At 46.3% G+C, this 576716-nt stretch overlaps 2 protein-coding genes and 1 long non-coding RNA gene across 7 annotated transcripts; 1 reads left to right on the top strand and 2 right to left on the bottom strand.

Annotated features, from left to right (window-relative positions):
- Positions 1 to 43551: 43551 nt before the first annotated feature.
- Positions 43552 to 193433, top strand: DYRK1A (dual specificity tyrosine phosphorylation regulated kinase 1A). Of its 4 annotated transcripts, none has more exons than XM_019420337.2 (12): positions 43552 to 43826; positions 98059 to 98144; positions 153183 to 153379; positions 159697 to 159816; positions 161810 to 161998; positions 166112 to 166259; positions 170408 to 170694; positions 173225 to 173371; positions 175424 to 175564; positions 184028 to 184334; positions 185052 to 185176; positions 190094 to 193433. In XM_019420337.2, exons 2-12 carry the CDS (start codon positions 98135 to 98137, stop codon positions 190712 to 190714), a joined length of 2292 nt encoding a protein of 763 aa, XP_019275882.1. In that variant the 5' UTR covers positions 43552 to 43826; positions 98059 to 98134; the 3' UTR covers positions 190715 to 193433. The 4 variants fall into 4 exon arrangements, with proteins under 4 accessions (XP_019275882.1, XP_019275883.1, XP_019275881.1 ...); XM_019420338.2 differs by lacking the exon at positions 43552 to 43826 and adding an exon at positions 44940 to 45271 and having other exon boundaries at positions 159724 to 159816; XM_019420336.2 differs by lacking the exon at positions 43552 to 43826 and adding an exon at positions 44940 to 45271.
- A 17561-nt stretch (positions 193434 to 210994) lies between these two features.
- Positions 210995 to 214852, bottom strand: LOC109249782 (uncharacterized). Its single transcript, XR_002072756.2, has 2 exons — positions 214255 to 214852; positions 210995 to 211134 (listed from the first exon to the last, which is right to left on the bottom strand). It is a non-coding gene; the product is annotated as an uncharacterized LOC109249782 (long non-coding RNA).
- Positions 214853 to 299450: 84598 nt separating this feature from the next.
- Positions 299451 to 566596, bottom strand: KCNJ6 (potassium inwardly rectifying channel subfamily J member 6). 2 transcript variants are annotated; one of them, XM_019420340.2, is made up of 4 exons: positions 566021 to 566595; positions 486705 to 486756; positions 370568 to 371488; positions 299451 to 301210 (listed from the first exon to the last, which is right to left on the bottom strand). In XM_019420340.2, the coding sequence occupies exons 2-4, from the start codon at positions 486727 to 486729 to the stop codon at positions 300885 to 300887; spliced, it is 1272 nt and encodes a 423-aa protein (XP_019275885.1). In that variant the 5' UTR covers positions 486730 to 486756; positions 566021 to 566595; the 3' UTR covers positions 299451 to 300884. The 2 variants fall into 2 exon arrangements, with proteins under 2 accessions (XP_019275885.1, XP_053759053.1); XM_053903078.1 differs by lacking the exon at positions 486705 to 486756 and having other exon boundaries at positions 566021 to 566596.
- Between the last annotated feature and the right edge of the window lie 10120 nt (positions 566597 to 576716).

Here is a 576716-nt window from a genome sequence, read left to right as displayed (position 1 = left end):
AACTGAATAAAAATGAAAATACAACTTATCATGGGGCTCCTGGGTCCTGGTCATGATCTCTCGGTTCATGGGTTTAAGCCCCGCGTCAGGCTCTGTGCTAACAGCTCAGAGCCGGGAGCCTGCTTCAGATTCTGTCTCTGTCTCTCTCTGCCCCTTCCCCACTCACGAACTGTCTGTCTTTCTCTTTCTAATACCAACATTGAAAAAAAAAAAAATGAATACAACTGATCAAACTCTAGCCAAGCCAACCAAGGAAAAAAGACACAAGTTACTAGTGTTAGAAATGAAAGAGGGAGACTTAACAGTTTCCGGTTCTACATGTAAGAAGTTTGGCAAGCCACCACTCCATCCTAATAAGTAAAAAGCCGAACAGACGAAAAAGTGAACAACTCTTCTCGGATCCATAAGAGAGGGGATGACACAAGGCAAATTGTGGCAACAAGATTGGAGAGACAGGGATGCCTGGATGGCTCAGTCGGTTAAGTGGCCCACTTTGGGTTTCGGCTCAGATCATGACCTCACAGTTCATGGGATCAAGCCCCTCATCCGGCTCCGTGCTGACAGTGTGGAGCCTGCTTGGGATCCTCTCTCCCTCTTTCTCTGGCCCTCCCCTGCACTCTCTCTCGAAATAAATAAACATTTAAAAAATAATAATAAGGTGCGCCTGGCTGGCTCAGTCGGTTAAGCGTCTGACTTCAGCTCAGGTCATGATCTCATGGTCTTGGGATCAAGTCCCCTGTCGGGCTCTGTACTGACAGCATGGAGCCTGCTTGGGATTCTCTCTCTCCTCTCTCTGCCCCTCCCCTGCTCGTACATGGGCTTGTGCTCTCTCTCTCTCTCTCAAAAATAAATAAACATTAAAAAAATTTTTTTTAAAGACCTCATAGTCCAGCACTGTGTATTGTGTGATATCTGACAGCATTTAGTTTATATATAGTTTAAAGTTTTCTAGCCATTTCTGAGTGGGAAGAGTGGGAAGGCGAGACTGGTACCGCTTACTACAACGTGGCAACATGCAGAAGTTTCACAAGTTTTGATACATGCTGTTTCTAAAATCATGATTTAGCCCCCATGACTTAGGGGCGCCTGGGTGGCTCGGTCGGTTAAGTGTATGGCTCTTGGTTTTGGCTCAGGTCGCGCGGGTCAGAACACATTCTCTATATAATTCTTACCCTTTGAAATTTGTTGAGATTTGCTTTCTGGCTCAGCATATATCGCTGTTGGTAAAGACACCATGAATACTTCAGAAGGTGGGTATTTTGTACCTAACAGCCATATATGCAGGGATCTACATAAGCTAATTGCATCAGTTTAATAGCATTGTTCAAATCTTCTGTATTGTTATTGATTTTTATTTATGTCACACATTGTGTTTTCCAAAGATAGCTGCAAAAATACCTTCCATCCAACAAGACATTCTAAAATGTGACCAGTCTAGTCTTCCCATCAGATTAGGTCTTATCCTTCCCTTTGAATCCGGTCGATCTGGGGTGGCTTTGACCAATTGAGTATTTTTACCATGTGACTTCCAGTGGTGGGTCCTAAATGGCAGCTCCATTTCTGTCTTATTTGCTGGCATACTTATTTTTTTTAAGTTTACTTATTTATTTTGAGAAAGAGAAAGAGAGAGGGACAGAGAGAGAGAGGGAGAGAGGGAATCTCAAGCAGGCTCCGTGCTGTCAGCCCAGAGCCCAGTGCGGAGCTCAATCCCACAGACCGTGAGATCATGACTTGAGCTGAAATCAAGAGTCAGACACTTAACCGATTGAGCCACCCAGGTGCCCCTCTGATTTTTTTTTTTTTTTTTTTTTTTTTTTTTTACTATCTCCATGGTTTTGCTTTTTCCAGAGTGTCATATATTTGGAAACATACCATAAATAGCCTTTTAAGATTGGCTTTTTTTTTTCACTTACTAATATGCACTTGGGGTTCCTTCACGTCTTTTCATGCCTAGTAGCTCATTGATGTTAGCGCTGAATAATATGCCATTGTCGGAATGACCACACTTTATCCGCTTGCCTGCTGAAGGACATCTTGGTTGCTTCCAAATTTTGGCAAATATGAATAAAGCTGCTGCAGACATCTGTGTATGGGTTTTTGTGCGTACGTGTTTTCAATTTGTTTGGGTAAATACCAAAGAACACAATTGCTGGATCTTAGGGTAAGAGTATGTTTAGTTCTCCAAGAAACTGCCAAACTGCCTTTCAAAGTGGCTCTACCACTTTGCATTCCCACCAGCAGTGAATGAGAGTTTCTGCTGCTCCACATCCTTACCAACATTTGGTGATGTCAGTGTTCTGGGTTTTCACCATTCTGATGAGTATGTAGCAATATCTCATTGTTGTTTAGTTTCCTTTTCTTTGGTGACACAGAATGGTCTTGATGCATTTTTATGTTTTCACCCAGTCTAAGAATCTTCTCTTCAAAAAAATTTTAAATTCTGGTAAAATACACATAACGTAAAATTTTCAATCTTCGGGGTGCCTGGGTGGCTCAGTCGGTTGAGCGTCCGACTCTTGATTTCACTCTCGGTTATGAGCTCACAGTTCATGAGACTGAACCCCACTTCTGGCTCTTCACTGACAGTGTGGAGCCTGCTTGGGATTCTTTCTCTCCCTCTCTCTGTTCCTCCCTGGCTCATAAGTGCATGTTCTCTCTCTCAAAATAAATACATAAATTATAAATAATTTTTTTTTTTGCCGTCTTAACCATTTTTAAGTATACAGTATACTTAAGTATACTTAACATTTAGAAATGTTAAGTACATTAGCACTGTTGTATATCCAATCTCCAGAACTTTTGCATCTTGCAAAGCTGAAACTCTTTATCCATGAAACCACTCCCCATTTCCCCTCCCAACAGCCCCTGGCAACCACCATTCTGTTTTTGTTTCTATAAACTTGACTACTCTAGAAACATCATATAAGTGGGATCATACAACATTACTTTAAGTTTACTTATTTATTTTTTGAGAGAGGGAAAGGGGCAGAGAGAGGGAAAGAGAGGATCCTAAGCAGACTCCACACAGCCGGTGCAGAGCCCCACATGGGGCTTGGACTCATGAACCATGAGATCATGACCTGAAACAAAACCAAAAGTCAGACTCTTCACCTTAACCGACTGAGCCACCCACGTGCCCCCAACATTTTTTACGATTAGGTCGTCTCACTTAGCATAATATCCTCGAGGTTCATCCATGTCATAGCATGTGTCAGAATGTATTTTCTTCTTCATTCTATATGTATATACTATTGTCTTCGTTGTATGTATATGCTGTATTTTGTTTGTCCATTCATCTATCAGTGAACACTTGGGTTGCTTCCATTTTTGGCTATTGTGAATATGCTCCTATGAACATGGGTGTGCAAATATCTCTTCGAGACTGCTTTCAACTCTTTGGGATATATACCCAGAAGTAGAATTGCTGGTTCATATGGTCATTCTATTTTTAGGTTTGTAAGGAACTGTTCTCCATAGTTGTAGCATCATTTTACATTCCCAATACCAATGCCCAAGTGTTTCAATTTTCCACATCTTCACCATAATATTGTGATTTATAACAACAAATATATATTTGAGGAAAGATACACACACACACACGTGTGTGTGTGTGTGTGTGTGTGTGTGTGTGTGTGTGTATCTTCACCCCCTTTTCTGGAATTAACTAAGGAACTTCTTTATTGCTCAGTAAAGGTGTCTTTTATATGTTCATGAGGTGACTTTTGGATTCCACCTAAGAATGAGGGCTGGTTGCCAAGTAGAGCCAACCTTGTGATTAGAGAGGGTTGGAACTTCCAGTCCCACTCACTCCCTTCATTTTCAGGAAGGGGAGAGGGCCTAGACATTGACTCAGTTGATCACCAATGGCCAATGATTTAATCGATCATGCCTGTGTAATGAAGTCTCCATAAATATCCAAATGGAGTGAGTTGGGAGAGCTTCTGAGTTGGTGAACACATGGAGATTTGGGGAAATTGGTTTTCACAGACAGAGCATGAAATCTCTGAGCCCTTTCCGGGCATGTTGCCTTATGCATCTTGTTCATCTGGTTACTCCCGCGTTACAATCTTTTGTAACATGCCAATGATCTAGCAAGTACAATGTTTTTCTGAGTTCTGTGAGCCAATCTAGGAATTAATGGAACCCAAGGCGGGGGTTGTTGGAACCTCCCATTTCTGGTCAAAAGAACTGAAGCACAGGTGACAGCCTGGTCTTGTGGCTGGCACCTGAAGGAGGGGATGCTAGTCTGTGAGACAGAACCTTAACTTGTGGGATCTGATGCTATCTCCAGGTAGATACTGTCAGAATTGAGTTCATTGCTTGGTGGTTGTACAGGAACCCCTCCCTGCCTGCCCCACATTGGAATTGAGTGCAGCACATTTTACTTGCCAATACTTGTTATTTTCTGGTTTGTTGATAGTAGCCAACCTAATGAGTGTGGACACTTGCTTTTTAATAATGAATTTAGCTCATTCACATTTACTGTAGTTACGGAGTCCTTGTGTCTTATTTTACGTTTTTTTATTTATGTTGCTTTCTTTGCTCTTTTTTTTTTTTTAATTTTTTTTTTAATGTTTTATTTATTTTTGAGAGAGAGAGAGCATGAACGGGGCAGGGGCAGAGAGAGAGGGAGACACAGAATCGGAAGCAGGCTCCAGGCTCTGAGCCATCAGCCCAGAGCCCGACGCGGGGCTCGAACTCACGGACCACGAGATCGTGACCTGAGCCGAAGTTGGACGCTCAACTGACTGAGCCACCCAGGCGCCCCAACTTTCTTTGCTCTTTAACGTTTCTATTTTTATTGGGTTCTTGAATTGTCTTTAAGTCTTCTACTTCTCCCATAGTTTGGAAAAATATGCATTCTATTCCTTTTCTTCTATTGACAGCCCTTCATTTTTTAATCATTATTAAAAACTCATATTTACTGAATACTTACTGATGTGGAGAACAAAGGCAAAAGAAAAACAAATAAATAAAATCTCCTTACAACTTACAGCCCATTGACGAGTCCTTGAGACAGGCAGAGTGACCTTCCTCTAGGAGCTCGACTCCCTCAATGTTAATACTTTAGCTTAACATTAGCCTGACGTCCAGGATCCTGTAAGTCTCCTTTAACACATAAAAATTCTTTTGGAAACTTCCTTTCTCTCTAGCCCCCAAGATTTATGTTAGGAATCATCTTCCAAGCATATGGCCCACTGATCTACATCTGAAGGGTCTCAGGACTAAGGTTTTGGTAGACAGTGGTAAAATGACCTTTTCCTAACAGCTGCCAGTCCCTCAAGGTCCTGGAAACCTTGCTTCCAAATTCCGCTACCCCCAACGCCCTCCCAACTTGAAATTAAATAATCAGTCACTCCTATCAACCCCAGTGCAGCTCTTTCCGCCCCCGGGTCCTGTCCCTGTCCTTTAATGAAACCACCCTTTTTACAGTGAAGATGCCTCAAGAATTCCTTCTTGACTGTTCGCTCTGAACCCCAACATTTTCACATAACTACTATATTCTAGTCCCTGCACAGATCTTTCTGTATTGATTATCTCATTTAATCCTTACAACACCTGTATGAGGTTGGTTTTATTTTTTTTTTAATAAAATGTTTATTTTAGAGTAATTTTGGATCTACAGAAAAATGGCAAAGACAGTACCGAGAGTTCCTGTATACTCAACATGGCACGTCTGTCAAAATTAACGATCCCATATTGAGACATTTTGTTAAATGGAGTTTATACTTTATTCATACTTCTTCAGCTTTTGTCAAATGTTCTTTATCCGCTCCTCAGTTGTCCTCTTGGCTGTGACTTGACTCCTTTTCAGTCTCTCCTTGTTTTTGATGACCTTGACAATTGTAGGAGATGGCCCTCAATTTTAATGAAAGCTTTTAATAATGCTTTTCTACCAGCGCTTAGAATGAGTCAGTGTAACTTTTGGGGGGAAACAAGACAAGATCTTAAGCAATTCATGTCTTGGAGCAATAATCTGAAATTTTAGTTCCAGTTTATCACTTAAGTTCTTTTCCCATTACTCTGTTTTGTCTCTTAAAACCCTTTCTTAAATCTCTTAACCTTAAGATTTAAGTCTACATTTTACTACTTTATTTTTCTCACCACTTTTACATGTTTTGAATTGTATTCTCTTTCTTGGATTCCTTGCTTTTTCCCCAAAGGAAATTTTTTCAGGAAGGATGAGTGGGTGATAAACTTTCTGAGTCCTGTACGTCCAAGCTTTTTAAATCTGTAATTTGGAGATAATATTACCTCCCCCAAAGAGTTGTTGAAAATGAAGTGAGGTGCGAGTTTTAAGCTTTTCCTAGAGTGCCTGGCACCTTAGAAGCCATCAATAAATGTTAGCCGTTGTTACTCTTGCCATGAGCCTGCATTACTTTGTAATTATTAACAGAAACACACAAAGGCGTAAACAAATGAGAAAGAATAAGGGAGAGGAAAGTTAAAGCCAAGAGATTTGATAGGACAGTAGAACCGGTTAATGCAGCCCCTGCTCTCGACTTAACACGTCTGGAAAAGGTCTGCCCATTTTTGCCGAGCGTTTTAACCTGGGTTATGTTGTCACCCACGGTCCAGAAAGCCACGTGGGTGTTGAAAGCCACACAGCCCATCTGTCTCCTCAGAGGTCACTAGAGTTTATCAGCTGTTGTGTACCCTTAGCATGAGTCAGGAGGGTTCTGGGGAAATGTCTTTCTAGTTACAAGGACTGACAATTTAGTTCAAAGATTAATGAAACAAAATAACACTTGAGAAGCATATGTCATGTCAAATACAGAATGTGTCTCCTCCAGGGAGGAAAAAAACATCAGGGTATTCTTTAGACAGGCCAAAATTTCTTCAATTGATTCTTTGTTATTCATGAGCAAGGAGAGAGAACAAATTGTTATGCCCGACACCAGATTTCAGGGCTGGAATTTTGTAGTGTGATTCATGTGGCTATATTTAATATTTGCAGAGTCACAGAGTGACTCCTGTCGGAGCCCAGGGAAGCCTTCACCCAAGGGATCCCTTCCCTACCAGAGCTCGGCTTAGAGACCCTTAAAGGATGATCTTCCGATGGCATAGAAGTTCGTTGCACCCTTCAGTGGTGGTCCCGTGATTGCATAAAGACCAATGCTGGCAAAATACATCCAGGCCTTCGTATTAACTTAAGAATGTGTTGCCCTTATAAAGATAAGGTGTTTACTGCTCTTGACCTCGCTGAAGGTCTGTGACCAGTTTGGAATTTTTAATGCCAGACCCTCTGGTAGTTTCACGCGCTAGGAGGGTAGAATCCTGGAACCCGAGATACACAAAAAAGGGGGAAAGGAAAGTGGTATTTCTTCAGATGTGTAGGTTTGTCAGCATTAGGGTAGGATATTGGGTTTAAGTCTTCCTGTAATACACTTGTAAATGTTGATGTGTATAATATTTAAATAACAAAAGACATGGCTTCATCAATTTGTGTTTCAAAAGCCGTCACAGGAAAGAGATAAAGGATAATGTGGCTAATAAAGGAAAAGCTGGTAAGGGATTTAAAAGAACAGAACACTTCTGATGGCTTCACAACTCCTGCTGGAAGCCTGGGAGATAAGGGGAAACACAAAATAAAAGAGCTGGGTGGGCTCAACGGAAATAAGAATGGCTTTTCCCCTGTACACCCCCCCCCCCCCCCCCCGCCCCAAGTAGAAGCTAAGAGGAAAAAGAAAACTGCTCCAAATCATGATAGGGGAGCATTTAAGAATTCTAATATCGTAAATAGACATGCAGACTGTCTTCCACGCAAAACTCGAACAGGAAATAAATCCGTAAGTATCAACTATGAGACTAATAAAGAAGCAAGAGTCTATTTCCAGAGGTTTAAAGTAAATCATCCAAAAACAAACACGAACACAACACAATGACGACATTTCATCAGGTGTCATAGATGACAACCAATATACACACCAGGTTTTTCCAAGATCCAGTGAGACAGAAAGGACTTGAGACTGTGAAACGTTATTCGAATGTGTGGCGATGTTAGCATTGTTGGGGAATATAAAAGCATCGAGACCTTTCTTCCTTCTCCCATTTCCATTCTTCACGGTTACCTCAAACTCTAAGAGTTTATTTCTACCCCAAAACCCCAAAGGGATGCCTAGTGTAAAACGGGACGGGCAAACCTTGGCTTCTCTCGCTTCCCTTATTGCTCTGTTGTGAGAAGATTTGCTTTCTTGGTGGTTATTTAAAAACTGTTATGGAAATTTTCGAACAGATAATGAAGACTCATAGCACAAACTCCCCAGACTCATCCATCAGCTTCAATGCTCATTAGCTTTTGGCTCATCTATTTCTACCTATAACCCCACCCGGTTCCCCAACTCAAATTATTTTGAAGTGATCACCAGACATCATTATGATTTCAGTTATCAGTTCAGTTAGAAGAATTATCCTAAAAGATACAAACTTTCCAAAATGAACATGAAGAACATGAGTAGAGCATCTTAAAATAGGAGTAATTTTTTTTTTAACGTTTATTGATTTTTGAGAGACAGAGAGAGACAGAGCAGGAGCAGGACAGGGAGACACAATCCGAAGCAGGCTCCGAGCTGTCAGCACAGAGCCTGATGCGGGGCTCCAGCTCACGAACCATGAGATCATGACCCGAGTCAAAGTCAGACGCTCAACCGACTAAGCCACCCAGGCGCCCCTTATAATTTTTTAAACAAGCTGTTTGAATCAGGTTCCAAAAAAAGTCCACTCGTTGTGATTGATTAATGTATCTCTTAAGACTTTTTTTATGTTTATTTATTTTTGAGAAAGAGAGAGAGAAAGAGAGAGCTAGCACATGAGCAGGGGACAGACAGGCAGAGAGAAACGGAGACAGAGGATCCAGGCTTTGGGCTGACAGTAGACAGACCAATGCGGGCTGAAACTCAAGAACCACAAGATCACGACTTGAGCCAAAGGCAGATGCCCCAATGTATCTCCTAAGACTTTTAAGTCTTGGGGCACTGCCTCCGTATGTCTCTCTCTCCTCAATCCTCACCCCCTGGTAAGTCTGACCTAGAATCAGAGACCGCCTGGTTGACTCAGCATTTTATCCCCTGTTTGAAAAAGCACTATACATCCGAGTTCCTTCCTCTTCTATTTTCTCCAGGCTTTCATGGCTCTCGGGATCTAGGAAAAATTTGAGAGTCTAGGAGTAAATGAGAAATCTGTTTTAAAGACCCCTTCCAACATTATCAAAGGCATTTACTTTTCCTCACTCCTCACTAAAGCCTGTGTTGATCACTGCTATCAGAGATGTGAAAGACACTCTAGTGGAAAGGTCTGTGTACATTTAAAGTAGTATTGTGGGTAAAGTTCTCATCCCGGAGTGTTTTAGACGGGGAGAACCTTGCACGGGGAAGCACAAGCAAAGCTGAATCATGAGCAATTTGTGGTATTACCTTCAGGGTATCCATACGTTAAACCAGATCATTATTCACAGACTTGGAAAACGCTGGGACAAGAAGCCATGGCTGTAAGCCAAGAAAGAAAAAAAATCAGATATTTCCTTAATACCCATTTCAAAAAGAGGAAAAGCAATTAGAAAGCAGCCCATTAAAGGGAAACACCAAACCAGTAGGTCTCCAACCAGCTATCGAATGTGCCCATGGTACAAATGATGTAACAAATATGTTCTCTTGCTTCTGCCCAAGTTTCAGGAACCGGCTCATTGAGTTCTTGAGCAGTAAAGAATCTGAGAGATGACTCAATATACTCTCCCCACCCCACCCCCATCCTTTGCACAGATGAGAAATGGCAGCCCAGAGGGGCTGTGAGGTTTGCCCAAAGTTGAAGCACCCATGAACTGCAGAGTGGTAGCACACGGGCCAGCTGACGCCTCTTCCGGGGGCCTCTGCACTCTTCTGCCTTCCTTCTGTCGGGTTTTGAGAGAGAATTTACAAAGCATTTGCAGCAATTTGAAGGAAAGACCACCAGCCACAAAGGTAACCTGGTGTCACCAACAGTCTTGGAACCTGGAGTTTCCCCTGTAGGGGAGGAAGGACTTTCCTCTACCCTCCTAGGCTGTGTAGCTGGGTGTATGAAATAGACAGACAACAGGCGCATTCACAGCAGAAAAGGTCGACAGATGTATTCACTTTTAATATAATGCACACAGGGGCGTCGTAGGGACAAAAGAGAATACTGAAAGGTGGGTGAGACTTGAAAGCTTATGTATGTCTTAATAGGGGAATGAGGGGGTGTAGCCAACTTAGGGGACGGCAGATGACTTTAGGGAAGCAGAAGGGGCCCTCAGAAGACTAGATGGGATGTATGATAGTTTCTTCTAGTCTCGTGTCTCCAGTGATGAGAGTCTATCTTCCCTGCTGAAGACGCTCCTGGGAGGGGATAGATGACCAAGTTCCTTTTGGAGATGTCTCCAGGCAGATAAGGGCGATCAGAGAGGGTCTGTCCTGTATCTGCTGTTTTCCAGAGTCTTCAGCTCAAAACAATCGGTGTTCCAAAGGGGCACATATTGGGGGAGTGTGTCCTGAGGTCCTTTGCCATTAAATCATTAAATTTATTAAGTGTTTGTTGAGGACTTCACAAGAATATTTTGAGGTTTCTTTTGCTTTTAACATTACACTGGTTTCTTAGACTATTTGTCTCGCGATTTATCATCACATAGATCACCCTGGAAGCGGGGGTTTTCTTCCGCCCCCTTAGCACTGGTATTTACACCACTGCCCCTGATCTGCTCTTCTCTGTGCCCTTCCCCCACCTATTTGTCTCCCGATCACAGCCGAGGATCGACTTGTTGGGTGGAGAGTGTGTCTGAGTTGAGTTCCAGGAAGGTAAAAAGGGCCACCCACCAGGTGTGGGGTGGCTATCCGCCCTTGACCTCTCTTTCTGCTCACTTCAGAATCATGCTTTGAAAGGTACCTTTCATTATCAGCTTGTTCTGCCCCCTTCTTTTTATAGATAAGAACACTGGAGCCTAGAGAGGCCAAGGGCTTCCTCAAGGTCACCCAAGGTGTCAATGGCAGATCCGGGCACAGAACGCATGTCCCTACAGGGCTGCCTTTGGATCTGGCTTTATCACACAGGAGGATCAAATCCATTCAGCTACCGAGGGATTTGTGCAGAAACAACTTCCGTTTGTGATTGAGATAACTCACACGAATTTTCAGTCACAGAATTTCTTGGGAAGATGAGGGGGAAAAAAATCCCCACTGGGAACAAATTTCAAATGAAAAGCTGTGAAAATGTATGCCTCTCTGAGAAAAGGTGTTTAACCTGCTTCCTGGAGTGACTTGTGTCAGAGATCACTTAGTGAGCACATGCTGACCCAATTAACACAGGGAAGGCAGCAAACTCTAGCCCAAGGTGACCGAGAGAAAGTGAGAGAGAGAGAGAGAAACAGAGTCGTCTTTTCAATAAATGTAAACAAATACCATCTCCGTTTTTTCCATTTGATTTTGTTTTCTACAGTAATATAATAGTGCCTGGGAACAGTTCCATAGGAAGCTGAATCCGGTCATGAGGAAACCTCCAGCATGTGACCCATCGTACCAAACAACTAGAGTCCCGTCCAAAAAGTCAGTGTCATGAAAAACAAGAAAGACCTGGGCACTGGGGACTATTCCATAATTTAAAAGTCCAAAGAGATGAAACAACCAAAGGCAAACTGTGAAATTTGATTAAATCCTGATGGAAAAAAAAAAAAAAATATATATATATATATATGTGTGTGTGTGTATATATATATATGTATATATACATATATACACACACACACATATATATATATATACACACACATATACATACATATATATATATATATATATATATATATATATATATAAACAGGATTTGGGAGACTATGGAGAATACTTAACTGTAGACTGTACATCAATCCACATAGGGGATCACAAGGGATTAGTGTTCATTTCCTTGGATGTGATGATGATACTCTGAGTGTGGAGGAGAATGTCCTCGTTCTCAGGAGACACCAGCTGGAGTATTTATGAAGGAAGTATTGTGACGTCAACTCACTTCAAGAGGTTCAGAAAAAAATAAAAGAAAATAAGGGAGAGATAAAGGCACGTGGAATCCAGGTTAAGAGTATCTGGGTGTTCCTTGTACCCTTGAACTTTTCCATACACTTGACATTTTTCAAAATAAAAGAGAAAGCGGTTTGGGGCAAAAAGCCTCATTACAAAAAATGCGGTCTTCCCTTTGCCTCCACTTCCTGTTTCCCACGATACCTGCTTTCAATGCATTTAGCTGCCAGTTCTGTGTTTACCTCCCAATTTAAAAATAAACCCAGATACTGCTATTTCTTGGGTCCTACAATTTTAGATCTAATAACTCTCTGGTGTAGTAGGAGACGATGTTAGCTCTCTTGCGTTCAGTTCCATATTCAATACTCTCACTATTATTACTACAGGATATAGGACCATATACTGACTAATGAGTATACAACAATTACAGTTCCTGTATTGTAAAAACTGCCTATTTTATTGGACTTAATTGCTTGATTTCTTCAGTTGCTTTGCTTTTTAGGAGCCATTAAGTGTTTTCTCACCTAAAAATAACAGCTCTGTAAAATCCCGCTCAATGCCATCTTTCCCCAGATAATCTGTATCAGTCGCACTGTCTTTGTGAGGACGCCTGGTGTGGAGTTCTCTGACCACCGGTGTGGGTCCGCACGGCATGCCCCCAGGCCTACTGCACAATTATTAACTGGGACTTTGCCTCATCACCGAGCTGGGAATTCCCAGTGTGTCTCTTCTGCGTTGGATCCCCAGATTCTTGGATCGCGTGTTTTCTTTCGCCTCCTTATCTCATAGCTGTCTGTGTTTTGTTGAGGACTTGAATTCCATTCCAATTCCTGACTTTTTGTAGGTGACCTTCTTTTTCTGTCTAAAAATTCTTGGGATATTTTCTTCTATCTGATGTCCTGACATGGCACCATGGTGTTCTCTGATGTTGGTCTCTTTCCATTCATCGTGCCGGACACTCGGTGGAAGTTTTCATTTGGAGACTCGTGTTCTTTGGTTCTGGGAAAATTCATTGAACTATGTATTCAATAATTTCCTTTTTTCCCCCACTTTCTCTGGTCTATCTTTCTGGGACTCCTGTTAGCCAGATATTCAACATCCACAATGAGCTTCTAATTTTGTTACCTTTTTCTCCTGTGGGACATAGTGTTTTTGTTCTACTTTCAGAGAGATACTTTAGACTTAATCTTTCAGCTCTTTTACTGTTCTTTTCTTTTTGCTATTATATATATTTATATCTATCATATTTGCAGTTTTCAAAGACTCATTTTGATTCTCCAATCTGTTCCATTTTAAGCATCCTATTCTTGTTTCATGGATACAATGTTTCTCTTATTTTGCTGACATATTTAAATTTTTTATTAAGATTTATTTTGCACATAATAAAGTACGCAAACCATGAGAGTACAGCTCAGTGAATTTATATGTAAATGTGTATATTATAAGGGTGCCAGGGTGGCTCAATCTGTTAAGCGTCCGACTTTTGGTTTCAGCTCAGGTCACGATCTCACAGTTCGTGAGTTTGAGCCCTGCTCAGGCTCCCCATTAACAGTACAGAGCCTGCTTGGGATTCTCTCTTCTTCTTTCGCTGACCCTCCTCTGTGCTTGCTCTCTCTCTGTCTCTCAAAATAAATAAACTTTTAAAAATCTTTAAAAAGTACATATTTTATATACATTATATGCTATTATATAAATATGTCATAATATTTATATATAATGTAAATGTATATAAATATTATAGCGTATATCATATGATATATTCATATGTTTATAATTAATTGTAACATTTATATAATTATGTGCATTAAATTGTAAATGCTAATAGTAGGATAAGGTATGTATATCATATATAACATACATTCATTTATAATTTAAATATATCCTCATAACTACCACCCAGATCAAAATAGAGAACATTTCCAGCATACCATCAGCCTTCCTTGTGCCCTTCTCCCCACAGAAATAACCACTCTTACCATCTCCATCATAACATCCCATTTCTCTCCTCTATTATCTTTTTTTTTTCCTTTAGATAGGCTTCATGCTAAGCATGGAGCCCAACTCTGGGCTTGAATTCATGACTCTGAGATCAAGACCCGAGCTGAGATCAAGAGTTGGGCGCTTAGTGAACTGAGCTACCCAGGAGCCCCTCCTCTATTATCTTTTAAACTAAATATTCTTATATAATTTTTAGCGAGAGATCTCATCATTCACCCTTGACTTTATACAACTGGGTCTGAATTCGTACTTTTACCATTTACTAAATGCAGGAGCCTCATGACACCATAACTCTTATACTCCTTTCCTGCTCCTTGTGCGAATGTGGTCATGTATTATCCTCCTATGGATGGCAGAGAGCACCTAAGACGGGATTGTTACCGGTTTATACAATCAACAGTCCTTTATATTTTCTCTTATTTAGCCTTTTCAGTGATCTTCAGTGCTTCTGGAGGTTCTAATTTCCTTTGAGTGATCATCTCTTCAATTTCAAGAAGTTCCTATGGCAGTTTATTGAATCCAGAACTTCTGGCAATAAAGTCTCCCCATTCTTGTTTGAAAATGATTCTATGTGCTTTCATTTCCGGAGGATAGTTTCACTAGGTATAGAAGTCTGCTGTCAGTGTTTCTTTCTCCTTTTAGCAGTCTGAAGATGTGGCTCCATTATTTTATGGATTCCATAGTTTCATGGACAAATCAGCTGTCAGTCTAATTGTAGGTTCTTAAAGATATGTTTTTTACTCTAAATGGTGTTTTCTCTTTGTTTTTGGTTTTAGTAATCTGGACATAATGTGACTGAATACTAATTTCTTTTTATTTATTCTGCTTGCAGTTTTCCAAGCTTCTCGAACCTATAGATTAATGTTTTCATGCTCCCGCGTTATCTCTTCAGCTATGGCTTCCGCCCTATTCTATGTCTCTTTTCCATCTGAGACTCCAGTTGTACATTTGTGAGACCTTTTGCTGTGTCCCACAAATGTTTTATGCCAAGTCTGTTTTTTTTTTTCTCCCTGAGCTTCAGTTTGGATTTTTTTTTTCTACTGATCTCACTTCTATTTTATTATTTCTATCTCCCGTTATGCCAGTCTTCTGTTAAATTCTTCCCATAAGTTCTTAATTTCAGTAATTTTGTTTTCAGTCCAAAAATGTCCATGTTTCTTTTTACAGATTTCCATCTACGAATGAATTCTACATTGAAAGTCTCCATGTTTCACCCATTTTATCCATCTTTTCCTCCATTTACTTTTACACGGTGTTCGTGGTTAAAGTCCTTGTCTGTTAATGACGATACTTGTAATATTTCTTGGTCTGCATCAGTTGTTTATTTATGTTTTTATTGGTTATTCATTATATGGTCTTGTCTCTTTGAAAATTTATTTTTTTACTGTATGTCAGACATTATATATAAAAGGATTGTAGAGTCTCCAGGACTTCATCTTTCCTATGTGAAATATATAGGGTGAAGAGCTAATCACCTCAATCCAGTTGGGAACTGAGATGGATTGGGGATGGGTTGCAGTTTCAGTAAGACTCAGTTCACTTCTGGTCATACCTTTATCTTGGTGGTCTGAAACCTGACTTAAAGTATTTTATTTGCCTCTCTCAAATGAAAGTATTAAATTAAACAATGTTGTTTTATATGTTGGGGCCTGTTAGTTGGCACCCAACGAATGCCACCCTCCCCTACTTGACTTGTAAATAGTTTGAAGAAAAACAATGGGGACCAAACTATTATCTTATTAATAATGGAGGCCACATTAGCAAACAAAGCTTTCGGCTTATTCCACAAGTTAGCTTGTCAATATTAACTCTCAGATTGGGCAGTCTTTCTTACCTAGTCCCAGGGAGTCCTTCATGGGATCAAGCCTCCCTCTATGGGGGTACTGTGTAGGCATGAGAACATAGCAGAGGACGTTTGGTCCTTGTAAGCAACTTCCTCTCAAGAAGAAATAGGGCAGAGCTGAGCCAAGCATGCTACCTCATCCTCTAAATAATGGTTCCACCTCTCTAGTGTTAGAGGAAAAGTTCTCACTATGGAAAACAGAAGTGGGGAAAAGGTATGCTCCCTTCTAGTAGTATTACCCAGACTGTGTTCTCTCTGGGGGACCACAGCACTGAGGCATAACTACCATCCTTGCTTAAGTCATAGTTCCTTTCCTGCATTTACTCCCTATTTAAGAGTTCTAGAATGCCTAGAACATTGTCATCCAAAGGTTATCTTATGGCAGGCCCCCATACATTATCTTAGAGCAGGGTGGGTAAACTACAACCTGCAGGCCAAATGCCAAATTGAATTCTAGAAGGTTGTGTTTTGTAAATAAAGTGTTTTGTATGTATGTTTGCTTAACACAACCTTATCCTCTTGCCTATGTATCTTCTGTTTTCACACTCCAATGGCAGAGTTGAGTTTCTGGGACTGAGGCTGGGTGGCCCCCAAAACCATAAATATTCACTATCGGGCCCTCTGCAGACAAATTTGTTGACCTCTATCTTGAACCACAACTGGTTCTATACCAATCTTTTTTCTCTCTCTTTTTTTTCCCTTTTTTTTCTCTTTCTTTCTTCTTCTTTTTCTTCTTCTTCTTTTTTTTTTTATCAACTTTATTTTCTTTGTTAAGCAATCAGCACACCCAGTGTGGAGCTCAAACTCATGACCCTAAAATCAAGAGTCACATGCTCTACTGACTAAGCCAGCCAGGGCACCCACCCCCCGTTTCTGTCTGAGTTTTATTTAAAAAAAGAAGTACAACTGGATAAAAGACCAGGTACATTCTCCTCTATTGATAACAACTGCCAACACCTTAAGATCTCTGAATATTTCTCAAGGGTGCTTCTTTCTGCTTTTAAACAACATGGCTTCCAATCAGAAAAGCCAATACACAGTATTGACCTGGGAATTATATAGAAACAGGGCATTCATTACTCATATCAGCCTTGCAGGTTTCCTGTAAGACAAAGTCAAGCAAGGTTACCTATCAATTTCACACAGCAGTTAGTGACAAACTGATCTCGAATGATAAGGTGACCTTGAGTTCATTCTCTCTAAAGCATGATCATCTCACCTTTGGACAGGTGGGATAGGTGCTTATGCATACCTTAACATCATAAATATCTCTCCATCAGAATATACTTGTGTCAATTTGACCAGGAACATCTTCCAGGCTATTTGGCAGTCACTTTGACTCATTCAGCTCATTTATTCTTGAAACCATAGCCAGGTAACACACAAGCAGCAGGTGCTCTGTTGGTTCGAATGTACTATTACTCCTTCTGGAAAGGTCAGTTGCTGGTGTCAGTTGTGGCTTTGGATATGAATTGGCTTCCTCAATGGCTGCTTACCCAAGATTTGTACACCTGCATGAAAAGGCAAATGCTAAAAAAGAGTTAATGTTTTTACATGTTGGGGTATCCACATATTGCTTTTAAATTATCCACCCTTGTGTAGACAGGTGGCCGATGTCATCCCGAACAAAGGAGTTCCATAGGCTCTCAGAGGAATATGGAGGCAAAATCTCATACGGCATAGACCATGCGTAATAGTGGTGACAGTGATGATGATACTATGACACTACCTGACGTAGACTGAATTCTCAGTCAATATGTTCACTTCCAATCTCCTGGGACTCATCCTACAGGATTTTCCTTCCCCTTGTAGGTCACACTCGGCCATAAGACTTGCTCCAGCCGAAGGTTTGTCGCAGAGAAGAAGCATTAGAAGCCATCACATCTCTTTTCCCTCTATGTAGAGTCAGGCATGTCTCAAGAGAGACTTGCTTTTAGCCCAGGTCTTGAAATAAAGAACGCAGTGCAGAGCCATGGATCGCGGACATGTATTATGAAGAACAGATCAGCAGCAGCAAGCCGCAGAGACTTGTTAGAACAAAGTTATGTTGTAGCATTGGGATTATTTGTTAGTTATAACCTAACTTAGTGAAAGCCAACTAATATGATGATAACTTGGATTTTGGGTGATTTTTCTGTGATGCTCAGAGCACTAAAAAGATTATATTCTCCTGGCCAAACACTAGCAGTGTGGGAAAGGTGAGTTAGACGTTTTAACTTGCTTAGTGTTACCTAATCAATCAATAATTAAGATTCAATAATTAAGATAACATCTGCAGACAATCTATCCTCAGAACTCACCAACATTTCCTAAAGTAAACACTAAAGACCATACTAGTAATATTCTTACATTTCTCCCCAGGTCATTAAGGTAAAAACCATTGATCATGTTGTTCAAAAATATTCCCAGATTTTGCTTTTCATAACTGCTATGGGTCATCTGTTTGCTCAGTTGCTATTACTTGGGGGTAAAACAAGAAATTTTAAACCCATAGGTATAGTACATCTAAATGTATAAAATGTAGATAAATGTTGTGAATGCAAAGGAAACATCAGCGTATTAATTAAATACATGTATGGTCAATTTATCGTCGGTTGCAGCAAAAAGCGCCCAGTGACAGGGATGCCTGGCTCAGTCGGTTGCAAGTTTGAGCCCCGCGTTGCGTGTAGAGATCACTAAAAATAAGGAGAATAAACTTAAAAAAACAAACAATTGTCAATTTAAAAAAGTGTACAGTAACAAAGGTAATGTGACTTCAGCAACGATAAAACAACAGACTACGGAGCACACAACACAGACGTAGAGTGAAAACAGCCAGAGAGAATCCTGATTGGATGATAGCACTTCTGTGAATCTCAAAAACTGGCAAAAATCTATCATGACAGGAAACGGAGCAGGGGGGTTACCCAGATACTGGTTGGGAGAGGGCAGGAGGGAGCATTCTGGGGGGCTGAAAATGCTCTATGTGCTGATCTGAGTGCTGATGGCACAGGACACACACATGTGAAAATCCCTCCAGCCGGTCACATAAGACTTGTGCACTGTGTGTCAGTTATTCTTTCCATTAAAAAAAATTTTTTAAGGTAACCTGCTTTAAGATTCATGAATGAAAACTTGCCAGTGGGAGCATGGGGTATTTTGCAAATGTTGATTGTAAAATTCATTACCCCCTTAAGAAAACATTTAAAACCAGCGTTTAAGTCCAATGGTCTTGGCAACAAGTTGACATCCGATAGTAGAGTCAAACAGTTAATAGCACTAACTCGGTAGGACACGAGAAAGCTCCAACTGACAAATAGGATGTAACTTTTATAGTTAAAACTTTTTTTTTTTGAAAAAAAATTTTTTTAATGTTTATTTATTTTTGAGACAGAGAGAGACAGAGCATGAACGGGGGAGGGTCAGAGAGAGAGAGGGAGACACAGAATCTGAAACAGGCTCCAGGCTCTGAGCTGTCAGCACAGAGCCCGTCGCGGGGCTCGAACTCACAGACTGTGAGATCGTGACCTGAGCCGAAGTCAGACGCTTAACCGACTGAGCCACCCAGGCGCCCCTATACTTAAAACTTTTTAAAGTTCTTTTCTTCTCCCAAAAAGGATGCCGTTGTAGAAATAGTAAAATTCAGATTCTTTGAAGATTTTATTTGATTCTTCATATTAGGAGCTATGATTAGACTATGGAGTGATTCACTGTGATTACGATGTATTAGAAAATGCTGTTTTAGGGGCGCCTGGGTGGCTCAGTCGATTAAGCATCTGAATTTGGCTCAGGTCACGATCTCACCACTTGTGAGTTTGAGCCCCGCGTTGGGCTCTGTGCTGACAGCTCAAAGCCTGGAGCCTGCTTCAGATTCTGTGTCTCACTCCCTCTCTGCCCCTCTGCCCACTCTCTCTCTCTCTCTCTCGAAAATAAAAAAAAAACCATTAAAAAAAGTTTTTTTAAAAAGAAAGAAAATGCTGTTTTATATGTTAAATCTTTTATGGGGATATTGTTTACCTAGTTAGTGTTTAAAGCTTACAATGAATAAGATGCAGTGGTGTCTCTTATGAAGACTACAGAGGAGGACAGGTGTCCTGTCCTGAATGAGTTTACAGTGTCATTAGGATTTACCAAAAAATATGCTCAAAGTAGGTGACAGATGATGTAGATGGGAAGCCAAGTGAGTATTAGTACTAACATATCGCAGAAGCAGCGGGGCAGAGACAATTGGAAAAGTTTTCACAGAAGATTTAGGATTTGAACTTAACCTTGACAGATGGGGAGAATTTCAAGTGGGCATGGAGTTTTCCAGGCAGGAAAGAGAGCAATGTGAAGAAGAAATAAAGGTGAGAAACCACCAAGAGAACTTCTCGCGCTTGTGGTCTATGGTTTGACAGGCTAGAAGTTTGCATGAGGCAAGAACAAGGGATGTGACTGGAGAGGTGGATGCTGGCTGTGAGTGTCATGCTCATGATTTTGAACTATGTTTGCTGTGTGGAGTCACCAAAGATTTCTGAACGGGTGCTTAAGATGGTAAAAAAATTGCATTTTCAGAAGGTTATTTGAAGGCTGCTGTTTGCAGGATTAATTGGACAGAGAACACCCTGGGATGCAGGGAGACCAAGCCGGAAGCATGAGGTGGTCAAGAGAGGAAAGCTCAGCCCCATGGTGGCCGTGGTACAAGTGGAGAGGCAGGGATAAGAACCGGTGGATCCTCTAGAAATGAATGGCACCGGCTGGTTGGCTGATGGGGATGAGGAGAACCAAGTGAGAGGTGAGAGGGACAGTTTGGTATTATCTATTCTCTTGTGGGCCAGTCTGATTAGCTGGTGGTGGCTGCTTGAGGTGGTGTATAGAGCAGGGCTGGGAGGCCACCTCCAAGTCCTCCAGAAAGACCAGAGTAGACAATTGTGCTATTGACCTTGAATAGCCAAGGGGAGGCCATGAGTGTAAAGAACTGAGCTTTATTTAGCAGCAACATGCTTTTACAATACCATTCAGCTTCTGACTCAGTTCTTCTTCAGTGAATCCAGCAATGCAATGCAATTCAATTCAATTCAATTCAATTCAATTCACCTCAATTTATGTGGCACATAATTGAGATCCTGAAGAGTTTTTGGTTTAAATAATCTGATCTTTTGGGCTTCCGTGTCACCACCGACTTCTGGTCTTCTTCCTCTGTCTAACACCACTTCTTGGTATCCTTTGTCAAGTCCCTTCCCTCGCCCTCCTTGGACCTTCAAATATTGGGATTCCGGAGGACTTATCTTGGGCTCTCTCCCTTCACACCTCTCTTATCTATCTCCATGGCTTCAAAAGCCATTTGAACACACAGAAATTCAGAAATTTATCTCTACTTTTCTCCTGAGATCATTTGGGCACACACAACTGTCTATTCAACATCTCCATTTGGATTAAACTCAGGAGATCCAAAACTGAACTCAAAATAATGCCTCACTAATCTACCTCTTTCAGTATTTCCTGGCTCAGGAAATGGCTCTACCATGTACCAGGAAGTCACCTTTGACAATTTCTCCTTCACCCCTTCCTCCAACACCCCACCCTGCTTCCCTTCCACAATACAATCAATCACCAAGTCTTATGAAAACATAGTACCTCTCATATTATTTCTTATTTGTTTCTTTTTTAAAAAAAATTTTTTAGGGGCGCCTGAGTGGCGCAGTCGGTTAAGCGTCCGACTTCAGCCAGGTCACGATCTCGCGGTCCGTGAGTTCGAGCCCCGCGTCAGGCTCTGGGCTGATGGCTCGGAGCCTGGAGCCTGTTTCTGATTCTGTGTCTCCCTCTCTCTCTGCCCCTCCCCCGTTCATGCTCTGTCTCTCTCTGTCCCAAAAATAAAATAAACGTTTTTTTTTTTACAGAGAGAGACAGAGCTCTGTCTCTCTCTGTCCCAAAAATAAAATAAACGTTTTTTTTTTTTACAGAGAGAGACAGAGCATGAACGGGGGAGGGGCAGAGAGAGAGGGAGACACAGAATCTGAAACAGGCTCCAGGCTCTGAGCTGTCAGCACAGAGCCCGACACGGGGCTCGAACTCAAGGACTGTGAGATCATGACCTGAGCCGAAGTCGGACGCCCAACTGACTGAGCCACCCAGGCACCCCATTTGTTTCTTGAATCCATCCAATTCCCTCCAGCGCCAACACTCCAAGCCAATTGCCATGGTTTTTATGTTTTTTCCCAGTTCAACTACTGTTATTAATGTGTTTTTTTCCCAGTTCAACCACTGTTATTAATAACCCACTGTTATTAATGAAATGCACGCTTTTCCTCTGTTTTTTAAAAAATTTTTAATGTTTATTGATTTTTGAAAGAAAGAGAAACAGAGTGTGAGGGGGGAGGGGCAGAGAGAGAGGGAGACACAGAATCTGAGCAGGCTCCAGGCTCTGAGCCGTCGTCACAGAGCCTGACGTGGGGCTTGAACCCACAAGCTGTGAGGTCATGACCTGACCTGAAGTCAGATGCTCAACTGACTGAGCCACCCAGGTGCCCCACCCTTTTCTTTTTAAAAGTTACTGTAGCTTTGTAATATGTTTTTCAAATTTTTTGTTTATTTATTTATTTATTATCAACAAAAAATTTTTTTAATGTTTTATTATTTTTGAGAGAGAGAGAGACAGAGAACAAGCAGGGGAGGGGGCAGAGAGAGAGGGAGACACAAAATCGGAAGCAGGCTCCAGGCTCTGAGCCATCAGCACAGAGCCCGACGAGGGGCTCGAACTCACAGACCGCGAGATCATGACCTGAGGTGAGGTGGCCGCTTAACCGACTGAGCCACTCAGGCACCCCAAAATTATTTATTTATTTAAGTAATCTCTACACCCAACATGGGGCTGGAACTTCAAGACCCAGAGATCAAGAGTCTCATGCTCTTTCCTACTGAGCCAGCCAGGCGCCCCTTATTGTAGTGAGAATATTTTTATAAAACCAGAAGTGGTTGCTATCAAATGCTTTTTTATTGTCAATAGAAACAATCAATTATTTTCTCTTTGAATATTTTAATATCGTAAATTGTTTTAATAGATTTTTTAATAGCAACACATCTTTTCATTTTCTTTAATGTATTCCACATGTTCATTGAAATAGTCATGTAATGTTTGTCTGATATTTTATTTAGAATTCCTGCCTCCTCAGGTTTGTTTGTTTATGTTGTTTGGTTGTTTGTTTAAGTAAGCTCTAGGCCTAATGTGGGGCTTGAACTCATGACCCTGAGATCAAGAGTTGAATGCTCTACTGACTGAGCCAGCCAGGTGCCCCACCTTGTCAGTTTTAAATGATACTACTCTGTCATTTTGTTTATGCTACTGTAGTTGGGTTTTTGTTTTAACATTAAGCTATCATTGCAGAAAAGGTTGGGGACATCTTGTTTGCAATCTAGGACAATTTAGATAGTATTGGCATTATCTATCTCTTAAAGATTGGGTTGAATTCTATGGTTAAATCCATCTGGCATTTTTTTGTGAGAGGCTTTGTCATTTTAGTTTCCTGTCTCTTCTGGGGTCGACTTTGTTAATTTACATTTTCCATGAAAAGTGTCCATTTCTTTTTTTTTTTAAGTTTATTTATTTTGAAAGAGACAGAGACAGCACAAGTGGGGGAGGGGGAGAGAGAGAGAGAGAGAGAGAGAGAGAGAGAGAGAGAGAGAGAGAAACCCAAGCAGGCTCTGCGCGGCCAGTGCCCAGAGCCCGATGAAGGGCTTGAACCCACAAAGCCTTGAGATTATGACCTGAGCCAAAACCAAGAGTCAGATGCTTAACTGACTGAGCCACCCAGGCATCCTGAAAAGTATTCATTCTGGTTTCCTATGCATTTGCATAGAGTTGAGCAACGCATTTCAAGTTATGCTTTAGCAGTATCTCAGGAGTTCTGACTTAGTTTTTTTAATTGTGATTATTTCTCTAGATATTACGCAGTTTCAATTGTTGTGTCTCTTATACCCGAATGTTGTTTATGAAAGAATTTTTCAACTTCCAGGAAGTAGCACCTTTTTGGTTTTTAGTGTATTATTTATATCTAGTTATACCACATTGTGATTAGGAACTGGTATTTTGTGCTATTGCTATTTTGAGGAATTATTGGTTATATGGGGAGAAGAATTGAGATTTTTTTGTGATCTAATATGTTATCAGTTTTTGTGAATGTTCTGTGAGCACTTAAAAAGCAGCTTGTTGTGAGAATACAGTATATGTGTCATTGTCATCTACCTCAATAACTACGTTATTCAGATCTTTTACATACTTATTCATTTCTGTTAATTTGACCTGTCATAGAGAGAGTCTTCTGTTTCATTCCTTATGTTTCTAGTAATTTTTGTTTTGTGGGTGTTAATGCCTTTAAAATATCCTTTTTTTGTCTCTTTTTTTTGCCTTGAATTAACCAATGTGTGAAATAAAAATCATGTTACCTGCTCTCTTTCTTTAGCGCTTACCTCATATTTCTTTACGGATTCTTTGATTTGCAACCATTGTGTAAAACCCTCCAGAGGGTTCCATCTCACACAGAGAGAGGGTAAAGTCTGTCTGATGGCCTGCAGAATCCTATGTGGCCTGGCTTCCCTGATTACTCATCCGTATAATTCTCCTCAATCCCCACTTCTTTATCAGCTTAATTTTTCTCTGTAGGACTCCTTGTCATTTGACACACCGTGTATTTTCTTGTTTATTATCTGTCTCCTTCTTCTAAAACAAAGCATTTTTAGGGTAAGAGCTTTGTCGTTTTGGTTCATGGGTAGTTTGCGGGCACCTATTATACACCTGACACACAGTAGGACAATAAATACTAATGAATGAACAGGTGAACCTTGCTGAGTCACTCTGTTTTAGGTATTTCTCTTGTAGACGGTTTGGCTTAGTGATCCAAATGGAGATGATTTTTTTCTTTAGATGTCATATTTTGACCCCTCACTATAAGCAATGTTAGAATTACTATTCTTCCTCTCTGTCCTTTTCCTCCTACCATGCAATTCTACTAAATCACTAGGTTTTCTTTTGAAGTTCACCTTTATGTTTTTAAATATGCTGATCCCTCATTTATTGGCCCTAAATGATATCTCTGTATTTCTGGTTATAAAAAGGATGGAGAAATACAGTTCCCACCCTCTTTCCACATTGCCCACAGGCTTTCTGAGTTATTTCATTTTTTACATTCTCCAGAGTTTCAGTGTTATTATTCTATTTGATGAGCACAGTCTCCCTGCTTGCCATATAGTTACATGGGCTTAATGTTCATCACTGCTTTATATGTGGTCATGCTATCTTAGCTGGTTAAATTGCATTCTGTAGTAATTTCTTTAAAAAGTGTTCATGGGAACGGTAGTCCCTGTGTGAAATTCTGAGGTTGCATACACTTCCCTGGAGGAGGCCAGGAATGCTCATTAATTGCTGTTGTGAAAAAGTCTGGGGTTCGTGTACTCCTTCCTTCTTATAAGGAGAATGGCTATCTATACATCTGGTTACCAAAGACAACCCCAGTTCATGCTGTTGCACCAATGTAACAACTAATAACTAATAACCCATTTTTGACTCCCTCGGTTGTTCCAGTTAAATAACAAATTATGTGGTCATCCTACATAACTTGATCTTTTTACAGGATGCCTAAAGAAGTATCTTTGAAGAACAGAAACTTTGAGATAATATAGTAATGTTTATCCTTTTATGTGTGTTTTTTCCCCCTGGAACAAGTTATTTCCTTATACTCTATAAAGTCCTCTTTTATCTTTGGAAAGTTTTCTTGAATTGTATCTGTAAATATTTTTTCATATACTCTCCGTTCTCCACCTTGTCTTCATTGTTGTTGTTTTGTTTTGTTTTCTTCTAATGGAATGAAGGTTATGTATGTTGGATCTTATTGGTATTGGTCTTCCATATATTCTTTCTAATCCATTAAAAATATTTATTCATTTTTATTTTATTTTTTTCTTGCTCTTCTTTTTCCTATGTTCCATTTCCATTCTTACGCTTTCCACAGTGTTCTTTCTTCTTTGCGTTGCTCTCAGTTTGACCTTCATTTCCAGGATTTTTTTTTCAATTTCCTTTCTAAGCTTTCATTTTGGGGGGTTGTCTGGGCATTTTTCCTGGCCACTTATATCTCTGTTTGAACTTTTGCATTGTAGGGGAAACACATTCACTGAGCTTTTGTAGTTCAGTGTTATCTGTTCGATTTTCATCTACTCTCACAGTGTTCATCTTCATTACGGCAATATTTTTCTATCTAACGTTCATCATTTGTCATTTTTTTCCTTTTTTCATGTACTTCTGACTATAATTATATTAGTTCTATTTTAATTCACTTTGAGATGAAGTAGACTGAGTAGACTAAGTTTTGTATGGACAAACACAGGTTCAGATGGAGGAGAGGCCAAGGTTATGTTTCTGAATATTAGATAGTGTGCCTGGATGCACTCTTTCCACTTTTATTTCTCCCAATGACAGGGGCGCCTGGGTGGCGCAGTCGGTTAAGCGTCCGACTTCAACCAGGTCACGATCTCGCGGTCCGTGAGTTCGAGCCCCGCGTCGGGCTCTGGGCTGATGGCTCGGAGCCTGGAGCCTGTTTCCGATTCTGTGTCTCCCTCTCTCTCTGACCCTCCCCCATTCATGCTCTGTCTCTCTCTGTCCCAAAATAAGTTGGAAAAAAAAAATGTATTTCTCCCAATGACCAAAAGTCAGTTCTGCAGTGCTGTTCCTAATGCTGAGTCTCTCTGCTCCAGCTTTTCTCACTAACAAGATGCCTCTCCTGCAAATATGGCTTTACCATGTGATTTTTATTCAGTACCAATTCCTTGCCTATTAAGAAGCTGTGTCCATTTCAACTATTAAAGTCAGAAAAAGGGGCACCTGGGTGGCTCAGTCGGTTGAGCTTCCAGATCATAATTTCGGCTCAAGTCATGATCTCAAGTTCTCTGGCTGACAGCATGGAGCCTGCCTGGGATTCTCTCTCTTCTTCTCTGCTACTCCCCTGGTTGCTGCATGCACTCTCTCTCAAAATAAATAAACATTTTTTTTTAAGTCAGAAAAAGGGGAGTCTGAGTGGCTCAGTCAGTTAAGTGTCCAACTCTTGATATCGGCTCAGGTCATGATCTCACGGTTCGTAACTTCGAGCCCCAAATCAGGCTCCACACTGGGTTGGTCTGGCAAATTAGTCTCACACACACACACACACACACACATACACACACACAAGTAGATGGAAAGGCAAGAAATACTACTAGTGATAAAGACGGACATTTCATAATATTGGAAGGGTGAATTCAACAGGAAGACAGAGGAATCATAAATGTATGTGTATCTAAATGTATGTATATCTTCAAAATATGAAAAGCAAAATTTGTCAGAAATTAAAGAGAAATAAACAAATCCACAATTTCTGATCTCAATAACTGATAAAACAAGCAAGAATAATCAGTATAATCACGGTAGATTTGAATAGCATTGATAGCCAAATCAACCCAATTGGTATTTATAAATCATTTCACCCCAAAACTGCCCAGTAACACTATTTTCAAGTGCCCCTGAAATAAATCATACATTGAGCCGTATATTGATTTACAAGTCTTTTCAAAAATAAATAAATGAATAAATAAATAACTCATTTATTTTGAGAGACAGAGAGCATGTGTGCATGTGCACACACACACACACGTGAACACAAGCAGGGGAGGGGCAGAGAGAGACAGAGAGAGAGAATCCCAAGCAGGCTCTACACTGTCAACACACAGCCTGATGTGGGGCTCAAACCTATGAACCTTGAGATCATGTCCTGAGCTGAAATCAAGAGTCAGATGCTTAACCAACTGAGCCATTCAGGCACACCAGTGACACACAAGTCTTAACAAATCTCAAAAGACTGAAGTCACACAAAGCATGTTTCCTAACTACAGTGAAATTAAAGTTGAAATCAAAAACAAAACTAACCAGTAATATCTGAATATTAAGTAACACATTCTTAACTAACCCATGAGTCAAATAAAAATCAGAATGAAAATTGAACATATTTTGAATTCAAACCATAATACTTTTTTAAAAGTTTTTATTTATTTATATTTGAGAGAGAGAGAGAAAGCGCACACGTGCTCACACATGCAAGGAGCAGAGAGAGAGGGAGACACAGAATCGGAAGCAGGCTCCAGGCTTTGAGCTGTCAGCACAGAGCCCGACGTGGGGCGCTCAAACTCACAAACCATGAGATCATGACCTGAGGGGAAGTTGGATGCTTAACCGACTGAGCCACCCAGGCGCCCCTAGCAAAATGTGGAGGATGTAGCGAGAGCAAGGCTTAAAAGAGAATGTATTGCTTTAATGCATAAATTAGAAGAAACGTTGAAAATCAATTATTTAAACTCCATCTGAAAAAGCTAGAAAAATATGATGAAATTTAACCCAAAGAAAGTAGAAAGAAATAAAATACTTAGGAGCAGAAATCAGTGAAATGGAAAAATAGGCTGACAATAGACACAATCAACAAGACCAGAAGTTGGTCTTTTAAAAAGATTAATAAAAATAATGTAACATTTATCAGACTGATGAATAAAAAAGAAAGAAAATACAAATTATTAATATCAGTCATGAAAACTGAGATATCACCACAGATCCTACAGACATGAGAGCATAATAGAAGGACATTCAAAACAAAGTTAAGTTGACAGGTTACGTGAAATGGAGACATTTTTTGAAAAAATTCATTTATCAAAATTGATACAAGAAGAAACATAATATATAGATATTCTCATATCTTTTAAAGAAATGGAATCTATTATTAAAAAATAGTCTTTCTATAGGGGCACCTGGGTGGCTTAGTTGGTTGAGCACCCAACTCTTGATCTCAGCTCAGGTCTTGATCTCAGAGTGGTGAGGTCAAGCCCCATGTTGGGCTCCGAGCTGGGTGCAAAGTCTACTAAAACAAAACAAAATAAAACAAAAGGCCCACTATAAAAACATCAGGCTCAGGTGACTTCACTGGTAAATTCTTCCAAAAATTTAAGGAAGAAATGATACTAATCTTATATTACTTTTTCACAGAAATGAGAAAAAGGGGATATTCGCTGACTCATTTTTTGAGGTGGTATAACTTTGATAATAGAACCTGACAAAAACATTGTAAAGTTATAGACCAATATCTCTGGTGAATGCAAAGATCTTAAACAAAATATTACCAAATTAAATCCAACAATTTAGGTTAACATATCATTACCGAGTACATTTAGCATTTGAAAAGCTATTATTAACTAAAAAGTCACTAACAAAATAAAGGAGAAAAACCAAAGTATCATCTCAATAGATGCAGAAGAGTCCTTCAGTGAAATTCAATACCCATCAGTCACAAAAACACTCAGTAAAGTAGGAAGAGAAGGATATTTCCCGACTTGGTGAGAGTATCTACAAAGGCCTATGGATAATATACAAAAATTCTGAATTGTGAGATAGCAAATGCTTTTCCCTCTGGGTTCAGGGAAGAAAAAACATTTGCTCTCACCATTTATCTTCAACATAATACTGGCGGTTCATATCAGTGCAAGAGCAGAAGAAGTAAGGGACAAAAAAAGCTTATAGTTTGAAAAGAAAGGAGTGACTGGGTGGCTCAGTCAATTAAGCGTCCAACTCTTGATTTTGGCTCAGGTCATGATCTCAAGATTTGTGAGATTGAACCCCATGCTGTTAGCGCAGAGGCTGCTTGGGATTCTGTCTCTCCCTCTCTCTCTGCCTCTCTCTTGCTTATGCTCTCTCTCTCTCTCTCTTAAAATAAATATATAAACTTAAAAAAAAAGAAAATGAAGAAGTCAAAGTGTTATTCACCGATGATTGTATACACAGAAAATCCAAAGAGAGTTATACAGTCTATTAGAACTAATCATTGAATTCAGCAAAGCTGTGGGATACATGGTCAAAATACCGAAATCAATTGTTTATATACATCAGCCACGAAGAAATTGGAGAATGAAAACTAAAGTGAGAAATCTGTTTTAAACAGCCCTTCTAACACTACTGAAGATGTTTACTTTTCCTCACTCCTCACTAAAGCCTGTGTTGATCACTGCTATCAGAGATGTGAAAGACACTCTAGTGGAAAGGTCTGTGTACATTTAAAGTAGTATTGTGGGTAAAGTTCTCATCCCGGAGTGTTTTAGACGGGGAGAACCTTGCACGGGGAAGCACAAGCAAAACTGAATCATGAGCAATTTGTGGTATTACCTTCAGGGTATCCATAAGTTAAACCAGATCATTATTCACAGACTTGGAAAACGCTGGGACAAGAAGCCATGGCTGTAAGCCAAGAAAGAAAAAAATCAGATATTTCCTTAATACCCATTTCAAAAAGAGGAAAAGCAATTAGAAAGCAGCCCATTAAAGGGAAACACCAAACCAGTAGGTCTCCAACCAGCTATCGAATGTGCCCATGGTACAAATGATGCAACAAATATGTTCTCTTGCTTCTGCCCAAGTTTCAGGAACCGGCTCATTGAGTTTTTGAGCAGTAAAGAATCTGAGAGATGACTCAATATACTCTCCCCACCCCACCCCCATCCTTTGCACAGATGAGAAATGGCAGCCCAGAGGGGCTGTGAGGTTTGCCCAAAGTTGAAGCACCCATGAACTGCAGAGTGGTAGCACACGGGCCAGCTGACGCCTCTTCCGGGGGCCTCTGCACTCTTCTGCCTTCCTTCTGTCGGGTTTTGAGAGAGAATTTACAAAGCGTTTGCAGCAATTTGAAGGAAAGACCACCAGCCACAAAGGTAACCTGGTGTCACCAACAGTCTTGGAACCTGGAGGTTCCCCTGTAGGGGAGGAAGGACTTTCCTCTACCCTCCTAGGCTGTGTAGCTGGGTGTATGAAATAGACAGACAACAGGCGCATTCACAGCAGAAAAGGTCGACAGATGTATTCACTTTTAATATAATGCACACAGGGGCGTCGTAGGGACAAAAGAGAATACTGAAAGGTGGGTGAGACTTGAAAGCTTATGTATGTCTTAATAGGGGAATGAGGGGGGTGTAGCCAACTTAGGGGACGGCAGATGACTTTAGGGAAGCAGAAGGGGCCCTCAGAAGACTAGATGGGATGTATGATAGTTTCTTCTAGTCTCGTGTCTCCAGTGATGAGAGTCTATCTTCCCTGCTGAAGACACTCCTGGGAGGGGATAGATGACCAAGTTCCTTTTGGAGATGTCTTCAGGCAGATGAGGGATTTCAGAGAGAGTCGGCCCTGCACCTGCTGTTCCTCAGTGCCTTCCGTTCAAAATAATCAATGTACCAAAAGTCATATGTTGGGGTGGCTTGTCCTGAAGTTCTTCATGGGAAACAGTCTTTATACAAACTCTTTCTTTTTCTGCAGTTCTCATCACCTCTCTAGCAGGCATTCCAGAGTGAATCATTAAAAGCTGGGTGTGGGCGGTGTGGGAGGGTGGGGTGGAAGCTCAAAAAGACTATATGGAGAGAAATGCTTCAGACTATGGACCTGGGATTCCCCAAGACAAGGGTCATCTGCCCCCCTCCTTTCTATCCCAGAACTTGCCATATTATAGTTTTTCTGGTGCATGGCTGGTCTTCCCCACTGGTCTCTGACTCTTTCAGATTTGGAGCCCCATCCAATGTATCTTTGTATCTCCCGCATGATCAGGGTGTCTGACACAGTGCAGGTATCCAAATACATGTGGAGTCAATTCATGTGGCAACTTATAACTCGGTTTGTAAAAAATGGCGGCTGTAGGCCCGAATGTGTCATCTAAGAGAACGATGTAGGATGAAGGCTAGTTCTGGTTTGACAAGTTGAGACCTCCGGTTTGTTGTTGCTGTTGTTGTTTCCTCATTTACTTATGTTTAACTACTCACTGTCTGGATTTCCTTCTTGACAAAAACTTGTAACATACAAAGTCGTGAACGGTGCATACTTGCACTCTCACTCCAGGGCAAAGGATTCCGGTCCCTTTGCAGGTCCAGGGATCAGAAAATAGGCCGTACTCTAATACGATGTCATGGGTATAGACGGAACAATTAACTCCCAGCTGGCTTTGATCTATCCTGTGGGGTGCCTGGGTGGCTCAGTCGGTTGAGCGTCCGACTTCAGCTCAGGTCATGATCTCACAGTCTGTGGGTTCGAGCCCCGCATCGGGCTCTGTGCTGACCGCTCGGAGCCTGGAGCCTGCTTCCAATTCTGTGTCTCCCTCTCTCTCTGCTCCTCCCCTGCTCATGCTCTGTCTCTCTCTGTCTCAAAAATAAATAAAAAACATTAAAAAAAAAAAGATATATCCTGGGGTTTTTCGGGCTTAAAAATGCTGCAAAGTGTTGGAACTGACATTCCTTTCATACTTTTCTCCCTTATGGAGAGATGTGTCTGCTTTTTGTTGTCGGAGCTACTATCAGGGACCTCCAATCAATAGCTTGGACAAAGCTGCAGGTACAGCAAACGTCACATGGAAAATTGAAACACGTCACAGAAAGCAGACGAGAGATGGGCGCCTGGGTGGCTCAGTCGGCTACGCGTCCGACTTCAGCTCAGGTCACGACCTCAGGGTTCGTGAGTTCGAGCCCGGCGTCAGGTTCTGTGCTGACAGCTCACAGCCTGGAGCCTGCTTCTGTGTCTCTGTGTCTCTGTCTCTTTCTGCCCCTCTCCCCGCTTGTGCTGTTTCTCTCTCTTTCTCTCTCTCTCTCTCTCTCAAATAAATGAAGAAAGCAGATGAGAGAAGGATTAGTAAGAAGGGAGGATATGAAAGTAGTTCCTAAGAACCTAGCAAATAAAGGGGCTTCTGGGTGGCTCAGTTGGTTAAGCATCCGACTTCGGCTCAGGTCATATCTCACAGTTTGCGAGTTGGAGCCCCACGTCCGGCTGTGTGCTGACCGCTTGGAGCCTGGAGCCTGCTTTGGATTCTGGGTCTCCCTCTCTCTGTGCCCCTCCCCCACTCATGCTCTGTGTCTCAAAAATAAATTAAAAAAAAAAAAAAGAACCTAGCAAATAAGGAAGGAAACCAATATTTCTTGGATGTCCACCAGGTTCGTGGTATTCTGGGCTCCTTGTTACTTTTTTTTTTTTTTTTCCAGAAATGAGAAGTGGGAAAAGCCTATTTTATGATAACCTGGGCCATTAGAACCTATAGAGACATAGAGCCTGTTTTTTCTCCTGATTACCAATAATTGATTGTAAAAAATTTGAAAAAAGGTACAGAGAAGATAAATGTCACCTGAAATTGTACTACCCAATGATAAATATTACAAAAATTTATTTTAATAATGTACTTTAAAAAAAAGTATGCACTTTTTATTACAAAATTAAATACTACTACTTTATAACGTCCTTTATCTTTTAACAGACTGTGATCATTTTTCTCATGTCATGAAATATTCTTTTATTATGTGTTCTATTGTGACATGGTATGCCACATTTCTCGTTTTTCAATTTTTTTTTTGTTGTTGTTTTTTTTGTTTAGAGAAAGAGAGAGTGGGGGAAGAGGGGAAGAGGAGAGAGAGAGAAAGAGAGAGAGAGAGAATCCTAAGCAGGCTCCATGCTCAGCATGGAGCATGACACAGGGCTCGATCCCACGATCCTGGTATCATGACTAGAGCCCAAATCAAGGGCTGGGCCCTCAAATGACTGAGCCTTCCAGGCGCCCCCATGATATGCCACATTTTTAAACCGAGGCTCCCCTGCTGGATGTTTAGGTTGTTTTCAATGTTTCAACTTGAGGAAATCCTTGAAGCTTGTGAAGGAGGTGTGGGGGCTTGGCCCCGGGAAATAGATGAGATAAGCAAATGTTGGAAGCCAAGGAGTTTAAACTCAGGTGGGGAAATCACAATTTTCTTGCAACATTTGAAGGCTGGCATTTTTTTAAAGATTTCATTTCATTTCATTTTATTTCATTTATTTATTTAAATGTTTATTTTTGAGAGAGAGAGAGACAGAGCACGAGTGGGGGAGGAGCAGACAGAGGGAGACACAGAATCCGAAGCAGGCTCCAGGCTCTGAGCTGTCAGCACAGAGCCCAACACGGGGCTCAAACTCATGAACTGTGAGATCGTGACCTGAGCCCGAGTCAGATGCTTAACCAACTGAGCCACCCAGGCGTCCCTTAAAGATTTCATTTTTAAGTACTCTCTACATCCAAGTGGGGCTTGAACTCACAACCCTGAGATCAAGAGTCACACACGCCACTGACTGAGCCAGCCAGGCACCCCGAAGTTTGGCATTTCTAAGAAGAGTTTGACTTGGTCTGTGCGGAGCCAACAGGGAAGACTTCGGGTGGGTGGAAACTCTGGGGAGATCAATTTCTGGTGCATAAAGACGGACTTTCCTCCCCCAAGGGCAGTCAAAAGTCTGGTTAGTTTCAGGAAGTCTTGAGTTTCCAGCTGGTGAAGATGCTTAAGCATAGGCTTAAGATCACGTCTGTGAATATAATGTTTTAACTACGTTTAGAGAGACTGGAGCATTTTAGAGTGTGGAATAAGTCACTTGTTCACCTATTTTTTTTGGAATGGGAAAGCCAGTTGGGAAAGCCTTCAAAAGTGAAAATTTGAATGCAATGTGCTTATTCTATATATCAGGGCCCAATATTTGCATAATGATTGACAGTTCACAAAGATGATAAAGAATCCCCGTTTACCTTTTTATTTTTCTTGTCACTACTTTTTTATTTATAAGAATCCCCCTTTTAAAACGAGGAAAAAGATCCAGAGAGGCTAAATCGCCCAGGACCTTACAGCTGGGATGTGGTTGACCCTAGACTAGATCCCCACATTCTTCATTCCTACAACCACTTTTTTCCCAATTGCTCTGATGATTACTAAGGTCACCAACTCTTCTAGAAAGTCCAGATTCACAGGACATTGCCTATGCTCTGCTTTCCTGCAAGAAAATGAGAATCTTTTCAATGACGAATGTGACCAGCATGTCGCCATACAGTTAACAGATAACGTCTCCTGTGTGTTTTTTCTGGCCCATAGCAGCGACTTCACGATTAGGGTTTGGACAGGTTAAGGGCCTGGCTCTTCCCACTCTGATAGCCTACGAGCTTATGATGGCTCAGGTGACTTCTGCCCAGGACAGAGCGCCCTTCCTTAGTGGTCTGAAATCATATACCTCGAATATATTGGACCCTTTCAACTCAGAACCCTGGACCCCTGGGCTTCGCCCTCCGCTCTACCTGCCTCGCTGCACAGCACGTTGCCCAGGAATTGGTTCCTGCTTTCTGCTTCCTCCTGAATTCTTGCCTTCATCCCAGTCCTTCTCGAACTAGACATTCTAGAAGGAAATGTCAAGGTCCCATTTTGGCAGCATCTTCAGGTGACCAGCTCCCTGCTGCACCCCTACGACCCCTGACCCCCCCACCCTCCCACCCCCCCCTCCCCTCCACCCCTCCATCCCTCCTCTCCCCCACCCTCCCCCCAACCTGCCTTTCTAGCCAGAGTAAATCAGAAGGTACCATGACAGTGACATCCCCACCCCCCAAGTCACACTCCTTCCGTGCTTCACTGAAGCCACTGCAGCCTTTCCTGTGGGTTGACAACCCTCCCAGTCAGGATCCCCACCAGTCTTCAGGAAGCCTGCATCCACTGTGGGAGGGAGAGGAAAGCCGGAAGCAGATGGCCACCCCCTTTCAAGCCCTGGGTGAAGAAGTGTATTCCTCTTGGTTTTAACCATTTCCTGGTTTCAGCTGCTTGCCTACTGAAGCCAGCTCCTGCTGTCTTGCAATTCTGTGGTTGTTTTATTCTCACCAGAACATTTATTTGGTAACTAGTATATGCCAAGCACGGGGGAGGGGAGGTAAAAAAAAGCCAAGTGAGTTAGGTCTCTGCTCTTGAAGAGCTTCTTTTTCTCCCGGCTGACGGAAAGGGAGCTTTCAATAAAAACACAGGAAGGTAAAGGCTTTGGCCAGGGAACAAGGCCTTCCAGGGGGGAGAAGAGTAGGCAGAAAAAGGCCAGTTATGTTCTGGGGTCTCAACTGGCCAAGAAGGACCTAGGGGTTAGATCGTGACACACTAACAAGTAGTAGAAATGTTATACCCTAGGGGCGCCTGGGTGGCTCAGTAGGTTGAGTGTCTGACTTCGGCTCAGGTCATGATCTCACAGTTCATGAGTTCGAGGCCCGTGTTAGGCTCTGTGCTGACAGCTCAGAGCCTAGAGCCTGCTTCGGATTCTGTGTCTCCCACTCTCTCTGCCCCTCCCATGCTCGCTCTCTCTCTCAAAAATAAATTAACGTTAAAAAAAAAAAAAAGAAAGGCAGAAACGTTATCCCGAAAGCTAAGAGAGCCCTTTGGGTTGTTCAAATGACACAGCATTTGAGAAAAAGTCCTTGTGGCCCTGGAAAGGAGGGTGACAGAGAAAGGAGACAGGGAAGCTAGGAGGGGGCTTTTCCTCTTTATTTTATTCTGTTTTGTTTTCCGCTTTTCAAACCATGTACTTGAATTGTTTTTATTAAAAAAATTAAACATTATCTGGGCAATGGGATTAGTGGCTCCTTTTGTCTGGTCCTCTATACTCTGTGTGTTACATATTTAAGAAGGAAATGTAATAAATAATTTTTGCTTTTAAGAGTCTGGAAGTAAATTCAGATGTGGGAATAGAGAGACATGTTTGCTTTCCTTCATAAATGGACTTTTGACTATTTGGCCCTGCCCCTGAGTTACTAACAGTGCAGGCAGGCAGCTATATAGATGTTAAAAGACTCAGCAATACAGGGGCGTCTGGGGGGCTCAGGCAGTTAAGTGTCCAAACTCAGCCCAGGTCATGGTCTCGCCTTTCCCCGAGTTCAAGCCCTGCATCAAGCTCTGTGCTGACAGCTCAGGGCCTGGAGCCTGTTTCAGATTCTGGGTCTCCCTCTCTCTCTCTGCCCCTCCCTGGTTTGTGCTCTCTCTCTCTCTCTCTCATGAATAAATAAACCTTAAAGAAAAAATTTTTAAATAAAAAAAAAAAAGAGTCAGTGACACAGAGGTCCTTCTGAAATCTCTGTCCACTGAGAATGCCCGAATTTATAGTTTCTCAAAGTGGAGATACCTGGGGTGAACTGCAGACTGTGCCCCAACACTGGTTTGAGAAACACTGCGGTGGTAGAACTAACTATTTCCATGGTAATCACGAACAGAACTGTATCTCTTATGTGGAATTTTCTTTTGCTGGCTTTGCTGACTGCAACAATCTTTCCTCTTGTGCTAGAGAAATTCCATCCATTTTAAGATCAGAAGAGAACATTTCCTGCTTCTGTACAAATCGCTGGACAGTTTCCCCTAAATTTTTACAATTGCCTAAAACGTCAGATGGGATGGAGGAAAATAGGAAGCAAATGGCTAGAGCTCACCATTCATTTAAAAAATACAAAACGAGATTGTATTTATGGTGGACCAGATACAGTGGTAGTGGATGAAAGGCTGAAAATGTAGGATCCTTGCCCTAAGAGCACGCTGGTGGTTAAGAGACAGGCATGCAAATGCAGTATAATAAAGGGACGCCACTGCCACAATCACAGACGTCTTTTGAATTGGATAGAAGCAAAATAGCAAAAATGTTGAAGACGGTAGCAGGAAATGCACATTATCAGTAGACACTGTAGGAATATTAAATGATGTCCATTACGTACCTACATTAAAAAGCCAAGAAAATAATCCCCAACTCACGAATTGTTGAGCTAGCGAAGTGTTGAAGTAAGTGACCTTTGTAGATTTCTGTGTCTTCTACCTAATTTTTAATTCCACATACTTAATTGTTTTTCAGTTTCATTAGGGCATTTTCTCCCAACCTGTTAATTTTGAGGAAGCTATTATATACCTATGAATCAATATATTAAAGTGCATTCCTTTTCAAGTCTTGCCAAAATGTTGCAAAATACTGTTTCAGGGGCGCCTGGGTGGCTCAGTCGGTTGACTAACTTCAGCTCAGGTCATGATCTCACAGCTTGCGGTTCGAGCCCCACATCGGGCTCTGTGCAGACAGCTCAGAGGCTGGAGCCTGCTTCGGATTCTGTGTCTCTCTCTCTCAGCCCCTCCCCAACTCATGCGCTGTCTCTCTCTCTCTCAAATATAAACAAACATTAAAAAATTTTTTTTAAATACTGTTTCAAGCTATTCTCAAACAGTGCAAAATATATACTATTACATATTCTATTTAACCATTCACATTTTCTATTTAGCCTTTATCTTGATGTCACAGGAAAAGAAAACGTTAACTATAATTCGTGCGATAATACTTGGTAAACATTCTTACATGATAGGAAAGTTATGAATATTGTTCTCCTTTTCATTTTTTTAAATTTTTTTTAATTTATTTTTTTAAATTTTTATTTATTTATTTTTTAATGTTTATTCATTTTTGAGACAGAGAGAGACAGAGCATGAATGGGGGAAGGTCAGAGAGAGAGGGAGACACAGAATCTGAAACAGGCTCCAGGCTCTGAGCTGTCAGCACAGAACCCGACGCGGGGCTCGAACTCACGGACCGCGAGATTCTGACCTGAGCCGAAGTCGGACGCCCAACCGACTGAGCCACCCAGGCACCCCTTGTCCTCCTTTTTAAAGATGGCACCGTTAGATCCAAATCTTGGCATCGAACAACCTTGGAAGCAACCTCCTGATGCTAGGAGAATGGAGCACTTGGTCAAAGGTCTCATCAAGAGGAGGTAGGAGGGGGAGGGCAGAGGCTGAGGCAGGGAAAAGGTCCAGGTTAGATCCCCCAGGGAGACAGGAATAGAGATGGCCACAGATAAATCAGAGTGATGGGCATCTAACACTAGCCTAACCATTACATATAGCTTTCCAGTTTTCTTTCCTTTGTTCCCTTTTATTTCTTTTTTTGCAGTAAAGTTAAAAAAAATAGAAATAGAAAAATTAAAATTAGAAAAATAAAATCAATAAAATCCCACCTCTCTCCCAGATGAGCATGGAATGAATATATATACAGGCAGGGAATAAATAGCCAATAGACATATAAAAGACAGAAGACCTTAAATAATCAAAGAAAGGTAAATTAAAACAAGAGAGTGGTAGAGAGTGGGAAAAGTCATTCTCACACATGACTTTTACGACTGCAAATTGGTGAAATCGCTTCTGAGGGATATTTTGGCAACAGGAATCAAAGCTTTTTAAGGATGTATGCCCTTACCTCACCCTGAGGAATAATAGCTGGACAGGCGTGTTAAATGTATTTATGCGATGTTTATGCAGCTTTACTTATTTATTTGTTTTAAATATTTATTTTGAGAGAGAAAGAGAAAAACATGTGAGAGCGGGGGAGGGGCAGAGAGAGGGAGAGAGAGAGAGAGAGAGAGAGAGAGAGAGAATCCCAAGTCCCTACGTGAGGCTTGAACTCACAAAACGTGAGATCGTGACCTGAGCTGAAACTAAGAGTCGGATGTTTAACTGACAGAGCCACCCAGGCACCTCTGTACAGCTCTAGTTGTAATAAAAAAGGGAAAACTTCCTTAAACGATAAAGGAACAGTTAAATGAATTATGGCCCACTCAACTGATAGAATACTTGCAGCTGTTGAAACAATCACCTCAATGTTACTTGATTAACAGAAAAATGTGTTCATAACAGAATTGTAAGTAAAAAAGGCATGAAATGCACCTCTATGTGTGTACGCATTCATTCCTAAGAATGTCTGGGAGGGTATATGTCAATATGAAGATACGAATAAGGTTTATCTCTGGGGACACCTACGAATAATCTGTACCTCTTTACTGTTTTCCATTTCGTAAAACTGTTTGCAGTGACCATATATCACTTTTATTTTTTTTGGATCTCAGATGTAGAGAACTGAGTACAGCTGATCCCGTAAATGTATTTTCTCTTGTGACTTAAAAACAAATTTTAATGTTTATTTATTTTTGAGAGAGAGAGAGAGAGAGACAGAGTACAAGCAGGGGAGGGGTAGAGAGAGAGAGAGAGAGAGAGAGAGACAGAATCTGAAGCAGGTTGCAGGCTTCAAGCTGTCAGCACAGAGCCTTATGTGGGGCTTGAATCCACAAACTTTGAGATCATGACCCGAGCTGAGGTCGGGTGCTTAACTGACTGAGCCAGGCTCCCCTCTTGTGATTTTTAAAAAACAATTGTCTTGTGGCACTTGGGTGGCTCAGTTGGTTAAGCGCCCGACTTCAGCTCAGGTCATGACCTCATGGCTTGTGCTCATGTCGGGCTCTGTGCCCACAGCTCAGAGCCTGGAGCCTGCTTTGGATTCCGTGTCTCCCTCTGTCTCTGCCCCTGCCCCTGCCCCCTCACACTCTGTTTCTCTCTCCTTCAAAAATCAGTAAACATTAACAAAAGTTAAAAAAATAATAATGGGAGAGCCCCTGATAATCTTTAAAAAAAAATTACAATTTTCTTGGGGCGCCTGGATGGCTAGGTCGGCTGAGTGTCCGACTTCAGCTCAGGTCATGGTCTCGCTGTCCGTGAATTCCAGCCCTGTGTCGGGCTCTGTGCTGACAGCTCAGAGCCTGGAGCCTGTTTCAGATTCTGTGTCTTCCTCTCTCTCTGCCCCGTGTGCTCTGTCTCAAAAATAAATAAACATTAAAAAAAATTTTTAAAAATTTTTTCTTTCTCTAGCTTATTGTAGGAATACAGTTTATAATACACATGACATACAAAATATGTATTAATTGTATGTTTATGTTATTGGTAAGGCTTTTGGTCAACAGTAGACTCTTAAGAGTTAAATTTTGGGAGAGTCAAAAGTTCTCTGTGTTGGCTGTAATGGGAAGGGGGTGTCTGCACCCCTAACCCTGTGTTGCTCGAGGGCCAACTGTATTAACTTCTTGGTTCATGACATACTACCATTGTCAGTTTAAATAATGCCCGTCTCTTGTCTTATTTTGTTTGTTTTTCATGTTTTATACACATGAATTACTATTAAATTCAGAGCAAACAGTAAAACTTGTATAAAGGGATCAATCGAGGACCTTCATTCAGAAGTCTATAAGAAGAGCATGGGTGTCAGATCGAAGCCACACCGCTGTGCAGGGGTAAGTTGTCAATAGTCCACCTTCTCACCTGGTATGAGGGGCAGAGATAGGAATATTTGTTAGTTTGTCCTTGGAAAGTTTGGGTTCTAATTCCTGGCAGGGCTCCATCTAGTGAACTCCTGGGCTTAGTAGGTGCACCACCAAGATTGGTCATTAACACAAGTGGAAACAAACAAAAAATCCGGGCATCTTGGCTTGGATCTGCGAATTAGTTTGCTAGGGTTGCCAAAACAAAGCACCACAAACCAGGTGGCTGGACAGAAATTTACTGCCTCACAGTTCTGGAGGCTACAACTCCAAAATTCTGGTGTCAGGAGGTTGGTTTATTCTAAAAAAATTTTTTTTAATGTTTGTTTCTGAGAGAGAGAGAGACAGAGCACGAGTGGGGGAGGAGCAGAGAGAGAGGGAGACACAGAATCCATAGCAGGCTCCAGACTCTGAGCTATGGGCACAGAGCCCGATGTGGGGCTTGAACCCATGAACTGTGAGATCATGACCTGAGCTGAAGTTGGACGCTTAACCGACTAAGCCACCCAGGCACCCCAGGAGGTTGGTTTCTTCTAAAGGCTGTGAGCAATAATCCCAACTTCTCTTTTAGTTTCTGGCAGTTATCCCTTGGCTTGTAGAAGGTGTTTTCCTTTGTCTTCCCTGTGTGTGTTTCTGTCTCTGTCCGAATTTCCCCTTTTTAAAAGGACATAAGTCATATTCGATTAGGGCTTACTCTTGATTACCTCTGGTAAAGAACCCAATCTCCAAATACTCTTGAGCCATCTTGGTGTGGAAAGAATATGGGCTTTGCAATTACACCTGGGTTTCAATGTTGGCTTTACCAGGTACTGGGGGTATGACCTTGGGAAAGTTTTTTGAATTACTCAGAACTTATTTTCTCATCTGTATAGTGGGGATGTAATGTTGCTATGAGATTGGAGCTACCCCAGAATGTACTGGGTAAATGGAGGCTATTATTATTTGTGAGTTGGGGGGGGTCTTTGCTTTTAGAGGTTCACTTCTATGATTGGATATATCCGCCACTGGGTCTGCTAGGGCTAAGTCTCAGATGACAGTGATGAACCTGGTCAACACTGAACTGGCATTTCTACCAGAGTCCTTCCTGCCTGCCTGTGTTCACTTGTTTGGAGTCAGTACAACTTACATGTTCCTTTTTAGGTGAAGCCCTATATAAAACTAATTTTACAGCACTCCAACCTGGACACGATAGTTCATTGATCAATATTGTGTAAGGCTGTCAGGCTGGGGGTAGGGGTGTTGGGGAGAAGGGATATAGCCTTCTAGATATGAAGACCATCAATGTTTTCTATTATGCATGACTATTAGCTCAAGATTCTGCCTCAACCTGATCTTCCAGATTGATTTGACTGAAGACAAGGACACATTTCCCGAGACATTGCCATAAAATTTTGCAGGTTACCTAGAAGTTTAATTATGCAAGTTTCCTTCATCACCAGCAATAAAAATTTGACTCAAATCTAGTGTTACCGGTTGTAAATGCTTAAGTGTTCTGATAGAAGTGAAACTGGTGAATCAGGGTGGGGTGGGGAGCAGGGAGAAGACGAGCCAGTGGAGGAAGAAGTTGATTGTGTAAGTTGTGTAAGGAGAAGTGTGAGCTTGGGAAGAATCAAGGTAGGATCTTTCACCTCAGTAGGGACGTGCTTGGCTACTTCCTTCAAAAACAATCAAGTCGAATGTGGATTTTAATTGCATTAGTGAGTCACTTTTGAGGAGCAGCAATCCAAAAGAACTTAAAAAAATTTATTTATTTTTGCGGGGGGGGGGGGGGCAGGGAGGGGGGAGGAGAGAGGGAGGGTAGGGGCAGAGAGAATTCCAAGCAGGCTGCACCCTGGGAGGAAGTGGGGCTCCAACCCAAGAACCCTGAGATCATGACCTGAGCAGAACCCAAGGGTCTGATGCTTAACTGACTGAACCACCCAGGTGCCCCCCAAGTGAACTTTTGATAACATGGAGAATCAGTCTGAAGTAAGCTATTTGCCTGACTACTTTTTAGCTAATTTATGTGAGGTTTAGTCTGATTTTTTTCAGGGCCTGGCTAATTTGAGTTGTTGCCTTATACCAATGTTCTGATAAGTGTAGGAGGGAAACGTTTGTTGTAAATCATTTAAAGCAAGTATCTTTCCTTGAGTCACATAGGATAGAGACCAGTACTTAATATGGGGACTTTCTGTACGCCAACAAGATCATATCTGTTGCTAATGTATTTGTGAACAGCTTAAAAAAACTGGAACACTATTATATGATGGGAAAATAAGCTTAGAAATCAATAAATTTGTGACTTGGTGTAAAATAACACCTATATCATCCTTTTTAGCGTAACATTTTTAAGTGCCATTTTATTAGCATTGGTACAGAATATAATTTTTAGCCAGTGGCTGTCTACTGCTTACAATGTAGCCAGCACAGCATGGCTACTAGCATATCTAGAATTTAATGCCTGGGAAGCACACCTAGCGATATTTAGCCAGGCGGAAGGGTATATACAATAAAAACGCACGGAAGCCAGAATATTAATGAAGAGCGGTGGGCGAAAAGAATCGGGAAGCGGAGATGGTGCATCAAAGAGGAAAACAGGGAGTCGGGCAACCAGGATACAGTAATAGCTCAAGAGGATGAATGTAGGGGGCATTCCGATCCAGAAGGAAAGGCTGCGCCCAGAAAGGTGGGGAGGGGTTTGGAATAGGTGGGAAAGCCTGGGAGAGCGTGCACAGCCTAAAAAAGTTTTTATGATGGCTCCGTGCATAATATCTGATCGTTGGCATTGGCTGCCGCAAAAATCGAGAGGCAGGATTTAATCAAGGTGTCAGCCGCAGGGGCATCCCTGATTCGGGCGAAGCGTCCGGAATTCCTGAGATGTCTGAAACGCGGAGGCGGCCTCTTCCCCACCCCCGCCGCGGCCTCCGTGGGCATTTTCCGGCGAGGGGGGCACGCGAACCCTTCGAAGAACAGTTGAAACGCGCGGCCGTGCGCACCCGGGCCGCCCTCCCGCGGCCGGCGCGGTCCCCGGGGATGAAGGTGAGAGCCCCGGGCCCGGGCGCCAGGGGGTGGGCTTCCCGGGTCCCCGCGCGGCCGCAGAGCCCGGCCCCCTCCCCCTCGGCGCGGGCGGGGCTGCGGGCGCACGACGCGGAAGCGCGGGGTTCCGGGGGCGGCGGCGCGGAGGCCGCGCGCGCTCCCCGAGCCGCAGTCGGCGCGGGCGCGGGCGCGGGCGCGGGGCGGGGCGCGGCCAGGAGGCCGGGGAGGCGGCGGGCGCTCGCGCACAGGCCGGGCCGCCGCCTCGCCCCCCTTCGCTTCCCTTCCCTCCCTCGGCCCGGCCGTCCCCCTCCTCTCCCCTCCCCCGAGCGAATCACGCGCCCTCCTCTGACACTCGTAGCGGGCCCGAGCTCCGAATTTATCCTTCACGTGACCTGAGGGGGTTGGGTGGTTGGTTGGGGACATAGGGGGAGAGGGAAAGGAGGGAACGGAATCTGCCGTTGCCCGAGCAACAGGCCCCGCCCGCCGGCTTGGGGCCGGGGGGCGGGAGGAGGACGTCAGCACGTCAGCCGGGGTTTTGCGTTTTGATTGACAGTTGCTATAGCGACCGGGTCGGTCCGTCGCCATTTTGTTGGTTGGTTTTTTTTTAAACCCTTTCGCTTCCCGCCCGAATAATAATAAAAAGCCCCATTGGAGTGAGGCGGGGGTGGCGGCGGCAAGAGCGGCGGGGGGATTCGGGGAGACTGCTGCCGTCGCTGCTGCTGATCGCGGCCCAGGTCGGGCTCTGGGAGCGGACACCTCGAGCGGGGGGTGCGGGCGCCGCCGCCGCCGCCGCCGCTTCTGCTGCTGCTGTTCCTGCTGCTGCTGTTGGTGCCGCTGCCGCCGCCGGCGAGCGGGCGGGACCGGTGTGAGTGTGAGAGTGTGTGTGAGTGAGCGTGTGCGAGGGCGAGTGTGCGTGCGTGTGTGTGTGTGTGAGTGTGTGTGTGTGTCTGTCTGTCTGTGCGGGGACTCGGGGGCGGGCGGTTCGGGCTCTCCTGGCGGAGGAGCCGCCGCCGCCGCCGCCGCCGCCGCTCGGGCCCCGGCGCTTCTCGCTGCGCAGGTTTGGAGCGCGCGCCATTTTGTGAGATTTACAAAATCCTCCTCGGGAAGAAGCCGCCGGGAGCGGCCGCGACTCGGCGCCCGGCCTCGCCGCCGCCGCCCTCCGCGCCGCGCCGGGCCGCGCGGCCCCGCCGCCGGGAGTCGGGGTCCGGGGACTGCGGTATTTGCCGGGGAGGGGGCTGTCGCCTCCCCGGCCCCGGGCGCCGCTGGAACCGCGGAGCCGGAGAGAGACTGAGAAGGCTGCGGCTCGGCCGCGGAGCCGGGAGCGCCGGGGGCGGAGAGAAGCGGCCGGGGCGGCGCTGGCTGCGGAGGCCGCGGCGGGAGCGCAGCGGCGGGAGCCCGAGGCTGAGACTCACCGGAGGGAGCGGCGCGAGCGCCCCGCCATCGTCCCGGTGAGTGTCCGGCCCGGCCGCGGCCCCGCCCGGCCCGGCGCCCGGCTCCCCCCGCGGCCTGCAGCCGGGCCCGCGCCGAGGCCGGCCGGGCGGAGGGAGGGACCTGCCATTTTAGGAGGAGGCGCCGCGGCCCGGGGCTGGCCGCCGGGGGAGGGAGCCCGACAGGCCCGGTCCCGGAGGAGAGGCGGGTGCGAGCGGAGGGAAAGTTGCGGAGGGTGGGAGCAGGGGCCACGGCCTCCCGGGAGCCGGGGCCTGGGGGCCGGAGAAAGCGCCAGACCTTCACTGGTCGCCCGAGCGGAGGGGAGGAGGTTGTCTTCCTCCTCCTCCTCCTCCTCCTCCTCCTCTTCCTCCTCATCCTCTTCCCCCAGCTCCTCCCTCGTCCCTCCTCTCGGTCCCCACCAGTGTGGGATCCGCCGGGGTTCTCCGCAAGGACAATGCACGGGTTAAGAAAATGGGGCTGGCTGCTGGGCGAGGCGCCGGGGAAGGTCGGGAGCCGGGTCCCTCAGCGGCCCTTGGGGTGTGTGCCGGAGCGAGGGCACTCGGCGTGCTCCGAAGTTGTGCAGTGAGTGCAAGTGATCCCGGCCACTCGAGGTGGAGTAATGACCTGTTTAGCAGCCGGAGGAGTTGGTGGCTGAGAATGCGTAAATTATAATTGATACCTGGCTATTGCAACAAAACTTCACAAGTCTATTTACAGGCACAAACCCGCTCTCGTTTGGATCCACCAAAGCTGCCGAATTTCTTAACACCTCTCGAAAGGCCCCTCCCTAGTCTGAAATAGTTAAAAATGGCAAAATTAGTGAGCGATTCCGACTAATGGGCTCTGCTTTTCGTCCAGCACTAGATTATATGGTCCTCGTAATCTAGGTGCAGGACTTGAATGCCAACACCGTTTGGTTTTTGAATTCCGCCCAAGTTGTTAGAAAATACACCGTATGGCATTGTTTTCACACGCATTTTTTAAAGATTAGGACGAAGGGTACCAGGCAGTATTGTCGGGGTTTTACATGCATGAACTTGCTTTTCCTACCGGTAGGAACTGTTAACCCCATTTCACAGATGAGGAAACTGAGCTGTGACTCATCCAAGGTCATACAGCTGGGACTCCAGGAGCCAGGAGTCTGTAGCCAGCCTGGGCTCATAATCACTAGGTTATAACCGATTATTATAAACACTGGCAAATTTTGGAGCGATCTGTGAATAATGACTCAGGGTTCTAACCCAGAGATTGTGCCCCTGACAGTGTTGAGCATGGAATTAACTTTGTCTTTGCGGAAGTGGAAAGATTGAAAGGAGACCCTCATAAAGAAACTTGTCAGATCTTCCCTCCCCCCCCCCCCCCCAAAAAAAAAACAACTATGTAGGCAGTTCTTGAATGGAAGGAATTAAATATTTTTTGGTGCGTTTTGTTCTTCACACTTAATTTTAACTGTAGGCATCACTTAAGTATTGATGAGTCATGAGAAAGTTTTGTGTAAAGTTATTTTTAGGAATTTTTAAATCTTTGAATAGATTTCCTGTATGAGCTCTTGTACCTTACATACACAAAATGTTTAAGAATGGATATATTTAGTTTGATTTGGGGGAGTTCTAATAATTCAGTGGAATTACCTTTAGGTTTTGTTTTCCTAAATTTGTCATGTCTTGATTGTTTAGTTACCTTGAGAGAAATAATTATCTTCAGACAGACTATAAATGTGAGACTAGAAGATAGTTTCAAAGAAACAGCAGTTAAGAGAAAAGTTTACTCGGTTACAGTTAAGATTTTTAATATACACATGACTTACACTTAAAGTACCCCAGTGCTTTTGGAAGATTTGTCTTGAAATAGCCCCGGTGCTTGTGTTGGCTGTCCAAATTCGTTTACACTTCCAACCTTATCAGAAAGTTAAGGACTCCTGTTAACATGTGTACCAAGTTCTGTTGTAAAACAGTGTAAAAAGTTCATAAGAGGCATAAGCTCAGAAAGTCATTATTCTAGGGTCACCTCTGTGTAAGGTAGCAGGCACACTTTAAAATCTAAAGATGATTATGACTTGAAGGAATAGACTTGAATGAATGGATGGTCATTATTGGTAGGGGATGGGAAGTGGACCAAATGAGCTGGTGGGATCTTTGTTATAAGGAATTTGGGTATAAGATTCTTAAACATGTTTTAAAGACATTTTGGTGGGACTTATTAGAACCTTAAGAGATACACAGAATTACTGTGTGTTGGGATTCAAAAATTAACCCGTTACTTCAGTCTTTTAGGGGAACTGATGTTCAAAATAAATGAAAATACTCCATTTTAATGCAGTGTCTTGTTTGGGAATGTGTATAGTTAAAAAAAAAAAAAAAGATCCTTGGTTAGTATATTTTTACCTCCTAGAATATTGTCAGATGACTGTCCGGTGGGTTTCAGTTTATGGAGAGTTATTGTGTTGATGACTTAAAGATGGGGGGGGGGGGGGTTAGGGAACTGGTATTTAAAGAATTTACATACATAGGTTTTTATAGTGCTGTGAATATTTATCTGCCAAAGCAAAGTCAAAGACAGCTTACAACAGAAGTTACAGAAGGACCGTTGGCTTGCATTTTGTTTTGAAACTAATATGCAAAAAACGAATATGCTAATTTGTATCGAATTTTGGGTACTACTTGAAAACATTTTTTTTTTTTTTAAATAACAGCTTCGCTACTTAGATTACTAGGGATGTTTTTACATGTGTGTTTATGGTTGGTAAGTATCTAGTTTGGGGAAGAAAATTTGGATAGAAGTAACTTTATTATGAGTGCAAAGGGAATTGCTTAGTAAAAGTAAGTTTAATAGGAGTCCTCATTTTTGACTTTCTTTGTATTTGTGATAAAGGTGTCAATCTTTTTGCTTCAGAATTAGCTTCTCTCTCACTTCAAAGAACTTTCACATTTCCTACGCCCACGCCCCCAAGCAATTTCTCTCATTGCCCCAAGAAAAAAAATGAAACATTTGAACCCAGCAAAATGCAGAAACTTCCAGGAAGAGTCTTTATAAAGAACTTCACACTTACACAGAATTTTATTGCTCTTACAATTTTGTTGTATTCCTTATCAGTAATTCCAGCTATGAGCTAAGAATCTCTACTTTCTGTTGAGTGTTTTGGTAGGTATACCTGTTTTCTATTTACAAGTAAAAATACTACTTGAAGTTATCAAACACGGTCACCTGAAACTTGGTGCTAACACAGTTGGCCTTGTCAAGGTATTGTGGGACTTGAGTATACACGGTGATTATGCCTTTAAAAAAATTTTTTTTGAACATTTATTTATTTTTGGGAGACAGAGACAAAACGTGAGTGGGTCGGGGGGCAACAGAGAGAGAGGGAGACACAGAATCTGAAGCAGGCTCCAGGCTCTGAGCTGTCAGCCCAGAGATGGACACAGGGCTCAAACTCATGAACTTTGAGATCGTGACCTGAGCTGAAGTCAGATGCCTAACTGAATGAGCCATCCAGGTACCCCTATGCCTTTTAAAAGACTTCTTACCGTGTATTATCTTCACCGCTGGTCAGTGTTTTGATGGCTAGAGAAATTGTGGTAATTCCTAACCACAGCTTATACAGTTTTTGAGTAAAAATTTGGGGAGGCTAAAGTTTTTGTTTAATTACTTGGAAAAGAATCATCAAATTATTTCAGGTTATCTAAAACTTCTCAGTTGCCCCTAAATGAATAAATTTTTTGAAATCTTGCCTGCAGCGTTAAGCTGCAGCTGTAAAGTTTATCGTTGGTTATGTGAAAATGAAATGTTGGCTTCACAGGATAAAATAATTAATCAAAGATTCGTATTAGGTGATTAAAGACAAGTTGTGTTCCTAACTTAGTGGCTATAGGCAGCCTGAGTTTCATTTTTTAGTGTATGGAAACAACATGGTTTGGAAGTATTGCATTATATAGGCCAGCTAAACATTTTTCAGAAGTTAAGCTTTTGCTTTGAAATCCTTTCAGAATTGTATAACGAGTTAAAATTTTCTTTTGGAGATAATAACTTACAGTACGTTGAATGTCTAAAGTGATGTGGGTCCTGGTGGACATACTTTGTGCTAATGTAGAACCACTTTTGGGATTTTTGACGGTTGATTTTTTCTACCAGAGCTACGCACCTCTGTTCTAGAAGGGGATTTTTGTTTTATTTTATTTTATTTTGTTTTATTTTACTTTATTTTATTTTTACTTTATTAAAAAAAATCTTTTTTAATTTTTTTTTTCTTTTTAACTTTTATTCAGGTTGTGAGAGACAGGGACAGAGCAGGAACAGGGGAGGGGCAGAGAGAGAGACACACACACACAGAATCCAAAGCAGGCCCCAGGCTCAGAGCTGTCAGCTCAGAGCCCGACGCAGGGCTCAAACTCACGAATGGTGAGATCATGACCTGAGCTTATGACCTGAGCTGAAGGCAGATGCTTAACTGACTGAGCCACCCAGGTGTCCCTTAAAAAATCTTTATAAATGTTTATTCACTTTTTGAGAAAGAGAGACATACAGAGCTTAAGTGGGGGGTGGGAGGTGGGGGGTGGGGGGGTGGGGAGCAGACAGAGAGGGAGACACAGAACCTGAAGCAGCCTCCAGGTGCCGAGCTGTCGGCACAGAGCCCAGTGCTGGGCTTGAACTCCCAAACTGAGATTAAGACCTGAGCTGAAGCGGATGCTTAACTGAGCCGCCCAGGTGCCCCTAGAAGGAGATTTTGAAAAATTTATAGTACCATTAAAGTTTTGACAAGGTACTTACCTTTTGCTTGAGGGACATATGCTCATATGTAATAGTGCATGATAGCTTAAAATGTATTTTTACTTTAGAATTGTTATGAATTTTCTGTTCCCATAATTAAAATGCTTGTGTAAATCAGTGGGGAGGAGCTTAGGGATCTGGTTTAACATGGAACAAATCTGGTTTTCAACATCCCTTTTATTTTACATAACATCCCTGTTCATTAAGTAACCCTGTAATTTTTCTAAGTATATCAAATTTCCAGTGACAAGAGTTGATTTTTCTTTTTTAAGTTTTATGGATATTTGTGGTTAGGGTTTGCATCTGACACCCGTCCAAAATGTGCATAATGTCTAGTTATAGATGGCCATTGGGACAGTGTGGTCCTGTGGACAGAGTACAGGCCTGTGAGATGGTGCTGGGCAGAGGCTCCAGAGTCAGGCAGATCCGGAATCTCAGCAGGTCCTGCCACTCACTGGCCGTGTGATTTTGCTAAGCATTGGTTTCTTCCTCTGTAACATGGGGTTTGTGATACTTCCCATAGGGCTCTTGTGAAGGTTGGGGCAACACATGCACATTTCTTAATAGCTTTCTCCTCTCTCTTCTCCCTCTTTTTCCTCCTCCATTCATACTCCTGGTTATGGTCCCAGGATAAACGCTACTTCTTCAGAGAGGCTTTCCCCCAAACCCCAGTCTAGGTAGGGTTCTTTGGCTGTGCGTTCTTATAGGACTCTGCTTTTTTTTTTTTTTTTTTTAATAGCTCTTATTGCAGATAGATGTACGATTATTCGTATATATTCACAGTTCTACTCATATAATGTCTGTCTCTTCTCTCCATTAGATGGTAACATCCACCTGGACAGGAATAGGTCTTCGATCACCCTTCCAGTACAGCAGAGGTAGATAGACGTATATGTGTATAGAGGATGGAATGAGGAACCTATCTGCCGAGTCCTGTCCTAGTACCACTCCATGATTGTGCAGTCTTGGGCAGAGTAGCTTCTCTGGGCTTGAGTGTTTTATGTGCCAGACGTGCACAGCACCAGCCGCCCTGCCCAGGAGTTTGAGACTGTGGAATGAGATACTGTAACGAGGTGCTTTGCAAAAGTGTAAAATGCCATGTAAACATAAGTTGGTACACTAGCAATAATTTCAGTGGTGGGGTTACCCAAGAATTTATAATTAGAGTTTCAGCTTTACTGAATTAGTTAAGAAGTTATTAATATTTGTTATACACTTCAACTTTCTATATGCATTAATTAGAATACAAGATTGGGCCTTTGTTCTGATTAAATACAGTAGCTTAAACAAGAAGTTTATTTGTCTCTCCCGGAAGTAATTTTAAGGCTACTGTGGTGGCTCCATGGTAGAGGGGACCTTGGTTCCTTCCCTGTGCTTAGGGAAACCCCACTTTCTGTATGGTAGAAGACCGTTCCCCACCATATCCACCATCTAGGAACAGATGTGGGGAAAGCACATCTCCTTTTAAAGACAAACCTGGAAGTTGCATACGTGACTTTTGTTCACATCTGTTGGTCCAAACTTGGTCAGGTGGCTAGCTGCAAAGGAGGCTGGGATATGTGGTCTCTGGCAGGGTAGCTGGTTGGTTGAAAATCTGTTTCTACTGAAGAAGAGAAGGGGGGGGGGATTATGAGGCATTTCCTATCACACCTTGAAATGTTTTGGAAGAAACATACAGAAATAAACCTTGAAAAGACAACTTACTGCACTAATTAATAAGACTTATTTTCCATATTTGGTCATCAATCTTTTGAACTGTGGTGTGCACATTTAAATAGATCACTATTTAGTATCTGCGATATAGGCATATATGGTCAGATTAGAAAACATGTAGCTAAACTTATAGTAGTGAAGGAATTTTGACACGTTATGTTACTGACACTGTTTTCTAATAGAAACGTGGTTCTTGATTGCTGTGACTATATTTTATGTAACCAGTATTTGGAGTCTCAGCTTTTGAGTTTTATTTTCATAGTTTCCTAGTATGTATTATGGTATGTTTTCATACTCATACTCTCAGCAGACAATTCTGGAATAACACCTGTGTCTTGTCAGGTTTTCAGTAAATGTTTGAGCCCCTGAAGTTGCCAGGATGATAGCAGTGATGTTTAGAAATAAGTTTACTACCCAAGTATGTTCCTCTTAAGTTTCTGTGGGTTTGAACAAAGAGAGTCTAGGATTCCTTTGAACTAGAGAGTGTTATTATTTGATCTAGTGGAGACCCGAGAAACTAATGGTTCTCAAACAGGCTTCTGGAGAACTTCTCAGAGTTGTGAGAGTTCCCAAGCTCAGATACTTCTCTTTCTATAGGTTTGGGATGATGCTCTGGAATCAACTTTCTCTTTCTTTCTTTCTTTCTTTCTTTCTTTCTTTCTTTCTTTCTTTCTTTCTTTCTTTCTTTCGAATTTATTCTTAGAGTGAGTGTGCACGGGAGGGGCAGAGAGAGAGAGAGGGAGAGAGAATCCTAAACAGGTTCCGCACTGTCAGCGTGGAGCCAGATGCGGGGCTCGATCCCACGAACCGAACCGTGAGATCATGACCTGAGCCAAAATCGAGCCAAAATCAAGATTCAGAAGCTTAATGGACGGAGGCACCCAGGCGCCCCAGGAGTCTACTTTCTTAATTAGGACTCCAGGTAATCCTGTTACAGTAGAAACATTTTGAGAAACACTCATAGAGTTCATCTTCTTCATTTTGGGGAAGGAAATGGATGTAAAGAAGCTAAATGACTAACCACTGCCCCAGAATAGGCTGGTCTCCAGGGCTGGTGTATGTTTTCCCGACTCCTGGTTCTTTGTTCTTCATACAAACGCAAGAGAGGACGAAATACCAACTGCATTGGGATTTTATAGGGATATGGGTCATTCTCAAATAGTTTTTTTTATGTGTGAGCTCATTGGTAGTGAATGGTTGGATCACTTAATTGTCCTTTTAACAAATAGAGGTAGTCAGATGAATATTTAAAGGTGGGAAGTTTAGGTTTTGAATAAGGTGTTGTTACTCTCAGTGCTGTAGTGGACAGGGTCGTGGACGGGCAGCGTGAGGGGAGATGGTAGGTAGGTGCCTGCCAGGCACGAGGAGAAGGAACCAAGTAGGTCTTGTCCCCGTTCTTACTTTCTTTTTCAAAATCTGCAGTTCTCACTGTCAAATTCATTCTTTTAGATGAAGCGAAGAGCTGGATTCCCTAATTTAAGATGGAAATATTGCCAGAGGAATGTGCTTTATCTGTATATCAAGTTAACACTTTATTCTTATGAATTAGCTGGCTGTCATTTTAAAAATTGGAGATGAGCACCTGTACTAACGAGAGAGCTTTGTGGGAAGGGTGGGGGGAAGAACAGGGCACGTGTGCCCTTGCCGGAGGAGAATGAAGGGCATGTTTTTGAAAAGTGTCAGCTTGTGGTAAGTCCTGGAAAGGTTGATGGAGGCTTTTCTGGTGGCCAGAGGTTGGTGGTATTAGACTGACTGCTGGCCTCCTGTCACTAAGAGTGTTGGTAATGAAACTGTGGATAATTTTGAGGAAGACCCACTTGATTGCTTGATTGGGAGTAGAAGGCTTTTTTTTAAATTCGTGTTCATCATTCCTTTTGAGCGGTCTTATACCATGTCAAACATATAGGAATCGTTCTGATGACCTAGGGAATTTTAGTTCCTAAAGATCACCAAGTAATAATGTCCTCATGATATAAAAAAAAAAGAAAAAAAAGAAAAAAGTTCAAGGCCTATAGAATGGCGCCTTATCACCCTCCCACCCCCACCTCATGCTCCGTAGGTCATAGTTGTTGTTTTCCTACCAGAAATGTCCTGTGCATGTAGGTGCAACTGTATATATATGCATTAAACATTTGTTGTATGTGTGTGTTACAAAGCTGTATGTTCAGTGTGATCCTGTTATTTTTTAAAATTTAGTATTTTTTAAGGAAATTCTACCTCCAGTGTGGGACTTGAACTCACGAATCCCAAGATCAAGAGTTGTGTACTCCACCGACTGAGCCAGCCAGGCACCCTTGATCCTATTTATTTTTTAAAGTGCACAGACATTGTGATTGTGTGTGTGTGTGTGTGTGTGTGTGTAGTGTCTGTGCAGTTAAGAGCGAATGGGATCGTGCCAGACACGCAGATTTGCATCTTAAGCGTCTTGATCTCTTTGGGCCGTATTTCCCTATCGGCCATATGATATTTGCTTGTTGTTTTTAAATGGTTAGGGAGTATTCCGTGTTATGGATGTACCCCAATTCACTCAATCTCTATTAAAGAACATTTGAATTGTTCTTGTATTTTTGTTTTAAAGTGTTCCAGTATACATCCTTGTGCATATAACTGTGTTCTCTAGAACACTAGCCCTAGATTACATATTTCAAAGGGAAATTACCGGTTCACCAAGTATATGCACATTTGAATATGTCTTGCGAAAGTGTCTTCTCAAAAGTAGCACCAATTTCTACTTCACGAGCTGGGTCTGAGAGTTCAGTTTTCCAGATCTCACCAATACTGGTGTCGTCAGAATTTTAAATCTTTGTCAGTTTAATAGGTGAGTAATGATGTTCAGTTGTTTGGATTTGCATTTCTTTAATTATGAGTGAGTTTGAACATCTTAAGTTGTACTCGGAGTTTTGTACTTTAAAAAACGAAATATTTATTCTGTCAGATACATAATTAAAAATATTTTCTGATTTTCCTGCATTTCTTTGTTCTGTTGAGTGAGAAATGGATGTTTCGATAACCTGTAGATGCTTGTAATTGTAAACGCTTTGATAAGTCGTGCAAGGGGATTCTTGTTCCTCATCATCTGAGTAAACTTTTGACCGGCCTCTGTATGAGGCATGCGCATCGTGCTGGTAGGAGCTCTGACTACAGAGGTGAGTGAGATTTGGTTACCTGTGCTGTTAGTGTTGACGTAGCTGTTGGGTGCAGGCACCGTCGTCATAGTAGAGACCACGGCTGCTGACAGGGAGAGGAGTTGACATGTGAAGGACTAGAAGAATGTAGAGAAGTAAGGATTCTGGGGGTTTGAGTGAGCCTTGAGGAGGAGGGACTGAGTCTTGGTTGAACCTGGGGCATTGGCAGTCTGCTGGGGGCTGTCCTGTGGGTGACCTGTGGTAGCAGGGGAAGTGAGGGGTGACTCTGGAGAATGACAGATTCGTGAGCCCCGAGTATCAGTGTGTGTGTGTGTGTGTGAGAGAGAGAGAGAGAGAGAGAGATCCTGGAGGAGGGATAGGGACGGTTGCACTGAGAAATGACAGTGATGGGTCTTACAGATTGTGAGGCATTTGATTTGGGGCAACTGAAGGAGGTTCCACAGGGCAGTGATGACGGGTCTGGGTTGGGGAGATGACAGTGAGAGAAGCAGGGCCTGCCTGGAAGGTAGCTCGTTCTAGGTGTGTAGGCTTGGAGGAATACGAAGAGGTGAAAGGTACAAGTCAGATGGGAGAGCCAAGTTTGGAGCGCCTTAAAAAGTCTCAGTTATTTACTTTTCAGCAGAACGAGTGAATATCGCTGTGTTCAAACAGCAGCGCGGCCAAAGTTGTGGAGATAGAAAGGAGAGAATTGAACCTAGGTAGCGGTACGGTGCCGGAATGATTGGTTTAGCGGGACGGTTGAGAACGTTTCCTCCCGAAGGCCTGAAGGAACTGTCAAGGAACAGAAGATGGAATTATTAGTGTAGTCAGGCTTCCATTAAGGACAGCTGGAAATCGTTTGTAGCACCATTAAAGATGGGCTTAGAAATAGGACAGTGGGAGAAGGCAATGCTGCAAGGTGTGACTCTGGAAAGGAAAAGGTTGTATCATAATACGTGGTTTGCGAAGTATAGAGTAGCTGAACACGTGACAGTATCTTTGCGTTTTCCTGAAGAGTCTCATCTTCTCTTTCTTTTCACGTGTATCCTTATCAGGATACCAATAATCTAAAATGTATTTATCTCGTGAGGTGTTTGGGATTATTTATGGAGCACCTCCTGGTGCCATCCGTGGAACTGGGGCCTGGGCGTCAGTGCTGCGGCAAAGCCTACCGTGGGTGTCCTGATGGGAGTCAGGATCTGGTGGGAGATCTTTTGGGGTCTCTAGAGGAGGCTCATGGACTTAGTCTAGGGTAGACATGAATCTTCATTAAAGGGAACACAGAGTCCATGAAATTGAGTGATTTTGGTGTTGCCTTTTGAAGGTCAATTTTTTGGTCTCATTTTAGACTTCTTTCGGCAGTTAACTTTGAGTTAAAGTTTATTTGAATATAAATAGGACTCTAGTCTTTAAGACAAATTCTGTGTGCTGAAAAATTTGTTCCGATTTGATCATTTCTCCTTGAAAAGAACAACTGTCATCTCTAGTGTTTTTTTTTTTTTTTTTTTTTAAACTTCATCTTTACATCAAACACATTCATTACTGAATGACATTACTTCCATGGTACAAAAGATTTTGTAAAAGTTTTTTCAAAGTAGCAGTGGTAGGAAAATTATTAGGATCTCATTTGAGCATACTAGTATCTAATCTCACCTTTTCAACTTCCCTATAATGGTTCTATGGTACAGTTCAAAACATCAGGAAAGCTAGGTGAATTTACCGAAGAATTGGCCCGAAGGCCCGCGGTTACTCAGCAGTATTCCAGTCAGCTCTGCAGAGGGAAGAAATTGAAGACAGGAGCCTGAGGATTCAGGAGAGACCGCTTGGAGGAAGGCTTCTTGCTGAGTAAGACGAAGATCCAGACACAGAAAGGATGCAGGCATAGAGGGAGAGTCGAGAAAAAAAGGAAAGTTCAATAGCATGGGCAGGAGTGAAAGAGTGATCTGAGCAAATGAGGAGCAAGAACAACTTTGTTTTTTAACGTCTATTTATTTTTCATAGAACACAAGGGCGGGGGGAGGAGAGGAGAAGAGAGAGAGAGAGAGAGAGAGAGAGCAAGCTCTCTCAGAGAGCAGCTCTCTGAGCTGTCAGCACAGAGCCCGACGCGGGGCTCGAACTCACGGACCGCGAGATCATGACCTGAGCTGAAGTCGGCCGCTCAACCGACTGAGCCACCCAGGCGCCCCAAGAACAGCTTTTAAAATTTTTTTTTTTTTTTCAACGTTTTTTATTTATTTTTTTGGGACAGAGAGAGACAGAGCATGAACGGGGGAGGGGCAGAGAGAGAGGGAGACACAGAATCGGAAACAGGCTCCAGGCTCCGAGCCATCAGCCCAGAGCCTGACGCGGGGCTCGAACTCACAGACCGCGAGATCGTGACCTGGCTGAAGTCGGACGCTTAACCGACTGCGCCACCCAGGCGCCCCAAGAACAGCTTTTAAACGGTACATTGGGACTCCTGCTAGTCACAGGACCCCGCAACTGGATGGTGTGGCCCAGCTCACTTCCACAGTCTTACCTTCCGGGTCTCCGGACCCCGTCTGGGCATGTGCTGCTGCTTCGGCCGGTAGTCCTCCCCTTTCTTGAAGTCAGCTCCATTTCCTCCTTCACTTTCAGCTCAGATGTCACCTTGTCAGGGAAAGCTGCCCCCCAGCCCCTGCCACCTCTTCGTTTTTAATATCTCCTGTCTTGCTGCATTTTTCTCTATAGTGCTTATTACACTTGATAATTTTTTTTAGTGCTTAGTTGACTAATGCCTTTCAGAGAGAAGGGGCAGTGGTTGGCCCCCTCCCCCCTTCTTTGGGATTGGCAAGTGTTTGGCACATACTGAGCACCAAGTAAACATTTATTTGTTGAGTGAATCAATGAACTACATGTTTTGATCTTTACTATTTGGTCTCAAGGACCCAAGAACTGTCTTCTTAAAGATAGGACTGGAAAACCATGTAGCCAGGAAAAAGAATTATTTGCTCCTGGATTCCTTTAACAATGCCTGTGAAATACCTGTTTGTGAGAAGCCAGATGTTAGGAATATGGAATAGAAACATCGTGCCTTTTTATTTTTTATTAAAGTTTATTTGACTATGCTGTATTGGATTGTGCCTTCTTTATTAAAGGAGCACATCATTTTCGTAGTTTATTGAAATAGTTACAGCCCTTAGTGTTCATTTGGAGAGGTTTTAAAAATTGTGGAAGGAATCAGCCTGGATACTCTTCACGGTTCCTAGCCAGCAGAGTGAGGTTCATTCTCCAGTGATCTCTGGAATGTCAATCTGGCATTTGCAGTAGCCAATGTCGGGTTCACATTTAAAATAAGTGCTAGCTTTGACTTCATCTAAAAAGTGACGGAAAAGCGAAGACGGTGATTTGTTTGGATGCTTTTTGGCTTTAACTTTTTCAAGTTTGGACAACAGAATGAAAATGATTCGGGAAAGTTCATTGTATGGATGGATTTTTTTTCTTTTTTTAAAGAATGAGTTTCATAGTTAGAAAATTATTGAAGCTGTTGATCTTGTCAGGTGAATGAGCCTTAAAAAAAAATTTTTTTTAACATCTATTTATTGTTGACAGACAGAGCATGAGTAGGGGAGGGGCAGAGAGAGAGAGAGGGAGACACAGAATCTGAAGCAGGCTCCAGGCTCTAAGCTGTCAGCACAGAGCCCAACGTGGGGCTTGAACCCACAAACCGCGATATCCCGACCTGAGCCGAAGTCGGACGCTTAACTGACTGAGCCACTTAGGTGCCCCCAGGTGAATGAGCTTTTAAAAGTTTATAAGGGATTTGTTTAAAATAGTTCTGAAACCTTTCTCAGTGACAGGTCTGTTGTAAATATTTAGGAAAACAAATATTCAGAATTATTCAGTAGCTATTGAAGCTCTCCTCTCTGTGCCTGGTGCCATGCTAGGCCCTTGGGAGTGAGTTACACGGACATAAACGTCCTTGCCCTCATGAGGCTTTTCAGTATAGTCAGGAGCTCCCTGGAGAGAAATGTAAAGGAACCACTTTGTTCAGCATGAGCACTTCCTCCTTCCCTCCCTCCCTTTGTTTATTTCTTGAACTTGTTTTTGGTGGCAACATGTTAAGAGTCCTTCAAGCTACGTGTTGCTTTATCTCTGATAACATAGGAAGGAGGTAAAGGGGGGAACATTTATAGTACCATGTAAAATAGAAATTTAGATCTTCAGGGTGTTGGTAGCTTTTTAAAAAAGTTAATGTCGATCAGTGAATTTATTCTCTTAAAAAATAAGCTATTTAACGATAATAGTAGCAACAATAGCTATTATTAATTGATTGCCTGCTATGGGCCAGACACTGTACATATTCATTATTAGTTATTTTAATATTCTCAGCCACTCTACAAGGTGGTTGGTCGTATCTCTGTTTTATAAGCTAGAAGGTTGAGATGTAGGGAAGTAAATTTGCTTAAGGATCATCATAACAGATTGCATATGCTGCCTCCAGATAATAGAAAACTTAGTTGAATGGGTAAGTGCCATAAAGTTAAACATTTAGAGAGAAAAGAGAGAGAAACATAGAGCTTCTATAATCCATTAATTGAAGAAATAGACACAAGTTCTGGTATACTGGGATTGATGCCTTGTGCTACTGGTTCATTCGTTTTTTCCAATAATAAACAAAAATGTGTAAACGCTTTTTTTTTTATTTTTTATTTTTATTTTTTAATTTTTTTTAACGTTTATTTATTTTTGAGACAGAGAGAGACACAGCATGAACAGGGGAGGGGCAGAGAGAGAGGGAGACACAGAATCAGAAGCAGGCTCCAGGCTCTGAGCCATCAGCCCAGAGCCCGACGCGGGGCTCGAACTCGCGGACCGCGAGATCGTGACCTGAGCTGAAGTCGGACGCTTAACCGACTGAGCCACCCAGGCGCCCCTGTAAACGCTTTTTAAAAAAAATTGTTTTTTAAAATGTTTTGTTTATTTTTGAGACAGAGACAGAGCACGAGCAGGGCAGGGGCAGAGAGAGAGGGAGACACAGAATCAGAAGCAGGCTCCAGGCTCTGAGCCGTCAGCCCAGAGCCCGACGCGGGGCTCAGACTCACAAATGGCGAGATCATGACCTGAGCCGAAGTCGGTTGCCTAACTGACTGAGCCACCCAGGCACCCCTAAACGCTTTCTATATTTGAGGAATTCTTTATCTTAAGGGTCTTGGGGGGAAGTAGAAATCTTCAATTTTGAAAGCCAAATTTGCTCACTTTCTCTGCATCTTTTGGAGTTGGGACATGGTCGTGTGACCTGGGGCCTCCAGGCCACTACCTCAGAAGCTAGTGATTTTCAGAAGCAGACACTTTGTCAGATCTGTGTCCCGCAGTGCAAGGGGATGGCAGCTGCACCTGTTTCCCGGAGGTGGGCAGCGACAAAGATTCAGCTGTAGCGTTTGGTTCCTGGTGTCACTGGCATCTGTACTGGTTGCAGTGACTGAACCCTGTGTTGTCTCCACTGGACCAGATCTGTGGTTTGAATCTTGGGTGTTCTTCATTATGTAGCCTTCCAGTCTGGCCCTCCTGGGGTTTTCTGTGAGTTGCCTAATATGCTTTAATAACTTCCTTTTCAAGTTTCAGCAAAGCCAGAGTTAGTTTCTTTTGTTTGCAACTAAGAACCTTTACTTAGATGATGCTAATTAAGGTAATTGACAATTCCAAGAAACTCCAGGGTCAGGGTTACTTGCATCTAGATTAGAATTTATTAGTGGGAAGAGTTCATGTATATTAAGTGAAATAGTTACATGCTGGCTGCTTATTGATTTAATGAATTTGCTGATTCGAATTTGCCTCTTCTAGGTATTGGGGATACAGGAGTGACAAGATAGACAAGATCCCTGCCCTCACAGAGGTTAATTCTGTTGTGAAAAGTAGAGAAAGCAAGAGAGCAAATAACAATGGCAAAGAGTGCTAAATGCCATGATAAAAATAAAGGTGGGGTACTGTAATAGATAACGGGGTGTGGGTAGGTTTAGGAGATGTGTCTTATAAAACATTTACTTTAAAATCATCGTCAGGAGTCGTGACTTGGGTTTTTGACTATGAGGCAGTACATTCTGAATTTACCCACCTTCCGTAACCACCTAGGAAACTGGACAAAATACATGAAACAACGATTTTCAGGTATTGAACAACAGGCAGTACAGAACTGTAATCCCTCACAGATGGGGAGCAAATGAAGTGAGCCCTTTGATGGCCCAGCTTTCTTCTTGAGAGGCAATTTTCAGATCTCAGTGCAGGGAGGGGGATCCCAAATAGAGCCTTTGGCCTCACTGAGTTGAGGAAGCAAAGATTGGAGTTGGGGTTCTGCTCCAGCAGAATGGTTCTGTTTTGAGGAGCAGGGTTCTGGAGAGAAGGGAGCTGGGCAGAGCATAAGTCTTCTTAGTGGTCCTCTTCAATGATTGATTGAAGATTAATCTGTGCACATGTAGGGTGCAGTTTCATAAAGGAACAGTTCCTGGGGAAGAAATCCACTGGAAAACTAAGCAGAACAATTCTCAGAGCTCACATAGGGCTGGGAAATAATTTGAGTACCTTGTAGCCCGAAGACAAAAGTTCTTGTTAAATGCTGTGTTCATTGAGACTCCAGAAGGGTCATGTCTTAGTAGTGGGGCCAAATTGGTCCTCAAATAAAGGCTTCTCTAGATCTCACTGGAAAATGTTTAAAAACAAGCCTCAAAAGGCACAAACTAATCTGAAAGGAATGTAATTGCCTGCAAAGTCCAATACTCTTTAAAGAAATATAACAAAACCTAATACTTAACAGTTTAAAATGTCCAGCATCCAATCAAAAATTCCTAAATATGTGTAAAAGCAGGTTCACCTGGCTTATAGTTAGGATATCAGTCATTTGAAACCAACCCAGAACTGAAAGGTGTTAGAATTGACAGGCAAGGACATTAAAGCAGTTATTGTAGCTGTATCCCATATGTTTAAAAAGGTAGAGACTGGAAAGGTGAAAAAGAGACCCAAATAAAACCATTTAGAGGTGAAAAGTAATGTGTGAGATGAAAAATACATTGGCTGGCATTAATGGCAGATTAGACATTACAAAAGAAAAGATTAATGAATTTGAAGACCTAGAAGAGAAAACTCAATAGAAACAGACAGAAATGACAGAGATAATGGAACTAGCAAACAGGGTAGTTCAGATGGCTTTTATGAAACGTAGGGTCAGATTATGGTTAACGTTGGCACCTTCATACGTGAGTTTTGCTTAAAAAGAACAGTTGTGAATGCTACCTGAATTTGGCTTGATATGTAGTTAAGAGTAGTTGAAAATCAGTATTTCAGTAAAGCACTGGGGTATATGATGGACGAACTTTATTATGCAATAGTGTTTAGTTGTTTTTTGGTATGTAACAGTGTTTCTCCACAGAGTTAGAAACTTATACAGGTATGATCTCATAGTTTTTGGGGGTCTGAGGCCTGGGTACAATTTAGCTGGGTCCTCTGCTTTAGGGCCTCAGGGCTACAGTCAGGATGTTGGCTGGGGCTCTGGTAACATGTGATGCATGACTGGGGAAAGATCTCTTTGAGACTCGGTCGTTGGTAGAATTCAGTTTCTTGTTTACTATTGCACTGAGGGTCTCAGTTTGTTGCTACCTGTTAGCAGGCATCTGCCCTTAGTTCTTTGCCTTATGGTCCTTTCCAACAGGGCCACTTCACTTTCTCAAAGACACTAAAGGAGAGTGTCATCTCTTCACAAGACAGATGTACACTCTTAGGTATCATACCTGCAGAAGTGACGTCCTATCACTTCTCCTGCGTTCTCTTGGTTCTTAGAAGCAAGGTCCCGGGCCCCGGGCCCCCGGGTCAAGGAGCGGGCCATGCCACGAGGCCACGAACAGCATGAGGCCATGTCATAGGAGCCATGCTAGGGCTGTCCAGTGTCTAGTGGGGAAGAGTGCATTCCGTGGAGTCTGATCTAGGTACCTGGCTTTGAATCTTAGCCCTGTCTCTTCCCAGCTGTGTAAACTGAGCCTCGGTTTTCCTTTGTATAGAATTGGGATAATAGGTGTCTACTAGTCATAGTATCATGAAGAGTAAGTGAATGCGTATAAAGTGCTCAGGACTTTATCCTACCAGCTCCTACTCATCTCTTCTGTCTCCGTTTAGATCTCACATATTTAGGGAGGCCTTCTCTGATTCCTCTTTGACTCCTTCTAACCTCCTGTCTACGTTAGGTTTAAAATACCGTGAACTTTTTCTTCTCATCACTTCACACGTTTTCCACCTGAATTTTATAGCTGTGAGGTTATTTATTTATGTAGCATCTGCTTTCTTTAGCCTAAGCTGCTTGAAAGCAAGGGTCGGGTCTGTTCTGTTCACCGCTGTGTCTTCAGGGCTTGGCACATAGAAGACTCCATAAATGTTTGTTGAGTGACTGAAAGAATGAGGTTAAAATGCACGTGTTGTTGCTTTGAGAAGGCGTTTTTAGTGTCACCGTACTCTGTTTTCGCAGGTACTGGAGTGGCCAGCCTAAAAGATAAGTGGTTAGAAACATTCGTGGTCCTGTGTGCCCGCCCACTAGCTAGCATGGGGAGACTGAAGCATAGTAGTCTTTAAACTGATGGTAAGGGTTTCCAGAGTGGACACTAACTAGTGGTTAAAAAAAACCCAAAAAACGCAAGAGAACTAAGAGGCCTAAGGGACGAAGACATGAATAAAAATCACTCCTGGTGGATCCGAAGCAGAGTACACGGTGGGAAGCTTCTCTTCTCTGTAAATGTGCTCTGCAGACCCGTCCTCAAGAGGCTGTGGTGTGGAGGAAATCCGCTCGGAGAAAATTGCCTTCCTGAAGCTTCCCCATGCCCATTAGCATGTTCTAGCAAACCCTCTTGTCACCCGGTAATGCGGAAGGACAGTCTTTCTCAAGCTTGCTCTGTACACTGTGTGAGTATACGCCTACCACAACCTAGTAAGGTAGTATTTTATTTAATGGATGATAAAATTTAGGCTTAGAGTTGAAGTAATTTTTCGTAGTGGTTGGTAAGGTAGGATTCAAACCAGGCTCAGCCCTCACTCAGCGTTACTATTCAGCGTTTGCTTCTGTGGACTGTGTTGTTAGCAGATACTTGGTGAATTTCATGAGTGCAGAAGCCATGTGTATTTTGTGTGCGTTTTGTGTCTGGGACTAGAATCTTGCTTGGCCCTTAATACATGGCTGAATGTTGGCGTTTTGGTATTATTTTATACTGTGTCTCAGCTTCCCAAGTTAAATTACAGTTGACCCTGAACAGTGTGGGGATTAGGGTTGCTGAAGCCCCCTGTGCAGTTGAAAATCCACAGAAACCTTTTTTTAAAGAGAGACCTGATTTATTTATTTTTAAATGTTTTATTTATTGAGATGTATTTATTATAATAATATAAATTTATTATTTATTATTATAATAATAATATACATTTATTTTATTTATTGAGCGCGAGGGGTGGGGTAAGGGCGGAGAGAGAGGGTCACAGAGGATCTGAAGCGGGCTCTGCACTGACAGCTGCGAGCCCCACGTGGGGCTTGGACTCACGAACCGCAGGATCATGACCTGAGCTGAAGTCACTCAACCGACTGAGCCATCCAGGCACCCTGAAAATCCACATAAACCTTTTGACTCTCCTCAAAGTTAACTGCTAATAGCCTGCTGTTGATTGGAAGCCTTCCCCATAACAAATAGTTGATGAACAGATATTTTGTATGTTATACGTACTATATACTGGGTACAATAATACGTGTTTCTTAATTTTTTTGGTAGTTCTCGGCTCTGCAGTTCATCTGTGAATTTTTTCAAATTGTCACAAATCTCCAAAAAATTTTTCCAGTGTATTTATTGGAAAAAAATCCTCATTTAGGTGGACCCTTGAGTTTAAAACCATGTAGTTCAAGAGTCAACTGTACTTGTAAAACTTGAGAGTTTGGTAGGTAACGGCTAGTGTAATCCAACCAGTGTAATGTATAACAAAAAATAACTTATGTTTTCACTTTGGGTGATCTAGTAGAGTTATGTCCCCAAAGAGGAAACATTTTTGTAGTCTTGGTTCCTCTCCTGTCACTTTTAAATTTACTTTTATTACCAAACCCTCTTGAGTTTTGTTTCTGAAATAGTCTTCAATTAAGTTCTTTCTTCACATTATTGTTAATGACCTCTCCAGAGATCAGATTAGTCTCTTTTTGGCTTACTGCGTTAGTTTTCTTCAGAATTTTCAGTTTTGGGGTGCCTGGGTGGCTCAGTAGGTTGGGTGTCCGACTTTGGCTCAGGTCATGATCTTGTGGTTCGTGGGTTCAGGCCCCATGGGTTCTGTGCGGACAGCTCAGAGCCTGGAGCCTGCTTCAGATTCTCTGTCTCCCTCTCTCTCTGCCCCCTCCTGCTCGTGCTCTGTCTCTCTCTCAAAAATAAACATTTACAAAAATTATAAAAAAAGGAATTTTTAGTTTAACATGCATGTAATCCAAATTGAATACTAATGAAAGGTTTCTAATGAAAAAAGTTGTCCCCAGACACACCCCTCAGTAGTCCTGCACCCTAGAGCAGGGCTTCCCAAACGTTGTCACCTCAGGGTCTACACGGGCACGGTAGAATACAAGAGGCTGTCTAGGTCCCGAGGTCTTTACGGGATCTGGGCTCATCTGAGATATTCGTGGCCCTGCGTGCCCTGCCTACTAGCTGGCGAGCTCTTTTACCTCAGCTCTTGGTTTCTTCCGTCTACCTCTCTGATACGCTTATTGTACCAGTCAGGATGCTTTTGGATGCTGGTACGGAGATCCGGACTCAGACGAGGTTCAGTTGGAAGTCCAGAGGTAGGATGGCCTCTAGGGCTAATTGATTTGGTGGCACAGTAATGTCTTCGGGGACCCAGTGTTTCCATCCCCCCCTCGAGTCACTCGCTGGCTCCATGCGCAGATTAATTAGGTGGCTGCAGCAGTTTGAGGGGTTGTATCCAGACACAACAGTGTCCGCAGGAAGAGGAGAGAACTCTTTCTTGTAGCTGTGTAAGAATGTGGAAACTGCCCAGAAACTCTTGGTAGACTTGTCTGGGTTGTATGACTGTTTGTGAAACACTCACTAGAAAGGGAAATGGGGTTACCTTTGACCAGTTGGGCATCATCGTGGAGCTGGCTACACCGTCCCCTGAGCACGTGCCTAACTGGGGTGATGTGCACATGGGTCTTGAACGAAAACAGCTTCTATTACAAAGGAAGAAAGGAGAGGTTGGAGGCTGAGTAGGTTAGGTAGGTAACCTTGACTCTGTTTTTGTATTTAGCTTAAAATTTTAGATATTATTTGTTGACTTTCTATTAAGGTAGGTGAACATTTAACTTTAACCCTGCCTTAATACTTTTCTCTTTCCATCTACCCATTATAGTTACATTTTTTTTTCATGAAACATTTGGTATTTATGATTATGTACGTTCACTATGGAGCTATATTGTATACTATGATTACATTTCCCTCCTTGTATAGTTTTGTTTTTCCTGGAATTAACAATTGTATTTCCGCTTGCTTTGTTTTCTAGGTCCGTGTGACTGAGTTTTCCCATACCTTCCATTAGGCTCTCAGTATAGTTTTTTGCACAAACATATCAGATAGCTAGTTCTCCTGTCCCCACAAGAATCTTCTTAGGGGACCCTTCATCAAGCCTTGCCTGTATGAAGTTCTTGCTCTTTGGGCCTAATAGTATTACTTTTGCAAATCTCCAGCAGGGTTGTGTCTTCTGTTTCCTGGTTCTCTGAACTTTACCTTTCCTGTTTTTATCTTTCATTTTGCTGGAGTACAGCTTTCGGTGCTTCGTTTGGAAGGGTGCATGAAAGGTCAATTTTTTGAGACCTTGTCTGAAAGTATCTTTAATCTGTTTTCCCTCCTGATTAGAAGTTTTGGTTGGGTATGGGATTGTAGGTTGAATATAGGTTTTACTGCAAGCTTCTGAGTATATTACTTCATGGTCTTCTAGCTTCATGTAGCAGATATAATTTGTATTCTGGATTCTATTAAAACAAAAACTATGGAAAAGTTAGAGAACATAATGAGCTTCCAGATACTTGTCACTCAGCATCATCATTTATCAATTCATGGCTGCTTTCAAAAAAAAACCAAAACAACAAAAAACCGGTATTCCTGCCTACCCCTCTTTCACTTGAGTTTTTACAAAAACCCAGATATCTGATTTCAGTTGTGAATATTTCAGTATATATCTCTAAAAGATAAGGGCTGATTTCTAAACTATAACCCCAGTACCATTATCATACCTTAAAAAGATTAATAGTAATTTTTCGCATATCCAGTAAGAGTTCAGATGGCCTGGATTGCCTCATAATGGTGTGTTTTTAAAACGCTTGATTCAAACAGGATCTAAGTAAGGTCCCTTAATCGATCGATTGCTCCTCTGCATCTTTTTTTTTTCCTCCTTGACTTTGTTGAAGAAACGGTGTCTTCTGTCTTGTTTTACCTCTAGTCTAGATGTTGAGTGAATCCCTGTGGTGTCATTGACATGTTCCCCTGTCCCTTGTATTTTCTGGTACTTGGGAATAAGATCTAAGGCTTGATAAAATTCCATATGTAATGCTTTCTCTTTGTTTTTTCTTGGGAGGAGGGTGGTAGGTAGGGAGACTGCTCCGTGGGTGGGTGATCGGTTTCCTTTGGGAGGGACACAATATTCGAGGCTGTTGGCAGCCGTTACATATTACATACATCCATTAATTTATTAGTAGATTCTGGTCCTTTTTGTATGACCCCCTCCCCCATGTTTTGTTGTTGCTGTTCATTCTCTGGAAGTTTTAAGGATCTGTTCTTTGTCTCTGGTGTGAAGTTTTGTAGTGATGTGCTTTGGTGGCTGGTTTCATTGTGTTGGACCCATCCTTTTACTTTGGAGGTACCTGTTCTTCAGATATGGGTAAGTTTTTTGTATGCTTTCCTTGATAACTGCTTTTCTTTGGTCTTCTCAAGTGACGTACACTTGGGTTATCTTGTCTATTTGCTATTTGTTAATTCTTACTCTTCTTGGGAGATATTTTTCAACTTTTATCTTCCATCAGGGTTATCGTTTGTTCTTTGCTTTTTATTTTTCCTTGAAGTTTATTTCCTTATTTTGAGACAGAGAGAGTGTGGGTGAGGGACAGAGAGAGAAGGAGAGATTGAGAATCCCAACCAGGCTCTGCACTCTCAGTGCAGAGCTCGTGGCGGGGCTCAAACCCACAAACCATGAGATGAAATCAGAGTCAGACGCTTAACCTACTGAGCCATCCAGGCGCCCTGCCTTTTTTGTTTGTTTGTTTTGTTTTCTGTTAAACTAGCGTTTTGTTCTACTTCACGATAACATGTATTCTTTTACCTCCTCAAGCACATGATAGTATAGTTTGACACCGTTGTTTTTTTGGTTGTTTGTTTTCCCTCTTTGTGGCATTGCCTCAGTTTCCTCTGGATTCCCATTTTTCTGCTTGTTTTGACTTCTGTCTTTAACGTTGGCACCTTTCCTCAAATATTTGGCCATTTTCGGGCTGGTGGCTTTCACTTCAGGGTAAGGTGTGGTAAAGTGGATGGAAGCTCTCTGTGAGGTGTGAGGCTGGCTTCTTTACTGAAGGCTTGGTGTGGAGACCGAGGAACCCACGAATAGGAGTGCCCCAGTGCTTTCACTCCAGGCCTCTGGCTGTCGCCTGATTGTCCCCATGCCTGGGGGAGAGGGAGGGGATATTGCTGTTGCTGGTGTTCTGGAGGCAGAATTCGGGAGGGGAACTGGAGTTCACAGTTCTGTGTCAAGACTCTTCATGGATTCGGTTTTGGTTTCCCGCCTCAAAACTGTTCTCTGTTGCCCTTGATGTCTCCAGGTCCAGAGCGTCTGTTCATGTCCCCCATAGATTATGCCTTTGGGCTCTTTGCAGACATGGCGGTTGCCAGCCTGGGCAGAGCTTGGGCTGCAATTTGAGATCTTGCTGCCTTATTTTATTTACTTGTTTACTGAAATGAACTGAGAAATGTTTGCAGGTATACTACAAGTAACTTCTATTTCCTGAACCACTTGAGAGAAAGTTGTTGACATGATGTCTCTTTCTTTTTGAATATCGTAGCGCATAATTCCTACAAACAGGGACACTCTCTTGCGTAACGTAACGGTAATATCACCACAAAAGGCAGGAAGTTAATATTGATACATCACAGCTGTCTGATCCCTAAGACTCCATTCAAGTTGCGGCAGTTGTCCCGGGAGTGTTCTTTATGGGAAGAGGATACAGTCTAGGATTACTTATGCATTTTATCGTCATGTCTTTTCAACTGTTTTGATCTAGAACAGTTCCTCATCTGTTCTTTCTTCTATGACGTTGATATTTTTGAAGAATACAGGCTGGTTATTTTAGAGTCACCTATGCGTGTTTGTCTGATGTTTCTTTGTATTAGATGGTATGTGAAGCATCTTTGTAGGACTATCGTAGAAGCGATGCTATATTTTTCTCATTGCATTGTTAGGTGGTGTACTCTTGGCGTTGTGTTTCTGCTGTAACAAATTACCACAGATTGAGAGGCTTAAAAACCACAAATTTATTATAGTACGGTTCTGGAGTTCAGAAGTCCAAAATGGATCTCACCTGGGCTCAAATCAAGGTGCAAGCCAGCTTCCATTACTTTCGAAGGCTCTGCTGGACAGTGTCTGTCCTTCTTTTGCAGCTTCTAGAGGCTGTCCGTACTCTTTGACTTCTGGCCTCTTCCTCCATTTTCAGAGTAGTCGCTTTGGACCTTGTCCATCGCCTGCTGCCCTCTCCCTCTCCTTCCTCTTTCACTTTTAAGGACTGTTGTGATGATACTGGTTAATCTCTTTATTTTAAAGTCATCTGATTAGCAAGTTCAGTTCCTCCTGCAACCTTTATTCAACCCTTCGCCCTGTAAAGTAACACGTTCACAGGTTCTTAGGATCAGGACGTGGACATCCTTGGGGGAGGGGGTGGGTAGCGTTATTGTGCCATGTGATTTCACTTTGCCCTGTTTTCTGATAATGTTCACTTTGATCACTTGATTATGGTGGTGCCTTCAGACTTCTTCATTTTGAAGTTAATCCCCGCCCTTGTAATTAGTGTGTGTTTTGTGTAGAGGTACTTTGAGACTATGTAAATAGCCCATTATTAGTAATCAGACTTCTAATTTAGTCACTTATTTTATATCACTATGGGTACCTGATTTTCTATTTTATGTAATGGGTAATAATCCATAATTGTAGTTAGTTACTTACTTTAATGCTCCAGTTGTCCAGGATTTTGTTAGAAGAAGCTTCTTCAAGTTGGTGTCTGTGCCCTTTTGGCATGTCTCCAATATGTTTTGAGCACTTTGCAGGCTTATCTTGAACTTCTGTGTCAGTCTGGAATTGGAATTGGACAATTTTTCCAAGGAGCCCTGTTTTTATTTTTTAAATAATCCTTTGTTTTGAAATAATCATAAACTCACAAGAAGCTGCAAACATAGTTTAAAGTCCCATGTACCTCCTTTATCCAGCTTCTCCCAATGGTGAGTTTTATGTTAGCTCTACCAGGATACCCAAATCAGGAAATTGACATATCTGGTACATTTCTGTTAACTAGACAACAGACAGACCTTATTCGGTTTTTAGTGTTCTTTAAACCTACGTGTGTGCGTGTGTAGTTCCTTGTAACTTTATACCATGTCTAGATTTGTGTACCTATCCCCACAATCAAGATAATAGAGCTGCTCCATCACTTTAAAAGAACTCTCTTCTGCTATCCAACCCCTTTGAATTCCCAGCAGCCCTACAACCATCCGTTTATTCTCCATGTCTGTGGTTTTGTCATTTCCATATGTTGTATGAATGGAAGCATACAGTGTGTAGCCTTTTGAGATCAACTCTTTTAACTAAGCATAATGCCCTCAAGGTCCATTTGTTGTTGAGTGAATCAGTAGTTAATTTCTTTTTATTGCCAAGTAGTATTCCGTAGTATGGATGGACCAAGTTTGTTCAGCCACTGACCTATGGCGGGACATTTAGGTTGTTTTCCAATATATTGTGTAATAATATGAATAAAACTGCTTTCAACGTTTGAGTACAGGTTTTTGTATAAACGTAAGTGTTCCGTTTCTTGGTGGTATATGCCCGAGATTGAGATGGCTGGGTCACAGGGTGAATGCATGTTTAGTTTTGTGAGCAGCTGCCAGACTGCTTTCCAGAGTGTCCGTACCACGTTTTGTTCCCAGCAGCAAAGTACGAGGGATCCCGTTTCTCAATACCCTTCTCGCCATTTGGTGTTATGACTGTTTTTCATTTAGCTGTTCTGATAGGTGTAGTGATATCCTGTTGCGGTTTTAATTTGCATTTCCCTAATGACAGATGATGGTGAACAGCTTTTCATGTGCTTATTTGCTCTCACTTCTTCGGTGAAGTAACTGTTCATGTCTTTTGCCCATTTTCTGATTGGATTGGTTTTTTTTTTCTCTGCTGTTGAGTTATGAAAGTTCTTTTGCGTATTCTAGGTGCAGGGTCTTTGTTCACTGTGTGGTCTGTGCGTGCTCTCTCCCAGTCCGTAGTGTATCGCGTAGCTTGTCACTTCATCCTCTTAGCGGTTTTTTTCAGAGTGAGCGTTTTAAATTTTAATGAAGTTCAGTTTAGTAAATTTTTCTTCAGTGGTTTGTGCCATTTGAGTCAAGTTGGAGAACTCTGCCTAGAGCTCTGGTTCTTTTCATGGAAATGGCATTTAATACGCAAGTGCCGGGCATTAGGTATGCTCACTGCTCTCAATCTCAGTGGACAGAGCCAGAGAATATGTGTGTGTCCTGAACCTTTCCGGGATCGGGGTGCCTCGTTTTCTTGGTACTTCCAAGTGTCAGCATTCATTCTGTGGCTTCCTTCATTCTCCTCTAAGTCCGCTACCACAGTCCGTCTTCTTTGCACTGTCTAAAAACCTGTTTCTCCATCACTGTCTTTCTTGTTTTATTTTCCTTTATTGATTTTAAGTAGATTTTATATTCATTGGAGTTTTGTGAGAGAGCAAAGGTAAATGCATGGATTACCGTCTATGTTGAATGTATATTTATTGAAGCTGTAATATTCCCCTCTCAGATCAGTTTTTGTCTTTGATTATCTTTTGCACTGCTACCCTTTTTCGCCTTCCACCCTGATTGTGCTATTCCACAGCCTATAATCTTTCATGATTCTCATTTCCATGGAATGAAGATCCAGTATTCAGGTTCTCTTTGTAGTTGTACCTCTGCCTACCTTTCTGATCTCTTTTTCTGCAGCCCTACTGTATTTGTTCCATGTAGAGTTATTTAAGTAGTTTACATTTCCCCACATGTGTTGCGTTCTCCTTTTCTCTGAACTTTCATTTGGAGCACATTATCTGTACTTCTTTTACAACATTTTCCATAGAGCACAGATCCTGGCATATAGTGGGTGCTTGGTACATTAAATAAATAATACTTCCTTTAAAATGACGCCATTCAAACTGCTTTTATCCACCTTCGTTTCCTAATGGTATCATATGGTATCTTACATAAGTTTCAAAGCAATTCTGTGCACCACTATTCATCTTACATAAATGCTGCTGAATGCTATGGTATTGCCCAAGGTCCATAGGAGTTCAACGACATTTAACAGGCATTTGTGTATCTTATTATGTGGCCAGCCCTGATTTAGATGCTACAGACCCTTGGGGAACAAAGCTGATAAGCGTGCCCCTAGTGAGACCAACGTTAGAATCCTTAAATTCCAGCTGTTGTGGGATGGGTTTGAGGGGAGGTCTTCCATAACCTTAGTTACTCATCTCAGATGTCCTCTCCTTTAGTCTTTCCTAACTCTCCTGGAAGGAGGCAGGAATGGGGTAGAAAGAACAGCTCCATCTTCTGTGTTCTCGTTAGTTCCTTTTGTGTTTACGTGTACACAGCTTTATTCTAGAAAGTGTTTGTAGTACCATTATTTGTATTTGGGGCCTTTGCTAAGTTGAACTGCTGTGGGCAAGACTGGTTTTTTTTTTCTTCCTGGTATCCAGGGTGCTTGGCACATCGTATATAATATTCTCAATGATTCTCCGAACTCGTTGATAGAGATTGACATTTACCCATGATTGTCATTTCTTAAGAGTAGGCAACAATACTCTTCCTTACCCCACTGACTCTATGTAAAGATACAAATCAGTTTCAAAACCTCCACTCCATACACTCTGAAAGAGGTCATCTACGGGTTAGTTTTTAGTGCAGTTTAATAAATCAGCTGTTCTGTTTCTGGATGTGTCTGGAGGTCTCTAGTCTTGAGGTGGAGCCTTGACCCCGTCTCTGTCCAGCATTAGCCATCTGGTAGCGCTTGTGTTATTTGTCAAAGAAGTGCGTTAATACAGTCTGTTAGAATTTACTAGCCTTTTTTTTCAAGTCCAAGAAGATAAATTATTTCAGAAGATCTAGAATATTTACTTTCAAACATTTTGCAGACAGGTACATTATAATTTTCCTTTGTATTTGCATACAAAATGTTAAACTTGATCTTAGCCGAAAGGCCGAGAAGCGATTGCATACAAAATGTTGAGCTTATCTATGGCTATTTCACAAAGCAGGCCAAACCTGGTGGCTTACCATTTCTTCGCTCACAATTTTCCAATCTGGGCAGGGCTTCTTCCTCCATTCTGCGTGGCAGCTGCGGGGACTGGAGAGTCTGAGATGACTTCGTCTTTCACACGGACGGTGTCTGGTGTGTCTTCCTCTGCACGGCTGTTTCTTGTAACACGCGCTTTCTCACGGTGTGATCTTGGGGTGCTTGGACTTTGTACGTGGTTGACTGGATTTCAGAGGTGGTGACCGGATTCTAGAGGTGCCGACGGCAGGAGCCGCTGCGCCCCCTGAGGCCTTAGGCCCGGACCCGGCACAGTGTCATCGTCGCCAGCTTCTTCAGTCCCGCAGTGAGTCTTGGGCCCGTCCGGATTCAGGCGGAGGAGACTGTAAGATGTGGTCACTGGCAAGAGTGGCTTATTGGGGCCACCAAAGAACATTCCACCGCACGAACAAGTATCTTTCTGAAGGGGAGAAGGGAAAAAAGATGACTTCTCCGTTCTTTTTGTTTTGTCTAATCTTACTGGCTTATTCGTTTGATAATGCAGTGTTTGTTAGAGCTCTGTTCAGATAGCTGTGTTGTGTTAGTGTAATTTGTCAAATTCAGTTAGACTGTGTATGGGTAGGGTTCATAAATCCACATTTGGGGATGGGGAAGAAAAGATCATGACTACTTTATGGGATGCTCGGCTCCAATTTCCACCTAAGCGAAAGTACCAAAGTACTAGATAGAAACCTTGAATATGTACTTTGTGAAATAAGTGACATAAATCTCCTTTTGGGTCACATGTTACAGTCCATAAAACACGTCTGGCTTTTCTCCAGTAATCCTGTGCTTGTCTTACGTACTGGAGAAAGAAGAGGTAGACCGTCCTCAGATCTTCTGTAAGAAACCCAAACAGATCTCTTTTTCCTTAATGTGCAGGATGTGACAGCTATTGCATTTAAACGGCTCGCATCTGGATTCTATTTTGAGGTCATTCTGCTACTAGGCATTGGGTATGACCACGGAAATTCATGAGAAACATTGTGGCCCACAGACCATATAATCAGTCCTTTGGAAAGCTTAAGGCGAGGTGCAGATTTTGGGGGTTGACCCCAGACTTAGCATATTCAGAAGTCTTAGAAGGGATCTGGGTGATGTCAAGTCTGAGGAGCAATGCATTCTCCATGGGGGGTAATATCACCCCCACCAGGGTAATAATTGTTGGAGATGAGGGAGTGAAAAAATTAGGTATTAACGATGGTTTGTGGCCCTCTAAAAGTCAACCCTACCTGACAAAATATTTCAGGTTTCATTTTTCTTATTAAGGAGAAATTTAATTTAAATTTGATTTAGTCCCCCCCCCCCCCCCGCCACCTCTGAGGATGGGAATACTTTTAAAAAGGTTGAGAAATATCGTCCTGTGAGAAATATTCTGACATAATACGTGCCCCACAGGACCTGTGACCCCCCCCCCCCCCCCCACAATCCTGGGAAACTGTAGTATGTGATTTGGTTAATGTTTCTTAAGACTAAGATTTTACTGACGTTAAGTGGAATTTCTTTTAAAATATCTAGAGAATGGAAACATTTTACTCTATGGCATTTTGCATCCAAGTAGATTGATTTTTATCTTTATGAACAAAGCACTGCTGGAATGGACTCTGTTCTGGGATTTAAAAACCTTTTAGCTCTCTATTAGCAAAAACTCTTCGTGTTATTTAGCTTGTTAACACACAGCTTGCCAGGATCCCTTGTATGCCACAGGAAAGAGGTGTTCCTGTCTCGAGGGAGTGAGGCCTGTCCCTTTGCTTCTGTCTCCTGTGTGGTGCAGGCCGTGGTGGGGGAGGAGGGCTGCGAGGGGTGGAAGGCAGGACCTCCAGTGGCCCTGTTCACGGTGGGGGGTGGGGGGTGGGGGGGCGGGTGGGGAGGAGGAGTGTAGGAGTAATACTGTTCCCTGGGTTTGCTGGCCTTTTCCTCTGTTTTGGGCTAGGTATAAATGGAAATGCTTTTTTGTGGGGACGCCTGACTGACTCCTTTGGTAGAGCATGCAACTCTTGATCTTGGGGTTGTGAGTTCGAGCCCCACGGTGGGTGTAGAGGTTACTTAGGGTAAAAAAGTCTTCCAAAAAGATGTGGAGTATGAGAGGATGGTGGTGGGAGAAGTAGAAGAGAAGTTTCCAATATACTACTTTCTGTAAAGAAAACTGCCACATTTTGATTTGGGTATTTCTAGGTCCTTCAAGGGAGTGTTGACATTATTTGTACTTATTTTGTTTTCTGTGTAATTTGTGCAGGCTCAGGAGAGTTAAAGATATAGTGCATCCAGAAAACTGAAGGCCTCTAAAATCTGCATTCACCTGAAAACACGTTGCTTGGCAGCTGACAAGATGCTGGGCTAGATTATTTGTTGAATCAGTGAATGAAAGTCATCCACAGGTTATTTTGAAAAATGTAGTTTTCTTTTCTGTGATTTTATTTTCAAAATTTTAATTTTTGTTAATGTTTATTTATTTTTGAGAGAGGGACAGAGAGAGAGGGAGACACAGAATCTGAAGCAGGCTGCAGGCTCTGAGCTGTCAGCATAGAGCCTGACGTGGGGCTTGAACCCACGAACTGTGAGATCGTGACCTGAGTTGGAGTCGGCCGCCCAACCGACTGAGCCACCCAGGCGCCCCTGTTTTCCACGATTTTAGAATCCAGTCTGTAGAATAGTGTTGAAGGAAGAATGAACTGGGAAGATAGAGGGATGTTGGGGGCCAGTGTTTTTCCTACTGTCATGCTTTTGACTCTCCGTAGCCATCAGGATCCTGGTCTTCAAACTTGAGTTATTTTGTAGATGATCTTTTAAGAGCCCTTCAGGGTCCACAATTTTATTACCCAATATCGTGACCACATTAGAAATACCGTCAGGTTGATGGAGTTGTGAGAGGGAATTCGTTCCAGTTGCCACACAAACAGCAGGGTACATAGTTAAGCTGCTGTAACTGAGAAGCGGCTAATGGATGGCCCCAAGAACAGAGTCGTCTGGAGGTGAATGGCCTGGTTGGTGGGGGTGACTGCCTCAGTTGGTCTTTCAGAGACGCAGATTTCTTTTATCTTGGTTTGCCACCAGACCCCGAGGTGTGGCTCTCAGTTGTGTTGTCCTTGCCCCAGTTTACAGAGAGACACAGAAGTGTTCACTCCGTGTCTTCCAGCCCACAGGTGGCACCCCACCCTTGTTTGCACTTTTCATTTGTCCGTGACAACTTTGTCCCATGGCCATACTTAGGCGAAAGGGAGGCTGGGAAATGTAACCTCTCTGGGCAGCCATGGGCTTGGCTACAATTACGGAAGAAGGAGGGGACTGTCTTTGCCACAGATAGTGTAGGTGAAGCTATTTAATTTTCTTAGTATACTTTTGGGGGAAGCTTTTTTACTTAAGGTCTTTATTAAAAAAATATGCAAAAAATTATGTAATTACTATAAAGAGGAAGTTTTGGCAAGTGATGGGTTAAAATGCTAAGTAGAATATATCAAAAGACAAGTTTTAAAATTAACCAGAAACCTAAAACTAACCAGCTCTAACTGATGACACCTTTGTCTCCTCAGAGTACGAGCTCGGTAAGAGTTGTTTAATCTGTGGGGCATTCTGTGTTCATAGGAACATTTAGGTACACGTTCAGTCACATGCCACGTCTCTGTTTTCTGGAGGAGTAGCCCATAGTTCATTTCAGTAAGCTAGCCCAGTAGAAGGAAGCTCCTTCTTAAATACATACCATTAGGCCTCTTGGGCTCTGAATTCTTATCAGAAGTCCCTAAATTTGGCCCTGTGTCAAAATCGCCTTAGGGCCCTTGTTCGAAATGGGTGTTCTGGCCCTACTCTCTGGAGGTGCTGGTGGTTAGGTTTCTGAATCTGAATTTTTAACCAGCCCCTCAGGGTGATTCTGTTGGAGCTGTGAGGCGTCTGGGGACCATGGCTGTACATAGTCCGTGCCTCACTTGCCTCACATGCGGAAGTGCAAAATTATACCTATGTGGCTTCATAGGGTTCAGAGAGCACGAAATGAGTTGTATTTGTAATTATTTCACAACTAAAAAGTACCATCCAGAATTTAGGGAATTTAGAGTGGTGTTATAAGTCACGTCCGTTCCAGGAATCGAGCTTATTTATTTGCCCAACAGACCCAAGGGGTAAGTGCTGTTCTCTCCAGAAATAACTATAAGGTAGAAATCTGGGTTTCCTGATATTGCATAATTGAACGGGGATTCAGAAAAAGTTATCTGCCCAGCGTAACTACCAACAGGGGAACAAGCCGGCCAGATAACTTACGTACTTTTGTTTCCACATGGTTAAGATACCATGTGTCAACTTGATGACTTCAGTTAAGTACCACGTTCGGTGTCATTAGCGTGGGCAACTTGGAGCTTTGCACTTCGGCGAGGCCGGCCTGAATGTGACACGGTCTCTGCCCATTGGGAAGTTACAACCTCATAGAGAAGACTTCCGAACAGAACGTGATCATGTTCTTAGGAACTTTTTTTTTTTTTTTTAAAGACTTAATCCTGCAGCCATAACAGGGCAGGATCTGAGTACGATGTTCGGATGTTCGCGTTCAGAGGAAGGGAGAGGTCCGGCGAGGTGGAGGGCGCAGCTGGAGACGGGAGTGACTTCCCTCTTCTCTCCTCCTTCCCTGAGAGAGAGCAGCCTCCGGCAGGTCCTCGGAGGACTCCTCTCCCCCCTCGTGTCGGGACCTGGGAGGCAGATGAGATGCTAGACCAGCCTGCGGGGGTTACGGATGCGCCCCCTTCCCTGAAGTAGAGGGAGGCAGAACGAATCCGACGGTGCGGACCCTGTGCTGGGCCCTACGCGTGTCACCGTAGCCGTTCCAGCGGGTCCCGCGAGTGGCACGGGCCGGGTTCGTTAGTGGGAGGAGCGTGGGTCTCACAGCCTAGAAGCACTTGGCGGTGCTGGCGCCGGCTGTGGCTTCTGCACGGATAATCGAAAACGTGGCTCTTCCTGGGGGGGCGGCTTCACAGCACATCTCAGACCCATCCTTCCTTTCGGCCTGGTGGATTTGCCTCGCTTTCGCCCCGGCAGCCTTTCGCCCGGGCGACCTGGCGGGATGCTGCGGCTGGAGATGCGGGCTCAGTAGGAAGCTGCGGGGCTTGTAGCCGGGGAGAGCGGGAGGAGCGGGAGGGGAAACAGGCGGCCTTTGGTGGCCGTGAGTCTCTGCGGGAAATGGGAAGGTTGGTTTCTTTGACAGCGTGCCAAACGTTAGGGTTCAAGTAGTGAGAAGGAGAAAGACACGGTTGGTGCCCTCACGTTACTGACAGCACCTTAGCGTTTGCTGTTCGCGTTAGATTATGTGGGAGACGTGCTTGATGAGCTCTTCCAGGTTGGGGGGCTCCCTATCGGGTTTTGATGAGCATGAGTGGGGGGGGGGATTTTACACGGTCTGTCTCCTAGCGGTTGTCTTTATTATTTATTGAGTTGTTTTTTTTAAGTTTATTTATTTTGAGAGGGAGAGAGAGGGAGCGAGCAAGTGGGGGAGGGGCAGAGAGAGAGGGAGAGTGAGAATCCCAAGCAGGCTCTGTGCTCTCAGCGCAGAGTCCGATGTGGGGCTGGATCCCCTGAACCTTAACTTGCTTAACTGACGGAGCCACCCAGGCGCCCCTGGTTATTGTCAAGAAGCTTGAACGAACTTACCAAAAACCGGTAAGATTGCAGATCGTTGCGAGCGAGAGGTGCCCGTAAATGAAACACACTTTTTTACATGATCCAGGAAGACAAGTACAGATTGGAACACTGTCCGGAGGTGACGTTTATAGAATGTCTTTCTTGTGTTAGTTTGCTGTGGCTGCTGTGACAAATCACCGCAAACTTAGTGGCTTAAAAGAATAGAAATTAATTTTCTCACAGTTCTAGATGCCGGAAGTCTGGGATCCGTATCGTTGGGCTGAACTCAGAGCGTCTGCGGGGCCGTGGCTGTGCTTCCTCAGGCGTCTGTAGGAGGCTGCTGGCATTCCTTGGCGGCTGGTCACGGCGTCACTCCAGTCTCTCCCTGTGTGGTCACGTCACCTTTTCCTCTCCTGTGTCAGATCTCCCCCTGCCCTTCTCTTTCACGGACACTTGTGATGGCAGGCAGGGCACCTGGATATCTCCTCAGCTCGAGATCTTTCACTTACTCATCATCACATTAGCAAAGGCCCTTTTCCAAATATGCTAACACCTGTAGGTTTCAGAGGTAAGGATGTGGATAGTTTTTGGGGGGTGACATCTTTCAACTTCCACTCCTGTAAATTATTTGGAAGAGTAGGAAGGTAGCTTTTGAAACAGTAACTTTTAGATCTGTCATGAGTATGTTTCCCGTTACAGTAAGAGTTCATAGTATGTCTTGTAACATTTCAGTGTTAGCTTGATGATCCAGATTTGGGATCCAAATTGGGAGTCTTCACCCCAAATTTCACCACGCTGCATGTCATTTATAATAATGGTTTTAAGCTACTTGTCTCTAAATAATGGGGGTTATTCTTTTAGGGCTGGCTCAAGCTGACAGTGGTAATTTTTATCAAGCATTTATTAAAAATGAATCTAAATTTAGGCAAATGATTAAATTGTTGGCACTTAATTTAGCAATCTAGGAATTTTAATGACTGAGAGGGTGCAGATTGCAGGATAGAGGGAAAAATATACTATGATTATACTTTTTCTAATGTGGCTTGGTTATATCAGACTTGAAAATGTGTTATAGTTGGACTGTTTTTTTTTATTCTGCTCCTTTGTTTTAGCTAATTTTGGACAAATACAGCTAGCTCATTGTGGATAAACTATGAACACACATATTAAACAGCGTTAAAAAAAAAGAAAAGATGTTCACACTTAGAGTGGATGGTGTCAGTGGAGGGTTTTTGAAGTTGTGAGCTAGTCATGGACATAAATGTGTGCATGTGTGTGTTAATTTATATAAAAACTTTGTGTGTGTGTGTTTATTTGAGAGAGAGAGAGCAAGAGGGGTAGGGGCAGAGAGAGAGGAAGACGGGATCCAAAGCAGGCCCTGCACTGACAGCTGAGAGCCCGATGCGGGGCTTGCACTCTCGAACCGCAAGATCATGACTGAGCTGAAGTCAGACGCTTAACTGACTGAGCCACCCAGACGCCCTTGGTTTTATTTACTTTTAAATATTTATTTATTTTGAGAGAGAGAAAGTGTGCATGTGAGTGGGAGCAGGGGAGGGGTGGGGGGGGGGAGCGAGACAATTCCAAGCAGGCCCCACATGCTGTGCAGATTCCAATGCGGGGCTCCATCTCAGGACCGCAAGATCGTGACCTGAGCCCAAATCCAGGGTCAGATGTTTGACTGTGCCACCCAGATCGCCCATGTGTATTAATTTTAAAACCTGGTTCTTTCTTGAACCTGCCTATTGTTTTGTCAGCCTTTAAAAAAGTAGTCTTTTATTTCTCTGAACATCTTAAGATACATATTTTGAAGATCTTTTTAGTTATTCCTGTTATTTCTAGTTCCTTGGGTTGTCTGTTGGATTTCTGTTGTGATGGAAGGTTTTTTTGTGTGTTGTAAATACTGTGCATGAGATCTTCACAGGGACTTCTGAAGGTGTTCTGTATTTTGAGGGCAGGGCATCTCTGTTTTCAAATGTGAAAGTCACCGACACTTTCCGCTTCTCATAACCCATTTCCCAAATGTGATAACCATAAACATCAGTCTGTTTAACCTGCCTCTCGCTGAGTACAGTTGTTGCCATGGTTTTTACTGCTACATATGTTACATTATACATTATAAACTCCAGCATACAATTTTTACCAGTTTTGAGTACATGTTTTAAACTCCAACTTAAAAGTTTTTGTTTTAAACAATCAAGTCTTTTAATAAATCATGAGAGGCAAAATATATTTATGAAAATTTACTTATTTGCATTTCAGACACTTTTTATTCCTTTGTGTCGATTTGTGTTTCCATCCATTCTCATTTCTCTTCAGTCTGAAGAAATTCTTTAGCATTTTTCATTGGGTAGGTTTGCTGGCAGAGAATTCTCTCCCGATTTTGAACAATCTTGCAAATGTCTTTATTTTACCTTTGTGTTGGAAGGTTCTTTTCGCTGCACATGGAATTTCGGGTTGATCATTTTTTGTCATTCAGCACATGAAGGGTGGTGGGCCACTGTCTCTGGCTCCCATTGTTGCTGATGAGATGCTATTGATTTTACTATATTGTTCTTCTGTGGATATATAGTGTCTTTTTGTGCTCTGGCTGCTTTCAAGATTTTATCTTTGGTGGTAAGCTGTTTGCCCATGATATGCCTGGGTATGCTTATAATTTGAGAGGTATTTAGCCATGATTTCTTCACATTTTTCTGCCTGCTCCTCACAGTTTTCTGTGATTTCACTCACATGTGTCAGAACATTTTATATTCTGTAGGTCTTTGAGGGTCTGGGTTTTTTTTTTTTTTTTTTTTTCCAGTTTTCTCTCTTTTTTTTTTATTAAAAAAAATTTTTTTTAATGTTTATTTATTTTTGAGACAGAGACAGAGCATGAACAGGGGAGGGTCAGAGAGAGAGTGAGACACAGAATCTGAAGCGGGGTCCAGGCTCTGAGCTGTCAGCACAGAGCCCGACGTGGGGCTCGAACTCACGGACCGTGAGATCGTGACCTGAGCCGAAGTTGGACGCTTAACCGACTGAGCCACCCAGGCGCCCCAGTTTTCTCTGTTTTAGAGTGGGTAATTTCTATTGACCTCTCATTTTACTGATTTTTTTCCCCTGCTGTCTTCAGTATGCTGTTAAAATCCATCCAGACATCTGCTTTAGAGTCTTTGTTTGCTAAATCTAACATCTGGTCCATCCTGGGGTTGGTGTTCTATTGACTCCTTTTTTCCCCCCTTGATTGTGGATCACATGGTTTTTTCCTTTGCTTGTTGACTAATATTTGACTAAATCTTATTTTCTTCTTGTTAAGTGTGTTAATGTTTATTCTCGAAGGCTGGTTGGTTACTTTGAATTTATATATATTTGGTTTTATACTGTATTTTGCAAGATCTATGGAAAGCTCAAGGTGAATCCCCTCTAATATGGGGGGATGACTTCCAAACTGAGTCTTCCTTCATATCTTGCCCTGGGTTTGGTTTTAGACACTATTACTATTGGTTCATAGGCTATATTCTAGGAGATCCGGCCCTTAGTCTTGAAATGAGGAAAGGAAGTTAAGAGTATGTGTTTGTCCTGGTTTTCTAGTGAAATAGACCCAAAGGGAGATACATGATTTATTATAGGGAATTGGCTCACCTGATTATCAAGACTGGGAAGTCCTCTAAGATCTGCTGAGGGCAAGTTAGAGACCCAGGAGAGCTGATGGTGTAGTTTGAGTTGGAGTCCAGAGGCCTGGGAATCATAAGAGCTGATGACTTAAGTTCCATTCTGAAAACCCACAGGCTCTAGCTAGACTTAAGAAGAGCCAGTGTTTCAGTTTGAGTCCAAAGGCAGGAAAAAGGTTGGTGTCCCAGCTCAATGTGGTCAGACAGGAGTTCTCTCTTATTGTGGGAGGGTCAGCCTTTTTATTTTTTAATTCAGGCCCTCAGCTAACTGGATGAAGCCACCCACATTAGGGAGAAGTTTATTCAGATGGTAACCTCATCCAGAAGCACCCTCACTACACACCCAGAAAAATGTTTGACCGAATGTCTGGACACCTCATGACCCAGTCAAGTTGACACATTTAAATGAACCTTTGTAAGATATTCATTAGATCTTTCCACGGTGCCTGGGCAGGGACTCCCCACATGCCTACGCCTGCTCATTCTACATCATTTCTGTTCTGTTCTCAACATCTTAGCAGTCACTCTTTGCTAAGCTTTGAGTAGACTCACTCTGTCCATGTGAATTCTGGTCCTCTTGGGTCCCCTTTTGCACAGCTTCCTTCTCTCTGTTGCCCTGTCCACCAAGATTCCAGCTGCTTCCGTTGTTGAGATCTTTACTTCACATCTCAGCAGGACCCCCGTGCTTTGCTTGGACTCCAGCTCCTTCCGCCTTGTTGAGAAGTTGTCCTCAGAGAACAAGGGCAAAACAGGCTCAGTGGAGGAAAGTGTTCTTACAAAATAGTAGCTATTCCCCTGGTTATATTTCATAGAGCGGGCACATTTTTAAATAATGCAATGATGTGGGCTTTTGGGCCAGAGGGTTGGACTCTAGAGTAATCGAATTCCACTTCCTGCTTAGTGTTAGAGTCATGGCTGAGGCAGGTGTTATGGGTCCCAGGCTCTGCAGGAACATGCAGCGATGGGGGGTGCCATTCATGAACTCCCCATTAGTGGATGGCTTCATTCTTTTATTCTTTCTCCACGTGTTCTCCTGTAACGTTCTACTTATTTCTGATGTTAGTCCTGTGTTCTTGAAACACAGGAAGCTAGTCAATTCATTCCATAATTGTGAGACTTGCTTAATTATTTGAAGGCATCTACTCACTGTTCCTCTAGTCTTTCACTGATCTTGGCTGATGAGCCTTGGTCCTTCCAGATTCCCATCCATCTATTATTTTCTCAGAAGTTTTAGGTTTTCTCATTGCCACTCATTGTGTGCATCTAGAAGTTAAAAGAATTGTGAGCTTGAGAAGCTGTACAGATACAAAGACTACACATTCAGATCTCTCCTGTCATATTCTTGGCAGGAGTATTTCTGACACTCCTTTCTCAAATCCAAATTGGTTCCCCTTTTTATATTCTGTTCGTAATTCATATTTCATATCTGTTAGCCCAGTTTGCAGTCCTGTATTACTGTGATTTTTGTCTGTTTCCCACGTTGGATCATGAGTTCTCTAAGGGCGGGCGTAGTGACAGTAAATTGTGCCCTTGTGTCTCTGGTACTCGGCACGTGATCATTGAAGAAATGGTGAATTTAAAAGTCTCCTTATGTCAAGACATCATCTGATTTTTAGGATAGTTGCGTATATGCCGTTATTTGGCATTATTTTTCATTTGTTTCTGTAAGTGTAAAGGATGATACTTCTGAAGTGTGTACAGATGTACAAATGTCTCTCTTTTGACTTCTCCCCACTCCCACCCCATCACCTTCCCAGGCCCATTGTCCTAACTAGAGGTACTGCTCTTACAGCTGTGCAGTTCATCTTTCTGGACTCTTTCCTGTGTATTTTCATTTATGTATAAGTATGCTTATGTTGTCATTACATACGTATGTTATCTTTGTACATACTTCTGTGTAGGAGTGGGGTTTAAATGCTCGGTTAAAGTGGCAATTAAGTATTATTTGACTTTTATCATTGATTTGATCATTAGATCTTTTTCAGTGTTTATTTTACTTTCAGATATCCTAAGTAAGGCACATAACTTCTAGACTTTGGTTTCCACATCTGCTAAAGGATTGATTGGAATGAGGTGAAATTGAAGTCCTTGTAACTGTCTGATAATTAAATTTGATGTTACTATATAATCCATCTATATTAGATATGAAAAATGTGCTATCTGCATAATATAAAAAATGTAGGAAGATGAAGAACATGACTGTGGGTAGCAAAAGGAAATGTTGGGGGGGGGGGTTGTTACAGTGTTCAGTTTTTGTCCTCCAGGAGTGGCTGGAAAAGAGTAGTGGGATCATCTGTTTTGGGGACTTTGGCACTAGGGAGTTTGTGGTGTATCGATCTTGCGAAGGTAGCTGATGATATCCTAAAGGGGATTTCTACCTAGCTCCCTGGATTTTCACACCACAGCTGTACATTTAGTAACACAATGAATGCTTCTGGAAAAATTGTGTAGAAACCAAAACTTACATAGGTAAATCTTTGTTAGTGATTTATTTAAAAATATTTTATAGAAAATAGTTTCCCAGGCTGCTTTAACCCCTTTCTCCTCTCCCCAAAGAGAAACAAACAAGAATAGAAAAGCAAATTTTGCTGAGTTAACGGTTTGTTTGTAAGCTCTCTTGTGATAAAATATAGCAGAATCTTTCAATTTCTTTTAGTTTCTTTTGTCAAGTAGCTCACATATTGTATGGATTAAAGCATTGTATTTCTAATACTTTTTTCATATATCATCACTTTTATTTATTTAGTTTTAATGATTATTTTTGAGAGAGAGCGAGACAGAGCATGAGCAGGGGAGGGGCAGAGAGGGAGACACAGAATCCGAAGCAGGCTCCAGGCTCCCGGCTGTCAGCGCGGAGCCCGACGCCAGACTCGACCACCCCTTTATTTTTTAAAGGAACTTTTAATTATGGAAAACTTAAGAGATACATAGGGAGAGTAACATAATGAACCATTGTGTCCCTGTCATCCTTGCTTCCGCAGTGATCAGGATTTTGCCCGCCTGGTTTTTGAGCATTTTCAGTGTAAGTAATACCGTACTTAAAGATAATTTTTTTTTTTGGGGGTGCCTGGGTGGCTCAGTCGGTTGAGCGTCCGGCTTCGGCTCAGGTCATGATCTCACGGTTTGTGAGTTCAAGCCCCACGTCAGGCTCTGTGCTGACAGCTCAGAGCCTGGAGCCTGCTTCGGATTCTGGTCTCCCTCTCTCTTTGCCTCTCCCCTGTTCACACTCTGTCTTTGTCTCTCTCTCTCAAAAATAAGCATTAAAAAAATGTAAAAAAAAAAAAAAAAAAAAAAAAATTCTTTTTTTTTTTTTTTTTTAATAAAAAATTTTTTTTGAGAGAGAGCACGATTAGGGGAGGGAGGGGGAGAGAGAAAAAGAAAGAATCCCAAGCAGGCTCCACGCTCAGCATGGAGCTGGACACAGGGCTCAATCCCACGACCATGAGATCACGACCTGAGCCAAAATCAAGAGTTGGACGCTCAACCGAATGAGCCACCCAGGCGCCCCCAAATTATTCTTTTTTAAAAAAGAGTTCTGGTGTTTAACAGGAATAAAACTGTGCCCAAGCTTTATGTGGAGTTGATAATCCCACATTTCTTAGCACAGACAACATTCTCTGTGGCAGAACCGCTAGACTTTGTGCTTTTTGCACTGAAGTGAGTTCCAGAACTAAGCCAGCCATGGCGAACTCCGTTGCTCCGCCACTAGATTTCGTGTACCACCTAACTGTACTTCTCGTCGTGTCTTAAATACTGAAGAGTTGTAACTCACTCGTTTCAACAAAGCAGCCCGAAGCAGGTGTTTTAGGAGACGACGCGGCTTGACGATCGTGGTTTTTCTCTTCTGTATTGAGAGTCTGCCGTAGTTGAGGAAGCCGGCCTTCCCCAAGGGCGAGATGAGCGAGGCTCGTCCCATTTTCCGGGGCTGGAAGCCGGCACGGGTGCAGTTAGGTAGCTACAGTCCGAGGCCAGTGGCGTGAGGCCCGAGAGTCTCGGTGTAAACGCTGCTCTGCAGGGCTGAGGAGAGAGGGGTCTGCGGGCAGCGTGGGCCGGAGACTTCCGTGGAAGGCAGCGCTGGTGTTGGGCCCGGAGCTTGGCGTGGACACCCAGAGCGGGATGAGGAAAGCTCGCGGAACAGCCCCAGCAACAACGTGGCCTGTACCCGTTGTGGCTGGAGTGTCAGCTTGGGGAAAATTGATGGCAGGAGAGAAGACTGGAAAGGTGAAGGGTAGCGGTAGCGTGAAACGCACCGGTGGAGAGAGTCGCTCGGCACAGCTGACCGCAGAGCTGTGAATGCTTCACACGTGCTGTGTCACTGATAACAACAACCTCACGGGATCATCCTCACCTTGTGGGTGAGGACGGACACGCAGTCATCTAGGAGTTGGAACCTGGCGCGAGCCCACCCGCTAAGTTGTGGAGCCTGGAGTTAAACTGGGGCAGGCCGGCTGCAGGGCCTTGAGTCAGCAACGCGAAGTTAAGCGACACTAGGTGCGTTTTTGGGTCTTAGTGCCGACAGTGACCTGCCAGTGTATTAACTGATTTTTAAAAAATAAAGACCTTTAATAGTTCATTAGCGTGAGCCTTTTACCTGTTTGGAGTTTTAAAAATTGGGTGTACTTGGAGGTGGTTCTCCTAGTTGTGGCTGTGAGCTATAGATAGCACGATGGCTTTCACGTTTAAGGTGTCGGTTGAATTTCTTGGGCCTTTTTGTTTGTTTGTTTGTGACTGATTATAAGAGATGTGCTTATTTATAAAAGTTGTGATGGACAGAAAAGTGTAAAGAAGAAAATTTAAAAATCACCCAGAATTTTATTAGCCAGAGACATTCATTATTAATCTTCTATATTTTTCCTCAGAGATTTTTCAGTGTATTTATTTTACTTTCCTGAGATTGTGCTTTGGAGGGAAGGTTTTGTGTTCTTTCTGATGCAGCGTGTGACTCTTTCCCTTAAGTCATACAGTTATCGTAAGAACTGACTTAGAGACATAATATTTTGTCATGTGAATACCGTAATCTCTGTCACCTTGTCTTTTTAGTGTTGAAGTCTTTTATTTTCTGATTTCTAAATTATTTTTAATGAGACTTGTATATAAAGATGTCGTATTTTCTATCATGAAAGGGATTTCTAGATACGAAATCTAGAAATGGATCCATCTAGAGATGGAACATGAGACATAATAGACCACAAGTGGACCACGTATCAGAGCCGCGTGAAGAAAGGAACACTGCGTAGGAGCCGTACTTAGTGTTGCAAGGCTCGCGTTTGAGTAGACTGTGTACACATTTGGAGATCGTACATTGAGAAAGCAGGAGATTTGAGCAGGAGAAATGGACTGAGGCTGGCTAATTCAGTTGAAGGCACGTCGAGTGTCTTCGTGTTCAGTTGGAGGAAAGCTGAGGAGCGTTTGTGCACGTGAAGAGGGTTTTGTAGGCTGTGTGCAGCTCTTTTCCGTTCCTTCAGTGTGCAGAAGAAACATCAGGAACTTAAGTTTGTATAGGGGAATTTAGCATAGAATTTCTAACTACGGATGGACCATTTTGCTATAGTTTGTCATGAGAATTCATCTTTGAGATGGCTAGATTTTCACTGTTAGGGTTTTTTTTTTCTGCTTAAGAAGAAAGGGGTACTTAAGGTGGTGTTCTAAGGGTTTTTCCAGACCTTTATTTCTAAAATTTATTTTAAAATTAATTTCAGCTTTCTCACCAATTCTGTGTCTCCTGGTCTCATGTGGAAATAAGAGAGCAGTAACACTATGTTAAGATTTGTAGTTTTGATTGAAAGGACAAACCAAGAGCGCAAACAAAACGCTGTACAGCTAGAGAAGTAGCATGTTCGTGTATAAAATCGATTTGCACAGCTGTGAACAGGGTCCCGGAAGTTGAACATCCACCTGGTGACGCCAGTGGAATTTGAAGTATAAAGGCTGGGAAATGTTAACATTAACAAATAAGTCATAAGTATTAAGATTGTGGCAGTGTGACTGCTGATATCCATGCCGGTCCTTTTCACAGGATTTCTATTGATTAAAAAAAAAAATTCTAGGTTAAGATTTTAAGGTCTAGGATTCTAGGAAGATTTGGTTTCATGACAAAATGCATATTCCTTTAAGGAAAATTTGAAAGTACAAAAAATAAGAATAACAGTTTTCTTCAGTTCCTCTCTCTGGAGATCACTACTATTTATGGTTTATGGATAACCTGTCAGGATTTGATTTTATTTTATTTTATTTTATTTTATTTTATTTTATTTCATTTTATTTTTTTATGCACACAACTATTTTTCTGTCCTTTAAAAATGTAATCATACGGTGTCTGCATCCTGCTTTATAACTCACTTTTTCTGTATAGAACAATAGTTTCCATGTTGTTTTTCATGATACCGATGTGTTTATTGAACATCTACCATGATAAAATAGAAATATGAAACTCACCAAGCAGTAGATAATATCACTGGAATAAGAGTATAACAGAAGTAACCAACAGAACATGGTGGTGGGTCATTAAATGCAAATTCAAGGAGAGGCTGGAGTGGCTTACAGCTGGATGAGGGGGAATCGAGGCGGTCTTGAAGGATGGGTAGGATTTAGGTAAAGGGTTAGGCGAAGAAGGGGCAAACTGTAGGTAGGGGAACGATTTGAGCGTCGGTGCAGAAGGAGGCAAAACGGCATTTTATCGAATGCCATGCCACACTCTGTGTTCAGGACAATGAGATTTGAGCGAATGTTTTTAAGTTACAGAGGGTAAGTTAAATCCAGGTTGAAAGTGCTGTGCTTCCGGAAGATCTGTGTGGCTGCTATATGCCAGATGAGTTGAGATAGGGGATAAGCTGCCTTTTACGTTCGGTGGTTTCCAAAGTGGGCTGTGCTCAGAAATCACCTGGATTTAAAAAAAAAAAAAAAAAAAAAAAAAAATTCTTGGGTTCTTCTGCATGCTTCCCGAATCAGTATCTTTGGGTGTGGAGTCTGCAGTCGAGTTTTGAGAACCTCCCTTAGTGTTTCTGAGAATACCACCAGGCCCAGCAGATGCTTTTCGAGGAGGATCTAGAATACCAAGTATGCAATAAGGACCTAGACCAAGGTGGTGGCAGTGGGCATGGAGAAGAATTAAGGCATGAAGCATTTTGAAAATTGGCCAGGACTTAGTGAGACCACTTCAAGTGGCTAAAGAAGTCAGTTTCTAGTGATGTCGCTGGGAGAGTGCTGGTGTTAGCGACAAAGATGGGAAGGTGAGCTCTGTGAGGAAGGAGGTGAGGGTGCGTCTTTCGTGGGGGGAGTTGAGGTAGTGACATGGCACTGTAGGCGACACCCAGCGGCTCGTTGTAATAGCTACTGAGCGGGAGGGGAGTGTGGAGAAAAGACTCCGGCATTGTCAGTTCAGAGTAAGGCTTTGAAGTATTTCTTTTGGTGGGACAGATGGATCGAGAACTGAGAGGAGGGGGCAGGGGATGAGGCTGCAGGTAACACCTGAGGTTGGGGCTACACGTGAAAGAGACATGGGGGCCTCGAGGCCACACACATTTTAGGAATTTTCTTAAAAGTGTGGCTGGGAAAAAGAAGTGAAACTAAACTCATTTACTACTCTTAGTAATCGTCACGGGCTGGTTGAAGGAAGATGTAAGCTACTAATAACAGTGTGTGTTTTTGATTATTTCTGGGCCTGGTTATTTTTCTGTATTTTGGAAATGTAAAGATAATTAAAAGCAGAGGTTTATAAAATTGTATATAATTATATTTGTATAAAGGTACATGCAGCCGACTAAGTATATGTGTGTGTGCACCTATGTAAATTAATTATACATAATGTGTGTTTTATAAGTAAAATTATATGTGTGTGTCATATAAATATATATGACCACTGTAGAAAAAAATCAGTGCTATCAGAAACGATAGAGCAGGGTGGTTTTCCAGAGTTGTTCTTAAAAACTAGTCATGAGAAGGACTTGCAGGCTGTCGATTGAACACACACTCTTCCTGAGAGTCCTGTGTCTGATAGGAATATATAAATGAATGAGATGAACCCAGCTGTTCAGGTTGGGGGGGGGGTCACTGGGGATAACTAAGCATTAGATCTCGCTCTGAGAAGTCCCTTAATTCCTTTTTAATTCCTTTTATGCCCTGGGATCGGTTTGAATAATAGAAGGTTTGAGTACATTATGTGTAGGTGATACGAAACATGTCTTTAAGCAAGCACATCCGCAGTAGCAGTTGAAAAAGTCTCGGTGTTCGTATTACTTTTTTTTTTAATTCCTTAATTAGCAAGTGGGTGAAAACAGGCTCCAAGGCTCAAAATTGATGCTTGTGGGAAGTTGGAAATAACCCAAATACCCCCCAATAGGTATTTGTTTAAAGTAAATTTAGGTCAGTGCAGGGGTGTATGCTCCAAGCATAGAGTAAGGTGCCGCAGATACAACTTGTTGATGTAAAGGTGTGGGAAAAAAAATGAGCAGAGATGCCATAGGATATCGGAATTTTGTGTGGCTTTTGGCTATTCCTATTCAGTTTCTTCTCATTCCCTTTTTAAAAAATAATGAACAATGTAGTGTTTTATAATTAGAAACGCAGTCTGCTTATTTCAGATAAATGATGGGAGAAACACTTGAGGTCCTTAATCTTTTTTTTTAATTTTTAATGTTTATTTATTTTGAGAGAGAGAGAGAAAGAGGGAGACAGAATCCCAAGCAGGCTCCGCACCACCAGTGTGGAGCCCGGTGCGGGGCCTGAACCCACAAACTGTGGGATCATGACCCAAGGTGAAATAAAGAGGCTGATGCTCAACTGACTGGGCCATCCAGGCGCCCCTTGAGGTCTTTAATTAAAAAAATTTTTTTTTTTTTTAAATTTTTTTTTTTTTCAACGTTTATTTATTTTTGAGATAGAGAGAGACAGAGCATGAATGGGGGAGGGTCAGAGAGAGAGGGAGACACAGAATCGGAAGCAGGCTCCAGGCTCTGAGCTGTCAGCACAGAGCCCGACGCGGGGCTCGAACTCACGGACCGTGAGATCATGACCTGAGCCGAAGTCGGACGCTTAACCGACCAAGCCACCCAGGTGCCCCTTTAATTAAAAATTTTTAATGTTTATTCTTGAGGGGGGGGGGGAGAGAGAGAGAGAGAGAGAGAGACACACACACACAGAATCTGAAACAGGCTCTGGGCTCTGAGCTGCCAGCACAGAGCCTGACATGGGGCTTGAGCTCACGAAGCGTGAGATCATGACCAAGCCGAAGTCGGATGCCCAACCGATTGGGCCGCCCAGGCGCCCCTGAGGTCTTTAATTTTAAATGGAGAGAAGACCATCGTTGTTCAGTTCCAGATTCAGGACAGCCTGCTGGCCAGCGGTCGTTTTTGTGATCGTGATTGGGCTGCAATGGTGACAGCGTGTTTTGAGGCCTGCAGTTCTGATGAGAGTGGGCTGTATGGGGAGACTGGAGCAGGGAGTGCAGATAGGACCGGGAGGGCCTTGACCGTGGCAGGAACACTAAGAGGTGGAGCGATGAGGCCAGCTGGACCTTTCTGAGGGGAACCCGACGTAAGAATTTGCAGAGTGGATGTGTGTCGCAAGCAATAGAAAAGAGGTCCTAGGTGATTAAGGTTCTAGTTGGGAGACGGGGGTGACGGTGACACGTGTAACCTGAGACTGGGGATACAGGAAGGAGAAATGGATTTTTTTCCCCCAGTCCTGCCTGGTCTTTCCCCCCTTTTTGTTTTGAGCAGGGGAGAAGGTTGAGGAGATTGTAAATTCAGTTTAACATGCTCCTGGGAGCACTGGCTTTGGAGTCCTTTTGGTTGGATTTGAATTTTCTCTTTACCGTTAGTCTCGTGTGACTTGTGGAGACTCCACTTCTCTGGGCTTTAGTTTCCTCACCTGTAAAACGGGGATAATAGTACTACTTACTTACATAATTATTTATGGGACTTAAGTGAATTAAAGGAAAATATGTGTACAGTAAAGATGAGACATCTATTCAGTGGTAACCAGGAAACAATAATACCTGGCACATTCAAGCCTGGTTTACTGGGTGGAAATGTGGGCCAGGAAGTCTGCAGAGAGAGGCAGCCAAACCGGTACGTTGTAAGAGCCCGTGTAGCTCCGCATATAACTGCAATACTGGTTGACTTTCATCCTGCATCTTCAAAATGAGCCTTCTGGAACTTAGGTTTGCCTGTGATATATTTCTTAGTTTCTATTTTATTTGGTAGTCACTCTCTTATAGTAGGAATTAGGTTTCTGGAAAGTTTTGTGGTCTGAGAATTTGAGGAACTTAGACTGGATGTAAATATGTTGGTAGTTGGCCTATTTTGAATTCGTGACAGGGCACCTGTACTTGACGCTTACTGATCATGGCTTCCTCCTAGAAACTTTCTAGTCTCTCCTCTCTGGTTTTAAAAACGACATTTGTCAGTGCATTCTGTTACAAGTAATATGCACATGAGGCATTTCCCTCTTGTTTTCCTGTATGTATTGTTGTATACAAATAGTGCCTAATTTTGTTGGCATTTGAGCCCAGATATAGATAGTTCCAGAGAGGCCAAGTAACTTGGTGCTTGAAGTAGCAAAAATTTGGGGCCACGGTTATGTAATCCACTCAGCTCTTAGCTCTTCAACCTTCTCTTTAATGTTTACTCAGGGTTGTGTTTTTTTTCACATAGTTTCATGAGAAATCACATCTTCTTTCCTTTAACATGTATGTATCTCAGGTACCTTCACTTCCAGTATGCCATTGGAGTCATGTAATTGTAACCCTTCTTTTTTTTTTTTTATCTTGCCCAAGGCGTTGGTGCTGTAGTGACTTACCTGCTTTTGGTTTATACCTTCTTTTTAGTTTGCCTCCTTTAATATTGTTTGGTAAAGGGAATCTATATATCAGTCCGTTATATGCTGTGATCAGATTTTCTCTGCTAGACTAGAGGAGAGTTTCTTTTCTGTTCTTCTAAACTGAAATGCTTTTTACAAATTAACTTACTGCCTATGAACTGTACTTTATGTTTGGGACGGTTGAGGTGGAAGACTGAGTATGGGGTCTAGAAATCAGACATAGACACCCTTTGATTCTTGGATCTTTGTAATTTCCTCATGACTGTTTCAGTGCTTATTAACGAGGGGCATTTTGGTGTGAGACCAGAGTCCACAAGCTGTGACCTTAGGCCAGGTAGGCTAATCTCTGAATTCGCTCTCCTCATTGATGAAATGGAAGTAACATTGCCCACTTGTCGGGCTGTCAGGAGATGAAGTGTGTCAGCCTGTGTACAGTGTCTCAGTTGAGTGGTTGGTGCGTAGTGTTGAGCAAACGTTTTTTTTTTCCCTGTCGTTTTGCACAAGATTTCTTTGGGATTCTCCTGTGCTTTTTGCCTTCTTAATTTTTTTAAGACGATGACTGTTTCTAGGGGTTTTGGTGGAGTCCTAAATCGTCTTGGTTTTAAGGATTTCACCTGAAATCCCGGTTAGCGAAAATGCTTTTTTGTCTGTGTTATTTGGTCCTCTTATTGGGAATTAGAATTAATAGATTTCTTTTCCTTGTGTTAGGTTATCAAAACCATATTTAAAACTTTTCTTTTTGCTTTGACTCCTTTGGTTATCATGACTCTAGAAAACGTGTTCCTAAAATTGTTACGTGGAAAAAGAAGACATTTCTTGTCTCTTCCTTAATGTTAGCGTAAATGAACAGAAATTTACAAGGAACGCCAGTCACAGGATAGTTTTTCGATAATCATGTTGTAATTTCAGTGCATGGAATCAAATTGTAGATCTGCCAGCTTAGTTGTCCCCGATTTCATTTTTGTAGCCTGTTCTGTCTTGCGAGTGGGTAGCTTATTTTCAGATTGGCATCTTCTGAACTATCTAAATTGCCCTTTTAAATCCTATTGTGTATTATATTTTATTTTTTCAGGTGGATGAATTTTTTTTTTAAAGTTTATTTATTTTGAGAGGGCAGGAGGGGCAGAGAGAGAGGGAGAGAGAACCCCAAGCAGGCTCTTCATGGTCCTTTCAGAGCCCAGTGCGGAGCTCAGTCTCACGAACTATGAATGAAATCATGACCTGAACCACAATCGAGAGTCGGACCCTCACCTGACTGAGTCACCCAGGTGCCCCTGGATTAAATTTTTTAATTGTGAAATACACATGTGCGAATATACATACCATGCAAAATTAAAAGATGTTTAAAAAACAGCTGTGTGCTTCCACACGGCTTAAGAAATAAAACAGTCCCTACCAGTACTTCCGAAGCCTGTGTCGGGCTGATTCTTTTCACCTGCTGCTTGTGATATACCTACTAATTTATTTTGAAACTGCATACACTTTTTAGTTGTATGTCATTATAAAACATTGTGACATCAGAGAGGAGACGTTGTATCTTCCACTTAGTTCATTAACTCCTGAGTTAATCTGGATTTGCCATATGAAGCTAATGCGCTCATTTCAAACACAGTTTTGCCGATCTTGATCTTTGAGGATTAGCATTAATTTTCTAAATCTCAATCCGTCACTGCTTTTAATTAGGTGTCTCAGGGTTCTCCCTCGCTCTCCTTCACCTTATCTCTCCCTCCTTCCCTCTGTAGAGAGAGACCTGTACTAACAGATGGAGTCTGACGCCTACCTGGGCATTCCGTGCATTTAAACTTCCATGCGTTGAAATTCTGTCTCTGCAGATGTGCTCTAGGTTACTTTCATGCAGTGATTTTCAGACAACTAAACAAATGGTGTGTAGGTTTAGCTTCAAAAATCAGTTAAGCTCAGTTTCTGGATTGTTCATAGACTGTTTTATTGCCTTTGGCAAAATGTTTGCTAAAACATACTCTAAAAGATCTTGAGGATTATAGGAGGTTCCCGTGGTAGGGAGAGTAGAGGCTTTTCATTAGCATCTAATTGAGCGCCATCATTTGTGAATGACTCCATTTGTAGGGGGAAAGGTGAAAAATTCACTGTGGGTTTTTCTCAGAAGAATGTAAAATATGACTGGATTTTCAGACTTTAGAAAGAAAATTGTGTTTGTAGTTTGCAAAGTCCATCTGGTGTTCGCTGTTACCTACTTATTGTCATAAAACCCTGACCTCGTAGGAGCAGATTTTTTTTGAAAAGTGACCGGCCTGAAGGATATATGGAATTATCGGTAGAATCTTAATTTCAAGTAGTCCAAGGTCAAGACTTACGGAGTTTATTATCGCTCAGTAGATGACGGTTTGGTTGCCGCGTGTGTCCTCAGCAAGTTTCGTAACTTGTAGAGATGCTTTCCCCGTTGCTAAAGGCTGCTTTTCAAATGAGTGGTGATTAATGGATGACTTTTCTCAATTGGACAGGCTTGAGGCATGCTTCTTCCGATCCTCAGATACGCAGTCCGTTGTGCCACTGGCCTGCCCGCATTTCTTACCTTTAGATATTTAATACAGTGATGGAATAATCTGCTAATTTCTAACTGCTTTTAGTAGAATAAAAAGACTGCTAATGCTTTACCTGCTTTTGCTTTTTTTCTTATGAAGTATGAATTATTTTTCTCTCGTATCAGTAGTGTCTATCCTTTTGAAACCATTGAAGTTGGCAAAGTGTCGGTAACATTGTAAGTTAACATTTTATAGGTGAAGAATGTGATGTTAAGAACCCAAGAGATTTGATAGTATATAATTCATAGCTAGAGATTTAATTCACATTTCTTGTCTCCATGGTCTATGCTGGAATTGTAAAGACTTGACCATTCATGAGTGAAAAATTTTTAGAAGAGTATGTCTTTGATATAAAAATCCTTAATCTTGAGGTTTCAAGTATTATTTTTTAAATAAAACTATTTTGAGATAGTACTTCAATGTTCATCCCTCTACCTGTCCATACCCACCCCCTCAAAGTGGGTACCAGTCGGTTCCATGTCTGAGGTTTTACTGTAGAATCTAAACTGGAAAAGTGGTTCTTTAGAAGTGGAGTCTGGAATATAGGTAGTGATTTTAGACATAAGCGGTTCCTAAGTTACAGATAATTCATACATTTAAACCTCTGTCGCCGAGCTGCTCTTTCCAGTTGCTGCTATTTGGAGTACAAATGTCAAGCTTTCAAAGAACTTGGGAGTTCAAAAATAGAAGGAGAAATGAGTGAAAAGCAGACATATTTGAGGGCAATAAATACACATTCAAATCTGTGACCATTTGCCTACAAACGTTCTTCTTCAAACAAGCTTGGTTGTTTTTACCTTTATTTTGTAACGTGATTAGAATTCTACCAATTAGGGGTTCATTTGGACTAACTCGCATCCTTGTTGAAAGTTGCAAATATTAAAGTGAATTATTTCCGTCTAGTTGATTTCTTTCTGTCACATACCTGACGTGAATCACACTGAGGCAGTAGAAGTTTTAGATAATAATTTAGGAACACAGAACTTACTTAGGAGAAAGGATTAGGAAGCAGGATGATTGGGATTCCCTAATGTAAAATTTAGGGAATTACAGACATCAGGATCGGAGAGAGTGCTAACAAAGAAAAACAACCTAGTTTAGACTTTGTTCAGACAGGGAGAGGATCTGCAATTGTATTCTAAGGGGTCCTCAGTGCCCATGACCAATAATATCTTTCAGTATCACTTAAGTTCCTTTTGGCTGGCCTGGGAACTTGGCCAACGTGAGCAGCATTACTTCATTAGTAATATTTACTGAATTCCACAGTATCCGTTGAAAAAGTAGGTTTGTAGACTGAACTCATTTATAAGTTAGGTCGTAGCCTGTCCTTGTCCTTGTCTCTCGTCTGTTATCACCTGCTCTCAGCTGATAACATTGCGGTTGCCATTGCTTTCCCATCAGTCACTATAAAATTTGCTGCTCATTTGTGAAATACCAATGGAAGCAGTAAATAGGAAGTCCGGTGCAAGACTTACAGTAAAGTAAGAGAAGCCACTTGGGGAGCAGAAGCGGCCTGTGGGCTTAGGTGGGGGCAGTTGAGCAGTGTCTCAGAACTTCATTGACAAATAACCTTGGTAGATTGACAAGTTAATCTTAACCGTCAAGCAAATCGAACTACCTCTGATAGTAAGCCATGATGAGAAGTGAATTCACATTCATACTGATTTGTGAATTGATGGTTATTACAAAATGTACATTTCCCCCCAGATAAATTACATAGAAGAGTGAAATATTGACTTTATTTCATACCTAGAAATGCCTGAAGTTTACATTGGTGGTAGACAGATTTTTGAAACCTTTTCTCCCTGGCAATGGAATACATTACATTATATATATGTATAATGGATTTTCATTAATGAAAATTATTTTCAAGTAAGCTTAATAAATGTTAGTGTACAAGTTTACAGTCACTGTATCTCTGTTTTGGGGATTGTAGTTACGTTAGATGTTCCTCAATTAGGGGTGATTGTCTTGCATCCTTATCTCTTATCATAATCTGTTTTTCTTCACACAGTGTTATAGTTTTGCTGCTGGACTCTTCCCTCCCTCCCCCCACCCCATCAGGATGATATGAGACTTGAAAGAAGACGATGCATACAGGTGACTCAAGTTTTGAAATACAGTAAAGCTATGGCTGTCTGAGCGAATGTGGGAACTGGTGCTGTATTTTGAATGTGGGTGCTTTCTGATAAACATCGTAGTGGGGGGAATTATATTTAGATCGATAAATACAAAGATAGTTGTGATATTTAATAAACTTGACTTTGGAATCTGTTTGATATTAGTGACTGAGTAGTGTGGTATTAACACAAGTACAGCATAGTAATTGCTAGTACTTGACTTTTTCAAAAGTGGTTGGTTGGCTAATACTTTGGTAAAAATTGAAGCGCTTCTGTCAAAAACAAAAAAATATTCACCTTTATGGTTGAATGCATGTTTCCTTCAGCTCCCCATTAGGATCGAGCAAATCTTTTAAGGGCATACAGAGTAGGTGTTCGTGTATCTAAATTCAGACTGACAGTTAAAGTAAGGATATTATACCCATATGTATGATTCCTTGGAAAAATAAAGTCTGGGATTTTGTTTTTTTCTTCCCTTGTTCCCTCCTTCATCCTTTCCTCCAGCCCTCTCTCTTTCTCTTCTTCCTTCCTTCTTTCCTTTCATCCTTTTGTTATTTGTATTTACATGGGAGAAGCAGTATAAAGGCATTTTTGAAAGAGTATTTTTGATTGAGTTACTAATTGAGGTGATCTTATTAATGGAAAATGGAAAAATGGAGGCTAGCCCATCTATGGCTGTGTTCACACTCTTGAAACTACAGGGTGGCTGATGGATAAAGTGGTAACTTTTAAACTTGTATATTCTTTAAATCACACTGATTGTGAGGCTTTTTGTTGAACCAAGTGCCTTATATTTATAGACTTTGTCAGGATAGTCTTATTGGGTTATATTTATAAACTGTTTGAAAATGTGGTCTTTAACTGGGAAAGAAGTAATGACATAAACCTTACGTAGAGATTTAATCGCATTATTGGTGTAGCTCTTAAAGTTTTTGTGACTGGTTTTTGTTTTTGGTGATCTTTGCTTTCTAAAGGAAAAAAATTACCTTTTTGACTTTAGAGTGGGATTCAAAAAAATGTCTCTACTATTTTGAATGAAGAACTGTGTTTTGAATATATTTTTAAATGAAATTGTAGATGAAATAATGTTTTACATTAATGCGGGATTCACAGAATCTTCTGGTAATTCTTTTTTAAGTAAAAGGTGATTGGGTAATCCTCTTTGATCCGTCTCTCCGACGTGCGCCCTAGAGCTGCCCCGTGTACACGTTCTGGCTGAGGGGCTCGTAAAGTCATCGTGGTGCCGAGGCTGAGTGTCACTGTCCTAGAGAAATGAGTAGGAATATTTACGGAGAAAAACTTTAGAATTTGATGAAAATTTTGTTGTCCGATTTTGTAAGTTTGACCTCTTGGTGCCGGAACAGTTTTCAGCACTGTCGGCCCGCGGATTGCTCGTCGGGCACCATAGGGCACATTGGCTTTCCCAAGTAGGTGTTCGCTTTCAACCGAGGTTAGTAGAGACACCAAGCATTTGTGGGGTATCTCCTGGATTTATCCATGAATAGTTAATGATTTTGGTTGGAGGTGTTCCTGCATGAAATTTTGAGGTCGTGGCAAAGTTGCTCTTTTCTTTCTCCTTTAATCTCTGTGAGATACAAAGGGTTCCCAAACAGCCCTTTTTCTTGAAAGGCTTATGGATGGCATGAGGTGTCTAAAGAGTAAAAACAGTTTATTATAAAGGTTACCTAGTCACTTTTATGAATGCCGGAACACAAAAATTCTACGAAGATTCGATTTATGATCTAATGCGGGCTCTCTCATTTGGCCTGGTGTTCTTTAAAAGTTATCAACACTTGGCGGCTCATGAGGGAAAAACTCAAGAAGGAAGATCTGGCTTTCTCTACATATGTATTAGCTGTTGCTGTATTTCCCTTTTAATGACTTAAAGGTTAGTAATTGTTTTTGAGCACGAAATTAGCAGCTGTCCTGATCATCATTAATTAAGGCAGCAGTCACTCTTGTGTTCCTGTGCACACATTTTATTGTACTTCACCTGATAGAACTTGACCACACAAACGCTCACGAGGAGTTCTCCCGTGAAAGCTATTTCTGGAATGCTGCTGCGTACTCGAAAGTGGGTGTTCTGTTCTCCCTAGGCTTTCATGGCACTGACTCTCTCTGTTGGTTAGATGCTACGACGCCCTGCTCTGTCATCCCACTTGGGTGGTTAGGTGTGGGTCCAGAGCTGCTAGAAAGTGTGTTGAACTAGGTGTTGACTGATGATTGGTCTTTCAGAAGCAAAGGCTTTAATAATAGATTTTTCTTGAGCACCAAGCTAAAGTCAAACTTCGATGCTCCGCTAGTACTTGTGTATATGGGTATTCTCATACCCTTTAGATTTGAGGGTCTTTTTGCATATTGAAAAATAAGACCATAAATGAAGCAAAATTGAATTGTTTTTAAATGCGGGGACAAAAAATTATCTGTGGCCAAACAACTATTGGGCTCACGTTTGCCTTGTACCGGCTACTGTAACGTACTGTGACAGGTGGCCTGCCCACGAGGATCCCTGTGCCTAGAAGCTAAGGGCACCGTTCAGTTGGGGAAGTGGGAAGATATGTAAACAAACGCTGCAGTGGATATTTGTCATCAGTTCTTAAAACTTCTGTATTGAATTCAAGGCCTTAGAGTAAAACCAGAAAGCTCTCTTTGGTTAACAGCATTCACAGTACTTGGCCCTCACCTGACCCCCACGTGCCGACGTTTCGCGAATCTACTTTGGTGTCCTACTCCTTTCTCCTGAGCTCCAGACTCCCGTGGCTGCCCCCTGGCTGTCTGTTCTGCGCACATCCCTGCCCTCCCATTCATTCCCGTTAGAGATGAGTGACAGTCTACCCAAGCACACCGTCCTCCTCGGAGCCTCGGAGCATTCTTTATCCTTGTGAATTAAGAGGTAACCACGTTTCACTTATTCAAGATGCAGAGGGGCACTTGGGTGGCTCCGTTGGTTGAGCTTCGGACTCTTGATCTCAGCTCGAGTCATGATCTCAGGGTCATGAATTCGGGCCCCATGTTGGGCTCCACACTGGGCATGAGCCTACTTAAAAAAAATAAAAGATGTAGAATCACTTCTGAGATTGCATTTGGAAAATGCACTGCCTCAGAGATTATGGTGTACATTAATATAAAAGCTCTTGCATGTTTTTTTCCAGTTTGTTGGATAAAAGGACCTCCCACCTTATTTGTTACTTATGCTCGTGAGTATCCAATGGAACATAATTTGTGGAAAGCTGTTGGATACAGCAGTCCATACCATGCTTGATGTTGGCATCGTCTTTAACAATTAGGATTGTCGAACGATAGTCATAGGTTAGTCATTTTGAAACTTGAAAGAGTTCTGGAACATATAGAACTACAACTCTTTTAGGTGGAATGCCTTGGAAATTACTTTAAATTGTGCTGATTTGCTCATAGGGTCTTTGTCATATTTCTTAAGCGTATGAATTTAAGTGCTTCAAACTAATATGGCAGAATTTGAAACTTTAGATTCTCTAATTCATCTTATTATTTGTTTATTTAAAAAAATTTAATGTTTATTTATTTTTGAGAGAGAGAGAGACAGAGTGCGAGCAGGGGAGAGGCAGAGAGGGGAATCACAGAATCTGAAACAGGTTCCAGGCTCCAAGCTGTTGTCACAGAGCCTGATGCGGGGCTCGAACCCACAAACTGCGAGATCATGACCTGAGCTGAAGTCGGACACTTAACCGACTGAACCACCCAGGCACCCCTCTAATTCATTGTAAAATGTGAGTTTTCTAGGGCAAGGTTTCCATATTTAATAGTCGTAGGAGTATGGCATATTATTAGGGTAGCAGTTAGAAGTCAGATCTGTAAATTAAAAGAAAAAATGAACTTTTAAATCTCATTCAGATGTAGGGTGCATTGGGTTTGCACATTTTAATATTTTGGCACATAACTGCCAGTTTGCCTCCTTTCGGGATTGTTCTTCACACAGCCCTGTGCATCTGGTCTTTATGTTTTTCCCTTCTGTAGCTTCTACTCATTTCTTAACCCTGGGCAATCAGATTCCACTTCTAATAATTGAACAAATTTATTGTTTTTGGTGAATGGTAAATCCATTGGATTTATGTTTTGCTCTCAGTCTGTTACTTTTTCTCCCTGTTTATTAAGTAATACGCAGACACTGAAGAAATTTGGAAATTTGTAAGAATAGAGAGAAGTAGGAGGAAGTTCCCAAAGTTCTGTCCAGTTCACACTGGCACGTTTCCTTTCAAGTTTTTGTTTTCTGTGCCACTTTTGACACTCAGGATGGTGTGCTTGGGTTAGAATGTATTTTATGTTATTTACATACTCTCTTTTTTTGGCTTAGCATTGGATCATAAATATTCCCCTGTGTCATCGAAAACTTAGCTAACTTAGTGATCTGCTGTCAGATCACTTGAAACTCGAAGCAGATCTGGAGCATTCGGAACTGTAGCTTTTTTGAGGGTGAAGTACTTTTGGAAATGCACTTTAAAGTGTGCTGATTTGAGGATATTTCATTAGGTGATCATTTCCTAGTTGGATATCTCCTATTTGACATTGTTTTTAAATTTTTCTTTTCCTTTTTTATTTTAAAGTACTAACATCTGTGCACAAATGTTTGGTTATGTGTTAAATTACTTTCTTATAATTGAGTCCTAGGAGTGTGAGTATTGGGTTATAGAGTTTTGAAAACTTTTAAGGCCCTTGATACAACTTTTCAGAAAACTCTTTGGTAATATGTACCAATTTATACCCACTCGCATTACATGAATGTGTGTCTTTGGATACATCTTTGTGAGCGTTGAGTTTTATAGTTAAAAATAACTCTAATTCAGCTGGCAAAAAGAAGAATCTCCTATTTTAGGAAATACAAAAGTAATAGTGTATACTCAATAGAGGAAAAAGTTTTAAGTGCTTCAGAAATGTCTAAAGTAATAATTGGTGCCTGGCTGGTCGGAAGAGCATGTGACTCTTGATTTCGGGGTCGTGAGTTCAAGTCCCACAGCAGGTGTGGAGATTACTTAAATAAATAAAACTTAAAAAAAAAAGAAACGCATAAATTAGGCAACAAAGCTAATAGTTTGGTAGATATTCTCCTCCCAGGTCCTGTCTTTCTAGCAAGTCATTTTTATTTAATGCTTTTATGGCATTTGCACTCGTTCGCTTAACTGTTGTTTTGTCCCACCTGGTCTGACAGTTCCCCAAGGTCAGATGGCTATGGCTTATTCTCTTTGTGTACCCTGTGTCTGTTGAGCAGGGTTCCTGGGACATAAAAATGGCTCGGTGAATTCTTTGCAAAAATAGTAACTTTTGCCATCCTTATCCCTAAATAATATTTTAATGTGAGTGTCTGCTCTGATAAATTTCTTAAAATGGCTTTAAGACTTCCACATTATCTTCCCTCTCCTCTCCCTTTAGTATTTCATGTTTGTATTATTTCAGCTTCTAATCGCTAAGTGGAAGCAGTTAATGATGATATGACTAAATATCACATCAAAGAACATACGATATTTACGGGAACGATGAGAAAGCTAAGGGTAGCCACATGGCAGAGTTGAATTTCTTAGTCCTTAGGGCCTTTGTTCTAAGACCCAGGTGAGAGCAGATAAACTTACATTTGTTAATTTTAGACTTTAGGGATACTTACTATACGTATCTCCAAAGAATGTTTGAGTTCTGGGAAGATGACAGCAGGACATAGTTTTTTTTTTTTTTTTTCAACGTTTTTAAATTTATTTTTGGGACAGAGAGAGACAGAGCATGAACGGGGGAGGGGCAGAGAGAGAAGGAGACACAGAATAGGAAAGAGGCTCCAGGCTCCGAGCTGTCAGCCCAGAGCCTGACACGGGGCTCGAACTCACGGACCGCGAGATCGTGACCTGGCTGAAGTCGGACGCTTAACCGACTGCGCCACCCAGGCGCCCCAGGACATAGTTTTTTGAATCTCCACAGTTTTCTCTAAAAACAAAGTAACTAGAACAGCGAAACGGATACCTCGTGGACACCACCTCTACAAGATGAAGTGAACGGTGTCCCCACAAACCCCAATGCAAGCGGGTGAGGGCCAATCTCCAGTAACTACAAGACGTGCACGGTGTCCGTGCTTGTACAGAAGGAGGCAGCAGGCCGTCTGAAGGGCCCGAGAACAGGAGAAACGCAGGATCGCCAGCAAAAACTCCCTGGAAAGGGTGGCCAGCAAATTTGAGAACAGTAGCGGAGACAAAGATGTTTTCAAGTTTCCAGGATATATGGGGCGCGTGGTGAGTTCTGAGGGTCCGAGCCGTCTGGTCCCTATGAACTTTCAAAGACAGTTGAAGCTCCTTTCCTGGCCAAAGCTCTGCACTTGAGGAGACACTGCTGGGAACGGAATCCAAAATAAGCAGGATGGCGACGGTGGAGGCAAAGGGAAAAAAGGTCGGATGAAGTGAGGGAAGGTGAACACACAGGAGATCTCACTTACGAGGCTGTATTTCAGTACCCTTCATGGAGACATAAAAGGACCAAAACCAGAAAAGTTCTTCAGTTTTCTAAGTTTTTTTAATTTTAGGGGTGCCTGGGTGACTCAGCTGGTTAAGTGTCTCACTCTTGATTTCGGCTCAGGTCAGGATCTCATGGTTCGTGGGTTTGAGCCCTGCATTGCGCTCTGCACTGACAGTGTGGAGCCTGCTTGGGATTTTCTCTCTCTCTCTCTCTCTCTCTCTCTCTCTGCCTCTGCCCCTTCCTGTGCTCATGGTTTCTCTTGCTTTCACAAAACAAATAAGTAAACTTAAAAAAAAAAAAGTAAAAATAAATGTTTTTTATTTTACATGAAAATGAGCAACAGGCAAGGATTGCAGTCATATTTCCCACAGAGCTTTTGTAAGAAGAAAAGAATAAGGAGCAGAGTAATATTTGTGCAGACAGTGAAAGCGTGACAGAGAGAAATGTCCATAAAGCTAATGAAAACGATAACCTAGTGTTTTAGAACAAACCCAAATTTAGAAAGCGATATGAATATGAATATAAATCCGGATAGACATCCTAGAAATGTGGTGGTAACTGAAGAAACAGGGAGAAAGTCATTAATAAAAATCTAGAAGCCTAATCTAGAAGGAACACAAGAATGAACAAACACAATAAAGAATTTCTTTTTTTTTTTTTTATAAATTTTTTTTTTTTTTTAACGTTTATTTATTTTTGAGACAGAGAGAGACAGAGCATGAACGGGGGAGGGACAGAGAGAGAGGGAGACACAGAATCGGAAACAGGCTCCAGGCTCTGAGCCGTCAGCCCAGAGCCCGACGCGGGGCTCGAACTCACGGACCACGAGATTGTGACCTGAGCCGAAGTCGGACGCTTAACCGACTGAGCCACCCAGGCGCCCCCACAATAAAGAATTTCTTTAGCGAACTGGAGATAAATAGAAAAAAAAAATTAAAAAAGAACTGAAGAAAAATAACCATCTAGAAAAAGGTGACAGTTATTAAAGACAGGCAGTAAGGTTTCAACATATAGTAATAAGAAATCCTGAAGAACAAAAGTAATGAAACTTAATATATACTAAAAGTTAAATTTCCTGAAATTAAAAAAAAAAAAAAAGGATTTGCCACCACATTTTGAAAAGGTATGTTGTATACTTGTGTTATATGGGTCCAGAAATGACCCAACATGTAGACATATTTTTAAAAAATTACTGGACTTAAAAGATTCTTGGTGGGCGCCTGGGTGGCTCATCAGTTGAGCGTCTGACTTTGCTTCAGGTCATGATGTTGCAGTCTGTGAGTTCGAGCCTCGCATTGGACTCTGTGCTGACAGCTCAGAACCTGGAGCCTGCTTTGGATTCTGTGTCTCCCTCTCTCTCTGTTCCTCCCCCACTCACATTGTCTGTCTGTCTCTCTCAAAAGTAAAGATTAAAAAAATTAAAAAAAAAAGATTCTTGGGGTATCTAGGCAAAGATATAAGTCATTATTAAAGGGAAAGAATAGGGGTGCCTGGGTAGCTCAGTTGGTTAGGCATCTGTCATCGGCTCAGGTCATGATCTCATGGTTCGGGAGTTCAAGCCCCACACTGGGCGCCAGGCTGACAGCTCAGAGTCTGGAGCCTGTTTCAGATTCTGTGTTCCTCTGTCTGTGCCTACCCCACTCATGCTCTGTTTGTCTTTCTCTCTCTCTCTTTCTCAAAAAAAAAAAAAAAAAAAAAAAAGTTAAATTTTTTTTAAGGATTTAAAAAAAAATAAAGGGAAAGAATAATTAGATTACTTGATTTTGATAGTAACACTTTATGCCAGAAGCAGTGGGGTAACGTTTAGTATTCTCAACAAAAACAAAAAAAGAAAGCCTGGAATTTTATATCCAGCTAAATGGACTAAACTATAAAAACAGACAAAGTGTTAGGAACACAGGTATGAATTTGGGGAACTTTGGTTTCTTTTTGAGCACTTCTTGAGGACTCTACTAGAGAATAAACTTGGGCAACCCAGAAAGACTGCAGGGACATGGATAGAAGGGGAGCGTTAAACAGATGCTTGTGGAACTGAAAAATGAATGATGGTTATCTGTGAGTGTGTTCTAGAATGCCCGTGCTCTCTGCAGTGAAGGTGCAGTTCAAATAACTGGAAAAATGAAAGAAGAAAGTTGCTGATTGCTTCATAGTTCTTCATGGGGAGTAAAAGGGTAGTACTTCAAATGAGATGCTCAGAGGAGAGGACAGTTTAGGGGAGACCGTTACTCGTTAAATTTCGGTGAGGATTTTAAGTAGGGAAATCAGCGGGGCCTACTTCTTCAACTCAAGACACGTAATGAGAGGGAAGGAAAAGAGAAGAGGTTTGGGGCTGGCTATGCCAGAAATATGTTAATATAGAACTGACTATCAGAACAAAGTACAGAGCTCTAAACCTGTTTCTTGTGGAGAACTAGAGAAGCATAACGATGGTAAGAATACCTTGTAATACACAGAGTACATGGTGTGTACATAGCACACACCCAGGAGATGTGCTCTTACTTTTATGATTAGTGTTCTCACCCCATCCAGTCGTTACCGTACTATTTATGTGTATTGGGGGCTTGCATTTTCTTAAATTTCCCCTGAATTTGAGAAATTGGGATGTCTTTTCAAACTACACGTTAATGTCCCAAACTTTATGTTAGGCTTGTATCACCAGAGTTAACAGTCCGTTCTAATTCATATCTCATTTACACAACTTAAAATTTGTTTTGAAGGAGTGTTTTGTCTATTATTGGGATTATGCTACTTTGTGGCCTATGATTTGGACTGTGGAATTAGGCAGAAAGCATTTCCAGGAGCAGGGTAGGCGGAAGGGGAAAAACTGTGATGGGTAAAGGGTGTTATTCTTGGAACCAAGATAGCTGAAAATTAACATTTTGCTTTTTCATACTTACGAAATGATGAATGTATAACATCCATTTTTACATGAATATCTTGTTGCATTTATTATATTTTTCAACAATATCCTTCAAAATTGAAAGATACCTGAAATACTTAAGCTCTTCTTTTTCCCCATTGAGTAAGACACAACATGTTTGTAATTTTTTTCTTCCTTTGACAGCAGGGACTTTTTCCTATCCCCTCACCTTTTTTATAAGGTGGGGGGGGGCGGGGGCGCACGCACGTGTGTGTGTAACTATTCCATGAAACATAATTTATGTGCCATAAAAATTTATTCATTTTATGAGTAAATTTGAGTTTTTGTTGAACTAGCACGATTGTGCAGCTCTCACTACCACAATCCAGCTTACATACTGTTACTTAAAAATAACTCAAGTTCGGGTAGAACTTCTTTAAAGAAGACAGTGAAAGTCACCAGTGATCCTAACATTCAGATTTACTTTGTGTGCTTTGTGGCTCCTTTAGACCATATTTAAGAAACAAAATCGGGGTCATATTTTACTTTTTATAGTCTTTTACAATTTCAACACTTCTCCATCATTAATATTCTTTTATAGCATCATTTTTAATGGCTAATTGGTATTCTACAAATTAGTTACTATTTAACCTATTCCCCATTGTTGCTAATTAGTTCATAAATAATGTTTAAGTGAACATTATTGTGTAGTCTTTTTGTTCCTCTTTGATTTATTGCCTTAGGTCTAATTCCTCGAAGTTGTAGTTGTTGAATTAAAGGATATGTACATTTTAAAAGACTTACGATACATATTTTCAAATATGTTTTAAAGTACAATTGTCACTTCTACCAGTTACACATCAGAACTTTCCCATGCTCTCGAATCCTGGCGATTTCAAAATGTTTGTTAATTTGATAGACACAGTAACTTAATTATTTTCCCTTGCACATGTTTGAATGTTAGTGAGACCGAATATGTTCTGTGTTATTCATGTGTTATGTTTTATGTTATTCATATGTGAGTTTCCTTTCAATATTCTTTGCTGGTATTTTTTTGAGGTTGTTGTTGTTGTTGTTGTTGTTGTTTTAATTTGTAAGAGATCCTCATTGAAGCTTTATTGTAATACCAAGAACTGTTACAAGCAATTTACATTTTTTTAATGCGTTTACTCTTCATGGTAACTCTGAGATAGGCATGATAAGCCCAGCAGGGATTAGGGGGCCTGCCCCAGGTTGATCCTGTGAAGCTAGGATTCAAACCTGGGAGCAAGCGTGACTCTAGACTCTAACCAGTTACTTAGTTACTGCCAATCAGACATTTTCCAGTTTGCATTTGTCTTTTTAATTTTTGTTCCCAGTGTCATTATACAGGATTTTAAAGTTTCTGTATGGAGAAACTAGGTCTTATTAGTGTAACACCTGGGACATAATAGATTCTCAAATATTTCTTGAACAAATGAGAACAAACCCATTAATAATCTGTTGATGGTGGTGACCTTTTATTTTCTGGATTGTATTTCCTCTTTTAAAGAGATTCCCAAGAGTTTCATAAATAATTTACTCTTTGGTTTCGATAAAATATAATAAGCTTATCTGTATTAGCTTTTCTGGAAAGTCTGTGGAAGTAACTGCTGCTTTAAAAAGGAACATTGTTCTTAGGCAAGTATGAGTTGTGAAGAATGTGTATTATCAACAGTGATTTGAATTGTAAATTCAAGTGAAATAAAATATGTGTTTTGGTTCTAGGAATAATTTGATGAAGTTTGGTTTTTGTAGTTTTAGAAAATGGGTAGATTTGGCCACTGTTTAAAAAGATTTTTGAATAAATTGTGGTTTACTTTAAGAAGTAACAGGCTGTAAAAGGAAAGCCCAAACTAAGAAAGCTGAAGTAAAAAGTTATTACGGTTTAAGATTTGGATATTGTAGATTACTTTCTCTAAAGGTGTGTAATTTAAGATTTTACCTCTTTCTAAAAGGTTTTGTCTTCCTTTTCCTTTGATGTTTGACATCAGGCTACTTTGTAGTCTTTCTTTAGTTTGGTCAAGACCTGTATATCCTTCATGCTAGTCTTTTTTTTTTTTTTTTTTTTTTTTTTTTTTTTTATTTTTGGGACAGAGAGAGACAGAGCATGAACGGGGGAGGGACAGAGAAAGAGGGAGACACAGAATCGGAAACAGGCTCCAGGCTCTGAGCCATCAGCCCAGAGCCCGACGCGGGGCTCGAACTCACGGACCGTGAGATCGTGACCTGGCTGAAGTCGGCCGCTCAACCGACTGCGCCACCCAGGCGCCCCAATGCTAGTCTTTTTAAAACGTGTAGCATCTTGGGGCGCCTGGGTGGCTCAGTCAGTTAAGCGTCCGACTTCGGCTCAAGTCATGATCTCACAGTTTGTGAGTTCGAGCCCCGCGTCGGGCTCTGTGCTGACAGTTTGCTCAGAGCCTGGCGCCTGCTTCGGATTCTGTCTCCCTTTCTCTCTGCCCCTCCCCCACTCACACTCTGTCTCTGTCTCTGTCTCTCTCAAAAATAAATAAGCATTACAAAAAAATTTAAAAAAACGTGTAGCATCTATATCGTTGAATGGATCTCTGTATTAGAGATTAGATTAGAGAGAAACACAGATTTATCTCCATTTTTATACACCATCCCCGAAATACACTCCATGGAATCAAGTACTCCAAAAAGCAGACACTTGAAAATGTAAATATTTATCTTCTTATTGTAAACCTAGATCTCCTTTCTGTAAAGTTATAAAAGTTAAAAAAAAATGTGTTGGATATTTGCTGTTTCTCTAACCTGCTCGTTACAACCAGCATTCTTTCCTCCTATTAGAAGTAGTATTTTTTAGGCTATGTTTAGCTGACATGTTAAAAATTCATATTTGTACTTTTCCTCTGTATTAAGCAGTAATTACTCAGTTTACATGCGTATGCTAGTACTTCATTATGAAAGGAAAAAATAATCAGTTTTCCTTATTCTCCTTAGTGGTAAAATCACTTTTAATCTTAAATTTTTATTTTCATTTATTTTTATTTTTTTATTAAAAAAAATTTTTTTTTAACGTTTATTTTTATTTTGAGAGAGAGACAGGAGAGCTTGAGTGGAAAAGGGACTGAGAGCGAGAGACACAGAATCTGAAGTAGGCTCCAGGCTCTGGAACCCATGAACCGTGAGATCATGACCTGAGCCGAAGTTGGACACTTAACTGACTGAGCTTGAATTTTTCAATTCTTGAATTTTTCAATTCTTCCTTTGGTTACTTCTGTAACTGTAAATGTAGTAATGTGTTTATAGCTCTGTTTTATTATTTAAAAAACTAATGACTGTCCTCCCAGAAAGACGAAATCGAATAGCTCTCTATGCTGCTTTTCTTCCTGCCAATTTGTCTTCTTCTAAGTTTTTCTTCTGGGGGCGCTTGGGTGGCTCAGTTGGTTAAGCATCCAACTTTAGCTCAGGTCATGATCTTGTGGTCCGTGAGTTCGAGCCCCAGGTCGGGCTCTATGCTGACAGCTTGGAGCCTGGAGCCTGCTTCCAATTCTGTATCTCCCTCTCTCTGCCCCTCCCCTGCTTGCACTCTGTCTGTCTGTCTCTCTCTCTCTCAAAAATAAACATTAAAAAAAAATTAAAGGTTTTTTTTGTTGATTATGACTAAAATTTTATAAAACTGTTTTAAACCTCTCTTTCTTGATCCATCACTTTTAGACAATTTCTCTTGATTTCCCAAGATACTCAGTGAGGGTTTTAGGACCTTTTTTATATTTCTTAACTACGTCACAGACTTTACCCACCAGATAGTCACTTTTACATTGTATGTACATAAGTGTATACACTTTTACGCACCTTTCCTTAACTAGAACTGAATCCCATGTTTTGTTTTTGAGATTCTTTTGAAAATTGAAAACAAAAAACTGTCCTGGAAAAGTGGAGAGAGGGAGATGTAAATATTGTGTCACTAAGTTTGTTCCACTCGTAGGTGAGATGCTAACCCTGGGACTCAGGTGTGGTGTTGGCAATATAATGGTTGGTTTTTTAAGAGGATTTAACTGTCTGATACTGTATGAGTTGATATGCATTGAACTTTCACCAGAAAGAACTTTTTTAAAAGCCTCAGATGCAGAGTAGTTGTTTATCACACTTGTCGTCACCTTTGGTCTTTACATGACCCTCCCCCCCCCCTTTTTTTAATAGTATTCTAATAGTAAATACCTGTGCACCCCTGTTGCCCAGCTCAAGAACTTCACTTCCTCTGCCATGTCAGCTTCTCCCCCTGTGAGAGGACTGCAGACAGGTTGGGTGTTTACGGTGAGCCATTGGACTGGCAGGCTTCAGTTCAAGTGTGAATTGGGGTCTTGGCAAGAAGGACTCATTTGTCCATTGCCAGGTTGAGGAGGCCCCAGCGAGAAGTATGGACTGCTGGATTGCCCATCTAGCCCTTCTAGGCACGTGACTTAGTGTCCTCACAGGGTCTTTCTTTGGCCTCAGCCTGGGTTTCAGTGGCTGAGACTCCGTGTGTTGACTAGTGGGTACTTCCTAGAGGCACCCGGAGAGGAGTGACCATGTGGCAGATAGTTGTCTTCTTTTTCTCCAGTTTTCTTTTCTCACCCAGGATGGCACTTGCCACTTCCACTGTGGTTTCTGGTGCCAGCTTTCAGCTGGAGGGCTGACATTCCTTTGATCGTTGGTATGATCCCATTGGCCTTTTGTCCTGAAGAAATCTGTCAGAATCTTTGGTTTACTGTTAAGTCCCTATTCTGTGCTTTAATTAATTGATTTTGTTTTTGTGACTCCCTACTACCATTTTGGCGGATATTATGGACAATATGAACAAGTATGCTCAGTCTAGCTAGTGCTCTAGATTTTCTTTTTTAAAAGGACCCTCTTCTCCCATCTCAGGAAACTGAACTTCTAGGTGTGGTGTTGATTTCTTTTCTTGCTGGTAGTCTAAGAGGATTTTTTTAAAGCACTATTCCAATTATGGCCTTGGTTCTCTGTTTGCTGGTGAATTCTGGTAGCACAGTTGACCCTCGAATGATGCAGTCAAAAATTCAAGTATAATTTTTGACTCTCCAAGGACTTTACTACTACTGTTAACTACTTAACTACTACTGTTGACCAGAATTGTTGCAGGTAATGTAAACAATCGATTATCATGTTTTGTTTTGTATGTTGTATGTATTGTATACTGTGTTCTTAAAGTAAGATAGAGAAAAGACCATGTTACTAAGAAAATCGTAAGAGAAAATACATTTACAGTACTCTTTATAAAAAAAAATCATGTATAAGTGGATTTGTGCAGTCAAACCCTTGTTCAAAGGTCAACTGTATAAAGAAGTAGGTGGCCTTTTGGTCTCAGGAAAACATTCCTGCTTTAAGTAGTATACTTTAAGTGTAGCACTTAAACTTGCCCATGTGAGAAGCAGCCGTGTTGAAAGTCAATACCTGTACTTCATTTTCTGCCTTTGTGACTTTTGGTTTGGGTCTGTTTGGAAGCACTTTTTTCTCTGTCCCTGATCTTTTCACATGTTTTACCTCCCCATGGACAGATACATGGCCTCTCTTTATTACCTTGAGTTTTGGAGGATGACTGCTTTTCTCTTTCAGGTGCTTCCCACGCAAAGCTCTTGAAAGTGAAATTTTCAGGGGTGCCTGGCTGTCTCAGAAGAGCATGCAACACCTTTTTTTTTTTTTTTAATGTTTATTTGCTTTTGAGAAAGAGAGTGGGGAACAGAGGAATTCAAATGGGCTTCACACTGACAGCAGAGAGCCCCGTGTGGGGCTCCAACCCACAAACCATGAGATCATGACCTGAGCTGAAATCGGCTGCTCAGTCGACTGAGCCACCCAGGTGCCCCAACTATGCAACTCTTGATCTTGGGGTCATGAGTTTGAGCCCCATGTTGGGTGTAGAGATTACTAAAAAAAAATAAAGTGAATTTTTCATATTCATTAAAAAATTTTTTTTTTAATGTTTTTATTTGTTTTTGAGGGAGAGACAGAGTGTGAGCTGGGTAGGGGCAGAGAGAGAGGGAGACACAGAATCCGAAGCAGGCTCCAGGCTCTGAGCTGTCAGCACAGAGCCCGACCCGAGGCTCGAACTCGGGAATCATAATAAGATCATGAGCGGAGCCGAAGTTAGATGCTTAACTGACTGAGCCACCCAGTTGCCCCTTTATTGTTCATTTTTAAAATAAGAATAAATATAAATCTGTCCTCTTGTTTTCACATGACATGGAAATTGACAAGTAAATATTTAATACAGTTTAAGGTGAAGGCACTTAACAAAGATGAAACTCTTTTATTGCCTTGATAAGCACAAGGCAAAATGGGTTTTTAACCCTCAACTTAATTTGTGAGAATCTTTTTTTGATTTAGCGATATGCGTTAATAATGGTAATAGTTAAATAAAGGCCTGATCAGTCAACTTTTATATTTCCACAATACTTGGATGAGGGAGCAAAAATACATTTAATATAAAATAACGAGTATTGATAATGTTCTAGGAGTCTTTTTTGTTTCATCAGGGGAAGGAGGAAGAAGATGAAACCATACCCCACATTGAAATAGTTGATCCACAAGGGTAAAGAATATTCCAGGCTTTAAAAATTTATGTCTTTGATACAGATTTAAATAAAAGTTTACCTTCTGTTTTTATAAGTGGACTTAATGAGAAGGAGGGGGTAAAAGAAAGCATGGAGATTCCTCTTAAGTTGGAGACGACAGATACTTGGCTTAATCTTTCGTAAAAGATGGTTAGCAAAACAGAATGGTGGCAGGCTCATTTTATGGAATGAGGTTTTACAGACTTGATTAAAGTAGTTGCCCAAAAATGTTTGAATATTTTTCCAGATTAGATGGCTTCAAATTAATCTACTTGCCATATTTTAGAATTATAAAGTTACATTGTATATCTCCCTAAAATACAAAATCGTTATGGTGTGATGTCATTTCAGAAAATCGTGGATGATTTATTATTTGGCCTAATAATGGCCTGTTCAGACATTGAGAGGTTGGAGGCTTCTTATATATATTGAGCATCATTAATTATCGATGAGAAGTTATTTAAATATATTTCTTTTTACCATATAGGGGAGAATGTAATTGGGATACTGTATTTAAAAAATTAATGATTAAATTATTCTTAGAAAACTTATTTAGTAGGAATTGAATTCTAAAATCTACTTTAGTAATGAAGGTTTATTTAGTGAGTTAACTATTTTTAAACATTTTAAGTGTTTAATTTTGGAATCTGATAGTACTAGTCATTGACACTTTCCTAAACTAAACTCCACAATTCAAGTAGCTTAAAAATTTTTTTGATAAACATTTTAAATTCAGGGTGTTTTATCCTGGAGTACCTGTAACCAGGCAGAGGATGTCTCCTTGGGTCTCTAGGCCACTAAAGAAAATAAAAGTGCCAAGGTTTTAATTTTTCCCCCTTCAAGGACGGGAAAGTTTCATGATATGAAGAATGTTTAAGAGGTGGACTAGGAAACATTCCTGTTTACATGGAAAATGCTTTGTTTACTGATGTTGATTGGAAGCTAGTCTTAGGATTGCTTTCCCAATGTGGAGGGAATAAGAGAAGCCTGAACCTGGGAGAACTAGCCAAAATGTTAAAGGCTCATGGACAAAAATGTGAACTAAATTGATTTAAAAATTTTCTCTTATTTCTCTTCTTGCCTTTGTCCTTACTATTAAAGGAGGTTTGTAAGCATTCCAAGTAGTTAAGCACACCAGATGATACCTAAAGTTTGAGGTGAAGTGACATTGAGTCTTTCAGGGAGTGGATTAAATGCTTTGGGTTTGAGAGTGATTTTCAAACTTTTCTTAAGCCTTGATTAGTAGATGCTGTAGGTGATGGCATGGGGAATGATTCCGAGCTACTCTTTTTTGAAAGCTTATATTTAAATATAATTTTCGTATGTGCGGGTAAACCAAGATACTTATTGATTCCTGACTGATCTATTGATTATTCATAGATACCGTTTGAAGATGGTTTGAGAGGGCTTTGATTTTCATCTATAGATAGGATCTTTTATGCACTATTTTTCTAAAAAGCATAGTTTCTTTTTTAATAGAATGAGAGGTTAGTATTAGATGATTTTTAAGCTTTCTTCCACCTTTAAAGTTCAGTAATTGATCTCTCTCCTCCAAGAAGCTGACTCTGGTTTGGTTTTATTGGACTTTAAGTGGTTTTCATCCAGAATCTCTAAGTGGAGAGAACATGAGAAGAAGTTAGGAGACAATTATGGGTGGTGGGTGCTTGAAGATGGTGAAGTGGCTTCAGTTTTCTTAAAGGGGAAGATAGTATGCAGTGATATAGGACCAACATGCTGTTTTCTTTCAGTCTCGTGCTCAAAATCTGCTCTGTGTCTTAATTCAGTGTAGTTTTCAAATGCTGAAAGTCTTTCTGGAGACATTTACAGACATTGTGCGGAAAAACAGATTTTAAAATCACTAACTTCCTTGGTATGGGATGAATCTGTACTCCATTTAGAAGGAGAGAATTGCTAGGATAGGTGGGACAAGTTGATCTATTTTAAAATAAAATTGTATCTTTTATGAAGATAGAATTATAAGGCACAAATGGGAACTGTGTCTCCTTGACATGTTTCAAAGCATTTCTCTGAATATGTGAGATTGAAGAAATTCTCTCAACAACTAAGAATTGTCTGAACACTGATGTTCTTTAAAATTATCTTTGTAGTTGTTAGTATGTACTGACAGAGGTTTTCTTTAATGTTTTATTCCTTATGAGAAAGTTTACATGTGAATATAACGTGTTTATATTATGCTTATATCTTAGTTGAACTTGGTTCCAAAGAGTCTTGTTTACTTGGTCCCAATTTGCATATCCTAAGCCCTATAGGTTAATACTTAATTTGGGTTTTATTATTTTTAAATTATTTTTGAAGTTATATCGTAACGTGTCGTAATCAGAAGCAAAATACTATTTTTCTTCAGTCTGATAAAATGTAAGACTTCTAGCAAGCCATGTGTTCTGTTATACCCACCTTTCATTTAGCCTTCCCATAATAGAATAAATATGCTTTGTAGGATTCCTCAAAAATGTAATGTTTGAGAATCTTTTTAAATGTATAGAAAGACATTTACATAATGCTTGCTTTTGACTAGGTGGGGGAAAAGTTGAAATGTTGATTGCAGCTTCTGTTAGAAAAACTCATCTGTAGAGTAAAAAGTTAAAATGATAACAAATACACTACTTTGTATTCTGTGTGTATTACCATTGGATTGCTTTTGGAGTGGAAGGTAAAATATGATTCTAATCCTTTACAGTTGCTGTTAATTTTGCTCTAAACCTGAAAGTGTTAACAGCAACTTGAAAATGTGACAAAGCTCAATTTCATTTCTTGTTTATTGCTTGTTTTCCTATTGGACAGTTGGAAGTAGCTCTGCCCTGGCAACTAAAATAGGCTATTTGCATAACCTAGTTTGATTGGCTAGCATTCCGACTAACAGTTCCAATCATATGGTGTCGGTTTAGTGGTAGGCTATGCTAATTAGCCGCTGTTGCTGGGGTTCTGGATGGTTTCTGTGTGCTGTTCTGCTGCATTGTGTTGCCTGGTGAGAGACGTTGATAAATGAGTGTTTAATGATCTGCAGCAGTTCCCACTCACTGCGGGCAGGCGGATTTTAGAACAGAAGTGGAAATAAGGATTTAATTGCTCTGCTAAATACCTGTAACCAAAATATGTATATTCTAGCACGGAAGCTAAGTTGTATAAAATCTTCATCTAATTAAATACTTTAGAGCATAAAAGGGAAATATTTAGCTTTGTCTCAAAATATAACTCCGGTAGCAGCACTATGCACAGGTTTTCTAAAACCCTGTTAAATAAAATCGACTGTTTTTTATTCCAGATGAGAAATAGTACCATTGCAGTAAGTAACATACTTGACTTTTCTCATGATGTTAACCTTTCATAAAGGTACATGTTTGTTTTTCATAAATTGCTGCAAGCTTTGGGGCAGAATTTGTCTGGTACTGCCCATGTAATCTAGCAAATAGCATAAACTCGAACTCCTGGTTCATGTTCTTCTGTTCAGTTGGAAGATCAGGTGTTATTCACCACCTCCTGCTATTACTGCCTTTCTAATTTAAGTCAGATGTTTTAACTGTTGCTTGTACTATATATATTTTTTGGTTGACATTGAGTCTTTATCGGGTGCTGTTAGGTGGCAGATTCCGTAGGAAATACAAAACTCAGTGCTTTGTTCAAGGAACATTAAGAGGTAAAGAATAACTACTTGGTAAATACTTGCAAAGTTAGATAAAATTGAAAACATTCATACAGAAAGTGCCATAAGGATTTATCCAGAAGAGTACAGGAAAAAAAAAATCAGGCATTTTAAGAATAGGGACATGGGGAATGGGTTGAGTGTTTGGGGAAGGCTTAAAGAGGAAACCCATAGAACTTGTTAAGGTTTTAATTTTTTTTAATGTTTTATTTATTTTTGAGAGAGAGAGAAAGAGAGCGCTAGCAGGGGAGGGGCAGAGAGAGAAGGAGACACAGAATCCGAAGCAGGCTCCAGGCTCTGAGCTGTCAGCACAGAGCTTGACTCGGGGCTCAAACTCACCAACTGAGATCATGACTCGAGCCAAAATCGACTGAACCACCTGTGTTAAGGTTTTAAACATGGCTTAGGATTCAAGTAGCTGGAGAGTAATAGGAAAGAAGAACACTTGAGTGTGAAGAATAGATAGCAGTTGAATGAAAGTAATTTTTCTGGTGTTTTTCATTTGTCCAATACAGATGGTCACACTGATAGATCAAGGGCCCCCAGTGTCTTAGATATTTCACTGCCTGGGCTTCCAGGCAGGCTGGTTGTCCTTCCCTTAAAATAAGAGCTGCTGTTGCAGTGTTCTAGCTCTCATTTTCTTTGGCTTTTCTTCACTTTGTTTGGTGGCAAGCAGTGCTTTTCCCTTTTGTGTCTGTTGGTTCAAGCATAGGACTTTTTAACTTCTTTTCCTCCTTCCCTTTTGGCCCTAAAGCAGTGAAATACAAGATGGCACCAAAAATAATTCGTGGGAATTTAGATGTCCGTCAAGTCTACGAACTTTTATGAAACCCTTTACTTGTTCTGTCTTTAAGAGTCTAGTTAAATTAGATGGATAAGCTAATTGGACAGTCTTACAGCCTTGGAAAGAATAAAAACAATTAAACAGTAACATTTGATTTGTAAAATGCTTTCCTAGGCATATATACTTCATTCACCTACATAGTCAAAGGAACATAGACTCTTGGACTCCGGGAATTTAGAATGGTGGTTGAGGTGTGTCTGTACACAACTGTATCCCACGGCAGAGCATGCACACTGTAAGAGAAGTGGAAATTCGGAAGTGGAAGTAATCCTTTTTGGATCAGGACTAGGAAAAGATGTGTGGTGGAAGTGGTATTTCCCATGGTGTTGGGTAATGGATAGGATTTTAGTAGGTGACAGCGTAAGTCAGTAGGGTGTGGCTGATGCTATCTAGTTGAAGGTGGAGGCCCTTTCAGAACATTTTGTTGACTAAGGTTGATGGTAAAGACACGCTTATTGAGGGCCACGAAGGATGGATGGCACTGACTTTCAAGTTTCTCTTGTAAAAAAAAAAAAAAAAGCAGATTTTTAAATTCTTTTTAAAGCAGTATTTCAGTTTTACGAAGACATGTCTTCTATGAATGTTTACAAATTTCAGAATAGACATTTCTTTGATTTTAAAATACTAAAACACAATATTGAATAATTTCCAGGTGTTTGATCTTTGTGACTGGAAAGTTTGAGTTGCCATCCCATGAGATGGGATGTGCTGTCGAAGAAGCAGATTTGAGAGGGTGTGCCTATAAAAAGTCCTGTTTTGGATGGGCTACAGCTTCTTTTAACAGCTTTATTGTATTATAATTGTCATATAATAAGCTTCCTCCTATTTAAATACACGATTTGATGGCTTTAAATCCACATGTACCACCTGTGAGACTTTTACCACCACCAGGATAATGAACATATCCATTCCTCCCTCAGAAGTTTCCTTGTAGTTTTTTGTAGTTCTGCTTCTTGTTCGTTCCCACCTCCCCCCAATCCCTAGGTGACTGCTGGTCTGTTTTCTGTCAGTACACATTACTTTTTCTAGAATTTTGTATAAATGGAATCATTTTGTCTGGTTGGCCTTTTTTGTCTGCTTTGCACCCAGCACATTTTGAGGTTCATCCATGATGGTAGTACATGTCGGTAGTTCATTTCTTTTATTACTGAGTAGTCGTTGTGTAGATACATCACAAAAATTTACCATTCGCTTGTTGAAAAGACATTGAGTTCATTTTACAGTTTTGGTTGTTAGAAATAAAGTTGCCGTGAATATTAATGTACAAGTCTTTGCATGGTCATGTTTTTATTTGTTTTGGATGAAAATGCCTAATAATGGTATGACTGGATCATATGGCAGGTGTATGCTTCCTTTTTTAAGAAACTGGTAAACTGTTTTCCAAAGTGGTTGTGTCAGTTTGCATTCCTACCAGCATTGTAGAGGGCCTTTCGGTTCCTCCACATCTTGCCATATTTGGTGTGGTCATTCTTTTTATATATATATATATGTATATATATGTGTGTGTGTGTATATATACACACACACACACACACACACACACATATATGTATTTTTAGTTTTAGTTTTAGTTTTTTTTAATTTTTTATTTTTTAAAATTTACATCCAAATTAGCATATAGTGAAACAATGATTTCAGGAGTCGGTGTGGTCATTCTTTTTAATTTTAGTCATTTTAATAGTTGTGTAGTGATATCTCACTCGTGTTTCCCAGTGATTAATGATGTTGAACATCTTTGCACATGCTTGTTTGCTCTGTATATGTTGTCTTTGGTGAAGTGTTTGTACAGATCTTTGTCTGACTTTTCTTCCTACTGTGGAGCTTTGAGAATTCTTGATCTATTTTGGATACAGGTCCTTTATCAGATAATGTGATTTACAAAGATTTTCTCATAGTCCATGGCTTACCTTTTCATTTTCTTAAAAAAATATCTTGGAAAACAGATACTTAAAATTTTTATGAAGTGAAATTTATGTCTTTAAAAATTTTTTAATGTTTATTTTTGAGAGAGAGAAAGAGAGCGTGAGCAGTGGAGGGGCAGAGAGAGAGAGAGAGAGAGAGAGAGAGAGAGAGAGAAAGAAAGAACTGGAAGTGGGCTCCAGGCTCCAGGCTGTCAGCACAGAGCCCGATGCGGGGCTCCAACTCATGAACTGTGAGAACATGACCTGAGCCGAAGTCGGAGGCTTAACCGACTGAGCCACCCAAGCGCCCCTGAAGTATAATTTATTGATTTGATCTTTTTATGGGTCATGCTTTGGAAAACACTTGCCTAATTGTCCCAAGATCTAAAAGGTTTTCTTTTTTTCCCCCTTACCTACAGATTTTATAGTTTTAGGTTTTACATTAAAGTCTGTGATCCATTTGGAGTTAACATTCGTTGTGGTTCTGCAAGGGGTAGCTAAAAGATCACTTGTTTTTTGTTTTTTGTTTTTTTTTTTTTTTGCAAATGGGTATCCAGTTATTCTAGAACCATGTGGCAAAAGGACTGTTCTCTCTCCACCTTTGTATCCTTGTTGAAAATCATTCGTGGGTCTGCATCTTTTCTGTTCTGTTAATCTGTTAGTGTATCTTGATGCCAATACTGTAGTTTTTATTACTATAGCCTAATAACATGTATTGACATCAGTGTTAGTCCTGCGGTTTTCTTCTTTTTTAAAATTGTGACTACTCTGTGTTGATTGGGATTGTGTTGAATTATAGATAATTTTGGGAAAAATTGACATCCTAACAGGATGGATTCTTCAGACTCATGCACGTGGTGTAACTCTCCCTCTGATTCGATTTTTCTTTAATTTCTCTAATTTTTCTAATTTTTAGTGTGCAGGTCTTTCAGTGACATTTTTGTCATATTTATACCTAAGTATTTCATATTTTTGATACTATAAGTGGTTTTTAATTTTTAGTTTCTGATTGTAGTTGCTGGTACATAGGAATACAACTGAGTTTTGTATATTGATCTTGTTTTCTGCAACCTTGCTAAATCACTTAAAAAATGTTTTTTAAATATTTATTTATTTTTGAGAGAGACCGAGCACGAGCAGGGAAGGGGCAGAGAGAAAGGGAGACACAGAATCTGAAGTAGACTCGAGGGTCTGAGCTGTCCACACAGAGCCCGACGCAGGGCTCGAACTCACGAACAGTGAAAACGTGACGTGAGCGAAGTCCAGTGCTTAACTGACACAGCCACCCAGGCGCCCCAGCTTGCTGAATCGCTTATCTTTAATAGCTGTTTGGTAGGTGCCATGAGATTTTCTACATGATTCTGTTGTCTGTGATTAGAGACAGTTTGCTTCTCCCTTTCCGGTTTGATTACCTTGTATTTCTTTTCTTGCCTCTCTGCACTGGCTGGAACTTCCATGGAATGTAGAATACATAAAGAACATAGAATACAATGTTGAATTGAAGTGATGAAAGAGGCTTGTCTTTTTCCTTATCTTAACAGAGAAACATTCAGTCACCACCACTGAGTGTGGTGCTAGTCTTTGCCCTTTATCAGGTTGAGGAAGATACCTTCAAGTCCCGGTTTGCTAAAGGTCTTTTTTTTTTTTTTTAATTGAGAATGGTTGTTGGGTTTTGTCACATTTTTTTCCTGCATCTGTTGAGATTCACCAGTGTGGTTTTTTTTTTTTTAAAGTTAATTTGGTGAATAACATTGATTTCTGAATGCTAAACTGTTTCTGAAATAATGGCCACTTGGTAATAATATATTGTCTCTTTTTAAATTTATTTTTATTTTTTGAGAGAGAGAGAGCACGGTGCTCATGCAGGTACAAGCAGGATAGGCAAAAGGAGAGGGAGAATCTTTTTTTTTTTTTTTTTTTTTTTAAATGTTGGTTTATTTTTGAGAGAGCACGGACAAGGTAGGGGCGGAGGGGGTTGGCGGGGGGGACAGAAGATCCCAAGTGGGCTCTGCACTCAGAGCAGTGTGCCCGATACAGGGCTCGAACTCATGAGCCAGGAGATTATGACCTGAGCTGAAGTCGGACACTTAACTGACTGAGCCACCCAAATGCCCAGGAAAAGAGAGAATCTTAAGCGGGGGCTCGATCTCATGAGAGATCATGACCTGAGCTGAAATCAAGAGTGGGACGCTCAACTGACTGAGCCACCCAGATGCCCCATATTGTCCCCTGTTTTTAGATTGTAGGATTCCGTTTACTATAATTTTGTTTAGTAGTTTTGTATCTTCTGTTCATGGAAGTTCTTGGGGTTTCATTGACTTTTCTGTGTTGTTTTTTGTTTTCTGTTTCATTGATTTCTACTCTGGATGTTCATTATTTTTTTTTATTCTTTCACTTTGAATTTCATTTGGATTTTTTCTATTAAGGTAGAAAACAAGTCACTGATGTGGTATGTTTTGGTTTAAATGACACTGCTGTATATTTTCTATTTGTCCCATCTGTTCTTTATTCCCCAATTCCTCTTCTGCGTTCTCTGGATTAACTGAGTTATTTTTTATGTTTTGATTTTTTTTTTTTTTTTATGATTTGATGTTGGCTTACTTAACTCTTTGTTTTTTAATTTAGTGATTGCCTTTTATCTTATCATAGTCTACTTCCAAATAATACCACATCCCTTCACATGTAGTGTATTGACTTTACCATCGTGTGCTTTCATTTATCTTTTACTGGTTTTCAGCTGTTTTTAACTAGATTTTATTTGTACATATGTTACAGATGCCACACTACATTATTTTTAATGTTGTTTAATAGTTCTCTTTTAACGAGACTTAACTTACTAGAAAAACTGTTACACATTTGCCCCTGTAGATACCTTTCCCTATGTTCTTCATTGTTTTGTTTAGCTCCTCTCTATATCTGAACGCTTTTTCCTTCATCATAAGTGCTTCCTTTAACATATTTTGTAGTGCGGGCCTAGTAGGGACACATTCTTTCATCTTTTGTATATCTGAAGATGTTTTTATTTCTCTTTTGTTTTTGACAGATGTTTTCAGTGGGTATAAAAATTCTAGGTGATAACTTTTTTTCTTTCAGGAATTTAAAGGTGTTGCTCTGTTTGCTTGCATCGTTTCTTATAAGAATTCTTTCCTCATTTTCTTTCCTTTCTATATATATATCTATCTATATATCTATATATAGATAGATATATAGATAGATATATATATATGTTTCTTTTTTCCCTGCTGCTTTTAAGAGTTTCTTTTTATCATCAGTTTTAAGCAGAGCAATTTGATTATGATGTACCTTGATGTAGCTTTCTTTGTTTCTGGATCTTGGGATTTGTTGACTTTCTGGCTCTGTATTTGTAGTTTTTTTCAAAATTGGAATATTTTGGCTGTGAATTCATTTAGCATTTTTTTCTGCTTAGCTTCTTTTATGAGGAAATTAAGTTACATACTCATTAGGGTATTTGAGGTTGTCCCAGAACTTGAGGAATGTCTTAAATTTATTTTAGTCCTTTTTTCTGTTTTGACAGCTATTTTGGGTGTGGAGCAGTCAGTTGAAATTCTGCAGTACTTTTTATTGCTGTGCCTTCAAGTTCACTAATCTTTTCTTCTGCAGTGTCTAATATATTAATCTCACCCAGTGTTTTTAATTTTACACATTGTGGTTTTCATTTGTACATGTTCAGTTTGTGTCTTTTAAAAAATATTTTCTGTGATTCCCCTTTATCTATTTGAGTATGTGGAATTTGGTTATAATACTTGTTTTAATGTCTTTAGCTGCGAATTGTGAGAGCTGTGTTGATTCCAGATGAATTTTTTTCTCTCGTTATGGGTTGCGTTTTCCTGGTGTTTTGCATGCCTGGTAATTTTGACTGTGTGCCAGACATCTGTGAATTCTAACTTTGTTGAGTGCTGAGTATTTTTCCATTCTTACAGATTTTCTTGACCCTTTTTTCTGGGATAGGTTATTTGAAAATAATTCAGTCTTTTGAGTCACACTTCTGAGATTTTGTAGGTGAGACCGGCAAGTATTTAATCTAATTATTCCTCCCTCCTGTGAAGATACTACCCTGTGTAATTTATCTTGATGCTTCCTAGCCTGGTGGTTGTGTTTATTGCCCAGCTTTTCAGGGTTTGCTGGCAATCTTTGGCATTCCTTGGCTTCTGCTGAGTTCTCTGGATCCCTGCCTTCATCTTCACGTGAGGTACTTGCTCTGTGCATGCCTCTGTCCCCGCGTCGTCTTCTTATAAGGGCACCCGTCCTACTAGATTAAGGCCCACCCTAATGACCTCATCTTAACCCGTTATGTCTGCAGTGACCCTATTTCCAAGTAAGGTCACATTCTGAAGTACTTGGGGTTAGCACTTCAACATGTATTTTGAGGGGACACAGGTAAACCTGTAATTAAACCCCCTCCCCTGAACTACCACTTTTATGTTCTTAGAGTCTTTTGTTTTTCACTCCTCCTAGGCTGCCTGCTTTCCTTTCCTCTGCTTATCTTACTTAAAACGACCCTACTAATTCTAATTCATCATATTTAGAGGCATTTTTATTGTGCCTTTTATTATAAGTATTTACATGGCTGTTTCTTGCACAGACTTGTAATTTGTTTGAACAACTGGAGAGGACTCATTTTTGGAATTGGATTCCAGCTCTTTGCTCCCATCCCAGTACCGCCTGTAATATTTTATAACTAGTGGGTACTTGAACCGACTATATTAAGAAGTGTGTCTAAGCAGACAAGTTGGAGGAGTGAAGCATTTTAAGAAACATTCAGGAAGAGTTGGAGGCTCAGGAATCTGGAGTTGGGGAACCAGTTAGGTGATCACAGCAGGTCCGACATGCATGAATTTAGTATACAAGTACTCACTGAGCTCACTCAGTACAGAATCCTTTAGTAGGTGTTAGGTAGACCTGTTGAAAATATCAGATCTGCTTCCTGTCCTTAAGGAATTTACTTTCTGTGGAGAGTTAGGACATAGGAGAACAGAGAAGATGCGTACAAAGGAATTTCCGAAGGAACCCTAGACGGAACTTGAAGAATGATTAGTCCTTCAGGGTAGGGAATGAAGAAGAGTTGAAGAAGCATGGTATGACTCCTGGCCGGGTGGCAGAGTATTGTTAGTAGAAACGGGAAGTGTCAGGTAAAGGCATTCTCTTCCTGGGGTGGGGTGGTGGTGAAGGTGGATGAAATAAGGGACAGCTCCTTGAGTTCACATTGCAGAAAATTGAGAAACGGATAGTGAATTGATGAATGTTGGCCTTGCTTTACCATGAAAGGGAGCGCGACGGATGATAGAATCAAGAGCGGGGCTTCCTGGGTAGGTGATGCACTGCCAGTGTTCACAGCAGGAGTGAGAGGGCTAGAGAACTGGCAGGTGATACTGGGAGGATCGTTTCTGTCTTGCTGATGAGGAAACTGGGGCACAGAAGACTAAGAAAGGTACCGAAGGATGTAGGTAGTAAGTGACGGAGCTAGAATTCAAACGTGGGCAGTAATCATGGTGCTTTCAGGTGGTCATCTAGGCTTGCCTCTGATACTTTTCTTCCAGGCCGCTCATTTAATGTGTTACGTCTTTCATAAAGAAACTGTAATACTATCAGACAACTAGAATACCAGCCTCACTTGTCACTTATAGAAGAGGAATAAAAGTAAGAAATCCAAAGCAATTCTGTTGATTTAGACAACGTACAGAATGTACACCTGAAGATAATGGAACTATTTTTGATCGGTTAGTAACTAAGGAATAGATGTCAGTTGGTTTAAAATAATGAAATGGTGTGTGATATAGGCAACAAATATTTATTGAGCATTTATTGTGCCAAGAATTCCTCTTGGTTCTAGGTATATACTAGGAGATAAGACCTAGCCCTTGCTTTCGTGGAACTTCACATTCTGACGGATAGAGCTACACAACAAACCGCTAAACAAGTAGCCAGTAGGGGGAGGTGCGGTGTTTTGCGAGGAAGGTCAGGGGTGTTCTCTCCAAGGGAGTGCTTGACTTCTGGTTCATTTGACTTGTGTCAGATGAATACATTTATCTGTGGGTTATTCCATTTTATAGTGACAATCACAGTCATGCATAAGATCTTGAAAATCTGTTCTTGTATCCTGAACCACTTACACTTTTTTCCCACTTGGAGTAGGGGAATGACAGTTGTGCGTATGAAAGCCCAGGCAGCTCCAGATGGGAAATAGTGATTTGTAATTGCTGTCCGTTTTGTCACAAAGCCAAGGAAGAGGTGGGAATTCAGTGTCAATATTGGCAGTCTTTTTTTTTAAAATTTTTTTTTGATGTTTATTTATTTTTGAGAGAGAGAGACAGACGGAGTGTAAGTGGGGGAGGGGCAGAGAGAGCGGGAGACACAGAAGCGGAAGCAGGCTCCAGGCTCCCAGCTGAGAGCACAGATGTCCCACACGGAGTCCGAACTCGGGAACAGCAAGATCATGACCTGCACCCAAGTCAGACGCTCAACCGATTGAGCCACCCAGGCAACTCTCAGTATTGGCAGTCTTAACATTATTGTTCATTTGGGGGTAAGGGCTTCTCTGCTTTTAAAACCTTGAGTAGATTTTGCTATCAGAAATGTCTTAGATATTAGGAAAAGAATGCAAAGATATGCAGGAAAATTTTGTTGCTGAAAATCCCTGCTAGTGACCCGTACGTAGTCTCCATATTTCTCAACAGTTAATGTGGAAGAATATTTTAGGACTGAAAGTTGGAAAAAGTTTTCCCGAGCACTTGTCCTCTCAATTCACTCATTTTGCATAAAATAGATCACACTGCACTGCCTCATTTTATTTATCTCAAGTATTGTAGGATCTCTAAAAACAAAGGCATATTAACTTTTTTCTAAAATATACTGAACTATGTGTGTTAAAAATTATTTTCTTTTTAATGTTTATTTTTGAGAGAGTGAGCGCGCGCGCGCGTGGGCAGGGGAGGGGCAGAGAGAGAGGGAGACACAGAATCTGAAGCAGGTTCCAGGCTCTGAGCTGTCAGCACAGAGCCCAGTGTGGGGCCCAAACTCATGAACAGTGAGATCATGACCTGAGCTGAAGTCGGTCGCTTAACCGACTAGTCACCCAGGTGCCCCTGTTTATGCTTCTTAATACCATATTTGCTCAGTGCCTGTTGTATGCTATAGGCACTGTGGCCACCCCTACTTCCTGCTCTTGAGGCATAGGGTCCAGGGTAGGTGGGAGGGGCTCCTGCCCTGCGGGTGTTCTGTCTGTAATTCTTGTGCATGGTTTTGATGAGATTCACTGCTCCAGCAGTAGATACTAGTCTAAGTGACCATTCCTCCTTGTAGCACTTGTCCTCCTTGTTCATGACAGCGATGGCTTAGGAGGGGAAGAGAGGGCACAGCTTTACGTGTGATAATCTCTCTAGTCTTCTAATAGCAGAAGTTAATTCTTTTGTATCCCTCTCCTCAATCTGTGTTTTGAGTCTCATGAGCTGAGTCAGGCAGCAGTGGTTTTTGAGTGTTACATGCTCGTTCACCAAAGATTTGTCCGTGAATGAAGCAGCAGTTCCATTCTTAAGGACCTTGTATTATAGATGGGGTGAAAGATACAATAACACAAACACATGTTTTATTTACCTATCTAACTACAATATTTCCTATTAATGTAACTATGTGTAATATATAAATACATACACGTGTGTGTGTATGAATGATAGTTTCAGGGGGCCTCATAGTAACCGTACTGCTTCTGATGCCTCAAGATCCTAAATCCAGCCTGCTGCTCTTTTTGATAAATACACAGCCACGCTCACTGGTTTAGGTATTGTCTGTGGCTGCCTTTGTGCTACAAGGGCAGAGTTGATTAATTTCAACAGAGACTTTATGCTTCACGAAGTCTAAAATATTCACACTTTGGCTTTAAGAAAAAATTGACTGACCCCTGCTCAAGACCTTGACAGCCATTGTTCTTGAAGGTATGGTTCAGCTTCAAAGCTAGAAAATAAAGATTGATCTGAGTAGCCAGCAGTGATGACAGATGGTTGGAACTTTGGGAGTGAAGGGGTAGTTTCTGTCCACTGGGTTTGGGATGGATCGCTGTGCTAAATCAAGAGGTGGGGGGTGACTAGTTTTGCTTTGAGGTGGGGAGTCTCTTTTGTTTTCTGAGAGCATTTATTGTTGGTGTTTTCTAGTAAGTGTGAGTTGTGTATGGTGATTTAAAAGCTGCGCGTTAAAATGATAAAGTAATAAAAGCATATATAAAGTAGATAATGAAAGCTGCTCTTGTTTCCCTAGGGTCCCACTTTTCAGAAGTATTAGTTATTAAGAGCTGTTAAGAGATGGATTTTTCTGTCTGTATTACCTTCTTCCAAATAATTCAAAAAAAATTTGTATTTCTGATCTTCACATTGTGATTTCTTCGTTGACTTTGTTCCTCAAAATGTAAAGAATAATGATTGCACAGTTGAGTATTTGTTACCTGTTAATGTAAAATATTGCAGAAAGGATTTTAATAGAAACTTCTCCGTTGATGAGTAGACACTGTAGATTTTTAAAATTATCCTTTATACCAAATATTAATCATTGCTATTGTATTATTATTATTATTTTTAGAGAGAGAGAGCATGCGAACAGGGGAGAGAGGGGCAGAAGGAGAGAGAGAGAATTTTAAGGAGGTGCCACACTCAGCGTGGAGCCCGATGCGGGGCCTGATCTCATGACCCTGGGATCGTAACCTTAGCCAAAATCAGGAGTCAGACACTCAACCAGCTGAGCCACCCAGGTGTCCCATAATCATCACTATTTTAAATCTTACAAATCTGACTCAAAATTCTTGTTCTAATGGAGAGGCCCTGTAACCAGATCACCTGGGAAGTATTTGAAAAATATTGATGTCTGGTCCCCTTTCAGACGTAAGAAAGTCCAAATCTTTAGAGGTTAGGGTGTCTTCTGTATTTTTAAAACTCCCCAAGTAAGCTGTTGAGTACGTAGCACTTTTTATACTATAACTGTTTTCATTATGAAAACTTATAGAAAATAAGAACATGCTTCTAGAATAGGTCATGATTTCTTCTGGAAAAACAAATTGTATACTGAGATTTTTTGAATTCAGATACTGAAAACATATATATCAGTAACAGGGGTTATTTAATTTGGTTTGAAGGCTCATGTCAGTCTTTCTGTCTCACCCTCTGCTTTTGTCCCTGTTCTCTAAGAAAAAGTCTACCCTCTCAAAATCAAAAACAAATTTCTTAACTTTGGGGAGGTAACTTTGTATTAGTGCAGACCTTTACTAATTGTAAGTGGCGTACGTGTGATCAGTGTTTTCAAACTTGGAAAGAATATTTAAGTATACACTAGCCTTTCTAGGTAGATATTAATGTCTGTATTCATTTTGGTAGGCTACCAGATGTAATAAAAATACCCAACACATCAGTGGTTTAAATCTGTACATTTATTTCTTACTCATGTAACAGCCCACTGACTTCTACCCCAGGGGAAAATTGTCCTGCTCTCTACAGTTATTCAGGGATGGTGGTGGTTTTTCATGTGTTCTATACATACAGTATCTACAGGTCATCACCCTGGGTTTTAGCTTCCAGTTACTGGGTTGGGAAAAAGCATGTGTACAGGGGAGATTTTTATGGGTGAGGCCTGGTTGCACCACACATCACTTATGTTGATCTTCCATTGGCTGGATCTTAGTCACGGGGCCATGTTAGCTGCAGGGGAGGCTAGCTGCAGGGAAGCTGAATGAGGCGAGTTGCATCAGTCAGGAAAAAGAAATGCCTTTAGTTATTGATGAGCAATCTAGTCCATATGGCAAGTGACTAAAGATAGTTAGACACTGATTTATGCTATGTAGTTACTGCTGTCATTGTTCCTTTGCTCATTCTCCCGTGTTTCTGCTAAATAACATCCCCTCTGCCCCGCCCACCATGATCTTTTCCTGGGGGTGGGGGTGATGGTCCCTCATTGTTCATTTATATGTGATAGTCAAGGTTCTTGGATGCAGACAGCAGAAATTGATGCTCGGTTAAACTTGGGTAGAAGAATGTGAATTTCACGGAGGGCTATACGTTTGCCCCAGAATTGATTAGAAAGCTGGAGCCTATGCTAGAAAAAGACGTAGGAACCAAAGAGCCAGGCAGCAGAGGACACAGCCAGGGTTGAGCCAGAGGCCCGTCTGGTGGGGGTGCCATTCCCGGCGCTTTGCAGTGAGTATCTGTGTGATTATGCTCTCGGTGTCCCTGCATCTTGCAGGAGTGACCCCTCAAGTTTCTAAACTCTGACTGAATGGGAACATTTGACTGTTCAAACTCTGGTTACCAGCAAGCCCTGGTTACCAAGGAGTAAGGAAGAGTGAATTTTTGTTGTCGGTGGTGTAGTTTTGTTTTGTTTCATTTTTTCTTTCATGATACCCGCAGACTGTGATGAGTGCCCAGATCACGCATGACCAAGGAATGACGAACACTTCAGGACCTTTCCGTCAGGAGATACGGTCCCATGTTATGGTGTATGATAGGAGACTGTGTTCCAGTCTGGATTTGGCCACTGACCTTTTTGGACAAGTCACTAAACCTCTCTGGGTAGCAGGTGCCTCTTCTGTATGTAAATTGCGACGGGGAAGTTGATAACTCTTAGGATCCATTCATCCACTCGTCAAGTAAACATGTAGTGGGTGCCTTTCTGTGCTGGCCTAGTAGGGATGAGTGAGACAGCCCAGCCTTCCCGTAGTTCAGTGGGTGAGCAGAGAAATCATTTGCGTAGAGCTTGGGTGAGGTGCTCTCGGTAGTCCAGCCCAGGGCGGTAGGGCACCTGTGAGGAGTGCCTCTTCCAGACGAGGGGGCGAGAGTGTCGTGGGCAGGGGATGCAGAGGCCGTCGGCGGCGGCGTCACGCACGCACTCGTTTATCGCGTGGCCGCGTGGAGCCTTTGCATTGCTGTCGTTAGGGGAGTGCGCCGTTGAGACCAGGCCTTCCCTCTGGGTTCTGATTGTGAGGTGGTGCCGTTTGTGGGCACAGAGCACGCTTGCTGTGCAAACGGCAGAAGACTCAGGGAAGAATGGAGCCCGGGAGCAGTTCGCTCTGAGCTTCTGGGAAGGTTCCTTAGGGACGCTGACATTCGATCTGGGTCTTGAAGTTTGAGTTCAGGATTTCTAGGAGCAGAAAAGGGGAGAACCTCTTGACAGGGAGCAGCGTCAGTGCAGCCGAGAGGACAGATGAGAGAAAGGCGGTCCGTGACACAAGAAGTGTAAACGCTTCCACCTGGAAGCTCTGGGGTTTGAAAGTGTTGGGGGTTTTGAAACTTTCTGAGGAAACGCAGGTGACAGCATTGGGGAGAATTCAGGCGCGGAGACCAGAGAAGGAGCAGTTACCGGAGAGACCCCCGTCTTCACTTTCTTCCGAGAAGTGGTTGACCGAACACGGAAGCGAGCAGATAGCTTTGTGAGACGGTTCCGAGTCTGGAGCCACAGAACGTAGTGTGACTGCGCGTGTGCGTGCGGGCGCGCGCGCAGGGAGGCGGAAGTGAGAGAGTGACCAAGGCAGACGTTTCTAGCCTGTGTGGATGGACGGGAGACGCCCCTGGCAGGTCGAAGCGGTCGTACTTGGCCCTCGTGCCTGTTCCCCAGCCATGGCGGGCGCGGCTGACGGAGCGAGCGAGCGAGCGAGCCTTCCACCTGAGGCTCAGCTTAGCCTCGGAGCCTCGGAATCTGTACTCGTGCGTGTTCCACACGGCCACCGGCGGTCTGCGGAGGTCGTACTCGACAGGAAGCCTGGCGGCCTTCTCTGTTGTAAGGGACGGAGGGGGAGAGGCCCGTACTGCTGTGTGGTCCCCCCCCCCCCCCCACTTTCTCTTTCTCGTCTTCCTGCCTGCGGAACACCGTTTTCTGAAATGCTCGCGTTCACTCGTTTGTTGTTCGAGGGTTCCGCCCATCACCGGCAATAAAATACCAGCTCTCGGAGGCTGGAGACTTGGCTCATCTTCATACTGTGTCCTTAATGCCACAGACTTTGTCTGGAACTGTACTGTGGGCGGCTCACTCAGTTGGGCAGCCGGCTCTTGATTTCAGCTCAGGTCATGATCTCGTGGTTTGTGGGGTTGGGCCCCGCGTTGGGCTCTGTGCTGACAGCACAGAGCCTGCCTGGGATTCATTCATATTCTCTCTGTCTCTCCCTCCCTCTCTCCCTCTCCCCCTCTCCCTCCCTCCCTCCCTCTCCCCCTCTCCCTCCCTCCCTCCCTCCCTCCCTGTGCCCTTCCTCCACATGCATGAACTCTGTCTCTTTGTGCGTGTCTTTTTCTCTCTCTTCTAAATAAGTATTAAGGGGCGCCTGGGTGGCGCAGTCGGTTAAGCGTCCGACTTCAGCCAGGTCACGATCTCGCGGTCCGTGAGTTCGAGCCCCGCATCAGGCTCTGGGCCGATGGCTCGGAGCCTGGAGCCTGTTTCCGATTCTGTGTCTCCCTCTCTCTCTGCCCCTCCCCCGTTCATGCTCTGTCTCTCTCTGTCCCAAAAATAAATTAAAAACGTTGAAAAAAAAAAATTAAAAAAAAAAAAAAGAAAAAAAAAAGTTTCTAGGAGTCACAGTTTCAAAAACAGCAAATACAAACAGTACCATTAACCTTAGTAATATATTTTATTTCACCCAATATATTTAAAATACAGTATTTCAAAATTAAAAGTTATTTATAAGATGTTTTACATTCTGTGTGTGTTTTACATTTGCAACGCATCTCAATTCCTACTAGTCTCATTTCAAGTGCTCCGTTAGCCATCTGTGACCAGTGGCTCCCGTACTGGACAGCTCAGGTCTAGAGCATAGCAGGGGCTCAGTAAATACTTGTTGAATGAATGAGTGAGTAAATGAATCAGAAGAAGATAGATTGGTTGTTAAAGGAGCATGTAGGTTCGAGGAAGGGTTTTAGTTTTACAGTGAGGACATAGGGCGTGTTTCCGTGTTTGATAGAACCGGGGGGAGAGAGGTGGAAGGTAACAGGAGACAGAGGGGTTAACTGATGGAGGACGCTTCTGAGGTGGCGGTCGGGAGTGGGTTCTGCAGCCCCGGTAGTGGAGGAGAGCTGTCTTGCTGTCTCCTCTCCTTTGAAGAGGTATGTTCTTTGATTCCATTTTAAGAGGCCCAAATCCAGTTCGTTTAGCATAGAGTTTATTCATTTTGAGGAGGAGAGAGCCAAGAGGGTGCACGAGCAGGGGAGGGAAAGACGGGAGAGAGAGACTCTCAGGCGGGTTGCGTGCTGTCAGTGTGGAGCCCGACGGGCTCGATCCCACAAACCGAATGGTGAGATCATGACCTGAATTGAAATCAAGAGTCAAGACACTTAACCAGCTGAGCTACCCAGGCGCCCCTAGCATAAACTGATTGGATTGTGTTATAACTATTCCTTTCCCTCATTTTAGGTATTAGAGAGTGGAGGGTTATTTTAAAAGCCTCAAAAGTGGTTTCTCCAGCGACTTAAAAACAGAAAAGACCGAATCATTATATTGTGTACCAAAAACTGATGTATGTCATTTATGCCTCAGTTAGAAAAACATTTGTAAAAGAAAGGAAAACCTCTTTTTAGGTGGAAGGTAGGAAGAAGTGTCACTGGCACGTATCACCATTTTTACCTTGGTGTCATTCAGCTATGAGAAGAAGTATTTTCTGTGTTAAAAATTAACCAGACCTGATTTTCAGCATTGTGATGATACTTGGCATTATAAAATTATGTACTGTACCTGTTGGAATATAGAGCAGTTATTATTTCCCCCACATTATCCCTCAGCCCTTACATACGTTGGGTTCTTAAACAGCATTTTACATAGTGTCTCGTGTTACGGGGCATACTGTGCACGTGAGGTAAAGTTCTGTTTGAGGAGGAGACGTAGGCATGGGAGCACCTCTGTGGTGGTTTTAGATGCTCGTGGAGGTCACCGGATGTAATGAACAAAGCGAGGCAGAGAAACGGAACACCAGTTTTTGAGGTTACGGCTTCACGGTGTCAGGCGTTGATGTTGTAAGCAAAGCTTTTAAGGATCATCTTTAAAAGTATTGTAATAAATAGAAATTATGAACATATCCGTAGGATTAATAGAAAACATCAACGGTTCTAATATTAAAATGTTTAAGTCATTGGCACAGTGTCCCTGTGTGGTATCGTGCAGGGAGTCAAAAAGCGTGGTGTCCAAAACAACTTAAGAGGTAAGATTAGATGACTTTATTTTTACTATTTTTTAAAAGTTTATTGTTATTTATTTCGAGAGAGAGCATGAGCAGAGAGGGGCAGAGAGACGGCGGAGGGGAGAGAGAGAACCCCAAGCAGGCTCTGCACTGGCAGCGTGGAGCCCGATGCGGGACTCGAACTCACGAACCGTGAGACCGTGACCTGAGCCGAAGTCAAGTTGGACGCTCAACCGACTGGGCCACCCAGGCGCCCCAAACCTAGAGGACCTGATGGAAATCCAGTGACCACAAAGTCACTGGTATTGACGGTGGAGGTAGGCTCCTGACTGCGCAGAGTCGGGCGCCTCCCCCCTGTGTGTAGATAGATACGTAGCGCTCATCTCACTGGGAAGCGCGACATCTTCGTACACTCCCGACGGTGGCCTGCCCGGGCGTGTCGCGTGCTGCCGGAGCTGGAAGCGACTGTGGACGTGGTCATTCAGGGGCGTTGAACCTCTTTTTCTGCCCAGGCATCTAGAGCAGGTTGGGTTGCTCTGTCAGAAACAGAGGCTCCCCAGGACAGTGCTCTGGAGACAGGAGAAGAGAGTGATGTGTGTACTTTGGAGCCGCCTCAGATGAAGAGTGATGATATTCCCGCGGAGAGGGGCGGAGAGGGGCCGTTTGGGCGTGGGGCATCCCACGCTCCTGTAGCTGCTACACGGGCTGCTCCCAGGGCCAGTTTTCTTTTTCTTGGCTCTACCTTTTTCGTTCTCCTTTCATGCTTTTGTCCTTTTTCCTCTTTCTCTTTCTTTTTTTTTTTTTAAGTTTATTTTGAGAGAGAGAGAGAGAGAGCGCGTGCGCAAGTGGGGGAGGGGCAGAGAGGGCGAGAGAATCTCAAGCAGGCCCCGTGCTGTCGGCACAGGGCCCGCTCAGACTCACGAGTCATGAGACCGTGACCCGAGCCAAAATCAGACGCGTAACCAATTGAGCCACCTGGGCGCCCCACTCTCCTTTCTCTTTTCAACAAAGTTTTTTAACTATCACGTGCCTGATAAAGTGCGAAATACTAGGAGTCAGTCTTTAAAGTTCAGATCATAATACATTTAAGGAACTATCGTCATTCAGCTTAGTACCCTTGCCTGCCTTTCTGAGCGTCATCGCTGGTTTCCAAGTCACCTGGGCTCAAAACCTCTGAGTCATCTTTGCATCTGGCTTGTCTCCTCTCTTCCATATTTAGACGAGCACTCAGGTCCTGTCACCTCTACCTCCGAGGGTCTGTTCATACGTCTCCTTCCTTTTCTATCATTACCCTCCCTCCTGAAGGCTCCCACAGTCCTGTGCTTGAACTGTTGAAATAAGTCCCTGATTGATCTCTGCTTGTGGGCTCTCCCCGTTCTAGCCCCTATTACACACCAATTCTGTTATGATCAGCTTAAATAATAGAACAGTTACTGAGTACTTAAATGTGCCAGATACCACTTTAAACATTAACTCTTTAATTTTCATAATAATCTTAAGGTACAAGTACTATTATTAACTCATTCTGCAGATAGAAAAGGGATGCACAGATTTTATTAACTTATCCAAAGTCACACAGTAGCTAGGCAGTAAGTGGCAAAATTGAATCTCGACACTCTAGAATGTGAATGGCTAGAACCAAAGCCACAACTGGAGTTGTGTCGCTCCTGGCACACCTTCCCTGGCACTCTCTTAACCTGTTTCACACAGTCTAAATTCCTTAGCTTGGCAAGAAGACTCTTGGGCCCGGCTTGCCCTTCTGTCCTTAACCTGCTCCTTTGTCTGTATTCTCCAAGCCAAAGTCGAGGCGACATTTGAACTCCTTGCAAGACAAGTGAGAGTGGATGGGGCAAAGTGATTGAGGCACTCAGTGATTGGAAGTAGAGGAGGAGGGGGTGTGCTTGAGAGAGTGTGGAGGTGCCTCCGAGGGAGGGAGGGAGTGTGTCATAAGATTAGTCTGCGAAGGGAGGTTGGCGCCCGAGTGTGGCCCGCTCTCTAGTCTTGCCTTCTCCCACAGGACATTTGCATGGGCTCTTTACAGAACTAGAGACACTAGAGAACTGGCCTTTCTGTTTTGTGAAACTCGATGTGAAGTTTACTCGTGTTCTCTAGACTCCTGTGTAATTTCCTCTCTCTTCTGCCACAGCCACCCACTGGTCCGTTTTCACTTGAATTCAAGCAGGGTGTGTTTGGGAAGGGGCACGCAGGCTGGGTGCCGCTTCCCGGCCCCTGTTTTCCTCGCCGGTTCAGTTTTTCTTCGCTCCTTTGCAGGGTTTCAGCAGTCTCACTTTTTAGGAGGGGTTTCCATGTCTCTTGAGCACTCTTGCGCTCACTCCCGGCTTTGGGGCCTGGCTCAGGGTGGCGACGAGAGTGTTCTCTGGAGACGCAGTCAGTCTGGCTTTCTTAACGTGTGAACCTGGGAACTTGGGGCCCCTCTCCAGCTGCTTGACTGGAGCTTCTCTCTGTAAAATGCAACGAGTACCATAATGATGCCATCTCGTTTATAGAGCTTCTGGGGGTACCAAGGCATACTGGAACGGTGTTTGGCACGGACTGAAAGTTCAGTGAATATTACTAATTCTACTTTCATTACATTTTAAAAATTCTGACTACTTAAGAGTATTCCAGTAAAGGGTCATGGAAACTTGTTTTATCCATACAGTTATTATTCAGGGTACTCTAAAAAAAATTTGCCTGTTTGAGAGGTAAAAATGAAGTCTCCTTGTTACTTATTATTGATTGACTTTTTGACTTCCGGTTAGTTTTCTCATATACTTATTATTCGTTTGTGAGAATTGCATCTTTTGTCCTTTCTGAAGGGAGGGGCATATCTCGGTGTTAATTGTATTATTAGAGAATGTATTAAGGATACCGTAGAATACTTTGGACAGTAACGGGTTCTGTACTGTTTCCATCTGGCATAGAACTCAGGTACAAGTTTTAAGCACTTTGGCACAGCAGACTTGGAAGAAGGAAAACTAATGATGAGCCCTAAAATGATGTATTTATTTGCTACATAAATACATTTTTAATGAAGGGTTACCTTTTTTTTATGTTATTAAATTTTATAACCTCTATCGAACGGTTATAACAGTTTGCTCAATGCCTAACTTTTAAAGTGTCTTTGGTCAGATGAATATCTTGCCTTTTGGCCATTTTGTAATGGAAAATCCCGTAAATATACAGTGTTTTAATTGGAATCACAAAGCCAAATGATTGCCTCATCGGGTAATTTTAAGTATTATGCTGCAATTCAATATAGGTACCCAAGTACTTAACTAGATTTAAAAATATCTTGTATGTTACAGCTGTTTAGCCAGAACTAAAAAAGAGTGAGGGGTGTGTGTATGGTTCTCTTTTCTGCTTGGGATAGGAGAGAGGGAAAGGTTTTTTTTAATGTGTTGGGTTGAGTTTTTGTGGTTTGGGTCCCCCCCCCCCCACCCCAGCTGCTCTTGCTGCGCCTGCTTGTGGTATAAAGATCAGGGAAAGTTTGAGGCAGCTTTCTTTCCAAAGGAACCTTCTGTGCCTGAAACTTAGTAGCATCTTCAGACATTTCTTAAAATGCCGTCCGTGGTTGTGGCACAGTCGAAGGTGATGGGCGGCCTGTGGTAGGTGACGTTCCTGCCTATTTCTAGCTGCCTCTTTCCGTGTTTGGGCACGGCAGCTCCTCCTCGAGGGCAAGGCAGCTAAGCAGGCTGTGTTCAGCTTTTTAATGACTTCATACGATTTCAGCTTTTAGATGCATTGTAATATATAGTTTCTCTTCTTTCTGTACTTCCAGGTTTTTGGAAGGCAACTTTAGTGTGCTTACGTAGGCCTTGACAAAGTTATGGCCAGGAGATCTGAAGAAAACTGGAACAGGGTGGGAGAGGGCCCATCTCTGGGTAATTCAAGTTTTATATGTATGTGTGTGCACGTGGGTGTATACATAACATTCTAACATTTTTCTAGATAAATAGCATTTTACTGTGTTTTTGTATAGATTTTTTTTGAAAAAAAAGAAACATTTTAACCACCGTTCTTTAAAGTGCCTCTGTTAAGCTCTAAGCAGACTGTTGGGCAGCCTTTTCTTTCTCTGGCAACAGTCTGTAACATTTCACATCCATGGCATCATACAAGAGAAGGCCTCTGTACTTTGGATTTACGTGATTGGACAAGATGACGAATCCTATTTCATGTATGAGGAAAGGGACCTGTTTGTTGCCGTGCTGCGCTTGATGCTTGTGCTAAGGCAGGCGAGCGGAGGGCTTAAATTCTAGTCCAGCGTATGTCAGGATCGCAAGATGAATGTTCCGGATGGATTCCTCATTTTTTTCTGTGTTCTAAATGAATGTGCTATTTGCATGCTATAGAGGAATCTGTAAGGATGTAGAAAGCAGGGCCCGGGTCCAGAAGGTTTGACAAAAGTGATTATGAACAGCTTGCAACCTGCACTTACCTGTCTGGATTGTTCCAGTGTTCCCCCTTAGCTGTCCCACAGATGACTGACCTGGGAGAAGTGAGGGAAAACCCTTTCTTCTGACTGCAAGTAGGGAGTGGCCTTCGTCGAACGCACTTGTCATGCCGTTGCCAGTCTGGCTGCCCTTTTGCTGTTTGGCGTGCCGGTGACCTCTGCGATAACCTGGCGTAGGTGACTGGAGTCGCCAAACCACAAATAAGGGTCCCTGAGCTGGTGGGGCCTGTATGAGAGACCACTCTGAGACTGAGACCGATCGTGCTGAGCTGGGGAGGGTCCCTGGTGTCATTCCTCTCACTGGAAGCCACGCCAGAATCTCAGGGTCAGCCGCACCATGTGGTCGGAGCCGTATAGTTTCTCAGCTTGCTTGGAAGAATTCGTTCTTTGAATATGACTAATAAATTTGTCGATTTGAATGACATCATCTTTGTAAAACACTAGGAGTGTTTATGGAGGTTGAACTTCCTGAAGGCCGAGTGGCTGCGGTGAGAGGGTGCCTCCTCCCGTTAAAGAAGAGGCTGGCTTTTGGACCGTCTAGTCGGGACCTCGGTCACTTGCCCATTTTCTCTGATGTTCGTCTGGATGCTTGGTGGAGCTAGCGTCACAGCTTGTGTAGATCTTCTAGATCTTTTACTTATTTGTTTATTTTTTTTAAACATTTATTTATTTTTGAGAGACAGAAACAGAGTGTGAGCAGGGGTGGGGCAGAGAAAGAGGGGGACACAGGATCTGAAACAGGCTCCAGGCTTGGAGCTGTCAGCACAGAGCCTGACATGGGGCTTGAACTCATGAACTGCAAGGTCATGACCTGAGCTGAAGTCAGACAATTAACCGACTGAGCCACCCAGGTACCCTGATCTTCTAGATCTTCTCAACTGTGGTTGTGGATGTTTTTCTTAGCGGCGTGGTCTCAGGTTAGCCTGATTGGTTACCCGTCGAATTAATGATATTTTATTTTATATTTTATTTTGTTTTGTTTTGTTTTATTTTAATTTTATTTATTTTATACATATATTTTTTAAATGTTTATTTTTGAGGGAGAGAGAGAGACAGAGCATGAGCAGGGGAGGGGCAGAGAGAGAGGGAGACACAGAATCGGAAACAGGCTGCAGGCTCCGAGCTGTCAGCACAGAGCCGGACGTGGGGCTGGAACCCATGAACCGTGAGATCGTGACCGCAGCCAAAGGCAGACACTCAACCGACTGAGCCACCCAGGCGCCCCTGATGATGTTATTTTAATCCTCGGCTGTAAAGAAACTCCCGTAATTCAGCTCTTGTATATGTGACCAACACACTGGTTTGGTGTGATGGCACTGATATTTCCTGAAAAGGCTGCCTCAGCGGGTCGTGGCTCATTAGCTCTTCCCTTGTGCTGTTACCTGGATTCTGCTAGTCCAGGAGGCATCTTTTTCTGCCCCTCTGCAAGGCTGTCCAGTGAAACATCTAAAATTAAACTTCGGTTAGAAACAAATTCACTTTTTATGTTCTCCCAAAGGATTGGGGGGTGTGTGTGTGTGTGGGGGGGTGGTTACAGTATTTGTAAATTTAAGACAATTATAAGGCAGCAAGGATCGTGTGACTGCAGTCATGAAGATAAACTTTTTTACGGCATTTGCCTCAACAGCATGTTTGTGAACACTTTGTACAAGCGACCGTTACTTCAGTTGTTGTGTTAAATACGTTGCTTTCTTTCACATATGTTTTTTCTGGTAAAGTATCTGTTTTCAGTTTTCCAAAAGTTTCGTCATAGTTATTTAAAATCATGTATCAGGTAGTCGTACCTAAAATTCTGCAGTATGTTTAATATATTGCAGCGTATTAATAACCTTCCATCTTGTTCTGGGATTTCTAAGTCTTCTAGTGGCAGATTCACTTTACAAACGGCGGGTGCACATTTATGTTTATGACTGTGCTCTTTATGTTCAACTGCTCATTTAGTCACTTGGGCAGCACTTCCTTCTGGAGCTTCTTCTGTGTGTTGAGCACTGTTGTAAGTCCCGGGGATTCAGCAGTGAACAAAGCTGGACGAAGGGGGACGTCCTGGTGGGGTTTACGTCTCAGTCCCATTGCACTAGGAGGTAGACCTTGGGCTTCCGATCACACCACCGGCCACCAACCAGCCACCAGGCTGAGTTACACAGTCACTGATCTTTATTTTCTCCAAGAGGTTGGACTTGACTTCTTAAGAGGTTAATCTCACCTGTTAAGTTTGTCTAGAGACACTGTATCTTTGTCTGCCTGTTTTTTGTTTTTGAAACAAAAAACTTCCCCCACCTTATTTCTAGAAATTAAAGGATCGAAGGTTACTTAACACCTTGTTTCTGACAGAGTGGGGAAAACTTTTATTTAAATGGGCTGATTACTGATGAAACATTTTTATATTCTGGGTACTGTAAGAAAAAAAATATTGCTTTCTCCTCTACCTGGAATTTTCATGATTACTGATAACCCATAAAATACCAGGAGGTATTATCTGCTTCTTTATTTTTACCACTTAACAATGTTTTATAATTTTAGAATATTGGGGGCCATATAAATATAAACATATTACATGTTATACCTTGTATGGTGTAATAATTTATGGAATCCAGCAGCTATATTTTGGGTGGCTATTTTCATCTTTTTTGTGTGTGTTCCAGATGCTATTCCTAAAAATAAGTTCTTGACTTCTTATTTCTGCTGCGAGAATGTAATTTGCCTTCTGTAATTGCAAGGGTTAAGACCCGTTTAGTGTAAAGTAAGATTTTGTGTGTTCCAGTTGTCTGTCTGTCCATCTGGTCCATCTTAGGGGTTGCTTGTGAGCTTAGCACGTGCACCCTTAACTTACACGGTGGTATATTTGCCTTTTATCTGTCCTGTACCTGGTGCTGTGGTTGTCATCTGCATGACGTTTGTAAATGATGTAAACTCTACAGTTTGTTGTTATTTTTGCTGTAAACAATGAGTTCTCTCTTAACACTACCGACAAGAAATATGTTTACTATTTGTCTACGTATCTGCCGTTTCTGTTGGTCTTTATTCCTTAGTGTGGATCTCCGTTTCTGTCTGGTGTCATTTTCCTTCTGTGAACTGTGGACATTTTTGGAGTGCCAAGTCTGCTATTGAAGACTTTTTTATTTTCGTTTGTCTGTGGAAGAGTTTTGCCCACCTTTTGAAGGCTTGTTTTGGTGGATACAGAATTGTAGGTTAAATGTTTTTTTCTTTTATCATTTTAATTAAAAATTTCTTTTTACTGTATATTTATTTCTGAGAGAGAGAGAGAGAGAAGGAGAGAGAGAGGGAGAGAGAGGGAGAGGGAGAGGGAGAAGGAGAGGGAGACACAGAATCGGAAACAGGCTCCAGGCTCTGAGCTGTCAGCACAGGGCCCTGTGCAGGGCTCGAACTCAATAACGGTGAGATCATGACCTGACCCGAAGTCCAGCGCTTAACTGACTGAGCCACCCAGGCGCCCCTTCTTTTATCATTTTAAGATGTTGCTTTGTTTTTTTTTTTTCCTGGTGTGCATGGTTTCTGATGAGAAGTCAGTGGTTCTGTATGTAAATGTGTATTTTCTCCCCATTCTGACTGCTTTTATGGTTTTTTCTTCATCAGTGCTTTTAACAATTGAGTGCCTTTGTGTGGGTGTGCGCACATGCATTTTTTTTTTTTTTTTTTTTTAAGAGAGAGGGTGCTCACACATGTGAGCAGGGTGAGGGGCAGAGAGAGAGAGAGAGAGAGACAGAGACAAAGACTCCCAAGCAGGCTCCGTGCTCAGTGCAGAACCTGACCCAGGGCTTGATCCCACGACTCTGGGATCACGACTTGAGCCGAAATCAAGAGTCAGGCACTCAACCGACTGAGCCATTCAGATGCTCCTGTGTATTTTTATACTGCTTGGGTTGATTGATTTTGGATCTGTGGGTTGATACTTTTCATTGAATTTGGGAAAATTTCCAACTGTTATTTCTTCATAAATTTTCATTCCCCGATTTTTCTCTCCTTTCCTTTTAATACTTCCTCTAGATAGGAATGTTTGCTTGATTTTGTTGTGAAGGTTTTAGATGCTTGTCTCATTTATTACTATTTTTTCCATTGTATTTTATACTTGTTTTCAGTTAGGTTAATTTCTGTTGCATCGTTTTTACATTCACTGATCTTCTGCAGTGTTTAATCTGCTGTTTGATCCATCCAGTGAATTTTTCATAGTTTTTCATTCTGTAAGTAATCTGTGCACCCAGCGTGGGGCTTGAACTCATGACATTGAGATCAAAAGTTGCACATTCTACCAACTGAGCCAACCAGGCATCCCCATTTCAATTATTATTTATTCCTAGAATTACCATTTGATTCCTTTTTATAGTTTTCTCTTTATTCAGTTTTGCTGTTTGGGGCCACTTGGCTGGCTCAGAGGAGCGTGCAGCTATTGATCTCTGGGTCGTGAGTTGGAGCCCCGTCTTGGGTGTAGAGATTATTTAAATAAATAAACTTAGAAGATTTGCTGTTTTTTCTTATTTTGTCTGCATTTTCCTTCTATTTTGAAGCCTTTGTATGCCTGTTTTTTCCTCTGCCAATTTCATTATTTCTGTCATTTCTGGATCTATAGGTGGATTTGTTTTCCTCCTGAAGCAGGCCTCCTTTTTCTGCTTCTTTGTGTGCCTAGTGATTTTAGTTTTTTTAAGTAGGTTCCATGCCCAACATGGGGTTTGAACTCACAACTCAGATTAAGAGTCGCATGCTCTACTGACTGAGCCAGCCAGACGCCCTCTTTCTAGTGATTTTTGATTGGATACAGGCATTAGAAATACTAGGTAGTTGAGCTTCTGGGTTTTGTTGTCCTTTGAAAGGTGTTGAATTTTGCCCTGGCAGGCTGCACACTGTCTTGATTCTTGAAGGTATGTTTCAGTGTCTGTTGGGACAGTCAGGAGGCAGCCAGGATGGCTCTACTGCTGAAGCTTGGATGTTTTTTGTGGGGGAAGTCTGCTTTGAATGTCCGTGGTGTTTTTGGGTTTCTCCACCCTAGCTGATTGGAGCACTTACGTTTCCTGGGTGCTGTGCGAGTTCTAATAGCTGTTCAGCTCCTAGCTCCTGGCGCATGCTTTTTGCCTCGCCTCCCACAGGGACCTGTACCCAGCACTTGGGCAGCTTAGTGTTTGGCCAAAGAATCAAGGGGATTTCTAGGTGTAGGTAATGGAGCTCCTTCTGTGCAGAGCTCCCTCCTTTCTGTGGCCTGCCTTACCAGTTCCAGCCTGGACCTCCCATCTCCATCCTCCCCACTCAGCAAGACCCCTCTGTTGTGTTTGGGCCCCCTCTCCCCACACTGGACTGTGGAAATTGTCTCCAGATAGAAAGCCAGAGTGATTGTGGGGCTCCCCAGGTTTGTTTCCTTTTTCTCAGGGATCACAGATCTGCATGGCCTGTTGTCTTGGGTCTGAAAACAGTGCTTTTGTGCAGCTGCCCAGTTTTGCTCACGGTGCGTGAGGTAGGTCAGTTACGAGGCACTGATGTGATAAGCTTTTAAAAGTATGTGTTTTTATCCCTATCCCACAGTTATTCTTCACAGTTGAATTAAAGTTTCAGACTGAAAAATTTCAACATTTATTTGGATCTTACACGAGCAAATTCGTCGTGTTTGTAGACAACTGAATATGCTATTTTGGCTTGTAGGTTAAAGCAAGTGTGTGTGTGTGTGTGTGTGTGTGTACACGTTATGTATGTACACTCATTTTGTCATGACATATACTGTCCACTAACTAGAAGGGAATAAAAAATCTATTTGTCCTTATCATTAGATAATTTACGGAGCCCTAATGTAGTTTGTATCTTATTTTCATAGTTTTACTTTAATATGTATTTCTTTAACACCCGTGGAGCCATGCAGTGTGCTGTGTGCTCGGGATATAAAAACGAGTAAGAGAAATTGTCGAGCAACAGCTCTAGCCTGTGCGGTGATTAGACTATTCTTTATTTCTGACTCATGAGCCCCTCATTTTAAAAATACTTCTTCCATCCTTACTCCCTTCAGCTCTCTCCCTTCTCAACCATTTCTTCATATTCTAAATATTCCTGATAGATTCAGTTCATTGTTTCACTGAACAAATATTTGTTGAATGCAGGCCACGTGGCAGGCACTGTTCTTGGTACTGATGATACCTTGATGAATAAAACTTTTGTCATGGACTCCTATCCAGTTACCCTCTTCATCACAGACCTGTGTTTGTAGTCATCATTTAAGTGCAGTCGGCTCTTACTTTAACATTCTTCTCCTTTGTTATGGGTGTGCCTTGTTGCAAGTGATCTTGGCACATTTTCCTACATAATCTTGGTTGCCCTCCCCTCCTTTCTCAGGGGAGTCTATCTCAGAAGCTTGGCCTCCTAAGAGTTTCCACATTTTGTGGATGTTATAGTTTTAATTAGCTTGGATTATTTTCATTTACTTTTGGTCTTTAATACCGTACTTTCTCTTTAAAATCAAATGTGGTTTAAGATGTCACAAGGATGGTCCCCTATCAGCGTATTAACAACAAAAGAAATTCAAGCTAGCTACAGGCAGAGCTACTTGTGGGTTTCACATCCAAGATAAATAAATGGCTTTTTTCTTTGCCGAGGGTCTTCTCCTAGGCTTTTCTCTTTGATGTGTGCTCTCTGTGTCCGGCTGCCTGTTTGAGTCTCACCATCTCCCAGTCTCCCAGATCTGTTCATGGAATGCTTCTCTGAAGAATCACCGCTAATTTCTATAGTGTTATGGTCCCTGGTTTAGGTTTTTGCTGAAACATCGTAACTGGAGTGGAATGAGAAAGCTACTGCTAGTTGTTCTTCCTTTTTCTCCTCCCTCCCTCCCTCCCTCCCTCCCTCCTTTCCTTCTTCCTTCCTTCCTTCCTTCAAAATTTTTATGAATATTCAAAAACATACTTATGGTAAAAAAGCTCCATATAGTTCAGAAGGATATAAAAATGCGCACAGGACCCCACTTGCATACTTTTTCCAGCTTACCTTTTACACTATTTGGCAGCAATTTAAAATACTATTTTGGTACTGAACTCCAAATAATGATTATGAAGATAATTTTGAATTAAATATTATAAGACTTGATACTACAGCATGTATTTTGACACATTCTTGAGCTAAAATATTAAAGCTCATTTTTAGTTTAGTTGGACAAGGATTACATATAGCATGGTATAGATAGATGTCAGGTTAAACCATTTGAAATGGCTGTTTTGTAGGCCAGAGGAGGTCTAAGATTAGCAGTTTCCTACAGGTCAGCCTAATACTTTATTAACATCATAGGATGAACTGAGTCCTTGTTCTTCTTAACATTTGACTTGAAAGGGAAGATGCAGGGGCGCCTGGGGGGCTCAGTCAGTTGAGCATCTGACTTCGGCTCAGGTCATGATCTCACAGCTCAGCTCGTGAATTCAAGCCCCGCGTCGAGCTCTGTGCTGACAGCTGAGACTGGAGCCTGCTTTGGATTCTGACTCCTTCTCTCTGTCCCTCCCCTGCTCATGCTAGTGCATACTGTCTCTCTCTTCTCTTTCTCCTTCAAAAATAAACATAAAAGAAAGGGAAGAGGGAAACTTTGGAAAGACTAAAAACCGTGGCGATGGGCCTGATTATAAAATCAGGTAAAGAAGGAATTCTCGTATTAGTTTGTCTTCCTGGATGGAGTCTTGTCATAGGAGAAGAATGAATGAATGAATGGATAACTTAAATACTTGTGGGAGGAAATGAAACTTGAGTATCTTTCTGCATTGCACGCATAACAGTTGAACTCAGAAAGGAGACAGTGAGCATGTGGCAAACACACCTATATACAGACCATAGTTACGAGGCCCCATCACTGGGACTGTTAGTAGTTGTGATAGATGGTATAGTAAGTAGCTAAAAAAAAGTACTACAAGTGAAAAACATAAAGTGATTTCTTGTTAGTCCATGTTTTGATTACCTACAGCAAAATTTAAAAAGAACATTGGATTCTTTGTCACCTAGCATACCACCCTTATGTACAGGAGTGTGTATTAGTGTTTTAATAATAATAAAAAGCCCCAAATAATTAACCAGGAAGGCAAATCTCTTGGGGGGAAACCAGCCCTATGGTGTATTGTATAGTCACAATTCTAGCTGAGGTTTGGGTTATGTGCCACTTGGATTAGTTGGAAGTAGCTTTCTTTCATTAAGTTAAGCAATTAAATTGTTTTTTAGATGATGTTCGAAGCCGCTTTGGCATCGTCTGGTGGCCTGTTAGAAATGCAGACCCTCAGGCCCTACCCTAGATGTACGGAATCAGAACCTGCATTTTTCACAAGATTCAGAGGCGATTTGTAAGCACATTAATGTTTGTGAAGTACTGTTCTAGATCATGGGTGGCATTGTCACCTCCAAACAGTGTCACGTTAACCTCTCGGTGCTTGGTGAATTTAATGCACGCAGTTAATCCGTTAATTGATGGGATCTAGATTGAGAAAATGAAACAGATATTTTGGGAGGATAGTTACAATAATCAAGCAGCAGCTGTCAGTTTCTTTGTATTTCTTTCATAGCTATCTGGATGTCACAGAATTGTCCATCCCTTCCTCAAAGTGTATCCTTGAGTCTGATTGTACTCACGCGGGATGATTTGTTGATATTTCGTGATTGTGAGTATGTGTGCGTAGGTGTGTGTGTACATGCCCGAGGCAACAACAAAGTATACAAATTAAAGGAGTAATGAGATTTTGATGAGTCAAGGATGGTAATCTATACTGTAGCATATAAAATAACTGAAAAGTGGGGGCTCTGGGTGGCTCAGTCTGTTAAGTATCCGACTTCAGCTCAGGTCATGATCTCAAGGTTCATAGGTTCTAGCCCCGCATCGGGCTGTCTGCTGTCAGCACAGAGCCTGCTTCGGATCTTCTGTCCCCACCCCCAGCCCCACACATGTGCTCATTCTCTCTCAAAAATAAACATTAAAAAAAAAAAAGATCTCTAAAAAGTAATAAAATAATTTGTGTGTCTGGGAGGTATAAAAATCTCAGTCCAGCAGAAGGTAAGAAAGGAACATGAAATAGTTGGAGTAAATAGAAGGGTTATAAGTGTACATACATAAATGAAACCCAGGTACATACTGTTTACAAGAGACAAACCTAAAATGTAAGGGAATGGAAAGTTGGCAGCGAAAAGTGGACAAAAGGCATACCACACAAAGAATGAGAAAGTGTGGTGTGACCATATTAAAAAAGGGAAGCATTATTGGAAATAAAGAAGGGCTGTTGATGATGATAAAAGGTTTTTATTTCAGTTTATCTATTTATTTTGAGAGAGAGAGTACAAGCAGGGGAAGGGCGGAGAGAGGGGGAGAGAGAATCCCAGGCAGGTTCTGCGCCCTGTCAGCATAGAACCCCACATGGGGCTCGAACCCATGAACCGTGAGATTATGACCTGAGCTGAAGTCTAGAGTCAGACGGTTCCTGACCGAGCCACCCAAATGCCCCAGGATATTTTTAATACACCTCTCTCGCTAACTGATAGAACAGGACGAGAGCAGAAATAGAAAACCCACATAAGAGAGGATACTTAATAAAATTAGCAAACTCAAAAGATAGGAGCCGGCCTCGTTAGCCAGTCCTGAGTTGAAGGAGATAGCACTAGATTTACACCTACATTGATAGAAAAGCTTAGAGGCTGTAATGAAGAACTTGATGCCAGCGCATATGAAATGTAGACGAAGGAGCCATACTCTTAGAAAAATAACAATTTACCAGACATACCAGGAAATACAAAATTTGAATAGTCCTCTTAAAGAAATACAACTTTTAAGTAATTATTAGCTTTTAACTACCCACAAAGGAAATTCCAAGTCAAGATGGTTTCATCAGTGAGTCCGTCACAAAAGGATGATTATGACCAAATTGTGTTCCAGGAAATGCATAGTCGGTTTAACATTCAAAAATCAATCTGTATATTTTACCACATTAACAGTGGATCAGAAAACTCATGTCATTTCAATGGATGCAGAAGAAGCATTTAATAAAATTTAGCATCCATTTGTGAGGGAAAGGTTTTAGCAAACTATGATTAGAAAGGAACTTGATTCATTTGTTAATGGTCATCAAGGAAGAACAAAACCTACATCAACCGCAGTACTAGAGATACGTTGAAAGCTTACTTTCTGAGATTGGGAATAAGACAGGAAAGTAAGTACCTGTGTCCCTCTCTGAGCACCGCCGGGTTTGAGGGACAGTGGCAAGAAGAATGAGGTGGGGGGAAGAATAAGGAATGGGAAGGCGAAACTACCGTTCAAACGTCCAGAAGTGCTAGTGGCTATGGCAGCCTGTTACACGATGCCGATACATTCATCATGGCCAGAAATTCTGTCGAGCAGCACTGTTGAAGAGAGACGGTGTGCACTTTCAACCACAGTGCCAACATAGGTTTATTTGTTTTGTGATTTTGGTGAGCTAATTCTAAACCATATACGGACATGCAGAGGACTACGAATAACCCAAACCATTGTTGAGGAAGTACAGAATTCTCTACTGGATATTAAAACTTGTAAAGCTGGTTCTTGCACAAGGTTGAAAGAAATCTAGGTAGGTCTGTATCCAGTAGAATAGCGTAGAGAATCCAAAACCAGATCCAAGCGTGCACGGGCATGGGATTTATGATACACATGCCTTGCAGAGCAGCAGGGAAAGTTTGTCTTTGTAATAATTGGTCCTGAGTCAGTTGAATGTCCGTTATGGGGGGGATGCAGCTGAATTCCTGTGGTACACATGCACAGAAATCAAATCCAAGAGCACTGCCCATCTAGATGCGAATGGTGAAAACTCACCTGCTAGAAGATAACAGCATTTCTTGATGACTTGGATATAAGGGAACATTTCTTAAACGGACACCAAAAATACGAATTCTAAAGCAGAAGGTGATGAAATTAGTAGATTGTACTCATCAAAAAAACACCCTTAAGAGAGTGACCGTGCAGACCACTTACAACCGACAAAGGGCTCGTACCCAATATGTGTTAAAAATAGGATGTTTTAAATTTTAGAAATGTACAGGAATAGTCTTTCTTGATAGAAAAATGGAAAAGCAACCTAAGTGGATCTTTAAGCGGCCTTCAATAGATGAAAAGCTGCTCATAGCCACCAGGAAACTTGTACACGCTCATGTGTTGGTGGAGAGCCACCACATACCTCCAGCAGTGGCTGAGATTAGGAAGACTGAGGGTCCCAGGTGTCAGTGAAGGAACAGAGCAGAAGGGACTTTCATAAACTTCCAGGGGAGAAACGGAGCAGTTAAAAACACTACAGAAGTTAGAAACTACAGCGATTAGAAGAGCAACAGAACAGCATCTGTGTATGTGCCAGAAGACCCTTAACAAGACTCGTCCTAATGACACGGTTCATAATAGCTCTGAACTGGAAATAATCCAAGTGTCGGTCGCAAGTAGGACACATGGGTTACCATGAAGTAACGATCATGACCAAACTGCAGTTTATAGGCACAACGTGAAGTGAACAAACCCACTTATATAAAGTTATAACTAATCTGGTTTTGGAGGTCAAGATAGCAACTTTGGGGTAGAGAGAATTGGGTATTGATTGAGAGGGGTCAGAGAGTGATGGGGGGGGGTTTCTGGGATGATGCCCATGTTTCTCCCCTCTCCCCTTTAACAAGTTCAATTGATAATTATTTAAGCTCTATACTAATGATTTTTATCCTTTTTTTGCTATATTACAATAAGTGAGTTTAAACCTAGTATATAATGACACTGGTAGTAGAAGCAGAAGCTAGTATTTTGTAAAGTACCAAGATCCATTATTTGTGTTTTCTTGTGTCTTACTTTTTGAAAACTTCATAATAAACCTAAGGGAATAGGGTTAGTGTAATAATATCTCTGTTTCATAGATAGGGAAGCTAAGACCTAGAGTGGTTAAGTAACTTGCCTTTCAGTGCCTTAGTGTTTTTACTGTTTATAAGAGCTATTTATATATCAAAGAACTTAATCCTATTTATATATATTTAAATTTATTTATATTCCTTCCCAGTTTGTTTGGTTTTTGTATTTTTGTCATGTAGATGTAAAGCCTCCTTTTCCCCCCATTATTTGACATTTAGGTTTCCGTGTTTTTTTGTTTTTTTTAAAATGGTTGCGGACAATACCAGGATAAACATTCTTCCGTGTCTTTGTGCACGTCATCGATTATATCCTTAGGCTAAATTCCCAGTTTTGTTTTGTTTTTTAGCTGAACAGAGTTGTTCCATGTATCTGAATGGACTGTATTTTTTTAGTATGAGTAATGAAATGTTTAGAAAATTGCCCCATCTATCATGATAGTGGCATTGTCCTTTCACTTATTCAGCAACTATTTATTGATCGTGCCCTGTGGGTCAGTTAAGGACCTCAGGCTGTAACGGAGGGGACAGAAGCTAAGGTCTAAGAGCCGTGCCAAGGCAGGTTATGTTCCAGTTTCAGTAATGGGGAGAGGACTCGAGGTTTGCTGCTTCGAAGAGTCACTCTAGCATTTTACTGAAGGGATCCAGAGCTGCAAATGGGCAGAATAAAGACAAAAAAAGAGCTCGTGGGGATCTGTTGTAGTCCTCTGAGTGAGACAGGGGTTCATGGAGATGAAGAGAGGGGCTGTCAGTTTGAATGTTCTACGGGAGGTGGAGGCAGCCAGATTGGGCAGCTGTTTGCCCGAGGCTGGTCTCTGGGGGCAGAGAACTCCGACTGCAGGAGCTCTGGTTCCGGGTGACTGGGTGGAAGGCGGCGCCGTGTGCTCTGGTGGAGCAGAGAAGTGGCACTTGTGTTTGGAGGGCGCCGAGCTTTGCTCTCTCCGGTTTGGGGAGTCTGGGCGACCGTCAAGGAAGAGGCTGTTCGCCCCGCGAGAACGGGTGCTGTCCCCACCAGCCGTTACCGCACGGCACAGGGCAGCATCGTGGCCGGTGTGGGCCGTTCATGAGCCGCCAGAGCTGTTCCGAGTATTTTACACACCGTCCCCACAGCCTATGCACGTTTGCCGAAATGAGGCGCGCAAGGCCACGCGGTCGAGGAGCGTGGAGCTCAGGTTCCGAAGTGCGGCAGCCTGGCCGAGCGTCCGGGCTCTTTACCGTGGGGCCTGCGCTGTTGTAGGTCTCAGAAACAGTGCTTGAGGAAAAGTACCCAGGTGCTGAACGACACGGCCTGTTGTCTGGTTGGAGTTAGCTGGTTTGTTCAGGAAGGCACGCACGGGAACTCTGGGCCCTCGGTTTGTTGGCCAGGGTTCGGCGCTTCACCTTTTGGCTTTCGTCTGAGATTACAAGTGTGGTTAAATTTAAGAAGAAAGGTCTTCTTTTCAAGGAAGAATGAACTTTTATTCGCCAGCTACCCAATGCTTGTATGGACCAAGTGTTCATTTTCCATTTCTACCGTGAAAATCGTGACCGTGGTCCCAGCCTTACCTGTGGGATGATTATTGGCCGTTCGTACTCGCGGGGAGCTTGCGGGGTCTGGATCCTCTCGGGACTGTGTCTGAAGAGTTGGAGGAACCCAGCATCCTGTGAATTTGTATCCGTGTATTTGTATGCTCAGCTGTTAATGACCCGTGTCGGTGGTGAGCACCTTGAGGACAGATCTTTCGCTTGGTTTGGGGGATGCTGGAATATTGATCGCGTACACCCGGTGGGTGCGAAGCGGCATCTCAGGGGCGTTCCTTTGAATTGGTTGCTGTGTCTACAGCCACAGCACCCTGAACACGCCCGATCTCGTCTGAGTTAGTTTCTCTGGAGCTGATCCACTGGAGAGGCCCTTCTCAGAAAATCAAAGATTACTTACTTAACTCAAAGTTCTCGATGGAAACCTCCTATGTGAAAATAAGTATTAAGGGTTGTTACTCCTAGCGGTTTATGAAAAGACAAGATTTTCTCTTACCACAGATTTATAGACACGTTAGTCACTGTATTTTATCCCATTGAATCTAGAACTGTTGTGTTGAGTATAGTTATTTGTTTGCAGTGTGTGGTTTTAAAAACTTTTACTATTACTGAAACTCCCAAATCCTAAGGTCCTTGTGGAAAGGACTGTCAGCTAGGTCAAAGGATGGGGACACTGGGATATAAATACATCCTTTCAACCTCACTTACTGTCTTCTCGTAGGAGGAGAGACTTCAGCATGCAAACCTTCATCTGTTCGGCTCGCACCGTCATTTTCATTCCATGCTGCTGGCCTTCAGATGGCTGGACAGATGCCCCATTCACATCAGTACAGTGACCGTCGCCAGCCAAACATAAGTGACCAACAGGTTTCTGCCTTATCTTATTCTGACCAGATTCAGCAACCTCTCACTAACCAGGTAAGTGCGTGATGTTTCAGAAGTGATTTGTTGGGAGTGTGGCAGAATGGTAAATAGGCAAAAACGGCTTGACGGTTTTCACTTTTTCGTGCCATACACGAGATTCTGGATTGACGAGATAGGATGTCAAGAAGTTTGCGTTCAAGTTTGTCAGCTTTTTCTTTTTTCTGTCTCTTCCACTTGATTAAAAAACACTTACAAACCAACCATAGCCACATTCTCTCCTTCTGTAATAGGGAGGGGAAAAGTTCATTTTAAAGAATGTCTGTTAAAATAAAGAAACTGAGAGCTTATTTTTATAGAAAGGTGGTTAAGGAGAAGAATATAAGAGGAAAACAGGTCAGATTCCAAACTTAAGCAGAGCGGATTTTATGCCATTATAAACAACTTCAGCGCGCAGGCATTGCAATAAATATGAAACTCCTTAAAATGGAGAAGAGAAAAATGTAATGCAAATTAACCGCACTGGTCATTTTAATATTCAGACTAGAGATTTCAGCAGTTGTTTATAAAATGGACAGTGTAACAGAATAAATGCAGAAATCTCTTGGTATGCACACATACACGTGTGTGTTATGTACGTGTGTGTTTTGCATATTTCCTGAATTAACTGCATTCACTACATTGAATTTTGGTTTGGGGAGAATTTTTGTACTGACTATAGTTGTGGTAAAGTTTCTTTCCCCACTTAGATGGAGGGTGTGATGACCACTGAAAAAGGCCCTTAGGAATTTGGGTTGCCCCTGTTTTTTAGGCCTTTTAATATATCAGGTGATGATCAGAACCTTGGGAAATTTCAATATATTTCTTACACTGGATTATTTATTTCTGATTCCCTAGTATGTGGTTTTAATGAGCACCTGGCTCCAGTTAAGTAACATCATGATGAGGGGACACCCTTGTATGTGTTATAAGAAGAATTTTGTCAACAGTTGAGCTGGCTTTACATTCATAAAATATATATAGCACGTGAATAACATTCATAGTTAAGATGAATTATGGCAAGACTTAGGAATTTGCTTTATGCAGTAAGTTGAGAAGTTGCGTGTTTGAGAATTGGAGCACGTGGTCCGAGTGTTCAAACTTGGCAGGTGTGTACCAGAAGACAGCTCTGTGGTACATCCAAAAAATAGGAAAAGCACAATGATTCGTTTGCATTGCGCAGCTGACCCTTGAACAACACGGGCTTGAATCGCGCAGACCCACTTAGATGGGGATCTTTTTGATACGTACAGCCCAGTACTGTGAATGTATTTTCTCTTCCTTAGGATTTTCTTAATAGCGGTTTCCATTCTCTAGCTGACTTTGTTCATAGTAAGAATAGAGTGCATAATATACAAAATATGTGTTAATTGTTTATTGGCAGACCTTCTGGCTGGCAGTAGGCTAATCAGTAACTAAATTTTTGGAGGGTCAAAAGTTATGTGTGGATTTTCAACTGCACAGGGAGCGTGGCTAGTGTTCCTGACTCCCACGTTGTTCAAGAATCACCTGTACTTTTAAGAAACAGAGTATGTTTGGATTCATTTTCTCCCATGTTCAAAAGCAGCCTGTCAGGCAGGGTGCCTGTTTTTATTGTTTTCCAGCTGAAGGGCCTGAGCTCCCACCTGTGACTTCTCCAGGTGTTGATGCCGTAGACTTGGGGGTGCAGCCCAGGTTCTTTCTTCTTAGACACAGTGCCCTTTCTGTTGTATGACACCTGGCATCTATGGAGGGCTAGAAAAAATCCTAGTCCTTTAGTTGTAGTAGGTAATTGTAGCAGGTAATTCGGTCAGCACAGCACCTGTTTTGAGATACAACTGACATCTTATTTGTGGGTTATTTTAAAGTCAGAAATAATTCACTTAATATTTCTGTTTTTTAGTTACAAGATGTTTTTAAAGGATTCATATGATGTAAAAAGACTGTCTTTTTAAATTTTTATTTATTCAGTTTTTTTAATTTATTCTGAGAGAGAGAATAGGAGAAGCAGTGAGAGAGAATCCCAAGCAGGCTCTGCTGTCAGTGTCACTGTCAGTGCAGAGCCCAGTGTGGGGCTCGAACTCCCGAACCGTGAGATCACGGCCTGAGCCGAAACCAACAGTCAGACGCTTAAGACTGAGCCCCGCCGGGCGACCCAAAAAGGCTGTCTTTTAAGTAACAGTATTCAGCCAGGTATTTCTACCATAGTCCAGAAATTTCTGAACCTAATCAGGCAGATGAGAAGAGATTTTTCTTATAACTGAAGCGTAAAACACTGAAACTGTGGGCTGGTGTAGCATATGGTCTGCAAGTCCTAAGACATGGACCCGGGGTCTTGACTCACGTAGTTGCAGGAGGCGGCCCTTCTGTCTGCTCCTTGAATGTATGATGGGGACCTTAGACTACACTGCTCTAAACTTACCTCTGGCTGTAAACTTGGATAATTTTATTATTTGATTTCTGTTGTTTCTTGTTAACATCCTAGTTTGTTTGTTTTTAAGGTTTATTATATAAGTAAGTTGAAATGAACTAATAACTTTAACGTTTTATTTCTGGTTATGCGAGTGGTGTGTTTTATACAGGTTTTTAAACAGTTTTGTCCAAAAGGTAAATTCAGGAAGCAAGAGAAACGTAGTAAAAGCAGTTGTAGAAAAGTATGCTTGGCGTTGGGATTGCTGAGTCCCTTTGTGCTGTTAGAATTTTCACATACCTTGCACAGTCCTCAGACTAGACTAAGGTATGCCCTACCTGTGCTTTTCAGCTGTTTCAGTAGCTCTCAGAACAGCAAGAAAGGCAGAATGTGGGTTTCTAGTTCTTCATTCTATATGAAACTATGAGGTAAATATAAATAAAATGGATGGAATAGGTATTATTAAGCTAGAAGACAATTTTTAAGTAATGTCCTGGAGCTTACGCTGTGTAATCTTTTCAAGAAAAAAACAGTTTGAGCTCCCAGAACTGATTTAAGCAGGAGATGCACACTATGCTTTCCTGAGCTTTGTGATCTGTGTCTTTGCCCAGAGGGGTCCAGGAGCTATGAGCCCTGGGGGTGTGGGTTTCTCCGGCTCCGGGGAAGAAGGGAGCTCGCTCCGGTCCTCTCTGTGCTCCTGGCTTTGTGACAAGAAGCAGGAAAGGGAGAAAAATGTCAAACGCTCAGGATTCAGCCTTGAGTCTAGCATAGATGCGTAACCGAGTGTTTGGAAAAGTCACTTCCTAATTTTGGGTTTGTGCTCTAGCAAGCAGCACGGTATCAAAACACAGAAGATTTGGCTGCCGAGCCTGAAATCGCCGTGAAAGTTAGTGGAGGGAGTGTTACTTGGTTTGTTCTTTCCACATAGTTTGAGCACCTGCTTGTACAAGGTGCCATTTGAAGCAATGAAATGCAGTCTGGTCTGAAGGCTGATTGTTTGTGGGCAGAATACCTCTGGTTTACATATACAGATGCTCCCAAAGTACTGACTTCTTTTGCAAGAAGTATATAAGAAAAGCACGGTGTGTAGAATTAGCTGAGCAGTTTGGCCTCATAGACAGATTTGGCCAACTGTGGAAGGGGTTGGTGATATTTTATAAAATGCCAAGCACCTAGCGCACACTCCTGTCGAGCGTGGGAAAATCATCGCTGCTGAGTCCAAATTACCTTCTTGTCGAATTTCTTGTATGTCCTGTACATTTGAAATTGTTGTCTTGATTGTGTGATTTTGGTGTTTTTGAGTGAGCATAATTGCTCCTGGAAAGATGGAGTCACTGGTTCTGTTTTTCCCATGTTTGAAATACCAGTGGAATTGTAAATGGACAAGGTAAAAATTTCAAGAAACACAGTCACAGTTTTGTGTATAGCTAATTTTAATAAACCCACATGCTTATTTTGTTGATATTTACTAAGCACAACTCCGTGATGTTGCCCTACAAATAGCCTAAAAGTGACTCGGCCAAGAGGGTAGAATTGAGGCCTTCCCCTGACCAGGAAGGAGCTCCTGGCCCAGTGTTGTGTGGTTCAGAGCCCGGGACTTCGCACGGTCTCAGTTGCCATCTCACAGGTGCCCTTTACGAGCCGCAGAACTCCGGCCGAGCATTTCACGTCATAGACTCCGGTCTCCCACTTGCAAGCTGGTGACAAGAACACTGCTCCCTCTCAGGAGATCGCTGCGAGGATTCCAGGAGAGATGCAGAAATCTGTGTGTGCTTCTGACAGGGCGTGGAGCAAGTACTTCTCTTATTTTATTGTCAACTACTTAAGTCATTCATTTGTTTCTAACCGCAGCAGCTACGCCTCCCGCCAAACTTTTCTTAGAGTAGTAACGAAATACCTCACTGGTTGAGCTTCTGTAAGATCTCATGGTGGGGTTTAGCCGCATTCCAGTGCTCTAAGGATGGTCTTGCCGAGTTAATTCCCTGCATGAGAAAACGTTGCCAGGGTCTTAAAAAATAAAGAAGGAAATATGTTAAGGCAAACCTTTTTCATTATCTTAACTGCTTATAGCATTCATTCACATAAAAATAATTGACATGCTTATTACCAGTATTGTTACTCGATTAAATTACATCTCCAAGGAACAGTATAAGAATAAAATATCCTGTGCATCTCACTGTACCTGCTCTTTATATTTAGCAAGATAAAACAACATATATTTGAAAAATTAAGTAATTTGGATTTTCTTATTAATTGCTGCTATCTTTGCAGACAAATAGTTCTAACCACCGAAGAGTTTTACCCCCTTAAACTTTATTTCGAACTTTAAGGAGGGAAACATCATGAGGACAGAGAATGAATTAATAGCCTACTACAGTAATTCAGTGAAATTACTCTCTGGATAATAGCTTTTTAGAGTTTGAGTATAGAGACAGAGGAAACCAATGTTAATGTTAGTCTTAGAGAAAAGGCACCTGGAAAACTGCCACGATCGCTCCCATCTCGTCTTACCAAGGGGATGGTGACTCTTAAGTCCACCATCACCTTACAGACCAACCCTCTGTTTTGTTGGTGTGGGTTGACGTGGTTAATTATCCCAAGACCCCAGACATTTCGGTGAGGCCTTGGTATGATGCATTTGCTGTCTCTCAGCCCCTCACCTTGACCCGAGTGTCCTCGGAGAGGGGCTGTGCCAGGGGATCTGGCTCAGTCATTAGATTTTGTGGCATCACTGTCTGCAAGAGCTAGACAGGAATCCGCGAATGGCTGGTGATGGTGACTGTAGGTACCTTGATGCACGTCATCGGTTTTGAGGATCTGTTGATGGCAAGAAGCCCTGTTGGGACCACAGTCCAGGATCATGGCACACTAGTGGAGGCATTCCTGGTGTATGTACGGAGGATGCCCCTGCTCTGGTCCCCCTCCCATCTAGCAGGAAGCTCACAGCTGAACTCCGACTAACCTGTTACAGGATAAAAGGGACACCGTTTAGGATTCGAGTGGGGAGGTTGTCAATAGAATGTGGTTGGAATTAGTTTTTAAAAGAGTTTCACGAGCTTTAAAGTGTTCTCTAGAACTTACTTGGGGTCCGCTCCTAGTGTAATTGTAAGTAGAGATTTCGGTATTGTGGATTCGTTGGTTTATTCAGCAGGTATTTATGAAACATATCGTATGTGCCCACCACTGTTTTAGGCAAAGGGAATAATACACCACTGAACAAAGGAATCCCTGACTTTATGGAGTTTTTCTTGTAATGGGAGGAGAAGGGGAAAAAACTAGAACCGGTAAATGCGTAAATATAGTATGTCAGGTGGCGCTAAGTGCTAAGGCGGGGAGGGAATGTGGACAGTAAGCTCGGGCGTGTTACCGGGGAGAGCGTGTTTTGTTAAAGAAACAAACGCAGGTTTCCGCCTTGCTTACGGGGCAGGTGTTTGTCAGAAGGCAGGGTCGAGGGTGTGGGGGCTGCACGTCTTAGTGCCGGGCTCCAGTCTTGCCCCGTGGCCGCCTTGCTTTGTGGTGCCAGCGGGTCCTGACACCATGTCCTAGGAAGCTGAAAGTTGGGTTTGTCTTTGCCTTTGCCTTTTGTCAACCAGATCGGGCTTTAGGAATAACTCGGAAGAACTTTTTCCTTGTATGATGGAGAAGCCCTCTTGGGCAGTGTCGTGTGTGTCTCCTGGAGTCGTGGGTGTGTCTGTGATCCCACTTTAATTTGGGGAACGGGATCGAAAGCCACAGCCGGCACATTATCTTCTAATTTCACTTCTTTGTTCCAGTGGTCTTCATTGGAATCCAGGCGAAAGAGATAACTGAGAGAGAATGTATGATCTTCTAATGTAGATGTCTTTTTTTTTTTTTTTTTTTAATACCTGTACACAGGTTACAGAAGAGAGGGGATTTATACCAGTACAGTATAGTTAAAGTGCTAGTCTTTTCTGTCTATTTAAAGGTGATGCCTGATATTGTCATGTTACAGAGGCGGATGCCCCAAACCTTCCGTGATCCAGCAACTGCTCCCCTGAGAAAACTTTCTGTTGACTTGATCAAAACATATAAGCATATTAATGAGGTAAGATGACTGATTTCTTTTAATAGCATATCTTGCAATAGAGCAGGGAAGAAAAGTTATTTTGTGGCCTTTTTAAATATACTAAACTTTATTCCCAGTGATTATAATATTGATGATTATTGTGTAAACCAGAGTGTTAATGATTTATAGGTAATATAATTGTGTAAAAGAAAAAAACTATATTAACAAGGACTGCAAAAAATTAAGATAATTGTAGGATGACTTCCCTTTTTTCCAAGTTGTATTTAATATATGCTGAGATCATGTTTCTGTAATAACTCTTCTGTAAAGCAAGAAAGGAGAAAAGGAGGGAATAATGACACTGTAAAATTATGCACATGTTAGAATTTTGTGTAAATTATTATATGTCTTTCTGTTTTTGCCATGGATGTCAGGAAACTCAGTGAGATCTAATACCCAGTTAACAGGCATTTGGCCTACTTTATTTGATAGGTCTCTATTTCTGTGGCTTTAAATTGTCTTTTAAATTTTTATGTGTGTGGCTTTATTGTAAATATTTGAAAGCGTTTTTGGTGGGTGTAAGTAGAGTAAAAAACATAGCACTTGGAATTACTCATATCACCTTGGCCCTCTGGCTCCAAAAATTATTTTTCTGGTGTCTTAGGCCTTTGGCTTGATTGCCATCTGCTTCTAGCCGCAGCTCTAGCTCCAATTAATTATGAAATGAGCTTTTCTGGAGAAGAGTGGATGTGTCTATGCTTCCTTTCCTCTTCATGTGAGCCCTGTCTCCTTTCATACTAAAGGCTTGCCCCGTTCCAGCTCTGGAGCCATTTAACTAAAAGCATGTTCTTATGCATGTGTACAGTTTATATCAGTTTGATGCTGTTTAATGCCAGTATAGTTGTATTACTGTGGCAGTGTGGCAAGATAAGATTAGTATGCACTCAATGATGAACATTTCTGCGTTGGATTTTGTACACAATGTGTTAGAAAAGATGTGCCAAACTAGTTTTGATTATCTGGAAAATTGTTAACGGTTTATTAATGTCAGTTTGCTAATATCTGGGAGATTATTAACAAAGCTGCTGTTAACCTGTGGTAAAACCAGAGTTTCCCAGTAGCTTTGCTGAAGCAGGTTTTTAACCATTTTGGCACCTTGTAAACTAGAATTTTTCTGGTGTTATTCTGTGCAGTGTAATTTATAATTTCCTCAGTTACCAATTACTTGAACTATTGCCTAGTCTACCTGTAATTTTTTAACTGGCTTTAGAAACAATTTTGTAAGAAAAATAGATAGAAGGAGAAGAACTCAACTGTGATCAGCCACAGGGTTTACGGCCCTTATGGGGAAGGGGAAGGGGAAGGAGCGGCTGGCTTTCATTAGTTGTTACGTTATTATAGGCTTAAAAACCGGAATGTCTCAGAGGGCCTTTTGTATTAGGAAAATTTTAGTTCACACCCATCTAAACTTTCATTTTTAAAACCTTTTGTCTTAAGACCAAATATAAAATTGGGATGCAGGAAGTTGATAGGATGAAAAAGCTCTTTATTTGGTTTGGCATGTGTTGATTACATCAGTATCTACACACACACCCCCCTCCCTGCCCCATCCCTCATATTATACTCGTACAAGCTATGCCATCTCATTGTATACAAGTTATATCCTAGTTTAAGAAATCAATATAAATCAGACTCTGTTAGTCTTCTTGAATGGGATACTTTGACTAGTCACTTAGCATCTGTTGATAAGATGTATAAACAATGTAATTTAAAGGTGAATTTCACCGTAGACGTTTTTCAATGGTTATATATCAGTGTCATTACGTAATTCAGATAGCAACTATAGAAAATTCTTTATTTCATTTTTTTGTATTTGTTCTAAGGAATAAAAATTCATCAGTTTCTTCCTGATGGCACATTTGTCTCACGTATACTCTTGATCTATATCTCACACACACGCACGCGCACATGGCACCTCCTCACCCCCAAAGATTTAAATTATACACTTAACACCGGTACATTCTCATTTCAGGTTTACTATGCAAAAAAGAAGCGAAGACACCAACAGGGCCAGGGAGACGATTCTAGTCATAAGAAGGAGCGGAAGGTTTACAATGATGGTTATGATGATGATAACTATGATTATATTGTAAAAAACGGAGAGAAGTGGATGGATCGTTACGAAATTGACTCCTTGATAGGCAAAGGTTCCTTTGGACAGGTAATTTAATGGAAAATGCTGTATTTCCTAAATTAGAGCTTCCTAGTGAATCATGTTGTTATGCCTTTTCCTCAGTAGTACACTTTCAATGTCTGTAAATAGATGTAAACAACAGATATGTAAGTATTTGGGGTTATCATGGTCCTTCAAAGGCAGTAAAACTGCATCAGCTCTAAAAACTCCATTAGACTTTCCATGTTTACTTTCCAGAGCTATCAAGTACTTACCTTACTGATACATGAGTTGATCGGAATCGCTAACAGGTAGTGTTGCCCCTTTCATGTGGATTGTGTATGGTCTCTGGATGATTCTTCACTACGGATGCAAGAGATAATTACCTTCCTATCTGATATTCCTCTTCAAAAAGAAAAGAGTTCGGTTGGCACAGCAGGTGCCCTGCCACTTTTTTAGAGGCTGGGAAAGCCAGGGGCTGTGTCCTGGTTTTTCTCTCAACTTACCTTCTGTTATCAGGCCTTGAAGTGGGCACATGGTCTTCAGGGTTTCCTCTTCCCGTTCTCACAGTACCAGCACGGCTGATACTGTGACTGTGATGGAAAGGATCAGTCAGCAGCTTCTAGCTTCTAGCAGCTTCTAGCAGCTTCTGGCAGGAAAAGAGAGGAAGGGGCTCCCCAACAGAACTCGGTGTTTCTCTTTATTCCTGGCCTCGTCTCCACCCACAGCCCTTCCGTCCTCACCTGCCCACCCAGCCTCAGCGCAGAGCGCAAAACCCTAAATATGGCGGTCTCTCGCATCAGTTGTGCTCAGACCGAGAGCCATCACACCTTCGTCTTTGCACTTTTAAGAAACTTTTTCTCTGGCTGTGGACCTGCCCAGCTAGCTGCTCCCACTTGTCAGTCCTGTCTCATTGAGTCCCCAAGCTCCGTTTGGTGTGAGGTGTGATTTACTGCTGATCCCAGTCTCCTTTGCCTCCCGCCCTTTGTGTGGTGAGGCCATTACTAACCTGCAGTTCAAACACTTCTTTGGACTTTTCAGTGATGAGGATAGAATGGGTTTCAGAATGACTCTCCTGAACCACCTTTAGAGAAAAATGGTTTTGTTTGGGGGCCTTTTAAAACTACGGAACCCGCGTGCTCCTATTTGCCCATTCCTGCTCTGAGAGAAGGAAAAATAATGCCTTTTTTTCAGCCTGTGCATGCGTCTGATCACACTTAGGACAAAAAATGTACTGTGGGCCGTTAGCAGCCACCCAGAAAAGACCCAGAAAAATCTTCAGCTATTAAACCTGTAAGGAAATACGTACAAGGTTGCTAGGAGGCCTCTGTAATTCCAGTGTGGCTCTTCAGGGCCCTGGTGCCACCTGTGTATAGTATCTGCCCCTTCCCGCTTTCAAATTCCAAGTAGTTGCAGTGCTTGTAAAGAACTCAGGGACCTTCTCCTTGATTTGTAACCTCTTTTTCTTTGAGTTAGGGGTTTCTCAGTGTTGGGGGAGTCCCTCTTTATGAAGTATTACTTCTTTTGTCAGAAGCAGCTCCTTCTCTCTCAGGGTCTCCTAAGGAAAGGCGTTTTAGTAAAGCCGCACGCGCCCTAGATCCAGGGGTTGCTGGGTCCACCTTGAAAATCACACCAGCTACTTGGGCAGCTGCCTTCAGTAGGACGGTTTTCTAACCCCTGTGTTGTTCACCGTGGAAATGGTGGCCATGCAGCCGACTCTCTAAACTTCGTTTTCCATTTTGGTTTTCCGGTTTTCCCTAAATATGTAGTCTTTGAGTTCAGAGTGACGTTTTTCTCCTCCCCTTCACTTTGATTTTCTCATACTTTAATTCCTAAGAGCAAGTGAGCATAGTTAAACATTTGAAAATTGAGACCCGTTGACCTCAAACTCCATCTCATCGGGTTAGACTGATGCCTGCCTTAGGCTCACGCGTGTTCAGGTTCAGGACCCATCACTCACCAGGTAATGTCTTCCATACTGACTTGATCAGATTTTCTCTGAACTCTGCCGGATCCTTGTCAAGTAAGGTGCTCCTTCATTTCTTTAGCCAATGGTTAGGAGTCTTGATTGCACATTGAAATTTCCCAGGGAGCTTTGGCAGGAGGTGGGGGGGGGGGATGTTGGGGGGAAAGGAGCTGCTACCTGGGCTGTAAACCAATTAAACCAGAATCTCTGTGGCTGGATTCTGCGCGTTTGTATTTTTTCAAGCTGCCTGTTGAATGTGTAATTCAGGGTCGGAAACCATTGCTTTAGCATTTAGCCGGTTAACTATTTGCTAAGTCAGTAAATAGTTGGGCCCGTTAGTGGCCTTTGTCCTGGAGACCATTAGGATCCGGGCGTAGAACTGCAGCTCTTGGTGCCGTCAATATAGTCAGTGAAACAGAAGAATACCAAAACCGCTTGGTCAGATGTTTATAGGGGTAGCCTCTGATTTTAAAGACAGTAGACACTCTTTTTTCTAGAATTGGATGAAACCAGAAATAATTGCATTTTTCATTCCAAGTTTGATTTAAAAAATTTTTTTTAACAAGTTATTTATTTTTTTGAGAGACAGAGATGGCGCAAGTGGGGGAGGGGCAGAGAGAAAGGGAGACACAATCCCAAGGTGGCAGCACAGAGCCTGATGTGAGGCTGGAACCCACGAAACCGCGAGATTGTGACTGGAGCTGAAACCAAGAGTCGGACGCTTAACCGACTGAGCCATCCAGGCACCCCTCCAAGGTTGATTTTAATTGGACCATTTATAATACACCATTGACAATATATTTAACCTTGACTGATGTAAATCTTCATGCATTCCATTCTCTTCCTCTCCTCTAGTGGTACTCAGCCTCCAAATTGGAATTACCTGGAGTTCTACCTACATCTATCTCCAGGCTTTCTGAATATGCTAGAAAATGTATAAAAACTCTTGCCTATTCAGATTGTATGTATTATAAATATAAATTAACATTTAATCAGATGGCTCTTTCTGATTTGTGGATAGTTCTCTTTTATCAATGTATTGATTTCCTGAGTTTTTTAAATGTTTATTTTGTGTGTGTGCGAAAGAGATAGTACGTGAATGGGGGAGGGGCAAGGAGAGAGGAAAAGAGAGAATCCCAAGCAGTCTCAACCCTGTTGGCCCAGAGCCCGACTTGGGGCTTGATCTCACACAAATCGTGAGATCATGACCTGAGCCAAAATCAAGAGTTGGATGTTTCTGACTAAGCCACTCAGGTGCCCTGATTTCCTAATTTTTATGTAACTCTCTTTGTTAATAATGTGAAACTCCTTTTAAGTGAGTAAAATTAAGATGAGAGGTGTACATGGTGATTTGCTTATGAACACTCCACTTTCCTTAGCATTGATTCCTACTTTAAAACTATCAAAATCCACTAATTGTGGCTTTTACCTTATATCATGGAACTTTCTGAGTAATTTGTATTAGATTTATTTTTTTAAAGTAAACCTATTCTTTTGTTATATACCCGTGTTTGTGAAAGTCTAACTTAAGGTTGGGAAGCTTTCTGCATTTTTCAAATGACTCAGAACCTTATTTTAAATATTTTACCTGAGGGGTGCCTGGGTGGCTCAGTCAGTTGAGTGTCCAACGTTGGCCCAGGTCATGATCTCAACAGTTTGTGAGTTTGAACCCCACTTTGGGCTTTGCTCTGACAGCGTGGAGCCTGCTTCGGATTCTCTGTCTTCCTCTCTGTCTGCCTCTCCACCACTCATGCGTACTCTCTCTCAAAAATAAATAAACATTAAAAAAACTTTAAAAAATAAATAATTTACACATATACTTGAGATTTAAACCAGGTTTTTCTCCCATTAAAAGGTTAGGAGAATTGTTTTATAGTGTCATTTAGTAAAAAAGGTAAAAAAGCAAAGCACTTGTCATGATGTAAATTTGTTTCTGGAGAAATCTAGCTTTTGTTAAGGCAGTATTGTGGATATTTAGAAATACTGTAAGGATACAAAAGAAATGTAACAGAAAAGATTGACTTAAAGTTGACTGTAAAGTAGTAAATGGATGAGACTGAATGGAAACAAACAGGACCTCATCTTAGGGAGATGAGAAGAATGAGAATTAGGTAAATATACAATTAAAGTTAAATGTAGAATGTTGTGCAGTTGTTGCCATTAGTAGAGAATTATTTATCTTTTTTCTCTTTTAGGTTGTAAAAGCATATGATCGTGTGGAGCAAGAATGGGTTGCCATTAAAATAATAAAGAACAAGAAGGCTTTTCTGAATCAAGCCCAGATAGAAGTGCGACTTCTTGAGCTCATGAACAAACATGACACTGAAATGAAATACTACATAGGTAAACAAACAGGCACACAAAGCCATGTGCCCTCACATGGGCCAGAAGTTTGAGTTCATGGTTGTTTTTGAATGAGAATATGTTAATTTTTAAAGTGATAGGTTAAAAATTCAACTGTTTATTTCTGTTGGAGGGCATAGATTTTTGTCGGTTACTCGATCTGGCAGTAATATTCTAAATCTTGGGGAATGTGCATTCCTCGTGGTGTATAATTTAGAAACACAAGAATAGTATCATGTTTTGCAACTTACTAGTGCCATTTGTTTGCTGTAATGATGCACTTTATCCAGGGGTCCTCTTTTTAGCAACTTTAACTGTTTCTCCTACCCTCAGAAATCAGAAGTAAGCCAAATATATTACAATAATAGAACTAGTTTTGGAATGTCTGAGACTCATTCTCAGACTCCTCCTCAGGCTGTTTGTCAGTTTGACAGCATTAGATGCTGTTAAGACTTATTACAACAGAAAAGAGGTAATAGCCACTATTTCTTGAACTCCTATCATATTCCTTGTGCTTTTCTTCCATCATCTGTAATAGAGTAGTCCTGTAAGGAAAGCGGTGGGGTCCTTAGATTATAGACTGTGTTTACAAAGTGTAACATACCCAGGATCCCAGGGGCTCTGCAGCTAGCATCTGAAGCTACCTCTGCTGGAATCTAGACCCTGTGTTTGTTTCCTTGTCTTACAGTGTTTTTCCTGAAAACAAAAAAGAGAAAAATTCTGAAAATAGTGAAGTCAGTTGATATATGGGCCCAACAACATTGAATATACCTTGTTTAATACTGTTCTCAGTCAAATCTAAGATGCCAAGGATTGTAAGATCCCATTATTCTATGTGCCAAGAAACAAATTGCTACCAAGAGTAAATATAAAATACCATCAAGTTTTAAGATTGAGACCTTAGGATCAACTAACTATAGAAGTTTCTCTAGGCATGTATACATAGCAACTCATTTCCAGAAATGCTGGCCTGACTTGATAAACATGAGGTTAAATTTTATTTAACAAATATCTTTTTATGAATAAGTGGGCATTATGATTCTTTAGTGTGCCCAAAATGGTGGAAACAAAAAATGAATGTTTAAAGATGTAAGGTTCAGATACCAAGATCAGATTTCCTTTATGAAACTGCCTTCATTCCCTAGTGTTACAGTAAAATGACCTTAATATTATTAATTTTTCTTAATTTCTTCTCTGTAGAGAAAACCTGATATAATCCATAGTAATAACATGTCTATTTAAAACCTTTTCCTTTTTTTTTTTTTTTTGTTTTGTTTATTTTTGAGAGAGAGAGAAAAACACAAGTGGGGGAGGGGGAGAGAGACAGAGACAGAGAGAGAGAGAGACAGAGAGACAGAGCGACAGAGACACAGAATCCGAAGCAGGCTCCAGGCTCTGAGCTGTCGGCACAGAGCCTGACGCGGGGCTGCAACCCACGATCTGTGAGATCATGACCTGAGCCACAAAGTCGGATGCTTAACTGACTGAACCACCCAGGTGCCCCTAAAACCTCTCGTACTCACTGAACATTTACTGTTCAGTGTCAGTTATAACTTGTGTAAATTTGAGCCTGTTTTCATTCAAAGGGCTTAGAAGCTCAAGAAGGACATTTGAAGGATACTTGACTTATAATCTGTGAACATCTTCCTCCTCACTCTTGTGTTTTGTGTTTTGAGTGTTTGCTTAAGTAGTAGAGAAAATGTTGATGGCATTACATTTGAATTCTGTCTTATGGAAAGAAAACATGGCAAATTTATAGTAAGCATTCAATAAATGTTAGTTATTCAGTTGTATATAATAATGGCTGTCAATTTGTTTTTAATAAACTGACTTTAATGATTATTAATGGCATTAATTATTATAGATGCTTTTGGGATGCATTTTTTTTTTTTAAAGTTTTTATTTAGGAAGGTGGTGAATGCACAGTGTCTCAAGAAACTGAGGCTTTATATTGGAAAACAAGCAAAAACTTTAAAATTAGACATAGCCCTGCCAGGAGAATTGATACTTAAAATTTAAGATGTCTCAAAGTCATATTGCTCTTTTGTGATGTCAGTAACTTCTTTTTGTTTTGAAGTAATTGATAAGAATAGTTTATTCTAATAGTTTGTAGTCCTAGGTCTTTGAGACTTAAAAAAAAAAAAAAGTCTTCTTTACCGTGCAGCATAATTGCTCACGTGGATTATTTGGTATCTGTCATGGGTCTAGTTAAAATTCACTTTAGGTTTAGAACAAAGTCTTGCTGACCCTCAACAAAGTTCAGTTAAAAAGATAACACAACTGTATCCCCAAAGTTCGGTGAAAAAGATACATAAATATACTTGTGTTTGAGCTTTCTTTGACAATGTCTTTAGTGCTCAGCCCATTGTAGTTACTCAGTAAATGAGTAATGAATTGGGAAGTCAGGTGGAGCCAAGTGGCTTGATCTTCCATTCGAAGAACTTTGTAATCACAGAGTTTCTTAAAGGAATTTTTGTAATTACACTGGAATTTTGACATCAGTTACTTTCTACATTCTTTTTGTGGCTACTGCTTCATCAAATTAAAACTCTTGACCAAGTTGCTGGGGTGTCTTCTTGCCCATGGAGCTCTGTTTATAGTATTAAACCTATGCACTTCACTGATTAAGAGCAGATATTATACATTCTTTTTTTTTTTTTAATTTTTCTTAATGTTTTTTTATTATTATTGAGAGAGAGAGAGAGAGAGAGAGAGCAAGCAGAGGAGGGTTAGAAAGAGGGAGACAGAGAATTCAAAAGAGGCTCCAGGCTCTGAGCTGTCAGCACAGAACCTGATGTGGGGCTCGAACCCACTAACAGGGAGATGGTGACCTGAGCCGAAGTCGGACGTTTAACCGACCGAGCCACCCAGGAGCCCCAGATGTTATACGTTCTTATGTAACCTTTAAGGATTCTTTTTATTTTCAGAGTGTTGAGTGTACTGTAGACTCCTATAGAGCCGTTTAGCATTTGTATTATTTATCCCAGCTTTGGATTGTTTGTATCAAGAATGATGTGAAACCAATGTTGACGGGCCCTGCTCCTGGGGAGGCCATTCAGGAGCACACAATGTATCCCCCATTTTTGGGGACCAGAGATTGAATACCATCATAGTTACTTCAGATAGATCTGTAGAGAAACCTGTTTTTTTTATGAAACCAAGAGACCAAAATGAAGGTAACCTTGACAGATGGTTGTTTTATGTCATTCCAGTTGAGTAACAAGTGTTCAGCTTGGTATATATAAGAATTTTATAGTGAAGGGCAGCACTTTATTGAATGACCTCATCTGATGTGCAGTCAGTGTTAATACTAAAAGCACAATCTTTGAAGCAATTTAGTGTGTATTAAGCCTTTTTAGAGGTCAACACTGATCGCATATAATGGCTTCTATACTCTTTTTTCTCATTCATGAGCCTGCTTACAATTTCTTCTTATGATTGAGCTTTATTTTCAAGTTTTCCCAAACCTTCAGTTGTGCACAAGATATCCCATGTACCGGTTTGATGAACATAAATCAAATGCCTTGATTATGAACTCTTGTAAAGCATGCTTTTCACATACTTGTTGTATTTGCCTAAAAGAAAAAAGATCTGTGCCTTCCTTTGACAATTGTTACAGGAAATTACTAGTGAGATCCAAGGCTGAGCAAAGCGGAATATGGATATATATCAGAGCCTGACAGCCGCCTACAGCAGCATGGTCACAACCTGGAGATCCCAGTGGGTGGGGCTTTATATGAAGTTGCGAGGTTGGGCTCTCAGGGAGTAAAAAATACTTTCTCACAGAAGGGAGCAGAAAGTCACTGAAGTATTCTCAGTATTGTTTGTCAGTTTGCTATGTGTGTTTTCAGACCTGATTTCTTTTTTTTTTTTTTTTTTAAACTAAGCATTTTGGTGATACTTCTCACGTTATATTGCTGATTGGCAGGCACGACACCTGTTTAATTAGCAGGTGAACAATCTAGATATTCCTGACTGGTTACAGAATGTGCTGTTAGTGCAGAACGCCGATCTCCCAAGTTCTAACTTGGTTTTCACTCTACATTTGACGTGGAAATGTTGTTAGACTGTTTGAGAGTTCGTGCATGCATTATTCTCATCTTATTGGTATGTATAATTTAAAATGAAACTTTTTCTTCCTCTTTCAGTGCATTTGAAGCGCCACTTTATGTTTCGAAACCATCTCTGTTTAGTTTTTGAAATGCTGTCCTACAACCTCTATGACTTGTTGAGGAACACCAATTTTCGAGGTGTCTCTTTGAACCTAACACGAAAGTTTGCACAACAGATGTGCACTGCACTGCTTTTCCTCGCGACTCCAGAGCTTAGTATCATTCACTGTGACCTAAAACCTGAGAATATCCTTCTTTGTAACCCCAAACGCAGTGCAATCAAGATCGTTGACTTTGGCAGTTCCTGTCAGTTGGGGCAGAGGGTAAGTATATTTCAGGACTTGTGTATTAAAGTAGAATTAGGTAAAAGTGTAGGTAGATATTTGAGATGTTATTAATGTGTATACAATTCAGAGGTAATCACAGGATGGTTATCTTTAAAATGTGCTGCTTGAATCACATTGTGTTGAAACCTATTTTGGGGAAGTATCTCTTAAAATGCAAATAGTTAGGTTTTGAATGAGAAGGTATTGGTTTTTTAAAATGGGGTTTAAAAAATGACCTGTGTGCCTAAAAGAGAGAATAGGAGATGAGCGAATTAAATATTACGTGGATCTGTGTTATTTTCCAAGTAGAGGTTTTAGTATAAATTTGGGGCTATTCCAATACTAGAGCATTGAATCCTTGCTATGAAATGTTTCTCTAAAGATCAAGATAAATGTGTTTCTCCAAAAACTGGTAAGTTAAGAAAAATACAGGTAATTTTACATTACACATGGTGATCTTGTATAGAAATTACACAGTTGGTTAGTATACTTGTGTTGATAAATAAGTTTAAATCTTTTTTGCCCTGTATACATTCTGACACATGTCCAAACTGGTTTTTCTCAGACTGCTGAAGACAGACCTGTCTATAGCAATAAATGGATTTAGATTTAGCTGATGGAAGAAAGATTTTTCCTGCTATTCTTTCTAGCGTTAATGAAAGCTACCCTTAACAGCGGGTTTTGCATATAGAATAGGAGTGATAGGTTGCTCTCTTCTTGAAAGGAAGTCAGATCCCCATTTGATGATGTTTTACTCACTTCAGACACTGTTCCTATTTACTTGAAAGTATTGAAACTGCACTTCTTAGCGGGGGGAAAAAAGGAAAGGCCACAACTGACTTTCAGATACTATTTCATGTTGGCTTTCCGCTTTTTGTTTTTCCCAATTGGATTTCTTATCCTGTGCAACTTTTCTGTTGCACAGTCTCTTTGTGTTTTAAGCATGGCTGGTTAATTTAATCGTGGAGGTTCATAGCCAGTTAACAGGACTATCAGGCTTTTTGTTACTTTCTACAACTTGTCTTCCGGTAGCAGTGTTCTGTAGATCACCGATTGAGATTTAGGGGAGTGGGAAGCAAAGTTTGGGGTTTCAGATGCCTCTGAAAATCAAGAGATGTGCGTAGTTGTTGATGGGGATTAAGTATACTGTGAATGGGAAATACATGCCCATCTTGAACGTCATTTGAATAGATTTAGATTTGGAAAATTTCTACGCCCTCACCTTTTAAACCTAAATCCTATGTTGTGATCTAATACCAAACACTACTGTGCCTCTCCGGCCAAATTGAGACAACTATCCCTTTAGCTCCGTGAGGTTTAAACTGTGTGAGCGTGTCAGGTGAGAGCGAGAGATCCTTTCTGAGACGCACACCCAGTGGCCCTGCCCTGCCCTTACTGGTTCCGTCTCAGAAGGTGGCCGGGTAGGCGTGTTGCAGGGGATTTGGGTGCACAACCTTGTAGATGACCCAGCCGCTGCTTCGACCAAACCAAATAGACGAGTGACAGACGGAAGCTGGGAAATGAGACCTTTGAGATGTAGGGAGTCGTTGGGGCTTACCGATGCTGTTGGCCCTCCACAAACTTGGAAACGTAATAGTTCTTACCTCTCCCTTTGAATTTCACTTTCTTCATTCTGACAAGGCCTTAGGTTTGGGGTTGATCTGCTTATGGGGCATCAAATTGTTTTTTGGAGACTCGGCTAGAGTTTTAGGTGGGAGCCACAAAAGCATCCGTGAGAAAGCACCACACCGCTGGCCACCTAATTGGACTGTTAAGCGTGAAAAGCTTTAGTTAGGAGGATTTTGTTTGTTTCTTTTCTCTTTTTGTTTGCTTTCCTGATGTTTCTAAATACAAATTTATGATGGCTGAAAATGAATTGGTCTCTAGAGACATTCTCAGATTACTTCATTGAAAATTATCCATTTCAAGATTTTTTCCCCTAAGAATTCTCAAATGGAGGTGGAGGAGGACAGGGCAGAAGAAGTGATTGATCAGGAATGACCTCGGTTGAATTTTATATGGGGGTGTTTCTCAGATACATCTGTGAAACCAGTACAGTAATAGATGTCTGAATTTTCATTTACATTGTACTGAGTTTATTTGACTTGATGCCGAAATACATTCTGTAGGTTAATTAAAATACAGTTTAGTCCTTAAATTAGTGGTAAACCAAGTGCTATCCATGGCAGGAAAGAATAATTAATAGGGAGACCCTATTCTCAATAATGTCTTTTTTCTAACAAAACATAATTGTTTTAAGGTGTATCTTGATTGCCGGTTAGGATTGGACTAAACGAAAGGGCTTGAATTGTATGTTTTGCATTTCACAGTGTGATTAACCACTCTCTTGAAATGTTTGTTTAAGTGATACTTGTAGCATAAAGGTGAAATCAGTAAATGGAACCCCAGCTTAGGAGTTAGGCAATTGTTTTTTCTGTTGATACCAGATAAATGTTCTTAATTCAGTGTTGAGCACAATGAAACAAAACTTATGTTGGAATTAATATGATATTGCAATATATTTCAGATATACCAGTATATTCAGAGTCGCTTTTATCGGTCTCCAGAGGTGCTACTGGGAATGCCTTATGACCTTGCTATCGACATGTGGTCCCTTGGGTGTATTTTGGTTGAAATGCACACTGGAGAACCTCTGTTCAGTGGAGCCAATGAGGTATATGATGATTGCTTTCTAAATTCTGTTTCTGTTTTCATAATTTCCTTTTGTTTTTAATCTTTGTGTAATCTTAAAATTTTTTTTAGGAAAAGACGTCTGCTTATAATCAAGTTAAATATTCAAATGTTGGGTCAGTTTTGAATTTATATTGTTCATTTAAAAAGTTTTTCAATTATTATAATGGTGAGTTTAGGATTTTGAGATGGGAAGTGAGATCTTTTCATCTGCTAATAAGGAAAACAATAAGTTAGATTAGAAAATGTTACGCATTTTGGTTTAAATGTTACAGATTTTAAGTATAATATAACAGAAAAAGGTAACAAAGGCACGAGGGCCACTATGAAAACGGTGTCAACATTGCTGTAAATTTTGAGGGTACGATTTAGAATTTAAGAAGTGATGGCTGGCAGCCTTGATGAGATTTGATCCGAGTAATTTAGGGTGAATTACGATTATAGGATTTTAGAGCTACAGGCTATATGTAATTCTTTTAATTCATGGGTTTCCGGTCTGTTCTCAGAAGGTGTTGGAAAGTCAGAGGCAGTGCCTAGGAGGGCACGGGAGAGGCCATGCTCTCTTGTAGTCAGAGGAATTGGACTTCCATTGGCTTTAAAACCTTGTGGGTTTTTTTTGTGTTTTGAAGAAAAGTTAACCATTACAGATCTTGATCAGTCCATGCATTTATAAATAAGAAAAGAAAGACCATGACTTACACAGGGTTATACAACTCTTAATATGGCGTCGGAAACGTGTCCCTTCCATCCTTTTAATTCACTTGAACTACAGGAGTAGTGAGCTAGTCCTGGGCAGTAACTGGCATAGTGTGTGTTTGGTATTGTTTTGTTATCCTTAATATTATCCTGTAAATCAGGATCTTTCTCATGAGCTTACACGGTATTAAATTCAATTGTATTAATTCTAACTAAAACATAATGAGATACAATTAACCGTATTTTATTAAATCATGTGAAACTTCAGTGGCTTCCACCTCACCCATCGTAAGAGCCAAGTTCTTTGAGTGGTTCAAAGAATCCCCCATTCCCTGTGACTCCTGCGCTCTCTCTGCGACCTTGCCTCCCCTCGCTCTCTCTGGGCCAGCACGCAGCCTTACTCTGTGGTCCCTTGGAAACAGGAGCCACAGGCCCATGGTACTAAGGCCTTTGCATCAGTGCTTCTCCATGCCTGAAATGCCCTTTCCCCAGGGAGCGCGTGGCTCCTTCCCTCCCTGCCTGGGTCTTTGCTGTCATACCGTCTTCTTGGTGACACCCTGCTTTCGGTTGCAGTGCCCCTTCTCACCCTCCATCTTTGAATTTCCTCATGGTTCTTCGTCGTCGTCTGACCTAATGTATTTCATTATGTGTTTGTTCATTAGCGATCTCTTCCCCTATCGTATGAACTTTTTGGCAGGGATTTTTTTTTATCTGTTTTGTTTACTGCTATGTTCTACTGAGCATGGCTTCTAGCATATAGGAGACACTTGGTATTTGAGTGAATGAACCTGCACTTAAAAATATACTTTATTTGGTCCACACTTTATTAAGCCTGTGGGATTTTTTTTTTTTGGATGGTTATTTGATTTTACGTGTTCATTTGTTTAATTGTCTGTCCTGCCCTGTGTGGAATGGTGGGCTCCAGGAGGGCAGGTACTGTGTCTCTTTTGTTCATTATCGTGTGCTCAATGCCTAAGAGGACACGCGCAAGATGCTCTGTTTAAAATTTATGGATGAGGGGCGCCTGGGTGGCTCAGTCGGTTGAGCATCCAACTTCGGCTCCGGTCATGATCTCACGGTCTGTGGGTTCGAGCCCCGTGTTGGGCTCTGTGCTGACAGCTCAGAGCCTGGAGCCTCCTTCGGATTCTGTGTCTCCCTCTCTCTCTGACCCTCCCCTGTTCATGCTCTGTCTTTCTCTGTCTCAAAAATGAATAAAACGTTACAAAAAAAATTAAAAAAAATAAAATAAAATTTATGGATGAACGAATGAACTGGTGAGGAGAAGCAGGATGTACTACAGTAGAAGTTACAGGCGTTTTTGTTTTTATTTTTAATACAGGTAGATCAGATGAATAAAATAGTGGAAGTTCTGAGTATTCCACCTGCTCACATTCTTGACCAAGCACCAAAAGCAAGAAAGTTCTTTGAGAAGTTGCCAGATGGCACTTGGAACTTAAAGAAGACCAAAGATGGAAAACGGGTAAAATAGGGAAACTTGATTTATTTATTTATATTTTTATATGTATATTTATTTAGCCTGTGTTACTTATTTCACAGCAGCTGTTGGTAGCTCACTTTGTATTTTGAAATCAGTGTCTCCGTTAACAATTTCATTAATAACCTAGGCGTCTGCTTTCTTCAAAAGTTGGGTATAGTTTGCCCTGAACTGTCTGTATGGACGAGTGTGTGTTTAATGGGCAGAGTTAAGGCTTCATGTTGGAAACTGTATGTCTGCCGTGTGACACAGCTGATCAAATCAGCGTGCCTCATTTCAGCAGTAGAATCCGAAAGTTCAACCTCTGTCTGTCACAGTGAGTGTATATAACGACGTCACAGTAAACAGTACTGCAGCTGTGGGCAGTAGAGGTCAGGATTGCAGTAAACGGCTTTTTCAAAACAATTCGTTCCGACGGGAGGAAAGAGTTTTTGACTTGGGCGATTTGTGGCAAGAACATCAACCGACTCAGTAATCCTTCGGCAGATTTCAGTTCTGGTTCCTAGCTCGGTGGCATGGACGGCAGGGATGTCAGTCCAAAACCCTTGCAATTAAGGTTTTCAAAATGTTAGGTTGTTGTAGTAATTTTCTTCTGGTTTCAGATCGCTAGACTGCGTCAGTTTAACAGAGTGAACGATGGCAGTTTCGCATCCTGATCTCCTTTTTGTTTGATATAAATGTGAAAATAATCATGTGTTTTGTAATCTAGTTTGTCTCTGGTGTAAGAAGAACGTGATGTATAAATACCTGATGGTGTGTGATCTTTGCACCGGACACCTTGGGGTTGTAGTTTAAACACGTTGTTACCACTTAGGACGTTTTATTTCCGCGCCACTTTGTATTTTGCCCCTTGCATTTTAGCGATGCTGCCACCAGGTGTCCTTTCCAGTGAACTGAAGATGATGGTTCTTGGCTTTAATTCACCTTCACGTAGGCTTTTAATACCAAACGATTTTCTTTAGAAGATTTAAAAATACATCTGTAATTGTATCTTTCATACCTGGTTGTAACTGACTGCACTCTGCCTTATTCTCTGAGCTCTAGGCAGGGCAATATCCGGCAGCCACAGTCAGCCTCCTCCCGCTAAGGAAGGGATGGCAAACACCACACAAGCATCCTGAATCCTTCTGCCTTTGTCCACGGAGCGAGCTCAGTCATGGCCCCTTTCCCCTTGAACCCAGAGCACAGCCTGGGAATCCTTAGCTTCACCAGCCTTCAAGGTAGCTCCAGCCAGTCGATCTGAAATAGAGTTGGAGGGTATGAAACCTCCTTCGTGTTTTCTCTCTCCGCAGTACAGGCGGCTACTGCTTTCTCCGTTTGGAATCTTTTTGTTTTTTGTTGTTTTTTTTCCGCCAGTTTTTTCTTTTTTTCTAAAGAAAACGTTCATCCCATCCCATGCACATCTCTGCCTTATAAAACCACAGTGAAGCTACTATGGGCCGAAACCTATCATTTCTCCCCAACTGAGCTATAATTACTTTTTAACAAAATTATGGGGGGGGGGGGCATTTCAGAAAAGAGTAGATAAATCTTTTCCCTTCTTAAAATTGGAAGTATCTTAACCTGTATTTAATACCTCTTACTTAACTATAGGTTTTATGAGATTTCCCTTAGTTGCAATTAGCAACTCATTTAAGAAACTTGAAGTATAAAATAAGTATTTGTCTTCGGACATAGGTAAATTTTGCACCAACCAAAAACTCAAATCCAGAACCAAATGATTACTTTATGAAGGCTGCACTAGGGAGTTTAACCAGAAGTATAAACTCATTGCGTGTGCAATCGTTGGGTATCTTTGTACTGTTTATTTTCTCAGTGATTTTATTTTTACTGGTAATTTCTCACCTATGTGTCCAGAGCCCCTTTTAGCTGCCTAGTAATGATATCTATACTATGTGTATGTTTTTTTGGTGGGGAAAGTGGATGAAGAATTATGATGCTGATTTGTTGAAGTATAGTTTAGATACAATAATATAACCACTAGCTAGAATAAGATAACAATATTGTTGTGACCCTTTGTCATCCGACCCCTACTTGCTGATTTCTCTCGTCCTAGGTTAGTTTTTGCCTGTTCATAGGTAAAATTCATATGAATGTAGTCCTATAGTATTTACTGTTTTGTTTCCTTCACTTTAACAAACATCATTTTTGGAAATTCATGCGTATTGTGTGTGTCAACAGTTATTTCATTTTACTGCTTCATAGTATTCTATCGAATTAAAATGTTGTAGTTTATCTGTATGTACCTGTCCGTGGACGTTTGGATTGTTGCCAGTTCGGAACTATTATGAATAAGGGTTCTGGGGACATCATTGCATAAATCTTTTGTACACATGTGTTGTCATTTCTCTAGGGTCATTGCCTGGAGGTAGAATTGCCAGGTCATAGGGTATATGTGTGTTGATCTTCACGAGAAAATACAGTTCTCCAAATTTTTTCATCATTTTACATCCCTGCTGAGTATGACGGTTCTAGTTGTATGACATCCTCCCCATTTGACGTGGTCTCTCTTTCTGAAATTAGCCATTCGGATGGGCAAATGTACGTAGTGGTTTCATTTGCATTTATTTCCCCATGACTAATGGTATGTGCTTTTTAAGCATTCGTAGAACTTTTTTTGTGACCATCTTTCCAGTCTTTTACTCATTTATTGTTGAGTTGTTTAATTGAGTTGGAGGTTTTTTTGTTTTTGTTTTACACATAATGAATATAAGTGCTTTGTCATACATGTGTCCATATTTTTTCCCCGGACTGTAGTTTACTATTTCTTTTCTTAGTGGTGTTTTTTTGATGAGTGGGAAATTTTACTATTTTCAAATGAAATCAAATCTGTCAACTTTTTTTAGTGAAGGCTTTGTATCTGAAGAAATCTTTGCTTTCCTCAAGTTTGTGAGGGTATTCTGTGCTTTCTTTTAAAAGATTTTTTGATCCTAGCTTTTATGGTTAGTCCTGGGGTTCATCTCGAATTAAGTTTTAAGGATGGAATGAGGTGTAGGAGTTGATGTTCACACCCCCCAGATGCCTGCCTTAGAGTTACAGCATCGTTTGTTGGATAGTTGCCTTTCCCCGTCAATCTGGGTGCTTTTATTCGGTTATTGTTCTTTTTTGTGCGGGCTTGTATTTGCACCCTGTTCTGTTACGTTGCTTTATCAGTCCTTGAACCAGTACGACAGTGCTGGTTGCATACCGTGTGGGAAGTCCCCAATGCAGGTAGTGTAAATTCACCAGCATCTTTTCTTCCGTTTTAATTTTTTTTTTCCCCTCCCTGTTCCCCAGGTCCTTTTTATTTATGTAGAGATTTTAGAATCAGCTTATAAGTCTGTAAAAAAAAAAAAAATCTTGCTAGAGTTTCTGTTTGGATTGCATTAAGGGTCCATCCAGGAGAATGGACATCTTAACAGTATTGTGTCTTCAGTCTGTGATCATGGTTTATCCATTTATTTAGTCTTTCATTCTTCTCAACAACATTTTGTGGGGTTTAGTGCAGAAGTTTCACACATATTTTTAGTTCGTTTTATTTAATTTCTGATTTTTTCATACAATTTTTAAAGTATCGTTAAATGTCATTAAAATGTCATTTTTAAAGTATCGTTTTCTACTTTTCTCATTGAAAATATGTGGAAATAGAATTGAGTTTGTATATTAACTCGTATCCTAAGATCGTGCTACATGTACCTATTTGTTGTAGTTTTTTGTTTTTAGATTCTGTAGGGCTTTCTACTTACTCACATCCTCCACAAATGAACAGTTTTATTCTTTCAATCTGTATGCCTTTATTTATTTTTCTTGTTTTATCGTACTGACTAGGACCTCCGTATATTGAGTAGTTTTGGTGAGAACGGACATCTCCCCGTGTTCTCAATCTTGTGGGAAAGCATACCTATTTAAGTATGGTGCTCGTTGTGTATGTGTCTTGTAGCTCTGTCGGGTTGAAGGAGTAGTTTCCTGTGTTTTTAGAGAAGTGTCTTGCTTGTTTGTTTTTCTAAATCATGAGTGGGTTTTGGATGTTGTCACATGCTTTCTGCACCTGTAGAGATGATCATATGGTTTTTTCCCTGTTATGTGGTAAAATACATCAATAACTCTTAGAATATTAAGCTCAACCTATGATAAACCACACTTCCTACGTATTGCTGGGTTCAGTTTGCTAGTCTACATTGGTAGGAATATTTGTCTAAAATTTTAATATAATGCCTTCATTAGGTTTTGATCCCAGGATTCTGCTGGTCTCATAAAACTATTGGGGAAGTATTCTTTCTTGATTTTTCTGAAAGAGTTTGTATAAGATTGGCATTATTTCTTTTGTAAATGTTTAATAGAGTTCATCGATGAAGCTATCAGGACTGGAGATGTTCTTTGTTAGAAGGTTATTAATTGTAGCTCACATTTTTTGGTAAATATATGGCTATTTGGAGTTTCTTTTTTGAGTCCATTTTGGTAGGTATGGATTTCAAGCAATTTGTCCTCATCTAAGTTGTTGGCTTTGTCAGCATAAAATGACCCATAATATTTCATTATTATCTTTGTAGTTTCTAGAGGATCTGTAGTGATACAGTCTCTCTTGTATTCCTAACATCGGTCATTCCTGTTTTCTCCTTTTTCCCATTACTCTTGCTAGTGGTTGTCAAATTTGCCAGTCTTTTCAAGCAACCAGTCTTTTGTTTTTACTGTTGCTTCGTCTTGTTTCTATTTCACTGGTGCTTTTCTCTGTTATTTCTTTTTCTTCTCCTTACTTTAGGCTAAATTTGCTTCTTCTAGCTTCTGAAGGTGGAACCTTAGATCATTCATTTAAAACTTTCTTCTCATAGCATTTAATGGTATAAATGTCCCTCTAACTATTGCTTTAGCTGCATGCAGCAACTTTTGATATATTTTAAGTCTCATTGATTTTGAAACATTTCTAATTTCCCTTGTGATTTCTTTTTACTCATTGTTATTTAGAATGTTGTTATATAATTTCAAAATATTTGAGGATTTTCTAGGTATCTTATTGTTAGCTGATTTCTAATTCAGTAGCATCATGGGTCAGAAAACATGATTTCACTCCTTTAAGTGAAATTCATTGAGACTTGTTTTAGAATATAGCAGGTAATCTCACCTTGTGAATGTCCTGTGTGCCGTTGCAAAGAATTGCATTTTATACAGTTGTTTGGTGTAGTGGTCTACCGATGTCAGTATAGGTCAGGTTGTTCGATTTTTTTTTTTTTTCATATCTTTTACATCCTTATTTTATATGTGTGTGTACATGTGTCTGCCTGTGGATATTTGTTTTATCAATGACAGAGGGGAATGGTAGCCTTTAGTGATAATTCTGGATTTGTCTTCATCTCCCTTTCGTTGCTTTATGTGTTTCAAAGCTCTCTTAGTAGGTGTGTACCCATTTAGTATTGTTGTGACTGTGATAAATTGACTTTTTCATTATGATGAAATGTCTCTTTTTATCTCTAGTAATATTTCTAATTGTTAAGTCAGACTTGTCTGGTATTACACTACCTGTACCAACCTTCTTATTCGTAACATTTTCATAGTCTGTACTTTCTGTGCCCTTTAACGTCAAATCTGTCTGTATTTATATATGAAATACAGCTTTTGTATGCAACATTTAGTTGTCAAGCCTTTAAATCCAGTCAGATAGTCTCTTTTTTTCACGTTCAGTTTTTAACCCATTTAGTTATTCGGAAGTTTAGGTTTTAACTGTTGTATTTGTTCTCTGTCTCACCTCTTTTTTCCCCCATTCCTTCTTACCTGCCTTCTTTTGGGTCAATGGAGTACTTTCTGGTGTTCTGGTATTTTATTTCATCTGCTCTCTTGACCCTTTAGCTCTTACCCTGTGTGTAATTTTTAGTGTTATACGTACCCTTAATGCATCAGTTGACGTTCACGTAACACCACGTGATCAAGCATGCCCTTTTGTCTAACCGTCTACCTCTTGTGCACGTGGCATCGTACGTCACTTCTGCGTATGTTATAACCCTCACAGCAGACACATCGACTGCTTAAATAAAAAGGGACTTTTAAAGAAATTTTGAAACACACACAAAATAAAGATACTAAAAAGGTCTTTTCTGTTTACCTATGTACGTTCTTGATTCCTTCCCACCCTTCTTGGCTTCCGGCCTGAAGAACTTCGTCTAACTTTTTTATTTTGTAGGGAATAACTTTTGCTGATGGTGTCTCTCAGCAGTTGTTTATCTGAAAATATCTTTATTTACTTTCTTAAGGAAGATAGTGGACATTTCCATGGATGTAGAATTCTAGGTTGACATTTCAGCAAAAGAGAAAAGAGGTTATAACATTGCTTTTGTGTATCACGTTGTTTCTAAAGAGAAGCCAGTGGCTTTTCTAAGTATCCTTCCCTATATGTAATGTTTCTCCCTTTCCCCCTTCCTTCTGGCTGATTTTAATGTTTTCTGTTTTTGTTCAGTTATTCAATAATTTGACTCTTATGTCTCCAGGAATAGCTTTCTTTGTATTTATTTTCCTTGGAGTTGTTAAGTTCTGGGGTCTGTGGGTTGATCGCTTTTGTCAGTTTTTCCTAAGACTGTATCTTTTCCAGTATCTGTTGCTTCAGTCTTTCTTCTCCTTCTAGTTCTCTACTGAAATGTGTGTGACAGGCTCAGCATGATCTCAGAGGTCTCCAGTTTGTTCATGCTGTTTTCTTTTTTGTTTTAGTTTGGATAACGCCTTTGCTCTGTCTTCTGATTCACTGATTTTTTTTTTTCTTCTGCTGAGTCCAGTCTGCTGTTAAAACCATTACGTGAATTCTTGATTTCTGATATTGCATATTTTAGTTCTGACATTTCCGCATTTCCACTTACCTTTCAGGGAAAGGTTGCATTTGGTCTTCTGTCACCCCCCATCTATTCACACATGTTGTGCACCTTTTGAACTAAAATCTTTTACCTATTTGTTTATCATGGTTATTTGTAATGCCGGCCTGCCAGTTTCAGCATCTGGGTGGTTTACTTATGTGGGTCTTCCGACTAATTTTTGCACTTTGATTATGGACCCATCTTTTTAAAATTTCTTGTGTCTGTAGTTTTTTAAATGCACGCTGGACTTTGTATCTGAGAACAGTTGTGATGGAGGTAAACCCTCCCTCCAGAAAGAGATGCACCTCTTACTCTGTCATATGGGACTCAGTCCATCTCCTTTGTAGCTGAGCTGAATCTGGGCCTTGTGTTGTTTGTTCGCTCCACCTAGATTCTGTTCTCCACTGTCTTCCTAGCTTTTAAGCAGTGTCTGTGGCGACCCGAGTGCTCTCTCTGCAGCCCTGCTGCCCCAGGCAGTCTGTCCGTCCTGCTGCTCAGTTCCCTGGGGGCTCAGGTCTGGGCTCTCCGCCTGCCCTCCGCCTTTGGCCCGTCCACACTGCCAGGAGTTGGTTCAGAGCTGGGCCGGATTCTTCTTACCCACATCTCTGGCATTTGCTCCTTCCCTCACCTTAGGTCTCTTCTCTCCTAGAAAGGGCTTCTCATTTTCTGGAATTCCGTCAACTCTGATTTGTTTGGTTCTTGGCACTCAGATGGGTTTTTTAAATGGAATGATTTTGTGGCCTACCTGCTGGCGTGTTTTTGCTTTCAGAGTGAGAGCCGTGGTCTCTTACGAATTTCTGCATTGTCACTAGAAGCAAAAATCGGTGATGCCATTCTGAATAAATTCAATATTCATAAGCGTCTTAAGGGTTCTACCACCATCTATTAAAAAAGGAGTTTTCAGAAAAATCTCAACACGTGTTAATTTATTACTCAGCATATTCTAAATGCTTTTAATTTCTTTATCTAAATATGAAAGTGGTGGGGGAGCGCCTGGCTGGCCCAGCCTGAAGACCATGCACCTCTTGGTCTTGGGGTCATGAGTTCAGTCCCACACTGGGTGTAGAGATTACTTAAAAAAATAAACGAAATGAGAACAGTAAATCCGAGCGTGTAGGGTTAAACCAGTGAATCTTCACTTGGAGTGATTACCACAGCTTTGGAGAGCCATTGTTAGGAAAGGAAGTGCATCCGAGGTCACGTGTATCAGGCAGAAAAGCGATTCGGACCACTGGGCCGGAGCAGCGGTCGCACCAGAAGGTAAAAGCTTAAGGCTTTTGTGGGCCTCTATTGCATATTATGTGGCTGTGTTTGTTTGTTTTTACAACCTTTAAAAATATAAAACCCATTCATAGCTGAAGCTATAGAAAAACAGCCCAGGCTAGGCCTTTGTTTGCTGACCCCTGGGCCACATGATCTTTATAGTCATTTTTGGTCTTGAAATTATTTTGAATTTCTCCAACAACAAGCGCATTTGGAATAGTAATGTGTGAAAATCCAGAGAATCTGAGTATAAAGCGTTCTTTTTAATAAAGGTCTCAATATATAACATATTTAAGCATATTTGAAGTTATGCAGGCTTTTACATACTCCATCACATTTAGAGAAAGCTTTTTTTTATCTTTCTTCTCTTCAGGAGTATAAACCACCAGGAACCCGTAAACTTCATAATATTCTCGGAGTAGAAACAGGAGGACCTGGTGGGCGTCGTGCTGGGGAATCGGGTCATACCGTGGCTGACTACTTGAAGTTCAAAGACCTCATTTTAAGGATGCTTGATTATGACCCCAAAACTCGAATTCAACCTTACTATGCCCTGCAGCACAGTTTTTTCAAGAAGACAGCTGACGAAGGTACAAACACAAGTAACAGCGTGTCCACGAGTCCCGCGATGGAGCAGTCACAGTCCTCCGGAACCACCTCCAGCACGTCCTCCAGCTCAGGTCGGTCCTTCTGATACTCGGGGAGGCCTGGAAGCGTTTCTTATTTTTGTTACAAGGTGGGGGTTACTGTAAAGTCTTTGAAGAATTGGTTGTTGGGATAGGGAGGAATTGTTTTACCTAAATCTACCCTTTGTAGTTAGTAAAACATTTCACCTGTCCCCAAGCTCTGATACTTAATTACGCATGATAAATTCTGCTTGGCAGTTGGAAACGAAACCCTTTCTTTCTTGTTTTTTTTAAATGTGTTTTTTTTTAATGTTTGTATTTATTTTTGAGACAGAGCATGAGCAGGGGAGGGGCAGAGAGAAAGGGAGACAGAATCCGAAGCGGGCTCCAGGCTCTGAGCTGTCCGCACAGAGCCCGACACGGGGCTCGAACCCAGACACTGTGAGATCATGACCTGAGGCGAAGTTGGGCGCTCAACCGACTGAGCCCCACAGGCGCCCCTCTTAGCCAAAGTTTTCCTTTGGTTTCTTAAGTAGAAATACTTTGTTCACGTGCCTGAACTTTCCCCTAACTTAACCCAAACCAGACTGTCGTGTGTTAGTTCACTGGTCGGTGTGAAAGAACTTAGAGAATTGGATGACTTCCTGATACGCTTTGAGGTTCATACAGCTTTTTGCGCGTGCCGTACCTTCGGCGTTAACGTGAGTGTTGGAATACATACCTGAGCAAAGTTAACTTCAGACTTACGAGTACTGTGTTGTGATCCCGAAGGTGGATCGTCGGGGACGAGCAACAGTGGGAGAGCCAGGTCAGACCCGACGCACCAGCACCGGCACAGCGGCGGGCACTTCACGGCTGCCGTCCAGGCCATGGACTGTGAGACTCACAGTCCCCAGGTGAGCTCCCCGCCGCGGAGGCCCGGCCCCGCAGCAGCCGGCCGGGGCCGCGGCGGGCGCCAAGCGCATTTCCAGTGGTTGTGTCGTTTACCCCACGGGGTCTTAGTAGCTTCCACGCGTGTAGGGAATTCTGCCCTGTCCGTAACTAAGGAAGCAAGTCTTTGCAGTTTTCTCCCTCGCTATGTAGAAGTAGCTAACGTTTCTTGGGTGCATACCAGCCACTGTTCCGGTTGTTATTCCCTGTGTTTATCTCATTTACGACAGTAGCACTTGGAGCCTTACGCTGTTCGAGTTTCCCTTTTAACTTTGGGAACTGACCCTTGATGGGTTCAGTAACTTTCCCTGGCTTGTGCTCTTCATTACTGTGCTCCGACCGCTTCCTGTGATCTTTGGTCACTCATGGTCCTTGATTCCGAATCAGTTTGTGGTCTCTCACCTCCATGTTGTTTTGGGGTTACTTTGGGGTTTTTTTTGCTTTTGTTTTGTTTTTAATATCTATTTACTTTTGAGAGACAGAGACTGAGGTGGGGAGGGGCAGAGAGCGAGGGAGACACGGGACACTGAAGCAGGCTCCAGGCTCCGAGCTGTCAGCATAGAGCCCGACACGGGGCTCGAACTCACGGACGGTGAGACCGTGACCTGAACCGAAGTTGGGCACTCAGCCGACAGCCGTGCAGGCCCCCCTCGTTTGTTTTTGAAACGTGTTAAAGAAGAGGCTGTAATCGGGTATTTTTCTTTTCAATGGGGTGAAGCAGATGTTGGTAGTAAAAATATTTATGAAATACTCTTTGTAAAATACTAACTCACACGGGGCACTGTGTCACGGTGCTGTGTGACGAGGGGCCGGCGTATCATTTGTAAAAGCGAAGTCAGGACAGGTTGCTGAGTATCACGCCCCATTCTCGTGGCTGGGGCTGCTGGGCGCTGCGGGAGAAGACCACGAGCAGCAAGCTGGCACGGTCGGTGCCGTTGCCAGTTCCTAGTGCCCAGCCTCTGGGCGGGCTCGCCATTCCTCACCACCTCGTGTCTCCCCCGTTCTCTGTAGGCGCTGTTTCCAACGCCCCTTCTACTCTTTTTAGAAACTGACCTCTTGCTCAGCCTCTGGCTCCTGGGTCTGCTTGATTCTCTTCTGTCAGCATCTGATCCCCCCAGGTCTCTCCCGGCTGAAGCCAGCCCTCCTCCTGGCCCGTGTCTGTCTGGTGTCTGTTTGGCCCTACGTCGTGCTAGCCTGTGGTGGCTGTGTTGGACCCGTGAAGAGTTCCTCGGTCTGCTCCGGTGGGGGACACCGTTGCTGCAAGTGTCACCTGCGGCCGCCACTGAGGAGGCCGGTGCCGGGCATTCAGAGGCTTGTCCTTTTTAGTTCCTCACCCACGTGGACAGTTTTGGCTCCTCCCTGCCCTTTGAAGCACTTTCCCTCTTTTTCCCTTGGCAGGACGCCCCCTGAGTTTCCCTCACTTGTCTGGCCTTTCCTTCCCTGTCTCTTTTTCCGGATTCTCCTCTGCCCACCCTGTAGACACGGACGCTCCCAAGGCTTGCCCGCTTGCCGGTTGACCTCGCCCACCCTGTCCGATGCCTCAGTACCGTCTTGGCCCAGGTCCCCCCTCCAGCTTCATTTCTGACCTGGGCCTCTGTTTCTCTTTTGTGTTCCTCGTACAGATGGCCCTAGATTCACCCATTTGTTCAAGCCTTACACCTGGGGGTTAGGTTGGGGAGCTGATCCTTGCCTCGTCTTTTCCCTCATCCCACAGTTGAATCAAGTAGTAAATTGTGTGAATTCTGAATATCCTAAATGTGCTTGTATTTTCTTCACTTCATCCCATTGCTACAACCGTCTCCAGCCTGTCTTCCTATAAAGAATGTTCTAACCTGGTCTTCCAGCATCTAACTCCATTCAGCGGTCAACGCCATTTTCTTCTCTGCGGGCACATGAACATTCAGTAAAGCAGTCTGATGCGGCTTTTCCCTACTTTAAACCAGTGTTTGGCTTTTCCTTTGTACTTAAAAGGGAATTTAGACTTCCTGCGAAGGTCTCAGTGATTGCCACGGTCTGGTCCTTTTCAGGGCATTCTTTCTCCTCTTTATTTGCTCTGGTCTTACTGGATTTTCGTCATTTTTTTGGAATATACCACGTTCTTTCTTGTTTCTCACATGTTCTGTGCTCAGCCTGGAACACTTTTCCCCTCTCTCGGCTTTGGTCATTGCCACTTACACTTCAGACCTTCACTTAAATGTCGCTATTGGTTTTTGTATCCTTTTTGAGATATTGTATGCATATCCACATACAGATATAGATTCCTAATCTTTGTACACAAACGATAGTGTGCCATGCACAAGTTGATGTTTTGAGTTTGTTTTTTTGCTTGTTTTTTTGGGGGGGGGTCGTTATATGTTTTACGTGTATTTTTAATATATATTTGGAGCTCTTTCTACATCAGTACCTGGAGAACTTTTTCTTCCTTCTTCTTCACATGATACTCCCGTGTTTAGATGTTCCATAAGTCATTTCCCCTGTTAATTTCCAGTCTTTTTTACTATTACAGATGATGGTAGAATGCCACAGACCTATCACTCATACATATTAAGTGTACCTGTGATAGGAACCCCTAAATGTGAAATCGCAGGTCAGAGAGGGATGTGATCTGTAAGTTTCATAATTGCTGTCAATTGCTCTCCATTTAGTTTTGCCAGTTTAGCCTTCCACCAGCAAGACTTTGGAGAAACAATCGGGGAGGGGTGGGGTGATCACCTTTGATCAGTCTGAAATGAAAAATGGTATTGGACAGAAGATATTTTTATTTTGCTTATTTGTTCCTCTTTTTTCTTTAAAAAAATGTGTTTTAAGTTTATTTAACTTTTTATGGAAGAGACAGAGAGAGAGAGAGAGAGAATGAGAATGAGAATCCCAAGCAGGCTCCACACTGTCAGTGCAGAGCCTGATGCGGGGCTCGATCCCACAAACCGTGAGATCGTGACCTGAGCCGAAATCAAGAGTCCAATGTCTAACCAATTGAGCCACCCAGGCAACCCTGCTTATTTTCTATTTATACATGAATTTGAGTCGTGTTGTAGTTTAAGAGCCGTCAGTATTTTCTGAGAACTTTCTGCCTCTTTTTCTACTGGATTGTTTGCAGTGGTGTGTCTTAAAGTTTGACTCTCCAGACCACTTCCGCTGAGAAAGAAACGCTTTATGTCAGCTCCTGGTAAAAGACATATTTTCCAGCTCATAGGGACAGAGTAGATAAACAAAATGAGTCAAATTAATAGAAATTGCAAGTACTGCTGATAAAAGGTGTCAGGATGTGATCTAGGATGACGATTTGTTGGGTGGGATGCGTGAGGATTTGAGTAAGCCAGACTGATAATAGACCCCACAAAATATGGTAGCCAAAGGGAGTATGAAGTCTCTTTTTTGGGTAGCGGTCCCGGGAGGGTTTTCAGGTCAGTGGCATGGCTGTCTCCCGTGTCCTGGGCGAATAACTCCGGCCCTTAGGGCCTGGCTGTCTGCTGGCATCCACCAGGCGGGATGTGGGAGGTGTTGGTGGGCCAGGTCCGGCCGTGACATAAAAACATCAAAACATTCATTCGTGTTGCACGGACTAGAACTCAGCCCCGTGGCCATACCTGAGGACGGGGGAGGCTGGGAAGTGTAGTGCCGCCATGTGGACAGCTGGTAGCTGCTGCCCCAGGAGTTGAGGCAGTGTCAGCCAGAGTGGTCAGAGAAGACTCGAACCGAAATGGGAAGGAAGCACCCGAGGAGAAATGAGAAGTCAGAGCATTTTAGGCAGGAAGGAACAGTAGGCACAGATGCCCTGAGACGTTGGAAAGATACGACTACCGGGTGGAGGAATGGAAGGAGGACCCGGTGTTGGAGCCCAGGTAGCAAGAGGAAGGATGGCTGGAGGACAAGGTTGGCCAGACGAACGGTGGCCCCCGAGGCAGACCACCTATGGATTTTGCATTAGTTTGTTTTTCTAATAAGTGCGCGGAGAAATCATTAAAGGATTTTAATTTAAATAGGAAAGTGATTGGATTTGTGTTTTGAGAAGATTTTTCTTCTGTTATGAAGAATGGGTTGGAAAAAAGGCACAAGGATGGAAGCTGGGAGCTGATTTAGGAGGCGGTTGTGCGGTGTGGGTGAGCGGTGGACGGTAGGAGCCTGGGAGAAGGGATGGTGGTGGAGACCAGGGAAGCAGCCAGGCTGGAGCCGTTTCGAAGGCACGCTCCATGGTACTTGCTGATGGTGTGGATGCAGGAGTTACTGAGCCGCTGATGAAAAGAGTGCTCTTACTGAAACGGGAAAGATGGAGAGAAGAGGGGCTTTACGGGAAAGCCAAGAATTCATTTTGAACCTGTCCAGAATGTTTGTTATCTGATCCTTTCCAGAAAAAGTTTGCTGATCCCTGGCATAAACAATGCATCCCAGGAAAGAAAGTGGCCAGTGAAATAAATACATGAGCCTGTTAATGGGTATAGCGTGCTAAAAATTGCAGCTTTCATAGTAAAATACTGGTTCGCTCAAACATACTTGGAATTTTGCGTTCTAATTTTTTTGTTTTTAATGTTTAATTTTGAGAGAGAGAGAGCGAGAGAGAGAGCGCGCGCGGGGAAGGGGCAGAGAGAGAAGGGGGGAGACCCAGAATCCCAAGCAGGCTCCAGGCTCCGAGCTGTCAGCACAGAGCCCGAGGCGGGGCTCGAACTCACGAACGGTGAGATCATGACCTGAGCCAAAGTCGGATGCTCAACCTACTGAGCCACCCAGGCGGCCCGGGATTTTGTGTTCTAGAACTGACACATTAAAAGTTTCAAAAATCCCCTCTCTCTAATTAACATAAATGCTGGTGTCCTAGCTTTCGTTTGAAGATTAAGTAAAGCTTGGAAACAGTACTCTGAATAAATGCTTTGAAAATCTTCTTACAGGTGCGTCAGCAATTTCCTGCTCCCCTTGGTTGGTCAGGCACTGAAGCTCCTACACAGGTTACTGTTGAAACTCATCCCGTTCAAGAAACAACCTTTCATGTAGCCCCTCAACAGAATGCATTGCATCATCACCATGGAAATAGTTCCCATCACCATCACCACCACCACCACCACCACCACCACCACGGACAACAAGCCTTGGGTAACCGGACCAGGCCAAGGGTCTACAATTCTCCAACGAATAGCTCCTCTACCCAGGATTCTATGGAGGTTGGCCATAGTCACCACTCCATGACATCCCTGTCTTCCTCAACTACTTCTTCCTCTACGTCCTCCTCCTCTACCGGTAATCAAGGCAACCAGGCCTACCAGAATCGCCCGGTGGCTGCTAACACCTTGGACTTTGGACAGAACGGAGCTATGGACGTTAATTTGACCGTCTACTCCAATCCCCGCCAAGAGACTGGCCTAGCTGGACATTCAGCGTACCAATTTTCTGCTAATACAGGTTCTACACATTACATGACTGAGGGACATCTGACGATGAGGCAAGGAGCTGACAGAGAAGAGTCCCCCATGACAGGAGTTTGTGTGCAACAGAGTTCTGTAGCTAGCTCGTGACTAAATTGAAACTTGAGTTTGTTTCTTGTGTGTTTTTATAGAAGTGGTGTTTTTTTCCAAAAAAACAAAGTGCAAAGCTGCTTGCATCAGAAGGAGATTAACACACTGAACCGCTACAAGAGGGCAAAGCTGACTTTTTTTCTTTTTCTTTTTCTTTTTCTTTTTTTAACTTGAAAAGATTGCAAAGGGACAATGAAGTTTTTCAAAGAGCCATGTCCACAAACCCGTCGTCACGGAGAGCGCAGAGGTGTCCTCTTTTCGCCTCCCCCATTTTAACTTGCCACACCCCAGCCGTAGTGGGTTTTTTTGTCTTTTCTGTTCCACAGAAGTTAATGTTCAGATGTTGGTCTTGGTCATTTGCCAACTAATTTTAAAATAAAAAGGCACTGCACATAATTTGCATAAAGGGCCCCACGAGGGTGTTTTTTTTCCTTTTTGTTTTTTCCTTTTTCCTCCCTTTACCCCCCTCCCCCCCCGTTTGTTTTGTTTTGGGTGGGGGGTGGGAAATTTGGGTTTTTAAGTCCTCTAAACACACTTGGGCACGGAAACGCAGTACTGTAAGGAAGAGGGACCTCCAGCTGACACAAACATCACCTTCAGCTGTATGGAAGGGACGGTTGTTCTGGAGTTTGTTTGTAAGGCACAGTGAGCATGCTAAGTGGCGGGGATCAGAACTCTCCTGTCTGAACCTACTGAGGAGCAAAGCAGCAATTACATGGGATCCCGTGGGTCTCCTGTTGGAGAGGCCACGGTAGATAGTAATGGAACGTGACTGGTCTCCTAACCGAGGTGCACTGAGAAGCAATCAACGGGTCAGTCGTGGCCAGTCCTGGGGAGGTCTGAGTGGTGGTCTTTGGGATAACCTTTGGCCTTATGGATTTGGACTCGAAATTAGAAGAGCCTACCATTTCAGATGCAATCACTTTTGGACATGCTTTTGCAGACAGTCCTTAATGCTGAAAACACAGAGAATGGGTAATTCAAGAGGCCTTTCTTTTAAAATAGACTTTTGTGACCCACTAATTGTAAGGTATTGCAAGGTCACTTTGCGTGTGTCATAAAGTTGACTTCCTTATTGGTTGAAGGTCACAGAAGTAGTGGTTTGCTTTGATGGAAATAGCTACAGCTGTGTCCCTTCCTGCTTTTTACTTTTTTTGTTTTTTTTTTTTTTGTTTTTTTTTTTTTGTTTCGTTTTTGCTTTTTTTCTCGGCACGTGGTATCTCCACCATTTCTTCTGCACAAAGATGTCTTCTGTTCATCCTGAACATTTTTAAAAAATGCAGAATTTTATGTGACTGCTTTTTTGCCTCACAATTATGCTGTGAATTTTACAAAAATTTATTTTCTTTTTTGATAATTTATTGTACCAAAGCTGTTTTTATAGCACATAGATGTCTGTAACCAATAATGTAGCAGTCCTGCACTTTGACACAAGGTGTAACTAGACCATTTTTAAATGTCAGTTGAAAATTATGGCTGTACTATTGCTTAAACAAAACTGGAACTGTTGTTGAATCCATAGCCAATACATCTACAGCAATCTGTGTTCTGAACATAATAGATTGACATCTAATTCAAGATGACAGCATCTGTTACATTCTAAATGTGTTCAGGCTTCCGAAGGTAAAGGGACACTGGATCCAGAAGCTATGGAACCAGCAGTCGATTCTTGTATTCCTGATTAACCTACTTGTAAACTTGAAAGCAAGACCTTGATTGCACCAACAGGTCCAAAATATGAGCACGAGTAAAGCAAAACTCTCATGCGTGACCTGAAGTGACCAGGCTGGTGTTTAACAGGTGCCTAGTTTTGAGATTATGCTGCCTTAATGTAACACAGTCTGGCAGTTGCTAAATTTGTGTTCCCATTTTAAATTGACCAATTTTAGGGTGTTATACTTTTGAGCGGTTGAATTGGGAGAATGAAGATAAGTAATTTATCTGTCCGGGATCAAAAGAAGCCTAGGAAAGAAGCAGTAATCTACCTCTGCCGATAACCCTGTTCAAAACAACTCAGCAGAACACCACATTACTTTTTATTGGTCAATTCCATGTGGCTGACTAGGTCAATTTTTTCTGAACAAAAAGCAGGTTTTTATATGTAAACAGTGACAAAAAGAAAGGCTTAAAACTATGTGAATGTGAATGGAAACTTGGAAATACCGTTTTTATAATCCACAAAATTTTTTTGTTGTTAATCAGGAAATCCATATTTATTTTGTAATTAAATGTCAAGCCTGTGGATGATTTTTGAACCTGGTAGTTCATAAAAGTTTACAGTGAATAAAAGGATATCATCTTGAGTATAGCAATATCAAAAGGAATCAGTAGTTACTGCTGTTTAGGACTATAAGGGGAAGATATTATATGGGTCAGGTCATTTTTTTCTGTGCTGGTTGCCACATCTTAGCAAGCACCAAAAACGAAAGCAGTTTTTAAACCGCTATTTACATAAAGGAAATCATAAAATCCAATGCTTCTGCATACTGTGTTATGTTACAGTCCAGTTTTGTGTGCTTTACTACACGGTTTGGTTACAGGACTTCTGTGCATTGTAAAACATAAACAGCATGGAAAAGGTTAAATACCTGTGTGCAGATTGTAAGATCTGGTCCGGACTTGCTGTGTATATTGTAACGTTAAATGAAAAAGAACCCCCCTTTGTATCATAGTCATGCGGTCTTATGTATGATAAACAGTTGAATAATTTGTCCTCAGACTCTTTACTATGCTTTTTTAAAATTAAGAAAGATGTAAACATAGTAAAAAACTCTTCCTATGCAATTAACCTGGTCCAGGTAATGGGTCTGGTAGGTATACTGAGTATAAGTTTGGTCAAATGTGTAAGAAGGAAATGGTGCGACGTGGGCCTAGGCTTCCCAAATCCCGGAAAGTGAAAATTGGAGGTTTTGATTTTGATCATTTTGATTTTCAAAATCATTTCTTTATATGAGTGATTACTATATTCAGTTTCTCTCCTATTCAGAGTGCTAATAGCTTGTAGTTTTTAGAATGGATGTGAGGGTTCAGTGGTTTTTCTTTCAATAGGGTTGGACCTTCTGGGAAACAAGAGGAAATACACGTCATCTCGTTCCTCCTTCCCCAGATCCACGTAGGGGGGCGAATCAGGGACTTCGTTGTGTGGAGTCTGGAACTCCCGCCACAGTGAATTGACGTGTAACCTAAAGTCTTTTCCTTTTATAAATTAATATGTAAGTGTATATGAGGGTGGCTTTCAGGAAGGCAGAAAACTTACTTAAAAAGTTAAATGTGATTCCATAAAAGGCAAGTTGGCCGCATAAAGTTAGACTTCATCAGAAAGAAAAAAAAACTGGCTTTAGTTTTTTTCTTACGATCTGAGCATTTTGTTTAACTTCGGTAAGTGGCACGTTTTATATGGGATCAGACTCCAAAAATCCTAAGCATATTTTTATTTAAGGAGTATTAGAATGACCTGTAAAAAATCCTTAAGGCTGCGGTAATTCTAGAAGACCCACGAAATGCCTGTCGCAATTGTTTCTGTACCCTCCTCCTCAGCTCCTGTGTTGTGAAACTGACTGTTGCAGTAAGTCATATGATAAAAAATACATAAACAAAATACAAAGACAGGATAGCAAATGCAAAATTTTTTCCAGGGCACTTCTCCAGTTTCCTTTTGGCCTTTACTTTGCTCTCAGAATACAAGCTCAGTACTCGTTTTTATGTCCAGTTCTGTAGTGGTGACCAGAACTGATAGGTCAGATGGTTTGTTCCAGATACCAGAGGTTGGTTTTTAGTGCCATATATGAAGACAGTTTGAAATTTTAAGATTAAGGCTTGGGCAGGGCAGGCGGGCGGGGGCCCATTCTGGTATCCTGAGATGGTCTTCGGATTTCTTAGAACCCTCCCTGGGACAGCAGGTGGCCCCCCGCATTGAGAAGCCCTTGGTGTCAGAGTAGAGCAGAAGCTCTCATTTTCTTAATCTTGGATCTCCTTCGCTAGACTTCATTTCCTAGGGTGAAAACATAACAGTAAGTAATTTTTAGGACAAGGAACAAGAAAAGAGACCCGAAGAAAATAGCTTATTTTCTTTGTCCCTCAAAATGCATAGCAGTACCCTGTGTCCGACAGCCGTCCCCCTGGGGGTCACCTGGCCTCGTAGTTTTACGTGTCCCTGTGTTTCAAGCACTAGATATTTTTTGTGCAGACTCCTTGAGCAAGGTAAGTGGACCATCGGTTTGTGTGTTTGTCTTTCTCGCTGGTGTGCGCGCAGCCTGTGTCCCGCCCGGGTTCCGGTTGCTCCAAGCGAGCGGTGAGCACCAGGGTAGGGTGCTCTTGCACGACTTCCGGTGAGCACCAGGTGTTTGTCGTCATTAATTTGTTTCCACTTTCTTACCCTAAATCTTGTCCAAAGACAAAAAGAGAGCTACGTCGCCAACTAAAACGTTCAGATTTCAGCACACGCGGGATAACCAGGGGCGAGTATGCCTCGCTTTCCGGAAGTTTGCATTGTGCCGCTCGTGTTTGCAAAAAGACCCGTGGTAGCACGGTAACGGCCTTTTTTGTGGGAGCGAGACTCCTCTTCAGATTTCCCGGGTCAGCGAACACCAGGACCCTGGGGGGGGGGGGGGGGGGGGTCTTCGGCCATTTCGGACGTGGGAAAGTTTTCGGCTGGCGGAAACCTGTGACTGCACACCTAGTGGTCTCTTGACCTGAAGGCGGTTTGTTGTTCGTGGTTTCCCACCTTGAGATGACAAATCGTGGCAGAGTTGCTGGTGACGGATGGAGGAGGTGGGGGTGGGGCCTGGGCAGCTGTGGTTTGGGGGGAGCTTTCCGGGTGACCCTGCACCTGTAGCCAGGCGCCTCTCAGGGCCAGGAGGTGCCTGCGGCTCATCTGACAGAAGTCTGTAGTAAAGAGATTTTAAAGTGTAGATTTATTATTGAAGCTTTTATACATACAGATGTATAAAATAAATATAAACGAGCAACTAAGATTCATCACTTACATTGCATTGTAAAATGTCACGGACAAGCCTCCAACAGAGTCAGAAATGGTCAGATGCGAGTGTCTCAGACTTCAACAATTTGTGTCTTTCTGGCATCTTCCCTTTTGGAACTGGGTTGATGTGACCTCTCCGCAGCCCTCGGAGGTCCCGTGAGGGTGACACGTGTTAAGGGTCCCAACGGCGGGCCGGGGACGTCGTCCTTCACGCCTTGGCCCCACTTGGTCTTTGTGAAGCGCAGGAGTTCTCCGGGCCACTGGCCCCCTGGTCTGAGCAAACCGACGTTTGGGAAGCCCCATGGTTGTCAGCTCGGAATCGGGTCCAGTCCTTGCTCTTCTCCTGGGCAAGTCGCTTTACCTCTCCGAGCCTCCCTTTCCTCTTCAGTAGAGTGGGAGTAACTGTGGCATCCGCTACATGGGGTTCTGCATGGGCTTCGGTGAGCTAATAATGAACGTAAGGATCGTAGCTCGGTACGGGAAGCACTCGAGAAACAGAATCTGTAACTGAATACAGAGCTTGACTCTGCAGCACGAATCAGTCTACTTTTTCTATATGTGAATATAGCAGCCACCCCGGGAACTCAGGTGAGTAGTGTTTTCTGTGGATGATTCAACAGGATTATTTTCCAGTTTGTGTTTATTCCTGGAGTCTGTCACTGGGTTGTAACTCTTCCTTCAGTACTTCGTTTTGCTGCTACTTACGTCTATTTTACGATTCTGAGGTTGTAGGTTTTGTAGTTTGCTTTGAGGTAACGTATGATATTTAAATGTCTCATAAAGGATGGTTTGCAAGTAGAATTTTCCTCTGCAACTTCAAGGAGGCTGCAGGAGTAACTGTGGCAAGGCAGCGTGGTTAGACCTGGTCGTCTTGGGTCCAGCGGCCCCTCTCCGCTCGTCCCTGTCGCCACCCCGAGGCAGACGTGTGGAGTGGTTAGCCTTCAGAGTTAGGGAGGAAACAGGAGCAGTAGACGATCGGTTCCTGGGTTCATAAACTGATAACCGTGGGGAAGCTTTTAGAACTTAACTGGTTATAACCCACGTTTTGAAAGCACGAGGGGGCTAGCTACTGCTGGTTTTCTGTTTTTATTTTCTGTTTATTTTGTTGATGTGGTAGGAGACTGTCTACCTCCACCATCTTGGAGTCCCTCAACATGATTCCCTTTTCATTCCCTTCCTTAGAACAAGCCTAAGGACACCATTTTCTTAGGGCAAAAGCCAGTTCATCAGCTTTAGACTATACGTGACTGGCGTTCCCTCACAGGGACGTGTGCACCACACGGGCCTGTGGCTTTGGATAAAGATGAAAGCAATAGATCTGATAATGGGGTCTGAGTGTTCACCGGAGGTAGAGACAACTCCTTGGGGAGCAGCAGTAACCCCCCACCCCATCCCACCCCCAGCTAAAATTCAGGTAACAGACGGCCGTCTACCTGTAAAGCAAACCTCTTGACAGCTCTCGGTCTTGGGCCTGCCCTGTTCGCACGTGGCTGCCCCTTGGGGCCTGGCCTGCAGGGGTGAAGCTCCGACCTCACGCCTCTGGGGCGGCATGGGCAGGGCTGGCCTCCCTCGCCAATCCCAGACTTGCCTGGTGCTTTGCTGTTTGCAGAGTGCGTACCCGGCATTTATCTGCTTCCCACTGCCCTCTGACCTGAGTCCCGACTCTCTCCGAGGGCTTCCTCCACGTGTGGGGGTGTGGACGCTGGCAACACTGGTCCCCTCCTTCCTGGAGCTGAGAGCTTTTCCGAAGGTGTCCCCCGCCCATCGTGTAGGGGCTGCGAAGATTCAAGCTTGAGGCCTTCCCATGCGCATGATTACCAACCGGCCTTTCTCCCCGGCTCGGCCCTGCCCCTGCGAGTCCTGTCTCGTTGGCCCTAGCAGAGGGTGACCAGGAGCGGCCGGGTACGAGGAGCGAGGCTGCTCTCTCCTTTACTGGTTGGATTAAGACCAGGAGAAATATCCCTCCTACTTCCTACAGAAGACACCCAAACCAAAGATAGCAGTCCGTTCATCCTGGAGGAGAACATGAACGGGGATCTTGGGGCAACTGATGTGAGGACTCTAGGAGAGGAGTCCCGACACCTGTCGTGTGCAAGGCACTTAGCTGTGTCCGAGGGGTGACACCAACCGGCATGTCACTGTTTGGTTTGGGGAGCGGAAGCAGATAGATGGCGAACGCCTCCCAGGAAGCCGAGTGTATTCTGGTCCAGGTGCTGAGGGAAGTTTCCCTGCGGAATCGAGGCCGAAGCCGATATCTAATGGGCAGATGGGAGTCATGCAAGTGGTGGTGGAAATGTTCCAGAACCTAGGACAAGACGACAGGATGTTCAAGGCCTGGTGTAATGAGAAATCGAGAGGCCTTGCCAGTGTCTGTCGATACACGGATAGGGTCCACGTACTTGGGAAGGAGAGTTGATCGATCTCTGGGATTGGGTGGACAGAGAGAGAGGTGGTGAGGGAGACAAGCCGGGCTTCTTCCAGCTTGTCGACTCGGCGGCTTTGCAGGGGCAGAGTGCTTGCCGGCCGCGGGGCCTGGGGCACTTGAGGGAGAGCAGGCGGGCCGGATGCTCACGTGTTCGGTCACAGGACTCGGAGCGCTGAGGGCCTGCAGGGCATCTGAGGGGAGAAGTCCAGTGGGCGATTTCGTGCCAGAGAACGGATTGAGGGCCTGGGGTGGGAGGTGTGGGTCCTCGTCAGGCAGGTGATGGTGAGTGAGGCGATGGAAGGGGGGTTAAGAGCAGAGCCTGGGCACTTGAACACGAGAAGCCTGTCTGTTCCAAGACTTGTTACCCATCATGCCTTCCATGACCCTGAGGGTGTCTCGGGGAGGTGGAGATGGTCTCGTCCCTCAGCACTCGGTGGTCCGGGGACTGGCCACATCAGCCTCAGAATCCGCATCTTACGAGGGTCCTCGGGCGGCAGTAAGCGTGATCGCTCGAGAAGCGGTGGTCAGCGCCTCCCTTTACATTTGAGACAACCGAAGAGTTTAAGCAACTTGGTCAAGATGGCCCGACTGGCCCGCGACTGGCCTCTAGGGCAGCCTGCTGGAAGTTCTCCATGTTGACTTTGACCTTGAGATCCCCAGGACAACCGACCGCTGGCTGCCCCCTCCAGTTGTCGGACCACCAGAAGCAGAGTTCTGGGTGAGACTAATTTAATCTCAATTAATCCAGATTCTCAGCTTAGGGGCTAAAAGAAGCTTAGTTATTTAAGACCGCCTGCATTGTCCCGATGAATCACCGTAGTGCTGAAAAGTTTTTATTCTGACAGGCTTTTCGTGAACTTGGAAATGAACAGATGTATCTGGATTTTTTCATCCAACTGGGCAACCAAAATAGCTTCCAGGAGGCTCTGAAGAATCCAGACGGAGAATGTGCTGCTTCCTTCCCCTCCCCCTCCCCCTCTTCCCTGGGTCATCCTCCCTGCTTCTGGTTTCCAGGGTCCAGCAGTCCCTCACCTGGCGGCAGCTCCGGGGTGTTGTGACCCAAAAGCCCGGTAGCCCTTCGCAGCAACTGGTTGTCCCGTGTGGCGTTCGGTCCCCGTCCGAGCCCACAACTCCAGGCACCATACGTTATCCTTCATCCAGACCTTGCCACGTGAGAGGGACCCTGGGCCGTAGCTCTGGACCAAGAGGTAGGGAGGCTCTCTAGGATTCTCTGAACAAAGGTAAAAAATAGGCTCGGGATGGAAGAGAAAATAGATGTGTCATGTGCCAGCGATCGCCAGGGAAGCCTCACATTTTTTTTTCTTTTTTGTCTCCCTGAAATGTTTCCGCTTGCTTTCTTGCTACTGTTACCTGCGTTTCCCAATCCGTGGCTGGCATCAGGCCCTTGGCACTCCTTCCACGGTGGTGGGTCCTTCAGGGACGGGAGAGCTCTAGAAAGGCAGGGCTGACTGGCCTCTGCTTCCTGCCGTTGCCATAGACTAAGTATCAGCACATCACAGCCAGTCTGTGTTCCCATGGCCCATCCAGGTAAGAGTGGTTTGTACCTTTTAACCGGTTGGAAAACGTCAGGCGGATACTTCACGATGTGAAAATTGCGTGAAATTTAAACTTCAGAATTTGGAATACCATCAGATTATTCTTTTTTTTAATTTGCGTTTTTCTCTGGGGTTGCTTTCATGCTACGGTGGCAGAGTTGAGGAACTGCCACAGAGAGCGTGTGGCACGGTCGTTTTCCTGCCTGGGGGATCACAAAGAGCTGGGACACAGCTATAACCCGTTGGGCTTCTGAGTGCCGCGCGTGTGGCCGTGCCTCAACGTTTTGTTTTTTTCTCACCAGTGTTTCCCATCGTGTCAAAACAAGGAAGGAGGAAAGGAAACTTCCGATACCTCCATGCCTCTCAGGCGTGGTGGAGGGTGGATTGTTTCGTTACTGATAAAGTGCCTTGATGTGGTTGGTGGCTGTCCTAAAGAATGCCATAGATGCTGGTGTGACGCCTCTGAACCGAAATATCTAACTCACGAGAAAGCAGTGGCCAGAAAAATGGGAAAATTTAAAATTGAGCATCTAATCACAGAATTTCTTCACACACACACACACACACACACACACACGATAGTGTTGCTACAACCAGCGTTTCTGATTGGCTCGTTCGTTCGCCAGGCAGCGGAAACCACAGACCCGCAGTGGGTCAGTGAAACCATGTTTTGATGCAGCGGCTGGAGAACTGTGCCCAGGGAAAGTGAATTCGTGTAGGACTGTTAGCCTTTCTCTGACGACGGCCTCTCCAAGGGTTGAGGATATTGTGGGCGATGTCAACAGTCCGTTAAAAAGCCGGGCAAGTGATTTTGAGTGGCTTTCCCTGACTCTTGTTACAGGGGTTGACCTGTGGCACCAGCAGGGCTCGGTGGTTTGACGAGTCTGTGCCGAGTGACGAGTTACTCAAGACTTCAGCTCCGTCGACAACCTGGGTGGAACATCTGCGGGCAAAAACGTTCTCCAAGTGGAGGAAACGGGTTCCATACAACCTGAGGTTGACTCAAGATGCGTCGCAATCGACGGTGGAAAAAAATACGTGTGGAATAGAAAAGGCTTCCAAAGCTTGTGATGATACCAGATTTTAGAGCCTCTGGCTATTTACTGTATCGCTTAAATCAGCAGGTGTTTTGCGGAGAACATTCGAGTCCAGCGTTCTCGAACCCAGTATTGTCAACACTGGGCTGCGTTCTCTCTTGTGGACTGAACCATCCCCGGGTCCGTGGAGTTTTATCCGCAGGAGGAACGTGATATCCGGACATGGGCTGCCCCACGACAGTTCGCTGGTGTCGTAGTTTTTTTTCAGGTGAGGTTTTATTTCAGTCTCTGAGCTGAGGACCAAGAAGATTGAACTTTCTCTGAATGAGAAGCACGGCCCTCAACCACCGCTCCCCAACCCCGAAGAGCTTTGGAAATTAGCTTTGGCTGCAGACTTGGCCCTCTTCACTGATGCCGTCTAAAATCACAAAGCAGAGCAGTGTTTCCTACGCGGGATTCAGACCATGGTAGAGTCCTCGCCACAGGAGCTAATGTCAGAATAACGTCACGCTGCTTCACTGCACTTGCCGTGTTGTCAGGAGTGAACACCGAAAGCGAGGGCTCCGTTCCACACGCGTTTGCAGCAGGTATAGGACCTCCCACCGCAGTTCGAGCAGGTGCTCTTGTAGACGTGAATGCGAACCCACAAGAAATTCCCATGTTGCGAAATCCACCCAGCCTCCATGGCGGAACTCCGGCCTGACCCTTCAGTTGAAGCGATTCATCTGCCCAAAGGGCAGCCGATGGTGACGAGAGGCAACTCTAGCTTTGCGCCTCAATTCAGTGAAATGTTAAGCCCCCGCTAAAAAGAATGAAAATTGCACTCATTAGTGGACCTCAAGAAACGTGCTCAATAATTATATTTGAGTTTCACCAATTAAATTTTTTTTCTTTTGTGATGTAGATCCACAATATCCTAGATTGTTGGCTTTTGACCCAGAAAACCTCAAAGTATTTTACATCTGGCCTCTTCAGGAAAAATTCTGCCCCTCCCTTCAATCGATGGAGCAAAAGAGTTGAGGGCTGGGCGGGGGTTCGGCCTCCCCTGTCAGTGCGGCGGAAGGGCAAGTTTGGGGCAGGGATCCACGACCCTCTGGCCCTGCTCCCGGGGACTTACCTCTGCTCCTCAGAGAGTCTCTGAGCCGGGAGGAGGACGCCACCTCCGTGCCTCCGTCTGTTGGTACAGGAGCAAGTTCTGACGCGGGAACCACCTACAGGACAGCTGCGTGTCCAGCAGCGAGGAAGGCCAGCCCGACGACCAGCCTGCGGCTCCCAGTTTGTGTGCTGGCACCGTCTGCCCTCGGCTCGCGTTGCCGTCAGTTTGCCTGCACAAGGGCAGTGGAGGCGTTTAATTTCTCCTCCCGATACCAACCGATGCTCTGACCCCCTGCACACACCGGCCGGGTGTCCCAAGAATTCAGTTCTGACTCTGTCTACCTGGAGTTACCGCGGGATCCCACCGGGCAGGGGGCTCAGCCCCACAGGACAGCCCCCGCTTCAGACGCCAGTCGCGAGTCCCGAGCCAGCTTCTGAGCGACTAGCTGTGAAGCAGTTCCCGCGATCTCCTCTGGTTCAGTGATTTGCTAGAACAGTGCACAGCACTCAAGAGGGCGCGTTATTTATTGGCTATTATGCAGGACACGAACGAATAGCCAGATGAAGAGCGTGGGATCCAGAGGGGTCACGAGTGCGGGAGCTTCTGTCGCGTGCAGTTGGGGGACACCAGCCTCCTGGCACATGGATGTTCACCAGCTCAGAGGCTCTAAATCCTCTCGTCCGGGGGCGGGGAACGGGGGGAGGGGGTGGGTCTCAGGGAGGATTCATCACATCAGTTTGCGGCCTTCCTCCCCTGGAGGTTAGGGGGTGAGCTGAAAGTAAGATCTAGGCTTCTAGTCAAAGCCTGGTCTCTCTCTAGAAAGACCAGCCCCCATCCTGAAGCTGTCCAGGGCCCCCCAAGGGTCATCATGTTAGGACCAGAGATGCTCCTGTCACTCAAGGAGTGACAAGGGACTTAGGGTTTCTGGGTCAGACACCGGCGACAGAGACCAAGCCTCTTTCTGTGATACCGCAACAGTCCCTGTTCAGAAGCAACAAAAGCTCTGGGCACGTCGCATTTAATGCACCCAACCTCCCAGCGAGGGGGGATGGGTCCTGTCCTGACCTTCATTTCCCAGATGGAGGAGATTGAAGCCCCAAGGAGAGAGTGTCCGTGAGTGGCAGCGATGAGGCCAGCCCCCCAGCCCAGGCAAGCAGACTCCAGAAACTGCTCTTAACGCCTCTGCAAACTCCTTTGTAGGGACTGCTCAGAACGGATGCCCCGCGCGGGAGACCTTTCTCTGTCCCTAGCACAGTCAGTGGTGAGCAAATCGGCTTTGGAGTCAGGCTGGTTGGAATCCCAGGTCTGCCCTGTACTGGTTGTGTGTCCTCAGGCAAGTTGCTTGGCCTCTCTGAGCCCTAGTCTCCCTCAACTCTAAAACGGGGACGGGGACACCTGCCTCGGAGCGTCCTCAGCGTGAGATGTGAGGACCTACCGAGGGGTGGGGAGGGAGTCTGAGGCGCTCTGCTGTGTGTTCAGTGCTAAGCCCCATCCTGCTCTTCCCTGGGACAGGAGTGGTGGGACCCCCAGACAGTGTCCCTGGTTTACGGGCGTTGCTGGCAAGGTCAGAGGGAAGAGGCGGGGGAGTGATTCGAGGACTGTAAAGACCCCTGAATTACCAGGCGGTGTTTCACTGATCTTCTCTGGGAGCCCGGGGTGGCATCCCCATTGTGAGCCTCTGGAGAAGCCCTTTTCTTGGGGCCGGAAGCAGTCAACGGGAGCGTTTTCCGTCGGCGGGCAACACGCCCGTTCTGTGCCAGTCTCCCCCCCCCCCCCCCCCACCCCGGTCTTGGCCTGGCCTGACACCATCCTGGGTGGGGGGGGGGGTCCCACCATTAACGTGTCCGTTACGTGCCAGTCTGGGCCGGACACCACACGCCTTCCTCGTCCCGGACCGGCCAGGGTACTCGACCTCCCTGGGTCTCTGCCTCCTAGTCTTTCAAATGGGCACAAGGGGCGCCTGGGTGGCCGAGTCCGTTGAGCGTCCGACTTCGGCTCAGGTCATGATCTCACGGTTCATGGGTTGCAGCCCCGCATTGGGCTCTGTGCTGATAGCTCGGAGCCGGGAGCCTGCTTTGTAGTCTGGGTCTCGCTCTTTCTCTGCCCCTCCCCTGCTCACGCTGTGTCTCTCTCTCAAAAATAAATACAACTTTTTCTATTAAAAAAAAAAAAAAAAAAAAGCGAGGATGAGAATATTGCCCACCCTGTGGGTTCCCAGGGATGAAATGAGCGGATACACCCAAAACTCTTAGAACAGCGTGCCGCTTGGAGCCTCGCTGAGCACCCCGCCCAAGGACACGGTTTGTAGACTGAAGTCTACTCCCCTTTCCCCCAAACTGCCTCCTGGAGCCGCCTCCCACTGCTCATGCCCCGCCCACCCTTCCCTGACAGTTGTCACTTACTGACGTTGGCCTGTTCTATTTAAAACCCTACCCCTGCCACTGCCCGGACATCATTGGAGGTTCTGGAAAATTCATCCAAGACCTGACCCCCACCCACAGCCTCCTGCCTTCCTGATCCCGAGCCTCTCAAATGTGCCTGCTTCAGCCTCCGCCTGTGATGCGCTTCTGGTCCTCGCTGGTGTCCCCCCACCCCCCCCCCCGGTCCAGGACCCTTGGGTGGCACCTGCGTGTGCCCCCTCAGCGCCCCAGTACCTGTGTCAGAGTTAACGTCTGCCCCCGCCCCCCACCTCCTCCCCCCTCTGCTCTCTCCAAAGCTTGATGTAAAGTAGGTGTGAGATGCCTGTCCTGTTGCATCTGGGAATCCGGCCAGACCAGTAAGGTCTCTCCCCAAAAAGCTCTTTGAAAGTGGTTTTCGCTAATCAGGCTGGAAGTGAATCCCTCCAGCAGGGAATCTGCTAGGGGATCAAGGATGGAGACGCTGTTTCCCTCTGGTACCTGGCGGAACATTCTCAGGTTGGAGAGAGGCACCAGCTACCCCAGCGGGTCCCGTGGGCCATTGAGGCGGGGGCGGGTGGGGGGAGCCTGGCAAAGGCAGGGTGCCAGCCGCCGCGGGGTCAGCGTGGACGGGCGAGGGGCTGTGGCCTGAAGGGGGCCACGGCCCAGGACTGGGAAAGTGGGTGAAGGGGAACCGGGAAATCGGGGAGAACCGCACCAAGAGAATGTTGCTTTTTGGGCCCAAAGCCGATTTTTAAGAAATGGCCACGTGCCAGCATGTCACGGCGGCAGCTTAGGGGTTCGTAAAGATGAAAACCAACGCCCTTCCAGATTAAATATACAAACCTGGGTTGGGGAGGTGACAGCAAGGGTCAGCATATGGTCAAAGGAAACTTCGGGGGCTTAAAACCACCTCCGGGACCTTGACCGACTCAGTCTTTCTAGAAGGACTGCAGGGGACCAGCCGGCTGCCCATGTGAGATGCTTCCAGTGAGTCTGTCTTTGCCCCTTCCTTACCTTGGACTGTCTACCCTGAGGAAGGATTTGTTCTTGCATGACCAAATTCTCCCAAACCACACCAGCCCGCGAATAAAGCACGGTTTTGGTGACAAAACGGAATTTCTCTAGTCCCCCTACCCTACCCACCTTACGACCCCCCCCCCCCCCCCCCCCCGTTCTCCCCAAGACTGGTGGGCGGAGTTAAGTTCTCTTTGCTGCAGCTGGAAGGGCCCTGTCTCCAGGCCTCCCGGTCGGCTCTCCTGCAGGACCTGCTGGTCTGTCCCCCTCCCCGGCTTGGGCCTCAACCCTGCAGAGGCAAGAAAGTGGAGGAGCCCAGGACCCCGACACTTCCCCAGGCTGCTCCCGGAAAGCTCTGGGCGCGCAGCCCGTGCAGGACTCCTCCTGGACGATTCCGCCCGTTTGCTGTCCTCCCACCTGGCTTCGGGGCCTCGCTCTGTCCTCGGGAGGAATGGTTTCCTCCTTCCCTTTCGTACAACACCTGGCAGGTGCCCTGGCCGGCCGACGGGACAGTGGTGATCCTGGGGCTTCGGGCACCGGCCGCATGCAGCACAGCTGGGGGTGTGTGTCCGCATCAGCGTTCGATTCGTGCTGTCTTTGGTATTTTCTAGAATGATGTCTGCTCTGACAAAATTCAGACTGTAAAGCAGTTCCTGACTGTGCTGAGGACAAACAGGCAAACTTTGGGAAGACAAACTTCCCAAACCAGAAGTGTTCAGACTTTATGCGTCCCTGCGATAATCTGCTGACATCACCTCGACTTTATAATCTTGTCTTCGCTGAAGATGTGACATTTCACCCCACGTTACTTCAGTAAGCATCTTCTTTTTTTAACGGCAGTTTCTTGCTTAAACAATATAATTATCACACCGAACAAAATGAACAGTTCCTGTCGACAGGTCCAAAGTCAAAGTTTCCCCACCGTCCCCAATATAACATTTTAGTGCTGGTCTGTTCAAAGTAGGATCCCATTAGGGCCCAGACGTTGCGTTTCATTCCGTTACTTAAGTCCCCTTAAATCTAGAACCGTCTATACTCTGTATTTGGGGCAATAGAAAAGTTCTCCCCACTCTACTATCGTTTAATGGTTTCTTTCTTTTTTTTTTTTTTTTCCATTTAAATCTTCGATCCGTTTGGAGTTGCTCTTATTGTGTGTTCGGTGAGGCACAGATTCAACTGTATTGTTTTCCCAGGCGGCTACCCTGGTGTCCCAACACCATTCATTAAAAAGCCCATCTTTCGCCATCCGTTAAAGATCCCGCATTTGTCATCTGTCGTACGGTGACACCCAGTTCCTAGGATCTTCCAGACGCTGGTTTGTAAGTCCGTCCACCTGCCACAACCCCGCTGTCTTCATGTTGAGGCTGCGTGACATCTGGCAGCCCCACCCTCTTCCCTTCAGGTCGCCCTTCCTGGCTCGTTCTCCGCCACGTGAGTTGTTGAATAACTAATTTCAGAAGAAAATGCTGTACGTCATGAGCTGGGGAGATTGGACTTCTTTTGATGTGAAATTAGCATTGTATCCACGAACATGGTATGTCTTTTCATTTGTGAACCTCACTTTCCGTGTCTTTCAGGAGTCTTTTAAAGTTCTTTGCATAAAAGCTTTCCACGTTGCATGTTATTTTTACACCGAGGTGGTTTTTCTTTGTTTCTGCTCAGTGGGGTTTTTTCTCTTCCGCATATCTTCTAGCCAGTTGTTTTATGAACGCATGAAGGCCATTGGCTTGTTAAAACATATTGATTTAGATAGATAGCACGAGCAGGGGAGGGGTAGGGAGAGAGGGAGACAGAATCCCAAGCAGGCTCCCGGCTGTCAGTGTCTCACCGACTGTGAGATCGTGACCTGAGCCAAGACCCAGAGTCAGCCGGTTAACCAGCTGAGCCACTCTGGCGTCCCAAGGCCGTTGGCTTTTACATTAGTTTTAGATCCCGCCGTCTCACAAAATTCTCTCATTGTGTCTTAATGGTTTTGTCCGTGGGATCTTCGCGTTTTTCCAGAATGCGGCGATGCCACCTGCAGATAGGGACATTTTGTACCCGCCCGCCGGTGCTTATCTGTTTGTCGTTCGCCCGCGTCTAACGATACTGTGCAGTGCAGTTGTGGAGACAGCGGAGACGTAGCGGTATCTTTCTTATTCCTCACTTCAGTGAGAATGCATCCGGGGTTCCCCCGAGAAGAAAATGTCCCGTCTTTGTCTAGTCACCATTTTTGCCTTCAGCTTTGCTTTGTAATTAGTACAGCCACGGCGGTCCTCTTTTGATTAGTATTTGCGCAGCGTAACCTTTGCCACCCTTTTACTCGTAGCCTTTTTATATCCTTATGTTTTTGATGTGTCTTTGCAAAAACAGTGTCTCGTATATATCATGGATGTGTTCTTCATCCAGTCTGCAAGTCTTTTTGTTTTCAACCGGACCTTCTGTCCACTTAGATTTAATATAAGTACTGATATATTTGGAATTATCTATCATTTGGGATTGCACCGTATATCTCCTCTTTCTCCCCCCGCCCCTCCTTGTGTCTATTCCTGTGCATTTTCTTCTTCTTTTGGATTGATTGTATATTTTGCAATTCTATTTTCAATTGTATTTTTCCATTTCAGTTTTTCAATTCCCCCACTAGTCTGTAAGTTATACAGTGTTCTACTCTATCTTTAGTGGTTACTATAGAGATTTAAAGTGTGTCGTTTGTTTATCAAAGACTAATGTTACTTAAGCGTGTCTCCCCTTTTCCTAGACATTGCAGGGGCTTCAGAATATTTTAAACTGTAAACACTCCTCAATTTACATGCTGTTACCATATTTTAATTCTGGGTAATTTTAGCCCACAATAGACTTATGCTTGCTTTTTATACAGTCAGCACTCAGTAGGGTTTACCCAAATTCAGATTTACCCTCTTTCTTACTCCTTATTTCTTCCTGCATCCCTGAACTTCTGATTAGGACTATTTTCATTCTGCGTGCAGAACACCTTTTAGTTTCTTCTTTATTGCAGCAGTAAATTATTTTGCTTTTTGATATTTGGAAACAAGTCTTACCTTCGTTCTTGAAAGATACTAGTTTCCACTTCTAATTTTTAAATACCGTCAGGATTTTTAAGAAGTTATGAACGTAGGACAGGGAGTTCCCAGATACTTTTCATCCTGTGTCTTCAACATTGAACGTACTATGTGGTCATTAATACAGTCATGAAACTGGGAAACTAGCTGACACTGTTATCAGCTAATCTACAGATCTCTTCAAACTTCACCTGGTTTCTGGACCAGGTCCCACCCAGGGCCACACGCCACCTTGATTTGTCACATATCTCTAGTCTCCTCCTGAGACATCGCCTTGGTCTTGTGTTCCCCCCCCTCCATGACCTCGGCATTTTTGAAGAGCTCTGACTAGTTATTTTGTAGAATTTTCCTCAGTTTTGGCTCTTGAGATGCTTCTTGTGATTAAATCATGACTGCATGTTTCGGGCAAGAACACCAGGAAATGATGACGTGCTGTTTTCAGTAATTCATATCAGGAGGCGTATGCTTTTCTTATATCTCAGTACTGGTGATGCTTTGATCGCTTCGTCAAAGTGGTATTTTTCCATTTTCTCCATTGTAAACTTACTAATTTTCCCTTTGTAAGTAGCAGGCATTTTGTGGGAGACGCTCTGAGACCATGCATATTTGGTATTTAATGCTATGTAACGTATATGACAAATTCCCTCCCCACTCCCAAATTAGTGGCTTTAAGAAACAAATAATTTATTATTCTTGGTTTCCTTGGGCCAGGAGTTGGGAGCAGCTCCACTGGATGACCTCGGGGTGGGGTCGCTCAAGTGGAGGCGACAGTCATCTGAAGGTTTGACTGGGGCTGGAGGGTCCCTGCCAAGGCAGCTCCCTTATGGGCTCTTGTCTGGAGGCCTCGGCCGTCCACTGACTGTGGGCAGAAGGCTCCATTCCTCCCCACGTGGACCTCTCCAGAGGGCTCCTGCAGTGGCCTCATGACATAGCACCTCACTTCAGCCACATGAGGAGCACAAGGCGGAAGCCACAAATGTCTGTGGCTTGTCCTGACAACATGCCACATCTACAGTATCTTCCTGGGCCACCGGGTCGGCCGTATTCAGTGTGGGAGGGGACTGCAAAGCAGCATGAGGACCAGGACTCGGGGATCCTTGGTGGCCATGTCCACAGCTGTTGGTTCTTCTGGGCTCCTGGCACCGCTTTCTCCGTCGTCCTTCCTTTTCCGTGAAAGACCACTGACGTTCACCACAGAATTGTTTTCCCAGCCGTGCGTCAGTCAGGGTCCCATCAGAAGATGGAACCCAGGGGCCCCTGGGGGGCTCCGTCGGTTGAGCGTCCAGCTTCGGCTCGGGTCACGATCTCGCGGTTTGTGAGTTCAAGCCCCGGGTGGGGCTCTGTGCTGACAGCTCAGAGCCTGGAGCCCGCTTTGGATTCCGTGTCTCCCTCTCTCTCTGCCCCTCCCTTGCTCACCCTCTGTCTCTCTCAAAAATAAACATTAAAAAGAATTATTAACCAGAGTAATGGGTGATTGGCTAGTGAGAGAACTCTAAGAGCCGGAAGAGTATAGGGTATAGGCAGCGGTCTCTGCACCTGGGACTGCGAGAGACCCCCTCCCAGAGCTAACCTCCAGACCTCCCGGAGGGGGCGCGGTCGTGACTCTGCTCCACAGACCGAGGTGGGGCTCTGCTCCGTTGGCCAAGGTGCTTCACCAGAAGGGCTCGCGTGAGATCCACCCTCTGCGGTGGGAAGCTGGCTGGAGGGAGGCATCGCATCTCAGAACCCTCGAGGCTGCTCCAGGAGGTGCCCCACGAGCCCCGCAAGAGGAGGAGCCTGGCTGGCCACTCTCTTCCCTGACACTGCTTGAGGGAAGGCGAGTGACGGGCTCCCCTGTGAGCCACCCAGGGCAGGGGGTGCCACCCTGCAAGCTGCTGGGTGTACCCGAGAAGGCTTCCGGGGAGGGGTGCTTAGCCAACAGCACTGACTAGTACCAAAGGGGCCAAATTATTATTTCTAAAAGATGTTTTATGTGTACATTTGAAAGAGAGAGAGGCCGTGCATGAGAAGGGGAGGGGCAGAGAGAGGACGGAATCCGAAGCGGGCTCCAGGCTCTGAGCTGTCGGCACAGAGCCCGACGTGGGGCTCGAACGCACAAGCCGTGAGATCACAACCCGAGCCAAAGTTGGACGCTTAACTGACTGAGCCACCCAGGCGCCCCCAAAGGAGCCAAATTATTAACATGGGGTCAAGTACTTAGTTTCATAAAGAAGGAAAAGAAAGATCCTTAGTTTTAGTCTAACCACCTGCGTATTTGCGAAATTCCCAAAGTGGCAGCTGCATTCAGCGTAGACTCTCGTTGATGGACGTATTTCAAGTGTGCGCTTTGATCAGCATTGGTGCACGGACACACGTGGGTGGCCATCACCATAAGGATAGGAGAGGCAGCACCTGAGAGAGTAGCCACGAAACACAGGAGGAAGACGAACAGTAGGGCACAGGGTGAGTGGCGGTGGGGAACTTGCTTTCCCAGGTGTCAGGACGTTCTATAAAGCCACTGCGATAAAACCAGCGTGGTGGTGGTCGTCTAGGAGCAGAAAAGTAGATCCCGGGAAGGACAGACAAGCTGGAAATACGGCCCTCCATCCACAAAGAGGGAAGTAATACCTCGTAGTGCCAAAGTTCTGTTGAGTGAGCAAAGGTCCTGACACGGTGGGCACTGGGTGTTCTCCGTCTAATGGGGCCGGTGCGCATAAATAATCGTCGTAACACAGGATCAGCGTGATTCAAAGTTTTACGGGTTCAGAAGAGGAATAGACCAACAGAGGAGGTAACACCTGAAAAGTATCTTCAACAATACATGAGTCTGAGGAATGGGAATGGGCATCGGGGAGTTGGCATTCTCAGCAGAAGGAGCTGCGTAGGTAAAGGCAGAGAGATGTGAGTGCCACGGTGTTTTGACGGAGGTAGAATAATGCCCCCCCCCCAACCCAGCCAAAGACGTCTGTGTTCTAGTCCCCAGAACCTTTGATATGTTAAGTTACGTGCCAATGAAGAATTAAGGTAGCATATGAAATTTAAGGTTGATCAGATGACCTTGAGATGCGGAGTTTTTCAGGTTATCTGGATGGGCTCGACATAATCATAAAAGTTCCTGTAAGTGGAGGAGGAGGCAGAAGATGGAGGGCCAGAGCAATGGCGGCATGAGAAGCTCTTGGCCCGTGTTGCTGGTTTTCAAGATGGCGGAAGGGCCACAGACCAAGGAGTACATGTGGCCTCTAGAGGCTGGAAAAGGCAAGTCGGTGGATTTTCTTTTAGAGCCTCCAGAAAGGAACACGGGCCAGCCAACACCTTGATTGGAACCCAGCAAGTCCCATTTTGGACTTGGGACTTCCCGAACTGCAAGATGATACATTGGTATCGTGTGAAGCCTCTCAAGCTGTGGTAATTTGTTAGAGCCTCCAAGGAAACCGACACAAGCACTGAATAAATCAGACTGGTGGAGCATCCAATCCAAAGGGAAAATGGAGGGGGCAAGGGCAGAGTGGGGGCCCGAGGCCACGCCATGGGCTCCTGAGATGTCGTCTAAGGGGCTGGTGCCACAGGAGAGGGCAGTGACGCCTGTTTTAGGGTCATCACATTGGCCAGAGGGTTTGGAGGCAGAGAGGCAGGGAGTGCACTCTTTCTTACCCAGTGATGCAGTTTTCATATTGGCCACCTCACTCTTCGTGACAGTCTCTCCGGGAATTACTGTCCTTGTGCTTGAAGGACAGTGCGTGAGTTCGAGCCCCGCGTCGGGCTCTGTGCTGACAGCTCAGAGCCTGGAGCCTGCTTCGGCTTCTGTCTCTCCCTTTCTCTCTGCCCCTCCCCCCCCCCCCCCCTCTCAAAAATAGACATTAGAAAAAAAAAGAAAACACATAGTATCTATAGGGTTCGGTACTATCCGGGTTTCGGGCATCCCTGAGGTTTCTTGGAATGTGCCCTCCGTGGGTAAGGGGCGACGGGCTTGTTATTACACTCGTCGTTTGTAAGTCTCCTTTCTAAAGTTCGTCTAACCCAGTTTAAGTCTAGGGCTCGGGGAGGTCAGCCCATAATTATTTTTGTGTTTACTCCAAAGGATTTTTGTTGCAGACAGCGAGCCACGTGTTTGTCTCTTGGTGGCAAACAGAGCTCGGTCACGTCAGCTCCAGGAGCCGCTGGTTTACGCAGCGTGGTTCTCTTAAGTGCAGTGGGTCTCAGGCTCGCTAGTAACAGGTGCACTCCCTAGCAAGAGGCTGCCCTTCTTGAGCTGATCGGGAGTCCTTGGACGCCCTGCCTCGTGAGATCAGAGCCGGACGGACGCCGAGGCCCCCGAGGCCCTCCTGACTTCACTCCGGGTGACCCTCGGCGACAGCCGTGTGCCGAGACAGAGGGCGGTGGTGCCGTCGTTAGTCCTGAAGCGGGTGGCGGGGCGACTGAGCAGGTGCTGCCGGGGTCTTCGGCTCCTGCTCGAAGCCCCTTCGCGAGGAGAGAAGGGAAGAGCGGTGATAAGGTGACGAGCTGGGATCTCTTCCCTTCTGTGATCTGTCGGGTGCTCAAGGGGGTACGGGGACCCACCCCCCTCCCGACGCGCTTCTGGGCATCTCGAGAAAATGCAGGAGTTGAGGGTTTCGTGCCAATCCGTGTGGGCAAAGGGAGAATAGTTAGAACGGGCGTGGAGGAGGCCGAGGTGGAGAACAGAAGGCAGGGATGCTCCCCGGGCCCGGGCTGTGGGTGGCGTGTCTGATCAGGATCTGAGGGTCCCAGCTGGGCCCAGGTGTTACCCAGGGCACCCGAGGTCGGTCCCCTCGTCCTGAGCACCCGGGAGGGGACGAGAGAAACGAGTAGGCAAAATAAAGTTGACACAAGGCTTTTCCGGGTCCGGCATCCAAACCGTCCCATATTTCTGGAAGCGCAGTAAACCCAGGAGCCGGGTCGGAGATGTGGGCATTCGGGCTCTAAAACCAGAAAGATGTTGACCATTTGGACGGACAACCAGACGTTGGGGGAAAAGCCCCTCGGCGTCTGCGTTCTCTGTTGTAAAATCGAAGTATTCGGGCGTCTCTTTGAAACTGCAGGGAAGGGAGGGGCTGACGTGTTTCTACAGTGCAAGGAACGGTAGGGGGGCCTGACCACGAGCAGGGTCACTGTCACGGGCGCTGCTGTGGAGGCAGGCGTGCCTGTAGGGAGGCCGCCCGCAGGCCCTCCAGCCAGGGGCCTCCCATCCACCTGTGGCTCATCCCCTCCCCGTCCTGTGCTCCGGGCGATGGAGGAACCGAGCCTTCTTCCTGCGGACTCAGAGACTCACTGCCTTTGGAGGAAAAGTCCTTAAGACGAGGATCCGGGGGCTTGGGGACCAGTGACAAAGCTGTTCGGCAGGGGTCACCATGAGGAATTCAGTTCGTGGGGACGGGCTTTTCTGTTCCCTTAGCCAAAAGTATTAGCCATTTATTGTTTCAAGGCAGTAATTCTGTTAGTACAATAAGCGGCCGCTTAATACCTACCGCCGTCCGTGTGTCCTCGAGTGTCACATATTGCCAGTGACACATGGACCATTCATTTGTAAGAGAAACGTGGGAAGAATGAAAATAAAACCCATGACACGAATGGACCCCACAGTCTGTGGGACTTGTGCTAATATTAGAATCGTGGTGATGTGGAAGGAATGAGCTTTTTAGAATCGAGGTAAAAGTTCTGGCACCAAATTCTGCTGTGGGGAGAGGGGTTCCCCCCACGTCCGAGGAATGTTCCAGACGCCAGCCGGGTGTCCTGTGGGCCAACTCAGTTCGGATACTGTCTCCCTAAAAGTAGCGTCAGATCCCACGGGTGTAGGGCTCTGTCCCACAGGACTGCCCCCCCCCCCCCAACCCCAGACACCCCTGGTGAGTCCGGGTTGTCACCTGTGTTTCTGGCCAGTCGGCCCGAAATCAGAAGGCTCCCGTGACCCCCTCCTTGGGTTTGACTGATTTGCCAGAGTGGCTCACAGAACTCAGGCAAACAGCTTACTTCCTAGATTACCTGTTTATTGGAAAAAAGGTGTAACTCAGGGAGAGCCCGCTGGAACTGATGCGTAGGGCACTGGATGTGGGAGGGGGCACAGCACCCAAGACCCGTCCTGGTGCGTCATTCTCCTTCACCAGCCGGGAAGCGCTGGGCCCTGTCCTCCTGGGCTCCGGTGGGGGCTTCCCTACAAAGGTGGGACGGGCGACCGAGCTCAGATCTCCAGCCCCTCTCCCCTCCGTAGAGCTGGGGGCGGGGCTTGGAGTTCCAACCCTGGGATCGCAGGTTGGTTACCCTGGCAACCAGCCCCCGCCCTCGGGGGCTCTCCGAAAGTCACTCCGCGGAGAGGGGTTGGTTATAAATAACAAAAGCCGCCCACTGCCCCTTTACCGCTCTGGAGCTGTTTCGGGGACTGGGAACAAAACTAAGTATTGTAACAAAAGAGGCCCCTGCGGTTCCTGTATAGGAGATTCCAAGTTTTGGAACTGTGTGCCGGGAACAGTGGACAAAGGCCAGATACGTATTTCTTCTTGCAAATCACTGTATCACATTTGGTTAGTGGTAGGAGCGTTCATTCACCTCTTTGTCGGTTTCCTAAGGGGTTGCTCCTCTGTTGTTTTGGTTCCTTTTCATCATCCTGGATTTACTATCAAATGTCTCATGAAAACAAAAAAGGTATAAAAATTCTGCAGATCAACTTATCGACTCAGCAGACACGTACAAATAACATTACGAATGCAGTGGAAGTCTGCACCTCTTAATAATTTTTTTTTTTTTTAAGATTTTATTGTGTAAGTAATCTCTGCACCCAGCGTGGGACTCGAACTCACCGCCCTGAGGTCGAGAGTTGCACGCTCCACTGATTAAGCCAGCCAGGCTCCCCTACATCTCTTAATGAATTTTAAAGAGACTTGAAGAGATTACGGTAACTACCAGGTGGCTGTTTTATATATTGCAAATGCTTTCCTGCTTGCCCCTCATCTTTTAATTTGTCTGTGATTTTGTTTTTTGACATATGGAGGTGATACGTTTTCATGTCATTAGAAGTCAAGCATTTCCTCTATAGTTTTGGATTTTTCTGTCCTGCTAAGAAAGGCCTCTTCACCTCAGGATGACATAAGCACTGTCCCAAATGTTCTCGTGTGATATTGTTCGCATTTAAATAGTCCATCTCTTCGGAGCAGATGGCGTGTGTCTCTGCGCGTGGAGGTAAAGCTACAAGTCTGCATCGCCAAGGGAAACGGGGGATTGCCCTTAAGTATCAAAGCGGGGATGTGAAAACAGAGTGTCCTAATTTGCGTTGCTGGTATTTCAAGGGAGGTTAACCTTTCCACCGCCCCCTCCCCGTGCTTTTTATTTTTATTGCTTTAAAAAATTTATTTTTAAGTTCTATCCACACCCAACGTGGGGCTCAAACTCACAACCCCAAGATCAAGAGTCACATGCTCCACCTACCGAGCCAGCCAGACGTCCCATCCCCCCCCCTCCCCCCGCCATGCGTTTCAAAGCTTTCCCTTTTAGAAAGCATTTTATTGTACAAAAATAGGATAGGGTAACGAACTCCCTACCTGTGCCCATTACTCAGCTTCAACCACTGTCAACTTATTGATTCATCTCTGTCTCTCCCATGTAGCACCTGAGACTGTGTGTCAACAGACAGGTAGACAGACAGGTCATTGGCATGGAATATAGACTCTGGAAGTAGATCCACACTTACATGGCCCGTTGACTTTCCACAAAGGTGACGAGATAATTCAATGGGGGGAAAATAGTCTTTCCAATGAATGGGCAACAGGATTTCCATGTGGAAAAAATGAGCCTCAAGTCCTATCTCACGTCATGCAAAAAAGTTAATTTGAAGTGGATCCTTGACCTGAATACGAGTGCTAAAACTATAACATTTTTAAAGGAAAGCATAGAGGAAAAAACTAGGAAAATAACTTTTACAACTCAATCATGAGAATACAGACCACCCAATTAAAAAGGGTGCAAGGTACTCGCACAGAGGGGTCACTGGGTGGCTCGGTTGGATAAGTGTCCGACTCTTGGATTCACCTCAGATCGTGGTCTCTCCGTTCATGAGTTGGAGCCCCCTGTCGGGCTCTGTGCTGACAGCTTGGAGCCTGTTTGGGATTCTCTGCCTCCCTCTGTATCTCTGCCCTTCCTCCACTTGGATTCTCTCTCTCTCTCTCTCTCTCTCTCTCTCTCTCTCTCCCTCCCTCCCTCCCTCCCTCCCTCCCTCTCTCTCTCTCTTTCTCTCTCTCTCCCCCCCCCCCCCCAAAAATAAACATTAAAAAAATACTTGCACGGGGCGTCTGGGTGGCTCAGTCTGTTGAGCTTCGGCTCAGGTCACAATCTCACGGTTTGTGAGTTCGAGCCCCGTGTCGGGCTCTGTGCTGATGGCTCAGAGCCTGCTTCGAATTCTATGTCTGCCGCTTTCTCTGCTCCTCCCCTGCTCATGTTCTGTCTCTCCTTCAAAAAATAAAAAAAAAAATATTAAAAAAAATACTTGCACATAGACTTCACAAAGGAAACAATATCAATAGCCAATAAGCTCATTAAAAGCGTGTTCAATATTCATCAGTAATATGCAAGTTAAAGCCATAATGAGCTTCTCTCCCCTACGCTGCAGGAGAATGGCTAGCATTAAAGACTGACAACACTCAGTGTCGTGGTGGATGTGGTCACCACGGCTGTCATATGTCATCACGGGCACCATGCTTTGGGGAAATGGCTGTTTCATTTCACGCTAACCACTCACCTTCGCTGTGACCAAGCAATGCCATTTCCAGATTACCCATGAGAAGTAAAAACATATCCACTAAGAAAGACATTTGTACAAGGACCTTCACAGCGGCTTTATTACTATCAGCTAAAAACCGGGAACAACCCCAATTTCCATCCATAGGAGAGTGGATGAAGGAACCGTGACGGGTTCGTACAATGGAATACTACTCAGCTACAGAAAGGAACAAACTCCTGATACATGAAACCGTATGCATCTTAAGCATTATGTGGCGTGAAACAAACCAGACACAAAAGAGTGCACACTGATTCTATGTATGAAGGCCATTTATGCTGACGGGAGCCACAGCAGCGGCTGTCTCTGGGGCTGGGGGTAGGCGGGAAGATTCATGGGAACGATATGAGTCAACTTTCCTCAGTGATGGAAATGCCCCGTATTAGGATAAGGGCTTGAGTCACGCAGCCTCATCCATTTGTCAGAACTCATCGGATGGTATACTTCAGGTCCGTGCATCCCACTTTATGTACACTTTAACTTAGAAAACAAACCGGTGAAGAAAAGATCTAACACCTTGAAAAAAGAAAAAAGATGAGGGGTTAAGTCTCGTATGTGTAATCCTTGGCGAGGGCCATGTTTGAGATACAAGAGGCACCAAAATATGTTTTTTAAAAAAGTATACATATCCCCCCTGTTTCTCTTATCGTTTGCTGCTGGTGGAATAATGACTTGATTTTAAAAAGCGACGCCTCTGAATTATACAATAATTAGGGGAGGAAGCAGGAATTAATTTAAGAAGAGATACAGGGCCATGAGTACGTTCTGAGAAAGATTTGGGGAAGCCAGAGGTCTACAGCGAACCACACTACACTTGATTTACTGACTTCCGATGTGTAATAAAATGGAAGGAGTCTTTTTACTTCATTTACGTTTATTATAGAATCCTGTAACACAGCAAGTGTGAAACTAATCTATCTAAACTAAATATATATATTTTTAGTACACACGCTTTTCTTTGAGGCAGGGTTAGGAATCCACATGACCTTGACTTTCAGATGGGTGCGTGAAAATCAGGAACCCTCATTTAGAATGGAGTCGGGAGGCCGCCAGGGGGACCTCTCACGCCCAGACCCAACCGGAAGAGAGGTACCTTGCGCGGAGATCCTGTCTAACTACCCAGAGGGAGGAAGGAAGGTTTTCTCCTGCCCTGGCCCAGCCAATGAGAGACAGTCACCACTCAGCCAATGAGAAGCCGCTACAGTTGAACTCCCATTTGCCCCAATGGACTTTTTGTTGATCACGGCTCCTTTCCTCTCCAGAAGAGCAGTCCTCCCCTTTGTTCCTTGGACTTGCCTCTGGTTTTGCTGCGGCTTGTCCCCGGTTGCAATTCTCTGCTAATCCCAAGTAAATCCATTTTTGCTGGTAAAATAACTGGCAGTTTTGTTTTGAAGGTTAATAGGTGCTACAGATGTGCTCTCTTTAGGATGGCTGTGTCAGACTCTCTGCCCAGAGAGAGAGAGATCCAGAGCTTCTGGCCAAAGACTAGGCCTTACAGATGTAGCAAGAGCAGGGGGGCCGCAGCATTCCCGCGCAGGGGCAAGCGTTTGGGAGCTCTGAAGGCACAGAGCTCTTGTACTCAGTCAAGCTTAATCTGCTAATCTTAGATCAGTGCTCATTCTGGCCCCGCTTCCCCCACCCATCTAGTTACATGTTTAAGTATATGCCAATTACGCGCCCCTAAGAGCTCATTCTGAGAGATGTGACAGCTTTCCTTGGAAGTAGGCAGCCCTTCTGGGGTGGTACCCATCGGATGCTGTGACCAGAACTAAAATTTAGTCGGGAGGCATCTGGGTGGCTCAGTTGGTTAAGCATCCTTCTCTTGATTTCGGCTCGGGTCGTGATCTCACGATTCACGGGATCGAGCCGCGCTTTGGGCTCTACGTTGACAGCGTGGAACCTGCTTGGGATTCTCTCTCTCCCTCTCTCTCTGCCCCTACCCCCCCCAACACACAAAATAAATAAAAACTTAATAAAATAAGGTAAAATAAACTTTAGTCTCAATCCATACCCATGCCCTACACATCTGAGTTGAAATCCTAGTATTACTATTTCACAACTGAACAGAGCAAAGACGCTTCAGCCATTGAAGACTCACCTGAGAGGTGCCCTTCAGGAAAAACTCGGGGCAGTGGCCGAAGATACTGGAGGAAAAGGAAAAGCAGTGCCCTCGGGCTGTGAGGGTCTCTGGTGCTCCTGCAGGAAGGTGTCCCTGGAAACCAGGACCAGCCTCTCAAGCTGGGGTTTGCAAATTCCACGGTCCTCTGGGTGGCCTGTTCGGCCTGTTTTGCACTTCAGGGAGACAGGAAGAGACGGGATCGGTTGGGGTCTCTCAGCAGATTCCAGGCCCACCGTTTCTTCGGCCATTATGGTGCAGGGGCTTCCCGTTTGAGCAAGCTCCAGGCCCAGTGTGGGGCTCTCACTCACCACCCAGAGACCCAACTTCACCGACTCAGCCTGCCCAGGCACCCTCAAGCAGCAGCTGAAGGACAAAGGTGGAGGCTGCAGCAAGGCAGGGAAGGAGGGGGCCTTCTCCCAGCCGAGCAAGACCAAAGGCTAAGGAGGCCTTGGGGGGAAGGCTGTGCTGTGTCCCTGGAAAGACTGCTGTCATTACCGGGTCTTTTAACCATCACCTTCTGGTTCATACACTTTATCTCATTGACCTTCAAAACAATCCAGAAAGAGAAATGGGGAGTCTTCCCATTTTGCAGATGTGGAGCCCCGCGTGGTCAAGTGGCTGGTCGGGGCCACACAGCCTCGGTGGAGGGCCGAGGCGGGTGTCCTGGCTGGCCCCGCCCATTCCCCCTGGGCTCTGGAGTGCAGGCGGGTGCTGACCCGACCAGGCCATTGATGTTTGTGGGAGCTTCCCAAACTACTCCAGCGTGAACATCTTCCAGACGGATTCTCCACAGGGCAATGAGGCGGGAAATTTATGGCTCGGCCTGATTAATGGGCCAGGCAGTTAAGAGTTCTTTGCCAAGCTATGAGCATAATTTAAAGGAACCAAGGCGGGAAGAAAGGCCCCATAACTCACATCCTTAAAGGGTTCTTAGAACAAGAGACACGTTGGATCGTTCAAAACATCTCCCTTCCGCGTGCCAGGAAGAGACCGGTGTGTTTCTGGGTGTTTCAGTCAAAGAACAAGGGGTCTGGATGAATATCCATGGCAGAAAAAAGTAGGGAAAACCCTTGCAGGTCGTAAATTTGGGGCTGATGTTTTCTTTGTTGTTTTCTGATGGGTTGGTATTTATTTAACCCAGTTCTTGTAACCGCCTTCCGCTTAGGGCTCTCATTTGTCACTGTGTGGAATTGAACTGTTGCTGAACTGAAGCAGCTTCGGGGATCCTGGAAACAGCGTCACGGCAAACAGCGGAAGGAGGCCCAGAAGGGGGGCAGTAGACTTCGTTTGAGTCCTGGCCCCTTTACTGCAGGCTGTGTGATTGTAGGAATGTCACTGGCGGAGGACAGAGAACGCCCCCCAAAATGTGCCTCTTTGGCACAGGGGTTGTTTCAGGCTCGTTGTTTCTGAGAGACTCCAAAACCCAAGCGAAGTTACCCTTTTATAAGCCACATTTGCGTGTCTGAGGGACATCTCCACGCGTGAGGTGTCTCCCTCCCTGTACCACGAAGAGGGGGAGGGCTAAATCTCCAGAAACTCTTATCCCCAGAGCTGGCGGGGACTTACATCCACAAAACAACCTCTTCACTGTGCTTTTCCTGGGCACTTCCCCTAACCGACGCCCCCCAGCTGCCCAGCATCTTTATCTTTAGCTTAAAGTGACAGCTTTGGCCATTTCTGACCGTTGTTTCTTTGTCCTGGGGCTCGCCCACGTAACCGGGAGGTATACGTGTTATGAAACTCTTGTTTGTCGGTTGGTTTTTTCCTGTTACTCTGTCTTCTCTCAATCTAATTATTGGAGCAGCCAAGGCACCCAGAAGGGGAGGAGGGAAAGCTTTGCCGCCCCTACGGCAGAAGCAAAGATTCTTACCTCGTCCGTCTCCCAGCCCTCTGCCTGCCAGGTGCAGTGGAAGTGAGCATTTTTCTCAAGTTAGATTAGGAGGAGAAAATCTTTGTGGACCTCGTTCCTTGGGCACGGCAACTCCGGGTTAAAAAAAAAAAAGGTCTTGTTTATTGAACATGTGCCTCACCCAAATGCTGTTTTTGTCTGTCTGTTGTGTCCTTTGTCATAAGGCGGGACAGCAGAGGGCAGAACACAGGCCCAGGCCCCACCGCGGCCTGCTGTTTGAGCCGGCCTCCCAGACGGATGGGTTCACCGTCCTCATCAGACCCGTGTCTGTTTAGATAAACTTGGCCGTGGTTGATGTGCACGTGAGGGAAAGGCCGTTGCTAAGGGATATGTTAGAAGCCATGCCACGCAGGTGGCGGGCACGGGTCAAGCCCTTCAGAGCTGTTAGCGCCCGTGTCACCTACCTCTAAGGCTCTCGGGGTAGGGTACGTTGCTCACGGGTTAGATTGACACTAGGTCACCCGGCAGTCGCAAGAGAAGACTGTGCAAAGAGGTGACCCGGGAGAACATCGCGCAGTCCTCAACCCAGCGGCACTCTGGGTTTTAGTTTGGCCCGGAGACACCCAAGGCTTTAGCTAACGCTCTTAATGTGCGGCGTGAGAAAATCCGGATGAGGTTTCCCTTTTGTCTTGCTCTGTGTCTCCGGACCTTGGCTTTGTGACCAGCGAGGATGTTGTCTCTGGTCTGTGCCAGCCGGAGGATGTTAAGTCGACTGGATCTGGAAGGGGGGGGGGGGCATGGGCCCCCCTGATTTTAGCCAGCCGGGTCGGAGTACAGGCCACACCTGGACTTGTGGCACCTTCTCTCTGATGGTGCCAGCTCTCAGGGGAGTTCGCCATGAGGGCTCCTGTCCATAATGGACCGCTGTCTCAACGTGGGCTGAGTGCTGGAAAATCCCCCTCCGGCAGGGTCCCCCCCTCCGCCGGCCCCCCAGTGCCACAGATTGGTGGCTCCGTGACTGGAGGCCTCTCACATTTCCTCTCTGTCTCTTGTTTTTTTGAGAGAGAGACAGAGGGAGAGAGAGAATCCCAAGCAGGCTCCACGCTGCCAGCATGGAGTCCGATGGGGTTCCATCTCACGACCTTGAGATCATGACTTGAGCCAAAATCGAGAGTCAGACCCTTAGCCAACCGGGCCACCCGGGCGCCCCCGTCTCACGCTCCCATGGGGGACGGGAGACACCGTTTTTTGATACAGCATTCTTACTGCCTGTGACGTCTTTGCTTTCTGGACTCACGCTGGGATCTGACGAACCTTCTGGATCTTGTGAGGACTGCGTCTTTAGCCCTCTCCTTTGGGCCACCTCCTGCGTCCGTGGTTAAGTGGTTCAAAGGCTTATTGGTTTCAGTTGCAGATGGAGATTGAAAGATGATCCTAACTGCCTACTTGTCAAAGGCCAGAAGCTGAATCCTTTTATTGGACAAATTACTATATCTTAAAAAAAGTTTTAGAGCGCTCTTACCCTAAACAGTGGTCTTACTGGTACCTATGGAAAGACCAAATTCAAAGTGGACACAAAGAAGTATTAGCAGCTAGCCTTAGGGACTCTCTTCAAAAGATGACAGAACAGAAATGAGACTCAGAGCAAACATTAGAGTCCACATCTAATGGACTCTCCCCACCCCTCTCCCCGCTCCTATACACCCCTTTACCCCCAAACCCCTGTCCTTGACCCTCCAGAAGATCTTTTGAGTCTCTGAGCCCCTGGTCTAACCCCCGCCTCAAATCTAGCCCCACCTCCTCAGCAAATTCCCTTACATCCCGGGACTCCTGTAACATCCCCAGACAATCCCATAAACACCCAGCTGCCTGTTTCAACTTCCCTTTCTTCCTAAGATTTATAGAGAGCAGGGTCTGCTTTCCAGGCTTGAGGTGTATGAAATGCCAGGAGGTGACTTTAGCAGAAGCTCTCGGGACAGGAGGCAGGGCTCACTTTGCTGTTCCTTAACAATTCCTCCTACTTTCCAGGCCTCTGTAATCAGGCCCCGCCAGCTTCAGGCCTTCCCATACAATGTTCTTGATAGATGTATCCTGGACCCCGACCCCCCCCCCCCCCCCCCCCGGCACAAAGACTTCACCTGGGCAGCAACAGATCTTCTAAATTATAAAGCCTTTTACCTCCTCTTTCAGAAGATCCTACCAAGTGCAGAGAGGAGTTGGGAAGATGAGCGGCCGTTCATAACCCCACACACTAGGACCCAGATTGGCTGCTAATGGTTGTCCTTTCCTCCCATGATTACACTATGGTTATCAGACAGGCCAGCTGCCCCCCTGGGGAAAACCCTCTCGCAGAGGAGACAGATGGCCAGAACATCTCAGGTCCTCCTACAAATGACCAGGAAATGGCTCAGCTGGAGGCTGACATTCAAGGCTTGATAGAAGCAATATTAGACGCTTTCCCCCCTAAAATAAATTGGCCTAAGGTTGAATTTTGCACCAGAAAGGAGGAGAGCATCTGCAGACCCTTGTTAAATACTTTACATCGGCTTTTGGAAGATGTAATGTATTAAACCCTGAGTTTCTAGAACATTAAACAAAAAAAAATCATTTGATTGCCATCTTCGCTGGAAATCTCCCTGAGATAGAGAAGCAAATGAAAGGAAGTACAGTTGGATGGATGTATCACACTTCTATCATTCAGATCACCACTCAATCTGGGGGGCAGTTGGAAACAATTGCTTTGTCTTGCCGAGCTCTACAAAACCTGAAACGTGGCTCTAGAAGCAATTCCATCCCACCTGTCTTTACCAGTCCCCAGACGTCACCTCTTCATCTCAGAATGCTTGTAGACATTGAGACATGGGAAACAGAATCGTCTTGACCTTAAGAAAAAGAAGGAAAGTTCAAGGCGCCTGGATGGCTCAGTCGGTTGAGTGTCCCGTTTCAGCTCGGGTCATACGAGATCATGGTTCGTGGGTTCGAGTCCCACGTCGGGCTCTGTGCTGACAGTTCGGAGCCTGGAACCTGCTTGGGATTCTGTCTCCCTCTCTCTGCTCCTCCCTCACTCTCACTGTGTGTGTGTCTCCCTCTCAGAAATAAGTAAACATTAAAAAGGAAAAGGAGGAAAAGTTTAAATTGTCCTAGACCCCTGGTTATAGGCAAATATGCACCCCCCCCCCCCAAACTCCATGTTTGGGAAAACTTGGATACTTTCTCTGTGCCTTTGTGATATAGACTTTCTATCTCCATCTTGTCTAGGACCTAAGAGCCACTCTTTGAAATTCAAACTTTAGGGAGATGTTTCTCCCATAAGAGAGAGGGGAAAAAAGGAAGTTTTTGGAAATTGGGCAAATGAAAAATCTTAAATGTCTTCTCCACCAATACTAGTAAAGGAAGCTTTAGCCATTTCAACAGGTAACCTTCATTTATTCCATCTGCCAGAAATTCAGTTTGGCCCCAACTGCTCTTTCCTAAATGAGGGGGTTTTGCATTATTATACTCCGTTCATGGCTAAAATTTTAAAACGAAAGCTCTAATATTCATTTGCGTCTATATATTCATGTGTGTTTCTGCATGTATGTTATAGATGTGATATTTTTCTACCTCTGAATGGTATTGGCAACATTCATTTGTGAAGAGTTCTATTCAATTGGCTTAAAAACAAACAAGGACTTATAGAAATTAAGGACTGGGGATTCTAAAACTCTCAGAAATATAGAAGCCAAGCCAAATGCTTTTCAAATTCATGAATTTCGTGATGCAGGATAATCTTTGGTAAATGAAAGCTTGTTGAAGTCTGTTAGTCTAATTAAGATACGTGTGTCCTCATGGAGACATCAAATGTAATTCAGATTAACAACTACTTGTGTGGACTAATCAAATTCATGTTATCTTTTACAAAACTCATCAGCAAGAAAAGTAACCTGGATGATGGCTAATATCTTGTCGAGTTTTTGTGAGTAATCTAAGCATCATCGCTGGGAACAAATGAGTTAGTGGAAAGGAGTTTCCAGGTAAACTTTTTAGCAATAATTATACTTTATGGTATGTGTCCTTAGAAATAATTTCAACTCTCTTTCTAACTTGAAACTTTAAAGTTTTGCGGAGTTAGATGATGAAAAAGTCGTTGAATACCCAATCAATTACTGAACCTAAGTTTATCTGTTTTTGGCCTCTTATTACAGAAGAACTAAAGATATTCGGGTCTGTTAGTAAACATGTCTTGTGCCACGCTGAAAGATGGTACTATTTTTTAAAAAGGCATATGTTTCTAGAAATTATGAAATGTATTCACAAATTTGCCAATCTAAAGAATGTGGGTGTAACAGGCTGTTCACAACGGCTTACTTCTTAGTTTTGCTAGAAATTAAGGTTTCTAAGGGTTACGAATTCTAACATATGTGATTACAGCTACTAGAAGTAATAAGGAAAACAAGTCTGTATGCAAGGAAAGTAAGATGTTTTTGGGTAAGAAAATGTGTAAGATATGAAGATGGATTTTTGTTAAGGGAAAAGAAGGTAAAATTGTCCTAAAGTAAAACTGGTAAAGAAAGTTGGGAAGAGAAAGAGAATTTTATTTTGTGTGGTCAAGGGGGCTAAAAATGTACTGAGTTGATTATAAGGATTATAAAATTAAGCTTAAAATCAGTAGCGTATTTATGTAAAGCTAAAACCTGATTTTCTTTCAGCTACTTACTAAAAGGATAAACTTTTCTTGGACTATTGATCCGCTCCTGATAAGAGATTTGTTTTTCTTTACCTTTTAAGTAGTCTGCCTAAAAAGCAAAGACGTCGTGTTTTATCCAAATGATTTCCTGGGGCGCCTGGGTGGCTCTGTCGGTTAAGTGTCTGACTCTTGATTTCAGCTCAGGTCATGATCTCACGATTCATGCGACTGAGCCCCATTGCTCTGTGCTGAAGCGAAGAGCCTGCTTAGGATTCTCTCTCTCCCTCCCTTCCTCTCTCTGCCCCTCCCCTGCTTGTGCGCACTCTCCCAAAATAAATAAATAAACATTAAAAAATGATTTCCTGTGTTCCTTACCATCAGGTCTTTGATTGCTTGAGAAAACTGGGTCTTAATATTAAGAGTTAAATTTTGCCCACGGCTATGTAACCTTTGAAACCTTTTATTACCACTTTGGTCAAAGACATAATTAAGTATTGTTTCATAATGATTTGTGATGTTTGTGTGGACAATGTTATTAACATAGGTGTTTTGGAAATTTTATGAAATTCCTAGAATGCTGATATGTCCTAGTACAACGTTATCACTTGTAATTCGATTATTATCTGGAAATGTTGCATGTTACAGAAATACGCACATTTTATAATGAACTCTCATCAGATCTTTGAAAGATCCACGGCCATTTAAAAATCTTGTGCCAGGGGCTGCTGGGTGGCTCAGTTGATTGGGCGTCTGACTTCAGCTTAGGTCATGATCTCATGGTTTGTGGGTTCCAGCCCTGCGTTAGGCTCTGTGCTGACAGCTTGGAGCCTGGAACCTGCTTCGGATTCTGTGTCTACCTCTCTCTCTGCCCCTCCCCTGTTCGTGCTCTGTCTCTCTCTCAAAATGAATAAACATTAAAAGAAAATAATAGTAATAAAATAAAAATCTTTTGCCATTTACAGTTATTGTTTTACTGTAATGCTTTTGCAAGCATCTTTTTGTTATTATTTTTAAAATTTTACTATTATTATTATTATTATTATTATTATTTTGGTTTCATCTTTAGTGAGGCTCGTGGAAAGAATCCTTGAATTCAGGTGTCTGATAACTTTAATATCAGATCATTGATCTAGCTGCCTATATATCTCAGAGTAACTTGGTAAAATACACCTTTGTGAACAAAGATGAAACATTTATCGTTTTCTCCCTACCTAATCTCTCCAGAATTCAGAAACTCTCACTGAGTATTCTTATTTTTATGGCAAGATAGTTATTTGCATAAGTTTAATAAGAACCTGTTCTCTTTATTCTCCTGTTCTCTAACAATTGGAAATTGGTTATATTACCAAGGCTTTGACTAGAATGTCATATTTGAGAGAGATGTATGTAGATTCAGATATGACCAAATAGCCTTAAGGAACTAAAGTTGACTTTATGGAGCCAATAAAGTCCCTTGGAAAAACAGCCTAGTACCCTGCTTACAGACTTCCCAGAAGTCTTGCCAGGTGCTTAAGGAAGGTCACTTCCTGGCAAGTGCAGGAACCTTAGGATATTTTGGGATCCTTAAGAGAGGAATTCACCTAAATCTATAGGTATTGCAGGCCAGTCTGGCAAGTCCTTGGTTTGGCTTCCCGGCCTTTAGAGGCTTTTAAGAGTCCCATTTGAGGTTCCTTATGAAAAGTTCCAGTGAAACAGATTAAGAGTCTATATGGTTAGCTGCTATTCTTGCTATACTTATATAAATAATCAGGTCAAGTTTATTCAGACTTCTTTTTCTTCCTTCCTTCTTTCTTTCTTTCTTTCTTCCTTCCTTCCTTCCTTCCTTCCTTCCTTCCTTCCTTCCTTCCTTCCTTCCTTCCTTCCTTCCTTTCATGTTTGTTTATTTTTGAGAGAGAGAGAGAGACAGAGGGAGAGCATGAGCGGGGGAGGGGCAGAGAGAGAGGGAGACACAGAATGTGAAGCAGGCTCCAGGCTCTGGGCTGTCAGCACAGAGCCCCACGTGGGGCTCAAACCCACAAACCATGAGATCATGACCCGAGCCAAAGTCAGACGTTTAACCAACTGAGCCACCCAGGCGCCCCAGACTAGACTTATTTTTCAAACAAATTAATTTTACTGTAATTATCTTTGGTAGAAATAGGGTTATTTTGGAGTGAAAACTTAACTTCAATAAGAACTATTAATGCAACTGGTGGATATTAAGTTCCAATTCTGTTTAAAGTTTTATTTACCTGGAACTGGACTGGATCCTGAATTCTTCCAGCTCCTTCAAATACCTGGCCACAGATCTCCAAACTACCATTTCCAGGTTTCCCCCACCTTTTGACTTGGAATCACTAAAACCAAAAACTACCCTTTCGCCCAAAGTCCCACAAACTGAATATGAACAACTTGATATAAACGTCACAGAAATCAAAGTAAAAGCTCATGTTTACACAATCCTGATGCCTGTGGAAGATCCATCAGAAGGATCACCAGAGGCAAACTGCAAATTCAAAGAGATCTGTCCGATTGCCAGCACCTGCCCTCACTATCTGACGATGCTTCCAGCCTGACATCTAGAAATGTTCTTGACTGGATGCCCCCTGGGCTCAGAAACTGATTTATAATTTGTTCCAATCACTAACCTTTGTTTTTCTTTTGTTCCCATGGGAATGCCTTATTAGATACCTGATTTCTCCTAACTTTGGGAGTCCACCTTTAAGACATTCTCCTGGAACGAGACACAGCTGTTTAACTGAACGGACCTGTTCTCAGGACTGAGTGATTTGCTCAGCGAGATAGGGAGCAACCTATCAATTCAGCTTCTGGACTGTGAAAATGCTTTAAAGTTTCAAAAGTGGAACTAAAGGAGGAGAAAATACCCCCCCCCACACCCCCCATGTGTCTCTTGGGCACAGGGATGGTTTCAGGCTGGTTGTTTTTGAGAAACTCTGAAAACCGAGTGGAAGTTACCCTTTTATAAGAGATATTTGGGGCACCTGGGTGGCTCAGTTGGTTAAGCGGCCGACTTCGGCTCGGGTTATGATCTCGCGGTCCGTGAGTTCGAGCCCCGTGTCGGGCTCTGTGCTGATGGCTCAGAGCCTGGAGCCTGTTTCCGATTCTGTGTCTCCCTCTCTCTGACCCTCCCCCGTTCATGCTCTGTCTCTCTCTGTCTCAAAAATAAATAAACGTTAAAAAAAAAAAAGGGAGATATTTGCATACATGAGGGAGGTCTCCACGTGTACGGTGTCTCCTTCCAGGTACCAGGAAGAGCAGGAGGGCTAGATCTCCGGACTGTTATCACTGGAGCAGGCCGGGACTTAAATCTATAAAACAACCTTATCGTGTTCACTGTGCTTTTCTGGGCCACCTCCCATAACTGACTCCCCCCAGCGGCCCAGCATCTTTTGACTTTGGCTGAAGGTGGGACTTAAGGTGGTGGCTTTGCCTGTCTGTGAGAGCTACTCGGTTTTCCTGGGTCTCTCTCATGTAACCAGGAGGTATGCATATTACTAAACTTTTGTTTGATTTTCTCTTCTTAGTATCTCCTGTCTCATGTCTATTTAATTATTAGAGCAGCCAAAGCACTTAGAAGGGAAGGAGGGAAAACTTCTCTTACCCCCGCAGTACTTCCTGCATTTCCTGAGTCTCAGTCTCCTCTTCTGTAAAATAAAGAGTTTGAACGGATTATCGGCCGGTTCAAAAGTTCTGTGAGCTTCTTGTAATCACGTCAACCAGATATGATCATTATTTAGCATCTGGAAGTAATGCTCCCTCTGCTAACTCCCCGGAGCATTTTATCTATGTGTTAAAAATGGACATTTATCACTTTCTGTCTTAAGTTCCAGTTATTCATGGACATTTATTTCTTTTTTACCCCCTCCCCAACTGGACTAAGTGCTCTTGGCAGGGTGTCTTTTCCATCCTTGTATCCCGCCACCCCCCCCCCACCCCCTGCCCTGACCCGCCAAGCCCCAGCATAGCACTTGGCACACAACTTTCGTCCAGTAACACTCAAGTGTGGATGAAAAATGCATGAGTGACGATGGCCACTAGTCACTCTTTGTCTTCGGGCGGGGTGACTTGATTTAGAATTTTTCTTACAAAAAGTACATTCTTTCTATTTGATATAATTTAATATATGTGTTCCAAAATGCAGAGTTAGAGACAAATCTCCGTTTTCAAGATACTAGTGTTTTAGAAGAATCTCAGTGAACGGTTCCCCTACAGGGTCTCTTCCTTACCAGCCTTTAAATCAAAGCAACATGTTGTTCAAGTTTTCTGGAAGATGTTGCTCTACCGATTTTGTCTCGCCTGCTCTCTCTGCCCCAAGTTGATGGATTATCGGTTGGCAACAATTCCCCTTTCACTGCGGATACAACACACCATTGATGTTGGGTGAAACCAGGTTGGCTGGCTTCAGCCAAAGGAATGTTAGCAAATGTGATGCAAGCAGAGGTCTTAGATGTGCCTGTATGGTTTTCCTTGCCTCTTGTGCCCCTGCTATTTATCATGCAAAGAACATGGGGAAGAGACCACAACACAAACTGCAGCCCAAACTGCAGCCTAGATCAGCCAAAGCACAGCCAACCTGAAACACCATGATTAAAGACTCAATGAAAACGATAATGGCTATTGGGGTTGTTTGTTATGCAGCATTATTGTAGTAGTAGCTGACCATTACTTCCGATTTCTAATTTTATCCTTGTATATGTCTACTTTTCCCCCAAATTCATCATGATTATCTTTGTGCTTTTGGGATAGAGATAGATGCCTTGCTTGGACATCCTTCTTTTTTTTTTGGTTGTGACAGGTTGGTCCAGAGCCTGACGTGGGGCTCAACCTCATGACCCTGAGATTATGACCTGAGCGGAAATCAAGAGTGGGAAGCTCGACCACGGAGCCACCCAGGAGCCCCTCACTTTTTTTTTTTGAGAGAGAGAGAGAGAGAGAGAGAGAGACAGGGCGAGCAAGCCCCTTTCCATTTTCAGGCGGGAGGTTAAGATCTTGAAAGTCCCCAATTTTGACTCGGGTCTAAAATTTCTTGTCTATTCGCTCAGGTTTGGAGCATTTTCCTAACTTGTGAGACTTGAGTCTATTTGGCCTGGATGGTTTCTAATCCTCCTCCCACCCCTCTCCCTCCTCCCTTGCAGGCTTGCTGATTGATCTCTGCTTCGGCTACTGAGCATGAGTCTATGGCAGGGCCTGGGGACTAGGTTGAACTGCTTTTCCTGGTAATTCTACCACGCTATAAGCTTTTGTTCACACGAGCATGACGTGGGGTTTTCCAGAGGCTGCGTGATGTGTGACATCACAACAGTTGACATGCAGACACGAGACTCCGGCTTCTATTCAGCCAGACATTCAAGAGACTTGCATACATTTAAAATACTACCATCTCTGCAATTTTTTTCTTTTGGAAAATATAAATAAACAACTGTTTTTCATAAAAATAAGTTACGTACATTAACACGTAATGGGCTTAATATTTGAAAGGTTTCTCACTTCCTTAAAAAAAATTTTTTTTTTAACGTTTATTCATTTTTGAGAGACAGAGCATGAGCGGGGGAGGAGCAGAGAGAGGGGGAGACGCAGAATCCGAAGCAGGCTCCCGGCTCTCGGCTGTCAGCACGGAACCAGACGCAGGGTTCAAACCCACGAACTACAAGATCATGACCTGAGCCGAAGTCAGACGCTTAGCCGACTGAGCCACCCAGGCGCCCCCCAAATCTCTCCCTTCTAACGTGGTAAATACTGATGGTTGTCTCCCACATAAACAAAAGCTCTTTGGAGTCCTGAAAGGGGTGCTACGATCTGGAAGCCTGAGGACGGCTGGCCAGTGTGCCTACACTTTCCTCCCCCACAGCTGCTCAGCCTGGTGGAAAGAGAAAGAGAAGATTATGGAAGGGGCCCTGGGTACTCAGCCTCTGCTCTGGTGAGGTCCTGAGTAGGTCTGCGCTGTGGGGCTGCACCATCGTGGGTCTGCTCTTGGCGGGGCACTGAGCCTTTCCAGTGCTGGGCTTTGCAGACCGCCTGTTCCAGACTCTCTCTGCAGGTCCTTCCAGGTCGCCGGCCCCAGCAGCAGCCTGAGGCTGGCAGAACGTGGCATCCGCACTGAGAGAATTAATATACAAATGGACAATGGAGAGACTATATGTATATATAGTCTCTCTCTATATATATATAGACATAAAACCTCGGGCTGCCTGGGTGGCTCAGTCAGCTGAGCGTCCGACTTCCACTCAGGTCACGATCTCGTGGTTTGTGGGTTCAAGCCCTGTGTCGGGCTCTGTACTGACAGTTCGGAGCCTGGAGCCTGCTTCGGATTCTGTGTCTCCCTCTCTCTCTCTGCCCCTCCCCTGCTCACACTCTTTCTTAAAAATAAACAAGCATTAAAAAACCCAAAAAACCAAAAAAAACAACATAAAACGTCTGCAGCAACCAGCTCCAAACAGTCAGGACTTGGTCAGTGACTTGCAGCTCGCCTAGATTTTGCCTCTGCTTCTAACTCAGCCAACCTGAGAAACCAATCCCAAAGGATGCCGCCCTTCTGGTTAGCTTCCCTGCCCCCACACCCTCTGACCACGGCCCACACGGAGCCTTCCCCCTGGTCCAGTATAAAGCTTTGCCACTCCCTGCTTTGCTTGCCTTCGAGTCTCTGCCAGAGCAAGTGTTACGGGCTGTGTCCCCCAGAAATTCGTATGTTGAAGTCCTGATCCTCCCTCTCTCAGAATGGGACCTTATTTGGAAATAAGATCACCGCAGATGTAATTAGTTAAGATGAGGTCGTACTGGGGTAGAGGGGGCCCCTAATCCAATATGACTGGTATCCTTATAAGAAGGGGACATTTGGACCCAGATGAGAACGCTGTGTGAACACGAAGACGGAGGCCTGGGTGAGGCATTCACCAGCCAAGGCACGTCAAAGTGTGCCCACAAGTCACCAGCCGCTAGGAGAGAGGCCTGGAACAGATTCTCCCTGGCACCTTCAGAGGGAGCCTGGCTCTTCAGAGACCATGATCTCAGACTCCTGCCTTCTAGAACTCTGAACGCGTAAATTTGGACTGTCGGAGGCACATGCTTTGTGGTAGTTGTTAGCAGAGACCTCGCAGCGAAGGCAGCAGGTGATGGTGGCCGACTCCTTTGCTAGAGCAAGCTGCGGGTAGATGATGATCTTTGCCTGCTCTCACCGGCCGGTCTTCGTCTATTTCCACAGCACCCACCGCCCTGCCCTGGGAGGGCCAGGCCTTCAGACGGAGTTAGCAGGACCCCGGACGGCCAGGCTTTTTGTCAGAAGCCCAGAGAGTAGGGGGCTGCAGGAAGCATTTTCTCAGGCTGGGGGTGTGGGGCTCTGACTTGGCCGGGTGATGCCCTGACAGGCTCCTGACTGATCTTCATATGGGCCCGGGGGTTATTCTGCCGTCCCTTCCGCGGCTGGTGACCAAAGGACCTCCCATGAGGTGGTGGGGGCCTGGGCCTGGCTCAGGGAGGTGGTGGGCAGACCGCTGAGCAGGCCTCTCCCCGACCCCCAGACCCCAGGTGCTCAGGAGGTGGCTGTGCCCCTGGATGGGTGCTGCCCTTGTATCCCTATGGCGTAAAGCGTTCGGGGGTCATTCAAAGGTGTCTCTTGTCCGACTGAGCGCCGCTGCCTCCCGCAGGGGCTAACTGGAAACAAGTTATTTTGAGATCAGCACAGGCTGTACAGATAACAGTAACAGTATTTTATTGCTGAAGTAGCGTGAGAAATGTTGGGGGGGGGGACAAGAATGTAGATGAGTTTAAAAATAGAAGGCTGTAATTAGCCAAGCGTGGATTTGTTCTAGAAGGCATCGATTACTACGGCAACCACACATCCGGGATTTTCCAGGACAGCCTCCCTTCGGTGGGACCCGATTCTTTTCAGTGAAGGTGATCCGTTAAACGTCCAAATGCAATCGAATGTTATGGAGTTACACGACATTGCGCGTGAATTCACTCACTAAAGCCAAATAAACACTCGATCGTGTCACGACTTCTTGTCTTTCTTTTTTTGCTATGGAAATCTAGTCGCTGCGGCCGGCCGTGGTCTCTTCCGACCGGTTAAGAGCTGGTTCCGAGGCTAAGACTTCAGGTCGGTGTGTGTCCGAAGCGGGGAACCCCGAGACTCGGCGAAGGGGAGAGTAGTCTTCAACTTCTTGACCTTCTTGACCTGGAGACGTTGACATTTTTTTTACTGGCCGTTTTTCCAAGGGATCGGCTCTCAAGTCTTTGCTGTATTCCACGGACGCAGCGCCCCATGGAGTGCCAGAGCGGTTCTGCAGGGGACACGCATGTGGGTTGTTGTGGCAGGTATATCGATCGTGCTTACCCACGCAGGGACAGGCGTGTGCTGAATGGGGGGGTGCGCGAAATCATCCCTGCAGAGCCTGGAGCCCAGAGCTTGGGGCCAGAGAGACCAGAGCGCCTTGGGGGCACCGGCATGCCAGGGTGGGGGGGTGTGGGCACGTGGGGTAAGAAGCCATCTTTCTGTTTCCGGCCTCGGTGGTTCTCGGAGGAGGGAAGGGTTGGGAGACAGATGGAGGCCAGCAGGAGGACCAGCAGGAGCCCAGGGCCCCGGGGGGTGGGGGTGGGGGGGTGGGGGACGAATGCTGGTGTTAGCACCAGAAACCTACATGTTGGAAACTTGCACCTTCATGGCTATTTGCATTTTTAATAAGGATGCCCCTAGTTTTCTGCAGCGTTTTATTAACATTCTTTTGCAAATATCAGCTAATTTTGGTGATACTCAGGAGATAAAAGGAAAGAGGCTTTGATCTAGGATTGGAATTTTGGTGGGTATAATGGAAATCTGAGATTTATTTATTTTTAATTTTTTATTTATTTTGAGAGAGCACAAGCAGGGGAGGGGCAGAGAGAGGGGGAGACAGAATCCCAAGCAGGCTCTGCACCATCAGCTCAGAGCCCGACTCGGGGCCTGAACTCATGAACTGTGAGATCATGACCTGAGCCGAGATTGAGAGTTGGATGCTTAACTGCACCAGCCAGGCGCCCCTGGAAATCTCAGTTTAAAAAAAAAAACTCCATAACTCCAAGGGGAAGGCAGATCTTGGAGGGAGGAGCCTGGGACTCCGGGAAGGACGTAAGTTGAAAAACACGCCCCTCTCTACAAGCATCTCTCTAGACCTCTTCTCTGCTTAAACTTCGGGCGGGGTTTGCGCTTTGGTTTTTTTAAAATTTATTTTTATTTTTTTAATATTCATTTTTGAAAGACACAGAGAGAGAGAGCGAGCACAGGCAGGGGTGGGACAGAGAGACAGGGGGACACAGAATCCGAAGCAGGCTCCAGGCTCTGAGCTGTCAGCACAGAGCCCGACGTGGGGTTCAAACCCACGAACCGTGAGATCGTGACCTGAGCCGAAGTCGGATGCTTAACCGACACCCAGGTGCCCCTGTGCTTTGGTTTTAACACGAAACTGTTCCGTGTTCTTTACAGCTGACTGTGGCAGCCTTGGGGGTGGCATCTCAAAAAACTTGCCCCCAACACTAGGTTTTGGTGGTAAAACAGATTTCGAGGCGTGTGGACCACCAGCATCCGGAGCTCCGGGGCATCCTGGGCATGGCAGAAGTCCAGCCTCCTCTTCAGACAAGACTGAATCTGAAGCTCTGGGTCTTGGGACCTCGGGATCTGCATTTTCAATACGCACCTAATTGATCTTTAAGCACAGTGGACTTTAGGAGCCACTGCTGCTAACGCTCAGCAAGTCGACTTGAACTCTCAACCCAGTCTTACCTCCTCTGTCCCTAAAAAAGGGGAGGACCACTTCAGGGCTCCAAAGCCACGTGCCCGAATTCCTTCTGCTGAGTGGCGTGGGCATGTGCGTGCCTCTGTAAGGCTGACGCCCTGCCAAAAGATAGCCACAGGTGGACATGCCCTCAGTGAGGCTCAAAAGACGTGTACTATTTCCAAAGATAGCAACACCAAACCCGTGCTGATGACTGTATGTCTACATGAGTGTGGCTGCACAGCCTTATATAGCGAGCAGGGGCTCCAGGAGGGATCGGCGGGAGAACAGCGTGTTCAGTGAGCTCCTGAACGTGCCATGTTCTCAACACCCTGATATGGAAGGTCACCATGTGTCTGCGGCTGTCTTTGGAGATCGCCCAGCCTAGTGTGGCAAACAGCTCTTAAGTGCCTGTGGCGAGCAGAGCGGGGCAGCTGAGCCGTAACTTTTGCAAATGGGAGCAAACATCTGGAATGGCTTTTTGTGGCAGTGGGGCTGTCATCAGTGTTACTGACAGGTGCGAAGGAACCTCGTTTGGTTCTGGAGGATAGCTAACCCACGGGGCCACGATAGGTAAGTTGAGGCAGGTCCCAAGCAGCTAGCTGCCGTGCCCTCTGGCTTGAGGGTCATTTTCTCAGTCATTTCTTGGTTCCACCATCTGAAACAGCACACCCGCTTCCCTTGCCTGCCTTCAAAGCACTCAGCGCCCTCGGGCATTAACGCAGGTGTTCACCATCAAGTCCCTTCTGGAACGTGAGCCCCAGGGAGGCTCCCAGGCTGTGCCGCTTGTCACAGGATTCCCAGTGCCTAGAGTGTTAGTGAATTCTCAGTAGATGGTATCTCACGGGAAGGGTCATGGGCTCAAGCTGGGACCTGCCCACCGGAGGTTACTGCTCTGAATGGGTCTGAGCCATGTCAGCGTCCCTGGCACGTCTAGCTGTACACGACAGTGTGCAAACCTGCAGCCGTGGGTTGTATGCTTCCCCTACACCTTGTCCTCGGGGCGGGTCCCGTCCACATGGAGCCTTCCGCTCGTCTCCAGTGTCCCCCAACACACGATTCTCGCTTCCTTCTTCTGGCTTTTGCCTTCTTGTGCCTGGATCCCCCAACTCCAGTTCTTCCAGGGCAGCTCGAGCAGCTCCTTCTGACCAACCCATCCCCGTCTTCGCGGACTCCCAGCACTCGCTGGCCTTGGGGCCCTGCCGCCAGGGTGGTGCTGCCTGGCTCTGGCTCTTCCAAGGTGGGAGGCAAGTGGGAGTGACGGACCCCCGAGTGCTGGGGCCGGAGCATCTTTTGAAGTCCCTCCCAATGCCTTGCGTGTGTTGGGGGTGGGGGGGGCGGCACACAGAAGGTGCGTGTGGAACCCTGTGGTTTTAAGTGTTCAGGCTCCCTCCTTATGGGGACTACAGACAGTTTGCTCACGTCCTCCTCTCTGAGTCACTGCTACGTCAGGATCCCTTGTTGAATTTGTACAGTTTTTACCAAAGTTATCAGAGGCATATAGTGGAAGGGTAACAGACTGGAGTCCCTCTCCCCGCGTGATCACACTTCCCAGGACATTCTTCCAACCCTTGTTCTTCCTTCTGGGCGTTTCTTCCTGTGTTCGTTTCCCATCGCTGCTTTTAAACTTACCAAAAACTTAGTGGCTTAAAACAACACAGGTCTGTTGTCTTACAGTTCTGGAGGTCAGAAGTCTGAAATGGGTGTCACTGGGCTAATGTCAAGGTGTTGGTGGGGATGGTTCCTTCCAGAAGTTCCAGGGGAGAACCTGTGTCTTTTTGCCTTTTCCAGCTTCTAGAGGCCACCCGTGTTCCTTGGCTCGTGCCCCTTCCTCCATCAGGCACGTCCCTTGGACCTCTGCTTCCGTGGCTCCTCTTCTCCGACCCTCCTGCCTCCCTCCCCTATCTTTCAAGGCCTCTTGTGAGTACACTGGGTTCACTGGATGATCTGGGATCATCTCCCTGCCTCAAGGTCACTGACTTCCTCATATCTGCAAAATCCCTTTTGTCATGTTAGGTTCCAGGGATTAGGACCTGGGCATCTTTGGAGACCATGAGTCTGCCAATCATACCTCCATATGAGCTTATACTGTTATTTCCTCAGACCCCTCTTTTCCACATGACCTGCTGAGTTTTCTATTACGAAAGTAGAATTTCTATTTGCCCCACCTGTTCCTCCCCCCCCCCCCACCCCCCCCCCCCCCCCCCCCCCGTCCACCCCCGCCATCTACTCTCAGTATCAAGACAGTGGAATAATTGTTTCATGCAGAGCCAACTCATTTACTGAGATTTCATTCCCTCTCCTGGAGAACATTTTCTCCCTGGACTTCTAGTTGCCTTTATCTCTGTCCTGCAGTTTACTCCCATGTTTCTCCCAGAGCCTTTCCTCCTCCAAGAGCCCCTGGACCTCAGCTCTTTCAGGGCCAGGCTGTGCTCTGGGCACCTCACAGCAAGGTGCTTGGGTTTCAAGGGGGAGAGAGAGAGGCAGAGATGGGGAAGGAAAGATACGGAGAGAGAGGAGAGGTGTGTGTGGGGCGCGGTGGAGAAAGGACAGACTCCAGAGCGCTGAGGACACTGGCTGAGCCCCTAACTGCCTTTGTGGCCTGGCCCTGGGAGTGGGCAGTGCTGCTCCCGATGCATTCCAGACATCGAATTCTATTCACGAAGGCTCTGTGTTCCAAGGGGAGTTTCAAGGGGAGGCGGACAGAGACACCGCCTCCTGAAGGGAGTACGGCAACATCTGGGAAGAACATGTGAGGACAGAAATACTACAGTCACCAGTCTCGGAAAATACTAATCTACGGTACAGCGTAACACAGTTGTGTCCCCAAAGAAGAAATTTGTTCTCTAATAGACTAGTGGTAGCTGAATAAAAAAAATTACTTGTTTTACTCAATGCCACTTGCTTTTCACCGTATCCCCAGATGCAGCGTGTGTTTTCCTGTGTCCATGGACAACACCAGCACGAGCCTCCGGGAGCCCTTGTGTCTCGTGTTCGTCCCCTTCCTGCTGTCTTTATTTTTTATTTTTTTTCAATATATGAAATTTATTGTCAAATTGGTTTCCATTCAACACCCAGTGCTCATCCCAAGAGGTGCCCTTCTCAATACCCATCACCCACCCTCCCCTCCCTCCCACCCCCCATCAACCCTCAGTTTGTTCTCAGTTTTTAAGAGTCTCTTATGCTTTGGCTCTCTCCATCTCTAACCTCTTTTTTTTAAATTTATTTTTATTTTTTATTTTTTTTCTGCTGTCTTTATTTTATATGACCTTATCTCTTTTTCTTTGCTTACTGTTAGAAAAACTGTTTTTAAAATCATCTTTTCCTTCGAAGGATACATCCAGAAATGGTTGCTCTTTCTAAATATGCTTGAGTATTTGTTTTCATCGTCTGAGAAAATATAAAGCACTCTTGACAGACTTTTGTTTCACGAGAAGACTGATAATGGGTCAATGGCTATGCAGACTATAACCACTCCCCACGACCCCTGTGTGGATTTTGTTTCAAAATCCACACCTTTGAAAATAAATAATTCTACACAACATAACTATAGTATGATACGTAGCATGTGGACCAGTTGATCCAAATCAGCATCAAATACAAGCCTCAGATTATTTGGGCAAAAAGCAAACCTAATAAATTACGTTTTTTATTTATTTAAAACAATTTTAACGTTAATTTATTACTGAGAGACAGAGCATGAGCAGGGGAGGGGCAGAGAGAGGGGGAGACCCAGAATCTGAAGCAGGCTCCAGGCTCTGAGCTGTCAGCACAGAGCCTGATGTGGGGCTTGAACTCACAGACTGCAAGATTGTGACCTGAGCTGAAATCAGATGCTTAACCGACTGAGCCACCCAGGCTCCCTGGTTTTTTTTTTTCACAGTACCTACAATATTAAGTGTCATATGATGGCAAGCAGCAGCTGCATACAAGCCAGGATGCACAGCCCCTCTGTGATTATGTATTGTGAGTGCCCCTGAGGTCACCAAAGGAGACCCTACTTCTTTGAGCCCTACAGATACAGGGGCTGCTCAGACATCTGCGACACCTGTCTTTTATCTCAGCTCCTGATCACAAAGGAAACTGTAGTTGGCGCTTGGGAAGCTTCAGCCTGATCAGTGGCCTGTATGACCCTCTGCCATGAAGGATATCCAAGTGTGCTTTGCATTCCCGGCCACCCTGTACAGTGGCGCATGTCACGCACTGAGCAACTTCAGGGACACCATTCTCATAGAGGTCGTCCTAGGTTTTTTCCAGCCGACAGCAATAACGTATCTTGAGGAAGGGATGCCTTTTCCTAATTCACGTAGAGGTGCACACTGCCTGGTAGAGGAAAGAACATTGTGACTGGAATCAAGTTTCCCCAGATTAATAACAATGTTTAATGCTTATGTCACCTTGGCGTTCTTAATCTTTTCTGTAGTGCCACACACAGTTGATTTATTGACTTGTTTTCCTTTTTCCTTTGACTTAATGGTCTTTCTCATTATTTTCTGAATATGGCTGTGCTTTGCTTCCTGGAACGGGAGAAAGAAACGGTTCCAATTTCTGCTGCTCGGAGGGAAGTTTGGTTAGCAGACAGCCTTCGGATTCATATCCCCAGAGTGTGACCACAGGTGGCTGTGAACACTGAGTAGGTTCATCTGGTCTCAGAACCCCAGAGGGCAGAAGAGCACCCTTCTAAGGCTTGGGGAGTACTGAGTAGGGATTTGCACTTTCCGAGGGATTTGCACTAAGCGGAGAGATCCCGCTTAGATCTCTCTAGAGTCCCTCCTGGGAGGGGGGGGGGGGCCTTTCCCCTTGTGTTCTCTCTTCCCTCTTCCCAGGAACCCAGTGCTTTGATTTACCTCCCCTCTATCAGAAATTCAGGGCTTTAATACATCTCATTTGTCAATGAATCTAGACAGGATGATTCTTAATCTCAGAGAACCGCTAATGGTAACTTCAGGCATTTCCAGGGAATTTTTTTTCTTTTTTTTAATGTTTATTTTTTAGAGAGAGTGAGGGGTGGGGAGTGGCAGAGAGAGACAGAGGGAGACCCAGAACTCGAAGCACGGGCTCCAGGCTCCGAGGTGTCGGCAGAGAGCCCGACTCCGGGCTCCAACTCCCAAACCGTGAGATCATGACCTGAGCCAAAGTCAGATGCTTAACCGACTGAGCCCCCCCCCCCCCCCCCCCGGCGCCCCTCCAGGGGATGTTTTAAATGGTAGTGGTAGTGGGCTCTGACTCACCTGCAAGTGGCTTAAGTAGTAGATTCATTTGGCTCCACGAAGGTATCATGTTGGGCCTGATACGAATGTTCACCTGATATGAATGAATATAAATGGGACAATTTTCATATCCCCTTAGGAGTTCCTTCGGAGAAATGTATCTGAGGAGGCCCATTTTTTTCACTCCTGGCAGCCCCGTGGCTAAGAAGTGGCCCTTTCATAGCCAGGGCACTGTCACCACAGCTGGGGTCCACGCCAGCTTGGCACTGGGGAACCAGGTGCAGCACGGGAGGCTGGAAACACGGAAGGGGCTCTGGTGGGTACCGGTGACAGGCTGTCTTCTACTGGACATCTGAGGTTAGGCTCCGCGGCTGGCGCCTCGGGGACAGGGCATCAAGTGGGCAGCCCGTTCCCTGACCAGTGCTTGGTGGCATTTGGCCAAACCTTTTCCCCCAGACCGCAGGGTCCTGAGGCTGCTCTTTCAGAAGCAGCCGGAGGGTGGGGAGGGTTCCGGTCGGAGACGCTGAGATGCGAAGCCTGGCTTTGTGCAATGGACAAGTTCCTCAAACCTGTCAGCGCCTCGGTTTCCTCGTCTCTAAAACGGGGAGGACAAAGCGCGTCCTGCAGGGTGGTTAAAGGATAGGTGAACCCTTCTGGGGAGACGCTTGAGCACCGTGGAAGGCGCAAACACGAGCTGTGCTCATATCACATCTCAGATGAGGTCGACCCCGGATTTCCTGCTGGAATGTTCTCTCGTGCCTCAGATTTTCAGTGGGTGTAGTGGCAGTAGCGACAAAGATTCTGAGAAGCCGGGAAATCATGCGAGCCGAGGCCCCCACGGACGCCTGCAAACCCGGTCGCCGCTTCCGGCCCCGGGAAGTGCACGTCCAGGGCCTCGGGGTCCCCGGGGCCTGGCTGGATGCGGCAAGAAGAAGCCAAGGCAGCCCCGACGAGCCTGCTGTCCTGGGGGCGCCTCCATCACTTGTACCGGAGCCACCGCACTTCACGGCTCTCGGTTCGAGGGCGCGGTGCCAGCCAGCGCCGGACCAACGGGAGGCCAGGCTGTCTGGGTTGCTCTCGCGAGAAGCTCCTCGCCGGCGTGGTGGCAGCGGCCTTTCGCCGCGTTGGGCGGAGCTGCGAGGCGGAAGGCAGGAAACCCTCGCCCGACCGGCGGTCACGTGACCAAGCCTCGCGACACGGATTGGTCGGTAGCTTCCGGGCCACGCCCCGAGGGCCGGGCCTTCGCTCCGGGGAGGAGGGGCGCTGCCGGCGGAATTCTGTCCTCCCGCGCACTTGGGTCGGGTCGCGCTGGGCGTCTCGCGTTTCGGGTCGCTGTCGGCCTCCGAGCTGCTAAGTCTGCGGGTTGCCGGCACCTTAACTGTGCCTTGCTTCCTGTCCTGCGGGACTCTGTTCCTTGGTCCCCAGCAACGTGCAGGCTAGCTCCCCAGAGTGGGGCTTTCCAGAGAAGGATCCAGGGTCCCAGAGGTGCTCTGGGGATGCAAGTCTGCCATGCGGCGTCACATCCTCGTTGTCCCTGCTGTCGTGGTGCTTGAGGGAGGTTGTCGCCGCCCCGAGGGCACCCTCCCAGGAACATCCTTGCAGAGGCCACCCTCTCCTCCCCGCAGTACCCGAGCCCAGGCTGAATTGCCTTCTACTCTGGTTCCCCCTGGGGAACACGGATCGACCCTCAAGACCCCTCCCCGCCCCCGGCTCCGCCTCCGGGCTCCCCAAGGTGGATCTGCAGTGAAACCTATACAGTGACTCACAGTTGCAGACATTCTCTCTCTCCTTTCTGGCAGAAGGTGGCAGGCTGCTGCTGGCCTCATTGCTGCGTCTTCCAAAACACAGATGTGGCTTCTGAGTGAATTCACAGCGGAACCTGCTCAGGATTCCAATGACCCCGGCTTGAATGGACCACGGGGGTCCCTCCTCCACGTCTTTTTCCAGCTCTGTGTAGCGCCAAGCATGATGTGAGCGCCTACTCAAGGAGACCCAGGGAGCCCAGTGGGGCACTCGGTCTAGAAGGGGAGAGAGAACAGGTCTTTTAAACAATTACAACACACTATGTCACGGTTTCCACAGCCAGGCAGCCGCAGTTAGGCGTTTATTCGTTAAATACAATGACCTTTTGAGTTTGATGTTCTCTCCATTTCGCGGAGGACTCTGAGACTCCAGACGCGGTGAATTATTCAGGATCACATAGCCAGTATGATTGGCAGAGGATTCGAGCCCAGATCACTCTGACCCCAGAGTTCAGGCTCTTCTCAGTCCAGCCTTTCCACTCCCTCCCAATTAGCACGGTAAGATGCCCGGGGGCCAAAGCTGTTGACTTTGCCTGCATACGTGTAGGACCACTTTTATGGTTTCATTTGAACTGGTCTTTTAGACAAAGTAGAATAGATGTGGGGGAGAGGGAAAGTGTTTCACACAAAAGAAACAGCAGTTGCCAAGGCACTCAGTATAAAAGAACAAGGATTATGCTAGTGGCCTTTGAACCGGCGTGTGTTGTTCCAATGGCCTTTCCTGTGTTTCATGTTCTGAGTCACTGCTGGGCATCGCCTGGTTGTCCTGTGGGCACCTTGAGCTCAGAATTTCCCAGGCTAAATACTTCCCCTTCTCTGCCACAGCCTGTCTTCTGAGTGGATCTCTCTGGTTCATGACCTCCCCGCACCCCAACGTTCTTGTGGGAACCCAGGCTGCCGAGACCAGGTTGTCTCTGAAGCTCCTTCTCACACCCACGCGTTTGCCAAACTCTAGTGATTTCCGTCTCCACTGCCTTGTGACAGCAGGCTTAGTGCGGTAGCCAGCAAACCGGTTTTCCTGTTTATGCGCACTGCGTGGCGCCCTTAGGGCCTGGCTGGGTGTACCAGTGACTAATCAAATCCACTCTTTTCATTTTGCGGAACGTGTATCAGTTGCTGGGTGTTTGTACCGCCTTCCTCCCTGATTGCTAGTTTGCGTGTCCTTTTACTCTGCGCTCTGAACCTGGGCTTGGTTTGAAAGACCAAACCCAGGAAGGACGCCTGGGTTTCCCGCTTGCTCCCGGGGGGTGACCTGAGACCTCTGCCTCTAGTCTCATTCCTTTCTGACCCATCTTCAGCTCACTGAAAGGACAAATTTTCCTCCAGTAGACGTATATTTTAACTGTATTGGCATAATTAACATATAAAAATGCACTGTTTATTTTTCTTTTTCACTTTTTTAATTATTTGTTTTTTTAGGAGTCGAATTTAGTTAGTCATCACTTACACACAACACCCAGTGCTCATCCTAACAAGGGTCCTCCCTAATGCCCATCCCCCATTTAGCCCATCCCCCCTCCAGCAACCCTCACTTTGTTCTCTGTATTGAAGAGTCTCTTATGGTTTGCCTCCTTCTCTATTTTTATCTTATTTTTCCGTCCTTTCTCCTGTATTCATCTGTTTATATAAACAAATATAAATTTGTTTCTCAAATTCCACATATGAGTGAAATCATATGATATTTATCTTTCTCTGACTGGCTTATTTCGCTTAGCATAATGCACTCTGGTCCATCCATGTTGTTGCGAATGGCCAAGATTTCATTCTTTTTGATTGCTGAGTATACTCCGTTGTATATATATATATATACCACATTTTCTTTATCCATTCATTCCTCGCTGGACATGTGGGCTCTTTCCATACTTTGGCTATTGTTCATAGCGCTGCTATAAACATTGGGGTGCATGTGCCCCTTTGAGTCAGCATTTTTGTATCCTTTGCATAAATACCTAGTTGTGCAATTACTGGGTCGTAGGATAGTTCTATAAAAATGCACTCTTTTCAACGTACAGTTTGGTGACTTATGAAAACTTACTATCCGCATTGTAGTAACCACTACCCACGCTGACATACAAAATATTTCCACTCCCATCCCCAAAACCCCTAGTGTCTTTTCCCAACTAATTTACATCACATCCTGGACCTGTGTAATTGATCTGATTTTTATCACTACGGGTTAATTTCCCATAAATGTCATGCAGTGTGTACAGTTGACCTTGAACAACATGAGTTTGATCTGCAGGCATCCACTTGTATGTGGATTTCTTACAGTACCGTAAATGTATTTTCTCAGTAACATTTTCTTTAGCTTACTTTATTATAAGGATATCGCACGTAATACACGTAACAATACAAAATATGTGTTAATTGACTATGTTACTGGTAAGGATTACGACGAACAGTAGGGTATTAGTAGTTGAGTTTTGGGGGAGTCAAAAGTTATACATAGTGTTTTGACTGTGTAGAGGGGTAGTGCCGCTAACCTCCATTGTTTGAGGGTCAACTGTACTCTTCTGTGCGTGACTTCTTCCACTCAGCGTGTTTGTGAATTTCCTCTGTGTATCAGAACTAGTTTTTGCCGTGTGGTATCACACTGTGTAAATACACTAAAATCTGTTTACCCATTCACCTATTGATGGACATTTGAATTGTTTCCAATTCTTGGTTATTATGAATAAGCCTGGTAGGAACATGTGAGGATGCATCTTTTTGTGAGCGTATTTCCATTTTGTTTGGATTAATACCTAGAGGTGGGATGTCTGGGTCATATAGTAAGTGTAAATGCAACTTCACAAGAAACTGTCAAACTTTTCCAAGTGGTTGTTCCATTTTACATTAAAAAAAAATTTTTTTTAACATTTGTTCATTTTTGAGAGAGACAGAGTGCGAGCAGGGGAGGGGCAGAGAGAGAGAGAGAGGGAGACACAGAATCTGAAGCAGACTCCAGGCTCTGGGCTGTCAGCACAGAGCCTGATATGGGGCTCGAAGTCGTGAACTGCGAGATCGTGACCTGAGCCGAAGTCAGAAGCTTAACCAACTGAGCCACCCAGGTGCCCCCATTTTACATTTTTACCAGCAGTGGATGAGAGTTAGTTTCTGACAATATCACCAACACCTGGTATCGTCAGGGTTTTAACTTTTACTGTTCTAATAGGCATGTGGTGATATCTCATCGTGGTTTTAATTTGCTGTGATTTGTGGTTGTGAATGTCACATTGTTGAGTATCTGGCTTTTGTTGTCTTCCTTTGAATAGTGCAGATCGTTATTCTGGCAAGTGGTTAATCTGCTTGTCGTTTGGCTAGATTTTTTTTTCAATCCTTGTTTGTAATCTTTGTTGTGGCAGGTCTAGAATAGCCATGGTCTTTAACCAGATTAGTCATTATTCTAAAGCACGGGCTTTCATGAGCCAGTGGGTGGACAGCAGGAATCTCAAAGTGGCTAGGTTGTATATACCGCTGAGTGAACTCACGGATGAATGTGCCGGTGCTGTGTAAGCCTCCCTCAGTCCTTACTTGCCTCTGGACTGGGAGATAGAGCCCTGATAATGTCTAACCCGACGGGTGGAACACACACGACATGGGATTTAACTTGTTTTAAGTACAAGGATGGAAAGGATATTCTTGTACTTCTAAATTTGTGGATTTAGAGTTCTTGTCACATAGAGATGTGATTTCCCTTTCTGGTTTTATTAGAGTCTAAGCAAGAAACAGAAATCAAAGCAGTTGTGTTAATAGAATTTAATATAAATATCTGTCAAGGAGATGTTAAGTTATTTATTAACGAGGTGATTGAAGGGTGAAGCTCCATATTGTGGAGGAAGCCACGGCAGGAAGCCGCTCCTTCCCTTCAGTCGGGGGTAGGAAGTGAAGAAATTGGAATTAAAATTTAGGAGATTGGCAGAGGGCGCCGTGGAGTTGAACCTCTGAGGTTCTCAGGCTCTAAGGAGGAGGTCCCTGAAGTCTGGGCTGACGCCTCTCCCGGGGTGCGTAATGAGGCTGGTTTTGCTGATCGAAAGCTCCAGAACTGGGTCCAAACGGAAGCAACAACGCCGCTTCCCAGGATGCCGAAGGGCTGCCCGGGTGAGGCAGGCAGGAACAGGAAGCAGACAGGAAACAGTCCTTCCCCGCCTCCCCCTCCAGCCCTGCAGTCTCCCTCCGACGCCCCCTTTGTCAGCGCAGGGAGCAGCTGGCAGAGCAGGAAGGTGGCTTGCGGACCTCCAGCCCCGGCACCACGAAGCCCAGGAGGGAAGGTGCATTGGCAGCTGAGGGCCAGGAGCTGACTAACCGGCAGCACACTGATGTTCAAAACTTCTCCACGCGTTACTTCCATGCTCCCCCCCACACGGGTGCTTGCTCTCGTCTCAAGCCAGCCTCGTGCCTTTCGGCCTCAAATCCTTGCTCGTGCTGACACCTACTAAACGGAGTGTCTGCTCTTCAGTATCCAGTCCAGATTCCACAGTGGCGTCGTCCCCAGATGCTTGCGGTTGCCTCGTGCCCTGGCTTGCACGTGGTTGCTGGCGCATGCATCTTGACTCAGAATCCAGACCTTTGGCATTTTTGTGTTCTTCACGGTTGCCTGACATGCTGCCCACTGCATGGCAGCTGATCGTTTGGGCACTGACCACCGACCCATGAGCCAGGTCGTGAGAATCAGTCCCCTGACCAAGCCCCCAGCCAGGGGGCTGTGTCCCCACAGGAGAAGCGTCTTGGCTCTGCTCTGTTCTTACCTCCTTGTTCACAAGGAGCAGCATTGATTAGACCTTAAGAAACCTCCATTCGAGTTTTCCTCCCACCCAGACAACTTCTGAGGTTCTGCCCGTTTTAGTTATAAGTGGTTGGAGTCCTTTGGGGTCCCCTCCGCTTTCTAATCAATGATCTAATCAATATTTCCTCAAAACCCCCAGCGGCCCCCTGTTTGCACTGGCCTTTTTGCCTGATGCATTATACATGTGCCTCTAGGACTTCTGGTCGCACTCTACAGACAACAAGGTGGACACTTCATTCCAGAGAACTCCACGACTCCAATGTGCAACAAAAGCAGCTGGGGCAGGAGACCAGACTATATTTCCCGGTGGGCTGCCGACGGCACAGTGGGGTGGGGGTGGGGGGTGTCCTTGACCCAGGAGAGAGCGTCTAGGCGGACCCGCTGGGGGCCAGAGGTGGAAAAAGTGAGGGCTACAGGGCCAGAAGGGAGCTCCGTGGAGGAAGGAAGGGAGAGAGAGAGGGAGAGAGGGGAATTTGGAGTGTTTGCAATGTAAAGTGCTGTGTTAATGCCTCAAAAGTTCCTACAGGAGAGTCCACATGACCCTTCAAGACTTCAGGGGTTGATTTATTTCATTTTATATTTTATTTAATTTATTTTTGCTTCAACCCACAGAGGAAGACTTTAAGGCACCGTGGCTATGTTCTGGCTTCCTAACTTTATCAGAATACAGCCTTAAAAATGCACTTAAGGGGCGCCTGGGTGGCTCAGTCGGTTGAGCGTCCCACTTCGGCTCAGGTCATGATCTCACAGTCTGTAAGTTCGAGCCCCACGTCGGGCTCTGTGCTGACGGCTCAGAGCCTGGAGCCTGCTTGGGATTCTGTGTCTCCCTCTCTCTCTGCCCCTCCCCTGCTCATGCTCTGTCTCTGTCTCAAAAATAAAAACATTTAAAAAAATGCACTTAAATAGACCTCAGATCACTTGAGTAGAGTTGGTTTTCTTCTCTAAGTGAAGTACAGTTGAGTAGCTCTGGGAGGAGACTCAGCAGGCCTTCATCTGTCTCTAGATGTGGTGCGGGCCACACATATAAAATGGTTGGTGTCTCTCCAAGGAGCTTGGTCTGGAGCCCCTTTGCTGCCGTGAGCAGAATCTGCGAAGGCAGTGGGTTTTTTTTTTTAATGCTCATTTATTTTTGAGAGAGAGACAGACAGACAGACAGCCCGAGTGGGGGAAGGGCAGAGAGAGAGGGAGACCCAGAATCGGAAGCAGGCTCCAGGCTCTGAGCCGTCAGCACAGAGCCCGACGCGGGGCTCAAACTCACGGGCCAAGTGATTATGACCTGAGCCAAAGTTGGATGCTTAACCGACTGAGCCACCCAGGCGCCCCAGGCTGTGGGGTTTGCATGAAGGTCCAGGGAGTAGGAAAGGAGGCAAAGCTTGTGCTGAGGAGGGACTCAGGGACTCCCCTGGGGTTAAACTCCGAAGACTGACAAGTGGAGACCATCCAAATCACTTGGATGCCTTACCTTTGGGTTTGCTGAGAAGAGGCAGAAGACAATAGTGGGCTGTTTTCTTTGAGGAATATTTTCAAAAACCCACCGTAGTCTTTCATGACCTTTCCTCTCCATCACCTGTCAGCATACAGGCGGCAAGCCCAGCAGAAGCTTTTGGGTGGAAAGTGCACGAATGGGGGTCTCTGAACCACGGTTCGTGTATTCGTTAATAGCATGGGCACCCGAGTGTAAATCCCAGCACCACCTCTCCAAGTCATTAAACCTTTCTATGCCTCAGTTTCCTCCTCTGTGAAATGGAAGTACAACAGTGCCCACCTGGCCAGCCTGTTGTGAGGACCAGTGAGTTCTTCTTTGTCAGGTGCCCGGAAGCCGCTAGACAGTAACGGCTGTTGTTAGCCTCACCTCGCGGGGCCTGGCTTCCTTTGTGTAATTGTTGGCGAACTCACGTAGGTATCCTTACACTGGGAAACAACACCACACCTTCCCGTTGCCAAGCATAGTTACAAACCATTCCTGCAGCCGGGGGCTCCTGTGGTGGACATCAGGCTGAGTTGTAGACACTGGTCACTGATGTGGGGTGCAGGTGATGGGTGGGTGCGGCCTGGGTGTTGGCGGGACCACTCTGACCTTGGCTCACGCTCACCCTGAGGCAGAGCTCGGCAGTTCAACGTGCCCCAGAATTAAATCCAACGCTGTAACGGATTAATAAGCTATGGAAGACTTTGCCATCGGTTTTTGTGGGGAGGCAGGAAAGGCCTGAAATTGCAAGCTTTAAAGCAAAACTGCCCTCAAACTGGCTTCCGGTCCTGCTCTGGGTTCTCTCCCAGACTGAGATCTGCTGTTGCTCTCTGCCCGGAGTAGGCCCTGATCGCCCCAAATCCCACGGCCGCTAACCCCTGTTCTCTCCAGTTGGACTGTCAGCCCGCCCGAGGTCCTCCCGGGGCTGGTGATCACAGGCGCTTTGTCGCCTCACTCGATCACACATGCGTTGTGTGCGAACGTTATGTGGCCTGTGGGGCTGAGGGCGTGAGCATTCGAGGTCCTCTGATCCCCATTCAGCTGCATCACATGCGTTGTCTCCCACAGTTCCAGGCCTTTCTGGAAACAGCTCATTTCCTCAACCCACCACCGCTTACCCACAATCCTAAAGTCCAGAAAGCTCTGGATTTTTTCTTTTTTGAAAAAAAAAAAAAAATTCTGGATTTTAAAGGAAGAGTTCCATAACATTGCAGCAAGCTCGTTTGGTAGCACTTCTTGACCCGCACTCAGGCTACCTACATCTCACTTAGTGGGAATATTTATGTCTCGCTATGGAAATGCTGATGTATTTGATTACAGGGTGCTGGGGCGGACTTTCCTGGACCGCTATAAATATACAGTCTGCACCACTTACGTGTAAGTGAAAAAGAACGAAATCTTGCCATTTGCAACAACATGGATGGAACTAGAGTGTAGCCCTAAGTGAAATAAGTCAGAGAAAGACAAGTATCATATGATTTCACTTAAATGTGGAATTTGAGAAACACAACAGATGAACCTAGGGGAAGGGAAGGAAAAATAAGATAAAAACAGAGAGGGAGGCAAACCATAAGAGACTCTTCAATACCGAGAACAAACAGGGCTGCTGGAGGGGAGGTGCGTGGGGGATGGGCTAAATGGGGGATGGGCATTAAGGGGGCACCTGCTGGGATGAGCACCGGGTGTCCTATGTAAGTGATGAATCGTGGGGTTCTACTCCTGAAGCCAAGACTACACTGTATGTTAACTAACTTGAATTAAAAAAAAAACAACAACAAACTTCTGCACCACCGTCTTGAAATCTGAAACATTCTGAATTACAAAGCACCCAAGAGTTTCAGGCGAGGGATTTGGGACCTGTACACCTTGTATGTCTCTCGACTTGCTGAACACAGAAACTGCTCTCATGGGCTCTACCAGACCACGAAGCCTGTGACCCGATTTGACACAGGTCCCCATAAAGACGCACTGAGGAAATGTGTAGGTGCTCATAAATTCACATGACTGCTCAGATTTACGTGTGCCCAAGTAATTTACTCACCCCTGAAGACAGATTCCCCTGGAAGTGTCTTTTGATCGATTTAGCCCACGCCCTGAGAATTTTGTTGTTGTTAACGTGTCCTCAAATATTTTCGTCTGAAGAGTTTGCCCGTCAAAGGCTTTCCTCATCTAGAGGAATGACTTTCGTTCTTTCTGTTGAGATTACTCGAAAATCTTTTCCGACAGTTGCAAACACGCCCCCAAATGATCTGATAAGGGACCCTTAATAGGTGCGGGGGTGTTAGGCAGGTGCAGAAGCCCCGCCCCTGCTTATCCACCAGGTTCTGTGTCAGAAGCCCCGGTGGGCGTTGTGTTTGACAAGATCCCCCCAGCAAGTGCAGAATGACTTTCCTGATGTGGGAGAGGAAGTCACAGATATTTTACACATTTGCAGGTATTTTAAAACAGTTGTTGCAAGGTGCAAACCTTCCATTTATAACATCTTGGGATTCTCCAATATGTATTGAGAGGAGAGCTCGGTCACGTTCACACTGAATTTCAGGTGCGATCTGTGACCTGCTGGCCCCCTCACCCACTAACTTCTCTCTGGTCCTGAAACTCCACCCCCCCCACCCCCACCCCCGGGGTGGGGGGACAATGATGCAGATGACAGGTATCTTCTGGGTTTCGTTCCTCTGTCAGACACATTGCTCCCCCGGGGTCTTTCTTCTGCTCAACCAAATCTGCCTCTTGAAGAGTCTGTTCAAAACTCTCTCTTCCGAGGAACCTTTCCTACAAACCCGACTCCATATGCTGATTTCTTATAATTAGCCTTCCCTATGCGGTTGGTAAAATGAGGTCTAACAAACACAGTTTGATGGCAATGAACATTTGCATTCATGTGATGTTTCTCTTGAAGTTTTTCCTTAAATTCCCAGGAGTGAGTTTGCCGGATCAAAGCAGATAGACGTTTTTAGGGCTGACAGAGTTCATTGTTTCAGAAAAGACTTGTTGCACATCCGTTGGCGTGCAGGACCGTGCCGGGAGCTGGCAGTCCCACAGGGAACCAAACAGCAAACTCTGAGCCTTCCTGGAGCCGACCTCCAGTGGAGGGAGAAGACCACAATCCAGTAAACAAGTAGATACAGAGAATAGCACATGCGTGACGGCCATGGAGAAAAATAAGGTAGGGTAGGAGGACTGGAGGTGCCTGTGGGCGGCGAAGAGGGGTACGGAGTGGCCGTTTCCTATGAGGCGCTCAGGAAAGGCCTCAGTGTTGAGGTGATATCTGAGCAGAGACCTGGAAGACGGAACTGAGGGAGCCATGCTGATGCTGTGTAAGGGAGAGCAACTCAGGCAGAGGAGTAGTAGGTGCAAATGTCCTGTGGCGTAGGACGCCCTCAGGGATTTCCATTATGTGTATGTTAGTACACTTGATGGTGTCCCACAGGTCTCTGAGGCTCTATTCATTAAAAAAAAAAAAAATTCTCTTTTCTTGCTTCTGTGAACTGAATGCTTACATCTTCCTTGGTCCCCCTAATTCATATCTTGAAGCCCTGCTCATCAGCGTGACGGTGTTTGGAGATGGGGCCTTTGGGAGGTAATTGGGTTTAGATGAGCCCATGGGAGTGGAGCCCCATGATGAGATTGGTGGCCTTATAAGGGGATAAAGGGACCAGAGCTCTCTCTGCCCCTTGAGGACACAGCAAGAAAACGGCTATCTGTAAACTAGGAAGAGAGCTGTCACCAAAAATCCGACCATGCAGGCTCTCTGGTCTGGGACTTTCAGCCTTCAGAGCTGTGACAAATCACGGTCTGTTGTTTGAGCCACCTGGTTCGTGGTCTTCTGTCATAGTGTCTGAGTTGACTGAGAATCTTCTCTTCCTCAGCCTGTGTAATCTCAACTGACCTGTCTTCAAACCTGAGCCTCACTAATGCATTTTGTTAAAAGTCTATTTACTTACTTACTTCTTTATTTTGTTTATAGCATGCACTGGGGAGGATGGTTAACTGATTGAGCCACCCAGGTGTCCCCCCACGAATCCATTTTTCATGGTAGATATTGTACTTTTCAGTATATGTAATCAATTGATATATATATATATATATATATATATATATTAATCCCCATTTCTTTTTTTTTTTTTTTTTTTTTTTTTGAGAGAGAGACAGAGTGCGAGCCGGGGAGGGCCAGAGAGAGAGGGAGACACAGAATCCGCAGCAGGCCCCAGGCTCTGAGCTGTCAGCACAGGGCCCGATGCGGGGCTTGAACTCGTGAACCACGAGATCGTGACCTGAGCCGAAGTCGGACGCTTAACCGGCCGAGCCGACCCAGGTGGCTGACCCGTTTCTTTACCAATATTAACTATTTGGCATGACATGGTGCTCGTGAGTAGGGAAGGGGTTAACATTAGGCAGGGAGAGATAAGGGGGAGGCAGGTGCTGCGGTGGGAGGGTGAAGAAGCGATGGGGTGGGGGGAGGGAGGTGGGGGGAAAAAAAGGACAAAGGTATTCCAGACCTGCCTGGGCTACGGGTCATGTGTGGAGTCTCACAGACTTTCTGATAAGGTCCCAATAAAAGGTCAGGGACAAACATCCTCGATGGCTACCCAGTCGGGACCCCTCTCACTCTTGAGAGCTTTGTACTTTCGCTCCATAGGCTCCGGGGCTCTGCTCACTCTCTGTTGTCGGTGAGATTCATGCTTCGACTCCGTGACACGAGGACTGGCGTCTCCCCCACCTCCTGTAACACTCACACCTTCCTCTCTTCCCCAGGTCTGTCTTCTCTACCTCCTTCAGCTCTTTGAATGTTTTTATAATAGCTGAGCTAACATCTTGATTTGGAAAGTTCAACATCTGGGCCTCCTCGGGGGCAGTTTCTGACTGTTGTTGATTTTTCCCCCCTGTGGGCCATGTTTCCTGTGTCTTTACGTGTCTAGTAAATTTTTTTTTTTTTTTCTGAAAACTGGACACACCGAATAATATGTCGTGGTGACTCTGGAAATCACACCCCCCGGGCTCTGGTGGCAGCAGCTGCTGTGTGTGTGTTTACGCACGTGGTCTCTGTTCTTGGTCACGTGGGCCACTGGGATTTCTAGGGAACTTCCAGACGGGACAGTGTCTGGGAATGGGGCTTTGAGGGGAGCCTCACGCCCCCACGGCCTCCTCTGGGAAGAGGAGGAGGGGTCTAGGGACCAAGTGAAAATGCCGCAAAGCTCCCATTTCTTACCGAGATTCAGTCATTTTTCTGGAATAAATCCCCTGGAATTGTTGCAAGTCTTTGGTTAATTTCCAGAGTTGTGAAAAAGTTGCTCTTGGCAGTTTTCTGGCGTTTGCAGCAGAACCCAATTTCAGCCTGTGCCCGAAACTTTTGCATTGCTTACATCCTGATTTGCACAATTCTGCTCACCATTCACTAGCTGCTGTCCTTAATCCAGCCCACCCACATGCCATCAGATCCTCCCTGGCCGTGGCCTCTCTGTGCTCGTTCCCGCCTCGCCGTGACCCTGGCCTTTAGCCCTGAGCCCATGTCACATGCAGGCACTTCCTTTTCCAATTTCAGCGGAAAATAGGGACTGTTTTCCGATTTTATGATCATCACGCTTTCCGTGACTAATGATTGGAGATTTGGCTGCACTTTATATCTAGACTCCCCAGCTCAGTTTTCTTGATACACCTTTTCAAAGTGGAAGAACAGATACGATGAATTAACACTTTTTGGGGGGAGAGGGTGTATGAGTGAAAATCCCAGAGAAGCAGGAGGCAAGGGATAAAGGGACTGAGCAGGGAGGGAAAACAAGCAGTCAAGATGGTTTGTCTTCACAAACCTGGCCAAAGAGGCCAAGTGGGTGGCTGGTCCATTGTGGACTCAGAACCGTCCTTCAGGAGGGAAGGAGGGAGGATTTATCCTCTGGGCCCTGTTCTGTCTCCCATTGTCAAAGTTCCCTGCACAGAACGTCAATCTCCCTCACTTGTGGGTCCTGCTACCCGCTCGGGAATTCCCAGGGGCTGGAGCCCCTCCTGGGGTGCTTCTCTGGCCAGCCTGGCTCATTTCTCTTAGGGAACATGTGGCATTTGTTCTGTCTTTCCACATGGCCCTTCTGGGTGGTGGTGGGACAGCTGTTACCCTCTGCTTTAGAAGTGGTCCTGCTGGGTGAAATGGTCCCCAGGACGCTTCCCACTCTGGGATGCTGTCACTTTCACAGCCTTCATCCTGGGGCTCAAAGTGTCAGGGGCAGTGACAACAGCACCGAGAGAGGTTGGGGTGGTGAGATCAGCCAGGTGTCACTGGAGGCCTCATCCGTGCGTGCTTGGCTGTCCCGTCCCGCTCACTTCCGCCTCCGGCCAGCCTCTCAGATACCTGCTTGGCCATGGGACGCCCTCGCTGCTTTTCTTGGAGCAGAATGGCCTTGTCATGATCGACGCCTGTGCTTCCGTGAACTGTGTTTACGTCATCTCTGTTTCTCCCTTGGTTGACCTGCTTTACCTGGTACTTCTCTGCCTTCTGCCCCTTCCCTCCTCAGCTCAGCTTTCGGAGAGCCTTAGAGGTCACTTAGAGCAGAGGTCCTCAAACTTGAGCAAGCATCGGAATTACCCGGAGGTTTTGTTAAAGGCAGAGTGCGGGGTCCCATCCCAAACCCCCGAGTTGCTGACCCAGTGGTCTCTGGTGGGGCCTGAGAATTTGCATGCCTACCAAGTTCCCACGTGCTGCTGGCCCAGGGACCATGCTGAGAAGCCGTGATAGAGACCACCCTCCTCGGTTCTCGCGCTCGTATAAGGCACATGCACGCACAGTGGCTGGGAGTGAAGACCTGAGGTCTGGCTTCCAGGCTCAATTCCCGGCCATGGGCAAGTTCCTTAACTTCTCTGTGCCTCAGTTTCCCCATCTGTGAAGTTGGATGATGGTAGGGTTGTGAGAGGTTGGAGTGGTGCCTGCCTCATTCTTTTTATTTTATTTTTTATTTTTTTAAAAATGTTTTTTATTTATTTTTGAGAAAGAGAGAGAGACAGGGTGTGAGCGGGGGAGGGAAAGAGAGAGAAAGAGACACAGAATCCGAAGCAGGCTCCAGGCTCTGAGCTGTCAGCACAGAGCCCGACACGGGGCTCGAACTCGTAAACCACGAGATCACGACCTGAACCGAAGTTGGCTGCCTGAGCCACCCAGGCGCCCCAATGCCTGCCTCATTCTTCGGTCTGTATACATGTAGGCTGACATCATTCTGGTTTTGCTCGTGGGAAGAGGGACACCGAGGGAGTGCAATTCAGGTCCCAGCTGGCAAGGGGCACATTCTAGAAGCCTAGACTCCTTGTCTTCCCGCTCCGGGGAATTAACTTTTCCACTTATGACGCACCTCCTTTTGGGCTCTGGGTCCTGGAGCTGCTTAAACGAGCTCCTGAGGAAGTCCGTTACTCAGCCTGGAAGAATGTGGCACCGTTTTGCAGAGACCCCAGCCTTCACCCAACACTTGGGCTGGAGGAAGGGTTGGAATTGGGGGCAGCTGGAACGTGGTGGGGGACGGTCCAGTCCCCGCTGTTGACCTTCCAGCCTGTCCCTCTCAGGGTCCGTTTCCTCATGTGTGGGCTGACGGTCACGTCTACCTCAGAGGTTTGGGCAGAGACTAACTCTGGTAGCACGTCGGGAAGAGACCCCGCGAATTGTCTGGCACAGAGTGAGCGCTCCGTGGACTTTCGTTACCAGTTGTTCCAGAACACAACGCACTGTCTGCGTATTTTGCTGCCAACACAGGTTTCCTCTCTATTCATTGTCTACTTGGATTACACCAGCATCTCCTGACCTCTTCAGGAGAACTTCTGAGGTGTGGGCCCAGCTGTCAAGACAGATGGTTTTGAAAACTATCCATCGTGGAAACTATCCAAGGTAAATGGCCCCAGGAGTAACCTCATGAGAGAGGGGCCACGCTGGAGTTCTTCAAAGGGATGGGCATCCCCGTGGCCCCCATGGTGCCCTCCGATCGCTACAGAGAACAACTCACATTTTCCCTATTATTTTAAACCACTCCTGGTAGGGTTTTTTTTTTTTTTTTAATGTTTATTTATTTATTTTGAGAGACATTGAGAAAGAGAGCGACAGCTGGAGAGGGCAGAGAGAGTGGGAGAGAGGGAATCGTACGCGGGCTCTGCTCTGTTAGCCTGGAGCCCAATGTAGAGCTCAACCTCACGAACCATGAGATCGTGACCTGAGCTGAAATCAAGAATTGGATGCTTAACTGACTGAGCCACCCAGGCGCCCCCCAACTCCTGGTAGTTTTCATCCCATGGTCTCACCTTTGTATTTGACAATCTTTCTGATCATTGGGCGTGGTTTTGCCCAAAGTCCCGTCCTCTGGCTTTAATTATAAAACAGTGAAATGAGATCAACGATCTTGAGATCATTGAAAATTCTCCCCTTCTGAACCTCTGTTTTTGGGGGAAAAGGACAAATCATAAAAAGAAAACTGGCAAACAAAAATAAGAGACAGTGGGGATATATTTGAAACAACCTGGAGGGGGTGTCCTCACATCCCCTCCCCCGACCGTCACTGGGAGTGTGGCCGGTCCCACAGAGACTGGGCCAGCCCTCCGCGTGGGTGGGTCTAGGTTTGTGAGTCCCAAAGCTTGTAGTATTTGGGGGACCCGCTTTAAAAACAAATAGTATTAAATTATGAATGTAGACTTTGGTTTGACAGTACACATTTATGTAAGAGAGAAAAAAATCGCTATCAATCATAAATTTAATAACACACACAGTAAAAAGTCCAGAAGAGTAACCAAATATTTTATTAATTAACTGCCTCAACCACCACTTTTTCTCTCTCTTTTTTTTTTTTTTAATTTTTTTTTTAACGTTTATTTATTTTTGAGACAGAGAGAGACAGAGCATGAACGGGGGAGGGGCAGAGAGAGAGGGAGACACAGAACCAGAAGCAGGCTCCAGGCTCCGAGGCATCAGCCCAGAGCCGGACGCAGGGCTCGAACTCACAGACCGCGAGATCGTGACTTGAGCCAAAGTCGGACGCTTAACCGACTGAGCCATCCAGGCGCCCCTCTCTCTCTTTTTTTAATGTTTATGTATCTTGAGAGAGAGAAACAGAGAGAGAGAGACAGAGAGACAGAGCTCGGGCGGGGAAGGGGCAAAGAGAGGGACACAGAATCCGAAGCAGGCTCCAGGCTCTGAGCTGTCAGCACGGAGTCCCATGGGGCACGAACTCACCGACTGTGAGATCTTGACCTCATGATTCACGAGCCTCTGACTTCAGCTCAACCAACTGAGCCACCCAGGCACCCTATCTATCTTACCCTCTTTATATATTTTTTTGGACTGCATTTTCTTTGCTCTCCTCCTCATATGGCAACAATTTTAAAATACATTTAAACAGGGACGCCTGGGTGGCTCAGTTGGTTAAGCGTCTGACTTCAGCTCAGGTCATGATCTCGCCGTTCCCGAGTTTGAGCCCGCGTCGGGCTCCGTGCTGACAGTTCAGAGCCTGGAGCCTGCTTCGGATTCTGTGTCTCCCTCTGTCTCTCTTTCCCTCCCCCGCTCGCACTCTGTCTCTCTCTCTCTCAAAAATAAATAAACATTATAAACATTTTTAAAAATACATTTAAACAGAGAGAATAGATTGGTAATTCAGTCTTTCCTAGAATCTGTGACCAGCATGTGTTTATTATTGACAGTTGAGAAAAGAGCGATCGTTTGGCTTTAGCCTTACAAACTCATTATTGGCAATGTCAGGTAAAGTTTCAGGATTGTTGTGAAAATGGGACAATATTTAGTGAGTTGCTTTCACACATGAGCTTTACGATTTCAAGGCATTTCAAGTTTTCTTGTGAGTGACTATTCGTAAATATTCTTTGAATTGACATCCCTCACTGACCAGATGGTCATCAATGTCCCAGTTGTGGTGCCATGTTAAGGCTTTTAGATGATCTTTATCAGCATCAGTGTCCCATAAGCAAGAAATTGAAGTCTGGTTGCAATGTGTTCCTCTGATTCACTTCTCATTATTTATTGGGTATCAAATTATTCAAGAATGTACTATTTCTATTACGAATCTATTTCTTTGTCTTAATGATTTACTGTTTTTTTGTATAATCGAAACTTTTTTTGTTAGTAAAATTCTCTATTCAATATTGGAGTAATTTCTGTTGTGCATTTTCATCTTTATAGCTTTAAGGTATCCTAGTAATTAAAAAAATAGTTTATTTATTTATTTCGGGAGAGAGAGAGAGAGTGAGAGTGGAAGAGGGGCAGAAAGAGAGGGAGAGGTAATTTCAAGCAGGCTCTGCACTGTCAGCGTGGAGCCTGACGCGGGGCTTGAACCCATGAACCATGAGATCACGATCGGAACCAAAATCAAGAGTTGGATGTTCAACTGACAGAGCCACCCAGGCTCCCCGACTAGTAATTTTTATGTGTATTTTTCTCTCAGTGCTTTAAAAATTTTTAAAGTGTCAAAAAAGACACTTTTTGTACATATAAGGGAGATCTATAATTTCTCACTTGTTTTATTGAAACATTCCAAGACATCCATTCAAATTGAATGGCGTATTTAAGCTTCACTAATTTTTTGAATAATTTTTTTGCATTCCTGTTGTGTTTGGGTTTCTCTCTTGAATCTTTAAAAACATAGACTAGAGCACTTATAATATTATTATATCCAAGTTGCAAGGCTTGGACAGATTTATAATGGCATCTCTCTATAATTAGACTCTTCAGAGAAAAGCCAGCTTATACGTGTGGTTAAACATACTCCATCAATGAACCTGTAAAGAAAACACATACCTCTTTCTTTTTTAAAAGTTTATTTATTTATTTAGAGAGAGAGAGAACAGAGTGTGCAAGTGGAGGAGGGGCAGAGAGAAAGGGAGAGAATTTCAAGCAGGCCCTGCACTGTCAGCCCAGGGCCCGAGGTGGGGCTCAAACCCACGAACCGTGAGACCATGAACTGAGCTGAAACCAAGAGCTGGTTATTTAACAAACTGAGCCACCCAAGTCTCCCTGAAAACACATAACTCTTGCAAAATATCATGCTGGTTAACCACTCTAGGTCTTGTTCAGGTGGATTTTTCTCCTATAAGACTATATAGATGAGGCATGCAAGGCAAATATATTGTGATATACGTGTCACCAAGCCGGGTGAGTTGTTACGGTGGGCAGGAGTATTCCTAGAAATCGTTTATGCACTACACTAGCTGGTAATAACTTAATCTGACATGGAAGTGATTGCAAACCACATACGTTTATAACATACAAACCCAAACTAATAGTAAACCCAACCCCCTTAGTGAGATACCCAGAATTGCTGTAACTCCTCCCATTCTACCAGTCATGAGAGGAAGTGTGACACAGGACAAGTGGAAGTGGACAGAGACCGTGGTCGAATTCTTTAAAAAAAAATTTTTTTTTTAAATGTTTATTCTTGAAACAGAGAGAGAGAGAGAGAAAGAGAGACAGAACACGAGCAGGGGAGGGGCAGAGAGGGGGAGACACAGAATCCGAAGCAGGCTCCAGGCTCCGAGCCATCAGCACAGAGCCTGACGTGAGGCTCAAACCCACGAACCCTGAGATCGTGACCTGAGCTGAAGTCGAAGGCTTAACCCACTGAGCCCCCCAGGTGCCCCATGGTGGTCTAAATCTTGGGTCCATGTTTTGGTGTCATTCATCAGTTTTGGAAACAAATATCAGCTAATATCTTTCCAAATAGTTATTTTGACTCATTTTTTTTTCTCTCTCTCTTCCTCTCACCACCCCCCTCTCCTCTGAGACTCCAATTACATGTATGTTGGATTGTTCCATATTGTCTCACATTTCTCTCACTTTTTTCGTACTTTTTTCTATGTTTCAATTTAGAGAATTTCTACTGACATGTTTTTAAGCTCACTAGATCCTTTGTTTAGCCTGCTATTAAGACCACTTATCAAATTCTTTACTTTGGTACTGTATTTTTTAGTTCTACAATTTCCATTTGGGTCTTTTTTGGGGGTTTTCACTTCTTTGCTGAAATTCTTTATATTTTCCCCCATTTTGCCTATATTTCCACTAAAAATGCTCACACTCATACCTTAATAAATTTAAAGTCTTTATTTGCTCATGCCAATTCTGGGTTATCTATGGGCCTGTTTCCATTGACTATTTTTTCCCTTTTAATCGTGGGTCATGTTTTCTGGCTTATTCACACGTCTCGTAATTTGTTGTTGTCGTCATTGTTGTTATTGTTTGGTTTTTAATTAAGTGCTGCAGTTTGCATGTACTAGAGTAGTGGAGACTGAAAGTAATAATTGTTTCTGGAAAGTGCTTGTCCTTTTGTGAGTTGGGTATCTTGGGGCAGGATGTGATCTTTACAATCTAATCTTTGAGCTGGATTAGGACTAATTCAGTTGAGCTGATTTAAGACTCCTCGCTGCCACTCTAGTTAATTTAGCTCACCTTCAATTTCAAATGTCTTGAGAATGGGATCCCCCTCCCCCAGCAACTGTGAGACGTAAGCACCATGACACCACAAAATTCCTCTCTTCTTTCCTGTGTCATCCTTTGACTTCCTGGCCACCATTCACTCAGTAAATTTCTGTGAGAGAGAGTTGTCGGCACTCAGGGATGGCCAACCCATGTTGGGTTCCTCCAGATTCAAGTCTACACATCGGCTGTTAAATTCTCAGTTAGCTTCCCCTTATCCCTGACAATTGCTTTTCTGCCCACCCCTGGTCCCGTGCTTAACAACTTGCCCCAGGAATGCAAGGGACCACTGGGTCGCACTCACTAAGACAAGCTAATCTCTCTCTAATTTTTACTTTACTTAAACTTTGAATCTGCGGATCTTCAGTGACTTTAAAGAAAAACAATCTGAAAGCTTATCGAGTGCTTCCTCATTGCTCAGTGGTGTCTTTTGTGATCTCTTACATCCTGACCAGCAGTGGAACCTCTTCGTTTCTTTTTGATTTTCTAAAAGTCCCTCTTTTACACATTGTTTCTTTTAAGCCATTATTTGTTTTGTGTATTGGTTCTGATGTCCTTTCTAATTTAGTTTTTATTTCTGAAAAATTTGCCCCTTCCTTCCTTCCTTTCTCCCTCCCCCTCCCTCCCTTCCTTCCTTCCTTCCTTCCTTCCTTCCTTCCTTCCCTCCTTCCTTCCTTCTTTTCTTTCTTTCTTTCTTTCTTTCTTTCTTTCTTTCTTTCTTTCTTTCTTTCTTTCTCTTTCTTTCTTTCTTTCTTTCTTTCTTTCTTTCTTTCTTTCTTTCTTTCTTTTCCTTCCTTCCTTCCTTCCTTCCTTCCTCTCTCTCTCTCTCTCTCTCTCTCTTCCTTTCTTTCTTTCTAAGTGAAATGAGTGCTTGTGTATAAGAGTGAAGGATAGGTCAGGATAGGTTTTCTAGCTTCATGACTCCAGTACTCCTTCCTCCGCTGATTTTGCAAAGTGAAGAAAAAAATATTGCCTTGTGTTTCCTGAGATCTGACGTTCTGATCTCTCCCCCCTCTTTTTTCTGTGCTAGATCTTTTCTCTGTGCCTATTCGTTCCTATTCTTCCCACTGTGGCATTTGTCTTGACAGGAAGGTTCAGTATGCTATATTTGAGGGCTTATAGTCTGGTCCATCATGGTCAGAATAGTGTATCATGGTCCCCTTGTCCTCACCCGTGAACTGGATCCTACTATTCTCAGATTAGACCTCTGTGTTTTCAGTGAATATAGGCCATCGGTGTGGTTTTACTGTTGTCTGGACTGTTGGAATCCCTCCTTTTCCTCCTGCTCAGATCCTCAACTCATACAGGTTGTTTGGCTGTCGATGACTTACCCTAGATGCTCATTTTGTAAGATTCATTGGGATACCTTGTCACCTGTTTTGTTGTAGGAGTTCCAGATCTTTGATTGTAATATACAAGTTGCTTGGTCTCTTTTTATGTGGGAACTTGGGGACATGAAAGTATAATGCTCTAGAATCTCTCTAGAATCCTTGTCACAATTACCTTAAAATTTTTAAAAATGTTTATTTGTTTTTGAGAGAGAGAGAGCGAGAGAGAGCGAGCGAGTGGGGGAGGGGCAGAGAGAGAGGAGGACACAGAATCCGAAGCAGTGTCAAGGCTCTGACCTGTCAGCACAGAGCCTGATGTGGGGCTAGACCTCACAAACGGTGAGATCATGACCTGAGCCGAAGTCCATGCTTAACCGACTGATACCCAGGCGCCCGTATCGTTATAATTATCTTTAAAGGATTAAGAGAACAAAAAAGGAGTTTAGTGATGATGCCCTTCTGATGCCAGTCATTTGGGATAATTCTAGAGAGGATGGCTGTCTCCTAGTTTGGTGGCTAGACAAGGCCACATCACCATCTATGACTGTTTGGATGGACCCTCCTCCCCAAAAAGCCCTGATCTGGGTCCTTCACATCTTATGATTTGTCTGTTATGAGCTGAATTGTGTTTTCCCCATATTGTGTCGAAGTTCTGACCCCCAGTACCGCAGAAAGTGACTGTGTTTGGAGGCAGACTGTCTAAATGGGTAATTAAGTTAAAGTGAGGTAAAATATGTGGGTCCTAGTCCTGTCTGACTGTATCCTTATTAGAAGAAGAGAAGATTAGGACACAGACACATGCAGAGGAAAGACTTCGTGAAGACACAGGGAGATGGCCTATGAGAGAAGCAAAGAGAGAGGCCTCAGGAGAAACTCCAACTGTGCTGACCCCTTGATCTCAGACTCCCAGCCTTCAGATCTGTGAGAAAATAAGTGACTTTTGTTTAAACCATCCAGTCTGGGGTACTTTGTTATGGCAACCTTAGCAAACTAATTTTCTCTCCTCTCTCTCTCTCTTTCACACACACACACACACACACACACACAGTGCTTGGGAGAATCTGACATGCTTGTGGAAGTCTGTTTCTGGTTCACCAAGCCCTGTGTTGAAAGATTATACCAGGGCTCTGTTTTCATTTTTGATATCTAAGAAGAGTTCTGTAGACATTTCACTTCTTTAAAAACCATTTTGTGGAAAGAATAAGTTATAATAATTTTTATTTTATTTGACCTTTTAGATTTTCTTACTACCTGTTCTTATTATAGCTATGCCTAGAAGTGTTTAAATTTAAAAAAAAATGTTCATTTAGTTTTGAGACAGAGAGAGACAGAGCATGAGACGGGGAGGGGTGGGGGGGGGGGGGGGGAGACTCAGAATCCGAAGCAGGCTCCAGGCTCTGAGCTGTCAGCACGGAGCCCAACGTGGGGCTCGAACTCACGAGCCGTGAGATCGTGACCTGAGCTGAAGTCAGACGCTTAATCAACTGAGCCACCCAGGCGCCCCTAGAAGGGTTTAAATTATATTAAATATATTCTCTGCATTCCCCTCCCCACCCCCTCTCAGAGTTTCTCTCCAAGGGCTTTCTGGAGAGGGAGCATGGTAGAAAGTAAGGGAACTTTGTTGGTGGAGAGAAGTGGGTTCAAACCTTTAGTCTGCTGTTCCCTTTTGGGATGCTGGTAAGGCACCTAACATCTCTGAGCCTTTGCTTCCTTCTTTGTAACAGTGAAATGATGTCCCTTTTTGAAGGGTGGGCGTGAGGGTTATTATGAGATAAAGCTCTAATTTGCTTCCTGGCGCATAAACCAAATAGGTGCCGTTTTCCATTTTCTCTCTTCCTTGTCCCAACCATAGTTAGCCAGAAAAGAACGATTCTGGACCAGAGAAAATTCCAGTTAGTTGAATATTAGTTGGGATTTGTGTAGAGTAGGAGCGTATTACTTACTGCACCCCAAAATAAATATCATAGGCAGGAATTTGAAGAGGTGCTGCTTCCAGACTCAGGAAGCACCTCCCTAAGCTGTTCTGCTAACTGCTTTCCGAGTATGGTCTTCTCTGCAGAAACAGAGGCTGTTTCGAGAATTCTATATGCGTTCTATTCATCCAGCAACTGGCAAGCTGGTGTCCCACCTAGTGGTCAGCGGGAGATAGCCCATTTCAAAAAGAGATGAGACGGCAATTCATATGATCTGCTGGGCAGAAGCCTGAAGGTCCGTTGTCTGTTCATTCTTTCCTCCCTGTTGACAGTGACCCAGGCCACGTGAAGCACAGGACGTGAGACATGGCGGGGGGAGCCACAGGACGTGAGACACTGCACATGCTGTGATGACGGGTGGCTGGGGAGAGAGGATCTGCGTGAGAGAGAGTCACCGGAGTAAGAGGCATATTGGTGAACGGTTTTCTTAAAATGTGAAATATTTCAAATATTCAGGAAAGTTCATAACACACTCAGCACATTTACCAGCCAGCTCTGTTGAGTGCTAACATTTTGTCACACGTGCATCCTATTTCTTTAAGAAGCAACACAGCGCACACGCTGGCATAGCTCCCAGTATACCCTTCTAGGATCCTTCCCTCGTCCCAGTCCCCCGCCCAGAGGTAACCGCCGTCTTGAACGTGATGTTTGTTTTTAACGGCATTTAACGATCCTACTGATGGGGCGCCTGGGTGGCTCAGCCGGGTAAGACTTCGGCTCAGGTCATGATCTTGAGGTGCGTGAGTTCGAGCCCCGCGTCGGTCTCTGTGCTGACAGCCCGCAGCCCGCTTGGGATTCTGTGCCTCCGTCTCTCTCTGCCCTCCCCCCACTCACCCTTTCTCTCTCTCTCTCAAAACTAAAACATAAAAAAATTCTTTTTAAATAAAAATGAACAAAAAATAAAAATTCTATTAGCATCCCATGTGGGAATCCATATTTTTTTGCATGTTTTCAAGATTTATTAATGTCATACTGGATGGGTTTTTTCTATTATCAAACAAATAATGCAATAACCTTCTTGTGCCATTTTCCCTATGGAACTTCTGCAAGAGTTTATTACTTTCCTAGAAGTAGATCGAGGAGCAGGTATTTTCTTTCCAGAGAGATTGTACCAAATTGCTCTTCACCAAATGACCCAGGGGTGTGAGTGGTCTCATTGATCTACATCTGCGACGATAGCGAACCTGCTAGACTTTGAAATAGTTTCAAAGTGGATAGTTATGAAATATTTCACAGTGTTTTCATCTGTATTCCCCTAATTAGTATTTCTATTGGGTGTCTTTTTATATGTTTCTTGGCCTTGTATCTCGCTGTCTCGTGAATGGGCTGTTCATATCTTTTGCCTTGTATTTTCCCATTGCGTTTGTTTCCTACCAATTCTCAAGAGTTCTTTATATATTCCAGATATGAATCCTTTTGTTTTTTTCAGTTATACGTTTGCAAAAGTCCCAGCCTGTGACTTACTATTTTTTAGTAAATACTTTAAGTAGAATTATATAATATGTACACAAAATGCACAGATCATAAGTGTAGAGCCCAATTATTATTTTTTTTTACAAAGTGAAAACACCCATGTAATAACGACCCAGATGAGGAATTAGAATAAAACTACCTCCCGCTTCTGACTTTTCCAAGATCTGCCACACTCCAGAAGTGAGCATATGTAGGCTTCTGAGTAATTTTGTCCTGTTTTCAACTTCAAATAAATGAACTCTTCTAGTACACATACTTCGGTTTCTGGTTTTTTTTTTTTTTCAGTCAATGCTATATTTGTGAGATTAATTTATAATATCGAGTATAGCAGTGATTGTTTATTTTGCATTGCTATTTAACGTTTCATTCTATGCATGCATTACATTCATGAATCCATTTGACTGTTAAAAATATCTCGGTAATTTCCATTTTTGGGCAATTATGAATAATGCTGCTGTGAACATTCTGGTACGTGTCTTTTGGTGCATGAGGAGAGGAAATGCTAGGTCCTAGGGCACACACATGCTTAGCTTTAATAAATGCTTCCCGTAGGGATCCCACCCGGATCCCCCCTTCATGACCGAGTGCTCACCCCCACCTGTCAGGAGTTTGGTTGATAATGGATCTCAGCTGACACTCGAACTAGGCATTGCGCTCAGCTGAAGGGAGCTGCTTGGCTAAACCATAGACCCCTCGCCTTGTGGCATTCTAGACACAATGAATGATAGATGTGGGGATAGAAAAGCCCAGCTACCATGTTGTAAAGTTTATTTATTTATTTTAAGAGAGAGAGAGAGAGAGAGAGAGAGAGAGAGAGATCAAGTGGGGGAGGGTCAGAGAGAGAGGGAGGGAGAGAGAATTCCAAGCAGGCTCTGTGCTAACAGTGCAGAGACCAATGTGGGGTTGGATCTCACCAACTGGGAGATCATGACCTGAGCTGAAATCAAGAGTCAGACTCTTAACCACCTGAACCACCCAGGCACCCCACCCAGCTACCCATTAGCTGTTAATTCTGGACGTCTCTGAAGGGCCATCCTAGCTTCAGAGCTCCCAGAGGGATCTTCTGAGGTCTGAATGCTGCATAGAAGCAGTGAGAGTGAACACCTTTTTCTTATTATCAATATAAGGGGGAAAACAACCTTGTCTTCCTGGAATGAACTCCACTGGTCCTGATGTAATTTTTAAAAAAATATATTTCCTGGATTCTAGTTGGTGTTATTCTGTTACAGATTTTTGGATCTAACTTTATGAGGGATATTGTACTATAGTTTTCTTTTCTCATTTTATGTTTGTCATAAAATGAGTAGGGAAGTGTTTCCTCCTACATATTTCTGGAAGAGACTGGCATTTTACTTCTTATTTGATCTAATTTACTAGTGAAACCATCCAGACCTGGTGACTTTTTTGTGAGGACTTTTTTTTCTTTTCTTTTCTTTTTTCTTTTTTTTTCTTTTCTTTTCTTTATTTATTACAAATTTTTTTTTAATGTTTATTTTTGAGAGAGAGAGAAAGAGAGTATATGAGCAGGGGAGAGGCAGAGAGAGAGAGAGGGAGACACAGAATCCGAAGGAGGCTCCAGGCTCTGAGCTGTCAGCACAGAGCCCGACGTGGGGCTCAAACTCACAAACCACGAGATCATGACCTAAGCCAAAGTCGGACGCTTAACCAACTGAGTCACCCAGGCGCCCCAACCTTTTTTTCTTTTAAATTGAAGTGTAATTGACAAATAATGTGTGAGAATTTAAACTACAAATTCCGTATCATATATATTTTTCTTTTTTTCCTATTTCTTCTTATGCCAGTATTTTTGAAATATACAACTATAATTGCAGCTTTGTCTACTTCTTCCTTCAGTTCTCTTATTTTTACTTCATATAGTTTTAAGCTTTGTAATTAATCATGTTTAATATTGTTATAAGTAATTGGTCCTTTTATCTTTATAAAATCTCTCTCTGTATCTCAGATAATATCCCTGATCTTGACATCTACTATATCTAATTTTAATGTAATCATTTCAGTTATTTCATGACTAGTATTTGCTTGGCATACTTCTTCCCATTTTTTAATGTTTCATCTATTTGTGTCTCTATGTTTAAAATGCATTTTTTATGGACACCATATAGTTGGGTTTTGCTTATTTTATCAAGTTGATAATCTTTACTTTTAATTAGAGTGTTTAGATCATTTATATTTAATATAATTATTGATATGAATGGGTTGAAATCTACCATCTTGCTGTTAATCTCGCTATTTGTCGCATCTGTTCTTTGTTCCTTTTTTCTTCCTTTCCTGCCCAATTTACACTTGACTTCTTTTTTTAAATTTTATTTTATCTCTTCTACTGGTTTCCACAGCCACGCCATCTAAAATTTTCACTACTTACCCCCTACTTTGCTATCCTCCTTCTTTGTTTTATTCTTCTCCTGAGAACTGAGCACTATCTAAAAATACTATGTATCTGACATATTTAGTTTATTTGTTGTTTGTCTCCTTGGGTAGAGTATACCTCTTGAAGGGCAAATATTTTTCCCTGTTTTGTTCACTGTGGAAGTTTTAGTGCCAGGAAACAATACCTGTTACAAGGAAGGTAAATATTTATCGAATAGAATTGAATTTCTAGACAAAGGTCTCAGTCTTCTTTTCTGCTTAACTGTTGATGGCCACCTTACTTGATCCTCAGAGGAATGGGGTTTGACAAAATTGACTTACTCACTGGATTTTGAAAGACATCAATTATGTGGTTAGGGACCATTTATAGCTGATGTACCCTTTCACAAAACAAATGTGAATTAGGCCCCCTCTTTCCTCTACGCTGAGTGTAACCAAGGTGCCGATCACTTCCTGATTTCCACTGTTGACTTCCTGGACTGGTCTCCTAGGTCAGTAACCTCTTCTCCAGCACACACCTGGCTCAGAGCTGACAATCAAAACCGTGTTTTGAATGAAAGATGCACAGTGACTCAATTAGTGACATCAGGGACAAAACCCAGAAATTATAAAAGATGCTGTGGCCTCTAGGAAAGCAAATTGTAGTTTTGAGATCATTATGTGGATAATGTGCAAAAAGTGAACACAATTAATTTGGCCCAGGTTACCAACTAAAGCAGGCTAGTTTTACACCTTCTCGTCCTTATAAGCAATGTTTCCAAACCCCACACTCAGTGGGATAAGTTTCTGGGCACCCAGCTTTCTTGCCATAGAAGCTAATATTATTCCCACGCTCTATTTCTTACAGGTAGTTTATTGTACCTACCCCATAGAGGTAAGAAGTGCAAAGCTGAATTAAGACCATGGAATTTTATATACATTGCAAACCAAAAAAAATCTGTCGACCCAACACTGGTGATATTCTTCACCCGTTTCAAGGCAGGAAGTCTCTGACCTCCTGGAGGTAAATATATTTTTCCAGTTCTTAGCAATTTCCCCCTGAACTATAGCAAATGTAAAGCATCCTGACAAGTGAGGCAACAGATTTTTCAGTATTATTGACAAAATTCTTCACTGAGATAAGCGTATGACCTATGTCATAGGATACCAGCATAGGACCTGCACTGTGCATTTCAACTTTTATTTTATAATTCTCCGATTAAGGAGAACTTACTTCTCCAGGAGAACTTAAGCCACGTGTTTCTTGTCTGTGGGTTTTCCCAGCCCTTCCCGTCCTAGAGGCCCCCTGATTTTAGCTCCCAGGCCTTACGATCGTGCTCTGGTGATCTTGAACCTTACCTTGCCCCCTTCCATGGGCCTTGGCATTCTTAAACTCCTAACTGTCTCACTCTCAAAGCACCTGTGGCCTGCCAGGTCCCCTCACAAGGCAGCATTCTCATTCCTGGGGCTCCAGTACCTGGGTCTGTGACCCTCCTGCCCAGGAAGAAAGAGCTGTGTATGAGAACGCTGGTGGTGACAGGTTCCAGTCCTGAAGCCACTTGGGTCTGTGTGTCTCCAGGTTTGTGTTTGCTCGATTGCTACTTTGAGACATTCTTCAAACTTAAGTAATTTGGATTTGGCCATTTGGCCTGAGTCAGTGACAGGTGCTCATTTGAATCAGTAGCTGTCAGAAGGCGTGGTTCACACTGAAGTTATAACCTCCAGGGGCACCTGGGTGGCTCAGTCTGTTAAGTGTCCGACTTCAGCTCAGGTCATGATCTCATGGCTCGTGGGTTCGAGCCCCGCATTAGGCTCTGTGCTGACTGCTCAGAGCCTGGAGCCTGCTTCCGATTCTGTGCCTGCCCCTCCCCCACTTGATGCTATCTCTCTCTCTCAAAAATAAATAAACATTAAAAAAAAAAGAAGTTAGAACCTCTGTGACTGAGCAGGGAAAGGAGAAGAAGGGGAGAAGGGGTGGGGGGTGAGGGTTTGGTAGCAGGCCCTCCCTCCTTCCTGATTCTAAGGATGCAGGGGCCTTGTGGATTCCTAATGGGAAAACCTAAGTTGCAGTTACCTGCACAACCTTGCAGACCCATTTTGCTTGCACAAAAACAAAGGCAGGCACAATAATAATGATTCCAACTTACTCTTATGTACCGTGTCACACGTCTTGGTGACCCAAGCCGTCCTGGGTGTCTAAGTTACCTGTAACCAAGGGAAAAGGGGATGCATGCCAGTTCTGAGTGGGGTCCCCTACTCACTCAAATAGGAGAGGATGCCGAGGCAAGAGGAGATGTGCTTCCACCCCTGGGGTCTCTGAGACCAAACTTATCAGCACTTCAAATCCCCGATGCTGGAGGAACCTGAGTTGGGGCTTCAGGGCGCTCAGGACTGTAGGCTTAGGGCTGTGTTCTTGTGATGGTTGGTTGTACGTGTCAGCCTGACTGGGCTAAGGGACAGGGTGCCCAGATAGCTGGAGAAACAATTTCTGGGTGTGTCTCCAGAAGAGATTAGCATTTGAATCAGCAGACTGAGTAAAGAAGATTGCTCTCACCAGTGGGCATCATCTAACCCACAGCAGTCCTGAGCAGAACAAAAAGGCAGAAGAATGTCGAATCTGTTCTCTCCTTGAGTTAGGACATCTATCTTCTCTTGGCCTTTGACATTGACTCTCCTGGTTCTCAGCCTTTGGACTTGGAGCAGGAGTTACACCATCCACTCCTCTGGTTGTCACGCCTTCAGACTCAGATTGAATTACGCCATTGTCTTCTCGATTCTCCAACTTGCAGATAGCAGATTGTGGGATTTCTTGGCCTCCGTAGTCATGTAAGCCAGTTTCTATAATAAGTCTATATATCTATATTGGTTCTGATTCTCTTGAAAACCCTCACTAATACCGTTTTCCTCTCAATCTGTAGAGAGACAAAGGACCCAGGCAAATCCCCACCTTTCCAAGATCCCCCAGGATGATGCTTAATACAGCCCAGGTCTCTATGATTTAGAGCTTATGGGAGTAATTTGGTAGGAGCAGATATCTTGGACATACAATGCACTACAAATAGGCTCCTTCCTAGCATCATTCTGAGCAGGTGAGATGCTCGTGGAGGAAAATGCTCCTTATTTGCCAACTGGCAGAGCCCAATCACAACTGGGGAAGAAACAGCTACAGGATGGTACTGGGCATGGGATGAGCCCTGGGTCCTCTGACTGATTCACCAGCCATTCACAGGACAGGTCCTGACCTGGGCAGGCAGCTTCTGCTTCCTAACAAAAAGAGAAATGAACCAGATTCTTCTCTAGCAGAACCAGGAGGCTGGCTGTGTTACACCTTCTTCTCTTACACGATCTCTCTTAATTTGTATGAATATATATTAAAATTGGTGCTATACATTTCACGTCCCATTAGTATAATATAACCTGGAGCAGCTGTTGGTAAACTCAGCATTTCAGGCGTGAAAACTCTGAAAAGCAGAGCACTAATGAAGCCTACACAGTCATTCTTATCCCACCTAAGAGTCTCGGATATGTAATATGGATGGTGACCGCACTTGTGCCCTAGTGCATGGCTGGGAACAAAGGTCTCTCTACTTGCGTCTTGAACCTGTCACTCTTCTCCCTCTGCTTAAGAACCAGCTTCTAGTTGTCGTGTCCCTGGTGTAAAACCTAAGGAAAGAAGTCAAACCCAGCTTTGAATTCCCACCTGACCATGTGCTGCGGTGTGCTGCAGAGAGTTTTGGGGCCTTGCACAGGGAAAATCCTGCTTGCTTTGCAGGCTTGGGGGGCTTTGTGGCATCACGGGAAAAATATTTGGTCTTTGTCTTGAGTCCCTGGCACAGAGTTCCTTGGAAGCCTTGGAATAAAAGGTGATAAAAGTGACAGGATCAGTGTTCATCCTAATGAGGTGACTCAGCAGATGAGGGCTGGTCGCCAGAAAGACCACAGCAGAAGCCTGGATCTTTCAGTCCCACTCCGCCCGCCTCTGGGGAGGGAGGGGGGGCTGGAGGTTGAATTAATCACCAATGGCCAGTGATCTAATCAATCATGGCTGCAGAATGGAATCTCCATGAAATGCCCTAAGCAATGGGATTTAGGGAGTGTCCACATTGCTGAGCACTGTCGAGGTGCTGGGAGAGTGGCATACCCAGAGAAGGCGTGAAGTTCTGTGTCCTCCTCCCCTCCCCTGCATCTCTCCCATTTGGCCGTTCCGGAGTTGTATCCTGTATAACAAACTGGTAATAGTAAGTAAAGTGCCTTCCTGAGTTCTGTGAGTCATTCCAAAGGATTACCAAACCTGACGGGTGGTGGTCTTGAGAAGCTCTGATTTCTTGGTTGGTCAGAAGACTGGGGGCTTGGGATTTGTGAGTGATGCCTGAACTGGGGAGCTATCTTGAGGAACTGAGCCCTTTAGCTCGTGGGAGCTGATGCTAACGCCAGGGACATATTGTCAAGTTGAGTTGATTCGTTGGACACCCAGTTGGTGTTGGACCATTGGAGAAGCGGTGGTAGAAAAGACCCCAGGTATTCGGTGTCGGGAAGAAAAACGTCTCAGGATTGTATATAATGTATGTGTCGTGCCAGTCACAGAGTGAACAGTCTGCAAATTCATTCATTTATTCCACAAATATTTTTTGCACAACAGTTTCACACCAGACACGGATCCAGGCACGTGGGTGGTGAATAAAATATGAAATGTCCCTGCCCAGATGGGCTTAGATTCTAATAGGGAGGAAAGAGAAAATAAATAACCATGCCACAGGTCAAACAGTGTATTAGTTTCCTTTTTGAGAGACAGAGCAGGAGCGGGGCAGGGTCAGACAGAGAAGGAGACACAGAATCCAAAGCAGGCTCCAGGCTCCGAGCTGTCAGCACAGAGCCCAGTGCGGGGCCCGAACTCACAAACTGAGATCATGACCTGAGCCAAAGGCAGACGCTTAACTGACTGAGCCACCCGGGTGCCCTTGGTGTATTAGTTTTCCAGGGCTGCCTAAACCAAATACCATGGACTAGGTGGCTCACACCAGCAGAAAGGTTTGTCTCACATTTCTGGAGGCCAGAAGTCTGAGATCAAGGGCTCAACAAGGGTGATTCCTCCTGAGGGCTGTGAGGGGGAGCTATTCCAGATCTCTTCCCTTGGCTTGTTGGCGTTCGGCTTCTCCTGTGTCTTCACATCGTCTCCCCTCCCTGTGTCTCTCTCTGTCCAAATTTCCCCCCTTAAAAAAATTTTTTTTTTTAAATGTCTATTTATTTTTAAGGGGCACCTGGGTGGCTCAGTCGGTTAAGCGTCTGACTCTTCACCTTGGCTCAGGTCATGATCTCATGGTTCATGAGATTGAGCCCTGCATCAGGCTCTGTGCTGACAGCTCAGAGCCTGCTTGGGATGATTCTCTGTCTGTCTCTGTCTCTGTCTCTCTGCCCCTCCCCCAGTCTCTCTCTCTGTCTCTCTAAATAAATAAATAAACATTAAAAAATGCTTATTTTTGAGAGAGAGACAGAGAGAGAGAGAGAGAGAGAGAGAGACAGAGACAGAGTGTGGGCAGGGGAGGGGCAGAGAGAGAGGGAGACACAGAATCCGAAGAAGGCTCCAGGATCTGAGCTGTCAGCACAGAGCCCGACGTGGGGCTCAAACTCGTGAACCACTACATCGTGACCTGAGCTGATGTTGGACGTTTAACTGACTGAGCTACCCAGGCGCCCCCCAAATTTCCTCTTGTATAAAGACACCAGTCACATTGGATTAAGGCCACCCTTAATGACCTCATTTTAACTTGGCCACCTCTGTAAAGATCCTATCTCCAAATAAGGCCACTCTGTGAGTAAATGGGGGTTAGAACTCTAATTTTTTTTGTGGGGGGAGAAATTCAGCCCATAATAGACAGGTACTAGAGAAGAATATGGAGAGCCAAGCGAGGGTAGGCTTTTGTCTAGAGAGAGTGGTCAGGGACGTGTTAAAAGGTGTTATCTGAGCTGAGACCTGAAAGGAGGCAGCAAGCCCTGAGGGTGTCAGGAGGAAGAGTGGCCAGGCAGGTGGGAGGCTCCGGACCCTGGCAGGGGTGTGAGGGGCCTGGAGGTCACGGAGGTGTTGGCTCCCGTGTGAAGGACTGTGTTCATTTCTTGTAACAAAGGACCACAAACTGGGTGGCTTGAAACGACAGAAATGTATTCTCTCTCACTTTTGGAGCCGAGAGGCCTGAAATCAAGGTGTTGGCAGGGCCCTGCCCCCTCTCCGAACTTCTGGTGGCCATCAGCAGCCCTCGGCTCTCCTTGGCTGTAGACACAGCACTCCAGTCTCTGGCTCCACTGTCCCATGGCCACCTTCCCTCTGTGGGTCTTTGTCGGCACATGGTGCTCCTCTCTCTGGGGGTCTGTGTCTCTTCTCCTTTTTTTTTTTTTTAAGTTTCTTTATATTTGAGAGAGAGAGGCAGTGCGGTGCCGGGGGTGGGGGGGGGGGGGAGGTGGGGGTGGTGGAGGGGCAAAGAGAGAGGGAGACGCAGAATCCAAAGCAGGCTCCAGGCTCCGAGCCGTCAGCACAGAGCCCGACGCGGGACTCGAACCCGCGGACTGTGAGATCGTGCCCGGAGCCGAAGTCAGACGCTTAACCGACTGAGCCACCCAGGCGCCCCAGAAGAGAGGGACTCTTAATTAGTTCCGTGAGCTAATTATTTAAACATAAAGCATAAAAGCCTCAGAAGTAGGGCGATGACCGCGGTCTTCAGCTGCAGTTTGGCAAAGTCGTGGAACCCCCCCCACCCCAGCATCTGCTGCGTTGAGCCGCCCTCAGCCTTGCGGGGAGGTGGGCGCCCCGGGGACCCCCTGAGGGTGCAGCGTGGTTCTCTGTGGAAGCTGAGAGCATCGTGTGTTGCACCTCCATCCAAGGCAGGCTTTCTTCGTGCAGAGTTGAAACAGCGCATCTCCCGAGGACTTAAGTGAACACAGGGTTTGCACTTAGCAGGTGGGGAGGGAGAGCCGGCTAGCGGAATCCGTAAGCCGAGTCTCAAATGTCAGATGCTCAGCGGGCTTTTGGCCTGCCCCGAATTGACCTCAGATCACTGTGAGACTCACCCCACCTGTCACATCACTCCCTGTTTCTCCAGCCCGGGTCACCCCGACTCCTGCCTCTGTTTTCCTGTCCCGGGCCGCCAGCGCCACGTCCTGGGGAGCCTCCTGTCAGCTTACTTATTTATTTTGGAGAGTTTATTTATTTTGGAGAGAGACAGAGACAGCGTGAGTAGGGGAGGGGTGGAGAGCGACTGGGAGACAGCGAATCCCAAGCAGGCTCCGTGCCACCAGCACAGAGCCGGATGCGGGGCTGGAACTCACGAAAGCCAGAGACTGACCATGACCTGAGCCGACACCGAGAATCGGACGCCTCGCCGACGGAGCCACCCGGGCGCCCCTCCACTGTCGGCCTTCGTTAGCCCCAGCCTCCTCTGCTCCCAGAGGAACCTTCTCCACGCACAGCACGAGCCCGGCCGTGCCTTCTGTAAGGGTTGCCACGGCCCCAGCCCCTCAGCCTTGGCCTCAGGGGCCAGGTGGAGTTGGAGCCTGGCGGCCCTGTGTCCTGAGCCTGCTGCGCGTTCATCGTTCTCTGGGCCTCAGTTTCCCCCTGTGAAAATGAGCCGAGGTGGCTGAAAGGGGTGGCCCCACGGGGGGGGTCCCGCAGACTGGCTCGACCCTATCACGTCGGGTCGGGAGGCTGGGCGTCCTGGGGGCTCTGCTGTGCTCCCCCTCGTGCTGAAACCACAGCTCAGGGCCCAGGGGGACATTCTTAGATCTTTCGCTTTCAGTTCTTCGGGGGTATACGCCCATGCACTGTCCCTGTTCTTATACCGCCGCCAGGATTTGGGGGCTTTGGGCGATCCGGGCCGAACTAGGTGATGAAACGCTGAGCGTCCTGACTTCTCTGGTGCCCACCGCAGCCGCATGCTTCATCCACGCAGGACTGGGTGCCAACTCTCTGAGAAGAGAGCTCTCTTAGAAAGCAGAAGGGTGCTTCTTATTTCTGCAAGATTCTCAGTCCTTTTTAACCCAATATGCATCATCTTCTTATTTTAGGGGCTGAATTAGCTAACATGAGAGCCACATTGGGGAAGAAATGATAACTTTCAATCGCGCCCAAAAGATTCGTCTCGGGTGGTGACACGCAGCAAAGGGTTGCTAATGAAATAATTGGAAGTTGCTGCTTCAAGTTCGCTCGGTCTTAATAATGCTGACATTCTTAATTTGGGCTGACAGATGAGACCGACAGGCCTTTTTGACAGCCAGACGCACCAGGAACAATTATTTTACCGATAAGTTACTACCATTCAGGCATTCAAAGCTCCCAGAACTTTCTGTCGGCTAATGGGCACTGGGAGCGTGGAGATCTTAGTTTCAGACATGGGAGGGGGCTGCACATACACGGGAGGACTCCCGGGTTGCACTGTGTGGACGCTGGCCGGGGCAGAATGTAGACTAGGCTCCCAGCTCCCTCACTTGCTAACTTTGAAGCCGGGGACAGGCTACTGAACGCCTCAGAGCTCAGTTATCTCATCTCAGAAATGGGGACGAGTAAAGCTAGCCCACCGGGTGCTGTTCGTGAAGCATGTACCTCGGTGCCCGGCAGTGGGAGGCGTGGCGTGGCTGTGTTTGCCCTACACGCTAGGCTCTCACACGCGGAATTTTCTGTGCTAAGCATACACGTGGCCAGCCTGCTTCGCTTTGTCCAAATGACTGTCTTTGAAGGAAGGCTGAGAAAAGGGGTTCAGACTCCTCCCTCAACTTCAGTTCCTTGCTGCAGGCAGGGCCTCCAGGAGGCTGTTGATATTAAAGTCTGGAAGAGCTGGAATGTCAGAGTGTGGAATCTGCTTTCTCCTTTTGCACGTTCCAGAAGGGGATATTTAGCCTCTGGGGATGTGATCCCAGACTTTTCAGGGTCATAAAAAAAATGGGTCTGCCTTTGAATTTGAGTTGGGCAACCTTTGTCCTCCGTGCTGTGAATGCCGCCGTCAGCCCCGCGTGAGGGGACAGTGCCAGGGAGGACCAGGGGGCGATGACCCCGAGCATGGTTCCACTTGGTTTCCATTGGGCGATGAGGGTAGGAGGACGGGTTATGGAAGGCCGGCCGTGGGATGAGATGGGAGCCATGGGTCACTCTTCTGTCCCTCCTCTGGGGTTCTCCGCTTAGCCTCTCTTGGGTGGGAATTCAGGATGCCAGCTTGGATTTTTCCAGCGCAGCAACTTGGAAGCGATTGGTGATACTATTTCTTGACCGTAATTGTTGAACGCTAGTATGGTCCAGGCACTTAGCTAAGCGTGTGCTCATAGCACCTCGTCCGTGCTGGCCACACAGGATAGGTTCTGCTGAGATGCCGAGGCTCAGGGAGGTCGACTGACTTGCCCAGAGGTGCACCGAGCGGGGCAGACGCAAACCTACCTCCTCCCCGAGCTCGGAGCGGGTGCATGTAAGCCCCGCGCCGTGTCTGTCCTCCGAGTCTCTCCCTCCGCCGTCAGCTCCCCTCTGGTGACCTCGGAAAACTCAGACCAGGCACACTGACAGCTGGGCCTCCTTCCTGGGCCGTGAGCCACCTGAACCTTGTGTTCAAAGAACTGGCAGGGTTGGTGTGCTTGGCGCCATGGAACACTTACCCTGGCTGTGAGTGCGAGGTGCACACAAACATGCGGGGGGACTGATGGCAGGAGAGCTGGGTCATGCTTCTGACTGTCACTGCTGGAAAAGTGACATTCGGCCCCCTGTGTCTCCTTCTGGCCTTCAGCTAGGAGATGAGAGGTGGGACAATCTCCTGGTATAAGCCCTTAGAGCTCTAGATCTCTGTGTGCTATAGGGTTTTACGAAAAAGGAAGCCACACGTTGCTAGATGACGTTGAGGATGTAGTAATGTCCTCTGCCAAACAGTGGGCAACACGATGTGTCTTCCAGAGTATTCTGGGCTTTGTCCAGTCCCCTCGTGAGCCCTGACCCTGCTCCCCAGTAAGTCCTGGCCCTACCCCAGGGGAGTCCTGGTCTTGCCCCCAGGGGAGCCATGGCCCAACTCCACGTGACCCCTGGTACTTACCTGGTTGAACCCTGGGCCTGCCCTTTGAGCAGCCCCCGGTGAGTGGAAGACTGTGACGCCCCAGTGCCACCTAAGCAGGGTGACTTGGTCCAGCAGTCCAGCAGAACCTGGGCTGCTTCCAGTGCCCAGGGGCACAAAATCCGTATGACCTTCCCTCCTTCTTGGTGGAATCTTTCCCCTTGCCCTCCTTCCTCCAAAGAATAAAGACTCCAGAAGGACCCCCGACTCCCTTCTTCCGCACGGGGCCCCGTAAGGTCTGTGGGTAAGAAGGGAACCATTGCTTCCCACAGAAAGCCCCTCCTGAGCCTGTGCTCGAACTTCACGCCGACAGACTTGGCCCCCAGAGGACAGGTGTAGCCAGAAGGGAAGACGTAACAGACCTCAACACTGCGTATTTTTTTCTTTTAAAAAATGCACTGGGAGGGGCGCCTGGGTGGCTCAGTCAGTTAAGTGTCCAGCCCTTGGCTTCGGCTCGGGTCATGATCTCACGGTTCGTGTGGACAGTGCAGACCCTGCTTGGGATCCTCTCTCTCCCTCTCCCTCTGCCCCTCCTCTGCTTGTGCTCTCTTTCTCTCTCAAAATAAATAAAGGAAAAATAAAATAAAAATGCGCTGGGAGAGTGTAACTGAGGACGAAGGCTTACAAGAAGAACGAGTATCACTCCACGGGCTCGTTTCCCTTTTTTTAGAAGGCGCTTCCGAGCATGACCGACCTTCCTCGTCTTCTCATTATCTCCCTCCGAAGGAGGGGAGTTTAGTGCCTTTTATTTGCCCGACAGTGGAGACCACCGCATGCTATACACGTGGCTCGCACGTGTCCAAATGCGAGGGGGCTTGACCTTGGCGTAGGCTCTAGGCGGGCAGCCGCTTCAGCCCTCAGCTTTCACCCTCGCCTACAGTGGGTGCCCCCGGCAACCACCTCGCCTCCTGTTGAGCCTGAAGAGACACCAGTTCTCTCATTCGCTTTATTCCCCCACAAAACACGAGGGACAGCGCCTGTCAGGGAAAGTTATAGAGGCGGACCGTTCTTGTCCCGACGCCTTCCTGCCCCTTCGGGACGCTACAGCCGTGTCTTCTTGGTGGAGCCCACGCCCAGCTCAAATCGCTCCTGTTCAGGTGGGAGAATTACGGACTTGGTGTCGCCCGAGATCGGGGAAGCCACGTTAGAACCCGAACCCCACAGTGTGGCTAACCCCGTCTTGGCTGCCTTCCTTTGTGTCTGTAGTTCTGTTTCCGGATTTCCCTTTCTTTGCGGATCTGACCTGTGGGGTTTTGATGTATTCAGTTCCTAGCGGGGCTGTAACAAATCACCGCAGGCCGGGGGGCTTGAAACAACAGAAATGTGCTCTCTCACCATTCTGGAGGCCGGAAGTCTGACACCAAGGTGTCAACAGGCCCGAGGCTCCCTCCCAAGGCTCTAGGCCTCTTCCAGCTTCCAGCGTCTCCACGGGTTCCGTGGCTCGAGGCCGCAGCTCTCCGGGCTCTGCCTCTGTCTTCACTTGGCCTTCGTGGTAGCGTGTGTCTTTTCCTCTTCCTATAAGACACCGGTCATCGGATTTAGGGCCCACCCCATACCCTCACCTTGATCCTTCACTGATCACATCTGCAAAGACCCTATTTCCAATTAAGATCACATTCTGAGGTTCTGGGTGGACGTGAATTTCTCGGGAAAACCATTCAACCTACTACAGGTGCTAGTGGGGGGGTCAATGTGGGGTAGTGAGACATTCAAGTCTCAGCGGCCAGCTAGCTCCTTCCTCTGGGGCCCGAGACAGGCCCAGTGACGCTGAGTGGACAGAAGAGTGTCCCTCTGCTTCCCTCCTCCAGCTCCAAGGGAGCCCCGAGTTCTTTCTTGCTCCCCTCTGGCCTCTCCCTGATTCTTCTTGCAGGTGTGTGTTTTGAGATCGTCCTTATTCCTGTCATTTCAAGCAGCCTACGATTAAACCAAAGCCATGGTCTGAATTCTGTGGTTCCTGAGACAATGAAAATTAAACAACAACAACAACACAACAACACGTTAAAAGCCAAATGTTTTTAAGTCGAAAAGATCGCTGAGACAGTCACAATGTATAAACCGAGAAATTGGTGGGGGGCTCACACCAGAGTCTTTCTGTTCTGTCCCCTGTCAGCTCTGCTGTCCGTCTCTGCACCCCTCTTGGGTTCTGCGGGGATCTCCGGCTGCCTGGTTTGTGCAATCATTATAGGCTTCTAGGTCCTGGGAGCCCTTAGGGACCAGGCTCTGGCAAGTAATTGTGGCCGAGGCTCCCTTCCTTTTAGGAGCTCGTCTGCCCTTATGCAACTCATCACTGCCTAGAGGCAGAATTTGTCGCCTAGAGGACTATCTCCCCATGCACAGATGTGTTAGTTGCAGGTGACTAAGCATCCCATTTGGCCTGGACTGTGGTGGGTGAAGGCACAGCCCAAGATACTGGTTCTCCAATTTCTGGCAATATGGTTGGTTGGGGCGGGGAGGTTTCACCTAATTTGTTTCTCTAGGATCTTTGGCCTTGGAAGCCTCCCTTTTACATTTCAAAGAGTGGACAAGACCCCAGAGACCGTTTGTTTGGATTCCGGTTGACGTCAATTACCTTGGTCAAGCTGCGTCCCAGGGCCGTTCTGAACAGCTGTCGGCCTGCATTTCTCATCTCGGGCTTCTCCCATCCACGGCTTGTTAAGGCCCATTAGCCGGTTGCTTATCTCTTATGTGCATACAGTTTTGTCGGTCAAGCTTATTGTGGCTTCCACAATAAGGTAAAAACTCAGGGATGACAGGAATAGCATCCTGACTGTTGTCATCAGGGAGCCACTACACTGCTCTAACGGGAATGTTATTAATACGATGAGGTTCTGTTTTTCTCATTGCCACTTTTTTTTTGTGGGAGAAGAGGTATGTGAACTACGGGGGATGAAGTCGAGGAGGCCTCGGTGGGTGCTGACCAGGCAGGTGTAGAAGGGGGCAGTGACAGTGGCCGCCCTGGGCCGAGAGAGTTAAACCTTTCACCGCGTCCTTCCAAGCCCAGCGTCGGAGTGGAAGGGAATTGCTGTGAGCTTCGATGTGGCAGGTTGGGGCTTTTCTGAGGTGACCGCAGTGGTGTATGAACTTGTCCCTCCGCCATGGTACAGTGGGGTCTCGGCCTCCTAGAGTCTGGGGTCGGGATAGGGACTGTGGCCAACGCGGTGTGGTGACAAGTTGCTCACGTCCTGGTGCTGCCCTTCACGGAGCAGCTGGGGCTTCTTGCTTCCTGGAGGTTCGATCTTGTGAGAGGTGGGTCACCTGGAGATGTCCACGCTGTGAAAAGCTCATGTTCTGTGGACGTCCTGGGCCATGAGCTGCCACCCGGGGAAAGAACAAGCTAAGGAAACTGAGGCAGCCAGCTGATGGCCCAAGGATCTGAGACACACCATCCTGGCACATCCTCCCCAAATTCCTGCCTCACAAAACCATGAGCAAAATGAATGATTGATTGAAGCCTCTCAGTTTGGAGTGGATTCACATGGAATCCTAACTGGGACATTTAGTCAAGACGAGACTGGTCACCCAGCTGGCTTGGGGAGGACGCCGTAAGGAAAGATGCCCAATGAAATGGTAGATAAAGATTTCTGCTGTTGTCCAGGTAAAGGTGAAGACAGGGGTCCGGTGAATCATCCCTGTGCGGGCCTGGATGAGACCCCGATCTCGCTGCCTCTGGGCGTGAGCAGGGCACTTAGAACAATGAACATACAAGATTCACATGCCCAAGGCCTCAACATTGATTTCACCACTTAGCAAATGCCTACTAAGCACGTACCTACTAGGTACACTGAGGCAAGAGGAGCCAAAAGAGACCCAGCCAGGCCTCTCAGGGACTTACAGTGCAGTGACCAGTCCCGAGAAATCCCTGCATGTCCCCTGGAGAGGAAGGCCAACGCAGAGTAGAGTCACTGCCCACATGTGGGGTAGCATTGGAGTAGGGGTGGGCATGCTGGGAGTTTGGTCTTCAGACCTGCTCACGTCCTGGTCCGTCTGTGCCATCTCTGCCTGCTGACGCTCTGGGACGTCCTACTTGATGGCCAGCTTGGAGAGAGACCCAGCCAGGCCTAGCGGAATGGCCCTACTGAGGAAGTCGCTGACACCCCACCAGCTGCTTTCCTCCAATGTTAGTTAGCCAGTGTTGAGCCCCTGCTGGCCTTGACTCCTTGGCTACTGTTCTGCTGCCCCCTCCTGGCTCGACCCTAATGACCCTGTCATCACGTGGGCAGTGCTGGTTGGTGCTGTTTCTTCCTCTCAACCTGAAAGGATGAAGACACTGGATCATCTCAGGATGCTCTGTAACTGACGGTATAACTTTCAATTCAGCATCATAATTGAGCGATTATAACTGCAGCTTGCAATGTAATTTTGGACTAAGTATTGTAATCTCTGAACCTCTGTTTTCTCAGTTAGAAAATGGAACTATTGTTACTGAGCATGCAGGGCTGGAAGGATTAAAGGTAGTGTATATGGAATACCCTGCACCTATATGCTAATGTGCTCATGAGTGATGGTTGTTATTGTTGTGGCTTGTGCTCATGATGCAGCCAGAGTCCAAAAAGGAGAGGAGTCATCTGCTTGCCTTGAGTCTATAAAAAACAGTGTTTTTTGAGACTACCCTGGTGGGAAAGAAGCTGGACATGAGATTTAAAATGTACTGACTGTGGCCTTCAGAAAGACTGCTTTGTCATTAGTGTACCCAGCTCTGGTAGGGACAAGCATGGTTTGAGGAGCTGGTCTTGTCATTTTCTTGCCTTGGGATTCCTTGATGCAGGAGTCAAGGGGAGGCAGGGCGTGGTCTGCTTGAAGGATCCCTTGGGGATGGAAGTTAGCTCCGAAGTCTTCTTTCTAGAGATGACTTCGGGATTTTGAGAAAATGAAGCATGACATTGTGATTTAGAAAAGTGGCAACCCAAGCAATTGTCGAGAAGACCCAAAATCATATATTTCTTTATGAAAGAAGAAAGATCATACCGTTTGAGCAACACGTGTAAAAGGATGTGTGCATCTTGCTGGCTAAAGAAAACCTAAAGTAACATGTAGGAACGTGTTAGCAGTGGGGAGACGCTCGATGTTCAGAATCTCCCTTGACTCTGCTCTTCTGAGTCCCATTGGCTACAGTGTCTATCCCTCCTGATGGGGCCTGCCCAAGTGATGAATGTGGATGCACTTGCCTTTCTGTGGGGTATATATTGATCTTTGGGGCTGAATTGCAGCCTACTGGTTTTAAATAGATGGGTCACCGTCATGAACAATGATAAGACAAGAGGACTTCTTTAAAATTGTAAATTAATGAATTTCATAGAAGTCACTCATAAGGGTGTGCCAAGATATGGGCAGTATAGCATGTTTTGCCAAAATGTCAGATAATGTGATTTGGTAGAAGAAACCACCCTACCATAGATGGAAGGAAGCACCAGATTCTTCCCAGCTAGCAAAGAGTGAGATTTTCAAACTATAATGTAACTGTGAACCAATAGTAGGTGTTTCAGTGGCTGCTGTAGTCACTTGAATGACAAACTATGAATGTCCTACTCTTTCTCTTCCTCCATTTACCTTCCCATCTGCTTGCCCACCTGCCAGTCCCTCCATCCACCCACCCATCCATCAGTCCATCCACCTGCCAACCCATCTACCTGTCTATTCAGCCATCCACTCACTCACCCACTACTCAAACATCCATTCACCCACTCATCCACTACTCACATACTCATCCATCCACCCATCCATCCATCCATCCATCCAACAAATAAGCATTGAGCACCAACTAAGTGCCAAGCATTATGGAAGGTGCTGGGGACAAAGAAGAGTGAAATAATCTTTGACTGTGAGTTTATTGTCTACTGCAGAAGATGGATAAGAAAGTTAAAACACAATGCAGTGCTGGTTTATGAGCTCTGAAGACCTAGCTTCAGAAGCCATCTGAGATCAGGGAGAGTTCGGTAAAGATGTCTGAGCCCTGCTGGTGGCTCTGGATTCACATTCCAGGGCAAAAGAACAGTGTTTTCAAAGTCTAGGTGGCCTGGGAAGGGGTGTCCTGTCAGGGGATGTAGACATTTAAGGAGTGTATTAAGGTGGAATATTGGTTTGGAGAGCGTCCTGGGGCCCAGAACCTGCCCATCCTTGTAGGCCCAGTCAAGGACTTTGGACATAATGTTGCACAGTGGTGATTATTAATCTGTGCTCTGAGGACAGGGGCCCCAGGGTACTTGGGTTTCAGGCACTGGCCTCTGAATCTCTACTCCTGCTGCAACAGGGGAACTCTGCTTTTGTCTGATTTAAATATTGAGCTTCTGTTTGAGAGTTCCTTCAGAGGAAAGCGTCTGCAGCTTGGTCTGAAAACCACGGGAGTGGATGGTGTGGCTCCAGGTATGGCTTCAGTCAGGGAGTTGCTTTAGACCATGCCTCTGTGGCAATGTGGAGGGTGGTTCCACGGGAGTCAGCCAGAAGCAGAGATGGGGGCTCCTCCTTTGGGTACCCGAGGGAATGGACGCACCTCTGTGGGTTTCTGTGGGGCATGGTGAGCGCTAAGTGGGACTGATGCACACAGGGGTGCAGAGGACAGATGACAGATTAGTAACTCTGTCGGGCACAACAGTGATACTGGGCAGGGGTCCCATTAGGAAAAATGGGACGAGATAGTGATGGTGTCCTAAGTGTCTTGTCTCAGCACCTGGAAGCCTCTGGGAAAGAATGGAACCTAGGTATATTTCATGGCAGTTCTTTCATTCACCTCACAGTGTAAGGTGACCAGCACGTCACTTGAAAACTTGGCTGGACTCACAGGCTTCCTTCAGGCCTCCGTGGAGAGGGCTGGCTGGCCAAGCCACTGGCATCCTCCTGGAGAATCTGAGGAGCCAGAGCTGAGGTGCTGGGGTCAGGCAAAGCCAACCCCATGCAAAATGGACAACAACCGAGAGCATGAAAATCTCTTTTAGGAACGTTTCTTTTGTTGAACATTGGACTTTGTCATGTGTTGTTAAAGTTCTCCGGACACTTTGAGCTGTGGCAAGTGACCAGATGAACTGCCTTGCAGGTCCCTAGGTCCCCTTCATTATTTCAAGTTCCATGAGGGGGGCTCCTGGGTGGCTCAGTCGGTTGGGTGTCCAACTCTTGGTTTTGGCTCAGGTCGTGATGTCACGGTTTGTGGGCTCGAGCCCCGTGTCGGGCTCTGCACTGACAGCCCAGAGCCTGCTTGGGATTCTCTCCCTCTCCCTCTTTCTCGGCCCCTTCCCTGCTCATGTTTTCTCTAAATAAATAAATAAATAAATAAATAAATATTAAAAAAACTGAGTTCCAGAAGGTTCGAATGGTAAATGGGTATTGAATGGGTCCCGCTTGGGTGGGCACGTGTGGGAAGGAGCAGAGCTGACTCATTGCCGGGATCTGGCCATAGGCAGAGTATGGAGAGAGGTGAAGGTGAGGTGGGAGAGAGGAAGGGGAGAGGAAGGGGAGGGGAGGAGAGAGAAGAGATCATTTCAAACCTGTGATACTTTTCTTGGACTGTATGGTGGGAAGTCCAGCATCCTGACTGGTCCTGTGGCGGGATATGGTGCTTCGAAGACAATTCCTGTTCCTACGTGTAGAAAAGGCTGACTCTATGTTCTCATCGGCAGAAAAGGCTGACTCTTTGGACACACACACACACACACACACACACACACACACAAGAAACCAAGGCCATATCAAATTTCTTTTTTATTGTTCCAGTCAAAAAAAAGAGGAACACCTCAATATGTAAACAGTTTCCCTAACACAGCGAGTTCTTAAAGATACAGTTTTTTCTTCTAAAAAAATTTGGCATTGTAGTGATTTCTCAATACATAATTTGTGCTTTCGCATGTAGCATGCTTTCGTCTCATTGTCCGTGCACAGATGTACTTGGAGTTGAATAAAGGGACTTACAAAAAGACCAAAAGGTGGGTCAGGAGCCAGACCAGTACTTGAGCCCTTCCTGGCTTTCCTTTCCAAAAAGCATGGTGGGAAGGTTGACGACACTGACTTCAGGAGCAAATCTTAGTTACTAATCAAGAGGAAAAGTCAGAGGCCTTGGTAGGATTTTCTGAAAGATGCCTTTCCTTCTTTTCTGTCTGTTCATCTCTAAAGAGTCATCTAAAGGTTTTGTCTGAATAAAACTTTATTTTGTGCATTGTATTATGTAATATCTATCAATGTCTCCTATAATAATTCTTGTTTTGTGATTTTGCTGGCCATGGAGTTTACTACCAATTGTTACTGAAATCCCACCAATGATTTATTCCATTTTTTATAGATTCCCTGAATCGTTTCAAAGTGTTTGGCAGTTTTGGCAGGGACGTCTTGCTTTTTTCCACTAAAAGTTATTATTTTGAAAAACCAATCCTCAGACTTAAGAGCCTTTTAAGTGCTATGGTGGATTTATTAATAAATGCTGCCCTACTGTGCTTACTTTCGTCTATCTTCCTTATCCTGCAATTCCAAGTCTTCTACAGTTTAGCACCAGTTTTCAAAATGCATATTTTATCAAATCCTACAACAAGCCATCCATCCCATCCAGGGGGGCCTGGGCACTCTCCCCCAATCTTGCTTTGTGCGTGCCTATCTTTGGCCTCTCTCCCATGTTGGCTCCTCAGACTGTAAGGAAGTCTCCCTTCTGGGTCTGCGTCTTCTACATCCTGCCCAGTCTCCAAGAACGTCAGGACAAATGTCCCTTTATTCCCCGGGAAACGATTCGTGATTGCTTACATAGGAACAGGTTTGGTTTTTTACATTTCAGAACATTGTTGTACCCTCTCCGTTAGGTTGTCTGATTTCTAAAACTAGAGTGAGTTCATTTTTCTCTTTATGCCTCAGTTTCTTTATTTGTAAAGTAGGCGTCAGTATTTGCTCACAGGGCTTTTGTGCGGTTTGTGGGTTGATTCACTCGACACAGTGTAGTCATCTGGTAAGAGCTGGTTGCCGTGAGGTTATAGGCTTGTTGAGGGCAGAGGAAGATGTCATTATTTCTTGATCTTTAGAACAACCTGCCTAGGACATTGCCCACTGTGCTAAAATGTTCACGGGTCAATACTCAGTCAAACAAATATTAATCTAGAACAATAAAATATGGGGCATCTACTAGCTTTCAGCATCTTTTGAGCGGAATTCTCTCCTTGTCTAGTTTTAGTTGGCAGCTTAGATCCCTGAGAATGGAGGAACATGTATGTGCCTGCTCCCAGCATCAGCGAATTTCATACACCTTGAAAACCAAACGTTTTATTTCTCTGTGGAATGTGAGCATCTTATCAAAAACTCAGCTTCTTAAAAGGATTTCTGGGAACAATGTTGAAGGTCAATTATGTGTGTGCCTTGTTTCTTTTTAGAAGACTTATTCTCTAGGAGTGGAAACTGGAACTGGAACACCAACATGTGCCCCAATGACACCCCAGCTTGATGAGTTGGATCTGAGAGTGGCTAGGATTTGTTCAAACAATTCCTGACAGTTCTGTGTGAAGGTAAGAACGAGAACTTCCAGGCTAATAGAAACGGGAATGTGTGCAAGACACGCAGCCCTGAAACCAGATTAAGATTTATCCTCAGTTTCATAGATTCAGGATTAAAAAGACTACCAAAGTTGAGGCACTGCTTTCTTTGGACTTTTGAACTAATGAACTTTCCAGAATAATGTTCTTTCTATCTTAGGAAATGGCTCACAGAATGACTTCATGTTTTATTGGGCCATATTAAATATCTCAGGCCTTCGTATGCTGATACTTTATTAGGGAAGACAAATACAGTGAATTATATCTTTCAATTAATAGTGGAAAAGAGGGGTGTGGCTGAAATAAAGCCATTGAATTAAAGTGTTATGGTTTAATCTCTTTGCCTCCCTAATTTTGTTCTACTTGATTTAGCATTAATTTTTTTGTCCTGGCGTCCTAAGCGCATGCTTCAGGGAAGGTAGAGACGGATTCAGGTTAAAAGCAAGTTGCCAATAACCTGCTGGAGCTGATTGAAGTATTTATGGATGAGCTGGCAAGATGTAGTCATGCACTTATTTTCAGTCAAAGGTCCCAACCACTTTGGGGGCTTTTTCTCCTGCTGTAAAGGAGACTATAGTGCTTGTACAGTAGCACCTCATTTGTCTAGAAGGCACCTAACTCGTAACTTGTCTGTTTGCTATGGGATCTAGTGGTGGGAGAGGAGACGAGAGAAGGATGTGTTTGGTAAGGAGATCCTGGAGGCAAGTGTATGGATGGTGGCAAAATTTCATTGCTGCCAACATAGGAATTAGTGAAACTATTAAAAACAGCGAATACTGAAAGCTGAGCCATCTGGGGCTATCTAGTGCAGGGGTGGTATAGACTCGAACTGCTATTAGATTTAGAAGCAGAGACTGGGGGTTCCAACTTGCTAAAGAAGACAGAAAGAAAAAGACAAGGAAACTAACAGCAGACACATTTTCTCAAGTTCACGTTGGAACATTCACTAAGATAAACCACTTTCTGGGCCATAAAGCACAACTTAAAAAAACTGGAAAGAATATAAGTCATACAGTGTCTTCTCTAGACCTCAATGGAATCAAATTAGAAATACAACCAACAGAGGTGGAAAATCTCAAAATACCCAGAGATTCAACAACACCCTTCTAAATAACACAGAGGCCAAAGAAGAAATCTTAAGAGAATTTGAAAAGTATTTTGAACCAAATGAAAATAAAAATGCAATTTGTCAAAATTTGTGGGATGCAGTGAAAACAGTGCTTAGAGGGGTTGGGAAGGAAGAAGTAAAATTATCTTGGTTTGCAGATGACATGCATGTCCACGTAGAAAATCTGAAAGAATCAACGAAAAACATCATGGCAAGGTTGCAGGATACAAAGTTAATATACAAAAAGTCAATCACCTTTCTATATACCAGCAACGAACAAGTGGAATCTGTAATTGCAAACACAATACCGTTTACGTTAGCACCTCCCCTCAAATAAAACACTTAGGTATAAACTTAACAAAACATGTACAAGATTTATATGAGGAGAATTATAAAACTGGTGAAAGCTAACAAATGAAGTAAATGGAGAGATAGTCTAGGTTCATGGATAGGAAGACTCAACACTGTCAAGTCCTTCCCAAATTGATCTACAGATTCAATGCATTTCCAGCCCAAATCCCAGCATTAACTTGTGGATATTAGCAAACTGGTGTTAAGGTTTCTATGGAGAAGCAAAAGACCTAGAGTGGCCAATACTGAAGAACAAACTCGAAGGACTGACACTATCCAACCTCAGGGCTTACAGTGATTTGATTTACAGTGATCAAGACAGTGTGATATTGGTGAAAGAATAGACAAACAGATCCATGAAACAGAACAGAAAGCCCAGAAATAGAACCCATAAGTGTAGTCAACTGATCTTTGACAATGGTGCCAAGGCAATACACAGAAGCAAATACAATCTTTTCAATGAATGATTCTGGAAAAACTGTACATTCATATTCCAAAAAAAAAAAAAAAAATGTCTGGACACAGACCTTAAACTCTCCACAAAACTAACCCAAAATGATTTAAATGTAAAGTGAAAAACTATAAAATTCCTAGAAGATAATAAATGAGAAAATCTAAATGACTGTGGGTATGGCAATGAATTTAAAAATATAACACCAAAGGCATAATCCACGAAGGGAAGAATTAATAAGCCGGTGTTCATTAAAACACTTCTGCTTAGCATCTGAGGCTATCAAAAGAATGAGAAGACAAACCACGGGCTGGGAGAAAATATTTGCAAAAGATGCACCTGATAAAGGACTGTTATCCAAAATATACAAAGAACGCTTAAAACTCAACAATAAGAGAACAAACAACCTGATTAAAAAGTGGGCAAAGACCTGAACAGGCACCTCACCAAAGAAGATGTACAGATGGAAAATACGTCTATGAAGAGATGCTCCGTATCATATGTCACCAGGGAAATGCAGTGAAAACAATGCGATACCAGTGCACGCCTAATAGAATGGCCAAAACTCAAAACACTGATGACACTAAATGCTGGCAAGGATGAGAGGCAACAGGAATTCTCATGCGTTGTTGGTGGGAATGTAAAATGGGATAGCCACTTTGGAAGGCAGCTGGGCAGTTTCTTATGAGACTAAACATAGTTTTATCATATGATCCAGCAATTAGGCCCCCTGGCATTTACCCAATGAATAGAAAACTTTATGTCTACACAAACACCTGCACACAAACATTTATAGCAGCTTTATTCATCATTGCCAAAGCTTGGAAGCAAACAATAGTATGTAAATGAATATATAAACCATGGTACATCCAGACAGTAAAATATTATTCAACCCTAAAAAGAAAGAGCTATTAAGCTATGGAAAGATATGAAGAAATCTTAAATGCATAATACTAAGTGAAAGAAGCTAATATGAAAGGCTATATGCTGTATGATTCTAACTCTGTGACATTGTGGAAAAGGCAAAACTCTAAAGACAGTGAAAAGATCAGGGTTTGTCAAGGGTTTGTGGGGAAAGACAAATAGAGCGCAGAGAATTTTTAGGGCAGTGAAACTATTTTGCATGATAGTCTAGTGCTGGCGACATATCATTATACATTGTGCGTTTGTCAAAACTCATAGAATGTACACAAAGAGTGAATCCTACTGTAGACTATGGACTTTGGGTGATGCCGATGAGTCAGTATAGGTTCGTTTGCTGTGAACCTAAAATTGTGCTAAAAGCTAAAGGTTATTAATCCAAAAAAGAGAAAATGATGAGAAAACTGTTTTTGAGTTCAATGATTTATCCAAGTCCATATAACTCATCTGGGGACGGAACCAGGATCAGAATCCTGTTCTCTTCAGACTGAATCCAGGTTTCCTACAAAACAATGGGAAAAAAAAAAAAAAGGCTACCTTATGACCCATTGCCTATGAGTTCAGGGAGGCCTATGGTGCATTTTAGAAAGAATACCACTGTGATGGTTAAGGGAGGGACTTATTGTCATTTTCAGGGCTTTGGTTTTCTGTGAATCCACTTATGTGGACCAGCTCATAACTGATTGGAGGAGGGAAGTAGGTGTGTGTATGTGGGTGTGTGTGCGTGTGTGCGTGTAGGAGTGCATGTATATTGTGTATATGTATGTATGGGCATGTGTACATATGTATGTGCCTGTATGCGTGTATGTGCGGAAAGGGTTGTTGCATTTGTTAAAGTGTTAGTTACAAAGGACTGTACCACCACTGCATCGTGTAACGTTTAGAGGAGCCTTCTTTCTTTTAGGAAAGGAAAAAAATACGAAAGTACAAGCAGAGAGGAGCTGTGGGATAACAAACCACGTGTCTTGTTGATGTGTGTTGTAACAGCATTGTAAATAAGATGGAAGAAAGGTCTTCCAGTGTGCTTATTCGGGCTGTAGAAAGTTCTCATTTATTTACTAATGCCCCCTGTGGATAGGGCCAGTTGGCTGGGCAAGCTATAGATCAGGCCAGCTGATCTGGCATGTGCGTGGGCATGACTCAGAGATTCGAACACTACCATCCTCTCTCTGCAAGCAGGCCATCATCTTGAGCAAAATTTCCATGCCCAAAATTTCCCTGAGGTTGACATCTAAGCACATCGATGGAGAGTTGTTCCTGGTTGGCAGAGTTTACTCCTACCTGGGTTCATAGGGCCAGACCGAATTTAACTCTGAAAGTTTCAGTGCCAAATTCTGCGTAACCTTTCCTGCCAATGTAAAGGAGTCTGTTCTCAGGTTCAAAGCCAGAAAATGGAAAGTGGCAAGTTCATGGAGAAATAGTATTCTGGAGACTTTGCCTTCTGGAGGCAAAAATGAACATTTGAAATCAGGGTTTCTAAAAGAACTTCTTTTTTTTTTTTCCTGAAGGAATTTCTAAGTAAAAATTTAAAATTGCGTTTGTTTATACTTGGGCTTATTATGGAAACACTATTTAGGCTCAGCCTATTTCATGATTAATAAAATGGGAGCTCTTTGGATATCTATTGCATTAGATGATGCGAATTTAGTTTTGGAATTTCTCTTTCTTTTTTTTTTTTTAAAGGAGATGTGATTTTGGTGTGGGTGTGTATGTGGGATGGGGATGATGGCTTAAAGAATAGCCTTTTTCAAAGGAACAGTTTGGCCACCTGAGTGCAAACTGTCTTAGGAAGAAGGGATAGTAATATTCTACACCTGGCCACTGAACGTACCTGTTTGCCTGGGCACTGCCCTGTATCTCCTAGGTTTCCCCGAAGGCTGTCCGCAGGTGGATAAGCCTTTGGGAGCTCCAGCCCCTTGGGGCCTCAGCCAGTTCTCCTCAGAGACTCCATGGAGAGATCTATGCTGATAGGCTGCAGGTTGCCATGGCAGCAGCCATGCACATCCTGGGTAACCAGGCACCACATGGGTGCTTGGTTTTTCCCCAGAGCACAGTCTGTGCAGACAGCGGGGGAGGAAAGGCCACTTTGCCAACACAGGCATATATTTAGGTCATCATTTCAGAATCCTGTACACGTGTGGGAGTTCGCTGTTGTTCCTGCAAGACTCATTTTAGATGCTGTTCCACGGGGCTGAATAAAGATATACAGGACCGTCTTTGGCAAGCTGGTTAGCCTAACTGCATGTTGCAAAGGACAAGAAGCTTCCTCTGGAAAAGTCCAGCTGTCCCTTCAGCACAAGACCTCTTTTTATGCTCTGCTCAGTTACGGGCTAATGTCATCACTCATGGACTCTCAGGGCGTGTATGGGGGCAGAAATGAAATATTTTACCTTGTTTTGGGTCTCAGCTGGTCAGACTGTGAACATAGTACATGCGCAGTTAAAACTTGTGGTGAACAATTAGGTGGTAACAGATGAGACTAGCCTTGATAATAGGTTCTTGGTTGCCACTCAAAAATGGAATGGAAGCTCAGAAGAACTTCCAGGAAAGATGACTTTTGGTGGTGAGCCACGGAAGGAATACAGAAAGCGGAAGTGGGCAGAATGTTTGGATGATAACCTGTGGTGACATGACAGCCCTGTGGGCACCCGGGGAGAGCATAAGTTGTGTCTCCAAGTGTTGCAATCCAGGGGAGTTCCTTGCAAATCAAGAGGACACTCTTGACAATAATATCCTTGTTTGTTGGTTCCTGTTAGAGGAAAGAGAGAGGACGTGACATTTCTTGGACAGGGCAGCATTTGGATTGGATGAGGTGCAGGTTTGAACAGATCAGACCCCCTTACTTAAAGAAACAGGATCAGACCGTCTAGGGTGATGTCTTGGATTGCCCAATGGCCCAGCTGAGTTTGTGCTCACAGCTTCATGATACTAAAAAGTGAGAATTTCCAGAGGCTGAAGAATTAGATGTGTAAAGGGGAAAAAAGTCATACGGGCAATCACCATGGGAAAATGATCTTTCCTTGGACTTCTTTACACATACTCCGTTTATTCAATAATATTGTTTGATTATGTATAGGAGGGACAGCCCTGTGCATAGGGGATTCAAAAGGCCTTACTTCATTTCTTCTAGGGAGAGTTGTCATCCCTGCTCCAGGTGGGTACTCTGTAGGGTCAAGGGTGCTGGCCAACATAAGCTCAAAAGACACAGGTTCCCCGGTGTCTTCTGGGAGGGGTCATTGTCTATATGAACAGGAACTAGACCTGGAGAGAGAGGTTCACCTAGAGAGCCTGCAGCAGGTGTGCATGGCCAAACTGACCCGAGGGAGGGTTGCTTACAGCCATTCCCATGCCCAATAATGCTGAGAGATGATGCCAGGATGGCACCAACTGGATCTGAGAACAGTGTCCCTTGTCCTTGTCTAAGAATAGTGGCCATGGGGTTAGAGGTTCTGATCGTGCACAGCTGATGCAAGCCCAGCTCTCTGTGCTGTAGTTGATCCAGTTCTGTAGTTGTGTTTAGTGCTGATCAACCTAACACTGATACACTCCATAAGGCATTCAGACTGCACTGGGGTTTTAGTAGCCGAAGAGGTCTGAACTGAGGCTCCCATGATTTCTTGCTCCTTTAGATGGATAGTTTATGATTTCTATCAGAATTTTAGAAATAACGGTGCATTACGTGTTTATTTCACTAGTGTCTGTTGGTAGCAGATATTTACATTGCCTGAGAAAAACAGCCCTTCATGTTCTTATAAAGATTGGCTGGTTGATATCACAGTATTTATGATCAGTGTTAATACAATGGGTGCAGGGTCTTAATCCTGAAATGGTCAATTACCCTTTGACAGTAGGAACATTTCATTCTCTGAAATCAAGATCTATTGCCTGTGTGGTCACAATTCTCTGGCCGACCACAGAACACATTAGGATTCACGTCTAGGGGGTAGTATCTAAAATTAACTTTATAAAAGCCATTTTCCTTGGTGATAAATCTCCATCACTTAATCACGCTGACCATCTCGAGCTATTTTGCTCTCATTTCTTCCTTTGGACGAGGATAGGTTTGAGTTAGGTGGATGCATCGAGCTTTCTTTTACCAAGGCAATGAGGCCAAGTAAAAGTTTGACTCCTTTTACATTTATTTAAGTTTTACGGTGTTGAACTTTGAGAGATCTTTCCCCCCCACTTAGTTATTATGCTGTTCCACGCAAAGCTGTTGTGAGCTTTTTGCAACATATATTTCAGATATCATTACCATTTAGTTTCAGACACAGGACCAAATCCATCTCAGTTTCCATCATGTATCTGTCAGCAATACATCACAATGATTTGTTACAAAATTCCGCCGCCCCCCCCCCCCCCACCTAATTTCCAGGAAAGCACTCATAAGAGAACCTGATATATTTTCCAACAGAACTTGGCTCACTTGGCTGACCCATGTCTGGCTTTGGAAATGCTTTCTTAGAACACAAGCGCTTTCAGCGTAGTGATACCAAAGAATGTCATTTAATATTGACTTATCTCAAAACTCCACTGTCTGGGTTTCTTGCTTTCAATATTTCTGTAATTACCAATCTTTATCTTGTGTTTCGGACTCAGAAAGCGACAAACAATCCAACAATCCTTTACTGCCCTCCTGTTTCTTCCTGAGCTCTTTGTAAAGAACCTCTTGGTTTTCCAAGAGAAGGATTTAGTTCCTAATTCTCATGTTAAATTAAACCTTTGGCCAAGTGGCTGGAGAGAGCTAGGACAGCTAGACATGAGCAACAGTTCAACGTTCATCATCATTACGTTGATCAATTGCAGGTAGAGAGAACTAGTGGGAGGACACAGGCAGAGCTCCATTGTCCCTAGGAGCCTAGGAGAGAAGGCAGGTGGGGGAGGGGAAGCTCCCCCTGCAACGGCTGCGCCGCCGGTTTTCCCCACCGGGTGGAGACACGTGTCCCCACTGTCTACATATTTAAACACCTATAGATACACCAGTGACGCAATGTCTCAGTCAACTGGCCCGGGGATTCCCACTTCTTTTTTGTTTGTTAAGGAATTGTTTTACGTTGTCGCTTTGTGAGTTGGCCACTGAATCTTGACTGGTTATTTCTTTAGCGCTCTGGGAGAATGGTTATGAAAAGGAAGGAGTCCTCCTTTGACACCTGATTATATGACTGTGTTATTTTTTCTTGGAACAGATCTGCGAGGGACTGCAATGCATTTTTATCGGGAAATAATGTCATCATTCTGAGTTGTCCAGGAGTCTGTTGGTAGCACGGTACAATATTTAATAATTAGTACCACTTCATACATGAATAGTACTTAATAGTACAGACAGTATAGAGGTCAGCAAACTTTTCTGTAAAGGGCCAGATAGGAATATTTTAGTCTTCTGGCCACATAGTCTCCGTCTTAAATACTCAGCTCTGCTAGTGTAGTGTGAAAGCAGCCATAGGCAATACGCAAATGGATGAGTGTGGCTGTGTTCCAAGAAAACTTTATTTATGGACACTGGAATTTGAATTGCATACAATTTTCATATGTCCGAAAATATTCCTCCCCTCTGCATCCATTAAAAAATGTAAAAGTCATTCTTTGCTCACAAGTGGTGCAAAAACAGGGAGTGGGCCAGAGTCTGTGAGTAGTTTTGGTTTGCCGACCCTCTCTGTGTAAATAGTGCCCGTGGCTTAAGCCTGGGCCTTGGATTTGAGACCAGGAGCTATTACTACTGGGCCCATAACCTTGGGGAAGTTATTCAGTTTGCCTAAGCCCTAGTATTCCTATCATAAAACGTAAATTGTAACACTCAAGCTCTCATGGTAGAGTAGAATTAAATGACATAATTTGTGTAATGACATAATTTGTCATTGTATTTTGTGTTGATATTGTGCTTTGTCAAAATCTCTTTGTAGCCTTACAGAGTTTTTGACTTCTAGATGACACTACAGTGGAGGTTCTCTAAGACATTAAGGGCAGAAATATTAGGAAGAGGTGCGTTTAACTCCATTTTAAATGAAAGGATTACATTTTCTTAAACACAGGTTGGTCGTGAAATCTAGAAACAAGATAATATGACTTTACTATATTGGAATGCGGTATCAATGAATCATCTATTATGTATAACTATGTTTTTCAACTTTATAGCCATCCGTTGAAAGGAAATCATAGAAGTTACTATTTCCCGTGTATGTAGGGCATTTAATTACAGCTCCCCTTTTGACTTTTCTGAGTCACATAGAGTACCATCCAAGTCAAGGAAAGAAAGTCAGACTATTGGCAAGCTGTCTTGGAAATGACTATGCATATTTTCCTTCTTTTTTATCTTGAATTACTCAGCTAATCAAATGATTTCACATTCTTTGAGTGAGTCCCAGTCGTTTTCTACTGGCATTTTTATAACCCCCATGTCCACCAGCTCCCGCCTTTAATAAACAGTTTCTGTGCATCCCAAAGATATTGGCTTAAATCAAATTAAAAAGCAAAGGGGATAAATTAAGAAACCTGAAATGTAAGAAAATGTGGGGAAGGAAAGCATAAGGATGTTGCTCTGGAGATTTCAAAATTTAGGCTTTTGAATGAAGTCGTAAATAATTTTTTAACTAGAGTACAGTGAGAAATAGACACTTCAGAGCCCTAGTTTGGTTAAGCCAAGAGAAAAATTGTGCTTAAGAAATAAGTTGACATTTTTAAAGACAGTAGCTGGATTTCTGTTAGGGAACATAAGATACCGAACTCAATCAATGGACCTGGCACTGGAGAGTTAGGGAAAGCACAAAAGAGAGAGACACGTGGAGCGAAAGAGTGGGGGAAGGAGGGAGCTCCTTCCTACGGACATGGAGTGGCTGTACGTCGGTTCACCGGGTTGCAATGCCATGTTATGAAGGAATGGATAAACAATGACCTGACATTACGGTGATTACAAATATGTTAATTCAAGAGAGTATCTTCGTCCAGGGGACAGCCAAAAACAGAAACGATTTTATGAGTTACATAAAACTGACTTATCAACAAATAGGTTTTCCAGTTGGAAAGCATCTTGGGGTGGGTGGAAGTGAGAATCTGAGGGTCTCAGCAGCCCTTGGGGAGGTCATGCTTCCAGCTGACTCTGCCCTTTTCTCCAGATTGGGGTCAACTGTGGCAAACCATAACCCTTTAGTTAAAAATTCTTATCTGGCTATTGGATCCCACCATGCTTTTATGGAAAGTGACTCAAACACACCAACCAAACAGACCAAAATATCAAGTTGAGAGCGATGCTCATTAGTTGTGGGTATTGTTGACTTAAAATAGGCTTATTTATTTTCATAACACTTGGTTTGCTAAGAAAGTGACTGAGTGAATGGGGACTGGCCATGGCGGAATAGAATGAGTAGAAATCATGGGCTCATCTTTGTTTTGCGGTCTTAATGAAAAACACCATTCAATACTTGCTGCTTAGAAAATTCAGTCTTAATGAACTTCTTTCAATTCCAAATTTTAACAGTTGACACAAAATACACTGTTAAACCGTGTTATCAATAATTGTAGAAAAATAGACACGTTTGATAGGGACATTCTAGTAAAAGGTTCTTCTGGAGCATCCTTGTTTAAAGATCCAGAGGCTCATGTTACAAAAACGAGATTTGGTTCATGTTCTGTCTTCAACTACATTGACACAAAAGACGATGAGAAATAGGCAGAGACCTCACACTTGGGTGCCCTGTCACAGATACAGAACCGACACATGTGCATGACCAAAGGGTCACCAAGGCTCTTTGTTCAGTTGTGCTAAAGGGCCCCAAACTGTTCTTCCAACCAGACAACAGGGTGTGTGCTGTCCTCTGAACCTTAGTAACAGAGTAAAAAAAGGCCCACCGAGTCATCAAGAGGTAATTAGCTAATGAGCCCCTGCCTCATCTTGCTTTGTGCTACGGTGCCTTCCCTGCAACTCTGGTGATGTTGCGGGGTTAGCGCCCCCAAGTCAAGGGCGCCCTTCATAAGGCTACAGCGAGGTAAGGCCACAGTACCTCCCAACAGCCTGGCAGGAAGTGTATGGGGCTCCCTCCTCCTCCTCCTGGACTACAACGCCCTCCTCGGAGTGTGTGGAATGAATAAATGATTCGACAGGTATTCGATGCAGAAAGTGAAATGCTGGCAAACAGGAAAGGGCTACGTGGCCAACAGTTTTGTTTTCGGTTCAGTCAGTGCCAAGAAGCAGTTGTCCTAATGCAAGGTCAAGGACGTGGGAGAAGAGAGACCCCTGTGTTAAATTGAGGAGCCACTTTCCTTGTCTCTGGGACATGCTTTTTAGTAGCCAAGTCCCCGAACTACAGCGAAGGCCTGTGCAATCTGGTCAGGGAAGTCAAGGGCAACAGGGAGTGATAGCTAGTTTGAGTTCTTTGACCTCCAAGGCACAAAGCTTCAAACTGAGCACAGCTGTGGGAGCTGAAAATGAACTTGAGTTCAGCCAATGAATATTTATGATGGGCGACTGTTTAGGGAATAAAGAGTTTAAAATTGTGAAATTAATGTGAAAGATCTGTTACAGTGCAAAATTTCCACCTGCCCTTGAGATTTTTGTCTAACATCCTCTTCCTTATCTTTTTTACTTGAAATTTTTTTTTCATTTTGAAATTTAGATTTTTTAGTACAAAATTCCTTCCTTCCTTCCTTCCTTCCTTCCTTCCTTCCTTCCTTCCTTCCTTCCTTTTCCTTCCTTCCTTCCTTCCTTCTCTCTCTCTTAATCTCTCTCTTTCCATTTATCTTCACAGATTAAAATTAATTAAGGCTGCAGTTTTTTTGCTTGTTTTCTTCTGATTGGGAGACACTTTGGATTTGATTTCCCGCCTGTGGCATGCTCTAGAGAGATTTCATAGTCACCTAGATTGTTGATTTAATCTTTGACCCTTATTTCAGAATAATAAAAGAAGACGAATAATAATAAATACAAATGCGAAAAATGCTGATGGATAAGCTAGAGGGGCAGGGAGAGAGCCGGATGGAGTCAAAGTGTGTGAGGTGAATGATTATAATACATGTCGCCCACTGCACGCCTTCATGAATGTCATGGCTTTAGACCCAAACCGTCTTCTGCTAAATTACCATGTCTGATTTTTTTAGGTCTATGGTTTCTCACAATTACAGAGTGGAACAGCTGGGGAATCCATGGGTTTTTGCAGGAGAAGAGTTTCCCAAACTCTTGTACTACAAAGGGTGACAGCTCATGTGAAAAGCATAAACACATCATTGCTGACATGCCAGAGAGTGTCCTCCCCCTGGAATATTCTCCCAGGCTAGTCAGTGAGGCTCCTGTTACTAAAAAAAAAAAAAAAAAAAAAAAAAGAGAGACCTCAGTTTTGTAAACATTTCACAGTATCTCAGGATATTGGTGGTGGGTTTTGCCATGTACCGGACCGCCTAACTTCCCCCAGACCTATGGCTTATTAGATTCAGTGAGAGGATAAGCAAGGGAACAGAGGTACCCAAACACTACCAGTCTGGGACACAGAACAAAGGCCATGCACTAAGGGCCAGTGATTGATGGGACCAAAGAAATTCAGAAAGCAAAGACATCAGAACAGAAATGCCTACTGTACATTGGGAATCTTTTTTTTTTTTTTTTTTGCATCTTATTTCTAAAGTTATATATCTAAACCTACAGTAATTATACATCTATGTACATTATTTGGAAGTTCTGTCCTACAGTACTTTTCGTACATGCTGTGTTTTATTACTGACTGCAAAAAGAAAAATAATTACATAAGGCATATATATGTACAGTGTTTTGTCTTTCCCTGACCCGGGTCCTATAACTGCAATGCCTGTAGGGGGCAGGCACGTCGCCCTGCAGATGGAATTTATTGGGATCTATAAAACCGAGGGTTATACGCTATGTCTCACCGCATGAGTAAATAGGCACCAGAGACCTAACTTGTCATATCCCAGGTGAGATCTCTGACACACTCTTTGAGTGATCTGCTATTGTACAAGACATGCAGGTAAGTAGCTTAAGTCCCTAGGAGTCGGATGCGTGGTTTTTCGGGAAGAGAGCAAGCTGGGGCCGCGAGGGAGGGCGCTTGGCACCTTCACCAAATCTGCGTCTGCCTCGTCCATCTGCAAAACCGAGAGAGGGCAGGTAGATATTTTACACCTCGAAGACTCGCTTTCTGGCCATGTCAGAACTAAATGCAAATCCATACACAACCAAGGAAGAGAGACAAAAGAGAGAGAGAGCATGAGAGACGAGGAGGGGTTGTGCGGGGGGAGGGGAGGAGGAGCCGCCCGGCTAGGCGACTAGACTCTGGATTCGTTTTCTAGGTTTGCCACGTCACCATTCCTTTCCGTTTGCTCCTCGAGGTTCTTCTCCTCCTCTTCCGTCTCCGGGTCTGCGCGCTGGTTGAGTTTGCTGGACACGGACCAACTCAGGGGCAGCTCCGCCCGGCTGGCCAGCTCGGCCAGCTCTTTGGCACTGAGAGATGGGGTGCTGGTCTCGTAGGTCTCGTGGAAGCTGTTATAGTCGACCTCATAGAAGCCGTCTTCCAGCGTCAGGACAGGTGTGAAGCGGTAACCCCACAGGATCTCACTGGTGACGTAGGAGCTGCGAGCTTGGCACGTCATTCCTGCAAGGAAGGGGACGGACGGAGGCTTTAGTGAGTGCGGCCTTGCCCTGGGCAAGTGGGCCCAGCGGGCGGGCGGTGGTCGCGGCCCCGAGCTGCTCAGACTGCGGCCGGGGCTCCGGGGCTCAGGGCTTAGGACCGAGAGTGTGATTCGTGCCGCAGACGGACGCTACTACCGGAGTGTGCGGTGGCGCTGCCGGGACTTGGCGGGGGGAGCGGCAGGGCGCCGTGGGAGCGTCCTGGCCCACAGCCAGCCACGCGCGCCCGCGCGGCCGTGCACACGCACGGGAAGGCACGTGCGCACAGGTGCACAGTCACGTGTGCTGGTGCCCTGTCCGCTTTTCGCGCCGGGAGACCCCGGAGGCCGCGCGTCTGGCCTCCCGTGGCTTTCAGGGCTTCGCCTGAGCCCTACGGAGACTTGAGCCTCCCGGCCATCGACTTAGGGTGAAGTTTGGCTTATGGAACTACACCCGGGAGGCCCTACAGCCGAACGTCATGGATCAGCGTTACTCTCCTCCCATCGTGCCGTGCAGGCCCCGACTGCCCCTCGAGGTGACGTTGGAAGGGATGCCCCCCCTCCCCCCCACTCTGTACTTGCCCCGGGCCCAGTGAGGATAGTTATTCAGACTGTGCAATAACCATAATACTTTCAAGGCTTGTCCCTTCTTCTTAAACATAAGCAACCTTTTCCTGGTTTGCACAGAAATGCCATCTGAGCGACTGCAGCCCAGGAGTCAGGAGCAGCTTTTTTTTTTTTTTTTTTTTTTAAACGTTTATTTATTTTTGAGAGACAGAGAGAGACAGAGCACGAGTGGGGAAGGAGTAGAGAGAGAGAGAGGGAGACACAGAATCCGAAGCGGGCTCCAGGCTCCCAGCTGTCAGCACACAGCCCGATGTGGGGCTCGAACCCATGAACCCTAAGATCGTGACCTGAGCCGAAGTAAGGCGCTTAACCAACGGAGCCACCCAGGCGCCCCAGGAGCAGCTTTTTTAAAAATATGAAATGACAGAATGGGTGAAACTCCACCCATCCTCAGGGATGACTTCTCCATTGGCTAGGCAGGTCCCTGGGCCGAGGGCCCACAACTGCTTTTTAGGGACCTATAAAAATTCTTTTAAAATCAGAACAAAACAAGGAACTTTTAGGTAGAAGAAAACGTTAAAATAGTCACCCTTACTCTAATGAGATTGTAAAATGTCATGTAATTAAAACTTAAAAAAAAAATGAGTAAGGGATCCTTCAAGGCCAAACTACCTGTGAGGCACAAAAGTTGTCCCGTGGTCAGTGTTCATTCATTCCAGGAAACAGCCAGTCAGTCCACATGTCGTGTATTGACACAGCCGATAAGGTGTATCAGGCAACTGCTTTGTGTGGAGTGCAGGTGGAGAGGGGAGAAGAGAATACGTGTGGGTGTTTCCACGGAGGATTCAGAGCTACAGGATGATTTCAGAGCATGGCACTTGCTCCGTGCGACTAGAAGAAGAAACCGGGGTGCCAGGGACTTACGTGATTTACCCCGCTCAGCTGTCAGGGCCCGAGTCAGCGCTGCCCTCACTCCAGCCCTGGGTTCTTCTCCTTAATCCCCAAACCGAATCCTACCCTTTGGCAGTGTCTGTCTGGCTAACCCACAAAAGCCCCCTTTTATGCCTCTAACACAAGTACTGCGGGACTTCTAGATATGGAAAAGAAAAGGGCGCTGTCTTGCTTTTTATTTCCCGACCAGCATTTCTCGTCCGAACTGCCAAGTCTTCATGTGTGTTGGGGTGTGACGGGGGAAGACAGATGATGGCAGGGACATATGGGCTCAGAATGAGGAGTACACAGGAAGTCAAGGGGAAAAGGTGATAAAATAACTTCAGTAACTTTTTTTTTTTTTCCCATAAAGGAGGTACACGTTTATTGTGAAGTGATTAGAAGCCAGCGATGGTCAAATAACATAAAATCCGCCTAGGCTTTCCATTCTGGCGATATACGTAACCAAATGCAGTGAGGAATAAAATCTACCGTTACTAAAGTTAAAATCTAAATGGACCTTCACCATTGTTGGAGCTGGCTGAAGAGAGAATCAGACACTTGGGATACAGGTATGAAGAAACAACAGCGGGTGCCGCCAAGAGGATGTCACCAGGAAGGCCGGCGGGGGGAGGGGAGGAACCTCTGAAAACCTTCTCCCCCGTAAAAGCAATGAGAGCAGTGGCAAACACGGACCAAACAAACTCTTTTAGAGCTCTGTAAATGAATTCCAGGGGAGCTTCCTTAGGAACAAAATAGCTGAACTTTAGTAAGAACCCTGAACGGTGTGGAATTTTAACTCCCCCTGCTCAGCTCCACGAGCCTCAAAAACCAACAGCCCCAAATCGTGGTGAAAACCAGCAGCCTAACAGCTAGCGGAGGTCAGAACACAGGTGGAGCTCTTTCAGAGCCCCATTCTCAGAACTGCCATTACTTCATGTGTCTGGCGGTTCCCTAGAAAACCCCGCTTGCAAGGCTTGTCTTTGTGTGACCTGGCAGAGAGCTCGCCCAATGCAGGCAGCCTTTTACCTTGGGTCAGTTGTCAGAAACAGCCAGGCAGTTGTTTAAAATTGCAGCTGCTTGGGGGGCAGTGATAACAGTTGGGGAAAACAACAAGCTAACCAAGAAACAAAAGGAAAAGCTGGAGAAAGATGTCTGTAAGGAACTTGGAAAAACTCTGACATATTCCTGAGAATCTAGAAGACCACATGCATGTTTAGGACTGTGCACATGCCCAGGAAAGACCTGAGAAGGCCCTGAGCTCTTGTCTCTGGCTGACCTTGAGCCTCTGAGCAAGCAGGAAGTGAAGGTGAAGGCAAGGCTGTAAAGTTCCTACCTCAGTGTTGAAGGCCTGCCCCCCACCATGCACACAGCACTCCTTAGCAGAGACTGGAGACTTACTGATTCCAAGCATTTAAGGAAACCTTTGTCCAGTCATTAGCTGATTACAAAGCTAACTGAGCAAAGATTTCAGGGGGCTACATACAAAACTATACAGACTGCCTGAATCTCACGCTAAGTCACTAAACAAACAGCAACAGCAACAAAAAACCCTGGAGAGGAGGGAGAATCTGATTTTTAGGGTTGCCACATTATATTATTTAAAATGCTGGCTTTAAAGATTTATGAGACCTATGAAGAGAAAAGGAAGTATGGCCCATGTATAGGAAGAAAGCAGTCCATTGAAACTGTCCTAGAGGCTGGGACATTGGACTCACCTGACTCGCTATTGTAAATATGTGAAAAAAAACTAAAGGAAATTACGAGAATGATGTCTCACCAAATTGAAGATATCAATAAAGAAATACAAATCATATATAAAAAAACAAATATAAATTAAATTATATTAAATTCTAGAGTTGGAATGTATAATAGATGAATGAAAAATGCACTGGAGGTACTCAACAGCAGATTTGAACTGGCAGAAGAAAGAATCATGGGCTTGAAGACAGGTCAGTTGTGATTGTCTCCAGTCTGAGAGACAGAAAGAGAGAAGAAAGAAGAAAACTGAGCTAAGCCTCAAGAGATGTGTGGGACACCGTCGATCGTATCATATGCGTAATGGAAATCTCAGAAGGAGAGTAGAGAGAGAAAGGGGGAGAAGAAATACTTGACACGATGGCTAAAAACATCTTAAATTTAATGGAAACCACTGGTCTACACTTACAAGAAGTTTATCAAACTCCAAGTAAGATTCACGCAAGAGATTCATACTCAGACACGTCAATAATCAAGCTGTTGAAACACAATGACAAAGAGAGAATCTTTTTTTATTAATTTTTTTTTAACATTTATTTATTTTTGAGACAGAGAGAGACAGAGCATGAATGGGGGAGGGTCAGAGAGAGGGAGACACAGAATCCGAAACAGGCTCCAGGCTCCGAGCCGTCAGCACAGAGCCGTCAGCACAGAGCCCGATGCGGGGCTCGAACCCACGGACCGCGAGATCGTGACCTGAGCCGAAGTCGGCCGCTTAACCGACTGAGCCACCCAGGCGCCCTGACAAAGAGAGAATCTTAAGAGCAGCAGGATATAGACGCCGATCACACACAAGGGATCTACAACAATAACATCATCTGGTTTCTCATCAGAAACCATGGAAGCCAGGAGGCAGTGAGAAGACACATTGCAAGCACTTAAAGACAAAGACTATATGTCAAGGATCCTACATCCAACAATTTTGTCTTTCACACAAGAAAGAGGAATTAAGACATTTCACGGTAAACAAAAACTGAACTGATTTCTGGCAGTCCTACTCCACGAGAGGTACTAAAGAGAGCCCTTCAGAATGAAATAAAAGGATATTAGATAGTAACTCAAATCGAGAAATAAACAGCATTGATCAAGGCAACTACACAGGCAAATATAAATGTTTTTCTGCAGTGTAATTTTTTGGTTACTCCATATATATGGCAATTACACTATTTCATTCAACGGAAATGCCACAGTTTACTTATTCAATAAAGCAAAATGATTCAAAGGTATGTGATGGGGTTATTTGTTGAGGGAAATGTAAATACCGACTTGGTTTGTGGAAACTGTGTACAGTTAGGAGCTGAATTGTTCCCTTAAAATTTCCTATGTTGATGTACTAACCCCCAGTATTTCAGACTGTGACTGTTTTTAAAGATAGGGTCTTTAAAGAGATAATTCCATTAAAATGAGATCATTAGGATGGGTTCTAATCTAATATGATCAGAGTCTTTGTAAGAGTGGATTAGGACATAGATATGTACAGAGGAAAGACCATGTGAAGACACAGGAAGAAGCTGGTCATTGGCATGACAAAGAGAGAGGCCTCCACAGCAACCAACCCTACCTTGATCTTGGACTTCCTGCCTCCAGAATTATGAGGCAATAAATTTATGTTATTTAAGCCTCCCAGTCTGTGTTACTTTGTTATGTACCTAGCAAACGAATAACTTATTGAATTCTATAGGGATAGTAAAATACCTTTTCAGAGTACCATTTTAATGAGATTGTTTAATTTTTGTAATAAAAAGGTGAATAGGTAAGATTTAAATGAATGCTCATGGATGCTTTTCCTTTTTTTATTCCTTTTGTGGTGTCCGAATTCATTTAAAAAGGGATAAAAAATAATATTAATGTACTTATCCAATAGTACAATATTAAAAAGAGTTTTTAGTGTAAATTGATAATTTTCCTTTTTTGCAGAAAGATTCTTATTCTACACATTGCCAATGGTTCTAATCCATTCTTTAAAGATGTGATTTTCATTGAATTTGAAGAAGTAACAAAATACAACCAACTGGGTTAACATTGTAAGAAAGAGCTGCCAAGGTTACATCAGTGCATATGTATGTTGTGTTATTTTCCATATCAAGAAGACAATCATGGAGTCCCCTGCATTAGGTGTTTAGTGAGTAAACATCTCTCTGGAAAAAGAGATGCTTCTTTTGGTGAAGAGCGAAACGTGAAAAAGCTGATCTCCAGTTCTGATCGCACTCCACTCTCCGGGCATACTGACTCTCCCGCCCTTGGCGTTTGTGCTTTTATGCCTGTGTTCATCTCTTTGCTGTATCTTGAATATCCTTCTCCCAATGGGATCCCGCTCATCTTTCAAGAGCTAATTTATCATTTTCTTTCTGGAGCACTCTGTGACTGACCAGTCCCTGGCTGAAACTATAGAGCCCAGGGTGCCATAACACTCCAGTGATACCCTCTCATGGTCCTTATCCCACTGTTTGCAGTTGCCTCTAAGTGTCCGTTTCCCTTGTTGAATTGGGATCACACTGGGGCTGGTAGGTCTTGTTTATTTCCATGTTCCTAGCATTTAGCACAGCGCTTCAACATTGTAGTTTCCCAAACACTACTCGTTGTCAAGTCAAAAGACTTGACTTAGGAAAACTATAGAGAAGCATTTTAATTAACATTGTTGGTTGGTAATGTCTCAGATCCGTTATTCAGGAAAAAGATGGCTTGTGAGGCTTTTGAGTCCTTTTTTTAAAATTTAAATTCGAGGGGTGCCCGGGTGGCTCAGTCAGTTGAGCATTTGACTTCGGCTCAGGTCATGATCTCATGGTTCATGGGTTCGAGCCCCACATTGGGCTCTGCGCTGACAGCTCAGAGCCTGGAGCCTGCTTCAGATTCTGTGTCTCCTTCTGTCTCTGCCCCTCCTCCACTCACACTCTCTCTGTCTCAAATATAATAAATAAACATCAGAAACATAAAAAAAAATTAAATTCAAGTTAGTTAACATGCAGTGTAGTCTTGGCTTCAGGAGTAGAACCCAGTGATCCATCACTGACATATGACACCCGGTGCTCATCTTGAAGAGTGTCCTTTTTAATGCCCACGCCCCACTTAACCCCTCCCCCCACCCAACTCCTCTCCAGCAGCCCTCGGTTTGTTCTCTGTATTTAAGAGTCTCTTGTGGTTTGTCTCCCTCTGTTTTTATCTTCTTTTTCCTTCCTTTCCCTGTGTTCTCTGTTGAGATTCAAAGGGGCACACGCACCCCCATGTTTATAGCAGCACCATCAACGACAGCCAAATGATAGAAAGAGCCTAAATGTCCATCAACAGATGAATGGGTAAAGAAGATGTGGTATATATATACAATGGAATGCTACTCATTGATGAAAAAGAATGAAATCTTTCCATTTGCAACAATGTGGATAGAGCTAGAGGGTATTATGCTAAGTGAAATAAGTCAGTCGGAGAAAGACAAATATCATATGATTTCATTCATGTGTGGAATTTGGCTTGAGTCCTTAGGAAGGAAAGTGGGAGGTTTCTGTTTCCAGTGTTATCCCGGACTATCTATGAAGGACCTACGGCTAAAATATAAACTAGGTGCTGGAAAATTACAAAATCCATATATATTTTTTAACGTTTATTTATTTTTGAGACAGAGAGAGAGAGCATGAACGGGAGGGTCAGAGAAAGAGGGAGACACAGAATCTGAAACAGGCTCCAGGCTCTGAGCTGTCAGCACAGAGCCCGACACGGGGCTCGAACTCATGGACCGAGAGATCATGACCTGAGCCGAAGTCGGACGCTTAACTGACTGAGCCACCCAGGCGCCCCCAAAATCCATATTTTTAATAAAAAAAAAAGTTCAATTAAACAACTAAGGGATAGGACTTCTGGTTCTGGTGAAGACAGAATTAAGTACAGCTTTTCTCTCCTGCTGATTACAAACAACTAACTTCTCTAGACAAAATCTTCAGCCTAAAGACTCCAGAAAGTCTAACACTAGCGGGAAGATGGGAAAAGGGTACCAAACGTGAAGATCAACTTGTTTGGGGGTAAATTTCTTGCTTTTCCTTTTTCTTTTCTTCCTTTTTCATCATCTGGCTTTAACCAGATGAGAGTGTTCCCAGCATAGAACTCGGCAGCAGGTGCTGACAACAAAATCTCGGGGAGAAACCTTGTCCTTCTGACCACAGCACTGGGACAAGGTGCCCCTCTGAGCCAGAGGATGAGAGGGGGGGGGGTGTCCCCGCTAGGTTTGTCCTCTCCTCACCCAGCCCTCAGTGTTGCCCCATCGGGAACTTCTCTGTGTGCTGTATGTCACAGGCACTGAAAGCCTGGAGAAAATCTGGCCAGAGGATGGGAAAAGGGGACTGTGGACAAAGAGTTTGTGGTTGTGTTTTTCTCATTTCTCACTGCTTTACCCTGACAGTGACCCGAGTCTGTGAGACCATGCAGGGCACAAGTGGCTAGAATTCAGAGAAAAATCCTGTCTTTCTAGACAGAAGATCGAGCAGCGGGTGTCTGGGAGCTGAAAACGGTGGGGAATCCTACAGAGGATGGAACTGGGGAAGAGAATCCTGTGAATGAATTCCGTGCATGAGTTGATACAAGTCTGGAGCTTTGCATGCACAGGACAGAAAACAAAAAAGAAAAGATGAATTTTAAAAATGACCACGTCTTTCATAATATACCATCACATTTCTAAATAGCTTCTGTCAAACAAGAAACCCTACTGAAATTCAATAATATTGGAACTGAATGATATCAAAAGTCTAAATGTCATAATTATAGGATACATGGAAAGCGAGAAAAATGTATAGGTCTAAATGCTTCTGTTAGAAAAGAAGAAAGTCTGGGGCGCCTGGGTGGCTCAGTCAGTTAAACGTCCGACTTCGGCTCACGATCTCGCTGCTTGTGGGTTCAAGCCCCATGTCAGGCTGTGTGCTGGCAGCTCGGAGCGTGCAGCCTGTTTTGGATTCTGTGTGTCCCTTTCTCTCTGTCCCTCCCCGTCTTGTGCTCACTCTCTCACTCTCTCTCAAAAATAAATAAACATAAAAAAAAAATCTTTAAAAAAAAGAAAAGAAAGAAAATCCGAAAATTAACGTGCAGAGTATCCATCTTAAGAAAGTAGGAGAGACCAACAGGGCATACAGAAGTTGAATCACTATGTTGCACACCCGGAACGGTGTGTGTCAGCCCTGCTCAGTGGAAAAAAAATTAGCAGCAGCAACAACAACAACAACAACAGGATGAACCCATGGCAAATAGGCAATAAAGGTCAGTGTGTAAATTACTAAAATAGACAGCAAACGAAAAATAGGATGGATAAAGGCAAGAATTGGTTGTTTGAAAAGTCTAATAAAATAGATACACATCTGGTAAGCTTGGTCCAAAGTACATCCCTGGGGAATCTGTCCTCGCAGTCTCAAAAGAAATGAGGGGACATTGAGTGGTGCAGATTGTCACTGCAAGACGGCATGAGGCAAAGTGGGACTCGGGGAGGAAGAGGTCTTCTGGAGTGTTCTCAGGTCCAGGCATGCCTTCGACTTTATGCTGGGGGAGGCTGCTTGGTTTTCGTAGCAGCGTGGTATGGTCTAAGTTATTTCCCCAAAGCCCCAAGCCGTGCGCGCGCACGTGTGTGTGTGTGTGTGTGTGTATCTTTTAAATATTATTTCGTTTCATAATTTCATAATTTCTCCTCTGAGAACTTCTCTGTTTGGATCTCTGGTTAATCTTCCAAGAGTTTAACCTGCAGGGAAGTGATTAGAACTAGCTCCTCTTTTTGGTGGCCATTTTGTTCTTTGAGTAAGACTATGTAAGAGCAAGGATGGGGGTGGGGGGCGTGTACTGGCGGCGGGCGCAAAGCCCAGTCCATCTAGAAGCCAGGAAACCTAACTGCGGCACCGCTAAGGAATCTGTCATAGCGGCTGAGCAGGCAGAGGGTCAGGCCTGCAAGACGAGGATTTAACAGGCAAAGCTCTATTTTTAGATTCACAGCAGCAAATTATGATGGGAAATGTTTTGAGCAGAATACCAATATGATGAAAGCCATCCTCAAGAGAGAGCCCGCTGGATAAAGCCAGAGGGATTCACTCTGCAGACAGATAATACATCAAACCCGCCTGGAGAATACGATTCCAATAAAATGAAATGGATATAAACCGCCATCACCACTTTGAATACTGTAAAATTAACCAATATGGATCATCAGTATTCAGAGACAAAGAACTGACTGTAGGGGCTTTGCCTTCTTATTTCAAATGCTGGGCTAAACGATGTGATGTTTCTCTTTACTCCTCGCTATTCTCGGTAAGGACCGCACTGAATTAGCACAGTAATGAAGTGTTCCGCACTTATGTTTATAAGTGTTTGTGTGGGAGAAGAACGTTGGTGATTTACAAAGCGCGATGTCAAAAAGAAACAGTATAGTGTAATCTCTGCCATAGCATGATAATAACTTTCATTCAGTAGGTTCAGCCAACTGCTGATTATTTAAATAACAGAGCCCTGCCTTCCACTCAGGTTACAAGTCCCTTCCATAAACAGTTGTACTTATTCTGTTACCCAAATATTGGGGGGCCACTGAGGTTCACCTGCAGCCATGCAAAAATAAATGGAGATGTGCATTTTCTTAATGTCTAAAAAAAAAAAAAAAAGACATTCTATGTGCGTACTCCTAACTGTGCTCTCGCCACAGTAGTTGACAAAATTAACGAGTTGAGTTTTGAGTTAAATACGAAATGTTATTGATTATTTTCTGCCAGGCACAACACACTTCATGTGCATCAACCGTCTAGTCCTCTCAGCAGCCTTCTTACAGGGAGGCTGTTATGATTTCTACCTTCATATGGTCAAACTAAAGCAAAGAAAGTTTAAGTACCTTTCCTGGATAACACAGTTTATGGACTGAATTGTGTGCCCCTAAAATTCACATGTTGAATGGGACTGTATTTGGAAACAGCACATTAGGGAGGTAATTGAGGTTAAACCAAGTCCTAAGGGTGGGGCCCTAATTCAATAGGATTGGTGTCTTTGTAAGAGGAAGAGATACCAGAGAACTTTCTCTCCTGCATGTACACACGAAAAAGGCCATGTTGGGATGCCATGAGAAGGAGGCCATCTACAAGCCAGCCAGGAAGAAAGACCCTCTTAAGACTTCCTCCTTTTACTGTATAAAACTCACTTTCCTTTCAAAGTCATCAGAGTCTTCTGGAAGGAAGGAGGATGATGGTAACAGACTCTTTCATAAGATCTGAATAAAGCACCTTTAAAAAAAAACAACCCACAGGTGCTGTTTGTCCTTTTGACAGTATCAACCACAAACCTGTAAGGGAAAATTAAAAATTTCTTTGCAGAGTATCTGGGTGGCTCAGTCGGTTGAGCATCTGACTTTGGGTCAGGTCGTGATCTCATGGTTCATGAGTTCGAGCCCCTGGTCGGGCTCTCTGCTGACAGCTTGGGGCCTGCCTGGAGGCTGCTTTGGATTCTGTGTCTCCCTCTCTCTCTGCCCCTCCCCGACTCGCGCTCTGTTTCTCTGTCTCTCTGTCTCTGTCTCTCTCTCAAAAATTAATTAACATTGAAAAATTAAGAAAAAAAATTCTTTGCACTTCTTTTCAATCTTGGAATATTCCACCGAGGTAGTGTAATCAAGGTCCTGTGTTCAAACGTTGCTCGAATTTGTTCTTTTTTCTACGTGGCCTGTCATCTATTTCATGTCTAGTTAGGTTCATTTGCTTCTACATGTATTTCCTTTTAGGATTTGCTTTTGTGATCCTTTTAAGAAAACTGTAAATCATTTAAATGAGGTGCATCTGGTCAGTGGCCCAGGGCCTGGCCCAGAGCGTGTGCTATGACTGTGCTGTGCGCGTGTGTTAGTGTGTACGAACAGGCGTTTTTGTGCTTGTGTGAGCTTCCCTCGTGTGTGTGCAAGTGTGTGTGTTCTCGAGTGTGTATGCAGGAGCGTGTGCGGACGGCGTGGAGGCGCTGGCAGGACCGTGGGGAGAGGCACACGGCAGCTTCTAATCCAGGAGCCTGGTGGACACTTGGACCCTCGCAGCGAGAGCACGTGATACCCCAAAGACCTTGTGGGGAGAGCAAGGAGGCAGGATGTACTTAGGTCGCACCCCCTCACCGATGCCAAAATGATGTAGAACCCACCCCAATTCAGATGCCTCTTATGGTTCGAGAGGGGAACTTCCTGAGTGACAGTTTAGATCTGAATGAACCACATGGAAAGCTGGAAGTGACCAAGTTACCTTTAATTGGCAAATGTAAGCTTTTATTTCTACCAGGAAACAGGAAGCTTAAGAGCAGTGTAGTTAATTTCAGTCACAGGGAAACAAAGTCAATTCTATTTCTACTTATCTGAGCGTGGAGTCTATAAATTATAATCTCTCCTTGGACACAGTTTTTAAAAAGTTGGCTTAAAATTCTAAGCGCTTATCCTTCCCAAATAAAGCAAACAATGACACGTATAATTAAAATGACTTCATCTTGGAGCGAAAAAGCAGAGTCCGTGATCCTGAGAGTGCCCTCCAGAGAGTTTATGAAGCTCACGTGGTTCTGTTACTCTTTGCATAGTTGAACATAAACATCTTATTTCAGCTGACTTTAAGATTCTAGTAAAAAACCCAGGCCTTTACGTTTTGAGTTTGATAATTAGAACAATATAGAGTTGGTCGGGGGAAAACTCAGTTTTAGTAAGAGACTTAGGAACTTAAAAAAAATTTTTTTTTAACGTTTACTTATTTTTGAGAGAGACAGAGAGACAGAACATGAGCAGGGGAGGGGCAGAGAGAGAGAGAGGGAGACCCAGCATTGGAAGCAGGCTCCAGGCTCCGAGCCGTCGGCACAGAGCCCGACACGGGGCTCGAACTCACGAACCGCCAGATCACGACCTGAGCCGAAGTTGGACGCTTAACCGATGGAGCCACCCAGGCGCCCCTCGGAACTTTTTTTTTTTTAAGTTAATTTATTTTGAGAGAGAGAATGCGAGTGGGGAAGGGGCAGAGAGAGAGGGAGAGGGAGAACCCCAAGCAGGCTCCACGCTCAGTGCGGAGCCCGAAGTGGGGCTTGATCCCGTGACTGTGAGATTACGACCTGACCTGAGCTGAAATCGAGAGTCGGATGCTTAACTGACTGAGCCACCCAGGCTCCCTGAGACTTAGGATCTTTTTGTTGGGTAAAGGGCGTCCAGATGGGCCATTTTGATGGATCTCTGGGCCCTTGTCCGGCACATTAATTCACTAGTGCTAAAGGTAAGTTTGTGTTGCTGGAAAGACTAAAACTCATACGAGCCACTGACTACATTCTTGCCGGGGCAACTGAGACTTAACGCTAATTGAGGCAAATCCTGGCCGATGATCTCATCCTACTTACCGGCGCATCCAAAACCAAAACCTCAGGTAGAGCCGCTTCGGCCACAGGCGACCAGCTGGCTGTTAGGTCCTCTAAGGACGCAGTGGTCCTGCAGCTCTCGTGACCTGCAAGCTCACTGGACCGGCTCTGCTGCTGACCCTGCTGGCCGTGTCCTCCTTCTGAGTCCCCCTGGCCTCCCAGTCCTCTCTCTGGGCTCCGAGGTCCTCTGTCTACATTCTCTCCTTGGATCATCTCGTTCGCTCATGTGACTTTACGAGCTGCCGACTCTCTAACCTCCAGCCCAAACCTCATGCCTGATGCTCCAAACCCCTGCATTCACCTGCCCACTGGGCATCTCCCCTTCGGGTGTCTCATCCAATGCCCCTAACTGAACACGTGCCACCTGTATCACCTTTTCCTCCAAACCTGCCTCTCAGCCCAGATTCCCAATTCCAGTCAATGGCGCTGCTGACATGCAATCACTTGATGCGTATGGTCGGTTCCGCCTCTGAAATGCACCTTGGATCTCGCTTCCTTCTCTCCCCGTTGCTAGCACCATCGCCACCCGCCTTGGCCCACGCCACCCTCATCTCTGGAAGCGGCTCCTGCCTTCAGCTCGTCTTCTCCCGACGCTAGGGTGACCTCGGAACAAAGCGGATCTGATGCTACCTGTCTGGCTCAGAGCCTCTCGGTGACATCCCGTTGCCGCGAAAACAAGGTCCAAAGTTCTCACGCGGTCTCTCCGGGTCTCTGCTCCCCTGCCTGACTTGTATATTGCCCTTAGGGGCCATGTAGCCCCCTCCAGCAGGCCTTTCCTGAGTTAGGTCTCTGTCACACCTGCCCATCACCCCCCCACCGTCCCCTGTGAGACTTCTTGCTGACAGAACATAAATGCCACGACGAGCAGGGACCGTGCCTCGCTTGTGTTTCTGGAGCTGGGCACAATGTGGGATACGATAGCTGCTCAATAAAGACCTGGCGGACTAAAGAAATAAGAGGGAATTACAAAGCATCACCAATATTTCTTACACGAGCACTCTTACAATGACGCGAATCCACTTGGAGAGAGAATGCCCTCAAACTGGGAAGAAAACGTAATGGATGGTTGAGGCTAAGACAAACAGCCCAGGGAGAGCCCCAGCTTAAAGACCGTGGGGCTGGCTGGCTGGGGAGGCTCCTGGACAAAGATGCCCTTGGCTGTGTGTGCCCCAAAGAAGAGGCAGGAGCACACTTCAGGTTAGTGGGACCCACCATGTGTCTCGAAGCCTCCGCGTGTCACTGGCACACAAGCTGTGGACTAAGGTGATCCCATTTAGAACGGACACTTCCGGAAGTTTGGCATCCTGTGGATGCTCCTGGCTTCAGGTCGCTTAGGTCTCGAGACCACTCTTTGCCACCGATGTGCATCTGGCCAGCTGTCCGGGCGGGCGAAAGTGAACGGAAGGGTGTCCGTGAGGGCAGCGCAGTGACTCAGGGGAGACCGTCGGCCGACGTGCATTTGACTGGGCAAGTATACAACAAGGCCATCAACACCTATGGACACAATCTTCAGCGGGACGCCTGGGTGGCTCCGTCAGTTAAGCATCTGACTCTTGGCTTCCGCTCAAGTCACGATCTCACGGTTTCGTGAGTTCAAGCCCCGCATTGGGTTCTCTACTGAGCCTGGAGCCTGCTTGGGATTCTCTCTCTCCCTCTCTCTCTGCCCCTCCCCTGCTCGCACTGTCTCTCTCCAAATAAATAAATAAACTTAAAAAAAAAAAAACCCGACGCAATCTTTAGTTCCCAAGCTGAGATTTGTCTCTGCCTCTAAGACGCGTGTGTGCCACGCTGTCCTTTTTAGTGACTGGATGGCTCACGTGTGGGAAGGGGAGGAGAACAAAATCCCTCCTCCTGACTTTCCTTCGGGCTCGTGACTCTGACATCGCAGAAGCCGGGGGGATACTGGAAAAGTACCTGAAAATTAACTAGAGCTTAGGCCTGGCCTAGAGGTCGTTCACTTTTGTTGCCTTGTCATCACCGTCTGTGTCCTCACCGTGTCCTATTAACTTTGTGCCTGCAGGGCCACGCTTACTCAGTCTGTGGAGGGCTCTACCTCCCACGTCCTCAGAGGACCCGTTTGTACCCTGCTTTGTTCTGGTCTGCCAGAAGGAAATGCCTGGGGAGAGGAGAACAGCCTATAACCTCACTTAAACAGGGCCTGAAACCGAACACGCAAGTCATGGAGAAAGGGATCTGATGTGTGGCTCTGTATGGAGTGTTTGAAAGTGAAGAGAGTGAATCCTAAGGGTTCTCCTAACAAAAGAAAGATCCCCCACCCTTTTCCCTTTCTTCTTCTCGTTCTCCTTCTGTCCCTGTGAGAGGACGGATGTTAACGGAACGCACCGCGGTAAGCGTCCCACGATACGCGAACGTCCCCTCAAACTCACGTCCCACGATACGCGCACGTCCCCTCAAACTGACACAGTCTTGCATGTCAGTCACATCTCAGTAAAACTGGAAAAACATGGAAACGCCCCGAGCCTGTTTGAAATTCTTCCTAAAGTTGACAGCTTGCCTGCACAACAGTAACCAAACTCCCCGCCCTTCCTCTTGTCCGCATATTTCCGGAAAGATTCCAAGGAGTCCTTCCCCCAGGGGAGAACTGATGGATGGAAGAAGGGGCAGGCGTGAGAACCTGCCACTGCTAGAAAACAGGTAATTTTTCTTTCGAAAAACGGACTTTAATCGGGTTTTAACCAAAAGCAATGGACTTTTATTTATTTTTTTATGTTTTTTTATTTTTTAACAAAGTAATCTCTATGCCCTGACACGGGGCTCGAACCCATGGCACCGAGATCAAGAGTCGCAGGCTCCACCGACTGAACCAGCCGGGCGCCCCAGCAGTGGACTTCTGAAAGCAAACGAGATCTTTATAGACTGATTCACGAACCCAGCGCCAGGAAGGCAATATGACAGAGGCAATGTGTTTATAAAAGCAAAGACATCTTCTTAGGAGGCTGTTTAGTAAATGTGGTCTGAAGTTGAAAGTTTGGGCAAATTCCGGAAAAGCGTAGTTTGCATCCTGGGGGTTCATAGAGGTTTGGACGTTGGCGACGTTGAATCCATTGAACCACGTGCCACAAGTAAGCTTTTGTCCGAAGATTCTGGGGCATCGCTGCCTAGGCTGCCCTGGGATTGAGCCAACGTGGATCGCCGTCCCTCCTCTGGCTGCAGCTTCCAGGCTCGAAAGCGTTATGTGCGAGGCACTTAGGGGTCTTTTCTAGAGGTCCTTCATACATCTGATCCTTTTTTACTGTGACAAATGCCTCAAGATGTCCGGGAATCTAACAATGACTACAGCCTTCCTTGTGATCTGTTGGAATGTCTTCATTCTTCAATAACCATGAATGGTTAATGAGATCGCGGCAAATTCTACCTACGGCTCTGTTTGTGAACCTGCGTCTTTTCTTCAAATTTGGAATCTCTCCTGACCTGTCAAAAATTTAGTTGGGTGTGGAGAGGGTGAGGCGAGTCTTCCGAATGAGCACAGCCTTGTAAACACATGCGTAATACCTTTAGCAGTGAGAGCCTGCTTTAGTCCAAGTCTGGTCTTGAAGTACTGATTTCAAGTAAATATACCACCTAATCTCTACGTTCCTCATTCCAGTCCATTTAGGGGTGAAAAATGTAGCCCAGGAGGGACCGATGTGTCAGATACGGGGTTTGGATGTCTAATGAGAATCAAATATCCCAAGGAACAAATGAGAGCTTGGTTTGGCAAAATAAATTCTCACCTTTTGAAAAAATCTTTTTTAATGTTGATTTACCTTTGAGAGAGACAGAGACAGAGCATGAGGGGGGGAGGGGTAGAGAGAGAGGGAGACCCAGAATCCGAAGCAGGCTCCAGGCTCCGAGCTGTCAGCACGGAGCCCGATGCAGAGCTCGAACTCACAAACTGTGAGATCACGACCTGAGCCGAAGTGGGACGCTTAACCGACTGAGCCCCCCCAGGCGCCCCAAGATAAATCCTCGTCTTGATTCACGCTTCTGCTCACAGATCACCAGCCGGTGTCCAAATTCTGGCCTGTTAGTTTCCAGGGGGAGTGACAGGAATACCCCCTCGTCAGTTTGTATTCACACCTGCGGGCTGGTTTTCTCCCCGGCCGATACCATATTCTTACAGCTTCATCATTTACTCGGCCCTGCCTTTTAAGGCAAGGAGGCACCGAAGAAAAAGACACAGTGTTCCTCCCTGGGCTAATCTCTGCCATCTCGTTTTACTGTCCCTCCCGGAGGGAGGCCGGTATGTTCCAGCCTGCGTGCCGGGGATGTTCAGCAGCGTTCCTGAGACGAGGAACAGCGGGTACTGGGATTCTGGGTCACGGCATGTTGGCAATCCACTTAGACTAGTCATAACAGCGGGGGCCCGCGCAGGAGTGGCCTGGGTTGTGTGCGTGGATCGGATGAAGGGGAGGGACAGAATCCGTCATCTGTGCCGGTGGGAGGGAGACGAGCCATCTCTTGGGTGGAATAATTCTTGAGTATCTAGCACCGTGCAGAGTACGTAACACATGCCCGGTCAATGACACCATTTATGAAGCACAGAATATCATTAGGTATCTTTGTTGTAGCCTTAGGGGTGCTGGAGTGATTCCTGCATTTCAGCTCATTTCTTCGGATGCTGTGAGCCTTTTGGTCTTTCTGAAAGTGTGCTATTACATGTGAAGAACTGGGGGCGCCTGGGTGGCTCAGTCGGTCAAGCGTCCGACTTCGGCTCAGGTCATGATCTCGCGGTTTGTGGGTTCGAACCCCACATCGGGCTCTGTGCCGACCGCTCGGAGCCTGGAGCCCTCTCTCTCTGCCTTCCTCTGCTCATGCTCTCTCTCTCTCTCTTAAAAATACAAAATAAACATTTAAAAATTAAAAAAAAAATGTAAAGACCTGGCTGAGGGGTCTGTGGGGGGGGGGGCAGCAGGGGAGCAATACTTCGTGACTCTTTCAGAAAGAGCTTTGTTCTGAGTTCAAGTATTAACCATATCTTTTATCTTCTGTGTTCCTGTGTTTTGACATCCGGGGACTCCCTGGCCCTGGAGGGACTACCCTTCCCCAGGTTAGCCGATCCCCGCAGATAGACGGTAGACTGCCCGACTATGGGTGCGATTTTCAAACACAAGCCAACCGACCTGGAGCCCACACCCCAGCCATGCTGGGGCTCTCACATTCACCTGCCCTCATCACCCTGGGGACAGCTCCTATGCCCAGTGTCCATGGAAGTCATTCCAGTTACCCTGTCTTGCTCCTTCCTTCCCACAGCAGCTACTATAATAGTTGTAGCCGTAGTCCCCTCCAGCCCCCCACCTCCTGCCCAACCCTGGTGCTTGTCCTGTGCTCCGGTCCGAGGTGCTATGCCCCGTTCTCTTGAGATCTGTGAGTAACAAACTATCTTTGCAGTGACAGCTGTCTCCCGACCTGCTGGACTTCCTGAACCTCAAATTTTCTACTGGGGCACTGTGTTTTAAAACAGTTAATGTGGGGGCGCCTGGGTGGCTCAGTCAGTTAAGCGTACGACTTTGGCTCAGGTCGTGAGTTCAAGCCCCGCGCCGGGCTCTGTGCTGACAGCTCGGAGCCTAGACCCTCCTTCAGATTCTGTGTCTCCCTCTCTCTCTGCCCCTCCCCCCCTCACGCTCTGGTTCTCTCTCTCTCTCTCACTCAAAAATAAACATTAAAAAAATAATAAAACAGTTAACAATGGGGCACCTGGGTGGCTCAGTCGGTTAAGTGTCCAACTTTTGATTTTGGCTCAGGTCACGATCTCACGGTTCGTGAGTTCAAGCCCCGCGTGGGGCTCTGCGCTGAAAAGCACGGGGCCTGCTTGGGAGCCTGTCTCTATTTCTGCCCGTCTCCTGCCCCTCGAAATAAATAAAAACAAACTTGAACGAAACAAAAACAGTTACCGCCTGGTCGACAGAGAGAGCGGCGTCCGTGGCTTGGTTTACATGAACGTAGTGGGAGGAGGTGAAGCGTACCTCCTGCAGAGGGTGTTTCCTGAACGTCACGTGGAGACCCGCAGTGTGGGACAGTGCCCTATGTCGGATGTCACGTGTGTAGGTGACATGTGACTGTCACATGTCGCATGTAGCCTGTGACTGTCGCGAGGCTGCCGGGAGGTCCTTCTGGCCCGGAATAGCCAAGGACGGGCTGGGCGGCTGCTGCCACAGACCCTCCTCAGGTGGTCCTGGGGGGATGTCAGGCCGAAATAGAGCCTGGAGGTGTGGTACCTTCTAACACATCCCCTGCCTTTCTCAAACCTTCCCACAAGAATTAAAGTGCCCCCCTGCAGGGCTAAGATTTGGGGTTGAAGGCCAGGAAGGGGCTTCGCCTGTGCGGGTGGGGGCTGGAAATGCCGAGGCCTGGCAGGTCTGTCTGCCCGGAGCAGGCCCTCCTCGCTGAGACCTCCGTGAGCGGCTGGCTGCTGGGTGAGCCCTTGCAGCGCTCCTCAGGGGAGCAGGGGGGAGGCCACCCGCCTCGGACGCCCGGCCTCTCCTCTGGGAGACGCTGGTGGAGCACATCGTGGCCATCGATACTGGAGTTGCTAACCCTGCCAACTGGTCCATGGTCTCTGGGCAGTGCCTTCTTGCTAATATTTAGATTGGGGCACAAAATCGGGGATGGTTCCTCTTCCTTTCTGGATAATTTCACTTCAGTCTTTCAGCGTTTTCCCCTAACCAGATTGTCAATAGGTGCACTTTTCAAATGACTTCTCTTGGAGCAGAAGGTCCTGATTTCACCGGGCTGCTTCCCAGGCCACGGATGCCACGGGACCTTTCTCGGTCCAACAAGATGATGAAAATCAACCTTCTTCCCTATTTCCTGTTATTTCCCGGGGTTGATCCTTCTTTCCGTCTTTCTTTTCAAACAATTTTTAATGTTTCTTTGTTTTTGAGAGAGAGACAGAGAGGCAGAGTGCGAGTGGGGGAAGGACAGAGAGCGAGGGAGACACAGAATCCGAAGCAGGCTCCAGGCTCTGAGCTGTCAGCACAGAGCCCGACGCGGGGCTTGAACTCATGAACCTCGAGATCATAACCTGAGCTGAAGCCGGATGCTTAACTGACTGAGCCACCCAGGCGCCCAAGAGTTGGTCATTTCTAGAGTCACATCATACTGGATTCATTACCTTGGGTTCTTAAAGTTTAATTTTGTTAAAACTGGTCACTTATGAAAGGAAGTTTGTACATCACTGTGTTTCTCCTTTTCCTCCCCTTGACTTACATTTCACTTTTGCAGGTTATCCATGACCTGTTATGGAAGAAATATGAGAAGTTTGATGCAGGGAATCTTAGCATTGAGACTTCTAAGAGGAAGATGTGATGCCTTTTCCCCCTCTGGCAGTCACCTCCAATTTCCATTCGTTGTTTATAATGTTTAACAGACTCAGAATTCATTGCAATTACATACTTCTCAATAGACATTACTACTGAGACATCGAAGGAGATGTAAAGAGGAATTTTTTTTTTTTTTGGAAGTTGCAAAAGCCCTCCACGGCAGTCCCATGGCAAAATCAGTTGGAGATTAGGATTTTTGTAGTGGGAGGTGGTGGGCATGACAGGAACCTGTTGTCACAGGCTATCTGCGACAGCCACAGAGATGTGGCCGTAAATTCCTGATTGCCCTTGGTTGACCAGCTGTCTCTTGCTGACGTTTCTGAAGGGACTGTTTCCAAATGAACCAGCCTGGGTTCCGGTTTAGCCACATTTATTTCCTACATGTTTATTCTATGTCACTATAGGTGACAGCGTGGCATGAACCTGATTCACTGAGTGTTCTCTCTGTGTGGTAGGGACCTGCCCCTACCAAGACCTTCATGAATAAGAAGTCATTTGAGGAGCTTTCAGGAAACAGAAAGACCCTGATCTGCGTGGGGGAAAGAGCTGCGGTGTCACAGCGTGTTGGGGTACAGTGAGGGTAGACACGGGGAGAGCAGGCCTTCCTCATAGTCTGGGTGGGAGTCAGCGGCAGGTGGATCGCAAAGGTCACAAGAGGGAGAGACCGGATGGACTCAAGAGATAGTTAGGAGCGGAAATGGGCCAAGCTTGATATTGGGTCAGAGATGGTGTTGGAGAAGAAGCAGGCATCTGGATCTCTTCTAGGTTTCTGGATTGAGCACCTGAGTATTGGTGCTATGCACCCACATGTGGACTCCAGGGAGAGGACTGGAGTTGGGGGTGTTTATGAGTTTAGTTTGGATATGTTGAGTTGTGGTGTTTTTGACATTCAACCTCTAAGAGGAGATTTCCAATAGGCTGTTGAATAGAACATTCTGGAACTCCAAGGCCTGTCCAGGCCTGGGTCAGAGGTAAATTTGGGAGTCACTGGCATGTGGCAACTGAAGTGAGTGGGATGAGAATTGGAGCTGGAATAGAGTGAGAGGACAGAGCACTTAGCTTGGGCCGTGAGAAGCTCTGCCATTCCATGCTGGTTATGGGACTACGACCTCGGAGGAGATCTTGGGAAAAACAGGGGAAAGAAAAGCCAGGAGAGTTACATGTCAGAGGAGCCCAGGGAAGACAGGAGTCCCAGAAGGAAAGAGTGGTCAACATCAAAACCTGCTGGCGGGACAAACAAAATGAAGACCTGAACCAGCTAACTGGGTTGGGAGACCGAGGTCCCTGGAGAGTCGGGTAAGCGATGCTCCAGTGGGGAGGTGGGGTTAGACACCACGGGAGTGGCCGAAGTGTGAACAGGCAAGGGGAAGAGGGAGGCAGGAGACATAAGCAAGTCTCAAGAAGACTCTGCCTGCAGAGGGAAGGAGAGAGAAAGAGCAGCGGGGAGTTGTGGAAGCAGGAAGGTTTTGTTTTAACAAGAGGGACGTCCTCGGGCAACTTAAGCCACATCTCGGAACCCAAGACTCCACCTCGTGGGATTTGTAAAAAAATGTAATTCATTTATTTTGAGAGACAGAGTGAAAGAGTGAGTGGAGGAGGGGCAGAGAGCGAGGGGGAAAGAGAATCCCAAGCAGGCTCCAGGCTGGCAGCCCGGAGCCTGACTCAGGGCTTGATCCCACTGGCGGTGAGATCATGACCTGAACTGAGATCCAGAGCCGGGCGCCTAACCGACTGAGCCACCCAGGCGCCCCCCGGTGGGATTTTTACGAGCATCAGAGATTGTGGATGTCAAGCAATCGGCCCGGTGCCTGGGGTAGCTCCTCTTCCGTCTTTTCGGTTCTGCGTTCACTGGTCCGGGGTGCTGGCAAGCTGTGTCCTAGGCACCAGGAAGGTGCCGGGGTGTGGGACATGAGCGTGAGCCCGGCGTCCCCTCTCTGTGCACTCAGCAGAGGGAAGCAGCTGAAAGCTCTTCTACGGGACTGGCTGTCTTCTCCCTCCCCGATTTAACATTTCTCTGCTGGACTGACAGATGGGAAAAAGCATTGGAATCTCCTGATAACTTCCTGGCACGCTTTCTGTTGAGGTTCGAACACCGGTTCCCTGCCTTGTGTCCCCGGACGCAGCAGGTGCAGAGCGAGGGGCTGGCCGCCATCGTTGCCCTGACCGCGTCCTTGGACAGGTTGTGCGGCCGCCCTGGCCCGTGGGCAAGGCTGGCGCACACCTCCTTCCTGCTTACGTCAGGGTCCTCTCATCTTCTCAACCACTGGAGGATAAGTTTGCCTGTTCCACTGACGGACGAACTTATCCGATGAAGTGACTTGCCGGAAAGAAAGGCAGAGGATTCCCGGACGAGGCTGGAGGAGGTGGGCGTGTGTGTGCGTTGCCTCCCCAGCGTCTTCCTCATCCTCCCCGTCAGGCCGCATGGACGTCCCTGGGGCCACCTGCGACCCAGCTTGGTCACTGGGATTCTCAGAACTTTAGGGAGCTGCAGGAAAGGACCACAGCTCTTCCCTATTGAGCCTGAACTTGAGACCAGCTCTTCCCCATTGAACCTGAACTTGAGAGGGTGGGAGTTAGAGGCAGCACAGGGCAAAGTGGAGCCAAGGGACAGCAGGCGGCGACGTCCCACAATGGTGTTGGAACCTGTGGGTCAAGCTGTATCGTAGCCCTTCTGGTCTTTGAACACATTGCCTTTGTGCTGCAGGGTGTGTGCGTGCGTGTGTGTGTGTGTGTGAGAGAGAGAGAGAGAGAGAGAGAAGGAAAGAGAAGGCAGGACACAGGTTGGATGGACAGGAAGAATGATGTGAGAATCCTCTGTGAGGTGACAGGTCTTACTTATACAATGAACTTCAACTACCCTTCAGTTGATTCCTGGCCGTTGAAGGTGTTGGGTGCAGGGCGTTGCCTTAGTGATGGGCGGGGTGCTCCTGTCGGCAATGGCTCCCCGGTGCTTTCTCCCTTGGAGATCATGACCGAGAGCTGGGTGCTGAGGCTCCAGACCAGGAGAGGGAGCTGGGAAGGAGGCCAGCGGGTCGGCATGGTGCTGGGGGTGGGGGTCTGGATGCACGACCTGCCTCGTGCTTGCGTTACTGTCACCGCCACCTTCCACCCTGGTTTCCGTAGTTGCTGGCATCCCCCCGCACGGACTCAGGCGTGGGCCTGTCCCGTGCACGCAGGCCCCGAGGATTGCACAGGATCTCGGGTCACACCACGGCCTTTGTCACCCGGTTTCTCTCAGCATCCCCACGGCGCCCCGTGGACTTGGGGATTTTGCTGGCGAGAACTGTCAAGCCGGCGTAGCTGGTGGGGCAGCGCGGGCACGGCAGTCAGGTGATATCAGGGGACCGCCCCTGGACCAGTTGGAAAATGGGGCAAGTGAGAACAGGTGCACCTGGGAGGCTCCATCTGTGCTCTGCTATGACCCCACAAACCTTAGGGGTGGGCCTGGGGAAGCTCTCCCAACATGTGGGTGGGTGGTCCCGGGATGGGTGAGGGTCTGCTCCGCTTCTCCATTAGCAGTGGGAGAGCCAGTTAGAGCTTGACGTGGGGACAACAGGGCCTCCTTCCCTCCTTGTCTTCTCTCTTCTTTGGAGGGACCCCATCCACTGGACCAGGTCTCTGTTGGGGTGACCTTCATAAACCAGAGGGCCTCCCCTAGCTTTCCGGACTAGTTGAAAATCACACTCCTTTGGTTTTTCCACCGTGTTCCCGGCGAAACGACAAATGAAGGGGTGATTTCTCATAACTGACCTGTCCAGGCCATTGCCTGGTTTGGACGAGCCCCTGAAACGTGAATTGCACTTCCGGGGGGAACACTTGAAATCTGTGTCTTACGACGGTGTCTTTCCCGTGACTGTTTTGCAAGCTGATGAAGTGATGAGTGGGGGTGGGAACTCAGGGCTGTTGGCTACCCACGTTCATGACCCCATCCTGGACTGCACTCAGGTTTTGAGATTCATTTTGTAACTTGGGCGTTTTCTGGTAAAATGAGGCTCCTGTGCCTGTAAATATTTATGGATTGTTTTATTGCACATAAAACAGAATTGCTTTGCACGTGGTGGGGGGGGGGGTGCAGGGGACATAGCTGTCTGCAGGAAGGGCCCAATTAACTGATTTCATTGCAGTCGTGGCATGACGGAGACATTCATTTTACAGACTAAGTGGAAAATAAGAGTGAGCTCAGTGCATTGCAAGCATATGGGAGGAATGCACAGTGAATTAAATGGAGAGACGGAAGCACTTGGTCCCTGAAGACAAGCATGACATTGCAATTTTGTTTGGATGAGAAAACTGAGACCTCGTGGGTTTGCCCTCACATGTGTGAGGGTCTCTGTCAACTTCTGTGCAGCCATTTTAAATCGGTCCTAAAATATCTGCAGTGCAGAACATTTCAGAAGAGCTTTTCACTTGCTACAATGTTGCAGCAAGCAGGCAGAAGGGATGTTTGTTTGCAACTTTCTGATGGTTTAAAAATCCCTGAAGAAGTGGGTGATGGTGATAGATTTTTTTTTTTTTTGGCTTGTCTGCAGAATGGATGGAAAGAGAATATACCCGAATCCCGTACCCCATTCCCAAGGGCATAACCAGGCAATGTGAACACCAGAAGCAGGACTGACCTATGGGAGGGAAAGGGATACTGAGGCCAAAAGAATTCTCTGTGGCTTGGAATCCTGGCTCATCAGGGCTGGAAGGGACTTCAGAGACCATCCCCACTCCTCCTGCTATAGATGGGGAAACAGAGGCAGCAACCCCTTGCCGAGGGCTGTCCAGCGAGCTAGTGGCAGAGCTTGGGGCCAGCCTGGACCCTCCAATTCCCAGGCTGGTCCTCTTTCCATTGTTTACCCTCTCCCAAACGTGAAGTCTCTGTCTAGAAAAGTTTGCTGCCACACTTAAAACAGAAAACTCTTTGTTCTCACTCCCCAAATGAGTAATGTGTTTTCAGCGTTTACATTAGCTGGAAACTGAGTTGGGAATTCTCCTAACTCATTTTTTTCAAATGAGATGCATTTTAATAAAATTTCCTGGCCTTAAATGCTTTGCCGCTTTGTCAAGGCTCGAGTTGGTTGGAACTCACTTCACGGAAGTTCTCGGAACCCCTGGTGGAGCTCAGGGGAAGAGTTACAGGCTGTCCCCGGTTTTGTTTTTGTCCGGGCACTCCTAGAAACTGCAGCTCGATCGGAGCGCTCTGTTCCACAAGAAAAATGTGTAACTGTGAGGTTGCATTCCTGATCACGAACTCAGCACCAGATAAATCATAGACGTGAACTGAAAAGTTGTGACCAAGAGAGGGGCGAGAACCCTCCAAGAGTTGAGTCCTTGCTCTCCGATGCCCTCACTGGCAACAAAGCCCTCATTCTAAGAGGGTAGGGGACGGCGGCCACCCCCTCACACACGGGGCAGATCTTTGGTGACAAATGCTGGAGAGGCTGTAAGCTGTCCTCGGGGGTGTACAGGTAGGTCTGAGTTATGGCCGAGAGCATGAGAATGGAAAAGCACGAGAAAGAGAAAGAAACGGGAGGCAAGGAAGCAAATTGCTGATATGGCGATGCCTCCTCCGGCTCGTGGCTTCGGGACCTGATCTTGCAGGCTTCTGGCTTCTCCTGGTCCTCCCCGACAGGCAGTGATTGAGAGCCTTTTGTGAAATTACCGAAGCATTTTCATTTCCGGAAATACAGCCTGGTGTAGAGCACCTGAAAAATTGTCACCTTCCAGAATATTGAAAATGCTGGGTACGTGACGAAAAGGTAGGTGCCAGAGCAAACCGAAGCTGGAGAGAGAGGGAAATCCTGAGAACCAGAGAGGAAATGGGAACAGGGGGCCGGGTTGCTGCAGGGGGATCGTGCTGACCCCGTGGCCCCGGGACAGGCGCTGACCCCACGCCTCAAGAGACTGCTGTGTGTCCACTTGGACACGTGACTCTCCCCAGGGGGCTCTGCGGAGCGTCACCTGTAGAGCCTCACCATCCAGGTAGCCTTTCCCAAGCGTGTCTCCTGGGGGCACGCACCTGCAGTCTCTGTTCTCCCTTCCTTTCGTGATTGGTTCCATTGCACTTGACCCAGAATGGCTGCACTTCACTAGCATCGATGCCCCAGACGCAAGAACCCCCGCGAGGCCCCAGACCGTACGAAACATCAGTACTGCGGACACCCTATTAATGGGCGCAGGCGGGCTTCTAAGCAGTCCCTGTCTGCCATGCACTGTCCTGAGTGGGCAGCCGCGTCCTGGCCCAGGCCACCACGTGCGGAAGTCACGTGTGTCGTAGCCTCGGCCGGAACCTGGCTGCCCAACCCGCCCGATGCTGAGTTCCCTGTAGACACCTTGCTCCTCCCGTTCCCTACTGTGGCTGCGGAATGCCCTGTTCCCACGAGGACCGGACAAAGACTCCTGGCCGGTGGTGCATCCACACAGCCGGCACATGCAAGGCTCCAAGAAATATTTGGGATGGGGAGGAAGACAAGCTGGCTTGGCCGGCACCGGGTACTGGCCCCAGGAGCCCCACACCTTGTCTTTATTACCCCACTAATCCTGGCGAGCCCCGTCTTTCACAGGTGCCTCCCTCTGTGGGTCACCTGCCCACATGTAGCAGATTATCATAATTATCATAACGTCTTTGAGAGAAGGTCTCAGAACTAAGATAGTGTTTTACAGTTTCTTCAACACATTTTCAGACTTATGGGGGCAACAATTTTTATTACCTTTTAATTGAATGCCCTGTTCAGCATTTACCTATTCAAATTTCCTTGGCAGGGGTGTTTTAAAATGGATAACACTTCTATTTTTCTAACAGTCTTTTGGAAATATTGGGCTAAAAGAGATGCCTCCAGTTATAGGAATCACTGACGTAATTCATAGCTATTTGATACGTTTTGATAAAGTCCCTCTTTTGTATACAATTCCTTGAAACTGCACCTGTGATTAGCTTTAATACTGGCTATAATAACTAATAACATATTTTTTAGTAAGTCAGCTGGTTTCTAACGATTTGCTTTCAACAAAACAGAAACAGGACCTCACTCATTTATCATCTTATGGATCATTTAAAATGATTTTTGATGATTAATCAATATCCAATTTTTAAAACCCAGTGATCTCAAAGAAGACAAACGAACTGAGTGATCTGCTATGTTGATACTCACTCTAGTCCCTCTTATGTATTTATTGGAATGATGTTTATCACCACTTGTAGCTACACTAACAAAAAATTTGGGTGGAGGTCTTTCTGGTCTCTCGGACTACCAAGAAGTAATACTAATCTGTAGTCACATGTCAGAAGTTAAAACTCCACTCACATCCCCAAGAGACGTCTATCTATTAACATTTTGTTATTTGTACTTAATAATCGCTTACCAAAAATTATTTATCTATAGTTTGATCACTTGCGTTCTATTTACGTTGTAATGACAGCTATCTAGAAGGACGTAATTTGACTCTTGCCCTCTTGGTCAGAGGAATTTTTTTTTTTCTCAATTTAAACTTATGTAGATATTTTTATCGCAAAGAAATCTGATTTCATGATCAGAAGATTTTGAAGTGTAAAAATGTAGGACATTAGAGTACATGTGTGTGGGGGTGAAATGAAAATCAAAATGCAAGGGGAAAAAGGACAGTAAAATTTCAGATGTGTAAAGAAAAGCTTGTATTATGTTTTTTAAATGGTTGGGGATGAGTTACTGGATCGCTAGATATTTATATTCTATGAGATTTATTTATTTATTAAACATTTATTCATTATTGAGAGACAGAGAGAGATAGAGCATGAGCAGGGGAGGGGCCGAGAGACGGGGAGACACAGAATCCGAAGCAGGCTCCAGGCTCTGAGCTGTCAGCACAGAGCCTGACGCGGGGCTCAAACCCACGAACCATAGGATCATGACCTGAGCTGAAGTCGGACGCCCAACTGACGGAGCCACCCAGGCGCCCCTCTATGGGATATATTTAAATGAATTATATAATCATGTCATAGTTAATGTCGATATTTACGATATGCCAAAAATCTTCTTGCAGTTATTTAAACTTATAATGAAAGTATCAGATGTCATATTGAAATTATATGAGAAGCCAGTAGTTTGCCAAAATTTTTAAGGAGTGTACGAATAAAAAAGTTAGTGAGTCCCTCTTAGATCACTGACCTTGAGCACTCAATTAATCCTCTGGTAAAAAGACCAAGATGATCTACTTAATTTTTAAGAAATCCAACTACATCCTGTTCATAAAAGGCATTCCTAGAGCAGAAGAACACGGAAAGGTCGAAGAACAATTACAGAAAGAGATCGATCAGGCACATAGTAACCAAAGAACACTTGTGTAGCTACGTTAATATCAAACAAATGGATTAAGGCAAAAGATACTGCATGACATGAGAGGGTTACTTCATAATGATAGAAGGTCCTACTCATCAGACGATAGAAAAGTGCTAAATTTATGTCTGTCTAATAACGTAGATTTTAAGCATAACAAAAAGAAAGGGACACATTCACCACTGTATTTAAAAAAAAATTTTTTTTTTTGTGAGAGAGAAAGCGAGAGGGAGCATGAGCAGGCAAGGGGCAAAGACAGAGGAAGAGAGAGCATCTCAAGCAGGCTCTGCACTGACAGTGCAGAGTCCCATGCGGGGCTCCAACCCACAAACACTGAGACCATAACATGAGCCGAAACCAAGAGCCGGATGCCCACAGAACTGAGCCACCCAAGCGCCCCGGGGCACGGTCACCATTGTAATGAAGACTCTGTCAACAGTAGATCTTGATAAACAGACAAGAGATCAGTAAGAATACAGGTAGACAAACAAAGGACACAGTCACCAAGCTTCACCTCATGAACATATGTCAAATACCGCACCCAGTGGCTGGGATTGCGTTCTTTTTTTTTTTTTTTATAAAATTTTTTTTTTTAACCTTTATTTTTGAGACAGAGAGAGACAGAGCATGAATGGGGGAGGGTCAGAGAGAGGGAGACACAGAATCTGAAACAGGCTCCAGGCTCTGAGCCATCAGCACAGAGCCTGATGCAGGGCTGGAACCCACGGACCGTGAGATCAAGACCTGAACTGAAGTCAGGCGCTTAACCGACCGAGCCACCCAGGCGCCCCTGGGATTGTGTTCTTTTTAAGCACATTCGCAACAATCATTAAAAGGACCATGTGCAAAAGCAACAAATAAGACTTGATAGATTTTTTTTTTAATATATGAAATTTATTGTCAAATTGGTTTCCATACAACACCCAGTGCTCATCCCAAAAGGTGCCCTCCTCAATACCCATCCCCCATCCTCCCCTCCCTCCCACCCCCCATCAACCCTCAGTTTGTTCTCAGTTTTTAACAAGACTTGATAGATTTTAAAGAAACTGTCATGCAGTTCCCATAAAGAAGTTAAGTTAGAGGTCAATAACAAGGCTAATAAAATGCCATGCTTTTGGAAATAAAGTCCCATCTAAATAATTTATCAGTGAATAATCCAAGATCATAGAAATGAGATAACTCTTGGAATTCAACAATAATTAAAAAAAACTACATATAAAAACTTGTGGGATGAACCTAAAGGGATTCTTAGAAAATCAACCCTAAATTATATTAGAAAGCACACAAAGGAGACAGAAAATGAACGAGCGAAGAACCACTGGCAGATATTAAGGGGGAAAAGTAACAAATAATCCAAATAAAAAGAGGTAAAGAGATAATCAAGACGACAGCGGGAAGTAATGAAATAGAAAATTAAAATGCAACAAAAAGGATTAAAATGGATTCTTTGGAGGTAATGAAACTGACCAATCCTTAGGGAGATAACAGAGTCAAAAAGAAAGATGATTTAAATAAATAACATTAGGAACGAAAAAGTGTAAAGCAGTAAAGCTATAAAAATATAACAAGAAATATTATAGATTTACACCAGTAAATTTGAAGATTTAGCTGAAATAGACAAACTTCTAAAAAAAATAGAGAGCTTCCTAAAACGGCCTCAACTAGAAATGGAAAAACCTGAATAGTCCTATAACTATTGGAGAAACTCCATCAGTGAAAAGACTTCATGAAAAGGAAACAGTGGATGGAAAACCCACATGGTTTTTCTGTAGGTTGTTTCAAACAGGGATGGATAACTCGAGTCCTACAAGAGGCTGGAAAAAAAGGAAGTACTCCTTCTAAGGCTCGGGTTAGTCATCCGCTCAATGGATAACAATAGTTCCAACCCCATGGGCTTGATCCCTATGAGGGTTCAAGGACATCGGGAATGGAAGTCACTTGAGGGGATATACATTAAATAAATGGTAACCATTGTTATTATCATGGATCATGCTCTAGTAAAGCAGAGTGTTAGTGCGGGGAGTTGGTTCCAAGAGCCTTGCTGAGGAGGCAGTCCACGGCAGGGGAAGTCTGTAATCATTGCCAGGAGTCATTTCTCCAGGGAAGAGGTAACCATTATTCACCCTAGCTGTACGGTAAACCTTTAGCAACTGGCAGGATGCAGATAAATCTCACGGGAATCAGAGGCAGTTCTGAACTGCAAAGGGAAATAGTGAGATCAGGCGGGAAGGTAATTTTTAATTATTCCACCTAATTTCCCCGGGGGGAGGGGGGTGGGTGGCGGGACACTGTCACCTGGGCGGATGAGCCTCTCCAGAGAGCTGGGATTCATACAGCTCTGCCTTGGGGTGTGAACCTCTCCGGCCTCTCCCAGTGGTTCAAGGAGGGGAGGGACGAGGCTGAAATAGGAAATCATTCATCCATCCAACAAGTAACACAGGCAAGGACTTCCAAGTTGCTGCTTTTCAGCAATTTAAAGTCTATCTAAGAAACTATCCTGATGGAGAGTTGGACAGCAATGGAGGGTGATGTGTGAGCTCGTGCTGAAGGTTTGGTGGTTTAGTTATTCAGGGAATGGAGGTGTCAGACATGGTTAGGGAAGCCTTCCTGGAGGACACACGAGTCCAGAGGATGGATGGCATGTGGGTGGGAGGAGGGGACAGAAGTGGGTGCACGTGAGCGTGCTGTGATGCCCAGGGACGCTGCCGGTTGCTTTTCTTTTTTTAAAAAAATTATTATTAATCTTTCATTTGTTATTTTTTAATTTTTTAGAGAAAGAGAGGGTGTGAAAGTATGAGCAAGGGGCAGAGAGAGAGGGAGAGAGAGAGAATCCTAAGCAGGTTCCGCGCTCAGTGCGGAGTGCAACGCGGGCTCCATCCCACGACCCTGGGATCATGACCTGAGCCCGAATCAAGAGTCGTACGCCTAACTGACTGAGCCACCCATGCGCTGCTCTGTTAGTCGCTTTTCACGGGGGATCTCACTTTACACCCCACAGCCACCTTGAGACCCCGAGAGGAAGATAATACTCTCATTCTGTAGGTAACAGAGGAACACACACAGGTTAAGTGATTCTCCGAAAAGCACACAAGCGGGAGTGGAGGGATTCAAACCCAGGGTGGGGGCTCACAGGAGAGGGGAGGAGAAGGGGGACAATGGATAGATCTGGCTACGGGCAAGGCCAGCTTCTGTTGACCCAAGAGCCTGAGAGGCAGCCCACAGAACTCTGGGTGGGAGCAGACTTAACGGAGCTCGATGGGACGCAGGAGATGGGGGTCTGGCGTCAGCCCTGGAGGAGGTCAAGCAGCATCCCTGCCTCTGCCCAGGGCCCCTCATCCTCCCCAGCATCCCTGCCTCTGCCCAGGGCCCCTCATCCACCACTGGGGACAGGCTCACAGTGGACTGGAGCCCACACTCCTGGTGGCCTGACCTCAGCTGCACGTGTGTCGAACACATGGTGATCGCCCGCTCTTGTAAGACACTCCTGAGGTCAGGAGGGGCTGTTGAGAGAGCTGCTTCCTCTGCCTCCCTCCCCCCCCTGCTTCTTTCCAGGTAGAATTACCCTCCCTTCTGGGGCCACAGCCTTCATTTTCTCAGGCACAGGATTCACTTCCGAGCCTCAGAAACGAGGGTGTGTCTCAGAGCAGCACTTTTCTCGTCCCATGGCTGGGCCCACTTGTTCCTGTGGTTGGACCCAACCCGCGCATCACACGCCTGTTATGGACCGGACGCTGTGCTCGGCACAGGGACACGGCGGGGTGGGGGCACCAGGTAGGGGGGTGCAGACACTGACACGCATAGTAAGTGGATATGTGGGTGCCTGTAATTTTAGAGGTGTGTTCAGGGCCAGAGGAGGCAGAGAGAAGGGGGGGATTTGCTAGATGGAAGTGATGCGAGGAAGTTTTCAAGAAAGATGGGCTTTCACACTGATACCACCTCACGCCGGCCAGAGTGGCTAAAATGAACAAATCAGGAGACTAGAGATGCTGGCGAGGATGTGGAGACACGGGAACCCTCTGGCACTGTTGGTGGGAATGCAAACTGGTGCAGCCGCTCTGGAAAACAGTGTGGAGGTTCCTCAAAAAATTAAAAATAGATCTACCCTACGACCCAGTAATAGCACTGCTAGGAATTTACCCGAGGGATACAGGAGGGCTGATGCATAGGGGCACTTGGACCCCAATGTTGATAGCAGCACTCTCAACAATAGCCAAATTATGGAAAGAGCCTAAATATCCATCAACTGATGAATGGATAAAGATAATGTGCTTTATATATACAATGGAATACTACTTGGTGACAAGAAAGAATAAAACCCTGCCATTTGCAGCAACGTGGATGGAACTGGAGGGTATTATGCTGAGTGAAATAAGTCAGGCAGAGAAAGACAGATATCATATGTTATCAGTCACATGTGGATCCTGAGAAACTTAACAGAAGACCATGGGGGAGGGGAAGGGGAAAAACGTTACAAACAGAGAGGGAGGGAGGCAAACCATAAGAGAGTCTTAAATAGAACAAACTGAGGGTGAATGGGGGGTGGAGGGGAGGGGGGAAGTGGGGGGTGGGCATGGAGGAGGGCACCTGTTGGATGAGCACTGGGTGTTGTATGGAAGCCAGTTTGACAACAAATTATATTACAAAGGAAAAAAAAAAGGAAGATGGGCTTTGAAGGATGAATAGGAGTTTACCAGGTGGATCACTGGAGGCAAGAAGGGGAAGAGGCTCTCACAAGGACTTGCCCCGGCTGCACTGGAGACGGCCAAAGGAGCCTTAGAAGGGAAGCTGGCTGAAGAGCAGGGTTCACCTGTCCACTTTCACGGTATGACTTTCAGCCCCGTGGCTTCCCTCTAGTGATGACAGTGTATTGTGCCTGTGGGAGGTCTCCCTGCCTTCTAGCCAGGGACCACGGGGACGGCGAAAGCAGGCTACTTGCGAGTGTGGGGCCAGGGAGGAACGCACAGTCCCTGTCTATGCCCAGGTGCACACTTCGGGGCTCACTGGCGCCCCCCTCATCTTCAACCCGACCTGCCCCAACATCGCCTCTCTCTAGACTTTTCCTCCTCTACTGGCTGCTGTCCGCACATAGGGTGACAAACTCGTGCAGGCTTGCCTGTGACTCAGATCTGGCGCTGAACGTCCCATTGCGCTCCGGGAAACCCCTCAGTCCCAGGCACACCTAGACATTGGTCGTCCCGGCTCACATACCAGCCAGGTGATCCTTTTAAAATCCTGTCACACCTCACCACTCCCTGCTCGACACTCTCGGTGGCCCCTCTCTTGGAGCACAGGCTGTAATGCTTACAGCGGTCCGCAAGGGCTCTGGGTCCGGCGCCTGGGCCTTGCCCTCCTCAGCCCAGCTCATGAACGTTCTCCACGTTCTCACCAGCCACATGGCCTCCTAGCCTTTCTGTAAGCGTCCATGGCTGCAAGGCCTTCTCTACCTGGAACACTCTCCCCCCCACTCTCTGCATGGCTCACACCCTCTCCCGTCCAGGCCTGTTCTCTCGCCTGCCCCTGGCCTCCCTCCCAGGTGGGCTCGGGTAGCCCTGCTCAGAGCTCCCCTGGTGGCCTTGGCTTAACTCAGTAGACATCCTTTCACACCACTTTCCAGGTGCCTGGCATGGACTGAGCCCACCAGCGACGGCCTGTATTTTGTTTGCGGCTGTACTGTCTTCTCTGGGAATAGTAGGTGCTCGGTAAACGTTTGACGTAATGGTCAGTGCAAACCCCAAAGACCTCGTCTTTTGTTACCTGGGATTTCAGGGATGGCGGCTATACCCCAGGGGATAGAAATGCCACGCGGATTACACCCCCGAAGAGAGGTGTAGAGTCCCGGTGTGTTTTTCAGAGTGTGACTGCGCTGGTTTTACAACCTGCCCCAGGCGCCCCCAGAGTCCGCAGGCGGCTCTGCCGAGCTGTGTGGCCGCTGGACCACGAGGTGGCGCTCGCGCCTGCGTGTCCTTCAGGGCCCTCAGGCCGCCCCCGGTCGCCCCGGGCTCCGCTGGCCGCGCGGGGGGAAGAACAGCCGGCTGGCGTCCCCGCGATCGCCGGTGGGCAAGGCGCGCTGCCCGGCTGCTCCTCCGGCCCTCGGGCACCCGCATCCCCGGGAGGGGCTGCACTTTGTCCTTTCCTTGGACCCCGGACTGGGGAGGGGGAGGGCTATAGCGCGAGGGGACGCCTTAGTCCCCGGTGCCTGCCATCTGCCTCCACGTGCGCAGAACTTTCGACCCCGAGGAGAGTGTGTGTGATAGGGGTGGACATCTTGACCAGGCCGACCTCTAGAGTCTAAGCCCGGAGGCTGTCACTAGGGGCCCTCGCTTGTCCTGGAAGCAATATCACACCAGCAGGCAGCCTCCTACGTGCTTCGGGTGCTCGGGAGGAAATGGGAGGGCCGCCCTTGGCTGGTCTTCACGGTGTTACCCCATCCCCAAGTTCCTATTGCTGGAGTCACCTTTAGGGCGTCCCCACAGCCTTCTGCGGGAGGCAGAGCACTAATCGGGGGGGGGGGGGCATTTGTCAGATTGCCTAACTTGGCCCTCCACCCCTTCCTTGTGGTCTCCAGGACCAGCAGCATTAGCATGCCCTAATGCAGAACCCAGACCTGCGGGATGGGAGCCTGCATTTTAACAGCAGCCCGGGTGATTCCTGGGTGCCCCCAAACTGGCTGAGTGCCAGCAGAAGACAGATGGGAGGGCTGCAGGGGGAGGGCAGCCAGCAAGGTGGGTGAGGTCCATGGTCCCGGGACCGGCCACTGGGTCAGCCACTGAGAGGAAGCATGGGGTGTGGGGGGGTCTTACTCTAGGAGATGGTCTTGCCGTAGGTCAGGCCTGGGTCCCATGACCCCAGGGCGTCCATGGTCAGGTAGGCAGGTGGGCTCTAAGCTCCCAAGGGTGGGCCCTGTGCTTTGCTCACCATTGCACCCCTCTGCCGGCTGATACAGGCACCTGGTAAATCGTGGAATGAAGCATGAACTCAGACAGGCAAGCCCAGTGCCCGTGGAAGGGTTGCGGAGGCGAGCACTGAGCCCTGCGGGCCTGTGTACAGGTGTGGGCAGGGGGGTCTGCCTGAGAGCACGGGCAGGTGGCCACAGGGGTCACACCTAGGCCCAGGGCCATCTGAGAGGCTGGGAACAAAACAGCAGGAAAGCAGAGAGGTCGCCTTTCCTGCCAGAGCAGTGGTTCTCCGGGGGGTGCCTTTGCACACTTGGGGACGCGGGCCATGTCTGGAAGAACACTTTTGATGGTCACGACAGCTGGCTGAAGGCCAGCTGCATCTGGAGGGTAGAGGCCAGGGAGGCTGCGGGATGGCCCCACAGCAACGAAGTGACAAATGTCAGGAGTGCCAAGAGGAGCGGCGTGAGAAAGCACAACGGGTCTCCCTGCATTGTTGGAAATTTCTAGTCTCATGGTGGCTCTCGGTCCCCTTCGCAGCCTCCACTGTCCCCGGTGCTGGGACCTGACACCTTATTAGGAGTGTAGCGCTGGATCCAGGTGACTGTAGGGCAGGGGTCCTGGCTGGGCTGAGGCTGCTCTCGGGAGGGCTCCGTGTCCAGGGTCAGACCTCCATCACCGGTTTTGCCCAGATGCCAGGATGCCACCAGTGCCCTCCCCCTCCCCCCCCCCCCCCCCCACTGCCCTTGAACAATTGCCTCTGACTGCAGGACTCCACCCTCCTGTGGCTTAAGACCAGCTGTGGTGTGACAGCCTGGGGGCGAGGAGGGACAGGACGCCTATACCAGCACAGCCCCAGAGACAGCGGCTTTTCCATGGCAACAGCTCAGTGCTGGGCGTGCAGGCCCCCTGACCTCGACCCTGATCCTGTGGCGCACTGGGCGTGTGCAGCCCCTGTGTCCCAGCCAGAGAGCAAGCTGGCCCAGAGAGTTTATCTTCGGTCCTTTGATTCTTGACCTACAGAAACTGAGAGGCAACACACGTTTGTTGGTTCAGCCACTACGCTTTTGGGTAAGTCGTGGTACAGCAGTTAACAACTGTTACCGAAGCTGTGTGCCCTCGGGCAAGTTGATCAACTCTCCGGTGCCTCTGTGTCCTCACCCATATAATTAGGGTGGTAATAACAGTGTCTCCACCGCAGAGGATCCGTAAGGATTTTGTGAGTTAGTGCACATAACGTTCTTATTCGGCAAGCGCTCAATAAATGACCGTTATTTTTAACCCGCACGAGTGGTAATCGTATGAATTTGGGCAAAGGCGGGGAAATGGGGAAGAAACAGAGTTCTTGCTGAATGAATGGAAGGAGGACATCGACACTCATCTGAACCGCTTGGCAGGCTCTGCCAGTCCAGACTCAGCACAAGGGTCAGAAGGTCTGCTGGCCGGTGAGGGGGTGAATGAAAGGACCCCATCTTCCCCGCGGAGGGACCTTCTGTGCCAAGCCCCGCACCCTGCTGTCTCCGCCACTCCTAGCTGCCTTTTGCGATGATTCAGCATTCTCACACTCACCCGCCTCTAATCTTGGTTGAAAGAACCCTCTACGTTGACCTTAAAAAGCTTTACCAAGCACCCTCATTACTCATTTTTGAAGCGACCGAGAGTATCTGTGAGCGTGGGTGCCCAGGGATGCCCTGAGTCAGCAGAAGGACCAGTTCCTTCCTGTTGAGATTTTTTTTTTTATTAAATGCCTTTGATTATAACGATATATTTGTATATAAATAAATGGCATACAGTGAATGATGCTTCTCTTTCTCCGATACGAGAGCAGAAGGTGTAAATCCTGTTCCCCCTCTGTCTCAACTCATTTCCCCTACTGGCCAGGAGTATATATAAGTAACAGCCCATTTTTAGTTGTTGCTTACTTTTGGGGTAAAAACAGGTTAGGAAGATTCCCACTCAGGGCAGAAATTCCTAAGGAAGCAACCCTCTCAAGACAGAGTGGAGTGAAATACGTAGCTAAGAGCAATGGGTGTGAAGGTAACATAGCCATAGGCTATGACTCCGATGTGATTGGCCGGGGCCCAGCGAGCAACTGACTGAATTTCTAAGAGCACCTGCAAGGAAAGGAAACGGCATCCGTGGCCACAGTGGCTCCCCAAATATTTAGCTGCTGTCAAGGACGTGTGATGGGGCTGTTTCTCAGGCTTGTGCTTCCTCTGGACCTCTAGCATGGCCTACCCACCCCCACCCCTTACCAAAAGTTCTGAGACCGCGCCAGTCTGCAAAGATGCTCACCGCCTGAGCTGACCGGCCAACTCGGGGCTGCACGTGGCCACCCCTGAGAGCTGGGGTGCCCATGCTGTGGTGATTCACGTGCATCGACTTGACTGGGCCACAGGGTGCCCCGATATTTGGTCCCACATTATTCTGTGTGTGCCCGTGGGGGTGTTTCTGGAGAAGGTTAATATTTGAATTGGTAGACTGAATAAAGCAGAGTGCTTTCCCCACTGTGGGGTCAGGGGATTTTCATCCAAAACACTGGAGGCCTGAAGAGAACAAGAAGGTGGAGGAAGGAAGGATTTGCTCCTTCTTGCTGACTGTATTTAAGCTGGGACATTGGGCTTCTGCTCCCTTCGGATTCGGACTTGGACTGGAACTTATACGGTTGGTTCTCTTGTGTGTCCAGCTTGCCAACTGCAGATTTTGGAACTTGTCAGCCTCCATAGCCATGTGAAGCAGTCCCTTATAATAAACCTCTTTATTTATCTCTGTCTATCTATCTATCTATCTATCTATCTATCTATCTATCAATCATCTATCTAATCTATTAGTCATCCATCCATCCATATCCATCCATCACCCATCCACCCATCCATTCATCCATTCATCCATCCATCCATCCATCATCCACCCATCCATCCATCCATCCATCTATATCCATCTATCATCCATCCATCCATCTATCCATCATCCATCCACCCAACCATCCATCACCCATCCATCCATCTATCCATCATCCATCCACCCATCCATCTATCATCCATCCATCCATCCATCCATTCATCTATCCATCATCCATCTGTCATCCATCCATCTATGTCCATCCATCATCCATCCATTCATCCATCCATCATCCATCCATCCATCCATCCATCATCCATCCATCCGTCTATCCATCCATCTATCCATCATCCATCCATCCATCCATCCATCTATATCCATCCATCATCCATTCATCCATCCATCCATCTATATCCATCCATCATCCATCCATCCATCTATCCATCATCCATCCACCCATCCATCCATCATCCATCCATCTATCCATCATCCACCCATCCATCTATCCATCATCCATCCATCATCCATCCATCCATCCATCCATCCATCCATCCATCCATATCCATCCATCCATCCATCCATCTATCCATCATCCATCCACCCATCCATCTATCATCCATCCATCCATCCATCCATCATCCATCCATCCGTCTATCCACCCATCTATCCATTCATCCATCCATCCATCCATCCATCCTCTATCTCTCTCTCTCCTACTGTCTCTGTTCTCTGGAGAGCCCAGACTAATATACATACCACGTGGACCTCTGTAGCCACCATCTCCACCACCCCTTATGGAGCTTCTCTGACGCCCACCTCTGGGACCACACTGTTTACCAGAAGGTCCGTTCCCCAGAGCAGCAGTACCTACTGCTACTTGCCAGTCTTGTTTCTGCTGAGGTTCCAGTCTAGGACAGGAGTTGAGGATCATGTTGATTGTGGAAGGAGTTATGACCCCCAAAGCTGACTGCACAATTTATAACTAATATATTTTTTTAATGTTTATTTATTTTTGAGAGAGAGAGAGAGAGAGAGAGAGAAGGGCAGAGAGACAGAGAGACAGAGAGAGAGAGAGGGAGAGAGAGAATCCTAGCGGGCTCCATGTTGTCAGTGCAGAGCCCAACATGGGACTCGATGTCACGAACTGTGAGATCATGACCTGAGCCGAGATCAAGAGTTAACTAACTTAACTGACTGAGCCATCCAGGCGTCCCTCTAACTAATCTTAACGAGTTGTTTCTTTAGCTATTGAGGAGTAGAGAGCTGAGGTCCCCTTGGCCTTAGTCAGAAATAACAATGCCAAGGTCCCAATTTTCTTTTCTCTCTCTCACTCTCTAGGGGTTGAGAGCGCGTATGCTGTGCTTTTCCTTGCATTTTTCATTCGATGCCGACAACTCGAAGCTCTCAAATTAGGGGAGGAAGTTCCCAAGGTGTAGGCAAGGATAATGTGATCTAATGAAGGATGATCTGGAGGTAGGCGGATGGTAATGTGATAAGCAGCCAAGCTTCTCTGATGGGGCCCTTCTCTTCACCTTCTGTGGGTCTTTCCTGTGTTGGTTTCTGCCTGAAGGGAGACTGACAGGTGTCTATGGATGAGTTTAGCACAGGCTCCTGCATTGCCTGGGGCTAAATATAAACCTGTAATTTGATTAGGAGCTTCTGAAGGAAGTGAAAACATGAGTAATGTTTTCTCATCTTGCCAGTCATTAAACTTCCTCTCTGTGAATGTGTATGTGCTGGAACAATCCGCCAGTGAGGGCAGTGGGCAACATAAAAAAGAACAGAGGGGGAAAGGAGTGACCCAAAGCAAGTTTTCTGGAAAGTCAAAGCTCTGGGCAGCCACTTTGGCCCATGGAGACCACTCCTGTGAAATTAGAGGTCAAGGTATGTGATGCTGGGCCTGGCTGACTGCTGACCATGAGGGACACCTGCTGTCTATTTCTTTAAGGGGAAAGAGGTCCGGCATGCCCACGTGTCAAGGGACCGGTCTTGGCCGGCCGCTTTATTGTCCTGTTGGTTCCTTCGTTCCACAAAGGGTTGTGGTCTCTGTGGAGGCAGCAGAGGGCGAGGGGTCACTGGAGGGATGGTCTATTCCTTTCCTGGGGCTGCCGTAACAAATTCACATTGTTACAGATTACTAGGGGGCTTGAAACAACAGAAATTTATTCTCTCACAGGTCTGGAGGCCAGAAGTCTGAAATCAAGCTGTCCGGAGGGCTGTGTCCCCCTGAGGACTCTAGAGGGGGAATCCTTCCTACTTCCTCCAGCTTCCGGTGGCTTCTAGATGTCTCTTGGCTTGTGGCCGTGTCCCTTCAGTCTCTGTGTCTGTCTTCACGTGGCTTTCTTTCTGTGTCTGTGTCTTCTCTTTTATCGCTTACAAAGACACTCGTCACAGGGTTTGGGGCCACCTGGGTAATCCAGAACAATCCCTTGAAATCCTTGACTCCATCTGCGAAGACCTTTTTCCCAATAAGGTCACGTTCAGAGGCGCTGGGGTTTAAGGCGTGAACGTATCTTCTTGGGGGCCATCAGTCAACCCGCTGCAGGTGGGCCGGTGCCCAAGCAGGGACCGGAGTGGTTCTCTGTCGCCCCAAGAACTTCTGGAATTCTCCACCTGTCCCTGCAGCCTGCTGGGGACGTGTGGTGAGCCCCACAGTCACCATCAGCTCTGGAGGGGTGCGGAGCAAAGCACCAAGCCCCTGGGGAACGGCGCTCCAGCCGCACGAGAGCTCCAGCGTTGTTCAGACCCACCTTGCGGTCCCCCAAGTGGATCCAGCTTCCTCCCGCCCACTGCTCCCTCTGTGGCGTCAGGCGAGGGAAGCGTTCCTGGAAAAGTGTCTTCTGAATCATTCCGCCACCCTGATTTACATTATAATTTCTTCAGCTGTGTATTCCCAGAGGGAGGAAACCAGCTACAAAGACATCACCCAAAATTCACACATACGCACAAAGTCGGCCCCAAAGAAAAATCGTATTTGCAGCAGGAGAAGGAGCCAGTGTGGCAAATGTGGATTCCCCGGTGACAGAAATGGCTGCAGACGCCAGTGTGAACTGGCAGTTGGAGAAGCCCCCCCCCAACCCCCCCCCCCCCGCCCCGTTCCCGGAGGGATTTGCAAGGCTTTTGCTTTTTAAAAACAGCATTTTTTAAAAGAGAGCGGCTTTGAATAAATCCTTCTTCAGGCTTCCCTGAAGCGACCATTCCCTCCTCTCCCCCTTCAGTCCGTGGGCTCCTCTACCATTTTACTGGCCATTGCACACGCTGCTTCCCGGCAGAGCAACCTCAGAGGCACTCTTTCTGGAGGGTCAGGATGGCTCGTGTTCCCCAGCTCAGCATGCTTGTTTGTTTGCAGGAAGAGAGGAAAGGAAGCTCAGGGCCAGCCCAGCAGGGGGGAGGGGGCAGAGTCCGGGTGCATCGCATCGGCTGGGAGGGGCCTCGGTGGGTGGGTAGTGTGTGCACCTGGGCCCAGGGCCCTTTCCTGCTGTGTCCCCCCTTTCCCCCCAGGAGGGATCTCCTCCTCGGTAGGTAGAGCTGGGGCCATCCTGTGTGGTTGCTGGAGGCCGGCCTGGGGGTGCGTTGCCTCACTGGTGGTCCCCAGGGCACACTGACCCTGTCTGGGAGGCTGGCCTCCACCGAGCACAGGCGTTCCTCACCCTGCCTTCTCCCACAGCCAATGCCTCGGTCTCCAGTCCTAAGTAAGAAATCATGGAACTTTCCCTAATGGCTGTATTCGATTGCTCAGGCTGCTGTTACAGAGTGCTGCAGGCTGGGCGGCTTAGAACACAGAAGAATGTTGTCTCACAGTTCTGGAGACACGCTCAAGAGGCCAAGATCAAGGTGTGGGCAGTTTGGTTCCTTCTGGGGCTGTGTGTGTGTGTCGGGGCGGGGGGGGGGGGGGGGGGTGGGGGATCTGCTCCAGGGTTCTCTGGGCTTCCGATGATTTGCTGGTTGACATTTTTTGCCCTCTTGTGCAGTCCCCCAGTCTCTGCCCTCGTCTGAACATGGCCTTCTCCCTGAGCCTGTGCCTGTGTCCTGATTCCCTCTTTTAAAAAGGCCAGGCCCTGGGGGTTAGGACTTCACCCTGTGAATTTTGGGGGACAGCCGTCCGCAATAACAATTGTGAAAAGCTGTGTTGGCATAGGCAACTGACAGGAGCTGAGACTGATATTTGAAACGGTCACCATACCCCAAAGGACAGGAATATTTATTGACTTTTGTTGTCTTTTGCCGAAGAAGGATCAGACAACAATCACAAAGAGCAAAGTGGGCACCATCACTTGAGTGATGGGCACGCAAGTCGGTGGAGAAAAATGGCTTATTCAGTGGGTGGTGTTAGAGCCGATCGGCTGGTCATGCAGAAAACAACGAAAGCTGTGCTCTCCAGCTGAGTCCAGCTGGCTCAGAGATCTCAGTCTGGAAGATCTGGAGGCACCTGGGTGGCTCAGTTAGTTAAGCGTCTGACTTCAGCTCAGCTCATGATCTCACAGTTCGTGGGTTTGAGTCCCACGACGGGCTCTGTGCTGACAGCTCAGAGCCTGGAGCCTGTTTCCGATTCTGTGTCTATTTCCCTGTCTGCCCCTCCCTCCCCCTCCCCGTCTGTGTCTCTCAAAAGTTAAAACCGTTCAAAAGACTACAAGAAAACAAAGCAGACTTGTTTTACATCGATAACATAGGGACAGGAAGGGCCTATTCCTACGACGTAAGCCATTTCTGTATTCCTAAAACACAAACATCTCATTGACCTAAAACAGATCTCATGAAGGAGAATGTTGATGTTCATTACGTAAAAGAAAAATATTCTGTAGCCCAAAGACACAAAACATAAAACTATAACAAAGAAGGCCATGAAACAAAAGGCAGACTAGAAAAACTATCTGTAAAACATGTAACTGACAAAGGTCTGATTTCCTTTATTCAAGACAGGCCTTTCCAAATCAATAAGAAAAGGCTAAAGCTCCACTAGAAAAATGGGCAAAGGGCCGGAGAAGAAACGCCAACAAATATATTCAAAGATGCATAACTCACTCCAGGAAATGTAAATGACACCCAGTTTTCACTCATCCTACTGGCAAAGATCGATGGGTCGTTTCATCCAGCGTGGATGGAAGTACTCCCTTCTGGAGGGAAGACTGTGAATCAACACAACCCTGTGGGGGGCAATTTGGCAATATCTTTTAAAGAAAAATATGCATGTCCTCTGCTGCCTTGTCCGTTTTACCTCTAGGGATCTCTCCTATGGAAATCAGAGTTCCATGTGGGAAGCTTTCTACATATTCACCAACAGAGCCCTTGTTCCGTAAAAAGCTGCACATCCATAACCTGGAATATTATTTTGCAGTTTAAAAGAATATGTTAGGGGCGCCTGGGTGGCTTGGTTGGTTAAGTGTCCGACCTCGGTTCGGGTCATGATCTCATGGTCTGTGGGTTCGAGTCCCCTGCCGTCAGCACGGAGCCTGCTTGAAATTCTCTCTCTTCTCTTGCCTCCCCTCCCCATACTGTCTTTCTCTTTCAAAATAAATAAACTTAGGAGCGCCTGGTTGGCTCAGTTGGTTAAGTGTTGGACTTCAGCTCAGGTCATGACCTCGCAGTTGGTGAGTTCGAGCCCTGCGTCGGGCTCTGACAGCTTGGAGCCTGGAGCCCACCTCAGATTCTATGTCTCCCTCTCTCTCTGCCCCTTCCCCACTCATGCTCTGTCTCTCTCTCAAAAATAAACATTAAAAAAAAAAGAATATGTTAATAAAGATTTACAGTATCACATTTTAAACACACAATTAACCATGGGCAAAGTGCATGCTCCCATTTGTGTAACAAAATATAAGTATGTATTAATGTGTGTACCTAGACTTGGATAAGTACCGACTATTTCTGGAAGGCATACAGGTGACAGAGCAGTAGAGGGGCTGGAGAATAGAGGATGGGAGAAGGATGTGTTTCTATTATGTATTCTCTTATGCTATTTGAATTTCTTACCGTTCACAAGTATTAGTTTTAATGCAAAAACATCCAAATTACAGTAAAAAATGAGAAATAAGACATCAGTTTTTCTCTGGCAATAAAGAGGTTTTGCTCTGGGCTACTATTCTCTGCTCTCCCTTAATACACAGTTGAGGACAGTGAGAAGCAAAATTTAATTGCCTTAGACCAAAGCAAATAAAGAGAGATTCATCACCCGAGTCAAATCGCCGATGCGGGCAGAAGATGAAGACAGCGACTGTCTGGGAAGGAAAAAGCTACTGTGGCTTAAAAACTACGTGCTGAATCTGGCGTTCCTAACCCGCCACCTCCATGCATCCCCTGTCTTGTGTTCGAGGCCGTTGGATCCCAAGTGCAGACACGGACCTACGCATGTGGTCACGGGCCTCAAACTCCTGTGCACGTGGAGACCCGGGCACATCATAGGGAGGCGGGAGAGGTGGTGTGAAAATGGGTGCTGGGGCAGGGTGGGGTGGGCTACAGAAAAACCCATAGTGCATTTCCTTCCTAAAGGGCCCTAAAGGGTCAAGAGTCAAGCCCCTAAGAGTCAAGGTCAAGAGTCAAGGCCAGAGTCAATACTCTGCCAAATGGGGAAATTGAGGCCCGGGGTGACTCCTGTGTGGTGCTGGCGGGCTGGTGCCCACCCTGACAGCGGGAACCCCCTCCTCTGGTCCCTGCTGACCCTTCTAAGCCTGCCATTCTCCCATCCCACCCCCACCCTCCCGAACACCGGCACAGCGTGCCCTCACTCCAGCACAGCCTGGGCTGGGGGCAATTGGCCGCTAGTAGCAAGGAAAGCCCATCGTGGGGCAGCAGACTACCCCTTGTATAACCCTAGTTCTTCATGCCTCAGGGCCATCTTGCTGAAAACCTCAGATACCGTTCTGTCCTTCACTGCACACCTGACCTCGGGAGATCGCAAGGCCAGGGGCGTTTCCTTCTCTCGAGACAGCTTCCAGACCCCTACACGGTTGGGCTTTTGTTTCTTTGATGGGTAGCTCTGGGCTTTTTTTCACTTGCTGTTAGACTCGATCCTCCCTGCTTTCCATATACCAGCTTGTAGTAAACCCATGGCCTCCTTTTATTTGCTGCTTCCCGTTCTGCTCTGGTCTGGGACCAGTTCAGCCAACTGAACTTGTTAGGATTTCTTATTCGCAAAAAGAAAGAAACAGGCTGTGCTTCTCTTCACATCGGTCTCGGACCCTGTGCTTGGTGATTAATGTTCAACGAATGGACTTTCTGGTATCTTTTGTGGTTGCATTTCTGTCCTTGCTTCTGGGTTCTTAACTTGTATTCTGCAATTTGATGGATCAAGTTGCCAGAGAAACAAATGCCTGATGATGGAAAAGTTTCCTTGTTCTATTTATTTTTCAATGATTCTGGACGATTATATTTTTTATTGATTTTTTTTTTTGTGGGTGCTGTTCACGGAATCCTTCCATCCCAGACGGAAGGCGTCCCTTTTGCCTGACCTGTTTTGGGTATAAGAGGCTTGAATGGGAAAAAGAACCCTCTGTGTGGGCTTGGCAGACCAGGATTTTTTTCCCCCTTATAAAGATAATTTTAGAGCAAAGGTGTGCTAACGTGTCTGAATTATACGTGATGGGATCCCCAGCTCAACTTGCTGAAATTCAACTTAAGAAAGAATTGCCTGCTAATAAGGAGGGGAGTGCTTTTTCTAACTTGACATTTTTAGATCTTTAAACCACCTGCTATTTTACAGGTGAGAAGAACCTTTGAGCAGATACACCAGTAGTTTCAAAGCACCTTCGTTTTCTCAAATGTCTACTGTATTTCAGATTCTATGCTAGATTTTGTTTTCCTTTGGCATCATCTCATTTAATAATCATCCAAACCAAGCCAGGCAGGTATTATCGCCCCTGATCAGACAGAAGAACTGGGGTCCAGGTAAACCAGATGTTTTGGTCAAGGACATGGCTCACGAGGAGCCGGGTCAAGTCGTGAGCACGTCTTCTGATCACAAGCCCAGGGCTTTCCCTGCGAACCCCCCTTCATCTGTCAGCCTAATGGAGCCTGACAATAACATGGGTGTGGGACACATGACCCACTGCTGGCCACAAAGACCCTCCTGACCCCACTTCCGTCAGGCTCTTCTCAAGTGCCCTCCCCAAAGAGACCTGGACCTTTGGACTTCCGTGTTTGTCTTTGTATTGTCCAGTTTTAGCCAGAGTCCTGTGAAGTCAGGTTAGCCAGAATCCCCCACGCTGATATCCGATCGCCCTCAGCACCTGATCGGGCTTCTCATCCTTCTCACCATCCGCAGGTGAGGTCTGACCACTTGGGCTGCCTTCAGCAAGGATCCTGCTGGGTCGGTTTAGCCAGAATGCCCTGACCCCCGATGTCTCCTCTGGGTGTCTCCCATCCACTGACTACCCTTAGCTAGAATCTCTGCTCATCTGTGATGTATTTGGACTTGAATCCCGCTCTGTACTGAGGTCTCTTTCCCCTATTAAAAGTCTGCCTTTACCACCTTGACTACTGTCAGGCTCTGGCTTTTCTTTAACAGTGGCAAGGCTTGTTCTGGGACGTTGAATTCTAACGGCCAGAGACGTGGGGAAGAGGGATCCGGGTGTCAGCTAAGATACCAGACATTGTTCATTAATGAGACCCGTCTTGCAGGTATTGGCTGGAAACCAGACCCGGTTGCTTGGGAAGTAATTTCTCCTTGTCCTAGTGTTCTAGGAAAGGTATTTAGGGGCGCCTGGGTGGCTCAGTCGGTTGAGCATCTGACTTCAGCTCAGGTCATGATCTCACGGTCCGTGGGTTCAAGCCCCGCGTCGGGGCTCTGTGCTGACCGCTCAGAGCCCGGAGCCTGCTTCCGATTCTGTGTCTCCCTCTCTCTCTGCCCCTCCCCCGCTCATGCTCTGTCTCTCTCACTCTCAAAAATGAATAAACGTTAAAAAAAAAAAAGAAAAGGTATTTAGCAGACACAGTGACATTATGGATGGCAGTGTTGGCAAAGAGAGCATGATGAAGGTCAAATGGAGACGTCTTCCAGTATGTACTGAACCAATATAATTCAACTGCAGTGAAGATATCATTAAATATATGTACTGTGGATTCACACCACTGTGCATATATGTACGTTTGTGTACATATATGTGTATGTAATACGGACAGAAATCCATGTCTGTTCCTGAAAGTACAGGGCAGAGTGAGAAGTCTCTTTTTTGCAGAACTTTCAGGTTTATCGCTTTTATACTTTATTAAAAATTTTTAATGTTTATTTATTTTTGAGAGAGAGAGAGAGAGACAGAGCATGAGCGGGGGAGGGGCAGAGAGAGAGGGAGACACAGAATCGGAAGCAGGCTCCAGGCTCTGAGCAGTCAGCACAGAGCCCGACGTGGGGCTCAAACTCATGAACTGCGAGATCATGACCTGAGCCAAAGTTGGACACTTAACTGACTGAGCCACCCAGGCTCCCCTCATTTTCCATTTATTATTATTATTATTATGTACATTCAAGCCTCCCCACTCTATAGCATGCACCTGACGCTAATCATCTCCCCCTTGAATCTTGTTGAAGTTTGTAAAAGTTTAAGGACCGTCTACACCAAGACTTTTCATAAAATGTCCGTCTGCAGCGAAATAAGTGGGCGCTCTGTGGGGTGAGTTTTGGCCTCAGCAACTGTCCACAGGGGAGCTCCCCATCTTTGCATTTGTAACTGGCATTGGTAGGAGAAAAGGGCTGTGGGAATCTTGGGAAACCTCAGGACTTTTGAACTTGCCGAAGGCCTATGAAGACCTTTGCGAATTCTGGGGACAGTAGCATGGTTACCAAGAACGGCAGCTGGCTCAGATAATCGCCTAAGGCTGCAATCGGGGCACAAACACGAATTAAAAAAAAAAAAAAAGCCACAGAGCCCTCTGCTTTCCAAACAGGAAATGGGTCATAAGCGAGTATAGCTCAAAGTGGTTCACGGGTGACGCTATCAGGTTATTTTCATTTTCACGCCAAGCCCTCTTAAGCTGTACCTTTGAGGAGGAAGATTGGGGACAGCAGTGCGTGGCGGCTATCAGCACAGGTTTGCCGGTCTGGTAAGCCATCACGGCGGCAGCTGGCCAGGTATGGGGATAGAGTGGCCTGGGGTCACAGGATCTAATCATAAATTTCTGACCCTCTACCGTCAGTGTGGGTGAAAGTTGGGCCACAAAACTGGGTTCTGACCATCGGCCCCGCACGTTTCACGTGGCGCCCGGCTGCTCGTGTCAGAAGCTGGAAGGAGCTGACACCCGCTGGGTGGGGCCACCAGCCACGCCTGGCTCCCGGAGTTCTGCTTGACGTCGTGTCCCCTGCCCGATTCACACTTTGGCCTCTGGCTGCGACAGCCTCCAGGAACAGCTCCAGCTCAAGGTGCTTTGCGGTTTTCGGCACGAGCCGAGATCTGACAATGTCGGGGGGGGGTGTAGTGAGACACGGCTTGGAGGCCACTTGGCAGGGGTCTCATCTGTAGTCACCGGCACACCTGTGCTTGCCCAGGAAGCACGGCCACCAGGACACCACGGACCTTGCGGGACTCGGTAAGTTGAATAGATGACAACCGAATGTGTTCATTCAGTGCGCTCTTGCCGCGATCTACCCCTGAGGATCAAATACCTCTTTCGAGAAGTTTTGCTGTACGATTAAACAAATGTCTCTAACCTCAGCTGACTGCTTGTTTATTTCAAGTGATGTGTGATGTAGTTGAATTCTGACACACTTGGATGGCAGTTTGGTGTTGGTGGCAATAGGATTTGCTACATGTCTGCTTCTAGAGATTAAAAAACCACTGAGCGGCACCCACGTTTCCACTGAACTTCTGTGTTTCAGCTTCCTCTCCCTCTACTTTGGAAAAATAAATGACTTGCACCTCTTTCTCCCCTTTCGGAATAATTTCCAAGGTGCTACATACGGAGTTTGAATTGTGTTTAAAGCTTGTTAGTTTAAAGTAGACACGATCTCTTCAGCTGTACCAGCCCGTTCCTACGCTTACTGGCTGGAACGCTAACTTCCCTCTCCACGAGTCTCATTTTGGTGGAAAAGCCTGTAAGATAACGGGAATGTGGGGGCCAACGTGAGCCATGTGTCAACTGGACGTGCTACCTTCTCCTGCTTCTGGCAGGACTTTGGGGCCTCATGGTTGAACCCTTCCTTCTCCCTGCAATACAGAGTTTAGACCCCGGCTTTGGAGTGAATCAGGAAATGGGAGAATGCTTCCAGTTCACTTTCAAAGAGTCACGGATGTTGACAAGCAGACGTTCTCTACGACACAGATCTCCCATCGAGCCCCACAGTCACCCAGTGACCTGCCAAGGAACCAACTAGTTAGTCCCAGTTCTAAAGTCACTTTCCTCAGGTAAATGGTTATTTAGTTAAAGCTAGAATAGAAGAGCTGCATTAGATACATTTTGCTCTTAATGATAGACACCAAAAGGGGATAGCTTTTTATACAAGCCTTTGTGTTGTAAATAAGCCCAGAGAAATGAATTCTGTAAGCAACCTTGTAAACAAGGTCTCAGTAACGACTAGTTACGCTGTTTGTGTTCCATCCTGTTTTCCAGCTTTTATTAAAAGGCTTAACGGGTAGAGGGAGACATTCCTGTGATAATTTCTATTTTGACAGCAGGCAATTAATAACAGTAATGCAATTTGGAGATCTATCATATCAATTATTTAAATGTCATAATTTTTCCTTCTGAAATAGATGGGACTGAGTGCTATGTTGTAGGCATTTTCTGGCTTCTTGAAGATAGAGCTGACTAGTTCAGTGATGCATAAACAAGGGTACGCGGAAATGCTGTCATCTCTAGATTATTGTAACCTATTGGGGACTGGTGTCAGAACTTCCTCTTTGGAAAGACGGTGGCCCCAGGGTCTGTTGGAGTTGAAGAGTGAAGGAGCATGTAGGTCTGGGTTATGATGGGTGAGTCTACAAGAGAGAATTCTGGGTCGTGTCTTAGAAATGGCAGCTGTGGTCCAAATGGCCAAATCTGGTGAGCGAGAGGCCAGGCAAGGTGGACTGGATGGCCAAGACAGAAGATGGGAAGGGCCACCGTATGGGTGGGTGGGAGTCTTGTATGGGGCCCTTGGGCCTTTCTAGAAGGCAGGTGCCCTGAGAGCACGGAGCCCCTCGGCCAGCAGTGGGCAGGAAAGATTGGGGCAGAGTGAGTGACATAGCAGGGTTGATAGTGCAAAATGAATTGCTATGTGATCTTGGAACAAATGCAGAAACACCATTGGATGAGCTGGAACACAGCTTCCCAGGCCTATAGACAAACAACTCTAGGCGCTGTGGTTGGCACTGGGTAGAGACACCATGCTTCCTGCCTGAGGGCCATGGAAGGTGAGTGTAGAGAAGTTTCTGGAGGGAGAAAAGTCCAAGCTGGGGGCCATGTGTGATGTGTAGCCATATGCCATCAGGCTTTCTCCTGAAGGCACTTTCTGTGAAGCCCTGAGGCATGTTTGTGTCGGTGGTTTGCGCCAGGACAGCGATGCAGCGCTCTTGACCTTCCCATCCTGGATGGCTCTCGTAGCCACGACAGGTTCAGAGGTTACAGTAAAGAGAAAAGGGGTGTGGGAACTTTGAGGGAGGGATGATGGAACACCTGAGAATTTTTCCGTCCCGCTCGATTATGGAACAATGAGCCAAGTTCAGCGCATTTGACTTCACGTAATTTTAAGATAAAGTACAATTAATCGGGTCATAGGCGTGGCCCTTGCTCCGTTTCAGGCTGCGGAATGGGAAGTTAGGCTTTCCACACGTAATCAAGAGTGGGGAAATTCTGTGAAGCCAGCAGACTCCTGGCTGGGAGGAAAGCAGTGTTCACTCATCATTACTCTGACCTGGTCCACAAAGGCTAGAAACAGGTGACCTAGCGTTAGGGGCTTGTGTCCCACCTCCAAATTCAGACGTGGGAGTCCTGAGCCCCAGTGTGGCTGTACTTGCAGATCCAGCCTATTTGGAGGGATAAGGGTTAAATGAGGGCACAACATATCAGGGTGGGGCCTGATTCCCATAAGACTGGTGTCCTTTTCAGAAGAGGGAGAGAGCTCCCTTTCTGAGCGCAAAGAAGAAGGGGCCAAGTGAGGACACGGGGAGAAGGTGGCTGTCTGAAGAATCAGGAAGAGACCTCCCACCAGACACCGAATCTGCCGTCGCCTCAATCTGGGGCTTCCAGTTTCTAGAACTCTGAGAAAATACATGTCTGTTGTTTAAACCATGCAGCTTGCATTATGTTTCATGGTAGGCCTAGACAACTAGTACACAGAGTATATAAATAGCTCCCATCACGCTGGGGGGGATGCCGCGGAGAGAACCTCCCCCCGCCCCCCCAGGATGGGGCTGTGAGAAGCACCAGGATCCATGCGTTATGAAACCTACACGTCACCAGGTGCAACCTTGCTGTATGCACGGCACCTTTGGTTTGAGGCATTATTGCAACCACAAGGGAGACCTGGCTTGTTACAGGATTTACAGCATCCATCCCGGACGGGGAAAGCAATTGCCAAGCAAAAGTCCAACTCCCCTTAGTTCCTGGACATGAGGAGATTTCCCCTAAGAGTTTGCAACAAGGTGGCGGGGCCCTGAATTATAGTTAGCACCACCTTCTAGCAGACCCAGGGTCAGATGAAGGGGGCGCTCTTCCGTCATGCAGGGGGCTAAGTACAGGGTCATCTTCTGCCTCTCTGGTAGGTAAGAAAGCTGGGGTTTAGACTTTCTGGAAGAACGCAGTGCTGTGTGGCTGCCCGCAGTCCTCCCCATTTGTTTCACTCCAGATCAGCTTTCCGATAAATACTGGAGGTGATGAGAGCTTGGGCTTTCTTCCTGACAAGTTCCTGGAGTGCAGTGTTTTTGAGTTACTGGTTTAGTTCAGATACAAATGTTTAGCAGTCAATGGAGCTGGGGAAAAGCCAACCTTCTCTTTTGTAACCAAAGGAGCCCAATATGGACATCTTGCTCTGCACTCCTGGTGCCCAGGTCTTGGCTTCTAAAGACCGTGCTTTCCTAAAGGGAATGAAGAATCTTTGGAGAAATGTCCGATTCCATTCCAGCGGGCACTGGAAAAGTACAGGGGAAGCTTAGAACATCTTTTTGTGCCATAAAGGAAGGAAGAACACAAAAAATGGTGTAGAAAATTTCAAAAGACAAGAAGCCTGCCTGGAGGGGATGCCAACATCTTTTTGTGCCATAAAGGAAGGAAGAACACAAAAAATGGTGTAGAAAATTTCAAAAGACAAGAAGCCTGCCTGGAGGGGATGCCACTGGCCAAATCTGGGATAATTAGAGCATCGTGAATAAATAATGATAGCAGATTGTAATCCATTAAATAGAATAAGACTCAGTGGGTCCATACTGATAGATAGATAGATAGATAGATAGATGAGTAATGGAGGGAGAAAAGCTATTCTTTATAGTTGAAAGCCAACACATAAATGTAGAATCATGGAGCTAGAAAAATCACCATTTGGTAACTAGCCTAGTAGTACCTAGTTGACATAAATAAGAATCATCAATGGGTGCTAAAATGAAAGTTTGAGGAGGAATAGGATATTTCCAAGGTCTCAAAGTACCTATCCATAAGATAGTTTTTACAAAGTGAAAAGTAGTAACTTTACAGTGGAAAAAACTGGTAGGCACCCCCTTAACCTGTGATTGAAGTTAACATCACCCAAGTAGCAAAAACCAACATCATGTGCCTCCTGATATGATGTACCGAGAAGGACGCAGCACCACGGCTGTTTATTCTAGTCAAAACTGCATAAACTGAATACAATCATGAGGAAACATGAAAAAAAAAATCTCAATCGAGGGACATTTTACAAAGTAACTGGCTTGCCCTCTTCAAAAAAGTTAATGTCATGAAGGTTAAACACAGACAGAGGAGCTCCACTAGATTGCAGGAGATGAAAAGACTTGGCAACACGGTATGATCTGGGATTTTAACAAGAGAAATTATTTGGAAGCTTGGCAAATTCTGAATCAGGTCTGCTAGATAATAGCATTGTATCAATATCAAGTTTCTGATTTTGATGATTACACTGTGGTTTTCTTTTCTTCTTCTTTTTTTTTTTAATGTTTATTTCTTTTTCAAGAGAGAGAGAGACAGCGTGCGAGCAGGGGCAGGGGTGACACAGACTCTGAAGCAGGTTTCAGGCTCTGAGCTGGTAGCACAGAGCCCGATGTGGGGCTCGAACTCACAAGCCCTAAGATCATGACCTGAGCCGAAGTCGGACGCCCATCTAACGGAGCCACTCAGGCGCCCCCTACCCTGTGGTTTTCTAACACTGTCTTCACATTTACAAAACATACCCTGAAGAATCTATGGGTCAAGTGGAGTCATGTGTATAGCTGACTTTCAAATGATTGAAAAGAATCTTCAATACACACACACACACATCTATGTTGGTATCTGCATCCAGATCTAGAGAGGATTATTAAGCAAATGCAGTGAAATGTGGAAGACTGTTTCTGCTACCCTGACTTGTGATAGATCATGGCTAACAGGATCAATCTGAGGAATGGGTCAGCTATGTTCAATGTCTGTAAATGAACTCACAACCAATTCTTGTCCCAAAAGTTGTCGCAGAACCTTTGGCATGGTTCGGACCCACAGGGGCAGGCCAAGAGGTACCCTGACAGGTCCCTGAGTTGTTGCAAACAGGCACTGTGGTCTTCATGTGCTCAGCATGGGGCCAAGGGATAAAGGAGAGAGAAGACCAGAAGATTAGGGTAGCTCACAGTCTACTGGGAAGAAGGCAACAGCACTCAGGAAAATAGGAAATAGTGCAGGACCTGAGTAGAGGAGAGAATGCAGGGCCAGCTGTATCATGGGAGGGCTTCTTGGAGGAGGTGGCACCTGTTGGACCTTACAGGGTCTGGAGAATTCAGACTGGTGGGGAAAGGGAGCCACAGAAGGCAGTGTGGAAAGACAGAGAATAAATATGAGCCAGGAGAGAACCCGAGGCTTCCTGCTGTGTATTTTCCAATGAACATCCATTCTAGGGAAAACAATTTTTTTTAAGTGTATTTATTTTTGAGAGAGAGGGAGTGGGTGGGCGAGGGGCAGAGAGAGGGAGAGAGAGAATCCCAGGCAGGCTCTGCACTGTCAGCACAGAGCTCGGCACGGGGCTCAATCCCAAGACCATGAGATCATGACCCGAGCTGAGATCAAGAGTTGGATGCTTAACTGACGGAGCCATCCCGGCGCCCCGGCGAAACAATTTTTCATCAAGGAAAGTTCCTAAACGCTACTGTGATTCAAGAGATGAGTACAATTATTTTGGTCAAAAATCCTGCAGTTAGAGAGAAATACAGCCGCAGCATGCCAGCGAGGCTGTGTGAGGTCTTCACCCCTGCCACGTTTGGTTGGTCAGTGACACTGGAAAGGTTGAGTGATCTCACTTGTGGGCTGTCTTGTCAGCAAGCTCTTTTGTACGATCGGAGGCATTTTGGACTAGATCGAGAAGGACACCTTTCTGTCCAGACTGTGTCTCAGGGTTGCCTGATAGCGTGTAGGGCTGTCTTGTGTGGATGTGTAATTTATAGCAAAGGTTGAGGGTCTTTGTTGATGGCTAATTAATGTATGTTCCTCTCGATCTCTTAAAATTTTTTTTAATGTTTATTTATTTTTGAGACAGAGAGAGACAGAGCATGAACGGGGGAGGGTCAGAGAGAGAGGGAGACACAGAATCGGAAGCAGGTTTCAGACTCTGAGCTGTCAGCACAGAGCCCGACGCGGGGCTCAAACTCACGGACCGCGAGATCGTGACCTGAGCCGAAGTCGGCCGCTTAACTGACTGAGCCACCCTGGCGCCTCCCTCTTGATCTCTTAAAGAAAACGGGGGGCGGGCTAGGGGCAGAGTGGAGTTTGGACCAAAAGAGTCTCCTTCAGGGTGGAACGGACTTTAGAACCTTCATCCTCCAGATGGACTGATGGTATTAAAAATACATTTTGCCCACGGGAAGCCTGGGTGGCTCACTCGGTCAAGCGTCTGACTTCGGCTCAGGTCACGATCTCACAGTTTGTGAGTCTGGCGGCGTGGAGCTTCCTTTGCCGTCTCTGCCCCCCTCTCGCTCTGGCCTCCCCTGCTTGCACCTTCTCTCTCTCAAAAACAATACACATTAACAAAAAAAATGCATGTTGCCCTGAGAAGCGTCAGAAAACTTGAAATGGCGGGAGGACTTTCCACCCAGAGCAAAACAGAACGAGCAAAAAGGGAAACGGGGAGTCGGCACACACACCCTCATGAAACAAAACCGTTCACGTCCTTTTTTCTTTTTTTCTTTAAAGCATGATGTTATTAATAGTACCGTTTAGTGACGCGTCTCTGCTTTTGAACAGAAGTTCAGGTTTAGCTCTCTCTCTAAGGTCAGGAAACCTCTGCCCCCTCTTGTGTTCTCATTCTGGGGGAGGCAGATGTGACTGATTTCATCTTTCCATGGGTTGTGGCCGCGTCTCCTTTCCCAGGGAGGGGTCCTGCCTGCCGCTCTGGTCGACGGGGACGACGTGGAGCAGGCCTGCAGGGCAGTTCCGACTGGGATCACCTGAGCAGAGCCCATGGCTACTGTCCCCGCACCCCCCCACCCCCACTTCAAATGTTCCCTTTACCTTCCATGATTCCTCTTTGCATCGTATTGTGATTTGTTTGTGTCTGTCTCGATGGCTAGAGCCGGGGAGAGCTAAACATGGCTTTGACGTTTTTAAATGGCTGGAAAAAAAACCCCTGGAGAGGAATATTTTATGACACCTGAAAATTATGTGTCCATAAATAAAGTTTGATTGGGACACAGCCATGCTCACGTTTAGCCTTGTTGCCTGTGGCTGCTTTCAGGCAATGGCAGCAGAGTTGAGTCATTGTGACAGAGGTGTCACAAAGGGTAAAATATTTACTACCTGGCCTTTTAACAGAAAACATCTTGCCAACCCTCTGCTCTAAAATGTGAGTTCCCTAAGGACAGGACTGTGTTCTTCTAACTTTGTGCCATGCCACACACATGGAAGTTTCTGGGAAATCCTTGCCTGCTGACTGAATACACCTCAGCCTAAGACGCCCTGCCTGTTGAGTTTTTGCCTTCAGAAAGGCCTCTTAGGAGGTGTCAGGGGTGCGGTGGTGCGTCCTGATTTAGCATCGCCCCTCACCCTTCATAACCGTGGCGAGTGAGGGTTGCGTAGGGCGACCCTTCCTTATGGACTGGAAACTTGGGCAAAGGGTCCAGCCTTTCCCACGCTTTGCTCTTCTGAGACACTTGTCCGTTCCCCTGGCAGAGGGGAGGAGGCTCGTGAGCGGAACCAGGCGATCTCAGAGGGAACGCTCTGTGTGTGGAACGAGGTGACATGAAAGCCAGGGGGGACGGTTGCTCTGGGAGCCCGAGAGTCTCCATTGGACTAGACCTGCTTTCAGAAGGGGATCAAGGGTATTTCTACTTGGCAGAGCCCCTTGTGCAATATGAGACCAAATTCTGGGTCAAGTTTACCTTTTGGGTCTCTGCCTTAAACTATCCGCATTTATGTATCAGACGGAGTTTATAAGATGCCTGCTGAATGTTGGGTGGGGAACTCAAAGTGGGGTCCCATCCAGGCTCTGCACTGTTGGCACGGAGCCCGACGTGGGGCTCGAACTCACGAACCATGAGATCAGGACCTCAGCTGGTCCTCCCCCTCCCCTGCTTGTGCTTTCTCTCTCTCTGTCTTTCAAAAATAAATAACTGTTAAAAACATTAAAATAAAAGAATAAAAAATCATTTAGGCATTCATCCCTTTTACTGAGCACCTGCCATGTGCCAAATTGTGCTAGTTGTTGAGAACGGTGGGGGGGAGGGGAAGGCACAATATTTATCCCTAAAAATGTAAAGTCTGCCGGGGGCACCCAGCCGTGTGGTCAATCACCCACAATGCAGTAGATGTGATGGAAATATGTGGAAGCGTCGAGGAGGCAGACAGGGAGAACCAAGCAGTCATTAAGGTTTCATGTATGTCGGGGAGCAGCATTTGCAGGGAAATTTGGTAGATGAGTAGGAGTTATCAGGAAGGTAAAAATGGAGAAGCGTATTCTAGATGGAGAGAATGTCACAGCATACGCGCAGGCCAGTGGCGAAATAACGTGTGGCATGGTCAGGAATTTCAGCCACAGATGCGTGTAGCGGAGGACGTGACAGAGCACCTGGGCAGGCGCACGACTGAGACATACAAAGGAGATTGGGCTTTATTCTCCAACTGCGGGGAAGCTGCTGAGAATGAACTGGGGAGTGAGAAGATGCTATTTGCAGGTTACAAAGTTTCTTCTGACAATTGTAAGGAGGGGGATTGCCAAAACAAGACTCCTGTGCAGGCGGATTAATAGTCCGGGGCGAGGGAGTGGGGCTGTGAACCAGTGTGGTGGCCTAGATGCTGGAAAGGAGAGCTCCTCTGGATGCTACAGACGGGTAAGAGATGGAAGGGGCCAGCTTAGCCGGGGCTGCCGCATATGGTTGTGCGGCATGTACCTTGGACAGCTCATTACATCGGAGTATCAGTTTGTTTATTTGTTACACAAATTTCCCAGCAGATGGCAGTAGAGTGTCTTGAGGAGGGATGCCTTTTCCTCTTTCGCACAAAGGTGCCCTCTGGGCTAGCAGCAGTCCAGGACTTGGGGAAATGGTGGGGCGTGAGAAAGCTGAAGTGCCCGAGGGAAGGCACAATGTAAGACGACAGCCAGCTTTCTGAGCCGGGCGACTGGCAGATTGGTGGTTTGATGCCTCCAAGTGTGGACTACAGATGAGGGAGCAGATAGGAGTTGACTCCAAGAGGCAGGGAATGGTTGCTCTGGGAGGACGTGCAGAAGGAAGTGATCAGAGCTCAGGACAGAGCCCTGGGGACCCACTGAAAATTTTCAGTGGCAGAGAGTGGAAGGGAGTCTTGAGGAAGACTGAGGAGCTTGTCCCTGGAGTGATTCCCAATGTCAGGAGGCAGAGGCTTTAGGCAAGCCAGATGGATTTTTTTTTTTTTTGGCAATTTTAAATGACTCTAGACTTTCTCTAGTGCTTAAGAGACTACTTTGTGATCATATAGGAATCTTACTCGTTCCTTCATTCGTTTACCCTGACACTTACATATTTAGCCAGTGCCTGCTATGGTCCAGGCACTGTTCCTGGTACTGGGAGCCTAGCAAAGACAGGACAAGGCACTGCCGTCATGGAGCTTCCATTCTGATTGTTAATAAACACATAACAAGATAATGTCAGCTGGCGACACGTCCCACATAGCATGATGGAGGCACAGTGACTGGAGCTGGTTTCTCTTGGGTGGTTGGAAGAGACCTCCCTGAGGAAGATTCTCTGTGCTCAGAATGGAGAGCTCAAACGGCTGCAGCGTGGTGAGTCAGATGGAAAAGTGGTTAGAGGTAAAAGCAGACAAGCAGGCTGGAGCCGGGCCAGACGGACCTTGTGGACCATGGCAAGGAATCTGGATTTTCCAAGCGCTGTGGGAATCTGTCTGAGCGCTTTAAGCATGGGAATGTCTTGCTCTGGTTTACATTTATTAAAAGCACTCTGGACGCTATGGGCAAGATGGACTTTTGTAGGATGGTCCAAGTGAAGCAGGGAGACTCAGTTGAACGCTGTTCCCTCCACAATATGACGACCTGATCTGGGGTGGTAGTCATGGCCGCAGACATATTTTGGAAGGACTTCTGGATGGTAAGGGGATGAGATGAATCAAGGATGCTGCTACAGTTTTTGATGTAAGTCACTGCATGATTGATGATGACATTTATGGACATGGGGAAGATGGAGAGGGGAAGAAATAATAGAGGATTCTAGAATCTTTAGTTTCCGCTTTGGCCGCATTAGTTGTGCAGGCTTGTTAGGCATCTCAATAGGGATGCCAAGAGGCAGCTAGATCTCTGAGTGCAGAACGTCAGGGAGAGGTTGGGGCCAGAGACAGAAATTTGATGTCACATGCAAAGCAAAAAAAAAAAGATGGTAATCAAAGCCAAGGGCCTGGCTGAAATGGCTCAGAGGGAAAATAGACAACAGGATTCCAGATAGAATGGGCTCGGAGGCAAGAAGAAACAGGGTTAAAGGCCCAGGTAGGGTGGGAGACGTGGCCGAGTGAGGACCATTGGTCCATTGTGATTACATCTCTTTTCTCAACCTAGTGTGAAGCCAGGTTGTTGTCTAAAGAAGTCGTGTGAGATTGCAGAGAGAGAAGGAAGTAGAAATCATGATTTTGGTGGATGAGAACATGAACAGACTAAGCATTTGAACTTAAATGCACAGTCCTTGGATTCATCAACAGATTTGGTTTCATCCTAAGGACAGACCCTAGGGCAGCAAATGTGGGATGCCGTGAAAGCAACGGCACATTTTGATCTAATGTCTTTTCTGTCTCCTGTCCGCTGGACTGCTGCCTTCCCAGATTACGGATGCTCGTTACTCACAAGATGCCCCCTTTCCACCGGGTTGAGCGGGTATCGGGTTGAACTCAAGGGAAGAAATGCCACGGTGACGTTTTACCCCTCAATATGGCGATAGAGGACACCTTGCCTTGTTGATGTGGAAACTCGTGGCGTCCTCAGCTAGCTTCTTCAAAGTCAAGAAGCGTACTTCCAGCTACGGGGGAGGCTTTTGTCAATTCATCCACCAAACGTAGGGGGTGACTCTGTGCCAGATCCCCACAGCAGTGAAGGCCGCAAAGTTGTACTGGAAGGATCCCTGCCCTTCCTTGCTCTTGGCCTGGTCTGTCCATGGCCAGTCAGGTTGCCTACCTCCCAAATATAGTCATCTGCTGTTGGCTTAATGAATGTGACCTCTTTCTTTCCCTGGCTGTGGGGGCTGACGACAGGGTCTTCAGGCCAGGCTGAACATGCTGAGGTGCCTCTGGGTGAACACGAAGGAATTATGCTGGAAAGACTCATAGGTGTTTGGAAATCTTTCTTGCCCATTTTTGGACCTTGTGGATTCTTAAGAGCTTCCTCCAGAGTCACGGACCGGCATCATTTTTGTTCCTCTGAAGCTTGACAACTTTTCCAACTTGGTTTTGCGAGACAGACGATATAGAAAACCAAGGATCTCAAGGAAGTAAAGGACTCATACTTTACTGCTACTGTAAGCTCTCTGACTTGTAATTAAGCACACTTAATCTGGGGCCATTGTGAACAGGGCATTAATCCATTTTAGACTCAAGCTTTAGCCTTGTCCCCTCAGTGCTTGTACCATGGGTGCTCCTCCGATGTCATCACCCATTAACTCCTTCTCATCCACCGGCTTTCCCAGAGTCCTATTAATAGTCACCCTATGTAAAATATGCTTGCGAAAATGTAAAAGCAAATGCATTTACTCAGCAAACGTTTAATTGAAACCTTCTAAGGATGACCTCAGTGCCCAGAGAAAAACCGTCATCACCATCATCAAACCCAAGAAAGAGTCTTGTTGGAAATTTCACAATGAAATGGAAACCCCAACAAGGTTTAATGAGGCTGGTCAAAGCCTAAATCTCTTTATCATCGTGCTTTCGGGAAGGGCGCTCAGAGTCAAAGTTGATCCTTCCCTTTCAATATTAAATTTTATTTTTTCCTCCCCTCAGGGTTTGTGAGCCGGCTGCTTGACTGCACTTTGGATTATACTTGGCATGGCAGCAGGCTGCTTTGGAGGGGGTTGGCCCAGAGCATCAGCTGGCATGGTCACCTGATAACACCGAGCTGGGCAGAACCTGGAGTATGAGCCAATAAGTGTCCCTTCAAGAGACTCAGTGCTAAATGTTATGGAAGATCAGATTGCTCCCATCGGTTACAGTCGGGGAAGGGGAGCCTGATGGGCAAACGAAAGCCAGTAAGTAATCAAAGGAGAATATATCATGGAGCCATAATTGTCAGTGTGCTAGTGACACTGAATCACTAACTGCTCCTTTAAAATGTGGCTGTGTGCACCAAGTCTCCTCCAGAGAGGCGTGGGGCAGACAGACTGGGGAGGTGGGCGTTTCTGAGACTGGATCCTGGCTTTCTCACCATACCAGATGGGTAATCTTGGGAAAGTTGCTCTCTAGCCCCCCACTTGAGAGTCAACCCCTCATTTGCCAAACAAGGATGACACCTACCTTTCAGAATTGTCTTGAGGGTTGAAAATAATCTATGTGCACAGCACCTACTGAAGTAACCGGCATCTGATAGGCACTCCAGAAATGACGGGTGAAAATAGTGTGAGTCACAGAATTACAGATGCACTCTGTAAATTTCTTGAGCACTTACTGTGCATCAGGTCCCATGATGAATGACTTACACGTATTAGCTCGTGGAGCCATGTTGCAGGTTTAAGGAACATTCTCATGTTCCAGAATGGAAAATGAGGTTTGGTGAAGTTAAGGAAGGACATGTGCCCAATTTCGCCGGCAGTCAGGCATGGAGGCAGAGTTTGAAGTCAGCCTGTCTGAACTGAAAGGCTTACCCTGCGAAGATGGGACTTAAAGGAGGGAGGGGGGTTCTGCAGAGTAGCTAGCTACCGATTCACTTCAGGGCCAGTCTAGACTAGCCAGTAGCAATGCGACAGCCAATTTGTCAAAATGTTAGTGTGACATTTTGTTTTTTGGTTTTTGTTTTTTTAATTTTTTTTTTTAACGTTTATTCATTTTTGAGACAGAGAGAGACAGAGCATGAATGGGGGAAGGTCAGAGAGAGAGGGAGACACAGAATCTGAAACGGGCTCCAGGCTCTGAGCTGTCAGCACAGAGCCCGACGCGGGGCTCGAACTCACGGACCTCGAGATCATGACCTGAGCCGAAGTCGGACGCCCAACAGACTGAGCCACCCAGGCGCCCCTGTGTGACATTTTGTATCAGACAAGATAGGCTAGATTTCTCCGTCCTAGTAAACAACTCACATTTCAGTGGCTTAACCCAATGGTAACCAACAACGTGAGGCTCTTTCTCAGTCGTGCTGTATGATCTGAGCGACTTGGCAGGGTCTTCCCTTCAAAGCCAGTCTCCAGTCCGGGGATGATGGAGGCTCTGCTGTGACGTGTGCTCTGGGGACCGTACGAGCGGAAGGGAGCATTTTCCACCAGAGCGATACGCATGGCTTATGCGTAGACTTCTGGAGGAATGTGTACCACAGGGCCATGCCCAACAGGAACGGGGAGATGTGATCCTAACCTGTGTCTGGCAGGATGAAAGCCGGACATATTTGGTGAACAGCACTAATGACTTTAACTCAGACCAGTGGTTTTCAAAACCACTTGGTTATCTGTGGTGGATTGTATTATTCTGTTCTCGTTTGCTTGTTCCATGTCCTGTGAAGCAATTCTATTTCCCCATTCCACGGATATCAATCGCTGCCATGTGACTTGCTAGGCATGACTAATACATGATGAGTAGAAGTGAGGTGTCCTGCCATTTCTTTTCTCTCCCTGCCATGAGAACCGCACGTCCTCCCTGGGGCCTGCTCCTTCGGTCGGCATCCTGGAGTAAACCGGAGGTGGACCGAGCTGTAACTTATGTGTAACGTGAATGAGAAGTAAACCCATGTGCTCTAAGCCCTTAGGGTTGTTTGCTACTGAAGCATAACTTACAGGGGGCAGACTGCTACGGTATCTCTATCATTCTTTCTCAATAAATAGAGAACAACAAAGTTGATTATACAGAAATTACTATTTACATTTGGCCCTTGAAAACACAGGTCCGAACTATGCGGGTCCTCTCATACGTGGATTGTTTGACAATATGGTACTGTAAATATATTTTCTCTTCCTTGTGATTTTCTTAACATTTCCTTTTTTCTAGTTTATTATAAGAATATAGTATATATCACATATAACATACAAAATACAAAATAACGACTGTTATTGGTCAGGCTTCTGGTCAACAGGAGGCCATCAGTAGCTCAGTTTTGGGGAGTTGAAGTTATCCATGGGTTTTCAACTGCATGGGGGGTGGTCAGTGTCCCTAACCCCCGTGTCATTTAGGGGTCAACTGACTGTCTGCTTTGTTGAAGCGTATCTATAGTTTAAGGCAGAAGTATCTCTAAGGACTTATTATGCAAGGAAATATAATTTAGTTGAGTTACCAGCACAAAACTACATTCTTCAAGTTGGGATGTCAACTGATACCTTAGAGTTGTTATGGGAAACCTAGGAGGAGAACTGGGAACACAGAAATACTGTTTTCAGATGCAGACTATTGGTCTTGTCCTCACGGAGCCGTTGCCTTAGAAGACCTGAGCATAATCTATATTCATGTTCACTTTGGGCAGAAATTATAATGATGAAATGTTACTATCAATAGGAATGCAAAGTCTTTTCAGAGTCCAGTGATCCACATTAATTCACAGCCCATCGATTTGTAATTCACGGTAAGTAACTGGGGCAGAGGCCAGGCTGGCATTTACTCTCAGTTGTGAGTATGCATTTCTTGAACTGGCTATCCTAAGTTACCATTCGCCGTTTTGACTATGCAGAGGGCCTTCAGAGGGTCATTCGTTATTCTGTCGAGGCATCAGTGGCAAGGCCCCTAAAACCGATGGAGCCACTCTCCGGGATTGGCCCTTTGGACTGCCAGGCTTCCCACCCTCGCAAAGTTTTGCTCTATATGGCCTTTCACCTGTGCAGTCTACGGGGAAAGAAGTGATCCGCTCTCACAAAACCGGAAGTCGAAAGATCACCTGTGAGGTAGGTACCGTTACTGCTTCAACGTTAGCGTGGAAGAAATCTCGAGGCATAGAGAGACTAAGGAAGCCAGTGAATGGTGTAACTGTGGCTTGAGCCCAGGATGGTCTGACCCTATAAATGACTGAAGAGACACAAGCTTGGCTGTAGCTGAGAGAGATTGCTCTCAGAAAAGAGGCATACTAAATGATTCGTATAACAAACAGAATTTGCAGGTGGACTGGTGTAGGACAGAAAAGCAAGGGCGTGCTTAACTGGAGAAGAAGCACCTCCGGGTGTTCGGCTCAGCGTGCGTGTGTGCGTGCGTGAACAACTTACGTGGCTTTCCCCAGTGTATTTAACAAAGTGACACTGTTTAACAGACTTACGATATTCTTCCTTTTAGAGGAGTTGTGGAAAAGCTTAAAACCCTGTGTGCGGTCTACAGTATCCAGTCTCAAGATTGTTAGGACACGTGATGAATCAGAACACAGTGTTCCCAAACTGCTGAAGATCACAAAAAGTTTACCATATTTGGGGGAAGCAGTTATCATCGGTTTTTAGCCGGCCAATGACACTCCTGGGATATATCATGTCGAGGCAGACATTTTGGAAGGAAGCCCTGAATAAATCACTTGAACCTAACGCCCAAGGAAGAAAGCGTAGTTGGATTTCTTGATGTTGATGAACGGTAGATTTCTACCTAGGAAAAATAAATTCATGTGTCCTTGAAATTTTTTGTGTTCCTCCTTATATAGATTTACCACGAGGTTTTCACCCGCGTTCTTAACATTTCAGATCACCTCAATTAATTCTTTTCCCAGGTTAGGTAGCTGGGGTTGTGACTCATAAGAGAAAAACGGTAAATCCTGAGATAATGACTTGCCAATGGAGGGATCAGCAGAAACTTATCAAGAGGAGAAAATAAGACTTGAAAAATGTAATGGGTATGAAATATCATTACTAGAAATAGCTTAAGAGTACGGTAGTGCTAACACTCAACCATCTTATCTGCGAAATGCCACCTTTTCAAAATCTGTGATCTCATATTCTCCTCTTATTACAGTGAAGTGGCATTTTGATCACAGCAAAGAAAAATGGTATTTGGAAATCGGCTCTGACAGAACATCATACCCTTCCAGGGGTATTTGTGTAGACACTGCTTACTTAATTTAGATTTCAGAACTCTTTGCAGCACATTTCATCTGAATACATGGTTGTTAAAAATTCATGTGAACGCATCGAGAGTTTTAAAGCGAATCGGTAGCAGCAGAGACCAACAGAGTAACCTTAAAGAAAAAGAGGAGCCAATGGGAGGGGAAAAGAGAGGGCAGCCTGCTTTGACACTTCTTTTTGGGGCGCACTTCTCTCTTGAATCCTCATGAACCAGCAGCATTCACCACGCAAAGAGCACTGGACGTGGAGGCTGGGTGACGTCGGCCATCCTGGGTTTCAAGGTCCTACTCTGCCAGGGGCTATTTGACCTGGGCCCAGGCACTAGTCAGGCTTCCACTTCCTCTGTGAAATAAGAGTCGGTGAAGATCCCTTCCAACTCAAAAATCCTGTGATCTGTCACGTGATTTACGCGACAAAACCCTTTCCGCCTACACGTTATTCTAGAGACGGCACTGAGTTTTCCTGTGGCGAAAGACGGCAACTACTTCCGATTCGCCCCCCCACTTCCGGTTTCCTGCTTCCGGTTTGTGTTCTCGGGTTTAGGATGCCCACTCCCTCTCCTCCTACGGCCGGCAGCTGCGGGGCTGTCGGGCCTGTGTCCTCATCGGTCCCGTGTCAGTGTACCTCCACTGAGTCGGCTTCCTTCCATCCTCCACTTTCCCCAGTTTTTTGTGCATTATTTAAATCTTTCAGAAGTTCCCTTCTTTGAGAAACACTTGAAAGAAAAACACCCCCCAGAGACGGAGGTGGAGCTCCTGGATTAAGAGGCTTTCACAAGATCCTAAGCGGTCACAGCGTGCTAGCCTCATTTGGATCCCGCTTCAAACGAGCAGCTTTGAAAACAATAAAAAAAGACATCTGTGGAACGATTAGAAGTTGGAACACCCGAATATTGGATCTTAAGGAATGATCACTAACGATTTTAGGTATGTTAGGTGCCACCAACGTGTTCCGGTTGTATGTGCGAGCCCTTGCCTTTTAGAAACACACAGGAAAGAGTTGTAGAGAAAAAGATCCGAGGCCGGGGGGTTGGGGGGCGGTTAGGGAGTGATGGTCTAGAATGGAACAAGTTTGGCTGTGAATTGACAATCCTAGAAATTCAATGATGGCTATATGAGAGTTAATTATCCTTTTTGGTCTACTCTTGTCTAAGTTTTATGATTTCTGTAACAACAACAACAAAAAAAGCTTAATGGGGATTCATCCCAGCTAACCAGGCACATTTGCTGAGGTGTTGGAAAGGACTGCTTGTCAGAGTTGCATAATCGTTGGGGGGTAAATATGGAAGTTCATCAATCAGAGAGGCTCTAGTGGGGAGCTGGCTGGCAACAGGCCCAGCTCTGTGTAGCTGTCATCTAGCCTCCAGGCCAATTTGCCCTCTATAAATAACAGTCTATGTGAACGCTTTACTATTTTAAAGCACATTTGCCACAGCTGCTGAGCAAGTTTGTTTACGTAGCTGTGAACCCTTTTGTAAACATCACTATCTCAAAATTGCCCATGTGTCAGGAACATAAAGGGCCCCCTTTAAAAATATATTTGCAGGATGAGCCACGGCCAGTTCCCAGATGTCTGGGTGGCTGGTGTCAGAATTTTCCAGGGTTTGATTCGTTTTCAAAAATAGAATCACATGACTGAAAGGTTCTCGAGAGGTCACGGTGCACATCCCTCTGACCCTGGGCTGGACCGGCCGCGAGCCACCCACCGAGGATGTGGGTCTGTCTTTTGTGGGTGTGAGTCTGTCTTTTATGAGGCTAGGGGACTTATCGAGTGGGGGACTCGGGCTAGGACCTGCAGGGCATCAGTGTTGGGCAAGATCACATCCTGTCTTCAAGGAGCTTACTTTTCGTTTTCTAAAACCGAGCCTAACTCTGAGTGATGGGGCAAAGCAGGCTGGCTGCAGTAGAGAATATAATGCATCAACAGAAGACCAACTGGCGTGTTCTGGCCCTGGGCGCTCAGCAGACTAAAGGACCCAGTGCATACTCGGCTTACTGCAGGATAGCTCAGATTTCCAGAAAACACCGTATTGGAATCACTGTGTACCCACAACGCGTGTGAAAGGAGGAGAGCACTGTGGTGATGTTGCAGCGTGGGGCTCATCCTTGGAAGATGCCTGCTAATTGGGATCACCGACAGTGGTTTAAGGTCAACTAAGTCATTTTTGAAACAAGGCATGAATAAAGCGGAAATCGTGTTGGGTCAGCTTGCCGTTTTCAAGGCTCCTGACTTCCCATCTAGCCCTGTAATGAATAATTAGATCCTTGTGAATTTGTTTTCCTTGGTGTGCATTTGGTTCACGCCTATTTTTTTTTTTTCCTGTGGCTTTGACTCCTTGAAGCATTCTTCCCATCCCTCAAGGGTCTGTTTAATACCCACAATTCCATTTGTGCATTTCATTCACACAGAAAAAGTATCCTGCTGAAGCTTCAGAGATCAGATGTGCTGGAAGTATTGAACTGTATGAATCCCGTTAGGAAAGATCAGGACATATCCAGCTTCCAGACAAACCCAGAACTCTCTAGAACATTCTTCCTTCCACATAACAGAAATTAGAAAACTTTATTTTATGTTTTTAAATTAAGAGCAGTTGCCTTTCCCCAGGAGCAGCGATAAGTGTTTTGATTTTTGTTATGCTGGCAACTACCAAGTTTTCTCTAAGAAAAGCAGGAAGAAAGGCTGCTGACTGTTCAGAGGCGAGTATCACTGTTAATTACCAAGAAAACGTTGTTCTTCCCTTTAGAAAGTCTCACTCATCACAAGCTGCCATCAGAAAGACAGAGTCTGCCCCGGGGAGAATTCCAACTCAGGGACATTACAAAGATAATTTGCTCATTCTGGATTCATTTACTTTGCTCAAGATCGGGCTTTGGTCTGAGGGAACCTGAAGCTGAGCTCCTGCGGTTTGCGGCTCTGATTAGCACCAGTAACCAGAGGATACATCTCAGTGGCTTTTGCTCCTTGAGCTCAAAGACGCAACGATAAGAAGGCTTGTCCACTCCCCTCCCTCATGTCCTACCGGGAGGGTTTGTAATGAGGAATCTGATATAAAGGCTACATCACCAGTGGTCGGTTTATGCTGCCAGCGGCTGTATGGCAGTGGTCACCACTAGGGGGATCCAGAGTCCCCGTGCTGAGCCGAGGTGGGAGAAGTTTCTGGTCGGCGAGAAAATGACCGGGCTCCTGCTTTGGATTGTTTCCTCCCCTCTCTCCTCCCCCCCCCCCTTCTTCCTCCTCCCCCCACACAGCCTTGCCTCATGAGTACTCGGGGAGAGTCAGGCTCAAGGTGCAGGTAACCCGTTCACATGTGCAGTTCTTAGTATTTCACGTGCATTATTTTGTTATTCTTTAAAGCCAGTTTCGAATGTGGTCCGTGTTCCTTTTGTTCTACGGAAAGGAGCACAGTCCTACCGTTGAGCCCCACGCAAAGACTTTTACTCACATTTTCATTGCTGGCTGCGTTTAAAAAACCAACGGCGAGAGTTTCCACCGCTCCAAGAGAAGTTAGTTAGAGGTAATGATCTTGCCTGCTGTTGGGTACAGGGAAGCAGAAACGTGGGACTGACGGCTTTCAAGGGATGACTGAGCTCAGGTTATGGGTGGAAAAAGAATCTGGGGCCAGGCTGTTGGCCGTGCATTTTCAGATTATAGAAATGAACCCAGAACCGCAGGCTGCAGACTTCAAAGCACAGAAATGCAGCTTGCACATCTAAAGAGGATTTTAAGGCTACTGTCGATAACTCCGAAGAACAGGAAAGAAAATAATGCATTTGGATTCGGGTTTATACTTTATAGTGGGGCGCTATTCTTAGCTTAAGTCAGAATGTCTGGCTCTATTTTGTGGAATGTTACTGATAAACGTAGGCAGGACCTGCTTTGCTGCTGGGATGTATAACACGTGCCAAACTCAGATATGAGTGAAGACTTCAATAAAGACAGACCATTTCGCTATTTTGAGAACAGATCGTTTTCCCGAGAACGCGTCAACGATCAGCCATTAACAGCAGAAGGGTCAATAGGATTGTGATGAACGGATCTTCAATTTTTTCCCCCTTTCCTGTTAGGATTATTTACTGCAGTAATTATATCAGCTGGGGGTTCAGCAGGTAGAGTATACAGAAAGACACCCAGCTTTCACTTGATATCAAAGAACAGCCAGGGCCCCGGGTCTTGCAAATGGCTCTCAAAGAAGGGGTGTAATTGCACTTTTATTAAAGCAATTTGTCAGCCTTCCTTTGAAAGGCTAAACTTTTTCCTCTTGGCTTGCTATTAAATCACCTCAAGTATTTAAATCAGGTAATGTTTTAGAGCCATTTAAAAGCGCTTCAGAGACAGATAAGATTTTAACTTACAGAAACACTTGGAAATTTAAAATATAGTACGTAGTGCTTTCGAAAATTACTTATTAGTTTATTCTCCAAAAGCTTTTAAAAAGCTAAATGGTTAGACTTCTTGGTGGCTACGCGAGGTTAGAGGACACAGAGGTATATATACTATGTCATGAAATGGGGGGGTGATATCGATAGTGAGGGAGGTTCAGTTTTTCATATTTCATCATAAATAAGTCAGGGCCAACTCACAAAGAGCGTTGATCCCACAGATGCCCCAGCATGGAACACGTCTTACCTGTAGCCTCCACCATTCCTTCTAGGATGACCACAATTTCTAGCTCCTCTTTGGGCAGCTGGGCTTTGGAGATCTCCCAGAAAGGACTCTGTTGGTTGATTTCGTGGCTGATGATGAGTGGCGACACCAGAAATAGACGGTCATCCCCGGTGTAATACCCTACATTGATATCTGTTTGGTTCAAGGGGATGAACTCACCCTCTGAGGTCTGTTTGGATTTGATCAACTTGGCTCGGATGGAAGCCTCTACGATGTGGGAATTCCTAAGATCCCCTACTCGGAACATTAGGCACAGTTTTCCATCCCGCATGGAGATCACCGCATGGGTGGAAAAAACCAGGGTCTCTGCCCTCTTCTTGGGTTGTGATATTTTTACAAACATGCATCCCACCATGAATGCATTGACGATGGACCCCAGCACAGATTGAATTAAGAGGAGAATAATTCCCTCTGGGCACTTGTCTGTGATGACCCGGTAGCCATAACCGATGGTGGTTTCTGTCTCTATCGAAAATAAAAAAGCAGAGACGAACCCGTTGAGGTTGGTGACACAGGGAGTCCACGAGGGGTCCTCTATGTGGTCCATATCTCCTCGGATGTATGCGATTAGCCACCAGATCATCCCAAAAAAGAGCCAAGTCACTGTGTAAACCATGACGAAAATCAACAGGTTGAATCTCCACTTGAGATCCACTAAGGTGGTGAAGATGTCGGTCAGGTAGCGATAGGTCTCCCTCACGTTGCCATGATGGACGTTGCACTTTCCGTCTTTCCTCACGTACCTCTGGATTTTCCTTTTGGTCCGGTCTCGGCTGATGTGTCTTGGCAGGTCGTCCCTGGCCTGCTTAGGCAACTTTGGCTGGTGAATGGCCACAGGGCTCTCAACATCCTGGTCCATGGAGTCGCCCTCCAGGACGTTAGCTGGTGGTTTGGAGGAAAGAAAAGAAAAGTTGAATGAAATTCTGGTTCTTTGGGGGTCACGGAAACCACACTGTGTACGGTACACGGCATTCGTGTAGTTATTACCAGAGTAGATGAAGCCATTTTCATTTGGCATCTCTGGGTGGGCCTTTGGTTGACCTGGAGTCCTGTGCCCTGCCATCTAGCTTGTGTAGGTACCCCCTCACCCTTCCCACCGGGACAGAGCTTACTGCTGTGAAACTGTCTCCCTACCAGCAAGTTCTAAGAGCCAGCCCCTCCGTGGGATGCCTTCCCACGTGACCTCCAGCACACGCTGGATAAAGAAATGTTTGAATTCAGACAGTCTTGATTCTGCCCCCCCAGCCGTTGCAGGCTCTTGGGCGTGCTGTTATGGGCTGACTTGTGCCCCCCACCCCACCCCAATCTGTACTGAAGATCTAACTCCCATTGTGACTGTATTTGGAGATAGAGCCTTTAGAGATAACTAACATTAAATGAGGTCATAAGGGAGGCACCCTGATAAGACCGGTCCCTATAAGAAGAGGAAGAGACACCAGGGGTGTGCACACAGAGGAAAGGCCATGTGAAGACACAATGAGAAGGTGGCCATCTGCAAGCCAAGAAGAGAGGTCTTCCAACCCACGCGAGGCGGCCAGACACTAATCCTGCCAGCACCTTGATCTTAAACCTCCAGCCCCGCCCCGCACTCTGGTCTTCTGTTATGGCAGCCTGGGTAGACCTAACACCCTATCCAGCTTCATCGAGCCTGAGTTTCCACATTGACGAAATGGTGATCACGATACGCGATTTATAGGGTTGTTCTAAAGTTGAATGGAATGATGGATGTGCTACACTTTCCTAGCAGGTACTCTCCTTACATTTGGGGCAAGAATTTTGAGTGAACTCTCTAAATTGTTACTCGAATTTCAGAGCTGAAGAATGAAAATTCTGGTTTTGGTTGGTAAGGATGCCTGCATTATATTCTGAGGGTTGATTTGATGCCCAGGTTAAAAAAAGGTGTGGGGAAATGTTCTCTGTCTTTCTGTGTGTTACACGTTCTATTTGGTTTCTGCCTCAACACGTAACATCTGCAGTTTTGGCTCGTGGTTATTTCCTTTCCGACGGCCGTCATGACTCATGCCTTGGTACGGTCGTTAGTTAACAGTGCATTAGGAAAACTCTTCTAGAATCTGAGTGCAAGGGGAAATTTGGAAATGATGCTGCCAGTAAACACATCAACCACTGTATGAAATTACTTTTTCAGCCAATGATTTTAAAGCTTTCTAAAAGTTTCATCAGCACTTTCTTTCCCCAGGCTTTCATTCTGTGCCTTTGGGTCCGCAGTGCATTTTCTCTGCGGTAACTACGTTTTCTCCTGGGTTAAAGGAGAAACACGGTTTGTTGCGAAAACATTTATCTGAATAAGAACATAGCTGTGGATAGGACGGGAGAGGTACCAACTTCACTTATGGATTAACCTTGTTCACGGTTGGTTAGTTTCCTTAAAAATCAATCCCATAGATCTGTTTTCATATTGCAGCACAAGGAAGAGACAGCATCCGGTCTGCAAAAGCTGCTGTTTGGTTTGACAACTTTGACTTTTTAGATCACTGCCCTCAATAGCCCTCATGTGTCAAAGAGAAACTTTGCTTATTCTTTTTCTTCTTCGAACAGAGAAACCAGGACAGGCGTCAAAGGGAAGCAGCTGAGGTCGGGACGGGAGGGAGGGGGGGTGGGGCATCTGGATGGACGCCAAGGCCCTCTCTTTGCTCGCTGCCGGCACCCCTACCCGGTGGGGTATCTGTGACCCGGAAAGGTCTCGCCTGAGCTCTCGCTGCTGATTTTGCCCTGACTGGGAGTCTCTCCATATGACATCATGGGGGATAAACTCAGGGCTCAAACCCACTGGGATGGGGGGCTTTGTTTACAGGATGCAAGGGCCTGACTGAACCTGAGGTAGGGGTTTGCCTTGATCCGGGGGTGGCGGGGGGGAGGTAAGCCCTCCGACTGTGCAGAGCCACCCTGAGCCCTTGCGTCCCTGAGTCCTTCAGTCCTTCCACCCCCCAAGAAGAGGGTTTGTCAGATCGATTGGCCCTTAACAATCTTCAGTGATATTTCATACTTTCAAATGTCACAGAGGAAACCTACAACCCTCCTCCCCGGGCCCCCAGTTGAAGATGCTTTTCTGCCTTTTCTGGCTGGGCTATAACCTTCAAATCCAGGCATCTATCCTGACCTGGAGGAACCTGTCTGAAAGGCTAATGAGTGAGTAGACACAAACGCTCTGGGTCTTCTCGGGAGCCTGCTGGTTGGTCCTCCACATTCTCTGTTTGTTTGTTTCTTCTTTTTCTAGCTCAGGACTGGCCCACATTTCCCAGTTTCCTTTGTATTGAGAGGTGGCCAGTGCAGAGTCCTGGCAGGTGTGGAGCTGGTCTTTCCGGGTCAAAGCCTCAAAGAGTGGATGTAGCCTCTCCTAGGCCCCTGCCCTTTCTACAGAGGACGGTGGAGTCAGAAGGTGGAGGGGCCGGAGTTAGTGGCAAAAAGCCGCCATCTGACTAGAAACAAGAAAAAAAAATGTTTGGGCCGTTATGTCTGTCGTGTCTATTATCAAATATAGTCTTAGGTCTCATTTTAAGGGCAGCACTACTGACATGGGGAGAGAAGTGTCATGATTTGAGGGGGGGCTGGTGTGGGAAAGAGCAGGGAGAGAGGAAGTCGGGATGGAATGTTTGAATCTAAGCATCTATAATGAACTAGCGTGTGGTTAGTCAAATGCTTGGGTCTGGTGTTGGGCAAAATGTAAATGCATATGCTACTTAAGAGCTTAAAAATTTTTTTAATGTTTATTTTTGAGAGAGAGAGAGAGCGTGTGCATGTGAGCAGGGGAGGGGCAGAGACAGAGAGGGAGACACAGAATCTGAAGCAGGCTCCAGGCTCTGAGCTGTCAGCACAGAGCCCGACGCGGGGCTCGCACTCACGACCTGCGAGATCATATCCTGAGCTGAAGTCGGGTGCTTAACTGACTGAGCCACCCAGGCGCCCCAAGAGCCTTTTTAAAACAAATAAAAATGTAGTCAAACAAAGATAGCCCAGCCTCCTGGGGGGTGAGATGGGAAGGTGGCCTTTAAGGTGCCCCTGCAGGTGAGACAGTGCACGCGGGCAAGGGGCATCCATGGGAAGATGGTGAAGGGGTTCAGAACAGGTCGCCCCCAAAACATGCCACTTTGGCATACTGACTATTTTGAATTGAAGGTACTTATGAAACAGCCAGCGAAAGAAGGATACTCTGACCCTCCCGTCCTCCTGAAAGCAGGAGATGAATCTCCCACGGGAAAGGTGCCCTCCCTGTGCCAAGCGGGTGGGAGACGCTCTCCTCACCAGAGGCGGGGAATTGGGGGCTGGGAAGGCTGTGTAAACAAACTTCGTTAAATGAACCCACATCTTCCTGGTCACTCCTTTACCTTTTATTACCCAACCCCCTTGTCTTGCCAGTTCTTTACACACCAATGGTTTCCTCGTCTAAATGGTATGGAAGCTTCCGGCTCCGGTCACTCTCCCTGTCTGTATTCTTGCGAGGCTCCCGTGTACACGTGTTGTGCTTTTCTCCTGTGATTCTACGTTGGCTTAATTCTTTTTTAAGAGCGAGCGCGAGAGGGCACACGAGTGCGAGCAGAGGAGAGAGGTGGAGAGAGAGAGAATCTTAAGCAGGCTTCACGCCCAGCTTGGACCCTGACACGGGGCTTGACCCCACGATCCTGGGATCATGACCCGAGCTGAAATCGACTGGGCGCTTCACCAGCGGAACCGCCCGGGAGCCCAAGTGTCAGCTTAATTCTTAGGCCCAGCCAGAGAGCCAGAGAGGGGAGAGGAGAATGTTGCCTCCGGCAGTGGGAGGTAAGGCTGGCCTCCTGCTTGATAGGGCGTGGGGGGCAGGCACACGGGTGAAAGAAACCAAAGAGCCAGGGACGTGTGGGAGGGCTTGGGGCATAGCAGACACTGGAGTAGGAGTCCCAAGGGGCAGGAAGAGGGGCGCCGATAAGGAAGGGTGTGTGGAGTGCGCAGAAGGGGGGTGCCGAGCCTCCAGGCTGCGTCCAGAGCAATCGCGGGGAGCCCTGCTCGCGGGGAGCAATCGAAGGGAGCCCTTCGTGGGAAGCCAGGGAGCGGGGCTTCCCAGTTCTGAGCCAGGAGCAAGGCTCAGCACCCTCAGCGGGAATGCAAATGCGAGCAGGGGAAGTAGAGAAGGGAATGCTAATGATGGCTCTTAAGGGCTCTTTTCTTGCCTGAAACCCCGGGTGTGGATTTGAGGGGTGATCTGAATTGCATTTGCAGAGCATTTTGAGCCGCTGAGCAGCTGCACGTGGCAAAGCTGACGTTTCTCCCCCCGGGGGGGGGGGCTGCACAGCCCCGTGATGCTAGCTTCTCGCCCCACTGCCCTGCTCAGAAACTGGCCCTGGGGCCTCCCCCCCACCCCCACCCCGCCGGGCATGCGCAGCGGCCAGGTGCTCAGACCCACTGACCACACGCGCCCCTCTGTGCAGGTGGTTGGACCAAAGAGAATGGAGAGGAACTCTCTGCCACCTGTGACGTGCCCTACTGGGTGCAAGGGGACCCAGCAGCAACCGCCAGCATCCTGATGATTTACTTGACGAGTTGCTTTTCCGGACTTTGGCTTAGAGTAAATATGGGTCTGGGGGATAAAGCCAGTTGAGATGTTCTCCTGTTGGGAAATTGTTACATTTCAAACTATGTATGAGTTCTGTGGGTGATGCTTCCCCTGCCGAGGGAAATGTTCAGAACGTACTTCAGGAGTTTTTAATGCTTTGGGGAAAACCCGACAGGAAAACAGGAGAGATCTCCAACGCATGTGCAAAAATCAAAAGTTGGAAGGAAGTACACACAGATGTTAGTAGGTAATTCTGAGTGGGTGGCTTATGGGGGCTTTAAAATTTTCTTTTAAATATTCTGATTTTTGCAAATTTTCTAGAATGAGTTTATATGACTTTTAGCATCAAAAAGGAAAAAAAAAAAAGGAATTTTCCAAAACGGCATTGAGACCCTTCTGGTGTATGACTTCAGGAATCTGAGAAAAATCATAACTCAACCCCCACTGTTGGGACAGCAGCGGTGGGGATACAGAATGCCATGGGGGGTGAGGGGCAAGACCCGTGGGACAAAACTAGTCAGCTGTCTCTGGGGCTGGCCAGCGGTCTCCACGAAAGAAAGGAGTGTGGGAGGCCTTACACCTGTTACAATGAGGTGGAAGAGAAAAGGAGCAGATGCGAGCCTCCTGGTGGTTTTCATTCAGCGTCACCTGCTCAGAAGAACCCTTAGTGGCACAGAATCATGGTCACTTCCTCATTAAAAATGACCTCCTAATGATGTCCGTTGACGAATGAATGGATCAAGAAGACGTGGTATATATACGCCGTGGAATATTACTCAGCCATCAAAAAGAATGAAATCTTGCCATTTGCAACAATGTGGATGGAACTGGTGAGTGTTACACTAAGTGAAATAAGTCAGTCAGAGAAAGATACACACCATGTGATTTCACTCATATGTGGAATTTAAGAAACAAAACAAATGAGCAAAGGGAGAATGAGAGAGAGAGAGAGAGAGAGAGAGAGAGAGAGAGAGAGGGGCAAACCAAGAAACAGGCTCTTAACTATAGAGAACAAACTGATGGCTTCCAGGGGGGAGGGAGGTGAGGGGATGGGTAAAATTAAGGGGTGCACTGTAGTGATGAACACTGGGTGATGTATGGGAGTGTTGAATCACTATGTTGTACCCATGAAACTAATAATACACTGTATGTTAACTAATTGCAATTTAAGTAAAAGCTAAAAAGAAATGACCTACTTGATGAAAAGACAATGTACAGAGTGGAAGATAATATTTGCAAAGCATATCTTAGGCAAGAGACTAATGTTCAAAATATATAAAGAATGCCTACGACTCCGCAGCAGAAAAACAAACAACCCGATTCAGAGATGGGCAAGGGACTAGAACAGACATTTTTCCAAAGACCGATGGCTTAACAAGTGCGCGAGCAGATGTTCAACATGACTAGGTCACTGGTCATTAGGGAAACGCAAATCAAAACCAACCTATCACTTCACACCCATTAGAATGACTGTTAAAAAAAGGGGGGGGGGAGGGGAAATAACAAGTGTTGGTGAAGATGCGGAAAATTGGAACTTTGGTGCCTTGCTGAAAGGGACGTAAAATGGTGCCTCTGCTGTGGAAAATAGCATAGAAGTTCCTCAAAAATTAAGCGTAGAGTTACCACGCGATCCCCCCATTCCACTTCTAGGTATAAACCCGAAAGAACCGATAGCAGGGGCTCGAACAGAAACTTGCACACCCGTGTTTATAGCAGCGCTATTCACAGTAGCTAAAAGGGGAAACCACCTCAATGTCCATCAGCAGAGGAAGGGATAAACGACATGTGGTCCCGCCACACAATGGAAGATTAGTCAGTCTTGAAAAGGGATAAAATTCTGACACATGCTATGACAGGAGCGAACCTTGAGAACACTATGTTGGGTGAAATAACGATACGAAAGAACAAATATCGTACGATTCCACCGACGTGAGGTATCTAGGCCAGACAAACGCATGGAGACAGGGAGCACCATCCAGGTTGCCAGGGGCTGGGGGGAGGGAGGGAGGGGGAGTGACTTGTTTGTGATGATCCCCCAGATTCTGGAAATGGACAGTGGTCACGGTAGCACAACACGGTGAGTGTACTTAAAGCTACCGAGTCGTACATTTGCAGTGTTTGCAATGGTAATTCTATGTTTCGTGTATTTTATCACAATTTAAAAGAAAGACCTACTCAAACGGTCTTTGTGTTATTGAGAGTCCCTAGATGGTCTGTCAGATGCGGCTCGCTTTTCTTTTACTTTACTTTCTCGTTTTCTCCCCTGAATCGAAAGAATGTGGTACATTCGCTTGAGCACTCCCGAATAAAGGAGGCAATCTAAAATGCAGGGCATCTTGCCAGGTGAGGCCTGCTACTGAGCTCTGGTAAGACCTCATTGGGAAGGAATTTCTCTGGTCAGGGGCAAGCAACAAATTAAAATATGATGTGAAAACGGAGATGAGGGAGAGGGGCACTGGGAAGATACCAGCAAGCTCAAACCTAAATCTGTCTTGGGTGGAGAGCAGGATGGGTTTGCTCAAGGAAGTGGTGAGTGTGTGTTTGCTTCCTGATAGACAAAAGCCAGAATGGTGGGGCACTCGCAAGGCAGGAACAGCACGTGTGAAAGTCTTGAAGGCGTGAAGCGGCTTTGTTTGGGAACGACAGAGATTCTGGAATAGAGCACGTGTGGGGGAAATGGAGGGAGCTAGGAGAGCAGTGGATGAGAGCCCGGCTGGACCCCGAAGGCCTCTGTACCAGGCTATGGAGATGGGTCTTAAAACGAGGCGTGATATGATTCGATATTTTATGCTATTTTAGAAGGATCCTTCTGGAGGGTAGTCACGTGGAGTATAGACCAGCGGCAAGTGTTGGCAAACTTTTCCTGCAAAGGGCCAATAGTAAATATTTTAGTCTTTGTAGGCAACCTAGGTGTCTTTTTTGTATATTCTTCTTGGCTTCTTAAAAGCTTCTTATAACTCCTCAAAAACGTAAAATGAATCTTGGCTCATGGGCAGCACAAAAAGAGGCCACCGGCTGGATTTGCTGAGTTTTGGAGACAGGGTGCCCGCGGGCAGAAACAGCTAGGTGCTGGATGAAGGGAGCAGTCGTGAGGATGAAGACGTGGCAAAGGGTTTAGGATCGAATAAGAAGCAGAATTATGGGGGCGCCTGGGTGGCTCTGTCGGTTGAGCGTCCGGCTTTGGCTCAGGTCACGATCTCGCGGTCCGTGAGTTCGAGCCCCGCGTCGAGCTCTGCGCTGACAGCTCGGAGCCTGGAGCCTGTTTCAGATTCTGTGTCTCCCTCTCTCTCTCTGACCCTCCCCCGTTCGTGCTGTGTCTCTCTCTCTCTCAAAAATAAATAAACGTTAAAAAATTAAAAAAAAAACCAAAAAAAGAAGCAGAATTATGATAATGTGGAGATTGGCGACTGCAGAGGGGAGTGGGCAGGATGGGGAATCAGGTGTGTGGGGCTGGCGTTCAGCAGTCACCCGGACTGGGCTCCGGGTTTGGAAGGTCACCTGCTCATGCAGGGGGAGGCTGCCATTGCGGGGACGGACGACAGTTCCGTGGGGAGATCGCACGGAGTTCAAAGAGGATACGGAAAGATATCCTTCTATAGAGGAATATTATAGAGGATGCTTCCTGGAAAAGAATTACATTAAGAGCTCAGAAGTGGAGGAGGAACCAGAGGAAGGGATGAGACATGTGAGGGGCGGGAGGAGAGAGCAGGGCAGGAAGCCTTGTGGAACTGCAGCCCAGGGACAGGCAAAGGGGACGTGACTCGGCACACGCTGTGGGGACAACTGTATGCCCACTTGGAAGAGAAGTGATGAGTCCCTTCCCTTCCTTATTTCTTGTATCAGAATAACTTCCAAGTGGATTAAGGATTTAAATGCCAAGAAAAAAAAAAAGCCCTACAGAAGGCGTAGAAGATATATTTTTATAATTGTAAGAGTTGAGAAAGCCTTTCTAACCATGATAGGAATCCAGAAACTATTTTCAAAGGCTGGTATTTTTGTCAGTATAAAAATTTTAAGTGTTTGTTAAAAAAGTAAGAAGACGAACCAGGAAAAATATTTGCAACACATAACATACATATTCCCAATTTACAAAAGCAATAAATACCTCCACAGAAAAAAAAATGATCATAGGGAATGAATAAGGCGTTTATAAGAGAAGAAATACACAGAGCTAAAAGGCATATGGCAGGACTGTTCAACCAAGTGAAAGCAATGCAAATACAATAACATTTTTTCTTTTTTTACCCAGAAGTTGGCACAGTTAGAACTGAATGACAAATGTAGTATGTGGAGTGTGTGTGTGTGTGTGTGTTGGGAGAGGCAGAGGGATTGTGAACTCATATGCTCTCTGGGCAGTGTAACCGGAAAGGTCGTTCTGGAGGGTAGGTGACAGGACGTCTCACAATTTGGGATGATTGGATGCCTTGAATCAACCATTCAGGGTCTAGACATTTTTCTAAGGAAATGACGTCGCCACGTGGCAGATATGTTGCAGCCTCGCTCATAATAGTGAAAACCTGGAAACAACCTAAATGTCTGTCATCGAACATTGGTTGAACGTGTTGTTGCAGATATAATCGATGGAATACTACGCGGCCGCTAAAAATGATTTTTCCAGTATTTTGGGGGGTCTTCAACTCTTCGTGTCAAGATCGCCTTCTTACTGAAGCTTCAACTGAAGCCCCTCCCCGTTTTAAAATTGCAATCGCTGCTGCCCAGGACTCCATGTCGCTCTTTCTTGTGCTACCGTTTGCTTTGCTTTTCCTGTAGTACTTTTCACTTTTGGCATCAAAGGGGTTAGTTATTAGGTGAAGTTTTTTTTTCAAGTTTATTTATTTTGAGAGAAAAAGAGTGAGTGGAGATGAGGCAGAGAGATAGAGACAGAGATAGAGAGAGAGAGAGAGAGAGACAATCCCAAGCAGGCTCTACGCTCAGGACGTAGCCCTACGTGGCGCTTGGTCTCACGAACTGGGAGATTATGACCTGGGCCCAAACCAAGAGCTGGTTGCTTAACTGACTGACTGAGTTACTCAGGTGCACCAGAAAAAATTTTTAAATTTGTTTTAATGTTTATTTATTTTTGAGAGACAGAGAGAGGCCGAGTGCGAGCAGGGGAGGGACAGAGAGAGAGGGAGACAGAATTTGAAGCAGGCTCCAGGCTGCGAGCTGTCAGCACAGAGCCCGATGCGGGGCTTGAACCCATGAACCGGGAGATCATGACCTGAGCTGAAGCCGGACGCTTAACCGACTGAGCCACCCTGGTGCCCCATATTATGTGAACTTCTTGCTGTCTGTTGGTCCCCGGTCAGAAGGTGAGCTCCCCAAGGGCTGGGATCCGTGCATTTTATTCACTGATGGATCTCAGACCCTGGAAAAAGTGCCTGGCTTATGGCAAACCCCGGCACCTGTCTACTGAATGCACGGGTCCCCTGTGTTTATTGACCCGACAGGTTGTGAGTGTCACAGTGTTAAGTGAAAAAGCAGAATAAGAAAATTATAGTCCTTTGCATATATTGATTGCCATCTTGCATTAATGTGTGTGTGTGTGTGTGTGTGTGTGTAGAATGTAATCCAAAATATTAGTTCGATCAATCTCTGAGTTGTACGTTTGTGGGTGTTTTTGCTTTCTTTCAATTTTTCTATATTGAAATTTTCTCTTAATGTGCTCCTAGCATCTAAAATATCAGCAAGAAACATAAAGCTGTTTCAGTTTTGAGTAACCAAAGCAAATGTGGCTCAGACAGAGCTACAGAGCAATGTCCATTGGGCTTGGCGATTGGGATTCACCAGCGTAGTGGGTTGAATCGCGTCCCCACCACCAACCCATGTCTATCCCGAACCTCAGAATGTGATCTTATTTGCAGGTCGGGTCTCTGCAGATATAGTTCAAGTAAGGATGAAGATCAGATCACACTAGATCAGGGTGGGTCCCAAATGAATTTAGAGCGTCCCCACAAGAGAAAGAAAAGGACATAGGAAGACACAGAGAAGGCCACGTGCTGGCAGAGGCAGGGATTCAGGTGATGCGGCGACAGCCATCAGAAGCTGCGAGAGGCAAGGAGGGATTCTCCTCTAGAGCTTTCGGAGGGAGCGTGGCCCTGCGGACACCGTAATTCTGGACTCTGACCTCCAGGACGGGGTGAGAGAGTAAATTTCTGTTGTTGTAAGCCACTCACGTGGCACTGACTTGTGCGGTCACCACAGGAAACTAATCCAACTAATCCAACCGGTGGGGGGGGTTGTGTCATCTGCTGATGGGGTCGAACGTCGGATTCCAGTGGTTTGAGGAGTGATCCGTCAGGAAGGGGGTGAGAAAAGAGAAGTATACACAGCGTGTTTAAAGTCCAACAGCAGGAGGGGACGGATGGAATGGGGACCTTGTGTGTGTGTGTGTGTGTGTGTGTGTGCTGAGAAGAATCGAAAGTGGAGACGTTGCCCCTGTGAGGAAGGGGGCAGTGATGGAGTGAGGTGTTTGATGGAGTGGAGGTCAGTCCAAGGCGCTGTAGATGGAGGGCTGGGTTAATGCAGAAAAAGGGGCGAAACTTCCTCCCAGAAGGGTAGCAATGATAAGGACAGGAGGGAAAGATGGGAAGGGGATGTTGGGGACATCTCTCTTAGGTTTTCAGATGGGTGAATGGGCGGTCAAGGGGCTTCACCTTGGCTCACTTTCCAGTGTAGATGTCAAGAAAACCACACTCCAGCAGACCCATTGGGTTAAATCTGCGCCTAGCAAGGCAAACAACTGAACTCAGCATAATCGAAGATCAGGCCCCGGCTTAGTGGGCGGGAAAAGCATGTGTGAACAGGTAATTTGTACACTGTTGTTCACAGCAGCCTTATTCACAACATCCAGAAGGTGGGAGCCACCTAAGCGTCCACTGAAATGAACGGACAGGCCAAATGTGGGACAGACATCAAACGGGGTATTATCGAGCCTTGAAAAGGAAGGAAACTCTGACCCCTGCAACCACGTGGATGAACGTTGAGGACGTTCTGCCGAGTGTAATAAGCCAGACACGAAAGGACAGATACTGTATGATTCCACTTACGTAACATCCCTAGAGTAGTCAGATCGAGAGGGACAGAAAGTAGAGTGCTTGCTACCGGGTACTGGGTGAGGGGGGCAGGGGTTAGCGTGGCACAGGTATGGGGCTCCGGGGTAGGAAGATACATGCACAACAAAGTGAATGTACTCAATGCGATAGAAGTATACGCTTAAAAATGGTTGTGTCCATCCGCTGACGGATGGATAAAGAAGAAGTGGTTTATATACACAAGGGAATACTACTTGGCAACGAGAAAGCATGAAACATGGCCGTTTGCAGCAACGTGGAGGGAACTGGAGGGTATGACGCTAAGTGAGATAAGTCAGAGAAAGACAGATCCCATATGTTTTCATTCACATGCGGCACTTGAGAAACTTAACAGAAGACCATGGGGGAGGGGGAGGGGAGAAAATAGTTCCAAACAGAGAGGCAGGCAAGTGTACACTTGCTCTTAACTACAGAGGAAAACCTGAGGGTGGACGGGGGGGGGGGGGGGCGCGGGGGAGAGGGGACAATGGGTGACAGGCACAGAGGAGGGCACTTGTTGGGATGAGCACCGGGTGTTGTATGTATGGGATGAATCACAGGAATCTACCCCCCAAACCAAGAGCACACTGAACGCCCTGTATGTTAGCCAACTTGACAACAAATTATATTAAGAAAAAAATGGTTACAATGGTAGGGGCATCTGGGTGGCTCAGTTGGTGAAGTATGTGCCTCATCTCAGATCACGATCTCACGGTTGTAGGATCGAGCCCCGCGTCAGGCTCCGCACTGACATCGCAGGCCCTGCTTACAATTCTCTCTCCCTCTCTCCATGCCCCTCCCTGCTCGTTCTGTCTCTCAAGTAAATAGTTAAAAAACTTTAAAAATGGGTAGAGTGGGAAATTGTGTGTTTTGTATATTTTCGCACAATAAACAAGGAAATTGCATTAACAAAAGAAAAGCATACATGTTTTCTAAATGAGAGAAGATTCGTGTTTCTAAAATGCTACAGCCTGAGGCTGGGGTGGGATTTTCCTGCCATCCTTTCATGGTTCAACTGTTGCCCCCACTTTTCCCACTTTACGGCCGAGACACATTTGGCGGATGATTCAGAGCTGCGGTTACCCGTGGTGCCCGAAGTTCAGGACTCGTTTCCTTTGGGCCCTTGCCCGGATGCTCACCTTCCTGTGTAAGTCCCTCAGCTGAAGCTTGTCCCCGGGACTGGTGATGTGGGGCATCTATGTCTGATGCGTCATGAGAAGGCGAGGCGGGTTTTGTTCATCCTGTACTTTGAGCTGTTGGGCTTTGAGAGATGACTTTGGTCAGAGATCCGGAGGGACTGGAGAGTTTAATGTCACTGTGTGGAAGAACGGCTCTTACATCCCGCTGGACACATGTGACAGCTACCAAAGGGCAAAGGCTCTTATTAAAATTTTAGCTTGGGGGCTCCACAACGGTGAACCTAAATTTAGAACGTCTGGTACCCACTGCAAGGTCAGAGGACTAATGTTGGCTGCCCTGCGTGTGGCTATGGCTTTGTAAAAATGTGCAATTTCAATGCTCAAAGGAGAGAAGTGACAGGTCATTTTGGGCTGGATGGAGAGTGACATCCCACTGATTTCCTTCTCAAAGAACTTCGGGAATCAGAACCTTAGACAATTAGAACCATTGGGAACCTCTTAGGATCACTGCATCCAGTTGTGTGGGTTGTCCACTGCACAAGGATACCCACAGAAGGGAAGCAGAAGGGTTGCAAGCCCTGTGCTTTGCCTGCCAACCCGTGTGCCCTTTCTCAGGCCTGACTCTGCTCAGAGGAAAGGGTGCCTCTGTCATTTGCTTTCAGACATGGTAGAGGAGAGCAGCAGTCCTGGAACTCTGGATGTCATTTATTTCATCTTCCTCCTGTTTAGACACGAAAAGACTGAGGTCCCAGGAAGCCAGCCGACACCGGGAGGCAGAGCTAGAGGGAGCTTTGAGATCTTGGGGTTCCAGCCTGCGCTCTCCTGGATACCTGTGTATCTTCCCTGATATCTGCAGTGGTGGTGACTTCAGGCTTTTCCCTCCCTTGGGAGCCTTGACTTGCTGGTTTCCTTCCGGAGCAAGAATCCTTTATGGCTCCTGGTTACTCCAGGGCGGGGTTGGGACTTAGCCAGACCTGGGGAGTCCCTGCTCCTCAGCCCCCTTAACCACAGACGCTTCTTCTTTTCTTAAAATTAACTAATTTATTTTATTTAAATTCAAGTTAGTTAATATGCAGTGTAGTCTTGGTTTCAGGAGGAGAACCCAGTGATTCATCTAGACTCTTTATTTGCAAAACAGGCTCAGTGCTCCCCTGCTGGGTTGACGGGAGAATTACAGGGCATGAAACGTGCCCAGCAGTGCAGCCTGGGTGACCAAGTTTGGCCCGGGGAAGGCCTGGATCGGAGCCTGCTCTCCTGCCTCTGATCTGTGTGCATTTGTTCAGGCCACTCCGGCCTCTGAGTTTCAGTTTCCTCTATTCCTCTACTTCCAAGTATGAAATGAGAATCAGAAGACCTTATCTTGCAGGGTTACTGTCAGAAAACAATAAATCACGCAAACATAGCACCTGGGCCCTAGCAGACGTGGAACAAACGGTAACAATTATGATAGTGTCTGGGTCCAGGAAGGTACATAACTTGCAGCTATAATAATCACGAGTTTTACAAGCTCAACACTGTCCTGGAAACTGTGGGAAATTCAGAAGCAATCTGAGACACAGATGGGTAGACCCATCTGGAAGTTAAGAGCTTGCCTGGTAACACGAGACCTGCACACCGTCCCATATAATGTGCCGTTGCCTTCTACACTGTGGACAGGAGACAAGAATGTTCTGGCATGCCAGAAGTTCAGAGTTCGGCAGTGGCTGGACTAATGGGCAAGGCAGCGTGAGGGAGGTGAGACGTGACCGTGACCCTCACGTGTGACAGGAAGAAAGCCAGCCCTCGCCGAACATCTACTATGTGCCAAGCGCTGGGCTAGTGTTGACACAAGGAGGTCTCTTGGGTTGTGCCACGTGCTGAAGCTTACGCCTCCCAAATAGGGTGGAGATTGGATTCCGGGTTGGCCTAGATCCTGAAGCTCGTAATCTTTCTCTTCTGCCGTTGCAGATATAGAGGAGAGGAAGGGTGTGTGCCCGTGTGTGCGTGTGTGAATGGGTGCACGTGTGTATGTGACGTGAAGGAAAGAGCGGCGGCAAGAAGGATGTCCCCTTACTCGCGTGCCATTGCAGTGGATGGCCCTAGCGTGGTGAGGGAAGGGAAACAGAGGTGTGTGCAGTTGAGGGGTTGTTCTGGGGGTAAAGGCCAACCCCAGGGAGAAAGGCCAGGGCACAAAAAAGCCTTTCTAGAACCTCTTGTGTCAGCTGTCTGGTAGGTGGGAACGTTCTGGCGTCTTTTGGGACCAACAGGGCGGCATGAACATTTATGGACGCCCTACTCTGTGCCTGCACCGGGCTGTCTGGCTCCACGTATGTTTCCTGTTTCTTCCCATCCTGCGTACAGCTGTGTGGTGTCGCTGATTTGAGGAAGGTGAACCCCTTGCCCAAGGTTACAGTCGGAATTGGGTTTGGTCCGGGGTGTGGGAGCCCGAGTCGAGGGCATTTTCCACTCATCACACGGCGAGCGAGGGCATTTTCCACTCATCACATGGCACAGAAGTGCCCAACACCTCAGCCCGGTGGTGTTGGGCTGATGGATGAGCTGTTCCAGGGGACAAGAGGGGCCACCGAGGCCACCAAGCACAGGTGTTCACGGATGGCGGTCGGGAGGAGCAGAGGGTGGAGGAAGTCGGGAGGAACAGCGAGTCAGTGGAGGTGGGGGGTGGGGGTCCAGGTCAGGGAGGCCACGGCAGTGCATTCGGCAGAGGAGAGGTCCTTGCGTCTGGTGGCCGGGTGACCACTGGTGACTCCGAATGGAGCTGATGATGGCGGAAGCTGCAAGAGTCATTCTGTCCGTGGGCAAAGGAGGGAGGGGGCAGAGTAGCTGGGGACAGCGGGAGTGAAGCCTGGTTTCCCAAGTGACGGGGAAGGAGCCATGGGAAACTCAGGAGGGGAAGCAAAGATGGGCAAGCAGAACGGGATGGAAGGAACGGGATGTGAGGCTGAGCGTTGCCCTCAGAGAGAAGCCCAGCCCCTTCCTGTCCGCCCCAGGCACCATGCGAGGCCGGGAGGGATCTGCAAGGCCGTGGCCAGCTCAGAATGAGGACACCTGTTCCGGGGCTTTCTTCTTCCTGTCAGTGGACTTGGTCACCCTCCTGGTGAGCCCACAGAATCATCTGATTTTCTGGTCTTGAGGGCCGGTTTCTCAGTTCCTCAGCAGAGCCGAAACACAAGACCTCCTCCCTCAGACCCTAAAATCATGGCAAGCCAGGTCTTCTACGAGGGATTTGGTCAGCTCCGGAGTGAGGAGAGGGGACGCCCTTTCAAAACACCAAGTCCCTCGACTGTGGGTGTGATGTTCCTGGTAGATTCGCCGGGGCAAGACCGATGGGGCCTTCTCGGACCACACCACGCCACGGGCTTTGGCAACAGAGGAATGAACACTGACTCCAAGCCCCACATTGGCCAGAGTCCCAACTTTAGACACACGTTTTGGTCCACTTCCCACACACCCCTTTCTGTTAAGAATTCCAGTGAGTGGAAAATTGAATTTCATTCCCTTCGCTGTCCTTCCCCTGGGGGCAGCAATCACTAGGTTTCAGAAGGACAAGAAGGGTCGGGGGCGATTCACTCAGAGGAGTCACCACATAATTGAGGGTTTGAGATAACGGATGCCCACGTCCAAACACCTCTTGGGAGACTCCACCAGTTACCAGCAAAAAAAGGGGGGGGTGGCTGGAGAACAGGCTCGGAGGGGATTTTCTCTGCTCTAACAAGGTATGTTTAAGTCCACAAGAAAACTGTTCTTTCCCTGCGTCTTTTCCCCCTTGACTTCACGTTTAATGCACACACCATAGGCATCGTGTTGTTTAGCTTCACACTCGAAATTTATGTGTTTTGAACAGATTAACGCCGACTCCCTCCTTCCCTATGAAGACCTGTCCTCTGAACGTATTTCAGTGATTACGCTAATTCCTGCATCAATAACCCGGAATTACCTTTGCTGAGATGTGGTTTGAATCCCTAGGGAACCTCGATCAGAATGCAGAACAGCCTCCGGTTTGCACTTCATGAAATCCGTGTTGTTCTGGAGAGAACTGCAGTCGGGATCTCAGAGTCTCTTGAAGAGAAGCGGGCTCTCTTCAATCACTGGGTGAGCACTCAGAAGTGGGCACTTGCTTAGCGTGAGGTTTTGTGTGGGGGGGAAATGCATTGGATTTGGGGTCTAAAGACCCAAGTCTTCACTTAACCACTTGGTCCCTTGTCCTGAGCTGCTGCCCTAACTTCCCTGCGTCACGGCGTCCGTCTTCCAGTGACTGCGGGTCGACAACGTACCCTACCTACCTCCTTCCACCCCAAAAAATATTCACCACCCACAATTTTCTCTAGGATAAAATAAGAAATTTCTTTTTATTTATTTCTTTTTCATTTATTTATTTCGAGAAAGAGAGAAAGAGAGAGGGAGAGCGAGTGGGGGAAGGACCGAGAGAGAGGGGAACAGAGGATCCGAAGTGGGGTCTGTGCTGACAGCGGAGAGCCCGACGCGGGCCCGAACTCACGCACCGTGCGATCGTGACCTGAGCCGATGCTCAACTGACAGAGCCACCCAGGAGTCCCAAGAGATTTCTTTTTAAAAGGGAGCTTGATGTGTTTTGCTCAGCAAAGTAAAGTGCAGCCTATTTTCTCTGGGAAGCAAGGGAAATCGGGCTTTAGCCCTAAGTTCCCAAAGGCCTCAGCAAAATTTTAGCCAATGTGAGAGCCATCGCCATCTACTCCCACGTACGGTCGGGTTCCGTGGGGGTCGTAGCTCTCTCGGGTTTCAGGGAAGGAGAGGACTCCCCCCTCCTGATCACACAGGCAGGTGGGGGCCCTTCTGTCACCTACACCTTCATTTCCTGGATAACTGGGGTTTCTGTGAACGTGTGCCGGCACTCTGGGTTCTCTTCGAAAAGGCACTTGACTGCTGGCAGGCCGCCAGCTGACTGAGAGGGCGTCCAATCTCCCGGGATTCCTTTCCGGCCGTCCCTTGTGCCTTCGGCGTTCTTCTCGTTTGTTTGAATCACCGCGTGTTGTGCACTGAAGCCTTCGAGGTGCTGACAAGCCGAGGTCTGAATGCTGAGGCTGGATGTGGGTTTCTGGTTCTCTGTTTCGCCAGGTTCCCAGGGTGTAATTTTTCTTTTGAAGAAATTCATAAGCAGCACGCGGTGGGTTCCTCCCCCTCCCCCCCGCCGCCTTAGGGCTGCGAGTGGGGGCGTGGTTTCAAGGTGTTCCCACCCAGGAAGCACTGCGTGGGATGTGGCTCCGTGCATGTGTCTCCCCCCTGCAAGGGGGGACCAAGTCCAAGGACGCATGGGCGAGGCAGCAAGATGTGAGGGACCCTCCACCCCCCGGAAGCCCTTTCTAAGTTCAGCGGACTCTACAAATTGGGCTAGGTCCACTGGTGTGCTATTAATGTGATTGCACACACACACACACACACACACACACACACACGCACACACGTCCTGATCTGAGTGTTTGCCAGTATCTGTGGTATAAAAACTCCCACTGTAGCCGATTTCAGACTATCACTGGCTCTCAAAATAGCTGACTATTTATTTATTTATTTAGATTAAAATTTTTTTTTCAAGTTTATTTATTGGGGGGGGGCATGAACAGGGAAGGGGCAGAGAGAGAGAGAGAGAGAGGGAGAGAATCCCAAGCCGACTCCACACTGTCAGCGCAGAGCCCTATGCAGGGCTCGAACTCGTGAACCGTGAGATCATGACCTGAGCCGAAATCAGGAGTCGGACGGTTAACCGACGGAGCCACCCAGGTGCCCCCAAATTCCCAAGTATTTAACAATCAGCTCTCAGGAGCCGTAAGGAGCTTACTTCAGCACCCTACCGGATCAAATCCTACTTCCCAGAAGCAAAGGCGAAGGGATCCTATTTTGCCTGAGAGGTGGTGGGGAACGAGGGAGGAGGGGAAGGCACATGAACCGATAATGGGCTTAGGAAATGTTGCCTCCTCTGCCTCCCTCTCAGAGAGTTCTAGAACAAGTTAGCATAGTCGCGGTTCTGAGACATCCTGTTATACACGTAACATTATCATTATAGGTAATACTACAATTATATATAATTGCTTAAATTTGTTTTTCCCAGAATTCTCCAGCTCATTTAAGCTCAGGACGACCATGTTCCAAGGAGCACGTATTTGAACTATATCTGGTTTGCAGGTTCCTGGAAGGCACATGGAATTGGACAGTGTCAGGCCCACACTTAGCCGGCCTCACAACTGGCTCGGGGCCGGTGCCTGGCTCTCCCCTTGCCTCCGACCCCACTCCCCCTGCTGCCAACACGACCCTCTGCGTCTCCCTTGTTCCCCGAGCACATCCACGCACCTGCCTCCCTGCCTCCCTCGTAAAGAGACGTGACTCAGTCACCAGCCAGGAGCAAAGACGAGAGTGACATATTATCCAAATAGAGGAAGATTCTCCGACACAAATGGGACGTTAGCTTAGACTCTGTTGCTAGACTCCGAGGGGAGGATGAAAGTAAAGAATCTAAAATAGAATCACAGAACCAGAAATGGGGACAGCCCAAGGCTGGGAATTACCTACAGACTGTTGGTGGTGCTTTTCCACTTTTGCCCAAGCCGCGTTTCCTATCAGTCCGTGTTCGAGTGTGGTGGTCCCTCTCAGGATGGCGAGGGGCCCCCCAGACCCTGGCCCCCAGGCAACGAGGGAGCTGGTGCCAGTATCCCGGTGTAGTATCCAGACCAGGCCCTGTGCCCGAGGCCCCATGCAAGTGCCTGACCCCCTCCATCCCCGCCCCAGAGATCCCTGGAGGGAGGGGTGGTGAAAGCCTTCAGTAACTTCTAGTTCTTGAAGTGACTTGTTTTGTGGAAACCCAGAGCTGGAGGCAGAAGACAGAGGGGTAGTGCTGTGAACGAGGCCCCCGATAGCCTCGCTGGTGGAGGCCGAGGGCAAGGTCCTCATCTCCAGAGCAGTAGCTGCTGCCGTTGGAGTGGGACAGAACTCGTAGCAGGAAGACATGCCATCATCAAGTGCCCTGCCCTGAAAAATGCTTGCTATCTCCGTTGTGATGTTGTTGCCCATCATGACGTTCCGTGGGCCACGTATGGCTGGGTTTTCAAGGGGAGGAGGGATGGCGTCACGGAGCCCATCTATGGGGTGCGCCATCTGGGACGCACTTGGGGGACAGGACTCCATAAAGGGAGGAGCCTTCTCTCCTCTTGGTTCTCACTGGCTTCCCAGGCGGCGCGGCTGTGGGCGAACTTGACGTAGGGTCTTTGTGAAGAAGCAGAATGCAGTTCGGAGCCTGCCCTCAGAGCAGATGAACTGAAATATGCATCCCTGACCCGTGAAGTGCCATCTCGCCATTTTGCCCTTAGCGTCCTGTCTTTACCGTTGTGGTCCCCTAACTTCAGCTGCGTGCCACCGCATGCCAAGCACTGTACTAGGGCGGTGGGGACATAAAGATGAATAGATCGTATATCTCTGCCAAGGGAGCTTTCTTTGTGGCTGGAAACTGGTCTGAGGTCAGGGTAGGACGTAGGGGGAGATGTTTTTTGGAATTAAATTAAACTTCCTTTAGAAGTTGTTTTGGGGGGCGCCTGGGTGGCTCAGTCGGTTGAGCGTCCGACTTCGGCTCAGGTCATGATCTCGCGGTCCGCGAGTTCGAGCCCCGCCACGGGCTCCGTGCTGACATCTCAGAGCCTGGAGCCTACCTTGGATTCTGTGTCTCCCTTTCTCTCTGCCCCTCCCTCACTCATGCTCTGTCTCTCTCTTTCTCTCTCTCTCTCTGTCAAAAGTAAATAGACATTAAAAAATTAAAAAAAATAAGTTGTTTGGGGATGGGGTGACAACTTGGTGGTCAGGGGGCTTCCTTTTGGGGTGATAAGAATGCTTGAGAACTTGGTGGAGGCGATTGTGTAAATGTCAGTGTACTAAAAGCTACTGAAATGTACTATAAAATGATCAGTATTAAAGGCACATGAATTTCACCTAAAAAAGAATTTGCTTTGGATGGTAAAAATCCCGAAGTGTGATCTCCCGAGAAAGCCATGGCCGCTCTATCTGCCTGAGCCTGAGAACTACACGGGCAACAGGGAGACAGAGCATACTGGAACATCTGCCCAAGGCCACTGTCCCCAGGGGCAGATGGAAGGAGACAAGGGCACCAGGCAGGTGGACCCCCCATCATCGGCTGGAGAAGCCTCTCCCTGGGCACGTACCACCCTTTGTCTCCATGCTCTGAAGCCCCAACATCTGGCAAGTCATTGATAGTGGGTGGCTGTGATGAAGGCCCATGAACTTCAACCAACTTCAGCGTTTCGTGGTCGCTCGACTGGAGATCCCACCCTTAATAATGGTCTTGGGCCAAATGGACACAAGTTGCCCCACGGGACCATTGTTGTTGAGTGGGTGACACTGAGCTTTTCTTCTGAGATCCGTTTTCCAGCAATCTACCTGAGCACACCATGTTTTCCCTTTTGTGATGTCAGATTTTTCCTTCTGTCGCTCAACACTCTTCCTAGGCTGGCATGGATATGTCGGGGGGCGGGTTTGCGTAATTCCTTAGAAAGTACTGCTTGCTCTTTCGTTGAGGGCCCCACTCTGTCCCACAGCCTGATGCCAAGATTAGGCCTCTTTCCCTTTGTCTCTCTTTTGGTAGGTTTGCTAGACGAGGGAGCCACATTAGAATGGCCGGAAGTAGCTGGATTTGTGTTTATCATTCATTCGCTCCTTGAGACAGTGCCCTGCTTTAACTTGTGGTACTTTTCACCAGCCTCTGGAAATACTCGCATTTTCCTTCTCCCAGCTCAGGTGGAGGGTGTCTCTGGGTGTTTGTAAAGTGAAGTCGAAGGACAAGGGAAGAGGGCGCTCTCTCTGCAGATTTTTGCCAGTTTGTTTATGTGTTTGTTTCTGATGTCGTCTTGCTCAAAGGAAGAAAGTTTCCCCAGCAAATCACCTTGCCTGTGGGAACACCTTCAGGCAGCTCTGACCACAACTGATCTTGAATTGAGTCTCCAGTTCCAGAAGGGGAAGAAGTCTGGAAAGATCTGCTGATTCCCTTCTGTCCTTTGCTAGCCTAGTGAGGGTGAGTCTGAGTGGGCTCTGGGACAGGGTCCGAGCAAAGGTTCTGGCTTGTTCTTTGTCTACCAAACCTGACGTCCTGGAATGGGATTGTTTCTATACAGAAAGGGGTCAGGGGTGGCCTGGAGACTCAGTTGATTGAGCGTCTGACTCTTGATTTCAGCTCAGGTCATGATCTCAGGATTATGGGATGGAGCTCCACATTGGGCCCTGTGCTGAGCACGGAGCCTGCTTAAGAGTCTCTCTCTCCCCCTCTGCCCCTCCCCCTGCTTGTGCTCTCTTTCTCTCTGTCTCTAAAAAAAAAGAAAGATGCAAATTACTGCACAGCAAATCACTATAGCACCACGTGATCCTGTCCAGGGTATCCAGGCTGTTCTGGTCCTGGGGTCTTCAGGTCGCCATTTTGAGCCGACCGTGAATGAGCCTGGCTGAGGTGGAAAGATGTGTGGCTCAGATGTGCTTCTTACGGAAGATGCCTCCGGTAGAAAGGGAGAAAACTCTGACCTCAGCCTGAGGAAATTCTCCATGGGCTCTGTACCTGCTCAGCTCTCAGGGAGGCCTGGCTGGAGAGTCGTGTTCCAGGCCCGGGGCTTCTGGGGCCTTCTAGTGCTGTGTTTGTTCAATGTTTACATCACGCCCTTTTTTTAACAGGGAGACTGTGAGCTTTCTGATTCTCTGCTTACAGACAATTGGCATGGGTTCTGGTGACAGGCAGCCCTTGGGGGGAACGATGATGCCCCATTTGGCATTCTGTGTCTCCAGGAGCTGATTTATTAATAGCCCATAGATTACAAATGGCCTCGTGTTTCCCTGCCCCTGTGGTCCGTGGGCTGCAGCGCTGTTTGGGTTTCATGCACTTGGGATCCAGTCCTTTTAAAATTACATTTTCTCCTGCTTCTGCGCTCCTCCCCTGAGGCCAATGTTGGCATTGTTGTGTGCTTTGCTCAGCCTGCACTGAATCATTCTTGTCTTTCGGTTCTCCAGCAAAGGTTTATTTGATTTCTTTAAAGTCAGTTGGTCAAATTCTCAACACAAGTACAGGCGCTGAAGGAATTACATCCACTCTCTTTAAGAGGAAAAATAGAAATCTGTGCCCTTCTCTAGACTCTGCCTTCACCAGGGGAATTCAACAAATGACGTGTCCTTGGAAAGTTACGTTTTAGCCACTTTGGCAAACTTTTGACTTCTGTCATAAATTCACAGATGTTGGTGTTCCTAACCTTAAACCTAGTGCAGTTGATCTGTGAACAACGTAGGTTGGAACGAATAGGTGTCCACTTAGCACACGGATTTTTAAAAAAATTTTTTTCACGTCCATTTATGTATTTTGAGAGAGAGCGTGCGTGTGCGCGTGCAAAGAGAGAGAGGGCACAAGCCAGGGAGGGTCAGAGACAGAGGGAGAGAGAGAATCCCACACAAGCTCCACACCATCAGTGCAGAGCCCCAGGTGGGGTTTGAACGAACGAACTATGAGATCTTGACCTGAGCTGAGATTAAGAGTCAGGTGCTTAACCGACGGAGCCACCCAGGCGCCCCTGGTGCACGGATTTTTTTTATAGTATAGGACTGTAAACGTGTTTTCTCTTCCTTTTGATTTTCTTACTAACATTTTCTTTCCTCTAGCTTGCTTTATTGTAAGAGCACGGTATATACTACATACAACACACGAAGTATGTTAATTGACTTTTACGTTTACGTTATTGGTAAGGCTTCTGGTCAACAGTAGGCCATTAGTAGGTGCATTTTGGGGGAGTCAAAAGTTATACATGGATTTTTGACTGGGGGGAGTCAGAGCCCCTAGCCCCTGCGTTGTTTAAGGGTCCACTGTATTCCTGTTTATATCTTTTTCCCTGAACCCCAAGAAATATTTTTCCAATAAATTTTCAGGTGGATCAGGAAAAATTTCATGTGTTTTAATGTTTATTTATTTTTGAGAGAGAGAGAGAGACAGAGCACGAGTGGGGGAGGAGCAGAGAGAGGGAGACACAGAATCCGAAGCAGGCTCCAGGCTCCAAGCTGTCAGTACAGAGCCCGACGTGGGGCTCCAACTCACAAACCGTGAGATCATGACCTGAGCCGAAGCCGGACGCTCAACTGACTGAGCCAGCGAGGCACCCCTTGTGTGTTTGTTTCAAATGGACCCTGCATTCAGTTGGAGAATGCTGATAATATTGATAACACAGGGAAGCGCGTGGATTATGTACCCGCTAACCCCCTCCGTGGCCAGCACTCTCTGATAACTTCTTGATCCATATGAAAGAGATTCTCTTTAGTCTGGATGGGCTGATGGGCTCGTTTTATCTGGAAAACATGAGTAACTACCCCTGGAAAGATCCCAGCGTTTGTCACCAGAGGAGGAGACAGGAAGCTCCCTGGTCTCTTGTGACCTCACAGATCCGTGCTGTCTGATGTGGCATCCGCCGGCCACGTGTAGCTACTGGGAGTTTGAAATGAGCCAGGTCTGAATTGAGATGCGGTACAAGCGTGAACTCAACGGGATTTTGAAGTCATAATGTGAAAAGTAATAACGGAAAACCTCTCATCAATGGTTTTCATTTGATTACATGTTAGAATGACAATATTCTGTATATATTGGGTCAAATAAAATATATCACTCTGTTAATTTAACCCATTTCGTTTTACTTTTAAGTGTGCATAATAGAGAATTTAAGATAATACATGTAGCTGGTATTATACGTCCACTGGCAGGGCTGTTACAGAGCATTTGTCCTCAGCCGTGCCCGTTCCTTCCGGTACATTGGAAATGGCATGAGTGCCAAGGCGCAGCCAATGTGCCATCCCGGGTCAGAAAGAGAAGGATCACCTATAGGAGAGGCTAACTCGAGGACCCCGTAATCGGGGAAAAAAATGAAAAAGGGTTTGGAACAGAGCACAACTGACTGAAGAGGGTTTAGGAGATGCCCGACATACGAGCGTAAAGAATTTTCCAGCTCAGTTTGGAAGCCGTGGCCATTCAGCCAGCTTGTTCACGCGTGTGCTGGCTCTCTGCGCACCAGCCGTACCTAAGCTGTGCCTGGCTAGAGACACCAGACACGGATCGCATTTCCTGCTGCTGCTGTGCATCCCAAGCTGGGAAAGGCAGCTCATGGAAAAACGAACATTTGCAAATAAAAAAAGTGAGGTGAAAGAAGGGAGTGGGTCTTTTGATTTACTAATGGATGTTGTCTATTTAATTTTAATCCTTTAGAAAGATTGTCTTAAGAGACTCTTAACAATTTTGTTTTGAAGTTTATTTATTTGAGAGAGAGACAGAGAGAGTGAGCAGGGGAGGGGCAGGGAGAGAGGTGAGAGGGAGAGAATCCCGAGCAGGCTCTACTCTGTCAGTGTGGAGCCCGGCTCAGGACTCAAACTCATGAACCACGAGATCATGACCTGAGCTGAAACCAGGAGTTGGACGCTTAACCGACTGAGCCACCCAGGCGCCCCAAAAAAGATTTTTTAAAAGGGTTTTTTTTGGGGGCGCCTGGGTGGCTCAGTTGGTTAAGCGTCCGACTTCAGCTCAGGTCACGATCTCGCGGTCCGTGAGTTCGAGCCCCGCGTCGGGCTCTGGGCTGATGGCTCAGAGCCTGGAGCCTGCTTCTGATTCTGTGTCTCCCTCTCTCTCTGCCCCTCCCCCGTTCATGCTCTGTCTCTCTCTGTCTCAAAAATAAATAAAACGTTAAAAAAAAAATTAAAAAAAAATAAATAAAAGGGTTTTTTTTAAGTTTTTTGTTTGTTTCTCTTCTCCTCCGCTTCCCCCTCTTCCTCCTTCTCCTCCTTCTTCTCCTTAAATAACAACAATTACCAGGCATAGGCATCCAGTGGTGAAGGAATGAGTCATGGTCCCAGCTTTGAAGCACCGTGACATCACCTATATAGACAGTCACACGGTCTGTCACCCTGTTCTTTCCCGCCAAGTCAGTGAATTATTCCAGATTGGCTTGTCAAGGATGCTTGCTGGGATTAGTTTACAAAATATGTTCACAGAAATGCAAATGCCGTAGTCGCCAGTCACCCATTCCTCCTTGCCCCACCCCTGGAGCCCCCAAAGATCATGGACATCAAGAGTTATCTGCGTTTGGGCTGAGTCTATACCTTTGGCTTACATCGTTGCCCAACCTACTGGTGGACCTCACTGCTGACAAGTGGGACTGAAACTCTGATGACATTCTCCATCATGCCTCTAGGTCTCTGACTGGTTCTTCTCAGTGGCTCTCCTGGACCTCCTTTCCCGGGCCTCCTCGCCCCAGAGTTTGTCCTCAGCTTGCTTCTCCTCTCATACCTCACCCCCTTTTTTTTTTAATGTTTATTTATTTTTGACAGAGAGAGAGAGAGAGAGAGCATGAGTGTGAGGGGCAGAGACAGGGAGACACAGAATCCAAAGCGGGCCCCAGGCTCTGAGCTGTCAGCACAGGGCCCGCCGTGGGGCTCGAACTCACGGACCACGAGATCATGACCTGGGCCGAAGTCGGACGCTCAACTGACTGAACCGCCCAGGTGCCCCGATACCTCAGCCTTTCTCAGGGAGAGGTCCCCATTCTAAAATTCGTATACTTAGATGACTCTCACATAGAGTTCTGCAACTGAGATCTTTCTTTTAGTTTCTACACCACCAGGTTGACTTGCTCGTGAGACATACCCACCTGGAGACCCTGTGGGATCCTCAGAGTGGACAATTTCAGGATGGAACTCATCATCCCCATGCTGTGTGGGCTAACTTCCCCACCTGCCCCCACGGAGCTTCCCTACATCCCCATAGAATGGCTCTTATGGATGCACCTGCATCCACCTCTCATGTGCTCTGGCTTCCTGCTGGGTTGGGCTCATGGGAGGCACTGGCAGGAGACTGAAGGGCAGGTGGAAAATGGAATCTTCCTGTAGGCCCCGGGCAGAGCTGAAACGGACCGAGCTCTTCCTGCCACCATACTCTCGTTTAGTGGTTCTGTCGAATTTTCTCCCTTTGCACCTTGAGGCTCAGGGTGATGGCTCCAGCTGTTCCCGGCCCCGGGGTGCCTCCCCATCCGCAGCCGGTCTCCCCTGGCCTATCCTGCGCCTCCAGAATCTTCTAACCCTCCTCTGTCCGTCCCACCACGTCTGTCTCCCGAAGACCCCAACACATACCTCTCCCGTGTGTCCCTTCCCTTTACTGACTCCACGGACGGCATCAGCTCGTGGTCAGAACCCCAAGCCAGAAGCCAGAGACATGCTTGTCTCTTTCCCTCACCCCACTGCCAGTAGACCCCCCAGTGCCATAACCTTTTCCTCATAGGTTGTCCTCATGGTCCCCTTTGGCTTAACAGAACCGTTCAAGTTGTGGGACTAAATGAATTTGCCACCGCGAGGTAGTCAGCCGTGTCACCTGCACTTTGGCAGAGACCCAAAGGCAGGCAGGGGAGTAGGAAAGCTTCGGCAGGAGAAAAGGAAGGGCTGTAGGGAGGCCCTGATGGGGGCGATAGGCCTGGAAGAGCCGTGGGCAGCTGGCAGTGGGGCCCCCTCAGCGATCGATTAATCAGGGGGTACGGATTCGCCTTTGTCTGGTTGCCGCCAAGGGGACAGAAGAACCAAAAACCAGGGAGGCGGCAGGTTATCCATCGAATCCTGGCCATTCTGGGCCAGCTGTTAGGGAAGACCTCGCTTGGCCACCTGGGTCGTTCCTAGAGGTGCCGTGTGACCGACCAGCCGGCTGGCGTCCTGGGCTGCGGATTGTACCTGCCCGGCGGGAAAGGGTTTCCGGGGCCGGCCTGCTGCAGCCTGTGGGTCAGCTTCTATTTTTGTCTGCGGTCTGGCCATTTGCATCTTCAGTCTCTCGGGGTCATTGCCAGTTTTTACTAAACAGCGGCCCCAAAGCTGTTATGTTCCTGGTTATAAAGATGATATATCCTCCTGGAGAACAGTTTAAGCCAGCCAGGAAAGTATAAGGTATAAAGAAGAGGGCAAAAACCTCACCCCGGGTTCTTCCAGCAAGCGGTAGGCACCGTTAACCTTTTCTTTTCTTTTTGTAAAAAAATTTTTAATGTTTCTTTATTTTTGAGAGAGAGCAACAGAGAGAGACAGAGCATGAGCGGGGGAGGGGCAGAGAGAGAGAGAGAGGGAGACACAGAATCCGAAGCAGGCTCCAGGCTCTGAGCCATCAGCACAGAGCCCGATGCGGGGCTTAAACTCACTAACCATGAGATCATGACCTGAGCCAAAGTCGGATGCTCAACCAACGGAGCCAGACTGAGTCACCCAGGCACCCCATTCATGTATTTTCTACTTCCCTCGTCAGTTTCCATCTGGATTCTTGCTGTCGCGTCCAAGTCTGGGCCACGGTTCCAGGCTCGTGTACTTCTCTGTTCTTTTCTACAGATCTCTCTTCCACTCAGACCTGACCGTGCACCTGCCCCGCTGCAAACTGTCCAGTGGTCCCACTGGAGAGGTCCACGCTCCTCGGCAGGGCTCTGCATGCCACTGATGATGCCAGCGAGGCCTTCCCTCTGCCCGGGCCTTCGATCTTTCCTCCACACCGGAGAGACCCAGGGTTCTCCAAGGCCCCGTGCTCTTTCGTGCGGTGTCTTTTCACGTGACGCCTCCTTCGTCACCCTTGCTTTCCCCGCTGCCCACAACTTAGCTAAGTCCTTAGGATTCAGCTCTAACTTCCCTTCCCAGGAGGGTCCCCAGACGGTCAGTCGCATCTCAGCACCCAGTGCCTGCCGAAAGACAGCACCCAGCATATCCAAGACCGTGGCCGGCTTCCAAGTCACTTTGCCCTGACAGATCCTGAACTCGCAAGGGTATGTGGTGGGTAGACGGCTGTATCTCACCCTTTTTCCCCACAGCCCAGGGTCTGTGAAGGAGCCAGAAACACAGGGGAAGCTCAGTAGACATTGCCCGAAAGACTGAGTTGGTGGGTGGATGAAAATATATGAATGTGTGTGTTGTGTTCCACACACACGTCTGTAGATGGGCTGGTTGTGTATCAGGCTGATTTGGGGGATCGATCGGAAAATCCAAACTCTTACTTTCCACAGGGTACCTACTTAAACCATTAAAAAAAACCCCTCTCAGTTATGACTTTTAAATGTGGTCAGTGCTATTTCTCTCTACTTTGCCTCCATTGTTTCCCCTCCTATCTACAATCTGACAAAGATCTGTGGGGAGTAGAATGTTCTATTCATGAAAATGCTTTGAACTTTTTGCAGGAAAGTTCACTTCTCCCTAAATCAATAAGGGAGTCCACACTCCCTCCTAAATAACGGATAGCAAGAAAACCTATTTCTCCTGATGACAGAACTTAGGGAGAGATGGCTGGGAAGCCACGCAGAGGACCTAGGACTCTCTCGAAGTAGAAAGAATTAGAGATCCTAAGAGATAGAGGCACAGATCAGGTGCAGGCCTCCTCCGGGGTTTCTACTTCCCCAAGCATGTCCTCTTGGGAAGGGGAAAGGGACAAAAAAGTGGCAGGACCCCCATTCCAATGCCTTTAAACATTTTTTTTTCATGTTTGTTTATTTTTGAGAGAGAGAGAGAGAGAGACAGAGTGTGAGCAGAGGAGGGACTGAGAGAGAGGGAGACACAGAATCTGAAACAGGCTCTGGGCTCCGAGCTGTCAGCACAGAGCCCGACGTGGGGCTCGAACTCACAAACTGTGAGATCATGACCTGAACGAAGTCGGATGCTTAACCTACTGAACCACCCAGGTGCCCCCCCCCCCCCCGCCCGCCAATGCCTTTCTTGAAAGACTCCCCTTCATACAGTAATAACGCAAGAAGGGAGATTAGGTGGTTGCTGAAGTAAGGCCAGCAAGAAATAAAGTGAGCGTCGCAGGGCCGGTGACTTCTCTCCTAGGCGATGTGTCTCAGGAAAAGTCCCCGAGACACTCAAGACTAGAGACCAGGCTTACCGGGGACACGTGTCCCAGCAGAAGGGGCTGTAAGGATCCCACCAGTTAACAGGCATCACAAGTGAGGATTTAAACAAAGCATGGAATTTCGAGAACACCGTTTCCCTCTTTCCGCACAGCAGGTTCACTAACCTGGAAAGTTCCCCAACTTGCCGGGATATCTGACCTCCTGACTCAGGTCAAAGCCCGTATCCTCCACGGCACTCTGAGTAAATCCCTTCTGATGAAACCCTCGGGAGGTACAGAGCACGAGATCTCCTGTGACCCTAAACTCAGAGCTTAAAGCTGGTCCTGGCACATCATAGAAACTTAATACATGTTTCTTGAATAAATAAATGAGTCATATCATTTCTTTCCAGACCAAACTTCTGGAGCGGTAGTCTACAAAATTTTTCACGCTTCCTAAATTGTCCTTTATTCCCTTTGATGCCTCTCTGGCTTTTTGATTTTTTAACGTTCTAGCACTAGGTCCAAATAGAAGCCACACAACAGTCTTAAGCTTTCCAGCGATAGGATTTTGTTGGCTATCGGGAATGGTGGCAAAGCCCCGCATTCTTTTAGATTATTTATGACTTTGGAGCCTTGCCCAGATAAAGTTAAAGCCTCTACTGTTGCATGTGTTGATGTGAAATGGATGGAACACTTGAACATATGTGCAGAGCACGGGGTAAGCCCCGGTGGAAGATTCCAGGGGCACAGGATGCGGTCCCAAGCCCAAACAAACACGATGGGGAGAACAGGCACACCGCGGGAGTCCAGACACAAGAGGGAGATGGCAGGAAAGACAACTGAGAAACTGGCTGACCTTTCTCCCTCCCTGAAAGGGGCGTTATTTGTCCCCTCTGGAGAGAGCCAGAAGGGATTTGTGTCTTGCCTTAGAGAAGTCCTTTTATTTTCCAAAGCCTTGGCTGTGGGAGGCAACGAGCTGGGTCATTCTAAAGGGGGGAAGCTTTGGGGTTTAATCAGGAAAAGCTGGCAGAGGCCTTGCCGGGAGCAGAGACCCCGAGACCTGGAGAAGGGGGCTGGATTTGCAAGTGTGGACCTGAGCATCTGAACACTATATGGGGACATGGAAGGATCTCCGTGGGAGTGTGTGGTAGGCAGAATAATGCCCCCGCCACCCCAAGATGTCTGTGTCTTAATCTCTGGAGCCTGTGACTATGGTAGGTTCCAGGACAAGGGGGAGTTAAGGTTGCAGGTGGAATTCAGGTTGTTAATCAGATGGCCTTAAGATAGAGTGATTATCCTGGGTTCTCCTGGTGGGCCCAACGGCATCACAAGAGGGTCCTTGGAGGCAGAAGAGGGACGACCAGAAACTGTAGCACAGGAAAGATTCAGCCCTATGTTGTTGGTCATGTGGGCAGTCCCTAGAAGACGGAGCAGCCAAGGGAATGAATTCTTCCCTAGAATCTACCAAAGGGACACAAGTCTCGCTGAAAAGTTGGGGTCTGCATGAAACTTCCAACCAACAGGATCGTGAGAGAGTAAATTTGTGTTGTGAAAGCCATCAGGTTTGTGGTCATTTGCTAGAGTAGCATGAGGAAACTAACACAGGGGACACCCGGAATGCCCGGGAACTAAACCACAGTGCCGAGTCCGTGGGGGACACGGCAAAGGTCTTGGTGGATTTGCTGGATGGGGAGGAGTGAACCTCATGCTCACGCAGTCTCACACCTTCAAATGGATTGTGCAGACCAGAAATCCCCCTGCACGTTTTGTGGACCGTGTGAGCCTCTTGGGCCATTTGTATGACCCCACAGAAAGGTGAGGTCCCTCAGTGATGGCTGATACAAGATGGCTCCCCAGCCCTGGACGGCAGACGCTCAAAGTCAGTTTAGTGCCACGGAGGGAAATCTAGGATTGTGATGTGTCCCGTACCTGAGGGCTGTGAGCGGACCCACAGCTGCGTTGCTAACTGAGGCTTTTCTAAAAGAATATGTGAATTGTTGCAGGACTGCACTTGTCAGAGCAAGCCTGTAAAAGACGGCTCTTCAGTTTGGGTCAGGGTGGGGTGGCGGGCCAGGGGGTGGGAGCCGGGCTCCATGGCTTCAAGGACAGGAGGAGACAAGTCTTTCAGAGACAGATGTCAGGAGTCTCAGCAGCAGTGTTTGAGATTTTTTTCCCCTCAGAGTTTGGTTTTATGTGGATGACAATACGGCAGGATCAGTATACTGGTAATAGAAAATGGCGGTGTTCATAATCACAAGGGTCAGGTCCCAGCAGAAGGTTTCAGAGGCGATTTCTTTGAGTGTTAGACTGGGGCTCCAGCTCCTGCCATGACCCTCAGTTCCCAACGGGCTATGCTGAGGCTGATGGCTGCTCCAGGGACTTGTGGCTTCATGCAATTTTTGCCCCCTTCACTCAAAGTCGGACTCGGCTTTGCGCCCTCACTGGGGTTTCATTGAGCTGAAACTTGGAAGGAACTGCAATGCCGGGGGATAGAACTCTAGGAGAGACCTACGCATGACGTGTTCCGAGGTGATTTGGCATTGTGCTATTTTACCAGGTAAGGAGCAATTGATTTGTCCTGAGTGAACAAGGGATATTTAACCCTCAACCCTCAAATCGTATCTCTCTCTCTCTCTCTCTCTCACACACACACTTTTTTGATAGGAGGCACTAATTTTAGAAATGTATAAGTTATTCTCTATAGTTGAGTTTTTGCATTGGGGCGTGGGCAGTTTAGGTGATAGGTAAGAGTCAGGTTGGGTAGCACAGCAGCAGGTACGTCGCGGGTCACAGGGCATATCTGCCCAGGGAGAGAGGGCAGGAGCAGGCATTGGCATTCTTTCCGGGAAGCCGGGCCTGTGCATGGGGCAGAGCCAGGAGCAACTCTGCCTGGGAAACAGCCGGGCAGAGAATGCATATATGTGGGTAAGGCTGGGCAAACACCAACAGAACCGGAAGAAACATCCTCCGGCGGTGGACAGAACGTGGGCTGTGCCAGGAGCCCTGCAGGAGCTGCTTAAGACACACACATGGACTTGCTTTGGCATTGGCCGCGTGAGATGAACTTTTATTGCACCCAAGCCCGGGGCGTGGCCGTAACTCTTTGTGCTGTGAGACAAAGTAGGGATGTCAGGGCTGTCCTGGCCACTTTCCAAGAGGATTTAGATGCAAATACACAGGGAGGCTTCACGTTGGAGCTCGTGGTATTTCAGGGAACTAGGAAAGTCATGTTTGCGGGACATGATCCGAAGTGACTTTAGTGCGTTAGCTTAAAGATTGAATCTAAAAGACGCTGGAGGTTGAAAAATGGTCTCAGGCAAGTTCTTTAGCTTGGTACGAGGATATAATCTATTGAGGCGGCATGGGATGCAGGGAAAACCAGTGCCTTTGGAGCCAATGTGCCAGAGTGAGTGAATCTGTCAAAGGGTATAACCCTACCTGCCTGCTCTGCCTCATTCTGTCATCAAGGGACCTCCAAGCAAGTGCGAACAGACTATCAGTAGGATGTTGTCTTGGGAGAGGTAGGCGCTGGGCTAAAAGGCCACGGATCTGAATGTTTATCTGGGGGATAACACATTTGGATGTATATATTAAAAACCGTTTGGGCGCACCTGAGTGGCTCAGTCGGTTGAGCATCCGACTTTGGCTCGGGTCACGATCTCACGGTTAAGGGTTCAAGGCCCACATTGGGCTCCGTGCTGACAGCTCAGAGCCTGCTTCGGATTCTGTCTCTCTCTCTCTCTCTGCTCCTCCCTCACTTGTGTGCATGCTCTCTCTCAAAAATAAATAAAATAAACATTAAAAAAGCCTGTTTGCTGTTTTATTGGTAGCAAAGCATAGAAGCCTACGTTTTTGTAATAGTTTTATTAGAAGCCAAAATGGTAAGAATTGTCTAAAGTTATGATCTTGTTACACACTGAAAAAAAAAAGCCCTTGTTATGTGTTTAGGGTTAGTGAAATTAACAAAACTAACGACAAACCCTCTGAAATGAGAGAATCCTGTTTCTACTTGGGTTTCCATGATGTCCCTTTGACCAGACAATTGAGAGAAGATCTTTGAGAGCCAGGAAGGAATAGTCTTATTTGGACAGGACGGCCGAGAACAAGCGAGACAGAGATGCGCACACAGAGAAAATGCCACGGCAGTTGCCCTCGATTTCATGAACATTTGCTAATTGTTTAATTTCTCATTGGAACTCTTCATGCCCTCAATCTCGCGAACATTTGCTACTTGTCTAATTTCTCATTGGAATTTCATGCTGAACGTCACGATGTGGCTGTAGCGTGAGCCGTTCTGGACTGCTGGGCGTTCTATTAGCCAAATGTGGAAAGTGTGACCTGCTCACATGCTGAGGGGCAGAGGCTTGGTCTCTTCCCGTGCTCTTGCGGGGCCCCGGGGGGAAGAGGAGAGAAGTGGGCACTGACGTTATTATGAGGATGTGCCTGTTTTCACACTTACACGTAGGAGTGCTCCGGGGCTGAAGTGCGAGGGTTGCCATGCCTGTGTTTGGTTGAGTCTGCACTGGCTGAAGTGCAGGGAGCAGTGCGAGAAGCTTCTCTGCTCAGCCGACCCAGAGGACTGGACAGTTGTAGGGAGTCCAGCTGTCCCTGGACGCCCCACCTCCGAGGATGGGCTTCCCTTTAAATGTAATATTTATGGTGCCACAGAAGGGTCATGCCTAAAAGCGATCTGGTTCCTGTGCACTGAGTTTAAAAGTGTGATTGTGGCACCTTTGAGAACACTTCCTCCCAAATCCTCGGCAGAAAGGAGGATGATGTAGAAAAGGAACATAGCACAGACCAAAGTACTGTCAGCTCTTTCCTATGATGAGGTCTCCGAAGCCAGGAACCGTGTTTTCTTGACTTTTGTATTCTCAGCACAAATGACATACGGCAAGTCCTCAGTGTATTCTTGGTGAAGGAAGGAAGGAAGGGGGACGTTTTCACTGTGTGAACAGAATGCATGAGGGTCAAAAGAGTGTATCCGCACACAGAAAGCGCAGCCGTGGAAAGCGATCTGTCTACAATGTATAGTGATCCTGTCCCTGTGCAAATTCAGTCCAGCCTTCACTGGCGATTGAAGGCGTGCCGCCCAAAGAAGAACCCTCCGGGCATCTGAAGGATCTATTGTCCACCATGTAGAAGGCAGAGAAGCGCTACACCTGCAACGCAGGCTGCTCGGTGTCTTACAAGACCTTGGGAACCAGAGCCTGTCACACCCGCGGCCCCCTCCAGAGGGTTCCAGGATGAGCTGCCCCGACTCATCCCCAGCGGCCCAGCTACTCTGCTCACAGCTGATTGGAGCAGAGATGGACATCTGACCAAGCAGGCAGCTGCTATAGGCCGATCAGCAGCCAATGAGGTGGCCTGACGTGGAGCGCTGTCCAATAGGAGATGACTACACTGGGTGGTGGCCAATCATCTGGTCTCTTCTCTTCCTGGAAGTCGGCGTGAGCTGGACGGAGAAGTAGTAGGGGGCGCAAAAGCCAAGGGGGGACACAGAGAAGGCGACAAGCAGGAGCCTTGAGGGTGGAGGAGGGTGAGGGGAGCAGATGTGGGCAGGCAGAGTTGTAGAGGTGGAGACCTTGGGTCCCAGACATGGCCGACTCACTGCTTTTGGGTCACCAGAGCCAGCAGACCCCCTCGGTGCTGATAAACCCTGATGGCAAATGAAGCTTCTGTTCCCAGGAAGCCTGGCCAGGTGGCCACTGGCGACCAGACTGGTTTCCTGTGACCTCAAGGAACCCAGTGCCCGCATTTCACTCTCTGAGCCTCGGTGTCTACACAGCGAGCCAGGCTGGTCTAGAAGCAGCACTAAGATGTGAATTCTGCAAGCTGTGGGGGACCGGCGGACTCTGGGAGACTGTAGGACTGTGCCTCTGCCTGGGGAGGAATTTGTGCTCGAGTTGGGGATGCAGCCTAAGGTGGTATATATTAAATTGTCGGGCAGGGAGTAGGGGGAAGGCCTCTGAGACAGCAGTCCCAGAGGCGGCGCTGCGTGTTGAGTGGGGCTGACATGGCCACACCGAAATCGCCTTGCAAAAACGGGCTCACGAGTGGCACGGGCCTGCGCCATGCTGAGGAAGGCGGCCTGGGTCACTGCAGATCTGCGGGGGCTTCCTCGTGCCCAGAGGTGGAAGCAGGACACTCGGAACTTTGGGAACAACCAGAGCGAACAGTGAAGGCCCCGGATGGCATTTCCTGGCTTGGATGACAGCTGTGATCTTGGATGTTCCCTAGTGCCCAGGTAATCAGAACCCTGGGACCCACAGATTTCTGCTGGAAGACAGACTACAGCGTAAGAAACTCTGGCCAGGTATAGAATTTGCAGAGGCTGCAGTGTTCACACAGCACGGATCCACCCAGCCTCATAAACAAAATGGAAGCAGAGGTCTGGGTCCGGAGAGGTGGTCGGCCTGGTAGGCATGTAGGAACAAGAAGTTCATGGCCAGGCTCAGCCCCTGGTGCTGAAAGGGAAATCTGGAGAGAAAGCCGGCGAAGGGCTACTTGGATGATGTTAAGAAAGAACGCGTTTCCGAGAGCTCTCTGTTCCTTTCCATCATTTGAAGTACCTATTACTCGCCGAACAAAGGAACACTGTCACTGTGATGTGTTTTATAGGTGAGCCTTTGCAAAGTAAAAGACTGCACTCGAAAGAGTCACTGGGGCCCTCCGGTTGTCAAAGCAGGGGCTGGCCCCGGTCCTCACTCTCCTCGACCTCTGAGGCATCTGATGTCATTGCCTTCACTCCTGTGGAATGATCGCTTCTTCCCTGGCTGGATTTTATTCCACTGGGAACAGGGCTGGACCCCTGAGCATGTGCTAAATGACTTTAGAGCACAGGGCGGCTCCTTTAGGTCTGAGACCAAAGATGGCATGCCTGGGGGCGCCTGGGTGGCCCGGTTGGTTAAGCATCCGACTCTGGATTTCAGCTCTGGTTATGATCTCATGGTATGGGAGTTCGAGCCCTGCATCGGGCTCTGTGCTGGCAATGTGGATCCTGCTTGGGATTTGCTCTCTGTCTCTCTCTCTCTCTGCCCCTCCCCACCTTGCTCTCTCTCTCTCTCTCAGTACATAAATAAACTTACAAAAATAAAAAATAGTTTTAAAAGATGGCATGCCCGCAGCTAGTTTTCACGAATGTTTAAAACCATCTGGGGCCTGGGAAGTGTATAAGGTACTGGAACCAAAGGAGAGTTAAACGTGGATGTCATCTGCAAACTTCTTCTCGAAGACCGGCATGTACAAGAGAAATTACTGGAGGAAGACGATCTCTAGGGCGCAGGCTGTCCCTGAGAATGCGTTCCTGGTTTGTTTGTTTTCCCCGTGTGTTTATTTCAGCATAGCGACGTTTCCCCGGAAAGGAGAGCTTCTGGGATCCCAACGAGACAAAACTTTGTGACTCTGCAGTGCTGTTTGCTTGGGCAAAATGAAACTGACTTTTTATGAAAGCACGAGGCAGCTGAAGTAGAAGGCTTTTCATTGGCTCTTTGCTTTTCTTTTTTAAAAAAAATTTTTTTAAGTTTATTTTTTTGAGAAAGAGAGAGGAAGACAGCCAGAGAGTTCATGAGCATGGGGGGAGGGGCAGAGAGAGAGAGAGAGAATCCCAAGCAGGCTGTGCCCTCTTAGCACAGAGCCTGATGTGGGGCTTGATCTCACGAACTGTGAGGTCATGACTTGAGCTGAACTCAAGAGTCGGACACTGAACCGACTGAGCCACCCAGGCACCCCCTCATCGAGTTTTTTCTAATTGGTCATGATAGCTTGAAGCTTCTGGTGTGGACTGCATCTTTCCAGAGCTTGGCACTTAGTAGGTACCCACTGCGTGTCACTATGTTGAATATATAAATGAAGGTAACACACTTTGTCCTTATCTCCCGTGGCTCTGGCTTATCAGGTTTGAGGCTGTGCCTTGGTGGACAGGACTCCAGAGTCCCGGCCATCGCGTGCCTCATACACCGGAACGTGAGGTTCTGGTGATGACGCACGTGAAGGGACTGCGCACGCCAGGAATCGCAGCCCAGATGGGAGGCAGCGTGTTGCTCTGGGGTGGGAAGCCCCGTCTCCCTAATTTTGACACGTGTCTTGCCGGCGATGTTTGTGACGGTGGACGAAAGGCCTGGGATTCTTCTCTCGGGATTGGGGGCAACTTCTCTTCCTTTCTGGGGTTGTCCCTAGCCCTTGAGCCGCGGCGTAGGGTCACGACCCTGTGACAGGGTCGCGGGCCACAGGGCTGGCACGTGTCAGCGCATCTAGGCAGCGAAACACATGAGATGGGAGCAGTTGAGGTGCATCTCAGGACTTCCAAAGTTTCACCAGGGAGCAGGGTGACTCCTTCCAGCCAGTTCTGACAGGTGCTAAACAATAAAACGCAGAGGCTGCAAGTCTGCTCGGGAAACCAAGTTCCACTCCTCTAACACCCATGCGAGAGACCCCCTTGTAAATCTGAGAAAAGCAGTAACCGGTTTCATTGATCAAAAGTCAAGATAAGCAGAATTTTCTAATGCTGTGGAAGCGGCAGAAATTACAAGATAGAAGGAAGAGAATCCAAAGGAGCTTGGCTAACTTTTATAGTCCCTGGTTGTCTATTTCTGGGCAATCTATGCTCAGTGGCATCATGAAAATTAAAAAAAAAAAAATACACACACATACATACAAAGGTTCTCAGAGAAGGCAAGGAAAAGCCGGCCCCAGGGCTGGAAGACGCTTTTCTGAGACTTTTTCTGTGTTCTGTAAGTCTTGCAAATCTTCAAATGCTACTTGAGTGCTTTTCATCTATAGTTGAAAGCCCTTTTTAAAAAAAAAAATTTTTTTTTAACGCTTATTTATTTTTGAGACAGAGACAGAGCATGAATGGGGGAGGGTCAGGGAGAGAGGGAGACACAGAATCCAAAGCAGGCTCCGGGCTCCTAGGTGTCAGCACAGAGCCCGATGCGGGGCTGGAACTCACAGACCGCGAGATCATGACCTGAGCGGAAGTCGGACGCTTCACTGACTGACCCACCCAGGCGCCCCCCCCCCCACCTTTTTTTTTAAAGCAAAACCAAAGAGAAAGCAGGGAGAGGCCAGGTTTTCTTTAAAACAACACACTGGCTTTGGAGAAGCAAATCTGTGTGCACTTTGTCACGAGAGGCAAGGAAGAAGTTCCAGGAAGAAGGAGCTGGAACTTCCGTGTTTCCCATGCTCATAACCGGGAGGGACTGCAAAGGCGTCCTCTCTCTGCCTTGGACCAGGAAGGAAGGGCGGCTACCTTGGGTTCCTGCTCAGCTCACGAGAAGCCAGGCTGAGCCGGGGTGGGTGCTCCCAAGGGGCCAAGCCCGGAGCAAGAGGGACGCAGAAAAGGACGTGGTGTAGGTCGCCAGAGTCCAGTGTTCAGTCGAGGGAAGGCTGCTGGTTCATCCGGTCGCTTCTCACGCAGCACCTGTTGGCCCTTGTCGGAGCCATCGACTTCTGGGGACCTCTGGTGGGGGAGCGCTTCGTGCAGAAAGCACAGGCTGTCTGAAGTCTTCATTCCTTGTCTGTAAATGGTCACTTGGTAGCACCTGAGAGGGAAAATAAGTGCCCGGCGGGGTTCATTTCGTGGAGACGCCTTTGGATTAAGGCTCCTCTGGGCTCTCTGGCTGGCTGGCTGGCACCGCGGCTCCCTCGTTTGGAGGTGACGCACATCTGGAGGCCGCGTGGGGATTCGGGGAGATAAGCTTGTCCCACTCCTTGCTCCCAGGGCGGAGCCTCCTGGCCTCCACCATGACCCGGGCGGAGCCATCATTAAACATGAACAAAAGCACAAAATTGGCTCAAAGAAAACACACGATACCACCGACAACTGTTCATTCCATGTCAGAAATGAGAGCCTGGGTGCCGTTTTATAATACGCACGGGGCAGTGTGAGACCATCCCTTGACAGAGGGCCTGGGCCGCAGACCCCAGTGTCGGACAGGCGCCCTCGGGATCCGGCTGGCTTGCCGCCCGGGGAGATGACAGCATGGAAACAGAGGCCCAGCCTGGGGAGGGGGCTCCGGCCCTCAATGCGCGCCCACAGCTCTCCCCGCCTTCCCCTTGGGTGGGCGGCCCGCCCGGCATCGGGCCCGCCTGGCCCGCTTTGCAGCTATGCACAGCGTCAAGGGCTGTAGTGAGCACCCGGTCACAGGCCGGTAATCCCGTCTGTTGTCAAAGCACTCGCTGCATGTTACAGACGTGTATGAGGTCGCACATCTAGTAATCGGCTGGCTTGAGCCCGGGGGGTCGGGCCTGAACTCCGAGTGCACCCCAAAATGCTTCCCTTAGCAAATGATTCTTCACTAAAATAACACCACCACCACCACCACCACGGCCTCAGAATCTCACATCTTAGCGTTTGATTCCTTTGGATCGCATGTCCCTGCCTTTGTCACCTCCGTGAATGACTTGTCTTGCATCGTGGAGGGAAGAGGTAGCTCCCAGGGCCTAAGGGGCAGGTGGAGGGTGTGGAGGGTGGTGAGAGAGGAGTCCCCGGGTCTGCTTTGGGGGGGCCTGCTTTACCCGGCCGAGGTGGAGGGAGTCTCGGCGAGCCTGGCTTCCCCTGTCTCTCCTCTTGGGTGCCCGGGCGTGAAGTCCTTGACAGAGTAGGAATGCGAGGGTATGGCGGGGGGGGGGTGGGGGTGGGGGGTGTCGCCGTGAAGGTGGCCGTTTAGAGACGTCTGCAGGGCTGATGCGGTGTCACTTCTCGGGGGTCCTTGTAGTTGTACTGTCTTTACGCCCACAGGGTGCGCTGGGGTCCTCATGTTTGCGTGGGTGGGAGTGTATGGACCATGGGAGCCGTTTGGGGAGCGGCTGCCTTGTGCCAGGAGCTGTAGACCCGGCCTCCGCCTTCAGTTCTTGAAACAAGAGTCCGTAGCGGTGCCAGCCTGGTAAACCGGCCCTCCGGAGGGGATGGGGTGGGGGGGACGCCCTGATGTGCGTTGTTGGCCGATTTCCATGGTAGAAGCGCACCGTGGCTGCTGATTTCAAGCTGATTTCAGCTCACAAAGTCCCCGAATGTTTACCAGGCAGCTCCCGTGAGCCAGAGGAGCCGGCTCATTTAATTAAGAATCATTTGCTAAGTATGAGCAAGTTTGTGGGCAAGGACATTGAGGTGTGGAGGTCACGTGGTGAGACCAGAACCCTAGTCTGAGCCTTCTGCTCCATGGCCTCCTGGCCACCGTGAACTGGGCTGAGTTCAAGGCTGGGAGGAGGTTACCCCCGCATCCTTCCCCCACCCCACCGCCGGTTCAGCTTCTCAGACGGAGCCAGCGGCCCCGGAGAGCTGACCGTCTCTAGGCACATCCCCGGCCCTGGCTGTCTCTCGCCCTCTTCCTCCCTGCTGGCTCTGAGCTGGCCTGCCACCGTGCCTGTCTCCTCCTCGGTGCCCTTGATGTCTCCTGGCGCCCGCCCCCTCCCCCCACCACCCTGGAGTGCGTCACACCGGGACAGGTGGTGACCCCCCCCCCCCCCACACCCAGCGGCAGAATATTTGAGAACTTGGGAGATAGAGTCTGAAGGAAGAGCCACCAGGAAGGGAGGCGGGAGGCTGCCTCCCTGCCCCGGGGTCTGGTGACACCCACGTGCTCACCGGCGGCCGTCACCCTGCCCTCCCAGATGTTCCAGAAGCCATGAAGTCCTTTCTCTCCTTAGGGCCCTGGAGCCACAGGTCCATCCAACCCAGAATGCTCTTGCCTTGGCAACCCCATCTCTGGCTTCTCTTCGTCCTTTAGAAAGCCTCCCCCGCCCCCCGACCCGTCAGGCCACGTGAGTAGCTCTCCTGGTCGTTCTCATATAGCAGATTTCCCTCCTGGCTTCGATATCGTCCTGCAAGCATTTTATCTACCTGCTCACTGTGTGTGCATCTGCCCAAACACATCGTGGTGGCTTCAGACTACATCCGTGATTCTTCGACCGCCCTCCCTTCATAAGGCGGGTCTTAATTCCGCTCCTCCTGGCCGTGGGCCAGACCGAGGGACTCTTCCGATAAAGGGAACGTGGTGGGAGTTACAGTGGCAGAACTTCTGAGGCCAGGACACAAAGACGACGGCTGCTGCCGGGCTCTTTCTCTCTGGGGGCTGTTCTCTCTGGGGGAAGCCAGACACCAGGGCTATCGCCCTGCAGGGAGGCCCCCGTCAGGAGGCCCGGATGCCTCGGCCGACAGCCAGCCCCGACTGGCCAGCTCTGGACCCCAGTCCCCTGGAAGCCGACCCCCGGCCAGTTGAGCTTTGGAATGACCGTGGCCCCAGCCAACATCAGCTGGGGCCTAAAGCCATCCTGAATCTGACCGGTCCCAAATCCCCGACCCACGGAAACGGCCAGAGATGATGCTTCCTGCCATTCAAGCCACTGTCTTTGGAGGGGGTCTGCAGAACAAAAGGCTGTCATTGGCCTCGTTCTGTGGGTGAGGAGACAGAGGTGCAGAGTGGTGAAGGAACTCACCTAAGATGACACAGAGCAGAGTTCAGACAGAGGCGGCTGGACTGTACAACCCACGCTGTCTCCACAACATGCTGCCCCCCAAACCCTTTGCACTTGTGGACCCTGTATCCCAAACAGGGCACTGACTGGTGGTGGGGAAGCCCGGGGCCCTCCCCTCCACAGCCAGATGCGAATCCGGGCCCTGCCAGTGGGAGGCGGGCTTCTGAGGCATGGCCTTCCCCCCCTCATGGACTCAGAGCCCTGCCTCAGGATTGCCAGCCGTCCCGCTGTCATGTGCTGGGGTCCCTGCCTCTGTGTCTGCTTCGAACTTCCAGTGAGCTTTTCCTGCTAACCACCCTGCCTTCTCCTTTCATCCCCGTCTGCGTCTGCGGCCTTTGGGGCACAAGAGCCTCCTCTCAGACTTGGTGAGGCCAGCCTCCCGCCATTCATCAGAGCTTGCCAAACTGGGGCCCAGAAGGGAGAGAGCTCGGTCCCCTTTCTTCCTTACTTGTGCTGGTAGTGGGCCTTTCTTTCCCTCCAACACGCCCTTCTGGGGTGGGGGTGGGGCACTGTGAGGCCTGAGTGGAGAACGGGATGGCCAGAGGCCCTCGGGTGGGGTGTCTGGGCTTAAAGAGGGATACTCAGACAAAGCCAGGGTGTTGGAGAAGGAGCCAGAAGACAGGCAGGCGTCACGGGTCCTGGGGATCTGGGTTTAGGCCCATGAAACCCGGCCAGCAAATGTTGCCTTGGTGTGTATGTGTGTGCGTGTGTGTGTGTGTGTGTGCACATCTGCTTGCCATGTCGAACTTCTGATGCATTTCCCCCCCGAGTCCGATAAAGTCCAGGGGGGAGAGCAGCGACATGCGCTGAAATGAGTCCAAAAGTAACAGGAGAGGAGCAGCTGGGATAGATTTGGGACAGCCAGGGGACTTTTAGCCCCCCGAGGGCAGCGATGTTCGCCTGTCATTTGCTAGTTTTCCTCAAATGTGTGGACGAGATTTGAGCTGGAATCTGAGTTACTGGACGTCGAGGTCTTTTCCTGGCAAGAGCATCACACACCCTCCTCCCTTTTCATCAGGAGACCCGCGACCTCCATCTGAGCTGTCTCTTCCACTCCCCACTAGCGGGACAGTCACCCAGAGGATGTGGTGACCCTGCAGCTGCTGTAAAACGTGGCCCGGCAGCGTCCCCAAGCCAGGAGTGCCTGGAACCCGCTCCCAGGTCAGACTCTGTCAAGGAGACTCCCCCTTCTCTGGACACAGACCTGTCCGTAGCTGGTGCCGAGTGGGTGGTAAGAAGCCTGCAGCCTCCCCTCCGTGTCCCTACCCCTCATCCCGAGGCCCCGAGGAAAGCGCTCTGTGTCCCACGGAAGCTTACGTGAGAGTAAAAGCCCATCCAGCGTGGCCTCCCTGCTTTCTTGGGGCCCTGCTCAGCTTTGCGGCCCTGGGCGTCCCTGCACATAGTGTCTCTGCATGAACTGCCCACCCAGAGCCACGCTGCCAGTGCCTTCCTGGGGCCGGGGGCTGGGCGGACCCCGGGTCTGTGGAAGGAAACTCCCAAAAGGAACAGGGTGCAAGCCTTCCTGCCCAAGTTGCTAGAAATTTAAGAAATCTAAAGACCAGTCTGGACACAGCCTGGGTTGACAGGCTGGCTGGGCCCAAGCCTCAGGGGGGCCGTGGGACGTGGGCCCTCTTCCGGGAGCTGGCCGCGTGCCGGCTGCCTGCCCCCCTCATTGGTGTTCCGACAAAGAGGTCACAAGGACGCCTGCGAGATCAACACTTGTAGGCCGAAGCCCAGACTGGTGCACCTGCTGACGAGGGCTGAGAGGGCCAGCCACCAAGATGCGGGGTGGGCCCCTGAGAAGGCCAGCGGATAAAGAACACCGTGGCCTGGACACCCTACAAGGCCCCGTCTGGAAAGGAGTCACCTGCCCTTGGATCTTTGGGCACGCAGGTAGCTACGTTTTATGATTAATTCTGATGAGCTCGTGCCCCCGGCCTGCTGTATACTTCCGGATCCCAGGAGATTAAAAAAAAAAAAAAAATTCCACCGTCTAAGCCCCACCGCAAAGCAATGAAAGCCATCTCTGGGGTGGGGACCCCCGGCAAGGCCCGTCTGCAGAAACCCCCAGCTGTTTCCCCCAGGCAGCGGCTGAGAAAAAAGATGTTCAGATCTCGTTCCAGCAGGGGACTCTTTCTCCCCCAGAATCTGCTCAGAGGAATGAACACGGCAGCTGAGGACAGGCCTGCTCTGAATGACGCGATCCTCCCTGTGGTTCCCCGGGCTTCTGAGAAGCCCCGAGTCATCGAAAACCACTGATCTGTGGGATCCACTGACAGATCGGAAGCATGAGAGAGGAATTTTCCAAAGTGTCTGGAGAGCACACGGGCTGGCGTCCCCCACCCCGGCCGTGTGCCATTCCCGAGGGACAGAGTCTGTCGCCCCCGACCGGCCTACGCTGCTGCCCACAGGAGGGGACCTGCAGACTCCTTCTTCGGCCCCCAGACTTGAAGGCATGGGGGGAGATGGGGGGGTGCGGTCGATGAGATGATTCTCGTTTGAACAGCCTCCCCTCTTACGTGCCCCTGCCCTGCTTCCCAGTCCTGATGCTGGGGGAACCTCGGGGCCCGTCCCGGCCCCTCGGGCCGCTCTGTGTGGCTGGGGCGTGCCAGCTGGGTGGGTGGCTCCGTGTGTCATGAGGCTCTTGCTGGGCCCTCTCCTGGAACCTTGTCTGTCCTCACTTCACCTCACCTTGGTCCCGACTTGGGGGATGGTGGAGCCTGGGGTGTTGGGCAGCCTGTCGACTAAGCCTTAGTGCAGGGAGGTGGCCCCAGCCTGCCGGCCCAGCCCCCCGGGGCCCTCTGCTGCAGGCAGGGGTGACTCCCGGGCATGGGGGGGGGGGACTGGACCTGCTGCCCTCGCTTTCCCTGTTACTTGGTGCAAAGCCCACTGGCCTTCTGTCTTCTGGGAGGGCCACGCTCTGCATTTCAGGTCAGAGTTCTGTTGCCCGCTGCTCCCGTGGCACTCTTTCTCAGAGGTCCAGTCCCTCAGGGGCGGGCTGTTGGTCTGCCCCTGGAAACCACCCCCAGCCGGCCCCCCAAGACTGGCACGGGTGGCAGACAGAGGCCTGTGTGTGACAGCGACTGGCTGAGATTCAGGGGTGACCGAGTGTTGGGAGGGCGGGGTCTGAAGGAGCCGAGGGATGCGTCCGCCCAGTGGTGTCCCTGCCCCTGTCTGCTGGGTCCCGATGATCCCTTCGAAGATTTGAACCTGACCCACTGGGTTCCTGGAGGCCCCATACCCCATAATGTCCTCCGTCCTGCCACCAGCCGTGACCTCCGTGCTGGGTGAGGAGATGCCAGGCTGACTCGTGGAACTCTGCCCCCCTCATCCCTAAACACGCAACACTCTGCCCTCAGACCTGCCTGCAGGGGTGGAGGTAGACTGAGTTCACCTCCTGGATGGAAATGTTTGCAAACTGTCATCAGAGCCCACACCCTGGCCCCCCGGGATCTGGATAACCTCCCAGACAGCGATGCCAGCCCTCAGCCGGGGCATCTGGAATCCATGTGGCCCTCAGGCCTGGCGGTCATGGACCGGTCTCGTACCTTGGCTGTCACGGAGACCTTACGGTCAAGGATGGCAAGGTTGATTCCTGGGGCTGGCCCTGCCCTTCTGTGTCCTGCCCAGCCAGGCTGTCTGAGCAGGGTCTGCAGGGTATCCATCAGGCGAATGGGGACAAATAGCCCCCCTCAGATGACCCAAGCCCGACTTTGCTATTTTGAGAGGCGAGGGGAGTTTTGGGTTCCTGCCTGGAGAGGGGTTTTCCAGTGGCTGAATGCTTGCCATGCATGGTCTCCCGCAGGGAACTGGCAGGTTGCCATCGTCCCCACGCATGGGTGAAGCCGCCCTTCGCCCTCCACACCTGGGGGAAGAGGACAGGGCCTCGGCTCACCCTCGCTGCAGAAGACAAGTAGCTGTGTCCAGGGCTTTATTCTCCTCTGGCTTCGTGATGGCCGAGAAAACCGTTCCTCCGGGCTGGGACAGACCGGCCGTGTGCCAGGCCTTCTGGGAGCACAAGGCCACCCTCCCTCCACGTGGGTGGGGTAGAAATTGATGCTGGCAGGGCCAAATTTAGGCTGAGTCTTCCCTGAGATCCTCCCAGGCAGCGGGTGAAGGGCGGAGGGGAGGGTCAAAATTTAGCCTCAGGACCTGCTGGCTGGACCATTCTTTTTCTATGAGTTGCCCAATTAAGGTCTCTCTGAGCAGATGACATCGGGAGTCTCCCTACACACCTTCCCAAACCATCTCCTTCTCTCCACCCCTGCACTGTTTGTGATGATGTGTTTGAGGGATTATCTGCATGACCACTGGCCTTCCCAGTAGACTATCCACTATAGGAGGGGCGGGACATGTCCATATGACTCATGACTGTACCTCTGGCATCTGGACTGGGCCCAGCAATAGGAAGTGTTTAATGAATGTCTTTTTAAGGAATGACTGGTCTTTGCTCTTTCAAAAACCTTTGTTTTCCCCCAATTCGTGCATTTATCACTATATACTCAAAGGCCATGCTTGATTGGAAGGGGAACCAAGTCCTTGACTGGTAAAGTGCGTTATTATTATTATTTTTAAAATTTTAACATTGATTTATTTTTGAGAGACAGGGGGATATAGAGCGTGGGTGGGGGGGGGGGGAGGGGAGGCAGAGAGAGAGGGAGACACAGAATCCAAAGCAGGCTCCAGGCTCCGAGCTGCCAGCACAGAGCCTGACTCGGGGCTCGAACTCATGACCTGTGAGATCATGACCTGAGCCGAAGTTGGACGCTTAACTGACTGAGCCCCCCAGGCGCCTCTAAAATGGGTTATTTTAACACAGGGTGTGTTTAACATGCGGTTGAGTCATAGGTCAAATGCACCTGTGGAAACTGACACCAGATACTGTCTCTCTACAAAGACACCGATGAAGGAGGCTGTAAGCCTGGGGTTGTCTTGTTGTGGAAATGAGTAGAAAAGCAATGGCTTGAAGGGACCTTCTTCTTCCACGGTAACAGGGTGAGAAAATGGATCCATGGAAGCCACTGGCAGGGTGTCTGGAAGGCTGGCAGATGAGGGAGGGAGCGAAGGAACAGGAAGCCTGTGGCCGGGCATGTTCAGAAGAAAATTTTGAAGGAGTGTGTTACTTTTTGATGGGAGCCCTCCAGATGGATTTCCAGGAAGTCTGCTGCTGGTTTGTCTTCTAGGTGGGAATGTGTGCTTGGTCACCGAATGATCTCAGACTTTGAAAGCGCTTCCCGAACATGCCTTAACGGAACGAGATCGTGTGAACAAACCTGAAGTTCTGCCACCAGGTGCAGGTCCAGAGGCACCACAAATATGTCGCTCCCAAAGTGTACCTTTTCACGTAGTGTCTCTGCAGTAGAAGGGAGAAGCGGTGGTTGGCTGGGGCCGCTGTCCTGGCTTAGAGACCTGACCGTTAAATATTCGGGAATTTGTGTGAGCTGGTTGTCAGCCATAGTCATTGTTAAAAATTAAATTATGTAAACTTACAAGTTAATTGTATTGAAGGCCAAGGCAATCAACACAAAAAAACTCATCGCCTTCCTGCTTATCGTTCTGTGTCTGTGTTCTGGAGGTTATTTCCTTCTATTGCACCCGTACGGTGGAAACAGCATTCCGCGACGCATCTTTTCCCAATGGCGACAGCACTTCGATAGCTGGAAATTGGTCAGAGCGGGAGTATTTGTGTATATCGTGCAATTTGTCAAATGCAACCAATCAAGGCTTGGTTTATTGTTCTGTTAATCGTCAAGATAAATGATTTTGAACTAGGGACAGTTTGAGCCCCAGGGACACTTCACATGGTCACGAATGGGTGCCGCTGGCATCTGGTGAGTGGAGACCAGAGGTGCCACGAAACACCCCAGATGCTCAGGACAAGCCTGCCGCAAAGAACGATGAGATTCCCTCGCACGAAATGTCAAGAGTGAAGTTGAGAAATCCTGGTCTAGATTTAAGGAAGCGATGAATTAATTGTAGATTATACTTAAAAGTATGTTATGTCCATACCCATTCCATAGTGACTACCACAAAGAAACTGAGGAAATATTCTTCCAGCATTAGAAAACTATTTTTCGATTTGGCAGAGAAGTTGCTCAAGACCTTGATGAATGAGCGAAGTCCCAACATCCATTTTCATTTCCTTTGTTTCGCTAAATGAAGGTCTCAACCAACATTCGTGTTGGAACCTATACTCATTTGTCACTTGCAGCCGTAGGTTGGCTGCAGACACAGGAGGGCAGCAAAAATTAAAAAAAAAAATTTTTTTTTGTGAAAATCAGTTGGCTATGTGGCATTCACAATAAAAAGGATTATGTATGGGGCGCCTGGGTGGCTCAGTCGGTTGAGCGACCGACTTCGGCTCATGTCATGATCTCACGGTCCGTGAGTTCGAGCCCCGTGTCGGGCTCTGTGCTGACAGCTTGGAGCCTGGAGCCTGCTTTCGAATCTGTGTCTCCCTCTCTCTCTCTACCCCTCCCCCACTCATGCTCTGTCTCTCTCTGTCTCAGAAATAAATAAACATTAAAAAAAATAAAAAAAAATGATTATATATAGTATTAGTAGCACATTAAGTGCTATATATGCATCCTTTGGATCAGCGAAATGTATAACAGACGCGTGTGTATGTGTGTGTAAGTGTGTGTGCCTTCTCTTTCCTGGAGAGCTTGTTGATAAACATTTATCAACATGCCATTGGTTAGAAGCTGCAAAGTTACCTGATGTTCAATGTGCCGCCCTCATTCCATGTCCTTACGCACTGTGTTCGTGAAGCTTACCTCTAGAGAAAGCAAGGCATGGTTCTGGGAAGCACGGGTGGGTGGGCTGGGATGCCTGTCTCCCAATGTGGTTCGGTCACACTGAAAGCCTACCTACCACTCCTTAAGCATCTGCTCCAGGGGCTTGTCTCCAGTGTTTGACCCAGGCCTTCTGGGTTGTCGCTGGATGGGCACAGGGGCAGAAGGCATGGGAGTGGGGGACAGTAACTGCCTGGGGTTGTCGTGGGACTTTTTTCATACATTGAATCTGTTAGATCCCATTATAGTCCATTTGGAGCAAAAGCCAGAGGAAGAGCGAAAAGGAATGGTAAACTTCGGTAGCAGAAACAGGATGGGCAGCCCCGTGTGAGAAGGGGCACTGTGACGGGACCCCGGGCAGCGGAAGCATCCAGAGGGCACACCGCTCCGAGGGCACTCGAGCTCCCCTCTAAGGGAAGAGACGCTTTACATGTTTGTCAGTTGCGCCAAAGGAAATGAAGACGGAATCCAGAAAAACAAGACGCAAGTCTTTTGAGGCCAACGCTGATGTTCCGAGGGTCTCCCTGCTCCCTCTACACCACATTTAGTGCTGGGCACTCTGTGTATGGGATCAGGATTCTTCCGGATGTCATATCTGATAGCCTTTAGAACTGTGGCACACACGTCTTTGTCCAGGTGGGAAAGAATGGACTTGGAGGGATACAGACGGCCTCGTCCTCACCCTAGAGAAATCCTAGGTATGTGTCCTCATCTGTGTTTCCAGACTGGCTTTCAAATCTACTAATGACAACACAGGATGGGGTAGAAGGTGTCAAACAGAGAGTAGGATTGTGGTAGGTAAGATCTGCCAGGGGCCTTCGAACCCTCTAGTTCAAGTTCCATCCCTCACAGAGAAGGAAGCAGCCAGAGCAGATCAGCTGCCTGTTCCAGGGGACAGGCTGGCCATGTTAGAGTTGCAGCTGCCAACCCTCCTCTCACCAACTCCCAGATGGGAGGAGAAGGATCGGGAGAGGGCAAGGAAGCTAGAAACGTAGATGGAAGGAATGGTGGGCAAAAGATTGCTTTTCCTCTCCCTCCCCAACTCCTGAAGCTGCCTTTTAGAATCGTTTGAGGAGAATTTGAGTTTAATTTTCCCGTTTCCCCCAGAAGAGTGCATTGATTAGACTTCAGCTTAACTTGACTTTTGTATCTTATACCCCGATGCTTGGAAAATGATCTGTACTTAGAAGGAGACACAGAAAGAAGTCTGGAGGTCTGGGAAATCATATGTGAGAACTGAAAACCTTTTTAGAAGTGTGGGCTTTCATGCAAATTGTATTTCCAAAGGACTTGGGTAAAATTTTTAAATTAAAATATTGTAGGTGGCTGTGTATGGATTTTTTATTTTCAAGCATCTGTATGAGTCATTCCAAGTTGTCTGACTTTTTCGTCTCAGCCATATGTCAGCCTGTTCGTCCTTCCTGAGCTGGTTGGTTAGTGAAGTTGATTCTCTGAAGCCATCCATACAGGTCACTGTGACAGAGCAGTCACGGACATCGATCAGGGACGTCTGCCATGTGACGTATCAATTGGGGCCGTCCTCTATGTGACTTGGTAGTCAGGGATGTCTCTGTGTGATGTGATCCTCGGGGCCATCTAATGCATGATATGGCAGTCAGGGACATCTGGGACATTCGGGGGACCCTCTGAGGGGTCATGTGCTTTTATTTTGGTTTTTGCATCAGCACGTTAAGAGTAACCCCACGGGAAGACGTTTCTAAGCTAGTTTAGGAGTTATTACACTTGTGTTTCTAAAACTTCTGGCAGTTCCTTACTCTTACTAAATTATCAAGCTAAAGAAAGACGTAAGGAAGAAGAAAAATGAAAAACTGAGCAACCAAAATAAAACAGTTGAATTTACAAGATGGAAGTGGTGCTGGGGTTACATAACGCGCAGGATCTCGAGCCCTCTCGATTTTTCTGCTGTTTTGTAAAAGGTGAGAACTGATCTTCGTGACATGCTACAGGAACCGTATCACGGGTTTGTTACACTTGATTTACTTAGCACATATACGCTCTTTGATGCAGGCGTCATCTCCAAGAGGCACCTGAGGGGACAGGCTCAGAGTGGAACCGTCCTAGTGCTTCTAGGATGAAGTCGGCCTGGGATTCACACTCAGGACTTCTCTCTACGCTTTGTAGTTGCAACTGCCGCTTAGGGCGAGGTGGATGGCGCAGGGCGATGGTAAAACACAACTGCGTGGAAGGGGCACTTATCTTCTGAGTTGGCGTGGAAACGTGTTTGGGGGGGCGCCCCGCTCTTTGGAGGTGAATCCGCAGCTCGGGTGGAAGTTTATCTCTGTGCGGGTGTCGCGCGTAAGAGGGGAGAGCAGCCGTGATGGTTTAGGCTGAGGATCCCGTCCCAGGGAGTGACCGTGAGTGTCGCATAGGGGGTAAGTATTAGCCGCAGGCTGGTGACAGGCACTGCTCAGTTCTTCGTCTCCCACTGGACTCTGGTTAGTGCAATCAGTGCCCTTACCCCCTCTGTGGGAACTTGGGGGTTCACCAGGCCCTAGCACGGGTATACGGTCGGCTTGTTCCAAGGTCAGACCTACAGCTGGACCAACGGGTGGGTGATGTGGTTCCAAAGGGCACGGGGCAGCCTGGGGTGGGGCGAGGGCATTAGGTTGAGGTTGAGCTCCACCGATGACATGTCAGTTCGGACAGCCCTACACGTGAAAGTTGTTTCGCCTAAGAGCTCCTGCCACGTTAGAGCTGAAGACTGGATTCTCTACTCCTCCAGAAGACGCACGGTGGGGGCAAAAGCTGCTAATAGATCTGTGCCAGCCTCTGACTGTCCAAGAGCATCCCTTCAGACACGCTGCCCTGTGTGCAGCTTCGTATCACTGAAGACTTTCCTAGTCGAGGAAGACTCGTGGCCCGACTTGGTCTTGTTTTCAAATTTCCTTTTCCAAATACAGTTTTACACAGGAACTCAGTGTTTGCAACAGATAAAAGCCAAGCATCTCCGGAGGAGATGGTAGGGAAACCCAGCGCCCTACGGCTCCTTTTCCTCTGAGAAATTCCAGGGCTCCAGAGAAGAGAGTTTGAAAATTGCTTCAAGTAGGGAATTGATCATTACGAACTGGGTCCCATGGGGCGCCTGGGTGGCTCAGTCGGTTGGGCGGCCGACTTCGGCTCAGGTCACGATCTCGCGGTCCGTGAGTTCGAGCGCCGCGTCGGGCTCCGGGCTGACGGCTCGGAGCCTGGAGCCTGCTTCGGATTCTGGGTCTCCCTCTCTCCCTGCCCCTCCCCCACTCACAGTCTGTCTCTTGCTCTCTTAAAAAGAAATAAACATTAAAAAAAAAATAGACGGGGGCGCCTGTGTGGCTCAGTCGCTTGAGCGTCCGACTTCTGCTCAGGTCATGATCTCACAGTTTGTGGGTTCGAGCCCCACGTCGGGCTCTGTGCTGACTGCTTGGAGCCTGGAGCCTGCTTCGGATCCTGTGTCTCCCTCTCTCCCTGCCCTTCCCCCACTTGCACTGTCTGTCTCAAAAATAAATAAAAAAAAAAAAATAAATAAGAACCGGGTCCTGAGAATTGTCCTGGGGACATGTGAGCAGATTCTTATGACACTGGGGATACCCAAACCCCTACACTCTGCCCGGTCTTCTTGGCCAGTGGAAGGGCTCCTCTGCAATTGTCTGAGGGGGTTTTCCCTGCTTTACCATGGCCTCCCGCCACGGTTGCCTCAAGACGCTACTGATTCTCTTTGCGACTTACCCTATCGTTGATATGGCCCGAGGCAGAACTTCCGAATTCAATATTTTATCTTGAGGGCTAGAAAGGACCCTAACACTTTGCTTATTTGTTCAGTTGACACACAGACTAAAGAGCGGCCTAAGCCCGACGACGTTAAAATGGCAGAACGGCCTCGGTATCTCGTAGAGGGAGGAAACCAAAGTCTTGGGGAGATTGGAATGTTCAAGAGGAATTATCACATAAGATCTGCTCGTTCACTCGAGGAGGGTGCATAGGACTCTCCTCCCATCAGGAGTGTGAGAAATCAATTGGTGTGGGGAAATGCAATATCCGGGAGGAGATCTGGGCTCACTCTTCTCTGCAGGACAGGAATTACAGTAATAACTGCTACCATTGAACTGAAATCCTTAAGTGCAATGAAGATAATTGGATCCCAGGGTGGCAGGGGCCAAGTGTGGGTACTTAACTGCAAAATACAAGATGGCCATGGTTACCATGGTGGAGGACAGTGGACTCAAAGCAGTAATCATCACAGTCTGATTCACAAAGACCTACGGCACTGGCTGGTTGATCACTGTCTCTAGAAAAGGAACAGATGGACCGACGGTCAAATTCTTAACTTGATCTGTATGGGTGGAAGAGTTTTAGGTCCACTGAACAGAAATCTACCTTGACTCACCAAAACACAATCACGGCCCCTGATCAATTCCCAGACTTGGGCCAGTTTGTGGACCCGGAACCTCTTAAATGAGGGGGAGGCCAGATCCCCTTGACAGAGAACCCTAGCATATTGCCAAAATTTAATGCTGTTAATCTTTCTCCCACTGTTTCTCAGAAGGACCCTAAGCTATTTACCAGGGTAATTATGCGTTGGGGAAAGGAAATAATCAGACATTTTAGAGTTCCCTGGACACTGTCTGGACCAACCCCGATTCCAGGAGGCCCGAAACATCACTGTGGTCCAGCAGTCAGAGTAGGAGCCTGTGGAGGTCAGGTGATCAATGTCAGGTCTGTCTCACAGTGGGCTCAGGCCCCCAGAGCCATCCTGTGGCTCTTTCCCCAGTTCTGGAATGTGTAATTTAAATATATATACACAGTAACTGGCAGAATCTCCACATTGGCTCCCTGATCTACGGAGTGAAGGTTATTATGACGGGCAAGGTCAAGTGGAAGTCAAGAGAATTGCCTCTACCTACAAAAATAGTCAATAAAGGGGCGCCTGGGTGGCTCAGTCGGTTGAGCGTCCGACTTCAGCTCGGGTCACGATCTCACAGTTTGCGGGTTCGAGCCCCTCGCCGGGCTCTGTGCTGACGGCTCAGAGCCTGGAACCCGCTTCGGATTCCGTGTCTCCCTTTCTCTCAGCCCCTCCCCTGCTCATGCTCTGTCCCCTCTGTCTCTCAAAAATAAATAAATGTAAAAAAAAAATTTTTTTTTTAAATAAAAAAATTAAAACAATAGCAAATAAAAAAATATTGCATTTCTGAAGGGATTGCAAAGATCAGCGTCACCAGGAAGGGTTTGAAAGAGGCAGGGGCGGTGATATCCACCACCTCCCCATTTAACTTGCCTTTTTGTACAAAGGACAGACGTGTCTTGGAAAACGGCAACGGATCATCACAAGCTCAATCAGATGAAACTGGGGTTGAACAGTTGGTTGAACGTTATTCCAGTTGCGGGGACTGGTCCAGATGCAGTTTTGTTGCTTGGGGAAATTAACATATCCCTTGGTAGCTGTTTGCACGCTAGTGTGATGCTACTGGTTAGGAAAGTGCTTTTTACTCCATATCTGTTAATAAAGACCACCAGAAACAGGTCGCTTCCAACCGGGCTGGCGGTACCCCTCCACTGTCCTACTTCAGGCCTGTGTCGACTCTGAAGTCTAATGTCACGGTGCAGTCTTCAGGGCTCTGGATGACCCTTCCCTTCCACGGGACGTCTCACCGGCTCATCGAATTGATCACACATCGTGCCGACTGGACCTAGTGGCCAGGAAGTAGCCAACGATTCTAGTCTTGTCAGGGGGACACTTGAATGCCAGATGTCGGGAGATGAATCCCACAAAGAGCTTCAGGGATTTACACCTCGATGTGACGCCTGGGGGTTCGGTGGCCCAGGGCGTGTCGAAATAGCCTTTCTAAGGTGAGAAACAAATTGCTGCATCGGGGCCCTTCTACAATCGAAAATGAGGAGGCACAATGCCTAGTGGGCCTCTTTAGATTCCGGAGGCAACGGATGCCTCGTGTGGGGATGCTACTCTGGCCAATGTGCTGAGTGACCTGGAACGCTGCTGGTATGGAGTGGGACCCAGGACCAGAGAAGGCTCCGCAACAGGTCCAGGCTGCCGTGCAAGCTGCCTTGCCGCTTGAGCCATATGACCCAGCAGATCTGATCATGCTTGAGGTGTCAGTGGCAGAGAGAAATGCTGTTTGAAGCTGTTGGCAGGCTTTTCTAGAGTTGAATCACAGTTGAATCCTTACCATTTTGTAGCAAAGCCCTGCCATCCTCTGGGATGGCTACTTTCCTTTTGGAAAAAAAAACACCCCCTTTTTTTTGGCTCACTACTCAGTAGAGACCGAACACTTAACCATGGGCCACCCAATTACCATGTGAACTCAGCTATATACATCATGGATTGATTCTTGTCTGATCTACCAAACCAGAGAGCTGGGCACGCACAGTACCACTCTATTAGAACATGGGAGTGATGTGTATCAGATGGGTATATGTGAGACTGGGAAGAACTCCACAATCAGTACAGCTGATCGTTCATGTCGTCTGGAAGAAGAAGTGGCCAGAAGTACGAGCTTACAAAGATTCACGTACTGTGCACAGTAGTGTGGCCGGATAGGCAGGGACTTAGAAGGAACATGATTCGAAAATTGGTGACAGGGAGGCACCTGGGGGGCTCAGTTGGTTGAACGTCTGACTTCAGCTCAGGTCGTGATCTCCCAGTTCGTGAGTTCAAGCCCCGCATTGGGCTTGCTTCTGACAGGTGCAGAGCCACGTCGTATCCTCTGTCCCGCCCTCTCTCTGACTCTCCCCCACTCACATTCTCTCTCTCTCAAAAATGAACAAACATTAAAACACAAAAGAAAACCGGTGGCAGGGAGGTCTGGGAAGAGGTATGTGGATAGATCTCTTTGAATGGTCAAAGAATGTGAAGGTGTTTGTATTCCACGTAAATGTTCACCACAGGGTGACCTCAGCAGAGGAACACCCTAATAATGAGGTAGATAGGATGATCTGTTCGTGGATATCAGTCAGCTTTTTTCCCCAGCTGCTTGTCACTGCCCAACGGACTCATGAACACAGTGGCCATGGTGGTAGGGATGGAGGTTATGGATGAGTCAGAAACTCACAGGCCAACTTGCCTACAGCCACTGCTGAATGCCCAGTCTATGAGAAGCAGATTGGATCAATATGGATTCCCCAATACGGCACCATTCCATGGGGGTGATCAGCCACTGTCTGGTGGCAGACTGACTACACTGGGCCATTTCCAGCATGGAAGGGGCAGCGCTTTGCTTTTACATGAATAGATACTTGGTCTGGATTTGCCTTCCCTGTGTTCAGTGCTTCTGCCAAAGCTAGAACCCGTGGGTTTAGAGAGTAGCTCCCCCAATGTCACAGTATTCCACATAGCATGGCTTTTAGTCAAGGAATTTACTGCACAGCAAATGAAGAGTGGTAAAGGGCCCATGCTCATGGAATTCACTAGTTGTACCATTTTCCCTATCGTCTTGAAGCAGCTGGCCTGATGAAATGGTGGAATGGCCTTTTAAAGACTCAGTTCTAACATGAGCTAGGTGGAAACACTTGTCCTCTAGATGCAGTAAATGCTCTAAACCAACGTCTTTCGTATGTGATTAAAATCAATGAAAAACCACAGAACCAATACTCGCAGGACCGATAATGGTCCAGACTCTTCAAGAATGAAGATTTGAGTCCTCCCATTAGACAAAGATGATGGGCTGTTAGATACATCAACATGACTAAGCTGTAGTCCCCAGTTTTCACTCAAACACTAATCTCGAAGTTGCTATGAAGGTGTTCTGTAGATGTGACCATTACACTTCATAATCAGTTGACTTCAAGTGAAGACCACCCTAGATATTCCGGTCAGGTGAACGGTTGCAGAAGTGAGGACTGTAATAGTTATGGGTATTTCTTCCTAATATTTTTATGAATATATATATATGTGTGTGTATATATGTATAGATCTCAAATATTTTCCTTTCCTTTCTCCTCTTGTCCCTTTATCATTTAATGTAAGATATATTAATAGTAGTTAACTTTCTATCTTAGCATTTAAGGTACAGAATATCAAAGAACACAGAACATCACCCCTGGGCTTTGCATCCTTTTCTAGGGAACAGGTAGGTATGTTTTTGGTTGTATTAAGGATATGTATGTCCCATCAAGGGGAATTATGATCGTTGTGTCTTTATTTAGAAATTAGCTATGGTCGAAGGAGACATGCATGGTTGCCAAGTTAACATGGAGTGGATGGTGGGGATCTTCTAGATATGTCAACATGGCTGAACTACAGTCTCCAGTTATTCACTCACATACCAATCTAGATGTTGTTGGGAAGGTATTTTCTAGATGTTCAATTTCATAATTATTTGATTTTAAGTAAAGGATTATCTGGGCCTGATTCAATCAGTTGTAAATCTTTTAAAAGCAGGGCTGAAACTTTCCTCAGAGAAGAAGATTCTGCCTGTGGCCAAGTTTTGCTTTGCTCACTCTTTCCTTCTTTCCTTCTTCCCTCCCTCCCTCCCTCCCTCCCTTCCTTCCTTCCTTCCTTCTCTCCTCCCTGCCTTCCCTCCTTTCCTTCCTCCTTTCCCTCCCTCCCTCCCTCCTTTCCTTCCTTCCTTCCTTCCTTCCTTCCTTCCTTCCTTCCTCCCTTCCTTCCTTCCTTCCTCCCTCCCTCCCTTCCTTCCTTCCTCCCTTCAAGCATTGTCAACATACAATGTTACGTTAGTTTCAGGCGCACACCATAGTGATTCCATCACTCTGTATACTATGTTCTGCTCCCCACAAGTTCTCCTTTGCTTTACCAAGGGCCTGCCCCAGCCATTTCAGATTTGCCTCCACGATGACATAAACTAATTCTTTGTAGGAAATCTTAATATGTTTCTCTTACTCATTCTGCTTCTCTGGCAAAACTTGACTGATAACACTTGACCTAACCTTCCAGTGGGAGTGTGGATGGCTATTTGCTCACCAGTCTCAGAAATGGTAATGCCGGCACTGTTGGATCCAAGGAGATTTTTGCAGATGGTCAGTTCTAACTCTTAGTAAATAATGTAATGACCACCTAGTTTGCAATGAGTGTTTTCTGGTTGAGGTAGCTATAGTCCTATCTGCATCACTTTAAACTTCCCAAACCATGGTTTTTGGTAGGAAAAAAAAGGCAAGACTTTCTCTGGGCAGTTAAGTTTGAGAAAGGATTTTTAAGAGATGTCTCTCTCTCAGGATTTCTCAGAGCTTTTACAACACCTCCGGGTATGAAGTTTCCAAAAGGACATAATACGAGGTGTTTACTAATTTTATTTGAATATGCAACATCCCCCCCCCCCCCCCCAGGAATTGCAACACTAGAGTTTCATGAGAGGTATTTTAGGAAATACTTATCCCCATGTCTATAGTCTGTAAATAAAGTTCTGCACGGGAAGAATTTTATCTCATTAGCTTGCCTTTTGCTTGACTCATGGTAAATCTGACTAGGTCCCTACTTTGCAAGACATTTTATCATAAAAACAAAGAATCAGAAATTAAAGAGTGCTTTAAAATGATATTATTTGAAAGAAGAGTTTTCCTATCCTAATCTTAAAAGGCTGCCCAGTGGAAATAGAGGGTTAGGAGAGAATCGATTACTAGCTGCACATATTACTGTGTTTATACCCACTCGGTGAACTGGAAACCTTCCAGTTTGTAAACTTAGGATTCCTTGATAGAAACAGACACACGTATGTGCAAATGCACATGCACGTGTGTATACGTGCACATTTTACAGTAGAAATTCAACCAGTTTATAGGTAATAGCTGATGGAAGTCACCTGTTTTTTTTTTTCAGGCACTTAATATTTATTTCAGAATCATCACATTCATAAATTCTACCCTGTGAATTTTTCCACAGGGAGAGACGAGAATTTAAAGCAATGCTGCAGAATTAAAGATTCTGAATGGGTTTAATTGGAAAAAGACAAATTTCTAAAGCTCAGAGACTTGGTTAGAATGTCTCATGATTATGCTGCCACCTTAGTATTTTCCAATTTTTATCCGTATAGCATATGTTCTCTTGGTCTTTACTACCTACCTCCCAGCCAAAGATTTTGGGAAGTTTCTTTGGCTCTCTTATCTTTACTTGTTACATCTTTTACTTTCCATTCGAAACATTTTATTTTTCCCTAAATCTGATAAAGTACATTTGAAACAGCATAAACATACAATTTACATATTTTGGTACCATGAGGATCTCTGTCACCATTTCCTCATGCTATGCCACATACACCGTATATATGCTATGCCACAGCATTAACTCAACAAGGACACTGTGAAATCATTGCATCTTCCGGGGGGGAAATGATGAGTTTGTGGGAAAGATCTTTTTCATCCACAATACATTCGCAAATTCATAATCAGTGAGAAAACTCATCTTTTTCTGTGCCCATCTATTGTCCCCACAAACGATTTGGCCCCTCCAGGGCAGTCTCGGGGCCTTACGGGTGGGTTCCTGTGTCTCTGGGGTGTGGTCATACAGCGGGCTGTGTGCTGTAAGACCTAAATAGTTGCCTGTTGGTTGTTTTCCTTCAACTCCTGTCGCCTAGGTGGGTTGGCCTCATGGGAGGGGCTGAGAAAGTTTGGGACACGGCAGGTGGCTCAGAGGAGGTTCTCTGGACCTGTCTGGAACCTGCTGGGTTCCAGCCAGGGGATGTCCCAGGCGGCCCTCCACCAAATCCTATTTATCGTGATCTCCCCAGGACCAGCATAGTTCCTGGTAAGGAAAATGTAGCTATTTTCTCTTCCGTGTAAGTAGGGAGTAGAAACTGGCATGAAAGGGCTAAGGCTGTCCTTCATCCTGCCCCCTCCATGCCCAGGTGACACGGGCTCATGCATCCACGTTGGAGGTGGGTTCTTTGGAGGGGAGAATGGATAGTCCACTCTCCTTCGTAACTGTGTTCCTAAACTGGGAAACTGGGATTTTGTTGCCCACGGAGACCAAACCTCTACTTCTCTCCAGCCACCCTCTGTGGGCACCTAACGGGCCTCCTGCCCGATGCCGTGTCAGGGCTGACAGCACTGGGAATAGGATGCCTTCAGGACTCTGGGGCCACTGTTGAGCCAGCCCTCCCGGGTCCCCCAATCCAGTCTTGGCTTTCTAAAGACCCTTCCCTCGGTGTAGTCTGAAGCGGCCTCTCCAGGTGTGATTCCTTTCCCCTTAGCCACATCCTCTTTGTTTCATGCCAGATTCTCCACTTTTCTTTACCCTCTGGCCCTCTCTGGGTCATTTGGTGTGGTGATTTCCCTACGGGCTGTTTTTTTTTGGTTTGTTTTGTTTTGACCATTCTTCCCTGCTTAACAAATCAAACTTATCTCGGTGGCAACCTGAGTGACAGTATAGATTATTCATGTCTTATCCTTGTCCCTAGCATAGCAGTTAAGAACAAAGATTCTGGAATCAGAAGGCCCCCCAGTTCCGCCCCGTGATAAATGTGTGACCTCAGGCCAAGTTCCTTGATCTCTCTGGGTCTCAGTTTCCCCATCTGTAAAATGACAACAGAGCTTTTACTTTATAGGATTGTTTAAGATGTTAAATAATTGTGGTGAGAGTTTTAGGAGATAACAGCAACTCATAATTCTACAGGGTTCCTTCTTATTCTCCCAGCAAACGATGGTCATTGCCATTCGCCCCTCCCCCCTGGCTCTGTCCTATCTTTGTTGTTCTTTCCCCAACAAATAGTTCACCTTCCTCACCCTCTCCAGTGAGGTTGCTCAGCACTGACCCAGCGCTCACATGCCGACCCTTAGGACTGATGTCTGGTCTGTACGACTGCTTGCAACGTCACGCTTGCTAACTTGTGTTTTGTCTCCCAGACGTTAACCTGTGCCGCGCAACCCAGCACTTAGAATAGAGTTAAGCTCATGGTTCGTATTTTTATTAAGAAGTAAGTACTGAGTAGTCCGCTTAGTTACTTAAAGGTGAAGAATTCGCATCTTTCTCTACAGGTTGAATTGCATTTTTATTTCTTTTATGTTTTATGTTTTTCGCATTGCATGTTTAAAGATTAGGATAAGGTACAATTAATGGCCACATATCTGCTGTCACTTTGGGGATTCACGTAACACAAATCTAGCTTACTCGCTGAAAGGAAAATCAGTATTTGGTGCAGACTTCCCAATCTGGCTCTTTTACCGGGGTCCCTGGTAGCTGCTGATAGAAAGAGAGGCTTCACGAGTGCTTGGAAAGGAACCTTAACCTTTGCAGAAGAAAGGAAAGCAAAGGAGGAATCGGGAGGAAGGAATCGGGGACGCCACCCTGGACGACAGCCCAGTGCGCCTGGAGTCCATAATATGTACCAGGAGCCCAGGACAACCTCGCTCTCCGCCAGTCGGAGACCCAAGAATGACCCCCTATTGTAGATAATGGGGAAGTGTTCCTGGTGTTCTTAACCATCAAGCTGGTAACAGATACTTGAAAAGAAGAATGAAAACATGACTCAAAGGCCATTCACCTTTGTCTATGCCAGAAAAGGAACCGAGTGTGTTCTCTAGCAAGGTTTTATTTGAGCAGGAGCTTCCTAGGGGCGTCTGTTGGCTGAGGATGCTGATCGGGGTCTGGTTTTGTCTTCAGCCCGGGGCTTGCTTGAGTGACAATCCCCCGAGGAAGGACCTATTCCTCGCACTCATGGCTACTTTGTCTTCTCAAAGTACTTGCTTCTGTATACCCAACTTTTCAGTTTCCTCTGATCTGAGATTGTTGCACGTAGCCTCCAAACAGAACTACCTCCTCCCGGAGAAGTGTCTCTTCTCGAGGACAGGGAAAGAGAATGGATCAAAGTTCTGGATCTGCTTCTCTTCTCCTTTTTGTATTTTTCCCATTTTACAGAATGAGCTTGTGTTATTTGCACGGCGGAACAATAAGCTCTATGTATATATAAAGCACCCACAGCTTTGCTTCTGTTCATTAGCTCTTGCTTTTGAAGTGATGTTAGGATTCTGTGCTCGAGGAATTACCCTGACTGTCACATCCATCCCAAACTTTTGGGTGACACCTTTCAGACTCCTGGACCTTGGCCCCTTCCTACATAGTTTCCTCTGATGCTTCAATACCCATCTTCTGTTGGAATCACGACCACATCTGTCTCCTGAATCCCCTGCTTCCCGGCACACACGGAGTGATCTGTTCTGCCCCTGCCCGTTTCTGGCTCCCTTGCCTGGAGCACCCTCCATTCTGGCTCTGTAACCCCCACCTGCCTGTCAAAGTTCATCTCTGATTCACACTTTGTTGAGCCATCTGACGCCATCCAGGCACAGCTGTCTCTTCTCCGAATTGTCACTGACCTTATTATCTGCGAGAATGATTTGCTCATAGTGATCTAGTGCCTTGCGTTTGCGGTGTGGGAAGCATGTTCACACCCATTGTTTCACCTCAGAGCTGGAAACAGGGTGGGGATAGTGAGGCATGCATTCTCAGGGTCATGCGAGGGCTGGTTGGGTTCTGCCTTTATTTAAAATCTTGATATTTTGGGGGCGCCTGGGCAGCTCAGTGGGTTAAGTGTCTGGCTCTTGGTTTCAGTTCAGGTCATGATTTCACAGTTTGTCAGGTCAAGTCCTGCATAGGGCTGTGCACTGATGGTTGTGGGTACTGCTTGGGATTCTCTGTATCCTCCTCTCTCTGTCCCTCCCCGCCTCAAAATAAATAAACATTAAAAAAATACAATGTTGATATTTTGTTAGCCATGATTTTTTTTTTTTTTTGGGGGGGCATTCGTGGTCATTCTTAAATCTATTGTCTTAAGAGAGTATTTGCCTTGATTCTTGAGTTTTTTGGTGCCCTCTGGAATTTTGCACTCGAGGAAAGACCTCACCCCGTAGGGTGCTCGTCCCTGATCCCGGTCACTGAGTCCTTCGTGAGGGGTGCGTAGGGCACCACAGGCCTATCTCTTCTCTCACGCTTGATTCCAAGCTTTGCGGGGGCAGCTTTGTGGGGGGCAGATGACTCTCTTCCAGCCCTTCTGGATCAGCGTGTTGAGGTACCTGTTGATGAATCTACTTGAACATGCAGCAGTAGGATTGCGGAGGGCTGGCTGTTCTGCCATGTGGCGACCATGAACTTGTCAAAAGCCTAATTCTCGCCGCATGTCTGCCTGGAGACCCCACTGCACACCCAGGGAGAGAATTTTCTCCGCTTCAAAGGTTTAGCACTCACTTGATGGAACAGTCATGGAGACTGTCTGGGAGAGAAGAATTTGACTGAAGAAAGCCCCCTCAAGGGCCCCCCTGGGAGTTCAGAGATCGGTTGGGTCCCTGGAGCTTCTAGGTCAAGCAAGGACAAGTTCCTTGTTTTGTTTTAAGCTTATTTATTTATCTTGAGAGAGACAGAGACAGTGCGAATGGGGGAGGAGCAAAGAGAGAGGGAGAGAGAATCCCGAGCAGGCTCCGCATTGTCAGTGCAGAGCCCGATGCAGGGCTCGAACTCATGAAACTGCAACATCATGACCTGGGCTGAAATCAAGAGTCGGACGCTTAACCGACTGGGCCACCCAGGCGCCTCAAGAACAAGCTCCTTAAGAAGAGGCTAATGTTTCTGTCAAAGAACATCTGCTATTGATTCCAGAATGACTTTAACCTTCGAAGGTTTGCCTGTACAGCCATGTGGCCCTGAGATGAACTGTTTAGAGCCACAAATGAAAGTGTATATACCGAAAAGCATCTACCCTCGAAATAAAAATGTAACAGCGTGTGATGTGTGCTTTTAGAATGTGGTTCTGTTGGATTTGGTGTGATTCAGGTGGGCTCGTGGCTGGGTTCTTATCCTATCAGGTTGTAGAGACTTCTCGTATCGTCTCTCTGCACAGGTGTGTGTGTGTGTGTGTGTGTGTGTGTGTGTGTTGGGGGGGTAAGGTAGGGGGCAGGGGGTCCCTGACGAACTGCTATTCCTTTGTTAGTGGGGTCATTCTGCCTGGTTTAGAATGGGACACAGAACATGGATCAGAATTCTTACCTTGAGAGAAGAAGATAAAGAAGGGATGTGAGCATTATGCAGCAATCAAACGAAATGAGCTATCATGCCACGAAAAGACATGGGGAAACTTAAAAGTGCATATTACTAAGTAAAAGAAGCCAGTCTGCAAAGGCTATGTACTGTGTGACTCCAACTCTATGACACGCTGGAAAAGGCACATCTATGGAGACAGAGAAAAGATCAGTGGTTGCCAGGGGCTAAAGGGGAGGGAGGGAGGAGCACGCAGAGCCCAGAGGAATTTTAGGGCAGTGAGAATACTCTGTGTGACACTGTAATGTGGGCACATGTCATTGCACATTTGTCCAAACCCAGACGAAGTACGGCACAAAGGGGGACCCTGAAGTACACTGTGGGCTCTAGGTGATAATAACGTACCGATATTAGTTCAGCTACATTGTTACCATGGTAACACAGGTGCCACGTTGACGTAGGATGTTAACAGGGAGACTGCGGTTGGGGGTGAGAGGGTAAAAAGAATTCCCTGTGCTTTTGGCTCAGTCTTCCTATAGAGCTAAAAGTATGCTAAGAAATCAAGCATATTAATTAAAAAGGAAGAAACAGGCAGAGAAAGGACAAGAGAATGAAAGAAACAAATCTGTCTCCCCTTCCAACAAAGGCCTTCGTTCTAAGAAGCAAGTTCGGATTCCGTGTCTCCCTCCCTCTCTGCCCCTCCCCTGCTCGCACTCTGTCTCTATCTCTCAAAAATAAATAAATATTAAAAAAAAAAAAGAAGCGCGTCAGGGAGGGACAGTCACAGGGGGGTGGGATGGAGCGGGGCACAGTGTCTTCATGCACCGGGTCTGTCGCACGACATAACCAGGCTCACAACAGCCCGATTGTTTCCGGCCCACCAGCCAACGCTGCGTTTAGTCAAACGGAGTTTTCGATGCTGTGGATCGTGATGGAAGCTTCTTGACGCGGCCAATGTTGTCCTCCGGATGTCAGGTTTGATCCCTCTCTTTTGCAGAGTATTCATCTGAGCTGCCTCGATTACATGACAAATATTTTCACGCATTGGCATAATCCAAACCTGGGCAGAGGCTGGGTGAGGAGGCAGACGGGGAGATGTGCTCTTGGAGCCTGGAAGTGTTAGGTTCAGAAAGAAGGAACGTGTTTTCGCATTCTGGACGCAGGAGCCCCGGGAGGTCAGAGCAGGATTTTTTCTCATGAGAAGGTGGTAACTCATGCTTACGGAGGTGCACAAATGAAGATCGTGATGAGGAATAAAGTGCCATCTGCCAAAGTTTTCCATGAGCCAGGCACCGGGCTAAGCCCTTTATAAACTCAGACGTACTTAATTATGATAGTAACAGAAGTGGAGTCTCCCATCACCCCTATCTACAGATTGGGCCACTGATGCCAGAAAGATCAGTCATTTGGATGTGTTTGTGTAGTCCGTAAGAAGCAAAACAGAACTCAACTCCAGTCCTCCAGCAAGACTCTGTGGCCTCTGATGAGCCCCTGTTAACAGGTCACAGTTGTGAGCCCAGCACCGCCCAACCCAGGGGGGCCGAGAGCAAACAGCTTCTGTCTGGAAACACCTACCTACGTGGTACATAATACAAACATTCATGCGACAGTAATCGGAATAGGGCCTCCTGAAGAGGTGTCTGTCCTAATTCCCAGAGCCTGTGAGTATGGTGATCTTGCCTGGCAAAAGGGATTTTGCATTTAATCGAGTCAAGGACCTTGGAGAGGGGAGATTATCATGAATTATCTGGGTGGGCCCAGGAAGGTCTTTATAAACATCAGAAAGGTCTTTATAACAGTGAGGAAGGGGGGTCAAAGTCAGAGAGAGAGAGAGACCAAGTGGAAGTGGCTGTCAGAAAGCCACCAAGCCCCAGGCCACAGAAGGTGGACAGCCTCTATAAGCCAGAAGAAGTAAGGAGAAGGATTTTCCCTGAGAGCCCAGAAGGAACCTGCCCTACACCTTGATCTCAGGACTTCTGACCTCCAGAACATAGGAGGCGAAATCTGTGTTGCTTTAAGCCACTGAGGGTGTGGTAATTTGTCACAGGAGTGACAGAAAACGAATATAGATGCACAATATGGCCGTCCCCCCTCGTCCGTGGGCGGTACCTTCTGAGGCCCCTGTGGATGCCTGAAATCATGAATAGGTCTGAACCCTATACATACTATGTTTTTTTCTACACGGAAGTACTATGATAACAGTTTAAGTTACAGATTAGGCACGGTAAGAGATTAACAATAATTATAAAACAGACCAATTACAATAATCTACTGTACTAAACGTTACGTGACTGTGGTCTGTCTCAAAATAGCCTGTCACACTGTCCTCACCCTTCTTGGGATGATGGGAGATGATACCATACCCACGTGATGAGGTGAAGTGAGGTGAGTGATGTAGGCACTGTGACTTTAGGGTACCCTTGACCTCCTGATGATACATCAGAAGGGGGACCATCCACCTGCACACCCTGGTTGACCGCAGGCAAATGAAACCTTGGAAAGTGAAACCGTAGATGAGGGGGCTGTTGCACACACACACACACACACACACACACACACACACACACACACACGGTTACAGGTGTTTAGGGCTGTGTTTATTGACCGACTCAGCCCTTTCGCCTTCCTCTAGAGGGCTGGCTCCTCAGGGTGCCTGGCCTCTTTCACGAAGTCCACGAATCTCTCCCCTGCTACCCTGGGGGCCTTAATTTTGACCTAATTTGGATGATAAATGATATGGCTGTCCCACCTCAACCCACTTCTTGGTTACCTGACTGTGACTTAGTCCCCGAACATTTTTTTTTTAATTTAAAAAAATTTTTTTTAAGGTTTTATTTATTTTTGAGACAGAGAGAGACAGAGCATGAACAGGGGAGGGGCAGAGAGAGAGGGAGACACAGAATCGGAAGCAGGCTCCAGGCTCTGAGCCATCAGCCCAGAGCCCAACGCGGGGCTCGAACTCACGGACCGCGAGATCGTGACCTGAGCTGAAGTCGGAGGCTTAACCGACTGAGCCACCCAGGCGCCCCAGTCCCCGAACATTTTTAATTCCAGGCGGCTTCCTCCTGCCACCCAGCATGTCCCCGATACCACCTCCATGAATCATGGGATCATCCAAAAGAACGGTCAGTCTCAACATCTTAATTTTACAGAGGAAGACGCTGAGTTTGAACGAAGTCAAGAGGGAATTGCTTCGGGTCACGTGAAGTCGGTGCCAAAGCTGTGCCTTGGGCCCCGGAATCCTCCAGAGACACTTCCATGAGAAGAATCTTCCCCAGTGATTCGTAGGGCTCAGTGCACATTGATGGGGTATTGGCCCAATAGGACCCAACCGGGAAGGAGGTTGTGCATCAGACATCCGTGTAACCGGCCAGGCCTGACCTTGGACTTGGAGCCTCTAGAACTGTGAGAAATCAATGCCCATTGTTTAAGCCCCCTGCTGTGGATTTTTGTTACAGCAGCGCGAGCAGACTGCTACCGAGACCTCCCTTTGAGTCTGTATCTACCGAGTGTTTACGGCCTCCACGGTTGCCTCCTTCCCTTCCGGCTTCTCTGGCCATCCCACTCACAAGTCTGCTTCCAAACAGAAACTGTTCACTGCTGACAAGTCGGGCATTGCTGTGTCCAGACAGCGGCCTGGCCCACACCGGTCTTGCTGACTGTCAGTTGCTTCCCGACCCAGAGTTCCTGCCGTTCCGGCTCCGTGTGTTAAAATCTGCTCCCCCGCCCCCGACCCCGTGGGGGTCTGCTTGAAGTCTGCCTTGTCCGTGGCCCTTCCCATCCTCAGCCAGACCCATCCCTCTGCCTCTGATGCTAGAAGTTTGGGCTTCCCAGTTGCCACGTGTAGGGGGCTGAAGAGGGTCCTCCACTTTTGTGTCTACTTGGAGCCCTAAAATGTGACCTTAGGGACCTAGGGTCTTTGTAGATGTAATTAAGTGAAAGATCTCGAGATGAGGTCATCCTGGGTTTCAGGCGAATCCTAAATCGTCCTAGTCACAAGAGGAAGGAACTCAGAGACAGACGGAAGAAGCCCTATGAGGACAGAGGCAGAGATCGGAGGGACGCGGCCACAAGCCGAGGAACACCAGGAGCCACCAGAGACTGGAAGGGGCAGGAAAGCCTCTCCCCTAGAGACGACCGGGGGAGTACGACCCTTGATTTTAGACTTCCGGCTTCCAGAGCTGCGAGAGAATAAATTCATGTTGTTTTCAGCCCCCCAACTTTGTGGCAGTCTGTCGCAGCCGCCCTAGAAAACTAGTCGTCATGAGTTACAGGTATTTGATTTCACACCTGCCCTTCAGGCCAGGTGCCTCATTCCAGTCAGCATAGGGCCGCCCCTAGCATCTCAGCACCTGCCGAGCTCGCAAACTGTTCTGTGCTGAGTCACAGAGGACGTCCTCTGGATGCTGTCACTCACTCCGCTCCTCAGAGGTCCAGGGGCTGAGTCTGTCTTTCTCAGCACAGAGCAAGTGCCTGCCCGGCTCCAAGGATGTGTGAGCTGCTGGCAGGGCTGGATGTTAAAATCCTCAACCAGCACCCCGGTTTCTCCATCTGCTTGTTATGGCTTACGAACGCTCTCGGGATTCTCATAAAATGGTTCTTCTGGGGGAAGTTCATATTTTCCTCTAGAAACCCACTGTAGGTTTCTAAGTTCTTCTAAGCTTCCGCCAGCAAGAGGATGTGTGATTCTGAGCACAGTCTGGGACCATCCTATGGATGCATCTTCTAAGAGACCCCAGACTCATGTCTGGCCCGTTTTGAAAGGAGGTATTTCGGTAAAGAGGAGCAAAGGAGGCTCCTCGCGGGACAGCGCTATCCCTGAGATTCTTGGTTGTCTCCTGGAGAGCTTAGGGGGCACTGATGGAGGCTGGGATCCATCCAGCGATGAGAACCAGTGGATTCAGGTTATCATTGTTGGGATGATTTTAAATGCACCCGAGAACAAGGAGGGCCAGAACGCAGTGTTACAAGTGAGTTCTGAGCACTGCAGAGAATGTTCGAAACTCACTGAAAAGGAGACCGTAGACTGACACTATCTGTATAAGCCGAGGGAGATCTCCACTGTTTGACATAAGTAAGCCACATGGCAGTTTCCAAAGACCCACGGAGGTACTCCCATATCTAATGGGCACCCACATCTTAATATCGGGGAATGATAATGCAGGGAAGTTGCCTTCTCTCAGCGCGTCGGGGTTTTGCTGCGGTGACATTTTGTTTATATGTGGCCGACACAAGAGAATTAACACACGCATTAGTCAGAAGGCACTATCAGCAAAGAGAAACGACATCTATCCTTGTTTGAGTGCTTACACTAGAGAGTAGAAGGGCGATGTGCAAAGAACTCTGTATGTTTGTCTTAGTCAGCTTGAGCTGCTGTAACAAAATACCATGCACTGTGGGGCTTAAACACCGGCCACTTATTTCCCACAGTTCTGGAGGCTGGGAAATCTCAGATCAAGGTGCTGGCAGATTTGGGTCTTGGTGAGGGCCCTCTTCCTGGCTTGTAGATTGCTGCCTTCTCACTGTGTCCTCACTGGTGGCCCTTCCTCTTCCTGGAAGGGCACTGATCCCAGCATGGGGGTTCTACCCTCATGACGTCATCTAAAACTACCCACGTCTGAAAGGCCCGACCTCTGAATGCCATCACTTTGGGGATGAGGGCTTCAGCATATGAAATGCGTGGAGACACAAGTATTCAGACCATACGTTACTTAAAAAAAAAAAATCTTCAAAAGACATCATTGAGGAAGGCTTGCTCGCTTTACGGGTGAAGAAATTGGGGGTCGGAAAGGTTGAATTCCCTTGCTGAAGGTCACAGTTAGGCAGTGGTGGGGGGTGAACACAGGTGTGAATGGCCTCCTCCTAGGATCATTCGCTAGGTAGTGCGTATGTGACAACTCCCTTTTCCCTCTTCCACGGCAGACATTGCTCACGGGCACGGCCCTCTTCCCTGATGAGCCTTGACGTGGTCCTACAACCCTTTTGAGCTCAGTTCTCCAAACAGCCAGTATTAACCAGCTGGAATTGGGGGTGCCGTGGCAGATGCAAACTCTTTGCCCTCCTGGTGATGTTAACACTTCCCATATTGATATGATGCTGGCCCACTGCACTTAACCCAGACATATGCGATGCCACAGGGAGGAAGAGGTAGGGCGGTTATCTTTTTTTTTTTTTTTAATTAAAAGGCAATCGACGGAATGGGAGAAGATCTTTGTGAATGATACATCGGATATGTATATGTATAAAAGATTAGTATACGTATATGTATATGTATATGTATATGTATATGTATATGTATATGTATAAAGGATTAGTATCCAAAATCTATAAAGGACTTATCAAACTCAACACCCCAAAAACAAACAACCCAGGGAAGAAATGGACAGAAGACACGAATAGACAGTTTTCCAAAGAAGACATCCAGATGGCCAACAGACACATGGAAAGATGCTCATCATCAGGGAAGTACAAATCAAAACCACAGTGAGATATCACCTCACACCTCTCAGAACGGCTAACATGAACAACTCAGCCAACAACAGATGTTGGCAAGGATGCGGAGAAAGGGGATCTCTTTCGCATTGTTGGTGGGAATGCAAGCAGGTGCAGCCACTCTGGAGAAAAGTATGGAGGTTCCTCAGAAAATTAAAACTAGAACTACCTTACGACCCAGCAATTGCACTACTAGGCATTTATCCAAGGGATACAGGTGTGCTGTTTTGAAGGGACACGTGCACCCCGATATTTACAGCAGCACTATCGACAATAGCCAAAGTATGGAGAGAGCCCAAATGTTCATTGATTGATGAATGGATAAAGAAGATGTGGTGTGTGTGTGTGTGTGTATATATATATATATATATATACCATGAAATACTATATTACTTGGTGATGAAAAAGAATGAAATCTGGTCATTTGCAACAACGTGGATAGAACTAGAGGGTAGTAAGCTAAGTGAAATAAGTCAGTCAGAGAAAGACACATATCATATGGTCTTACCCATATGTGGAATTTGAGAAACTCAACAGATGACCGTAGGGGAAGGGAAGGAAAAATAAGATAAAAACTGGGAGGGAGGCAAACCATAAGAGACTCTTGAATACAGGGAACAACTGAGGGTTGCTGGAGGGGAGGTGAGTGGCGGGGGGTGGGCTAGATGGGGGATGGGCATTAAGGGGGGCACCTGTTGGGATAAGCACCGGGTGTCCTATGTAAGTGATGAATCATTGGGTTCTACTCCCGAAGACTACACTGTATGTTAACTAGCTTGAATTCAAAAAAATTATTTTATGATGGTAGAAACATTGAACGTGAGCTCTACTCTCTTAACAAAACTTTAAGTGTACAATACAGTATTGTTAACTGTGGGCACGATGTCGTACAGATCTCGAGCTTATTCGTCCTGCTCAACAGGGAGTCTTCCTGAAATGCGGCGAGCACTCAGGTGGACCAAGTCAGAGGGGCTGGGCCTGGATCGCACATGCTCCTTCCCGTTCCGCTTGGGGCATCAGACTCTGGTCACCTTCGCCTGGTTCACAGTCGAGCTCGGCAATAGGCCAACAGGCATGAATGCAAAGCATCTCAGCCGCGGGAGCTCAGCGGCCACACGCACAACCTGGACCCACTTCTCCATCGTTATTTCCACTCGGCTAATGCCGCTCGTTGTCTCGTGTGGAGAAAATCTAGAGTGAGCTTGAGCAGACTTCGATTCCTGGATCCGCCTCTCCCTAGCGCTGTGGCCCCCGGACATCTTACCTAGTTTTTTTGCGGGGTGGTCTCTTCAGTTTAAAATGAGGCTGTTGGGATGACTAGCCGTTGGAATATGAGCCATGTGCCCAACGCGGATCGTGGCAGGTGGCAGGGACTCAGTAAATGACGGGTGAGACATTTTAGCTATGGTCGTTGAGAGTTACTTTCTCTGTTGGTGTTTTATTTCTCCGCGTAGACGGGAAGTTCCTTAAAAGCAGGGTGTTTCCCTCTGAGCACCTTCCAGGGACAGCTTTGCACATAGTAGGACCTAAGAGACATACTCCCTGAAGCATGGTGGATGTACTATTTTTTAAATTCTGGTCTCAGTTGACCCGGATTCTGTTTTTTATCTTCAACCTTGAGTCCAGGCCAGCATCTCAGAAAATAGTTTTAAAAAACAACCCACGAATAGGAGTTGAGGACTTAAGCATCTCTCATTATCTGTGTACGAAACTAATTGTCCAAAGTTGTATAAAAACTTGCCTGGGAGCCTCCCTGGGAAGACCTGAGCCTGGAAGGAGTCTAGGGGGGAGTGGAGGGGGGTAGACCAGCAGGACAGCTTTGTGGTCTGCATGGATCTCTGGCTCCTTCTGTGCAGAATTCCCACTTGCTGGGAGTGGGAATTGGGGGCAGGGCCATACTTGTCGGCAGGCAGGACCTGCTTATTCTTCTCCCAACAGGGGTTCTGTCCGGCATGCTGACTGTTCTCACATTGGGGAATACCAAAGAATGTCAAGAAACTTCGCTTTCTTCTGAAAGGAGACGATTTCTGACAGCCTTCTCCCATTCTGAGCCGCATACATGGTATTTTTACGTGGCTTATGCCAAAGGAGAGGTATGCTGGTCTATCTTGGAATCCCCAAATACGTGAACATATCTGTTTGGGAACTTGCAGTGAATTTTAATGAATGCAGTCACGCTGGGAATAAAGCAGACGAGGTGATGCCTGATGCCCATGGGAATCGGATGCTGATTATTTTTGAAAGCCTAAGGGAACTGGCCTCCAAAAGATCAGCGTACTACTCTGAAATGCGATTAAAAAGAACTGGCAGAAGAACGATGAGGAATATTAATTAGAGTTACGGGTTCGAGCCTAGTCATGGAAAGGTCAGAGACGTTCTCCTTAAGGTCACGAGTCCATCAGCAGTGACTTTAATTAAGAATAATGGGGTTGGATCACCTCCACCCCTCTCCCTGTGTCTCTACCATCCTCGGGGGAGAGACTTCCTGCACGTCACGGCCAGAAAGCTAATGTCATCACAGTCTGGCTCTTACATTTCTCAAGTACCAATCGGGTGCGGACACGAGAAGAAAGACCTGTTATCGCCCAAGGCACTGGCTCATGCGGTTTTAATAGCATTCAGTGCTCGTTGATCACTTAATGAAGCTGCTCATGAATTTCCAGTTTCCCCCCAGAGTCCTACATTCATTTTCAACAAATAATATTCAGCAACGTTCTTGTCATTTTTGCTTCGACGCAAGGCACGTACGTGAAGGTTCAACAGACTTTGGGCCCAATTCCAGTAGCTTGTTATGGAACGTGGAGCTTCCTTTTAGTTTTTTTTTTTTGACATAGTGGAGGATGTTTAATTTGCTTTGGGAGTGGTTATTAACATAATTCAACAAAATACGGGTTTGGAGCATCCTTCTTACTCTTACGCATTTGTTCAACATGCTTCCTCTAACGTGACCTGTGATGGATTATAAACATGGCCACAATCCCCCCCACCCCCACCCTTGCGTTCCTCATGATCTTGGCAATGGGATTCTGCAGCTTTGCCCACCGGCAGGTAGTGTCTGCTTCCCCACCCCTTGAATCTGGGATGACCACATGATTTGCTCTGGCCAGTAAAACGTGGCGGAAGTGAAGGCGGGCCAGTTTTCTTCCTTTGGGAGGGGTTGTTTGTTTGTTTGTTTTTATGTAGCAAACACTAATTAATATAGTGTCTGGGAGGGATTCTTTGCTAATCTGTCAAGAACTCCTCAAAGACAAAAATGACTCTCATTACAGAGTCATGAGCAAAACGATGAAAGCCCTTCTGCAAGATTAGCCATCTCACAATTTTCAGGAAAGTCACGGTAAACAGGTACATCGATCTTGGTGTATTGCATACCCAGCCAATCCCAGCCACTTCTTCCTCAGCCACCTGCCTCTCACTTCTAAGACTTCCTTGCAGCCAGAGACATCAATGGAAGTCCGTCAAAGAGTTGTTTCCTGAAAAAGGGACATATTTTTTGTATTCCTTTCCTCCTTCCTACCTGAGAGGCAATGCCTGGACTATGGCAACCACTTCCCCTCCTGGCTACGGACTGAATGGTGTCCCCCTCGTCATGCGTACCTCCCATTCTTAACCCCCAACGTGACTGTATTTGGAGATAGGGCTTTTAGGAGGTAATTAAGGTTAATTAATTAAGGTTAATCAATTGACCTCAAGGTGGGATCCTAATCCGACAGTATTACAAGAAAAGGAAGTCAGAGACATCTCTGTCTCTCTCTCCGGGAACACGCACCGAGGAAAGGCCATGTGAACACACAGCAAGAAGGCAGCTGTCTACAAGTCGGGAAGAGAGCCCTTCCCAGAGCCCCAACCATGCTCGCCTCAGACTTGCAGCTTCCAGAAAAGAAATTCCTGTTGTTCAAGCCCCTAGCCTATGGTGGGACTCAGCTCCAGCTGAGGAACAAGGCTCCCTCTGAGGTGACAAGCTTGAGGATGCAAGTCAAGCTTGCTAAGGTTGGAAGAGAGGGAAGGAAGAATCTAGGCCTTTGGATGGCACTTCTGGCCGGCTGAATCAATAAATCACTCCTACCAGCAATTTCATGTTATGTGCGAAAAGCATAGTCCTTCCTATGGTTTAGCCTATTGTCCACAGTCTTCTCTGTTATTTGCAGCCCAGAGGATTCCTAAATGATGCAGGTAGCCGTTAGTCTCCTCTGGCTCCAAATTTTGAATGTCTCGGGCCCCTTTGGGCACACATCCATTGGCTTGTGTTCGGAGCGGGGACTGATGGCTCTAAAGACTGGCACAGGACTCATGAACTCAAAGCCAGGGAAGGGCTGGAGGTCAGTGCGGGTGGCAAGGGCAAACCTGAGATCCTGGCGAGTTTGGGATAGACTAAAGTCTAGTCTCAGCTGTGGCCATTCTCACTCCCCACCTCTGATTACTGCAGTTGGGATCAGTCTCTCTCTTTGTGGCCTTCTTGGGGCACAGGGTTGTGACTCCTTGAATTGTGACTAACAGACATGTCCTCTCCAGCACTGATTGCATCAGGGAGAAAATGTCAGTCCCCAAGAGGATCCTATCAAAGGGAGATGAAAGGAAATTGAGGAAGCAGCAAAGAATCTGTCATTTAATGCCACACAAAACTGGAAAACAATACTGAGCACTGATGGATGCCTTTCTTTTACCAGGCAGGATCACTGAATGTTTTACACGTCTTCTCTCATTTAGTTCTCAAAGTAGCCTTACGCTCCGGAAGCTATGATCCCCGTTTCATAGATGAGAAGCCTGAAGCTTAAAGAGATTACATTCCTTGCCCAAGGTTGTGCGTACTCAGGTGACGGAGTCAGGATTAAAACGTCTAGCACCTTCACGCTACGTAGGTTGTATGACGAAACCAAGCGATTTGGAACCTATGTGGATTTCTGATACCTGCGGGTGACCTACATAGGACTGAGGGGCTGGTGGCTCTCGTCTCTTCAAACTGCAAGAGGAGATTTTGCTGGATAACTTCCTCATATCCCCAACCCCTTTTGCAGTCATTTGGAGGAAACTTTGTAAGCAGGACTGGAACAGTAACGCTAATCAAATCGATATCACCCTCTCTCCTTCCAAGGATCATACTGGTGTTTGCTAATGTGAATCCTTTCTGTTCAAAGTTTAATGCCTCATCCAAGGGCTCCACAATTACATTTCCATTACTCCCCACTGTTTATCACAGTTGGATTGCAAAAGCCAATTTATGTTGTGATTTCTCCTTTGCTAGATCTTTGCTGTCTATTTTTAAATTTGTCTCGCAATCCAATTGGGTGCCTCATCACAAAGTGTTGGCCCCACGATGCTGTTGGAACGCCAGCCCCAAGAGGCACCTTGTCCTCCAGCCACACAGAGTCCTCTGGACCAGCCGTGAGGTCAGGGGAGGACTCTGTCCTTGAACACATCGCCAGCTCTTTCCCACTCCTCCAGGGCAGCTTCGGATGAACTTTACATTAAAGGACCAAAAAAGAGATTTCCTTGTGCGTTCCAAAATGAAGAAAAATGATAGTGATACTCCCAAATGCGTCTGCTCTGGGATTCTTGAACCCAGACTCACCCCGAGGAAAGAGAAGTGCTTCCATTATCTGACTGTCCTCTATCTCATGGTCCACGCTGGGGTGACCTGGGCATTGAGCAAGTGCCCATGCTTGCTAGGGCACCGGCGGGGACAAAATATTGCTCTTTGACAAGAAGACAGGTTTTGAGAGTACCTTTAGAGGTGGACTGGCAGTCTGGGCCAATGTTATTTTTTTAAAAATTTTTTTAACGTTTATTTTTTTTGAGAGAGTGAGTGGAGAGGGGCAGACAGAGAGGGAGACACAGAGTCTGAAGCAGGCTCGAGGCTCTGAGCTGTCAGCACAGAGCCCGACGTGGGGCTCGAACCCACAAACCACAAGATCACGACCTGAGTGGAAGTCGGACGCTTAACCGACTGAGCCACCCAGGCCCCCCTGGGCCAATGTTATTTTTATCGGCATAAATTACGTTTGAGACAAGAAGGAACCAGGGTACGTAAAAGAAGTGATTCTAGAATGGTTTCCTAGACCCTGGCTGTCTACTGTTTGAGGAAGGTTTTCTTGCTGGGAGATTTTCTTGCCCACCTATCTTTGCTTTTTACAGTTCTCTGAGGTGACAAGCAGCCTTCCTTTTCGAATCTGTTGGCAAAGATCGAAGGAGTTTTGTTCTGTTTTGTTTTGAGTCTGTTTTAAAAATGTCCTTCTTTCTCGCATCTAATTTTCTCCCTGGGAAGGGGGCAGGAGCTTTTCCTTGGTATTGGAGAGCCGTGCGTTTATCCGTCGGTGGTCGATCAGTCGTCATCCGACGGAGACCCTGGGTCCCCAGCAAACCCTGCCCGACTCTAGGTGGCTCTGCTTCTCTGGTCTCAGCTCACACACTGGTGGGGCCGCCAGCTGCCCAGATCAATCACCAAGTTAATTATTTTTGTTTTCTCTGAACTCGGTTGCCCTCTCTGATTTCATCCCCGAGGCCTACTGTGAAAAGTACAAGAGCGGCTGTCTTTGTCCCTCTCTTCAAAGAGCGCAGTATTAATCATTTGCAAGCAGCAGATCGACCCTTTTGGCAGCACTGAGCGAAGCACGCAGGCTCTGGAGTCCAGTCGGGGAGGGAGAGGAAGCGAGGGGGGGAGTCGGTGGCCGAGATTCATCGAGCACCTACGATACGCTAAAGGTTAGCTCACTCAAACCTCACGCTGGGTTTGGGGGCGCCGGGGTGGCTCGGTCGGTTGAGCGACCTGCTTTGGCTCAGGTCATGATCTCACTGCTCGTGAGTTCAAGCCCCGCCTCGGGCTCTGCGCTGACAGCTCGGAGCCTGGAACCTGCTTTGGATTCTGTGTCTTCTCTTTCTGCCCCTCCCCCTCCCTGTGTTCTTTCTCTGTCTCTCAAAAATAAATACACGTTAAAGATTAAAAAAAAAAAAACCCTCACACTGGGTTTAGTCATTACTGCCTTTTGTTAAGGCATGTGGGTCCCTGGGAGGGTAGGTAATTCCTCCCATATCCCACAAGGACACCAAAGCCTGGCTCCCTTTACTCTTCCTTGACCTTACTTTTTGAAGTTTATTTATTTATTTTGAGAGATAGCAAGAGTGCAAGCAGGGGAGGGGCGGAGAGAGAGGGAGAGAAAGAATTCCAAGCAGGCTCCCCACTGTCAGGGTGGAGCCTGACGTGGGGCTCGAACCCACGAACGGTGATATCATGACCTGAACTGAAGTCGGAGGCTTCGCCGACTAAGCCACTCAGGCGCCCCACCCTCTCATCTTCTTGACCTTGACGTCTTCTTGACATAAACTGACAGTGTCTGTCCAGTTTAACCAAGGGGCATTTTCCGGCAAGGGTACATGAGACAATATACACAAAGCATCTTTGTAAGCTCTGGAGCATTCTACTAAAGCCAGTTGCTGTCGCTTCCTGCACGGAAATCCTCCGGTTCCTGGTGGCTTGGCCACTTCCGCAAAGTAGGCTGACCAGGGTCCTGTGATGTGTGAGGCCTGGCCGAAAGGCAAGGTCACAAAGCCATGAGCCACTTCTCTGGAGGTGCCGACTGTCAGCACTAGGTAAGGGTGCCCCGTGGGGAACTCTGCTGGTCCCCCCTGGGGAACTTTCAGGGTTACTGGGAGTCTTATTAGGGAAGAAGATGTCTCAACCCCATTAAAGCCTGAAAAAAGCCATTCTTTCCATTTATTAGGATGGAGGAGAATGGCCTAATCCCGAGGAAGCCGGACGGGATTTAGAGTTAGAAAATCTTCAGGGTTTAGACGCTATTTCTAGAATGTTCTCTATCCATTAAAGAACAGCTCTTCTTTTATGTGACTGATTGCTCAAGGCTTGTCAAGCAAAGTAGGCTGTTTCACTCGCACCTGCAGGGATAATGTAATGGCTGTTGCTAAACCAGAAGGGCCACGCCGTGAAGAAGACCACATCTGTGACGCCAGGAGTCACCTCCCTCTACCCTCCCCATCCCTTCCGGCTGTGGGCTGAGAGGTCTTGGGCTTCTCGGGCAGACACCGCAGAATTCAAAGCCACCACTTTCTAGGCACACCTGTTCTGGAGTGAAGGGTGTGGTCAAGGGGGCGAGAGGTGCCGTTATCTCTAAGGCTCCCTAAGTGCCAGGCTTTCTGACAGACATGTGAGGAGCGTCATCACCTTCAGTCCTGGCCAGAGCCCCGCAAGGGAGGTGTTCATTCTAAGGGAACCTGACATCAAGGAGGCTAGGAAGTTTGCCCAACGTTCGCAAGTGAGAAGTTCGAGAGCCGGGGTTTAAACTCATTCTGATCCCAGAGCCTGAGGTCTTAGACACATTGTCACACAGCTGAGACAGGGCTGGTGTTAAACTTGCCACTTGCAGAGGGAATTTGCTTGAAATCAATACCGCCTCCTTCACCATAAATGGAAGGCAAGGGATCACCCATGTGCCGTGAAAATAAAGGATAATCCATTTGTTAAAAAGGGAAGTCGTATAGTTTACTATTGTTCAACTTTTTTAACGATATCTCACAATAAGAAATATATTTTTTATCGTGGCTCAGTGGACATATTCACACACAAGTGTGTGATTCACGTGTGAGTGTGTGCATAGACTCAAACAAAAAGTTTCGTGGAGTAATTCTTTCTTCTTTATCATATACTCTATGCTGAAAGATTTTCTGTTCCTTTTTATTCCATTTCATTTTTTTGTAACAATGCTGATTAAACCCGTTTCGTCAGATTGGTTACTGTCACAGACCCTGGTTAGTGGGACCGTGTCTCTGGAGTAGACGGGGCTGGAAGAGTAGATTTTCTTTTCTTTCCTTTTAAAAAAAATGTTTATTTTTAAGAGAGAGAGAGAGAGAGAGAGTGCACACACAAGTGGGGGAGGGGCAGAGAGAGAAAGAGACAGAGACAGAGACAGAGAGACAGAGAGGGAGACACAGAATCTGAAGCAGGCTCCAGGCTCCGAGCCATCAGCACAGAGCCCGACGCGGGGCTTGAACCCACGAACCGTGAGATCGTGACCTGAGCTGAAGTCGGACACTTAACCCACTGAACCACCCAGGCGCCCCAAGATTTTCTACGCCTTAACTGCTTCACCTTGGGAACATTCCTTAACTCCTTATGCCTCAGTTTCCTCATCTATAAACTGCACATAATAAAATAATATCCACCTGAAAAAGTTGTTAGAGCAAGTAGGCAAAACAGTACAGATGGAGTGTTTAAACCAGAGGCTGGTAAACGAAAATACCTAATTAATGTTAGTTATTATTTCCTAATTATCACACACTACTTTTCAGCAACTTGCCACTTGCAGTGGGAGTTTGTATTTATTTGTAGGTATTTACTTTGGTAAATTGAGCTTCCGTCTCTGCTGTTTAACAACCTTTTAAAAAAACTGGGGTGGCTGGGTGGCTCCGTCGGTTAAGCGTCCGACGCTTGGTTTTCACTCAGGTTACGATCTCATGGTTTGTGAGTTCAAGCCCCGCGTCGGGCTCTGTGCTGGCCGCACCGAGCCTGCTTGGGATTCTTTGTCTCTCTCCCTCTCTCTCTGCTCTACCCCTGCTAAAACTCTCTCTCTCTTTCAAAATAAATAAATAAACATTAAAAAAATTAAAAAAACATTAAGGCAGTGGGCATCTATTAGAAGCAATGTCATTCTGTTCGCGAGTGGGTAAGAGGTCTAGTAATGACCATGTAAAACCCCATTTTTTCTGGCACTTAGAGGCAGACACAACTGATATGAAGTAGGAGACAGAGCAACTAAAGTTCAAACATAACTATGTTTTAGATTCAAGTAGCTCATAATACAGACATGGAATCCTAGACAGGAGATTGTAAATTACACCTAGTCTAAAGAAGGTGGGGGAAAATGTCAATGGCCACTATAAAAATGTCCATTTTATAGATGAGGAAATGGAGGCACAAGGGGTAAAGGAATTTTCCTTATGCATTCGGGACATCAGAGGCATTCTGGGATTTCTCCCTGTTTGATGTAGTCTGACATAGTCTCATCCTGCCCCTTGCATTTAAAAGGTGAAAAATTATAGATCCTATGGGAGACTGAGGTGAAGGGACGACGTGCCAAGCACAACATGGCAAAGACCAGGAATCTGCCATGACAGAACATAACGGTGACTGGCCACCCAACCCAAGTTTGCTTCTAGATCTTTCTTCATTTTTTTTTTATGGACACTGCATGGAGGTGAAAAGGCTACAATGCTGTCAAGACAAATAAGCAAACCTTTCTTAGGAGCTTGGTGCATTAGAAACTAAGCAAAATTAAAGGGATATTAAAAAGGTTTAATCCATTAAAGTGGATTAAGCCTGTGAACCCAAAGGGCAGCTCGACTTCAGCATCAAGGGCAAAAACAGTTGGTTGTTTTGGAAGTCTAAGGTGGCAAATTCAAGGTCAGTAGCCTGACTTGAGTGGCCACTGACAGGACCAAGCTTCATGTCATTCAGAATCATGGGGTCTTAATTCACTCTCTACCTTCAGTTCTCCCCTATACAAAGTGAGGTACTTGAATGAGATGGTCTGAGACCCCTCCTGGTTCTAATGCTGAGATTTGAGGAGGTCAAAATAGGACCTTCCACATTCCCCACCCCCTAACCCCAACCCTAATTGGGTCTCCTCAAAGATGCTTTGCCCGCATGTGGCTTTCCCTACCATATAACCTAGGTTATTAGTCTCTATGGTCGCTGTTGGGAATAAGTGGCCTTTCCGGATTGTCCTTTGTGCCTTTTGTAGCTACCATGGGGCAGAAGGATTTGGGTGTGGATTATAAAGAGTGAAGCAAGGGAGATTCCCTATGTAATCGTGGCAATGTGTGGAACCCACCATCTGGAGTGAATGGGCAATGGAATACTCAGTTTCAGAATAAGTAATTTATCTGATTGCATTTCCACGATGCAATGATAACAACACTAAAAACAAGATGGCCACATTATTGACTCACTACCCATGGACATTCTCTACCTGTTTTGATTTCTTTTTTAAACCAGTCTACTCTCCACAACAGAGTTTGCAAGTGCCAGACATCCACTTTTCCAGCCTCCCTTACAACTAGGGGTTGGCTGTGTTTTCCAATCCTTAGAGGAAGTCAACAAAAGACACGAGTGGAGGTAAAATGAGAGAGAAGCCTCTTCCTGCTCTATCTTGCCTTTGAACCTGGTTGAGGCAGGATATGTTACGTGGAGCTGTGGTAGACTTCTTACCTCCAAGAGGTATCAGCTGGTGACACACCAAGGTGGCCATGTCTCCCACACTGGATCATGGGCAGGGAAGACAGAGTGCAGGAAGCCCTCCTTAGGTTGGGGAGAGCCCATGAGGGAATCCCCTGACATACAAGGGGGACCAAAACTTCATGCTGAACAGCAAAATATATACAAAGAAAAGAAAGGTATGGTTGTTGGGACTTTATATTGAAAACTGAAATGGAAACTAGGAAAGTAAGACTATAGAATCTTCTATTGAGGGCGGTTTTGATTAGAATTATAACTGTGCACAAGTTCTTAGGGAAAAAGTAGGAATTAAGTGTTTTTCTTCTGCATGATTTTTCTGGAAACGCTAATCAGACAGCACTCATTTTATACACTTAGCTTATCAGGAGGGTCATACAGAGGGTCCGTCCTCCAAAAATGGGCAGGGTCTTTATTTCCTCGAGGGCCTTTGCTATCATTCTCTTGGAAGACACTTCTCATTTGCCACGTTCCTCATTGTTTCCTCCTCTTTGGTTGTCAGGGGCCCATCTCTGCCTGGTCATCATACATCAATGGTTTCCCCTGAGATCAGAGGAGACCCCAATCTGATCACTGTCAGTGACTTTATGAAGCCCTGCATCTGCAACACTCCATAGTTCACTTTGTGACCCACTTGCGACGGATTCCCAGACCACATCTGGGACGCAGAGGGACAGAACCGATAAAGGATTTAACGCGTTGGTTGGGGGTTGACGAGGGACAGAGAAGAGAAATGTTGGTGATACAGGGAGAGCTGATGCTTAAGGCAGAACCAGCTGGTAAAAGCAGCCAATTCCTTACAGAGTATTCTTGTTTACTACAATTTCGACTTCCTTACTCAGCCTTTCAGTTTCTCAGACTCAGATGACCAAGATCTCTTCTAAATTACCTGGCCTCATTCTCCCGGATATTTTGCATCAAAGCGCACCTCCATTTTGTGTGAGTCCATTTTGCACAGACTCTCAAATTTCTGCCTCAGTTGTTGTTTGTGGTTTGACACCAAATGACCATCTTTGGAGCATCCACTGCCTACAAAAACTCTAAGAAGACGACTAAGATTTTACGCAGGCCCCGCCCACGTGTTTTCTCCTGGACGCCATCCCCGGAGAGCTCCACCCACTCGTATTCAAAGCAGCAATCTGGGAAGCTTGGTTGTGGGGCGCCCTGGGCACTTTTCACAGGATGCACCTGCCTCTTACAACTGTAGCTGCTGGTGGACAAACGCGCCCTCTCCCCACCACTGTCCCACCATGGAAAGGCCAAGTGGCTGGACAACTGATCTCCACCCTGGTTCTCCGACTCTGCTTCTCTCCACCACGGAACGAGAGACACACGCGTTTCCCCTAAAGCATAGGGGTGTGGTCAGGACAAAGGAGATAACCCTGAACGAGCCACATTTATTTGGCATTTTATTTCTAAAAGCCCCTTCATGTAAATTATTTCAGAATGATTCTTCCCGGTCACCTTTTGTGGTATGAAAGATATTGACCCCTAAGTGGGTTAATAAAACAGTAGCTATCGTGACTGCCCCAGATCATGTGGCCTGTGAATGGTACAGCTGGAGCTGACACCATACCCTCGGTGCTTTTCGCAGACACAGAGCATGCTGAGGGCTTTGCATTGGTTTTAGGGCTGATTACCGCCTCTGGTGAGAAGGATCAACCAAGGCAAGGATGAGGTATCTAAGCATCCTTTCATCATGTACTCATCAGAAGGTCTTTCTTCGGTCTGCTTTCTAAGCAAGAAGCAAACTCTTTTGCAGGGGAAGAGTCCCCAAATCCCCTGGTGTTCAGCTCTGAGAGACTGGCTGGTTGAACATTAGACGTCCCCAAAATGTCCTTGTCTTCCTAGTCCCTGTAATGCATGAATATGTCACCTTACAGGGCAAAAGAGTCTATGCAGATAGGGTTAAGGATCTCCAGACGGGAAAGTTACCCTGGATTATCTGGATGGACCTACTGCAATCACATGTGTCCTTATAAGGGAGAGTTAAAATCATCAGAAAAAGGAAGAGATGATGTGCTGACAGAAGGAGGGAGGGAGAGAGAGACTGAGACAGAGACAGAGATTTGAAGATGCTACACGGCTGGCTTTGAAGATGCAGAATGGTGCCACAAGCCAAGGAGGATAAGTGGCCCTAGAAGCTGGAAAAAACAAGAAAATGGATTCTTCCCTAGAATCTGCACAAGGAGCTTAGCAAAGCCAACCCATTTTAGATTTCCGGCCACAGGGACCATATGAGAATGAATCTATATTAGTTTCCTGTTGCTGCTGTAACAAATTACTACAAACTGAGTGGCTGAAAACAACATAAATCTAGGTGCTTTGTACTCGTCCCACTAAAAAGAATGTTTTAATCATTTAAAGGTTGATAGGAGACCATGGCAAGAAAGAGCTGCTCAGAAACAAATCCACAGGAGGAAGAGACGCGTTGTCTACCGTAAAGTAGCAATTCAACATGGCAGCAGTGACTTGTCGGTGTAGACATTAGACTCTCCCACCCAGAGGCCAGTGGGCTCCTCTGTCTTGTGCCCACTCACTCAGACCCTTCACTCCTACACTTGATCTTAGCCAAAAGGCCGAGAAGCGATGTCAGACCCTTCACTCCTGACTTGTTTTACCCAGGAGTGCCTACAGGACTTTCCACTCTACCAGACTCAGTAAGAATTTCAAAACCTTTGGAAGGTCGTTGAGTTTCAAGTAGGTGACTTTCTCTGCTCCTTGTTGTCAAAGCAGCAGGAGCTAGTCAGGCTTCAACCCTTTGACAATCATTTTAAAAATTATATTTCTCTCTCTAGGGCCAGTTAGAAGACCAGGAATGTGATGGGGGAACAAAAAGCCAACCCATCACCCTGCCTAGGACTGTCCTTCTTCTTTAGTGGCCACAGAACAGCTGACTAGACTGTGAGACTTCATTTCTTGTTTTAGTGCCTTTCTTCGGGCAACAGTTCTGGCTGAGACTCTATGACCTCGAATCCACATGTCCCATAACACAGCATCTGAGAGATCTCAACACGTACTTAATAGAACAAGACATCATTCCGCCATAGAAATAAGTCTGTGGGACACAGGGGCCAGAGTGGGCAGAGGATTCATGGGTTATAGTCAGTCTGCTTGGGCCACAGTCACAAAATCTGTCACCATCCCTGCCACTCGAATTGGCTGAAAGATCTCTTCGCACAGTACTGGACAGCATTTCATCACGGCAATTTGCTTTGGGGGATGATTTGTAACAGACGTCACCACTGTGGCTGATGACTGCTTCCTGAGATTGGTGGAGAGACAGTGTCCTCGCCCCATGGCAGACAACAGACCAGAGGCAGAGTGACAAGAAAGTGGTATCCTAGCAAACTGAAATGAACACGTGACACTTACTCCCCACTCAAAGAGATAACAATACTCTACCCACTTCTGTTTCCTTCACAGCATTTGCGCTGGGCTCATCTTTGGGCTGGCTTCTTTCATCTTAACTCCTGACCCGACTTCATGGTGGCCCGGGCACAGAGGGAAGAGGTGAGGCATTAGTGAGTGAAGACGCTTTCAGAGAAAACTCTAGCTCATGTTGTCTGTCCTGCACTTTTTTTTTTCCAGATCTCCCTTTCTGAATTTTAATTTCTGGGCTCAAAATCTGTGTGAGCAAAAACGTTCCGCACCTGATTAAAAGGCAGGCAAAGGATTTGAATAGACATTTCTCCAAAGAAGATACAAAAATGGCCCATAAACACATGAAAAGATGCTCAACATCATTAGTCACTAGGGAAATGCAAATCATTTCCCTATCAAACCTCATTGAGATACCACATCCCCCCACCAGCGTGCCTATCATCAAAAAGACGGACAGTAACAAGTGTTGTTGAGGATGTAGGGAAATTGGAGCCATCATTCATCGCTTACAGGATTGTAAGATGATGCAGCTGTTTTGAAAAACATTTCAGTAGTTCCTCAAAAAGTTAAACATAAAGTTAACATACGGTCCAGCAGTTTCACTCCTAGGTATATATTCAAGAGAACAGAAGACATGTGTCCACACAAAAATTACTATGAGAATGTTCATAGCAGCATTACTCACAGTTGCCAAAGAGTAGAAACAACCAAATGTCCATCAATTGCCTAATGGATGGATGTAATGTGGTGCATGCACGGAGGGCAATGTTATCCAGCTATCAGATGTATAAACATGAATGAGCCTTGCAAACATTATAAGTAAAAGAAGGCAGACACAAAGGGTCATATATTGTACAACTCGATTTATAGGAAGTATCCATAACAGGAAATCTACAGATTTTCAGAGAGTGGATTAGTGATCGCTGGAGGGGTGGGGAGGGGAGCGTCGAGTGATCCTGAATGATGCATGATGGAATGTCCTGAAATCGGATAGCGGTGATGATTCTGCAATTTTGTGAATATACATGTTAAAAAAACCCCACTAAATTGTACATTTGGAAGCATACATTTTATGGCATACTTCAATAAAAAAAAATTATGTGACAAAAAAATTCACCTCCGAGGAGTGATGCTAGGGTCCCAGGGTGGTCCTATTCTTCTGCTTGAATTTCAAAAATTGTGTTATTTTAATGAAGATAACGATATTTGCAAAAGGAAAATATGCTTTGTCAGCTTCAGGTGCTGTCTCCCTCCTGGGTTGGCGTTCAGTGCCTAAGTATCACTCCCGGGGCATAAGAACCGAGGGCTTGCGCCTCTGAATGTGGTCTTTTTGCTATCTGAGCCTATCTCTCTGGTTGTGAGCCCCCCAAGGGCCTTTTGTAACCACTGTATTCCCCCTTGGTTGGGCGCTAAATTGTGTCTCTCAAAAAGATATATTCAAGCCCCAATTCCGAGGATCTGTGAATGTGACCTTATTTGGAAATCAGGTCTTTGCAGAAGTAATGAGGTAAGATGAGGTCAGATTGGATTAGAGTGGGCCCTAATCCATTGACTGGTGTCCTCACCAAAGGTAAAATTTGGACACATAAATGTGCACAGAGGGAAGACAACGTGAAGACACACAGGGAGAATATCATGTGACATGGGAGGCAGGGACGGAAGGGCTATAATTATGAACCGAACAATGCCGAGAATGGCCAGTGGCTACCTGAAGCTGGAATGGGCAAGAAGGGGTGTTCCCCACGCGTTTCAGGGGACCACGGCTCTGCCAACGTCTTGATTTTGAACTTCTACCCTCCAGAACTCTGAGAGAACTGTTCTACTCTTTTAAGCCATCCACTTTGTGATAATTTACGATCACCCTAGGAAACTAATACGTGCCTCTAGTGTGGAGCCTCGCACACAGAGACCCAGGCATGTGTGCCCAGCACACGGGTCTTCCGCTTCCACGTGAGCTGTCATGGCTGAGATGGAAAGGAATCCCAGCAACTGGCTGCTAAAAAATGGAAATGTGGTCCTGTTGCTACAAATGAGGGATCTGGAGAGAGCTGAAGTGGTTTACCCCACATAGGGAACAGAGTGGGGGACCTAGAATTCCATTTAGATCTTTCAACTCTTAGTCAACCAAGGAAGGTGGAAAAAAAGAATGAGCCAATCAAGAATCTACTATGAGTCAGGTGATGGCAACATAATCCCATTCAATTCTCTCCACAGCCTGTGCCACATGTATTCTTATCTGCCTTTCTGAAAATTAGGTAATTACCATGAAAACACAGATTAGGATACATATCCAAGATCACTTAGTAAATGGCAAAGCCAAAGCCCAACCCAGGTCTTTAGGATTTCTGGATCTAGCTTCCCTTGATCTCACTAAGGGGATCTATTGATCAGACAGCTTTCAAACTTCAGGAAGGCCTTTCAACTTGATTTGGCAAATGACCAGGATCTATTTACCTTATAAGTCAAGTCTGGGATGAAAAATTCAATATCCCTGTTTTCTAGTCACTGACTGTAATGATTATAAATTCACAAGTATAAAATTTTTCTGTGATGAGTAGAACAAAAATATTATTTTCATAAATCCAGTGTAACTTTAGCCCTTTTGAGAATAATAAATTGCTAAGATAAATAGTATGACCAGGCAGTGAAACATGAATAGTTATACCTTTTGCCTTCATTTTTGTAGTGGCTGGCAAACATTTTGATAAAAGCCTATATTTGTAGGCTATATTGTTTTATTATTTTGGGAGTAATAAACGGAACTAACTTTAAAAAAATTTTTTTTAATGTTTATTTATTTCTGAGACAGAGACAGACAGAGCGTGAGCAGGGGAGGGGCAGAGAGAGAGGGAGACGCAGAATCTTAAGCAGGTTCCAGACTCTGAGACATCAGCACAGAGCCCAATGCGGGGGCCAAACTCACAGACCGTGAGATCATGACCTGAGCTGAAGCCGGACGCTCAACTGACTGAGACACCCGGGCACCCTGGAACTAACTTTTAATAAGATATGCAAGATGTTTTCTTTTTGGCATAATTTCTTTCAAAATTACAGTGAGTGCCTGACTCTTGACTTTGCCTCATGTCATGATCTCACAGTTCATGAGTTCGAGCCCCACATCGGGCTCTGTGCTGACAGCCTAGAGCCTGCTTGGGATTCTCTGTCTCCTTCTCTTTCTCTGCACGCCCCCCTTAAAAAATAAATAAATAAACATTAATTTAAAAAATATTTTGTTGCAATGCAGATTGTTTTCAATTTCTTTTTTCCATTTTTCCACAAAATCTTTATGAGGATTGGCTTATTTTGAAGTTTGCTAACAATCTGTGCATCTGGGAATAGGTTTTAAGATCTAACGACCTATGCTTGCCCCACATATCAAGAGCATTGGGTGTAGCTGAACTAATGTTTTATAATCTTTGGAAGAATTATTTTCGTTAGAGTGATTGCTCGTGTAGTTGGGGATGATTTAGCCCATTTTCCCCCAGCTTTCAGAGAAGTGAGCAGAAAACTACCTGCTATAATTAAATTAAGCCAGTAAAAAGAAATGCCACAGTTCAGCCCTGGAATGAGTCTGTCCAGCCTAAATGTTGCAAATATGTGACTCCGACGGTCAAGGATTGTGGGAGAATCAATGGCACTTGGCACGTCTAAGAATATGTCCCCTTGGACTCTCCCTTCTGAAAAAATCTTTCTCTCTAGAATTCAAGGTAGTCACACATTTGCCACGTGATAAGATTAACAGGAGGTGTGTGAATCCTTTCATGACTTAAATAATAAACAGCATCTGCGAGCAAGATGACTTTACGTTGTAACTGTGCATTGAAATCTGTGAACTTCACCTGATCGTAGGGCATGGGGGCGTGATGTTAAGAGTGTTCACTGTCATACCGTGCGTGACCTCAAAAGGGCTGATTATCTCAGTGATGGGTTATCAAGTTAGTTTTGCCGTGTAATTCTGAGGACGGGGCGAAAGGACCACAGTCTGCTTTACACAGAAGTCACGAGCAAGAGTAACAACTAAAAGACGGACCGTTGGAAACTTTACTGGAAACCTTCGTATGTTTTCCTATGCTCCATTCCAGAGATACATGAATCATTCCCTTTTAGGAGACTGTGCTGGGCTTTGTGTGCACTTTAAAAAAAGACAGTGGCTACTCCATTAAGGATGTGGTTGACTTTTCCCTATGTCAAACACCAAGTTCAATAATATCATCCTATGCCCTAGAGATCTAAGATATCAAAACCGAAGGATGAGTTTTTGAAGACTGAGCTCACTCCCTTCTCCGAGGGCTTATTGACTGAGGTTGAAGACAGGAGCCCCCGAGGAGAGAAGCCACCTGACCCCCGGAATGAGAGCCAGATGCACAGCTACGCCGGCTCTGCCTGCCTGAGAGCACCCGCATTCGGTGATCTCGATTTCTCTCCCTTATTCTCTCTCCTCTTGAAAAAAGAGACCGTGACTCTATAAAAAAGAAACATGCTCTAATTTTTTTCCTGAATATAAAGATAATGGAAGCTCATTTGGAAAATTCAAGCAATACGGAAAAAATATATAAAAGTGAAGACCTTGGTATATCTGGGATCTGGGATCTGGGCTGTTCACCGCCTTTCCTCTCCCTGTGGGGACGCGGAGGTGCTGACATCCCACTTCCCTTGCAGTTAGCTTGGGCCGTGACCGTGCGTGGGGCGGGTGCTCCTCGTGAGCCTGAGGCAGTAAGAGCCTTCCTTCCTTGTGATGTTGCATAGTCGTTCTTTTCCTCTCCAGCCTGACTAGAATGGAGAGTTCCAGCAAAGTGACAGCGGGCTCCCACACTGGAGATGGCAATGTACGAAATGGCAGGAGTCTGAATTCCCTCTACAGGGGGCCAGTCCTATCATCTGGACTTTACATGAATGGGAAATAAACTTCCAACGTATCGCATCATGTCATGCCTGGGTTTATTTCTTCATGCAGCCTAGAATATCCTACCCTGCCTAGCGCAATATCTTGCCAGCAGAGATAACAATGTAACATTTCTGTAAATATAATTCCAGATATTTCTTTATGAGTAACACCTATGGGGGTGTAGGCATGCGCGTGCACACACACACACACACACACACACGTACACAAACACAATATTCTCCTAGTAAGATCACACTATACACGATACCTTTTTTCACTCAACTGTATCTGGTGTGGCTATCTCCATATACTGTGATCATTAACATGTATTATCCTTACAAAGGGCTTCAGGCTGTTCCGTTGAATGATTATATCTCAATTAAAGAAATTAATTCTTCATCGGTGGAAATGCAGTCTGTTTCCAAATTTTCATTTTTTCTTTAGTGTTTGTTTATTTATTTATTTATTTATTTGTTTGTTTATTTATTTTAAGAGAGGGAGAGAGGCAGAGCGCGAGCAGGGGAGGGGCAGAGGGAGAGGGAGACACAGAATCCGAAGCAGGTTCCAGGCTCTGAGCCGTCAGCACAGAGCCCGACGCGGGGCTCGAACTCACAAACCGCGAGACCATGACCTGAGCCGAAGGCGGACGTTCAACCGGCCGAGCCACCCAGACGCCCCTCCAAATTTTCATTATAGATAAGCAACCTTGTATACACCTCTTTGGGCACTTGTCCAACGAAAGCTGCAGGACAAGGTGTGGGGAGGGGAATTGCAAGACTGAGGTTTGATCCGCACGGCCCAAGCCGCTTGGGTTAGGATAATCCACTTGTGAACCAACAGGCAGTGAAAAGCATCTGTCTCCCTCACTTCCGTCCAGCAGATACCGTCAGACTTAAGAATCTCCACCCATTCAATAGGCAAAGAGTCATCACTGTGGTGATTTTATCCGCATGTCTTTCACTGTCTTTGATACAGACCTTCTTTCTACATGTCTATCGATCAAGAACTGTGTGTGTTTCTTCTTTTGTGCATAACCTGTGTGTGTCTTTCAACAATTTTTGTACTGGAAAGTTTGTCTTGTTCTTACACATTTGCAAGAGTTTGTCCTAATTAACCTTTTTTTTTTTTTTTTTTTATTGCCAGGGAAATGTGCTTTGACACTGATAAGTACGCAGCACTAGAACTGAAATGATCTTTGGGGGCTTAGCAGAACCTCTTCCTAGCCTCAGATATGTCAGGAGGCAATGAGTTCATTGCCATTCTGTGGTTAACACAGCAGCGCTCACCTGGGGAAAGGCTGAAAGGTGATTCTGCAAAAGGGAGACAGGAAATTAGCCAAGAGACGGAATGCTGGTAAAACATTTTGCAAATAGAAAGGCGTCTCAGAAGGATAAATCACAACACTGCCAATTTGGCAAGATAATTGAATGGCAGGGCTATTTTTATAGCTCAGGTGGAGGGAAAGGAATATTCTCCTACTTCGGAAGAGCTGAATTACTGAAGGAAATTGGCCAACGCGGGGTCCCTCCTTGCCGGTAAATTGGAAAGAATGTAACATTGCTGTCTGAATTTTAAAGCAAATGCTTGTCACGCAAGCCTTTGGGGAATCCTCGTGGCTACCTTTACTCTGTCAACCTCATTAGCCCCTTGGTCACGCTGGAGAGTCACGGTGGTGTTCCTCTTAGAACGGAGTGCTGAGCAGAGTAAGCATTTTTTAGTCTCAGAGAGTCTGTATTTTCTTGCAAATGGCTAGCTGGAAGAGGGAAAAGAAAGATGTCCATCTAATTTGGCATTAGATAAGCCGGGAATTTCACTGAAGGGTCACCTGACTCTGTCATTAGAAAATGGATGTGGAAGTTGGGGAGGGGCTGACACCATGTGATATGACAGCCGGATTTTGCCTTTGCCAGCCCCATAAGCCACCGGGGGCAGGTAATGGGGCTGAGTCTCCAGAATGGGGTTTTGGAGAGTCCTCCAGGAAGGTCATGGAAGGTTGGCGCTCTGGGGAGATCACCTGACCCCATCCGCTCTGCAGTGGACAAGGCAGGTCTATAAAGCAGCCTCCCAGGGTCAGTAACAGGGCTGATGAGTCTGCAGTCAGTTCCCCATAAATTTGGGGACTGGATGGATGGCAAGGGCTTTGGCTCCATATTGGCAAGTGGCTTAGAGCAGGCATGGGTGAAGGTAGGGTGGTCTCTCGTGGAGTAGTGAGGACTCCTTTGACTCTGAAGAATATTCAGAGCCCAGACTTCAGGGAACAGGGACCTTAGTTCTCCAGAACTGTTCCCCTTAGGGGGCTCCGACAAAAGCGTTGTGCCCTTGGCTTCAACCGCCATCACGTAAACTCGAGCACGCACGCAACATTTCAGAATATTTCTGGTGTCTCACAGGGGCCACACGGAACCCCTGCAGAAGGCACGGGAGGCGGCGGTGAGTCCCCGACAGCAGCAAAAGCAACGTGTGGAGAGCTTGGCATCTTGGTGAACGCGGGCTCTGCTCCCTCCATGCCTACCCCCGGCCCCCACCCCTGCATCTGAGGTGACCTGCAGAAAAGGTGCTGGCCACGCTGGCCCCCTGAAGGGGACAAAGCCAGGCACAGAGGCCAAGCCCAGAGCAGCACTGGCTTCCCCACCTGGACTTCTGGAGGGTCTCTGGGGAGCACCCAGGGACTCCGTACCAGCCCTTCCCAGAACGCCTTCACTGATCCTTGCTCTGTGCCAGGCAGTGTCCCAGGGACCAGCGACAGATAAGGCCCCTGGTGTTTTAGGAGGTGGCCTTAGATTTCTGACCGCCAGCCCTAAAATCCTTCCCGGGCAGTAGGGAGAGGACTTATGTCAAGGGTTTGAAGATACTTGTACTAAGCGCTGCGGGTGTAATAACCGATTTTCCAGTCCATATCTGTGTTACTATTAGTCCATGTGAATATACGCTGTTGTGACAACAAATGATACGTGTAGGGATCAAGTTGGTTTAGCTTTTTGTCATCACGCGTTCTCCTAACGCCCTTGTGTGAATTCTCGAACGGAGGTTACAGAGTGGTCTTGGCAGTGGACGCGGTTAGTGTTGGCTTAGACCTCGGGGTGGGGGGGCGGCATGGGGGGCTGGTTGGCAGAGGGGGGCTCCGCCGTGGCTCTCGCAGTGAAATCTGCTGGCCGCGGATCCCCTGCCAGGGAAGGGGTGCGGAGGGTGCTACGTATGCGGAGCGTGGAGGGAGGCGTGGGGCGGGGGCCTTCTCACCCTGTTGAGCGCGGTGGGCAGGGCCACAGCTCCGGTCCCCAGGGAAGCAAGCTCCCTGCCTCCCCAGGCTGACTCACACAACCGTGCCGAGCCCCAGAGAGACCGCGCTGACCCTGGTCGCTGGCCACTTATTCTTCTACGGGTGGTTTCTTTTGCCACTCTTTCAGAATTTTGATCCCGACTGCTCTGGAGCTTGAATACATGAGCTCAGATCCCAGAGCCCTCACATGCTAGCTGTGTACCTTTGGGCAAGTTGTTTTATGATTCAGTGTTGTTAGCCTTCTACGAGGTGCTACAGTGCGGAGGCTAAGCGACTGGGGATAGAGCTTGGCTTTGAATCCGGACTGTTCTTTCCTAGCTGTGTCATCTTGAGCGAGTTTCTTAACCACTCTGTGCTTGAGGCTCCTCCCCTACAGCACCATATTCATCCCAGAGGGTTGCTGTGATGAATTAACGAGAAAATAAGGTGCTCGGAAAAACCTCTGACACATACCAAGCGCTCTACACATACCAATTTAGCAATCTGGTTTTCCAGATGCCAAAACAGAGAGGTCAAGTAACTTCCCCGAAGTCACACAGCTAATACACGGGGGTGCTGAGACCACGGGGAGACCAGATTCCCCCCCAAAAAAGGGGAGATTCTCTTGTGTGTCTCTAAAGCATTTTCTCGATGGAGAGGGCAAGGGAGTTTCCACCACAGGCCAGAAATTCCCTGCAGGCTGGAACAGCCCTTTCCAAGTCGGCCAACAGCAGAACCCCCATCATGGTCCAGAAATCCCTGAGAGGGATTTGCTGACGTTGTTCTGGTCCGATACAGATATGCTGAGGCACCCAGACAATTACTCTGGGAAGTGATTCCACGGTCTCCCCCCGCCCTGGGGTGGTGGGGTAATGGGGTTGGGCTTCGGCTCCTGCCAGGCCAGGCCCTTCAGCCCCCGGAGAAAGTCTTGCCCACTCAGGTACACGGGTCATTGCAGAAAGCCCATCTGCCTGTGCCCAGGATGCAGCCAAAACGGCAACCTCGCTTCACCCCCAGCCGAACACAGAATCTAGACCTTGCAGATGCTTTAAAAAGGTCTCTTCCCTGCAAAACGCTCCCCAATCGGGTCCTGAGTTTGCAGACCCCAGTTGCCCCTTTTCATGACCCCACATGTCTTGCTATCTACAGCCAGTTTGTGCCGCCGAGGAGAGCGCACGCGCGCGTGTTCGTACGTGTGCACACGCTGAGCACTGGGGCAGTGTCTCCCTTCTGTAGGGAGTACCAGCAAAGCTGCAGAACATCTCCATGGAAACCAGCCTCCCCATCCCTCGGGCCTCTGCGGTGTGGAATACATCATCTGGAAGGCGGGCGGGGACTGGTGAGGCACTTAATAGAACACAACGTGCCATCTTAGAAGGCAGGGCCCCTTCCCCGGGACTCCTAATTAGCCAGTGGCATCTGAATGAGGAGGGAATCCCGTGTTTTCACTCCACAGAAGTGCAAGTGTGGGCGAGCTCTGCCGGCCACGCCACCGTGGAGGCGTTCACGACCCCCGATCGTGCCCTTACATGGAGGTCTCTACAGTAACCTACAACACAGCCAATTTCAAATCATCATTTCTCCATAGTGCTCAGACCCACCCATCACCCTCCAGTTGCCTTTTGGGTCTCCCGTGTGGTCATAATGCGTTTCCCCCCTTTTTATTTTCTTTCCCCACAACGATATTTTTCAATTCACTGGAAAAAACGGGAGGTGATTTCAAGAGGAATATTCCTGACTTTTTTTTTTTTTTAAACTTGCTCTCACCTCCTCCTATGTTTCTCCCCACTACAGCATGGGTATTAAGGCTGTAGACAATGTATACTGAATCTTTTTGCATTTTGGACAGGGATCAAAATCGCTATGTATCCCATTGATAAGAGGGTTAAACCACCGGATATTAGACTTCAAAGGTTTGTTAGTAACTTATAAATATTAACAGATGGGATAAAACAGATACTTGATGAGCTAAAAAAAAGGAAGTCCACGTTTCACCGGTATATTTTATGGTATATTTTATCTCTCCGTTAACACTAAAGCTTTCTTCATATCATTACAATTGTCTGAACATTTGAACGGTTTTTCAGATAAGTGATCTCATCCACCCCGGGCCAACCGGATATGTGGTGGTTCTTGTCTTAACTTTTTGTTTACAGTTCCTTCTGTTGTTCTGGATCCTTTTGGCAGCAACTTGTGAAAGATTCCACTTTTTTTTTTTTCAATCTGACCTTTTAATTTGACATTTTGCCTGGACCATTTCTCTGGGGAAAAAAAAACAACAACAGAGGATGAGGTCATTTGAGAAGCAAATTGTGCTAAGCTGTCTGTGGTTTTAGAACTGAAATCACAGCATCATTGCCTCAAAACTGAAGGCTGTTCTTTTGTTGGCTGCTTAGACGTGTCAATTCCTGGCATTGAAAAACCACCGTTACCTGTCTCCGGCTTATAACAGGGGTTACACCCTGACAAAGTCATCGTAAATTGAAAATATCTTAAGTTGAAAGTGCATTAACACACCTATCCTACCGAACAGCATACTTCTCCCAGCCCACCTGAACTGGGCTCAGAACATGTCTATTAGCCTGCGATTGGACAAAATCTGCTCACATCAAGCCTGTTTGATAATAAAGTGTTGAATGTCTCATGTAATTGATTGAATATGGCTGCACGGCTGCAGAATCCTTGCTAGCGTATTGGGCGTTTGCTGTTGTGACCGCCAGCTGCCTGGGAGCCACCGGGGCTGGGGCTGCCCAGCCCCACGAAAGAAGGTGCGACCGCCTATAGGTCCCCAGGAAAAGAACAAAATTCAAAATTCAAAATAGGGTCTCTATTGCTTTTGCATCATCGTAAAGTCGAACCATTGTAAGTAGTTACTAAGGTGATGACGGTGAGATATTGCAGTTTGAGAATGTTTGGGGATTGAAATTTATTTGGCAAATTTGAAAGGAAATGACATATTTAAGGGAAAAAAAAACTTGTTTGAAGCCATGTTCCCTGTTAAATAACGTACTGCACTTGACCCTGGAACGCTGCATTTCAACTGCGTGGGTCCACTTAGGCACATACAGTATGCTGTAAATGTATTTTCTCTTCCTTATGATCTTCTAAAAAGTTTTGTTTAATGTTTATTTATTTTTGAGAGACAGAGACAGAGCATGAGTGGGGGAGGGGCAGAGAGACAGGGAGACATAGAATCCGAGGCAGGTTCCAGGCTCCCAGCGGCCAGCACAGAGCCCGCCGTGGGGCTCGAGCCCATAAACCGTGTGATCGTGACCTGAGCCGAAGTTGGATGCTTAACCGACAGAGTCACCCAGGCGCCCCTTTCCTTATGATTTTCTTAGTAACATTTTCTTCTCTCTAGCTGACCTTGTAACAGCACAGTATACAACATACATAACACACAAAATAGATGTGAATCGACTGTGTTATCGGCAGATCTTCTGGTCAACCGTAAGCTATTAGTAAAGTTTTGGGGGAATCAGAAGTTACATGTGAATTTTCAGCTGTGTGTGGGCGGGGCTCAGGGGGTCAACGCCCCTAACCCTGTGTTGTTCAAGGGTCGGCTGTACCTATAAAATTATATGGTTACGCTTTTTAGTAAATCTGTCAGACTTCTTAAATCTGGCCCTTTCTTGTATTTTTATGCTGCTGGTTCTGACATAAGTAAAGGCCCCCAAAAGAATGCAGGTTTGCCTTTTAAAATTGCAGAAAGTTGATTCATTTATCTTTTATATTTGGCTGTCAAGAAAGCCAGGTTACCAAGAAGGCATTGATTAAATTCTAAGTAATTTTCCTACCAGAAAAACCTGGGATAAAAGATGAGAGGAAAAATAAGATAAAAAAAACCCACCTCCGTTTCTAATTTCATGTGAGTAGAAACAATATTGCTCTTGCTTGACCAAAAAAAGAGCCAAAAATTGCATTAGGAATATCTCAGAATTCATAATTATGAATGAAAATAAATGACTTTAATTATGAAGTAGCTTTTCTTGTGTTGGTTCCCCAAGCGAAACTGCCAGAATTTTTACCTGTTTAAGGGTGTTTTGCACCTTGCTTGGTGAGGGGGGAAATTGAACTATGATATATGTAATAAATATGAAATAAAAATGATATAAAATGTTTCCACTCTAACTGGATGTATTGCCATTCAGTTCTGCCACTCACCGCCTGGCAATGGCATCGGACCCCCCCAAATTAAAGGCTCAGTTGCCCACAACACTGCCCTATTTCAGAGGCCAGCCACACTTCAGGGGTCCCCAGGCCACCTGCTTTTTTGACCTATATTTCTGACCACGCTGCTGGCTATAAATTCCGGGGTTCCCATGACCCCTCCACGTTCAATAACTTGATAGAATGACTCACAGAACTCAAGAAAGCTCTATTTCAGTCTTTTGTAAAAAGGAAGCACATAGGGGAACTTCCCGGCTCCCTCCCTGGGGAGTCGGGACACATCACCCTCCTGGGATGTCAACGTCTTCCTCAACCAGAAGCTCCCCTGAGCTTTATTAAATCATTGGCTACACGACTGACTTCAATCTCCAGCCTCCTCTCCCTCCCCCAGGTGAGGCTCGGTATTTCAGGTGACCAGCCGCCATCCTCAAGTGACTTAGGGGCCCGTCAGGCGTCACCTCATTAGCAGAGCAAAGACACTCATCACTCAGAGAACTTGAAGTGGTTTTGAAGTTCTGGGCCAGGACCCGGGGACAAGGACCAGATGCATTGATTATTACCCCCCAGCCACACGTAAATGGCAGGACAAATCACCACTCCAGATGTCCGTTCTTCCTGCCCCAGCTGTGCTGTCACTGACGAATGTGTCACTTTCCCTCTAGCACTGTTGTTAAGTACCTAATCCTTTATCTGGTTATTTGTCTTGATCCCTGCCAAAATACATCAAAATACCATGACGTCTGAGTTCTGCCCATCTTCAAGCTGCAGTTTTAATTATTTTTATTCTTGGACTCCATTTTTCCCAACTCGGACTTTTATGTAAAAAATGTTTGCCTCAACATAGAAATTTGGAAGCTTCCGGTTCCAGCTTGCTGCTGCTTCTTTTTTTTTTTTTTTAATTTTTATTAAAAATTTTTTTTTACATTTATTCATTTTTGAGAGACACAGAGAGGCAGAGTGCAGGTGGGGGAGGGGCAGGGAGAGAATGGGACATTTTTTTTTTTTTAATTTTTATTAAAACTTTTTTTTTTACATTTATTCATTTTTGAGAGACAGAGAGAGGCAGAGCGCAGGTGGGGGAGGGGCAGGGAGAGAATGGGACACAGAATCCGAAGCAGGCTCCAGGCTCTGAGCTGTCAGCACAGAGCCCGATGTGGGGCTCAAACTCACAAACTGTGAGATCGTGACCCGAGCCGAAGTCGGACGCTTAAGCGACTGAGCCACCCAGGCGCCCCTGCCTTGAAGTACTCTTAAGATACTTAGAGTACCTCATGCCTTTGAAGTACTCTTAAAAAATTTTTTTTAATGTTTATTTTTGAGAGAGAGACAGAGACAGAGACAAGAGTGCGAGCAGGGGAGGGGCAGACAGAGAGAGGGAGACACAGAATCCGAAGCGGGCTCCAGGCTCTGAGCGGTCAGCGCAGAGCCTGATGTGGGGCTTGAGCTCATGAGCCGTGAGATCGTGACCTGAGCCGAAGTCAGATGCTTAACCAACTGAGCCACCCAGGCGCCACCCCCCCCAACTTGTTTCTTCTGTCCACCCCCACTGCCTTATCACCCCCAATCTCACCAATAAATTAACCGGTGGTTTATTTACATCAGTGGCTTCATCACACCAATAAATTAACCGGTGGTTTATTTACATCAGTGGCTTCATCAATTAATGGCATTTTCTCTTACAGAAAGAACTATGGTCTTGAGAATTTAAGGCCATAATCTTCTTTGCATTTTGAGGGTTATGTATTTATGGGAAAGGCTTCAAGCAATCCAGACTCAGAAATGAATACTCTAACTGAGAAGGTCATAAACTGACAGGGCCCATGGAGTTTTCTAGAAGTACTTGTGCTTTATCAACTAGGTTTCGCAGCCTAGAGGATTCTCTCCCACAGTGATTTATCAGCCCGTGGACCTTTCTGCTGTACAGTTTTGTGAAGACATGGCTAGATTTGTTTTGTCCCTGGTACATCAGAAGGGAATATGGAAAGTCACTGTTTCAAAATTGAGGCAAAAGGCATATAACATAAAACTCACCATTTATAAGTGAACAATGCAATGGCTTTTAATACATTCACAGTGTTGGGCAACCACTGCCTCCATTGGTTCTAAAACATTTTTATCACCCCAAAAGGAAACCCTGTACCTATCAGGAGTTACTCACCGTCAGAAGGTTATTATTATTATTATTATTAAAGTTTTAATTTATTTTGAAAGAGAGAGCACAAATGGGGGAGGGGCAGAGAGAGAGAGAAGGAGACAGAATCCCAAGCAGGCTCCATACTGTCAGCACAGAGCCGGACTCGGGGCTTGAACTCACGAACCACGAGATCGTGACCTGAGCTGAAATCAAGAGCCGACTGAGTCACCCAGGCGCCCCTGTAAACAAAGTCTGTATTTTCAGTCATCCACTTCACAAATATTTATGCCCACACTGTTAGGGATACAGGTTGAATACTTTTTTCTCCGTCATTTTCTTATTTTTCTCAAATGGATTGTATATAGCTACGGGACGATTCCGGTCAACTGGATTTGGGTTAATCATCTAGAAAATTCTACTCCATGGATAGAGTCTACACCATCCATTTCATCCAGCTAAAAGGGGCAGACACACAGCCAATACATAGGAAATGCCGCATGGCAGAGTTTTACTGTAATCACTTTGGGTTAGAATTCTAGAACGGCCGCGAGCAGTTTGCAGATGTCAGGCGAGCAGAGGTCAGGCGCAATCAGAGATAAGACTTCATCTCTGAGTCAATACAAGGATTCCAACTGACGGGAGGATCGATGCACAGGCAACTGTCACACCTACATGTCAAAAACGTGCATTACTCACAGTGGTTCAAATGAGACCTTTTGAACTGAGTACAACCTACAACTAACTACTGTTTCTGGACGAACCGGTCGCCCTGGGTTTGCCCTTTGAGAGGCATTTGTGAGAACAATCCAGATGCGTAAGGAGGGGGACGAGTCCCTTACTATGGATGGTCTGAGGGTTGGGGAGTGGCCCCCAGACCGCTGTGGCGGTCACCCCTACTTCTTGTGGCTGGGAAGGCAGGGGGGACAGCCAGGTGCCTGCATCCCTCCCCTCGGCAGCCGGCATCGCCGGACCAGCTCTGGGGCCTCTACAACAGGCAGCTCTCCTTTCTGAAAACCCACAGGACCCGCTGCTCACAGCCTCTAAAGGGCTACTGGCTCTTGCTTTGATCTGTCCAAGGAAACTCCTTAATTGCGTTTTCCTCCCCAGTGTTAAAAAGCATGGTTTTGCTGAGAGGATGCTTGTACAAGAAAATGCCCTTAAAAAAAAAAAAGTTTATTTATTTATTGGGGAGGGGAGGGGCAGAGTGAGAGAGAGAGAGAGAGAGAGAGAGAGAGGGAGAGAGAGGGAGAGAGAATCCCAAGCAGGCTCCGCACTGTCAGCACGGAGTGGGGCTCGAACACATGACGCTGTGAGATCATGACCTGAGCTGAAACCAAGAGTCAGAGGTTTAACCAACTGAGCCACCCAGGTGTCCCTGAAATGCCTTTCTTTAGATGTTAGGGTCCACAGCTCTGCCAGAGCTGGCTCCCAAAGACCAGTGAGTGGGAGACTTCTCAAAGAACTCTGAATGTCCGTGGATTCGTGTCTCTTTTATAATAAAACCCTCTTCCCATGTTAGGTTCACCGAAGGATAGCTGCTCTGTGCAGGGGCCACAGAGTCAAACCATTTCTAACAAACAAGTAGGCTGTGCCTGATGTAACAGTGCCAATTAATTTAGTGGAATCGACATCAAAAAGGGGCTTTTGTACAAAACAGTGCCTATTTTGGTTCTGGTTAACTTAGAGGGTCAGTGAGTATCAGGAAAATTCAAAATTCCCAATTGATAAATACACCAGACCTCCTACTGCCAAATCTTTTTTCCTTTCCTTTCCTTTCCTTTCCTTTCCTTTCCTTTCCTTTCCTTTCCTTTCCTTTCCTTTCCTTTCCTCTCTCCTCTCTCCTCTCTCCTCTCGTCCTCTCTCTTCTTCTCTTCTTCTCTTCTTCTCTTTCTCTTCTCTTCTCTTCTCTTCTCTTCTCTTCTCTTCTCTTCTCTTCTCTAGAGAGAGCAAGAGCTTGAGTGGAGGAGAGGGGCAGAGGGAGGGAGGGAGAGAGAGAGAGAGAGAGAGAGAGAAAGAGAGAGAGAGGGAGAGAGAATCCCAAGCAGGCTCCACGCTCAGTGTGTAGCTGATGCAGGGCTCGAACCCATGACCCTGTGATCACAACCTGAGCTAAAATCAAACATTGGATGCTCAAATGATGGAGCCACCCAGGCGCCCCCCCCCCCAATCTTTTCTTAATGTCACATTTAACATCTCTATAATCTTTACGATGATATATCTGTTAAACAAATGTGATTGTGAAGCAGAACGGTCTTTCAGTTGCCATCTCTCTTGCGTTCATTTCCTGAGGCTGCCATAACAATTTACCCAAACCTGAGTGGCATAAACCAACAGAGACGCATTTTCCCGCAGTTCTGGAGCTGAGAAACCCTGAGACCGAGGCGTCAGCACTGCCCCAGGCCTCGGTAAGCTCTTCCTTGCCTCCTTGCCTCCACTGTGGCTGCATCGCCCCAATCTTTAAGGCTGGCGCCTCCCAATCTCTCTGTTCTGTCTTCACACGGCCGGCGCTGCTGTGTGAGGTCGAATCCCTCTCAGCCTTCCTCTTGGGAGGGTACATGCGATTTCCCATCTGGATAATGCAGGGTAATCTACCCAAGTCCACATTCTTAAATCGATTACATTTGCCAAGACCTCCCCCTACGTTTTCTCCATACGAGGTCACATTCACAGCGATTAGCGTGTGGCTCTCCTGGGAGACCCATTTTTCACCTGGCTGCAGAAGTTAGGCAGATTTCTTTACTCCAGGGCATCTTAAAGCTTTTTTTTTTTTAATATTAGTAGACCTTGGGAATTTCAACGGGAGGAACAAGGTCTTCCTGAAGTAATTCCATCAGCAACACCCTCTGCATCAACTCTACTTTTTAAAAATTTATTCTGGAGATGTCATGGGACTAACGTCCCTAGGAATATACGTCCGAAAACGCCGATCTGTCAGATAACTTAAAAACTTCTTATCTGACATTCAATGCCTCCCTGACCCCATCCACTGCTCTAGACTTTTACTATTGCCCCACTTAAAATGTCCAGCTTTAGTCAATGTGTCCCGTCGTTCATTGTTCTCCATCCACACCTCTGCTCTTTTGTCTCTGCTGTTCTCTCCTAAGAGAATGACCACCCACCCCATCCGAACCCCGCGCTCTCCACCGCCCCCTAACCTACACCACTGTAGCCCCCTTTTCCTTTCCTTGGGAGAGCCCGTTCACTCTCCAGGGCCCAGCTTTCCCGAAGCCTTCCGGGACCCCTAGGAAAGAGTCTCTCCTTTTTCGAATCTCCGCTTCAGTGCTGAGAAAGTCTGGGGTCAGTGATAATCAAGCACAGACGTGTGCCAATTGTCACCTTTTTGTTTCACCGCGGGCAGATTCAGGGTTATCCTTGTGGATGATCTTGTCTTTCCGACATGGAAAGACCGGAGGGAAATGATAACACACACACGCAAGTTTCCTCCAAGAAGTGTGCAACGGCGACTAAAACTTCATCCGATATCGTGTGTTGGTTTAAGAAACTCAGATGCAGGTGAGCCGCAGTCCTTAGGAATTTTCTCACCTTCTTCCCTATGACAAGACAAGAGCTCTTGTTGTCCAAAGTACTGTGTCATTCTTTCGGTCAGCCCTCAGGGCAGGGCCCTTGTTCTATAAATCACCTCCCCTCCCCTACAGGCTCATGCTGCCTCCTGGTACGCCCTTCACTATTACTTGATTAATAGTACGTGATGGACTCATTCTCGATTTATTTAAAAAAAAAAAAGCCCAGGTTATTTTTTAAGAGGGTGCAGAGAAGGATCACGTGAAGTAATTTTGAAGAATACAAGTCTTGATTTACGCAAGAACTTATTTCTTCTTTCCTCAGTGGCCACAGAGTGATATTTATAAGTCTGACGGGAAAGAATGGTAAGAAAAGAAAATGGTAAGAAAATCTCCATGGGAGAGTCTTAGAGATGCGTCTGACACCTTTCCTTTCACTAAAGCCAAGGAAAGAGAATTTGGAACATATACAGGAGGAGAGCATTCTGGATTAAAAAAAAAAAAAAAAGCAATCTAGACTAGCACCCTGGATTTTGGGGGAAAAAAAACCCCAGACTTGTTTCTTCCTACCCACTATCTTAGAGAGAGCGCTCCTGTTGAAATTGTGTGCTAGAAAACAGGAGCGCATGTCCCTGTAGCCCAGGGGCTTAGCATCTTGGAGGAGAAAACGATCTGGGGAAGGGGAGTGTTTCGTGGTCAGGGCACACAGCTCACTGGGTGCCCTTCTTTGATGAAATCGGACACTTAGGTGGAAACTAGAGCTGTGATCTGAGTTAAATAAATATCTGGTAAGGAGCATCCCTAGTGACCCAGAACGGAGTGATGTTTCGTTTGGGTTTGACTTCAGAAAATCAACAGCGATTTCTCTCTCTTAATGTCGTGAGCTGGGCTGTGAGTCGGGGCAGCAGACCCCATCGCTATCACATCTGTGCCAGGGGATATCGGGAAGGAAGTGACTGTAGATGGAGGTGAAAAGGAGTACTTGTATGTGGCAGTGAAACCCATAAGGAGACTTTCGGAAGGTCATGTGTAAGGTGCCGTATTACCTGTCAAAACAAAGGTACCACAGGAAACCAACACCACATATTAAAAGCCCCCAAGTAGCCCAGATCAGTCAACAAGAAATTTCTAGTGCCGAATGCCAATTGATAAAATCATAGAGCCTTGTCCTAACCCTTGGATCTTTACGAGAGTTGTATATATATAGTACAAGGTGATGAAACCTGACAACGTGAATATTCTTTTTTTTAATGTTTATTTATTTATTTTGAGGGTGGGGGAGAGGGAGAGAGAGAATCCCAAGCAGTCTCCCCGTTGTCGGAGCAGAGCCTGCCTCGGAGCTCTAGCTCGCGAACCGTGAGATCATGACCTGAGCCGAAATCAAGAGCCGCTACGTAACTGACTGAGCCACCCAGGTACCCCGACAATATGAATATTCTTCTAATAGCTTGAGAAGAGTAAGTAAAACAAGGTGTGAGGATAAGAGCAAGTCTCACGGGACAACTGCTGTGCCAAATGCTTTCTAGGTTAGCTTTCAGTATAAGACTATATATTCTCTCTCTATATAAACGTTCAAAGTACCTATTAGCTTATGCATGTGAATTCATACCGAAATACAATTGTTTACCTGTATTTATGTACACAAATATACATGTTAGCTCGTATATGCATATACATCGTTTTATGTACATTATCAAAACGGCGCTGGGCGGTTGTTATTCTCAGTTCCAGAGAGGGATGGTTCATTTGCTGGTGGGCTTCCAGCGAGGGGGTGGGGCCGTGGGACGCCCGCGGTGCTAAGGACCACAGTGACACAGACCTCTCCCTAGGACCACACTGGCCTCCCCACGCATATCAGGGAGGTTTTGCTAATTGTGTAGAAACCTTGATGAAGGCACCTCTGGGCTGCAAAGCAATTCTCTGGGTCAATATTTAAAATCAAGATGCCTCCCTCCTTTTAAAGCCTTTGGGCCTGAAATTTAATAGCTTGTGAGGGAGATTAAATCAAGGCAGAAAAGCCTGCGACAAACGTAGGCAGCGATGTTTTTACCGCTGATCCCCTTAGCTCTTTCCTCTTGGCGAAGCCAGACTTGGTGAGTCTGGGAAGTAACTCTCTCCCACGAGGTGCCACGCACCTCCACCTGATTTTAGACTTCCCCCGCGCCAGAAGGCAGGTGTTTCCCTTGCCTGCCTCCCCTCCCCAGACAAATCCAGGGAGGCAGTGGGAAGTGGTGAGCCCCAGGGCTGTCCCAGCTTGTCGCCAGGAGGGAGAGGGGGCTGGGAGTGGACGGGAGGGGGGGGCAGCAGCAGCCCAGCAAGGGGGCTGGTGCGTTCCCTTCACTGGGAATATCAATGAGACAAAGAGGGCGGCACAAGGTAAAACAAGTTCCCCTGCCCAGGAGATCACATTTGTCCGGGTGTGAGAAAACACTGTGCGCTCCACCCGGGCAGCGTCCCCTCCCCACTTCCGGTGCTGTGTCCCGAGCTGGAGTCGGTAGATTTCAGTATTCTCCACTGCTCCCTCCAACCACCTGCTCACTCGTGTCCCCGGTGCCTTATCCCAGGCTTCTTAAACGCGCACATGCCCGCATTCTCTTACTCGGGGTTGCCCACACTTGCGTGCTCACCCTTGGGTGCCGGGTTGGGCATCTGTCTTACCCTCCAGCCCCGCGGCCTGCCTCGGGGTGACCCCACCGTGGGGGACGCAGCCTCTGATTCCCCCCTCGCCCCCCCTCAGTCTTTCCTGATGAAACCTGTGGTTCGCAGAGCAGTTGATGTGGGGAGAGGGGGAGGAATGGGCGTGGGGGGAGGAGGAGGGAAGGATCAGGAGCCGGTGGCAGGTGGTGGGAGGCTGGAGCAGACTCTTGGAGCCAGGTGGCAGCGTGTGGGAGGAGGGAGGGGAGGGACAGTGAGACGGGGTGGCAGCGTGTGGGAGGAGGGAGGCGAGGGAGGAAGTGTGAGGGAAGAGAGTTTAAAAATGTATTTGTTTACTTTTTTACTTTGGGCTGGAGCAAAGGCAAGGGGTGGGCGTGTTTCCCATTCCCTCTGGGATCTGGGTCCCCAGCTTGGACAGGTGGCTCTGCACTTGGGTCTTGATCGGGAACCATGGCTCTTCCATCGCTCTGGGGAGTCACCTGGACACCCCACTGGCTGAGGAGCACAGCCCGTTGCTGGGGCATGTGTGGGTTGGGGGACGGGATAGAGATGGAGTTTTGGCTGATTGTGGCCACAGTGGATGGTGACAGCAGCCTGGCTCTGGCAGCTGCCTCCACGTTGCCAAGCTGGGCTGGTACCATGGTGACCCACGCCTCGAACATCCGCCCTGTGTGTGATCGCCTCGTGTCAAAGGAGTGGAAACTGAGGGAGGTCCAAGATCCCTTTGCTCCCAAACAAAAGAGGAAGCCCCTCCAGTGAAATGCCAATGACACGGGTGCCCCCTGAGATGGGAACAAAAGGAAATAGTGAAGAAGGTTGGAGAGGACGTGGCTGCCCCAGAGCTGGGCTTTCACCGTCAGTGGCTTGGAAAGGCAAAACGAGCGAGAAAAATTATTATTGAGAGAGCCAGTGGGGAGGCCCTAAAAACTGGTGTTTGGAAAGAACAACAGTCCCGGCAGACTCTAGAGGAGCCGGGGTCTCCGCCTCCCCTCCCCTCAGCCCGCTTTCCACTTCTCCTGTTTCTACCAGTCCTGTGGTCCTTCCAGCTCTCCTCTTGAACACTAGTGGAAAAATCACTTCCTCTTTCTGAACTTCAACTGCATCATCAATAAAACAGAAATACAAATGACTTGGTTGTCCCCAAAGTCATGGCAGCCTAGGCAGACAGACTCCCGAGGTGGCCGCCGGGGGACATTCAGGCTGACCATTCCTGCACGAAGCATGTATTGGTGGGAAGCGGTGGTGTGGGTGGACGTTGCGGACGGAAGCCTCAGGAGAGTTCTGCAGTCGACTGGCCAATCCCACCATTGCTGCAGAATGAGCCACTGGGGTCTGTTTCGCTTTCTTCCCGCTTGGATCTAGAACAGTGATTCCCAACCTCTCAGCAGTCGGGGACTTTGCTCCCCAAGGCAAATGAAGTAATGTCTGAAGACTGGTTGTCATAAGGCGGGGCAGGCGCTATCAGCATCTGGTGACTTGAGGTCAAGGGTGCTCTTAGACATCCTCCCGTGCACCAAACTTCCCAACTCAGAATTACCCAGCTCCAAAGGCGAATGGTGCCCAAGTTGAGAAACCCCGACCTCAATCCTCCGGGTTCCAGAGGGAAAGTGCAGATATCAGAAGAGTTTCTCCGTGACCAAGTCTGACACGGGTCAGAAGGTGGGGGTCAAAGCGATCTCCGAGATCTTGGACAGAAATGAGCTTGAGAAAACGGGTCTAGCCCCATCTCCACTGGCACCAAGATCAGTAATCAATTATACAAATATCAGGCACCCTATGTTGAAATTTACTCACTTTGCCGTTTTGAACACTGTTGTGTGTTTCTACCAGTGAAATCCTTTGAATTACAAGCTGTTCCGGGACAGGCTCTTCTGGGGATGGCGAGGGAGGAGCCGACTGCTGGAGGGAGGCTGGGCAGTGCGAGGCAGATGGAAATCACAGGAGCAACGGTCCTGCCTTGAGGGATGGGCAGGGTGAGGCGGGGCGACCAGGCGGGATGACGAGCCTACCTTCACGGGGACGAGGCTCAGGCCACCGAGCGGAATGAGGATTAGAGTCCATTACAGGCTCTTCGGCCTCAGAGCTGAGAGCTCTGATTCCACTGAACACGCCCCTGATCTCAACTGGAGAGCAATTATCCTTGAATTTGAAAGATGCTTTCCAGTAAGGACAAGCGTGTGCCTCATAGTGGAAAAAAAAAAAAAAAAAAAAAAAAAAAAAAAAAGATAACAGCTTTTTGGAGGCACACAGACAGGGAAGCACCTGCTGACTGTCTTCGGCTTTGGATCAAAGGAAGCTTTTCCGGGTGGTGGGACTGAAATGATGTATTGCCAGGGGACCATATGTGCAGTGGGACCTTCTGGATAGATCTCCGTTTCGCTGCCCCTCTGAGCTGGTCCCCCTCTCAGCGGCCACTCTTGTGCTCCCTCCCCTCGTCCCCCAGGGCAGCCAGGAATGAATATGCAGAAAGGAGGCTGCATGGGTCCTGAGTTACTAGGCAAGACGGCAAAGCCAATCCGGTGGGCATGAGCGGGTGAGCTGGTTTAGGGATATGATCTAGCTCCCGGGGTTCAGGGAGAATGAGAGAACCGGCCTCTAGGCAGGGCTTCCAGAACCTATCCCCAGAAGCACCTGTCAGAGCTGCTTAATAAGGCAAAGGGTGCTTCTGTCAGTCTGAATGCTGGCCTGCACCCAGCCCTGTAGCTCATCGGGGTCCGTGCACCTGCGGGAGGGGGTCGGGCCGGCTCCCCATCCACATGGGGGGCTGGGAGATGAGAAAGGAAGGCGGGTGGGGAGCCACTGGACGGGAGGCAGAAGGGAGACCAGGCGGGCCCAAGGACAAACACCCTCCGCCAAGGGGGAAGGCAGATGAGAAGAGAGGGCAGGGCAGCCAGGGAGGGCTGAACGCGGCAGAGCCTGGGGGCTTCCGGGAGACCTGAAACTTCCTATCAGAGGGACCCTTTAATTCCCTGAATGGCTTTCGCCGAGGAGCTCATTTAGAGGAGGAGGTAATGCAGCCTGATACAGACCGTCGGAGTAGTCAAGAGCAATGAGCTTTGACTTTAAGTTGGTCACTCGTGAGATGATGCTGTGCCTTCCCGTGTGGGCGTGACCTTGCGGCACGGATCTCAGCGTTTAAAGTGTCTGAGTTTTATTGGAAGGGAGAAGGTATGTTTGAAAACGTGCTCCCCGGTGGGCCCGGATTGAGCACCCTGGTGACTTCAGACCAAGAATAGCTCTGCCCTGCCTCAACTGTCCCGCACGGCTCCCAGTTCTCGGTCCAGCTGAGAGGTCAAGGCCCGCAGTGTGTGCTTGGACCTGTGGCTCTGGTCCTTGCCCGCCGGGGAGGGGGCTGCAGGGTGTGCTGTGTTCTCCTAACACCCTGCCCAAGGGGGCCCAGCCTGGGGCACAGACACCCTGTGTCTGGGAGGGCGGGCACCTTCCCCAGGGGTTAAGTGGCTCACAATATCCCAGCAAGCAGGACAGGCCCCGGGGATGGAACGTAAAAGGGGATCCTGCTTCCATTCTCCTGGTCTCAGGAACCCTCGGGCTGAGGGACAAAGAGACCCTCAAGGCGAATGCTGATACCTGCTTCCTGGAATTCTCTCTGTCTTGCTTGTTCCCACCTGGTTTCCTTTCCTTAGGTATTTCTTCAGGATCTTTGTTTCTCTTCTAGGCCTCGGAAGGAATCTCTAGCAGCCATCCCGTTTCCTGAGTAGCTCTAAGGGGCCGCCTCCTTCCATCCCCTGACCTAGGGGTGACGGGGGTGACCTACGGTGTCCCCTGCCATTGCTCAGAAGTGAGCAGTCTCCCTGTCCCCTCAGGTTCCAATCCCTCTGTGTTGGGTTAGAGCTGGCCTTCCGCCCTCCTTCCAAGCACCCCTTTCCATGTTGGAAGTTGGGCGCGGCGTTGACGTGTGGCTAAGACAACGAGAGCAGAAATGACACGTGTCCTTTCTGGGTGGAATGTTAAGGTGCCGTGTCGATTTGCCGTGTTCTCTCGCGGCGGTGGAGATGGGCCCTCCAGCTGAGCCAAGCCGTGGCCGGCCAGTGTGGACACGTGGCCTGAAGGAGAAATTAACACGCACGTGGGCACGTGTGGCTGTGTCAATGTGTGCCAGTGTGTGCGCGAAGTGGCAGAAATGTTTTGTTAGCAGAGCATGACCTGGCCTCTCCCGACACTTTCACAGCCGCCCCATTTGCACCTGCGAGAGGAAGGGACACTTTTCCTACAAAGGGGACCCTGACCAACCGAAGCATTCCCTTGACTCAGTACCTTCAAATCTGAACCCATCACATCATTGCCTCAAATCACTCTTTCTCCTGTTGGCGTTCCCGGCCTGGCGGGGGGGCTGGTGGAAGCTTCCGCCAGTTTCCTTCCCGAAGCGCAGAGCCTGGGTAGCGTGCGCACATCCTTCCTCCTCCTGTCGGTCACGTCCCCGGTCACGGCCTCTTTCACACACTCAGGTCCATCCTCGACGGCGGCCCCAGCTCCCGTCTGCCTCTGCTCAGAGTGCCGCCCCTCACCCCCTCGCCCCTGGGAGACCCCTGAGCTGCGCCCTAGTCCTTTGACCATCTGACTCGTGCCCACGTGCCCAGCCATCTGCTGTCTTGCCACCCGGGCTCCTCGCCGAGCCCACATCAGCACTTTGCTCTTCCCTCACACCTCTGTCCTCACACCTCTGTCCGTCCCTGTGCCGGGTGCTGGGTGCCTGACACTCACATTCCCATCGGCCGCCTGGTGGCACCCCCACACCCTTTGGGTGCCTTTACGATGCGCATGCGCGCTGCAAGTCCGTGGAAGGAGAGCTTTGCGGGCCATCCGTCCCCAGGCTGCACGCTTGTCCGGCAGCCTCTGCCAGGGCCCGACTCTGCACAGCGGCTGGTGTCCCCTGCCTCCCCAGAACGCCGCGCTCGGTGCGGCCAGGGACCCTGTTTTCCCGCCTTCCCCCGCCTTAACACGACGCCAGGGTTAGGACAGCGTCTCCACGCGGAGGGAAGAAATGATTAAAGAAGCCACTGCATTGGCACGGGGCTGATTCAATGTGCACGGATTGTAGCTGCTTCTCCCCCTTCATTTCTTCTGACACTAAACGGTTTCCAATCTAGGCTGACTTTGGGCGGCGTCTTGCATCCCGGAGGGATCCCCTCTGCGTTGATGCGGACGGCCGAGACCTCCAAGCACCCACAGAACAGGCCCCCGGCTCTGGTTATGGGCGGTGGGGGGAACCACACGGCCCCCTCGTCCTCTGCGCGAGCTGGGAAGGAACCGTCCTGGAATGCTTGGGGGCGCAGCTGACGTTCAGCTGTGTCTTTGGGAATAACAACGAGCGGCACTCCTCTTTCCTGTGCAGGTGTGCCCCGCAGACACAGCGGGGCGGCCGGGGTTGGCCTTGCGGCCTGGCAGAAAGGCTCCTGGGGAAGGACCGGAAGGGATCCCGTGGCTGGCAGAGGGAACGCTCAGGGCACGTGTGCCCGAGAGACGCTGGGCAGGTGGCAGCCGGAAGCCGAGAAAGTCAACCCCTGCCAGCATTTGGAGCGAGCCGCGGCCGGCCTCGTGCACCATTTGCCACCGCGGTGACGACCGAAGACGCGCGGCGCTGTGGGGAAGGAGGCAGAAGTGTGACGCCAGCGGGGTGCTGGGTGGGGGGCTTTGGAAAGGGGCCCTGCGTCCTGGAGGAGGCGTCGGGGCCAGCGTCCCTACCCGTTCCGCCCTGTAACCCCCATCACGGTGCGCAAGACAGATTATTTGGTTATAATCCACATTATTCACGGACCCAGGTCGGACGGCCCTCCACCCCCTGCTATATTTGACACGTGCCCTGGAGCTCGAGGTGTGGGGAAGATGCACCAACACGCATTGCCCGGGAAGTGAATTATCTACAGGAATCTACATAAGCACAGCCTACCAAGGTAGCGCAGACGCACCATGATCCCAGAGCCCCCAGGTCATTTGCACGCCTTTGGACACCTCCAATCTGTCACTGTCTGACTTAGGTTCCAGCGGCTAGGGCAGACCCTGCCCTCCCCAACGTCATCTCCAATGACAGCGCGATGCGAGATGGGATTTCCTCGGCTGGGTCACCATATGCCGATTTATAGACAAGGTTGGCAGTTCCCCCCCCCCCCCCCCCCCGGGTCAGCCTTTCAGCTTGATTTCACTTAGTGGCTGGGGTAGTAAAGGGCTGGTACCCGAGGGGCAAGCTCAGAGTGATCTCTTCCAATGTGGGTTTTGTTTTGCACCATTTGGAACTGGGCTTCTGGTGGTGTAAATATGAGTATATCCGTTTCCAAGGTGCAGACACAGATTAAAATGTCAACAGGCAGTGGTAAAAAAATCAATAGCCTTTGAAGGGTTGAAAGTCCACAGCTGGTTAACGCCAGTGTGCAGTTTCCTAAGTTTAGACCGTCTGTGAACACCTCTCCGTGCCTCCTTTCCTTTCTGCCTACTTGTCCTCTTCTGCTCCTTGTGATTTTGTACCTTTCTTCTGGGTCTCTTTTCATATGTATTTTTTTCCCGGGTATTTTTCTCATGTGAACTTTCGCGGTCTACCTCTTCCTCCACAGCTGATTTTTTTCTCCTTTCTCTATTTTTCTTTTTCCTTTTCGTGTCCCTCCTCGTTTCAGCCGTGCGACATAAACATGTTTTGAAAAGTCATCTCACTTTTATCACATAAAGTTTCTTTTAATTAAACATTTAAAAATCTGCTAACATGGGGCGCCCGGGTGGCTCAGTCGGTTAAGCGGCCGGCTTCGGCTCAGGTCATGATCTCACGGTTTGTGGGTTCGAGCCCCTTGTCAGGCTCTGTGCTGACGGCTCGGAGCCTGGAGCCTGCTTTGGATCCTGTGTCTCCCTCTCTCTCTCTGCCCCTCCCCCGCTCACGCTCTGTCTCTGCCTGTCTCTCAAAAATAAATTAAAAATTAAAAAAAAAAACCTGCTACCATTTTTGTATCTTCTGTTTGCCCTTTTTTGTAAAAAAATTGGGACACCGCATAGGCTTTTTTGAGGTGGCGATTAATAGCCCCCGGAAAAATATATTCCTTCTCCCTGCTCTGGAAGATGAAGAAGTTACCTATCTTCATTACAGTATTTGCATATCCATTGATCACATTTGGACCCGTATGGTGACAGGAGAATTGCAATCCCATTCTGGTTCAACACAGAGATGTTCTCCTAACCAGATGGTTTTCGCTTGGCAGTTTAACAAGCAAAGTGTTTACTGACTCTGAAAAACCATTCAGTGCATTGTGTCCTGGGCATTTGTGGTTCTGTTTATGTCCCTTTTCCCCAGTGGCCATGGATTTGATGTTCCCATCAAATGCATTGTGTAGTAATTGTATGCTAATTCTTTGCTTAGCCTACGGATAGAATCTCCCTACATAATTATGTATTTATTTCCTTGTAGATTTCCTATGTAGAATCAATGTATAGCTGTGTACAACATTATTCCTGAGTTTAGTTTTGATGAAATGTTTATTAGTGTGGACTGCATGATTAACTTTCATAGCGAGTGCCTACAAGAATTCTGCATTTTTTATAGTAGTGTTCTTTACCTCTATAAGGCTCAGGCAACTGGACTGTTGGGTGCGATTCCAAGATCTGTTCTCACTCTTTAAATTTCCTTGTGTGTTGAACATATCCATGTAATCGTTTTCATAGAAGAATGGCAATACCCTTTCATCTGCCCCAAGGGTTTGGAATTCAATTTTTACAGACTTCTCTTAAGCCAGTGGATTCATAGATCAAAGTCATTAAAATTATTGCAGAGGTAACCCGGAGACCGAAGCCCCACAAATCAGCAGTCCAGTGGGGGGCTCTTATTTAAATGCATCTGGATCCCACAGAGATAGAAAAATTAAAACACCTTTATCAGAAATTGTGACCGTGTCGAAAATATTGACTCGTATAGCACCCTTAATGTTTTATTTACGATTCAGTTAGACTAGTTAAAAAATTCACTGAACTAGAGTATCAATTTCTAACACGGAACTAATTATAAAAACTATTAGCATCACAACTCACACACAACACCATCCAGTTCAATTTGCCCCCACGCTCAAGACTCCATTTTGTTGATAATGATGCTGGGTTCCAGGCCATCGATCCTTCCAGCATTCAGAGAATCTACGGGTCTTTTGTGCTGGTGACTTTGGAGTTAGAGATTAGAACGAAATCTGCAAACGTGCTGTGGATCGTGAATCAGCTGGTGCTGTCCACGGTCCCTGCATATTTTGACCACATAGGTTCGTCAGTTTTGTGACGGTACTGGCCACCTCACTCTTTCCTTCTAGGTCTGAGAAGAGTGCATTCTGTGACTTAGCTCCTCTCCCTTGCAGAGAACCAATTTGGGGTCTTTCAAACCAAGGAGCAAATGCTTTGCAATGTTCCAGTCTGCAAGACTACTGTCAGAAAGACGGGTGAGGCAGAGACAGGGCAGGGATGATACAGAAATGAGTGTAAGAGAGGCGTGTAAATGCTGGGGGTGGCTGTGCGGTCCCCCCGTGGAGTCATCATTTGCATGGTGAAATTGGCATGCGTTCGAGATAAAGGAAATCAGGAAATTAGGGATTTGGGGTCCGGAATTAAAAAATTCAATGTAAAGAACACTTTGCCATCATTTTTTTTCCAGGAGGGGGTAGACTTTGGGGGATGAGGATTCATTGACTATGCTACAGAAAGACACATATTTTAATAGTCTCATGATTTAGGAATAGTCGAAGGAGAAAGCAGGGGCCAAGATAAATGTGGGCAAGATTAACGCAGATCGAATTTAATAAGGTGTTCATGGCCCGAATGATGATGGAGAAGTGTCTGCAACCTTCCCTTGTAACTTGAGGTATGAATTCTATCACCAGGACAATGCATATTTCCAAAGGGGGAAAAAAACCCCGCATTGTCTGTTTATTTCATATCCACGCGGTCTTTAATATTTAAACCTCAACGTACAAAGCCACATGTCTCATTTTGCAGGAGGAGGTATTATAATTAATCCCTCTTTCCTCTTAAAAGTGCTTCGTGTGTCCCGTTTATCTAACTTATGAGCTTAGAGCCTGATACCACTGATCTGTTCCAAACCTGAATCATTACCAGTTACTTCCGCATCAAACACCCCAGTTTTAAATCCTCGAATCTGAAAATTCGGAAGCACACCGGAAAGGTTTAACAACGACAAGCCATTCTTTCTTTCTTCTCTTTAGATGATGATCCAGCCTATGGAATATCTGCCCATAAAACGTGAGCTGACTGTACCTAAACCTCCGAAAAGCGAGATTGGAATTATGGTGGGTCCCGATCCGCAACACAGACCTACAAACAAAACCCCATACTGGGGTAACAATTTCAGCACAGAGTTCAGTCCCACACAAGATGACTTTCAAGTAAAGCACCTTGTAACAGCAACACAATCCCGTCTACGTGAAATAGACCTCGGTGATCACAAGAATGGACGAGAAAGACAGATAATCACAAAGCAATGGGGGTTTTGTGTGACTTTGTGGTTTTCCATTTAAAACCAAAAATAAAGAAGAAATTTCCAGTTACTCACTCATGGATTCTGTCAACCTGGCCATCGCTGTAGTTTCTTCTTTGTGCTTTTTCTGGAGATGAGAAGAAAAGACATTCATGTAGAAGACACCTCTGAAATGGGAACTGACACAAAGGATCAGATACAGCTCTCTTTCTTTCTTTTCTTCCTCCTACATTAGAATTTGGTCACCGATGATGAACCGAATTTAAAAATCTCATATTCTGGCTACTACATAATCAGTCACCGAAAAGAGACTTTTAGGGCATTAAAAAACCTTGCCATTGCTCTTGGAAGGGAGTGTCTGTCACACTGATTTTGGATATACATAATTGGTGACGCACAACCAGTTTTCAAAACCTCTCTGACACTGGATTTTTGACATCCATATGCCAATCTTTGCTTTCTATTTTCTCCTGGTGAAGCTTTTTTGGTATTTTTGGAGCTGGTATTTTTGCAGTCATTTGATTTCTTTTCTTTTTTTTTTTTTCTAAAAGCTAAGTAGATTTTATACATTTTTCCTTTGTCTTACTTTTTTGAATTCCTGGGGTCTTTTGAAAGTTACCACTTTTGATGGGTTTATAACCATATCTATTTTGGGTTGAAACTTTTTGTTTCAGCTGGGATATAGGTTATTACCCACTGAGTTTGCGAGCCAGAATGATACATACATAAATGGAATCTGTCCTAATTGAAAAATTACTTTGAGCTGTTAAGAATCATGGTCATCTCGACTGTAAAGTTCTCTTCAGTTTTTTCAGATTTCTTTAATTTCCTTGGGTTCTTAACATGTGCAGTAACTGAAACATTGGCCATTGTTTTACTTTTTTGTAGCCTGATTCTTTTTCTGAGTATGAAACGGATACATGCTCATTATTCAAGAACTCCAAAAATACTGAAAAATTATAAATCAGAAAATACAGTTCTCCCCAAATCACCCCCCCCCCCCAGAGGAAAACCACTGTTTACACTTCGGTGAAAACCTTTGTATTCCCATTTCTGTACCTATGAAAATACGCAGATACGGAAATGTAATTCCTTTTTTATAGATATAAATATCTACACTATCCGTACAACATCGTCAGCTACTTTTTCCCACATCCTTCTAGGTCAGTGCGGTAGACTACAGCACATTGTTAAAAGACTGTATAGCATTCATCGTGGATGAAGTCACCGTGATTTCTTCAAGCAGATTCCATTTAATTTGCTCACAATTTTCCACTATTTTATAAAATGCTGTGATGAGCATCCCTGAACTCACACCTTGGTGCACCTGTCCTGTTAACTACTTAGGACAAATCTTAGGGTTAGAATTGTTCAGGAAGTAGGAGTACTAAGAATTTTGACACATATGAGTTGTCCCCCAAAACGCTGGATCTGGGAGTGGATAAAAGTATTCATTTCTGGGACACCTGGATGGCTGAGTCAGGGAAGCGTCTGACTTCAGCTCAGGTCGTGATCTCGCGGTTCATGGGTTCGAGCCCCGCATCGGGGCTCTGGGCTGACCGCTCGGAGCCTGGAGCCTGCTTCGGATTCTGTGTCTCCCTCTCTCTCTGCCCCTTCCCCGCTCACATTCTGTCTCTCTCTCTCTCTCTCTCTCTCAAAAATACGTGAACACTAAAAAAAAAAATTTTTAAGTCTTCATTTCCTTACATTCTTGCCAACTTGCCCATAGCATGAGAACATTTCCCCCCTCAATCTTGGCCAAACTGATAGGCAAAAAAGCCAAGTTTCTTGTTATTTTCTTATTGTCCTTATTCCTTCCCTGCCCTTTTGTTTCTGAACAACCACAGCGTTCCTTCACGTGTACTCATACATCATGGACTCTCGGTTTCACGTGGTCGTGCTCCAGCCCCTCTGCCATCAACATGGCGGTTCCTAGAAGCCAACGTGGCATCTATCACTCCCCGTGGCCACGGTAGAGAGCTGAGCAAGTCACAGCTGCTTGGCTAGCGCTTGAGTCGTCGCGGCTCGGGTGCTGGCACGCGGCTCACAGAATGATCATTCACCCTCCTGGCGCCACTCTTCCCAAACTAGAAGAGTCCTCTTTCAATGTCAACAAATCGCTCTGCACATCGCAAGTACGCGTGATTTTCAGGAGGCCTGAACTCACAGCCACGCGATCGGTGTGCTGCCTCTTCCTTAAACTGATCGTTGCCCTTGAGAACAGACGGACCCGGGAACTGCGACCCACCCTCCTACCTGCAGGGGCATCTGACCCACAATACGCAGCCTGCCGCGTGGTTGCTGCCCGGAGGCGGGAACGGCATGACTATGGAGAGGCTAAGCGTGTCAACCGGGGCAGGCGAAGAGAAGCTCGTCGCGGCTCACAGGCTCACAGGGATGGGCACAGCGGCTGCTTCAAAGCGGGCCCACTCTAGCGGTTGCTGACAATTTGTGCATGGAAGCAACTCCAAGGTGAGAATTCCATGATGATCATCCGTGACCTGTAGGACAGGTCTTGTTCTGCCTCCGCCTGCTCTGGGTTGACGATCCACGACAACCCTGCTCTGCTAGCCTAGCTCTGCTGTCACCCACCCCCCCCCGGTGACACGGTGCCTCCTGGTATCCTGGTGTGTGGCCTGCTTTTCCTTCATTCTCTGGCTCCGTGCTCCTAGGACCTCACCCTGGATCACTGCTCACTTCAGCTTGGCCTTCCCGCGATGGCCCCAGTGGTGAAAGTCCCCAGAGCACTGGCACCCAGATGCCAGCCATTATATCCTTCTGAGGCCCTGTCAGTTTCGTCCATCTTCCGGTGGGTGGCACCACCTTATTCTTGGGACCCAAGGACCCTGCCAACTTTCGTACCTGGTCCTGCTGGTGGGTGGGCCTTGCAGCTATTTATTTTGAGGGAGGGAGGGAGACACAGAGAGAGAATGAGCAGAGGAGGGGCAGAGAGAGAGAGAGAGAGAGAATCCCCAGCAGGCTCCACACTCAGTGCAGAGCCCTACGCAGGGTTCGATCCCACCACCGTGAGCTCCCGGCCTGAGCCGAGATCAAGAGTCAGAAGCTCAACAGACTGAGCCACCCAGGCACCCCACCCCCTTGCAGCTATTTTCATTCAGATGTGTTGGATGTCCCAGTCCTGGGGAAACCAAACACTGCCTGCATCAGCATTTTTCTCCTCCCTGTAGTCGAATGGAAACTTCTGACACCGAGGGGGGGAGGGGACCTTAGAAACCCTAAATTTAGCTCTCTCAGTTTGACTCATCCATCTCATAACTTATGCTGGGAATCATGGCATCTGTTTCTGTGTTCAGTGGTTCAGTCGTTCTACGGGCTGTCTTCAAACTCCTGTCCCGCCCGCATTATCGTCAGAGGGCGGAGGGTTGCACCTGCAACCCCGCTGAAGCACTGACATCCCACTCTCGGCCCCCAGCAAAGCCTCCACCTCGTCTCAAGCTCAGAGTTTCCTCCAAAGCAAACGTTCTGGTTACCAGCCTCACAACACTGGAGAGAGGTTTAGAATTACGGCGCAGGAAAGCTGGAAGAGATTCTTTAAGAGATCGTCAAGTCCAACCCTGCGGGGACACAGTCGAGGAAACCGAAGCCCCTGCCCAGAGCGGAGGTGCCACCGTGCGGGTCTCTTCTCCTGGTCGACAGCCTCTACTCCCCCGGAAATAGGAAAGGCCACCGCGTGCGGGGACACCGAGACCAGAGTCCTCACCCGGCGACCTCGGTGTCACGTTGGGGTTTGTGTGTTTGTCTTCTCTGTGTCCCACAACAATATCCCTGATTGTCTACAGACGGCTGGTGACCGGCTCTGACCTCTCCGTTGGGCTTCTGCTAGGTACTGGACGACTCCACCCAGATGCTCAATGGATGTTCCAAAGCAACCTGCCAAAGCTCCTCTGTCCCTCACACACTTCCGCCAGCCCTCCTACCCCGGCTTCTTTCTCCATTTTCTGCCTTCAGTTTATAGCATCACCACCCACGTTGCGCCTAAGCCAGAAGTCTGAGAACACACCTCCCTCTCCTTCTTCCACACCCCCAATAGTTCACATGTCTTCAATCTAACCCCCCTTGGCTGCTGCCTTTTAAAGGGACCATTAATGTTGCTTCCACCTGCCTCGGGTCGCACCTCAACACCGAAGGGCTTATCCTGCAGCAGCCCCGGGGATCTATCTAAAATGCAGACTTGACCCAGGAATGCCCAGCTCGAAATCTCTCAGACTTGTCCGGCAAGTAAGCAGTCAATCCTGGTCTTTCAGCCAGGGCTGCTTGGAGGGGATGGTTCTGTCCTCCACGATCACTCTCTTGTTGTAGCTACTTTCCTTCCCTGGCCATCGCTGTTCCTTCTGCCTGGACACCCCAGTTTCCATTTCCTCTTTGTGCGCCCAAATTTACCCCCAAGGACTCCACTGGACACAAGTAGATCTGTGCATTTCCCCCCTATTCTACTGACCATGTTTCCTGACTTTTACTTCTATGCCTGTTCATGCTCCAATGCATCCTTGTATCACACCGCATCATTTGTGATGGGGGTAAGAGATTCCAGAACCTTTGGGAAAGTCAAGTCCCGCCTCTCTGTAGCCTCATCTGAAGGCTCCCACCAGTGCTGCTGTCACGGCCAGGATGCACATTTGGTAGACCAGAAGTCTCTGTTACTGAAAAGCCCTGTGGTCCTGAGCAAGTCATTTTATTTTTCTTGGCCAGCATCCTGGGTTTTCTCTTTACAGGCTGGTCGGCTGTTTGCTAAGGTGCCCCCAGGACGAGGGAGCCATGTGAAGAGGATGTCTATAAGTGCTTAGCTTGGGAGAGGGTGTGAGTATTGGTAATATTTTAAGATTTAAAAAACAGATGTGTTTGCTTTAAGAATTTTCCTTACGAAATATCTTTCTTCTGGGAAGCAAGAGTTTTGATACTGGGGATAAAGAACAGGTTTACCCCTTGTAAAATGAAAAGAAAACCAGAAATGCAGGCATCAGTATTTTGGCCTGAAATTTTATTGTTCTTATTTACTGTGTCTGTTGTGCTTGCATGTTCTTATCACTTTGAAAGAGAGAGAGAGAGAGAGAGAGAGAGAGAGAGAGAGAAAGTACAGAAGGTGGAGAGTCCAGGAAAGAACCTAGGTCTAGAAAGCTGTTGGCCTTGGCTTTGCCATTTCTTAGCCAGTTCCCATGAACTTCTGGGAGCTTCAGTTCGGTCATCTGTAAAGTGGGATAGATAGTGTCTCTCTGTGTTTCCTTGCTCACAAGCCCATTGCGAGAAAAATGAGAAAATGTATGTTAACACACTCATGGATTATATCCCTGTGTGTGAGTGTGTGCGTGTAATCATTATTCCCTTTGGCTACCATGTGAGGGCTGAGAGTTATGGTCTCTTCTTGCTATTTGAGGGCGAATAGTGTCAATGGCTTGTGGCCACGCACCTCACATCCCCATTTCCAGAACCTTCCATCAGAATACAAGGTTCCTCTTGGAAAAGCTGAAATTCTTTTGCTTTAGGAGCCACTCTACTTACGATTGTGTTGTCATGCATTTAATGGAATAAGAGAAACACTTAAAGTTTCGAGGAATCATGATGACGTGTTGAAGCAAAACATGCCCACAGATACTTGAAAAAAATTCTGTCTGTTGTGCTGAAATCACGTCAAACTCCTCAGGTAGAATATAGGCCCTCAGGGATAGTGGGGATTTAGTTTTCTTATTGTTTGTGTTCTTTCTGCTATACCTGGGGATGTAAATAAAAGCTCAACAGTTTTATTGGTGTGTGTGTGTGTGTGTGTGTGAGAGAGAGAGATTTATGCCCACACTCCTGTTTCAGCTGAGGACTGCATAGCTTTCTGCTGGGACCATGCCAGAGATATACTTCTCTCTGTCTGACATGACAGAGAGGTTTTTAATGAGGGCAATTATAACTGAGTCTAACTGTAGCTCAAAGCTAAGCCTAAGAAACTGTGTGTGTGTGTGTGTGTGTGTGTGTGTGTGTGTGTGTGTGTATGCGTGTGTGCATGGGGGCGTGGAGGGAAGCAGAGAGAGTCATATGGGCAAAGCTTTTGGAGAAGGTGGAAGGGGGCTCTTCTGCCCATGCCAGGGGCTCCCTGGCACCCCGGGCAAAGACCTGGCGGGGTTGAGGGACGCCCGTGTCTTCAGTGGTGCTAACTGCCTCGCTTTCTGCTCCCCAGAAACCGAGCCGTTATGGATGAGGGGGAAAACTCATCATAGTTGATATATTTCAAACCAGTCATATTTACATCTTGGATATTTTTATCTCTCTAAAATATGTCCTTCTATTCGTCACCAAACTGTGATTTTTTTTTTTTTCAAGTTACAACTGTTTGAAGGAACATTTATATCAAGGGGGAAATCATAATGCTATTTTATGAACTCGTGTCCTCAACTGGACCTCACCTCCAGGTGAAAGCTGAGGCCCTCCAGTCTCCCACCTTGTTCTCGGGGTTCTCTATAAATGCGCCGGCTGTGGTCTCCAGCCTCAACGTCCCTCCCCTCTCTTTCCCGACAGGATGCCACGGCAGGTCACGGGGGAGGGGAGGGGCTGATCTAAAAGGAAAATACCACATCCTCAAACAGCCAATCAAATGAGTGCCCTTATAAATGGTACCGTATATGTTGTCTTGAGTAGCCACTAAAATATAAAGGCGGAGGATGTAAGAACCACACATCAGCTTTTTGTCGGCGTGCAAGCATGGTTTGGGACAATAAAAATCGTAACCCCTAACATTTCTTTCCCATTTAGTGTCTAGCCTGGCGGCATGGAGAGCGCATCACTGGACCATCCCACTGGATTCTCACAATGGCCCCACGAAATGGGCACTGGCGTCCACACTTTGCTGATGGGGAGGTTGAGGCACGGCGAGGTTGAGCACATTTCCCCGGGCCACACAGCCGGTAGAGCAGCAGAGACGGGTGTCAAGCCCAAGAAGTCTCCCTTCTGCACCCGCCTTTTTCACCTTGGGGTCACCTGCGTCCCTAAGAACTAGTGACCGGGAACCGTGTCCCCAGGAACTAGTCTCCCAGAGCTAGCTTTGCCAGAAGCAAAGCTGCCAGGGCTGGGGCCCGTGGTGAGGATCCGGGTCCAACATCCTCCCTAGACTCACCCGTTGCTTAAACATGGATTGCTTTCCACAAGGTGGGCACCAGATAGAACAGGAGGGAGACGCATGTAAGGAAGGCTCTGTATCTGCCTTCAGGGAGCCTCCAGCTTAGTTCAGGAGAAAAGACGTGCATATACACCAGCTGTAGTACACGGTATTGAGGGGAAGAGAGTTCCAAGGACATCAAAGGGAAGAGGGCGCAGGGAGGGAAAGGGGGGGAGGAGGGAGAGAGAACAGAGAGGGGAGAGAAGGAAAGGGAGAAAAGAGAGAGACAGACAGAGAGACAGAATGAAGTTCTAACCCACGGGACCAGAACGGGCTCACAGAGGAAGGGCTGCGATGTGTCAAGAAGAAAGGAAGAATCATGAGGGAAGGGGAACAGTGAGGCAGAGGATCTTAGGTGGAGACACAGCACAAGGAAACGTGGGGGAAACCCGGTGCCTGTGTAGCAGGTGCCTCGTGCGGCAAAACACGAGAAGACGGTACGGGGCTGACGTTGCAAATCAGGGTGCACGCCGTGGAGGGCTATGGTGCCGGGTGCCGTGATGCCAGGCTGAGTCGCTCAGGGGGGAGATTTCGGCTGGGGCTGGGGCGGTGCTTGAAGCGGTGAGGGGAGGACGGGGGCCAAGGTCTGAACCTCCAAGAGCACCTTGGGGAAACAGCGCATGCTCTTTCCTGGAAACCAAGGTGCAGAGGGGTTTGAAGAATTAAGAACTTGCCCATCAGAATGTGATAGAATTTTACCTAGATAGTATTCCTCCTTGATTCATTCAGTCAAGGCTCCTACAGTGATCTCCAGTTTTCACGGTTTGGGGTGAAAAACCCGGAGGGGACTGTTTGAAGGAGGGCCATGCAGGAAGTCCTTGGGGATACAGCCTCCTTTGCACAAGGTGGGGAGGGCCACTGCCCCACCCAGACACCCTTTCTAAGGTCTCTTCTGTACAGGTCACCCTGCTGGGTTCCTGATGAGGACATCACCGTGGCCACGTTGACCAGACCGGCGATGGCCCTAATGCACTGAGGTAGGAGAATGTCATAAAAAAATGAAATCAAACTCAAGGTTGTGCTTGTACTAAATCCCCTTGATTCACCTGGGCTTCGGGATGAGGGCTCAGGTTGGAAGAAGGGGTTTGGAGGACGTCCTTTGGTGCCTCCTGGGAAGCATGGACTTCAGGGACTTCTGAAGGTTGAAGGGCTAACAGTTGGGAAACTGGTGGACCCTCCAGGTGCGGAACACCCCCGACCCCACCTCTGCCTGCGTCCTCCCCTGCTTGAAATTCTGTGGGCCAACCTCTAGACTCCCAGCACCAACATCCCAGCAACGTTTCCTGAATGCCCAGTGTGGTTGGTTTCTTTGAATAGGATGAGTGACTCATTCCTCCTTTCCTAGAGCTCCTGGAAATATCATAAAATGTAGGACAAGCATTATCCCCAAAGTCATACCAAGAAGTTCCTTTTAAAGAAGATACCGAGCCAGGCTGCAGAAGGGCACAGAGGATTTCTAGGCAGCGGAAGTCGGCAGAGCCTGTAGCCGGCAGCCATCGGGGGACTTTTTCCCAGGCAAGCACTCCTGCTTCTAGGAGGCGTCTCTGCCAGGGTCAGCCCCAGCCTCCCCAGGACTCAACTGCCAAGGGCTGCGTCTCGGAAGCAGCAGGGACTCTTCTGTCCGTCTCTCATCACCCAATCCGTTGCTTCTCTTCTGGGTCAGCAGCTCTCAGATGGTTCGTTTTGCCTCCAGCGCCATCTTGCAGGAAACCTACCCCTCACAGCGGCCACTGCCGCTCCTACCTGCCTTCATCCGAGGCACAAGCTTTGCTAACCCCTCTCTGTTGACCAGAAAGGGTGAGCAGATGCCGTATTCTTTCCTTCCTTTTCCCTTTACTCTTTCCCTTTACTCTCCCGGTTGGTCCACAATCCAAGTTCTGGGCCCGTGGAGTCACAATGGCCGGTCTGCCCTCCCAGCTCTGTTCCATTCCGTGGTAGGTCAGCACCTTCGCTTCAAAACCTGGCCTCCACGTACTTCTCCAGGAGCGTTTCCCACCCCTCCTCGCTTCTAAACTATCCTCCAGCCAAAGGAGCCCCTTTAGGGACCTGAACACATGGCATGGGCTCACCCCTCCTCCTGCTTTCTCTGCTTGCACAATTACCCCCTATTCGTCATTGAGGACTTTGGCGCAGGTGTGTTTGACATTGTCTTGACATTGTCCCCGACTATCCCTTTCCTAGTGACCGCTCTCGGCACCCCAGCACCTGCGCATGCTTCTGTCACAGGACTTCTTATTTCTGGACCCGCGGCTGTCAAAATAGGGCACCTCAGAGGCAATACTCATGACAACTTCAGGAACAGCTGGAAAGCAAAAAAAGGATGAATCCCTTTGTTTCCAAAGAAGAAAAAATAAAATCCCGAAGGAAAACTAAAATACGAGTAGGATGAATAAGGTTTGTTTCCTTGTGTTGTCAGGAGTTTCTGGACGTGGATTGCTGACTGATGATTTGTACAGAACATTCCAAAAGGGTTTCTGCTCCGGGATGTGGTGCGATGAAAGGACCTATGAAGAGCCGTTCCAAAATTGTTTCGGAGACATGGTCCATTCAAGGAAAAAAAAATCCCTTCTGATCCCTTTTATTTGTGATCGTATGGAATTGTTTCTCTTATTTGATCAGAGATGGGCGGAGAGGGTAGCGGTGGCGTTCATGAAGTAGGACAGGACAGTGACATACTAATAATTGGTTAGTTACTTTGACATATACGGGATGTTTAGAAACGAATCACCTGACCTGGCAGATTGACTTTGTTTTAAGGAGTCATTCAAGTGGTGGGACTGACATGGTCACTAGAAGGCCTTATGTTTGTCTAACGATGCAACGCTGTATTAAGGAGCCCTGTGCAAAGGTACTGTGGCAGGATCTTGGTTACACAAAGAAAGCAATTGCTCGGTGCCCAAGATTTTCTTGCCTCTTAATGTCTTCCTATAGTTTCCAATGGCAGGAATGAGCCAGCTTCCTCCCCCAGGGCTGCGCTCTTCCATACCGCCTGAGACCATTCGTTACGTTTCCCTTCAAGAACTGGCTGGGTTGTAATGCAAAGGAAGGGAGTCAATGAATCATTCATTCATTCGCTCATTCATGGCTCAGGCTTGTGAGGCAATGATATTGCAGAGCTTTTGAGAGGGTTATGATCATGTTTTTTGACAGGAGATTCACCCAATCATTTAAGACGAAGCTGCCCGATATTGGATGACCCACGTGGGGATCCCCCAATCGGATGGGCAACCAGTGGGGTACAATGGCAGCTCCTGCCCAGGCCGGACCAATCTTGGGCACTGTCAGCATCCAGGGAAGTGACACTGTGACACAGCAGAGCCTCCAGGGCCGCTGAGAACCCCCGTTACTGGAATCACTCAGGAAGTCAGCTTGTTGCGTACGCGTGCGAGAAAGAGTACAGGGGACAAGGGATTTGATTCTTCAATTTCTCATCTGTGTCGATAGTTATAAAAGACACTAAGTTGGAGGAGTATTTTTAAAATGTTACTTTGCAAAATTCAATTTCATAACCAAATGTGACATTTACTGGGCTAGAGAATGAGGAACATTTATTGATAGACATCATATCATTTTCTGGTGCTCCTTTTCACATATTTTCAGCTTGAACTTCTGTTTGGGAAGAGGAGGGAAGAGAGCGAAAGTGACTCCTTTATTTGGTACTTTGCAGCTGATTCTCAGCAGTAGAGATCTCAGAGAAGAAAGGAAAATAAGAGAACACCACTCCAATCTTCTTCTTCTTCTTCTTCTTCTTCTTCTTCTTCTTCTTTTTTGTTGTTCTTTGGTTTTTTTTCCTTCTTTTTATTTAAAATTTCCCTGATTTCCGCTTCTGGGAAGATGGGAGTGGATGTAGTTTTTCCCCTATTCCCCCCACTAAGTACGGCTAAAACTCCTTGAAGATTGTATTTTATATTTTACAACAAACATAAGAAGGCTCAAAAAAAGTGGGGGAAAGAAGGGATACCAGCCAGGGATCTTGGGGTGTTGAGTTTCCTGGTTTTTGCTTTGTTTTGTTCTTATATCTCAGAGTGGCTACTGGAGAAGCCAGCAACTTGGAAATGTCAACAGGTACAGATAAAAACATCCCAAGGGAAGTCTGCCGCCTCTAGCAAAAAGACCAGAAAAAAAGGCAACCTAGAAAGAAAACTTTAAGACCTTAACTCCTCTACTCGAGCCAAAAGCCACAGAAAATAATTACCAACCCCACCCCTGCCCCCCGAGAGTAGAGGATGAATGGGAAGGCTAGACTTTCACCCTTACTAGGCTGTGACAAGTGCCCCAAACCTCCTGCCAGGGTGGTTTCAGAGAAGACAGAGAAAGAAGCACAGATTTTCATCCTTACTGAGGGGTAATGGGTCCCCCAGAGACTACATGGGACGCCTGGACTTAACCTTCAAATTCAGCAGTAATGAGGCAGCTTCCCATTCCCACTGGGGTAGCATTAAAAGGATCCCAGCGTAGAGTCAGCACTTCCTTTCACCACTGAACAGTAACAATGCAACTCCTCCAAAGTGTGGCAGAGACCATAGGGGAAGCATAATGAGCTGCCTTTCTTATTCCAGCCAGGGTGGTATCACTGGGAGTCCAGTGGGGAGCCTGAACACTCGTCCCCACCCACGAGCAACAAGGATCCTCCCCCACCCTGTCAATGGAGACTGACATCCCAATAAGCAATCCCTTAACCCGCTCAAATGGTGTCAGAGGGGCCCTGCCATAAAGAAGCTTTAAATAAGATCTAGAATCTTATAACGTAGCACCCAAAATGTCTAGGTTGCAATAAAAAGAAATCACTTGTCACAACAGGAGTCAGAAAGCGATCACACCGAATGAGAAAAGAGAAACACTGACACTGACGTGACACAGATTTTAGAATTATCTGGGAAAGATTTTAAATCAGCCGTCATTCAAAAGTCTCAGCAAAGAAACAGCCATGCATCAGCAAAAAAATTTTAGAAGGTATAGAGAAGAACCAAATGGAAATTTTGTAACTAATAATGATAATAACTGAAATGAAAGACTCAGCGAGTAGGCTTAGCAGCAGAGTGGAGAGGACAGAGAAAAGAAACAGCGAACTTGAAGACAGATTAATAGAGATTATCCAATCTGAACAGTAGAGGAAAATAGGATGAACAAAAAATGAACAGAATCTTAAGAACATGTGGGGCTCCCACAAAATATATAATATTCATGTCATAGAGTACCAGGTAGAGAGGAGAATGAGGATGGGGCTGAAAAAAGTATTCAAGGGGATAACGGCTGAAATAGTCCCAGATTTTACCAGATAGAAAATAACCTACAGATTCAAAAAGCTGAGTGAATCCCATGCAGGATAAACCCAAAGACACATCATAATCAAACTTCTGAGAACTAGAGAAAGTCTTGAGAGCATCCAGGGTAATGACACGTTGCCCCTAGGGAAAAAAGAATTAAAAAAACAGTGGGGTTTTCATCAGAAACTGGGGAGGCCAGAAGGTAGTAACAATTTTTTTTTAGTTACTGAAAGAAAAGAACTGTCAACCTAGAATTCCATATAAGCAAAAGTATCTTTCATGAATTGAGGTGAAATCAAGGCATTTCAGATGAAGGAAAAGACAGAACTCATCAACAGCAGAACCACCCTAAAAGAATAGTGAAAGGAACTTATCTCAACAGAGAGGAAATAATAAAATAAGGATTTGGGGAACATCATAAAGGGAGAAATGATATGGGAAGAACAAATATATAGGTAAATATAGTAGATTTTCCTTTTTCTTTTGAGTTTTCCAAATTATATTGATGGTTGAAAGCAAAATTATAGTATCGTGCAATGTGATTCTCAATGTAGATAGAGGAACTATTTAAGACAATTATATTATAAATTGGGGAGGGTAAATGGCCACAAAGGGCTCTAAGGTTTCTACACTACCCTGGAACTGGGAAAATGTTGGCACTAGTAGATAAGTTATTAAAGTAATGCTTACAACAACACTGAAAAAGCTAAACAAAGATGCACTGAAAAACATCATAGATAAATCAAAATAGAATTCTAAAAAGTGTTCAAGTAAGCCGCAGAAATTCAGGTAAAAGTAAACAGAGAATCAAAAAACAGAAAAAAACCCAGAAAACAAAGAATAAAACTGCAGGCTTAAGCCTTAAGATATTAATAGTTACACTAAATATAAATGGTCTAAATGCACTAATGCAAAGACAGAGTTTATAAAAAGCAAACTCCACAATCATATGCTGTCTAAAAGAAACTCACCTCAAAGATAATGGCATTGTCACCAGCAGGCCTATACTAAAAGAATGGTTAAAGGAAGCTATCTAAACAAAGAGGAAATGAAAAAGAAAGAATTTTTAAATACCATAAGGGAGAAAGACATGACAAGATAAAATATGTAGGCAAATACAATAGACTTTTTATTTCCTATTATAGTATAGGTAGGTTGAAACTAAAAGGATGGAGAAAGATTTACCACACAAATATTGATCCAAAGAAAGCAGGAGTAGCTCTATTATATGCAGTGGACTTCAGAATAAAGAAAATACCAGGGACGGAGAGAATAAAATACACAGCAATTACACAGCGATCCTAAATGTATCCTCGCCAAACAACAGAGATGCAAAATATGTGGAGTAAAAACGGATGGAACTGAAAGGATAAAGAAACAAACCCACAAACCCCGTACAGTTGAAAACTTCAACACACCTCTCTCAACAATTGCTGGAACAACTAATGAGAAAATCAGCAAGGATACAGAGGAACTCTACAACACCATCCACCAGGAGGGTTGGTCAACATTCATAGAAAACTTCACCCAATGACAGCAGAATACACACTCTTTTCGGGTGCCCACAGAAAATACATCAAGATATACTACATCCAGGGCCGCACAACAAACCTCAACAAACTTAAAAGAATCGTTATCACACAGATTACGTTGTCCGACCACAATGGAGTCAAACTCCAACACATAAAAAAAATTATTTTTCTGTTTCTTTTTTTTTTTCTATCCTTTTAATCTTTCCTTCTTTCCCCACTTTGTGCCACCCCCTTCCTACTCAGCCACTCTGCTCTGCCCTCATTCTAAGTGTTGCGATGAGGATGCAGTTAATGGGAATGTTTTGGACGGGAATGTGGTTTCCGTATCTCAGGGCTTTAAAGGAAAGAGAGACTAGGACTTCTCATTCTCATAAGCCTTCCTCTTCGAACCCTCTCTCTCCCTCCTCTTAGAGGATTGCCACGATCTTCACCTTGTTCTGTTCGGACTGTCCCTGGGACCTTCCTATATAAAGACAGAGGCGAGAGGAGGATGGTTGAGATTCTGCGTCTGTGTCGCTGAAAATGGTTTTGCATCATTTGTGCAGTTTAAGCATTTTGTGACCAAAAAAAAAAAAAAAAAAATTAAATAGAGCAGAAAAAATAGCTTTCCTTATGCCTTATGAGACCTAAAAATTCAACCATAAACTTCCAATTCAAAAGGCAGAAATTGAGAGTGACTGCATCTGCTGGGGACCCTCTCCCTGCGGACCAGTCGTTGCATAACCATGTGCTCCGTTCATCTGGCTCTCTCATGCTGCTGAGCCACGAAACCTGGTTCTGCTCAAACACAGTGAATCTTTCTCAAGACCACGTATTCCCAGTAATGAGCTTCTCACTGACCATTCAGTGGTTCCTAATTGTTTGACATTTATCCAAAGGAAAGGAAAGACGACTCCTACCATCATTAGTTACAAGTTAGGCTATTGGCCAAGCATGGCCGGGAGCCTTGGTCTCTGACAGGCAGCAGCTGTTCAGGCTCCCCGTCCCAGAGGACAGCAGAAGGCAAGGGGGAGGGAGTGGAGGTAGGATTCAGGGAACTCAAGGCAAAAATTCTTTCCTAAGGCTGGATCCTCCCTGGGACTGGGCGCTGGGGCAGATGGTGTTTGCTTTTTCCATCAGTCAGGGAGCCATGGCCAGAAGCTTGGGCGGTGGGGGTGTCCAAACATCATTTTTCTGAAGTTCTTCAGGCTCCTTGCATTTTAAAATCACATAGTTCTGCTTTCTAAATATCAGAGAGGCAATTCTATGCAACGTGGCGTTCACTGGGCCGTATTCCCTAGTGTGGGGGTAGGGACAAAATTACTCTGCTGAAGGCAGCAACCAGCTTAAACATTTTCATTTCCTTCTTCTGGCCTGGACTCTTTCCCCTGGAGATGCTACCATTTTTCTCGCCCTCTTCCTACTCCCTGCTTTTGCTTTTGAACTCAGGGTGATTTTGTGATCTGGCCCTTCTGCAGGGAGCCAGATCCTCTGCTCCTGAATCTCTTTCTCTACCTAGATGGGCAAGTCGGCACCAGGTAGACTTCAGACCAGTGTACAAAGTGTCCTTGTTCTCAGGAGATACACACTCAATTATTCGGGGGGTGAAGTATCCTGACATCTACACCTAATTCTCAAATGGTTCAAAAGAGAGAGGCTGTACAAATAAGGCAAATGTGACACATGCTACCAGTTGAGGAATCTAGGTGAAGGGTATAAGCATGGACACTGCATTCGTCTTGTAACTCTTCTGTTGATTTGAAATTGTTCAAAATTAGAAAACCGTGCAAAACCAGCACAGTGAGGATAAGCTGCCTCTCTTCAACCTCACGGGGGAACGGCGGTCTTTGCACTGGGGGAGGGGTCTGGCTAGGATGCCGACACGGATAAATCCAAGGGTGACTTGATTTCTTTCCATTCCGAGATGCTCCTGCACGGCTCATCAGTCAATACTCTGGATGGAAGTAGTGTTCGGTGGCACCCTAAATGCTTCCCTACATGCACTTTAGATATTTATTGCCTGTGGGCTCTTTTTAAGCCTAGAGATGCCTATGCTCCATTGAAGATGTACTAAATTGAAATCTCTGGGTGTAGAAGCAAAGAATAGGTATTTATTTAAATAATTCTCTGTGGAGATACCTAATTTTAAGATGATGGGATGAGGGCTTCTCCACCTCCTTTAGAAAATAGTAAAGAGGGGCTTCCAGGCAGCTCAGTTGGTTAAGCATCTGACTCTTGATTTCAGCTCAGGTCATGATCCCAAAGTCATGGGATTGAGTCCCCTGTCAGGGGCCTCCCTCTCCCTCTGCCCCAACCCTGCTTGTACTCTCTCTCTCTCTCTAAAACAAAAATAGTAAAGAGACCAAGAAGCATAAAAGGAATCGAGGAATCATCTTTTTTTAAACTAGGAAATGTCTATGATCTCAAAGCAGAGGGATATGCACCATATACAGCAGAAATTGGGCCAGGACGAAGGCAGTCAGTGAAGAAGGAGGTTGATGTTGAATATCCATGGCAGAGCTGACACAGGATGGCCTTCTCCATCCTGGGGGCACATCCAGGGTGTGAGTGACGTTCCGAACAGCAAGATAAAGGCGTAAGATCCGCTCTGAAAGCCCTCGTGGATAGTGTGTGACACCACAGAGGGGCTAGAGGAAGCGGAAGGAAATTAGAAAATGCTTGGATCTGCAAGAAGCCATTTCCCTGTATGGCTGAGTAAAGGAGACACTGTGATGCTTAGCATTTCTGGGGCTGTCAATCTTTGTTAGTTCTAGTGATGTAAGGACTAAACTCTGACAAATCCCACTGTTAGAGCTTCACATGGAGCCAGAGAGACTCCCTGCTGACTTGCAGTGCTGTTTTGGCTGCTATCAATACCATTCGTTCAGAGACAGCTGATCCAGGAAGGAAGGACTCCTCTCATTCATTAAGAATGAGCAGGGACGTACCCAAAATATTGCAAAAAAACCCCAAAAAACCCCAAAAGCAGAAAACCAAAACCAAAACCAAAACCCAAAGCCTAGAAGTTGTCAAGGAAATACACAAAGAAACATTTTGTGATACAGTGGATGAAAATACAGCAAAATGATTCTCCATGAACTCCGAGAACTAGTGAAAAAAATAACTTCGATATTTCAAGAGCTAAAAGCAGATACTCAGGAGCTGGAGGAGGAAATGATAAAACAACTGAATGAACATAAACCTCATCTAGAAGAAGAAATAAAATGAATATGATAAGAGAAGCAGCATTGGATTTGGCCAAAAGAGAAATGATATCAATGCAAATGCAATCAAAGACATGGGGCCAAACTTGAGAAAATAGAGCAAAAGGAAAAGAAAGTGAACAAACAAAAAGTAAAAAAAAAAAAAAAAAAAAAAAAAAAAAAAAAGACTGAATAGAACATAATGAACATGGATTACAGACCAAATTGACTCAACATATAGTATGTATCCTTGGAGAAGAAAAAAAAAATAAATCAGTAGACAAAATATCAAACGGATCATTTAAGAAAATTTTCTGATAAAGCTAAATTCTTAACATTGACAGGAGATACTATATCCTGGAGGAGGAAGGATTCATGGACATTGTTATATATCCTGATATAATTACTGGGCTTTAAAGAAAAAAAGTAATCTGATAGGCATAAAACTACAAAGCACACACTGGAAAGGGGGTAAAACCAGATTGTCTTGAGACTTCTGCCTGGACACATTCAATGGTAGAAGACATGGAACCCGATCTAAAGTCCTTAGGGACAGCTAGTGGGACAAAACTATTTTATACCCAGCCAAATGAACATTCCAACAGAAAGATATGCAAGCACTCAAGGAATCTAGTTCTCTCTGAGCCTTTTTGAAGACACCATGAAAACACACCTCAGCCATCTAAGAGAATAAAGGAGAAATGGTGACAAAGGATGCAGTAAATGATGAATCTGTTTACATACAGATCTAAGAATAAAACAGTCACGGGAATGATGATTATAGAAAAGAAGAGAGAAGGGAAAACGAAGGCAATGTTAAAATAATATAACTAACAAAATCCAGGTGGTCAAGAGAAAGATATGATGGTAGTAAAAGAGACTTCAGTTCCTTACCTTACAGAGCCAGGAAGATCAGATATGTTTAAAACTAAAAAGGTCATTAGGAAACAAAAGAACGTTATTGAAGAGAATTATCCCTAAATGAACCAGGAATGACAACATAATCAGCCCAAATCAGGTAATGAAAGAGAAGGAGGAAAGGTAGATGAAAATCAAAGAACCTGAATTAAATAAAATTCGTGATGGGGAGGCAATAGATTCTGTCAATAGTATATATTCTAGAAGAACAAAATGAGACCGCTGGTCTGCCAAATTTGCAAATTTCAAAAAACTCCCCCCCACACAACAAAGCAAAGGAAACACAGAACATAACATGAAAGACCAAAAAAAAAAAAATACAAATACTTGTAGGATTTTAAGGTTTAATGTAAGTAACAATTCTAAATATACATATAGCTCTAGGTAATTTTTATGGAAAAATCTCCAAGATATGTGGCTAAGCGAAAAAGGTATTTATAAAAGAGAGTGTATGGACAGTCTTCTACTTGTGTTTACGACCGTGTGTGTGTGTGTGTGTGTGTGTGTGTGTATACATATATATGTACATATATATACACATACACACACATATATGTATATACATGTATACATATATATATATGAGTGTGTGTATACTCACATATATATGTATACACTCTAAATTTTATGTATATATATATATATATATATATATATACACATATATATGTATATATTCTACATTTTTATAGGATATAAAACAACATATAAACACACACACACATGCATGTGGACATATGAATAGATTATCTCTGGACGGATACACAAGAAACTCCTAATAGGAGTTGCCTCGGGGCCAGAAGGCTGGGAACTGGTGTCTAGGGAGGGTTTTCACTATCTGTGATTTTGTACTTTTTATTTTAACTATGGATTTTTATTGCCTTTTTCAAAATATATATAATACTTCAAAAGCTCCACAGGTCACCTGCATCAGGGGCTGAGAAGCCCTGGTTTTTCATTTTAGGGCTTCTGACAACCTGATGGCTGTTTCATTGTATCTCAGTGGTAGGGATAAAGATGATGATTGCCATCTCTGTTTCATGGGGGGTTGTGCCAGACCAGCAAATGGTCTTATTGATTTACTTGTGTCTGACATTTCCTGGTTTCAGTAGATTATAGTCAACTTAAAAAAGGTAAGAAGCAGAATGTCAATCATGAGGTTATAATGTGCTAGGGCTTTGGATTCTCTGTTACAGTTTATATTTGTCTCTTAATGTTAGAGGACCCTCCTTTAAACTCCCTTGAACTGATCGAATGGCCCGTTAGCTTATCTCTTAGTCTCTGGTCTGTCTTTCAATTCCCACTCTTCCTCATTTTTCACCTCACTGGTCCCTTCCACCATGGCTCCCTGTAGACACTCCATCAAACACACTCTGCTGTCCGAATACCCACGGCAACATGGCGCCAGTCTACCCACCATGCTGTCCAGGTGGACTGTTCACCGCACGCATCAAGTTCATTTCCATCTTCGTTTCTGTTGCCTCGTCGGTTGGGAACAATCCCAAAGCCAGCTGCCATTCAGCCCCACGTTGATTCCTTTCTCTCCTGAATCCTATTACACTTACAGTCCATATCTCACAAGTTGGCCTTTAACTGTTTTCCCATGATCGTTTTTCTCCAACGTGAGTTTAACCCCTTTGGGGGAAGACCATGGGGCTCTATGTTCTAAGTAACTCCCAGAACTGACCATTTCCCACCAACTTCACAGCTACAACCTTAGTTGGAGGAACCATCACTTTTTGCCTGGTCTGTTCCTAACTGGTCTCCTTGCCATCCCTCTTGCACCTCCTACAGTTCATTCTTTACATGGCAGCTGGAGTGACTGTTGGCTTTGAGCATAAAATCAGAGGGCCTTGCTCTCTGGCTGAAAAGCCACCGATGGCTTCCCAGCACACTTGTGACAAGATTTAAGCTTGAGGTGATTTGTAAGCCCCAGCAGGATCTCCAAGCACACTCCCCATGACTAACTCCCTCATTCTCTGGTTTCCTTGCTGTCCTTTCAGCACATCATGCTTATTCCCTCCTGGGCCATTGCACTTGTCGGGGAGGCTCTTCCTCTGGGTCTTTGCATGGCTCTCTCTGTTCCCACCTCCAGGTCTTCCCTGACACCTGACCTAGTGTAGAGCTCTTCTCTACCCCCATCACTTTCTAGCCCTCTCTCTGCTTTATTTATCTTGCAACTTTCATCTTCACTCTAGATGGGAGTGGAAAACGTCTCGAGGGGTCAGACTGCTCGGGTTTAAATCTCAGCTCCACCGCTTAGGGCTGTGTGACACTGTGTGGGCCTTTCACTTCCCTCTGCCTCACTTTTCTCATCTGTAAAATGGAGATGATGTGACACTCAGCCTACGGGAACATCACGAGGAATGAGAAGCACTCAGAAGGGTGGTAGGCAGAAGATGAGGGTGACACAGATTTTGTTATTATTATAATGTCGGTATTTATTTACTCATGGCTTCCCGACTCCACACCTTAGACTGTCCCTCTGGTGTTTTAGTTCGCTAGGGCTGTGGTGACAAAGCGCCACAGACTAGGGTGGGTGGTGGGGGTGGTGGAACTTAAACAACAGTAATTTATTTCCTCAGCCTTCCGGAGGCTAAAAGTGTCAAGACCGAGGTGTCCACAGGGCTGGTTTCCTCTGAGGCCTCCCTCCTTGGCTTGCAGACGGCCGTTCTCCCCGTGTCCTCATCTGGCTGGCTGGCTGTGCCCGTCTGTGTCCTAATTTCCTCTTCTTCTAAGGACATCAGTCATATCGGAGTAGCACTCACCCTAATGACTTCATTTTAACTGAATTGCCTCTGTAAAATCCACAGGGTCACATCTTGAGGTACTGGGAGTTCAGACTTCAGCATATAAATTTGGGGGGAGAGGACAAAATTCAACCCTTAACGTCTGCAGGACAAGATTATGAGGTAGTTGATGAGGGAGCCCAAGGCAGGCTGAGGGCAAAGCACAAGTGAACAGGCAGCAGCAACCCAGGTGGGATATTTGCGACATTCCTCAGGCACCGGGCTGCCTGAGAACAAAACAAATGGTTAACTGATAGAGATCACAGACAGGAGTCTCCATCAGTTTGCAACTGTTTTAATGATTTACTAGAAAAAAAAAAAAGGCCATCTCCAGAAACCTATAGACTCAATTTCCTGGAGCCCTAACATCACCCTCCCTTCCATAGAGATGTGCGGAACAAAGGCAAGAAAAAAATGTAGATAAAATTAACTTTCTTTATAACCTGTGGCCCATTGACCAATACTTCCCCTTGACTTTAAGTATATAATCAGTCACTCCTCACAACCCCAGTGCAGCCCTTTCTGCACACAGGTCCTGTCCCCCCCTGCTTTAATAAAACCCCCTTTTTATACCAAAGACGTCTCAAGAATTCCTTCTCGGCCATTGGCCCCGGACCCCCACGACATGGCTCCCAACCCGCATGGGCAGCGAACTCCGTATCTGAGTCGTTAGAAGTGAATTTAGCACCCTTCAATGTCTCAGTAACTATCTCCGGACGGGATGGAAGTGCCTCCTACCCCTCCCTCTTACACACCCAGGGTGTTCAGTTTCTCGCTAACTACCTCTTGAAAGCGGGTGAGCACCTCCCACCCATTCTTGCTTTGTGTTCCACGTCCCCAAAGCACAGAGCAGCTGAGCACTGACGAGAGGAGGCATTTGAGGAACACGCTGAGTCCTTGAGAAGCACCAGATGGGGATACCTCGTGCCTTGATTTTTGCCCCCTGAAATTTAAAAGACCCCTTCACCGTCCTGAGGCAAGTAGGGGGCCGCCAGCCGCACTGACGAGCTGAGGCTGGATTCTGGTGACCCAGAGACTGGAAAGGAAAGGGAGGCAGAATTCCCCGGGGCTTCTGGTCAGCACACAGTTGAGCAGGTGGCTCGGGCCCTGCAGCCGGACAGATCTCCATTCTAATGAAACAGCCAGTGTCCGTCCGTTGGCCCTGCTCCTCAACACCTTGACTGAAGTTTGGAAGACAGCCTTGCTGGGAACAGGCTTCCATCACAAGGGGTCAGAATCTCCAGTGCTTGGCATTTCTCCTGCGAGTGCTGTGGGGAAGGGCTAAACTTTGGTTATTTATGATCACGCAGACCTCACTCTCCAGTACAGTTGAATTCCCCAAAGGTCGATTATGAGTTTTACATTCAGGGCTACGTTACTTGCACAATGGGCGAGGTGGGAGGCTCACCGTTTAAAGAGCCAAGTGTGCCTTCTTTTGGCAAGCAAGGAAGCCTTGCAATTTATCTTTTCTGTTCTGTAACTGTGACTTTCACACATGCACACACGCACATGCACACACGCACACTTTTTTGCCTTTGGCTTGGTGAGGACCTGACCTGCTATCTAACTCAGATCTAACCATAAAAGAGGAGAGTTGTATTAAGCCGCCAGAATTGCAGCAAAAATTTTGACCCCTTCCCACCCTAGAGGGAAGCTAGGTGAAGCTAAAAATCATGAAAAGCTGAGACAGCACCTGTCAACTTTGGGGACCTTGCTTTCCTCTGGGCACGAGCCTGGTAAATCCTGACTTTGCTACAGAGACAAGTGCTAACCAGGTGTGAATTGTCAGAAAGACAGGTGAAGAAACTGGGTTTCTCCTTCTTATATTTTTGCTGTCTGGTAAGCTGATTTAGCTGGGTGCAATGTGTTGGTTTTGTGATTGAGTATAACGCCTTAAAAACGTTAAGCTGCTGAGTCATCCCTCCAGACAGCCCCAAGGTGTAACTGGAAAGAGCTAGGGTGGAAGTCTTGACTGGCAGGTGACATCTTTTGTTGCCAACGTAGAAAAAGCAGAGTTGAGTCAAAGACGAAGAGGTCAGGTTCACACAATAACCACAGCGGGGAGATTTTCCAGGAGATAGAACAGAGACTCTTAAAAAGGCAAAAAAGATTCTGACAAGGTGAATTCAAGACAGCTAACGGCAGAGCGATGGCCGTGAGGAATTGACACACTTAAAACCAACAGCTGGAAAAAAACCGTTGCTGAAGATCAACCGGCAAAACTGAGGGCTTAAACAAGTTTCGGATTCTTCTCTTTAAAAACTTTGCTTTATTTTGTATTATTTTATTCCGAATATTTTGCAGGAGTAGTCCCGGACTCGTTAGTTTGTCTTTGTTTAAGTTCGTTAAGAACATGAACTGACAACCTTGAGTTGGGCTTGAACTGCCTGGGGAGCCCAGGAGACACTCTCTGAAGACACGGGCTCAGTATAGCCAGTGTGTCACAGGTACACAGGACCGGAGGGCTGGGGCTGGTGTGACGGCAGTCCGTGGCAACACATCCACTCACACCTGATGTTTGACGGAGACGCAGGAAAGGAACGTCCGCATCCTTAATCGATTTTCTTTTCGAAATGTCCGTGGTTGAGGGAAGCGTTTGTTCACTCAGTTCAATTCATTGCAGTTCAGTTCATTCACTTCACTGCAAAACGAGTCTGTCTTGTTTGCAAAGTGAACAACATACCCAGGCCAGTTAAGCTCTGGTTGTGGTTAAGTCTCTTTAAATACAAAGATGTGAAAGTACGACGGGGGCTCAGGGGTGGCACGGAGTCAGAGCCTTCTGCTGAGGTCACGTGATTGGATCTGAACTGTCACAGGAGATGACAGTTCACAAGCACTTGCTCCCTGCAAACGTATACCTTGCCGACACCCCTTCTCATAATGCAGGCGACGACACCTTATCTCCTTTTTACTCAGAGTGCTTTTGGGGACGTTAGCACCCCTACGATTTCCAAGGAGGCTCCAGGACCCTGGTTTCCTTGCCTTCACTACTTAGAACTAGACTTCGGGGGCTCCTTGAAAGAGCCCGAGCCTTCCCCCCAAACCTGACTCGTACACAATCTCTGTTGGAGTGTTAGAAAAGCTGGAGTCACCATTAACCAGGTGACTCATGTATCATTTGAATATGTGAATTCAACTAAATATGCACACTGTTGGAGAGCTGTGTTTTCAATGTGACTGGAAGGCACAGTCTACTTCAGTTCACATGGAAACCAGAAATGACCATTGTACAGAAAAACATGATTCCTGGCCATGTCGTAGGGCGCAAGACGAGAAGAGGAAAGACAGAGGCCCGAGGTGGAGAAGGAGCGACGTATCTGACCTTTCAGAATGCACTTGTTCTGCGGGATGAGGATCCCAGCTCCTCCGTTGGGAGCCAGAGGCAGAACCAACCCTGGCTTATGGAATTCACCACTGTATAAATGGGGGAGGCAGCTTAGAAGGAATTCGTACACATGATCTTATAGAGAGTTCAATGCAAATCCCTTTGCAAAATTAAAAAAAATTTTTTTTAATATTTATTTTTGAGAGAGAGAGAGTCAGAGCGTGAGAAGGAATGTTCAGAGAGAGAGAGAAAGAGATATAGAATCCCAAGCAGGCTCCAGGTTCCAAGCTGTAAGCCCAGAGCCCAACGCAGGGCTCGAACTCACGAACCACGAGGTTATGACCTGAGTCGAAGGCGGACGCTTAACCGACTGAACCACCCGGGGGCCCTGATGCAGTTCCCTTTTAAAGGACCTTAAGAGGCTATGCTCTTGCTGACAGTCTAACATAGACAAACTCAGGACCTTGACCCAGTCAGTTTCTTTGGTTTCTACGGCGTGTCTTATAATTTGATGACTGAATGAAACACCAAGAGCCTGCGTTGAAGGGAGTGATGGTTTTCTGTTGAGGATGAGTGAATTTGATCGAACGAGGGAGTATTTCAACAGTGGATTCTCTCAGTACCTTAGAGATGAATGAACGAATATGCTACGACTGGGTCCAGCCCCTGTGCCTCCTCACTGCAGCCCGATGGGGCTAAAGGCACTTCACGTGCTGGAAATGTGAGCTTAATTTTTCCCGATTAAAGAAATGGAAGGAAGAAACAAAACCCGTCATCGGCGCCCCCCGCCCCGTGCGAAAGGCAAATTTTGTAGCATGCAAATTCTCTAAATTGAGAGTCTATTATTTCTCCATTTTATTTTATTTTTTATTTTTTTTAACGTTTATTTATTTTTGAGACAGAGAGAGACAGAGCATGAACGGGGGAGGGTCAGAGAGAGAGGGAGACACAGAATCTGAAACAGGCTCCAGGCTCTGAGCTGTCAGCACAGAGCCCGACGCGGGGCTCGAACTCATGGACCGCGAGATCATGACCTGAGCCGAAGTCGGACGCTTAACCCACTGAGCCACCCAGGCGCCCCATTATTTCTCCATTTTAGAGAGCATATCCTCACAGCCTTTGAGCTCCAAAACAGGGGACATGGGAAGAAGCTTCTTTCGGTGTTTGGTTGGCATTTGCGTGACACGGGATTGAAACCAGCTTCCACAAACTTGGGTTTAAACTTTTCTTCATGATCCCACGTAGCCCTGTTTTACCCTGTACACGTCAGAGGACACGGAGGTAAAATGCACCTGCTGTTCTGCTTCCTATTCTTGCCTTCCCCTCCCTGGGTCTTCTCTGCTCGTCCGCTTCCGCTGTGGGAAGCAGGCTACACTGAGCAAATTTGTTGGGACCTGCAGACGTCTTAAGAGTAAACTGGAAGACGCACGCCAGTTCCCGGTTAGTCGCCAGTACACACGTCAGTAGCAACTCCGCACAAACGGATGACATCGCATCTGACTAACTCAGTAGATCAGGTACCCTACCCGGACCGGGTATGCTCATTTCACAGATGAAGGATGTACACAGAGGCTGATGGCTCCGGTGACAGTGCCCATCTGGAACCCAAGGCTTGGAACTAGCACCGATCAAGTGATTCGTCTTTGTCACTACAACATAACCTAATCTGTGTCTTTAACTCAATGGTCTGTTTCCCGAGTCGTGTGTGGATTTGTCTAGGCTACAGGCCCCAGCTACTCACTCGCATGCTAATCAAAGTGTTGCTGTGAAAGTATTTTGTAGGTGTGATCAACGTCTATAATCAGCTGACATTGTTTTAGGTAACCTCGGTGGGCCTGGCTTAATCAGGCCTAAAAGTAAGGTTGAGGCTTCTTTGAGACAAGAAATTCCACCTGTGGACAGAGAGAACTTCAGTCCATGTTGCAGAGTTCTGGTCTTTCCTTCTCGACGGCCTGCCCTGTGGATGCCTGACGTGCTTCACCAGCCCCTCAGTCATGGAAGCTCATTCCTTACCGTAAGCCTCTTCCTATATACTTTTTGTGGGGTTTGCTTCTCTGGTTGAATCTTGACTGATACCCAAGGGAGCAACTGTAATTAATACACGGGTCTGAAATACTGTGATCATATCCTAAGGTTTCCATACACGGATAGAAGACAGAAAGAGAAGGTAAGGCTTTGTGTGGCCACAGGCCACTGATTCTTACTTCATGGAACCAGGAGCCTGATCTTTCAAATAGCTTTGTGCAGCTCTTATTGAAGGAGCAGACCTGGCCCTAGCTGGATATTGAGGCCAGGGTTGCATTCTGATGTAATGACTTATTGGACATTGGCTCGGTGCCCAGCAGCTACTGGGTGGAAAAGGGAGAATGGGCAAGAGACGTGTAGATCAGAAACGCAGTACAGAAAGGAGCTGAATGGGTGAATGGTGACTCCCAGATGACCAGAATCTATTCACCTGCCACAAGACCATGGTCAAGGGCGGGGGGGGGGGGGGGTCACTGGATGAGTGGAGATGGCTAATGGCTGCCAGAAAGAGAACGGAGGGCCAAGAATAGGCAGTCAGGCTTTGTGTGTGGACATTTAGGAATAAGCAGTGATGAAGCTGGATGTTTTCAGTGGAAAACTATGCACTGCTTAGAGCGCACCCTTCTAGGTTCCCTGCTTCTAGCTGTTTATTGCCACGGAGCTATTTTTAGAATCTGTAAATTGTAGAGAACGGATGGCAATGCAAGGATAATTACCAATGGCAAATAATCCTCGTGGGCAGACCCCGCACGTAAATTCTGTCCCCAGAGGTTCAATAGGTCTCCCTCTCCATAGAAAAACCATCTCAACGTTCCTGGACCCTGTATAACTTTGTGGTTCTTTGACTTCTTTGAACGTGTTGTGACATCTAGATGATTTCCTTTGTCAAGGAATGAGTCCCGTAAAATCTTTGGCACGTGTTCATTTTAGGTTTGGGTGAGAGTCATAGTTTTACCTGTTGTTAAAGGTTTATTTATTTAGTTAAAGAGAGAGAGAGAGAGAGAGAGACAGCGAGGGAGGGGCAGAGAGACAGGGACAGAGAGAATCCCAAGCAGGCTCCACACTGTTGGCATAGAGCCCAACTTTGGGCTTGATCCCACGCACCGTGAAATCACGACCTGAACTGAAATCAAGAGTCAGAGGCTTCACCGTCTGAGCCACCCAGGTGCCCCTTAACTTTTTAAAAAAAGTATCCTCTAACAATGCCTGACACGTCTTGGGTACATGCAGGCAGGAATGCCACGGGCTGCGTCGTCTTTGGATGCAAGAGATAAGAATCTGCCCCGTGAGGGCAGCCGAGGGGTCACCAGGCAGCAGGCTTGCAGCAGGGACAACGTGAACACAAATATACTCTTTTATTTTTCTTTTTAAATGAGGGTAACGTACAGATCCCTTATCTTGTCCTCTGAGACTGATACCAGAGAAGCTGCTATAGTTTCTTTGAAGAAGAGTTAAACGCACTCTCCGTCTCTCATATGCCGACAAGCATTTGTTTATGCGCGCGTGTTTATAGCTTATCTGCTTCCAAATGCTGCATTTGAAATGGATCAAATGGTAAAAGGAGAGACACTCAATAGATCGCGTAGCGGGCCAGACCTCACCTTGCAAAGAGCAATGTCGCTTGGAGAGCCACACAGCAGATGGTGAAAAACCATATGATAAAAATAACAGAAGGACGCGTGGTAAATACATTACGACAACAAGCAGGCAGCCAGTGAGACAGAGGAACAGAGGGGAAAGCTGGGGGAGGGGATCATCCAAGGTCACCAGCTCTGAGACGCTAGCACTACCTGGCACTTGGGATTTATTGTGTCAAAAGTGTCCAAAGAGCTAAGTGGGGGGCGGGGGGGGGGGAGTTTGCCTTCATCACTGGGCTTTCCTGTGGGGGGTGGGTGGGGCGGCGGATGCTGCTAACTCTCCTGGGTGGCCGGAAACACTGGGGCAGGGGTGGGGACTGTCCCTTCCCTGGGACGGACCTCGTGGCCAGCAGAAGAAAGACGGAACTCCGGGTCTCCCACCTGTCTGGTGTCCTGGTGCCCCGGTGATGGTGGGGCTGGAAGCGTCAGGGCTCATTGGGCACCCTGTAAACACTGCAATAAATGGAACAGAGGGGGACACATCCTACCTCTCCTTTTCTCAATCGACAGGGCTACGTACACAGAGAAGGACCGCCGATCTTGGGGTGAGTTGTATGGGATCCGCGATTAGAGATCTATACCCTCCAGAACATACTTCTAAAAAAAAGTTTCCCCGAAGGCCTTTTTGAGGAAAAGATCACAGAATTAAATTGAATACGTGTGTAACTGTGTTAGAAACAGTGTGCCCCCGTGACGTAAATTGCGCGTCTTATCGAGAAAAGCATTTGGGAAAGTGAGATGGGAGGACTGACTCCCTTACTCTCTAGGCGCTGCTGTTAAGAGGTGTAGACTGAAGCAGAGCTCCAGACCAAGGCAGAAGAACTTCTCTCCGGGACGTGCCAGGGCAATACACAACTCACGCAGCCCGAGCCCTGTGTAACAGCCTAAGCAGAATGACAGCAGGCTCCTACGATGGGCAGACACCGGTGGGGAGGGAAGAGGGACCAGCAGTTTTCAAGTGAAACAAAAATGTGCCTCCGAATTCACAGTACAGAAAATTCTTGGAAGTTGTTTACGTGGGTGAGTTTTAAAACATGGCTCTCAAGCTGTGTGTTTGAGGTCTCCCTCGGAAGTTTGGGGGGGGGGATGGACGGAAGGGATGACGAAAGGGTGGGCTTTGCATGCGGTGCTAGAAATTGACAGTGACCCTCAAACGGGCGGGCGGAGCGGAGATGAGGTTCTGTGGGTCCCTGAGCGGAGCTCTAGGCAGTGAGTGAATTGTTTCTTGGGGTTGTCAAACCAGCCCGTGAGTCAAGCATCCGCAGGATTCGGGAGTAAATAATGAATCACATGCTGTGGGGGCCTGGAAGGAGCCAGAGTTCTTGCTCTGTTATCAACGTTTTCCATGGGCTCTAAGCCACGTTCTTCCTAGGGGACCCCTCTTCTGATCTGAATAATGGCTGGCATGTGCTAACTAATTTGGATGTAAATTAAAAATAAATAAATAAATAAATAAATAAATAAATAAAACAAGTTAAAATAAAAAAGAATAGTAATAATGGCTGACATTTATTGATCACCTACTATACGCCAGGCATTGCTTTCTGTGCTTTTCGTGCCCGAATTCATAGAACTATTCCAAGCTTGTGTTTTAAACGTATAACCGTTCTCCTAAGTTGTCAGTTTCAGTGACTTTCGGATCTGGTTAAGCTGGACTCTGATAGGAACCTTCACCTCAGGCTTCTACATGTGTGTATAATTTGAGTGTAGCTCGTTCTGCTCATTTCAAACCCCATCAAGAGCTTGGATGGGGGTGGGGGCAATTTATACACGTGCTCCCACACATACGTGGTGTGGCGTACGTCTACCTCCTGTGTCATTCGCACTTCCAAGCAAGACAGCAAAGTCCTACTCAGGATCCTTTAGAGGGCGAGCCTGGAAAACCAACCCATCTCCCATCACTGTGTTGGTTGACCAGATGGCTGTGGCCCCACCGGTAGATGCGAAGTAGGAAAGTGTGGGCTCCGGGGCCAGGCAGTTTAAATGAGGGACTGTGTTCGCTTGCGGACAAGCCTGAGGGGTGAGGTGCTGTGGACAGCAGCAGTCGGAAGACGCACCTGCAAAAGCAGAGGCAAGCCGAGACAGAGAGTGGCACAGGTCCTTGGGAGGATGTGGGGGATTGAAAAAAAAAGAAGGACCACAGCTCTCCAAAGTGGACAGCTTGCGGAGTAAGTTCTTGCGTCCCGGAAGCGTGGGAGGCAGGAGGCTTTGCTGCACACTGAGTTATCCCCGTCCTGTGGCTTATGCGTGTTGCGGTAACTAAGAGGGCACGCGATTGATGAGTCTCCCTGGCCTGCTGAAACGCAGATGGACACGGCGCTTTATGCATCTGGTTAGATAAATTAAAGATCTGGAAGCAATAATGTCAGCAATAGCCGCCATTAAACAGAGATCTTAGGAGCGGAACAGACCTTTTAAACATTTGTTTTACTTGAAGCCCAGTATTTATCTCTTTGGCCTCAAGCCCAAGTACCTAGCTGGCAGGGACCCAAACCCACCCCCGGCGTCGCCTCTCGGGAATCTACAAAACCCAGTCTGCCACGACTGAAAGCTGCCGCTGTGGGTTTCAGACTCTGTGAGAATCATCCTGAGGTAGCCCACGTAGTGCACTCAAAAAACGTGAAACGATTCAATAATTTCTTGTTTTGCCTTCAAGTGCCGCTCTCGGGAAGGGATTAAAAGCAGTTCTAAATCATTTGAAGGAGAACGTGTGCGCGGTACGAGGTGCGCCTGAACGGTTTGGCTTCTCTATTATCCCGTGTTTACCCTTGATGAAGAGGTTTGGAAATCTCGGAGGTGGGGCGTCACCCCACCAAAATCAAAGGGGGATCTGGTGATGCCCATGTCCATCATGGGCTTTCTTGTTCCCATATCCACCGCACCTGCTGCTCGGCCAGACCCTGCGTTGGACCCCGCAGCCTGGCCTGGAGGCTCGTGGGAGCTTCGTGGTCGGATCGGGGGACCGTCTGTGGGTCTCACAGATGGAGGGCAAGTCTTGGGAGACGCGCTGTTATCTCTGTCTCCCGGATTTGTCATGCTCAGGGGTTCTTCCCACGATCTTGAACCTTCTTTCCCATCCACTGCCTTCCACTTCCTGCTTGCATATTCCCCTCTTGACACTGGGGGCTCCCAAGACTGCCACTGTCCACCGACACAAGAGTTTAATAACATCAGAGGGGACAGTAGAGGTGAGGACAACTCGCATGGAGAAAGACAGACGGATGCAGTCAGGACAGCTGCGGGCTCTGGACTGAGAATACGGCTCGGGGGACATCCCAGCCACCACTGTCATTGCATGGGGCTTGTGTCCACCCCTCTGAGCCTGTTCTCGGCCCGGCACCCATAACTCAGACTGGAGCGAGAGCTCAGACAGCATGGGCCGAGTGTTCCGGGTGGATGGGAATCGAGGTGTGAAGGACGAGGCTGATGTGGGCCTGGGTACCTCCCGCCCACTTTCCTAGCAGAACGTGCAGGTGGAGGGCTGGAAGAGAGCCAGGGGAGGCCCCGAGGCCAGCTCTACCCTGGACAAGAGGACAAAAGTGTGTGCACAATAACGCCCTGGGCTCTGAGACTTTTTCCTGAATTAACACCCAGCAGGACTTGTATTCCTGGGTATTCCTCACCCATGACTCATGGCTCCCTCCTCACATCTGGAAGAAGTCACTCAAAGAACAATGTGCTTTTGCAGACAGATGAGTAAACTGACAGACAGATGGGGAAACTGCTCCATCAACGGCGAGGGAGAGGTGAGCCTATAGCGTGAAATGTGTCCCCAGCGGCAGAAGTTTGGTGTTTGGGTGTATTTCCCATTTACGGAGTACAGCCACCTGTTCCTTCTTCTATTTTTTAAGAAAAAAGCTTTTAAAAAACCTATCAAGAAACATCAAAATGTTTCTTGGGCATTAGGCAGCTGTTACAATGTTGTGATGGATTTAGGACAAGTCGGAGACATACGGATCTCATTTTTTGGAAGTTAAACGTGTGGATTTTTCAACGAAAGGGAAATTCCCCCTGAAAATGTAGTGTAACTTTTTCTTTAAGGTGGGGGGGGGGAGTTTAATTACTAAGCAAACAAACGTTTACATGCAGATGAAAATAAATACGTACGAGGCACAAACACCCTAAGGGCTGCTTTGAACAATCAATCAGTACAGGGCCAGGAGCAGTTTGAGACAGTGAAGCTGGTTAATCACTCAGTACCTAGCAGGTGAAGTAACGGCTGCAGAAGGGCATCGAGAAAGAATACATCTTGGGGCGCCTGGGTGGCTCAGTCGGTTACAGGTCGTGATCTCAGGGTTCGTGGGTTCGAGCCCTGCATCGGTCTCTGTGCCGACAGCTCAGAGCCTGGAGCCTGCTTCCGATTTTGTGTCTCTCTCTCTTTCTCTCTCTCCGCCCCTCCCCTACTTGCCCTCTGTGTCTCCCACTCTCTCAAGGATAAATCAACATTTAAAAAACAATAAATAAATAAATAAATAAATAAATAAATAAATAAAACATCTTCCGGGGAGCAGCCCAACCCAGGCGTCGGATCAAATCAAAGCCGCCGGGTGTGGTGTGAAAGGCGTCCTCATCGAACGTTCCGGGACTGAATGTGTGGATGAACCCAAGCCCTCTGGCCACCTGGAGTCTGGATCACAAGGTGAGTCTTCTTTTGTGTCACTGACAGTAGCTGGGGAGCAGGGCATCCTGGCCACCAGCTGGAGGGTGTCAGTCCACCCTGGGGGCCCGCTCATCTCCACCGGCGGTTCTAGAAACACAAATGGAGGGTTTGCGGAACTCTCTCTTGAACATGGTCACCCCTGCAAGGGGAATCCCAGCTCTCTCCAATGAACAGGCATTATTTCTGTAAAAGGAAGAAGAACCTTGAAAGCAGAAGCCTGCTGGCCAGGAGCTGCCTTGTTTTCTGGGGTGGGGTGGGGGTGGGGCCGAGCACCGCCTTTCCCGTGTGTTCCAGATGCCAAGCTCTGTCGTGCTGTTTCCTCCTCTCCTTCCGGCCTGTGCTTGTGTCCCCCACCGACCAAGAGAGCCCGAGCTGCAGGACGGTGGGAAGGGGGTGGCGGGCAGAGATCTCCCCCTCCCACTGTCCACCCTGAGCTTCCTCGGGCTCAGTGGCTGGTGCATCTGTGCTTCTGAGAGGTTAAAGCGGAGTCATTTCCTCTTTGAACTCCACTCAACGGTAGAAAGTCAACCTTGGCCTTTTCCATAGCAGCTTCTTAGGGCCGGCGGGGGGTTTGTGCCTCACCCTCCAGTGGTGCTGGGAGCCCCGGCTTAGTTATTCTATTACTAAATAATTCAGGGCCCTAAGAGCGTTGCTGGCTGGTTTATATAGTTAAAAGATAATAGTAAAGATCCATTAAGTTCTGAGTGTGTGTTGAGCTTGGAAAGAAAAAGAACCAAAAGCAATGATTGATAATATCAGTTAACATTTACTGGGTTCAGGACCAGCTACATAATTTGAGGGAGTCTGGTGCAGAATGAAAACACAGGGTCCCTTGTTCAAGATGTCATATATGTATATATCTGTGTGTGTGTGTGTGTGTGTGTGCATACACACACACACACACACACACACACACACGCCATACATATATATGCCAAATACTACTCGGCGATCCAAAAGAATGAAACCCGCCATTTGCAACAATGTGGATGGAAAAAGAGGGTATTATGCTGAGTGAAATAAGTCAGTCAGAGAGAGACAAATATATGACTTCACTCATATGTAGAATTTAAGATACACAACAGATGAACATAAAGGAAGGGAAGCAAAAATAAAATAAAAACAGGCGCGGGACAAACCATAAGAGACTCTTAAATACAGAGAACGAACTGAGGGCTGCTGGAGGGGAGGTGGGCGGGGGGTGGGCTACATGGGGGATGGGCACGAAGGAGGGCACTTGTCGGGATGAGCACTGGGTGTCCTAATGTAAGAGATGAGTCACTGGGCTCTCCTCCTGAAACCAAGGCTACACTGTATGTTAACTAACTTGAATTTAAATTAAAAAAAAATTGTTAAGAATTTCAATACAACGACGGTAGAGCATTAGGCCAAGCGCAGGGCCCTTCTCCTTCTGGGCACTGGCCCCTGTGCAAGCGGGACGAAAGCCCACAACTGGGCCCGGACTGTGCGAAACTCTGAGGTGCACGCTTTACCCGTACAATCTCATTACATCCTCACCAAAACCCTTCGAGATAGAAACTCTTCTTATTTCCATTTTACAGATGAGTAAACTGAGCCTGTCAAAGGTTGAGTTACTTGACCAAAGTCACCCCACTAATAAGGGGGAGTGCCGAGATTCAAACCGAGGCGGTGGCCGCAGAGCCACAATCTTCAAAGACACATCTGTGCCTCTACACACGAGAACTGACACCAGTCACAGAGGTACGTGTGCGTGTGTGTGTGTTGGTGAGTGAGCAAGCCCACGCTCTGGAATGTACGTGGTCAGGTTCGCGTGTACACAGTCTGGATGACAGGAAATAGGCAAGTTGGCCAAGCCCAAGCTCAAAGCAGCGTTTTGGACGATTCAATCCGTGACACCAAGACCACGTCAGAGCCCAAGCGCATCGGACCTGGGGCTGCCTGGGTTCAACTATCCAGGAAACCACTGAATGCCGGGGCTCGAAGCGTGGCCAGTACACCTGGAACACCAACAGCCTCACCGTTTAGTTTATCTCGTCTGGCTCAAGTCCAAGGCGACGGAGCACTTGTATTCTTACAAGTCACGTTCCAAAGGGCTCAGCCCCCGAATGGATACTGAATGGTTTCAAAGAAACTGGTTTGCACCTGTTTTGGCCCTGTGCATCACGCACACACTATCCGCACATGCTACACCTTACAGCAGTGAACCCGCAGTGGCAGGATTAAGTAAAAAGGGAAACAGACCCGGGGCGCCTGGGTGACTCAGTCGATTAGGAGTTCGACTCTTGGTTTCCCCTCAGGTCACGATCTCACAGTTTGTGGATTTGAGCCCCTTGCCGGGCTCTGAGCTGACAGTGCGGAGCCTGCTCTGTCTCCCCCTCTCTCTGACCCTCCCCACTCACACTGTCTCTGTCTCTCTAAACACACACACACACACACACACACACACACTTAAAAAGGGGGGAGGGGAGGGAAATGGACCAAAGCCTGGTTTTAAAGCAAGCGACAACCGGTTCAGGCATGATGGCTCAACCGTGAGCCCCCTCTCGCTCACTCTTCCTGCCCAGGTCTGCCTGGACAACTCTGAAAGTCTAGAGCAGGAAGGCCTTTCTTCTGGACCGCTGGCATCACCTGCAATTTCTCCCAGTCCACAGTGGATAGGAGAGCCGGCCGCTTAAGAACATTCCTGTGATTTTTATCTGATAGATTTGGACACTGCAGTTTTAGTTTGAACTTACCAGAATACCAGGTTTCAGAACAAGAGTGGGTGTATATTGTCTGTCTCTTTCTTCGGAGCATACCAGAAGTTCATACACTTAATGTGTTTGACATTTTGCAAGATAAAACACAAGTTGGAGAAGAGAAACTTAAAGAGCAAGAAAAGGGAGCATGAGATTTTCTTAAAGAAAGCGTAAGTCAAAAAAAAAAAAAAAAAGAAGAATGACACGTCTGAAAATATCCTCAAGAGGAATGGACAGCTAAACGGTTGCATTTGGAGACTGAGCTCTTTTTGATTTCCTGACTACTGTCAATCTGCACTGTGAGAACAATAAGCATTCAGCTTTGAATGACTGAGGCTGCAGGAAGAGAACAGCAAAATGTTAGCTTCGAACTAAGTAGCCTTGGAGGATAATTGAATTATTTCTGGGCATGGAGTTATAATGTCACACCCCATTGTGACTATTGCTCTGTTGATGGGGATTTTTTTTAAAAAAAGAATTACCGGGACGCCTGGGTGGCTCAGTCGGTTAAGCGTCCGACTTCGGCTCAGGTCACGATCTCGCGGTCCGTGAGTTCGAGCCCTGCGTCAGGCTCTGGGCTGATGGCTCAGAGCCTGGAGCCTGCTTCCGGTTCTGTGTCTCCCTCTCTCTCTGCCCCTCCCCCGTTCATGCTCTGTCTCTCTCTGTCTCAAAAATAAATAAACGTTAAAAAAAAAAAAATTTTTAAAAAAAGAATTACCTTCTTTAGAGAGGAACAGAGCTACTATTTCACATATATATCCACTTCTATTGTGTCCCTCCTTGCTCTGTGACTTGAAATTCTGAGCAGATAGCTTTGTGAGATTGCAGCGATTTATTTAGCAGCATTTTAAGTCAGCAAGCGTTGAAAACAAGCTCCGCGCACAGCTCTCTAGACATCCCTGAATGGGTTGGGCTGCCTTCCAGCCGGCTTGCTGGTCAACCACCCTCCTCCTTATCAAGCAGAGCTCAGGCAGGAGGCCAGGACTGGCCAGGACGGTGGAAGAAGGTTCAGCATCAGAAACCAAGGAACCTGTTTCTTCCAATCATGTTTGCTTGTTTGCATTTTTAAAGTTTATTTGTTTATTTTGAGAGAGAGACACAGAGAGAGAGAGAGAGAGAGAGAGAGAGAGAGAGAGAGAATCCCAAGCAGGCTCTGTGCTGTCAGTGTAGAGCCCAACACGGGGTTCGATCCCACAAACCATGAACTCATGACCTGAGCCGAAATCAAGAGTCAGATCCTTAACTGAGTGAGCCACCCAGGTGCCCCTGCACTTGTACTCAGTAGAGATCCTATCAGGGCACTTAGTGTCTCTAGTAAACTCTACCGGCCACTGAATCACAAAGGGAAAATAAAAGTAGGGCAGGATGGGGGAATCGAAAAGAAAAGTGAAAGGCTCATGTGGGAGGAGGCCAAGACCATATGGGGGACCAGGACTGATACCCACTAGTAGGCTGTCTTCCCTGTCACCCGTCCAGTCTGAAAATGGCAGCCATCCATGACGCTCCCAATACGTTCACCTGTCGCTCATACTACTTAGTTTTATAACTGGTTGTGTACATGCCTGAATCCGGTCCTACACTGTGGACTCTTGGAGGACAAGCACTGTGCGTTAGTCATCGTTCACACTCACATGAGGCTCTTCAGGAAGACTTGTAGAAGGAATGATCGAGAAAGGCAAAAAGAGTCCAATCTTCAGCAGAGTCAGTTCAGCAAATGCTGGTTACATCCTGCTATGCACCCAGTATCGATCATCGGCCGAGTACTGAGCGATGGGAGGCGAGCCAGGGCAAAACACTGCCCCTTCCCTCAAGGCTCACAGTCTAGGTAGGGCCAGGGCAGATACACGAACAGCTCGTGTACTCTGAGGACAAGGGAGCGTAAAATATCTCCAAAAGAAAGTTGAGTTTTGTTGTTGGACCAGGATGTCACTTAACGTTCCCCATGGCTTCCAGTGATGCTCCAGTTAATACGAAGCTCTTAATTAGGAGGCCTCTCTGTACTGGCACAAAGCAGCATAGTGGTGGTGAAGGGGACGAGCTATGACAAACACTGGCTGTTCCTAAATCCATCACTGGGTCACTTAAGTACAGGACAGCTTTAAGGTCATCGTGCCATGGTTCACCCAAGGTCATTTCCTGTTACCCTAAGTCATATCACCCTCTCCCTTTACTACAGTGTGGGTTCTGTCTTTTAGCATTACAGACAACGAGAAATCATAGAGCTTGACGCAAATGCCCAGCTGCTAGAAAAAAATCAATGCCTGCCTTGCAAAGATGGGTGTGTGTGTGTGTGTGTGTGTGTGTGTGTGTGTGTGTTTGCATGCACACACGTACACAGCTGGATAGGGAGGAAAGACGGGCAGTAGCTCCAGGTTGGACAAAACCATACTCAGAAAAAAGCAGAATCTTGCAAGCTGGGATGCGAAAGTGGCCTGATCTTGGTAGAGCCCAAGGAGCCGCAGAATGGCATTCGACCGATATACACCAATTCATGGGGTCCTAAACTTTCCTCCTCTATTTCTTATCCCCAAAGGACAAAATGCAGGCATTGTGCAGGAAAAGGGAGTCGTACCAGCTTTCATGAAGCGCCCATACACCATCTCTCACTTCTGGAGAGGCTCCGTGAAAGGGAGTCTCGATTTGGGGGGAACCCAGACTCTTACGTACCGGGGGAGCTTAGATGGCTCCGGGACCATGAGCCAAGTCGTTATCTTCGGCCCATTCAAGGGAAGTGGGGAATGTGGGGAGGATGCTCCAGTGGACTTTGAGTCACCCGCCCAAAACTGGGTGTGTTTGGGACCTCACTGAATGTGGTCCTATCAACAGGGGATACGCAATAGTGAGAAGGTGGAGGGAAGCACGCAGTCAAGCAAAGGCCAGCCAGACTATTCGAAGTTCCGTTATCCTTCAAAGGTTAAGAGAGCGTTCACAACGACGGACTTCTTGGGGTTCAACAAGATAGTGTTTTCACCCGGGCGTCTCCACTCGCAGCGTGTTTCCCAAGCCGGTCTGACCCTGAGTCCTTTGGTGGGAAACACATGGGGGGCTCACGGACCTTGTGTTCCGAGGAAAGTCAAGAACCCGGGTCCAAGTTGTTGGAAGGCTAACTCCAAAAGGTTTCAGAGAATGTGGGGATTAGAACCCATCGGTACAGATGGCTCAGGAGGGAGGGAGGGTTCTGACAAGGGACGTTCGGGTGACACCGAGGAGGAGAGAAGATTCGAAGCCCAGACTGTCAGAAAACAGGTTCCCGTAGAGCCTGTGGGTAAGATGGGTCATCTTCCTGCTATGTTCTTCTTTCAGAGATGCACAGAATTAAAATATTCATCAAGCACTTTCTCTGTAGCAGGTACTGAGCCTAGCACTCGAGATGCATTGGAAATAAGACGCAATTTTGTGTTTGTGTGTATCTGTCTGCAAACGTGTGTCTGTACGTGCCTCCAAGGAGCTCCTGGTTCAGTCGGCAGGGCAGCGTAGGAAACAAGGTGCTCCCGAAGCAGGTGCCCGCTCTGGGAGGAGAAATGCGCGCGTGTGGTCGGCAAGCTGGCACACATCCAAAGGAAAGCAGCTGGGAGCCGAAGAGTTTGGGATCCCGACACAGAGAAAGGTTGTGGAAAGCAAATATATTTAGTCTGTGTCTTAGTCAGCTCCGGCTGCCCTCACAAAATACCACAGACTGGGGGGCTTAAACAACAGACATTTATGCCTCACAGATCTGGAGGCGGGAAGTCCAAGATCAAGGTGTTGGCAAGGGTTCTGTTTTTGGCCCGAGCTCTCCGCCTGGCCCGTGGACAACCAGCTTCTCGCTGTGTCCTCGAATGGACTTCACTCTGTGCGTGTGCACAAAAAGGCCGTGAGATCTCCCTTTCTCTTCCCCTTCTTCTGAGGCCACGAAGCCCACCAGGGAGCCCCCCTCTCATGACGTCATGGAGCCCTAATCACCTCCCAGAGACCCGCCTCCGAACACCATCACTTGGTGGGGGGGCGGGGGGAGGGTGTGCTTCGGGGTGAGTTTTGGAGGGACACAGCGCTCAGGGCGTAGTGACTGAGACGACAGCTGGGTCCCGGGACGTGCTTCACACGCGGAGGGGTGGGGCAGGGCTGGGACAAACAGGGCGAAGTCTCAGACAGGTGCCTTGGGAAACTCACGGCTAAAGCTCCTTTAAACATAAGAGGGCTTCCTAGTGAGGTAGCAAGCCTCCCGTCTTTGGAAGCATCCAAACAGAGGCTGGGGTTTTTCCTGGCGAGTTTTGGAGGTGGGTCTCCTATAGAGATACGCTTCACGTGGAGGCTCCCGGGTCTTCCGTTCTGGATTTTATCTGGAGCCACTCCATAAGCTTGGTCTTCCTTTTCTATTCCCCACGTTGTGTCCAGAACGGTTCTGTCTCCTGTGTCCCCAGTGGAGGGGGCAGCGGGCGGACAGAGTGTGCTGAGTGTGCGCTACGGATGCCGGGGAAACGCGGCCGTTCTGCTGCTCCAAGTGTCCTTGGATACAAACCTGACATTACGGGCGCCGGAAGCTCCCGCGCATGCGTACTTGGTGTCTGAAATCCACCACGCGGGGGCGTGGGTTTTACCATACACTTCAGGGCTCCGCGAATGCCCATCCCTCTCTCTCTCAATCTCTCTCTCTCTCACGGATCTCCCAGGAAGCAGGTGTCCCCAAGCCTTCTCCCTTGCAAAGTCCCTCACTAACGGAAGGGGGCAGACAGTGTGGCCCCGCATTTCCTCACTTTGACCAAGCTCCTCTCGGTTTGTAGAAAACAGCGAGAGGCATCCTTCTGAGGACAGACAAGCCCCTGCTGATGAAGGAATCTGTCCCGGGGCCGTCACCAGGGCTCTTCCAGCACCTGCTCCACCGCCAACACCCCCGTTGGGACTGGACGGCTGAGGTCTGACTATACTAAGAACGGCCTCCGCCCGGAGGGCGCTTTGCCTTCACCGAAGAATGTCTTGCAGGCTGCAAAGAAAACTCCGGATCATTAGTTCGTGGTCCCAGGGCCTGATGCCAAGTCCCCATGGGGTCTGTGGGCCCTGTGTGTGCATGAGTGTGTCGCGTGCACATGTGCATGTGTGCACACGTGTGTGAGTGTTTATGCAGGAGTGTGGCTGTGCGGATGTGTGCGCGTGGGTGTCTGTATGTGCGTGCGTATGTGCGTGTGTGCGGTCACACGCTTTTACACCACGGCAGCCCTCACCCTAGACAGCAGAAGGCGAGACTTGGGTCCTACTTTCCAGCTCGGTCGCCAAACAGCCGCATGAAATTCTAGAAGTCTCTCCCCCTCCCTCAGCCTTTGGCCATTCTTTGAAGACGTAGGCTTGCCCTGGGATCTTGGGGTTGGCATGCTTTTTCTTAAATAAAGCACTTAACAGTCCTTTATTCTTTGCAAGCCACATGTAGTCTCTACTGAATGTTTTTCCCTCCAACCTTTTAAAAAACGTGAAAGCCATTCTTCGTTCAGGCATCATAAAAATAGGTGGCAATGTGGCCGCAGCATCTCTGCAGACCCCGCAGCTCTAGCAGGACCGGGTCTCGTGGCTGAGGAAATCGGTGGCCACCAGCGGGGATGGGGACCTTGTCATCTGATGGTCCCACTTGACCAAGCAGCCGATACAGGGATGGTGGGGCCGTGACCCTGATCTGGGGGTTGGGAGGCCGGCACTCTCTTCGCTTCTGTTCCGAGAGGAGGAAGTGTCTGAATGCTCATTCTACGGCTTCCTAGTTGTGTGGCTTCTGGGCATTTCTCTGGTTGCTTGGGCAATTGTGTTCAAAGCCATTCCAATCCCTTTTAGATTTGAAATTGTCTGATGTATCCTTAGTGGTGCTTGATGGCTAAGAATCCTGGGGTCCTTTGTAGGTAAATATTCAGAGACTCTAGCCGCTCTGGCTTTGCAGCCTCCGTGAGCCCTGTGGCTGCCCAGGCCTGTGACCCCGGAGGACCTGTTTTTGTGCCTCATGGAATGTCTGTGGGAGAACGATTTTCCAGAAGGTTGGCATCTGTTTAAAATGTCTAAAGCGATGGAGCCACATTGCCCCTTTGCTGGAGTAGAACCCTTTCTACTCGGGGGAACTGCTTATCTGGATTCTTGACCACCCCCCCCTCCCCCCCCGCCATGGGTCTCGGCTGAGCGGGGGCTCCGTGTTTCAGAGCCAGAGGCACCAGTCACATCGTCAGGGCTCCGTTAATGTGTGTCCACACCTCGGCATCCCTCTCTCTCGTAGGAAAGCATCTAGGAGTCGGTGATGTAAATGCCTTCCGTGGCTTTGAAAGGAGTCTGAGAGTCAATCATTATTGCGTGAAAGTCCACAGGCCCAAGAGGTGTGGAAGGGGAGCCTGGACCCTCATTCCCGTTGTCTCCTTCTTCTCTGAGCTTCTCTGGTCGCCTCGACCTGCCTCCATCAACTCTCTGCCCTCGCCTTCTGCCTTCTTCTCCGGTCTGTTGTCTGTCTTTTCATCTTGTCCTCCAGTCCGGTTGCCAGCTTCACCTTCTGAAGGTAGAGACTTGTCCACTGATGTCACAAGTTGCTTTTACTCAGAAAACTTTCACAACTACTGGAAGCCTAAAGCAAAACCCCAATGTCACTACATCTCAGACTCCCACACTGTCCCTGTTCCCAACGTACCTGTCTACTGTCACCTCAGAATATCATCATAAACACACATCTGGGTCTCATCCCTGGGGCCCTGGCCAGGGCTGGGCTGTCACTGGACTGAGAACCACGGCCTGTTCAACCCCGGCTAGGCCACTCACCAGTCCCTGAACTTCTAAAAAAATTTTTTTATTAACACCTATTTAGTTTTTGAGAGTCAGAGAGAGACAGAGCACGAGCAGGGGAGGGGCAGAGAGAGAGGGAGACCCAGACTCTGAAGCAGGCCCCAGGCTCTGAGCTGTCAGCACAGAGCCCGACGCGGGCCTCGAACCCACGAACCGTGAGATCATGACCCGAGCCGAAGTTGGTCGCTTAACCAACTGAGCCACCCAGGTGCCCCGTCCAGTCCCTAACTTCTAAATGGCCGTATGTGTCACCTCTAGAGTCAGAATGAAATAGTGAAGGTCATTAGTTATCAATCACCAAAACCCTGCTACGTAAGCACCCTCTGGCCTCGCATCCTTCTGCTGTACAGTCTTCTACCTGCATTTTCTCCACTATTCTTTAGCTGGTCTAGAGTCTCACGTCCTCAGGGAAAGAATCCAGTTTTTCTGTGTGCCTGTGGACTGTACTGGCTCGTTCATGCTTCCTGAGCACAGCAGATGATACCATGTGTTAGATCCCATCTATGCTGCATACCCATCCCACCCCCGCTCCTGGAGACCTTGGCAGAGGGACGGATGAGAATTAATGCTGAGGTGAACACTGGTCCTTAGAAAAGTCCCCTTCAACACACAGCAGGGCTGGCTGGTTCCTCCATTCAGCGTGGGACTAGGGGGAAAGGGGGGCAGGAAAGTTTCACAACAGCCATTGTTAGATATCCTGCTGAACCCTAGAAGTCATGAACGGAGATGCTCTTGGCTCGTGGCTGGCAGAATTCTAAGGTGCTCTCCAAGATCCCCACCCCTGGTGTATACATACCTTCTCCCAGGAACCCACCCACTCAGATGCTAAACTAGATGCTTCTATAAAGGGACTTGGTAGATATAATTAAGGCTGAAAACTCAGTTGACTTTAAGAGAAAGCAGAGATGACCCTGGGTGGGTCTGACCTAATCAGGAGAGTACTTAAAGGAGACTGAACTCTTCCCTGCAGGAAAGATTTGAAACGAGAGAAGGATATGTGGGGCACCTGGGTGGCTCAGTCGGTTAAGCGTCCAACTTTGGCTCTGGTCATGATCTCACGGTTTGTGAGTTCGAGCCCCACATCGGGCTCTGTGCTGACAGCTCGGAGCCGGGAGCCTGCTTCGGATTCTGTGCCCCCCTCTCTCTCTGCCCCTTCCCCACTTGTTCTCTCTCTCTCTCAAAAATAAACATTAAAAAAGTTTTTAAAAAGAGAGAAAAGGGTATGAGTGTGCGAGGGAGCTTCGTGGCAAGGGACTGTGGGCAGCCTTTAGGTGCTGAACTCAGTCCTGGGCCTGAAGCAAAGGAAGGGAATTCCAGTCCTACAGCCTCAGGGAACTGAATTCTGCCAAGAGTCACCTGCATTTGTGAGAAGACTCAGAAAGGAAGGCAATCCCCATCCACACCTTGACTGCAGCCTTGTGGAACCCTGAGCAGACCCAGCCACGCTGCGTCTGGCCTCCGACCCACAGAGCCCAAGAGGCAACAGATGTGTGGTGCTGTTCTCGCTCCTTTCCAAACCATCCCTTCTCCAGACTGTTTTCCTCTGGATTTACAAATGCTCTGCACACCCGCCCCCCCCCCCCCCCCCCCCCCGCCCAAGCCCGTGAACTGCACCAAAGGATCCTGGCAAGGCTGTTGCCTCCTGTAGATGGCATGACACGAAGGTCTGTGGCTTGTTATGGGCAAGACATTCCCGCAGAGCAGAGTGGGGCCGAAGGGAAGCGGGTCCGAGGTACGTTCTAAACACTCCGTACCCTGCTGCCAACATTTCCAACCTGCCGGCCGCCCTCTACAAAACTGGGGGCAAAAGGTTATATATGAAACAAGCCCCTTTATTTTTTGCCATCAAGCTTCAAGGTGACGTAAGTCCACATCAGAGTCTGGGTCATGCTTTCAATGGCAGACTAGGGTATGCGGCTGTCACCCTCTTACTGCGATACCTGTCGTTCCCAGCTTTGCCCGGGGACACCCAGGCACGCGGCACCATCTCCTGTGTCCCTCTTCCCCCCGACAGCAGGAGGAGACGGTCAGCAACCAGGTGGGCTTGGGGATGGGTCACCTGGGTCTTTTTCAAGCTCCTTAAAGGATCTCCTGTATTAGAGCTCACCTGTCCCCATTTCAAATCAAAAGGTAACGTGATTAACATTCCTCTAAAAATAGTCAGCAAAAGGCCCTTGTAATAAGGCATCGTGCGCGTAAGCTCCTTTTAAATATAACCTATGATTAAGTCTGTGGATGTGCCCACTGGAGGAAGCCGGGGCCGAGAGCCTCCCGTGTTCACTGGCACACATTAGCCTCCTTCAAAGTCTAGCTACCACTCTGGTTTCACAGCCTTTTCTAGAACCCCTGGCTTATGCTTCTTGAGGGCTGGAATGGTGACTTTCGAGTGTGCTATCCCAAGCCCCAGGCACTGTGCTGGCTTATAGACAGGGCTGGGGCTATGTTGTGTTAATTAGTTAAAATTCACTCGTTTTTTCCCCCTGCCTGGTTCAACCTTGGGTTTCTGCTCTTTCCTAAATTCTGCTGTCCTTCTGTCCAGCTTGATGGATGGTAGTGTGCCGACCCCCCCTCGCCCACAGATGGTTTCCTCCATCCCTCCCCTCCCCCACTGCCTTCACGTTCTCAGATTGGCTTGTGCTCTGCTGTGGTCCCCTCATGATCAAGGTCTTTGCCCAGACCCTTGGCGAAGGTCTGTGTGTGGGGAGGTCCTAAGTGAAAAAACTCTTGGGCCAACTTTGTAGGATCAAGGTAGGATTGTTCTGTTTTACGGTCATGTCTTAGCCCAGAGTTAGCAGGGGGTCCCGTGTTTGCTAAGACACCCTGTTCACCTCGGTTATTAACCACAGGTAGGCACATTGCAAAACCAGCCCTGTTCAAGGCTGGCTAGAATTTTTAGCGGGAGCTGTCACCGTTCACTCAACAAATCTTTATTAAGTGTCTACTCTATGCCAGTTACTGTTCCAGGTCCTGGGAACCCAGCGATGAACAAGGCTCATCTTTACCCTCATGGAGTTTACATTTTGGTGGCAGAGAAAAAGAGATAATAGCTGCACACCATAGATGCAATGCAAGTTTCAGAAAATGGGATGTCTATAAATTAAAGGAAGGAGAGGAAGAAGATGAGGCGTAATGGGGAGGTGGCTACTTTAGGGGGACATCACCCCTCTGATGAGATGACATGTGAGAAGGAATAGAATGCACATTTTCTGGGGGGAAGAAGTGATGTACGCAGAGGGAACAGTAGGTGCAAAGGTCCTGAGGTTAGAAATAGCTTGACTTCAAGCACTTCACCACGAGAAATGCCTCGTTGATTTGGACACAGCTTCTCTTTTTTTCCCCCAGGAAATGTGGAAAGAAAGTCAGGCATACTGGGATAAAGCAAAGGAAGGCAGGATCGGACGAAGGTTAGAGTCTCCCACCTGTTTGGGCACAAATGCCAACCCCACCAGGGCAAGTGGCATTCAGGAGCCGTGTGGGGCCGAGACAGCTGGCTGGGCCAGCCAGACCAAGTGTCCTCTTGCTGCTGCTGTGGCTGGATATCTGGTGACCGTGTAGCAAATCTGGGGAAGGGCTGGGGTGGGGAATCCACAGAAACTGAGATAAACAGTTCTCAGATAGGGTTGGCTCTCCAGGCTCAGCTAGGTTGGCGAGAGGAAGGACAGTGGAGGTTGGGTACGCAGTCTCTCTATAGGGTGCAATTTTGGGGTGCTGGTGACCTTTGGTGACTCCCCCCAACCTCTCCCTCCCTCCTGTTCCTATTGCTTCCGTGGCATTTGCAATATTCCTTCTTGTCCTCTGCCTTGCCACCATTCGAGCCACAGGTCTTTAGCCCAGGGAAGGGTGGCGCAAATGAACACTGTAAGATTAAATGGCAACATTCTTGGCTTTGACGTCCAAACAGTCTGGGGAGCCTGGGTTTAGGAATGTGAGAGCCAGACAGATTTTTTTTTTTTAAGTTCTCCAAAGTTTGGCTTCGGATCCCAGGCACAAAGCCTGGGGTGGGGGGTGGGGGGGAGGTACTCAGAGGAGCATAAAGCCTCTAAATTCCAGATTTGGAAAGCAGATATGATGACAGAGCAGCTGTTTTCTCACCAGATAAGAGAGAAGGGCCCCCTCGTCTGGGGTGGGAGGCAGGTGGAGAAGGCCTGGCAGGGAGAGAAGAAAAGCCGGCTCCCTCAAGTCGGAAGCCTGGAGCGGGCAGGTGGCAAGCCCGGGGATCGCAGAGCAGAGGGGCTCTGCGTTTGCTTTGCTCAGGTTGGGCCCGGGAACCGGCAAACCCTCTGGAAAGCCCCACGCCTAGATCTGGACTGGCCTTGGGAGCTGAAGGGCCGGGAGGGCTGTGGTCCCGCTGGGGACCGGGTGGCTGGGGCACACATCACCGTGTCGGCCTCTCCCCCGAAACCGCCCGCATCTGCAAAAGCCAGAAGGGAGGCGCTGTCTGGGGAGTGGCCCCAAGGGCACGTGCAAACCATACGGGACAGAGTTTACCTTAAATCGGCAGGAGTTTTTCTGCTACGTCCCAGGAGTGGGGCTTTGTGTGGGGTTCGGGCCTGGGGAAGCGACGTTCCGCCTGTGAACTCTGTAGATGCTGCGACTGTGAGATTCGCATCCGCGATTGCTTACAAATGACTTTGACAGGCAGAAGAGGCTTCCGTGAGCCTCTCGTGATGAGGGGTAAGGCTCATGCAGACGGGGGGACAGTGGGGGGGTGGCGGGGAGGGAGGCTCAGGGCTGGGCCTCCCTCCGGTGATGCTCAGGGCAGGCTGACCCTTCCCGACGGGACGGTTCTTGGATAGTGTGTCTGCTTCCTGGGTGGGGGGAGAGGAGGGGGGTGGCCGTCACAAAGTACCCCAGCCCGGGTGGCCCAAAACAACAGAGTTGTGCTCCTGACGGTTGAGGTGTCTTAGAAGCCCCCAAATCAAAGTGTGGGCAGAGCCAACCGAAGGCTGCAGGGAAGCACGGGGAAGCACCTGTTCGGCGCCTTTCTCTCGGTCTCGGCCATTGCCAACAGCCCTTGGCACTCGTTGGGTTGTCAACGCATCACCCCTCTCTCTGCTGCCATCTTCACGTGGCCTCTGCCCTCCTTGTGAGCACACTGTCCCCTCCTCTTGTAAGGACACCAGTCGTGCTGGCTCAGGCCCGCCCCAAAGGCCTCATTTTGACTCTCTGACTTCTGCAAAAGCTCCATTTCCAAATAAGGCCACCTTCCAAGGGATGGGGTTGGGACTTTGGGGGACGGGGGCCCGATTCAACTCACAGCAGTGAAGCTACTTTGCAGGAATGCATTCGTCTTGCTTGCTTCCTGGTTCTCTGGGCTCCGGGTTCAGGGAAATCAGAAGGCAGCACCCCCGTCGCTCTCAGAAACGTTCTACGATCCGTTCATGTTTCTAAGGCAAAGCACCGGAGCCCCAGAAACCTGCTCCTAACCCGAAAGGCCCATTTCCTCCTGAGCGTATTTAACTGACATCACACGATCCCTGGGCCGCCAGGCCCCCTCCCGCGGCTCTAGAAGACGGAGCTCCGGGAGCTCTGACCTGGTGAGACGCGCCTGTCCACACAGCACACACGCTCCTGGCTGGACCCGAACCTCCTCTGTGGGGAGACACCCCCCGAGACTTCTGATTCCTGGGGCTGAGGAGAACCAGGCAAATGGAAATCACGTACAGAGGAACAGGATGTGCGAGTTCCGGGCGTCAAAAGGCTTTTCCCTGCACGTCCTGCGGACTCGGGAAGCCTACTGTGCGGGTACAGTTCAGGAGAACGCAGACTATAATTCTCCCCACGTCCCCCACGTCCAAGCGAGCAGCGGGCAAGGGCACAAACAAAACAACACCACACCAGGCTGTGACCTACTGTGTTTTCCCCAAAAAGCTTTTTTACAAGGTCGAATATAGCACGATGGCATGTGGGGGCAACTTTGTAAGAATGTTTCCTGAAAAATAAAAGGTATTGAGAGTCTGCTCATAAATTCTAGAAATTTCTCCCTGAGGTCAAACCCAAGGAATTCCAAGGGCGTAGAACCTGATCTCCCGAATCTAAGTGAGTCACGTTCAGTGACCCCAGAACGATGAGGCATAGAGGGAATGAGCAGAACAGAAGTCAAGGGGCAGGAGTTTGAGTTTCCTTTTGTCTTCATAGAACAGTTTCGTGGGCTGGAGAGATTAAAAGGTGAACACGAGTTTTATAAAAGCAAGTTAGGGAACTTATTCTCTTCTGTCTCCTTCTCCCCCCCGCCCCCGCCCCCTCCATCCTGTAGGGTATGTCATTTTAGTTGTAGCAAAAATACCTTTTATACGTTGGTCAAAATTTGGCCTCACACCTATCAAGGTTTCGTATCAGCTAGAAAACCAAGAATTATTAAGCACTGCTTAGAAATGTGTCCTTAAGGGGGGCCTGGGCGGCTCAGTCAGTTGTGCGTTTGACTTCGGCTCAGGTCATGATCTCATGGTTTAAGTTCGAGCCCCGCGTCGGGCTCTGTGCTGACGGCTCAGAGCCTGGAGCCTGCTTCAGATTCTGTGTCTCCCTCTCTCTCTGCCCCTCCCCGGCTTGTGCTCTGTCTCTCTCTGTGTCTCAAAAATGAATAAATGTAAAAAACAAAAATTAAAAAAAGAAAGAAAAAAATGTGTCTATCAATGCTACAAAAAAAAAAAAAACAAAACCAACAACTCTATTTTAATTTTATGTAAAGGGACACTGATAGATTGATGCTTGTAGGCTATTTGAATAAGAGGGAGCTTTTCCAGGGTTTCCTGTACCCAATTAAATATAAAAATACCCTTGGGGGCCCAGCTTGCAACTATTTTCGCCCCCGGCTAACAAGCCCCAACCTCAGATCACTCCCAAACAAACTGTAAAGGTTTGAATGTCCAGGCGCCTGGGTGGCTCAGTCGGTTAAGCGTCCGACTTGGGATCAGAACGCGATCTCACGGTTTGTGAGCTCGATCCCCGCGGCAGGGTCTGTGTTGACAGCGTGGAGCCTGGGGCCCGCTTCGGATTCTGGGTCTCCCTCTCTCTCTGCCCCTCCCCTGCTTGCACTCTGTCTCTGTCTCTCAAAAATAAATAAACGTTTAAAAAAAGTTAAAGGTTTGAATGGGCCAGTTAAAAAATGGATAATTGAAGGCAAGTGCCTCCCCGCTGTATTTTGCTTTTTTTCGGGTTGTTATTGTTAGTGGTGATGATGGCGTGGTGTATGTGGGTTGAGGGTGGGAGATGTGGGATGGGGAAAAGGGGGTTTAGGATGGTGAGGTTGGGGATACATATCACATGGCCTTCAAATGGTTCTTTGTAAGAAGGAAGATTTTCACGTTGAGAGCTTAAATGCTGAACAACTGGCAGTTACCTTTATAAAGCACCATGATCATTATTCTTTAAAGCAGTGGCTCTCAACCCCGGCTGCACGAGAAAGCCATGTGGGAAGCTTTTAAAACATACCAACGTGGAAGCTGCTTCCCGCTGTGGTTCTGATTTAATTAGTTTGGGATGAGGAGCAGACATGGCTATATTTTATTTTTTTATTATTATTATTATTATTATTTTTTAATGTTTTTATTTATTTTTGAGACAGAGAGAGACAGAGCATGAGCAGCGGAGGGGCAGAGAGAGAGGGAGACACAGAATCTGAAACAGGCTCCAGGCTGTCAGCACAGAGCCCGATGCGGGGCTCGAACTCACGAATCGCGAGATCATGACCTGAGCCAAAGTCAGACGCTTAACCGACTGAGCCACCCAGGCGCCCCGACGTGGCTATATTTTAAAAGCTTCCTAGGAGATGCTAATGTGCAGGCAGTGTGTCGAGCCACTGCGGGTCGAACGCAGCATCCCAGTGAGGCACAGGTGATGGTGACAGAGACACTCAGGGCCACCTCCCGTGAAGGAGAAATCGTGTCACCGTCCTGGTGGATAAAAAAGCCACTCACTTCGTTTCTCAATAGCTGTTACAAGTTATTTCAAAAAATCAGGAAGGGACGCAGGATACACGTGCTCTCACTTCCCGATTTAATGGATCTTATTATTATATCTTATTATTATTCTTCCGGTATCTGTTTTGAAAATGTAGCTGTTTTTGTTTTTTGTTTCCAATGTTTATTTATTTATTTTTGAGAAAGAGAGAGAGAGGGAGGGAGGGAGAGAGAGAATGTGAGCGGGGTAAGGGCAGAGAGAGAGGGAGACAGAGAATCCCAAGCGGGCTCCGCGCTGTCAGCACAGAGCAGGACGTGCGGCTTGAACTCCCAAACCGTGAGATCGTGACCTGGGCTGAAATCAAGAGTCCGACACTTAACTGACTGGGCCACCCAGGCGCCCCTGAAAATGTAGCTTTTTACAAAATATCTGATAGATTTAATGGACTGGGAAATATGGAGCATATTTGGGCAATTGTGTTTAGAAGAAGGTTGCTCATTTGGGTCCCCTGTAAATATAGGGACATTTACACTTTAGTATAAATGAGGGAACTGGATGGCAGCAATGATCAAGATGAAAGGCTGAACAAAGATGGGTAGATAAGTCAGGAAAAGGGGTGCAGAATGGGCCTTAGGCTTAAGATGTCTAAGGAAACCCCTACCTTGTCTACTGGTGGCCTTGGCAATGAGGTCATAATATTTTTATTCAGGTTTTAAGAGGAAATCACTATTCAGGAAAATGAGCGATCCCCAGAATTTTGGTTCCTTTCACTGCTTCTCATTAAGTTCCTGGATATTCTTTTTACTGCTATCCCCTTTTAGTAGAAAAGCAGTTTATTTCTTTGGTGAGAACCTACTAGCATACGGTCCGTATAAACGGAAATGTGCGCACGCATTCACTGGTGGCAGGGGGAGGTCTTTCTCTTGTTCTGATCTGCTGGCTGCCCTCCCTTATTTAGAACTGATGCTTTCTGATGCTTCTGTCTGCCGTGGGTGCTGGATTATATTCCTAGGACAGCAGCAGAAATTTCTTTGGTCCTTCCAGAACTTGAAGATGTTGATTTAAAAAAAAAAATCGTAAAGGGTCAAATTTAATTCCAAAATACTTCAATAAGTAACCTCTTCCAAGTTTCTGTAATCCACTTTGGCAGAGGGATGCTGTATACATAACCCAGGGCACTGTCAAAAATAGATACAAACAGGCCGTGCTCACTGCTGGCCTCTTCCTTTCTCCTTTTTCCCTAGGATTCTCTCCAACATCATGCCCTCTGAAATCTTAAAATGATCTGTTAAATGATGGTATAATCAAAACCTTGTCATCCTCTGTCATTTCTTAACTTCTAGAAGCCTTGTAATTCTTCCTCAGCCATTCAAAAAAAAAAATCCACAAAAATATGAAGGGAATGGTCTGGGAAGCTTATTCATTCTCCTTGATGTCTGTCTAAACTCAGAAAAGGGGCAAGGTATGCGACAAATAGTGGAAGTTTCTTATTGCGTCATCCGTGTGGCCCAGGGAGCCTGCAGAAATGCATCATCCCAGGCCCCACCCCAGACCACGGGCTCAGAATCTGCATTCTGTAAGAGCCCCAGATGGTTCCTATGCCTGTTAAAGTTCGAGAAACACTGGTTTAGAGCACAGCGTCAACACTCGTGCCCCTCAGCTCTGACACGCAATATTAACTTGCCTGGAAAATCTGTCTTACAACTTTTGAGACCGCTCTTGGGGCCCCCATGTGTAAGGCAGTTTTAGGAGAACAAAAAATACCCACACGTCCACATTTTTCCCAAACTTCTCTTGTTAACACGAGAGAGACGATTCCAATTTTATGTTTTTCAGAACAACCCGGAGCTCGTCACTTTACTTTTAAATTGTGCTCACGGTGTCACATTTACTATTGTCTCGCTAAAATTCTATGAGCTCAGCAAGGAAGAGATTGCTACAACCTCCGCGTTAGAGCAGACCTGCCTTTTTCTAAGTCCCAAATAAACAGTCCCTGACCTTTAGGGATGAGCGCGAGACGGGCTTTTCTTAAGGATTCAGGAGGCCACACGGCTTGTCCTCTAAGACCCAGATGTTCAAGACCCTCCTCCCCAAGCTGAGCTGCTTGGAAAACGGAAAGGCCTAGAATCAGCCAGGGAAGAGTGGGGAGCAGCTAACCTTAACGTAACCCCATTACCAGCCCCTCTGGGGCGACCGCTCCTAGCGGGAGGGGGGCGGGCATCACGGGACCCTCGAATGGACCCAGCTCTGCTTCTGACTCAAGATGACCTCCCGGCCTTACAAACCTCCCTCCTCCTCATCCCTCCCCACGATCCAGCATTTCTACCTTCATTTCTTTTTCCTCCCTCCGCCTCCCCGGGGTGCTGGCCCTCCACCGCCTGGAGGTCGCGTTTTGGACGGCCCTTTCTGCCCCCGTCCCTCCCACCTGGCGAGAGGTGAGCCTCCCGGTGAGTGGTCCTGACTGCTTCTTTGAGGCCAGGGGGGCGGGGAGGTGGAAGCAGAGGGCATCAGAGACCCCCTGACCCCCACCCCAAAGCCTGACAGTTGCCTGTTTTGAACGTCAGACACGCCAGGTGAAGCCTCACTGCAGAATCTTGTCGCTTCTCAGGCCCCCCCCCCCCACCCCGAGGTGACGTCCCAGCCCTAAAAACAGGCCCGTGTCTCACAAAGGCCTGACAGGTGCCTGCTGCCCCATAGGAACTGCCGATGCTCCCGAAGCACCTTGCCCCGGCCGGCGATCTCACGTACCCCGTCTCCACCCGCAACCCTCGGGCTCGTGTGGGCCTTGACGCTTCTCACCGACCCGACAGCGCGGTTCCGCTGTGCCTCCGCGGTGCCGTGCCCCGGGTGTCCGAGGTGCGACGTGTGTTTCCTTGGGCGCCGCGAAGGGACGCAGGTGCCTCTCCTGGGCTTCAATGTGGCCCCCAAGGCCGCGGCGGTCCAGGGGGGCGGGAGCCCTGCACGACCTGCACGACCGACCGTGTCCTGCAGGCGGAGACGCGGGGGGCGGCACGCGGGCTGGGGGGTGAACGAACTCATGCAAAGCCTTGGGCGAACACTCGGGGACTTTCTCCGGCAGGAGTTAACGTCTGTCAGGGGAACAGACAAGCTGTCAGCCTCCAGGGGGAAGGAAGCCGGGCCCGGAGGTGGCGGACGCGTCCCCGCCACAGCCAGAGGCGAGCGAAGACAGACGCCTGTCTGTCTGCAGCGGAGCTTTGCCCTGGGAAACGCACTCCGGCTGCAAAAGGGAAAGGACGGCGCCGTGTCCCCGGGTGGGGGTGGATCGGAGCCGGGAGGGGAGCCGGAGACCTGCCCGCAGGAACCCACACGGTGGCTTCGTCTCGCTAAGGGACTTGAGCCGAACACCCAGACGCTGGCGTTCTCCCTGCTCCAGGAGGCCGCTCTGGCTTCCGAATCTTTTGGAGACAGTCCCGAAAGGAGGGCCCTCTGTTGCTCTGCAGCCCCCCCTGGCTGCGGTGTGGACGTCTGTTCTGTCTCCGCCCCGCGAGGGGGGGACAAGAGTCAGGGGTAGCGACGTGCGAGGACAGGAGCCGCCAATGACCGCCAAACCCATGCCGGCTGAAGTTGGGTCAACGGGGACAGAGAAGCCCGTGGGGGGGGAGAAATGAGTGGCCGCGTCGGGCCCAGGGCGCTCCGGGCTCAAACCACCAGCGTGGGTGTTTCATGCACACCCCTCGCCCAAGGAGAAGCCCCTCAGATGTAGATCCCGGAGACGAGGAGTCCCGGGGGTGGGTTCGGCAGGGGTGGGGCCCCCTGGGGGTGCCAGGGAATGTTGGTTCCAAAACGAGGGGCACCGGGGGGCTCAGCTGGTTAAGGGGTGGACTCTAGATTTCGGCTCAGGTCAGGACCTCAGGGTTAGCCCCGCATTGGGCTCTGCACCCACAGAGCAGAGCCTGCTTGGGATTCTCTCTCTCCCTCTCTCTGCCCCTTGTCCACTGGTGCGCGCTCTCTCTCTCTCAAAAATAAAAACTAAATACACATGAAAAAAAAAAACAAATAAATAAAAATAAACTCTATTCCTGCCTGTCTTACTGACAAGTTTAGTTTTGTGGCCGGGATCCCTGTTGGATAAACACAATGATCATTTTTTTTTTTAGAAGCAAGGTTGTCCTTTCTACTGCCTTGTCTAAAGTCTTGCTTTGGCTCCCCATTGTGTCTGGAATGAAATCTAAGGTCCTGGCCCAGGAGCGCCCCCCCTCACCCCCTCCCTGAGCTATACCTCAAGGTCACGGTGCCCTCTGCTTCCCCATCCCACCAAACCTCTGTCCTTCTTCCTGTTACCTCGGATGGCTGTGTCCATCGGGTGATGTCTCTGCCCTCTAACCCTTGGCTCCCCAGAGGCCTGTGCACACTTAACACCTGCTCCATAGCCAGCTCGGGGATCTCCTCAGCACCACAGACGGACTCTGCTCCACCCATCAGTAAGAAAAGCCTTTTCACTTGGTTCCGGAGCATTGCACAGCACCTAGGACTCAGCGTTGCACAGCACCTAGGACCCGGCATTGCACAGCACCTAGGACCCAGCATTGCACAGCACCTGGGACCCAGCAGTACATAGCACCTAGGACCCAGCATTGCACAGCACCTAGGACCCAGCGGGACCCGATCCCTGTTTGCCCAGGAACTGAAGTAAGTAATATGACTCAGGGGAACGCACTTCCTGAGCGGGAGTTCATGGGAGAATGTAAGACAACATGCCCATTACTGTCGGTAAAGAAGCACTCATGTTTGGGGGAAGGTAGCACAGACGTGTCAAAGCTGCGTGGCCCCGGTGGCCAGGGCTGTCCAAGAACACTGTCTGATCTAGCCTGGTGTCTGTGGAATCTGTTGTTTTTCATTTGGCCATCAGATTGGCTCCAAAGTCTTTTCTGATCATGGAAAATTCCACTCCAGATGGGCCACTGCAAAGGGCCTTTCAAGAGTTGTTCCCGGTGGATTTCATTTCTTTTAAATTAAAAAAAATGTCAATAGGGCGCCTGGGTGGCTCAGTTGGTTAAGCGTCCGACTTCAGCTCAGGTCACGATCTCGCGGTCCGCGAGTTCGAGCCCCGCGTCGGGCTCTGGGCTGATGGCTCAGAGCCTGGAGCCTGCTTCCGATTCTGTGTCTCCCTCTCTCTCTGCCCCTCCCCCGTTCATGCTCTGTCTCTCTCTGTCTCAAAAATAAATAAACGTTAAAAAAAAAATTAAAAAAAAATTGTCAATAATTGTATTACTGCTTTTTTCCTCTTTTGAAAAATTGCTCTAGAAAGGCTATGGGTGGTGGATCGAGTTACAGATTGGAACCCACAGACGTCATGGAATTGCTGTAGGATAAAAGCTATTTCCTTCTGAGCCTCAGTCTTTTCATCTGTGAAATGGAGGTAACGCCAAAGCACTGGACAGCAGAGGTATGGGCAGAATCGAATCATTTTAATATCTACATAACTGTGCGTCTTAAAAAGGAAAGACATAACCAGGGAAAGAGATCTTTTCCTGTTCGTTTATGCATTATTTATAGCTGTTAATAATGATTGCCATCTTTTCACTATTTCTTCATTGATGTTTGAATGCAGACAAAACTTTTAAATCTCCTATTTTGACAAGAAAGTATTTTCAGGGTTTTAAAATAAGACAGGTAAAAATCTCACATGGAAAAAAAAACCCAACCAGATTTTTTTTCCCTTTGGTTAAAAGTAAAAACCTTCCATCTTCTAATGAGTGCATTTATGTCACAGGGGGAAAATCAGCTAATAAAGAGAGAGATGATTCTGTCTCCCGAGAAAATATTATGCTGAGACGCTCCCGGGAGGACTTGGAACCATGTTGGCAAGAGGAAGAGATTTGTATCTTTTGTTTATAATCTCAGGAGGAATCATGACATCTCTTCTAATGATATTCTTGTACATGTGAAACTAATAATAGTTGGTGAACTCAGAGGGAAAAGCTGTTTTGGTCCTGAAATATGGCCAAGGATACTACAAAAGCTATTGTTAATGAAACTGCTCCTCACTGGATTGTTCTCTCTCTCTCTCTCTCTCTCTCTCTCTCCTTCTCCTCCCCTCTCTGTTCCCCTCTCCTCCTCTCCTGCTCTTCTCTTGGTCTCCCCGAGCCCCCTCTCTCTCTCCAGCTTTCAAGTCCAAACATTGTGATAATACTTTAAGAATCCAGTACTGCTGACCCTCTTAAAACCTCCTCTAAAGAACAGGCAGCCAGCGTGAATATTGATTGGAGAGTGGATCTTTTTTTTCCAATAGAATTTATTGTCAAGTTAGCTAACACACAGTGTATACAGCGTGCTCTTGGCCTCGGGAATAGATTCCCATGACTCATCGCTCACATACAACACCCAGTGCTCATCCCAACAAGTGCCCTCCTCAATGCCCATCACCCATTTTCCCTTCTCCCTCACGTCCCCCATCAACCCTCAGTTTGTTCTCTGTATTTAAGAGTCTCTTGTGGGTTTGCCACTCTCTGTTTGAAACTGTTTTTTCCCCTTCCCTTCCCCATGGTCTTCTGTTAAGTTTCTCAAGTTCCACATGAGTGAAAACATAGGATATTGTCTTTCTCTGCCTGACTTATGTCACTCAGCATAATACCCTCCAGTTCCATCCACGTTGCTGCAAATGGGATGATTTCATTCTTTCTCATTGCCAAGCTGTATTCCATGGTATATATAAAGCACATCTTCTTTATCCATTCATCAAATGATGGACATTTGGGCTCTTTCCATAATTTGGTTATTGGAGAGTGGTTCTTAATAAAGTCTGGGAGAATTTTGAAACAAGCGTTCAAGGCCATATGCTGGGACGCCTCACTCTGATCACGGTTATCTTGCACGATCCACCCATGTGAACTTGGCTCCCCATCTACTAAATAGGACATCAACGTGAGCCATTCCTTCGTGGGTTCCTGCAACAATCAATTGGCCGAATGAGTGGGACAGGATTTCTGAAAACTTGTAGAGTGTGAGTTCCACCACGGGAAAGTTTTTGCCCAATGTCTACGACGAATTCCGTCCTTATTACTGGGCCGGTCTGTGTGGCTGAGTGACCTGAGCGGGCAGTGGGGGCTCACGGCTGAGAAGTCCCTCGACCAGGTTTTTCAAACATCCTTGCTTTCAGTTAATGTTGCTTGAGTGGTCAGTGAATGAGAAGATTAGAGATTGCCCTTTACTTAAAAAAAAAAAATTTTTTTTTGACATTTATGTATTTTTGAGAGACAGAGCACCAGCAGGGGAACAGCAGAGAGAGAGGGAGACACAGAATCCGAAGCGGGCTCCAGGCTCTGAGCTGCCAGCACAGAGCCCGACACGGGGCTCGAACTCCCGGACCGCGAGAACGTGACCTGAGCCGAAGTCGGCCACTCAACCAACTGAGCCACCTAGGCGCCCCTGAGATCGCCCTTTTCTCAGGCGCTGGTAGGATGCAAACAGGTGCAGCCTTCTGGAGGACAAGAGCTTTCAAAAAACCTGCCTACCCCTTTACCGGGCAATTGCATGTATACATTTATACTAATACATTTGCATACATTATGCTAATACAATTGCATGTATATATGTATACTAATGAGACATTCTGATACGGTGTGCACAAAGATACGGTGTACGTAGGATGTTTATGATAGCAGTGTTGACACCGACGGGAAAGGAAAACAACCCAACTGTCCGAAATAAAGGATGTAATAACTACACAGTAAATGTTTTAGAATTATTTAACAGTGCAGCCATGATAATGACAGTCTATGTTTATTCAGCAATGTTGAGTACTTCTTAGGTGCTGGGCAGCGTTTGTAACGATGGGGGTATACTGGCCCGACAGTTAATTTTATGTGTCAATGTGACTGCACCCTGAGGTGCCCAGATTAGATATTTCTAGGTGTGCCAGAATGAAGGTAGCCTTTGAATCAGTGGACTCATGGGGTGCTTGGGTGGCTCAGTCGGTTAAGCGTCCGACTCTTGGTTCCAGCATATATATGTATATATTCCGTATCTTTAGAGAACTCTAATATGACCAGGAAACAAAACAGACAAGCACAGTGCTCCCAGGGAGCTTATACTCTCTTAAGGGAGACAGAAAATAACCCAAATCAACATCTAATTTATGCAGCAGGTCAGGAGATAGCAAATAGTGGGCAGGAAATTAAATCAGGGAAGGAGGGCACATTGGAGAGGGGTAGAGGACCTGTGGGGTGACAGATCCACGGGACGGTAACGCGAGCCCTCCCTGAGAAGGTGGCGATTGCCATAAAGATTCTGTGGAGCAAAGGGAATTTGGAGGAAGAACGTCCGGACAATGGAAATAGGGAGTGAAGAGGCCTGGATAGGGAGTGAGTACCTATCACGTTCAAGAGCAGCCAGGGGCCTCGGCGAGGTGGCTGAGGGTAGAGAGTGAGGCTCACAGCAGAAGGAAATGCAGCCCAACAAAGCTACCAACACCCACAAGTCACTGCCTTGGAAAGAAGTTAAGGATGTGTTAGCAGCAAAGAAAGGCAGGCAACCCAGCAGTGTGGAAGATGATCCAATTTTAGTTAAAAACCATAAATAAGCCCATATTTTTACTGTATGTGCTGTTCCCTTTCCTTTCTCCCTCCTTCCTCCCTTAACTTCTTAACTTCCTTAACTTTCTTGACACCTGCTTGACTTCCTGCCTTCCTTTTTTTTTTCTTAAGCTTCCTTCAATGTTCACATTTTTCTACATTGTACGCAGCTTACTGGTGCAGAGAACAAATGAGAAAAATGCCCAGGTAAAAGAAATGAACTGATTGCCTTTAGTCAAGCTGTGTGAGCACAGGCTTCGTAAATGTCAACATTTGTTTACTTCTGAATTAGCAGTAAACGTCTTCTTGCTTTGTAGAAATGTTACACCAGTGAGAGAATTAAAACTGCAAGTTTGAATTTTCAGAGAAAGAGAAGATTGGTTTCCAGAAGTCAGGCCAAGAATGGGGTGTTCTGGTTTAACTGAATCACCTGATTATTTCTTCAACTCAGGATTAAACAGAATTTCACCCTAGGATTTCTACAACTTCAAGCTTAGCTGTTAAAGATCTTTCCAAACCATGAGTTCACCTCCCTGTGTTGGTGAGTGAGCCATGCTGGACACAGTTCATGCTTTCTGATATGGGTGCCCTCAGTGTTTCTGGGATGTTCTTCTACCCATAAAGTTATTTATCCTTTACAGGCTCACAAATGAAGCTTTAAGTGGTACCTGCCTCCATATACACTTGGCACTTAAAAAGTGTTAAAATCATTAAATTGTTTATTTTAATTTTCCATATCCTCTTAGAAACAGGGGATAGGAAAAATAGCTTGCTAGTTTATTGCATTTCTCCCCAGATTTGCCCCTATTTTATAGCTGGAAAACCTGATATAGAAAGAAGTTAAGTAAGGGGCACCCGGGTGGCTCAGTCGGTTGAGCATCCGACTTCAGCTCAGGTCATGATCTCCCAGTTTGGGAGTTTGAGCCCCACGTCAAGCTCTGTGCTGACAGCTCTGAGTCTGCCTGGGATTCTCTCTCTCCTCTCTCTGCCCTGCCCCTGCTGATGCTCTCTCTCTCTCTCTCTCTCAAAATAAATAAACTTCAAAAAAAAAATTAAAAATAAAATAGACGTTTCCACCAGTAAAGAGAGAAAAAAAAAATCTCTTTCCCTCCTAGACGTCCCCCTCTGACCTCCATATACAGAATTTGGGTGTTTAATTTCTTGTTCAGTGGTTTCTCGCCGAGTTTTTAGAGATGGCTACAATTTGACTACATGGAATAATGTCATTGGCGCTCGTTTTCCAAAGAAAAGTATTTTTAAATAATTTTAGCAGTGCCCAATAGCTCCCTTGGAATCAGAGCATGTAGGCATCATAAAAATATTCAAACACCGTACATTGAACGGCTTTTCCACGACACTCCTGGAGAGCAACTTGGACAGGGAGCAGTGAAGCCTCCGTCAAGCCCTTGTCGGGGAGGAGGTTTGAGCCCGGCACAGAGGTAAAGCACGCGGGGACACATCAGCCCGTGAGGCGGCCACACAATGAGGCCCATGGAACAGTGTCACAGCCAGAGGGACAAGCTCAGGGGAGAGAGAGGGGGCACGACTTTGAATTTGGGTGGCACCTCAGATTTCGGGACCTGGACATTTAACTCAAGAAGCCACTTGGTTTATCCTTCTGATTTCTCTGAGATGACAGCAAAGACATTGCTCTCCTTTCCTACGAAGGCAATTTTAGGGTGTCAGATGCTCTGATTTGGGCAGACATCTCAGGGTTCTTTTCTCCCTCTTTTCTTACTGACAAGTGTCCCTTCACCCTCCCATCACTATCTGAGATCTCTCTCTCTCGTGCTAAGGGCTTAAGGCCCTACTCAACATTTTCCATTTCTTTGCCAACTCGATGGGGTTTTCTTGTCTTTTCTCATGTCATTGGTCATTTATAAAATCTTGGGGGGTGCTGTGAAAGCACACAGGGATTTGATCTGTTTTGTGGCTAGCACAGGAGGCACAAATGACTCTACCCTGTGCCTAGAACTGGGCACGGGAAGAAGCCAGGAGGGGTGGGCAGCGTTCGTCACTTAAGTGCTCTGTTTACCGCCCTCCACGTACCCAGCGTCACTTTATTTTAGCAATACCAACCGCTCACCTGGAAACTTAGCAACAAAAGAAGGGACTTGAGTCCAGATTCCTTACGTGAATAAAGGAACGTGCTAGAACAAGACTTGTACATTACAAGAGCTGGAGCAGTTGAACAAAGGTTACAGTTTCTCACAAGGACACCCAGGGTCCATCCTAAGAACCTCCCCATACTTCGCCGTAAAAGGACAATCTACTTTGAATTGGCTGGGGGTAAAAAACAAAAAACAAAAAACTCTAGTATAGACTAGTTTAACAATTGCTTATTTTAAGGAAATCGTATTAATTCAGTGACAGAAACTGGAAGTTTATGTGATTGGTTAGATGACTGGTGGATTGTCACTAAATTCTCTCATCCCAGCATGTTCTGTGGGTCACTATAACCACCCTATTATCTTCTCTACCAGCTGCTCTAAAACCCAAGTTCTACACACTTTACGGGTGGGTTATCATGGACGACTTTGGTATTGTTTTGGTGGTTATTCGTGACCACGAATTTCCAGGAGAGACGTACTTTCTGATCTGGGAACCCCACATAGTAGCCATGATCACCCCGTGCCCAACGTAACCCCTCTGTTCTCCCCACAACGGCCAAGTTCCACAAAGATTCGGCACCGTGAATTGAACATAAACTTCACTCATGCACACGAGAACCGAGAAGCCTGTTATCTCAATGGTGCACACGAAAGAAACCATTTCCCTGAAAAACAAAATTCATCGACAGAAAGGGATTTTAGCTCATCATCTTGATGATTTTGGTGTCTTGTAAAAACGACCTTCACTCATTCTGCGGTTCCGGGTCTGACCCCCAGCTCATCTTGGGCTGGAGTGGGCCAAGCCAGTGATGTTATTCCTGGACCGAGGCAGGTTCACGTAAAGCCCATTTTCCGTGTTCCCTTTGGTGGGAGCTCAGTGGCAGCTCTGGGTGAGGGACAGGTGGCTGAGAGGATTCACCTGAGACTCCACGTTCCCCTCGGCCTCCATTCCTGCCGGTCGGAGCCAGGCTCCAATCCCCAGCGACTCCCATCGAGGCATAAATGGGTTTTGCTCCACGGGCAAAGAAAACGCTGCAGCGCGATATCCGTGACCGCGAACGACTGTCAGATGGCTATCAAGCGACACGGGTTTTGCAGGTGGCGACAAAGAGCAGCTCTCCCCTCAGCTCGGTCACTGCCGCGGGGCTCACCCGGCCTCCCTCCCCGAGGGTGAGTTATTTGCCGGAACGGCCTCGACCCTCCGCACCTGGCCCATGGCCACGTGCGATCCCTCTTGTTCACGGAGTGTGACGTTCGAGCTTTCTTGGGGCTGTGTCCATCATCAGCCTGGTCTCCCAGCTCGTGAGTGATCAGACTCAGCACCACTAGCGGCACGGCCGAGGGACAATTTTTCTATGGCCAGTTCACTACTCTGGGCGTGTTCCAGGCTTCTTCCCTTTCTGTCAGGGCCCAGCAGTGTCCTGATCCCAGGGTTTCCGCTCAAGTCCGCCTGGCCCAGAGCCGCCAGATCAACATCGACCGTGTATCCTCCCCCCCGCCCCTAATCAAAGCAGTTCGCTCTCAACCATCTACGACCTCAAGTTCCACGCCCAAGGATGGCTCTCCGTTTTCTCCCCGGACAGTACCTCTGCCCGATGAGCCCTCACTGCCAATGCTCCCTGGGTGCACATGGGGTGCTTGTCCGGAAAGCCCTTCCTTTCCCATTTCCCCGCCAAAACCCTACTTCTCCCAAGAGAAGTTCCACCATATCCTTGGATGATTCCCTACCGACACCAGCCTGTACTTTAAAGTCCCGCACTCTCTTGTTTGATGCTGTGCTTTTTTGTGTATTATTGTTTCGTTGACACTCTTGTTTCCTTCAAGTCTAATGCCTCTGAGAGTTCGAGTTAAAACCTTCTTTTCTTAATTTATTTTATTTTTTTTAAGTTTATTTATTTACTTGGAGAGAGAGAGAGAGGGAGGACAAGTGGGGGAGGGGCAGAGAGAGAAGGGGACAGAGGATCCAAGGCAGGCTCTGTGCTGATAGCAGAGAGCCTGATGTGGGGCTTGAACTCACGAACCCATGGGATCCATGACCTGAGCTGAAGTCAGACACTCAACTGACTGAGCCACCCAGGCAGCTGACCTTCTTTCTTTTTTTTTTTTTAATGTTTATTATTTTTGAGACACATATAGGGCTAGAGAGAGAGAGAGAGAGAGTGCAGGGCAGGGGCAGAGAGAGAGGGAGACACAGAATCCTAAGCAGGCTCCAGGCTCTGAGCTGTCAGCACAGAGTCCGACACGGGGCTTGAACTCATGAACGGTGAGGTCATGACCTGAACCCAAGTTGGACACTTAACCAACGGAGCCAGGCAAGTGTCCCTATTTTTTATTTTTTTTTGAGGAAAAGTTTTTCCTGTTTCCTCTCAGTCTTCTCGACACAGTAGACACTCACGAAAGTTGTGAGTGTTGTTGAGTGTTGTGAGTCAGTCTTGTTGACTGACCTGTGCCAAGAGCCACGACGATACAGGGTGTAGCCATTAAAGGTTAATTTCCGGCAACATGTAGGGGGTCAAGAGACTTTTTAAATAAAAGCGAATGTTACATAGCTAATTAGTCTTCACTTGACTGCGTGGGGGTCCGCTATGATAATCCCTCTGTTCAGTGTTTGTAGTGTGGCTTTTCTCGAGGGTACACCCTTCTTATTCACCGATAGCGTCTTTTATTTGAAGGATAATAGATGAGACTCTTAATTTAAAATAAGTACCAGGGAACTTCTGCATGGATTAACCAGAATTCCAGAAGACTAAGCAGTCTATTTATACAATGGCGGCAACAGAGAAGCTCTTGCTTTGCGCCCTAATCTTCATCACTTAGTGTGCTCTGTGCAGGTTTTATCGGCTGGAACAAAAGCCTATTGTGTTTGTCTTTTTCCTCTGGGCTGGGGAGTCCAGGTCAGGTCTGCTCGTGGGGTGCAGGACAAGGGCAGGCCTGCCGTCTTCCAGCTGCGCGAGGCCCCCCCGCAGAGCACCCTCTCCCTCTTTACTACGGGAAGAAGCCTGCCAAAGGGGGCAGAGTTGAGAAAAAAAACCTAAGGCAGGGGTTCTCGAACCTTCTGGAGCCTCAGAATCTCTGGGGGGGGTGGTATTCAGGTGGTCGGCCCCAGTCCCCCCCCGGAGCTCAGAATTCACCGGGTCTGGGGTGGGCTCGAGACGCGCATTTGTAACCGGTTTCCCTGGTGACGCGGCTGCTGCTGGTTCAGGGACACACTTTGGGAACCGCTGGCCTCGAATGACTTCTGGCAGCTCTGATGCTTCTTTCTGCCCACAGAGAGTGACTCATGGTCGGAGAGGAGGCAGGAGTGGCGCTGGTTTGGGGCTCAACACTCCTCAGCTGCCGATAAGAAAGGGAGTCGCCTATTTCAGCCTCTTTCTCAATGAAGAGATCCCTTCTATGACAGCTCACCTATTATAGGCTCTTTCTACGGCTCCCTGTCGGTGTCGCCTCTTCTCAGATGCTTCCCTGCGGTGACCCTGGACGCACCAGGAGGGCTAACGAAAACTCAAAGCAGTGAATAGACATTTAAGGGATTCCCTGGTGAAATACCTCGGGACGCAGCCCAGAAGGAAGACATCCATTCCTTCCTTGCCATTACGGAAACCGGATTTTTGTCAGAGTGGGGATTCTGTCTTACCGGCATCATATCTTGCACGTAAGAGATGTCCACAGATCTGAAAGGCACTCTGGCTGACGGGTCATGGGTCAGGACTCTGAAAAGAACGTGAGGCTATTTACAAATAAGTTCCGAGCGCTGTGAAAAGCCTCTGAAGAGCTATTCCTTCCCCTGTCTGTTGACCGAAGGTAGCGTTGTATGGAAAATATAGAGCAGGAGGGAAGTCTTTCCCCTGCGTGGGGAATTTGACAGACTCGTAGCTTCGTCCTGGGGTCACTCTGCTCCAGGCTCGTTCGCGGTGACCACGCGTTTCACGTATGGGCCAAAACGTCATTTGGTGGGACAGGACTCATTTCGTTTACAGAGAGCAATGATGGTTCCCCAGTAATAAAGTCATGACCTCGTAGAGTGCCGAGGTCCAGCGTGACGTGTTGACAGACACGGAAGACGGTCACTGCCGTCAGGGGGATTGCAAGCCCTTTGTGTTGTGGGGACTTTAAAACACATGCGCTCCAACGCCATTTCCTGGCTCCTCCGGCTTCTTCCTGCCTTCCAGTGGTGGGGAACTCGGAGCTGGGCCAACAGAGAGGGCCGGCCACATTGCTACTTCCCAGCTGTGACTACAGAAGGGTCTTCCTTATGGGTCACATTGTAGCTTCCGCCACTGGGTCCTAGTTGTATTTCTTAGAGTTTAGCGGAACCCTGCTAATCCCTCCCTTTATCTTAAAATATTGTATCAGAATTTCTGAAAAGAACTGTCATGCCTCCCCACCCCCATGTGTTCTGTAGGGGAAACACCCCCAATTCCTTTGTCTATTCCTCACCGATCGCCCTGATTCCTCCCTTCTGCAGGTGACTGAGTTGGGTTGTGCCCCTTTTAAGTAGAAACGAAAGGAGGTAGCAGTGAAATAAACCCGCTCCTCAAAAACACTCTCTTCATTTATCAGAAGCTCCACTCTAGACATCAGTCACTTTAGAATGGCAAGACATTTATTTATTTATTGATTTGATTTAATTTTTTTTTTAGTACTCCATTGTACGGATATACCAGTTTTGTTTTTTTTAATATGAAATTTATCATCAAATTGGTTTCCATACAACACCCAGTGCTCATCCCAACAGGTGCCCTCCTCAATGCCCATCACCCGCTCTCCCTTCCCTCCCACTCCCCATCAACCCTCAGTTTATTCTCAGTTTTTAAGAGTCTCTTATGGTTTGGCTCTCTTCCTCTCTAACTTTTTTTTTCCTTCCCCTCCCCCATGGTCTTCTGTTAAGTTTCTCAGGATCCACATAAGAGTGAAAACATACGGTATCTGTCTTTCTCTGTAGGACTTATTTCACTCAGCATAACACTCTCCAGTTCCATCCACGTTGCTACAAAAGGCCACATTTCATTCTTTCTCATCGCCAAGTAGTATTCCATTGTGTATATAAACCACAATTTCTTTATCCAGAATGGCAAGGTATTTAAAGAGTTCAAGAGTTCTTTAATCCAGTATAGCTGCCCCATGGAAGGATATATAGTCACTATTCCAGGTTGGTAACTTTGGGTCCCGCATGTGTGGACTGTGGCTTCGGCACCATGCTGGAGGGCAGGGAATGAGGGTAACTGGAAGCATCCTGTGTGGTCGCCGTATTTCTTCCGGCTCTTTGTCTCATAGCTGTCTCGTATATCTCCACCTAATTTTCATCTTGTCTAGACTGTAAGTTGAGCATTAAAGTTGGTGTCTCCCTGGGTGGCTCAATCAGTTGAGCGTCCGACTCTTGATTTCAGCTCAGGTCATGATCTCACGGTTCGTGAGTCCAAAGCCCACGTTGGGCACTGTGCTGGCGGTGTGGAGCCTGCTTGGAACTCCCCCTCTCTCTCTGCCCCTCCCCTGCTCTCTCCCTCTCTCTCTCTCAAAATAAATAAACTTAAAAAAGTTTATGGGTGTCTCCCTTCCAGTGAAAAGGTGTAGACTTTAGTTTCCAAGGGTACCCGCTTTGCTCGAGGCAGGCAGGAGTTCTCAAAGGCTACTTATAAAATACGTGGTCTATTTTGAGGAAAACACAAACTATTGTTAGATTAATTCGCCCCAAACTTAGAGCATGGGTCTACCCTATAGATGTTTATGTGATTCAAGACAAAATGCAAATTAGCAGTCAACGGCAAGTTCGAGAGATTGGAAGACAGCATCTAATTCTTGAGCTTTCTTCGACACAATGTGGGCGTAACGGTCAGGATTAGACACTTGCTCTCCAGCATGGGTCGTGAAGTCAGTTTTTCTTCTTTGTGTCTACGTTCGTGGCTCAGCTACCAGGAGTCAAACAATATGGATTTACTTCTCTTTTGTAAGCATCAAATACACTCATTCCAAAGTCAAAGATCCCAACTAATTTATTAAAAACAAATACACCGCTGAAGAATGATTCAAGAGCTCAACAAAATACCGTTTCCGCCAGGGATCTTTCCACCACCGGGACAGATCATTTGCCCCGCCCCCCTTTATTCCTGACCTATAATAGCTGTATTTCTTTGATGCCAGACATTTGTATTAAACAGCCAAATGGGTGTGTTTGATATTGGATATGTATCCAAAGACTCTAGTGTGCTTACACTACCAGTGTATTTTCCTCCCGGGTGCAGAGCTGAACTTGTCATTACAGTTAGGCGAAGTCACAGAGTGTGGGCAGAAGTGATATACGTTACTTCCAAGGCCCGGATCATTAAAAATCTCCTGCGTATGGTCCCCGTATGGCATCAGCCAATTAGATTTACGAGAATGAGAAATAACCTTCTATTTTGCTAAGCTGTTGAGATTTAGGGATTTTCTGTTACAACAGCTATCTAATTAATACGGTTTACATGGCCTCACAGAGGACCGCATTCAATGACATATTGTAGCAAACGAATGACGGCATCTATTATTCATAAAGCGCATACTCTGTGCTGGACATTGTGCCAGGAACCTTACATTATCACATTAATCCTCATAACGTCTCTGGGGTGGACGCTATCATTTTCATTTTATAGACAGGCAAACCCAGAGCTTAAAGTGGATCAAGGTCACATAATTAGTGTAGTGGAGTATGTAATTGTCCCCAATTATTCATTTCCCTCTTTGTAAGAAGATTATACATCTGCACCTGTTGCTGTATGCAGATGCTTCAGTGTGGGATAAATATGTGTCTCCATCTCATCGGCCGTTGACATGGACGTGACACGTGACTTGTTTCTGGTCCATAGTCTCCGAGCGCATAACTTGGGCCATCCCCGAGCAGGACTTTTAAGGGCCCTTGCTTAATCTGGCATTCTCCTTGCCCTCTGACGCTAGCGTGGAATGTCCCAGATCAGACTGGTCTTTCAGCTGGGACCCCAGAACAAGGAAGACACGGGGTGGCAGGCCCACAGCCGACCAGCAAAGGTACGCAGCCTGAGGGAGAAATCAACATCCGTCTTGTAAGCCACTGAGATGCTGAGACCTGCTGTTATCGCACCGACGCTAGCTAATACCTAAACCTTGATTCAGATGCAGTCAGTGCCACGCCAGGGTCTGTGCTTTTCATCACTGAACAATGCCTCCCAGGCACAATGTCACATTCACACACATTCTGGTTGGACACTATGAGGAGAATGTAAAGCATCCTCAAAAACCAACCAACCAACCAACCAAACAACCAACCAAACAACTCCATTCTCATCTGGGTAGGAAGAAAGTAGATGTCTGTAAGTTTAAAGAGGCAACTGTCACAGCAGCAGGATTTGAACTTCATTTATAAAGACTTGTCTCTCACGTCGCATAAATGTTCAGATTTCGTGCCCCCAAACAATTGCGGGCAGGGATATGGATCCTTTTACCCGTAGATTCACTTGCTGGTGAATTTTGTAAAGTGTTCACGCTAGAAGCCATGTCTCAGTGACTAGGAACGTGACTGATGGTGACTATCAAAAATCGTTCACCGAACGAACCACCAGCGCCATATGGTCTCTGGTTCTCAGTACAACCATAGAGAGGAAATGTGAAATACGAGACTGAAGGGGCCTCGGGGGCTTAATCTGACCAGCATAAATCTGTAAAGACATGAATTAAGGTGCCGTTTGTTTAAAATGTGGAATTAACTTCAGACATTGCAATGGGAAAAGTTGATTGATGGCCTGAAGGCATGTGGACAGGATGAAGGTTTGAATGGTCACTTGAACGCCACGCAAAATCATTCTCTCAAGACTTATTTAAATAACCGTGCAGCTCAGTAATAAATAAATAAAGAAAGAAATATCTATAATTGATTAGCAGGTATGGTTAGATCAAAGCTACAGACAGTTTAGGGAATACGGAATGTTCTTTTTTAAGATGACATTGTCCTCAGAGGATAGGGTCCAAGATGGCAGCATGGGAAGCCTGTGAACGCATCTCCTCCCACAGACACATCAAATCTACAGCTACATATGGATCCTTTCCCTTTGAAAAAGATCTGAAAACTATAGATGAGCTGCTCTCCACAACAGAGAATAAAAGGACCACGTGAAGACGGGAAGGAGAGGCGGAGACAGTCTTGAAAGAAACCCCATCCCTGGTGCAGCAGCACACAACAGGGAGGGATCTTACCAGACAGGTGCTTCTTTCTGAGTGAGAGTTTGGTGCCCCGCACGGGGCACCCTGGCCTCTGGGATCTGTGCCAGAAAGACAAGCCCTCCGGATGTCTGGTTTGGGCAACCAATCAGGCTGATGTCCGGAAGTCCCAAAGTGCTGTGGGAAACAGATTTCCCTCTTGGGGGGCTGGGGTATGGCTTCACTCAGCAAAAAAAAAAAAAAAACCCAGACGTTTGTAAAGTACCTAGATTATATGTGAGGGGCATTCATCCGTCGATCGGAGGCATCTGCTGCAGGGGCAGGGGCACAGCTGAGACGCTCCGGGAAATGGAGGTGCTGACACCATCGTTGTGCCCTCTGTCTAGCCTGCTTGTACAGCCAAGTGAGCTTGGACAAGGCGCCCTCCCGCTGACTGGCTTGGAAGGGCAGGGTGAGCCGCTGTGTTGCTCGCTGAGACTGGAGAGTGGGGGAGTTGCAGCGCTCCCCTGCTCCCTGGCTGGGGCTGGCAGCCCTGGTGGTCACAGGATTCCCCCACTCCTAGACCAAAGCCAGGGCACACACTCAGGCGAGACACTCTCTTTCTTGCTGCACCGGCGCAGATCAGACGTTTTCCCACTACCTTTCCAAAGCCGGTGACCTTGCCCTGCCCCCCGCCCCCTCCAATGGCCTTGCTAAAGCCAGAAGGCCCATTCAACCCACACAGCGGACACTCTTTGATCACCCGGCTCTAGTGGCTAAGAGAATTGACATTCCAGAGCTCCACAGGACCGTAACAAGTAGAAAGATAGCTCTTGGCAGGCCACCACCCCAGGGCACAGACAGCAGACACACACAACCTCAGTCTTCCTGTGGAAAGGACCTGTTTACTGAAGCCTGGAGACTCAGCCTGAGGGACAGGCTTCCGATTTCCCCCACGCCAAGAGGCTAAGGAGGCACACCCGGCAGACAAAAGCAGGGAGACACAACCTTGGCCCTTTGGCCAACCTACGGGCAATGAGACTTCCCAGAAAGAAGCTCCTACACTTGTCTAATGGCCCAGTTTTGTTTTTTTTTTTTAACGTTTATCTATTTTTGAGACAGAGAGAGACAGAGATGAACAGGGGAGGGTCAGAGAGAGGGAGACACAGAATCTGAAACAGGCTCCAGGCTCGGAGCTGTCAGCACAGAGCCCGACGCGGGGCTCAAACTCACGGAACGCGAGATCATGATCTGAGCCGAAGTCGGTCGCCCAACCGACCGAGCCACCCAGGCGCCCCACGGCCCAGTTTTTATAACTGCTGCCCAGGGGAGACCTCCAGATCTCCTGGCCTAGAGGCCAACATGGATTATGCTTGCAACCCCCCAAGACTGTATATCTTTGCATAGTGTACAAACTACTGCCCGAAGATCTGGCTTTTAGTCGCCCTGCAACTAGGTGCTAAACAGATTCTGCACCCCCCACCCAACCTTAGAACAGGCTGACAGGTCTTGGCATGTCTTCAACGTATCGATAATAACTTAGGCAGTTTAGACAATCACAAAGTTTCAAGAAACAACCGTGAGTTAGGACAAAATCGAACAAGGTTTATCACCTATACAAGGACACTTCTTCAAGCCCGAAAGAGGTAGCTGTGTGGCCTAATACACAGACGCAGAGTCAAGCAAAATGAGGAAACAGAAATATCAAGGTTATTCAGACTTGAAGGAGAGATAAAGAATTCACCAGATAAGCAAAAGCTAAAGGAATTCATCACTACCAAACCAGCCTTACATGAAACCTTAAAGGGACTTCTTTAAGCTGAAAAGAAATGGCGCTAATTAATAATAAGAAAACATATGAAAGTAAAAACCTTACTGGAAAATGTAAATATACAGTAAAAGCAGTGGGTTAATCACTTATTAAGGTACTTAGGAGGTTAAAAGACAAAAATAGTGAAATGAACTAAAACTACAATAAAGTTTAAGGAATACATAAAGCAAAAAGATATAAAAAGTGACATCAAAAACGTGAAACATAGAAGGAGGAGTAAAAATATAGAGTTTTGGAATATGTTCAAATTTAAATTGCTATCAACTTAAAATAGACTGTTTTATACATAGTATGACATATGTGAACTTCATGGTAATCACAAACCAGACACAGTAAGTACACCAAGGTAAATGAAAAATGAATTCAAGCATAACAATAAAGAAAACCATCAAACCACAAGGGAAGAGAGAAGAAGAAGAGAGGAACTATAAACACAACCAGAAAACGATGGACAAAATTGCAGTAAGTACACCCTATCAATAATTACTTTAAACATAAATGGACAAAATTCCCCAATCAAAAACCACATAAAGTGGTTGAATGGATTTAAAAAAAGATATCTATATGCTACCTGTAAGAAATTCCCTTTAGGAGTAAGGATACAAACTGACTGAAAGCAAGAGACGAAAAAAGATATTCCATGGAAATGGAAATGACAAGAAAGGTGGCACAGCTGTACTTCTATCAGAAAAAGATACAAAAGACAAAGAGAAGCACTATGTAATGATACAGGGGTCAATCCAGCAAGAAGATAAAGCATTTATAGATATATATGCACCCAACTTAGGAGCACAAAAATAAATGAAGCAAATATTAACAAACGTAAAGGTAGAAATTGATAGCCACACAACAACAGTAGGCAATATTAACATTCCCCTTACATCAATGGATACATAACTCATCCAGACAGAAAATAAACTGGAAAACATTGGCCTTCAACAGCACATGAGGGCAGAGGGACTTAATAAATACAGAGCAATTCCATCCAAAAACAACAGAACAGACTTTCTTCTCAAGTGCTCAAGGAACATTCCCCAGGTTAGACCATTACATTAGGTCACAGAAATAAGTCTTAATAAATTCAAGAAGACCAAAAGAATAGTGAGCATTTTTTGCAACCACAATGATATGAAACTAGAAATCAATTACAAGAAGAAAGCTGACAAATCTACAAATACATGGAGATTAAACAATGCGTTCTTGAACAACTACCGGGTCACAGAAGAAATCAAAGGAGAAATCCAAAAATACCTGGAAGCAAATGGAAATAGAAATATGACATACCACAGTCTCTGCAGCAAAAGCAGTTCTAAGAGTTGAATTCATAACAATACAGGCCCACCTCAAGAAATAAGAAAAATTTCAAATAAACAATTTAATTTTACATCTCCCAGAACTAGAAAAAGAAGAACAACCCCCCCCCCCAATTTTGTAGAAGGAAGGAAATAATAAAGATCAGAGTGGAAATAAACGGAATAGAGACTAAAAAGACAATTTAAAAATCAATGAAACTAAGAACTGGTTCTTTGAAAAGACAAACAAATTGACAAACCTCTAGCTAGACTCACCAAGAAAGAGAGAGGGCTCAAACAAATAAAGTCAGAAATATAACAGAAGTTACAACTGATACCACAGAAATGCTAAGGGTCATAAGAGACTATGAAGAATTACACCAGCAAATTGAACCGCTTGGAAGGAATGGATACATTTCTAGAAATGTACAATCTTCCAAAACTGAATCATGAAGACATAGAAAATCTGAATAGACTGATTACTGGTAAGGAGATTAAATCAGTAATCCAAAGCCTCCCAACACAAGTCCAGGAACACACGGTTACACTAGTGAATTCTACCAAACATTCAAACAAGATTTAATACCTATCCACAAACTCTTCCAAAAATTGAAGAGGAGAGGAAGCTCCTATACTCATTTTACAAGCGCAGTGTTACCCTGAGACCCAAACCAGACAAGAACACTACAGGAAAAGAAAATTATAGGGCAATATCCCTGATGAATGTATATGAAAAATCCTCAAAAAATTAGCAAACCAAACTCAGCAATACATTAAAAGGGTCATACACTAAGATCAAGTGGGATTTATTCCAGGGATGCAAGCATGGTTCAATACCTGCAAGTTAATGAGTGTGATACACCACATTAACAAAATGAAAGATAAAATCATATGATCATTTCAATAGATGCAGAAAAAGTATTTGATGAAATTGAACAACCACTTACGATAAAAACTCTCAACAGTGTGAGTATGGAGGGAATGTGCCTCAACTTAATAAAATCCCTGGGAATAAACTTAACCAATGAAATGAAAGACCTGTACATCAAAAACCATAAGACATTGAGGAAATAAATTAAAAAGACATAAATAAGTGGAAAGATATTCCATGCTCATGAATTGAAAGAATTAATACTATTAAAATGTCCATACTACCCAAAGCAATGTACAGATTCAATGCCATCCCTATCAAAATTCTAATGACACTTTTCACAGAACTAGAACAAATAATTTTAAAATTTGGATGAAACCACAAAAGACCCCAAATAAAACAATCTTGGGAAAGAAGAACAAAGCTGGAGGTGTCATGCTCCCCGATTTCAAACTATACTGCAAAGCTATACTAATCAAAACAGTATGGTATTGACATAAAAACAGACACATAGATTAATAGAACAGAATAGAGAGCCCAGAAATAAATTCACACATATGTGGTCAATTTACAACAAAAGAGGCAAGAATATACAATGGGGAATCGACAGTCTCTTCAATAAATGGTGTTGGGAAAACTGGACATCTACATGCAAAAGAATAAAAGTGGGCCCACTATCTTACACCATATGTATAAAAGTCAACTCAGATTGGATTAAAGACCTGAATTTAAGACCTGAAACCATAAAAGTTCTATAAAACATAGATGGGAAGCTCCTTGACATTGGTCTTGGCAATTTTTTTTGGATCTGTCTCCCAAAGCAAGGGTAACAAAAGCAAAAATAAACAACAGAACTACATCAAACTGAAAATCTTATGCACAGTGAAGGAAACCTTTAACAAACTGAAAAGGCAACCTACTGAATGGGAGAAGATATTCACAAGTCACATATCCAAGAAGAGGGTAACATCCAAAATGTATTTAAAAACTTATATAACTCAATAGCTAAAGCAATCCAATTAAAAAAAAATAGGCAGAGGATCTGAACAGATATTTTTCCAAAGGAGATATACAGATGGCCAACAGGCATGCGAAGAGACGGTCAGCTTCGCTAATCCTCAGGGGAATGCACGATGAGATCTTACTCCGTGCCAACCAACGACTAGTTCAATAAGACATAAAATAACTAGTGTTGATGAGGATGTGGAGAAAAGGGAACTCTTGTGCTCTGTTGTGGGAATGCAAATTAGCACAGCCACTTTGGAAGACAGTACAGAGGCTCCTCAAAAAATAAAAAAAAAAGGAGAACTACCATCAGACCCAGCAATTCCACTAGTGGTTACCGATCTGAAAAATAAACAAAATACCTAACTTGAAAAGACGTACGCACCCTTTTGTTCATTCCAGCATTATTTACAAAAGCCAAGATACGGAAACGACCTCAGTGCTCACTGATAAATGAATGAATGGGGAAGACGTGGTGTGTGTGTGTGTGTGTGTGTGTGTGTGTGTGTGTGTATTATATTATATGTGTGTGTATATATATAATGGAATACTACTTAGCCATAAGAAGAATGAAATCTTGTTACCTGCAAAAACCATGCTAAGCAAAATAAGTCATACAGAGAAAGACAAATGCTGTGTGATTTCACTTACGTGTGGAATCAAAAAAACCAAAACCAACAAAACTCAGTCACACAAATACAGAGAACAGATGGGTGGTTGCAGGGGGTGGGGGTGGTTGGTAGGAACGAAATGGGGGGAAGGGGTTAAGAAATATGAACTTTTAGTTATAAAACAAATAAGTCATGGTTGTGTAATGTGCAGCGTGTGGAATATAGTCAGTAATATTGTATTAATTTTGTGGGGTGACGGACGACAACCAGACTTATCGTGGCAACTGCTTCACAATGTTCACAAATGTCAAGTAACTATGGTGTGTGCCTGAAACGAATATACTATTGTACGTCAGTTATATCTCGAATTTCACTTTATCTTATTTTTAAGTATTCATTTATTTGTTTATTTGTTTTGTGAGAGAGAGAGAGAGCGAGCGCACAGGTTGGGGAGGGGTAGAAAGAGAACAAGAGAGAAACCCAAGCAGGCTCCACCCTGTCAGTGCAGAGCCCGACACAGGGCTCGAACTCACGAACTGTGAGGTCATAACCTGAGCTGAAATCAAGAGTCAGATGCTTAACTGACTGAGCCACCCAGGTGCCCCTATATCTCAAATTTAAATAAAAAGAGGGTAAGAATACCATGAGAGTACTAACTACCATCATGATAATCTCTTCTTTGTATAAGACCCTAATCATTTCTAGAGCCAATTGTTTAAAATACATTTTAAAATGTGTTATCCAAAATGACTGCATTTTATCTTTTTTAATCTCCTTAAACCCTCAAACTACAACTAAAAAAAAAATCTTAATTCAACAAATATCTTGATGATTTTTCAACCTAACTACCAATTTCCCTTTAATTCATATTACTAAATTTAATAATTCTGAAAAAATCCAGAGGGACTCCATTCTCTTCTGATATTTAAAATGACATTTGAAAATAAAAAATAGAAACAATAAATGCCGTCTAAATAAACTATAAATCCAAACATGTTACACTTAAACATCTCAATTCCACAAACCTTAAAGTCTTGATACAATGAGTTGAAAAACAAAACACAAACACAAACACAAACAAAAAACCTTGGTTTCAAAAGTGTCATTACTTTAGTGCTGGTAAAAATACAGGAGCCTTAAACGCTAGCCTTTTCCCCTAGCTTCCTTCCCCGTGTTTAGACTCTCTCTGGTCTATTTCCCTTACTAATCTGCATATTGCTTACATACCATTTGTTTAAGGAAGAGTTGTCGAAAAAGAAAAGAGCCTCACCCTGCCTGCTTGCCCATTTTGGTAAAGAAGCTTCATCGTATTTTCATGAAGATTCACATAGTCAAGATTCAACCGTTGGGAAAAGCAATACTTTCTATCCATGAAAATCAGCGAATGGGGTTAAGCTTCAATAAGGGTGTATTTATGTATTTTTCATTGCCAATAATTTTTTCCTTTTGCTTATTCAACAGCTCTTCTGATGTCTTGTTTTATGTAAAGGCAGGGATAGTTTGTAACAAGATGGGGGGAGGATTTGAGAGGGAATGAACACATTTCTATATACTGAAAGGCAACAGCCTGTGTAGATCCTTGTATTAAATGGAGACCCGGATCATAAAAGTTAACATATACTATTTGATGATGTGCAGGAAATGCCAGGGTAAGGTGACAAAATTATTTTTTAAAAAAATTATACAAAGTGCACAGGGATAAAGATTAAGTCTCCTTAACAAATCTTACTTGAAATGGGTAAACCAATTTTTTTGGAGTATGCCATTGACTGCCATCAGGGCATAATGATGCTTTGCTCAACAATTAGCCACCCAGGAAGAAAGCAAATCCTAGTTTGATAAATTAGCACCAAATACATGAGCACAGAATCTACCAGAACTAAAGATCATTGATTGAGCAATTTCCTATACCTAGATCATTTACATTCCCATCTTTTTTTTTTTTTAACTCACGAGAGAAATTGAGCTTTAGAACTCACCAGTACATTCCTTTAGAAGTGATCTTTTTTTTATGGAATGATCTATATTTTTGTATGGATTTATCTCCTAACTAATCTCGACTTCTCGTCTACTGATGGCTTCAGATGGCACAAAGCCAGGATACAGTTGTTTTAAGTGCTAACAGTACTCCATGCACCAGTTCTCTCCACTTTAGGCAGAAACTCTTCTATAGATCACATCAGGGATAAACTTAGCAATATCTATCAGGAATGGAAATGGAAGAAATCGTGTAACATCTCACCCTCTGACCAGGTTTGGAACAGACTGCTTCTGCCTTCAGTCGAGATCGTGAAAAAACCCCACAAAAACTGGAAGGTATAAGCACACCGCTTTAACCCAGTCCTAAGTGCTCTGCACGCGTCCCCTTTAGAAAGCAATGGCAAGCTTGGAAACACAGCTGGAAAGCCCAGCAAAGAAAATCAGGATTTACCTTATTTACCTTCATAGAGAACAAACCGGAACCAGCTCAAGACTAAACCAACACACATAAGTATATCCTCAAAAGAGAAAAGCAGCCCAGTGTATTCTAAAGGCGTTACCAGTTATTTCCCACCAGTTGTCAAACTTAGACTGGGCTCTGCAATTCAAATTGTGCCTTGGAACACCTGGCTGCTGCTCTTAAAAACTGTCTATTAGAAATGTGATTGCCACTTTTCTCTACTATTTTTCCTCATCAGTATTGGCGGGTGTGAGGATCTATGACCAAAGATGAGGACAGCAGGACAGAGACCAATTTTGCCCAAGGTGAAGGCAGAATGGCGAGAGAGACTTACCTGCTTTCACTCAATGGATGCTGAAACGCAACTCGGGTGATAATAAGTCCTCCCCTCTTGCACAGTTTCCTCCTTGTTTCCTATGCCTGCAACCTTGGAAATGTAGCTGCCCTGTTCACATACTGGCTTAAAGATACAGTTACCGCATCTCACCTCACTAGCACACTTACTTCCCTTTCCTGGAGCTCACTGGCTCTTTTTTTGGAAGAGTCTGTCAGGTCTGGACCAAGAGTAATTTATTTCTCTGCCTCTGTGGTCTCAGGACCTCTAGACAGGATTTGGTTAACTGGTATCTTGCTGACAGGGTGCTCCTACAGTCTTTCTGTCATCGAAGCCCCATTCAAAGTGAAGAGGAGAGTGACAGGGTAAGAAATGAATGGATGCTTTTGAAACCAAAGGGACTTGGTTGAAACTAGGCAACTCTCATCAAAGACTGATCCAGGGTGTGTGTGTGTGTGTGTGTGTGCGCGCGCGCGCGCCCGCGCACACGCACCCCCCGCATACCCCCTTTCTCCCCGAGGACAGGGTCATTCTCCATTCTTAGTTCAGCTTGCATCTTTTGCTGTTTTAGTGCTCTTGATTTTGAATAGTTACTCTGATGCACCGCCATGCGTGAAATGGATGATTTGCAAGCTTCTCTGTCCCACGCAATTCTGTGGATAATCAGATATCCAGATTCTGCACGGGCAAGAGAATCCTTCCTTTATAGAAAGTGATTGTTCCTGCCACCAAAGGAGCTGATAGTGTTCCCGGGGCAGCCAACTGGGAGGTGGGAACCTGGCTTCTGTGCTCTGGCCTTGGTGCTGAATTCGGAACCTGCTGCCGGAACCATCTCCGTGGCCTCTGGGCAACTTTGGGAGGTTTGAGAGGGTGCCGGCCAGTTCTGGCAGCCCCCTCACGGGTCGCCGGCAGGAATTTGGGCAGAGCCGATTCCCTGGGACCCTCCAGAGGGTACGCGGCTGGCTTATTTCTTAGCCTGAAGCGGGGAAAGTTTTGTCCAACGCATTTTTGTAACTGGAGCTGCCTTCTCCCCTCCCACCTGGGTCGCCATGGAGACTCAGCTCTTTCTTTCTCCAGGCAAAATGGGCGAAGCTTAGTTAGCAGTGCCCTGACTATAGCAAGCCCCTTTTTCTTTCTAATCAGCTCCTGGGCATCCCCTTCCTCTTTTCCGCAGAAGAAAGGTAGGGCAGGGTGAGAAGCTAGTCAGGATGTGGCATTGCAACCCTGCATGGTGGGGGCTGCCTAGTACCTTCAGACTTTGGATAAAAGCAAGCAGGAGGCACTCTATAAACATATAATGAATCTCCAACTCCCAAACACTGGAGTTCTCTCTCTCTCTCTCTCTCTCTCTCTCTCTCTTCCTTTTTTGGGAGTGGAGGCGGGATTCTTTGGAAAATTCTGGTATTTTGTTTCTCCATTAACCTCACCCCATTTCTGGGGCTGTTTCTATTAAGACATGTTTCCTCCTTAAAAGTCTCTCCATATTGAGGCTGGTACAAGAGATATACCTGTGGATCGACCCAAGGTTTTATTGGGTTTGGGGAATACTAATGTTATTTCTGTTAAAAACTAATTCAAGCTTAATGTCTTGATGCAAATGAAAATATACCCAGGAGGAAGCAAGTCAGGGGATTTGTCCAATCCCTAAATGCCATAAACATCTCATTTTATCTGAAGGGGTTTTCTTTCTTTCTTTTTTTCTTTTCTTCCAATTACAAAACAATTCAGTTCACTTCTAGGGAGAAGTGTTTGTAGCCATCATATCATACATTCCTGGTTTTACTGATAGAGAACAGTTAGGACTTATTGTTTCCCATTCTCTGCCTGTTTCTCCCCACCCCTCACTTTTCCTTTTCTTCCTTCTCATGTTCTCTGTCTCCGTCTCTGTCTCCCTCTTCTATGCAAAAACGAACAAGGATACAGCTTTCCATAAAGACAATGGGCTTTTCCCAACTGGAAATGACTACACCGCAAGCCGCCCCTGCCAGTTAATCAGTGCATCTCTTCTTTGCCAATGGATGTTGAAATGATGTCTGCAATAACTGACTGGGTTTCTCTGAGCCCAGGGCATGCAGACCCCTCCTCTCCCCCCCCCCCCCCTTGCGAGTTTTCAGTTGCTAATGAAAACCATATGAAACAGATTTCCCTTCTGTTATGTAACCGGCTTCTCCCTCGCCTTTCCCTTGACTTGGGCATCATGTTTCTCTCATCAGCGTGGAGCATGCAGCGGCGGCGGAGCCTGGGGAGGGGGAGGTGGGGACCCGAGGGCACGGAACGTTTTGCCCAGATTGATGCCAGCTTCTCGCCTTCGAGCAACTCAGCGCACCGCTTACCTTGTTGCGGACAGGGTGGTTTCACTCAATCATGATCTCCTCTCTTGGAACGGAGCAAGATTTAATATTTCACTACACGATGGATGGTGAGGGGAGAAAATTTAAAAAAAAGAAAAAAGAAAAAAAAAAAAGAAAAGAAAAGGAAAGAAAAACTGGAATCAGGTGGTCAAATTTCACACCAGCCCCGGGAGGCTATTAGGAGACTCCATTCTCCTGGCGGTGCCTCCAGCTCTGGGTCTGGCTTCCCGGTTCCCGCGGATCCCCACCCCTCCACCCGCCCAACCTCTCCGGCCAGGTGCGGCCGTCTGCAAACTGGCTCCCTCTGGCCGCGAGCGGAGAGGAGGGCTGGGCGCGGGGTCAAAGGAGGGGCGGAGGGGCGGAGGGGTGTGCGTCGGGTTCGGACGCGGGCGGGAGACCCGGTGGAGGGAACGGGGAAAAGGCAAGAGTGGCGGAAAAAAAAAAAAATTCCCGGCTGGGAGAAAAGTGATGGGCCACGCAGGGAGACGTCATGAAAGCCGCAGATTCAATGATCGCTCCTCAATTCCAGCGGACTGGCTGAGCCCCGCTGGCCGCGCACGAACCGGCGCGGCTGCGGGGATAAAAACGAGCGCAGCGCCGCGTGCTGGAGAAAAGCGGCCACACAGTGTGTCCCCGAGAGGCAGGGGGTGGGGACGCGGAGGGGAGGAGCGGGAGGCCGGGAGACGCCCACCCGCCTCCCACACCCCTCCCCGGGTGGGGGTGGGGGTTGGGGGACACTCCGTCGACCCCTTCCCAAGCCAGAGCCGGCGCGGAAGCCACCGAACCAACACCCCCCCCCCCCGCCACTCCAAGATGAAGCTGCAAAAGTGGGGGCGCTCCACGCTGGGGGAACCTTTTGGGTTCAGCCTCCGGTTCCCACCTTCCCTGCTATGTCACCGAGTAAATTATTCCTGGAGAAGAGCCTGGACAGCAGCAAAAAGCCGAAGCTCGGGGATCAGTTTTTGTCTGCTGCTTGGAGGGGCTCCGTCTTTTGGGTTTTGTGAACGCGGGAGAAAGAGGGGCTTGTCTCGCTCTGGGCTGAAATCAAGGAGTCCGCCTGGGCGCAGGAGCTGGGCGCGCACTGCCCGCGTGGCCAGGAGGGGGCGCCGCGAGCGACTGGGGTTGGGGGCGGGGCGGGGGGGGGGGGTGGGGAACGGCCGAGTGGAACCCAGTGGAAGCCCCGCCCGCTGCTTCCTTCAGTCGGTCCTGTCCACAGCAGCTGGGGTGGCTGCTGTTGCCCCATCCTACCCCACCCTGAGGTCTCTTCACAGGCACTGGAGACAAAGAAAGGGACCGTGACCTTTCTCATGCATAGCTCGGCTCCCCTTCCAAGTTGATTTTGTCAGGATTTGGACTATTGCCTACTCGATCCCGTCCTTTGATTTCTAACTTGCTTTGTACGGTTATTCCAGGGGCCGCCTCACAATGCTCCCCTCTGCAGCCCTTCTTTTTCTTATGGTCACCGTCAACAATATTTCCCCATTTCCAAAGCCGTTCCACAGCTTGCCGCGACCTCTGCGCAGTCCACCCTTTTATGCCCTCTTTCCCCTAGGGATACATCGATTGGCCACTAAAATTTAAGAGCAATGACGACCATTCACTGGTAATTGTGTCATGACTGTTTCATAACTGGCTGTTCTTTTGCAACTTTACAAAGCGGGTTTCCTTTCACCAGGCGTGGAATTTCTATCTCCAGGGGGACGACCCTATTCCAGAAAAAGGGTTGATGGAGACCTCTTGTTTCCAGGACCATTGTATTCCACATTTATGCATTCTAATTACACAGCAGTTCAGCTCTTCAAGAATGCTGTCTGCTTTCTAAAAACGACTGGTGTGGAGAGGTGTTTGCCTTAAGTTGCATCAACAGTTATATACAAATCAACCGGGTAGCCTGTGAGCTCCTCTTTGCTGCTGATTTTCCCTGAGAGGTTATCATCTCACTGGCTTTTCCTTGGGGTCACAAATTCTGCATACGGAAGATATTGGTATGTGTAATACGTGATTTTTATGCTCCACAGGGCTTCCCGGATCTAGTCCTTGTGTTAGACATAAAGATAGACAAAGAACAAGTAGACTCAACAGTCCCTGAGGAATCCTTGAGCAAGTCTGCAAGATGCAGGGTTTCGGGGGACACAGCCCTAGAGCCTTAAAAGAACAACTCACGCTGACTGTAGTTGCCTACAGAGCATTCTTTTTCGTCCGTGAAGGCGCTCTGGATATGCCCGCTAATTTTGACGGCACATATTTCTGCCAGTTGAAGGATTTCCCAACATTTATTCCTTCCAAGACATCAGACTAAGTAGGTGAGTCAAGAGAGGGTAATAACCCGCTTTTCTCCTCTGAACGTTTGGAAAACTCCCCTGGCTTGACATTGGCCAGAGTGCTGGGGGCTACAGCTCTTTCTGAACGGTGCAGTGGCTTGTGTTGAATGAAGCGGATCACATTAGCACGGCATGGGATTCGACCAAAGCCAGAGACAGCAATTGGGTTTACTAGATTCGTTTATTCCTGAGAGATCTCAGGTGGTGATCGTCACCGCCGTAACGAAGTTGAGTCTCCGTGGCATCTGAAAATCAGGCAACCTGTGCTTTGCCGCTCCTCTGAGCTTACGAGAGACCTGTCTGTCGGGACAGGATGCATTCAGCGTGTCTGGAATCTTCCTTACGTACCTATTTTACGATTTCAGATGAGGCCAAGGCCTCGGGTGGAGGGGTGGGGTGGCTGCCACTGGGGACTTCCAAGCCTTTAGCTCTTCCCGCCTCTGGGGGGGTCAGGACTCCAAAGATGACGAAGACAGCGGCTTCTAGGATGGATTGATTCTTCTGTGTGGACAAGGCTGGGTTCTCCCCCACACATCAAACTGTAACGGAGGCTTATTAGCTAGGAGGATTGACAAACTGAATTATCCCGACTGGGTGTCATTTGCTGTGTGTAATCTCATTTTTCTCCATCACTGATGGTGGCAATTTACGACCCAATCTATCTCCCTCCTCGCTGTGTAGATCTGGCCTCAGCTTTGGACAGGCTGACACCAGAACTGTGGTGGGTGGCAGTTTCTGGTCTCCGTCTCATCTTGCTTTGTCTTATGTCTGTCGGCTTGTCCGATATTTCAGCCTTTACGGCTGCTGAGGGTACCCGTTTCTCTTCCTTTCACTTCCCCACCCGCCTCTCCCCCTCCCCCCCGCAAAACCCCAACACTAAAAGCATCTTTAAAGTGCAGAGATGGGTGTATAATTTTTAAATAACTTATTTTAACTATCACAGAGCATTTTAAAGGGTCTCAAGGAAGAAATTTAAGAATTATTCCATTCTACTGCTCTACTTCCAGTGGACTGAATGGATTCCGTACATGTTTCGTATTGAGGGAATATCCAAGAAGAGCTATTGTATTTCCATTTTGGATTTGGATGGTAAATTTTGAGACGTTTTGTTGTTGTTGTTGCTTGTGTTTTGTTTTGCTTTTGGACATACATTAAAAAAATTTTTTTTTAATGTTTATTTGTATTTGAGAGAGACAGAGAGCACCTGGGGAGGGGCAGAGAGAGAGGGAGACACAGAATCCAAAGCAGGCTCCAGGCTCTGAGCTGTCAGCACAGCTCAACGCGGGGCTTGAACTCATGAGCTATGAGATCATGACCTGAGCTGATGTCGGACACTTAACCGACGGAGCCACCCAGACACCCCTAAATTCTTTCTTTTTTTAAAAAAAATGTTTATTTATTTATTTTGAGAGAGGGCGAGGGAGTGTGAGAGAGGCAGAGAGAGAAGGACAGAGAGAATCCCAAGCAGGCTCCACATTGTCAGCACAGAGCCCGATGCAAGGCTCGAACCGAGGAACCGTGAGATCCTGACCTGAGCCCGAATCAAGAGTCGAATGCTTAACCGACTGATCCACCCAGGAGCCCTGATAAACTCTTTCTTATAGAATGTTCTATTAGTTCATCATTTGGTAGGTATCATGCCTCTTAATCACAGTGTCCCCCAAGAAACTCATCAAGATGCAATTTTCAAAAGTCATAATAGCTTCAAATACAATATTTCAGAAGACAATGAGAAGCGATGTTTACAACAAAATTGCATAAATTAGTCTTCCTGTACCTCTTACTGGAAATAATTTTACTTACCGTGAAATCTGTGCAACACAAACACTGAGGGCCAAAATAAAGGACCTGAGTTTGTAAGACACTCTTTGCGTAGTTAACAACGTGCTAAGATGCCCGGATTCTGTGGCTCAGGTTTTTGTTTTTGTTTTAACTGACACTCTTAGCAAAGAGGCTATGAGTTGGAGAGGACGAGGTCAAGTTGGTTGTTTTGTATGCTGTCGCAACGGTCTGTGTGTCACCCCCTGTGGTCACAATGGGCACCAAGCAGACAGACCTTGTTTGTCTTCAGTAGAGGTGGAGCCCCAGCCAGCATTCACAGGCTTCCGTGGCTGTCCCAACAGGGCCTTCCCAGCCTTCTTTCTTGGAGACACATCCCAGAGTCCAGTTCCAAATTCTGGATGGATCAGCCTTGGTGGTCTTAAGCGAGATTCATATATTTAAGCAGTCTTGGTCCCAAGGGTCCATGCCACTTGGTCCGTGGCGAGTGATGGATTTAGCGAGGGGTTTCTTGCTCTATCGTTTTATCTGTAAAATGGTGTTGCTGGTGGGTTCTTTGGGAAGCAGACTCTGAAATGGATGTTTTTAGGGATGTGTCTCAGGGTGTTAGGTCTGTGGGATCAACACGTACGGAAGATGAGGTAAGGAAGTGTGAGTGAGCAGCAGGGCGGACATCACCTTGGCCCATCCCACAGGAAGTTCCGAAGATAAACTAAACCATTAGAGTTGTCCTGTATTACGCCAAGTTTGCCCCCACAGGATTGGTCCCTGGTAGGAGCCGTCTGGGAAGGCATGGCTGTGGGAAAGGAGGCTTTAGGTACTCTGCATCTGATGGCTAAAAAGAGCTTTCTAGCAGTTAGTCGGTAAGCCCTCTCCCGAAGGAAGAGCTTAGTGACACAGTTCCACATCTGCCAAAAATGGGGATAATAGCATTACCTATTGAATAGGGTTCTTGTGACGATTATACGACATATATGACATAATTCATATAAGAGGTCGAGCCCGCAGTCTGCCATAGAGTTACGACTTAATAAATGTCAGCTCTTTATTGACGGCTGATGCTTGTCATTTTTATGATTACACAAATTCAGGATTGTGTGTTTTCAAGTACCTCCAGATTTGTATCCACGCAGGTTTAAGTCCCTCCTCAAGCACCAGAAAAATACCGAGAAGGCTTCATATTGTCTCTGATTAGCTAAGCCCCATCAGTCCCTGAGTCCTTTCATCCCTACTGCACTGCTTCCTGGAAGAGGAGGAGCCCTAGACTCTGGCATCGACTGCTTCTCCTTCCATCTGAAAGGGAAGGGGTCTAGACAGGAGTGAGTGTTCGGTATATGTTACATAATCCTCTAATTACACAAGGAAGTTTGGCTCTCACTTTGTGGGAAACGGTGGTAAGAATTATCTTTTTGTACGCCCATAGGAAACCCTGGTAGCCACAGATCATGGCTTCTTTTCCTTGCACTGTCATTCTCAACACCCAGGGATTTATTTAGGTAGTTCTTTCCTCCCATTTTCTCCTTATGTGGAATGGAAGCGTGAGGGATGGAATGTAGAATCCGTAATAATTCCGAAGTCCACGAGAAAGACAAACATCCCCGCCCAGAAGGGGCAGTGATGCCACAGTTTAGCACGGGCTCCGTGAAGTTGATTGCTGGTGGCCAAGAAAGAACAGATCTCCTCTGCAGCCTCAAGTCCCCGAGCTGTCGTCACTACTTGTACCTATCTGCTGACTCAAGACCCACCCGGCAGCAGGAAGGAGAACACTGGAGACGAAGACGCTATGAAAGTGAGGAAACCACAGACTAGAGGATGTTGAGGTCACCTCAGAGATTATTTGGTCCCTCTTCGCTTCCACGAGCCTCTCTCTGACCCCGATCCAAGGCCCCCAGGTGGCCTCTCCCCCCGAATCACCTTGATTCGTTTTTACTTCCCAGCTCTTACGTCGGTCGCTTCTTCACTGCGTCCACGCTGCGAACGCCTACCTCCTCTCAGACTTTTAGCTTGTTTCTTACCTTTTGACCCTCCCAGAATAATTTCCCCTCTTCCTGAAGCTGTAGGTTCTCAAGTCTGACCCTAGTGACCTGTGCCTTCTGGTGCCTGTCTTCTCATTCTGTCTCATGCATTTAACAGATTCTTTTATCGAACCGTAAATATGAAAGGCGTATTTCCCATAGAGCTATACCATCATTTCCCGACAGATATAATTCAGGAGAGAAACATGATACAAGACAATGAGATAATGGAATGGATTTTTGCCCAAATGCTTCATGGGCAACAAGATAATAATAGAGCCTTTAGAAATTTAAGGGATCTTGGGGAAATCACTTAACTTTTTAGGCCCTCCAAGACAAGAATAACTACGATACCTCTTATTAATTTTCTGTTGCTGCATAACAACTCCAAACTTAGTAGCTTAAAAAATGCCCACTTGTTAGCTCATAGTTCTGTAGGTCCACAGTTCAACAGGGCACGGGCGGGTTCTCCGCTTAGGGTATCACAATGCTGGAACGAAGCCATCAGCCTGGTCTGGGAAAAATCCATTTCCAAGCTTATTCTTGCTCTTGGCAGAATTCACTTTCTTGGGATTGTAAGGCTGAGGTCCCCCATGATCTTATTGGCTGTCAGCAGGAGGCCGTCCTCTGTTTCTGGAGGCCCCCTGCATTCCCTCATGTAGTCCCTCCAGCCTCAGGCCATGGGAACGGCATAGATTTCTTTTCATTTTTCAATTCTCTGATGACTTCTGCTACTACGAGGGGGAGAAAACTGCTTTTGAAAGACCCATGGGATGAGAGCAAGCCCATCTAGATAATCTCTCCGTGTTAAGGTCACCTGAGTAGGGACCCTAATTATGTTTGAAACATCCCTTCTAGAATTCTGCCTATCACATACCTGCTTCAGAGGGTTTTTATTAGATGGGATGACACATGGGTAAACAGTATATTAAAAGTGAAGTTTTGTGATATCTATCTTTCTCTGGCTGACTTATTTCCCTTAGCGTGATTTCACTCTCATGTGGAATTGGAGAAACTCAACAGAGGAACACAGGGGAAGGGAAGTAATAAGATCAAAACAGTCAAGGGGGCAAATCGCAAGAAGCTCTTGAATACAGAGAACAAACTGAGGATTGCTGCAGAGGAGGTGGGGTGGGGGATGGGCTAAGGGGGGATGGGTACTGAGGACACTTTTCCGGATGAGCCCTGGGGGTTGTACTCCTAAAGCCAAGACTACACCGTATGTTAACTAACTTGAATTAAAAAGAAAAAAAAAAACATTTAAGAGGCGCCTGGGTCGCTCAGTCGCTCAGTCGGTTGGGCATCCGACTTCGGCTCAGGTCATGAGCTCACAGTCCGTGAGTTCGAGCCCCGGGTCCGGCTGTGCTCACAGCTGGGAGCCTGGAGCCTGCTTTGGATTCCGCGTCTCCCTCTCTGTCTGCCCCTCCCCTGCTCATGCTTTGTCTCTCTCTCTCTCTCTGTCAAAAATAAACATTAAAAAAAAATTAAAAAAACATTTAAAAGTAAATAAAAGTGAAGTTTTAACGGAAACACCGAGCGATACGCATGGTTTTGTTGAGCTGCTGATTCACTTCGCTGCCACGACCTAGCAGCCAGGCCGCAATTCATTGATCCATCTTTTGCCCTGACCCCTCCTCCAGCTTTTCTGACTTCTGAGCGTGTGTTTCTAGCTCTGTGATGAAGGATTCTTTCTGCAGAACCCTCTTGTCACCCAGGCCGGAGGCAGGAAGAGCTGACGTGAGGTTCGGTTCATCCTTGTGGGGTTCCAGCCTCTGCTTGTGGGTTCCAGCCTGTTTGTGCCATGGTATGGCTATTGCTGCCGCCCTCTCTAGCTCGTCTGGGGCTAAGATCATAGTAGTGGCTGCATTTTTCTCTTGCCGTCTTGTGTTCCATTTGCTGTTGGCCCACGCGTTGACAGGATAGACTTCGTTACTTGGACGGGTAACGCCAGCCTTTGTGGGTTAACACGGGGGCCCTCGGGGGTGCTATCACTGTGAACTTGCCATGATTTTCTAGGACTGTTGAATAAGGGAATAATAAGAGGTGCCCTAGTACATTCCTGAATTCAAAAATAGACCTTCTTGTCCACGTTATAGAATAGAAACCCAAGTTGTCTCCGGTCATCAGGATCGCTCCCGACAGCCGGGGACCCCTTTTCTGCCTGCCGGTTTAGCCGCGTAAGGGGTCCCCGAAGGCCAGGGTGCAATCTCAGCTTTCAATGCATTAGAAATATTACCATGCTTTGTAGTAGATGCCTTCTTCCCTTGGACATTAGCCCTCCAGACCCATCAGGTCAAGGTAGCAGGGATGACAAGCGAACGTCATTTGGTAAAACAGAGATGGCCCCACTCTCCTCGATCCCCCCATTGGTTACCTGCCATGCATTCCACGTATGCCGGCTATGGCCTTGACCGCGTGGGTATTGGTTGCCCAGTTTAGGACATTTATCACACCCCGTAGGAGAGAATCCCAACCTCACAGGGACGGTTTCCCAGCTGGTGCCATGACAGAGCTTTCAGAAGACCATGCCACCTAGGCAGCGGCTTCCTGGTGACGGGAAGCATGGTGAGATCAGTCAATTCCACCGGCATGAGCCCAGGATGACGCTTAGCTGACCACACATTTGACCCCTGCTTGGTGGGATACTGCGACAATGAGTAAGGGAGAAGTTGTTGAAGCAATGAGGTTTTGTGGAAGAGGTTCGGTGTCATGCCTCTGCTACAAACAGTCCTCCTGGTTCCCTCAAAGGCCGGTCCTCTGCAGGAGAGAGTGGCTTTGATATAAGACATAAATGCCTTCACTTTCCGTGCCCATTTGTTGAGGCCCATACATATACTTCTTCCTAGACCTCACTATTACCAATTTTCTAATCCTGATGATACGAACCAGGGCATAGCTGTAACTCATTTTTCCTCTCATGTTACGAAGAAAATAAAAGCACCACCTGCGTACCTGCCCCGGGGGTATTTCCCTTCACCACCGTCTTTCCTAAGCAGCTTCTGTCTGGTATAAACAAATCAGGTTCTTGATTTTTCTTCCTTCTTTAACTGGTCGTAAGAAATTCCCATCAAGCCATTCACATGTGTTGACAGATACAAGGCAGAGCAGTAGAATCAGTCAACGTCTGGCCAACTTCCTGGTGAAGTTTACTCGGAACCTGCATTCTGTTTGGACCCCCAGTCCTATTTACCTGTGTTAGATTGTTGCACTAATGGCTCCCAATGGATCGTGTCTTTAGGTATCCAAGCCCTTGCGTGGTCTACTCTTACACTGACTGTGTTTGACAGGTGACCTGCATTGCCTAATGGGGCATCAGCAAATATGATACATGTTTGCGTACTGGGATTAATCCATTTGGAATGCTGCCCCAAGACGGCATGTGAGGAAACCTTGTGTGGCCTCCCTGAGAATGAAGGGCCATAGTGAGAGAGACCCAACTTTCTCAGCTGTCTTGGTTGAGCCCAGCCCCCAGCTGGCCCTTTAGCTTAAAAAGGAAGGAAAAGGGCATCTGGATGGCTCAGTAGGTTGAGCGTCCGACCTTGGCTCAGGTCATGATCTCACGGTTCATGGGTTCAAACCCCGTGTCGGGCTCTGTGCTGACAGCTCGGAGCCTGCTTCAGATTCTGTGTCTCCTTCTCTCTCTCTGTCCCTCCCCTGCTCATGCTCTGTCGCTCTCTGTCTCTCAAAAGTGAATAAATGTTAAAAAAAATTTTTTTAAAGGAAGGAAAAACCAGCATGAGAACCACTCATAAGAAGTCAACAGAATCATAAGAGACAATAAACCACTGTGTTACATTTGTTTGTTTTGATTGCAGCCTCTATGTTCCGGGGTGGTTGTTATATGGCAATAGATAACCGGAGAAAAATCAGTACTTTCTAGTGGGGCAATTCTACATAAGAACCTAAAACATGAAGGATCGGCTTTGGAACCAGGCAATGAGCACAGTCTGGGAGGTGAGGAATCTGCTGTGGGAGACTGGGAAAAGCATAACTGAAGGCTTGTGGTAGGGAAGCAGTTTGCAAATCTGTCACTCGTTTGCAAATCCGTCTCCCAAGTAGCTTGGGAGATAGAAAACGCACCGGAACTTAAGGATCTCGCTAAGGAGATTTCCAGGTAGAATGTTGACAATACCCATGGCTTGCTTCTTTTAGCTGTGTCTACTAAGGAAATGTTTAACAAGAGAGCAAACTGTTCCATTTGTAAGCAGAATTTAGGGGAAATTCAAGAGACAGGACCCGCTGTTGGAAAATAAAATAGTTTCTCATCTCTAGCCTTTCCTACGGGCAAATGAGTCTCAAACTAAAAAATACAGGGCAGAGATCTAGTGAGGGATATGGCTGTAGGACCTCTGAAAGCTTCGAGATGGTGCTAGCCACTTCTTCAGCTGGCAGAAGGGCTTTTAAATGATCTTAAGGGCATAACCCTCCAGCAGTTCTACACGAAGCTCCAAGTGGAGAGGGATATGTCTTGAAAGAAATTACGGTTTTAGCTTGGGGTACAGGGTGAATCCCAGTCACTCTGTAGAAAGCTCATAATGTTTTTAAAGGATTTTCCCAACTTGA

The sequence above is a fragment of the Panthera pardus genome, unplaced genomic scaffold (genome assembly GCF_024362965.1).
Source record: "Panthera pardus isolate Hobbes unplaced genomic scaffold, ASM2436296v1 HiC_scaffold_16, whole genome shotgun sequence".
In the NCBI taxonomy this organism is placed as follows: domain Eukaryota; kingdom Metazoa; phylum Chordata; class Mammalia; order Carnivora; family Felidae; genus Panthera; species Panthera pardus.
This window is presented reverse-complemented; position numbering and strand designations above follow the sequence as displayed.

Bases quoted from the DNA above. Each gene is read 5' to 3' on its own strand.
- DYRK1A (XM_019420337.2), top strand. The intron at 166,260-170,407 runs GTAAACAAACAG...TTCCTCTTTCAG, and splicing joins TGAAATGAAATACTACATAG to TGCATTTGAAGCGCCACTTT. The intron at 184,335-185,051 runs GTCGGTCCTTCT...GTGATCCCGAAG, and splicing joins CAGCACGTCCTCCAGCTCAG to GTGGATCGTCGGGGACGAGC.
- KCNJ6 (XM_019420340.2), bottom strand. From the start codon at position 486,729: ATGGCCAGGTTGACAGAATCCATGA. The intron at 371,489-486,704 runs GTGAGTAACTGG...CCAAACCACCAG, and splicing joins CAGGTTGACAGAATCCATGA to CTAACGTCCTGGAGGGCGAC. The intron at 301,211-370,567 runs GTAAGACGTGTT...CCTTCCTTGCAG, and splicing joins AGGAATGGTGGAGGCTACAG to GAATGACGTGCCAAGCTCGC.